At 40.6% G+C, this 551,635-nt stretch overlaps 8 protein-coding genes and 2 long non-coding RNA genes across 17 annotated transcripts; 6 read left to right on the forward strand and 4 right to left on the reverse strand.

The window, feature by feature from the left end:
• Positions 1–16,398: 16,398 nt before the first annotated feature.
• Positions 16,399–20,100, reverse strand: LOC102076582 (uncharacterized). Its single transcript, XM_005466702.3, has one exon. It carries the CDS (start codon positions 19,662–19,664, stop codon positions 16,800–16,802), a length of 2,865 nt encoding a protein of 954 aa, XP_005466759.2. The 5' UTR covers positions 19,665–20,100; the 3' UTR covers positions 16,399–16,799.
• Positions 20,101–27,472: 7,372 nt separating this feature from the next.
• On the forward strand, positions 27,473–227,182 carry kcnh5b (potassium voltage-gated channel, subfamily H (eag-related), member 5b). 3 transcript variants are annotated; one of them, XM_025901102.1, is made up of 13 exons: positions 27,473–27,740; positions 37,741–37,864; positions 40,769–40,875; positions 44,128–44,256; positions 54,208–54,323; positions 58,071–58,430; positions 91,838–91,995; positions 93,111–93,382; positions 126,197–126,396; positions 133,284–133,343; positions 136,496–136,688; positions 151,673–151,869; positions 202,186–210,191. In XM_025901102.1, exons 1-13 carry the CDS (start codon positions 27,668–27,670, stop codon positions 203,278–203,280), a joined length of 3,084 nt encoding a protein of 1,027 aa, XP_025756887.1. In that variant the 5' UTR covers positions 27,473–27,667; the 3' UTR covers positions 203,281–210,191. The 3 variants fall into 3 exon arrangements, with proteins under 3 accessions (XP_025756887.1, XP_003451242.1, XP_025756888.1); XM_003451194.5 differs by having other exon boundaries at positions 27,474–27,740; positions 58,038–58,430; XM_025901103.1 differs by lacking the exon at positions 202,186–210,191 and adding an exon at positions 227,061–227,182 and having other exon boundaries at positions 27,475–27,740; positions 58,038–58,430.
• Positions 223,716–230,992, reverse strand: gphb5 (glycoprotein hormone subunit beta 5). Its single transcript, XM_005455925.4, has 3 exons — positions 228,314–230,992; positions 227,077–227,275; positions 223,716–224,630 (listed from the first exon to the last, which is right to left on the reverse strand). The coding sequence occupies exons 1-3, from the start codon at positions 228,529–228,531 to the stop codon at positions 224,439–224,441; spliced, it is 609 nt and encodes a 202-aa protein (XP_005455982.1). The 5' UTR covers positions 228,532–230,992; the 3' UTR covers positions 223,716–224,438.
• A 978-nt stretch (positions 230,993–231,970) lies between these two features.
• Positions 231,971–314,921, forward strand: syne2b (spectrin repeat containing, nuclear envelope 2b). The gene is made up of 80 exons (XM_025901157.1): positions 231,971–232,076; positions 238,258–238,382; positions 247,054–247,115; positions 250,091–250,186; positions 250,282–250,359; positions 250,539–250,631; positions 250,897–251,099; positions 252,321–252,520; positions 254,101–254,201; positions 255,112–255,201; positions 256,550–256,663; positions 257,412–257,549; positions 257,993–258,157; positions 258,311–258,423; positions 258,683–258,851; positions 259,760–259,856; positions 259,977–260,170; positions 260,403–260,567; positions 261,258–261,398; positions 261,515–261,616; positions 261,753–261,929; positions 262,022–262,180; positions 262,287–265,649; positions 265,892–266,026; positions 266,289–266,414; positions 267,048–267,235; positions 267,436–267,517; positions 267,708–267,808; positions 267,922–268,042; positions 268,183–268,482; positions 268,929–269,524; positions 269,673–269,828; positions 270,003–270,153; positions 270,352–270,510; positions 270,910–271,077; positions 271,208–271,309; positions 271,439–271,639; positions 271,745–271,952; positions 272,377–272,489; positions 272,573–272,775; positions 272,888–272,995; positions 273,267–273,546; positions 273,692–274,021; positions 274,150–274,479; positions 274,652–274,951; positions 276,134–276,361; positions 276,661–276,771; positions 276,972–277,280; positions 277,620–277,964; positions 278,093–278,271; positions 279,074–279,290; positions 279,524–279,622; positions 280,447–280,611; positions 280,998–281,345; positions 281,551–281,687; positions 282,264–282,393; positions 282,547–282,720; positions 282,859–286,070; positions 288,690–295,740; positions 296,443–296,637; positions 297,110–297,265; positions 297,548–297,789; positions 297,961–300,028; positions 300,521–300,855; positions 301,562–301,706; positions 301,810–302,010; positions 302,138–302,397; positions 303,119–303,278; positions 306,442–306,597; positions 306,762–306,902; positions 307,518–307,694; positions 307,872–308,009; positions 308,117–308,302; positions 308,401–308,514; positions 308,635–308,787; positions 308,875–308,985; positions 309,268–309,396; positions 310,997–311,131; positions 311,796–311,873; positions 312,932–314,921. The coding sequence occupies exons 2-80, from the start codon at positions 238,295–238,297 to the stop codon at positions 313,100–313,102; spliced, it is 28,722 nt and encodes a 9,573-aa protein (XP_025756942.1). The 5' UTR covers positions 231,971–232,076; positions 238,258–238,294; the 3' UTR covers positions 313,103–314,921.
• A 1,992-nt stretch (positions 314,922–316,913) lies between these two features.
• On the forward strand, positions 316,914–374,091 carry LOC100699408 (nesprin-2). 3 transcript variants are annotated; one of them, XM_019348785.2, is made up of 51 exons: positions 317,015–317,033; positions 317,183–317,371; positions 320,561–320,794; positions 321,488–321,610; positions 322,707–322,816; positions 323,035–323,146; positions 323,410–323,544; positions 324,778–324,936; positions 325,390–325,584; positions 325,803–325,922; positions 326,093–326,293; positions 326,373–326,546; positions 326,753–326,875; positions 327,837–328,030; positions 328,340–328,466; positions 328,618–328,857; positions 330,358–330,510; positions 330,657–330,833; positions 330,934–331,089; positions 331,274–331,417; positions 331,527–331,697; positions 332,392–332,525; positions 332,633–332,837; positions 333,006–333,188; positions 333,557–333,664; positions 334,363–334,517; positions 334,980–335,127; positions 335,214–335,308; positions 335,647–335,878; positions 336,403–336,597; positions 338,306–338,428; positions 339,459–339,614; positions 341,300–341,458; positions 342,451–342,617; positions 352,367–352,529; positions 359,216–359,403; positions 359,526–359,676; positions 360,614–360,796; positions 362,052–362,189; positions 362,308–362,502; positions 362,739–363,048; positions 363,271–363,339; positions 363,722–363,858; positions 364,098–364,227; positions 364,630–364,835; positions 366,909–367,109; positions 367,214–367,336; positions 367,660–367,851; positions 369,151–369,222; positions 371,500–371,549; positions 371,782–374,091. In XM_019348785.2, the coding sequence occupies exons 2-51, from the start codon at positions 317,333–317,335 to the stop codon at positions 371,990–371,992; spliced, it is 7,866 nt and encodes a 2,621-aa protein (XP_019204330.1). In that variant the 5' UTR covers positions 317,015–317,033; positions 317,183–317,332; the 3' UTR covers positions 371,993–374,091. The 3 variants fall into 3 exon arrangements, with proteins under 3 accessions (XP_019204332.1, XP_019204331.1, XP_019204330.1); XM_019348787.2 differs by lacking the exon at positions 369,151–369,222 and having other exon boundaries at positions 316,914–317,371; XM_019348786.2 differs by lacking the exon at positions 363,271–363,339 and having other exon boundaries at positions 316,914–317,371.
• Positions 362,938–429,295, reverse strand: esr2b (estrogen receptor 2b). Of its 4 annotated transcripts, none has more exons than XM_025900705.1 (10): positions 428,963–429,295; positions 408,079–408,593; positions 404,547–404,746; positions 404,338–404,454; positions 403,420–403,779; positions 400,539–400,677; positions 398,150–398,283; positions 392,171–392,354; positions 389,862–390,188; positions 362,938–363,061 (listed from the first exon to the last, which is right to left on the reverse strand). In XM_025900705.1, the coding sequence occupies exons 2-10, from the start codon at positions 408,507–408,509 to the stop codon at positions 363,034–363,036; spliced, it is 1,920 nt and encodes a 639-aa protein (XP_025756490.1). In that variant the 5' UTR covers positions 408,510–408,593; positions 428,963–429,295; the 3' UTR covers positions 362,938–363,033.
• LOC112843164 (uncharacterized) lies at positions 385,459–387,680 on the forward strand. The gene is made up of 2 exons (XM_025901158.1): positions 385,459–385,894; positions 386,093–387,680. Exons 1-2 carry the CDS (start codon positions 385,586–385,588, stop codon positions 386,573–386,575), a joined length of 792 nt encoding a protein of 263 aa, XP_025756943.1. The 5' UTR covers positions 385,459–385,585; the 3' UTR covers positions 386,576–387,680.
• Positions 429,296–433,764: 4,469 nt separating the features above from the next.
• Positions 433,765–455,202, forward strand: LOC112843067 (uncharacterized). The gene is made up of 3 exons (XR_003215183.1): positions 433,765–434,859; positions 435,464–435,601; positions 455,077–455,202. It is a non-coding gene; the product is annotated as an uncharacterized LOC112843067 (long non-coding RNA).
• A 23,274-nt stretch (positions 455,203–478,476) lies between these two features.
• On the forward strand, positions 478,477–481,047 carry LOC112843043 (uncharacterized). The gene is made up of 3 exons (XR_003215137.1): positions 478,477–478,738; positions 479,894–480,101; positions 480,945–481,047. It is a non-coding gene; the product is annotated as an uncharacterized LOC112843043 (long non-coding RNA).
• A 13,397-nt stretch (positions 481,048–494,444) lies between these two features.
• Positions 494,445–497,543, reverse strand: LOC109195822 (uncharacterized). The gene is made up of 2 exons (XM_025901140.1): positions 497,369–497,543; positions 494,445–497,294 (listed from the first exon to the last, which is right to left on the reverse strand). The coding sequence occupies exon 2, from the start codon at positions 497,103–497,105 to the stop codon at positions 494,445–494,447; it is 2,661 nt and encodes an 886-aa protein (XP_025756925.1). The 5' UTR covers positions 497,106–497,294; positions 497,369–497,543.
• Between the last annotated feature and the right edge of the window lie 54,092 nt (positions 497,544–551,635).

Consider the following 551,635-nt stretch of genomic DNA (forward strand, 5'->3'; position numbering starts at 1 on the left):
CGAGTTCAGGCATTTGAAGCATTAAATCTCAAAGAGAACACAAAGTTTTAGTAGACATTCACAGCATCTAGTCATGACTAGATTAAAGGTTTCTAAGAGGTTGTGCTTTAAAACACTTTAAACAAACTGGATCATTTGTATCCAAACCAAGATCAGGAAGACTTAAAGGAAGCACTCCATGTTTACCAGACGAACACATGCAGAAATAGTAAGACTCAATTTGTTACAGGTCGAGTTTGCCTACAAGAGAGAAGTATCTGTGAACCAACTCCAAACTGCTGAGGTGGTGAGACTGGACTGCTGATGGGAGTTGGAATACCTGCAGTAACCAAGCAGCACTATGTTCATCAGAGACTTGCTCCAGCCCTCTGGGTTCAAGCTGTGAGCAGAAAGCCAATGAGCCCCAACACACCTCAAAGCTTTGAAGAGCTGCTTGAAGAACAAGATGGCTGCCATGAATTTTCTGAGCAGTCAAATGATCAAGACCGATGACGGCACTAAAACAAGAAAAATCACCTCTGACACAGGAAGATCCTTGTCAGAGGTGAAACTTGCTGGTACCTTTCTATGGAGAGTTTACATGTTCTCCTTGTGCCTGCATGGGTTTTCTCTGGATGTGCTGGTCCCCCCCCCCCCAACCCAAAAACATGCCCATAAGGCTTACTGGTTATTCTAAACTGGCATTAGTTGAAAGTGTGAAAGAGACCACTTAAAGTATTTAGAATAAACGGGTGTATGGTTGGCTGAGGCCAATGAGTGTGAAAGGCTTTTTTTGAATCTCAGTCCATTGTGAGGTCGTGCTGGGATTACATGGGTTATCAGGAGAGCACCAGGAGTCGGCCAGGTGTCTCCAGGAGGTCTGCAAAGACAGAGATGTGTAAGGAAGTAGATTTTAGTGTGGGATGATTCTGCTCATTACCACAGTCCACATATACCATGAAGAGATTACAAAGCAATCATCCAACTATGGTAGACACGAGTTTCTCTCAGTGTAATAAATAAAAGAGCTGGGACACGTGTCTTGGACTGTAGTTAGTAAATGTATGAAGACATTTCTTGAAGAGATCTCCTCTGAACTGAACTGTGGTTTGTTGCAGTACTTCAGGTGGTCAACAGAGGCCAGCAGAGACCTACAGTTTACAGGTTTAAACTTGAGCTGGTGAGTCAGTCACAGTTAAAGCGACACTTTTAAAACCAAAGTTCATTTACACAAGCTGTTTGTTTCTGTTTTATACAGGAAAATAAAATCTTTAACTGAATAGATACTACAAAACATCCACACCCCACAGAAAGGCCCGAGCCTATCAAGAGGTTCAAACCCAGAATCTTTCTTACTGTGAAGTAATAATACTTACCACTGTGCCATTGTGCCGCCTCTGAGCTCCTGTGTCTGTGCTTGTTGATTCAGTGCTGGTCACACCCAGGAGACTGGGCACGCTCTGGACTGCCGTTAGGATCTAATTAGGATCATCAGTCAAACACAAAACCCTGGTGGCTCACATGAGGCTTCTTGCCTGGAATTTTCCCAAAGCCCCTGGACACATTTGGCTCTGAGCTCTTTGCAGCAATAAATAAATAAATAAATAAATAAATAAATAAAAGAATAAAGTAGTAACAAAACTGCTGATAATTATATACACTCCTGTTTCTTCACTCTGTACAGGCTTTCTTTGATCCCAAATCAGTCACATAGGAGGGAAGAAGAAAACGGAAGATCATTTGCATCTACGTATCTGCTAAATTCATTCATCAGGCGTATATCTCCTATACTTTTCCATTTGAATGCATGGTTTTCTGAGCCAGAGACAGCCAGGATCTGTGTGTCTGAATGTTTCTCCAATCGCTTGCGTTTTATTTGCTGTCAAACCAAACTTCCTGCTTTCTTCTTTTATCAGCATTAAGTGGTGCTTTCATTTTTCCTGTGGTATGAATTATGCAACAACAGCAAAGATAAATGTTATCTTGCATGTGGCCTTCTCGGTGCATCACTGTACATCGTCAGAGAAGAAACTGGTAACCAAATAACAGCTGGACTGTGGGAGTGTCTATACTGAGGTCACATGTCTATTACCAGCAATAAAGATGCATTTTTTCTGTTTTTGTTTTTTTGTTTTGTCTTTTGTTATACTTAGCTTTAAGTAATATTTCTTATTATTAATATACTTATGTGTGTAATTTAATACGTTAAATTCAGTAAATTAAAAGACCCTACAATAACACAGAGAAAACCCCAACAATTAGACCACAATTTTTTGAGCTATGCCTTCTAATGATACCGTCCAAGAGCAGCATGTATAAAGTAAACAGAATTGGTCCTAGCACAGAACCCTGTGGAACTCCATAATTAACCTTTGTGTGTGAAGAGGACTCCCCTTTTACATGAACAAACGATTCATGTTAGAGATGATTCAAACTACAGTGCAGTACCTGTAACACCTATGGCTCTAACCTCCTGGGTTACAAGAAACAGCATTTGGATGCATTCTTAAGTCAGTCCTGCACCCTTACTGCGACCTTTTATCCAGTTGTGTGAGACATATTAGATTCAAGCCATCAGAGGCCGTCTCACTACATCAATGGTATGGACAGAAAACCTCTTTGACTGTGACTTTTGTTTTTTTCTCCCTTTTTTTTAAAGCTGAGTCATGCCCTGTCTGTCTCTCTGTTAACATTTTTATTTTGGAGTTCACAAAGTTCCTTTTTCTGCTGTTTCCAAGGGTTCCTCTCTAAAAACAGAAAACTCTTTCACTCCACCCCTCTGTCTCTAATGCACCTCTCCTCTTTCTCTGCTTCTGCCAAATCATTGCAGAGGCAGCATCCTCTCCACTTTTTCTCCAGCCCTCTCTCATTTCTTCATTTCATTTTGCCTTTATTGCTTCTTCCATCATGTAGCTTTTTTCTTCTCTTTTCATCATTTTTCTCTCTTCTTTCATGTTGCAGTATTAATTTGCCCACAATAATTCCTCCTGTTGTTTCCTTATTACCATTTTGCTTATATTGCCACCTCTTCTTATCTCCTTCTTTACCCTCCTTATTTCCTCCTTGCCACTCGCTTCTTTGTTTCCTCTGCTTTTCTTTCTTCTGATCTCTTTTCCTCATTTCTTTCCATTTACCCTCATCTCCACTCCTTTCCTTTCCTCCTTTGATGTTTCCTTTGTCTCTGTCATTTCATATAGAATACAGATACACTTTATAGGACCTTCTCAGCTTTTCTTTACCCATTTCCTTTATTTTCTGTATTTATTTTCTTTATCCTCACTTTTCACAAAACTCTTTTGGTTTTTCTCTCCTTCTCCTATCTTCTCTTTACTTGTCTCCTTCTGTTTCCTCTCATTTCCTTCCTCTCTCTTCCTCTTCTCTTACCCTCCAGCTTTTATTCTGACTTGTAACTTCATTTCTTCTGTTTCCTTTTCTTCTTTGGTTCTTTTTTTTTTAAATCTTGTACTCCCTTGTATCCTACTCATTCCTTCTTGTTTCCTTGTGCTCATCTCCACCTTTTTGTGTCAAATTCCTGTTCTTCTCTCCTATGGTTACCCCTGTTTTGTGTTTTCCTCTTGCTTATTCCCCTCCTCTCTTTTCACCCTATCTTTTCCCTCTTCATAAGTTTTTTTTCATTCCCCTCCTTTTCCTCTGTGGTGTCTCGCCCCTTCTCTCTCTCTCTCCGTGTGTGGGGGGATTAAGGTGGAGGAGGAGGAGGAGAGAAAAGCCCCGACAGTTATGAATGTGTGTATATTAATATAAGCCTCATAATCCCATATTGCCTCGGGCTAATCTTTGCCTTTTTGTCTTTTTCGATGTAAAAACAAGAGAAGCAGCCAAGAGTTCAATCCACATTAGCGCACTGTGATGTGGAAATGCAATGCCCACCAGTGCACAGAGGATATGTGCTTTATGAGGAAGATTGTTGTCATGTTAATGAGCTCCGAATAAGTCATGTTCTTATACTTGTTTGATAAGAACATGAATGAGATGAAAGCTTTTAATCTTGTCTCTCATCAGTGAAGACAGAGGTATTAAGCCTCCCACTTGCCTGTCATAAATAAGGCTACCAGTGTAGCAACAAGCCCCCCCCCACACACATTTATTTGTATTTGGAACATTCATGGAGGATTGGACTATCACAAATCTGTCAGTCCCTCTCAGCTCATCACCTCAAAAACAGCTGATTGTCCTTTTTGCATACTAACATATCATATTTAAATGAAGCCTTTCAAAGTTACTGGACTTGGAAGTACATTACAGTATGTAGAACTTTTTAATTCACCTCCAGTCACAGGAAACAGAGATGATGTGATACTTCCAAACTTACTGAGAACGTGATCACTAGCCTTTCTCCATTTCACAACCGTAAGCTACATTCACAAGTGTTAAAATATGACTTTACTGTTGTTAGAAGATTAGGATCAGATTATTATAGAGCTTTTTGACCAGCCACCTTTCCCACACGACCCCTGACATTTTACACAAAAGGCACGACTTAAAGTTTTCTCCAGTGAATCATCAGAGAACAGACAAGACTCCACAGTATCAGTGCTTGTTTCTGTTTCTTTACATCACAGGCAAACTGGTAAAGTTGTGCCACAGACAACATTAAATATATTGGGGCGATCGTGGCTCAAGAGTTGGGAGTTCGCCTCGTAATTGGAAGGTTGCCGGTTCGATCCCCGGCTTGGACAGTCTCGGTCGTTGTGTCCTTGGGCAAGACACTTCACCCGTTGCCTACTGGTGGTGGTCAGAGGGCCCGGTGGCGCCAGTGTCCGGCAGCCTCGCCTCTGTCACTGCGCCCCAGAGTGGCTGTGGCTACAATGTAGCTTGCCATCACCAGTGTGTGAATGGGTGGATGACTGGTATGTAAAGTGCTATATAAATACAGGCCATTTACCATTTTCTAACAAGTGTCAAAGTGAATTACTGTAATTTTTCAAAGTGAGGAAATGCTGATTGGGCTTTTGTGGTTGTGACGGTGGAAGAAGCAGAACTTTTACTTCAGTAATGATACAAAAGAAAAGGTCATCAAAGTACAACACTGTGTGTACACTAAAGTACAACAATTGGGGTTGGGTGTTCATGTACCTCTTAGCGGTGCTGATATTATTCACTATTGTGTAATTATGTATTCTTCTGCAGTGAAACAAACCTCTGATGGCACAAAATTCCAACACCCATTCACACTGCATAATGTCACTAAAATTTAACACTGTTTGTAAAAATGTCTGTGGTGTTCATTTTAAACTCCTCATTTTTAAGTAATGTTAAATTAACTCAACTTTTGTTTTCACTGAAAAGTTTTCAAATAAACCAGTAAATATGTTTAAAAAGTACCAAAAACCACAAATGATGCCTTACCAGCCCTGAAATATCAGCATTTCATATAGAAACACTTAAAACAAACCTTATGTTGGCTTAAAATAACAATATGAGACATACTGTACATACAGAGATGAATCTGTTGTGCCTCATTTCCTTTGAACATCAAAAGGCTTGAAGTAACACAACTCAGTGATGTTCAGTGCCTTCTGGATGCAAGCAGACCCTAAATGCATGATAATGATGAACAAAAAGCATGGTTTCCGTCGGTTTTCACCACAGTAATGCAATTTCCTCTTCCACTGCCATAGTCTTGATTTTACAAAACACAGTCCTCCCATTTGCTACCTCTCCGCACATGACAAGGTCACGATGATGTACCGTGATGTTTTATCCACGTAGCAGAAAGCACACTGATGGACAATACGGCTCCACGTTTTAAAGCAATCAGCGGGCCTTGTTCCAGTTTTGCAAAAATCACCATCTTTCCTGGTGCTAAAGCTAATCTATCCCTGCTAAAGACGTGGCCATAGAGTTTTGATACGTCATAGGCAGTGTCTTTTAGTACATTACTACCTGAGGGGCCATGTCCAACCACTGTCTGGCCATTTGGTATGTGCAGTCCTCTCCTGTGGCACTTGGTCATTATTCGCAGTATCAGCAGGGTAACAAACAGCCTAAGCAGATCTTTTGCTTTATTTTTCAGAAGCCAAAGGATGAAGGACCATGGTGACTTCAGGGTCCTGCCCTCAGGTGTGCTTTCAGATGCAGAATTCTCCTCTTGGTCCATATTTTACTCTAGGGATGCGTGCATGCTGTTTTACCTCTCTCTCAACAATCCTTCAAAGTGCCTGGCTTTGTGATACAGTGAAGTTCAGTCTGATGTGCAGTAAAATGTAATAGACTGTGCTGTTGAGCACCAATCATCAACACACACACACACACACACACACACACACACACACACACACACACACACACACACACAGTCTAAATGTAGCAGTGAAATGTAAAGTTTGTAGTGCTGCTGAGCTGTTTGTAAGAATCATAAAGTGGAAATGCTTAAAAAAAAAAAATATAAGTGATAGACTAAACTTAAGCAGACTTAAACTAGCAGAATTGCAGTTCACCTCCACTGGGTCTTATTAAAAATATTTCCTCAGCCAGTTGTGTTTTTAAAGAAATGCCAACATGAACTTATTATTCTTTTTTATTTTTTAGAATGTGTCTTCTTTCACCAGCACTCATGTCTAGATGAGAAGACAATCTAACTTTCCACCTACATGTTTCAGTAGTGTAGATATTACAAGTCAAAGAGTCACGAGAGACTCCCACACTTTTACAGTCAGCAGGTCTGAGTCTAGTTTGTCTGGTACGTCAGTGAGCAACATGCTTTTGATGACGAAGAAACATAATTTGCAGCAGGCCAGGGTCTGTTTTCAGAGTCCAGATTGATTTAGTTTAACAGGAATACCTTAAGTCTGTGAAGGTTCTCAGTCATCCAGTCTAAGGAGCTTGGAAAGAAAAGCGTCTGGACTTCTTTAGGTTTCCTTCAAGACGTTTTACCTCAGATCCAAGAAGCTTCTTCAGTTTTAAGAGCAGCTGGTGGAGAGTCCCAGGAATGTGTGCCGTTTGTGTTCTTAATGGTTAACAGTTCTTGTTGGAAATCGAAGTCAATGATCACAAAGTCACAAAAAAGGACTTGAGACAGCTACAAAAAGATGGGAAACCAATAAAAAACAAAAAAGGGATGCAGGCAGACCACTAAAAGAGGCAGAAACCAAGAAAAAATGTATGCAAACAGACGACAAAAAAAAAAATTTGTCAGACATTTTAACTTAAAAAATGCAGCTTCGGATTTTCTTCTTTTCTTTTTCTCTTTATCTAAAGACTCATTTTCATTATTTAAGTTATCTCATTACATATTTACTTTGTGTTCCTTTCTCACAACCAAACCAGATTGCACATATTTCAACATTACACTGTGAAGGAAGACTATATTTAGATGTGCAACCCTACCTCTATCTAATTTAATTGTAATGACTTGAGCTGGAAATAATTATTGTATGTCTTCTTGCTTATTTACTTTTGAAAAATGCTGCGAAAATGCTACAAAGTCAAAAAACGAGGCCTCTGCATTATTAGTCTCTCTGAAATGTTTAATTAGGAGCATTTATTTATTGCTGTTCCACCATCCTTATGCTGTAGATTTCTGTGGTGCTAATTAATCCCAGTAAATGTAGCAGACACTCTGACGGTGCTCGGCTTATTTATTAGGAGGAAACGCTCGGAAACTAGGAAGCAGGCCAGGAGAGGTCGGAAATCCACCAAGGACTCTAAACATCCACTTTGGCTGTTTGAAGGCAGTGCAGCTAAATATTTAACACAGCTTAATGCACCGTGTTGAGAAACAGACTGTCAGATCGTGTAGAAACCACTCCCCCACTCTCACACATCCGTTCTTCCGCCAACTCCCTGATCGAGCTCAGGGGCCAAAAGATTTTTTAAAAGCTGTATTTTAGAGAGTTTTTCTCCTTGCTGCCATCTCATGTAGTAGAAAGAACACAGCGCAGATGCAAAACTTCATGATCTGTAAAACCAGCAGCTTGTGTGTGGCTGCACAGGACAGGTGCAGTGATGTGAGAGCATGTGACACGATGAGTTTCATGAGCTTTGTATGTTTCCGATTGCTCCTGTGCTCTGTTTTTTTTTCCTGAGCTGTGTGAATGCTGCTGAGGAATGTTTGGTCATGGGAATCAACGACCTCACATCTCACAGAGTCATGTTTTCTCTTATTATTTTCTCCTAATTCATGATCTTGTACATGATTTTCTCTTCTGCTCCCAGTAAAAGAACTGATTGAATAACTTTAAGCTCCATTCTCACCGTCACTTCCCTGCGATGCATCTTTCTTGCCTTACGTTTAAGCTATATGTAAGCCATCTAGTTGACATGGAAACTGAAAACGAAGCCATGAATAGCCCACAGTGGGCGACAAGGTGACTCACTGTGCATCTTCCTGCCTGGAAAATGTCTCCTTGTGACCAAACATCTGTTTATTTGAAGTTCCTGCTATTACTTAACAACCAGCCAGCTGAGAGCTTGCTGATGTAAATAATCATAAGTCATTCCAGTAGCTTTTTGTGAAGTCTGTTTTTTTTCCCCTCAGGTGGAAAGTGAAAAGGTGTAATCAGCTGGGGAAATGCTTACGTGGAGACAAATGAATAACTTACATAGATTTTCCTTTCGTAATCATCAGCTGGACACTGGCGGAGGCAAGGCAGGATGGTTATTCGCCCAAAGTTTGCTCAAGTTTCTGCTTGAACTGCTGCTTCTGAGTATATCTTCCTAATAATTTAAGAAAACTCTTTCCAGCCATCTGTTTTCCACACATCTCATCAACAGCCTGTTCAGCTTCAAACTTCGCATTGCTCTCGACCCAAGTAAGTTCAGTGCTGAGGTTGAGCTCGTTTAGACAACTTGACAAGAAGTTGTTCTCATGTTTTAGCTACTTGCTGCTCTCTGTTATCAGTGTTTCAGCTACAAAAACTGGGGTTCATGTTAAAAGATTGCAGGTTTATACCCTTTCATAACAGTGACCACATGTTAACCTGTATCTTTATAGCCAATGCCCTCAGAACAAACTTCTCTAAGCTTCTTGTTGTTTTCTTGGTTCCCAGGTTGACAGACAGTGATGACAACAGTGGAGAGTTAAAATGCACTTCATCACTCTGGCACAAAAAGCCCTTTTAAACCCCTTAAACAGTTACAGAGTGTTGCTATTTTTCAGGTGAAGTTGGGTGATGCTGTGCATGTGCCGATAAAGGATTTTGTTCTGATAACATTGAAAATAGTTCACAGATTTTCACCTCTGGGACCATGAATACACCACGCCAAGGACCTTTACTACCGACACAATGGAGGAGTTTGTCTAAGGAATTCAACATCAGCTTTACTGATCCTCTATTAATCTGACAAGTATAAATATGTGAAGCAATTTCTATAAAAGACATTAGCTAAAGAGGAAATTTCTTATCACTGTGATTCAAATGGAAATACCACGAAAAGCCTGAACAGCTCTGAACATAACTTGGAAATTCATGTACATATATTCATGTATTTATGTACATTTGGTCAAATTACAGTATGCTTTATGCTGTTTCTGCTACCCCTCAGTGCAGCATTCAACACTGCTGACCACAATATTTTGCTGCAGAGATCACAACACGTCATTAATGCTTTTCTTGGGTAATATTATTAGAACTAGAATTGTAGTCTTAAAGACACGAAGACCTGGATGATGTGGAAAATATCCAACTTTTAAATTCAGACTAAACTGTTATTGTGAGTTATTGCACTCGGTTCTAAAAATCTCAGAAACACGGTGTGTAATTGATACTTACTTTAGATGGCATTACCTTGGCCTCCTTTAAAACTGTCAGGAACCTTGGAGTCATTTTTGACCAGGATGCCTGAGGCCTCTTGTTAAAAGGGAGTTTTTCCTTCCCACTGTTACTAAGTGCTTGCTCAAAGGGGTTGTATGATTGTTGGGATTTCTTTCTAATATTGGGGGGTCTTTACAATATAAAGCATCTCAAGGTGACTGAATTATACTGAATATCTAAAGGGATGTTTTTAAAAACAAACAAACACAAACAAACCTGTGGCTTTCTTCTTTCTCAAGTAAAGAAACCTTATAACACTCATCCCTCTTGTTGACCATCTTCAAATATGGCTAACGTTTGTTAACAGGCTTCTGTTTCCCACTGCTGAGACTGTGCGTCTTTACACTGCTGCAACTGCTACTGTATATCCGAGATTAGGAGGAGAGTGATTAACTAAAAGCTCCAAAATGTCTGCTCCAAAATGAGCCTATTCAAGCTGCAACATTCAGATGGAGGAAAGGGGATTCAAAGAGAGAGAGGGGGTGCAAACTGCAGCGGGAGCAGAAACAGCTGTAATTAAGCACTAATTCTAAAAACAGTGAGGCAAAGTCATCACGGGCAGGTTACCTCAGGTGGCTAATCCGAATGCTTCCACAAAGCTTATGCCTGGGAGGGGAAAAAAAACAAAAAAACCCCCACAAACATTTACATTTCAGATTCAAGAAGTAGTAATTAGCCTACAGCGGAAAAAGCTTTGCTAAATGCCACAGCAAGCTGTTCATGCACCCGCCAGCTGACAAAGTGGCTATTAGGTGTTAGATCCAAAAACAGAAAAGCAGAGAGAGACAGAGGAAGTCCCATAATAAGAACAGTAACAAGGCAAAACACTGAATTACAGTACTGTTGTATAATATCAAAGGCAGCATTAATAGCTAACACTTGGTCCAGTTCTGTCTTCTCTCTGGTTTTTCCTATTGTGTTTTACGCTGTCACACTCTTATCTGGCACTGTGTGTCTTATTTATGTTCATCCACTGTCTGAAACAGGTTTTTAACTCCTTATTCCTGAAAACATCTCTATTGTGATTGGCTGCCCCTCGCAGGGGCAAACAAAACGTTTAAAAGTGTCAGGTTGGTGTTTGTGTGATCCCAGCTACAGCTGTGTGCCTGAGTGTGGGAGATGACCTTAGGTATCTGATATCTGCTCTCTATGACATCATACAGAGCCTAGAAAAAAAAAAAATCCAAATCACTCAAATATTACTTTAGTTTCTTTGACACTTAGGCCTTGTTTAAGATAATCATCTAACACTGATGAACACATCGGGAGCAACTCAGGGTTCAGTATCTTACCCAACGATACTTTGGCATGCAGACTAGAGCAGTGAGGCACTGAACCACCACCCTCACTCCTGAGTCAAGCCACCCCATCTGTCCTCTTGCCCCATGGTGACCGAAGAGGCTCTGACCGCCTGATTGCATAAACAGAAGAGTAGGGATGGATGTTTGTTTACCAACAGAGTTGCTTTATCCATGTTTCATTTTGTAAAAATGATGGTTACGTGAAAAAAAAAAGAAGTTGTTTTTCCTCAGAGGATATATGCTGTGGAAACTGACACTTACTGACATTGTCACTTTATCAATGCTGGTCATCATGCCCTTTGCTGCATAATGACCAGCATGACCTACACTCTGTACCCATACTGGTACTCAGATTGTTGCACTCTACTTATTGTATTGTTTTACCTTTTATTCTGTTTATTAAAAAACACACAAAAACCCCCAACTATTTATTTATTACTTTAGGGTTAGTATAAAGATATTCCTGCATATGAAATCTGTGGGTCATGAGACTGCTGCTTTACCACAGAAAGAGGGAAATGTGCATAAACCCTGGTGATCATGTTGTAGCTGTGGATTACAGCCGCTGTCTGCGCTTGTCAACTGAGGACATAGAGAAATAGTGGAAACATTTTTTTGCCAAGTGGATCCCTCCAACAGGTCAATCTGTTCTTGAGAAAACTCTCTCCAATGAGTGTAATGGACCTCTTTTTATTGACTAATGCAGCAATTTAGACCTCCCGCTGGCCCCCTGATGCAGCATATTGGCAACACAACAGAGACCTGTCTATATGGCATAAAACCCATTTACCACCATGTCCCTTGGCTGTGCTATTCTCGTCCTCCTCCCACCTTTAGCATCATTTAGCTCCCCCTCCACCCAGTGTATTTTTTCACAGGATGGCCAAAGTCTGGGGCAGGGTTTGGAGGTTTGGTGGGGCCAGTGAATGCTTTGATTTTTGATCCTCTTCCTTTTTAAGGAGCAAGTGAGAGCACTGGTGGAAGCTGCACTAATTAATTCTGAGATCAATAAAGAGGGATGCAGCTATGCCTTCCTCCAGATGTGCAGGCGGTTCATTGATCGGCTCTGGGCGGTTCAATACTTCTATCCCTGTATAGTCCCACTTTCCTTCCCCAAATGAGGCGTCAGTGTCATCCCACTGCTGTCTTTGATCTCTACCATGTGACATTTACTCCTTTCTACTCAATGAGCAGCAAGCTGGAATTAGCTAACGCTGAGACGTGGAGCTGCACAAACAGAAGATTTCTGTTTCTTCCTGCTGATTTTTTTAGTGCTCATTAGGGACCCGGTATTTTGTTTTGTCAGTGAGGTGATTTACAGGTGTCTCTTTGGTGCCCCTGACATCCAGAAACACATTTGTCCAGCTCATGGCTGGAGCGTGGCTCACTGTGAGGATGGTGAGCACCAGCGTCTTTGTAACATGAATAAAGCAGGCCTGCTTGCTAAATAATGATTGGGTATAATTGAGGGGTCGGTGATCCAATGTAATTAGAGTGATTACAGTCATTAAATCCCTATAGAAGTGCTGTTTTCTGTCCAACATGGCCAATCAAAGACACATGAAGCGGTTTAGCGATGAGATGGAGGTGGAGTTGTGCACATCACCAATAATGCATTTTAGTTTTAAGGCCGAGAGCAACTACACTGACACAAACCTACAACTGCTATTGCTTCACAGCAACAAATAGGAACGATGTCAAGTTGGATTTTTCTTTAGTGCTTGTAAGGTTTGGTCTACTCTGGCTCAGGTTATTAGTGTGAATGCTTGAAAAGCATTCACAGTATTGTTGTTGTAATCTTTATTATTCCGTTTTATATATTCCATACGTTTTTTGGCATCTAACTCCTTCAAAACTGTTCAACGTAGAAAAACCATTCAAACACCATTAGATTCCTCTTCTTTTGGACATGACTGCTTGTATTTTTAATAACATTTATATTTTTAAAATTATTCAACTTTTTTCAACAAAAATTTCCCATTTATTTCAATGGGGAGACCCTTCAAATTCTCCTTCAACTTACTCCTCTTTAAACTGTATCTACTTCCACATACATTGACGTAGAGCCACCATTCAAACTTTAAAACGAAGACAAGACATTCAACTATTCAACTTGTATTTATCTTTTCAATATCTATTATACTTTTTCTTCAGTTCCAGTTTAAGTTTCATGATGTTTTTTCAGCCGTTTCAGAGTTTATAATGGGTGTGTATGGGATGGAATGTTGGCGCTAGAGTGAGACAGCTCAACTGCTAGAGTGAGAGGAGCAAAAAAATTAATCTTAAAATCTTTTTTAAAACTGCTGCTGTGTCCGCGGTGTTTGCTCTACAGGTATGATTTTACCCTCAAAACGTAGCCATCGGTGTCCTCTTTCACCCAATGTGTTTACTATTGTACTAGGTGTTATGGTTCTTTCATAAATGTCACCAATGCACAGCCTCCTCCCTCCAACTCTTCCATAGACTAATGTTAAAATGGCTCAGAAGGTTTGTTTGAAAATCAGAAGAGCATGGTGTCTTTGCACTGTCATCATGTCCATATAATAAACTCCATGGGCATGAAAACTGAGAATTTGGTAGACCGGACATTGCCGCCGCTCACGGTGAAAGAATTTTGTCAATACGACCTGTACTTTTCATTTGGGAACAATTTGTTTGGGGCTGACTTTTCTGTTCATTTTAAGCAGCAAAAGTGAGGTGCATGTCTGTGTGCGTGTGTATTGGGTGCAGTCACTATAGCAACCAGGCTCACACCTGCCTGCCTAACGAGCTCTGTCTCTCACTGTGCCAAGATTCATCTTAAACACTTCTCTTTCAACTGCTGCTGTGTCCACAGTGTTTGCTCTACAGCCATCATTTTACCCTCAAAACATCGCCATCGTTGTTCTCTTTCCAACACCATGTCTTTCAAAGCTCAGAGATGTAAACTTTTTAAACTGTGTGGATCCAAGTGGAGGGATCACATTTTAGTCATTCAGTGATTCAAAGAATATGAACTTTTAATATTCATTTAGATGTTTTCTGACTCTAATTTGTTTTTTCTCATTTCTTAGGTTTTTCTAATTTACATTTAAAACATTTTCAACTATTTTCCAACTTCTTCTCTGTGGATGTCAGCTTTTAGCAGTTTGGCACTTTTGATTTCAGGTGAAAATTTCTGTATTTTCATCTCATTCAACATTTTTAACTTAAAATTCAGCAATTAATTCATTTCAGTGCATACATTCAGATTCAAGCATTCACACTGCAGTTTCTTCAGAAAATGCACTTTCTTGTTCTATTTTATTATGATCTATTCTGTACGTTTTCGCGGACTATCTCCTTCAACACCGTTCAACTTAGAAAAACCATTCAACCACCATTCGATTCCTCTTCTTTTGGACATTACTGCTTCTATTTTTCTCACTTTTAACTTTTATATTTTTTTAATTATTCAACTTTATTCAACAAAAAATTATAACGGATTTCAATGGGGAGACCCTTTAAATTCTCATTCAACTTACTCCTCTTCCAACTCTATCTACTTTGACATACGTTGACCTAGAGCCAACGCTCAGAGATTTGAACTTTTTGAATTGTGTGGCTCAAAGTAGAGGGATAACCTTCTAACTGACCCATAGAAACACATTGTATTTTTAGTCAGGAGTTTGTCTCAACAGCAGGAACAACCCCACTTTTTAAATTGGTTCTGTCATCACATTTTTGACACCACAAGGATAAAAGAGACACTGTTGTGTAGAACAATTCCTTGGGATCCTCATAGTTCAAAAGCTGTTTTGATGGGAGTTAGGGTCTTGGATTTAGATGCAGTTTTTCAACAGGTGCACCAAGGCAGATTTGACAGGGTTTTGCCACAGAATAATAGTATGCCAGTAGTTAGTGCAGGCCAACTAACTCCTTGGTGTTCACATCAGGTAACTGACAGACCTGGGCATCAGTTCCCTCATCTGCAAATGGTTACTGGACTTCCTGACCAACCGCCCCCAACATGTCCGACTGGATAACCGCTGCTCATCAACAATCACAATGAACACCGGTGTACCACAAGGCTGTGTGATGAGCCCTTTCCTCTACTCCCTCTTCACCCACGACTGCAGACCTGCTGATGGTTCCAACACCATCATTAAGTTTGCAGATGACACCACGGTGATTGGCCTCATCAACGACAACGATGAGACCGCCTACAGGGAGGAGGTGGATCGTCTGGCTGAGTGGTGCGACACAAACAACCTGCTGCTTAACACTGAGAAGACTAAGGAGCTCATCGTGGACTACAGGAAGAATGCTGACCCACATCCACCCATGCACATTAAGGGGATGGCTGTGGAGCGTGTGAGCAGCCTCAAGTTCCTGGGAGTCCACATCTCCGAGGATCTCATCTGGACGACCAACTGCTCCAAGCTGGTCAAGAAGGCTCACCAGCGCCTCTTCTTCTTGAGGACTCTGAGGAAGAACCACCTGTCCTCAGACATCCTGGTGAACTTCTATCGCTGCACCATCGAGAGCATCCTGACCAACTGTATAACAGTCTGGTACGGGAACTGCTCCGCCTCGGACCGGAAGGCGTTGCAGAGGGTCGTGAAAACTGCCCAGCGCATTGCCGGAGCACCACTTCCTGCCATAAAGGACATCTACAGGAAGCGGTGTCTGAAAAGGGCTGGGAAAATCATCAAAGACCCCAGTCACCCATCACATAGACTCTTCACCCTCCTGCCCTCTGGGAGGCGCTACAGGAGCCTCCGGACTAAGACCACCAGGTACTGGAACAGCTTCTTCCCCACAGCTGTCAGACTCCTGAACTCTGCCTCCTGACATCTGACCCACGTTAAACTCATGGACTGAACATACACACACCCACAACCACTAGCACTTTACCACTACTGTATAGTTCTGTGTAAATAATCATTCTGTACATACGATAATTTTTAATCCTACAACTGTTTATAACTTACATAGTTCACATTTCTGTATAACTGTATATCTCAGATTTCTGTATAGTTTTTATTTCATATTTATATCCTGTTCATAGCTTGTACTCACTACAGCCTGTACATACTTATAGTTATAGAATATTCATAACATACTTCACACTGTGTACATTATAACATACCATAATAGACCCATTTCTGTAATATACTTACACATCTCTATTATTGCTAATATATATTGTAATATATCTATATCACGACTAAAGCACTTTCTGGATGGATGCAAACTGCATTTCGTTGCCCTGTACCTGTGACATGTGCAATGACAATAAAGTTGAATTCTATTTATATTAATAGTTTTCATGACAAAAAAGTACAAGTGTTCATTTAAGTAAATAAACAGAGCAGTAAGAGATGTTTTTCAATTTTTTTTTTCTTTATTTTGATTTGCTGCTAATGACAATTTTTTTTTTTATTTGTAGATTTTGTAGTGCTCCCTACAATTTGGACCTCTCACCAGAATTTTTAAAATTTTGTTCAATCCAATTAAATTCAATTCAATTCAATTCAATTCAAGCCCAACAATCAAATGATCCCCTATGAGAGCAAGCACTAGGCAACAGTGGAAAGGAAAAACTTCCTTTTAACAGGAAGAAACCTTTGACAGAACCAGGCTCAGAAAGGGGCAGCCATCTGTCATGACTGGTTGGGTGGTGAGAGGTAAAAGAAAAGAAAAATGAGAGCACAATTTAGATATGTGTTGCTCACATTGCCTAAAATGAACAACATGTGGTTTTCTGGACTGTGAAGGAAATCCCTCAAGTCAGTTTTCTGTGAGGTGACTGAAGACTTTGCTGGATGGCCGAGCGGATGCTTTTCAGAAACAGTTCATTTCCTTTCTTGTTTAAATGAACTCCATCGGGTAAAAAAATTGAGTTGTTGAAAAACCTCAAGCATGGATGCTCAATAATCACTCCAGCAAAGCGGTTGACAGCCTTTCTAATGCTGGCGTTCACGATCTTCCTGTCCTTATTGATTTGGCCTGGATTTCCATATCTCCACACTTGACGCTCGTTGATGGATGAATATACAATTGTCATTGAGGGGAACTCTGTGTGCAGTTGCATCAATTCCTTCTCAATGACAGAAGAAAGTTGATAAGCAGACATGAGTCCCAAATCATTGCCCCCAGCATGGATTACCAATATGTCAGGTGGGCTCTGTGTGGATAGCTCCTCATAAAAACGAGGAAGGACTCCACTCCAGCACATCCCTCCTTTGCCAAACCACTGGACTTTGGCATTAAGTCCGAAATTTTCTCCGAATAGCTCTTTTGCGTCACTCTCGCCTCGTCTGATGTAGCTTGACCCAATGATCCAGACTTTTGTTTCTCCCTTCTGGAGATTGATTCTGTGTGGTCTCTCAATGGCAATACATGGGAAGCTGTTAGAGAGGCCAGGGTTGAAAAAGGGATGCCGGAGAACCTCTGAGGGTGTTATGCGCTGGTGTGCATCTAAGGCCAACATCTTTTTAATCAGGCTGACAAATAAGCTTTGGCCATCTTCTGGTCCTCGTCTAACCTTCATTATTTGTTCGAGGTCATCGAGACATTTAAGTTTTATGTATCGAGTCTCCAGGGATGGATATCCTGTCTCGTACTGAAATTGTTGGTCAGTCTTAAATGTCCAGCGCTGTTGCTTGTAGTTGTCTTCAATGAAATAGTCATCAGTGTAAATGCCAGAGTCTAGAACATGATCTGGTGGCTGACCCTGAGTCTCTATGATGAATTTCAGATAATCATACTCATTCTCCGCAGGGTAGAGTGGCACCCCTGTAGCAAGCTCCACAGCTACCAGACCCAGAGACCACATGTCACTTGCTTCATTATAAGGAAGGCCAAGCACAACCTCAGGTGCACTATAACCAACTGTCCCCACGCAGTCACTAGGATTCACTGCAGACGCAGGACATGCGAGGCCAAAGTCTATGAGTTTGACTTTGACTGGAGACTCATGGCGGTTTACAACCATGATGTTTCCAGGTTTGAGGTCAGCGTGCACTATTCCCACAGAACCCAGGTGGGACAGAGCACTTGTGAGTTGACCTAAAATTGGCCTGAATTCGCTTATGGGGAGACCCTGTTTATTCCGGTCCCGTATGTAGTCCCACAGGCATTGATCAAGGAGTTCAAACTTTAGGCAAACCCGCTCTCCATCTTGGAAAAAGCCGTTCCATTTAACAATGTTGGCGGCATCTGGATCCAACTTTCGCAGCTGCTCCAGGATGAAAATTTCCAGTTTTGCCTCTTGCTGAACATCAGGGCGGCTCTTGTTGACTTTAATGGCAATAGCTTGGTTGGTTTTTGTGTCGCGACATTTGGCTACAATACCAAAGCCCCCTTCTCCAAGTAAAGCCTCTACCTTGTAGTGGTTTCCCAAAATGCTCCCTTCAACTATTTCAAGCTCATCTGAGCTGAAGGATGGGCTGGCTGACATGTTGATGTGCACTTGTTGAGAAAATTCAACAGAGTTTTGGAAACTGCAGTTGATTTTCTGTGATCTCTTACTTTTCAAGTTTGAAGGCTGCTGAAAGACCACAGGGTTTTGTCCCCTTGTGCTACTCGTGTCAATGCACAGGGAACTCTTAGGGTCGAAAAAGGGATGCTGGAGAACCTCCGAAGGTGTTATGCGCTGGTTTGCATCCAAGGCCAACATCTGTTTAATTAGGCTGACAAACAAACGTTGGCCATTTTCAGGTCCTTGTGTAAACATCATTACTTGTTCAAGGTCATCAAGGCTTTTAAGTTTTAAGTATCGAGTCTTCAGGGATTCATATCCTGTCTCGTACTGAAATTGTTGGTCAGTCTTAAATGTCCAGCGCTGTTGCTTGTAGTTGTCTTCAATGAAATAGTCTTCAGTGTACACGCCAGAATCTAGAATATGATCTGGTGGCTGACCCTGAGTCTCTATGATGAATTTCAAAACATCATAATCTTCATTTCCAGGGTAGAGTGGCACCCCTGTAGCAAGCTCCACAGCTACCAGCCCCAGAGACCACATGTCACTTGCTTCATTAAAAGGAAGGCCAAGCATAACCTCAGGTGCATTATAACCAACCGTCCCCACACGGTCACCAGGCATCACTGCAGACGCAGGACATGCGAGGCCAAAGTCTATGAGTTTGACTTTGATGGGAGACTCATGGCGATTTACAACCATGATGTTTCTAGATTTGAGGTCAGCGTGCACTATTCCCACAGAACCCAGGTGGGACAGAGCATTTGTGAGTTGACGTAAAATTGGCCCGACTTCACTTATGGGGAGACCCTGGTTATTCCGGTCCCGTATATAGTCCCACAGGCATTGATCAAGGAGTTCAAAGTTTAAGCAAACCCGCTCTCCGTCGTGGAAAAAGCCGTCCCATTTAACAATGTTGGCGGCATCTGGATCCAACCTTCGCAGCTGCTCCAGGATGAAAATTTCCAGTTTTGCCTGTTGCAGAATATCAGGGCGGCTCTTGTTGACTTTAATAGCCACAGCTCGGTTGGTCTTGGTATCACGACATTTGGCTACAATACCAAAGCCCCCTTCTCCGAGGAAGGCCTCTACCTTGTAGTGGTTTCCCAAAATACTCCCTTCAACTATTTCAAGCTCATCTGAGCTGAAGGATGGGTTAGCTGACATGATGAAATGTGTCGGCTTGGTCGGTGAATTGCTGAGAAATGTGAAATTCTCTCAAAACTTTCCAAAAGGGCTGTGGTTGCTGTCAGGTCTACGTCGGTTAAGCAGTAAAGTTTAACAGAGCAAAGCCCCTATTTATGGGTTTTGCCTCTCAGGAAGATGATGACATAACAAAGGATCAAAGGCATTCTATTTTGGATAAAAGGCATTCTATTTTTTCAGTTGAAACACTGAAAAAAAAATAGTGTTTCAACAGGGCAGGCTGGCGTCCTGTGGGAGGCAGGTGATTGGGTAAGGATGCAGAGGATAAAATCCAAGAAAAGATTTACTTATCGGTCAGCTCATCAGCGAGCAGCCGTAGAATCACAGGTGCAGCTTGGCAGGGGATGGACTCAGGGTGAAGACACAAAATCAACAATGACAACAATGTTATTCTTTATTAGTGTGAATGCTTTTCAAGCATTCACACTAACATTTATATTTTTAAAATTATTCAACTTTATTTAAAAAAAAAAAAAAAAAAAAAAAAAAGTATTTCAATGGGGAGACCCTTCAAATTCTCCTTCAACTTACTCCTCTTTAAACTGTATCTACTTCCACATACATTGACGTAGAGCCACCATTCAAACTTTAAAACGAAGACAAGACATTCAACTATTCAACCTGTATTTATCTTTTCAATATCTATTATACTTTTTCTTCAGTTCCAGTTTAAGTTTCATGATGTTTTTTCAGCCGTTTCAGAGTTTATAATGGGTGTGTATGGGACGGAATGTTGGCGCTAGAGTGAGACAGCTCAACTGCTAGAGTGAGAGGAGCAAAAAAATTAATCTTAAAATCTTTTTTAAAACTGCTGCTGTGTCCGCGGTGTTTGCTCTACAGGTATGATTTTACCCTCAAAACGTAGCCATCGGTGTCCTCTTTCACCCAATGTGTTTACTATTGTACTAGGTGTTATGGTTCTTTCATAAATGTCACCAATGCACAGCCTCCTCCCTCCAACTCTTCCATAGACTAATGTTAAAATGGCTCAGAAGGTTTGTTTGAAAATCAGAAGAGCATGGTGTCTTTGCACTGTCATCATGTCCATATAATAAACTCCATGGGCATGAAAACTGAGAATTTGGTAGACCGGACATTGCCGCCGCTCACGGTGAAAGAATTTTGTCAATACGACCTGTACTTTTCATTTGGGAACAATTTGTTTGGGGCTGACTTTTCTGTTCATTTTAAGCAGCAAAAGTGAGGTGCATGTCTGTGTGCGTGTGTATTGGGTGCAGTCACTATAGCAACCAGGCTCACACCTGCCTGCCTAACGAGCTCTGTCTCTCACTGTGCCAAGATTCATCTTAAACACTTCTCTTTCAACTGCTGCTGTGTCCACAGTGTTTGCTCTACAGCCATCATTTTACCCTCAAAACATCGCCATCGTTGTTCTCTTTCCAACACCGTGTCTTTCAAAGCTCAGAGATGTAAACTTTTTAAACTGTGTGGATCCAAGTGGAGGGATCACATTTTAGTCATTCAGTGATTCAAAGAATATGAACTTTTAATATTCATTTAGATGTTTTCTGACTCTAATTTGTTTTTTCTCATTTCTTAGGTTTTTCTAATTTACATTTAAAACATTTTCAACTATTTTCCAACTTCTTCTCTGTGGATGTCAGCTTTTAGCAGTTTGGCACTTTTGATTTCAGGTGAAAATTTCTGTATTTTCATCTCATTCAACATTTTTAACTTAAAATTCAGCAATTAATTCATTTCAGTGCATACATTCAGATTCAAGCATTCACACTGCAGTTTCTTCAGAAAATGCACTTTCTAGTTTGTTATTGGTGTCTTTTTATTGTTGTAAGCCTATTCAGACTGGGAGTATTGTTTTATATGTGCCATAATAATAAAATCAATCACGCCTAGTTTCCACATTACATCACACCTATAGGCCACACCGCTTTGTTGCTATAGGACACATAAATCAGGGAAATTTGAAACCCTTCATCATTTTTTAAGTCGAGAAGTCCACACTTGTGTGTTAGCGTGCACTCGATTTGTCATGCGCTATCATGTGACCCTTTTCCAGAATATTAGTCTCAATTACAAGTCATTAATTCAACACTGATGATGAAGCATGTGTATCACAGGCCTCGTTGTCTGTGCAAGCAGCTATGTAAAACTAACTGTTTTTCTTTATGTACACAGTGCATGTGAAATATTATCTGGTAATATTTGGTAAATGCACTGATTCTTACACAACACTTTTCTATTCAAACACTTTGTACAACATGGCTCATTTACCTATTCAGACATACACTTTCTCCCTGTGTCAAGTTTCTATTTAACATTCACCCTGATGAAAGCATCAGGACCACCTTGGGGATACTTTGACCGTGGATCGAAAAATGTAGTAGAATCAGCTGGTGCATGTACTAGCATTAATTCAGACTGTATCATGGACATGTCTATAATTATACACAAAACTCCAGTAACTTCCTCTGTAGTATGGATTCTCTCTTTGCCTTACAAACAGAACCGGACATTAAAAAGCAAACACAGCCTCAGTGTGTGTAATGGACCTGAACACATTTCACCCAAGTGATGATACTCGTTTTGTGAGCCTGCTGGGGGATATTAAAAAAAAACAACAACAAAAAAAAAAAACTTCCCTTCCACCCGCCTGCAACACAAACACACATTAAAACCCTCTTAAATTTCTGCTCACCTGGGAAATGCTTATCAGCTTTTTTCCCCCTAAAATCCTTCTGGGTGACTAAAAAGATCCAGAAAGCTGCAGTTACTTGACTGTAAGCAGCCTCTGTTAGATTGCATGCAGTCATTTCATTCATTATTAATATAAAAATTATGGCAAATTCAGTTTAAAGAAACATGGGCGAATCACTCGCGAGGTACTTAAGTAACGCTGTCTTGAACAAATCTAGAGAAATCAACCTGAAATAACACTGGATGTGCAAAAACACCTGCAGTGCACAAACTGCACAGATATTAAAAAAGATATTTAATAAGAGTAAATGAAGAAAATACTCTAGGTGATCTTTGGCTTTATTATTTAAGCTGTATTGTGTGTTGGTGTTGTCCTTGATGGCATTATGTTATTGTTAAATTGCACAGGTGTTCCTAATAAAGTGCTAATTGAGTCTAGGTACCAACACACCAGCGCTGACTCATCATTTCTTCTCATGGAGGAGTCTACACACCCAATATATGGAAGTCTAATAGTGACAAACTATTAGACTTCCATATATTATATTTGTCATGGCTGCTGTGTGAGCAGCTGGGTGTGGCCTGTGTGGATCCTAGTTTCCCTGGGTGTATAATTATATAATTATTCTCACCTGGAATAATTCATGACAATCAATGGAGGGTGTTCGTGGCCAGCTTCACCATCATCTTCATTCTAAATTCTTGTCTACTTACCTAGTTTTCTATGTTCTCCTGCTCCGTTGGCTTGCCACAACACCGCATCACAGCTGACTCACCTCTTGGATACGGGACACCATTCCCACAGGATCTCTGCCACTGTCCAGGACAAAAACTGTCATGGGATGCTGGGGCAAGCCGTGTGTGAATTATAAGGACCCAAGAAGTGACAGCTTTGGTGCAACTGAGTTTATTACTCGAATGTGGGAACAACAGAGAAGGCGAGGGTGAACATGAAACTGAGAAAACCTATACAGGGAAAAACTAACAGAAACAGCGATGCAGGGAGACACAGGGAAATACACAGAATGACCGAAGGAAATAACGCAGACGAACCGGCAACCACTATGACAGAAGACACGACTTAAATACACTCAGAGAAACACAGGGAGATTACACACAGGTGGGGGACACAGCTGGGAGCGATTAACGTGACGAGACAAGGGAGGCAAACTGAAAACACTCACACGAGACGCCGACCTTCACAATAAAACAGGAAACAAGAAATCACTACACAAAGACACAGACTAGATACAGAACTAAACCCTAAACCAGAATCACAAATAATAATAACAACTAAAGCACCAGAGAACAAAATGATCATTCAAAAATGAACCAAAACATCAGAACTGAAAATACTGGGTCAAACCGACCCAGAACTGTGACAAAAACACTTGTCACACTCACCTGCCGGCCCTCCTGTCACCAGTGCTCTCGAGGATTCTGGAAAACACAGGTCAGTCCATCTCAGTTATTCTCAGCCAGCCACCCGGACCTCTGCTCCTCCCCTAAGCCTAGTCTTCATGTAAGCCACACCATCTCAGTTTTCACTATCACCCCTGTACGTATTCATGCACCCACTAACTCTGTTCTCTCTCTCCTCAGTGCGACCACCACGTCTCCAGTCTCCCATTGTGTAGCACCCCTCCTTGCCGTCACGTTAAAGGTTCATGCCAAGTATTGCGTTGTATGTTTAGTATTGAGTGTTGAGTATTGGTGTCACACCAAGTTTCTAAGTCTCTTTCACCATGTTAAATACAATCTTGTGCCTTTTGTTAAATAAAGCTTTGCATTGAGAACTCTGAACCGCCTCTGCACGTCTGTCTCACACTTGAGTTCAGGTTTGTGCCACGACACTATTAGGGCCGGACTTGGTAACACTTAGCACCAGCGCAAAATCGGTTAAAAAAAATAGTACAGTTGGTATTTAAAAAAGAGCGCAGTGACAAGAAGTGGCAACTCAGAGATTTTTGGAAATGACCCTTTAACAGATGTATTTCTTGGAGTTCCTTTCTCAAGTAGCAAACATTAAATTTTGCAACACAGTTTACTGCAAAATGTGCAAAATTTACTTAGTTAAAAAAAAAAGCATGTTCTGTATTTTGTGCTTGATGCTGAAATAAACTGATGGTGCCTATATTTAGAAAAGAGTGCAACTGTTCTAAATCACCTGTAAAACTAACCAGAACTGTGAGCACTGTTTGTGGATTACACTCACGCTGTTTTGCTCTACTCAGTGAATCTGGACCTTCGTTGGGATGCAAGACAGATGTTTAAATGGGAAATTAGCACCAGGCAACGCATGTGGGGGGTTCTCTGGACTTTTCTTATTACAGATTTATCCATCCATCATTTCCTCAATTGAAAATCTGGGATGCTGTGAATCTGTCAGAAATATTCTGTGTTGTAGATTAGATGCATTTTTTTTTTGACAATATCATATCTAATCAAACATAAGAGTTTGTCTTTACATTGTGACCTGCTGTCATCCAGGAGCCAATTACAGGAAAGCAGTTTTTCAAAAGGTTGTTTCTGTTTCTGCACATCCACACGCATACATGTTTTCACACCTGACTAACGCCATGCAGAAACTCAACAAACTGCTGAGCACACTTGGAAAAAGCAGGAATTTTTTCACACTGGCTCCCCTCAGTGGGTATACCTCCTCTGCACTTCTGTGAGGTGATTGAGACCTAAGTTATTCCAAGAGCCTTTGACAACTTCATATAATCTCACAGTGACAATGAGATAAGGTCTCCTTTAGGGGCCATACCATCACTCACTCTTCTTTTAGCTGAAGTTATGACTCTGCCTGATGTTCGGACTTATTGCAATCCTGCAACCTGACGCCTCCCTAATGGTACGGTGTGATGGAAATGGACCTAAACATCTAAAGTGGATTATACTTCAGTAGTGGTTTGAGAAGTTCACATGGATATTATGGGCTTTCGCATTGAGGAAACCAGACACCTTTGCATTCTAACATGCCATGACCTCGTCCGACTGCTTATTTTTGTGTGTGCCAGAACAAGTTTCAGACTAACAAGCATAAACAAGGTGCACAATGAGCTGACTAGTATTCTTCTGTCAGTTGACACGCTGAAAACACTAACCTCTCTTCTGTCCACTTCAATATAAAGTCAGTTACACCAACTGACTGGTTCCTTTCCAGCAGCAGATTTGCCATTAATGAACCTCTGTAGAGTGAGAGACATTCACCTTGTGTAAGAGAGAGAGAGGCTCGTCTGCACAGCTCAGCCTGTTAGAGCAGACGGCAGCTGTCCGACCTGCGCTGTCACATATGGTTGATACCCCATGATGCAACTGGGCCAATTAAGGCTATCCCATGAGAGCATTTGCCACCTTGCGTGTTTACACACATGCTGGAATATCTGAGGTGATGCTGACAGATTTCTTGACAGGATCAGATGAAAATCGCTGAGCGTTAGTAGGTGCAAAAATGAGAAGGGAGATTTGCACGTAAGACTTTGGGATAGAGTCCAACATTTGAGTGTTAACTCAAAGACTTAGTCACCGTAGGGTTTCCCTAATGTTTGTTTTAATGGCTCCTTAAAGCTCAATGGGATGCTATCTGCGAGTGTTTTTTGTCCTTTTTGAACATTTATAATTGTGTTTTTGGATCATCTACACAGACATATTCAAATTAAGGTTAGTAACTTCTTGTAGCTGAGTTTTCAAACTCAGGGTTGTTTCTCTTAGGGGGTTACAGTAGAAGAGAGGGTCACCAGATGTTTAAAGCGCAAGCAGTCAAAGATTCAGATGATCTGAGCAGCTTTAGTGCAGTTTTTAGACCTGGTATGTACAGTGCAGTAGATACAATGTGGTGACGTCAGCATGAAGTGTGGTCTCTTGCTCCAGTGGAGGCCTTCTGCTCCCAGGTGCCCCATTAACCCTTTATGCAAGCTAATGAGCGTTCCTGGGGGAAGCTCGCAGAGGGAGACACTAGTTTTACTGCTTCATACTAAAGCAACTCACTGTTACTTATCTGCTCACTATTTTGAATTATTCTGCTAGATTTCTCTCATGTACCATGTTTGAATTAGGAAAGGAATTAGGAAGCACAGATAGCTTATTAAGGGTGGATGCAGGAAACAGCCAGCCTAAGATTAAAAAATGCATCTGTTGACAGCTCTAAATCTCACTGATTAACACACTATATCACTTCTGCTCAGTATGAATTGAAATAAAGTTAAAAAGGGGAATTTTGTGGTTGTTTGTTTCACTTGGCTCTTTATTTCTCCTGGCATTAATTCCTGCTGTGTTACAAGTTTGTCGATGAAAACCTGCCAGGTTTAACTCATTATATCTTCCTCCTTCCTCTAGTTGGGCCCTCTGCTACAGTAGACCAACATTTGAGTTTTCCTTTCTGGTGCCTAAACAGATAAATTGTTAACCTCATATTCTTGATCTGTAGACTGTCGATGCTGTGTATCCTATAACCGTAGATAGAAGTGTCTTTGAAATCAACTTAAAAAGAACTGTATTATGATTTTAACACGCTTTTATGAATAGATCTTTTGAAAGAAATTGCCATGAAAACTTAATATCTGTAAACTGACCAAGTATATCTGATTTATCAATAATCTACAGCTACCTTTTGGTCCTGTGGTTCTAGCTTCTCCATTGGAAGTATTTGCTGCTTTCTTTTAGTCTGGGCTGATTTTCTGTTTTCATAAATTCTTCTTCAATCTTAAAATTCATGAAACTATGACTGATTACCACCATTTTCTGTGATGTTGGAGAGCAAACAACAAATTAGTCAACAGAGGAAAACACTTGGCAGATTAACCATAATCAGAACAATAAGAAATAAATAAGCTGCAGTTCTAGTGCCAAATAATTTTAATTCTAATGTGCTATTGAGCAGTTATGTAAATTGTTTAAAAAATCTCATCAAAATGCAAATGAAAAACATAACTAGTCTGATATTGCCATCTGCGTTACTAAAGATGCAAACCGAATGTGTGATAAATATATAAAGGTTCCACTTATTGCTAAATATTAGTCAGCAAACATCATTTATTACACAAACATTACAGTACATCGTTATTTTGAAGAGCGAGCACTCGGCAGCCGACACGCATGCGTCCTGGATCTCCGGGCAGGCAGCGGGATGTAGCGCCGCTGCTGTGGCTCAGTGCGCCCCGAGCATCCAGAGCGCACGGTTACAATGAGCTTCCCCATCGGTCCGACTGAGAGCCAGCGTCAGTACCGACATCCCAGCAGCAGACACACCGCCACAGACACCAGCTCCGTCCGCCCGCAGCAGGATGCCCGGGGGAAAGAGAGGGCTTGTGGCACCGCAAAACACTTTTCTGGAGAACATAGTCCGGCGTTCAAGTGGTGAGTCCACGCGTAGGAGCGAAGCTTGCTTTGGGTTTGGTTTTACCAGATCGCTTGGACCAGGACTTTGATGGAATACAGTGTGTGTGTGTGTGTGTGTGTGTGTGTGTGTGTTTTATATCAGTGCAACGAGGGAGGTTTGGAGGATATAACCAGATAAAGTCACTTTATACCTGCATTTATTTGTTTGCTCCCCGTGTAAGGCAACGTGAACCCGATATTATTCATCAGGTTCGGCCGGTGCCAGTCAAACCCAAGCAAGAGATAAAAAAAAAAAAGCTGATTTCAGAAATGAGAATATTTTCCAATCACGTTGGATTTTGTTTGCGTTAAGGTCCCTCAACAGTTACAGTTTACGCACCGCCTTTAACTTTTCATGATAAATTATTGAGTTTATGCGAGGCCATTATGTCGCCAGTTTGTTATACAGTTTATTTGTAATAAACTCAAGTTATTATTATTATTATTGTTATTATTGTTATTACTATTATTATTATTATTACACGGGAACAGACTGAAAGGACTACACAGTGGTTTGAATGTTTTATAGCATGCTCCGTCATTATGTAATGCTGTAGCTGCGTTAGGTTTGGTTAGACGGAATGAACGATCTGCCTGGTTAAATAATAAAAACGTGCTTTCCCCCACTTTCCTTAAATTGCTAGGTATTACTCTGCATCACTGTTGACTGCTTTTTTTGGTATTCTTTGTGCACGAGAGAGAAACAAAGCAATCTAAATCTAAACTGCGCCTAGTCTTGGCACCGGCCTGAAAACGCGCTTTCGTCTCTATTAGACTGATTGCTTTCCTTTATCTTCCCAGAAAAGTCTGCGGGGTAATTGGCCGAAATGAAAGTCGGACTTGTGGACTGAGGAGGTTCAGGCTGTGTGGTGGTATTGAGGTCAAAAAGATGGTTCTGGAAAGGTGTTTCTGTCTCTTGCCCTTAGTCAAAAAAACATTTGTTGTAGTTTCTCTCCTGTGTTATTTCGGGGTTTTTTTTCTGTTTAAGAAGTGACAAAAGAAACTGTGGGATGAGTAGCAAAAGATGCTGATGTTGTACATTGTTCTCTGGCCTGTCAGCTCCTCCATACCTCAGGATTGATCTCAGGATTGAACAAAATCCATCAGAGACAGTCTCAGTAAGTGGATGGACAGTCACAGACAGCTTCAGTACACCTTGGCATTGATTGTCTAAGTCTCTGATGCTCTGCTGGAGTGCTGGAATATTTTTTTCCAAAACCATATTCATTTGATATTTGATATTTTAATTATGGTGGAGGAGAGTGCTGTCACATAAAAGCGAAATCTCTCATAACTATTCAACTGAGTGGAGGTTAGTGACTGCAAAACCCACAGCACCTGGCTCACATCACTTTCAGATTTGGTGTTTATGAGCCCTACAGAAGTGAGCGTGGTTGTCTGTAACACTGACCACTTCACCAGTGTCAAAATGTTCTATCCCAGGATAAAGGCCTGAAAATACACCAATCACTCTTCCATCAAGGGCACAAGGAGAGCCAAAAAAACAGTAAAATTCAAATGTACGTTTTTACGTTTACAAATGTAAACTTAAATTTAAATGATGAAAGCAGCCAGAGTGTGTTAATGTAGACCTTCAGTGAGTAATGATGGGTATCCAACCCCAATTCCAAAAAATGGATCATGCTCAGATATCGCTTCTTCTTTGCAGCCTGGATTTGTGGCTGGTATGGTGAACTCTGCTCAGAGACAACGATTTCTAGAAAATGATGCTGTGATTTCCGACAGCATCTCTGACATTCTTCAGTTTATAGACATTGTTTTTTTTGCAGATTGAGGTGAACCTCTGCCCATCATCACTTCTGAGAAACTCTCCCTCCCTAAGACGCTCTTTTTATATCCAATCATGTTACTGACCAGTTAACAAATGTTCCTTTAGCAGTTTGTTTTACTTTTCCAGCCCTCTGCATGTTCTGTTTCACTAAATCTATGAAACGTCACTGAAGTCTTTCTGGTTTGCTCATGCATATCCACTATCCCTCCTCTGCACGTCCAAACCATCTCAGATTTGCCTCTCTAACTTTGTCGCCCAACCTCTACTCTACATCCTCTTCATAGCTGCAATCGCTTCCTCCTTGGTGTTCCTCTTCACTTCGTTATTCGTTAACTTTCCTCCATCCACCCTTGTCTCTCTCTCATTTCCTTCATTCATCAGCTCCTCAAAACACTAACATTTTCTCAGGACACGCTCTTCACTCATTAGTACATTTCCATCTCTATCCTCAATCGCTCTAACCTGCTGCACATCCTTTCCAGCCTGAGCTCGCTGCCTACCCAGTCAGTACAAGATATGCAAATCACAGCATTCTGTTTTGTTTTATATTTTAAAAAGCATCCTAATTTTTTGGAGTTGGGGTTTTATTTCCAGCTGGAAGTTCAGCACTGCTAAGCAGCTCCTGCCATTTTTAAGGATGTTGGAATGTGTTGGTAGGATAAGCTCTTATAGCACAACAGATTAAAAAACCCCAAAAAACTGAAGCATTGTTTGTATTTAAAAGTATTATTTCTTTCATTGGGCTTTAATATAAATTTAACAGTAACAGGTTTCATAGCCTGTCACACAGTTCTCTGAAAATTAAATCAGGCCTGTTAACTCTGGAATAATTTATTAAAAGTGGGTTTTAATAAAGTCCCACGATGGCTTTACAGTTTTTCTTCAGGTGCTCCCGTGGTATCTGCCTTCAGGCAGCCATACTGGGCAGATACCACAGCCCAGCTAACGACTTGGCTGGGATGAAAGAGGAGAGTGGGAAAAGGTCAAGATGATTCAATGTGGGTTTTTTTTTTGCGTGTGTGTGGCATTAAGTCTTACTCAGCACTTTAATTTCAAAGAGCCCACAGGAGGCTGCAGTCATCAGGTTTCAGGCTTAAAACAAGAAGGTGATAAATTAAGTAACTCCCGTCCCCTTTAGTGCTGAAAAATCTGTTAAGTAATTGTTTGGAAAGTGATGCAGAGAACAGATGAGGCTGATATTGTTCCGGACTCTTCTGTCCGTCTCACACCTTACCCATGATGCAGATTTTTTTGGGGATCATTTTTCCTCTCCATCAGCACGTAAGCCTGAAGCATTTTGCACTAAATTCAATAAAAAAGTTATTTTAATCAAATGCCTGCTTCAAACTAAACTTTTGGATGAATGAAAAATCTTGAGATGTTCTCCTGTGGGTGGTGCCAGAGAACACATCATATTAATCTCACTGGAGATGGTGGAAGGTGGACAAGACCAGGTGAAAGTCTCAGATGTATTGTTCATTTATTAGATTGTTACTTAAGACATCTGAGACTCATGTAAGACTTAGTTTTAATCAGGTTGCTGAACTCTGAATAAGATTTGAGGTTATGCTTCGCTGAGCTGGGTATAAGTAAACTCACACCAAAGTCCTCCTAGAAGCAAGTCTCACAACTTAGCAGCCATCTTGAAACATAAACATATATAAATGAAAGCTGCATGTATGTAATAAGCAACCAAATCTCATAAAAATGCTGTGAAAGTTTAAGTTTTAACCCCTTCATTTTTTATTTTTTTTTGCTTTGTGCATTTAAAAATCTTCAGTTTTCCTGAAACCACACACGTGACCATTTCCACTTTCTGTGGGGTGTTTGAATGTTCTCTCTGGGTACTCTGGTTTCCTCTCACAGTCCAAAGACACGCAGTTTGTGGGGTCAGGTTAACTCAGGGGTGGGCAATTCCAGGCCCCGAGGGCCGGTGTCCCTGCAGGTTTTAGATCTCACCTTGGGTCAACACACCTGAATCACATGATTAGTTCGTTACCAGGCCTCTGGAGAACATCAGGACATGTTGAGGAGATAATTTAGCCTTTTAAATCAGCTGTGTTGGTTCAAGGACACATGTAAAACCTGCAGGGACACCGGCCCTCGGTGCCCACCCCTGGGTTAACTGGTGATTCTAAGTTGGACGTAGGTGTGAATGGTCTGTCTCTGTATAATCCCACCTCTTGCCCTATGGTAGCTGGGATAGGCTCCACTACCTGGAAGTGGATTGATGGAAGTTTCCAGCTAATCTTCTGTTGTGGGACACTGATTCAAAGGTTTTATTTCACACAAATAATATCCCTGCCGAGCTCTAAAGAACCCACCCTATACAGTATTTGGATTTTCTTTTCCATTGAATCCAGGAAAAAAATAAATAGCTACAGTCAAGTTTAAAAATATCATCTGTGATGCTTCCACAACCACAAAAACAAAATTCAAGGTGTTTTTACAAGCCATGTCCTGTTTGGATATGGCCTTCCCTTCCTCATTTTTCATGTTGTAGAAGCGCTCTCTCATAACAGGAGGGGCTGTTAAAAGAAAAAAAAAACAACTTCTCTTCTTGTAGCAGGAAAGAAAAACGTGTCAGTGGAGACATAAAATCAGTGAGAATATCATTAAAAAATAAAGCCACTGAAAACCAGCCCCAGGTGATACTTTGACTGTCAGCCTGCTGTTATGGCTTCATGAAGATAGTTAATATTATAAAAGGTCACCGTTCCCCTTTGAATATACTCGCGCACTTTTAAATGCCATCTATATGCTTTTCCAGTATATCTGTGGTCACATGATCATTGTAAGGCGTTCAGCTGATGAGCAGTTTTTAAAAAATATACAATTGTTAAAAAATCAAATATCACCCAGTCAGTGCTGGCAGACCAATGCAGTAATAATAGAGGTTTTCCCCTGACTACAGCAAGATCGTTTTTATGATCCCTTTTTTTTTAATCATTAGATGGCTGACTGGTGAAATCAATAGAGTGTGCTGCTTGAGGGTTTTACTCATCAGTCTGTAAATGGCTGAAAGAGCTGCTGACACACCTTCAACAACTCATCCGCTCGTGTCTCACTGCAGAAATGTTATTGTCTTTCTGGAGCTTAAATGCTGTTTCACAGAGTTTTCCTCCCTGCTGTAAATGTAGAACAGGTGGAAATACTGCTTTTTGTGCATACATGCAGTCTTATTTGATTGGCTGCTACAGTATCTTTTCATCCTAAAATCCAGCCTTTTACCAGCCAACTGTTTTTATTTTGGAAGAGAGGAGTCTCTCTGAGTTACCAGGACGATATTCCTGGCAGGTGATAAGGGACATCGCTGGTTTTGCAAGTTCATTCCAAATACTGCTGTCTGTTTTTTGACTTCTCAGACATGTTAACCAATGAGTTAGTTTCATAACTATCCATTCTCTTCCGCTTATCCAATTCAGGCCCACATTGGGGTTGGAGCCTATCCCAGCTGTCTTAAATCAGCGGTCCCCAGCCTTTTTTGCGCCACGGACCCGTTTAATGTCAGACAATGTTTTCACGGACTGGCCTTTCAGGTGTCGCGGATAAATACAACAAAATAAAATGATACGACCAAGACAAAACCTGTGGTATTTTGTAAATATAATAATAAACGTTAATTCACTGTGTAATTGTGTAACTTTATTAGCAGCGTCCTCCTGAAATGCGCCAACAATATTGAGAGCAACATCCTCCTTTCTGCCCCTTAATACTCTCTGGTCGCTATGGTAATGCATAAATATTTCTTTCAAAATAAGACACACAAATACAACACGGGAAAACCATAAATTTCACACCCGAGCCTCGTCTCTCGCGGCCAGGTACCAAATAACTCACGGACCAGTACAGGTCTGTGGCCCAGGGGTTGGGGACCGCTGTCTTAGGGTGAGAGGCGAGAGACAGTTAGCCTAACATAGAGACAACCATTCGGGCACCTATGGGCACCTAGAAACATCATTTAACCTAACCCCACTAACTGCATGTCTCTGGGCTGTGGGAGGAAGCCGAAGTACCTGGAGAGAACGCAAACACGGGTTGAACATGCGCCACACAGAAAGACCCTGGCCTGATGGTGGAAAAGGAGGTGTATGCTGTGAGGCAACAGTGCTAATCACTGCACCACCATGCTGCCCTTAAATATACTTTAGATAATTAGTAACTATTACAGTGAACCTTTATTTACTTTGTTAACATTATGATATTGTTATTTTCTGTAATAACCTACTTTTGAATGGAAAGAGCCTTGAAAATGAAACAGTTGTTACTAATTTCTTGCTCGTGTGTTTTGTTTTGATTTCAAGGAGATGCAAACATTGGAGATATTTAGCTGAAGTCTTGTGGGATTTCCTTATGCAGCAGCCGACTGTCAGCTTGAGGATGTTTAGGTATATAAAACAGACAGCGACAGGAGAGTTTGGGAGATGTGTTGTGCACGGCTTAACAATGAAAAGGTTATTTACTTTAAAAGCTCAGCTGCCTCTTTAGCTCAGCAGGTGAGCAGACAGCCTCGTGGCCAGAGTGCAGCAGCCTGGGTTCAAGTAACCCATGGACCTTTGCAGCATGTCTTCCCTCTTCTCTCTCTCCCCCTTTTCTGTCTAATTTCACTGCTTTACTATCTAATAAATGCAAACATGCCAAAAAAAACCCCTTAAAAGATCATCTCGGCCCATTATGATTAGGATTTTATTTTTGTGTGTTTGGCTATCAGTTATGTATATTATGGGGCGATCGTGGCTCAAGAGTTGGGAGTTTGCCTTGTAATCGGAAGGTTACCGGTTCGAGCCCCGGCTCGGACAGTCTCGGTCGTTGTGTCCTTGGGCAAGACACTTCACCCGTTGCCTACTGGTGGTGGTCAGAGGGCCCGGTGGCGCCAGTGTCCGGCAGCCTCGCCTCTGTCAGTGCGCCCCAGGGTGACTGTGGCTACAACGTAGCTTGCCATCACCAGTGTGTGAATGTGTGTGTGTGAATGGGTGAATGACTGGATATGTAAAGCGCTTTGGGGTCCTTAGGGACTAGAAGGCGCTATATAAATACAGGCCATTTACCATTATTAAATGGTTCAGCAATATCTGGGTATTTCATAGCAGGAAGAGCAGTCATGGCTTTTCCAAAAACAAGATGGTAAAAGTTGATGCACTAGATGGCTTTTACTTTGAAAAGCATCTAAGGAATTAAACAAAGTTTTGGCCTACCCTGCAGTGCTGCTGATTGGGCTGTGTTTAGTGCGATAGGTTGATGCATAACTCATGAGCAGTGATAATTGGTTGGGTTAGGCACAAGGAGGGAATCAGAGGCACAGTAGGGCCAGAGCCATCAAGTAAGTAAATCTTTCTCACAGGCTGTTTTAATTTCAAGTAAAGGAATAATTATGTGTTTTGTTTTATTTCATGGTTGTACACAAACAATACCCGTCCTCCATATTTCTTTAGTCGTAGTTGCTCCTGATAAAGACTCATTTATCATTTTTAGCTTTGTATTGAAATGTAGGACTTAGTCTTTTCACAAGTGTAGCCTTTTTTACTGGTCATTGGAGCACAGGCGCTACACCTCAAATACATTAAGAGTAAAAAACTGAACCTCGCTACTCCTGAAACCCAGTGTGTGTGTGTTTTAATATAATCCAGATAATTTATGTACAAAAATTGAATATGTCATTGGGACTGCTCACATCTGTTAAACTTAAGCAGCATTATGATGTGCATGAGATTTGTACAGCTAATTGTTAAACAGTCAAAGCCTTCTGCATTGTTCTCCTCAGTGACCAAGCTATCACCATGCAGAATATATCAAATGAATTATTAATGTCTGTGTGGTTATAAAGGGAAAGGAGAAAGGGCAAGAAGCTGCTGGTGGTATTTTTCCTCTGCCCTGATGTTTCTGCAGTCTCATTTGTGCCAGACTGTAGCTGCTGGGTAACTCATTCAGGTTGAACAAGGCGGTTGGGGAGGTTTATGATTTTCTCACTCATTCTTATAGATTGCATGTTTGGGGGGAATTTGTGATCATTCTTGTTTATAAGGCGATGTCTATTATTTATTTTGTCCTTATAAGTAAAACTGACTTAAAGAATCAGGTTCAGATGACTTTTGTATCTATAAAGTTGGACCAAATATTCATGATGCAGATGTGTTTTTCTATCTGATAAGCTAAACAATAAATAAAATCAAAACAGTCATAAACACTAACAAAATATATAGCATACTATACATGGTATACTGTAGTTTAAGACCCAAAAAAGGTGGAGGAAAGGGCGGAGCCATGTGTAACATCTCAAATATATCAAGTGTTCAGGGGGATTGAATTCAAATGTATCTTCAACTCCACTGAATCATTAAGGTTAGAGCTTCGATCCCTGCCGATCCCCGGCATGCCAAGCATCCTCGGGCAAGATACTAACCCCAAGTTTTCTCCGATACATCCATCGGAGTATGAATGAGTGTGAATGTTAGATAGTAAGCATAGAAGGAAGTGCTTGTGTGAATGGGTGTGATTAGGTGAATGTGCTTGTTATAGCTTTGAGTGCTCAGGGGGAGTAGAAAAGCGCTATATAAGAATAAGTCCATTTACCCCTTAAAATCATGGATGAGACACTGAAGACGGATCATGGATCTTCCAGCACGGCAATGACCCAAAACATTTTGCTCAGGCACCAAAGGAGTAGCTAAAGAAGAAGCACATTAAGGTCACGGAGTAGCCTAACCAGTCTCCAGACCTCAGTCATCAGGAAAATCTGTGGAGGATGTAAAGCTTGGAGTTGCCAAACAGCAGCCAGGAACCCTAAAGGATTCAGAGAGTTTCTGTAAACAGGAGATGACCAAAATCCCTCCGGAGATGTGTGCAAACCTAAGAAATATCTTACTGCTGTGCTTGCCAACAAAGGTCTCTCCAACAAGTACTCAGTCATGAGTCATGTTTTGTTTGGCGATCAAATACTTATTTCACTCAGTGACATGCAATCAGTCAAACGTTTAGCAATGTGTTTTTGGATTTTTGGTTAATATTCTGTCTCTCTCCATTAAAATAAAACTACATAAAAATTAGAGATTGTTCATTAAGTGAAGTTTATGGAAGTGAGGAAAGTTACAAATTTAGCAGAGGATCAAATAATTATTTAAGTTTCACAAAACCTTGGTAAGGCTCTGGTAAGGACTATTCATCAAGTGTTGTTTTATAAACTGGAAACGTAAAGCCTGCTCGTGCTTTACATGTGATTAGTTTGGCCATAGACACTTTGGCTTCCCCGTCTTGATTAAAGTCGTCTGGCGGAGTCTTTGGTTTAATAAAAAAACGCTCGAAGGCTAAAACGATAAGAATTAAACTGCTCAGACTACTGCAACATTATCAGTACTCAGTACCCAGCAGTTGAAAGCATCACTACTGAGACTGAAAAATCATAATAGTCTGATGATTTTTTTTCCACTGAAAATCTCGACAAGTAATCGAGTGTAATGAAAGCAGAGGGCCAAAAGCTCGAGATGATTCAGGCTGACTGTCTTGAAGTAAGCCTTACTCAGCTCTTTATCCCAAAGGGCACACATACGGCTGCAGCTTTTAAGTTCAGGGTTTTTGAAGTCTGTCTTACTGCATGCTCGCTCACAGAGTTATTGCTTGCTGTAATCGTTCCTCCTCATGTTAGCAGTGCAGCTTGTCCCCTCCGCTGTGAGAAGTTGTTTCAGAGTTAGTCTTTTTAGTGTAAAACACCCTCTATATCTGCTTTTAGCTTTATTGATGGTCAAACAATTTCCTCTGGTTTAATAGCTTTGCAACAAGAGCTCTAACAAATCGGTTTAAAGTCGAATCACTTTTTTGTGGTTTGTGCTAAACAAAGTCTCACATGAGTAAAGTGATTGCTGTCAAAGTTCATTACTAGTATAATAATGTAGTATATTTAAAGCAAAGCTTAAAGAACCTTTACAATCAGTTTTCACAGATCAATTAAAGTATGTATCCTCTGAAATTCTGAGGTCCTCAAACCAGAAACTCTCCTTTAATCTCGTCCCACTAAGACTACAAACAGAACAACATGTTGGCTTCATGAAGAGCAAAACCAAAGCTGACACGGCCAGTCTAACACATCTTTATCCAATCCTCCTCAGAGGCTAAGAAGCTTTGTAGCCTTTTATCAGTTATTTATATTTGATGCTGTCTGGAGCTGATCTTCTGTCTTTCCTGTCTGTCTGTCAGAGACCAGCTTTCTCCTGGGAAACGCCCAGATCGTGGAGTGGCCCATAGTTTACAGTAATGACGGATTCTGCAAGCTGTCTGGCTTCCACAGAGCCGAGGTCATGCAGAAGAGCAGCACATGCAGGTACAAGTCAAATTATATTTTATATCATTGCCAGACATTTGAAGTGGACCTGATATGTTTTTATTTGTTTTCTGACATATATTTACTGTTGCACTGAAGGATGCTCATATTAAAAATATCTGAAAGTTCAGGTAATAAGGTTATGAGTCTGAAAAACTTAGTAAAACTTAGTTGTTTGAGCCTAATGTCTGGAAGGAACAGCCAATCAGAAGAAGGTGGGCTAAAACACACAGTGGGTTGATTGAGGGGTGCGTCAAGGTCCAGCATGAGATCAGCTATTTTGAACTTTGAATCATGCAGAGCTACTGTCTTTGAATCCAAGAAGAAAAAAGGTGGAAATAAGAATAGGTCCATTTTAAAGACTGTAAATATGCACATATTGTTGTGTAACACAGCATTATTAGTTATAGCGTGGTAATGGAGCAATAATCCAATCCCAGTTTAGCTATATATGCATTAAATTTCATCTTCACATTTGCATACAGTTCTTTGCTGAATTTCTAGTAGACTCATATGTCTTATTTAGCTCCCGGGTTTATGCATTTTTAATGGTTTATTCTTCAGTGAGAGTGGGACTCATAAAAAACCAATATATATATATATATATATTTTTTAAAAAGCGCTATACAAATACAGGCCATTACCATTTACCATTTTTCAACACTATTGTATTTATAACCACACCAGACTAGCCATGATTCATTGCTTTTCAGCTCAAACCCTGTCACTTTCAAAGTTCTCTATTTAGCCTGCAAAGATACACACAAACAAAGAAAAGGTTTCAAAGTGCCGATTGTTTTGCACCTCCTTAATGCTGTCCTCCTCTAGTCAAGTAGTGCTGCTCTGGAGACCTGTTTACATGATACTAACCCCTTGTGCACACAAAACTGTGCAGCTCAGCAGAGTCACACTGCCAGAAAAAAAAGAAAAGAAAGAAAAAGTCTTGTTTTGAAAGAGAGGAAGTAGAGAGAGGATGGCACACCACTCAGTGAGTGTCTGAAATGAATCCAATCTGGAGCTGTCAGGGGAGCTCTTCCCGGTCCACCTCGAGGATGGTGCCCTGCTCGCCTGTCAGTCAAGATGTTTTAAAATTTGACTCCCTTTCCTCAGGCTGCTCTCAGATGTGACTGGAGGGTGGTGTGTGTGTGTGTGTGTGTGTGGGGGGGGGGGGTCGGCCTTGACTAGCCTGCAGCTAAAAAGACTCCATTCGGACACTGAGCTGAGTGAGAACAGAGACACGGATTTATCCCTGTGCTTCCTGCTGCTCTGGGCCGAAGAGGACGCTGAGACTGACAATGCGCTCAGTCGTGACACTGAGAGGATTGAAGAGGCCACTGAGAGCTTAAACTTACAGGCTGCTGCCAAACTGATGGAAGACAGCAGCCTGTTAATGGGGTCCAGAGACATTTCTTTTTCTTTTTAGTCTTTTAACTGTGGTACAAAAGGTATGAATTTGTAACAGTGGTGCAGATGTGCTGACATTTCACATAAAATTCGAATAGCAGTAAGTCAAGGAAAAAACAAAACAATTTTACAAAAAGTGAAGGTAGACCTCTTCAGCTGGGAATTGAAGATGAAACATTATGCTGTACAAATTGCTGTTCTTTTGTTTTTGGATTTTTGTCAGCCAACCTACAAAGGACTCGTGTCTTAGACCGGTCCCATAGGCCGATCACCACACCACTGCAAGTGTATTGCTGGATTTCCCAGTAATTCAACATGCAAATGTGGAAAGCCAAAGCCCGTGAGAGCAGGAGACCCCCATACAGAACAAGAAAGATATGACATTAATTAACTTAAGAACTGTGGGCAGATTAAGCAGCTTTAGTCTGCCCACACTGATTCACAGATTCACTTACTGGATGGATAGAAAGGCCAGCGGAGGATGTGGGCTGGCACTGACAACAGCTAATCCTAAACTAATGCTGTGCTTGATTTTTCACATCATTTCACTGAACTATTTCCCTGTATGTCTGTCTTCAGCTCGCAGTAAGGCCAGGTTGAATTTTCCACTCTGCTTACTAATATGTCTGACATCACTGGTGACATCATTGCTAGAAGGCGACATTCAACTTTGGCCTATTCCATTAGAGGTTAGGGGCTGGGGTTAGATGTCAAATCCCAGTTTTCTGAAAATGTCCAATTTCTGTGTAAAAAGGTCCTAAGTTTGGATCCAGTCTGGGGTCTTTCCATGTGGGGCTTTAGCCTTTCTTTGGTAGACCTGTCCGGGGTGTACCCTGCCTCTTGTTGTATGATAGCTGCGGTTGGCTCCTGCATCCCTGATTTGGATTTTAAAAAATGGATGGCTATACTTTGCATTTCTAACCAAATGATGTTGAAATTTAATAAAATCCTCATTTTAAGGTCTTTGGTGAAGCTGGAAGAAAACATAAAAGCATTTACTGACCTCAAGGCTGAACTGATCAAGATCTGGTCACTGAGTTTTTGTGTGTATTAAGGAAAGATCAAATGAAAGTCTAAACTGGTATTTCATTTTCAAATGGTCGAAGGTCACCTGCACTGTGGCAGTATAATGGATAAAATGGTGACTGAATTTGTGCCCACACTGAAAAGTACAAATGTGTGTGGATGTGCAAATTGGAACTGGAATTGGATTTCGGAAAACAAAGTAGGAGAAATATATAAATGTTCCCTTTATGGAATGATTACAGCCCTGGCCCAATCTGCACTCACATCACTATGAGCCCAATTTATCCTTAGCTGTTGCATCACTTTATTCTATTGAACCAAACATAAAAATTAATGGAGTTTTGATGGTGAGATAACACATCGACAGTACCATTAATAACATATATGAAATATCATACAGAGGTATGAAAGACTGAAGGGGTCAGGTCAGGATTGATTGTTGCAGTTTCTCATATTGCTCATTTCCCTTCACAGTTTTATGTACGGAGAGCTGACAGACAAGAAGACCATCGATAAAGTCAGACAGACGTTCGACAATTATGAATCTAACTGCTTTGAAATCCTGCTGTACAGAAAGAACAGTGAGTGTTCACTTCAATTATTTCTTGATGTGTCTCATCATGTCTTTTATATATTTTTTAACACATATACATTACTGATAGCCTTCTGTCTGCATTGTTGTCATCATTTCTATCAGTGAGTATTCAGTTGAGTTCAGTTAATAATATGGTTTTAATGAACTTCCTCTACAGTCTCAAGTTCAGTTATGTTTTTTTATTCTGATTTCAACATTCTATCACTCGATTATTTCTGATGAATATGCACGTTTTTTTTTTCATTTTTGTTTGATTTTACATGTGCTTGACAGACTTCAGTACACCATGTTTGAATTATAGATTTTTTTATTTATATGTCTTTAAAGATGTGAGAATTAAATCACTGCTCATGTTAGATAAAGGCAATAAATGGAGGGCAGATACAATTTGATAAAATGAATTTAAAAATGTAAACATAGTGTTGTCGACTGTGCGGTGTATTTGAACAATAGTAAATTATACCAACTGGGCATAATGTTATGACCACCTGCCTTGCCTCATCCAGCTTGACCTGGTGCCAGGTGTTTCTCATGTAAGTGACGCAGATGTATCCGGTTTTCCACACAATGTAAAAGATTCATCATCACCTTCTTCCATTCCGCCGTGGTCCAATGCTGATGCTCACATGGCCATTGTTGGTGCTTTCGGCATGGATAATAGTCAGCGTGGTCACCCTGACTGGTCTGCGGCTATGCAGCCCCATACAGAACAAATTGTGATGTACTGTGAATTCTGACATGTTTCTATCAGAACCAGCTTTAACTTTACTGGCAATTTGAGCTACAATAGCTCATCTGTTGGATCACATGGGACATATTTCGCTCCCCACATGACTGCCCATGACCCTGTTGCTGGTTCACCACTGTTCTTTCTGTGGGCCACTTTTGATAGATACTATCCACTGCAGAAAAAACCCAGAAGAGCTGCAGTTTTGGACCCAGTCACCGTCACAGGTCCTTGTGAAAGTCGCTTAAATCCTTAAGCTTGCCTCTTTTTCCTTCTTCTAACACATTAACTTTGAGGACTAAATGGACTCTTTATCTCTATCCGGTCTTTAAGTCTGAGCCGTGTCCGGGTCCAAACGCCGCTTCGGGTCCCAAAGTCAAACAAACACTGCGGCATCACTGAGATTTTAAAAACTGTATAGATTCTGTCATCTTTAATAAAATGATCAGTGTGGCTGCTCTACCAGGTGTAACAATTAAGTTTAACATTCAGGCATCCTTGAAAACAGATTTTATGAAGTTTGCCAGAGTTAGAAGTTAGCAGGGAGTTAGCTTGCTAGTTTCCATCTAAACATAATATACCATGTTGTGACTGAGGGATTTCTGAAAAAATTAAAGCATACAGCTCTGTTATCACTTATGACATAAATGAAGACAGAAAACTAAACAGCAGTGACGTTTGTAGGGCTACTGAAGTTGGGCTAGCTGGTATATAATGGTGTGCTACATGGTGGCTAGCTACACAGCTAGGGTTAGCATACTGTAAACACATCTGAACAACTGAGATAATCCATCCACAATACGAGGTTAGTCATTAATATACTGCTGCATGGGCTGGGCTGTAATTACATCATAAGGTTTTAAAAACTGAGCTTTAGAATGAACAGTGGTAATAAAAACTGAGAGAGGCGGACAGTGATTACAGCCTTTTTTTTAGAGGCTTCTTCAGATGAAATAGAACAAGATACAAAGCATTAAAACACGTTAAAAACACAACAGCCTTAATAAACACAGAGTGGTTTGGACCCGGACGCAGGGTTCATATGTCATCATATGTCATCACTTAAAGACCGGATATCCCACCCACTAACAGGAGCCATGAGCCATTCACTTTACCTGTCACTTTACCTGTCAGTGCTTATAATGTCATACCTGAGAGATACTAGATCAGTGTCCGACAAGCTGGACCTACAAAATTGTCTTGGTCCATCTTTGAGTGCAGAATGGAGAAGGAAATGTTGAAATAAAAGCTTTTAACATGACACAAATTTGACGACAAATTATGAGAGCAGGGCCCTCATAGAGGCTTTCGTGTAGTGCGTGAATGAGGAGAATTCTTTATGTGTGAAGTATCTTCTCTTCTTTTCCTTAGTACACGTTTGTTTTGCTTCTTTATCTATTATCTTCCTTAGGGTGCCATCCACTGCCCCCTTAAAAGCTGAAAGAATATCACTTTGACCTCTGACACATCCACTTAGTTCAATTGCCATGTTTACTACTCTCACAAAGTACCCAAGTGCCATGTGAGTGCTGGTTGAGTGGAAGGACTCAACTCAGCCTTTTGTACTAATGAGTTAGCATGTTCATTGCCACAAAATTGCTTAAATTTGAAAGCAAGAAAGCAGAATATGATATTTCTTTTTATCCCCATGCCAGAATGACTTGAAATGAAATGAAATTTTATTTATATAGCACCAAATCACAACAACAGTCATCTCAAGGTGTTTTATATTGTAAGGTAAAGACCCTACAATCAGACGACCCCCTATGAGCAAGCACTTGGTAAAAAAAAATCCCCTTTAACTAGATATAATAATAATGGTTATCACACACTGGTGTGTAATTCAGTTGTTTTCTTTATAAAGATAAATATCCCTAAAATCCATTATTGGCATATGGATTTAAACGTATATTTTTTACATTTATTCTAATATCTGATACAGACTCTTATGAAGCCAACCACATTTGACTCAGTGGCACAAAGATTGTCTTCTGAGAGTCTTAATGTGGTTTCTTGGTCCTGATAATGGAGCATAATTAATGGCTAGATTATATTTGTATCTGCCCTCTGTTAATTGTTTGAGCAAGCCCAGAGCAGCAATTTAGATGTGAAATCACTTTAATCTGTTTTCTGCAAAGACATCAGAGATGTCATAAAAGCTAGTGCAGTAATAAAACATCTTTTTTCCACAAACTGTTCCTGTGCAACAAATATTTTTCACATTTTGAAAGAAGTGGTCAAAGGTTTGTGGACTCTAACATAAAACCCTAATGGAAGCATTGATAAGTAGTTTGAAACATTCTTTTAGGAAAGCAACCTAAAAGTATAATGTTTCAAACCTAGTACGGATTGCCTAATAGATTGTTCAGGTTAGATTTGGTAAGGTTATTTCGAGCATCATGGACATTAAATCCTCAATGGTGACACTGTCTCGGGTCTATTCCTTATTTCATTTTATAGTGACTTTCTTTGGACACAGGTACTCTAAGATTTGATGATGTTTTGTCGCAGGAAGTCCTGTTTGGTTCTACATGCAAGTGGCTCCCATCAGGAATGAGAATGACAAGGTGGTGCTGTTCCTCTGCACTTTTAAGGACATTACCCTCTTCAAGCAGCCCATCGAAGATGAAACTACTAAAGGTGGGTGTTTCACAAATGTTTCTCTCCTTTTGTTGAAGATTAGTTTTGTGTGGAGGACGACGGAGGACTCAAAGTCCTGATAGATTTGAAAACCCGACGCTCCCCAGTGCAGATGATGATCAGCTTGGTGCTCTGAACCACTTGAAAAGATTATGTTGTGTTTCTGGTTTGTTAGATAGCAACACACTATGAAGAATAACAGCAGAGCAGTGCAGGGCATGACATGTGACAAAATGTCTGAGAGCAAAAGAAATTAATACATGGCTGGATGCTCCAATGCAATCTAATGCCACTTGGCTTGTGATCGGACGTGTAATTAGCTTTCTTCATCCTTGTCGTTCAACAGCTTTTTTCTTTCTTTCTCTCCATCTCCTTCTGTATATTTACACTCCTACACTTTATTCTTTTCCTTTTATTACTTGAAGTTTCTCTAAATTTCCTTCACCTTCTTCTTTAACTTTTCTTTATCATTCTCTACCTTTTCTTGCCCGTCATTTATGGTACTGACTTTCTCTTCCTTCTCCTAGTTTCTTAGCTTTTCCTCCTCGTTCTTTGGCGTTCTTTTTCTTTGAACACCTGTTTTGTTTATCATCATTTTCTCTCTTTTTCTGTTTTGCTCAGTCATCGTCTTCGCCTTTCATTGAATTCTCTCTGATATTTACTGATTGCTATCTCCGTTACATTCTCTGTTTAATTATGCCCATTATTCTCTTGATCCATGCTGGCACACTGCATTGCAATACCAGTTGGTTGACTGGTCCACCACTTTTGCTTCAAACTGCAGCTTTAGAGGTTTTTTCCCCTGGGGCCCTCATGACGTTGACACTTGTTCTTTGCCTCAGTGGATGGCTGTGAAAATGGATACTCAAATTTACATTACCCTCAGGAAATCCCTGATATCGTTGGTGATCTGTTGACTTATTGGTATGTGCCATCGTCAGGCAAAATTTATCTGTCTTATTATCTCCAAGTTAATGTGATTTCTGTTAGTCTGGGCCACACTTTGTGTTAAGTTCCAATTAGCTAATTAGTCTCAATTGTCATCCACCTCATCCTTCTGCTCCCTTTGACTCACTCTCCTCTGTCCTTTCGCTCACGCTGAGAAGTCTCAGAAGATTAGTACTTGCTACAAACCTTTTTCCTTTCTTTTGTTTTTCATCCCAAGCTGAATGCGAAAAAAAAGGAACATGTCAAGTCTCCCTGCAGTTTCCCTGCAAAGCTGTCAGGTTGTGTTTGACAAGGTTGTGATGTTGTCAGGAGTCACTGGAGGAGTGGGTACCGGTGTTATCCTCCGCGCCCTGACTGATGTACAGTGTCAGCTCCCCGCCTTGGGAGTCAGTTCTGGTGCTGCCATTCTGGTGTGTTTTCCCTTTTTACAAGGATCCTGCACCCTTCCCCCTCCTGCTCATTGATATACAGGCATGTAAACATGTGCGCACACATGCACTGATGCACTCCTGCCTCCTCTCCCTGCTGCAGAGATTTCCACGCTGTTCTCATGTGTGTTTCTTTTAATTAATTAATTTAATGTGTTCTCAGCGACATGAAAAACATGTCCTGAACATACAGTTGGAGCCTTAGTGGATCTATTTGTCACATTAGCATGTTGACATCTTTGTGATTTAGCTGTGGCTGCTGCCTCTGACAGTGTGACAAACTTTGCTTAATATTTTGACAAAGTGAGGCATCAAGTTTTATGCAGCATGAGTATACTTAGCTTATGCAAGTTGAAGTAATTTTGTGTCTGTGATTAGGCTAGCACCTTATACAGTAATGATGCTGTAGAGAAGCTCTAAAAATGTTGTATTAAAGTATTCTCACAAACATTAGAGTTGTTACATATTAATAACCCCAAAGCTTTGTAGAATCTGAAAAACCTGTGGCACCAAATGACTGAGTTATTCCCTCAGTTATGGTGTAACATTATTCAACCAGGGTTCATCAAACTCTGAGTCTAGCCATAAACCGAGTTCCCTTTAAAAAAACAAGGCTGATCCGAGTGAGTTCAATAGATAGATAGTAGTATGTTCAATAGTATGATCATCTTGAGTTAACCACATGCATGCATAGAGAAAAAACACTCCTCGTCAGTGGAGCTGTAATAACACGAGTTATTATTATGGGTAAATTGTACCAGTGCTGAATATGAACGTGTGCCAGTAAGGCCCAGGATATTGATTTAAGGAAATAAAAATAAAAAAGGGGAAAGTTTAGTTTACTCTGTCATCATCAAACACAGAAAAAAAAGTTGCATACAAATATTTACATTTTTCATGCTCTCCATGGTCAACATTTACCTTACCTAACGTGAATTTTCATTAGCTAAAGCTGCAATCTTAATTTGACGTCACAGTTTGTGTTTCCATCTAATAATTCAGCTGCAAGCTAACAAAGGAAAAATGTAGGTGACAGAAGCTGAAGATAAAAACACTGATTGACACATCAGACATGTAACAGTTTATGGCCACTTCATTTTTTTAAATGAAGTTCAATCAGCATTTAATTTACCTATGTGCTGTAACAGTCTGAGTTTTAATGTTAGAAGATTTAATAATTTCTTTCATTACTGGATAAAAATTCTTTAGATTTACAGAAAAACTATGCTTTGTTTCCCATTTTAAACACTTTTAATCTGATCTATTATCAGCCTTTACTGATAGCTGATAGATGTCATACAGTCAGTAGTAACTGTTTCACATTTAACTCAAAAAATGCAGCTTTCCAAGTTTTTTAAGACACGTCTAAGCTTTTATAGTGCTGTCTACTGTACATGTTGATCAGCTAGGTTTGAGATATTTCATTATAGCTTTGGCGAGATGACCTATTTACGGGTTTTAATCGGGAATACAGACAATAAGCCCGCCTTGATTCACCTGAATGGGAACAGCTGGGAAATTATCTCATCGGAAATAGATCAGAGCCTGATCTGGTCTGAATCTATGATCTTTATCCATTTTGGATCTGCACTGGATAGTTTCACTTTTCCTGTACGCCATCCTATGTTAACCCTGCAGATGGTTGTGCAGGAAAATCTGAGTTGATCAGCAGCTTCTCAAACCAGCCTGCCTGGTACAAACAACCATGCTACATTCAAAGTTACTTAAGTCATATTTCTTCCCCATACTGATACTTGTTACCTGCTGCCAGGTGATTGGCTAATACATTTCTTTATTTAAAAGCGCCTTTCAGAACACTCAAGGTTACTGCACACAGCAGAAAATTAGAAAACATGCATAAAAGCAGGCAATCTGCAAAATCATAAAACATAAAACAGAGTTAAACTAGCAGAATGGAAAAGGTTATGTGGGATAAGCTATTTTGAACAGGTGAGTTTTGAGTCTAGACTTAAAAAGAGAAAAGGAAGAGATATTAACATTTAGTTGTGTTAACAAGCAGTTGAACAAGTGTACCTGATGATAAAGTAGTCGGTGAGTGCATATTTACTGCCACTAAAGAAAATGCATTTGTCAGTTTTGGATGTTATATTAAAAGTTTTTCAGAGTCATAGTTCATAAAAAGTCAAAAGAAATGGTTTGTGTGTATAAAACACAAGACTAATTTACTTAAAATTGATTTACAGTTAATTTAAGTTCAAGCTGATGTAAACAGTTGGTTTGAGCAGAAAACAGCTTTGCTTTTAATACTCTGATTCTTTTAATTTCTGACATTTCAACATGAAATTAAACGTAATGTTAAAAAGGAATGGACTATTAAAGATATGGCTTCTTGTTATAGACATTCATGTAAGTGCTTATAGTTTGACCTTTTAAAAAAAAATCTCCTTGGTAACAAAGCTGCACCTCGCAGGTGGTGGTTTGACTGGCATACTCCAACTTCAGACCAGCTAGTGCACTGTGGTGTATTTCAGTACAGTACAGCTCATTAGAGGCCACAGTGAGGATGCAGCCTTTGCCTGCTGTGCCACAGAGCACGTAGGGGCGTACTGGGTTCAGCAGTTTAGCCCGCCTGGTGATAAGGGGGGTGGGAGAGGCCGTTTGTAGGGAAGGGAGATTCGCTGCTGCAGGCGTTGGCAGAGTTGGCTCGTGCTGCAGACTAAAATTCACTCTGGGCTCCGTCTCCGGCTTCTCCCACAGCGCGGCACGCCACAGCATGTCAGCGTCATCAGAGTGGGAGAGATTGCAGTAAAAAATCTAACAGGGGATTTCAAATTCATTGTGTGCTTTCTTGACACTGTGTCCCTGTTTCACCTAAAAATAAACCATTTATACACATTTATTGGTCTAAAACCTGGATGTTTCTGCATTTGAGAAGAGATTTGCATTCTTTCCTTTACTTTTCCACTTAAACTGAGCTTTAAATGGTGCTTCTCCCATGAACCTAAAACATCTGGATCGGGCCAGTTTTCTGTGCACATGGCTGATAGTGGTTATCAAGGTGAGACAGCTGGTCAGTGCTTATTCATCTCAGTAACATCCACTGAGTGGAGCAGTAAGAAAAAAAAGAGGAAAAGAAAACACAGGAAAGCAGAACTATTAAAAAATAATGCTCACTGTGTTGTTGTTGTTTTATGGTAGAGTGGCTGTGTTGACTGCTTTGCTTTGTCAGCACCTGTAAGTGCTTCACAAAGTGCTGTTACCTCAGCCTCAGGCGAGACAACATTTCAGGCTGACGGCTGATCACAATGAGTGACGAGTACTGTGGCAGGAACACAAGTGCCTCAGGCACTAAGTGTAATCCTTCAGTTTTTTAAACCAATAGTTTGATTTAGCTTGACCAGTAACAGTTACCTTTACTCAAAGTGGTTTTGTGCTGTGGAAATTACAGTCCTGTGTATTGAGAAAAATGGAAGTCTTTTTAAATGGTGACTTTTTTAAAGAAATACAATATTTGAGAATGTGGAAGACACTTAATTGAATTGTTCTTCATTGTGTTTTAAAAATGCATAGATTTCATTAAATTTGTTGGAAATCTATCTGTGGCAGGGTGTAGCTTGGGGCTCAGCTGCAGGGGAGGCTGAGACACACCGGAGCTCCATCAGCCAATTACGTCTCCCCTATAAAAGAATGTACCGGGACCAGAGTTGGGGTTGTGTGTGTGGCTGGCAGCTGAAAAGCTGCGGTCATGTATTGAAGGCACGAACAGCTGAATAAAAGGGGTCAAAACGTGCAAACTGTGTGGTCGGGTCCGAGACTCTGCCTCACTATCCAAGTTAGTTAATTGTAATCCATCTTTAAAACTGTCTCTGACCTCCAGATGTGGCAAGAGCCACATCTGTTGTGACCTATATATCTCACCTCTTACAGGTCATCTTTTTTCACCTGCGCTTCCAGGTATTACAAAATGAGAAAGAATGATGTACTTTTGCACTGCATGTATATAAGTAAGCAATGAAATTTGAAATAAGGGGGTAGGAACAAGAAAAGTGTAAACTTCATCCTACTCCTTTTCGAGCACACGCATTCTGTAGACATAGATATATACATGAAAACTTGATGATTTTTAAGTTTTGTTTTTTGTTTTTTTTCTGTTGTTATTTCAATTATATTTGCATGTTCGAAATAAATTCTATCTATCTATCTATCTATCTATCTATCTATCTATCTATCTATCTATCTATCTATAAGTCATGTGTCCTACATGTGCTGTTTATAAAGGTATATGTCATGCACTGCAGTTCGCTGTGTGTAGTATTTTCAACCAAAATCTAATCTCAGAATCTACTTTGTTTGGTGCGTGCACTAGTTCCGCTCCTGGGTTATTTTTAGCTGAATGCCTTTTTCTTTTTTTTTCAATTTCCATTTCAAGTCTGATAAATCACATGGTTGCTGCATTCTTATGAAACATAGGCAGACGCAGCACTATTAACCGTGAAAAAGACCGCTTATTTACTTGTCCTGCAGTTTCCTTTCATGCTCTCTGTGAGAGCCTTTTGTCCTTTTTTTGCCACAATGTACAGTGGAAGCCTGTGGGCTGTCAGTATGTATTTACGTGAATGCCAGCAAGACAAATTCTTCCATTTTGCTTCGTGATGAAAGTGTTTCTGGGTATGAAAAGAAGCACATTGGATCGTTTTCTCTGCCAGCAGCTTGCTGTTTTTCTGTTAATGCGTTGTGCTGCTTTGTAATGCACGCACATTTTACAATGAACTATTCAGCTGTTATAGGCAGCACAGAAAAAAAGTCTTAAGAATGATATGAAAATGATAAGAATTACATCACAAAGGAAAGGCGCTACAGTCAAACTATTCTTTGTCACGGTTTCTAACATAAATTGATATACAAGATTTAAGTGTTAGAAATAGTTCAGCTTTCACAAAATATCACGTGTCATGATGGATTTCCCTGTTTAAGAGAGTTAGTTGTGGACTATTAATTTACTGTCTTATGTCAATTTTTTAATAATATTACAATCATGAGTGAAAAGGATGCTTAGTTAGTGTAAGCCTCGATCGCAGCTCCTAGTGGTCAGCTTCATAGTAAATTAAAACTACTTGAAAAGCATAGGCAGCAAGATTTTTATTAGTAATGATCTAATTTATCTTGTTAGCAGCTTGTTAGCCAACGTAATCATTGTTTTTCTTTGGATATTTTGCCGCTTTTTCATGCATTTTCAGTCTAGTCAGTCTTTTTCAGAAGAATGTTTAATGTTATTATTATTATTATTATTATTATTATTATTATTATTATGAGCCATTCAAGTATTAAAAGGCACCCAACTCAAGGATGATCAGTGTTGTCCAAACATTAAATTTGCTGAATTAATTACTTGCAGCCTCTATCAAAAACATTTTATATGTTCCAGTTTCTTCAGCTGAATCTACAAAAATGCCAAAAGATAACACATCTATGTGATTTCTTATTAGTTAAAAACTTGTTATATCTCAGCATTGTGTGCAGTGTGTCCTTAAAAAATCTGAGGAGGAAGGTTTTTAGTGCTATAATGCATTAGTAGTACTACATTAATGTGGGTCTGCATTGAGGGCCTCTGCTCTCTCCTTGCTTGTTGAAGTTATTAGGGTTTGCTGTGTTTTTTTTTTGTGGCTGATATCCTGTCTCAATTGTGCAGTGATGTCAGTAGAGAGACCAACTAGGAGTCTCAGAATATTCTGTTTTTATTATCGACCACAAATGGCAGTTATGGACCAAATCAACTCGAGCGGCATTGTGTCCTACACAGTAATTTGTCCCAAACTGGTTGCCTTACTGTATCTCAAACGCACCTTTCATTTTGACAGTATATTTATGTTCATAATTTCCCAGCTTTACCTCTGACAGCTGCTACTGCTCAGCATCACTGCATGCTGCTTTAACCCCCTCCCCCAGCCAGCATCCACCTGTAGGCTCTGGGGCTGTATTTATTCATCACTTCTCAATTGCTCCGTGTGTCATATTTGTTGTACTCTGCTGCAACCATTTCAACACACCTATGGACAGAATGTTGTTTACACAGCAATATCTGTTTACATGTACACAAGTGAGCACAGCTGTGTTCTTGTGAATGAAATATAGGAATAATATTAATAATAATAATGAGTTATTTGTAATTTAACACTGTCATTGTTAACAGTCCAAAGTTTGAAGAAAGAAAAAACGACGCCCTTTTTAAAAAAACCCCCCAAAGATAACAAATTAAGCTTTTTGAGATGGGATGTGAATTTGTTAAATGGACAGGTAAAGCACTTTTTCTGTTGAGGATGTGACAAGTTGTTCATATAGCAAAATTCAGACATGAACTTATATTCTGATGGATGCAGGGAGGAACTTTGTACCTTTTTCTGTATCTTGCCCACGGATACTTCAGCATACAAACTGGAGAAGCCAGGGATTGATTCACCGACCTTCCGATCGGTAGCCGACCCACTCTTCCACCTGAGCCGCAGGATGTTTCGTGGGTTTACATGTATTTTTGTGTAAATATGAAATTAGAATCTTCAAATGTATTAGCTGTAGTTGTTAAAAGGTAATAGGTAATATTACAGCATAAGCATAGGAAGTATACAGGTAATATTAAAGTGCACTGATGTAGAATATGAGGTAGAAAACATAGGAATAAACTGCAGGGATTATGACGAACAAATGAAATCGATCAACAGCCAACAAAATACAGTATAATATACAGTGAGTTACACAATCAATGCTAGTGTGCATATGCTGCAGCATTTTCCCTGAAGAAAATATACTTTAAAATATTCATGTTAGCTAAAAAGTACAGCTCATTTTCTGCGGTTGTGCAACACCAACTTTAAAAATGTGTAGAAAAAGAAAAGAAGCCTTAGAAACTGAAGCCGTACAGTAAGTTTTACAATAGCTGCAGCAGCAGTTTTGCTCGAGGGAAGCTGAGTGATTGGGTTTCGGCGCTCAGAATAAATTGGATGTTGTGTTGATATTCATCCTGTATTGACATCAGCACAGCATTGTCTCAGGCTTTTCTACGCCGCTGCACAAAGAAGTGAGCGCCTGAGTTTCTCTCCGTTCTAACAGAGAATGAAAGGAGGATTTTCACATAGCTGGAGGCCTGAGGGTTAAAAGCCATTTCAAAGTCTGCTTTTTATTCGTAATGTTTTCTTCAAAGGGCCGGGTCGATCACGACGTGTGACTACTGTAAGTGATGTGCCCCTGTTGTGTGACCCTTTTCTCTTTGAAATATTTGATTTTATTTTTAGAGCAATAGAGCAGGAAGCACCTGACCTCCAAAACTGTGTTTGCTCGCACTGAGAAAGGTGTGGCCAACATTACTGAAATGACCTCTGCTGACAAGGCTGTATTTTTAAGGTAGACTTACAAACTTTTATATGAATCTGTTTTTAGTTAATAATTACATTTTCCAAAGAAACTGCAGCTATTAGTATCTTTATTTATTGGAATATTTCTTATGACCATGTTTAAAAAAAAATGATAAAGACGCACAAACACGAGGCCTCAGAGGGCTCATGAAGTGTTCGTTCATCATAATCCTTGTTTTTCAACTTTTTCACATGGAAGTCAGAGATAGGAGGAAAGGCTTCAGTTTAAAAGACCAAAACAATACCGATTGGCAAACATGGGATGGACTATTAACATGGTTTGTTCCAGATGTGTGAGATGCATCTTCAGCATAGTTTTCTGTGTTTGTTTGGTTATGGACGGTTCTTCTCTACACTTTATTCTTTTAATATTGAAATGGAACAATTTACAATGACAGTTCAGTTCTGCCATTTAAACACTGATTTTCACGACTATCAGGGTGTACAGATCTCATCGTGTTGCATGCGGTCGACCACAGATCATGGTGTGAATAAATATCAAATTACTAGGAATTTTCCTAGGAATAATGTCTGGTTGACTAGTACATACAGACAGCAGGTTCCCTAAGCCTTTGCTTTTTCACAAGACAAAAATATGCAAAATTTTGAGTTATTCCTTTTATACTCCTGTGTCTGTGTGGTCAGGGCACCCTGGATGGCTGTGGGTTTTGTGCTATGTTTACATGAATTAGTGAAATGGAGACAAAATGCCATCTTTTTGTTTACATGAAGACAAATATTGTATTTTACTAGGAAGGGTTTTGTGTGAGTGAGGCTCCCCACAGGCTGAAGTTATCAAACAGGTGCTTAAATGCTACCTCGATCTTTTCATAATCCTAACGAAGTAGCTTCAGTTTTAATTAAGAGTACAGTTGGCATGAACAAAGTGTTAGTGGTTTGAAAAATATTGGAATTACGACTGTAGTAGGTGAAAGTCCTGTTACTTAATCCATGGCTGTGACCTCCTAAAGCAAACTGTGTTGCTTTGCAATGAAAGCACGATGATTCAGTAGACAACATTTTGTGAAAATCTGATGAACTGCTGTGAGTCTTGAGCAGGGAAACTGCATGGGCAGTGGTAACATACAGCTGCCTGGGGTCTGATTGTGTTTGTGTAGCTCATAAAGTATCAGCTGACATAGATTCCTATGATCGGTTAAAGTGTAATGACTGTGATTTTGGCAATAATTGACTTCTCATTTTTGCAGGATGGACCAAATTTGCACGGCTCACACGTGCACTCACCAACAACCGCAACACGCTACAGCAACTGGCGCCTATTGGCAAACATGAAGTCAGCCATAAACAGTCCAGACTGGCTGAGGTGAGCACATACATTATATGAAGAATGTCTTTGCAGTTTTTTTGCAGGTACCTATCCTAGGTCCAATTAAAAAGTTACTCAATGCCACCTATAAAAACAAAAAGACCCAAACCAATTTTGGCACATCACCCCTTCAAGGTAATCATCTTGTAGATCAAACTGATTTGGGTTTTGTGTAACGGATCATCACTGGTGATAAAAACCAGACCACAGATTATGACCCAAAGATGCACAAGTGCAACAGGACTTCATGGAGTGATCTAAATTTGTGTTTGTGTTTGAGACATTGTAACTGGCCAAGAAGGGGACATGTGTTCATCAATTTATTACTTTGTTATATTCAGGATGTCCTGATGTAGGAGAGAGACATATGTCTATGTCTTTTAAGATTGGGCTTAAGACTTTCCTGTTTGGCAAAGCTTGTAGCTAGGGCTGGATCAGGTGACACTGAACCTACCCTTAGTTATGCAGCAATAAAGTTAGGCTGTTGGTGGCTTCCCATGATGCACTCAGTGTTTTTCCTTCTCTCACCATTTTTCACTCACCATGTGTTTATACACTGCTCTGTATTTAATTATGAGCTATTATTAATCTCTGGCTCTCTTCCACAGCATGTCTTTTGTTCTGTCTTCCTCCCCTCACCCCAACCGGTCGCGGCAGATGGCCCCGCCCCTCCCTGAGTCTGGTTCTACCGGAGGTTTCTTCCTGTTAAAAGGGAGTTTTTCCTTCCCACTGTTGCCAAAGTGCTTGCTCATAGGGGGTTGCCTGATTGTTGGGGCTGCTCTGTATTATTGTAGTATCTTTACAATGTTAAGCACTTTGAGGCAGCTGTTGTTATAATTTGAGTATTAGCTTGCTCAAAGCTTTTTTCCCCATCTAAATTGTATTAATGCTTTGTGTGCACCAAAAAAATCCCCACTTAAAACATTTATAGCCTCCTTCTGACCGTATTCTCAAAGCTCACTAAAAGAGAGCATCAACATTTACAGTCAGAAACATGCATACACATTCACAGGCTTCACCTTTCCCTAAACACGCACACCACCCTCCCCTTAACTGCTGTTGTTGGACACTGGAAGTAATGCATTCCCTGCTGCTCCTCTGAACTGCAGGCACCATTCAGGACAGGTGGAGAGACAGAATAGGGTGGTGCGAGCACTTCAAATGATTGTGCTATAAAGTTAGAAAATGGATTGCAGGGTGGGAAGAAGATGGTTTATTTTCCCAGTCTTCATCCACCTGTTTTATTCATGAATGTTTGAGAAAGGTGTGATGCCTTTAATCAAAGTTTGTTTGAGTTTAGTGAATGAGGCAATCAGTTGTGAGGGTTTCTGTGAAGGTGTTACCAACTCAGGTGGCCTAAAGATGAAACAGAGGTGAAATGAGAAAGGTGAAGAACTACAAAGAGAGGGACGAGAAAGAAGTGGAAGTAGCAACTTAAGAAGGAAAGAATGGCGTGAGAGAAGGAGATGTGGGAGAATGTAAGAGCAGTAATGTTTAGGAGAGAAGTAGGAAGGACTGGAAAAGGAAATAAGTTAGACCTGGTATAACAAGCTAATGCACTCTCTTAGCCATTTTCCTGGCCTGGTGCTGGATGGGTTGCAGGGTTGCTTAATGTGTTGAGGGTGCTCAGCAGACACTGCAGGTGAGCCATCTGCTCTGCAGTCTGAAAGGCACAGCTGGCGTCTGTCGAGGATGCTGTTGAGTGTCACACGGGTAAGCAGGGATGTGTGCGAGTGTTTTTTTTCTTTCTCCTCACAATGCTTCTGTGGGTTAATTGGCAGCCTCATTTTTGAGCTGTGGTGCAGCTCTTGACCAGCTTGATTGACAGCTTTGATGAAGAGAATTATAAGTGACTGAGCTCTGATGTTATGAAGCTTGCTGTTGAGCCTCAGCTCTGTCAATCCATCGTGTTATTTAGCATCAAACTGAATCCCAGTCTGATGACAGTTTGGGCTAACTGAGGCCACGCTGTCCTGTTTTGTCAGGAGAAAATGACGATGACATGCAGTATCAGTAGTTTAGGGTTATTACTTGTAGTCATTGCAAATACAAAAACACCAGAACTAACAGTAATTAGCTGGTAATAACAGTAGCATACTACTTTTACTACTAGTGTAACAGTTTTATGTCCTGTAGTGCAGTAAATTTGGCATTGTAACGGTATAGGAAGAGCTGCATGAGCTGTAGTGGTAGTAACTATAAAAACAGCAATTTTACTATTAGAGCTGTATTACTACTAAACATGTATATTTAACAGGCTTCTTTCACTGAATACAGAAACCTGTTAATGCATTATGTTTGCGGCGGCAGAATATATTACAGCTCTGTAGCTCTGTAACACAAATAGAATATTATTTTGTATAAATAATGAGTCGAATGGTTAATGTGTGATCTGCATGTGGCCTGCAGAGGAAATCAAACTGCAGCTGCTGGATTTAATGGAGTCTGTTCTGCAGAGGTGGCTGAGCTTGGCAAGGGTGATCATCACCACACTAGGAAATAAAATATGCGTTCTTTAAAAAAAAATGTTTTTATTTTAATTTTTTGGTCATCTATTCTCTCTCCCCCTCTCTCCTTTTGTTCTTGCCAATTTCAGTCCCCCTTCTGTGTCTTCCCCACGTCAAGCCAAAATGTATTCATAATACGATTCTGTCACCAACAGCCTTACAGAGGAACAGACGTGATGAATACAGATTAAAACTGAGAGGAAAAACTTTTCCTTCACAGTGCCGAGCAGCATGGGTTGATGATCGTTAGACTTAATAAACAAAAACAAAACAAGGACAGTTTTTGTTGAGCTTTCTTTCATCTATTTCACTAATTTAATCACTTTCCCCCTTTCTCTCCGTGCTGCGTTTCCTTTTTGGAAACAGTGCATGTAGTTGGTAAAAAACAGAAACGCGCAACCGTCTTTCTTGGACTGCTGTTAGAAACATTGCTGACAGTTAGAAATTCGCTTGACAGGACAAACAAACTACTCTAATGAACTAATAAATTGGACTCACACTGGAGAAAGAACCAGGAGAATTTTAGCTTTCTCTGGAACTCTTGCAACAAACATTCTGCTAATTCAAATCAGTATCAAAGGAAACCTGCAGCATTATGCTTTCCTTTATTTCATGTCAATAAATGCTACAATGTTGATATGAAACTGGTTTCCTAATGTTTCCAGTGTCTTTCACTTCGTGCAATAGCAGGTCCAGCAGTACAGTTAGTATGGCTCACCCGGCTGCCCTTAGCAGGATTCCAGGAATTGGCTAATGAAGGGAAAATGGGCTTTTAGGGAGGGATTTCTTAAACAGACAACAGATAAAAATGACTTGTTTCTGAGAGACAATTGACTAAGAGCCCAGAGAAAATAAAAACAAAACAAAAACTTACCCTTATGCATTCTCAGAGTTTTAAAAAAAGCTGGAAATGCATAAATTGCATAAAGAAAACTGGCAGTCAAATATTTACAAGTTTTTAACACACAAAGATGCCCAAGAGCCGGAAAATCACTTATTAATTGATGTTATTAGTAAAATGTACACTTAAATATTCAAAAGCCACAGATGTCTAAAGCATTAACCTGTTTTTCCCCATTACCTGTACTGTACATTTACTGTTGTATTTTGTTTTGACTAAGGGTGCTTTTAATGAAGAATAGTACTTGTGTTAAACTGAAGTCTAATCATATATTGCTGTTTCCATCTCCAAAACCACCTCCAGGTTTTGCAGCTAAACTCTGACATCCTCCCGCAGTACAAGCAGGAAGCTCCCAAGACACCACCTCACATAATACTTCACTACTGCACCTTCAAGACCACTTGGGACTGGGTTATCCTCATCCTCACCTTCTACACGGCCATCATGGTGCCCTACAATGTCTCTTTTAAGACCAAGCAGAACAACATTGTTTGGCTGGTGCTAGACAGCGTAGTCGACGTCATCTTCCTGGTGGATATCGTTCTAAACTTCCACACCACCTTCGTGGGGCCCGGCGGAGAGGTGATCTCCGACCCCAAACTCATTCGGATGAACTATTTGAAGACTTGGTTCGTCATCGACCTGCTGTCGTGCCTGCCCTATGACATCATCAATGCCTTTGAGAATGTGGATGAGGTAAGGTTTGGCATTTCTACCACTGTCACAGTTGTTAGAGGTGCAAATACCTAGAATTCTCACAAACTGAAATCTCAATTGAGCCCTGAAAGTGGCCAACAACATTAAAACCACCGTTCTAAATATTGTGTAGCTTCCAAAGCTGCTCTGATCCATCAAGGTATGTTCTCCATTAGACCTGTTACAGTGGTGTTGATGTACTAATTACCAAGATGTTAGCAGCATATCCTTTAAGGCATCCAGAGTCATGTTGAGGTGGCGTTTGGAAGCCAAAGCAACATCTTGAACCTCAAACTTTTTTAAAGTGTGGCAGTACGCATTGTTGAATGGAGCTAAAGATAATACAGTTGACTTTACGAGGTGCACGTGTCCTGGTGTTGCTTTGGTTTTGGGATATGTGAATGTAATATTCACATTAATGCCAGGACCAAACATTTCCCTCTTGTCAAAGGTGCTCAGGCCCTTTTGCTCATTTGCTTCCCTCCTCCTGTTCAACACATCCATTTCAAAATCTAATAGATCAGTTTCTTCCTAATATATTTCAGCCCTTTACAGGTGCCATGGTAACAAGATGATTTATATTATTATTCACTTTACCTGTCAGTGCTTTTAATGTTGTGGCTGAATTGTGCACCTCTCAAACAACCTTTTGGACTATTCGTCAAACTTTTGCCTTCTTTAGATTTCAGGGTTAAAAATCGTTGCTGAAGTACAAGATGCAGTGAATTAACAGAAGCTTTTGAGCTTTTTCTTATTAATAAACAGGGCCTAAGTGCTCAATTTTTATAGTTCTTGTAGGATTGCCTCGCAATGCAGTCCTCGTCTCAATGCGTGATCTTGAGATGACGGGTTCATATGAGAGTGGGCTTCTTCTTTTTGTGGCTGAAATGAGTAAACATTTAAAGGGACTGATATGTTTCCCGGTACTGATCCGTCTGTACTGCAGGGATGGCAAATTTGACTTTGTTTTCTGTCAGTTTGAACCAGATGTGTAACACATTATTTTCAGATGATTCAGAAGATGACTGATGATTGTTTTTTGATTCGCCACATGGGCTTTAGTGGCTCCGCAATTCATTTACATCTAAATGAAAGGGATGTCATTACACAGCAAAAATCGGGCTTCGTGTTATACTTCAAGTTCCAAGATTACTGTAAGTTCTCTCGAGATGATGACTCATCAAGCTATTATGTCAGTTGTTTCCCACAGTTTGCTGATTGGTTGAGTTTAAAGCTCGGGGGCACAGATGAGTCACAGTGAATGTTTGTGACCCCATTTACACCTGCTATTAACAGGCGGTCTGTGTCTGCACGTCTTATCGGGACAAGGTAAGAAGGCATTTAATTCATGTAAATGTAAAATGTGATGACATTGGCCAAACCAGTTCTGGAGATGGTCACAGCTTGAGCTGTAATTGGATCTTGTAATGTAATTGAATTCTGTCCAGTGTGGGCACTATTTAAAGAAATAAAAACATCAAAACATTTGATGAAATCAAACATATGTTGAAAAGCCAAGAATTATGATTAATACCAAATGTTTATATTGTTATATGTTGGAATCAGATGTAGATGGGGTCACTAAGACTAAATTGAAGCAAAATCTAAGCTCGTCTTGCTTCTGTGATGGTATTAGGTTGTATTTTGGCAGATTTTGAATCTTTTTAGGTTAAAGAGATGCACAGAGGAGGAAAGATCTTGAATATTGGGGATAGGATTTGTTGTTCCTCTTCCCAGAAGAAAGTGAGTGTCTGCTCTAGGGCATAATGACTGAGCATGAGCTGCATGGATTTTTAAACATGCTAAAAGGTACCGCCATCAGATTTTCAGAGTGGTGGAGAACTCGTATCTCCCAGCTTTTCCTCACAAGGAGGCTACAGAAAATGCTGTTGTACTGATGTTCTCCTGCACATTAGAGAGTCTGATTTCTGGTTAAGGTTTCATAATGAGATCGAGCTCATTCTGAGTATTTTTCACGGCCACTTACCCCCATCAGATATCGTGCAGTTATATCAATATGGCCTCAAGTCCATTAAAGGTGATTTTCCACTTGATTTCCCAGCAGTTAATTATATTTCGGCCCGAGTGTACGGAGTAATCAATTGAATGTAGAATGAAAAGAACAAATAATATCTACTGAAGTTTTACTCGTGCAATTCTTCGTTTTTATGTGTTTCAACATTTAATTATTTATGTTTGATTTTTGCTCTTGTTGTGACACTTGCTTGTGAGCTTGTGAAAAAACAAAGTGCGACTTGTGTTTTTTGCATTCAGTGTATACATGCATACACATGTGTCTGCCAAGCCGGGCTTTAATCACACGAGTGCTCAGATGCCAGGAATAACAATAATATTACCAGCATTTAAACTACCAGCAGCTGAATTTTAATCATCTATTAATTTTTCATTTCACACCTCTCTTGGCATTTTGTTCTTGTTAACATTTGGACTGACACAACATACTGAAATGCTCACACAGTTTAGTGGCTTTTTTTGGTAACCATTCTTAACAGCTCTTGAAGGCTCAACAAAGTTATCTTTGGATGTTTTATAAATTAAATGTGCACCTACGAATCAGAACCAGAATACTTTATGAATCCCAGAGGAAATTATGGTCACAGCGGCTCAAAGACAGTATGGACAGAAGTACCAACAGTGTTAAATAATACAGTCACTGTCACAAATAGCTCTAATGTAAAAATATCTCCAAAATCTTACACAAAAGAGATAAATATCAGAGAGAAATATATAAGAGAGAAATATCACACTGATAGGTATTTTCATGTGAGGATGTACAGATGTTGTTAATGAACTTTTTTTGTATTTTTATATTTTATAATTCTTTAAAAAAGCCCCATGTTTTAGAGAGAGCCTCTGTTCTCAAAGAAACAAACAGATATTTACTAAACTGTTTGTCATATACATACGTATGTACTCTATCTTCTCCTTAACGGGCAAGAAATCTGAATGAAACTTTGCATGAACAATGTCACTCATACAGCAATTATTTACATCTATACGTTTAAAAAAATATTCATTCTAAATGGCCATTCTTTGGCTTTTTGACATGTTACATTCATTTCTCCGCAGATGCGATGTTGCCTTCTCTGTTTGTGTTTCTTTCACGTGTCAGATTCAATATATGTTACACATTTACAGATTTCCCTTTCATTTGTTATATTTAGTAGTTTATGAGTCCTTACTCATGCAGTCTAAAAATAAACTAATTTCACTGTCACAACAAGTTGTGGATTACTTGTTTACATTCTTGCCCAACTGCTTGGCTCAGCTGGTTGTTGTGTTTGTGGCATTGCAAAGGTACGTTGCCAACGGAGGAGTTGCAGAGTGCCCTCAGGTGAACAAAGTATGCAACAGCAACAATCATAAGTGTTAAATAGAAACATTTAAAATGTTTATTTAGCTGCCGTCACAAATGATGATACCAATATATAATTGCAAATAGCTAATACTAGCTGATATATTGGTAGCACCCATAGATCAGTTGGATCAGTCAGACATTGTAAGATTACTTTTTGGTAAAGTTAAGAAAAAAAGTCAAATGAATCGATTCATGTTTGATAATTTCTGTTTCAGTTCAACTCATTATTTGCAGTATTACATTTTGATTTCAATAACCTGTTAACAGTGAACAGCATATTAATGACATATGCATAAATATGCAGTAAACACTGAGTGAAAACGGTTTTCAGGGTTTTCAGACTATTTTCTTTTTCTATTTCAGCTGAAACATGGCGTGAGGGTTGAATTACTGGCAATTAATTCACGGCCCAGTGTCACAGCCAGCCTTAAACCTCCCCCTCAGCATGTTTTTGTGGTTGTTTGCATTGGCTGGCCAACTGTGTCCACTGTCAGAGTGAATGATGTATTATATTGTGGATCATTCAGTAAGTGTCTGGAGCTGTGCTGCGTGTTAGTTCAGGTGTCTCTTGTCTTCCGGCCTCTCACTGCCGGTCGCTGATGGATTCGATGAAATCCCTGCTAGGTGGAGTTTTGTGTTGCTGCCTTTCAAATAGTAGACAACAGCGAACTGGGAGAGGGGGTGGGGTGTGGGGGAGAGAGGAAATCAATGGCACGTAAATTTCCAGAGGACACAGTCAAAGCCTCTCGGCCCCTCTTTGCCTAATTGACATTTTTGTTGCTGCTTTTCTGTATTAGCAGGCTAGAAGAATGGATGCATGCTGACTGAGGTGTGGGGGCGGCTTAAGGTGTAATGTGCAAGGAAAAAGGCAGAAATTATTTTAGCCTCATTTCATCCTCCTGTTGATGCATCCTATGGCTGAAGAAGGTGGGAAGTATTTTTAGTTGTATTTTAACGCAGGTTTCAAATGTTGTCAAGCCATGCCAACGCATGGTGAGGTGTAGGTGCTGCCAACACATACTTACACATACTTGCTTACACACAGACGCATGACTTTTAAGGCTCTCATAAGAGCCTCAAAAGTCATAACCAACCATATATATCTATATATATATATATATATATATCTATATATATATATATCTATATATATATATATATATATATATATATATATACATATGTATATATATATATATATATACATATGTATATATATACATATGTATATATACATATGTATATATATACATATGTATATATATATATATATACATATGTATATATATATATATATATATACATATGTATATATATATATATATACATATGTATATATATATATATATACATATGTATATATATATATATATACATATGTATATATATATATATATATACATATGTATATATATATATATATATATTATATATATATATACATATGTATATATATACATATGTATATGTATATATATACATATGTATATGTATATATATACATATGTATATGTATATATATACATATGTATATATATATATATATATATATATATATATACATATGTATATATATATATACATATGTATATATATATACATATGTATATATATATATATGTATATATATATATATATATGTATATATATATATATATATATATATATATATATATATATATATATATATATATATATATATATATATGTATGTATAGAGGGAGAGAGAGAGAGAGATATATGCAGAAGCTACCAGAGTTTGGAGAACTTTTCTTTTCTGTCTGAATAACAGCATAGTGTAGCCATATGGCAATGTTCAGTATTTTTCAGAATAACAAGGCTTGTTAGTCCCAATTATATTGTTTTTGACAATCAGTGACAGTACTTTGAGCCACAACACTGCTTATCATTGTGGCTAATCAAAACTAGAGATGCAGTTCCTCGATTGCTCATCTTTTAATGATTGACTGACTTTAAAGCATTTTAGGTGTCAGAAAATAAACCTAATGTCCTCAGAGAGCTGCTTTGCCTGGCCAGCTATCGCATACTCAGAGATAATCACTTTACAACGATACAAAACAGAGAAAACTTGTGAAAATGTTTTCCATTTTTAGGGTATTTGAGGGAAAGTGAGAAAGAGAAAGTCCTTACAGCAGTGAAAAAAAGAAAATAATTAAATTGCATCTACCTAAATAACATAATTGTTTAAGAACATGAAACAATGAGAAAGTATTTTCTAAACAATTTAGAAAAATAAAAATAAATTAACCCTAAAACATATAAAGCAAAGCATTACAAATCAGTTCAGTTTTGCACTGCTGCTTCCTGAGTCTGCTTTAAAAAAGTGCACACAACTACATTCATCTTGCACACTGGTGAAGTATTGTGGTCATAAATAAGAGTAGCAATTAAAGGTCGTTATTTGTCATCAGTTAAAAACTAGCATTTTGTAGGAATGTGATTAATGGTTTTTAATCTTTGTTTGTTGGTATATGCCCGTCACATTCACCCAGAGCTTAATGTGACAGTTTGTTTTGACAAGTTCACGTCACATAGGAAGAGTTTGATAGAAGATAGAGTACTGTGCAAAAGTCCTGAGCTCTACCTCACTTCTTTATATTTGACAAACATACGTGGAAATACAGTATTTAAGGCAACAACAAGTTTGGGTTTTGTACAGTTTGAACAAGCCTGAATTGAACAAGTCAGAATTTGGTTTGACCACCTTTATTCTTCATCCCAGTCTGAGCTTTCTTAGGCAAGCTTTCTTCTAACTTCTTTTAATGGTCTTCAGGTACAGATCATCAGGTATTTTTCTGTTGTCATAATTTCATCAATTTTGACAAATTCCCATCATCACAGTAAATTCAACTCCAAACCATTACAGAGCTTCCAGGTAATCCCAGTATTGAATGACTGAGCTTCTCACTCCAGCCACCCTTTAGAGGAAACTCATTCCACTGCTAGTATCCGTGACCTCATTGTTTTGGTCACTACCCAGAGTTCGTGGCCAAAGTTGAAGGTAGGAACGCAGTTTGACAGCAGCACTTTTATGCTCAGCTCTTTCTTCACTGCAACAGATTGGTACCTATCAATCGCACTCTTCTCCCCCCTCACTCTTGAACAAGAAGATACTTAATTTCCTCCACCTGGTGTAGTAACTAGTCCCAGACGCAGACGGAGCACTCCAATGTTTTCTCATTGAGAACCATGATCTTGAACTTGGAAGTACTGATTGTCATTCCTGCTGTTTTACACATCAGTGCAAGCTAGAGTTCACAACCAAGCCAAGAGAACAACATCATCTGCAAAAAGCATAGATGAAATCTGGAACTCACCAAAGTAGAGACTCTCTATCATCCTGTCCAAATGAACTAATATGTAATTGTGAAAGATCCGCGACAGACCCAAATGCATTTTCATGCTCTTCAGCATAAAATTTTATTTATGGCTGCTGTTTCACACAGACGGCTGCAGCTTTTCAGCTCACAGCCGAGCACACACCAGCAACAACATTGACACTACCTAGTACAGTTTATTTATGCCGGCGAGGTGTGATTGTGGATGCAGCTCAGGTGCGTCCGCCTCCCTCGCAGCTGCACTGCAGACCATGCCCCGCCACATACCCCCATCGCCCAACTGAGACATGCAGGGATGTTTTAGTTCAGATCCAGCGGTGGTGGTGACGAGTTGGGTCCGGGGGCAGCCCGCGTGGCAACCGGCGGACCCCACCGTGCACGGGCCTCTGGTGGGAATGAGGCAGGTCCAGACGGTGCGCTGGCCTCTGGCGTGGACGCTGCTGGACCGGCCGGCACGACCTCTGGCTTTGGCTGCGCAGGTCCCTCCCTCACACTGACCTCCAGCTCCAACTGAGCAGGACTCTCCAGCCCTCTGTCCACGGGCTCCGGCTGCGCAGGTCTCTCCCTCGCGCTGCCCTCCGGCTCCGGCTGCGCAGCAGTTGCCTCTGGCTCCTCAACCTCCGTCTCTGCCTGAGCAGGTGAGTGAGTCGGTGGTGGACCTGGAGGTAACATTTTAGTTATATATACAGTATTACAATTAAAATGAACAGAATCCATGACAACCCCCAGAGTACTGATGGCAATATGAGCTAAGCTCTTGCTTTGGTTGTACAGTGACTGAGTGGCCTGTAATTCTGAAGAATCCTCCACAGGATACCCCAAGAGAAGTGGTTAAATGGCTTTGGTATTTTTTCATAGTTTGTTTTTCAGTTCGTGATCTGACAGCTGGTGGTGTTCATCCTTTCAGAATCCAGTCGTGCCACTTCCAAAGATCTCTGCAGTTAAGTCTTTGAGTGAAATGCTTTTTAGTATAGTGAATGTGTTAGAAAGGACAAGAGCAAAACCCTGAAGTTGTACAAAACTTTCCACTCTCCTCTTCTGTTCGTTCTAGTTGGCATTTTGGAAATAGAGGTTATGGATATCTCAAAAATAGCAACACCCACACATAGACAAGATGCATGGAGGTCAGCAATAACATGAACAGAGCAAGTGAAGTAGTCGGGCTATTACTGTAAAATCACAGCAGCAGAAAAAATGATGTAACACTCGCATAAGGAGTGGTGCTGACTCTCCCTCAGGTTGCAGCAGAGTTGGTGTTGGATGAGGATTTGTGCGTGTGTGCTGAAGTGGGTGTTTGATACGCAAGTGTGGGAGTCAGGCACGGAGGAACCCCCCCACAGACCCGAAGCCACCTGCTGTCACAGAGGAGCCCGGAAGGCCGACGGGAGTTCACAGTGTGCATCTGCAGGCGCTACGGCTGCTCAAAAAGGTCTAATCCACCCTGACCTTTCTGCGTGCCATGCATGTTGCCACAGCCATGGCTGGCCAAGCTGACAGGGCCGGGAGGAAGCTGTGTGCCATGCAGCTAGGGGTGGGGATATTAACACTGTGTGTGAACACGGAGACCGTAAAGCTGAAAGAAGATAACAGAAAGCTGGAAATGAATGTGCCTGCTGGAGTAAATGAGTTATTATTGAAAGAACTGTATGGAAGGAGTAGAGAAGTGATCAAAGATCAGTGTTTAGATGTGGGAGATTCTATGAATGAGCAGTGTTGGGCAAGTTACTCTGAAAAAGTAATTAGTTATAGTTACCAGCTACTTCTTCAAAAAAGTAATTGAGTTAGTAACTGAGTTACAATACTATAAAAGTAACTAATTACTAGGAAAACGTTACTTCAAAAGAATGTTTAACCCTCTGGGGTCCAGGATATAATTGGCTGTTTTTGACTGCTTTTGATTTTCCCTCTACATTTCACCTTTAAAAACGATTTATCTTGGCTTGTTTGGCCTCAATCTTTTCAGCACAACCTCACATTTCTGAATTTACAGTTATATTTTCATTTTGACATACTGTATTAACACAATTGTTCCAAAATCAGACAAAAACATAAAATCAGAGTAGAAAAAACGTCTATTTTTTACTGTAACAACCACAACAATGTTTAACGGATCATTTTCATAACTTGAAATGCAAATATAAATTGTAAATTTTAAAAACCTATGCACAAGTTTCACAAAAAACAAAGTTATTTGCAGGTATTTACCTAAAAATTATAACCATTTCAAACTATTTACAGAATAATCAGGCGTTCTGCATCAAATGCCACACAAAGATTAAATGCACCACTTTGCATTTAATCTCTGGCTCTCTTCCATGGTGTGTCTTTTGTCCAGTCTCCCTTCCCTCATCCCCAACTGGTCATGGCAGATGGTGCCTTCTCCCTGAGCCTGCTCCTGCCAGAGTTTCTTCCTGTTAATTAGGAGGTTTTCCTTCCCGCTGTTGCCAAGTGCTTGCTTATAGCGAGTTGTCTAACGGTTGGGCTTCAATATCACTTTATGTCACTGTTGTCGCCTCTAGGGTTGATGATTTTGTACTTTATAGATACAGTTGAACTGGATTCCATTAAATTGAATCAAATTTTGCTGTTTAAAGCTCAAATTTCATTTTTTATCCATAATTCAGGAGATTCATACGCTAACTGTAAATTTCACATTTTATATCGCAGATTATAATCACAAGTTAATCAAAAGGTCAAAGTTCAGCTTCACTTGGACATCATAGCATTGTTTTCCAAAAGTACTTTTTTCATTTACCATTCTTGAAAACCATTTGACAGTAATATAAAAAAAAACATATCTATTTTGATTCGATCCTGAACATAGTTACTGTATAGCCCAATCTTTGATAACGATTGAATAGTGAGGTTATAATATTGTTCTGTCTAAACAATCTTATGTTAATATTATATACAGTGTATTACAGTATATCATATTCTGAGTTGTGGAAAAGCCATTCAGTCATCCTCTCAGTTGTCATCACAAGTGTGAGATGTGTGAAAATTAATGATAGCTGTAAGCTATCACCCACTTGGCAATATAAACTACACAAGTGTAAACAAGTCTGTGTCAAAATGGCTGCGAAGCTTTGAAGAAAACATGACTTTAACACTAATAACATTACATAAAAACTCCTTATCAGGCCTGTAACTGTGTTAGGAATTGGAAAAATGGAGAGATTCTCCAGAGATTTAATAAAGATTTCATAACTGTTTCTTATTTAAGGTTGAAAGTGTTTATTTGATCAGTTGTCTGTCAGCAAGACTGCAATAAAAACTACAACAACAGGTTTTTTTTGACAGTTTGTGTAAAGTTAGGCCATGAGCACAGGAAGAACTCATTAAAGATTTGGATCACATTAAAAGTGCATGATCAGAGCCCATCCCGTTCTTTCTGTTTTGCATTGTGTGAATTCAGCACGGAATGGAGAGAGCAGACCTTTTGATATGTGATAGCAGGAAAAGTACAGATGGTTCAAAAAATTCATGGCTCCATTTATAGGTTTAATACATTTTGGCACAGCAGAGAAAAAATATGTGAAAAATGATTTGCTGCTCATTTATTTTGGAAAGCATAAAATTCCATCAGCGGCTCGCTGACTCATTCTGTTCAGCACCGACCCGGCCATCTTCTCTCAACCTCAGTGGAATAGCCAAAAGAAAGTATGTGTACCAGAGTTATGGTGGCCCTCAGTTAACTGGTAAATACCTCACCTCAGTCTTTTCCTGTTGTCAGCACTGGTTTGATGAAAGAAAACTGTTGATATGTTGCACTCTCTGCATTATCTGTTGGTGACTGTGTTTCTGTCCACGTGTTCAGTGTTATCTGTGCATGGAAGTCTTTAGATTGACCCCTACTGTATGAGCAGAGATGTAACAGGTTCTAGCTGTGGGAGAAAGTGTGGTGCAAGTTAATGCATTTATATAAAATGAACACAAATCATATTTTACCAGCTATAGCATGCTGGGCTAGTAGGGGTAACCTCTGGCATAGTTTCTGACCAAAATGATGTACAACACTGAGCCATTTTGAAACAGTTGGAAAACAAACCTAGTGATGACGATGCCCTCTAATGATTTTTTTCTGAAATGCTAATTTTTTGCTAATTTGTTTTGGTGTTGTGTCTCATCACTTTCTATATCTGCAGATATGAATTGTATATGTTGTTATTGGAGCTATTTTGGGGTACTAGGATATGGGAAAGATATTTACTTTCACATTTTCTCTCATGTTTTAATGTTAAATCAAACATTATATGGGATCAAAACCCATATAAAAATATTTTTTTGATTCTTTTTTGGCTGCTTGGAGAGGATTTTGCATTTGGTTCCTATTTTGCATGAAGTGACAATTGAAAACACAGTTGAATCATGAGATTTTACAACAATTTTGAGTTATAATGCCTGTCACATTGAGCCCTGACAACACGCTAAGCTCTCAGCGCTGTTAGGAATACTCAACAATGTGTCCTGAGCTGTGGAAACAATAAAAGAAAAAGCCTGAACTGTGAAAAAGAGCTTCCCGATGGACACATAATTTCTGCCTGTACGCCGTGTCTCTTCGCCATGCTTTCTTTTGATAAACAGGTGCTTATGAGCCATGATTTTACATGCGTTGCTTGCTCTTGACTCATGCTCTTTTCATCTGCGCTGCTCTGTCCTGTGGCTGCTTAATTTAGAGGCATTTACATATGAGCTGGGAGCTGTCCGAGTCCTTGGGGAGGCCTTTGAAGCTGCGCCTGCAGAGAGGAGAGGTGGGGAGGGCTGCAGAGGGCTGCCTGGCATTGTGGCGTGAGAGAGTGACTCAAAACCTGCAGCAGGAGTTAAGGTGAAGTTGCAGCTTTGACCTTCTTGGTCCAGGGAAGACCAGGCCAAGTTAACAAAGAAGTCAATATTAAAATGAGTCTTCAACAGCAATAGTAGTGACATTAAATGTTTCTCTATCACTGCCTTGAAGATGAGCACAGACACAGATTCATCCTTATGTGCGGTGCAGCCAGTGCCTTTAGTATTTTGGAAGCGTGTGTAAGAGCCTGAGGTATTGTAATTTCTGGCACCAGGACTGTTGCGACAAGAGCTGGATCTAAAACTGGTGCTAGGGTGTGAAGCAGCTCACACTTTGGCTTTGATGGGAGAGGAGGTTCCAATTAAAGATGCAGCTCAGGCTCAGAGCTGAACACACTGTAGTGCACTTGTAGGAAGATCCCCATATGCTCTACGATACGTGATAGGATGTGTAATCTTTAGTAAAATCTGAAATTTTAATTTAGTTTTGTTGTATGAATTAGGTCCTGTTGCCATAGTAATGAGATGGACTCCAGCACCTCCCTAACCTTTGACTAGACAAGTAGACAAGTAGCAGCATTTGATTCTATCAGCATCTGGATAGAATCAAATGCTGATAAATACTATTTTTCCTCCCAGTACATCCCATTTGTCACAATTTGCATAGCAAACTGTTTTAACCCAAGCGGTACAATTTACTTAAACATGTTTTCCTTGTATATATAGGGAGATTAGCAGCACATTATATTCAGCTCACATGCCTCACTCTTACTTTGTAAATAAACATTAATTACCTCTGTGAAGGAGGTTATGTTTTTGGTAGAGCTTGTGTACATGTCATCATTCTGTCATGTTATAGTCCATTCAAATTTGGCTGTGCAATATGATGAAATATATCGCATGATGAAATTAAAACATCTATCGTTTCATATTATACGCTATTGTTTGTTTCGTGGTGTCGCTAAATACAATGTTTACGGCAATATATTTTCATCATTTGGATGCAGGCACAGAGAATACCAGCATGGCCAGTAAAGATGAGGCAGAATCAGGTAGCTCCAAACAGAAGGACCAGTCAAAACAAATCGAGGAACTTGTTCCTAAATGAGGGGCTACCTCTGTAGCATGATGTGGTTTGGTTATGAAAAGTCTGACATGAACCAGAAAACTGTACTATGAAAATTATGCTGCAAACTGGTTCCCACCACAGACTCAAACACGACAAACCTCTTCTTCCACCTACACGAGAATCACGTGAAGGAGTAAACCTCAGACTCAAACTTTAGAACAGGCTTTTCCCTGCAGCACGCCATCCAATAAATACTCAAAAAGAAAATGGTGGCCGTTAAAACTTATGTCTAAAAATATATAGTTTCATATATCGGTCAAAATATATATATCGGTACTCCAGGTACACGACGCCCAGCTGAAAACACTTCACAGTTGAGTTGCCTGAGATTCACAGAATTTACAGAAAATGCACTATTTTGTGATATTTATCGTTATCAAGATGTGAAATGTTTATATTGGGATATGAGATTTTGGTCGTATCGCACAGCCCTACAATCACCAAGGTCTTCAAGATCAACTCATTGATTTATTGGTGGAAAAATGGTATGTATGGTCGGATGGGTAAGATGGCGCCGCGATTGTGTGCAATAGGTCGGCAGCCTTAACATGAAATTTCCCCTTGTGGGATTAATAAAGGTATATCAATCAATCAATCAATCAATAACTATGATTCTTACAAGTATGGTGTATACAAATATTTAAAGATTTAAATATCATGTCACGTTGGACCTCTGACCTCTTTTTCAAGGTCAAATAAGGTCATGAAATGTTAAGTTTGAGTTTTTAAGCAAACTTCTGCTGGCTTTGTTTGTATTGGCAACATTAAGGAAATGATACTGGTTTATGGGGATTCTAAATATCACATAATAGCATCCAAACATCATGTCACATCTGACCTCTTTTACATTTCACAGCTGCCTTTTTTTTCCAAGTCGACCCAAAAGTGTGTTATATCTTTCTTTAAGAGAAAGACGGTGAGCTGCCTAGTTAGTTAGAAATATACTGCAGTATAATATTATATAATAAGCTCAAGTTATTCATGTCCAGTTAGTTACAAATCAGTATCTGTAGATACAGAGAGCGGGCTGCCTTGGTGGAGATTTGTTTGTTATCGTTAATTCTACCTTAACAATAAGGTGTGGGCCTAATGTAATCAGATTTTTTATCAGTTTCCCCAAAACTTCACTTTTGTTTGTACCCTGCAGGTATCCTTATTTATAAAGCACATAACACATAAAAGTAGTTCTACTTTATTTCTCTCTTACTCACATATTCCCAGTTCTTCCACTGTAGCTACCTTATGCATCTGCTACCTGGATCATACAGGCAACAAACAGCTTTTTTTGAACATATTTAGTTAAGTCAGTTTCACGACACTTTTAGCTCCCTGGTCACTTCCTTTCCCCTTAACGATTAAATGCCAGATACTTCCTGTCTGGCTAATTGAAAGCTGTTAATCTAATAACATTACTGGAAAGAATTAGTAAGCAAGTCTATCTCATTTGTACCCAAGGTGCATTTGTCAATTTGTTTTTAAAGACTTTTTCAGATGGTTTTCGATACCTGGTGTACTGAATCAGGGAAAAAACTCCTACAAAACATACATGAATATCAATATCAGTCTAGTGATTCTGTCAGGGTGAAATAATGTTTTACTGTGAAGCTAAAGGGTAAAGCTCTAGTCTTCTACTCAGGTCAGAGTAAAACCAGGGAGTCAAGTGAGCTGGTCTCCACTTGCAGACGGGGAAACTGAGGTCGAATACTGATGTCAGGATGGAGGTGAAGGCTCACAGAAAACTGCAGCTCGCCTTGTCTGCTCAGCAATCTCCCGCTTCATTACATAACATCCTTAGATGATCCTCCTGGCTCTGGCCCCGTCTTCTGTTCCATCTTTTTGCTTCAAAGTTGAGAATTTTTTTATTTTCTAATGTTGTAAATATGTAGCTAGGGGCTGTACAGTGTTGGCCTCTGCTGCTCTGAATACTCAGCTTTGTTAATTGTGTTAAAACACATTGTGCAGAGCGTGCAGAAGCCTCGGGGGTCCTGGCTGCTACTCCTGTTTTTAAGAAGAATGAATGACTTATGTTTATTTTCATGAGCCTTGTTCTCTGCTCACTGGGTATGTGTAGATTTTTGACATACAGAAACTATAAAGGAATCTATTTAGAAAACACCATTTACAAAAGAATCTATTTACAAACACTAGTAGCAGAGGGAGCTTACTATACAGCTGAATGAAAATCAGTGGATGATGTCAAAATGTTGACCAACGTATGGACGCCATCTCTTCTGTTGCATGTGCAGTTTCTAGTTACTTATCAGCAATATGCTGTTTAGTAATGGAGCAATATCAGCTTAAACTCCACTGACTCACATTATTATACGTTCAAGTTTGAAAGTAGTTCATACTAAATAAACTGACTTATTACTTCCACCGAGGTGTTAATGTTTTTGCTACCGTTTCTGTAATTCTGGCTGCAAACACAACAGCTCAAAAGGTTTCGAATGAATTTTGATAAAACTTTAGACGTATGGAGTGGAGTCATGTTAACAATCACATCCACCAAGATCAGCAAGGTCAACTTAATGATTTATTGGTGGACTTAGAAACTATGATTCTTCCAATTGTGGTGTCTACTGTATAAAGATTTTAAATATCAGGTCACATTTGACCTCTGACCTCTCCTACAATATGGATCTGAAGGTCAACAAGATAATACTGCTATGTAGAGCTATTTAAAACCATGTTTCGTACTGCCACTGTTTGTATTGACATTTAGGCATACAGGGAATGATATATGAGGATTCTAAATATCAGGTCACATTTGACCTCTGACCTCTTCTTCAAGGTCAAATAAGGGCAAACTTTCATGAAATGTCTTGCCTTCAAAACTATTCTTAAAATTCTACTGCCTTTTCACATCTGATCTTTTATCTGATTTTTACTGCTCTACAAAGTTCTTAAAGTACGTTTAAAAAGAATAAATAAAACAAAATTAATACAGAGACAATAAAATACTATTACCCTTAACGGTAAACACAGCCCAGAGAGTGGGCAGTGTTTACCTGGCAAAGGTTGCGCCTTCGAGTGCTTCTTTTTTTGATGCTTTGTAGTGTCGAACAGAGATGCAATTTAAGACAGGCTTAGCCTTAAGCTGTTTTCATTTCAAGTCTAATGTCTCATTTATATTTTACAGCTTTTGAGGAACCGTATGTATTGAACCTTTAAACTGCAGAATACTGTAAAGAAGTATTCTCTATAAAACTGCTGATCTCTTGGCACGTTTTTCATTTGATATGTCCAAAGACAGTTTTGTTTTCAGCTGCACCTAAACACTGTGATAATTCTGTAAGACTCGTTAGAGTTTAAGTGCGGATGACACCAAAAATAACTGAGCTCCAGGTTTTGTTTTCTTTGCATACACGTGAATTTTAGTGCCTGTACACCCCCTGAAACCATGTTCCTGCTTTTAGACAGACCTTTCTCTTTCAGGCGCCTCGGCAGTGATGTGTTGCAAAGCCGACAATAACACGGCTGAAAAGAGTCGTGTGTTATTTATTTACTTTGTCTCATTCGCTGATGTTAAAAGTATGGTGTGCTGTTGATGCTTCGGGCCTTTCTGCTCAGTTTTTTTTCTAATGCCGTCTTACTATAATAAGACTGCGAATCAGTTATGAGTATCATTATTATTAACACTTATACTGAACCCAGACTGGTGATATCAGTGCATTAGTCTTAACCTCTGGGGCTGAAGCCAGTTGGAAAAACTGCAGTACCTCTAATGGCCACGTCAGCAATGACATTAAAAAGCCTGTTAAAGTGGTTTTCAGCTGTGTGATTACCACATGTTAAAGAAATATGTAGGACTGCTTTCATGCGTCTCTAAAACTAGAAACATCCTGTCTCAGAGTGATGCTGAAAACTAGTTTGTTAATTTATTACGTTTAGACTGGACTGCTGTAATTCACTATTATCAGGCTGTCCTAAAAACTCCCTGAAAGTCCTTCAGGCTGTACCACTCCCGGCATACCACTAGAGAGAGCCAAGACACCACAAATGAAGTCTGTTTATTTGGCGCCAAAAGATGAATTGGCCTAAATTTGCACTAAAATATTAATATTTAAAAAACTATAAAAGTTATAAACACCAAAAGTCATAACATAATAGTCCAGCTCCAGCCGCACAAAATGATCTAACATATGTAACCCTAATGTCAAAACTGTTTGGCAGAGGAGCGCGGGAAAATTTTCACTAAAATATTAATATTTAAAAAACTATAAAATTCATAAAGACCAAAAGTCATAGCACACCATTCCAGATCCGGCCGCACAAAATGAGGTAACATATATGAAGCTTGTCTCAAAACTGCGAGGCGAGATTCGCTGCAAAATTTCAGGCGGAAACTGGAGAATAATAATAATAATAACTAGAAAGCGAAAATTTCAGAAGAAATTTTATGTGTGCCTATGCCGCTGCGAATCAGTGTAGTTTGACATTCATACGGCTACAGAGAGCAAAACTCAGAAGAGCAGCCATTCTCCACCGTGAACTATGGTAAAAACAAACACCGCTCGCGCCTCACAGATGACAGCTTACAGTTTTGGGTAAAGATGAAGTGACTTTGCACAGCCCCGATTTGCAGATGCTGTGCACACAGGTTCATGAGCAGAAGTCCCATTGTACCACGGCAGACCCGACAATGTTTGCATGAACACTCTTTGAAGCATTACGTTATGGACCACTTTTCACACATGCTTGGTGTACCCACACAGCCGGCTGTAGCTTTTCAACTGACAGCCCGACACACACCCAAAAAACAGCCGAAAGAGCACAGACTTTACGCCCGTGGGTCCACCTCCCCTGCAGCGGCACTGCAGACCACGCCCCGCCACACACATCAAACAAGTAAAATAAATATTTATGCACTTTTGCATTTACTTTTTGTTTTTTGTTATTTTTACACAGTAAATGATTAACAATGGTCTACAGCCAAACTTGTGTATTATTATACAAACTTTGGTTGTAAGATGCAGATAACTATTTAATAAAAAGCTAAATATTTTATACGAGAGTAAGAAAGAAAAGTATATCTTTGTGTCCCCCTTTCCCTGTTAATGCCCTACCTGGCCCCCTGGCAAAAGCTTTGCTAGATCCGCCCCTGCACAGTTACCAGCTGTCAGCTACACAAAAACAGGAGCTGGGTGTTTATTTGTCTCTGAGAAACAGTTCATAACTTCCCTTCAACTCATTCATGTCACCTAAAGCAGGGCTCGCAAAATTTCAAAATCCCTGGTAGCCCTTCGGGGAGGCACTCTTCAGTTTTTGGTAATAAATTTAAGTAGCCCGAATAAAAAAAAAAAGAGGACAATTTTTTGATTGATGTTTTGTTTCCTTTACAATATTATACATTAAAGTATAATACTGTAAAGGAAACAAAACATCAATCTAAATCTAGTATAAATCTAAAAATATTTAAAACACAAATTACAACAACAATTTCAATCATCAACTCAAATATTTGGTTCTAATTGAACAAATTTCTATGAACTTGTAAGAACTGTACAACAGGAATCAGTCTGTGTCAGATCCTTATTTTTGACATTTCCACTGAAATCACAGGTAAGAGGCAAGTGCAACCAAGATCTAGGCCATTTGCTTTTTGAAGTTTGCAAAGACTGCTAAATTTTGTCAGTGGTAGTTCACTCTTTGCAACATAGTAGGCTGTTCTAAACAGATTTTTCAGGACTTCTTGTTATACTTGGTTTATTTTTAGTATGCTTTTTGCAATTGGTGTTTGTTCTGGGAAAGATATTGCAGACTGGGCAATAATGCATTTCTTGCATTTGTCATGGGTTCTGATGGGGTCTTTCTTAAAATGACTGGTCCCAGTAACAAAGGCGCTTGTCGACTCAGAAATCGAGGGAAACTCACAACACACCCGGCAGAACATGAGGTTATTTAGCTCGTCGTATTCCAGCCACATAAATTCTTTAGTCCATGAAACCATAAAGCTGCGCTTTCTTTTTCCCTCATAGTCTGATTTGTCATAACTTTTCCGTTTTGTGGTTGGCTTTTCTTTGGCTGCCCCTTCTTCACCCTGACCTCTCTTGTTTGGCTCTGCAGAACTAAAATACCTGCTTAAATCCATCTGCTCTTACATGCATATTTACATAACGATCAGCAATTCTCTGCGTAATCAGCCTCTATCACGTTTAAGCTTGCTGCAGGAGATTTCACTTGTCATGTTTGATAGTAAGCTAACGATTGATAAGACGATGTCAGAGGAAGTGGTGTGCAATTAATCTGTGACTTACCAATTAGTGCTGTCGCTCTCTACACACAGTTAGCGCAAAGTGAAAGTGAAAGCAAAAAACAAGCGCAAATTCAAACGCGATTTCAATGTGTCACATATTGACAGTGGCTCATCGATGCCGATGACATAATTACTCAGCTACATTTGCGAAAGAATGCAAAAGCATTGACATATCTTTCCCTCCCATGATAGCCCGACGGGCAGGGCTGAGATGGATTTTGGTAGCCCGACTGGAAAAATCGCTAGCCCCGGGACGTCGGGCTAGCGATTTTGCGAGCCCTGTAAAGGGTAAACCTGTTTCTCCATCACCAGTTCAGCTCTGATGATTCAGTAAGGACATCTCCTGGTTTGGACCAGCCGCAAAATTAAAATCAAATGAATTCTAACAACAGCTGATCAAGCTTAAACGTGCTGCTGTTGTTTAGCGCGATAAACAAGAGCGAAAAGCCGATCGTTGATCAGTTTCACGATTGAAGTTGCAACAGGCCAGAGAATGACAGGGGAGGCTTCATAACGACAGAATAAATTGTAATATTTTCTCTGAATGTGGGACGATTCCGTTTGTACGGCAACTCTACGGACTAACCGTTATGAATAAAATAAAGTTCAACGTCAGTAACTTAGCGCGCACACAGCTCTATAGAAACTCCTGTGCAATTCATAACTTCTTACCTGAAATTCAGTTCACCTCACGCTCCTGCCTTAGGTTTGCCTGATCCACGATCTACCACCGGTCGATCGGCGGTCCCCTCGCCGCCTCCTATGTCTCGTTCCCGCATGTTTTTCTGACACACACCGGTAGATAGCTGCTCTCTGTTGTAGCTGCGCGTTAGCCAAGACCAAACAACTCAGTTATTATTTCCACATCGACCAGCATCATCGGCCCATATAAACGAAAAATAAGTCCACCTAAGACAGTCTGTTGGCGAGCGAACAGGTGATGGTCAGCAGTCTCACTGAAGGCAAGCCCGGGTGCTCGAAGGGTCGCTAGCCACGCTAGCTAGTTAGCCGGCAACATCGTCAGATATAATATGGGATGTTTTGACAAAACGAGCAGATATTTGAAGTTTACACACCTACATTCTCGCCTGAAAATATCTTAAAAGTTCATTTTGTGACCTAGAAACACGAATAAAAGACGTTTAAAACGAAGAGGTGTCCGCCATTGTTGAACTCGGCAGAGGCGTGCTATGCATTATGGGATATTGAGTTTAAAAACAAGCATACAGATTTCGGCCGTACTACTCCCGGTATACCACTAGAGAGAGCCAACCCACCACAAATAAAGTCTGTTTCTATGGAAATTGGCCTAAATTTGCACTAAAATCTAAATATTTCAAAAACTATAAAAGTCATGAACACCAAAAGTGTATACCATACTAGTCCAGCTCCAGCCGCACAAAATGATCTAACATATGTAACCCTATTGTCAAAACTGTTAGGCAGAGAGGCGCGGGAAAATTTTCACTAAAATATTAATATTTAAAAAACTATAATAGTTATAAACACCAAAAGTCATAGCACACCATTCCTGATCCAGCCGCACAAAATGAGGTAACATATATGAAGCTTGTCTCAAAACTGCGGGGCGAGATTCGCTGCAAAATTTCAGGCGGAAACTGGAGAATAATAATAATAACTAGAACGCGAAAATTTCAGAAGAAATTTTATGTGTGCCTATGCCGCTGCTAATCACTGTAGTTTGCCATTCATACGGCTACAGAGAGCAAAACTCAGAAGGGCAGCCATTCTCCACCATGAACTATGGTAAAAACAAACACCGCTCACGCTTCACAGATGACAGCTTACAGTTTTGTGTAAAGATGAAGTTACTTTGTACAGCGCCGATTTGCAGACGCTGTGCACACAGGTTCATGAGCAGAAGTCCCATTGTATCACGGCAGACCCCGACAATGTTTGCATGAACATGCTTTGAAGCATTACGTTATGGACCACTTTTCACACATGGTTGGTGTACCCCACACAGGCAGCTGTAGCTTTTCAACTCATAGCCCCACACACACCCAAAAAACAGCCAAGAGAGCACAGACTTTACACCCGTGGGTCCACCTCCCCTGCAGCGGCACTGCAGACCACGCCCCGACACACACATCAAACACATAAAATAAATATTTATGCACTTTCGCATTCACTTTTTGTTTTTTGTTATTTTTACACAATGTTCTAAATGATGAACAATGGTCTACAGCCAATCTTGTGTATTATTATACAAACTTTGGTTGTAAGATTCAGATAAGTGTTTAATAAAAGCTAAATATTTTATATGAGAGTAAGAAAGAAAAGTATATCTTTATGTCCACCTTTCTCTGTTAATGCCCTACCTGGCCCCTGGCAAAAGCTTTGCTAGATCCGCCCCTGCACAGTTACCAGCTGTCAGCTACACAAAAAAGGAGCTTGGTGTTTACAGGGAGTGCAGAATTATTAGGCAAATGAGTATTTTGTCCACATCATCCTCTTCATGCATGTTGTCTTACTCCAAGCTGTATAGGCTCGAAAGCCTACTACCAATTAAGCATATTAGGTCATGTGCATCTCTGTAATGAGAAGGGGTGTGGTCTAATGACATCAACACCCTATATCAGGTGTGCATAATTATTAGGCAACTTCCTTTCCTTTGGCAAAATGGGTCAAAAGAAGGACTTGACAGGCTCAGAAAAGTCAAAAATAGTGAGATATCTTGCAGAGGGATGCAGCAGTCTTAAAATTGCAAAGCTTCTGAAGCGTGATCATCGAACAATCAAGCGTTTCATTCAAAATAGTCAACAGGGTCGCAAGAAGCATGTGGAAAAACCAAGGCGCAAAATAACTGCCCATGAACTGAGAAAAGTCAAGCGTGCAGCTGCCAAGATGCCACTTGCCACCAGTTTGGCCATATTTCAGAGCTGCAACATCACTGGAGTGCCCAAAAGCACAAGGTGTGCAATACTCAGAGACATGGCCAAGGTAAGAAAGGCTGAAAGACCACCACCACTGAACAAGACACACAAGCTGAAACGTCAAGACTGGGCCAAGAAATATCTCAAGACTGATTTTTCTAAGGTTTTATGGACTGATGAAATGAGAGTGAGTCTTGATGGGCCAGATGGATGGGCCCGTGGCTGGATTGGTAAAGGGCAGAGAGCTCCAGTCCGACTCAGACGCCAGCAAGTTGGAGGTGGAGTACTGGTTTGGGCTGGTATCATCAAAGATGAGCTTGTGGGGCCTTTTCGGGTTGAGGATGGAGTCAAGCTCAACTCCCAGTCCTACTGCCAGTTTCTGGAAGACACCTTCTTCAAGCAGTGGTACAGGAAGAAGTCTGCATCCTTCAAGAAAAACATGATTTTCATGGAGGACAATGCTCCATCACACACGTCCAAGTACTCCACAGCGTGGCTGGCAAGAAAGGGTATAAAAGAAGAAAAACTAATGACATGGCCTCCTTGTTCACCTGATCTGAACCCCATTGAGAACCTGTGGTCCATCATCAAATGTGAGATTTACAAGGAGGGAAAACAGTACACCTCTCTGAACAGTGTCTGGGAGGCTGTGGTTGCTGCTGCATGCAATGTTGATGGTGAACAGATCAAAACACTGACAGGATCCATGGATGGCAGGCTTTTGAGTGTCCTTGCAAAGAAAGGTGGCTATATTGGTCGCTGATTTGTTTTGTTTTGTTTTTGAATGTCAGAAATGTATATTTGTGAATGTGGAGATGTTATATTGGTTTCACTGGTAAAAATAAATAATTGAAATGGGTATATATTTGTTTTTTGTTAAGTTGCCTAATAATTATGCACAGTAATAGTCACCTGCACACACAGATATCCCCTAAAATAGCTAAAACTAAAAACTACTTCCAAAAACTTTCAGCTTTGATATTAATGAGTTTTTTGGGTTCATTGAGAACATGGTTGTTGTTCAATAATAAAATTATTCCTCAAAAATACAACTTGCCTAATAATTCTGCACTCTACACCTGTATTTGTCTCTCAAAAATAGTTCATAACTTCCCTTCAACTTATTCATGTCACCTAAAGAGTAAACCTGTTTCTCCATCACCAGTTCAGCTCTGATGATTCAGTAAGGACATCTGCCGTTTTTACAGCTGTGGCTCCAGCAAACATCAGCTGATACCAGAAATTAAAAGCAAATGAATTCTAACAACAGCTGATCAAGCTTATACGTGCTGCTGTTGTTTTGCGCGATAAACAAACAAGAGAGAAACGCCGATCATTGATCAGTTTCATGACTGAAGTTTCAACAGGCGATGGATGAAACTTCATCCATCGCGTGAGGTGAACTTCAGTTCACCTCACGCTCCTGCCTTCGCTTTCCCTGATCCACGATTGACCTCCGCGTTAGCAAACACCGGACGATCGGCGGTAGCCTCACCGCCTTGTATGTCTCGTTCGCGGCATGTCCTTTCTGTCACACACCGGTGGATAGCTGCCCTCTGTTGTAGCTCCACCACCAAACAACTCAGTTATTTTTTCCACATCGACCAGCATCATCGGCCCATATAAACGAAAATAAGTCCAGCTAAGACACAGACCCTTGCCGAGCGATCGGGCGATTAAACAAATTTTAGCCACCTCACTATCAGCCAAGCCTGGGTGGTTTTTCACGAAGGGTCGCTAGCCGCGCTAGCTAGCTAAGCTAGCGGCGCTAGCTAGCTAGCCAGCCGGCTATCAGCAACACGTAAGAGAACTGTTGCTAAATAAACTACACCTAAACTCGGTTTATATCTGACCCAAATAGAGTGCAGGTCATAACTTCTTACCTGAAATTCAGTTCACCTCACGCTCCTGCCTTCGCTTTCCCTGATCCACGATTGACCTCCGCGTTAGCAAACACCGGACGATCGGCGGTAGCCTCACCGCCTTGTATGTCTCGTTCGCGGCATGTCCTTTCTGTCACACACCGGTGGATAGCTGCCCTCTGTTGTAGCTCCACCACCAAACAACTCAGTTATTTTTTCCACATCGACCAGCATCATCGGCCCATATAAACGAAAAATAAGTCCAGCTAAGACACAGACCCTTGCCGAGCGATCGGGCGATTAAACAAATTTTAGCCACCTCACTATCAGCCAAGCCTGGGTGGTTTTTCACGAAGGGTCGCTAGCCGCGCTAGCTAGCTAAGCTAGCGGCGCTAGCTAGCTAGCCAGCCGGCTATCAGCAACACGTAAGAGAACTGTTGCTAAATAAACTACACCTAAACTCGGTTTATATCTGACCCAAATAGAGTGCAGGTCATAACTTCTTACCTGAAATTCAGTTCACCTCACGCTCCTGCCTTCGCTTTCCCTGATCCACGATTGACCTCCGCGTTAGCAAACACCGGACGATCGGCGGTAGCCTCACCGCCTTGTATGTCTCGTTCGCGGCATGTCCTTTCTGTCACACACCGGTGGATAGCTGCCCTCTGTTGTAGCTCCACCACCAAACAACTCAGTTATTTTTTCCACATCGACCAGCATCATCGGCCCATATAAACGAAAAATAAGTCCAGCTAAGACACAGACCCTTGCCGAGCGATCAGGCGATTAAACAAATTTTAGCCACCTCACTATCAGCCAAGCCTGGGTGGTTTTTCACGAAGGGCGCTAGCTAGCTAAGCTAGCGGCTTAGCTAGCTAGCCGGCTATCAGCAACACTTAAGAGAATTGTCGCTAATATGGGATGTCTTGATAAAACGAGCAGATATTTGAAGTTTACACACCTACATTCTCGCCTGAAAATATCTTAAAAGTGTATTTTGTGACCTAGAAACACGAATAAAAGACATATAAAACGAAGTGGTGTCCGCCATTGTTTAACTCGGCAGAGGGGTGCTATGAATTATGGATATGGAGTTTTGTAACAAGCATACAGATTTTCAGCCGTACTACTCCCGGTATACCACTAGAGAGAGCCAACCCACCACAAATAAAGTCTGTTTCTATGGAAATTGGCCTAAATTTGCACTAAAATCTAAATATTTCAAAAACTATAAAAGTCATAAACACCAAAAGTGTATACCATACTGGTCCAGCTCCAGCCGCACAAAATGATGTAACATATGTAACCCTATTTTCAAAACTGTTTCGCAGAGAAGCGCGGGAAAATTTTCACTAAAATATTAATATTTAAAAAACTATAATAGTTATAAACACCAAAAGTCATAGCACACCATTCCTGATCCAGCCGCACAAAATGAGGTAACATATATGAAGCTTGTCTCAAAACTGCGGGGCGAGTTTCGCTGCAAAATTTCAGGCGGAAACTGAAGAATAATAATAATAATAATAAATCCGACGAATAGTAATATGTGTGCCTCTTGTCATAGGCACACATAACTAGAAAGCGAAAATTTCAGAAGAAATTTTATGTGTGCCTATGCCGCTGCTAATCACTGTAGTTTGCCATTCATACGGCTACAGAGAGCAAAACTCAGAAGAGCAGCCATTCTCCACCATGAACTATGGTAAAAACAAACACCGCTCACGCTTCACAGATGACAGCTTACAGTTTTGTGTAAAGATGAAGTTACTTTGTACAGCGCCGATTTGCAGACGCTGTGCACACAGGTTCATGAGCAGAAGTCCCATTGTACCACGGCAGACCCGACAATGTTTGCATGAACACACTTTGAAGCATTACATTATAGACCACTTTTCACACATGCATTCACTTTTTGTTTTTTGTTATTTTTACACAGTGTTCTGAATTATGAACAATGGTCTACAGCCAATCCTGTGTATTATTATACAAACTTTGGTTGTGAGATTCAGATAACTATTTAATAAAAGCTAAATATTTTATATGAGAGTAAGAAAGAAAAGTATATCTTTGTGTCCACCTTTCTCTGTTAATGCCCTAGCTCCCCCCCCAAAAGCTTTGCTAGATCCGCCCCTGCACAGTTACCAGCTGTCAGCTACACAAAAAAGGAGCTTGGTCTTTGTCTCTCAGAAACAACTCATAACTTCCCTTCAACTCATTCATGTCACCTAAAGTGTAAACCTGTTTCTCCATCACCAGTTCAGCTCTGATGATTCAGTAAGGACATCTCCTGATTTCATCTTCATGCTCCAGCAAACATCAGCTGATACTAGAAATTAAAATCAAAAGAATTCTAACAACAGCTGATCAAGCTTAAACGTGCTGCTGTTGTTTAGCGCGATAAATAAGAGCGAACAGCCGATCATTGATCAGTTTCATGATTGACGTTTCAACACGCGAGAGAATGACAGGGGAGGCTTCGTAACGACAGAATAAATCATAATGTTTTCTCTGAATGTGGGACGATTCCGTTTGTACGGCACGGCAACTCTATGAACTAACCCTAATGAATAAAATAAAGTCCAACGTCAGTAACTTAGTACGCACACAGCTGTATATAAACTCCCGTGGCATTACGATTGTAAAAGGTCAACGAAAATAAATTACACCTAAACTCGGTTTATATCTGACCCAAATAGAGAGCGACCGGGTGCTGACACGAGTTTCACCCGCCTCAATATAAGCCAAGCCTGGGTGCTTTTTCACGAAGGGTTGCTAGCGGCGCGAGCTAACTATGCTAGCGGCGCTAGCTAGCTAGCCGGCTATCAGCAACACATAAGAGAACTGCTGCTAAATAAACTACACCTAAACTCGGTTTATATCTGACCCAAATAGAGAGCGACCGGGTGCTGACACGAGTTTCACCCGCCTCAATATAAGCCAAGCCTGGGTGCTTTTTCACGAAGGGTTGCTAGCGGCGCGAGCTAACTATGCTAGCGGCGCTAGCTAGCTAGCCGGCTATCAGCAACACATAAGAGAACTGCTGCTAAATAAACTACACCTAAACTCGGTTTATATCTGACCCAAATAGAGTGCAGTTCATAACTTCTTACCTGAAATTCAGTTCACCTCACGCTCCTGCCTTCGCTTTCCCTGATCCATGATTGACCACCGCGTTAGCAATCGCCTGCCCGGCCTCATATGTCTCGTTGGCGGCATGTCCTTTCTGTCACACACCGGTGGGTAGCTGCCCTCTGTTGTAGCTCCACCACCAAACAACTCAGTTATTTTTTCCACATCCAGCTGTAACTCCGATTCTATGCGAGCATTTGCGAGAGACCAGGGAGGTGAAACGACAGAGAGAGTCCCCTCGCTATCCATTTGCAGCCAAGTGCGGCAGCTAGCTAGGTAGCCAGCTAGGTAGCCGGCTAGCTGTCAGGCAGGACCGACGTAGTCAGAGCACTGTCGCTAAATATGGGATGTCTTGATAAAACAAGCAGATATTTGAAGTTTACACACCTACATTCTCGCCTGAAAATATCTTAAAAGCTTATTTTGTGACCTAGAAACACGAATAAAAGACATATAAAACGAAGTGGTGGCCGCCATTGTTCACTCTGTAGAGGCGTGCTATGAATTGTGGGATATTGAGTTTTCCACCAAGCATTACCGTAACTTTTGAATGATTTGCGCAACCTTAAAAATTCCAAGGGCTCCTGAAAGCAGCGACGCTGTGCGCACCGTTGAAATTGTCATCATTACGGTAATCCAAATAAGGGTACACAGGCTGTACCACTCCCGGCATACCACTAGAGAGAGCCAACACACCACAAATGAAGTCTGTTTATTTGGCGCCAAAAGATGAATTGGCCTAAATTTGCACTAAAATATTAATATTTAAAAAACTATAAAAGTTATAAACACCAAAAGTCATAACATAATAGTCCAGCTCCAGCCGCACAAAATGATCTAACATATGTAACCCTAATGTCAAAACTGTTTGGCAGAGGAGCGCGGGAAAATTTTCACTAAAATATTAATATTTAAAAAACTATAAAATTCATAAACACCAAAAGTCATAGCACACCATTCCAGATCCGGCCGCACAAAATGAGGTAACATATATGAAGCTTGTCTCAAAACTGCGAGGCGAGATTCGCTGCAAAATTTCAGGCGGAAACTGGAGAATAATAATAATAATAATAATAATAATAATAATAAATCCGACGAATAGTAATATGTGTGCCTCTTGGCATAGGCACACATAACTAGAAAGCGAAAATTTCAGAAGAAATTTTATGTGTGCCTATGCCGCTGCTAATCACTGTAGTTTGCCATTCATACGGCTACAGAGAGCAAAACTCAGAAGAGCAGCCATTCTCCACCATGAACTATGGTAAAAACAAACACCGCTCACGCTTCACAGATGACAGCTTACAGTTTTGTGTAAAGATGAAGTTACTTTGTACAGCGCCGATTTGCAGACGCTGTGCACACAGGTTCATGAGCAGAAGTCCCATTGTACCACGGCAGACCCGACAATGTTTGCATGAACACACTTTGAAGCATTACATTATAGACCACTTTTCACACATGCATTCACTTTTTGTTTTTTGTTATTTTTACACAGTGTTCTGAATTATGAACAATGGTCTACAGCAGGGGTGGGCAATTCCAGGCCCCGAGGGCCGGTGTCCTGCAGGTTTTAGATCTCACCTTGGGTCAACACACCTGAATCACATGATTAGTTCGTTATCAGGCCTTTGGAGAACAGGACATGTTGAGGAGCTAATTTAGCCATTTAAATCAGCTGTGTTGGTTCAAGGACACATCTAAAACCTGCAGGGACACCGGCCCTCGGGGCCTGGAATTGCCCACCCCTGGTCTACAGCCAATCCTGTGTATTATTATACAAACTTTGGTTGTGAGATTCAGATAACTATTTAATAAAAGCTAAATATTTTATATGAGAGTAAGAAAGAAAAGTATATCTTTGTGTCCACCTTTCTCTGTTAATGCCCCCCCCTAAAAGCTTTGCTAGATCCGCCCCTGCACAGTTACCAGCTGTCAGCTACACAAAAAAGGAGCTTGGTCTTTGTCTCTCAGAAACAACTCATAACTTCCCTTCAACTCATTCATGTCACCTAAAGTGTAAACCTGTTTCTCCATCACCAGTTCAGCTCTGATGATTCAGTAAGGACATCTCCTGATTTCATCTTCATGCTCCAGCAAACATCAGCTGATACTAGAAATTAAAATCAAAAGAATTCTAACAACAGCTGATCAAGCTTAAACGTGCTGCTGTTGTTTAGCGCGATAAATAAGAGCGAACAGCCGATCATTGATCAGTTTCATGATTGACGTTTCAACACGCGAGAGAATGACAGGGGAGGCTTCGTAACGACAGAATAAATCATAATGTTTTCTCTGAATGTGGGACGATTCCGTTTGTACAGCACGGCAACTCTATGAACTAACCCTAATGAATAAAATAAAGTCCAACGTCAGTAACTTAGTGCGCACACAGCTGTATATAAACTCCCGTGGCATTACGATTGTAAAAGGTCAACGAAAATAAATTACACCTAAACTCGGTTTATATCTGACCCAAATAGAGAGCGACCGGGTGCTGACACGAGTTTCACCCGCCTCAATATAAGCCAAGCCTGGGTGCTTTTTCACGAAGGGTTGCTAGCGGCGCGAGCTAACTATGCTAGCGGCGCTAGCTAGCTAGCCGGCTATCAGCAACACATAAGAGAACTGCTGCTAAATAAACTACACCTAAACTCGGTTTATATCTGACCCAAATAGAGAGCGACCGGGTGCTGACACGAGTTTCACCCGCCTCAATATAAGCCAAGCCTGGGTGCTTTTTCACCAAGGGTTGCTAGCGGCGCTAGCTAACTATGCTAGCGGCGCTAGCTAGCTAGCCGGCTATCAGCAACACATAAGAGAACTGCTGCTAAATAAACTACACCTAAACTCGGTTTATATCTGACCCAAATAGAGTGCAGGTCATAACTTCTTACCTGAAATTCAGTTCACCTCACGCTCCTGCCTTCGCTTTCCCTGATCCACGATTGACCTCCGCGTTAGCAAACACCGGTCGATCGGCGGTAGCCTCACCGCCTTTTATGTCTCGTTCGCGGCATGTCCTTTCTGTCACACACCGGTGGATAGCTGCCCTCTGTTGTAGCTCCACCACCAAACAACTCAGTTATTTTTTCCACATCGACATCAGCTGATACTAGAAATTAGAAGCAAATGAATTCTAACAACAGCTGATCAAGCTTAAACGTGCAGCTGTTGTTTAGGCGATAAACAAACAAGAGCGAAAAGCCGATCATTGATCAGTTTCATGATTGAAGTTGCAACAGGCAGAGAATGACAGGGGAGGCTTCGTAACGACAGAATAAATCGTAATATTTTCTGTGAATGTGGCACGATTCCGTTTGTACGGCAACTCTACGAACTAACCATTATGAATAAAATAAAGTCCAACGTCAGTAACTTAGCGCGCACACAGCTGTATATAAACTCCCGTCGTGCTAGCTAGCGAGAGAGAGAGAGTCCCCTCGCTATCCATTTGCAGCCAAGTGCGGCAGCTAGCTAGGTAGCCAGCTAGCTGTCAGGCAGGACCGACGTCGTCAGAGCACTGTCGCTAAATATGGGATGTCTTGATAAAACAAGCAGATATTTGAAGTTTACACACCTACATTCTCGCCTGAAATATTTAAAAAACTATAATATTCATAAACACCAAAAGTCATAGCACACCATTCCAGATCCAGCCGCACAAAATGAGGTAACATATATGAAGCTTGTCCAAAAACTGCGGGTCGAGATACACTGCAAAATTTCAGGCGGAAAAAGGAAAATAATAATAATAATAATAATAAGAATAATAAATCCGACGAATAGTAATATGTGTGCCTCTTGGCATAGGCACACATAATAATAATAATAATAATAAATCCGAGGAATAGTAATATGTGTGCCTCTTGTCATAGGCACACATAATAATAATAATAATAATAATAAATCCGAGGAATAGTAATATGTGTCAATTTAGTAGATTGATTTAGTAATGTTGTTTTGTTGATTGTTGTGTATCATCCTGGTACATTGTAGTGAATGCTGTGTGTGTGGTGTTCTTAAGCTGCTGGAACCTTGAATTTCCCCTTGGGGATTAATAAAGTATCTATCTATCATCTATCTATCTTCAGTTGATCCAAAATGCTGCAGTGAGACTGCTGATGGGGAGAAGAAAGAGAGAGCATATTTCTCCTACATTGGCTTCTCTTCATCGACTCCCTGTTAAATGGAGAATTTAATTTAATTTCCTTCTCCTCAAATAAAAGGTCTTGAATAATCAGGACCTAATAACGTAGTAGTAGTACACTGAAAAAATAACCTATTGGATTAACATGAAAAAATATGTACAACGGTTGCAGGAAGCAAAGTTATGTTTAGTCAACTTTAATTTTTTTATAACTGCACAACTCTTACATGGTAAATTAACAAGTTATCAAGTTTTTCAAGTTATCTCATGTTAATATAACACAAAAATGTTTGTTCACATTTAAACTTTTTTAATGTTGAGTGTATTTAGTTACCTTATGTTAAACTGATATAATTATTTCATTTTAATATATGTGTTTGTCTTGGTAATCTCAAATTACAAAGATTTGTTGGTCTATGAGCTAGTAGACCTGATGTCCTCTGGTTTGTCATGGGCATCTGTGTTTGGAGTCTTCATCATTCTCACTGTAGTCTCCTCAGTGCTGTGAAATGAACAGTTTCTGCTCTGCATCAAACCAAAGCTGAGGAACATGTAAGATTCTGGGCCAAAATATCCTTTAGCTGGATGAGCTGGATGTCTCAGAGTCTAGGGAAGTCAGGATGTAGGGAAGGCACACCCACAGGACTCTGTCCTCTGAAGAGAAGTTCAGTAGTTTCCTAAAAGCATATCCATAAACTGAAACTTGACATTGGTGTTAAGGCTGCACTGTTTTTGTCTGTCTTTGTAAGTGCTGTAACAGATGCAGGAAGTCTGTGTAGAGTCTATCTTCAACTCTGTCTATAGTCCATCTCTGGTCCTTGAAGTCTTCATGCATCAGACATTGAGTAATACTGCATGTTTTCATCTGTTTAAGAGATTAAAACGATGGTTGCATATACTTCATATTAGGAACATGGTTATTTTTTACTTTATTTTCATGCACATACTGATGAGGGGGAGAGGAAAAAAATAAATACTGTCATCATCATCATCATCGAACATTTTTTATAAACACCAAAAAATGTGATTTAACCCACTGGAGTCAACGCCTGTGACAATGTGTCCAAATCACATTTTTATTGCTTTATGTGCTAACATAAGTATTTCTGGTGCCTGTAATATCTAAAGCAGCTCATCAAAATGTCAACAAATAAATTAAAGGGAGTAAATAAAAAAAAAACAAAACTCACTAAATACTGAAATCCTATGTAGATCAGTCAAAGTGAACCAGTCTACAAAAGCTTCAGGGCTTGCAAACAGAATACAAAACATTGGGATAAATTTTACACTAAAGCTTGGGTCAGTGTCGCTTACCCTCACTGCTACAACTACATCATCCTCTCCACCATCCTATCCTTTGTAGTGGCTGAGGCTACATCTGGGTAATGTTACTGCTGACACACTTTCAACAGAGCAGCAAAACTAATAGTAATAAAAATAAGTTTTAGAAAAAGAATAAAAACTAAATCTATGGAGAAATAAACATCCCAAACATATGTTTCAACCAGCCTTAGTTCAATATTATAGTTAGTCTTTGGGATGCACAAAAAGATGGAGATCCTAGTGTTTCTGTGTATGAAAAGTAACATGTGGTAATCCAAACACCGGAGAACCAGTTCAGTGTATCATTTTATCAATGAAGCGTTTACCAGCATCTATTTTTCTGCTTTACTGAAAAATGTTGAAAAACAATTACAATCATTAATCTTAAATGTGATTCTCTATTTAAATTCTTGGCTGGTTTAGGTTCCTAATTGTGTTGTGAAAGATAATGATGAATTATAGAGGCTAATAACTATGTTTTCTCTGTGTTTTTCTCAGTTTTGCTGGTTTTCCCCCCGTTGAGCTTTGAGCTGCATAACAATTTATTTCTAAATGACAAAATGTCATTTAGCAGTAATTTTGATGGATGCTGAAGTGCGGCTTAGAACATAATAGTCTCTCTTGTTTTGCTGCAAATTGCTTGACCATATCTACCAGTTTCTCTATCAACAAAATGAATACAAACATGGTAGCTACTTAATGACATTGTAAAGTAATGAAAATTGGGCTTGCTGTTATGAATAGGAACACCTGAATATCTTTACTGCTTGATGTGGTTGTAAAGAAGCGTCTTATTTGTTGATAGTAGGGTTATTTTTTAGTTATGAACATAAAGCACTTTTTGAATAGAACAATTAACTTGCAGGTGAACTAAAACAATGAAAGCGCGCTGTGTTTATAATTTTCTTTACTCCATAATTCATTTTCCCTCGTGCAGATCTTATGTAAGCACATAAAAGGTCTCTAACAAACTTTTTCAAAAGTTTTAATTGCTGCTGTGGGCAGCTCTGATTTTGTGCCTGTTTTGATTACATGTAAAAGTATTGTTGCAACAAAATATCAGTCTCAACATTTCTACAAATGTTTCAGGGTTTCATTTTCCCCTTTCCTTCCTCCTTTCTCTCTCACTGCTGCTCAGGGCATCAGTAGCCTGTTCAGCTCTCTGAAGGTGGTCCGCCTGCTGCGTCTGGGCCGGGTAGCCAGAAAATTGGACCACTACCTGGAGTACGGTGCTGCAGTTCTGGTCCTCCTGGTCTGTGTGTTTGGACTGGTGGCTCACTGGCTTGCCTGCATCTGGTACACTGTGTTTGAAATGATTTCAAAAGTCATTGAGGAAACCTTCCCTTTTAGTAACATCTAAAGGCTGCTGCTGGCTCTTCTAGGAATTTACCTAACCTCACTGCACCTAATTACTCATGCATGCTCATTGCTTCCTTGTCCCTATCTGTGTTTTAAAAATCATACAATGCTGTTCTGCTTTGTTTCTTCCACATGATATTGAGTGATATGCTAATTTATTTTGACCCATAGCAAGATTAGGGGGAAACAGAAATCTGCTTCAAATCGTTCCCTAATTCCACATAATCATGAACATTTAACACAACAATATTTTTCTAATGTATTGCTCACTGAAATGTAGTCCAGGGTCATTTTTGTACATTCTTGTATTCTTGTACATCACACAAATGACCTAGTTAAATACTTCTAATGTATACTTCCAAATGTGCGTTAGTTTATTTTTATTAAGATTAAAGTGAACAGTCCATAAACACACCAAAGTCTTTCATATGATAAAGGTTATCAATTTCAATAACCGTATTGAATATTTACTGAAGTTGTAAATTCACTACTGTTAGCAAATAAGAATTAGAAGTGTCTGATTTTATGTTAAGAGCTCTGCGCCCAATTAATGAAAGTAATAAAAATGGTTTACAAATTTTAAAAAAAGTTTTCCCCTCATCTAAATCATAGTTGTGATTACTTGCTTTGTAATGAAACAGTTCTTTCCTGCATTATGTTGTTTGTCATTTTCTTTGAAGCCTGCGGGGTTTGCACATTAAACCTGTAATGTTGAACTGCCTCATGCTTTAAATTTGGGTTGGGCAGCATTTTTTTTAACTAGAGCACCACATTGTCTTACATAAAGTAAGCAAACGGCCAACCGGATAACTGAATTGATACATATAAATGCATTTGAAAGAAGACGGTGATATTTAAGCACATTTACAGATTTGTTAAAATCAGCTTTCTTAGAATCTCTCATTTAGTCAAGGCTGGTGAAAATGAATGGGGAAGAAGATATTTTATTCAAATCTCAATCAAATTGTTCAGTTGTCAGACTAGGTGAATGTACTTAAACTACTTAAACTAGGTACTTAAATGTATTCAAATTCTGATTTTGTCCCAAACAGGTACAGCATCGGAGACTACGAAGTTATCGATGAAGCCACCAACACCATCAAGATGGACAGTTGGCTTTATCAGCTGGCTATCAGCATTGGATCGCCTTACCAATACAATGCCAGCGGTTCTGGAGAATGGGAGGGCGGCCCTGGCAAGGATTCTCTGTACATCACGTCGCTGTATTTCACCATGACCAGCTTGACGACCATTGGATTTGGAAACATTGCCCCCACCACAGACGGAGAGAAGATCTTTTCTGTGGCGATGATGATGGTGGGATGTAAGTACAAGCTATGTGTTGTTTGGGCTTTTTGGTGATTTTCATGGAGCTAACGGGTATTGGCTGATGTTTCAGCCAGTGAAATGGTATTGTAGGCCATTTCCACCCAGTAGTTGTCCTCTGCTGCTGTAATATTCTTTGCAGACATTAAAGTTGTCTGAAGGAACGCTCGTGATGGAGTTTTGATATGTGCTGACATAATGTGATGTTTGAAAGGTTCAGGTGTTGTTAGTTGGTCAGTCCAATGCTTTATTTCTATGCTAGTAACTTTAATGATTAAAGATATAGTTGAACACTTAAGACATTCAAGAGGTAATTACTAATGAATTTACTGACACCTAAATCAGGTTGAAAATTCTTGTTGCACAATCATTTGTGCAGTCACACTCAGAATTCACAATGAATGGACCGCAATGAATACTTAACATTTTAACAACACCAACTTTCGACTTGATATTTATAAGGTCAAAATTTGTGCTCAGCACCCCGTCACAAAAGGATAACATCACATCACGCCTGGCCAAATGCTAGAAAAAATGTGTTGAAACGCTCTAAACATTCAAACGTTTGACTAAAGGCGTTGTTAAAAACAATGTTAAAAAAAGAGCCCAACAGAAAAGCATGTTGGAGTTGTAATGGAAATGTCCCAAGGTTGACTTCATTTGCAGATCATTCTTGGATTAAAAACATGGTTGTTGATAACCATGACACAAAACAGACACACACACCCTGCACTGATGTATACGCTCACAGACTTTTAACATCAGTGCCCCTTGTGAGGACTTTTTTTTACCTAAACTCTGGACACACCAAGTCACATTTGGAGTATCATATCTGTGCACCCAGATGAATGCTTTGGCTTATTATGAGCTGCCGCAGAGCAATTTAACATTATATTTAAGCAGTAATTTCACAGTCTTGCCTTTGTTGGAAAAGTATACTTGACTTTCTGTCTATATTAGGCTTTTGGGCCACGTAAAGTATCCATATTTTGATAGATTCTGGTCAGCTGTGTGCAAATAGGTTTATTGTATGTTTGACTGCTGTTGTCTCAAGAGACTGTAGTTGGAAGACTGGGATACTTATTAATGGTTTTAGAGCACCTGTGTGTGTGTGTGTGTCTGTGTGTGTGTGTGTGTGTGTGTACCTGACATGTGCACTCTATAAGGTTTCATTGTTGTCACGTAAATTGTGTGTAAGCCAGCATATTTTCCTCAGCTGTGTGGACCATTTGACTGACATACTTTGGTTATATTAGAATGTCATAAAACAAATATAGTACAATACCCATTTTATATCCTTTTTTACATTTTAAACAGGCTATATCAGGACTTAACACACCCTGCTAATCATTACTGTGATATTTTTGGCATCTAATATTGACTTCTTCACAAAAATCCACATGATGTTTATATGCAGCAAGCTTTAAGGTTATTATTGAACAGAATATCATGGTTGATTTAAATAATGGAAAATATTAACAGGAAAATTGCTGCTGAAAATGTTTTCTAAACATATTAAAGGCTTTTGCTTGGAAGCACCATACTGCTGATGAAAGCAGGAGATAACCAAAAAGAACAATAGCAGGCAGCGTGAGGCAGAGATGAAAAATGGAAAATTGTGCTCCCTGTGGTTAACCCGAAGAATCATCTGAACAAATGACTTACCGATGTAATATTTCACAGTGAACAGCGAATCCTGGCACTGTCTTTTTTTCCTTTTTAAGAAAAAAAAAGTAATTCCATTATTCTGCATTTCAGAGAAAAAAAATGCTCACATGGAAATCTCTCCGGCTTCATCTTCAGCTTGTTGAACAGAATCACTGCTGTGAATCTTATTTGTCCCCTTGACCTTTCCCAAGTTGCCAAAGCCTGACCATAGCTCATTAGTTACAGTTTCACAGGCTCATGGTGGACTCTACATAGAGGAATGAAACACAAGAGAAAGAGGGAAAACTTTGTTTCCACATGTTATATTTCTGGTGCTGTCTCTTAAAGTAACTGAGTTGTGTGGTGCATTAAGAATCGGAACTGTTTTTATCTGAACATAAGTCAGGATCTTCTTACACTGTGCATTTGTATGCGTGAACACAAGACTTTAGAAAGTACTAAAATTCAATTATTTTTTATTGAAATAACAAATCAACAGTCACATCAAGGCACTTTATATTGTAAGGTTAAGACCCGATAATAAAAGAAAGGAAACCCCAACAATCACACAACCTTGTATGAACAAGCACTTGGTGACAGTGGAAAGGAAAAACTCCCTTTAAGAAGAAACCTCTGGCAGAACCAGGCTTATGGAGGAGCAGCCATCGGCCTTGACTGGCAGATGTTTTTGTTTTTTGTTTTGTGTGATATGGAGGGAAGATGGAGCATTTGTTGATATGAACCTGCAGACAGGATCATGGCTCTGCTACTTCAGGATCAGGACTCCAGTTTCAAATGTTATCAGTCCACTAAAGGGACATTATGAGTCAATGTCACTCCCGTACAGTTACATCCACAACCTGTTGGGCAAAGACAGTTTTTATGCACCATCTCAGTGGATTTTAAATCAGTATTTGATTGAAGTGTAGCTTTTCAGCCTTAATTCAAGGGATTGTACAAAAATTACTTTGAGCCTCTGAAAATGGGGGATGATGTATAAAAAAAATGGCTGCTATTCCTAAACAGTTACCACAAAATCTCTGTGAAACCCATTGAATTAAAGTTGAAAGTCTGCCACTTCAATCGCATGTCAGTTGTTTGATTTAAAAACCACTGTTGATTCACAAATTGTGGATGAAAACAGCCACCCTCACAAAGTAGCAGGTTCATTATCACCAAATTTTATAGTTAATGTGCACAAAAAAGGTGGGGGATGTTTCCGCCTAAAAGAGGTGGAATAAATACATGAATAAATGTTAACATGAGGCAGTGGCAGTGGTTAGACAGGAGTTGAAGAGTCTGTAAGCTTCAATGAGACTCAAATTTTCACATGCTGTTTTATAAAGCACCACAATATTAGAAAAGCTCGTTGCTTGGATTAAAATAACCCTTTCACAATGCTATCCACATGTTAGCAAGTTTGATTTTCTATGCTATCAGGCTGACATAATCTAGTTTGCATTTCTATTTATTACTGAGATAAGTAGAAAAATGGGCAATAATGCACCATGGACTAGTACTTGGAGTCAAAGTATAGGAGAAAATCTGTGAAACTAAGCAATTAGTCCAAAAGCAGACATCATGTGGCCAATGGTTATTTTTAAGTGTTCGCTTGTTTTCATATCTTTCGTTAAAGCTTTTGGCAGTTTTCCTCATACGTGTCACGTACAACTTTTAAAGCCAGTTTTCAGTTTGCCAAAACTCCATGAAGACTCTGCCTGCTTGGCACAATTTATTATCCATTTTAGTGGTATAAACAATCTGTTTGATCCTGTTTGTTCAGTCGTTTCTCTTTAAAAACCTTTCAGTGTTTTTGAGGAAGATGAGTTCTCCCCTCCTAAATTGTATTGCAAAAGCCTGTCTGGCATTCCTGATGCTTCTGCTGGCCTGATGGGGCTTGTGTAACAATGTCTATATCCTGGAGGAAAAGTTACTTTCAGGTCATCAATTATTCAAGTGTACGCACAGTCTGCAAAACTGCAAATACAGATTCTTACACCGTGTTCTTTTTCTATCAAGCAGTCCCCTGGAGGCTTTGTCAGGGGAATGACTAACAGAACAGTTTAGGTAGAAAGGTCAAATAGTTATTTTAGCTATGACCTCTAAAATAGGCATTAACGTTGTCAGCAGCAGTGTGAGTAGTGTTTTCTATGATTATGTTTCTCAAAATTACGTATGTTTAAGTGAAATCTCTCTCATTATCACAACCACAATATTTTACATAACTCGAATCAGGAATCTTGTACCTGTCTTGTATTTTGCAGTTGTTTTTACTTGGCAAGAAATAGTTTTTTTTCTGTAGACACAGCTGCCTTAGGAAAAAGCTGCTGTACATTATTTATCACATCTTTTACGCTTGAACAATTTAATTATGGTCGCTCTTTTTTTATCCTGTGCAAATAAGTTACGTGTGTCTATAGAACACTGTGGCTGTAGTTAAGCATTTTAGTCGAGTTCATCATCGTAATCATTAGTTTTAAGTCTTGTTGACGGCAACATGGTGTTTGTAAAGTAGTTTTTTGTCAGTCACAGCTCTATTTCGCGAACTTTCCGGAATATTGTCCAGCACTGCATTAGAGTTTCCAGTCAAATTACCTCAAACTTTCATACATATTTAAATATGTATGAAAGGGCAAATACAGTAACACACTGTCCAAGGTTTGTATTTCAAGGTTTGAAATACATACATTCAGTTTTGTGTCACTGCTGTTCATCCAAATTGTCCCTTTCAAGCACAACCCAAGAATGCTCTACTGGGCTGAGATCTGGTGGCTGTGGAGGCCATTGGAGTGCAGTGTTTTTCAGTCTTCTGTTGTCTAATTTTGGCCAATTTGTGCAAACTGTAGCCTTAGTTTCTTGCAGTTAGCTCCTAGGTGTGGTCTTCTGTCGCTGTAGCCCATCTGCTTCAAGGTCAGATGTGTTGTGCTTTCAGTAATGCTCTTCTGCATAACTTGTTTGTAACGAGTGGTTATTTTTTTACTGTTTCCTTCCTATCAGCTTGCAGTAGTCTGGCCATTCTCTTCTGCCGGACCATTCCCTGTAAAGCCTGGAGATGGTTGTGCAGGGAAATACTCTCACCAGCCCACCTGACATCATCAGCCATGCTTCAGTCATCTTTCTTCCTTATTCTGATGCTCGGTTTGAACTTCAGCTGGCTGTCTTCATCACGTCTGCATGACTAAATGTTTTGAGTTGCTGCTCAAAGGCTGATTAGATAAAGGCTGATTAGATATTTGGACACTGTGGAACAGGCTTCTCAAGCCAGGACTTTGCATGACATCATGCTGGCTCTGTTCACCTTTTTTATACAGGAATAACTAGTCTACTGTACAGTCTTTCTGATGGACTATTCCAGAGTTTTACCGGTATAAGGTTGCAGGTAAAAATAAATAAATAAACTTTCAAAAAGATCTGGATATTGCAAATATTTTGAATAATGTATTTTATTCAAGAAAATCAACAATATTTTCCCTAAAAATTCAGCTGAGAATCAATCCTGACTCAAAGCCTGTGGTTTGATATCTATTGAACTTTTGGCTGGAAGGATGAAAAGTGTCCTTCAGCTTTATTCAGTATAGATTATGGATATGGAGTTCACTTGAATCAAAAATGTAAGCGTTATTGCAGAAAGCACTGCTGTTTGGATTTAGGAGTTGAAAGATTTGTTTTTGTTTTTGGAACAAATTGTTTTTGGCAACCTGTCTTATCATCTGACTTTGTCCATTTTAAGGACAGGGAAACAAAGCAACGCACATCCAGAAACAGCTTGCAGCCAATGGTTATTTTTAGGTGTTCAAGTTTGTTCTTAGCCTTCCTTAAAGTGTTTGGTGAGATTAAGCAGTGTTTCTCTTACACATCCTATAAAAACATAAAAAGCCAACTTTTTCAGCTTGCCAAAAATCCAGAGGATCCAGCCTGTAGAAAGTGTTAAGGTTTGGCCATTTTAAAAACACTATGAAGATTTTTTTAATCAGTCACTTGTGAAAGCCAACATTTTGGAAAAGCAGTGTTTTTTATGATTTTCTCTTTAACTGATCTGCTCCTACCCTGAGGTTTAGTATCTGGGCCAAGCCAGAACCTCCTTGGGCCGCTCTGCATATTGTTTATTTCTGGCACCTGGACCTTAAACAGCCTCAGCTCCGTAGTAAACAATACAGAGACATGATATGTTTTTCAGTGTCTGTTCTGTCTGGCTGTGACTGATAGTCCTCTTGGCATGGCAGGCTCTCACACAGGCTGTGTGGGCAGTTTTACTGATCTCAGCAAGCGAGTGCTGATAGTGGGACAGATTCATTTCGCTTTCTGGATTTTTCCCGGGACTTACAGTGCATTACAATATAAATAATCAGATTTACACCACCGTCAAGCTGCAGGAGAAAAAATATTTCCAACAAGGTGCTATTTAAGCATGGTTTATAAGCTTGAAGCGTTATTTATGCCTGTGTTGTAGTCCATAAATCAGTCACTGCTGTTCTCATTAATAAGGATTTTGGGATGCTGAGTTGTGAAAATACATTTCTCTGGCATGATACTTCAGTTGGTTTTATTACCCTGTATAAAGATCAGCAAGTCATTCACGGGATGTACCAATGACTGTAGTCACTGATACATCCATTTTCTACAGTCATTTTCTGCACTCACTGGGATGTACCAATTTTTCATTACCAGCTCTTTAAAAAGTTCCATATTCCTGAAATTCCTTAAAAAAGGCCCAAAAATATTGCTTAGGGAAAGCTTGGATTAATTTAACTCATTCAATTAATCTTTAGTTAATGTTTCAATTTATGTAATGCTAATGTAAAAATGTAAGAAGAAAAATGCTTATGTTCTAAAAAATTATCAAATTTAATTGAATATCCATACACCTATTTTAATATTGCACAGTCATGTTAGGAAAATACATCATATTATCATGTTGTTTTATAAGGCTGGAGCAATGTTACTGACTAAGTTTTCATGTGTTCTGAATATTTTGCAAATACTGAGCAGTGCTGTAACAATGTCACCAGCTGGTAATGTTGAATCTTACCATATTAAGACCAAATGCAACATCCCAATGATGTGTCTCTGTAGCCACACTCACCTTTGATGTCACAGAGCACTAACATGTGAGATGGTGATCAAAAACTTTCATTTGGTGTTATGGATGCACCAATTAAACTTTTTCCAATACAGATGCCCTGGCTTCAAATATCTACTGACACTTACTTATCCGGTGTCTGTGTTAAAGCTGTATTCGTCACACTGAGGCATGGAGATCTGATTGGAATATAAATTATTCTTTAAATGTGTAAGGAAAAATCAAATTTCACATTAACACTCCGATGTGCAATGAAGATGCAACAAATAATGATGAGTGGAGCAAATGAGAGAGAATATGAAGTGAAAGAGTATTAAAATGTTAATGGAGTTGATGACAACATGCTATGTTGCTGTAAGTGTAATAAAATCTTACCAAAAGGTGTTGAACTGCACCAGATATCTGCAGGCAGCTACAGGCTACATTAGCATAACAGCCATTAGCAGTCATTCCCCAACTCTCTGTGAATGGTACTCATGACCACTGATCAATTGTCATTGATCAGTGGTCATTGATCAGTAGTTGTTGTACAATTGTCATTACAATTTGCATATCAATGATGAAGAAATTGACCTCACAGCCCATTGTTCCTCAGTGGGGCTAGTTGCAGTCTTTATGGAAATGTATTGATTGGAAATGTATGGAAATGTATTGTATTGATTAAGGTTGGGGAAACTTGCAGTCAGCTGAGACTGAGGAAGTCACTTGGATGAGTCACAAAACATTTTGCCCACTGAAAACGCTACGTCCAGATGAACAGAGTCAACTTTTTGACATTAGCATAACGTTTCACACCCTGACCTCCCATGAAAGTGTCAGATGTCCACTTGAATTGTGGGTAATGCAGTTGACAGATTTTTGTAGAAGACTGTATAGAATAAAAAGATAGATGTGACAGATTTATTTTGATGATTTTATCCTTTTTTTAACCTACCCCACCATAATTCCAGCATTTTATGGGAATATAATCACTTTTCAAAGAGTCATGACTCTTAGCAGGACACTTGTGAAATCTAATTGATTTTCTTATTGATTTGCCTCATTGTAATTAGCATTGCAGTCCTCTCTGAATTAAAGAGTCAAAGACAAAGTAATGTCACTGAAACAAGGCAAACACCTGTGAAAGAGACTTTTAATCATTTGCCAACCCATACACACAATCCTAGTCCTTTTTTTATTAATCTTATAGCTGGTCTATCAAGTATTAACAACAAAGTATTATTGTTATTTATATAGCATAAAAGTAACAAACTCTTAAACAGCTACAAAAGGACAGATTCTTAGACAAACATTTCTAGATATTTTGTCATAATTTGAACATTTTAAAAACTGAACCTGAAATTGAGTTTCTTTTGTGGGTTAAAAGTATTTTTCAGACTCACCTATTCTTAATGCAGCCGTTCAAACCGACCATGAAATTTCACTAAATGAATTGGAACTTATTGATTAGGCTCACATATAATACTTCACGTTACCTTCGTTAATCAAATAAGAGAGAACAAAGATGCATTGTGTCTTTTTATTTGTTGAAGAATTATGGCTGACCCTGACGGAAATATGTTTGGAGACTTTGTTGATCTGATGAACATTTTCAGCAAGTTATTTTAAAAAGACAGATTAGATTAGATGAAGAGGTGACAATGTCTGGGTCAAGTGCAGCATGTCAGGTTTTCAGCCTGTTTAAATGCTTGCTTGCCTGATCGCGCCCTCTTTCATTTATTCAAAGTTAATCTCTCATGACAAATGCTCTCAGTTAGGGACAGGAGGCCAAGTACAACACAGATGTCTTGCCTTGAGGGAAAATGGCACTTAGCTCAGTCCTAGTGAGCCCTGCTTGGTCCTGTGTTTGAGTGTTTTGAGGCACTGACATGCCAAATTTGGAAGCAGTGAGTTAGGTAGCATCAACATAGAAGGACAAATTTAACCACTTAAAGGCGCAAGATGCAGATTGTTTCTATATGGTTGAACACATCTTCAAGGAGAAAGGTTGATGGACATTTGATCTTTTGTATCCTCTATTTGATTTGATTCTGTCGTCTGTTTCTACTCAGTGACAGGAAAATCTGGGTGACATATCTGTTGGCAGCATATACTGACTAGACAAACATGCAACTAATCTATCGATCAGTGTTACTGTAGAAGCATTTATGCCACACTATCCACTTGTCTTCTCTGAAGACATAGGAATCAAATCCATCTGAACTGATAACCTTGGTGTGTTATCAAATGCTATTCATCACATATACAATCATAAAAAGTACAACATGCAGTGAAATGCATGTTTCCGAACAGGGAGGCTGTGGACGTGGCCACGCCACCTCAGGGCTTGGTTTAGCATGGGGGTGGTCTAGCCAGGACCCTTACTGGAAACTCCCTGAGGCGGGAATCGAACTTGCGACTCCCACTCCAAAGGTGTGTAGTCATACCACTACTTCGAGAACCTGCCATGCATTACCAGTGTTGCTGTTTGTAGCTAACCATGGGTTAGCAGATCAATATAAGTTAACTACTTTGGCTTAACTTCACTACAGACCCCCTGCCCCAGAGTTGTAGCGGTGCTGTTTATAACACAGGGAACTGGGAACACATGTAAGCCTCACTGATTCCTTGGTGCTTGTTTGGTTTTGAGAACTGACAGAACATTTGCACCTGAAAATGGCTTATGTTTAACAAGCAACTCCATCATCGAGTCATACTAGAGAAACCTTTTCAACGTCAAATACTTTGCATTGGTTTGTGAAATATTCTTTCATGTACATTAAAGTGCTTTCCACAGTGTACGTTAAAGGATAACTTGTGATTTTCCATATTTTTCATGTAGTTTTTGAATCCCACCAAAACACCTGATAGTCTAAATACTGAAAACAGTGAAATTCTCTGTATCACTGTAGCTCAACAGTACAAAGATTCAGCACACACTAAATCTCGCAGAGAGGCTCAAGTAACAAAACACTATTTCTAGACTGTGCAGTGAGAGCTTTTATCTATCCAGAAAGAAAAGCACTAGTCAGTTCAAGGACATAACTCTTTGTTTTCTGACAGACTGATAATAAGCAATACTCCCATCATCATTTAGGCAGTTATTGACTCTCTGTTGCCTCTGAATGACAAAATAGACAGCCGAACCCGGGCTGTCTGCTTTCCATCTGACCATCACTCCTTTGGTCCTTTTGTCAGTGCTTCTGTCTGGCAGACTGAAAGTCAATCTGTGACTGAGTGTCTGTTTGTCGTCATTTCAAATAATCAAACCAGAATGAACCATGTGAATGACTCTCAGTGGAACAGAGATCGTTCTGTACAGCTCCTCCTTTGTGCTTCCCTCTGCCCGTCTCTCTCCCAGCTGTCCTCCCACATGTCTTACACCCAGTTTGTCATGAGACGGTTCAGGATTAATGGGCCTACTTAACAGTATCTGCGACCATCAGCAGAGAGCCAAGAAACCTCTCTGAACTCATGTATACCTCCCTGTTTGAAGGCTTGACTCACAAGCGAAGCGACAGCACAGACTTCTGAACCCAAACACCATGAAACTTTGATCAGCACCATTAAAGAGCCATTAGTATAATAGCCCTTAATGATTTTCATTTAATTCCATTATACTGTATGTAATTACATAGTAGAATTATCACATTGTGGAATACTTTCATAGCTACTGGGCCACCTTGGCTCATCCCGATTAAGGTATGGGTGATCTGGCCAGCAAATTCTAAAATACCTTTTTAGAAATGATCCCAATATTTTCACTTCACCATTTTTCCTCATACATAAAAAGAAAACGCTTCCATCTGTACAGATACCACTTAACTGATTATAAGAAACACCAGTCATACTTTGATAGTGAGGGTCTCTTCATCTATTTTCTATGAAGAGAAAGGAAATTAAAAAGGAAAGTACATTTTGTTTCAAATTTGAATTTAAGGTTCTGTCAAACATTTTTAGTATTGCTCCGTTACTGAGTACAGTTTTGCAGTGCAATCATACATATGCAACGAGTGCTAACAGTAAATCTCAGAGGCAAGATTCTGTGGCGTTGCTTGATTGCTATCAAGACCTGTGTTTACATGCCCTTAATTTTGAGAAAGTTTGATCTGCGGCTACATCCTAACAGCTTACCTAAGATCAAACAGCTGGATAAAGACTCAGTGCTTAAGACCACTTCAGTTCAGTTCAGTTCAGTTTTGTGACCCAGAGTGATCCATCAGGGTCAGTGTGAATGCCGGTGTTGTCCAAGCATGGCAGAACCATTGGGGGTGTTATTTTAGTGAATGAGGTGACTTTGAGTAGGACGGCAGCCAAATTCAAACTCTTATGTTTTTGTTAAAGATGCAATCACAGAACTGTTTAATCACACCAATGGAATTTTTTTTTTTTCAAACAGCAGAGAATTAAAGTCCCCGAGATTTGATAAAATCACTAAAGCTACAGGGCAGAATTATTTACCTTGGATTGTCAGAGTGCAATATTCAAAGAGTCCCTAAAACATGCATAGGGTGGCAGAAATGATCTGATGTAAAGGGACGCTGTTCTCTTTAATATTTTGTTGATGCTGTAAAGTCAGCATCACAGATGCCAAAGGCGCACGGAAACACTTGTTCAGCCTTTATGGTTCTGCTCATGCAGCAGTATTGAAACAAAATAATGCTCCACAAACTGCTAATTATTCTGAGAGGATGGTTTTTCGTCACAATATTCCGGCCAAGCAATGAGTGCATACATTTTTTCAGTGTGTGCGGTATTCTGAGCTTTTATTATTACCTTTGTCTGCCACTTACATTAATTATGAAGAAACTATGCAGAGGTGTAATTTTGAATTTTGAACTGATAATATGAGGGTATAGCCGGCAATGTTCCTTATTTAATTTAACTTAATTTAATTTAGCAGCATCTGGAATGTTAATGTAGCATCTAAAGTGCTTCACATCATGCTTAAAAAAGCTAGCTTCAAATGCTGCTAAATCTCAAATATGGCATCATACTTAAGCTGCTTTAGCCTAAGCACAGTCACTCTGCAGTTATTGCAAGCTGCTTTGCAACCCACTGCCCCCCTTATATACTCTGTTCATGTTGTGTCAGACGTTATCTTTGTCACGTGTTGTCAGTGACGTCCGCCTTGCTCTGTTTTAAGCTGCTGCTTTCCCTGCCTCTAACTTTCCATGTATGTATGTAAAAGTGCATGATGATTTCATAACAGACGTAGACGACCAAATACAAATGACTGCAGTGACAATCTTCTTTTAACTATAGCTGTCCTGACTGAAATATTAACATGGTAAAGAAAAAAAAAATAGATAGCAGATACAAGCAGCCAAAATGTACTTTGCGGGGTAGCGCCAAATATTTTTAGACACAGAGTGATGAACTGAGACATTCAGAAAGACCCCAGAGTAGAAGTGCTGCTGTTCCACACTGAGAGATGTCAGCGAAGGTGGTTTCATCTTGACAGTCCTGTATTTGTTGTCTATTCAGTGCAGTAAGCGCTTTTCATGCGTGGATGCCATTTTCCTTGTTATCTTGAATGACTTGAGTTGTCAAATGCTGAGATTTTTATTCGACATCTCTCGCACACACATCTGTTTAAAGGTTTAATTGTGGAGTAGATGAAGAAGTGTTTTGCTTTTTTTTTCCCCGCAGTGGCTTCGGGGGAAATAACAGTTATTTTAGAGTACAGACAGTAATTACAGTCTGAAAAGCATTGCATAAGTCTTGTGTGAGACCTCTCTATCAAACTAAAACTCAATGGGATTCTTGTATTTTCCCGCCTCCAACTGACGCTGCTGTTTCGAGCTTTCTTGTTCTTGACGCTAGCACTGGCAAACTGAAAAGGGCATGGAAAACCATGACTCAGAATCAAACATGAATTGGGAAATATTTCCAAAATGGAATTGAGCTTTTTTAGTGAGAGAGAAGTTCAGCTTCAGCACAGTATTTTGTTTTCTTGTGTTTTTATCTGTCAATGTTGAAAAAAGTAATCAACAGATATTGATGGAGTGTCACCCCTGCAGTGCTTTCTTAATGATACAGAGCAGAAAGGTGTGAAAGTAATCCAGCAGGACATCTGGATCAAAGAGGTGAGGCAGGTCGAAACCACAAAACAATGAAAAAGTGCCGCTGGCTGCACTTGGATGTGCTGTTAAAGCTCCGCACAGCCAGTGAGAGGAAACTGACATTAGCCAGTCATTAAGGCAAGCACAGACTCTTACTGGTATTTCCTAATGAATATACCACTGTAGTGAGGCAGATTCACTTACGTCCAATACAAATGACCTTTTTGAGCAAAAGAAATGGACTCCAGATTCTCCCCAAAAGTCCTTTTTAATTCCATCTTCCCCCCAAAAATCCCTAAATAAATCATAGTCAGACTAAGGACACCTGTATTAGAGTTAAACACACAATCTTGCACCACTTTTGAAGAAGATAATCTTGGGAGATCGGGATTTGGCACAAATACTCCTGTGAAAAAGAAAATATCTATCTTCAGGCTATCTTTCTGACTGAAAATAACTATCAGAACTACCTTCACGCTGACTGAAAATCTCTCTTTTTTTAAGGTAACTACAGTATGGGTTTCTAACAGGAACCAGACAAACTACTATTTTTGTGCAATGCAAAAGCAAAGGAAAATAAGGTGAGGCAGTACAAAAATCACAAATGATCACACAAACGAGGCTGACTTGATGGTGATCAGCTGGATGGTAATACTGGGAGTTACATGCATTCAAAGGGATTTGGTGATGCTGGTGATGCATTTACCTGGGTGGAAGAATGCACTAGGTTTAGCTTGGAGAGCCTGATTTCTGTGGGGTTTTTAAGGGGAGGAGACTTACGAGACTCAAAGGACGAAAGGGGAGGACAACATTTAAAAAAAGAGGTGAAAGAAATCACAGAGGGAAGCTCTTCTGTTTGACGTCTTGCCCTCGGCTAAGTATTTATCTGAATTAAAACCCTGCCTTATAAGAAAAGTGCTCCAATAGGGTCTCCTCTGGAACTGGTTGCTGCTTCCACACAATCCCATGACAAGTTTGGGTTTCACAGAGTGGATTGGAAATGCTCCTGACCTGCCACCCCCACCCATCTATCCCAGCCCACTAATTCATCTCTTGACAGAGTCAGAGGCCCGCGGGGGAGAGACGGGGAGGTAAGGGGAAGAGAGAAGGAGATGGAAGCATGGATAAGAGAAGGCAGGTTGATGAAAATGATGCAGAGAGGCTTGGGGGAGGAAGGGAATAAAGTGGTGGAGCTGCAAGGAAAGAGAAGGTGGTGAGAACAGAAAGCAGGGATGGCAGAAAAATGGGGCTCGCGAGGATGAGAAAGGAGACAGGAAGAGTGGGGGAGGACGATGAGGGAGGAAGGGAAGGATGGCAAGACCGAGAGAAGAGGAAGCAGCTCGGCGTGTCGTTTTCCCCTCTGGCCTCTCAGCTGAGATGCTCTGATTAGTTTGGAAAGCAAGAGCTGGAGAGAGAGGAACACATACACTCAGAAACAATTGGATGAAAAGTGCTCTGTATTGTTGTGCTAGCTCATCCTGTGGCAGACTGGACTGTGTGTGGCCTCTCCTCTGACAGCAGCAGTCGTGAGGCAAGTAGTCCTCTAATCCATAAGGTGCTATCGGGTTCTTTGTTTTGGCCACTTTTTTCTTTCATTCTCCCCTTTCTTTACTTTCTCTAATGATCCCTACTTTTCCTCCCACCCTTATAATGCCATTCCCTCAGAGATTTGTTTCTCTCCCTCTGACTCATCAGAGCTGGGATTAATCTGTGAACAGTAAGTAGACCAGTTGTAGACAGCCTTCTCCTGAAGACTACATTCACTGGTTTATCACGATCAGGTTTCCTGATGGTTTAGTTAGCCAGCAGTCAGATTTCAGTGATAATCAGTGGAAAGGACTAATGTTACTGCACGATGCCCTCATTTACACCCATGAAGCACAAAAGCAGAGTTACTGAAACACTGGATTACTTGGTCCTGTGGTGATTTTTTTAAATGTACTCCAGTTTGTTGTTTTGAGTGAACTATCTGAGCAACATTTGGACAGACTGACAACAAATTAGAACATGGGTGCACGTTCAGCCTGCACTCTAACTTGGTCCGATTGTATAATATATCCAGTACTTTTTACTGGTATTGTCGTCACCCCGTTGGCTGTTTCCTGACAGGCAGTGGATGATGTAAACACATAACTTTGCTACAATGATAACTCAGGTAGGATGTCAGTATTATTTTGGGATGAAGACCATGCTGCATGTTTGAGGTAAACAGCTAATATTCTGGAAATTTGTCTTTCATTTTAAGACCAACCAGGAAAATCATCATCAAATAGAATATTAGTCCAACTTTTGTTCTTATAACAATGCCGATCAAAAATGAATTAAAAAAAAAAATGACATAACTGTGGTTTCACATCTAAAGTATTTTGGAGCCACAGAGATTCTGTCCTGTCAATAACGTTCCTACACAATGGCGTTCTCTCTGTCTCTCTCTCACTATTGTATTTCAGGTTGTTCGATCAGTTGTGATCGTGCCTTTTTTTCACGAGTGTCTCACGGTGACCGAGATCCCGTGGGCTTCAGGCTTGGTGCTGCTCGCCATGTACTCTCTGTAAAAAAACTAAGATGATGATTTGGACACCCTGGAAAAAATGTTTAGCCTCCATGATTTTTCTGCTAATTTTATTATTAGCCACCCCTTCATGTGATACTGTACTGTACGACTGTTTGATTTCAATTCAATTTAATTTCTGTTTGTTTCCACAGTGGATTTTCTTTTTACAGTTTAGTGTTTATTGTTTGAAATGGTTTAACTTCAGCTTTTTATTAGTTTCAGTTTAATTTTAGTCTTTTTAGTTTTTAATGTGTGAATGGCAAAATTAAGGGAAGTCAGGGCAGGTAATATAACAAAAACACAGAACTCTTTGAAAGCAGCTGACTCGCTGTCTTGTAGACTTACAGAGACTCAATAAACACATCCATCAATGCTTCATCGTGCAACTATAATACCCTTGGTGCAGATACTGTACAGCAGTTTGGGTCAGTTTAATTTAAGACAACCTTTTGTGTGATAACTGTACAGGTTCTTATGTTGCGCTTTTCAGAGCACTCAAATTATGCCTCATTCACCCATTCATACAAGCACTTTTTTCTACACCTAAGTGCTCTTTATCACTCATATTCACACTCTGATCAATGCATCTAAAGTCAACTTGGGGTTAGTATATTGCAGTATATATGGCATGCAGACTGGAGCAGCCAGAAACCACCAACCTTCTGATTAGTAGATGCAGCCAGGGGCTCTTGATACAGTACTCCAACAGAGTTTTACTTGTTCTAGCTACCAGTATATATGCATCCAGGTACAGCAATTGTGTGATCTAAGTTTTACATATGCTCATCGTGAAGTAAACGTTATAACTGCCTTCATCAGACACTGACAGCAGTTAGTCACTACTTGGTTTCTCACACCCCCCTGTACTTTCCCCCCCTAAAGAACAGCAGAACAGCATTATCAGAATTGGGACTAGTTGCAGAAAGCGCAGTGATTAATGACAAGTAAGTGTTGCCTGTAGAAGTTTGGTGTTCTTCACAGCTCAGAGTTTTGTTTTGGAATGCCAGACACTTTGAGTCAAGTTTAACTTTCTCCCCCTTTGTAAAACAAAACTTCCCTTTAAAACCTGAAACTTTTCAGAACACGTTTTCTCATCTGCTGTTCTCAGCAGTTTGCTGTTTTACATTCATACGCTTCCTCACATTTACTCCTGGGAGCTGCCCACTAAACCTACAGTCTCCTGTTGTTGGACACTCAGCAGCTCTCCTGGGTTCAAATACAGGCGCCTGCTGTATTGCCTAAAAGTCAGTGTTAGCCTTGGCGAGTGAGGAGGGAGTTATAGCGTAGCTGCTCCAAACATCAGTTATGGTATCTTTGTGTTACCATTCTAACTTTTTATTGTATTCTCTGTCTCAATGCTGTACATCTGTGATTGGTTGCAGCTCTCCTGCATCCTTTTCTCTGCCCTCTGGAGGTTGCATTACTGCTCATACACTTGTAGTCTTATTCTCTTTCATCACAATGGCATCCTCTCCTCATCATCTTAGGAAAGTCATGGTACTACCCGTAACAGAATGCTAAACATGGCAGAGGGAGCACACTGGGCACCCTGGCACACTGAATAATAAATGGAAAGTGAGAGTATAATTTTCTTGCTTTCCTTGCAATGTTTTCACCCCAAGGTCTTTGAGGGAAGTGGCTCTCCAAAACAGCGATCTTGTCACTGAGATGCTGCAAGCAAACCGAGGACACACACTCCTATATTCCATCTATAGATCTGTTTAGATATGTTCTGATGCAACTGTGGAAAAATAATGGCATATAACATCATGATATTGTCCAGACAAAAAAAAAAAAAAAGAATTGTTAAAAGGTCGTAATCATGGTGAATGCAGAAGGCCATCGTTCGTTCTGTTTTTAGGGAAACAAAGGAGAGCAGTGCTAGCAGCATTATGGCTTCATCTCCAGAAAGAGCACTACAGATGTGATCTTTGCTTTGAGAGTGCTAATAGAGAAGTATAGATGAGGTCAGAAGGAATGAAGAAGTAGGACTGGCAGAAAAGTAGAGAAGAAGTGGTGCAGGACATGTATGAGAACACCGAGACAGGGGTGTAGGAGTTACAGAGGGGTTCAAAGTGGGGCTGGGATTACATCAGGGATCTGCTCTGAACTCCTTCCTGTTTGCAGCGGTGCTGGACAGAATGACAGATGAGGTCGGGCAGGAGTCTCCAGACTATGATGTTTGCAGATGACATTGTGATTTTATAGTAAGAGTAGAGAACAGTTGGAAAAGAACCTGAGGAGGTGGAGGTCTGCGCTGAAGAGAAGAGGAATTTAAGTCAGTTGAAGCAAGAGAGAATACATGTGTGAATGACAGGAAGGCAGATGGAAAGATTAACATACAAGGATCAGAGATGGTGAAGGTAGAGACGAGTGCACGAGTGAAGTGAAGAAGGGAGAGTCGGCAGGGAGTGGGTAGAGGCAAGTGTCGGGGTGATTTGTGACAGAAGGATAGCAGCAAGTGATGAGTGGAAGGGAAGTTTTACAAGACCTGCTGTGATGTATTGTTTGGAGATGGTGGCACCAACAAAAAGACAGGAGGTGCAGGTGGAAGCGGTAGAGTTGATAAGGTTAAGATTTTCATTGCGAGTGACCAGGATGAATGATAATGAATAGATCAGAGGGACAGCTCCTGTTTAGCAGTTTGGGGAAAAAGCAAGGTGAAGATGGTTTGGACATGTGGGAGGAGGAACAGTGGACATACTGTTGAATATGGAGCTGCCACAAGGAGATGAAGAATCGGAGACGCAGAGGGTTTGTGTAACAGAGGACGGTGCTAGGAATAAGGTGACATTGAGTTGGCTCATTATTTGTTTATGATTAGTTTTAGTGTAACACCTTCAGCTCTATTGAAACTGAGACATGTCTTAGTTAATGTTTTAGCCTCAGAGATTGGGCTATGAATTTGAACAGTTCTTTAACATCCAAGTTTACAAAAAGACAACATGACTTTTAGTCTCTCTGAGGGACTTGGCTGATTTAAGGGAGCCAGGTTTTGTTCCGTCTTAAAGTTTTCTAAAGGACACATATCTGTGGGCCATACATTTTAAAGTTTTCAGCCTTGGTCTAGGTAATAAATTTTTACGTGCAGAACAATGCAAATGAGCCCATTGTTTCTGAAACAAAATTTGTCATAGTTGCTGACAAGTAACACCTGGCACAGAAAAAAGTAGATATTGTACAATACAGGCTATGATAAAGCTATAATCTGAGAAAAAAAAGGTGGAATTTCCTTCAACATTTTAAGCCGCGCTCACAAAAGCTTGGTGTTACTGGGGGAGGCTTGTGCATGGGAAAAGTTTATTCAGATTTTCTCACATCTGTGGCTACTAGCTAACCATTAAGTCTACTGAAAAAACAGCAAAACATTTATGCTAAATGCTGCCCTGCCTCTTATCTATCTCATCTTGCTCATTTTGTGACTGGGTTTTCATATCATGTAGTGACAGTGCTGTCCAAATGTTTATTCATAATTGTCAATGCAACCTCCGTGACTCTCATGTTCCCAAAAGAGATACGGCAAAGATACTGAGATCACATGAAACTGCAAACAGAGAAAAAGACTGAACTTACCATGATGCCTATTCATATATTCCAGCATAATGAAAGGACCTTTGTGTTTTCCAAAATACAATTTTTTTTCTTAAATAATTACACACGACAAGTTTGCATGGGATTAGGATCACACAGAACTTCTGTTATTACTTATTACTAGAACTCCCTTAACTAACACTAGTCCTGCCCATGTGGGCGCTTGAACACATTGACAAAATCTTCTGAGTCCAAGTGTGTAAGGAAAATAAAAGAAAAAAAGAAAATCAAATACCCCACCTTAGGACTTTTCAAACACAGCAGATGTCAAATGTGATCATGTCTGGCTCCAAAAACACCAACATGGTCTTGGCTAAAACTCAAATGCTGAGCCTGCAATATGTAGAGTCCAGAAACCAGCGGGTGGTGTCAGCATGAATTTGTCCATTTTTTACATTATCGACAGGAGGATTGCTGGTTTTTCAACCACAGACTGCAAAACATGACAAACCTGGAGTGACTGAGAAGAACGTGGATTAGTTCAGTTTTGATGCTTTAATTTCACATTTTACCCACAGAAAACATTCATCAGTTTTCATGGTAGATCTCAGTTGCATCAAAGATGAATTTAAATCAGTGAAGTTAAGCCTGCCATCAGCCTTAGATACATTGAGCCTCCCACCTGAAGAAGATCCTTTGCTAAAACCTTATATTTATGCAAGTCTTCCTACTGCTAGCTTGACATAACATGTAAGCTTCCTTTGTTTCCTCAAAAACCCATTTCCTGCAAGGATTGACTGACACGGCTCTTAATGATCCCAGCCGGCTACTCTCTCAGGCCCTGACATGCTGATCGGACCATGGCAGGAAATTAACTTACACCTGGTGGTCACAGATCACATGCTGCTGTTACTCTTTCACCTTTCAAATGCTGTTACTGTCAGATGAGATAAAAGATATCAGCTATCAGGTGGATGGATGAACAAGAGAGACGGCTGATCAGCCTCCTCAGACTGACTGTCAGGAAAGTTCATTATTCAGAAATTCAGCAGCAGACAGCAGGGCAAACCCATTCCTGATCCACCCTGACCTGCCTTGCTTTGCTTACCAACCTGAGAAAAGAGAAAGACTGGCCATTGTGTCAGCTGTAACTACATCTCTTTACATAAGTGACAATACGTGGATATTCTTGTGAATGCTGTGTATATAATGTCTGTGGTTCTTTTAAATTGGTAGCATATGTAAAGAAAAACATAGCACCTCAAAGCAGGGGGGATTAAATTAGCTTGGTTCTAGCTTTCTGAATCACTGCCCACATTGTCAGCTTTTATTGCAGTTTGAAAGGTCAAACCAGTCAGATCTTTGTAGGTGGGGTAAAAATCTGTAAGGTCATCTTCTTTTGCTGGAGCTGGAAAAATGGCAACATGAGTTGATGACTCCAGTATAGTTGTGCAGGTTGCAGTAACTTAAAGATGTAACAACTTTCTAATATTAATAGCTACAACTGTGTTAACTCTACCTGTATAAGAAATCAGAGGAGTCTGAGTGCTGAACTGGTCTCCCTGCAGTCCCGACCTTTCACCAACTGAAACAAATTTTTGCATCATTAAACCAAAAATACAATACAATACACTCGGCAGCAGAGGGTGGACCCAGTACTCAGGACTTGGTTGGCAGATGTAAAAAAAAATCACAGCTTTATTAGCTGACAAAAAGATGGCATAAACAAAATAATAACGTGACAAGGCAGGAATGACCTAACATGTAAAGATACTGACAGAAGCTTACACACCATGAGAGAAAACATTTTAGACATTTCATATGTTTTAATGTTATATTATGAATACATTGGCTTAATGAGATTAGCAAGTCATGATATTGTATTTTTATTTACATTTTATACACAAGGTCTTAACATTTTTGAGCTGGGGTTGCATTTTGAAATTATATTAGTTTGCCCAATTAATTTTGTGGTTTTGAAAATGTAGGGATTTGTTTAAAATGGCTGTAATTCCTAAACAGTTATTAGAGTGTTTTGTAAAGCCCTAAATTAAAGCTGAAAGTCTGGACATCAGTTGTATGTTGACTGCATGTTTTAAAATCCCAAAATTGTGTCTTTGTTTAACGTTTTATTTGCCTGTGTATCAGTGACAGTGTGCTGGCTTCACATCTAGGAGTTCACACGAGCCCATCATTTCCATCTGTCTAGCTAATGGAGTGGTCTCCTTCTTCCACATTTTGTATCCTGAAAGTTTCAGTTTTCTGGTTTGGATGTTCATAAAAACTTAGCCTATTATTAATGCATCCCAAACATCAGCTTTCAGATATTTTTTAGGTTTTTGCTGGCAGACAGAACTGACAATAAGGCATCTTCACACAAGTAATTCCAAAACAGCAGTGCAGAAAAAGATAATTTTTTCAGGGATTTGAGTGATTTAACATGTGATTAGCCAGCCCACTGGCTTCATGGAAAATATGAGGGCTTTCAATGGCATATGATGATAATATGAGTCATACTTGTGCTAGAACATGACACCAGATAAGAAATGTCACAATGTCTCCAGTCACATTCCAGGGTTTGGATAAATGGGAATAACCATTCACGTCTTTTGTTAGATTTCTGTATATGAGTGACACTGCTTGTTTGTGTGAGTGCCCTTACATGGAAGTGTGTGTGAGAGGTAGCCTGAGGGAAAACTTAAATATTGAAGCACATTCATCGGCACAGGTTTGAAAGTGTGCCGAGTTCCAGGATTTTGGTAGCAAGGCGTTAGGGGGAAAAATGCTTAAAATGTTACCAGCAATGAATTTCACAATATTACACCAGAGCTTGGCCATAAATTATTAATATAGGTTTCATATTCTTTATGTGTGCTGTGCAAATCATCCAGGGGTTTGGTTTCGTGGTGATTCACTCCCCATTTCCATAATTATCACCAGTTGTAATCGTCCTCATGGCTCTTTCCCGCTCATTCATTTAAGAACTCAATCTCTAGATCATTTCCGCAGTGAAAAGCCTCTAAAGGCAGCAATCAGTCCTATTTTTATTATAATTTTTTAATTTCTGCTCTTCTAATTTATGCCAGAGCCATAAGTGTGAAGCCTGCAGTCATATGGATAGTGGGGAGATAATTGAATCAAGCAGGTGCCAGCCATGATAGATGAGTCCTTCTCAAATATAATTGCTGACAGTGGGGAAAACGGGGGCCAAGCTGTGATTACCATGAGTCCCAGAGCACGTGAGCTATCACAGTTGCTCTGTACTTGTCTCACCTGCTGATCCCAGTCACAGCACTAAAAAAGCCTCTTTGCAGAACAGAGAGTGTGTGTATTGCCCTCAGATGTGAGGTCCCCTGACAAAGTCCACTAACTGCAGTGAGTGTGACCTCGGAACCTCCCTGAGCTGCAAAAACTGACTGCCAAAGTGAGACGAAACCAGGAGCTGGGAGGTCAATCAATGTCTGCTGGAGGTGTCATCTGATGCCAGCACTCCGTAGAGGCCAGTCTGGGGTCTCCTAATGAACCGTCAAGGACTAATCAAAAAGTATCAAGTCTTGACAGTAGTGAACAGTTTATACAAGACAGGTGCACTGAACTTTGAGATTTTTCGTCATGCCCTAACAGTGAGAGATTGGAAGTCACCACTGAAAACTTAAAGATCTCAGTGAGACAGTGACAAATTCGCTTTTCATATACTCCCAGCCCACATGCTCTATTAATTCAAAGCTGCCGATCCACAGCCTCTTTCATGTAATGCGGTAAACATGAAATTCATGTTGCAAGTACATTCAAAATTTTAAGAGAAAAACAAATGAAAAGAACAATCAAAAATTCAAAGAAAAAAAAGGAAATCACACCTGTGGAAAAGATAAGGGGGTCTGTTCAGTCCATTCAGGTGTTAAGAAGGCTTTACAACACAATAAGAGCAAATATCAAACCAGTAGGCATGTATAAGGCATTCGAATGCATCAATGAACACGTCTGTGCAGATATATTATGTAAGAGATCATATAAAATTACGACTCTAAAGCTATTCTAAATTAATAATAATGGTTTCAAACCTGTAGAGTGTTTATAAACAAGTTTTGTTAAACCCTGTGACAGACTAATCACCTTTTGTTAACCTGCTCCAGCATCCTGTTTTTTTTTTAAAGCCTGTACTTTAGGCATAATTTGCATAACAAAAAATGCAGTCAGTCCTTACTTGATGTCCTACATTGAACCTACCTAATCATGTTCAAACAGAACCTAAACACAACATGGACAATCATCTGCTTTAAACACCTGCTCCTCATTTCACTTCCCCAAATCAGAAGATGACATTCTGACCCGCCGCGTCATATGACAGCATTGCTTTCCTGACGTTATCCTACAGTCGACTTTGATTTTAAGCTCTCCACAGCCTCACTTGTCCCTCCTGATAAAAACCATTTCATTGTTTACCAGGCGCTTGTGGTTCGATGTGAGTACTCCTCCATGACTTCATTACTCCTGCCCTGGTCCACAGGGAGCACCGCTCAGCCCCTGATGGCCTTGTTACCTTCAGCAGTGAAACCTCAGAGTTCGCTTGTTTGTGCTGTGTTTTAATTTGGTCCCATTAGCGAAACCACAACACTCTTCTCAGCTTCACAACACCAGATGAAAAACATTAGCGCAGTAACAGTAAAAACAAGGCAAGAGTTCACTGATGCACATTGTTTGTATTTAGAATATGTTCTTGTTCAGAGGGATTTCCACAGTGTTGATCGGTGTATGCTCTTTTAAAGGAAGTACACGCAATTGTATTTTTGCTGCTGTTCCTAAAAATGTTTTACATTATACATCACTTAGTATTATAGTTTCCTAGCAGTTACTACACAAACCTATGAAGCAATCCAAAAAAAAGACACTGGGAACATCTTAGTTTAAACCCTCAGGAGAGGAATTTTTAACAAGCTAGGTTCAATGAAAGTGTTGGGGAAATATAAATATAAAAAAAAGTGCTATACTACTGAAACAGGACTTGGGATTTCTTTTTTTCCTGATAGCGACTGTACGTTTTGATATGTAACGAGCACCGCACCATCGCTCAGTAAAGTAACCCTGCTGAGCATTCGGCTGACCCCAGGTTATTCATTTAATCATGATTTATGGGTGTGATTAAAAAACTAAATGTGGTGATTCATCTCTGAGCTTCATATGTGTCATTATCAGGTTTTCACCAGGATATCTTTTGCAGAGTAAGATGTAATTTAGAATTTCAGTTTCAGGAAACTTAAACTGTGATCTTCAGTAAAAAAAAAACAAAAAACATTTATTACACAGCAACATTTATCCAGCATCTGTGTTACTTTTTTTTACTGCCATAACTGCCACATTATCACAAACAGGCTGCATGTAATTGCTACCTTGAGCACATTTAATTTCAAACTGATAGACTGATCAGTTTGCTCCCTCTTGTTGCGATCTTCACACACTGAAGTTACTTTGAAGGTTGCAGCTGAGTGTGAGTGTTTGCAGTCATGATCTGGGTCTTTCAAAGAAACCACTTAAAGGCAACAAGATTACAAGTTCATTGCACACATGGTCACTGTAATTTTGGTCGTGTTGTGGTCTCCAACTACTGTCCCTGTGTGACTGTAGCATTACAGGAAGAGGTGCTGCACCAGGACCCAACACTATATAAGATAAATAAGTATTAGTTGGATGAGTAATGGAAAGCTACACTAGTAGTGACCACAGTTAAAGATATACAGTTAAGAATAAGCATAATGGGCCTTAATAAGCTTAAACAGCAAGACATAACCTGCAAACAGGTTAATTAGAGGTGTAAGGAGGTCATTTTTATTACCTGAGTAGAATAGCTAAGTGCTCCAGTACTGCTTACTTTAGCTCCATAACTAAAAAAGACGAATTCCAAGTTATTTCTAATGAAGATGTTATTTCTAACAGGATGTAAGTCTTTATTTTCTTTGAATTTGCCCTTATGTTCAGGCGGTTAGATTTTCTCTGAAACAAGACATGTTTTTCTGTTTTTCTCCTGGATTTCTGGAGTGTAATCACTTTGGGGGTTTAGGTCTAAGGTGGAGACAGACATTTGTCACACATCAACCCTCCCACCAGCCGCCCGACTCACTCACTACAAAACCCATTAAAATGTTTGCACAGCAGTAAATAGTCTATTAGATTGACCTAATGAGAAGTAAACAATACAATCTTGTCAGGATTTATTTGGAGACAATCAACCAGAATATTTTACTTACCCAGAAAGATCTAGATGCACCGTTAGTGCTCGTTAAAACATATTTATGCAGTGGTGTTACTCTTGAACCATCGTCCCCACTGAATTTTCTTTCAGTATATATTTTCAACCTGAATCCAACAGCTAAGCTAGCGTTAAATCCATCATCTGACAACACATGCACGTCAACACATCAGTGTAGAGATTTTCTGTGATCAGTCAGTAAACTAAAGCATGTTTTTTTTCCTGTGTATTTTTGCTGTTACTTAAATAAACATGGCAGCTAGCCAGTATGCATTCTTCTAGATTTTTTCCCCTGCCATCATGTAATTATTTATTTGACATATGAATTCCAGCTGCAGGGTTGTCTAATATTACTCATCATAATTAATTCCAGTGAGAGCTCTGTTCGACATCAACAAAGATTCAAACTCATGATTCAATAAAATCCAAAATAACAAGCTGTTAGCTTGTAGTAAAAACTTGCTATTCATTTTTCCCCATGGGTCTGTGAAGCAATAGCGATGCTGCAGCATTGTCAAAATTGATTACAGATATGTCTGAAACTAAAAAGGCAATTTATCTCATTTTCTTTGTGAAAATGACCACAAATCATTTAAAAATAAAGGACTCTGGCAGATGGGAGCTCATTTCTACTTTGCCTTTTTGGGTAGGTTGTCATAGGTTGTCAGGTCTGTGTGTGTGTCAATATTTTCAATACTGGAATTTATGGGTAGTATCAGCTTTTCACTGTAAAAGCTTTTATAACTATAAAAGTGGTAGAATTAATTCTTCATATATTAAAGCATGCAAAAATAGATTACTGTGATTGCATCTTAATTGACTGACTGTTTGGCTACCATTGCATGGACTACATCCTAACTGAAAATGCACATACAAAAGAAGCAGCAGTCTTCTCAGCTTTCATCTTTAAGACAGCAAAAATTATTTGATTACTTTGACTGAAAGTTCTGTTGTATGTGCTTGTTAATTTATATTTACACTTTGAAAAAATGAAAATCTGAATTTAATATGAATAAAATACTGTGAAAAAAATATTGATGGTCATTTCAATAACAAACTTATTTTTTTAAAGGCCTTCTGTCTTCTTATTTTGGCTGCTTCCTTTAGGGGTTGCCATAGCAAATCATTTGCCTCTGTCTAACCCTATCCCCAGCATTCTTGTGTCACAATAACTCTCTGCATGTCCTCCTTCGCTACATCCATGAATCTTCTCTGTGGTCTTTCTCTTTTCCTCTTTCCTGGCAGCTTATCTTCAACATCCTTTGTCCAATATATGTATAATTCCTCTTCTGCACATGTCCAAACTGTCTCAACCTTCTAACTTTGGATCCAAATTGCTCAACGTGAGAGTTGTCTCTCTACTCATACTCATTTCTAATTTTGCCCATCCTGGTCACTCCAGATATTGACCCGATACTTGACATGATCAGCTTCCACCTTTCACCACCTTGCAGTCTCCTATTTCTTTAAGATTGCACCTTCAGTATAAGATACAGTCCACTTGTGTACACTTCTCTCTTACCTCCTGCATTTCTTTTCTTAGCAACATGCCTACCCATAAACTCCTCCTCATCATTGTTCCCTTAACCTACATACCCACTAAAGTTTGCTCCAATCACCAAGTCCCTACGCTCACCTGGAAACTCCTGTCTTTCCTTCTCTCTCACTATCTCCCCCTTTCTTCTTCCATTGTTTTTGACCAACAGTAGCACAGTTTCCATCAGCACCCTGTTGGCCAACTTCACCAAGTTGCTGTTTTTAACCTGGAAATCTCATTTTTTATGATCTATATGTTTGATTTGGCCAGATTGTACTTCCATGTTTATCCCACCCAGGAACCGACACTAGGAGTACATCAGGTTTTGACTCTTGCTTGACTAGGATTTTAAAGTAAATATACAGGAATAATGTAATAGTAATTTAATATAGAAAGTAATATCTTCCCCTCAAACATGTTTAAGTTTAACTTGGACTTCACTGTTTATTTATGAAGATAAACTTAAAAATAATCATACACATTGATTTTGTGTGTGTGTGTGTGTCTGTCTTTTATGCTTCTACAGTATATGTCTGCATATGTGTAGGTATTTCTGTTTGTGTGCAGGCCACCTCATCACAGGGTATTTTCTGTGTGTCTGGGCTGTAGGCGTTAACACAGACTGACAGATTTTTGTCCCTCACACTCATTCAGTCTGACAAATCATCCTAAACTCCTCTGGCAGATTACTTAAAAAATAGAAATGGAAAATATCACAACACAGAGGTTGGATTGCTGATACTTTCCTCATTTAAAAACACCTGTTTCATTATTGTGAAAAATGGGGAGCTTTTTGACTCCATCATCTGCTTTATGATGTTTCTTTGTACATTTGTAATTTTAATCCTCATATGGAAATATCTACACATCCAACGTTGTCTCATTTGAATGATTCACCTTAATGATTAAAAACGTAAATACAAAAGACAAGTGTGGTGAGTGGAGGTGGATCGTTCCTTTTTAAAAAAAATCTTATGAAGGGAGAGGTGATGTTGATATCCTTTGTTTCACAAAAGCAACAGGTAATGATTTGAGGCTATTCAGTAGAAAACAAAAGAGGAAGTAATATACTTTTACTAAAGGCAACAGCCATTTGAGCAAATTTAGCAAGACAAGCTAAACTGACAGATGTCACAGATCTGTCCACACTGTTTGTTTGATGGGGTTCAGAGTATGCTATTATAAAATACTGCTGCTAATATGACATCAGTGCAGGGGATTGTTTAAATCCAGTTTTCTTCTTTGTGTCACGGTGGTTTTAGAAACCACCTTCCTGAAAAGATTCCTACCAGCTGATCAGAGCCTCACTTTTGACAGCATCTTGTCTTTTCTTCCCTGGGGTGCTTCAGCATTTATTTAACATTAGGAAATCTACTACTTTGCTTCACCCCCAAAACTCCCCACTCCTGTTTCTGCATCCACCAGATGGGAAAACACAGACAGATTTAAATAAATAGAGCCATAAGGGACAGGTCAGATTTTATATGCAGTATTGAGATGACAGCTTCAACCGTAGCCTGACTACATGGATTAACTGTCTAAATTCACGTGAGACCAGAAAAGTGTTTTTGGAAGCTGATACAGAACGATGTATAATCAGCAATCCATCAGTAACAGGTTTCTGTGATTCTAGGGGTTTGTTGATTATTTATGTATTTATTTATTTATTCTCCTACTGAGATCAGATACTTCTGTATGAATATATTATCTCCAGAATATATATACTGTGCAAAAGAATTGAACGTACACTTTAATCAGATAAGTAGAGGAAGGGGTTGTTAATCAGTATCAGCTGCTGTCTGTTAATGAAATAAACAATAAGTGCACCAGAGGAGCAACAATGAGACAAACCTCAAAACAGGAATGGTTTTACAGGTCGAGGCCACTGACATTTTTACACTCCTGTTTTTTCACCAGTGTTACATTTGGCTAGGGTCAGTGTCACTACTGATAGCATTAGGAGATACCTAGGATCCAGGATTCAATTCAGTTCAATTTTATTTATACAGCGCCAAATCACAACAATAGTTGCCTCAGGGTGTTTTATATTTTAAGGTAGACCCTACGATGATACATACAGACAAAAACCCAACAATCATATAACCCCCAATGAGCAAGCACTTTGGTGACAGTGGGAAGGAAAAACTCCCTTTTAACAGGAAGAAACCTTCAGCAAAACCAGGCTCAGGCAGGGCGGCCAACTGCTGCAGGAGGCCCTTAACTCACCAGCAGGGATGGTACCTGCTCCTTTGTGGAACAGCATGAGCATTGCCACTGCTCTAAAAAATTTGCTTCAGCAGGCTACTGTAGAAATGTCTCAGAACAACAGAAACAGACTTCATGAGGGTGGCCTGACGTCCTTTAGTGGAACCATGTGTTTACTGTGCAGCACTGTGGAGCCCGATTGGCATTTGCTGTAGAATACCAGAATTGGCAGGTCCACTCCTTGTCCACCATCTGTGCTTTTCACAGATGAGAGCAGGTTCACCCTGAGCACATGTGGCAGATGGGAAATGGTCTGGAGAAGCCGTGGAGAATGCTATGCTGTGGATAAACATCATTCAGCATGAGCGGTTTGGTGGTGGGTCAGTGATGGTCTGGAGAGACGTAGCCATGGAGGGAAACACAGACTTCAACAGGCTGCGCAATAGCATTCTGACTGCCGTTAGTTATATAGATGAGACCTTGGGTCCAAGGATTTCATCATGTCCTGGAACACCTCTGGGATATGTTTTGGTCCATTAAATGTCACCAGGTTGTATCTCAGACTGTCCAGGAGCTCAGTGATGCTCTGGTTCAGATCTGGTGGAGATCCTTCAGGATACCATTTATCATCTCATTTGGAGCATACCCCAAAGTTCTCAGGTATGCAAACTAATTAGTGCTATTTTGAGTTGCTGCAAGGAAATTTTGGTGAAATAGATGGAGTCAGCCAAGTGCAAATATTATTTCACAGCATGATTCCAGTTCTTGAATTTTTTTGACTGACTGAATTGTGGTGAGGTTCACAAGGTTGATTTCCACAGGCCAAACTCAGGTCATGGCAGGTTGTATAAGCTATGGTAAGGTGCTTAAGTCGAAACAGACTTTGACTGTTATAGAAATGCAAAGGAGAAAGTAGCGAAACTGTAAACTCAACATATTTAAACTGTTTTGTTAACACTATAAGCTCTAGTGCTTATCTTAAAGACTCCTGAATATCTTGCTTTTGTACCTTTGGAGGCTCAATTCTTTGGTGGTCTGTTTTAATTTGAGCTCTGTTATTTGTCTCAAGCTTCCTTGACAACCAGTATTCCAAAGTGCTGATAGCCAGACCTCATTTACACCTGATAAATGCTACTAATTAGCTTTTCATCCCTAATAGTTTTTGTACTGTGGTTACTTACTGTGGTGACACGGATTTCTTCTGCAGCTTCTCTTCATACCCATCCACACATCCACATGTCACTACTTTGGACAAAATGAAATTGGCAAGAAATTGATATCCCAAGGTTGAATTAACCTTCAAACCATTGCCTTTCTGTGTTCTGAGGTGACACTTACCTCCCTATGGGCTATCACGTCGGCCAATTAGAAGTCTTGGGTTTGGTGGGCGGAGAGCTGTGAGTCTGAACCTTAAGTTCCAGGCCAGATGTGCTGTTGGAATTCTTCCTGAATTGCTGACAGGGTCCTGGAAAGGTTTTGTAAGCTGGGAGGGAGCAGACTTTGAAGGACTTATCTCACCACTGACATGCAACACCTTTATGTGTGTGACTGTACTGCTTTTATTCTTTGTTTTGTCTCTTTTTCAGACACACTCTTTTCTTTTTGTGTCTCTGTAGACTTGCTTCTGTGAGATAAACTGCCCACATTCACACTCACATGCACAAGTACACACTTTGTTTTTGTCATGTTTCTGGTTCACTTTCTTTGTTTTTTTAATCTACTATTTTTACACTTCCTCATACAGCATACATATAGAGCGTTTATCTTGAATGCACAGTTACTGCAAGAAAATCAAACATTTGCCTCTTTCTTCTGCCTTTGCCTTCTTTACAAACTACCCCTTTGTACTGTTCATTCATTCTGCCCCAGCGTTGATTTCTCACACATCATGTCGTCAGATTCCTTCCACCTCCTGCCAACCACAAAAGTTTTCAGAAGTCTTCCAAATTATTGTTTCTTTTCTCTTTCCTTTGTCATTTGTATTGTCTGGGAGGAGGCAAAAAATAAGAACTATTTTGAGTGAGGTCTCTATGGAAACAGTAAAGTACAAGCAGGATAGTGAGGAGGCTGAGCAGTGACGCATGATGGCTTTAAATTTCAAAGGTGGGAAACACTCTTGATCACCAGGAGACATTATATAATATACATCTAACACTGATCTCTATCCAAGTTTGTCTCACTTCTTGTAAGAGAGTTTAGATGATTACTCCAACCCGCACCCCTCTAAGCCACTGTCACAAACATCTGTTTGTATTTGGTTAATAAAAAGTCAGTTTTTGGTAATTACCCATCTGCTTCAAATAATACCAAGTTAATGTTGTTTTTGAAGTCTTTCAAGTCATGCAGCTCTCTCCTACAAGTGTATACTCATCTGAAGATATTTGGTAACTGGACTGGTTCTTATGTAGCACTTTTCTGCTCTACCATAGCATTTAAAGTGCTTTATACAACACGCCTCCTTCATTCATCTACCCACCCAAGAACTTTTTCCTGTGCTTAAGTGCATTCTATCTAACATTCACACTCCGATCAATGTATCAGAGAGCAACGTGGGGTTAGTATCTTACCTAAAGATATTTGGGGTGCTGACACTATGAACGCGTTCGTTTATCTACATCGTTCATCTTTTGGTGTATTTATTGAGGCATTGGATGATCGAAGATTTTCAGGAAGCTGCAGTCTGTAAACAGTAACTGCAGCCATGAGAGTACCTATCTTAGCATTACACAGAGTTTTATATGGAAAATGTGCATCTATCAGATTGCTTAAAACAGGTGGGGAGAAGTTATAGTTTAAATTTAACTCTCCCTTCTTTGGCGCTTTGGCTAGTCCCAGCTTCTCAGTGCTCTGTCACGTCCAATCCTGGGGACCTGCACCTAGAAGGCAGAGGGTTCCCCTTCCTCACATCTCTTCCCTGATAACTTGTTCTAATGACCGTGAGATTAATTCTGGCTGAGACTGGATACTGTTTCTATCTCACACGGTCCGGATGACCCACCTTATCATAGGACTTAGTGTCCCTTCACCTTGAAGCTTCTACACTGTCGCCATTTCTAGCTAAACACTGTCCAGACATCTAAATTCTTAAGCTGTTATTCACTACAATACCTAACACCACCGAAAGCCAAACACAAACCTCTTTGGGTTTCAACCACTCTAAGCCATCGTTGCCTTTTTCATCTTAGACAACAGGACTCTTTTCCTGTTTCCACTGTTGTTCCATTTGTCAATCACATCGGACCCTTGGCAGAAGGGTTTTGTTACCAAAAGCTGCACCTATAGTATAGAAAGTTTTCCTGGGACTCTATGCAGTGTAACCCTATTTACCCTCACTTCTTCCATAGGAATTCAGAGGGTAAGTAGAAGCCATGTTCTGCTAATCAAATGCACTTGATTAAATGATCATCAGCAATTGTGATCACCTCTATAAGAGCAGAGGTTTGGTGCTTTGCTAGTCTGGAGTATTCAGGAGTATTGGCATTAACCCAATGCCTCAATCTTTCCAGCAAATTCACTGAAGGTTAGATTGTGCCATGCTCAGAGAAATTGCAAAAGACTCAGGATCTTCATCTCAAACTCTCCATGCCTCAGTTAGCGTAATACGTGCTAATGTTCATGACTGTACAAGTACGGTTTGTTTGGAAGGTCTGCCAAGCCAAGACTCTTCTATCTAGAAGGACCAGTTGCTTTAAATGTCGTGGATCGGTGTAACTCATTGTGCACATAAACCAAATTAGTATTTATGTAGTGCTTTCACCGTGTTGGTTTCTTTATTGGTTTCTTGCAAGGTGTACATTTATGGTTAGAAATTAAAACAAAGCAGGCTCCATTTCTTTTTAAAACATTAGATTTTTGGCTCGGTGTGTTACAGAGCAGATGTTAAGTTCAAGTCAAAATAATGGTTTTCATTAAATGCTTTTGAAATGATCGCTTTATACATTTCATATTTCTTCTCCTACTTTCTTTCTAGCTCTGCTTTATGCCACCATCTTTGGAAATGTGACCACCATTTTCCAACAGATGTATGCCAACACCAATCGCTACCATGAGATGCTCAACAATGTCAGGGATTTCCTGAAACTCTACCAAGTTCCCAAGGGTCTAAGTGAGAGAGTGATGGACTACATCGTCTCCACCTGGTCCATGACCAAAGGCATCGACACGGAAAAGGTGAGACTGAGATGCAACATGTCGGGCAAAGCTAATGTATTACTGATGTGCCATCTGTTTATGGAGATTTGGGTATCTCAGTGATGTGATTTTGTGCTACAGTAATCATTCGGGCTGGAATTGAAAAAGCCAGACACCGTGTCGCTTTTTGCCATTCATGCAGATTACAAAGCATCAAGTGATGTGTCAGGAAGCAAAAGCTTGAGAGTCATTGTTCTATATTTAATAGACATAGATGCTTATAACATTCAAAAACAATACATTTAAGAGCATTTACCCATATGTGTCACAAAATTAGCTGCTGTATCACTGTTCTCAAAGAGTCTCAAAGTAAATCACAAATCAATAAAAATCTACATAACAGTTTTTTCAGAGCAGGAAGAAAACGTCTCAAAATACACATTAAGTGTTCATTTGAGTATTATGTGCCTTAATGAAAGTGAATATAAATGAGTTAAAACCTAATTTACACAAACATAGAGTGTCAGGAAACTTTTAACAACAACAACATTCTTGAATTCACATATTAAAGGCTATTGTCTCATTTTTTCAGACATCTGCACTTTGGTAAAGATTATATACATTAAATTTAAGTTCTATTCATTTATTTTATTTCGAGAGTGTGTACGTTACACATGCACATTTTTAAAATTGTTATTATTATTTTGCTAGCTAGCAAACTCGCGGGATAAATGATTGAAATGCACTCAGTGTGATGCAATACGGCAGCGCTATTATAACAGTTAGTTATTGCATGGTAATTTATGGAATATGCTGTGAACCTAACTGAGATTACGTAGCAGTAGCAGTAATGTGAGTTACTTCCCTCAGGTGAAAGCTTTAAACGTTAGCCCGATGCTTAACTAGCCAAATTAAGGCTTTCTGATTGAAGGCTAAAAGCGGCGTTGTCAACAAGTAAGTAGAATATTGATTATATTTTTGTGTATTGGTGCAGCTTTTTCAAGCATTAACCTGGTGCCTTTGGCAACACTTTAGTGGGAAATAATGGTAATATGACTGATCCATATGAGCACAAAGAATAGACACTTTTTTGTGCTACCGAAGTTCCGTGGCTTTCATTCAAAATCTGTTTATCGTTAAACAACTTAAACATTATAATGGCTTCAAGCTTACATTGAGGCCTGTGGGACACTATCAGCCACTGAGACAGTAGACAAATGAATATTTCATACTTTAAGGCTGCCTGCTTATATAAGTGCTGTTCTCCATGCCTGTCTTACTGTACATGATGTTATTATTCAATTCAATTCAATTCAGTTTTATTTATATAGCGCCAAATCACAACAAAAGTCGCCTCAAGGTGCTTTATAGGTACAGAGAAAAACCCAACAATCATATGACCCCCTATGAGCAAGCACTTTGGTGACAGTGGGAAGGAAAAACTCCCTTTTAACAGGAAGAAACCTCCGGCAGAACCAGGCTCAGGGAGGGGCGGGGCCATCTGCTGCGACCGGTTGGGGTGAGAGAAGGAAAACAGGATAAAGACATGCTGTGGAAGAGAGACAGAGATTAATAACACATATGATTCAATGCAGAGAGGTCTATTAACACATAGTGAGTGAGAAAGGTGACTGGAAAGGAAAAACTCAATGCATCATGGGAATCCCCGGCAGCCTACGTCTATTGCAGCATAACTAAGGGAGGATTCAGGGTCACCTGGTCCAGCCCTAACTATATGCTTTAGCAAAAAGGAAAGTTTTAAGCCTAATCTTAAAAGTAGAGACAGTGTCTGTCTCCCGAATCCAAATTGGAAGCTGGTTCCACAGAAGAGGGGCCTGAAAACTGAAGGCTCTGCCTCCCATTCTACTTTTAAATACTCTAGGAACAACAAGTAAGCCTGCAGTGCGAGAGCGAAGTGCTCTAATAGGGTGATATGGTACTTCAAGGTCATTAAGATAAGATGGGGCCTGATTATTTAAGACCTTGTATGTGAGGAGCAGGATTTTGAATTCAATTCTGGATTTAACAGGAAGCCAATGAAGGGAAGCCAAAACAGGAGAAATCTGCTCTCTCTTTCTAGTCCCTGTCAGGACTCTTGCTGCAGCATTTTGGATTAACTGAAGGCTTTTCAGCAAGTTTTTAGGACATCCTGATAATAATGAATTACAGTAGTCCAGCCTGGAAGAAGTAATAAATGCATGAACTAGTTTTTCAGTGTCACTCTGAGACAGGATATTTCTAATTTTAGAGATGTTGCGCAAATGGAAGAAAGCAGTCTTACATATTTGTTTAATATGTGCGTTGAAGGACATGTCCTGGTCAAAAATGACTCCAAGGTTCCTCACAGCATTATTGGAGGCCGAGGTAATGCCATCCAGAGTAAGAATCTGCTTAGATACCATATTTCTAAGATTTTCAGGGCCCAGTACAATAACCTCAGTTTTATCTGAATTAAGAAGCAGAAAGTTAGCGGCCATCCAGGTCTTTATGTCTTTAAGACATTCCTGCAGTTTAACTAATTGGTGTGTGTTATCTGGCTTCATGGACAGATAGAGCTGCGTGTCATCTGCATAGCAGTGTAAATGTATGCTATGTCTTCTAATGATGCTGCCTAAGGGAAGCATGTATAATGTAAACAGAATTGGTCCTAGCACCGAACCCTGGGGAACACCATAATTGACCTTAGTGTGTGAAGAGGACTCTCCATTTACATGCACAAACTGGAGTCTATTAGATAGATATGATACAAACCACTGCAGTGCAGTACCTGTAATACCTACAGCATGTTCTAATCGCTCTAATAGGATATTATGGTCGACAGTATTGAACGCTGCACTGAGGTCTAGCAGGACAAGCACAGAGATGAGTGCACTGTCAGAGGCCATAAGAAGATCATTTGTAACCTTCACTAAAGCTGTTTCTGTGCTGTGATGAGCTCTGAAACCTGACTGAAACTCTTCAAATAAGCCATTCCTCTGCAGATGATCTGTTAGCTGTTTGACAGCTACTCTTTCAAGGATTTTTGATATGAAAGGAAGGTTGGAGACTGGCCTATACTTAGCTAAGACAGCTGGGTCTAGAGATGGCTTTTTGAGTAAAGGTTTAACTACAGCCACCTTGAAGGCCTGTGGTACATAGCCGATTATTAGAGATAGGTTGATCATATTTAAGATTGAAGAATTAATTAATGGCAGGACTTCTTTGAGCAGTTTTGTAGGAATGGGGTCTAAAATGGGGTCACCTTTAAAGTGTTATTAGCACAAACACTTTAAAGGTGATAATTTAGGACTTCAACAATAACACAGCAGCAATGTAGTTAAACATCTTACGGTTAGTTTTGAATGAATGAACTTTAAAAAACAAACAAACAAACATCTGTCTCCCATTTTTTGTGTCACATAGGAATGAAGCATCAATATCTGATAAGAAGACTTATTAATTTGGCCTTGCTGTGTATTATTTTGTGGTGTTTGGTGAAGTTTTCGTGTTTTGTGGGGTTGTTTTTTTTGAACAGGAGACTGATATCTCTAACAAGTGGATTTGTTCACATTTACATGTCTTAAATTTTAAGTGAGATGTGCGTTTTGAGTTTCGACACTATATACATATAAGGCAGCCTTTTTGTTTTGCAGTATTTTGTGTGGTGCACAAAAGGGGAACAAAAGTGTTTCAGTCAACCTCAAATGATTTGAGTTGTAATTTTCACATGGTCCTACTGAGGTGATGTGAAGTGTAACATGCATACTTTTTTCGGTAATGTGCTGGAAAAGATTGAAAATGAATTTGAATTTGGCCCTGAAAAAAAGGTGTATGAACCCTGCATATATTCATATTTATACAAGCAGTGTTTTTATACCTGTGTGTGTGTGTGTGTGTGTGTGTGTGTGTGTGTACCTCACGAGCCCCTTCGTAGTCCTATCTATGTTCCTAACACACATACACCAACACAGATGTTGGTGCTTACCCACACACATTACATAAACTTACCCTGAACTGACCCCTGACCTCCTAACTGCACCTCAAAACTGTTTGTGGGTTCCACTCTTCCTCACTGTCATTATCATCGAGTTGACTGCCCTCAGTGAGTGCATGGTCTTCACAGGGCTAGACAACATGCAAATATGTGCACGCTTACATTATGGCACAAGATTCTAATCTGACATTCCATTCTATACTCAGCTGACCTGTCAAATGTACAAATATGATTGTAGAGCTTGTACAAAATATTTTTATATGTGATTTAGATATTTAATTTTCTTTATACAAAGTTTCCTCAAGATCGGTCTTCTCATCTAGGAGGAAATAAGGAACACATACATAAAATCTTCACATTATGACAATTACCCATAGAAAAGTGGTCCAAAGGCGCACTACCACACTTCCTGTATACTTTGTGCATATATCAGAGTTAGCTAATCACCCCACATCATTTAGGATTAAATACATATTAAATAATATTTAGAACAGAACTGTTCCAAATGCCAGACATACATTAATATGAAAAGCTTTCTTTTCCAAATTGTACCAAATAGACATTAAGCCTTGGTTGTTAATTAGCCAAATACATACTATATATATATATATATATATATATATATATATATATATATATATATTGCAGTTTGCAAGAATACTGTTTGAACCTCCATTTTTGACTCTTTGAGATTTGAAATTGCCCCGATTCGATTTAACTTTGAGGATATTAAACAGATTAGCTGTCTTTTGTTTATTTTTATGTTCCTTATTAAATATGAAAGAATATTAAAGCCTGTTGTTTTTTTGGGTTTTTTTGGCTGAACTGAAGACTGGCACATTATAAACTCATGATCCAAGATAAGCCTCATGTAATCTTCTTATTATTTATTTCCTGTTTTCAAGTTTTGTCCATGCCTTCTTTCTCTGCCCATTTAGTTTACTTTCCCAGTAACGTTATTTTCAGTTTAGTCACAAGCCTCTTCTCCTTCAGTCCCAGATAATTATACACTTTTGAAGAGACATAAGGCTAGTTTTGCGCCTGCTCTCTGGATAAATACCTCACTGTCAGAGCTGAGGCCAATTAGTAGATAAGTTTGTCACTTTGGGAGCTGTTACATGGTTCATAGTCAGCTGTTTATATGAGTACACACCCAAAAAAGACCAGTGTCTCCCAAAGGCTTCTTGATACTATATCATCCACATTAAAAGGAGCAAACAAAATGTAAAAGACTTTTATATGTCTCTTTTCTCTTAAGTTTTCCCCCCTCGTCAATTTTGTTCATATGTAAGATGGCAGCATTTATGGAGGATGATATTTCGTTTTCTTTGATTTTGCTAAGTACTTAATTTTATTGGGACAGATTTTAAAAAGTGTGTAATGAGTTACACTAAACGGTTACCATTAACAGTCTGCCTTTGCTGCAGTTCTTTTCACAGCGAGATAATGAATGCAACTAAACAAACTGGAATATAAAATCTGTCACTCATACACAGACGGGAAGTTTCTGAAAAATCAGGTTTCAAAACAAATAAGCTTTCAGTTTGAAGTTGAGGTTTTTGATCTTCTCTGACAGCTTCTGCTTTCTGCTGAAGTGTTCTTGAGCAAGAAAGCCTCTGGTCTTTTTCTGCAACTGACTTTCTACTGACCCAAGTCAATCACACTACAAATACACTGCCCAGGATGAAAATAAGATGGGGCTGATGGAGCAGCTGTGGGTCAGGTGGTAGTCAGTGGGTGTCTGCCAACTAGAGTGTTGTTGGATTGGTCCCTAGCACCAACAGCCCTGTGCTCAAGTATCCTTGGGCAATATACTGAAACAAGATGCATCCGTGTGAATGTTAGATAAAAGCATTTTGTGTGTGATTGGGTGAATGAGACTTGTAGTAGAAAGTGCTTTGAGTGCTCAAATTGAGTAGAAAGGCTCTATATAAGTAAAAGCCCATTTACCATTTAGCTTTTGTTTGCAGCAACAATGTTAAAAATAAACTAAATGCACGTATATTGTTCTTTCGCCTTGCACAGACACTTCATGTTTCTCATAATCTAAAACATTGCATTTAATGCATTGCATTGCATTTAAATATTTATCTTCCAAATCCCTTCCTCAGGCACGTGGCATCAATGAGATGTTTTTTAAAAGGAACCTTTTTACGCTTTCTCTCATATCCTCATATTGCTGAACAATCAGATAAATGTGCTTTCAAATAATGAGGCAAACAAATGTAGTATTCTTTGTGAGCCAAAACTTCAGAGGAAATACTTGTACATTCATTGATACGGTCATCTGCTCCAGGCACAACACACCTATGACATCCAGGTGATGCCACTACCGCCCACAGCTCACAAGAACTTGCTGCTGCCCCTAGAAGGCATACAGAAGTCGGCCAAGCACAGAAATAGTAGGTTTTTGGGCAGAGTGGCCTTAAAAGACAGGAGCTATTACAGATTGCCTAAGACAGAACATGAACTGGGGTGGTTGCGTGAAGACACACACAAGAGAAATAAAGATATGTATTTTTAAATCGTGAATCATGCAGAGTTACTTAGGTGGTCCAAGAAAAAATACAGGAATGCAACAGGTCCCACTGCAAAACAATAAGAAGGCAGAAAGCAAGTAGAAACATCACACAGCTTAAAGGATTTCCTATTGTCTTAAGGTTTGAATTTCAAACCTTCTTTTCTTAACACTTTGAATTACTTGAAAATCCAGCTTCCATCAAGATATATGTAGTATGACAGAGGGAGGTGACAACCTCATCCAGCTTGGGAAATCCAGAGGCATTCCCAAGTCGGATGAGGTTCATATAATCTCAGGGTCTACTTGGGATTCTCCTACTAGCTGGATGCCTGGAATGCATCCAGAGAAAGTCACCAAGGAAGCCGTTGGACAATAGGCAAGTGCTGTTAGTCTAAACTGCCGCTTCATCCCCTCGTGTTTCTTGTGCTACAGGTCTTATCCATCTGTCCCAAGGACATGCGGGCCGACATCTGTGTCCATCTCAACAGGAAGGTATGCAGTTATTGTTTTATTTATATCCATGCATCAGTTCTGTTACAGTGCTTAATCTACTGATGAAGGCGCAATAATGTGTGTCTCAAGGTAGTGGAAAATAAGTTCATGCTATGATATGTAACTGTATGTGTCTGAGTGAGTCTCTTTAATAGCTACACTTTGGCAGACCTTTCAATATGGTTGGCAACAAAGTTGAGATTAGAGAGGCGTGTGCACACTGCTGAGAGAGGACAGAGTCTTTTTCTTGCTGGGGCTTAGTGTAAACTTGGAGTCAAGGCTTTGGCACAGCTTTAAGTCATCCACCTGCAGCAATTATACACTTGTTTTTATAATGTCTTCCCTCATTCTAGAAAAATCAGCTGCTAGTGACAACTATCATGTCTTATGTTAGATAAGAGGATGACTGGCTGCCTCGACCGGTTGGGGGTAAGGGGAAAGAGAGAAGCGCATAGGGAAATAGGTCAATACTCTAACTATAGAAGAGATTGTGTGAATTAATCATTAAGGAAAATATGCTCGGCATACTTTAAACGTATACCAATCAAGTAAATTTCATTTGACAAGAATCCAATAAATTTAATATCTTACATTGTCCATATAACAACATTACATGAACAACTTACAGGTAATCAAATTACATAAGTCAGCGTTTTGGGCATAAACATCTTTTGAATGTAATGACAGAAACCCCATGTAATAAATACTCAGCTGTAATAAATATTTTCCAAAGATCTGAACTGGACTCCAAACCCATACTGAACAATCTCCATGCATTCTCCACAGTGAGGCTGTAGCTAAGGAGGGAGAGCAGGTCATCTACCAATCTCAGGGGTGGTGGTTCAATCCCTGGCTTCTCCAGTCTGCATACCAAATGTCTTTGAACAAGACGCAAACCCCAAGTTCCTTGTATGAATGCGTGTGATTGGTAGACAGGTGCTTTTAGCTATTTGGAGCTGGACTTGTTCTTAAGTCAAAGTTTATTTGTGTAGGATATTTTATGCAACCTCAGCTGACCAAAGTGCTGTATAGCTTATACAAAATATACAGTATAATAAAATATACATTATACATAACGATTACTAAACCAACAATAAACATACACTGAAAATCAAATAAAACAAATTAAAGAGACACTCTATTGAACTCGACCTAAAAGCAAGCAAGAAGAGATTTTTAGAAGTGTTAGAAGTAAAATGACTGAGAGACTTAGGTTAGGTAAGCTGCTCCAAAGATTAGGAGGCACCAATGAGAAGGCTCTAATGCCTCTCCTTTTAAACTTGGATCTAGGAATATCCAAGATCAGCCGGTTTGTAGACCTCAGTGCAAAAGTTCTGTTAAATAAGGGAGTGTCAAACTACTGACACTCCTAAAAACAAATAATAATCCTGAAATGGACTGAAAGCCAGTGTAAGGAGGCCAATATGGGTCTAATGTGCAAATAATGACATCAAGAGGCTAAGAGATCAACGGCACTGTCATACCCATCTAACAGGTTGGGTTGTCCAACCTGTTTTGTTCCGATAAAGAAAGTTTGTCTCCACCTATGATTGTATATCTCCAGGATAGTTCACTAGTGCCTGAATAGAAGCATGGCTGCTGGTTTGTCTATGCAAACATATCTGTGGGTCATATACAAAGCAGTGAATGATGTTATGCTTTTTTGACTATACAGCATACCGGTCATCAGGTGCTTTTGTTACATAACTGAGTGAAGGTTAATTGTGCTCAGAGTCTTTTAGATATCACTTAACATGCAATGATATTGTTCTCAAAACTCTAGGAGATGTCAAATGCTGAAGTGGCGTGATCAGAGGACACCTTCAGTTGGGTAATTGTGCTGCGTGACAACCGTCTCCAATGACAATTAGTCAGAAGTTACTAAAATTAGTCTTGTCATGCAGTATGGCTGATTTTCAGTGTCTCTTCTGACATAAAGCTCACGCGCTACATTCATTTCAAATACACCTAATTTTTCAGGGATGTTTGACTATGATAAAAGATTGTGAAACAGGACAAGAAGACATTCTGTTTAATTGTAAGAAGAAATTAAAGCTGGATGTCATTTAGGAGTTTCAAAGGAAGAAGATATTGTGCTTTGGTTTTATTTCACAAAACAAGTGGAATTTGTTTCTTTAAAAAAGCAGATTTTAGTTTACTTTTACCACTATTTCATGTCTTAAGTTGTTTTTTTTCCCACAAAAGTTAGAACAAGATGTGAATACAGTATTAATTAAGCCCCACATGTTTTTCAAAGTGATTAACAAAAAGAAAACAGGATAGGACAAAATCTGAACCTCTCCTTTTTTCTTCCTTTCAGTTTTAATATGAAGCAGCTCATAATATGATGGGAACACTTTAACGGTGCCACACTAGATACATTTCAGGTGTTGTATCCCTTAAACCTCAACCACTTCATACACTCACATTGTGTTGCAATTTGCTGATGGTGTGCTGCCTGCTGTCCTGGCAAAACAAGACTCCAAGAGCGAAACCACAAAGACGCGACACTGAAGTTTGAGAGATGTGCTTCTGAGCGATTATTTTAGATGGACACTTACATTTCTGCTTGAGGGCTTCAGGTGATTGACAAGGAGCACTGATATAAAAACACTCTTGCACAAACCAAATAAAATCTTCCCCTGGTGCTCTGATGGATTATCTCACCGGGTGGAAGCGGTTTCATTTTCTCAACGATATCAGAAAATGTGTACTTCTGCAGATAGTAAAACGAGGAAGCAACGAAATCTAGTGTGTTCTTGTCCACTTATGAGATGGGAACTTTTTTTTTTCAAAGAAAACCCTCCAAGCCTCCTGTAGTGTGTCTGTGTTCCTCGAGCATCAGCAATCCAAAGCCGTTGAAAGAAAAACTTACTTTAAAATTTGGTCTAAAAACTGTCATTAATGCTGAAAAGAAAAAGAAAAGCCGGTGGTAGCAGTGTAATGCTTTGGGCAGTGTTCCCCTGGGAAACCTTGGGTCCTGCCATCCATGTGGATGTTACATTGACACGTACCACCTACCTAAGCGTTGTTGCAGGCTGTGTACACCCTATTCCCTGATGGCTGTGGCCTTTTTCAGCAGTATAATGCACCACATCCTGGCTGGTCATTTTTTTCCCAGTCTGACTCTCCAATCTGATTCTCTTATTCAGGTGTTCAATGAACATCCAGCATTCAGGTTAGCTAGTGATGGCTGCCTGCGCTCACTGGCAGTGGAGTTTCAGACCACCCACTGCGCACCAGGAGACCTGATCTTTCACGCCGGGGAGAGCGTTGACACCCTCTGTTTCGTGGTGTCGGGGTCACTGGAGGTCATCCAGGACGATGAAGTCATTGCCATCTTAGGTACGTGATCACTGAATTAATAAAATATTGTGTTTCTTAGTTTGATTCTGACAGCTTTGAAAATTGAACTTTAATATTTGGTCAAAAAAATTGCAAAGCATCACCTTTTCTTTTCTGACCTTTAAGCAACAAACATATTCACGTAGTCATCATTTGGATATAATGCCATGTTTGTAGAAAGTAGAAATTCTTAAATTAGTTATCATTGTGCAACAACAACAAAAAAGTCTTTCTCAAAATGTAGACTGAGGTAAGGAGACTGGCATGTTCAAAGCTGTACATGCACAATAAATACTGAATAGGGAAAAGGGACACATTTCATGAGAACAGTTCATGAGAACCCAACAGGTCAAGTCAGGAAGAAAATTTCATTAAACACTTAAACTACTTTAACATCTGAAAATGCAGAAACATAATTTTGTGTATTTTGGGCTGCCAGTGAGAAGGTTAACCAGGTGACAGGTGGATTTGTTAAATCGTTTGATCTCAAGATTCTTTTAAAAGCAAGAAAACCTTTATGGTTTTTGTGCTTTTTGACCTTTAATATCTGAGCAGATTTCACAACACAACAGGTTATGAAAACCTCTCCACGCACACAAGATAAACAAGTAGTTCTTTAAATGAAACAGTTGGACCTGCTGTTTTTGTACTTGACTTTTAAACTTACAAACAAGAGAAAGTACATGTGTGGGCACCCTTCAGAGACGAGCCACTTTAATAGTTATGTTCAATCACGTCAGTAAGTTGACGTCAGTTTGGACTTTCAAGTGTTAAACACAAACAGCGCGTCTCTTATCTGCTGCTGTGCATATTGCTCTCCGCTGCCTTGTACTGTATAATATTTATGAGTTAGAGAAGAAAGAGAGAAGAAAGGGAAAATGCTTTTTATTGAGGTGTGCACAGATAGCACTGATGCTCAAAGCATCCAGTGAAAGGCGCTTTCTCATAATCATCAGCGGGCCCCAAATGAGCGTTTACCAACAGCGAACAACAAGAACAAAAGATTATTAGTATGAAGAATGAGTGCAAAGCTGCACAGCAAAAGATCATCTGGTGCATGTGCAGAGGTTTAGATGAAGTAGCACATGCACAAACATGCACATCCACAAAAATCGCTGTTATGATCTCAGTGATGGAGACGCTAGTATGTAAAGGGTGAGAGTGTGACATTGGTGTGATGGTTATTTTCCTATTGTTAGGATAATGTTTCCTGTGCTTCCTGTTTTGAGACAGACTTGTTGAGATGAACGCGAGTTCTAAAACACAGATCTGTGTGACAGCAAAGTACAGAAAGTTCTGAACATGAGCAGAAATACTGCTGAAACACTTCTGAGCTGTTCAATTACATTTGGGGAAAACGTTCACCAGAATGCAGGAAATAAAGTGCCGATCGCTTGAACTTTCCTGAGGTGGACCCAGCTCCTCTGTCCAGCATTATTTTGCCTTTCCATCTCAGCCTGGGATACTTGGACATGTCTTCTTTAATAAACAATGAAACAACCAGAAAAAGTAAAATTTTTCACAGCATCCATTGGTCAACAGCTGCTTTTGCAAGGCAACAGGAGCAGCTTTTGGTGTACTGTTCAGTGTAGGCAGAGCATGTTTCAAACTTTAGAACAAATAGACTGTTTAGTAGAACTGAGGTACGAAGCAGGTTCAACACACTCAGGGTATCTTTCTACCAGCTGGACTGACTCACCCTGACCCTGAGAAAGATAAAAAACTTATCTCTATCTCTATTGTTAAGGGCAATTGTTAAAATTTCCATAAGAGAGTTTTCGTTTTTACGCCTCTGCCGTAAAAGCCAACAGGGTATTGTCGTCACAATACAAGGCGATGTGGACGCTCAACTTTGTGAATGCAACAACATGAGAACGAGGCGGCACTTTTGTTTGCAGCCACAAGGTTTTAAAAAATCAAGCAATAAAGTTGCATATAGGACTCTGTATTTATTACTGATGCTTATTCAGGAAAACAAAGACTTGAGACACTATTAAAATGTTTTAGCTCCTCCTACTGTCTGATTTGTCAGTAAGCGGACACATTACCACATCTACAACTGCTAGAGAAATGTGTCTACATAAGCAGCTGTGCAACAAGATAGAAACTACAGTCTGCTACAGGCAACATGAGAAGAAGAAAACATCAACTACTCTTAACTTCTCTAATGTAGCTGCATTTCCAGGTGAAAAGGCTGAAATGAACCAAGAACAACAGGATTGGTGAGTGCTGCTCCACAAACTATCATCTGTGAATTGATTGAGAAGCAACCCAGGCTGAGAACTTCCAGTTAAAAGAGGATTCACAAAGAGATATGCAGCCTGAAGGAGAACAAGGTGACAATAGACAAACTCAGCAAAGTCACAGCATTCTACAAAGACAAACTCTTTATACTGTGTGCAAAGAAGAAAGCTGAAAATGCAAAGAAGGAATTGTTGGAAGTCCAGACAACACTGGTAGAGGAGAAGATGGAAGTAATGGGAATTAAGACAGAAATAGCAGACACTGAACTTACAGAGAAAGTGTAAAAAAGCCCTCAAGTGGCTGAAAAGGCAGGAAAAAGAAGCAAAGGAAATGTTACAAAGGAAAGTAAAAGAGTTGATGAAGGTGAAGGAGCAGGAGAAAAAAGCCCAGAACTAGAGCTGCATCTGGAGCTGCTTCCAAAAGCAAAAAAATCTCCCAGCAACACAAAGGTGGAGGAGATGAAGGTTCAGCTCAGGCTGAGCCATAATTTTCTATTCTTTCCTCCTCTCTCCACTTCTCTCTCCTTTAAACAAGTAGTTCTCTTAACTTTTCCTCCATCCCCCCTCTACCTTCATCTTTCAACCTCACCTCCTTCTCTCTACACTACTTCTAGTCTTCTGTTCTTGTCTTCACCTTCCTTTTCTCACCTTTGAAATGAAGATCATAATCTTCATCACCCTCCAGCCAATAAGTATTTCTGCATGTGCCTGCCTCTATGACACTACACATTGTGGTTATAGAGGCAGGCGCATGCAGAAATAGTTGTTATGATTTCACTTACGGGTGTTTTTAGATATACAGATAGATAGATAGATCTATCGGTATCTCTATCTATCTATATATCTATATATATGTAAACAAAGCTACAGAAAAAAAATATATATACACAATTATTTTCTGTAAACAGTCTTTAAATTGGCAGTTTTTATGTTTCTTTCTTTGTCTTTCACTTTCCCTTCCCAAGCATTATTTGTAAACCAGCCATTCCCCAAATTCCGACTGCAGTGATCTTTTTTACATATAAAAAGTTTGTCTCCAAATCAGGTGACCTCTTTTTTTATGTCTACTGATGCTCTAATGTTGACATCCACCTCCGTGTACGAGCTTTTTATAGCCCAGATGTGGTCGTAGTGGATGTCTTTTCATCGTCCAACATAGACTCATTTTAGATGCCTGCCTCTATGGGCTCTGCAGTCTCATGTTTCCAGAAGCTGGAGCACATGTTTTCTATAGGTGACCAGTGAATTTTTCACTTATCACCTGCGGCTGAGACAATCAAATGACATTATTGGAAAATGATCTGGAACAGGATGCCACCTTCTGAAATGGGACTAGATCACACCAGTTATGTGTGAAGGAATGCAGCGTGATCAGCGGACAAGATGGCGTGGGCTCTTGGCGCTTGATGTTCAAATGTTAGGGAATACAGTAATCCCTTGCTGTTTCTGGCATGTAATATTGTTAACTGCTATAATGCAGCTATGAGTCTCACGTAGATCACCAAATCAGTTGCAGATGAAGGTTACGGGCAAAAATACGTCAGAGTGGGCCTTATTGTCTTATCTGGTCTCTGCAGAGTCTCCGTTTGTGTTGCCTCTTTGCTTCCTTGACATCATTAGGAGGCTGCAGCAGGCGAGGAAGCAGCCTGAGGTTCATAAAGAGCATATTAAATGTTTGATAAATTGCTTCATCTAACTGGGGTCATTAATCAGTAAATTGTCAGCTAGTTGTCTGCTGATACTGTGGAGACAGACAGGATAAAGATTGCACTGAAATATATTTTTAACATGGTTGTGTTTGTTTTACACTTATCGTTATATCTTTAAACCATGGCACTGACATTTTGATAGCATAGGGCTTTACAGCGCCTCACTGTTCAAATCAGAGTCACACAGAGAGTCTACTGATTCTACTGCAGCAGTGAAACTCTGTTCTTTCAGTGTCCAAACTCTTAAATCCAGTTAAATGTTAAAATGTGAGGTTAAAATGTGCTCTTTCAGAAAGATTTTGGAGACCACATCAGTGCTAACTGGCAATTATTGTCTCCTTTAAAACTGATTCAACCCAAGTTTTGCTTGATTTTCATTTTATATTCCTGAGGAACCTCCTGATATTTTTGTATTAATTTGCAGCAACCTTCTAACATATTAGCTCCCTATTTAATAGGCTTAAAATGTACCTCGACTGAAAAAAGAGCAAGGCCATTATTTCCAATCACCTCTGTTTTAGAGTTGCATTTATAATTATATTTGTGATGAGCACTCTTGTTTTTTATATTCTGCTCCTGTTTGCTTTTGACTCAACACTTCCTCATTCAGTGCCACATTACAAAGAGCACCTGTTTAGGAGGCAGAATCCGCCACAGGTGATATGAATCATCGTGTCAAGTTCCATTAACTAGATGCTTGAAATGAAACTACAGCAAATCTGAGTTAGCAATAAAACTGAATGAATGAAATAATGAAATGAAATGTGTCAATAAGATGTAACAAATCAGTTAGTAAAATTGTATCCCTCTGAGATATTCCACTCAGCCACGTGTCCACACCCATGTAAAGTTACAGAACAGGATCGGTGGTGTGTTAAAGTTTCCAGCGCTCTCCTCACTCAGTAACTCTCTATGGTAAATGGTTTTCTACTCAGTTGAGTACTCAAAGCACTTTCTATTGCAATTCTCATTCATCCAGCCACACACACATTTTTACACTGCTTTTATCTTTGCCTTGGCACTTTGTAACAGCTCAACTTGCTCATTATAATAGCCCTTATAATCATTAAAACAGTGTCATTACTGTTGTGATAATAACTATAGACTCATTATAGACTCTTAGAATCAGACAAAACCACACAAACACACAAAATATCTTCATTTATGTAATTTATGTATGCATGATAGCACAAAACATAGTTTTTAAAATGTATTTATATGTTTTATATAACTAGATAAACAGATAAAATATGACTCACAACGACTGCATGTATAATGTAACATGAGGTATAGAACACCTTGAAACTCAACGATCTTTGAATATCCTCGCCACAGGTGGTGAAAGAAATAATTAAGTACTGTTTATTGAATTTGAAAATCTCTCCACAGAATTCACTGTGGGTAGCAACAAGCCCATCTGATCCTAACTGGATTGCCTGCAAGTTGTTGTTAAAGTTTGTGTTGCATAGCAACCAAGAAAACGTCTCCTCAGTAGCGGTGCTTAGGGCTGCAACTCGTCTTTTGTGCTGGAGAACAAGGTAGCTGTCTGATCATAGCCTGCACACTGAGAGGAGGATGGAGGGAGGCCAGTGTAGGTGTAAGGAGAACGACAAGATCTTGGAAAGGGTGAGAAGAATTGCAATAAATAGTAAAGGTTAAAGGAAGCAAGATAAGGGTTTTTTCTGTATGTTCCTGGCATGAAAAGAAGACTTCACTTTAATAATTGCCTCCTTCTGCAAAGTTTTCCTCTTCGGATTTCTGTCCCATTCTTAGCCTTTTTTCCTTTTAGTGAAAAAGAAAAGAAGTTGTTTCAGCACCAGAGCTCATGGTGGGAAACAAGGACAAGGACAAGACAGGGAAAGAGTAATGTATTATAATAAAGTAAGCAGAATGCACTATAGGATGTAAAGGGACAGCAGCAGAATCGAAGAAAGGAAAGGTGGAAGGGAAAAGAAGAGGTAGCTGTCTGATCATACCCTGCTAAAGAAGTGAATCCTTCTAAAGAAAGTGATTTCAAAATGGAGGAATAAAAAAAACGCGGAATGCAATGATCCTAGGTGGAGAGCGGAAGAGAGAGTAGACTGCAGGATAGAAAGGTTGAGGAAAGGATGAAGGAACAAAGGAAGGGGGAGAAAAACACAGTCGACTTATACAAATAAAATAATAAAAAGGAGATGGAGGGATTGATGGTAAAAAGAGGGAAGGAGAAAATAAGTATGATCATACAACTTAAAGAGAGAAGTGAAATAAATGGAAATAAGGTGAGGCAGAAGGAGGGAGGAGCAAGAAAAGGAGGATGAAGCTGTTTTGTGCTGGATGTGGTTTTAGAAGCAGTGATTTTTCCCCAGGCTGAGTGGTGAGGCTGCTCCTTGAGCATGTAACACACTCTGCTCTCATTAGTGTACAGTGGCATCAGGTGGACACACAAGTATGTGCACACATATTCTGGAACAACAAAGATACTTGTGGTAATGCCAGTGTGTGTTTTTAAAATGGCTCTTTAATGTCTCCATACACAGGCTGTGGAAACAGATTTTCTCTTGAGGGACAATAAAGTATCTGAGTGTGGAAATGTGGAAGCGTGGAGAACAAAGACATACAAATTAACACACATAAAGTAAACACACTACATATAGTCTTAACTCCATTATTAAATATGTTAGGGGAAAAAATTACCAGCCTTTTACGGAGCCCTGCAAGGCTCCTTGGAGAGAAAAAACAGAAGTGCTTTTGCGTGATCCTGAGAAAGAGTTTTTCCCCTGCATTTATCGTACTTCCATCGGTACCCGTGAAGCTGTCCAGCTTACTGCAGCTGGTTGTCAATGAATTCAACCAAAACCATCATATGCCTTGCGATGAGTGTGTTCCCTTACACCAAGATCTCTCTACAGATGTCTGTCTCTTATATAAAAAACATGTGTATTGCAAAGTGCTGATTTAATGTCCATATAGTTTAGGCCAAGCTCAAAATAAAAATCTATGAATCTCTCCCGTGGGTGAGCTATGATTGTTTCAAGGGTTGGACTGGGAGAAAAAAATTGGCCCTGACATTTTTGGTCCAGGCAGCCCACCATGACAGCTCAAATAAATAAACAAATGTATTTCATTTTGTTTGATTATTGATATTGAGACTGCAGCGACTGTGAGGAATTGTTACTAGTTGATTTTAGTACTACTGTTGATGGTGCAGCATCAGCAGCCCCGACAGCTAACATTTGCTGCATTTATTTTTAGTTTCTCAGCTTTTCAGCTTTCATTACTTCTTCCACACTAAACTCTGTTCTATAAGGTGCTTGAACACACAGCAAAAGTGATGCTGAGCAATACAGTGTCTGTAATAAAAAAGAATGAACCTATGGGCATCTGTCAGTGTTGTGAGGCTGGTGCACAGCAGCCCTTCAATTGATCCGTCAGCCCACCGGGAAATGTTCAGCATGCCAGATTACCGACCAAGGACTCAGTACTGACCTGGAAGTGCTTGCAATTAAATTAAAAACTTTTGCAGGATTTTGCAAAAGTACATCTTTTTTTCCCCAGTGTACCTTGCGGGGCTCCGTAGATTTGTCATATCAGGTAAAATCTGGGAAAAAATTAAAAGGTTCATCCAAAAAACAAAAATTTTATGCTATGTACGTTACATTACAGACATGATGTGTACGATGCGTTGTATGAAAACCAATTTTGTGCGGTGGCACTTTGGTTCTAAATTTTGGATTATTAGCAAAAGGACAAATCACTCTAAAGTCCTCTACATTTATCAGAATTGCTTCAATTTCATCAGTTTTCTGATCAGGTTTCATTTCTATTTAAAGAAAAAGAAAATGTTTCTCCTCCTTCTTTCATCCAGGCATCATAGACTTGGAAGAGCAGAAGAATAAACAGGGAACTGCTCACAATCAGGCTTTTAGCCTGTATTATATATTTATTGATTTCTCCTCTGGTATAACTCTGAGAAAATTTACTTCTTTTTTTCCCTCAAATGACGAGCTGATTAATTTTTCAGATATTCATGCTGCTTTGTTATGAGAAGGGGATTTTGGTCTGGATTCCTATTCATATAGCAATATGTTCTGGCCCAGTGAGAAACAGTGAGCAGCAGGAGATGAGCCTCTAATCACATACAAGTGTGCATTGGCCGCATTACAAAATATGGTACTAAGAATGATCGTGGAGCTTTTTTGATGTGTAATACATTAAAAGAGGAATATATTAGAAGCACAGGTTAAAGAGACAATGATAAAAGGGAACCTTCCACAGAGAGGGTAATATCTTTTTTAAGGCAGTGCTGCTTTTAATGACTATCTCAAGAGTGCAGTGAGATAACATCTGAGTCAGAGTAGTGATACTTAACAATTCACCCACAGTGCCAGTATTTTTTTTCTTATTATCAGTATTAATATTACTAGTATATTCATCTACATCTAACTCACTGTTGTTATGAGTTCTTCTGTGTACAAACTCAGCTTTATTGCTTGAGGTGGCTTCAGGCAGACATTGGCCACACCCTTAATATTAACCAATATAGTTTTACTGAAATCTGCTATAGACACCAGGGTGTTAACATGCTTATTTAACCTGATATCATGGCATGTCTAAGCATGTATTAGAATTCACTGAACCTTGCAGTTTATGGTGTGTTTCCAACTACTTATCAACTAAATCCAGGTACACCAATTAACCTTCTACTCTAATAACTAAGACTGGATACTGTAGCCTCAACTCTGAAGTTTACCAGAAACTCAAATACAAAGACCAGTACCTACTCTACTCTTATACTCCCACCACCTAACATAAACTCGGGGTAGTCAGGACCCTAAAATTCTCAACAGAAAACGTTTCCTGTAAGGCTCAACGAAAGAAATGGAACACAACATTGCCATCCCTTATGTTTCAGGTTTGTCAGAGAAACTTGGGACAGTTTAATTAAGTTTGACATCCCAGTGCACTTCAGGCCCAGCCCACCGTCAGACAAAATCTGGTTTGCCCCAAGGACAAAACTCCTAAACATAAGCTACACAACATAGTCTATGCTGTGCAGTGTGGTGAAGCGCGCTGAGACCTTTACATAAGACAAACCAAACAGCCACTCTACAAATGCGTGGCACAACACCTCAACAGCTACCTCAACATGTCAAGACTCAGGTGTATATCTGTACCCGAAGAAGAACATTCACATTTCTGACCATAAAGACAGATGGTTTGAAAGACGAGCAAAGGAAGCCTTCTGCATCTACTGTAAACAACCATCATTAAACAGAGGTGGTGGCTTACGACACCAGCTGTCAACCACCTACAATGCAGTCTTGAGATCCCTTCCCAGGTGCTTAAACCCTCTCAGACCTTCAGGTGACCTTGGTTACACTTCATAAAGCTTGTGTAAATACTGTGGACATTTTGCTGTAAGCAGATACAGCAACATTCTCTAATTAATTCACCAATTATTTTAATTAATCATCTCATTAGAGTAAGTAGTGTTGATTAATACCTTGTTTGTCATGTTGGGACTTTGAGGCAGTTCAAGTTCCTGTTGTTGAGGATAGAATGAACTTAATTATATCTTCATTAGAAATTATTAATCATTCATATCGACAACATTTCTACAAGTGGACAGTTTATCTGTGGCAAGGCCAACATGGGCTTCAAATGGTAATAGTGGTGCTTCTAATACAGTAAGGACCATTAATGCTGCTGTTGGAGGATATCAGTGTCACTGCAGCTGTATAACTATCTCCACCTACTCGGTTCAGGATAATGGGCTGACAGTGGTTACAGCAGCATCAGCACACCGGTTCTAAGTACCACCTTGACATGTATCTTATTGGACTGCCATCAGGTTGAGCTGCACTGCTAGATAAAGCAATAGAAGGGCACATCCACCCACAGGTAATTTCTTTTTCTGCTGATGGGGGATACACATATGTCAGAATGTTAACTGTGAGTTGGTGTTTGCAAAGAGAAGAAATTCTCCAGTGTAACTCATTTAGAGCAAATCCATTCATCTGCACAAATACCACCGGATAACACCGCATTTGTCTCAGTGACACTGATGCCTAAGAAAAGCTGTGATCTGTTTTGATTCTTTTTTTTTCTGGTTTGTTTATGTTGGCTAAGATTTGGCACCCAGCGAGTCCTGTAGGATTCCAGTGGGATCAAAGATGTATTAGTGTACAGTGTGTCACAGAGGGTCGGGATAATACGGGGGAAACAAACCTTGGAAGTAAATTCAGCAGGGAGGAATTAACATCTGTTGCTTTCTCTGCCAAGGCTGTTTCAGCATGGGGTTCCTTAGTGAAAGATCAGAAAAAAACAAGACTGTTTTCCCCAAATTGAACATTTAAAGCCCTCAGACTATACTGAAACAGTTTCGGGATGAGATGTGATTGAACAAGTAAACTAGGTTATTATGAGATCGAAGGTAGCCTGTTTATTGGCATTCTAAAATCAGGTGATGATGGAATGCACTTCACATTCATTTAATGTAAAGTTATTTACTGAGCTGTGATTGATTTGTCTCTTTTCTTCATAGTTTTCAATGTTTTTAGTTTTTATGTTGAAATAACATGAAGAAAGAAGATAATTGTACTGTTACGCCGCAGCGTCCATGGAATAGGAAAGTAGTGTTCAGAGGTCCAAGCAAAGTTTGGACACACTCTGACTGAATAAAGTTTATACAGGGAAATACAAATCAAGCACAGCTTAACCAGGGCAAATGGGTGCGACTTAATCTAAAAAAAATTGAAACAAAAAGCTGAATTCTAGCAGAAATGTCCCAACCTACCTAACTATTCTATTTAAAAATAATAAAATGGAAGTGAGGCCCCTGACCCCATCTAAGTTAACAGAGAGAAAGGTCTAACTCTTGGCTCATTCTCCAGGAAATAGCAGGAGGATAAAGGACTATAAAAAACAATGCTAAAGAATTCTAACCCTACCCTGAACTCTGTTTCTCCAACACTACTAGTAACCTCACATAAAGTTACAAAGAGCAAAGATTGTTTAAGTGCTCATACTAAATCACAGCGGCCTTCAATGGCAAGTTGACAGCACTTAAAAAAAACACAGAAATATATATATATATTCTCAGGGTGCAGCATAGAACTATGGCACTGATCCAATCAGTTGGTGAGGGGAGGAAGGGGAGGAAGGCAGGATGAAGAGCAAGTGCATGCCCCAATCAGGAAAAGGGAGCACTCCCTCACAGCATATAAAACAGTCAAATTAAAGATACTACAAGAGGAAGGAGTGCAGCATCCCAGGGCCATGGTAGTACAATTTGTGGTCTGGCCCGAGAAGCCAAAATCATTAAGGCTGGTCACAAAAGCAAAGGTGGAGTAAAATGTGGGCTTTGTTTACAGGCCATGCTGTAACATTTTCACTACCAGCCATCTGAATAAGCTGTTCTTGTGAGGGTTTTTTAGTCATAGATGGTTAAATCAGATCAAAATCTGGATTGCAGAAAAACAGAAAATGCTGAACTGTTGTTGAGGATTATCTATAGTAGAGAAAACCAGCCACACATACATTCCAAATGACAAGAACAAATATTAGAACATGCTAGTCAGCTCTATTTCCATTTCATCATCTCAAACTTTTGATGCCAGACTGGCAGACCAGCATATGATTGATGAGGGCAAGAAAAATGCAATTTGCAATGTATCTGTTTAGAGAATGCGAACTGGTAATTGCCATTTTAGGCTGGTTTATAGTTTTAAGCCTCTAATGTGGTGGCTGCTACAACCCATCAGCTATTTGTTTCAAAGTCTGCAAGTTTTGCTGTCACCACAAGTGATACTAATTCTTAAGCTTAAGGGTGTGGTTTCATTAATTAACAGGTTGCAGACACAAGGGGCTTGAGCAAGTTTTCTAATTAGAGTCACAGAACAACACTTAAACATGGGTTATCTATGGGCAAAGGTAGCCAATGTGGGGCCTGTAGCAATTTTGCCCTTTTGGACCCCCAAGAGGGAATTCTCTGGGTACCTGACAGTGGGCTTGCTTACAGAAAACCCTCTGTGGCTGCTTTGTGGGTTAGCCCATACAGGCCTCATAGTAGTTTTACCCTGAAGGTCCCCCATCACAGTTTTCTGTGGGCAACCCATAATAGTCTTGCCCATAGAAAATCTATATAGCGACCCAAAATAGCCCGCTGCAGGCTCTCTGTGGGCACACCAACCTCTGCCCCAGATTAAATTATATGCTGTGCTATGAGGTAGAATCTGCAACAAAGTTTATGCTTCAGTTTTGGTGAGTAAAATTCTAGTATTTTATTAGTCTGTTACTTGCTACTTATTAGCAGGTATGAATGCAACTTTCTAACAAAGCTTATCAGTGTTTGCTGAAAACTTAGGAGAGAGAGTTGATGATTTCTTTTTTTTCTGTACACCACTTTCCTTTTAGCAGTCAGGCAGAATAATATGAAGGCTTTAGATGTGTCTGAGTGATCAGGAGCATTGCAGAGCCTGGAAATGGGGGTTATGGCCCCAATGTATCCATCTTCCTCCATCTATAATCTCATTGTAAGCGTTAGATTCAGTGCACACATTTCCACCATCTTCAGCACCCCCTGGTCCGCGTGACCACATCCACATCCAGACTGCTAATTGGCAAGGAACTGTGGGTCTCCAGGGAGCTCATTCCAGATGAGTCCTGCTGCCTGAGCCTCTGTTGGATGTTCAGAAGGAAATGGGCCCTCAGGGGTGCAAAGGAGGGATTGTCAAGATGAGATTCACTCACTCACACACCCACGGTGGCATACATGCTTCATTTTGCGACTGTATGTTGGAAGCAGTATACGTATATTACTCAGCGTGTTGTGACAGCTTGTGGACAGTGTGGACTGCTTTTTGTCGCGTCTTATCCAGGTCAGCTGTCAGAAAAATGCTGAGACGATAGTTGTGGCAGGTTTGACACAGATTTGAGTCTCGTCTTCACTTTTTTGAGCTCAGAGTGCACCTAGATGTCTTCTGGGAAAAGTCATGCAGAAGCACCATTATATTCTGTTTGCTGCCTATTTAAGATACATTGATTTCATAATGGGATTCATCACTCACAAACATTTTTTGATGACTTGATGTATTCGTTCTTTCCTATAATTGTTGTTCTCTTCCTGTGTTGTTATTATGACAACAAGCATGGCACTGCTCAGGAGGTGCTCACAAGTGTAAATACTCATTCATCTGCTATACATATATACGTCTGCTATATGTCATCTACTTCGTCATCCACAAGGTTTTAGCTGAATTTTTTTATTTACTAGGTCATAACTTTATAAAAAGATATTTTCCCTTCAGATATTTTCCCTACTGTATTTTTTTAAAAAGATTTTAAAGAGTTTATGAATCTCCTAGAAAAAAACAAAGGTTATGTAGCAGCCTCGTGCATACTCTGTCATGCTACTGCAGTTATCTTCTGTGTGTGTAGGTATTTAATAAAGTTTTTTAAAAAGTACAAAAAACACAGGTAGTGGCTACAGTAGATGTTTTGTGAAACAGTTGGTTTTACTTTTAGTTAACCTGTTGTATGGTAGAGCTTTGCTCTTCTCTGCGACTGGTTGGCAGAGACCAACCACTGCACAAGCAGTAGCCTACAGAACAATTGCACCACATGATTTGTACACCTGCTCCATCTGACAGTAGAGGCAGCTAGATGGGCTGTCTGTAGCTCACCCAGGTTTACCAACAGTGCCAACATGCTTATAAAACACTTGGAATGCTCAAGTGGAGTAGAATAGGGCTATACAAGAACTATTTACCATCTACTGACCATACACATCATGGATGGTGAACTTTCTATTTCCAAAGACTAAGTGCTTCAAAGAAGTTTGCTATACTTCAGAAATATTGATCAACACCCAAGAGTGAAGCAGAACTCTACAGTCAATGTTTCAAAAAATTTTTCCGTTTTCTTCTATGGTTTATTAGTTATCTAACTGCCAACATAACTGTATCCATACCCACTACATGCCAGCTGCCATCAACTTTTAATGATGTACATGGTCAAATCAGCAGGTCTGATTGCTATGGACTTGGCCAGGTAAAACTGTTGATAAGGAACAAAGCGTAGACTGAGTGTGGTTCAGACAGAGATTTAATGTCATTCTCATTAAATATTAATGTAATTCTTATAAATGACATTTCCATGCTGTGTGACCATTTAACTCATGTAAACTCACACTTTGGTGGGTGGTGGTAAAACACAGAATAATGCAGCAACGGTATATGTGGCTCCATATCAGACATCCACACGGCTTTTATAGTATATTCAGCTTTTATAGATTTTAGGCCTCATTCATTCAGGTAGTTGCCAGAAGCTCGCCGACAGCTCCCCAGTCCTATGTGACTGTGCTCTACACTGTATTCATGCTTTCTATCAGATACTGTGTAAAGGCTTCTATATTTCTTCAATTAAACTAGAGATGCACAAATTGCAGTTTTATCGGCCGATTGTCATTTACCATTTTTTGTAAGTGTGACCTGCGGATACTGTATTTTGCCAATTATGATTTTCTTTGTATGTCCAATAACTGACAGCATAGACAAAGAAAAGTCAGCTTTTCTTAAATGCAAATTTGTGTTTGTATAATAAAATAAATTATTAAACATGGAACTTCTCCCAAAATGTAAATTGCAAAATAAAAAGAGCTGCTGTACACATACAGAGATTTATTTTACTTTACCAAACAAAAGCAGATACAACAGATTGATATAACAAAACTAATCTTACATGATTTTCCAGTTACATAGATAACAGGACAGGATTTCTCTTTCTTTCCACTGAGAACACCAGCTCGTTCAGCGCTCTTTTTAGTGTGTTTGTGCTTGTAACTCATTGTTGGTAAGCATTTCCAACATTAGGCTGTGCTGTGCCACAGCAGTAGGAACTTGTATAACTTCACAGCATTAATTTAATGATTGTGTAGGGGCATGCAGGGCTTGCTCTGTGCTTTACCTCAGGTGTCATCTTTGTAAACAATTGATGTTGCGATAGTTATCACTGATGAATAAAATGCTCTTCCTGTTTACTGTGTCCTCAGGAAAAGGTGACGTGTTCGGAGATGTCTTTTGGAAAGAAACCACTCTTGCACATGCGTGTGCAAATGTTAGAGCACTTACCTACTGTGACCTCCACGTCATCAAGAGGGAAGCTTTGCTCAAAGTTTTGGAGTTTTACAGTTCCTTCGCCAACTCTTTCTCCCGCAACCTCATCCTCACCTGTAACTTGCGCAAGCGGGTAAGATATTCAGCTCTTTGTACGTGGTACATAAATAGTAATAATAACAGACATCACTCCACTTTGCAGTCTGACAAACCTTTCTTGCTGCTTTCTGTGTAGGTGGATTTATTTATGACTTCTTCTCACATCACTGACAGTCAGATTGTTCTTTATTTGACTTCACAGTTGGTTTTAGAAAACCTATTCTCTAAAGCCAACTTTAGAAATATTTTTTTTTAGATTTCCATATAGTTGAAAAGTAAACAGGTAAAAATGAGAATAGATACTAAACCTCACCAGTTCTGCCAAGAAGAGAAGAATGGTCAAACATTCAGCCAGAATTATGCAAAAGCTGTTGATGGCTACCAAAAGTATCTTGTTGAGGTGCAGCTTTCTAACAGATAACCAAAGATTAAATGTCCAAGGGTGTATGTATGTATTTGACCCTGTGTGTGTGGATTAGGGAAAATCCAAAATAAACTCAAACTTGTAGAGTTTATTTCAGATTTGGATAAAGTTGTATGCTGTAAATCCTTCCACCCTGTAAAAAGATCAGTTTAAGAGATCATTAAAAGCTCAAAATTACCATAAGTACATGACCTCAACTGTGTATAGACTCACCAAATAAAACTAATAAAAAACTCATTTTGTAAATTCACGCAAAAGAAAAAGGACCCATACCTACATCTTTGCTTCATTAATAAGTAGACAGTATTGTTGTTTCACTGAAGCTGTTGTGACAACAACTGTACTGATCAGTGCAACAGCACAATTGACTCATAGTTTTTCAGACTTAGCTGCTGTTGACAGGGTCAGTAGTAGTGCCACCTAAATTTTGTTTTTAGTCTACCGACCCAAGCTGTCTGCTCCTCTGGCCAATAGCACTGAATTTTTAAAACACTCAGGTGAAGAGAAGCACACAGCACTGCTTATGTACCAGAGGGGCCGTTCTGTGTTGTTGCAAAACAACAGCTAACCCTTTTACAGTAAGGTTATTGAAATATTACAGCTTTGAAACACTAACATGATATATCTTCAATACAACTTTCTTTGCTGGCACAGCCATGCTCTAGTGACAAATATATCAAAACACAAAGTTTGACATTTGTAGTCACGAGTCCCCATTAGAAGGGAAATCTTGTTTTTATGTGACAAGTCTGTGTGAAATTTCTTGCATTTATAATATCAAAAACATTGCAACTGGAAAACCTATAAAAGATTCAAGTTCAGGTGTCATGTACACTACTTTCTATGTAATGATCAATCCTTTAAGTTCAGTTTGATGGCTTTTTGGAGGCATGCTGGTGAGTGAGAATGAATCTTTAGGTTGGTTAGCTTTCTAAGTTTTTTTATTCACTGTAATAGTGACTAAGCAGTGTGAATGTTCAACACCAAGTATTTTAATTTCTGACGCCATGCTTTACTTGTCAATTTCATGCATATTTCATGCATATTGATATTATTTGGAAATTTGAAAAGTTTTGGCACTGACATTCCAAATAAGAGAAAAGTTTGGCTCAGCTAGGGCTGAATTCATTAAAAACAGATCGATACAGTTGAACTAATTTGACTTGCTAAATATCTTATAAGTTTTCTAGTGCAATGTGAGCAGACTTGTAGCCTCAGCGGTTTGATGGCCACAGACGTGTGTTTTTTGCCTTTTTACCAGAGAAACATGATCATTTCTGATACCATTGCTCGTCTTTTGTAAAACCATTCAAGCAGAAGTTTCACAGCCACACATGAGGCTTGTTGTTTAATTTTTTAAGGATTTCTGTGCTCTTTTGAATTTAGCAAATTTGAAAGCACGGGCTTGAGTCCTAATCAAACACTATTCTCTGCCATTCTGGCACATTTTCTTTTTTTCTTCGCACACATCATGTTGTCTAATTTTCTTTCATAACAAGTCTGTTGTTGTTGTTTACTTGTCCTGTTTCATATTTCATGGTTCCTCAGCTCAGTAGGGTTTTTTTCCTATGGCTTAGAAAGTGTGGCTTAAATGTGATAAATTATACATATAATACAGATAGCCTCATTGTGTCCTGCACGATTTTGTCCATTTTTATTGACATTCAAACAGGAAATCTTATCTTTCTCTGAAGCAGGTTTTACTGCAATTTGTTTGTATGGCTTTGAATATGTAGTTTACCATTTATTGATGGCCACATGAACACCTTTTATTTTGTCCCTTAAACCTGCAACTAGAGTACATGAGCATGTTGATGTATATTGTAACTAATAGCACAAGACATTTTTTATTTTGGATAATATGTTTACCCTTTAACCTTGCTGCTAATGCCTATGTATTTTGGCATCTTCCCACCAGAATAATCTATAATACATAGTATACTGTCAGTTGTTTTTTATATATGTATGTATTCAATTCAATTTTATTTATACGCGCCAAACCACAACAGTCGCCTCAAGGCGCTTTATATTGTATGGCCCTAGCTGAGCCATACATACAGAGAAAAAAACCAACAATCATATGACCCCCCTATGAGCAAGCACTTTGGTGACAGTGGGAAAGAAAAACTCCCTTTTAACAGGAAGAAACCTCTGGCAGAACAAGGCTTAGGGAGGGGCGGGGCCATCTGCTGCGACCGGGTGGGGAGTGAGAGGGAAGGATAAAGACATGCTGTGGAAGAGAGAAAGAGATTAATAACAAGTATGATTCGATGCAGAGAGGTCTATTAACACATAGTGAGTGAGAAAGGTGACTGAAGAAGAAACACTCAATGCATGATGGGAATCCCCCAGCAGCCTACACCTATTGCATCACAACTAAGGGAGGATTCAGGGTGAGCTGATCCAGCCTTAACTGTATGCTTTAGCAAAAAGGAAAGTTTTAAGCCTAATCTTAAAAGTAGAGATAGTGCCTGTCTCCTGAATCCAAACTGGAAGCTGGTTCCACAGAAGAGGGGCCTGAAAACTGAAGTCTCTCCCACCCATTCTACTTTTAAATACTCTAGGAACAACAAGTAGGCCTGCAGTGCGAGAGCGAAGTGCTCTAATAGGGTGATATGGTACTACAAGGCCATTAAGATAAGATGAGGCCTGATTATTTAAGACCTTAAGAGCAGCATGAACTAGTTTTTCAGGGTCACTCTGAGACAGGATATTTCTAATTTTAGAGATGTTGTAAACATGTGGGTGAACATTTTTACATCCAAATTCAAAATATCATTTCTATGTTTTCAGTCAAACTTGAGTTACATTTACTCAGAATGGGCAGTGAATGGATCCAGGCTTCTTCTCTTAAGTAAAAATATGTACTAAAACCCCACATGTACCATATATTGATTACCTGTGTCTAAAAGAAATTACATTAATGCAGGCTGCAGATATATTTGTCTGTCTGATAAAACAGGATGGCTGCACATCGATCCAGCCCTATAATTTTAGTGCTCTCTACACACACAGCTTTAGTCTGGCATCAAGTACAGATTTTACAGTAACTCCTGTTGTTCCTGATTTAACTGGTCAGTTAAGCTGACCTTACTAGAGTTTTGATTGTGAGTGTCTGGTCCTTATTTTTTGTAGTTGCATAAAACCAAACAAAAGTAAAAATGAAAAACACTGATGCTATTCTGAATTGCAAATTATCTTGGGATATAAGCCTGTCATATGTGGCGTTTTCTTCTTTTATTTGTTCAATTCTTTTGAAAATAATACTGCAAATAATAACAACAAATTTGTGATGTTTCTTGTAAAATAATCATTTTTTTATTAAAGATAAGTTTGCAGGGTAAAGTATACAAACACAAAACTTTAGGAAACAGTAAAAAACTAAACAAACCATTACTTAGAGTTAATGCAAAAACTCCTCAAAGAAAATAGTGAAAAAAGCTGAAAACTGATATCCAAAACTTTCAGGAACAATAAAAGGTACACAGGGGAAGCTGGGGCCTATCGCAGCTGTCATAGAGCAAAGGGTAAGACACATCCTGGGTAGTTTGTCAGTCTATTGCAGGACTAACACATAGAGACAGACAACAATTCACTCCCACAGTAACACTGATGGCCAACATACAAACTCCAAACAGAGAGGCTCCAGCAGGTTGGCGGATTTAAGCTCAGGACTGTCTTGATGTCAACCTTTCACCATTGTACCCCTCTAAACAGAAACTCCACCTGAATACGTACTGAAAATACAAAATTCCAAAATGCAACAAGACCTGTAAGCTAAAGGTCTACTCTGGTAGACCTTTAATCCTCTTCATCTGGCTGCTCCCTCATCCTGGCATCCACTTCTGTCACACCAGCCCTCTACATTTCCTAAAATACTGTAATTTAATAGATTAATTAGTTAATGAATTGGCAGTCCATCTATGACCTTTCACTAAATGTAGTTTATTACTTGACATTAACTTGTCAAAATATGAATGAGAGACAGTCATTGCATATAAACTTTCCAATTTCTTTAATTAAAATTCTAAAATATCAGAGAGTAGCAAAAAGGAACTACTCCATACATTTGAAAGCTACAATCACGTGACAATAATGGGATTAATGTTGTGTGTAAAGCTCACCAGTGTGTTCATTGTGGCACATCATGTTTTAATAATTCATGCGCATACCAAGGGTCAATTGAATTTCCTACGTCTTTATCATAATTACATTTTAATTGTATTCTTTTTGTTTAATAATCTGTTTCTACCAAATACTATTAAGTCACTGGGCGAAATATTACTTTAAGAAATGAAAAGACAAAAACTAGAAAAGCATTTCTGGTTTTCTGATGGAGGCTGGAGCTTAATTTCTTTAGTTTTCCATGTATACTTGTCCTGACTGGCCCTTATGAACTACTGAGAACAACTCAGTTTCAGTTGTTATTTTAGCAATGAGTGCATGTCAGTTAGAAAAGGACATGATGCTCATTTTCATTGCATCCCCAGTGTGTGATTTAGGCTGATTATGCAGCAGCAGTGCACCAATAAATTGCTAAGTGAAGCTTTAAAAAGTAAAAAAGACCAAAACAAACCCCCCAAACATTACAATAAGTTAGCTGCTTTAGTTTTAAACACAATCTTCCTTCATGCGTTGACAGCTTCATCACCTTCCTAAGAACTGGACTTGATTCATGAACAAGCCTTTAAACAAGCTTAGCTGCACTGGGAACAAGTGGGAAGCAATCCCTTGTCTTTGGACGGCTCTTTTTCTAAACTGAGGTAATTGTAAAGATGGACACTTTTTCGCAGTGCCCTGTAGGAATTTGACCCGGCGGTACCTTCATGTAAACACAGAGAAAGCTTTGCGGCCAGAGCTTTGTCCTCTCTTCAGTAGCTCGTTAGTTCCCAGGATGGTTGGCAGCTGCTACATTGCCGCCATGATGAAGACAAACAACTTCTGCAGGGAGCTAAGACTGGGCTTGTGGGACTGTGAGGAGACCAGAATATGTGTCAGCTCTAACTCGTTCTGTCACTCGTGGCTGGCTACCAATCTACGCCTGTAAGCACTTTACTTTCTCCTTATCATTTTCTCTTTTTCGCTGTCATGCTTTGACTTTAATTATATTTCCTCATTTTGTTGACTCCTCATTTTTCTTGTTCTCCAGTAAAATACTTGTTTGTTTTTGAAACATGAATGCTAAATGCTAAATTCTTGAACTCTGTGTTAGACAGTACTCAATAGAGTGCCAAACGTTTGTATTTCCGACCCTGCTGGAGGGCTCAAGTACCTCGTTTGGCTTTTATAGATGTGGATTTCTTAATGGATTGGTTCATCTAACACCTCACCTACACAGTTTGAACATGAGCTAATTTCTTTTTAAAATGTCTTCAATTTTGGCATTTACCTTCCAAATGTGGGATAATCCATTTAACTACAAAGACATGACACAAAGTCTCACGTCCCCCAAATACTTTTTTTAAATTTTCATATCTAGTTGTACCCCTGCCACAGATACCCCACCAAAGTTGACTTCAACTGTGTATGTTTGAGCAAACTGCTGTAGAACTCATGACATGACACAATTGGCACTACCATTTCTAAAATAACCAATTCGGTAACCATTTGATTTTGATTTAGACATCGTACAGTCAAGGAATTCTAGCATTGAATTCATGAATTCAGTTTCTCCTGTGTTTGCCATCCACTTGATTAACCATTTGTCGCAGTACTTTTTAAAACACTGCACCTTTGACTAAAGCCATCAGTGTCATGCTTTTTTCCATTATTGTGTTTTGATGAAGGTTTTTTCACATTTCTTGTAATCATTGGCTCTTATGTATTACTGTCAGTATTTAGTAAATTTCTATCCTTGCTTGGCCCAGTCTGATTAGTTTCATTGGTGTTGTGTTCCGCAATTATCTCTTGTATTCTGTCAGTTCATCACCATCACTCATCAAATGTAGATCACCTAGTTGATCAGCTTGCTGCTGTCTCTTTTGTATATGACTTGGCTGCTTTGACTTAAGATTTGGATTTTGAACTTTTACTCTCTGTGTGTCTTGAATTTGGGTCCATTCCCTCCAAGTGATTAAAGAGAGGTTTAAATTGTCTTTTTTATCTTGATGTTTTTGAACTTTTGAACTTAAAAATAATATATTAACATTACAAAGGCAGTTTAAGTGACAATGAAAGAGGGAAGATTGTTGGTGCCAGACTGGCTTGCCAAAGTATTTCTGAAACTGATAATCTACCTGCATTGTTCCACACAGCCATCTCTAGGGTTTACAAAGAAAGTTCCCTCTTAAAAAATATTCAGTGAGCAGCAGTTGTCTGCCTTGTTGATCCCAGGGGTCAAATGTGAATGGTCAGAGTGCTTTGAGTTGATAGGGAGCCCACTTGTTACAACGAAGGTATGAAGAAACGCATCATCGTGCTGAACCTCAGGGCAGATGGTCTGCAGCAGCAGAATGCTGCTGCTTCTCTCAGCTAAGAATTGGAAACTGAGGCTACAACTCCTGCAGGTTCACCAAAATTGGACAATCACAGATTGGAAAACCATCATCTGTTCTAATGAGTCTCGATTTCTGCAGTGACTTCAGGTCATCCTCTAATAGCAACATCACAAATGGCAAATGTATTGCTGATGCTGCAGTTGCAGAACACACAGCTGTATTTCTCTCTGCATTTTTCCTTCGATATTTCGTGGATGTAACTGAGAAGTGTGTCGGGGAGAAAGGATTTTTGGTCACACTACTCACGTCTACATGTTAAGCCAGCAGCTCAATACTGCTGAGCAATTTACAGCCAAGTCTGCAGTTTCATTCTCATTAAGATGCAAAACTTGCTGGGATGCAAATTCAGAGAGGGGGTTTCTTTCTGCTGATAATAAGTATTTGGTGGTATTTTTAGGTGCTTGACTCTTTCAAGTTATTGCACAGTTGTAGTTTTTGATGAAAGGCTCTGCTGCCCAGATATTTGAAATGCACCATAAACAAAGTTGGGTCATTTTAGGTGTAAACTAATATAGACAAGCGATTAGAGCTCTAAGATATTAGAGCAAGATATTGGACCCTTGGATATTGGCGGCCGCAAGAGACTGTGAACCAGTCATGTTTCAATACTGAAGACATCCCAGTAATCTGACATGACTATAAATGCATGTTCACAGGGCAGACCATCGACACAAGATACACTAAATCAGCCTTGTCAGTATTATATAGATGGATGTATATTATATTGTATATCTTGGACCTGATGATTCACAAACCAAAACTGTGATGGTTGTTATCTTGTTGGGCTGTTTTCCTTTTGCTTCGCAGCCTGGTTAGAATCAAAAAATAAATTATAATATAAATAGCTTTTTTCTTTGCCTAATATTGGGTTGAGACTGTAAATTACATCAAAATCGTTATAGGCAGATCCAACAGATCTCATCAGGTAGAATTACAAAGAACAGATTCTGAGATTTAAAAAAAAAACAAAACCAAAACACATCTAATTTTGTGTGATGAATCTTAAAAATTATAAGGAATTGCAGTCATCAAGTGTGATTGGATGTCTATAAATGCAGCACAATGCCACAAGGAGTGGATGTCCCAGCACATTCACACCGATCAAAGACCACCATCTGAGACTCTACAGGCCTCAGTTAGCATCTTTAATGTTAAAGTTCGTGACGGCACAATTGAGAAAAGACTGAACAATATGGCCTGTTGTAGCCTCTTCTCTCTAAAAAAGAAGAAGGGGAACAGAAAATCGCTGGAACAATTGTGTCTTCATGAGTGTAGTGAATAAAACTTTGTGGAACTTACCCTTAACCTTTAGCTTAGAGACGTAGGGTCTTCAGTGTGTGATGTGAACATACAGCAGTGGTCCCCAACCTTTTTGCGCCATGGACCGGTTTATGTCCAACAATATTTTCATGGACTGGTCTTTAAGGTGTTGTGGATAAACAACAAAATAAAACCAGTACCGGTACCAAAAACAGAAGATTGATTCATAACACAGAAAAGACCCAGGAAACCGAGTTAACGATAAAAACGATAAAAAAAAATAATGCTAAAATCTGATAAAAACCCTGAAAACCATAAATTTCACACCCGAGCCTCAACTCTTGCGGCCCGATACCGGTCCGCGGCCTGGGGGTTGGGGACCGCTGACATACAGTAAATGTAGTAGATATTTCTGAATTGTTCACCAGCTGCACTTACTTTGCTGTTCTGTGGCAATTTTTTTTGCCATGTATCTTAAAACTGAGACTGAAATGAATGAGGATCCTGCGTTATCATAATGCAGTTCTTGTGCTGTTTTTTTAAAATCCACTCGTCTTTTTCTGTGTGTTTTGAAATTAAGTATAAAGACTGCGTGGAAACATCATACATTTCAAGAAACATGGCTGAGACAGTTGGCCCTGCGACAGACTGGCGACCTGTCCAGGGTGTACCCCGCCTCTCGCCCTATGACAGCTGGGATAGGCTCCAGCGCCCCCCGCGACCCTGGAAAGGATAAGCGGAAGCGAATGGATGGATGGATGGATGGATGGCTGAGACAGAAAAGTGTGTGTGCTGATAACAGAGAATGTAACTGTTCAATGAAAGGAGACAAGTGAATAAATGTGTCTGTGTGGCGTAATGAAGGAAGAAAACTCATCTTCCTCACATTAACATGTGAAACAAACAGATGTGCCAGCATCAGTAGAGTCATTTTATTTTTTCAAATCCTGCTTTCTATAAGTCAGCAGAAAAGACTCAAAACTCTTTTTCACAGGGCTTTTAGCAGAGAATAGACACTAGGTCCTTACCTTCAGAGCAGATTAGGCACTGAGGTAAATAGAGAGGATGAAGTGATGCAACAGCACAATGTGAGCCAGAGAGGGATGCAGCGCAAATGGGGCTTCAGAGTCATAGCATGCCAAACCTCAAGTCACCAGAGCTCTTATTACGTAACTACTCTGTAAGCGAGGCTCTTCCTTTTACTACTTCCCAAGGCTATTACACCTCTTCAACACTCTAAAAAGGATTTATTACCCTTAGAAAAGTGCAAATTTGCTGTTTCTCAGTAGCTGTTCTCAGGGCATCAGTGGGGCTTATTATTTCAAATCCCAACTTTGCAGCTTTGTCTTCATCAGTAGAAAATTCCTCTGTTTTTTGTTAACCGGGGAAATGCTAATGACTCCTCATCACAGTCAGAAGCACCTTAATGGTACAGTGTGTGATTTTAGTGTTGCGATCACAAACTTTAAAGGAAGCAGTTACAAAAGGCTGAACATATTTCTGCCCGTTTTGATGTCTGATTAAATAAACCGCTAACTTTTTAATAGTAGCACCGAGTTGTTGCTTATGGGACGTGCAATTCCTGTGATGATCTGTACGGTTTAATGCCAGCACATTTACCAGCATGACTTCTTTTAGTTGTTGGCTATTTTTAGCAGCAGAGCGTACTGTGCACTGCCTGCTCAGCCTCTAACACCAGAAACACCAAACACTCTAAATACCAGTCTTGGATTGGCTGTGCCATTAAGTTTAAAGCTTTAAAGATACTTCTTTGTGCCTTTACCTGTTCTCGGATTTGTTGCCCACGTTTATAGAACCCAAATTAAATGATAAATAATGAAAGATTTGAGTAAAATGTATAGACGAGGCTAAACCAAAGGAAAATCCACCTTAAGGCACAGACCAAATAAGCTGATGCTTATGTGTGTTTTTGGTGCTTCCTGTAATTTATCAGTATATATTTAGATACAATTTTTATAATAAACCTTTCACATTTATTAAAACCACCTTTCAATAGTCTTGAGAAAGGTTTATATTCTGGTTAAAAAAAACACATATTGCTAGCTTGACTTTAATTGTAATTGTAATTGTGTACATGCTAAATGATTTGATTTCACAAAGTAAGTGCACACAAACAGATCTGATTTCACAGCAGAAGGAGCTGGCTGCAGCTCACTTGGTGTGTATCTTCTTTGAGGTATTCATCCTTGTTCTGCAGAATTTTGGAAAAATAAATAAACAAATAAACAGGGCTCGTAAGTGTGTTTTTTGGCGAAGCGGGGCTGTTAAAGGCGTCTGCTGGGAGGCTTAGCATGCTGTGCTGGGTTTTTCGGGACAGCTTGTATGCTAGGAGGGACAGACTTAAGGGCTAAAGCCTGCAGACTGGGAGGCTTTTCCCAGCCTGCTATTGGATTATTTATGTGACCGAGAATAAAAAGCGGATGGGCGTACATGTTGAGTTAGTGTGCGCCTGCCTGTGTGTGCCTGCACTTCCTTTTGTGTGAGGAAGCAGTTTGACTGTGCAGCAGCATGTGTGCATGTCACTGACACTTGTCTCACCTTAGTGAATAAAGGAACTGCTGAGGGGATTTTTTCCAAGACCAAAAAAATGTCACTGACTGTGCACACACAAACAATTACAATAAACATGAATCAAGTGCTGTGATCCAGTGCATTTATCAGTGCAGTGTTAAGCTTCAGGTTTCCATTTCTTTATTTTGAATTCAGTTCATTTGAATTTTATTTAAATAGTGCCAAATCACAACAACAGTTGCCTCAAGACTCTTTATATTGTAAGGTAAAAAACCCCACAATAGATACAGAATTTTTTATACTTTACTGATATTTTAGAATCAAACTACAAGATGGAAACCATGAATAAACATGAATCTAGTTAGACTACTACTACTTTATTTTATCCAAACATCCATCCATCCTTTTCAGGGTTACTGTATTTTTTTCTTCTGAAGTGGCTCGGATCTCTTTCTGTTTTATATTTAAACAAGCCACTCAGATTTTAAATCAGTCTTCTGCTTATATTTATCATTTATTCAATGTCAGCACCTTGCAGCTTGGTCAAACTTGAGATAGCAACAACCACAACTATGCAAATTAGATTGATATCTATGGAGAAGCTGCTGCTGATGTCACTGATGGTGTTCTTTAACATGTTCAGCTTACACACTCTGGTGGCAGTTCAGCTGTGTTCATGCCAAAGCTGGATATGTGACTTAAAAAACAGGAGTTACTGGTAGAGAAAAAATGGTTTGGAACCTAAAATATTACTTATGAAGGGTTTTTTATGCGAGACAAGACAAATATTCTCCACAATTTATTAGCAAAACGTTTCGAATTTCAAATTAGTTTTACAAGGTGCCATGGAGCTCCTCTCTCTGGCTCAGAGACAAAAGGCTGCTGTGTCTCTTTCCATGACAGCTAACTTCTCATCTTAGCTAGCTAGCTAAGGACGTTACAGAAAAAGTGTGACAGTGCCTCGGATCCCTTTATTGGTCAGACCAATGTCGTGGTTTAGGAATGCTCTGTCTGCCATTCCCAAACAGAGATATGCAAGTTTCTCTGTGACTGAAACTGCCAATTTAACCAGTGACTAGCAGCTGGCTAAAGGCAGACCACCCAGAAACCTTCCTCCTTATTCCATTCACTCACAGATGAGCAAAGTTAACATGATAACTTTCTGCTCTCACTGCTCCTCTGAAAGCTCTTCCCTGAAACTCCAGGCAGTTTATGTTAGGTACAGATTATAATCTGCCTGACTTGTCTGCTGTAAAGGAATTGTTATGTAAAAATTTGGCTTTAATAGTGTAATTTAATTGATATGTGCACCTCGGTTAATATCTTGTCTTTTTTCAGTGCATTTCATTTTTAAGATCAAGAATTGTAGTATTTAATATTAATATTTGAACATTTTAATAATGTTTTCAAAAGCCGGTAATTATACACAGCCAACAGCAGGGAGAAAGCTATGCTGTTTCTGTTGACAAAGCATTCTGCTGTATGGAACAAAACAGGGAGAGTGAGGATCTTTGTCTTTTTGCTCACATCTGAAATTAAACTAACTAAGAGAAGCTTAGGTCTGTGCAGCAGGGATGCACACAGAAAATACCCCAGCTGTTTGTGTTCGCTACACGTTTTGGAAAATAAATCTTATGACATCCCATGTACAGATGCACAGAGATAATCTGTTGTTTACCTTTTTCAGTTATACAAAATCATTTGTTTTCACAAATTTTTGCATCATATAGTCAAATGTTTCTATAGACAATTCCCCCTGGGTTAATGGTATTCTGGGACATCTTATACTAGTCTAACCCTGACTATCACCTCACAGTGGTACAATCTAAACTAGGCTAAAGCCTTGTTTGGTACTATAGTTGGTTCCAAATTTTCACAGCTAAAAATAGCAATGTAGAACGTAACTATGGGCTAACTGGCATATTGTGAGAGGGAAAGATGCTGCAGGCCAAATCTCAGTTTCCAGGACAGGATGTCTTCAGGCTTTGAGAACAATTACTCACTTCTCACATGATCTCTGTTTCCAAAGTGAGTTAGTATCCTATCATTCTCCGAGATCCGTTCTCTATACATCTGTCATAGTCTAATGTTCTATAAATATATGGATCTCGTACAGCAACTAAACCCTTGCTGTGAAAAAGAGTCCTGCGATATGTAAGCTGTCATTATATCTCTTGATTATCTCGTATTTGGTAGAAAAAGGACAACAGCTCTCTGATCTCTACATCAAATAACTTTCCAGTCAGTTTTTGCAAATCAAAATTTCTCTTCTTTTTCTTTTTCTTTCTTTAGGCCAGCACTGTTTTTAATTCAAATGCTCCTAAAGACGCTGGCTTTTTAATGATTAATAAATGTAAATGTTTGTGGACAGGACTGTCAGAATGAGATGAAGCGGGGTGGGAAAACCTGCTGTGTGTGTCTTTGAAAGATGAGGGGTAAGGTTGTGGGTAAGAGAAGGGTGTAAGTGCAGATATTTTATAAAGACGTCTCTTTGTCTTGCCATTAAGACACTAAAAGGAAGTGCGTTTTCCAAAACAAGTATTGGAGGATAGCCAACAGAAGACCATTGAGGTGTAAAGGGAGTTTGGTGGCTGTGCAACAGTGAAGCTAGTGGATGATTTTGTCTCACAGGACAATTTAGTTTAAGGAAAATTAGTTTGTTGCTCTTTGGACTCCTTTGGCTTCCAGGTTATCGATCCCAGAAATCTGTGAATATCTTAAGTCCAGCATGGCTCATCAATTTTTGATGTCCTCTGGAAACAGATCCATTGTCACTTGTACTGCTCAGAGCAATTTGTCCACCATTACCAGTGGACGTGAGAGAGTCTCAATCTCTGTTCTTGGATGCCTCTTGCCAAAATGAACAGAAAGCATTAAGTAAATTTTAGTTACCGTTTGAAGTCCTCCAGTGTACTTTAGTTATAGTATATCTACATCATGCCATGATTGACCAGTCGTGCAGGGGTGAAAAGGATCATATGTAAACGTCATTCAATCCAATTTCCAACCCTTTATTGCACTTTGGGGAAGTTTCTCCAAAAATATTCTGAGCTATCTATTGTATGACGGCCAACTTTTCACACCCCCATCCTGTGGTCCATTCAGAATAGAATGTAAACCAACACCTAACTGTGGTCAACCTCACCTCTTGCTTGCTTTTATAGATTTCCAATTGGTTTTCAGTAGTTGAATCATTAAGATTGGTAGAGACACTCATCAGCAGAACTTCAAACAGTTTAATTTTATTGTCCAGCTTTAACAAGAGTATTTTTGGACAAGCTAGTCCGTCTTCCTAATGTGAATAAATACACTCTAAAATTAAAGCTGAAAGCCAGAACTTTAATTTGATTTTGTTTAGCATTTCCCATAATTATAGCTTCATTTTGCTCTGATGGTGGTCATAGCGACTTTTTTCCTGTTATGTCTCCTGATTGCCGTACAGGAGAGCCCCTTTGTGCGATTGTGTGCCTGAGCGCTCATTGTAGCACAGCACAGTGCATTAGTTGAGTGTGTGTTTGTGATTGTCTAAGGTTCGATGGGCAGGAAGTCTGCAGGAGCATTAGGGACGAGGTGCAGCAGAGAGTAGAGCAAGTCATCCATGCACACAGTCTCATTTTCTTTCTTCTTCCCTGTCTGGTAAATAATGAATTGTTCAACTTAAGAGGAAAAAGCAGCCCATTTTTTCCCCTCCTGTGTGTCTGTCTCCAGAGAAGTAAGAGCTACATTAAAGAAAGACGAGGGAGGATTTTCTCTGCGGTCTAGTTGCTAGAAATGAGAAAAACTAACATGCTTTTAAAAGCAGAAGAGCCAGTAGTAGGTGTTCTTTAAAGTATTTTTTTCTAATACAGTAGCAATAAAAGCCAATCTGTGTGTGTGCTTGCTGTTATTACCCTTTGAGTATTTTCCAAATCCTGTAAGTGCTAAAACAGTTATTAGATGAACAATTCTCCAAAAGTTGAATCTGTTCATCTGGACGTAGTGTTTTGTGGGAGAAACATTTCGTCACTCATCCAAGTGACTTCTTCAGTCTCAGCTGACTGCAGGTTTCCCCAATCTTATGAACAGTACATTTGCATAATGACTGAAACCAGCCCACTGAAGGAACGATGGCCTGGGAGGTCCCCAATTATTAGAGTGATAAGTCCAGTAGTTACAGCAACTTGACATGTGTCTGTTTTATAACTTTGAAATGTATTTCATTTTGTTTCTGTTCATCACTTTGTTTTGTTTTGTGATTTTTCTTCTTTTAAATCTCCTTTATAAAAGTTATCGATGAATCAGTGTCATCATTGGACATGTAATAGAGTATTAGTTGTTGGTCTTGATCGCTACCCTCTTACGTTTGGTGAAGTCCACTGTGGAAAGAATATGCCTCAGAGGAAAATGTTAAAAAGAAACAGCTGAAAATAAACTAACCATTGCAGCTTGTGCCAGCACTCTTCTGCTCTAAATGGTTCAAGTTAGAGGACCTTCAAAGTCCAAAAGGAAAATATTCTGTTCAATGCCAGCTCCATGCCCTTAATCTAGGCATCTAATAGGGTAATCTTTGCTTTATTGGAGTTTAAATAATCCTCATGGGGGCAGTGATCTTTCCTGGTAGTCTGTATTGTCTCGTTCAGTTTCTGTTGTGGAGATCGGTGATGGCGAGGTGTGCTTTGGTGTTTCTTTAGAATTAATTGTGGGAGTGTTGCAGAGCAAACAATCCCATGTGAGGCAAAAGCTGCTGTGTCTCATGAACCACCTCACATACAGTAAACACATCACTAGGCAGCTGGTAACATGTGACCGTGTTTTTCTGGAGTCCTTGTGTGCATGTTTGGATGTAGTTTCTGTGTTGGTTCCCCCGTGGTGGCTGCGTGGCAGGGAGATGACGGCCACAATTAGGATTTCTTCTCCTCTCAGTCCCTCGGGGCTGTTTGGAATGTGGCATGGGCCTGAGAGACAGAGAGCCATACAAACAAGCTATAAACAGAACCGTAAATAAAGGACATAGTACTGTAAATACTGTATATGTGATACTGTATATACTGTATATACTGTATTTATGTGTGTTTGGGCAGGGTCAGCAATATCCTTATGCAGTGATGCTGACACCTCCTGATTACATTTATTGTGCTGTACAGTGTGCTGGTATAAGTATTGATAACACATATAAAATTATACATCTGACACAATTGTACAGGATACAGAGAAACATATACATAGATTGAGTGCTGGAGTTTTTACCCCTCAGGATAAAAGGCTGATGGCATATTGTCGACACCCCACCAGGCGAGTGGTCAGGCGGTGTGGACACCCAGCTTTGTGAACACAATAACTCAAGAAAGACATGACCTAGGATCGTCAATTTTATACAATGAGTGCATCTATTTAAAATCTTGAACAAGCCAGAATTTCAGTGACCTCGACCTCAAAGTCGAGGTCAAGTTTTCTTAAAATCTTGGGAGTGTGATAATTCAAGAAGAAAGTCACCTAGGATTATCAAATTGATACTTGTCATATCTCCAATTAAAGAGTTCTTAATGAAAGTCATTGATGGTTGAGAAGCTCAACTATAGTTTATTTTCTGTTAGTCTGATCACGGTTGTAGTGGTTTAAGTACCAGAATGCTTCACTGACACACAGGCACTCACATACATGCACAAGCATAATTGTAAAGTTATGTAACTTACTTTCTATCTGTAGAAAGTTTGCATATGATCAAATGTTCAACAGACTTTATATGTCACATAAATACGTCGCTTTCACATCTCTGCCTGTCTGACCATCTCCATCAGTCACTATGTAAGGGACATGCATTGGCTGAGATTCAGTCTCTCCCATATTCACAAACATAAGTTAGCATTTCAGTCAGTGAATAGATTAAGGGCTCTCTTGTATGTAATATGATTTACAGCTTAGAGCTTGCTTTGTATCGATTAAGTTAACCAGGTTATCATTATGAACAAGTGTATGCAACCTATTATGTAATTTTCCTCAAGCTTCTAACTTTTTAAAAGGCTAAATCAACACACAGCTAAAGGCAACCCTCATATCAGTGCTAACAGATATTTTGGATATGAAAAAAAAAAGTTTGGTTGGCAAGAGAATCTTTGTGTTTTCTTTTTGTAGGTTTTGCATTTAATGTTATGTATGGCTGCGTTAATCTTTCATGAGATTTTAATGTTTACAGTGTGTGTAGGTGTTTACCTGCTATTTATAAGAGACTACATTTACTTGAAAAAAAAGATGAGCTTCTTTTCGTCCCTTAAGTCAGTAAATTCTACCTCCTCACATTCTTGTTTCTGCCCAGCAGTCTCTCGATCTCACTGCTGCTATTTTTAGAGGCTTTATGATATGAGTTCCTTCGATGCCTGCCAGAACAGAGCTGTAATGTCCCTCCCTCACTGTCGCTTCCTGTCGCTTGCTCTTATTGTTATTTCATTTTCCCATTGATGTGGGATCGCAGTCGGATCCAGCACAGGCAGACCTGCGGTCCGGTTTGGATTCCTTTATTCACTCCACCTATTGTTGTATGAGCCAATTGAGCATCTATCCATCACGGTGACTGCTGCTGGTGTGATTTTGTGTGTGTAACAAAAAACCACAACTCAACAGAAAGAATTTAATCAAGTGCATCCACACACACACACACACACACACACACACACACACACACACACACACACACACACACACATATGCTGTGGGCATTCTCACACACACCTAACTTTTTCTTCAGCGCTCTCGATTAAACTTCCCACACCAGCCTCATCTCTGAGTTATTACTCGACTTCCACCTGTCATGGTGGCTCCTGCTGCTCGATCTCTGGGGGCCACTTTGAAATGGCAGGGCAAGGTGCGGAAAGGAAGCAGACGGCCTCAGTTGTCTATTAATGTGATAGGCTGCTTGTACTGTAAAGTCAAAGTCAATCTTGGACTACAAAGATTTTAATTTATACGATATTAGTTCATGGTATTGACTCCAAGCCCCCTAAATGGTTTGAAAGATGAGGATGGATGGATAGTTCATGGTAACTATATAAATAAAAGTTATATCTATATTCAGTGGTCGCTCGTTTATCGCGGGAGTTACGTTCCAAAGATAATCCGTGATAGGTGAAATCCGTAGCCAGCTTTATTTTTTATAAATATTATAGATGTTTTCAGGCTGTAAAACCCCTCACTACACTCTTTATACACTTTTCTCAGACAGGCATGAACATTTTCACACTTTTCTCTCTTGTTTAAATACTCTTAAAGTTCAAACCTTCGTAGAAAAACAAGTCCAGTATTATAGAATGAAACCAAAGCCACCGGCAGCTGCCTTTGACGGTGCAAAACGTTTCGTCGACATTGTTGTTTGTTGGGGAGAAAACTACAGTACAGCACTTCAGAGGCACACTGCTAACAATCGAAGATTTAGGCCTATGTTAATTTGACAAGCTGAACGCATTCTGTAGTGTACAGGAGACACGGCACAGGATTGATTGACAATGGTCTACAGCCAATCAGGACGCAGAACACAATGCACTGTGAAAAAACAAAAAAAAAAGCCCAGAAAATTGCACACACAAAAATTTCTGCGAAACAGCGAGGCCGCGAAAGTTGAACCATGTTATAGCGAGGGACCACTGTAATACTTGTTAGTATAGATCTGCCCTGGCACCTGCTCCCCCCATTCGCCCTATTTAGGAGGAAAGCAGGCATTTGTGCTAATAGATACAACACTGATTAAATCAGACACTGCAGGAAAAGGAGGAAATGGGGTGGATCAAACTGTTTCTTGTGCATGCAGCAGCAGTTTCAAACTGCAATATGTTTTAAAGGTGCTTAAATCAGATGATCTACCTGTATCGTCTGCTGGACTTGACTTTGCGGCCTAAGTAAACTAAAGCTAAACCCAGGTTAGAAAACAATGATTAATTTCATGACTAAAATAATTAATGCTACTTCCAGTTAGCAATAAATTCCTTGCACAAAGTCTGTACAAGATTCACCACCCCCATCATGGCCCTTTGTAACGTGAATGCAAAAACTACTTTCTGTTGAAACTTGAGCCACCCCCTACATGCTGATTCTTAAGAGTAATGATAACAGAAGCACAGAGCAGCACAGCTGTTATGTTTCTGATGTCTGTCTTAATGTTAGCACAGATGGTACAGTTACCTTCAAACCAGATACCAGAAGAGCCTCACACTGACTACATTCAGTAAAGGACTAGATGTTACAATCCCTGACCATGCATTGCTTTTAATGGAGAGAATCTTGAGGGATGGCTGTTATGAGGAAAAGCAGCCCAGAAACTTTACCAGCAGCACGCATCATTGTGTGCCTCAACTTTCGGTCTTTTACCCAAGCTAATCTGCCATTTTTCCTTGGTTAGGTTTAGGGATTAGAGATCTGATCTAGATCATTAAAATTTGGGACACATCGTCAGTAGTGGACCTTGGATTCATCGGGTGTTTCGGCCATTATCACTAGACACCCTCATCCAAGGAGGCCCTGCCAGGGTTGATCAGGCCCCGGAGTGTGTCAATGGTTTATGTTAAAATTGTTATTTCTCTTCTTCTTTCTGCTGTTTAGTTTTCTACAGTTTATTCTATCTATTCACTGCAATTGAGAAATACTTACTTCTTTAACATTTCTTCATTTCTTCAAAGGGACAGAAAAATTGACAGAGAGGAGTAAGACAAGTAAGTAAGATAAGATAGGAGAGAGCAGAGAGGAGAGCCGGAAGGGGGGCGCCCGATTAGTGCCAGAAGAAAATATCTTGTGATTGTCTTCTTCTAAAAATCTATTATTGCCAAGTTTATATGTGTCCAAAGTGTCCCTCACCTAAAAAATTTTTTTATAAGATCATGACATGACAAGTAAACACACCTTTATGTCTGTCAGTGCTGATACCAGAGGTATGTCTTTGGTAAATGGATTGGTTTTTATATTGCTTTTTTACTGTACTTGGTCACTCAAAGTGCTTTGAACAACATCCTTCACACGCATTCATACAAGGACTTTTTTTTATGCCTAAGTGCTTTCTATCTAATATTCACACTCTAATGAATGCATCAGAGAGTGTTCATCAGAGAATGAGTCACCAGTAGCTTGGCTAAGGATACTTAGGGATGCCGACTGGATCAGCCAGGGATTATAGCACCAACCTTCCAATTAGTGGATGACCTGCTCCAGCTCCTGAGCCACAGCCACCTCGATCTTTGTGAAAGACATCTTTTTTTAGGTCACTTAGAGTGTAGTTAAAATGAGTCATGAATGGGTTACTTGACTTCTTCTGCTTTTTCTCTCAGCTACTCACTTTGGGGTTCACCACAGTGAATCATCTGTCTCCATCTCACCATATCCTTAGCATCCTGTTCCGTCACCCCAGCTCACATCCATGAATCCTATTTGTAGTTTTCCTCGTTTCCTCCCACCTGCTAGCTTCATATTCAGCATCCTTTGTCCAGTATATTCACTGTCCCTCCTCTGTCAGTCTCTAAGACTTTCAAACTTTGTCTCTTAACTGCTTAACCTGAGCTGTCCCCCTGATGTACTCATTCTCCATTCTGTTCACATCTTTAACTCTGTCAAACCATCAATCACAGCAGGTCTTAAACCTTCCCTTTCGCTCTTGCTGCTATCCTTCTGTCACAAATCACCTCTGAAAACTCAGCTCCACCTGCACCACCCTGCCTACGCTCTCCTCTTCCCCTCTTTTGTGCATGGTGTGCTGGTTTGTATGGTTGATTGCAGCTATTTAAACTTGTCTACCTTCACTGCTTCTACCCCTTGCAGCTTCACTGTTACACCTGTTTCATTCTCATTCACACTCTGTTGCTTCTACTGCTTGAACCCATCTGTCACTCCCACCACATTTCTACTGCACAACTCGCCACTGTCTCGCTGTTGGATGTCCCGCACCACCCTTTTCTCCCACTCCTGATTTCCTCGTGCAGTAGCACAGTTCTTCTCTTGGCACCAATGTTCCCTCTAAGCTGCGCACGTGCGCAATTGCGCACTGCTGGCACGGTCTCTGCGCACAGAAAATCTGTGTTGCGCACAAAAAAAATTAAACTGAATTGAAATTAAAATTAATACTTTAACAATTCTGTTTTGCAGTGTTAGTCAGTAAGTGACTGGCTGCTCCCATATTGTATTAGAACGATGCCACCTTATCCCATAGTCCAGCCAATAATGCGATTTACATTCGTATATACGCAGCTAATCTACGTCGTTGACAGGCATCACAGCGTCCTTATGAGCCGACACCGGTCTTTTAGCTGGCAAAGCGGCGTGGCTGACGTGGAGTGAAGCCACGTTAATGACAACGTGTACAACCATTGGAGATGTGAGCAGGACAGATAAAACAATTGACGGAAAAAGTGGGGACATTATACCAGTTTTTAAATTGTGTTGATAGGCCACGTGAAACCAGAGTTGTGATTAAAAAAAATATGCAATGTTTGGTTTTCTTCCTGAATACTGTCGTTGTTTATATTTACTGCGGGAATAAACGGTAAAAACGGCGTTTTATAAGAAAAAAGGCTCGAAAGCACTCTCCGCCTGAGCAAGAACAAACTCCACCCCCCCCCTCTCCCTTTTCTATTCATCCAAAAAAGTACCATGTCGACCAATCAAAAAATGATATGGCAACGCGGCATCTAGTTGTTAAGAAACGGGGGGAAGTTTTAGGAGTGACGGCGGTGTTTTGATATGTGAGAGATTTGCGACGTTTAGCGCAAATCTTGTGTAGTTAGTGTGTAGTGTAGTTTTGCTGTGTGTGTCAGAACAATGAGGCGAGTACTGAATGTTACAGGTGTTACAGGAGTGATACATCTCCTGTTGTCAGGCCTGCAGGTATCAGGCTGTTGTTCTCCTTTATCTCACAGGGGACAGAAATTATTTTTTGGAGTGGCACAAATGATTTGTGTGGCATCAGATTTGATGCAGAACAGCTGATTGTTCTGTAAATAGTTTGAAATGTTTATTTAAAAATGCCTTGGCTGCATTTAAAAAAAAATAGCTGCAAAAATCTTTGTTTGCCAAACTGAGTTACTTTTTTGAAGAAGTAACTATATAATTAATTGCCCAGCATTGGTCATTATATGCTGTATTTTGCAGACAGAGAGTTACAGGACTCTCTCCCAGACCACAGACTCATAATACAAGTCAGAGCTTTTTTTAAAAAGAAAAGAAAGTTGTGTTTTCAAAATTGGAGTTCAAGTTATTTTTACTTCCAATAGTGTTAACATACTACACAGGTCAATGACTAGATTTTTTTTACAGTTTCATTGTAAGTGGGCTAAAGCAGTTAATTAAAAGTAGTCTAACATAAATGTAAATGCTGTAATTTGATTATTTTAATAAACCATGTAACTTGGATGGATTAGATGCTGGCGTGACCACAGTGCACACGTCTGATGTCGCTCACAGTGGTCCAAGGGATCGCTCAGGGAGTTTGTGTGTTCGCTCAGACACATGAAAAATTAGAGGGAACATTGCTTGGCACCCTATCGCATACTTTCTCTAGATCCACAAAGAGACTGGGAGATACCTTCTGACTTACTTTATTCTTGCCCCTCAGCACTCTCAAAACAAACACTGCATCTACAGTAGGTAAAAAAAGTATTAAAAACGTCACCAGTTTTCTGAGTAAATATATTTTAAAGGTGCTTTTGACATGCATTGTCTACAGATGTCTGTAACAACCCATGCAAATTACTATCAGCTGGTTCAGTCCCAACTGATGGCCTATAAAAAGGTGTTTCATTACCAAGGTGTCACACAAGAAACATCTCATGATGGGTAAAACCCAGTGAGCTCTGTTAAGACTGGCAACACACACTGATGGCACTGGTTACAAAATAATTTCTAAACTACTGAAGGTTCCATTGAGCACTGTTGGAAGTTGAAAGAACATAATTTCACCATAAACTGGCCACAAACAAGTGCTCCCTGTAAGATTTCAGACAAAGGAGTGAAATGAATTATTAGAAGAGTTGTCCAAGAGCTACAGAAAGACCTGCAATCAGCAGTTACAAAAGAGTAAGCAATGCCCTCAACTACCATGGCATGTATACACGTTCACCAATCAAGACTCCACCGGTGAAGAAAAAGTGCGTTGAAGCATGTTTTAAATTTGTTGAACAAGATTTAGACAAGCCTGTGAGATGCTGGGAGAATATAGTCTTCTAAGATGAGACCAAAACAAAGGCACTGTATATCACCTCAAAAACACCATACAAACAGTAAAGTGTGGAGGTCGGAACATCGTGGCTGTTTTTCAGCAAATGACACTGGAATGTTTTATATAATGGAAAGAAGGATGAATGGAAAAATTCTTTCGAGACATTCTTTATAAAAATTTGCTGTCATCTACCAGGTTGATGAAGTTGAAACGAGGGTGGATGTTTCAGCAAGAAAATGATCTTAAACACACAGCCAAGGAAATTCAAATGATTTCAGAGAAAGAAAATAAAGCTGCTAGAATGGCCCAGCCAATCACCACACCTGAATCCAACTGAATATCTGTGGAAAGAACCAAAGCTCAGAGTTTATAGAGGGGCTCACAAAACCTGAAGACTGTGGCAGAATTGGCCAAAATCACACCCGAGCAATGCATGTGAATAGTTTCTCCACACTGGAACTATCTAGAAGTCATCATCAACAAAGGCTTTTGTACAAAGTATCAAATACATTCCAATAAGCATTTTCAATACTTTTTTTCCCTGTGTGATTCCTCATTATCACACACAATCTAATTTATGTACCTCTATGCTTTGACTTCTTTGCATGTGTGGATTGGATGGGTTATTACCAACATCTGGTGAGAACTTCATATCAACAGCACCTTTAGAAATATATTTACTTAGAAAATTGGTGACATGTCCAATGCTTATTTTACCTGCTGTATCGTGCACTTTCTCTGCTCGCTGATCACCTTTCATCTTAATCTAGCTTCAAAAGCTTTCCCATAGCTTTATGGTATGGTTCATCAGCTTTAAGACAAGTCTGTTGTCTGGACCAACAGACTTTCCACTTTCCACTTCTCTCTCCTGTCTACTTTTTCTCACTTTTCCAGTCATCTGGTGACTCTTCCCTACCACCCAGAAAACATCTCGACACTTCTCAGAAAACTGTGCAACATTCTTCACTATTCAACTTCCAAAACTTTATCCTTCTTCAACTTCCACCATAAAACCTAACACTGACAATTACTATTCATATTTCAATTGAGAGTACAAAATATTCAGCTGTAATATGTGTTTTTGCATCGTTATGGAACTGGAACTGACTGACTAACAGATGGTAAAAAGTGGCATTTTAATAAGTATCACTTCTGCAGAATTTGTATGCTTTGCTTTAACTTGCAGCGCTAACCTGAAAATTCTAAATAAGCCTGCTGACTCTGTGACTGTGTTGTTTACACTGTGGCACTGAAATTGCAGTGTGTAAAAGGGTGCCCTTGCAACTGCCCTTGCAAGTACTAATAATGATGATGATGATGAAAAAGGGGGCATACTGTCCATCGTCTTCATTTAGAAATCACATGCTTCAGTCACACGCTAGTTCCAGGCTCAGGTGGTTTTACCTGCAACCCTCTCAGGTTCCAATTCAATATAGTACATACAGAAATAACACATTTTACACATATGAGGATTGTTTGCCTTTCACCTATGATAGGCAAAACAAGCCTATTGTGACCATCTGGGAAAGCAGGTTTGATACTCATGGGCAGAAAGGTGATAAAGTGTCGATACTGGACAACCAGAGTTAGAGTTTCTCTGAAGATCATCATGTGCCCTTTACCTGCCTCTGCCTCTTCGATGTTCCTGACACCCTGCCAACTATAAGCCTGTGTATTGATTTCTGAATTACATAAACTGCCTGTTACTTAACCAGCTGTATCTGCATTTGGATCCTGGTTACCTGCTATAGGAGCTGTTAAACTGCCACTTTCTGCTGCTTCAAACCTTTTATTAAATAAATTTTATTATTGTATAGCTACAGCTAATGTGAGATGAAAGCAAAAACGCCTCTGTTGCAGTTAAACCATGTTTTATTACTCTGATTACTTTGCATAATTGACTCTGTTTGACAGATTTGTATGGAACGCCAGGACTGCCATAATGAATTAATTAAATACACCATTAAATAATTAATTAAATGTGGCAATAATTAATTAAAATTGGAATTAATTAATTAAATAAATAGTTATGACACATGTAATTAATTAATTATTGACACATTTAATTAATTATTTATGTATTTCACATTTTAATTAATTATTGACACATTTAATTAATTATTTAATGATATATTTATTTATTTCATTTTGGCAGTCCTGGCGCCTGGCTCTCACCATGAAAAAATTTTATCTGTCAACCTCACCCATCAAACTAAGTGGGCGGGGTTAACGCTGCCCATGCAGCTTCTCTAACATTTGATTGGTTGCCGTGCAAAGTAAGTCAAAACAGGTCGATCCTAGATAATCGATTGCTTCTGTAGACTTGAGGCAGCCAGGTATCCCAGAATGCAGATCAAATCACAGCCAGCAATGGTGATGGTGTAGTTTTATAATACCCCGTTTTTCTGTCACCAACTACACTTTTAACAGTGTTTTAGCCGCGAATGTCGCGCCGTAATCTTCACGTCTGGTCAGGTTGTCAACATAGAACATGTTTGCATAAGTTCTCAGATGTTTTCAGAGATTTCAGTAGCTCTGCTAACAGTCAGCATGCAGAGTGCACCGAGGGGGTTACGTTAACCGGTTTGTTTACATATTCCACTCTCCGTGTTCCACATGTCGCATTCGCATATTCTCATTTTCACCGAACGATCGTCTCTTTCCACCTGGTCTTGTGTGTCTGTGCTTCTGTAACATAAAGAACGAGCTGACATTTTTCTCACGAAACCAGCGATCAGCTCAGCAGGTCCTCAGTTTACCTGCATGCGTCCTCCTCACCTGTCAGCTGTTTAACACCTGCTGCTAATTCAAGAAACACGCCCACGTTACCTGGTGATAGTCACAGTTTAACTGGGCAGCCGGTGCTCGATATAACGCAATGTCAGCGCATTTTTCTGCACAAGATAATATAGTATTTTTCCCGAGCGCAGAGCTGCTGGAGCTTGTTTCCTTACAGAGCACTTTATAGGCGAACCAGCTTCATCGGTGGCTGATGTCCAATCACCGGCACACAGCTTTGAAACCTCACCTGAGTTTTAGCTCTCAGTGGTTAAACACTGGACTTAATTCACTCAGGTTTTGTCTGTCGGGTCACGTTTACTTCACTGTTTTATTTACAACTGAGCAAATCGGTTTGGCTGAGCCTAAAGTTACGTTTCATAACTGCATAGTTTTACAGACGTGTTGTTAATGGTTCACTGGCACATGTGTTAGACTGAACTATTCGCTTTTCTTTATCTGGTGTGTTTTGGGTTTAACAGTGAATTTTGAGATTAATCTGACTTTTAAAATGTTTTATACAAAGAGGAAAGAGACGGCGCATTTCCACCGAGAGGAGCGGAGTTTGCAACAGCATGTTCATAATGCAGACGGCAACCTGGACAGAAATATTATATCATCTGTTTTTAATAGTTGTTCAACTGTACTCTAAACACCAGGTATCTGTTAGAATTTTTAGAGTTTACTTAACTAAAAATAAATGAGGTTAACATATAATTTGTGTGATTTTTTTCTCTCTTTTTTTTCTTTTTCGGTCATGTTATGTTTAACTGTCAAAGGCTTGTTACAAACTATGAAACACATCGTGCAGACTTCTGGATGTTAGAACAGGTTCGATCGTGTATTCATTTGGTGATTTATTAAATGTATAACTGTTAGTCTAATCTGCTGCTGAGTCTCTTACGCTGATGAAAATGCAGAAAACACAGATCACGAACTGTTCAACCAATCACGTTCATTCCACTTTGATCTGCGACAAACTGACGGTTCATCTCTGTTACAGTGTTGCGTTAGACTGCTATATTTTTGTGTTCTTTATGCTGTAGATTTTCACGTCTCTGGAATAGTTGGCAGTAATAAGGTTGATTTTCTGTAAAATCATATTGATATGACCCGTGAATTATTCGTAGATGACAGTTAGATTAGTCAGCCGGGAAACTCTGTGTTAACTCAGAGAGCTGAAGATATCGTGGAGATGCTGACCTCGCTCCGTGGTGTACAGGGCCGTTTACCCTCATGATTAATATTCACAATAAAAATATTAGCCGAACATCATGAAGTCTGTATGTGTTTCATAGTGACGAACAACCTTTGTACAGTTAAAGCCAGCAGTTACTACATGACGGAAACACCAACGCTATCTCTTTTATGCGTTTATACACAGGTCACGCTGATTACTGAACAAAAACCCAAAGATCAGCTGTTAATCAAATTTATTTGCTCTCCCTCCTCCTTAAACATGTTTTTAATGTTCGTTATAATTCAGAATTGGCGACTGAAACACGTAGGACACATAAGAACATCAGGAAATAAAACACCGATAAATATAACCTCAGTAAAAGAAGTCATTGTCAGCGGGGGCTATTACAGCTGTGTACCGGGGCCTGCGCTTTGTCGGCGGTAATAACAGCTCGATTGCTTGCGAGGCGAGCGGGTCTGTCCCACGCTTTGCCGTGAGACTGGGCTGGGCAGACATCTCCGAAATCATCGAAGCACTTTTTCAAAGAGGCTGTATCTTGACAAACCGACCAGACATATGAAGATTAAACCACTACATTCTCGGCTAAAAAAGTATTAAAACGTATTTGGTGACACACAAACAGGGTTTTTCAGAGTTCAGTTCTGTTAGTTTCCACATGCCGGTTGTTGTGTGCTAGAAACAATGGCCACCAGGCCAAAGCAATGGTTTTGACTCGATCAGCGTTAACCCCGCCCCCTGGGTTTGATGGGTGAGGTTGACAGATAAAATTATTTCATGGTGAGAGCCAGGCGCCAGGACTGCCAAAATGAAATAAATAAATATATCATTAAATAATTAATTAAATGTGTCAATAATTAATTAAAATGTGAAATACATAAATAATTAATTAAATGTGTCAATAATTAATTAATTAAATGTGTCAATAATTAATTAAAATGTGAAATACATAAATAATTAATTAAATGTGTCAATAATTAATTAATTACATGTGTCATAACTATTTATTTAATTAATTAATTCCAATTTTAATTAATTATTGCCACATTTAATTAATTATTTAATGGTGTATTTAATTAATTCATTATGGCAGTCCTGGCGTTCCATAGATTTCTAGCTGGCAGTTGTAAATGGGAGGGTTTGGACGTGTTTCAGTTTGCTGAGCTGGCTTTGGCTTTATGTATATATCCTGCTGGTAATTACATAAATTGTTTTTATTTCAGAGAGTGCAGAGTAAGGTAATTTTGAAATACTTTTGATTGTCATCATCATTTCAATGAGTCTAATTTATTGCAAGTAAATATGAGGTATGCTGACAGAGAGCATGTATGCTGTAAGTTTGTAACCTCCAGTGACAGTTTCTTTGGTCACTTTCGGGCAGCAAAAACACACAACATTGAGGGTTAACAACATCAAATCTTAAGATAATATTGTGAATATGTTTGTGAACAGTTATTACTTAAACCTCCATCCAATATAAGTCATTATTTATGTGTAAAGCCATCGGAGTCCCTTGTTTTTGGTCTTTACCAGCTTCATCCAGTGCTAATTTTATTGACCTGCGAATGTATCCTAGATGTATTCACATGTATCGTCTTATCGATATATAGTAATTACATCACAAACTAAAGTAACGTAACCTTGTAACTCTTCAGGACCCCGCACAATATTGTCACATAATAAAACTGAAACTGAAAAATATTTTTCAACTGGAATGTTGTAACTTGGGTCAAGTGCTTCCTCCTTTACCACTGTTTAACCGGTTTTTGCTCATTTGCTCTTCCTATCATATGGAGTGCACCAGCATGTGCTCCGGTGATGCCTGGTCTTTTTATTGTTTAGTTTTGGCCCACACATCACCAGCTGCTACTGTCTCCTACTCATGTGCCCTCACAGCCTAGCTGTGCTCGATACTGTAGTTTTGCCTCAAGTGATGAAACAAATTTGGTGTTTCCACCTTTAGCAGGAAAACTTTTCTTGCTCTTTTTGCAAAACATTGTGCGTTGCTGGAGGTTGTTGAAGTAGCTCCCTTTTTGCTAAATCATCATCGGAGGGTGACAGGCTTTCTCTCGCTGTCAGACATGTCTGGTCTTGTCTCATTGTAGTACGCACTAGGGAACATAAAGGCATGGTGTCACTATATCATTAACCTGACAGTTTAATATGACAGCCTTAAAGCACACACCTCCCAGATCTCAGTAACAAATTCTAATTCCATAAACGCTGACTGGTTCACATTGCTCTTGGTTCACTACTGTCCAACACTAGAACATTTGTAGTATTTCTAGTAGGGATTTTTCATGAGATTAGTGAAAGATCAATATTAAAATATAGCTTTATTGTGTTGGATCATTTTTCCGTCACTATAATCGTCACAGCAAACTGTGGTAACTACTATAGTGACAGAAACAGGTATGGTTTCATGTAAATCTTAAGAATGATACATTTAAATAATAAAATCAAACTTTGAATGCATTCTGCTTTAGGCAGGGCAGCAGACTTGTTCTAATGCTGCCGTCTACCAGTTTTAATAAAAAAACTAAACTTTTTACTGAAGTGCTGACCTTCAATTATCTTCTTATTTTTTGGTGTTGTTGTTCAAAAGAGGCTGGGGTACTGTTTGAAACGTTTCATTAAAGAGTGTTGCAAAAGAGATGATTAAACAATACTATCATCTTTATTTCTTAAGATAGCATGTTCATACCACCCAAAGCATTGCAAATTGGATTTTTCTCAGAGAGGCCAAATTAACGACTTTTCATTTGATACTATGGGAACTGAAGAGAGAAATAAACTAAATATAACTTTCTGACATTGACATTTGCTTAGAAGCGTGTAATAACTTGTAACTGAAAGAGGTGGCAGATATATTGGGTGGATATATTTATATGTATATCGATATACTGCACAGTATATCTCCACAGTTGAGATCATCCTCAAGAAAAACAAAGTAGTGCAATTTTTCCAGTGATTATATCATTAAATTTTCGATTTGCTTGTTTTTATCCGCTTATTAAAGTTGACACATTGTAATTGCAAAACCAAGAATCCTTTTTTGTCCTTTGTAGAAGGAGCGACCATCTTTTTGTTCACTTAGTTCTTAAGTGGCAGAGGAGGGAACAGGTTCTACAAAGGCTGAGTCCAAAATAATTGGGCTCAGGCTGGGCTGCCATCTGCCATGGAAAACAAATGTTTGTCCTTTAAGAACTTACAAAGAAATATGTGTGCTTGAAATCTTAGGTTTATTAAAGAGAAACGTTGTTCTCAAAATGTAAGCAGACTGAAGCTTTTCTTAAGGAAAGGAAATATGGAGAAAAGGCTGAGGTATGCCAAATTGCTCAAGACCAGCAATTAGAATCAGTGGAATGATGAGTCCAAATGAGTTATGCTATGTTGGAGCTGCTTTTCAGCTATTGATGTTGGAGATCCCGTCAAAACTGATGGAATACAGTAAAAGCAAATCGGGAGATGATCTGACCAGACCGCGGCATTACTGAAGCAGTGTGGGCTCATCCTGACAGAACAAACAAAATTCAGACAACATCCTAAGGAGAGCTTTGGCGTGCCTTTCAAAAACGCCTATTAGCTTTTCCTGAACACGATTTAAAGAAAGTTTGCTTAAGAGAGTTTAAGCTCAGCAAATTGCTGTATCTATTTAGAAAAAATACAGAAATGAGGGACTACTTAAGACTTTTGCACAGTACTGTATATGCGTCTGACCCGTTACATAAACAAGTCACGCTCTCTAATGGCCTCCTCTGTCATTTCTGTCGCAACATCCTCACCTCGTTCACACGTAGCTGCTTCCCGTTGAACAATTATAGTGACGAATGAGTGAGTGAGAGCGCCGCATGACTGTAGGCAGCTCTGCATAAACAAGAAACCATCACTAGATAAAAAAGGAAAAAGAGATTTCCTCTTTAGAAGTGAAGTAAAAGTGATAAAGGAGTGACATCAGTTCATAATAATATGTAGTCAGAGAAAGGGAGAGGCCGGAGGTAATCATGACCCACAATGCTTTGCAGCAAATTCCTTGCGGGCCACAGTTGATATTGAGTTTGGTAGATAAGGAGGCAGAAATGGTCCTCTGTTATTCCTCCTGGTCATTTTCTATTTCACTCTCATGCCTCATTTACTCGTGTTTTTTTTTTTTCATTGTTTCTTTCTTTAGGCTGATCTTTACTTTATATAGTATATATTTCCAAGATGTAAGCATCTTCAGGAGAAACATGTTGCAAAGTACCTCATATTAACATCCATAGCTCATTTGGTAATCTCAAATTGAAAGTCACGAAGACCTCTTTCCAAACAGGTTACTGCAGAAAATGATCTTAACCCTCTCAAGGCAGGCGTTGCAGATTTGCAACAGTTAAAACACTGACAACCTGATTACCCCACATACATATTTTATGAGGTTTTTTTACTCAGAAGTTCCACTGCAGGACTTGGTTGTGCATTAGCAACTAAAACTTAATTTGAGCCTGAGAGGGTTAAAGCAATTGCTAAAAGCTTTTACTAACCAACATTTCTGTTGTTATATACAAGTACAAGGATGTTCTAACACATGATGTACAATGCGGCGTATACCAATTATGTTTCTTATGACCTGTGCACTGAAATTCCCTGTGTCACAAAAATCACAAAAAGTCATGTATCAAATATGACACACTAGGTGTTAGGGGGTCTTCCAAACATCAGCTGTACAATAACTGCCTTTAAAAATGATGCATAAAAGCTTTTTGTTTGATCCTTATTGTAAGTACAACAGCATTAGTCAGCATTTCCTTTGCCATCACTGGTCTTTATGCAAGCTGTAGCTTTGTATTAAAAAGCCTGACATTAATCTTTTCACCTACCTCTAAAGACAATAAACATCCATCCATCCATCCATCCATCTTCATCCGCTTTATCCGAGGCCGGGTCGCGGGGGCAGCAGCCTAAGCAGAGAAGCCCAGACCTCCCTCTCCCCAGCCACCTCCTCCAGCTTATCCGGGGGAATACCAAGGCGTTCCCAGGCCAGCCGAGAGATATAATCTCTCCAGCGTGTCCTGGGTCTGCCCCGGGGCCTCCTCCCGGTGGGACATGCCCGGAACACCTCACCCAGGAGGCGCCCAGGAGGCATCCTTGTCAGATGCCCGAACCACCTCAACTGGCTCCTTTCGATGTGGAGGAGCAGCGGCTCTACTCTGAGCCCCTCCCGGATGGCCGAACTTCTCACCCTATCTCTAAGGGAGAGGCCAGCCACCCTTCGGAGGAAGCTCATTTCTGCCGCTTGTATCCGCGATCTCGTTCTTTCGGTCACTACCCACAGCTCGTGGCCATAGGTGAGGGTAGGGACGTAGATCGACCGGTAAATTGAGAGCTTCGCTTTTACACTCAGCTCCCTCTTCACCACGACGGACCGGTGCAGCGTCCGCATCACTGCAGCCGCAGCACCAATCCGTCTGTCGATCTCCGGCTCCCTTCTCCCATCACTCGCGAACAAGACCCCGAGATACTTGAACTCCTCCACTTGGGGCAGGAACTCATCCCCGACCCGGAGTGGGCACTCCACCCTTTTCCGGCTGAGAACCATGGCCTCAGATTTGGAGGTGCTGATCCTCATTCCCGCTGCTTCACACTCGGCTGCGAACCGTTCCAGTGCGAGCTGGAGGCCTTCACCTGATGAAGCCAACAGAACCACATCATCCGCAAAAAGCAGAGATGAGATTCTGAGGCCACCGAAGCGAAAGCCCTCCGCCACTTGGCTGCGCCTACAAATCCTGTCCATAAAAATTATGAACAGAACCGGTGACAAAGGGCAGCCCTGGCGGAGCCCATCACCCACCGGGAACGAGTCCGACTTATTGCCGGCAATGCGAACCAAACTCTTGCAACGGTTGTATAGGGATCGAATGGCCCGTAGCAATGGGCCAGACACCCCATACTCCCGCAACACCTCCCACAGGACACCCCGAGGGACACGGTCCAATGCCTTCTCCAAGTCCACAAAACACATGTAGACTGGTTGGGCAAACTCCCATGCACCCTCAAGTATCCTTGAGAGGATAAAGAGCTGGTCCAGTGTTCCGCGACCAGGACGAAAACCGCATTGTTCCTCCTGTATCCGAGGTTCGACTAGCGGACGAACTCTCCTTTCCAGCACCCTGGCATAGACTTTCCCAGGGAGGCTGAGGAGTGTGATCCCCCTGTAGTTGGAACACACCCTCCGGTCTCCCTTCTTAAAGATGGGGACCACCACCCCGGTCTGCCAGTCCAGGGGTACTGCCCCTGATCTCCACGCAACATTGTAGAGGCGTGTCAACCAGGACAGCCCTACAACGTCCAGAGCCTTCAGGAACTCGGGGCGGACCTCATCAACACCAGGGGCTCTGCCACCAAGGAGTTGTTTAACTGCCTCAGTGACCTCGCCCCCGGAAATTGGCGGGTCATTCCCCTCATCCCCAGACTCTGCTTCCTCCTCGGAAGACGTGTCAGTGGGATTAAGGAGGTCCTCGAAGTATTCCTTCCACCGCCTGACAATTTTCTCAGTCGACGTCAGCAGCGCTCCGCCAGCACTATACACAGTGCAGGTAGAGCACTGCTTTCCCCTCCTGAGACGTCTGACGGTTTGCCAGAATCTCTTCGAGGCAGTCCGAAAGTCTTTTTCCATGGCCTCTCCGAACTCCTCCCACACCCGAGTTTTTGCTTCAGCCACTGCCCGAGCCGCATTCCGCTTGGCCTGTCGATACCTGTCGGCTGCCTCCGGAGTCCCACAGGCTAACCAAGCCCGATAGGACTCCTTCTTCAGCCTGGTGGCTCCCTTCACCTCTGGTGTCCACCATTTGGTTCGGGGATTACCACCACGGCAGGCACCAACCACCTTGCGGCCGCAGCTCAATGCAGCAGCTTCGGCGATGGAGACGCTGAACATGGTCCATTCGGACTCAATGTCCCCAGTCTCCCTCGGAATGCTGTTGAAGCTCTGCCGGAGGTGTGCGTTGAAGATCTCGCGGACTGGGGCCTCTGCTAGACGTTCCCAGCACACCCTCACTACGCGTTTAGGTGCACCGGGTCTGTCCAGCGTCCTCCCCCGCCACCTGATCCAACTCACCACCAGGTGGTGATCAGTTGACAGCTCAGCCCCTCTCTTTACCCGAGTGTCCAGAACATATGGTCGCAGGTCTGGTGATACGATTACAAAATCGATCATCGACCTGCGGCCTAGAGCGTCCTGGTGCCACGTGCACTTATGGACACTCTTATGTTCGAACAAGGTGTTCGTTATGGCCAAACTGTGATTTGCACAGAAGTCCAATAACAAAACACCGCTCGGATTCAGATCAGGGAGGCCGTTCCTCCCAATCACGCCCCTCCAGGTCTCGCTGTTGTTACCCACGTGAGCATTGAAGTCTCCCAGCAGGACAACAGAGTCTCCAGGTGGGGCACCTTCCAGCACCCCCCCCCCAGGGACTCTAAGAAGGCTGAGTACTCTGAACTGCCACTCGGCGCATAAGCGCAGATGACAGTCAGGACCCGTTCCCCGACCCTAAGGCGCAGGGAACAAACCCTCTCATCCACCGGGAAAAACCCCAACGTACCGGCAGCAAGCCGAGGGGATATTAGAATACCCACCCCAGCCCGCCGCCTCTCACCAGGGGCAACTCCAGACTGAGACAGAGTCCAGCCTCTCTCCAGGAGACTGGTTCCAGAGCCCAAGCCATGCGTAGAGGTGAGCCCGACTATATCTAGCCGGTACCTCTCAACCTCACGCACTAACTCAGGCTCCTTCCCCACCAGAGAGGTGACATTCCATGTCCCTATTGCCAGTCTTGGCAGCCGGGGATCAGTCCGCCAGGGCCTCCGCTCCTGGCCGCCGCCCAGCACACAATGCACCCGACCCCTATGGCGCCTCCTGCGGGTGGTGGGCCTGCGGGAGGATGGGCCCATGTCTCCTCTTCGGGCTGTGCCCGGCCGGGCCCCATGGACTAAGGCCCGGCCACCAGACGCTCGCCCTCGGGCACCCTCCCCGGGCCTGGCTCCAGGGCGGGGCCCCGGTAACCCTATCCCGGGCAGGGTAAACTGTTCCCTCGATATTCTCTTCATAAGGGTCTTCTGAATCGCTCTTTGTCTGGTCCCTCACCCAAGACCAATAAACATATTTATCATATAGTTAGCAGTAAACATGACCTTTCTCTAAGCTTAATCACACTGCAGTGAAGGCTCTCATATACTCCATGTATGCCATATCATGTGTGCGATAACAGATTCATCCGGTAATGACGTTTTTGTTTTTTCCAAGTGGTGTGCTCTTTTCCTCCCGCTTTGTCTAACCTTTCTCAGTGTAATTAACTGTACAGTGTTATTTTTCACTCTCTGACCCATCTATTTCCTTTCTTTCTGGATCATCAGTTTTTCATATATTTTCTTCCTGCTGTGTCGTGTTGCTCTGTTAGTATTTCAAGTCCTGTTCTCGCTTTCTTTGGATCCATCTTCTTAATGACGTATGTTGTTTCCTGTTGCTGCTCAGCTTTAATTTATCTGCTCTCACTACTTTATTCTTTGATCCCATTCTCTCCATTTTCCACTCTACTTTTTTCTTTCTCTCGTCTTCTCTCTGTCTTTTTGTTTTGTCATGTCTCTTTTGTCTTGTCCATATTTTCCTCTTGTTATCCTTTCATATTTAGCACAGCTGTATTGTGTGGCCAGGGTCTTATAAAAGACATAAACAAAATGAGCATAAGATCATAACACTTTATTCTGTTCATATATACAGCATTAAATATTATACACATCACACACTGACTGCATTTAATATTATGTTATCTGTCCTCTTCTCTTCACATTTTCTCCTCAGTGTGCAGTGTTTGCTATTTCATTCCTCCCCTCCAGTCAGAATATCACGACCTGAGCAAAATGAAGACATTACTCAGCCCAACCAGCATCTCTGTGCGAACCTCTAAATAAACCCTGACACTCTCCTTCTGCTCAGCTCTGCTCTTGAATATTTAAACAAGCCCGACGTACATTTGGGCAGCTCGTAAACACAATGTCGCATTTGTTGTGAGTCCCGCTCCGGCTCTGTGCTCTCTTTCTAAATAGTCATGAAATACACTTTCTATTTAAACTGTTTTTAAAACTTTGAATTCCCAAATAGATCTTTGGTGCTACGATGCTTAGAGCACCTCTGCAGAGAACACAGGCATACGCATGTTCCAAGTGTGATTATCCATTTCTGTTTTAGCTAACTGGATTCAGTCACTTGTCTTATTACATATGAGAATGCATTTCTCATTATCAAGCACATCGCTGCACACGACTTGTTAAAATGACACTGCTCATTCTGTCCTGATTTCAACTGCAATCATAAAACATGTCTCTCCATTCAGCCCTGTGGGTTAATAGAGTTTAGAGGTTTAAACTGAAATCTTTTTGGATGCATGAGGTGGAGGGAACAGTTTTGATGTAACTGATAACTAGACATAAAATACATGACTGTCAGGAGCCAGACAGGCAAAAGAAAATGGCTTTTTCCTAGGAGCTCTCTGCCCTGCATTGGGCACGTGTGGAAAGATAGAGGCATGGAGAGCAGCAGCGAGATCTGGGCATGGAAGAGTGCTGGCATCAACAGCAGAATTGACTTTGATTAGGTCAGATGCAGCATGGAAGGAGGAGCTGGGGGTGGAGGTGGGGTACAGAATGGTATGCAGATGCTCATCAACTTTGGGCAAACCAAACAGTGTGCTCTGTGAGAGATTTGCCACTTAAACAGTGGTCTGCTCATTGTTTTCAGCCACATGGACAAAATTCATGCAACCAAAGCTTCGGTCACTCTCAGTCCATGTACAGTAATCCTGCAGCAACACTACTGCAGGGCTGCTGTATGTATGTTAATATTATAATAGATGAACAGTATTATCTGTCTTCCTCCATAATTACTTTAGTGAGAATTCACTGCCTTTAATGGTTTGGTTGGTTTGAAAAGTAGTGGTGGCAACCAGCTTCTTTTTGTTTGTGCCATGGGTCTTTCAAGTTCAGTTATTGATAAATGTCTTCAGTTTGTATCTTTCTGCTTATTTATTTATTTATACTTCTGCCAGTTTAAGTATTTATTTGTATTCTTATTTCATTTCATGATTTTACTTTTAGTCTTGGTTCAGTCTCCTTTTTTAATCTTTTATTATCCTCAGGGTTTGTTTTTCCTGCCCTCTGTTCTGTGTCAAGTCTGTGTTTCTGTTCCTGTGTTCAGTCACTTCCTGTTTTATTTTGTTAGTCACTGGTCTCTTGTGCTTTTTAATTAGTTTTGCATCCCTTGTCTCGTTTTCTCAGTTAGGTTCAGGTGTCCTCCCAGATGTCTCCTGTCAGTTTGTTTTTGTTCATTGTCACGTCCTCCCTCCTGGTTGGGTTTATGTTCCTGCTCTGTGTTTCTCTAATTTTTGGATTCCTTTGTTTTGTATTTTGCTTGAGTGTAGTGTTAAAGCTATTTTTGACTTTCTGTCTGCCGTGTTCTGCAGTTGAGTCCAAATCCTGCCTGTCACACAGACGTTATTACAGTATGATCCAACACGAACTTCAAGACCAGCTCTTCAACAATTCTACTGTAGTTCAGTAAAGAATTGAAACCTCACTCTGCCCTATAGCTAGCATAAAATGGAGGAAGAGAACTTTCATATACGAGCTTGTTCACCATCTAAATTCCATGTTGCTTTCCAACACTCCCTCTTCTTTGTACCTAAACTATGCACAAATGCAGCTTTCCTTCACCCTGATGTTGTGCAGTTTGCTGAGAAACCCTTTTTAAATACTTTTTATTTTTAAATGTTGGACTAGTTTTAATCAAGGTCATGATAATGCTGCTACTGAGTAGAAAAATGTGCACTGAGATGAATGCTAACATTTGCTTTGTGCAGATGTTGAGCTAGCCAGCAATTAATTAGGCGGCTACATGACATCAGTTGTTTGATTCAAAACAATTAAAATGACATTGAGTGTCATTGTTAAAACAATAAACACGGTTATATTTCATGGATGATTAATATAAAATATTTGAAAAAGACTTGAGGTAATGAAGCATAATGACTGGTCCATGTTGTTCAACAGGTGATCCAGTTTCATATTTTTTTCCACCCATTATTATTCCCCATATTTGTCCCCCATAACTGAATTATTTGTTCAACTGGGAAGGCTGGTATTTACATTTGGCTTTACGTATGTATTGCGATGGTGGAGCAGACCACTAAACCCATTCATGCACCCACAAAAGAGATGACTCCAAGTTGGCCTTAAAGTTTTTCCGCTCTTGCAAATCTGGTTCTACTCATGATGCTTACATCCTCTAAACCAGGGGTCTCCAACTCCAGGCCGGTGTCCTGCAGGTTTTAGATGTGTCCTTGATCCAACACAGCTGATTCAAATGGCTAAATTACCTCCTTAACATGTCTTGTAGTTCTCCAGAGGCCTGGTGATGAACTAATCATTTGATTCAGGTGTGTTGACCCAGGGTGAGATCTAAAACCTGCAGGACACCGGCCCTCGAGGCCTGGAGTTGGACACCCCTGCTCTATACTAAACATGCATTTTGAAGCATTTCTGTTTTTTACGTTTTTACCAATTTTTGTATTTATTTGTTGACCAGGGCTGTGTTAATGGGAGTCACAAAACAAGCAGAAGAGCAGAGGAACTTCTTTACTAATGAGCCATTACTATGAGCCAAAAGCAGGTCGCTTCCACCTCTCTAGAAACGTTTCATCAGATTTATTGTGTTGATTTGGCTCCTGATGTAAAGAGAGGGACACACTGGACCTGTGCCATATTAGTCAGTCACGGTCCTCTCGCCTCTGCACTTTGTACAAGTTCATTTAACATTCATATATCACAGGGGTGGGTGTTAGTGAATGTAAACATAACTTGCTTTATATTTCTACGTGTCTATATGTCTTACAGTTTTTTAGCCTTTCTGAAACAGCACAATGTAATTATGGAAGCAGCCGCTTCCACTACCTGACAGTAAGCGACAATAAGTAGATGGTTACCTTCAATCTCCTAATTAATACAATATGTCAAATTAATAGATCAGTAAATCAGCAAAAAGAAAAAAGACAGGAAAGTCAAACTGAGGGAAATTGGCTGTTAACAAATCGGATTCAAAACAAACATGAGCAGACAGCAACTTAAGGCAGCGAGCCAGAGAAGCAGCCAGACTGTCTCAGTGCCCTTCTATGTTTTCATTCTATGAATCCTCAAATTTGCATATGAAGCTCTCAGGGGAACCCAGCAGTGCTTCCAGTGTACTGTGGGCGGACTATGAAAGGACCGCACGGACTTAATGGACATCAGCTCTCAGATAATTGCCACCAAAGTGATTATCCTGTGGAAAGGTGGTAACATCAGACTATTTCAATGTGCAATTTCAGTCCGCCTACTGACCTTTTGACTGTTCCTGAAACATTAGCTGATCAGTCAATTAGTCAATAAGGAGAAAATGGACTTGAGAGTATGTTTGCAGGGCTCATACTTGTGACCTTCTGTGGCAATCAGGTGAACACACACACAGACACACACTCTAATATGTTTTTGGGACAAACACCTTTTTAAAGTAGCTCAATAGTTTCTCAGCAAAAGCAGAGAATGAAACAGACAGGAAGCAGCCGTTCTACCATTTCCACTCCAATGTTTTTTTTCTCTTTAGTTTTTGTTCACCTACAGCATTACCAGCTGTACTGTGTCTGTACTGAGCTACTTGCACAAATATAATATTAGATAGATGTTGAAATCAAGAAGAAATTAAGAATTAAAAATTGTCATGCAAAATACAAAACCTTGTTCTCGCACAGTCTGCGCTTTGAGCAGCTTTCATTGCATTATCTGTTGAAAAATACATTTCAGAAGGCAGAGCCTGGCTGAGTTACAACAAAACAGGACACCCGAGAAAATCAGGAATAAAATAAATATGGTGCACCAGAGTTGTTGTGTATTAAATTATTAATCAGTGTATTCAAGCTTGTGTGCAGGTTGCTAAAAAGTCAACTTATAGGTTATTGACAGATTACTATAATAGCCATGACAAAGCTTTGTTAGCAGCCTCCCATAGCAGGGAGGATTTGTGGTGAAGGTAATAACAACTCAAAAGAGTTTCACAACTTTTGTCTTTATGAAGAGAGAAAAGGCATCTCGGCCTGATTATCAGCTTAAAAACTGTCTTCTTTGGCTTTTTGTTTGACCATACCCAGATTGACCGTGTCCCTCTTATTTCACATTTACAAATGAAGCACAAAGGAGAAGCTTTAAGAGACACATCAGCTCGAGAGATTGAAAAGATGAAAAAAGAAGAGCCAGTGGGAAAGAATCATTAATTGAAATACACTGTTGGTGAATTTGGAGAGCTTTTAAAAAGCTTGTGAAAACGCTACTCGCCAAAGGGAGGAAATCAAATCCAATTCCTTTCACTGCTAGACATGAACAAACATTTTGATTCAAATGAAGTACACAAGCACTAATTTCAGAATCTATTCAAACACTGAGCTGAAAGGTTTTATGTAATCAAAGGTCTTACATATAAATGATATAATAGGATTCATCATTTTAGCCTTAATGTCATCTCAAACTTTTCATGCAGTAAATCCAAAGCCAAAACCAATCTGCCAAGTTTTTGTGGTGCAGAGCTCACACTCCACTTTTTTATATTCTTTGTAGTAATCATACTGGAACGTCGGGTTCACAGTAATCCCTGCATTAATTTGACAGCTGTTCAGCCCAGTGGTTCACAAGAAACCCATTTATCTGTCTTCCCTTTCCTTATGACTTCTTACTTCTGAATGATGCTGAGAGGGAGCCGTTCAGCAGCATTCCTCATAACTCCTAGTTATATTCTGTGCATGTGTCGTGGAGGACAGCCACTTCAGACTCTGAATGAGGCTTCGTATGTGAGTGCTGGCTGTCGAGCAGACAGAAGGCCTGAATAATTGGGTCAGCTTTGGGTCAAAGGTGAGAAATGAGTCAGGTCCTTCTAGTGTTTGTAGTCAGAGCAATCATCCTGAGGTCCACTGAGCCACAGAATCTATTCGTGTAAACCCAACCAGTTTTGTTTCTTTTAAAAATCCAGCAGGCAAAGTGTTTATACTGATGGATCTGAATAAAAATTACTGAGAGGGATTTTTAGGGCTGTTCTAGGTCAGAAAACATGTTGGGGTGGGGGTAATAGTCTACAAAAACCTTGAAAACTTGAATTTCTGTTAAGGTTATGGAGTCATACATTTTTAAGAAAAACCCTCGGGTTCAAGTTTAAAATTTCTGAGAAAACAAAACATGGAATACATTTTTTGTTTTTTCCAGGGATCACAAAGTTTCACTTTAAGGAGCTCAGATCGACCTCACAGACACCACCAGTAAACGGAGAATTCAACATGCTTTGTTAGTGAGGAGGTGCAACAGACTCTGAAATGGATTAATGGCCAAAACTACAAGTTCTTTCATATTGGACCAATTTTCAAAGTAGACGTAATTAGGTCATCGACAGCATCCATGATACTGGCAGACATCTTTATGCTGTGATGAAAACCTTCTTCCATGACTGTGGAAATAAGAATGTTTCTTTTTCAAGTCAGACATTTTCAACAGGTGTTTTTTTTATTGTTATTAATACTTAATATAAAAGAGACAGACTAGCTGCTATCTTTACTTTAGGAAAAGAACGTTGGTCAAAACACAAATCAGTCAAAAAGTTAACAAAAACACACTCCACCTACTCAATGCCACAAACACACAGCTCAAACTCTGTCAAGAAAATGTCACTCTGGCCCCGGAGCATTCGTCTCCCTGACCTTAAGTACTCTCTTCCCTAATCACTGAGTGAAATCTCAGGGCGGTACCTAAAGGGCTTCAGAAGTGGTCGAGCATTGGCAGCGTGGGCAGCTGCAGACTGCTTGTCTGTCTGCAGAGCGCGTCTGCTGTCAGATGGGGGCAGTGTCAAAAATATGCAATACAACATGTCTGTGGGGTATGCTTGCTTGTGCTGTGATGAAGAGCAAAGTTAGAACATACAAAGAGCTGAAGGTAATCAGCGTTCAGCATACTGCACATGTTTGCACTGATTGAAAACCTCTCTCAATGGACTCTCTGTAGGCCAGTGCATATGCAAACTGGCACAATTGCAGTACCATAAATCAAGCATAAAGCAGGATAGCAAGCAAAACACACCCTCACAAGCAAAACCACAGTACACACCAGGGCCGTAACACCGTCATAAATTACGGTATGTGTTCAGCATCTTCAACTTTACTTTCATTTGAGAAAAGCAGCAGCATGGCTGCTAGCCAACGCCTTGGTTATTGCACCTATTGTTTAAACATACTCACTGCAAAAATAATGTTGGCACTGAACAAAGCCCATTGTTCTCCACTTATGGGCATGTATATTCTTATCTGGAATTACAACTGCATTTTACATCTGAAAACCAAAGTCTGCACAGATAATAGTATTTCTGAGGTTCAGGTTCAGTTGTTAAAGTTAGTCTGGCGGTTTCACAATAGATCCCTTTTTTTTCATTCAGTTGAAGCGTGTTTACTGTTAGAGGATTTGTCTCTGCTTCTGAGCCATATCAAAGAAAATGTAATTTGACATTTATGCAGTAGTTAAAAACCAACTCTTCACACAAAATTTTAAATCCTCCTGATTTAAAAAAAAAAGCGAGATGCAAAAAGGACAGAAAAGAACTTAGATCTAATGTTTCTGCATGTTAACACCAGTGTTGGGATTGTTACTCCAGAAAATCAATGTATCATTACTTTTCTTAAATGTAATGCAGTATGTTACTTCAATTATCTATGAAGCCCACGATGTGGGCTTCATAGATAATTGGCAAACCTTCTGGAGGAAACCTGGTCTTGTTAGGAGAGACGGCATCCATCCCACTTTGGATGGAGCAGCTCTCATTTCTAGAAATATGGACAAATTCATTAAACCCCCCAAAATATGACTATCCAGAGTTGGGACCAGGAAGCAGAGTTGCAGTCTTACACGCCTCTCTGCAGCTTCTCTCCTCCTGCTACCCCCCCAAAAACCCATCTCCACTGAGACTGTGTCAGCTCCCAAAAAGACAAAAAACAAACTAAAAACCAGCAATAAACAACTTAAACATAAAAAATCACAAAGAAAGAACAATACAGTATCCACATCTGAACCAAAGAGTAAAACAGTGAAATGTGGATTATTAAATATTAGGTCTCTCTCCTCCAAGTCTCTGTTAGTACATGACTTAATAATTGATCAACAAATCGATTTACTCTGCCTTACAGAAACCTGGTTACAGCAGGATGAGTATGTTAGTTTAAATGAATCAACACCCCCGAGTCATTCTAACTACCAGAAATCCCGAAGCACAGGCCGAGGGGGCGGTGTGGCAGCAATTTTTCACACCAGCCTATTAATTAACGAAAGACCAAGACAGACTTTTAATTCATTTGAAAGCCTGATGCTTAGCCTCGTCCACCCCAGCTGTAAAACTCAGAAACCAGTCTTACTTGTTATCATCTATCGTCCACCTGGGCCTTACACAGAGTTTCTCTCTGATTTCTCAGACTTTTTATCTGATTTAGTGCTCAGCTCAGATAAAATAATTATTGTGGGTGATTTTAACATCCATGTAGATGCTAAAAATGACAGCCTCAACATCGCATTTAATCTGTTATTAGACTCAATTGGCTTCTCTCAAAATGTAAAAGAACCCACCCACCACTTTAATCACACTCTAGATCTTGTTTTAACATATGGCATAGAAACTGAATATTTAACAGTGTTTCCTGAAAACCCTCTGCTGTCTGATCATTTCCTGATAACATTTACATTTACAATAATTGATTACACAGCAGTGGAGAGTAGACTTTATCAAAGTAGATGTCTTTCTGAAAGTGCTGTAACTAAGTTTAAGAATATAATCCACCCACTGTTATCATCTTCAATGCCCTGTACCAACATAGAGCAGAGCAGCTATCTGAACGCTACTCCAACAGAGGTTGATTATCTTGTTAATAATTTTACCTCCTCACTACGTACGACTCTGGATACTGTAGCTCCTGTGAAAACTAAGGCCTCAAATCCAAAGTCCCTGACTCCGTGGTATAATTCTCAAACAAGTAGCCTAAAGCAGATAACTCGTAAGCTGGAGAGGAAATGGCGTGTCACAAATTTAGAGGATCATCATTTAGCCTGGAGAAATAGTTTGCTGCTTTATAAGAAAGCCCTCCGCAAAGCCAGAACATCTTACTATTCGTCACTGATTGAAGAAAATAAGAACAACCCCAGGTTTCTCTTCAGCACTGTAGCCAGGCTGACAAAAAGTCAGAGCTCTACTGAGCCAACCATCCCTTTAACGTTAACTAGTAATGACTTCATGAACTTCTTCACAAATAAAATTTTTATCATTAGAGAAAAACTTACCAATAATCATCCCACAGATGTAATATTATCTACAGCTACTCTTAGTACCATCAATGTTAAGTTAGACTCTTTTTCTCCAATTGATCTTTCTGAGTTAACTTCAATAATTAATTCCTCCAAACCATCAACGTGTCTTTTAGACCCCATTCCTACAAAACTGCTCAAAGAAGTCCTGCCATTAATTAATTCTTCGATCTTAAATATGATCAACCTATCTCTAATAATCGGCTATGTACCACAGGCCTTCAAGGTGGCTGTAGTTAAACCTTTACTTAAAAAGCCATCTCTAGACCCAGCTGTCTTAGCTAATTATAGGCCAATCTCCAACCTTCCTTTCATATCAAAAATCCTTGAAAGAGTAGTTGTCAAACAGCTAACTGATCATCTGCAGAGGAATGGCTTATTTGAAGAGTTTCAGTCAGGTTTCAGAGCTCATCACAGCACAGAAACAGCTTTAGTGAAGGTTACAAATGATCTTCTTATGGCCTCTGACAGTGGACTCATCTCTGTGCTTGTCCTGCTAGACCTCAGTGCTGCGTTCGATACTGTTGACCATAATATCCTATTAGAGCGATTAGAACATGCTGTAGGTATTACAGGTACTGCACTGCAGTGGTTTGTATCATATCTATCTAATAGACTCCAGTTTGTACATGTAAATGGAGAGTCCTCTTCAGACACTAAGGTCAATTATGGTGTTCCACAGGGTTCAGTGCTAGGACCAATTCTATTTACATTGTACATGCTTCCCTTAGGCAACATCATTAGAAGACATAGCATAAATTTTCACTGCTATGCAGATGACACGCAGCTCTATCTATCCATGAAGCCAGGTAACACACACCAATTAGTTAAACTGCAGGAATGTCTTAAAGACATAAAGACCTGGATGGCCGCTAACTTTCTGCTTCTTAATTCAGATAAAACTGAGGTTATTGTACTCGGCCCTGAAAATCTTAGAAATATGGTATCTAAGCAGATTCTTACTCTGGATGGCATTACCTTGGCCTCCAGTAACACTGTGAGGAACCTTGGAGTCATTTTTGACCAGGACATGTCCTTCAATGCACATATTAAACAAATATGTAAGACTGCTTTCTTCCATTTGCGCAACATCTCTAAAATTAGAAATATCCTGTCTCAGAGTGATGCTGAAAAACTAGTTCATGCATTTATTACTTCCAGGCTGGACTACTGTAATTCACTATTATCAGGAAGTCCTAAAAACTCGCTGAGAAGCCTTCAGCTAATCCAAAATGCTGCAGCAAGAGTACTGACAGGGACTAGAAAGAGAGAGCATATTTCTCCTGTTTTGGCTTCCCTTCATTGGCTTCCTGTTAAATCCAGAATTGAATTCAAAATCCTGCTCCTCACATACAAGGTCTTAAATAATCAGGCCCCATCTTATCTTAATGACCTTGTAGTACCATATCACCCTATTAGAGCACTTCGCTCTTGCACTGCAGGCCTACTTGTTGTTCCTAGAGTATTTAAAAGTAGAATGGGAGGCAGAGCCTTCAGTTTTCAGGCCCCTCTTCTGTGGAACCAACTTCCAGTTTGGATTCGGGAGACAGACACTATCTCTACTTTCAAGATTAGGCTTAAAACTTTCCTTTTTGCTAAAGCATATAGTTAGGGCTGGACCAGGTGACCCTGAATCCTCCCTTAGTTATGCTGCAATAGACGTAGGCTGCCGGGGATTCCCATGATGCATTGAGTTTTTCCCTTCCAGTCACCTTTCTCACTCACTATGTGCTAATAGACCTCTCTGCATCGAATCATATCTGTTATTAATCTCTGTCTCTCTTCCACAGCATGTCTTTCATCCTGTTTTCCTTCTTTCACCCCAACCGGTCGCAGCAGATGGCCGCCCCTCCCTGAGCCTGGTTCTGCCGGAGGTTTCTTCCTGTTAAAAGGGAGTTTTTCCTTCCCACTGTCGCCAAAGTGCTTGCTCATAGGGGGTCATATGATTGTTGGGTTTTTCTCTGTATTTATTATTGTGCTATCTACTGTACAATATAAAGCGCCTTGAGGCGACTTTTGTTGTGATTTGGCGCTATATAAATAAAATTGAATTGAATTGAATTGAATTACTCACGTGAGAAAGTAATTTGTTACACTAATCATTATATTACTTTCTCAGTACTCCATAAAATGAGCAAAAACACACCATTTCATAATTATCAATACAAACCTTGTGTTGGTCTAAATCCCAATCCTAATGAGAACACAACAAGTTTAAGTATGAAATTAAAGCAAAGTTGAAAACCAGCCCAAAGAGACAGGATCGTCACACTGATTCTACTCTAGAAACACAAAAGTAGAAATGTAGGCTGTAAGCCTGACTGCTCATCGCTACTTCTGATACCTGTTGTAAGTTCAGATTCTGCCTGCTGGGTTGGGGGTCGGCATACACTCAGCTTTAAAATCCCTCTGGGTTCTTGGCTAGCTTTGCATTAGCATGCTGTCTGTGCAAATGGCTGCAAACAGCCAAAGTTCTGTTATCAGTAAAATCCATTTGTTTCTGTCTTGGAAGCAGTTTCCACTTTACTATTAAGCTCTTGTCCTTCTGTGCTATAAAAATACAAGTAATGTGCATATCTCTACTCCTCAAAAGCTGTAGCCCTGTACCATTTTCCTCCTCCTGCACACAAACTGAAATCAAATGATTGTAGTCCATGTATGCAGGGGGAAAAAAGGCTGTTTGTTTGATGTTTTATTTTTTTATCCCTCGGCCAGATAACTGGATAACCTTTGTAACACAAGTAACAACATAATTAAAAATGAATAAAAACAGATTTAAATGACTGAATTTAATAGTAATCCATTACTTTACTGTGTTACTGAAAAATGTAATGCAATTAGAGTAATGCATTACATGTAATGCGTTACACCCGACACTGGTTAGCCGACACTTTGTATTTAACCCAAGTGAAAGTCGAGGCCTTTCCACAAACTACTATCAGTATTATCTTTGTCATGTCTTCTTCCAAGAAACAAGTAATGTTGAGTCCTGTCAGTACTCAAAGTTCAGTAGTTGATCCCTAAAGTGACAGCAGGGAGTTAGTTTGTGTGATCTATAGGTTGGCAATAACCAGCTAATAGGTTTGAGGCTGTTTTGAGTCTCGGGTATAACTAGTCAAGCAGAACTCCACAACAACTGCCTCAAGGCATTTTACATTGTAAGGTAAAGACCCTACAACAATATAGTTCAAATCAAGAGCTGGCTTGAGGTAAAAGGTTTTTTGGGAGATGAGGTAAATTTGGCATTGGAAAAGACGCCGTGAGTTCAGGAACGACCTGTATAATTAGACAGGAAATTCTTGGTGATGTGGGTTCTGCTGGGAATCGATTTGCAGCATTGTACTACTTCATGGAACATCCCTGCCTCAGGGTCGATGAGTCAGCAACAAGAGTGTGCAAAGATTAAATATTAATGACAAAATGAAACAGAAACTCAGTCAGAAACACAGAGAACTTTAAGGAATAAAAATAAATAATAATGCAGCGATTATGTATTTTCCAAATTCAAATCACTATAAGATTATTATTATTGTGAAAAAGTCCCTGGCATAATGGAATAGATGCTGTCGCTGTAACTAAAGAAACTGTGGTTCAGCTTCGGCCACTACAATCAAAAGGATTGTTATTTTCGTCAGCACTGTCTGTTATGTGACCTCCCCACCCAGAGCAGCAGCACGATCCCAACACTGAACAGAGCAGACATTATTAACAAGGCGTTGGATTGCAGCTTAAATAACCTGCGGTGTTAGGGATTTGCCTGTTGGATGCCTGAAGCAGGATAGTACTCAGATCAGCTGATTTCACCTTGAACAGTGCTAGTGATGTGCTGATTTAATGAAGAACAAGTAAGTGAACCTTGAAGAGAGATCATTTTGTCAGCATACACAACACATTTGCTCAGCGCCGATCTGGTCAGTGTTGAAACTTTATGGTACTTCAGCACAGAAGAACATTGAGAGTATATGTGTGAAAATATGGGAAATCATTATAAGGCATCCATAAGGTTGCTGTGGGCAGCTGTCAGCTATTCTCCAAGCTTTTGTCATGTGTATGTCAATCTTTCTTAAGAGCAGCCCACTTACAAGTTTCTGCCCGTATTACCAGTAAAATGGCATTTAAAAGAATTTAAAAACTGCTCTAGACCAAATCAGATTTAGCTTAATGCTGGGCACTGACATCTTATTTGGATGAGCGGAAAGTGATGTGACAAAGCTTCCAAACGGTTCAAATCTGGAAGACTCTGATTTAACAGTTGACCAATCAAAAATGTGATTTCAGTCAGGACAATCAGTGAGCAATCAGCAATCAATGGTTATTTAAGCTTGTAAATAATCACTTGGGCTGGCGTCATTTACTAATTGGAGGGTTGGTGGTTTGATTCTTGGCTGCTCCAGTCCACATACCAAAGTGTCCTTCGGCAAGATTAAACCATGAGTTGCTCAATTGAAAAGTATAATAAGAGCCAATCCATTTTTCATCCATTTGATTCTTTTTAATTTGGTGGCACTGTTCTAGGACCAGCAGCAAGACATTTAGCACAGAACAGACAGAGATCAGTGACACCAAAATATGACATTTTTATAGTTAAAAACATAATTAAAAGGAGGATTCGATCCTGAAATGGGTTGCAAAGGGGCTTGCAGGTAGTAGCAACTGTGGGCACACTAAAATATATGCTCTATGTGAAGTTTTCTAAGAGGATTTGCTGGGATTGAAAATGCTGGCCACAGGCACAATCTGTAAATTGACTGAAAAGGCAGAAGTTTCACTGAAACATTTCATCTACGTAAACAAAACCCAAAAATATATTTGTTCCAGATATTTCTTCCGGGGGAGTTAGTTTGGGCTGTGATGAAAGAAACCTCTGTTTCTGTTTTACTTGACAGTTATCTGACACTAATTCCTTTCAGCACTTTTACTTCTGCTGACATTTAATCTCATTTCAGCAGTCTAATTTCAGCTGACACTCAGTATCCCTTTCACTTTACCAGATGAAGCACTTTAATCACACTGTTTAGATGCACTTTGTATAACATCTGCAATGCATGTCATGATAATAGGAAGGAACATTTACTGCTTTAGTTGATATGAAGCGATGACGGTTCATCATGTTTGATCCGATCACATCATGTATCATCAGCAGACAGAGATTCTCCTGATTTGTATTCAGCAACAGTGGACTCATTGTTTTTGTCAGAAGGTGGTGAGTAAGAGAACAAAACTCACCAGTGATAGCTTCTCATTTACTTTTCATCAAATCGTACTCTTCTTGCCAAAAATTCATTTAATTAAAAGTGCTAATCTTTCAGCTTGTGCCTCTAGGTAGACATAGAGATATGAAGTGACACGCAAGGCATTCCCCACCCCCACCACAGATTCTCTTCTAGCTCAGAGCAGACCGTGCTTGGGTTGGCTCAGGCAGCTCTCGGCAGCAGGTTGGACGAGCAGGAAGTATGGATGGATGAATGAAGAAGTTTAGGAGATGTGCTAGATGTGGTCACTTGGGTCAATTATGGCTGGGCAGCGAAGTGAGCGACTTCCCCTCGCTTCCATCTTTAAGTCAAACATCGACTCAGCTCCCCATCCATTGGGAGCACCATCATTTTAACCAAGAATAACACTTAAATAGCCAGTTGGATGGCTGGCTGCCTGCCTGGCAGGGATTTCTGTCATTTCCAATGTAATTAGGGTGTAAGAGGAGCCAGAAGAGAGCCTGGCGCCAGGCTGAATAATACAGGCGAGGTGTAGGAGCACTGATGGATAATTTAACATGACTCTCCAGAAGTCAGCTACACTTTGCAGTACCTGAGTGCGCTGCAGAAAGAATGTGTCATGTGTTCTCAAGTGAAAAATGTTAAAACAGACCGTCAGATTTCCATAATAATAATAAATCTTTGTTTACTTCTTGTTGTAGAAAAATGCTTTTATCTCTGATGAATTATGTGCAATGCTCAGCGGGGAGCACCGGAGACATAATTACTATTCATAGCATTCATATGAAATGATAAGTGTGCTGATAACCTGCATTTTGCTTATTTATGTGTGTCCCCCCTCCCCCGCAGATAATTTTCCGCAAGATCAGTGAGGTGAAAAAGGAGGAGGAGGAGAGACAGCGAGCGAAGAACGAGGTACAGCTCACCATCCCACAGGACCATCCTGTCCGGAAACTTTTCCAGAAGTTCAAGCAGCAGAAGGAGCTCCGCAACCAAGGAGCCGCAGCTGCCTCGCAACTGGACCTGGAGAAGAACCAGCTGCAGGTGGAGCACCACCAGCACCTGCATCCCCACACCCTGCAGCTCGGCCACTCCAGTCTGCAGCACTCCCTGCCACTCACCCTGCAGCGGCCCCTCACCTCCATGCAGAACGGGGCTCCACCCAGCAGCAGCGTTCTGACTGTGTCTCAGGTCACACCCATGCAGAGCTCTCTGGCTTACGGCCATCCCAGCGAGGCACCTGCAAAGCAGAACAACTGTGACATCATGGAGCTGCAACCCAGTTCTGCTGGAGGGGGCAGCGAGCAAACTGTCAGGCTCAAAGTCAGCACGAGCCCTGCGCTTGCAAAGCCGGCCGCCAAGGCGAGTGGCTGGATGCGCCTCAAAAACAACATGGCTCCGGCAGAGACGAGGAAGGAGGGTCTTAACAACAATGTCAAGGCTGTTTCCGTGGAGATGCTCTCTCAGGACGGTAAAGGTCGGGAAGCAGGGGGGAGCAGGGATGGAGAGGAAGGTGGGGTCTCCAGCAACAACCCACTTCGCAAGACGGACTCATGTGACAGTGGAATCACTAAGAGCGAGCTGCGCATTGACCGAGCAGGGGAGCCGCGGACCCCAGCGGCAGTTACCCCACTTCTCCACAGCCCTCTTCCCGGAGGAGTGGGGTCCCCTCACTCTTTCTGCCCCATACCGGAACAGGCCCTGCAGGCCGCATTGCACGAGACCCGGATGGAGCTCCGGGGGGACATCCAGACTCTGGGAGGCCGTCTGGGCGCCCTGGAGAGTCAGGTAGCTGAAATTATCAAACTGCTGTCGGATAAGAGACAGCCGTCCACGGGGGCGCCACCTGCCTCTGCAACACCCAAAACCAAAATACAACGGCAAGACATTTTCACCGTCTCCAGGCCCGTTTCTCCAGACTCAGAGAAGGACGATGGGCTCTGAAGAGAGCTGAACCAGCGGTGCAGAGTGCGCATTGGACTAACAGAGATTATATTAACATTAGCTCTATCAATTCAAGGTTACTCACATTTTTGGGCATCCTCTTGGACTCTCGTACACCGCTGGTCTCAATTTCCAATTGGAAAAAAAAAACTGGCTTCTTGTTTGCACACTGATTTTTTTGTCTCCCGGTCATGTGGGAGTCTTTACTCTCCAGTGACCCGGACTCTGTTTTCTTTTTGATTGTACATACCTCTCTATGCATGTCCAGCTGGATTCTGGCCTGCCAAAGAAACAACTACTAAACGTACTTATTGCCTGTATATTATGCAGTTGACTGCATGCAAATAAGATTCAAAGAGACATTTTATTGAGCTACACTGTACATATAAATATTTTTCATTGATGAATTTACTATGTGGACATTCAGGGTTTGCATACTAGTAGCACTATAAACATTGAATATCTCAAAGGGTTTACAGGCAGTTGGATTGTGCATGGATTATTTATACATAGAGAAGTCATAAAGGGACAGAGGTTTTGTTTCATTTCTTTTGCCTGTCAGATGAAGCAGATGTTTGATTCTGTTCTCACGCCACAGAGATGCTCGGATGTGAGGATCAGCATCTGTTAAAACAGGGAGGGAAATTTCTGATATGTTTTTTTTAATATATATATATATATAATAATAATAATCATTGATTTCTATTTTTGATTACAGAAATGCCCTTGGCCTCAGTTTGATATCTGGTAAACCCTGAAAAATGCTTGTTTTGTTTGAGCCCTTCTTGTGTCTATGCATCGCTCGGGTACGCCGCCAGAATATTGTACCTTTGTAATCTCGTTGATGAATGATTTTTTTTGTTTTGTTTTCTTTTGGTTTTTTGTTCCATTCCTCTGCATGAATCAGGGATGGCAGAATGCACTTTTGGGTAAAGTTGGGGTGACAAGAAGGCTTTAGGGAAATAACACAGTTCACGCAAAAGTCCACTCAGCACAGTGACATGTAATCCCACGGCCCCAGCGACACACACGGCAGTCTTAACCAGCTAGCGTCTCTCTCTGAAGTCTGCTCTGAATTCCATTAAGCAGCAACAGCTTTGCCTCAAAGCTAGCAAGTAATAAACATGGAATAGTGTACTTTCTATGATATCATTTTTTGTAAAAAATCTGCATGCGAAGGAGCAGTTTTATGCTCCGCAGTGCTTACAAATACACGTGTGAGAAGTGACACATTTGCTTCAAACATGCAGTGTGAAGGCGTCTCGTGGTGTGAACCCTGAAGGCTCGCAAAGACCTTTTCTTCACAGAAGGCAGATCAGTCGGTTTGTCAGAAGTCACGGTCTTTTCAGGTCCTCTATGAATCGGATGATTCCCTCCTCCTACCAGCGCTCGTTCCCTGAAAACACACACACACACACACACACACACACACACACACACACACACACACACACACTCTCAGAATCATATTTAATAAGACAATGTTAAGAACACAAATGTACAGTAGCCATCATGAAAGTTTCATAAACTTTTATTTTCTGGTGGCTATATCAAATGAATAGCTGAATGAATAATAAGTTAAATAGTGAACAGTAGTAAATATGCCAAAAAGTAAAGAATTAGATTCGAAATGGAGGATTTTGCAGTTTGTCCTCTGCACAGTGAATGGTTTGGTTTAATCACAAGAACCTGTTTTGATGCTGCTGCAAAGTATCTTCTAAGACTATAGTGGTCAAATCCAACAGCTAGACAGTTGGATAAAAAACAATTAATTCTTATTTTATTTATAAAGCATCAAATCACAACAACAGCCACCTGAAGGCGCTTTATATTGTAAGATAAACCCTATAATAATACAGAGAAAATCTCAACAATCACTTAACTGCCTATGAAACAAGCACTTGGTGACAGTAGGAAGGAAAAACTCCCTTTTAGCAGGAAGAAACCTCTGGATGTCGCTTCCTCTGCCCAGAGAGCGACAGCCATCTGCTGCAACCAGTTGGGAGTGAAGGGAGGGCAACAGGACAAAAAAAGAGATAATCTGTTATATTTCCTTTTTCAAAAGAGTGGACAGGTGTGGAAACTGCTTTTACAAGAAATCTAACGACATAAAAAGAAACTCCTTCTAACCCTATGCCATAACCTTCCAAGCCATTCAGTCATTCCAGGCTTTGTTGAGCCAAGGTTAAGGCATAGGGTTGAAAGGGATTCATGGTTATGTCATAAGTTCTCTTGTAGATTTCCTGCTGCTGAAGGCTAAATCAGTCCTTAGAGGGAACCTGCATGCAATTATTTCTATATCATATTAAAATCAATCCTCTCAATATTTAACCTCACTTTACATCTTTGCTGAGTTTCTGAGCAGAGAAGGTAATCTCTCTAATCTCCCATTTGAACAAATAGGAGTACAAGCCCTAAAGATGTCTTCCAGGAGGCTGTCAGGAACAAATCTTACCTCTTTGGATTCACATTAACCAGACTAATGCGTCACACTGAACTTGATTGACTGTCAGAATGTCAGGGCAATTCAAACTGCTGATCCAGGAAATCAACAGATCAGACAAATTAGTAGCTTTGGCAAAACACCAAGCAGATACATCTAAACGCAAGTTCCAAAGGGATCCCCCTTCACTGTTGACATAAAACATGTAGTCTAGAAAGTGGTGAAATGTAATCAATTGTTACTCTATGGATGAATGTACACTGCTTGATTTGTGAAGTCAAAGTGACCAGTATCAAGAATTCTAACAAAGCAGAACCTAGATGCCTTTCAGTGGTGCTATTGGCACCATGTCTTCTTTCTGTTCTCACACCTCATCTCTGCCCCCTTTGCATGCCGTTAGGATTCACTGCAGAAATTTAAACCATCATGACTACACAAACTGACATAGTGACCATTTCAGAAGACAAATATTGTGCTGTCTGATCTTGACTGACAGCCATGCTTAAAAAATAATAAATTAAGGTATGTTTTGCTATAATTTTAATGAGCCCAGTTACAACTCTTGATTTTTATTCTGGAGAAACTTCACCAAAACAACAGTGTCATTTTTGGTGCAGCAGAAATGAAACATTTATTCTGAATGTTCCTGCCATTTCTCATGATTATAGGTGTGCAGGCTCATTCAGATTAATTTCTCTCTGTTCTCTACAGGCAGAAAAATAATGAGAAATTATAACTTTATGATGCTAATTGGCATAAAATCACTGTAGTCCGAGTTAGACATTAGATTTCTGTCACGACATGCTAATCAGGTTGTTCAATTTGGAAAGAATACAGTTTTAATGGCTGCAGTTATGCAAATGACAACATTTAATTTAAATTGGAAATTCATCCTGTCAGCACAGGCCCATTCCCTCTACCAACATTTTTTTTTCCACTCACACTTGGTCACTTGCCATGGCGGGCCATATTCTCTGTGCTTCAGGCCGCTAAGCAGATCCCCTGCTGGAATCAGCAGCAAGTGCCTTGCTCAGGGGAAACGCAGCAGCATTTTCAGTCAACTTGGCTCCAGTGATTGTTGCAGAAATCATTTTCAATGATGGTTACCAATGGATGTGTGTACATGCCAGTGTGCTTCACGTCACTTAACACTTGTAGTGAATCTCACCCAGAGCTATGCAAACAATTGATCTCTATGGTTTCTTCTTTCTTCTGCAGTGTGATAGGTCATAGAGATGATAGATAGGTAAGCCAGGATTAGAGTAACTATTCAAAGTATATCCATCAAGTGGTATTTACATTGATCTCTTGCTTCACCACAAAATGTGACACTAATCAAATGATCTAACCCAGTTTTTATTGTAAGGGAAGAAAGTGAATTAATTGGTTTGGAAGCTCGTTACCCGCAATCATATGCACTGATGAGTTCTCATGTTACAAACTGGTGAAACACTCACACACTTGAAATTTGGACAGGAGATCTTGAAAACAATCTTCTCTCAAGCCAAAGGCTACATCCCACATATTGGCCTGCATATATTCAAAGTTCTCCAACTGAAGCTGTGAAATTCCGTTTAAGATCTATTTTTGTTCACACTTTGCACCGTGCATGGTGAGGCCTACCAAACAAGCTTATTTAGCCACAGTAACATAGTACAAGACAAAAATACACTGCGGTCATTAATGTTTGTGGATCTGCAGATGGTAGTGTGTGAAAGGGTTTTGTAGTTTGACCAACTGGGCATGACTCACTGTGACTTTACCCCCACCTCACACTCATCTAGCAACAAAGACTCTTCTTTGGAAATGTTAAAAGCTTTTTAGGAAACTAGGAAATCACTTACTGACACAGCAGGAGGAGGAGTGAGTGCAGCAGTAAAATTAATTACTCAATAGTTCTCAGAAAGCACCAAACATCCCAGATTTTTTGTCTTCTTAAGTCTAGGGAGAATCTCAAAGACTTATGTTTTGTCAGATGTTATCATATTATAGTTTATAACAAAAATAAAGCCACAATACAAGACAAACTCCTTAGAAACATTTTAAGATATTAAAAGGATCATTTCTTTAAATTCGTGGCTGTGGAGGAGACTAATACGTTTTCACAAAAATGACATGAGATCAATGTCACATACTCGTGTTTGGAGGATATTATATGCTGTTTTTCTCTACCTGAAGGCAACAGTAGTAATCACTTGTTACAACCCAGGTGAGCTGATAAACATCTCTGAATGGACAATGTGTTGAACCTTGAAGCAGGTGAATGCTTGGATTCATCCTACCTTGTATGAACATTTCAGGCTAGTAGCGGTGTTGGTGGTGGAAGGGTGTAGGGGGTATTTTCTTTGCACATTTTGGGCCCTTTAGTATGAATATAGCATCATGTTAATGTCAACACCCTACCTATGTTGTTGCTGACCGTGTCCATCCCTTTATAATCAGTGTAGCCATCTCCTGATGGCTGCAGGATAACGGGCAGTAGATTCACACAGTAATGGTATCAAGTCAATATGGGTGAGAAGCTCTGAGGCAGGAAGGATTAAGGCTGTTTAAAAGGCAAAAGTAGGTCTGACATGGTGTGTCGGTCAGGGCATGATCTTTTTCTAAAACCAAGTGTATTAGTTGCCTAAACCTAACCAAACAACAAGCGAATATCTCGTTGAAGTCCGAAACAAAATGGAAGAAAAAAAAAATACCCCAGTTTCTTATCTTTTCTGTCAGAGTATCACAAAGATGTCATGTTTGTACTCGTTCCACATGGAGTTCAAATTAAAATGAACTGTGTCATTAAAATTTAGCTTTACCAGGAAGACATAGTGGCTTTAGAGTGTCAATCCAAACTTCTGCAAAAGTGCTAATCAGATCAATCCACCATGAAGGTTTCTTTTTGTAATTTTTCATTAAAAACCATGTATTGGTCTATGTGTTCTCTATAAACAGACACATATCGACTTTTTATAGTTTCCTTGTAGTCCAGGTACTACAGACCTACAGAGGGTCTGAGCACGGTCTGGTTTTATGCAGGTAAACATGGAGTCAACAGTTTAGAAACCATCAGCTGCCATTTAATGATGGTTTAGCTTTTTGCAAGTACTTAAAAATGTACTTGTATTTTGTAAACAATGCAAACAATGATCAGCAGACGGAACAGGAAGTCTTGACCTGGATGCAAAGCTCAAAATATTGGTTTCCAATTGGTTGTCTGTTTTTCACACAGCAGCAAGTCTTAAGACAAGCCTGTGAGCACCTTGGAAGTGCTAAGTAAGATCAAGTTTGAAGAAGTAACCCTAAATTTTGCATTAGCAATACTGCTATTCTGTCCTCAGACATAAAAATCATCCCCTGAGTAGTTGCAGTACATGATGAGGTGCAGGACAGGGGGCCTCACAGGAGAACTTGCAGCACTGGATCGGGTTTGAGAGCTTTCCTGTCAGCGAATTTGCCTGAAACTTTACGGCTTGTGTGAGGAGAAACAGGCAGCAGTGTCCTCGTCCTCTGCTTTATTAATTTGACAAGAGAGTGAAGGGCAACTCTGTGATCTGAGGCCTATATACACACAGACACACACACCTACACACAAACCTTTCAGCACAGGATTTTTCGGCTTTGCCGCTTGAATGTACAAACCCCCCTCCACCCCCACCCCCACTCCAAATACTGTCCCCTCTCTGCGCTCTGAGAATTTCATCTGGAGTAGGGATGGAAGTTTTTCCTTTCTCTCTTCTTTTCTTTTTATTTCTGGAAAAAATGTTTTGCTTTTCTCTACTTTTTGAAAGCGTCCCTTTTCTGCGTCTTTTGCCTTGAACCTGATAGGAGGTCCTGCTCTGTCTCACTTCTTTTTCCTGGGAGCACCTTGGTTTTTTAAAATTGTAATATTTATTTATTTATTTTTTGTCATTTTAGGTCTCCTACACCTTCACACTTCTGATCCTCCATTCCCTCTCCCTTCTCCCACTCACATAACCCCAACTCGCTCCCTTCAGCATGTTGATGAAGCACCGTCTTCTTTGTCGTGCCGACTGACTGACAAACCATAAACGCGCCAATCTTGGGATGGGCGGGCACGACCGAGGGGCCTCATTTATTAAAATTATCCTTTGGTTTGTATTCGATTCTGCGTAGTGCATCCGAGATGACTCAAAAAGAAATGGAAGTCATTTCTCGGAGAGTGATAGAATTGTTTTTTATCTTTTCACTTATCGACACAACTTGCAGACTTTTCTCACCTGAATTAGTTTTTCATCAATCTCACCTTTAGCTCAAACTTTGGATCCTTTTAATAAATGGGGCCCACTAGAAAAGCTTTTCTATTTTTTTCTGCTGGAATGTTTTCAATTTCTACTGTATTGTTGAAGCAGTGGTATGAAACAGCACTGGATTCCCACACTGACTCATGTATTGTTTTGCAGTTGCACACCTAAACTGTAGTGTCAGAATAATAAACATCCGTCTGGGATACTCTCGCTGGGTTTCCTGTCTGTTTCTCTGTTTTCAGTGAGAGCTTCCTTTGCGCTCAGCTACCAAAACAAGCATTAATGAATCAATGATCTTTTGGTTTTTGACACCTAAAAGGAGTTTAAAGAACCTTATTGAGCTGTGATGGCTAAAAGCATAAAAAAGATTAATTGTTTTCCTAAAATTGTTTGAATGTCTTTTTATCCCTGTTAAAGTCAAAGCCAGTTCCCCACTACCTTAGCAAGACTCAGACAGATTTCATGAAACTGGGCAGAGAGGGGTGGCATGAAAAAAGGAAAAACAATATGATTAAAATACACTTTGTGGATAAAGGTTCTGGGCCACCTACTGTACATATACACATACTGTACTGAGGCGTGTATCACTACACTCACTTTATGTAAGTTTACATGGTCTGAGTTGCTGTGACTTCTATTTCCATATCTGTGGCAAAGGTGTGGTCCCTGGCTCAGCTGCAGGGGAGGGGTGGTGCAGTGAGCTCAAGGGGCGGAGCCAGGCAGGTGAGTGGACATGGGATGGTGATGCAGCTGACAAGCTCTCTACTGTTTGTAGTGACGCTGCAGTGGAGAGGAATGAGGTCAGAACGTGTGCACAACGCCGGGGAAGAGCAGCAGTGGGACGTGTGTGTGTGCTGAACCCACGAAAGTACATTGCTGTGTGGGGTCCTGTCACGGTCTGAGCTGGCAGACCGTGGGGAGATGGGGAAATAGGACCCAAACGCCGGACTCTTCAATGCGACAGTGTTTATTTACAAAGGTGGTGAAGTAAACAACAATAAATCCCCTAGTGTCCCTGACTCCCGTGTAGTGTCTTCTTTCCCAAAAAGTCCCCGTGTAGTGCTCTCTGCTCCAGTGTCTCGAGCACTCCTCGTGCTCACTGCTCTCTCTCGTTCCACATTCCTCCTGAGGGAAAACAATAGAGGCAGTCGTTAACACACTATATCCTAGCAGGCATACACTCACACTTCCTACGAGCTAGAAGACTAACGTGTAGTCAAACGCAATAATCCCGCGTCGGTGGAAGCTCCATCACTCCTCTAAATAGTTCCACCGACGAGCCCTGATGAGGAGCAGGTGTGTGGCAAGGGCTTCGGGTGTGGCCAATCCTCGAGCTAGGCCACGCCCCTCAGGCCTGAAGATGCCTGTAACTTGGCCACAGAAACAGCAACACACAAACACACACACACAAACCTGCCTACATACAGATGAGGACAGATCAGAGGCAGTGCAGACAACACACAATAATAATAATAATAATAATAATAATAATAATAATAATAATAAAGGTCCACACTGTTCACGGACCCCGAGTCCCCGGAACCGGGTCCGTGACAGGTCCGGTCTCTCTACAATATCATTTACAGCTGATCATTTACAGTATTTTATATTCCACGGAATATGAAGGACAAAACAATTTTCAGCAAGCTGCATGGCAATCACAAATTATAACCACTGGGATACATAACAATTTGAATACATGTACGTCCATCCATCCATCTTCTTCCACTTATCTGCGGCCGGGTCGCGGGGCAGCTCTCTCTCCCCGGCCACCTCCTCCAGCTTGTCCGGGGGAACACCGAAGTGTTCCTTGGCCAACCAAGCCCCGGGGCAGACCCAGCGTGTTCTGGGCCTGTCCCACCTCTTCCCGGTGGGACAGGCCCAGAACACCTCACCCAGGGCGCATCCTTGTCAGGTGCCCTACCCACCTTGAATACATGTACAGTGTTCCTGAATAAGTATATTTTTTTGGCAAACAAAATAAAGTTTTAATCAAAAACTTTTTCCCTTGAGATTTATTACAAAGCATTGAAATGACTTTTACTAAACAATGAAACAAATGCTACACATGTACTATACCCACATAAATAAATAAAAAATAGCACTACTCAAAATTACATCAAGTATATTAAAATGGGTTTCAATGGGGCAAATAACAAAAGCCTGCACTTAGACTTGTTTTTAAAGTAAGTTTAAAGAGTACAAAGAAATCTAAATAAAATTGTATAGAAAATACAACACTGCCCAGAGAGTGAACTGCCTTGACGGAGGTTTGCACCCTCAGAGTGCTTCTTGTTTACACCTGTGACAGTGATAAAAACACCTGAGTCTTCCAATACTATGTATGTTAGCTGAAATGGCTCTTTGAATGGACGCTTCAGTATTAAAGCACAAATCAGTTTCCTGATTCCAATCACTTCCTGTAGTTCAGTTCAAAGTTTCCTGCTCACTGACCGTAGACTTGATATGCTTTTTTCCTCAGCTCAGATTTTTGAACTGCTGTTTCAAAGTATTTCAGTATGAACAACAGAACAGAAAGTGAACGCATTGTTCATTCGGCTTAATGGACATTGATGATTCTGACTCACTGTGTTCACTGTTGTTTCTTCAAGCTGTTACTTTCATTTCAGCACAAACGTCTGCTGACCGATAACACTGCTCATAGACTTAACAACCCAGCAGCACCTTGTTTATGACTAAGCTGTCAGCTTATGATTGTTGCTGTAGCATTCACTGTCTTTTAATAGTCTATCAATGAGGAAGTCACGTACTGTGAATCACCACTGAGATGGAAATTTCGCTCTCAGTTGCCAGATAGGAGCTCTGTTGCTTATTGGCAGTAACCATAATGATTCACTATAGTTCACTTTGAAAAGTTATTGGTAGAATTATTCATTCATGTGGAGAACACCTGTAACACTTGGCATGCTACTTCCACATGTCAGTCGAACTGTTGGCAGTATTATATGTGCATCACTTGCGTGCAAATAAACAAAGCATGCAGTGAGGATACTGGAAACAAGTATCCTGGCTCCTGGTTCCTTTAACAAACACAGAAAAGAAGCGTACTTCTGGCAACACAGTGCAAATATCCATTGGCTTTCCTGCGTAAGCTCTAAACTGTGATGGGCCCTATCAAAACATATAGCACAACTAGAGGTCAAAAACTGTCATCCTGAAGCTATGATTGAACAGTTACTGCTCAAGGGAGCGGTTTAGCAAATGACTGGATTTATAGATGTTTTGTTCGCTAAAGATCTGCAGTTATGTAGGAACAGATCTTATTAGATCGTTTTCTCTGTTCCTTCTTTGTAGATACTAAAATAACACAGATAACTTTAAATCTCACCCAGAACTCTACTTATCAACTTGGAAGTGTTACCCTGAGAAAACACCAGCTGCTCACACCCTCTTAAGACAACGCTGGTGATTCCAACAGATGCATCCCAGAAGTGGTTCTATAATTAAAACAACACAAACAAAATAACAAACAAATAAAAAACAAAACCAAAAATGAATCCACATAATGCTACACAAAGAAGAAAAGGAAGGTCAGACACACTCCACACTAAACATTCTCCTGGGTCTCATTTAAAGCCACGCAAAGGATATTTTATGTGCCATCAAAAGACATGCACCTAAATTATTCCTGAGGTTTGACTACAACTTCACCTGAAGTTTTTCCACGTTATGAAGAAATGGTGCTGTAGAGATCCAGAACCTTACGTTTTCTGGTCTATGCTATAAAAAATAAAGAGAAAAGGTCTTTTTTCCTGTAAAAACAAAACAAAAACACCCTTGAAATTATTTGTGAATTTAGAAAATGTCTTATTTTGTACACCAACCAATAAATACATAAATGAATTGATGGTAAATATATGTAAAAATAAACCTTGTGCTGTCCTTGTCAGTACAAAGACTGTAAAAAAAAGATGAAAATACAGTTAAACATACAAACTTTATGCTGTCACTGGTGGAAATTTCCACATTTTCCAAAGTCAGCGAAGGTTGAAGGTTCAGCATGAGAGAACAACTTTTTGTGACCTCCGTTTACTTGTGACTTGCTGAAATTTGGATCTGAAGGATAATTCATGCAGATGCTACTTGCATGGAGGAGACGAGGTTAAACTTATTCACTTATTTTTGAACTTTAACAATGAAATTTTCTCCACAAGTTCCAATTCCTATTATACTAGCTGCTCCGCCAGACGTCAGATACAGAATTTGGTAACTTTGAGTCTCTTCATCGTGTCCCACAGCTTAACCTTTTTAAGCATTCCCTGATCTCCCTCTTCTCAAACTCCAACTTGTCCTCCCTCAATTGCATTTTTTTCTATTTCTTTCTACCTGAGATAATCTAAGTGTAATGTGAAATAATCTCAAGTCCCAGTTTAACGCCACAAAATCTCATTAAGGTGCTCAAAAACATCAGAGGTGTGCAGAGACTTTGAATGTTGAAGCCGCTGCTGTGATTTTGGATACTTCAGCAGGAAAAAAATTTATTGTTGTTGTTGTTTTTAAACATCTTTAAATGTATTTTTTTCTGCCTCCCTTTCCATCTAATAATGCGTCCAGCTAATCCGATCAGACATTTTTCTGTCATGGACCATTATGGGGTGATAGGCTCTGAATCTCCACAGCCAATTACCTGCAGGCATCAGAATTATCACGGTTAGTTTCCCGTGGATGGTGAGCAATGACGGTGAGCCAGAGGAAACACAGAGGAGAAATTAGCCTGTCAAGGCTGTGCCGCAGCCCCAGTAGGCCCACCTGCAGCTCTGCCTGGACACAGAAGCCTCTACTGACTCCAAAAGTTAGAGCTGAGCCCCGTTTTGGTGCCAAGATTGAGCACATGCTTATCCCCATTAGTGTCTCCTCACTGCTCCTGAAAATAGAGAAGAGGAGACACACTCTTTTACCCAAACTGACACCCATCAGCTCCGGATGTGCCAGTGGAATCTCTTGGAAAACATTTTTAATTGCTGCTGGTGGGAAGTAGATGTGCGAAAGGCTGTCTCTCAGTTTACAGACGACGAGTTACAGCAGTTTGAAGTAGAGGTGCTTTTAAAACTCATTTACTCCAGAATTGTTTCTTTTTTAGTGTCAGTCATAAAGTGTTGGTGTTTTGGTGCCTCTCTCTGTGTGGATCAACAACTTTTGAGGTAGTTAAATTCAGTATTTTTAAAGGCATTCTCAATGCCAAAACAACGTTATCTTTAAATTCACAGGATATGGTAAGTTTTTGGTGCAGAAACATTATCTTTTTGTGTTTAATGTGGAGAATTTCATCTGAGGAGAGGGAATTGCATTTTTAACTCAGTGTATTCCTAGTGCCAGTCCCAAACCTGGATAAATGGGATGGGTTGTGTCAGGAAGGCCATGCAGATCATAAAGGATGAAATTTGTTCAGGTGACATTCTTTAACTGGAACCACAATCCTGGAGAGTGAGATGAAGCCTGACAAATAGAGAAGAAGCGTAATGGTATCGACTGATGTCCAGAGCTGTAGTGGGATAGAGTGAGATGGAGCAAGAAGATCCACTGTGGCGATCCTTAAAGTGAGCGGCTGAAAAAACATAAATGAGAAGAAGAAAAGGATGAAGAAGAAAGTATGTTCAGGTTTTTAGTTGTTGTTCTTTCAACAGCTGCATGAAGAGGGCACATTTAAAATGAGTCATAACCTGTGTGTGAATTCATTTCAAACTGTTATTGTTCTCTGACTCATTCAATATCAGTGAATCATGCAGTGAGAGTTTTACACTTGTTGAACTTATTAAAATATTAAAAATGTTGAATGAGATATTATAATTTAGTTGGTGGTGGCAGCAGTTGTAGTAGGGGTTCATTAACATTTAAATCCCAATGATTGAAGTTTAATTTTACCAGCTTGGTGTCTGCTACTGCAGGAAATCACTAAACAGAGAAAGGTGAAGCATTCTGGTTTTTACAAAGCATGTCATTTTTCATATTAATTCTTGACACTGGAACAATCAGTTCAACAAATAGAAACTAAAAACATTAACTCATGGTTCACTCAAGAACTTTGGCCCAGATATTACAGTCCATCATCTGCAAATAACAAAATGATTATTATCTGTCTCTTTTGTTGTAAGTAGCCAGCTGATGTGTCTTCCTCTTTGGATTTGGGGGGCTAACCCATCATGGCCCCCATGATGATGCCTCTAAAAACCTTCTCAAGTAAGAGAAAATCCCGAAGGGAAGGTGACACGTCACGTGGTTACTTGCACAAAAAGTAACGAATATTAACTATGATATTTTAGTACAATCGGAATAAATTACACAACATCCACATAAAACCTTGGAATTAAAATTCATCCACCAGTGCTTTTCTACTCTATTTGAGAACTCAAAGCAACTTATACAACATGCCTCATTCCCCCATTCACACCACCACTTTGTTTTTTATACAAGTGCTTTCTATCTAACATCCACACACAATCATACTCTGATGAGAGCAACTTGTTCATTGCTGCAGGCAGAAAACTTTCACATTAAAAATGAAAATAGAAGTCAATATGATCATGTTGTTCCCCTTCATCTAAACCAGGTCAAACACTCAGTCTTTTAAGGAGGAAATTCTAATTATGTAAGAGGAGCACATGAGAGGCAGAAAGTGCCCCTCCTTATCCAAGCCTTCCACAAGACTGCACGGTCCCAATCATATAAATCAAAAAGTGCATGAGGCAGACTATCAAAACTGCTGTAAAACATAAAGACTTTTAATCATCAGAGGTTTATGTCTCAGCTCATTTGATCAAAAGTCTGTCATCTAGAGACAAACACAGCTTTGATACCAAACAGATGCCCATAAGCATCATGAGAATGAAACACTTTAATCCAGACTGGAGACAGCAGTCACGTTTTAGTTGCTGTCAATATCAGTGAAAATACCACAGAATAAGTCAGGCTTAATACTGTAACATACAGTATTGAACCCTTTATGAGAAATTAGAAGATTGGACTGTTAATTTCACAAAGGTCTCCCCAGAGCCTACTTCATTAGATTCAAAATTGAATCTGGTCTCAGCTACTTCAAAGGACTGGCGCAACCATAAAAGATCAATTGACTATAGAGAAAAATAATCTATGTTGTTTGAGTCTGTAAATTAAATTCTCATATTTTGACTTTGACCTGATATCCTGACAGCTTGTTATTTCCACAAGTATGCAACAATACCTTGATCATTAGTGGATACATGTAAATGAAGACAGGCTATAATTCTTTAGCTACAGCTATAGAGAAGTAGCTATTAGCACAACTTGGGCTTCATTTACTCCTCGGCATTGAGCTGACTGCCTCCATGTCACACCACAATAATTTATGGCAACACAAAATACAGACAACAACCACTACCAAAATGAAACAGGAATTGAGACACAACTATATTACAAGAGAAACAAGGACCAAAACTCACAAAAAAATGGAGCCAAAAATTAATATTTTTGGAGAACTTTAAACACTCAGGCATGCAAACCTACGTAGAGCCCAAACCTGTATATAAGCCTTATAATGGCCAATAACCCAAACTGTCTTTGATTTTTTGGGTTATTATTAAGAAGAAGACACAAAATCTGTGACACTGTGACTGTAGATTAAGGTTTTTGTGCTTAAAATGTTAGGTGTTTTTCACAAAATGTGTTAATTTTAATTATAGTTTAACTATATGTTTCACGGCTGCTATTCCTGAAGTTTTTCTTTCAAGACGACATCGCTAACAAGCAGACCGAAGTCTCTATGATGTGTCCGAATATGTATGTTGGTGAAAGAAAGATAAGGGATGTGTGTGTGTGTGTGTGTGTGTGTGTGTGTACTTTACTGTAGTTTATGGTCTGTATGTGTTCTGGCTCTACATGTAAGGACTTCTGTCTGATTTCAGAATGTTACATCATCAAGAAAGAGTGGAAGCAAAGCAGACTGGAGGGATGTCCAACATCTAAGGCTTATCACCCCACTGAGCCATCATCACCACAATCACACTGTGACTGTACTCCACAGGCTCTGCTGAAACATAACTTATGCATGAACAGTGTCCGGTAACAGGTTCTTTCCTTATTTCATTCTGAAGCATCTTCTGCTTTTGCCATGAATTACAATCTGACAACAACACTTCATAAAACTCTTTGTTATTGTAATATGTTTGCTTTTGTTAAAGAAAACAAGTTATAACATGGTAGTCACAAACTTATTCTGCTGCTAGTAAAACATATTTTGTAAGTGTGGAGAGACGCACGTGAAACCTTCAGTGTTATGCTAGGCTAATCTTTCCCTGCATTTATTGCTGCAGGAAATATAACTGCTAGCATGAAAGTAAACAAATTAAGGCTCAACAAATGAAAGAAAACACACTTTGAACAAGAGTGGTGGGTCTTTGTTGAGTAACACTTAAGATTAATGTATACTATACTATATATACTATATATAGATACATGCATGGTTAATTGAGTATCAAATACCACAATACAAAGCACAACAGATGACTGTAATAACAATGTGAAATAATTAGTTACATTTCTAAATTTGTAACTCAGTTTACTGCTCCCTTTTTTTAGTGAAGCAGTTAATGAATAAACAAGACTTTAATGAAAGTAAAACTTCATAGCGCACCTTTAGCACTGAACGCTATCAATCTTTATTTTTTGCAAAGAAGATAAAATAAGCTTTTCATCATATTTTAAGCCTTCAGCGAGCTCAGAGACTGAGCAGCCAGCAGCTTATTACCATGGTTAAATTACAGTTGTTGAGCACAGACTTAAACTACTGGGATTTAATTTATACAACTAATTAAACTAAATCTATGAACTGTCCACATGGTTATATAATAGGCCTGTTTCCAATGGAACGTCCATGGCTACATGTTGTGATTTATATACTATAATTATGCATCTATAGTTATTTTTTTTGCTATCTCATGCACATATTGTTCCAACAGAGGTGTTGATATATACAGTCTGTGCAGACGATTATCAACGTTTGCACCTCTGTGTGAATATGTGCTGATTTCTGACTGAATGGGATTATGCAATGCCTAGCCCAGTGGTATAGCGGCAGTGGCGTTACCTTCCATTGTTGTAATGTTTTATTTTTATCTCTTACTGAGGAGGCGGACGTGCTGTGACCCCCACCACAACCCCTCATAGTGATATTATACCACAGTGGTATTTAAAGCTGAAAGCCTGACAGATTGCCAACTGGATACAATCTCCTTTAATATAAAAAGTGGGATGGTGATATGAAAAAAAAATACAGTGTAATCACTGTATCACAAAGTAATCACTGTGTATATTTAAAACTATGTCTGTTTCTGAGTGATTCAATTTCTGTATTGCTATTTTATTTTCTTTGTCAGATAAGGGGCTATTTTTATTACTGCATTGAAACTTTCTCTTCAAAGATTTGTTATATTATAGTTTATTTTACTTTAGCTCAAATAGTTTTCTTTGCTCTTTAGTGAACTTACAAGTTTAAAAATTATATGATTATGGCCTATAGCTTATCAGTAATCCACAATTTTAACTTATTTCAATATTTCATTTGAGATGTGAGTAAATAACACTTAAAACAGTATTAACTGTATCCTGTATATTTCAAAGAGAAAAGCAATACTGGGCTGTTGCTTTATGGTCCAAAGTCAGATGCAAGTAAATTTTCCATTTACTTTTATTAAGTTAATAAAAAGTCTAGATGAAGAGTAGAAAGGCACCCAAGGTGTTTGAAGTCCAGTGTGAGGCTTCTACAATATATGATGACTTCAGGCACGATGTGATCTGCTCGCGTTGGCTTGTCCACGATGTTCTATCAAGTCCAGAGTCAATGCAGACGTCTACCAGGAGAAGTTAGAGCACTTCATGTTTTCACAACCTTTATGGAGATGCTGATTTCCTTTTCCAGGCGGACTTTTCCATGGATCCTAGTACAAAATGGCTGCTGTACATCTTATTACTGTGCATGACCAAAAGCCAATGCTGAATCAGTGGGATCTTATCAAAAGGAAGTTGAGAAACACCCGATATTATAATTCAGACAGTCTGAAGGCTGCAGCTCAGCAGTGACACAAGCTGATCCCTGCCACACCACACTGATACAGTTATTCACTCATAAAGGACCCACGAGTACCAACTATATAATTTATCATCCAAATTACAAAAAAAACCAAGTCAAAAACAAAACACTACTTGCAATATTTCACTTTGTATTGTGTGTAATGAATATTGAACATATGAAGGTTTAACTCTTAGAATTAAACTATGACAAAAATATGGTAAATAACAACCGACACCCACGACAGACTCCACACTCGCAATTTATAATGAACTTTTATTGTATAAGTGGTTAAGGAAATGGATGGATTCTTAAAATAGAGATATAAACGTGCTCTCTCTTGAGAACCAAATAAGTCGTTGCTGTCTTCAGTTGTTGTTTCTTTGCCAGCAAAAAGAAAGTCATAACACCTCTGTCTTATTAGATGTCATTGGTAATAAAGGCTGTAACAATCTCAGTGAGAGTATGCCTCAAAAGAAATTTTATCCAACAAAGATACTCTTCCTAAGATCTATCCATCACATTCACAGGGATCCTCAATCTTCATGTCCCTGCAGGAACTGCTATATAATTCATAACCCCAGCAGCTACCTGTCAGACTGTTACTACTAAGGCAATGGAGAAGCTGCCCTTAAGGCCTGACTGCCAAACCTACTCAGCTGCCCTTAATTTCAAACTGCTGTTTATTAGTGAGACGCACTGCTCTTATTCTAGACAGCTACATTTAAATAGCCTGGCAGGAAGCTTATTTCCGATTGGCCTGAAAGTTGTCAATTAGGGATCACAGCTGCCAGGGTGACACAGAAGTCTGACAGTGTTAATAATTGATATTTCAAATGCCTTTGAGTACTAATTCAGTGTGTGTAAGGGGGTTTAATTTTATTATATTATGCAAAAACTGTTTTTTTGATCATAGAGCACAACAAAAATAGATTCTTTTTAAAGTGTGCTGTTTTGAGAATTGTCTGCAGTCCGCTCACTAGTTTGATCATCATTTCATTTCACGCTATTCATTTTCTTTGAATGGCTGAAAACATCTAAGAGCGATTCAAGCGATATAGACTTCTAGAACCAAGTTATTTAGTTTGCTTTTTCCATAATTTTTCCTAAATAGATGTATATTTTCTGCTAGATTACATTTCTAACAAGTGACTTCTCTCAAGAGAGAAAATACACTGACTCTTACTGGTGCAATACACATTACTGAAAAATGAATATAACATAAAAGATGCCCCAAATGCTTATGCTAGTTTGTTCCTGCACTTTCTTGCTACTGGGTGTAATTTTTTATGAATTAGCAAAGAGTCATGCAGCCAGAGAAACACCCAGCTACCGTCTGCATGGTAGCTAGCCAGTCATCCTTCACTCTCCACTCCCCTGGCTGCTCTGCATTCACATTGTATGTAACATTTTGGGCATTTGCACCCCAAATTTTACTCTACTGCTCTTATTCAAGTTTCTTAGTAATCACAAGCAGAAATGAATGTGTCATCTCCCCTGAGTCTCTCTTGTTATCACACACATTACACTACACTTCAATATGATGTTGAAAAGATGCGGTCTTGCAGAGCACAAAAGAGTTTGGGATCCTATTTACTTTGTGACATGTTTTGGGGGGCTTGTTTTGGTGCACGGTGACACACAGCCCTCTGACTTGCACAGGAGGCAGGTGACACAGAGGAAGTGTATTAGTTGCTTGCTACAGGCAAAATTAGTGGACAGACCTTATGAAAACTATATACTGACTGCACAGGCATGGAAAACAGTGACACCGTAGCTTTAGGGGTGAGACGTGCTCAGGTGGTGCACATCACCTTACAGTAGTGTGAGTGTACCCTCTGTCCTGCTCTGTAGGTGCAGTCTGAGCAAAAATTATACTGTAATGTCAAACATGACAACAAACAACAACAACAAAAATGAATTTATCTGCTGTTAATGGAAAAGGATTCAGTCATGTTTACCATTTTAAAAGGTCTGCCTTTGGTGTTCCCTCACAGCTATATAGTCCTCCCACCAAGAGATGCTGCAGGCCCCCCACCACCTCCTGCCTGCAGCCAGAGTAGGAAGTGCTAATGTCAGAAATGATTAGGACAGCGGGAGTCGTTACAGTGACTCTCCTGTCAGGGCTGTTGAAGATAACAGAGGTCTCAGGAGAGTCAGCAGCACAGACAGCTACCCTCTCTAGTGTCTCCTTTTAACCTCTCCATTTAATGTACACCCTTAAAAGCCTCTTCAGCACTCACTCAAACTGCTTTTGTTTATAGATTTTCTTCGTTTTATGAATGGCGCTATAGAGCTCTGCTATGGGCTCGTAGAAACAGCATTTTCTCAGAGCGCCAGGATGCAAAGAATGTTGTATGTGTTGCATAATATTATCTGCTGCACATTGCACACTAATTCAATTAATTTTAAGCCTATCCCAACTGTGATAAGACGAGAGCACGGCACACCCTGTCACAGTCTGTCACAGGGCAAGCATGTTGGGAAATAAGCTATTATTATTATCATTATTATTATTATTATCATTATTATCATTATTATTATTATTATTGTGGTAGTAGTATAGTAATTGCAAGAGCTTCAAAAAGTGAAGTAGACACGACAGTCATCTATCAAGGTGTGGTTATTTCCACATACAGGGCAATGCTCTCAACTGACTACCTAAGTTTGCCCATTTGTGATTTTAAGGCTGTAAAAAGAGACAAAAATCAATCATGGTCAAGGATTTTCAGTGACGCTAACCTCAGCTAAGAAAGGCCATTTGTTAGTTTTTCTTGGTTGTCTTTTAAGGTTTCTAATATGTGTAAGAAAAGACCAGTGTAGCTTCTAACAACTAAGCACAATCAATAGAAAGCAAAGATTATCTTTGCACTAAGTGACACAGTGTCAGTTACAATAACAGGTGACTCGATGGCTGAAGGTCACAGGTTTTATTCTTCTAACAAGACTCCTCAGTCTCTTTGACTAACAGAAAGAGTGTAATATATATTAATGCAGTAATGAATATAAAATTAAATATAAAATTTTAATGATAATGAATATTTTAAATAACTAACCTTTGTAATAAGCCACTTCACCTTTTGAGGGTTTGTTTGGGCAAAGGTGACCCCCACCCCCACCACTAACCCCATCATTTAAAAAAAATGGCTGGAACATTGTGTAATTCTAAAAAGAACCACATGAAGGTTTCATCATTACATCTTCCCTGTGTAACATTATTAAAACATCTATGTACTCAGAGGACAACACTGAAAACCAATGCTGAGTATCTAAGTCTTGCCCCTGAGGCAGCGCTACATCTGAAGTGGAACACCCAGAAACATGGTTTCTAGCATCAGTTTCAAAGTAAGAATACATTTTCTTAAAAAACAAACAAATTCTTTCAGTTTCAACATTGTTTTCAGCAAGTTTTTGTATTTTTATATACATCTTACACTATTTTAGCATTTTTGAAAATGCTTAGTGTTTTCATTTTTTATGAAAACCGTGTTTGTTTGTAAAGTTTTTGTGAGACAGACCAAAGAATGTTATATTGAAAAAAGTCTCTTATGAGGACGAGAATTTAAAACTGTTTCTAAAATTATAAAATTGGTGTGTTTATTTGCTTTTTATAAAAGTTTAATATTTTTATTTTATTTTATTTTATTTTTGTACAGAATTCTCTGCCCTGATGGTAATGTTTGCATCAAAAGCCAGATTTGCAGCAATTTAAGCACAAAGTTCTACAATCTGAACAAACACAAATGACAAGAAACAGAGGGGGAAAGAAAACGTGCTTTTATTGTGGAAAGAGCGATGGTCAAACTCAGTCCTGCACTCCAAAACACACGAGAGCACTCAGAGATGATTAATACACCCAGTTTTCATGGAAAATCAAATGAATAAGAACACTTAGTAAGCCCTTACCTCTCCAGCAGACCCTTGGCCTAAAAGCTCAGGTCTGTTGATTAAAAGCTAATAAGTGATCACTTCATTATTCATCCATTAAAGACAGATTAAAAAAAATGTTTAATTATGTCAATTACAACATTGTAAGCTTTACAGTAATTGCTTTGCTTATAAGAAAAAATGCCAAGTGAAGTTGGTAACATATTTCAGTAGTGATATATCTCAGTTTTGTTTTTGTTTTTTTTTAGATATATAGTAGCCAAACTAAGAGCATTCTATTTTATATAATAAAAAATAGACATTATAAGTCAGCAAAATGTATGCAGTGAATCCATCTGCTACTAGCTGTAATACTCAACAGATTCAGTTCAAGTCTATGTTTGGTGTGAGAATAAACTGAGTCAGGAGAAAAGCAAATAACATTTCCTGGCGTAGTGACAGGTTCCAGTTAAAGCAGTATTGTGTGTAATTGTTACCAAAAGTGTACATAGAAGTATTTCTGCCTGTTCAGACTTCACACAGAGGTTATGCATTCAGTAGTGCTGGTCAGACAGACTCCACAATCACATCTTAAGGCCACAGGGTAGGTGTACGTTGGATCTACATTGGGCTGACAGTTTGGTAGTTTCACAGTCTCCAGCCGAGTCTCATTGTAAGTACAAACCCGCTGATAGGACTCGATGAACGGAGGCTCCAGGATTGGCTTCTGAAAAGAAAAAGACAACATTTATTTTATTTTAAATGTATTTATCACTTTGTTGTAATAACGTCAGTGTTCGCTGTATGGCAGGTGGGGTTGGAGCCAAACGTGGGGCTCAAAAAAAAGCAGCTTTATTGCTGAGAACCATAACACAAACCAAAATAATGAAGAGAGAAACCTGACTTGGAGACACACAAGTAAGAAAAAGAGACTCAGACAATATATATACACACCAGGTAATTAGGGAGATTGAAAACACCAGGGAACACAGCTGAATGAAATCAGAGTAACAAGACAAGGGGATGCAAAACTAAATGCAACACACACGAGATGAGGGTTTTTCAAAATAAAAGAGGAATTAACAAACACTCAGACGAGACGAGACGTGAACATGACACACTGACACTGAGAAAAATAAACTTACTGGGGAGACAAAAAGGAAACACAAAACATGATAACTAAAGATTATCTAACTTAATGAGGAACACAGACTTGAAACAAAGAGAAACTAACATAATTAAACAAGAAACCATGAACCAGAAGTATAGATAATTAAACTCAGAGGCACTAGGAACATAGAACACAATCTGTATACAGACAGACACACACTGTGCAAACTGTGATTATGGTATTTAACTGCTTGTAAAGTGTACTTGTGTGTCTTGAAAGGTAGGTATAAAAGTCTATTATCATTATCATTATGCATACTATATATATACACACACACACAAAAATACTGGTATATGGCAGCATCCATGTATTCATGTAGGCATTTCTGTTCTCAATCTCAACTGGATAACAAATAATGTTTCCAACTGTCATGGTTGTTACGCTCCCTCTTCCTTCCTTGTGACTAACATATTTGAGTGTTTTGTATGCTAATTAGTGCATGCAAGCCCATGTTCCTGATTAGTGGCTGCATATGTTCCACATCCTGCCTTTCATCCTCACTGCTGGTTCTTGGTCCTGCACTCCACCATGACTGATTGGACCAGTGGGCCAGTGGGCCAATGCCGTCCTTCAATTAACATGCAGACTTAATCAGTGCACCTGTTTTTAAAGGAAAGCCAAACTATCACTGAGTGCTGCTGTGATTTACTGATGTGTCATTCTGGTGAAGGTTATGTGTGACTTTGTACTTTGTTTTTGCAATGAGTGTAACTTAAAGTCTTTGTGGGCCTCATACAAATGCAGTCTAGTTCTTTTCGCTCCATACCTGTGTTGTTGTTGTATTTTAAGACATTGGCAACGTCCACGAATAAGGATGCTGGGCTTTCTTTACAGTTATGTCCTACTTTATCGTTTCATATTAATGATAATTCTTTCAGCTTGCCAAAGAAAGCTGCTCCAGTTAGCTTCTATATTCCAAGCTGTGTTTGATGGGACATTTGTAACACATCATCACGTTACATTAAACACCTTCAGTGTTCCTTGAATACTTTATAAAATGACAAAAGTTTATCTTGATTCTATTTTACAAAGAATGCATAAATTAATGCAAATCTTTTGCAGCTGTTTACGGTTCCGTGACCTGCACGTCACAGATTTAACCCCTGACCTCCTGGTGTCTGTCCTCAGACTCTCCCTAAAGCAATACATCAGCTCCCTCTGCTGTGCCCTGACCTCCCTGTGGGGGAGAACAGAGAAAAAGACGAGGCTCTTCCCTGAGGCGATCCAAAGAGTAGAACAACACAAAGCTCCGCTACGCTGCAATAATAAAGCAGAGAGAATCATGAGCTTCCTAATGCCTCCCGTCACTGAATGCAATGTTCCAGATGAAACTTGAGATTTCACAGCGTCTTTTTTTCATAATAGTATATGGTGACTTGTGAAATCCAATTGTGTCTCTTATGCTCTTGAGGCATTGTGGAGGAAACCTCTGCTGTCACTTCAATCTCTGGATTCCACGCTGCTTCCCATTCCTGCAGAATGTTAACTCAATTTTAGCACTCCAAAAGTCTTCTGTCTTTATTCATTCTTATGCAAGAGTTTCACTTCAGACAGCCACTCATTACTATGTGACAATAATTAGATCTTGGTAGGGTAATGCAAACACTGCATGTATTTTTTTCCCCTGGACATCTAACACAGATATATCTATCTCACCATCTCATCCTCTATGTGTCTGTGTAGCAGCTCAATCCCTGCTTGCACTTGCAGCTGACCTTGGGAGGAAGCGAAAACAGATTTTCTCCAGGGGGGGATCACCCATCTCTCCATCTCTGTATCTACAGTATTCACCTCAAATGTCGGTGCTCTCTCTGTCTTTAACTGCCTAAACCATGTTGTTCATCTTTTTTTTCTTGAAATCTATGCTGATAATTTAATTTTGAGTAAAGTTGTGAAATTTGCTTATATCACCTGGTACTATAATCATATTCTTTCAATCCCCCCTTATCCTCCCTGTGTGTCTCTGTGTGTGTGTGCCTGGTACAGCGGCCCTTCTCCTCACCTCCCAGGTCTCACAGCGCCCCCAGCAGGCATCGGTGGTGATGTGCAGACTCCCACAGCCGGGCTTCCTGGCCAGGAAGGTGAACTCCCGGACTGCGCAGCCAATGAAACGCCGCAGGTTGATGGTTGACACACAACTGATGTTGTCGGACTGTAGAGAGATCCCGAGCAAAAAGCAACACAGAAACACAGCAGGCTTCCTGAGGAAGACAAGGATTTGTGGATGTAAAGAAGGAGGAGTGATTTAAAGAAGGCTTTAAATAGGATTTGTGAGGGCATATTTGATGCAAGCGAGGAGGCTGACTCCCTAAACGCATGAACACATTTCTTTAGAGTGAGAGCATTCTGGCCTCTGCATATCGATGTGAAGCTGTCCCAGCACTTATTTTTTTGGTGTCAGTTATTTGTAAGCTTGTAATAAAATCAATTAAAATGGAAATGGAATGATAGGTGTTTACTGTAAATCTTAAGTACAGTTTGCTGACCACTGTATCTGATTTGTTTTTACATGGCCTTAAATGTATTTCCTATCTTGATAATATTCAGAATAACCATTCCATTCCTCTGTACCTCAACCCGGACACGCTCAGGAGACTCAAAGAGTAAATAAAAGCAGGAAAAGAGCGCTACATGGTGTCTCTGCTGACATTCAGCCTCTAAAATGTAATAAAACCCTGAACTTTTCAGTCAAGTCATTTTCTTTAGCATTTGACTTTAAATGAGTTTATTCTCAGTGTGCTTTGGCTGAGATGATACCTCTTTAGTTATCACTTTGTAGTATTAGGGGGGTTTCTTTTGCAAATATTTTAGAAATGAAGCCCATAACAGCTGTATTGTAGAGTGTGTCATTCATTACCTGAATACACAGCTAAGGACAGTGTCAGGCAACGGTCAGGTCTCTGTTTTTTTATTAAATCACCTGGATTCCTCTCTAATAGAAGTATGGTCAAGTACTGGTCAAGAAATTACTGGGATTTTATCCTTAAAAAAATATAATTTTCTCAGTTTTGATAATTTTGTAATTCCTCTCATTTGATAAATTGTCTGCCAAAAGCACACAACATGTTAAAAACTACAGACTTAGACAAATTAAGTTATTTGTAGAAACATTTATTAATTTCTGGACTTGTCACCAATAAACTGTTGAATTACAAATCTGTAAATCTCTGACATTCCTGGTAGTTAAGAGCTACAATCCTGAAAGTTAAAACTCAAAAAATAATCCTGCTTGCACTCACCACTGTGGCTGTCTCCTTTGAAGGGTCATCTCAGCTGTAAATCGCAGTTGCAGTCTGGTTTCAAGCAGACGTTGAAGCATCTGTTTTGGTTTTTTGCTGTTTAATGAGCAGCCACTCTTACTTTTTAATACTTGGATGTGAAATGATTTTTTGGCTGGACTGAATGAATAAGATGAACCACAGTACTTGTCACTGTTGGTTCCTTTGACCTGGACCATCTGCTAATAGATCTGGCAGTGCAAGCCGAGGCTTTATATCGGCCCCTCGTCCTGCCAACCAGCAGCTGAAAACCTCACCTCAGTCTGCCTCTTCTCCTCCTGACTCTGTAAATCCCCCAAAGGCCCTTCTACCTGTCACTGCCCATCGAATTCAGCCACCAGCTTGTTCCCACTCCATTAGCTTGATTAGGGAGGCGTCTGCCCTTTTGTTCATAGTCGTTCACACGGAAAAGGGGGAACAAAACTCAAATGCAGTTCCTACCTGTGTCTACACTTACTCATTCAGGCTCAATTAGCTGGCTCCAGGTACAGACCCTGCTCCTGTTCTTACATGCCGACTGCAATTATTTCACCCATAAGCTCCTCCACAGCTATCCGCCTTACCCTGCTACTGTCTCATTCTCTATTTTTTGTGTCATGTGTTTTTTTTTGTTTCCTCTGTTTTTTTGTCTGATTTTGTTGCTAGTGACTAACTACTAATCACACCACCTCAGATAACAAGCTGACCAAGTCTACAGGCTCTACCACATGGTTCACTCAATTATGATGGAAAGGATACGTTAGCCCTCCCAGGAGTCAGTGACAGGAGGAGGAGAAGAAAGATGTGGAGACATGTAGAAGGGGATGAATTGCCTCATCAAGAAATTACCATCGTCGGGTACCGTTACGAGCGGCATGTGAAGCCATTGGCACAGAACTGTGCTCAAGTAGTTCAGGAAATGAATCTGTAGAAGTCGACTTGAAAGTTAAGGCCAAGCAATTAAAGTTAGATTAGAGAGAATATTGTGGAAGATGAGTCAGGGACAGGTTCACAGACATTCTGTTCTCCTTGCTGTCATGAAGAATTAGCCTTACTGAACAATGTGCAGGATGTAGAATAACAGGATGCATGTAATTGGATAACTTTGGTGGAGGTTAATTGTAATTCAGTACAAAGGGAGTAAAGCCTAGATTTCCACAATCCAGCTTTTATGTAATTATTTTATACTGAAAGTTTCCAGCTTCATTTTCTTGTCATTTAATTACAAGGATGGTCATCTTCTTTATTAATCCGTCTTGACTAAAATAACTGGGAAATAAGCAGAAACCAAATCAAATTCCCAGGCTAGTGTCTTATATAAGGGTGAGTGCAGAGAGACTGAAGCCAGCATGCATGTGAGTGTTTGTGCAAGTGAGAAAAGAAGCTTCTGTAAGTGCACACATGTAGAAAACCGAATGAGATATTATTACAGCCAGTAGTTCAGCCCACGCATGTTGTTCTGCAGCTTTTGATAGTGTCACAGCTATTATTATTATTATGGTAGCATTATTGGGATTTCTTGCCAGAGTTCAACAGTGTCTAATTGTCAAATTTACATGAAAATAAAAATATAATTGCTTTTTGTAAAAATGAGCAGAATAGAGATAAATGAGTAATCCTAAATAAAAAGTAAAATCCTAGTTGTGGTGTATCCCTCAGCTTTGCTTTTGTTTGTGATATCCAATATATGTGTAAGTTTCTAAAAGAAAAATAATAATTTTATTAACATTTCCTGTCCAGTTTACTCAGGGCTTTTAGCACTGCTGGAATATCTAAAGCACCAAACAGATCAACAGACTATCATGGGGAGTTATTTAGGTATGTTATTTATTTCCATGCATTGTTGAGTTATGTAGGTAAACCGAAGGGTAATAAAAGTAGCCCACCCGTGTCCTTAATGCTTTCCCAGTCATCAGTACTCAAATCCATGCAATCAATCAATCAATGTAAACATCTAAATTGATGAATCTGTTGGAGCGTTTTTGAAATACATTGCCACATCTTACTAGTTTGTTTTTTTAAACACTGATTCTTGTACATTAAGACTTTAAAGTATGCAGTCCTGTGGGTTTGGCTGTAGATGTCAGCAGCCCTGGAATAAGATGATGTTGTGCTGACCTCTGGTGCTCACATGTGATATTAATATTTTTCAACGATTTGAGTGCAAATCATTCACTGAGTTATGCCATTTTTACAGTGATATATAATTCCTTGGCAGATGAATCCTTTGAAATTATTTTCTCATTGTATGATTAGTTGAAACTAAATGAAAATATTGTATCCATAAAAAAACTATGACCTGACTGGGGAAAGATGTTGGTATTGCAGTACATCTGTTAAAATATCCCGTTCAGTCTTTTGCAAATATTAGATCAGTGGACCTTAGCTGCATTTCTAGACTGGCGAGCCAGTCTCACTAATCGTTGACCTGTGTGTCAGCTGTCTGGATGAATGCAGAACACTCTAAAACATTTAACTCATATCTGATGATTAAAATAAATCATAATGTGTTTAAATTAGACTCATGAATCACAGAATTTGTACCCAAAAGCAGGGCATGGAAAAAGGCTAGAGTTGAACTCAGAATGCATCTTTAATAAGATTGTTGAAGCAGTCCACAAAACAAAAGACCAGCTCAATCCAGCATAACAGCAAACACATGAGAACAGATTAACAGCCACCAAGACAAAGGACTGAGAGGACGACAGCTCTATATATACACAGAAGGGCAATAACAGGAAGTGGGCACAGCTGGGGAAAACAAGAAGCAAGTGCAGACAATCAAGACAATGAGACAGGAGTGGAAGTAAAACTACACACAAGACATTTAAGACAAGTAACCGCCAAAATAAAACAGGGTGTGAGAAACGCAGGTACATTAATAAACCTAGGTGAGGATTAAACAGAGGAAACAAATTAAGGAATAAAACGGAAAAAAAACAACTAAAGACTTGAAAATACTCAAGGAAACATAAAGATCAATACATCAAAACTATAATACCAAACAAAGACCTCTAAGCTGTGTATATTTACATTAAAATACCACTGCATGAGTGAAATCACATTTTGTCAGCTAGTAATGATCACTCACTATCACCATATCCCAGTACATCAGTGGAAAATGTGTTTCTTACTCACTGAGCTGAATCTATGTGAAAAAGTGAACAGCCAAATGTTCCTTTAAATAAAAAGAATGTTTCATTTTCATGTGTATTTCCATAAATTTTATTAAATAATTACTGGATCTGTGATGTATAATAGAAACTTACCATATCATTACCATACCATTAGTCTCCTATAGTGCTTTATAGCTCGCATGTTGCTAGGTTTATGCAACTTCTAGCTCAAATATGTTCCTTCTTTCATTTACACTGTATGGTCATGCATGGCTACACCTCAGAAAGGACCTGTCAGTTTTGCATGCGCATGAGCATATATATATGTGTTGAAGCCGGACCTTTAACCCAGGTGACAGCCATCAGAGCCAAACTGGAGGGAGGTGGGTGTGCTGAACCCTGGCTGGTTTCTATTTTTAGTGCCCCACAGAGTTTCCTACTTGGCCCCGGCATGGCTCTGACTTCTCGGGTGACAGTCCAGTGGAGCGCTGCAAACTTCCAGATCTGTCAAATAGTGCTTCAGGTTTCATTTCCACATACTACAACACAACCAGATCTGCTCTCCCACATTGCAGTTCAATAGTCCCTGGACCTCCATCTTTACCCCAAAACACAACTTTTTACTGTATGTAAGTACAACCAACTTTTTAACATTTTTTCTGTAAATCTCTATGAAATTTCGAAGAACCTGCAGTACATGCAGCTGTAAAGAATGTGTTGACTACTGACTGCAGTTTAGGTGATGAAGTTTACATAATGCGGCTGTAATTGACTCTGAGTATAATTAGTAATGGTATTGCTGTCACCCGATGCGATTCCTAAGTGTGTGTGAGGAGAGTGCCTTCTCATTATATTCTTCTTAAACCTGCAGACCCATGGCTTCTTATCTGCCTTATTAAAAAGTCCTCTAGTCTTCCTCAAGGACTCATTATACGTCTCGACTGATCTGATCTCAGTTCAGCTGTACACACATGTTCCTTGCTGCTATTTTTGGGACCCAACAGCTTCATAACAGTGACACTATCTCACATTCCTGCAGTGAGAGCCAGCTCACTTAGTAGCACTTATAGACAACAGTGATAGTACAAGTTAATGTACAGTGGTTGGGATTTTTTTTCTTACATTCACATATATACATATATATATCTTACATATATAGATATATATATGTAAGCAGTTCTGAACTGTAGCCTGTCTAGTAACAATTCAATGCATCAGTTTAGTAAGAATCACAAATTCCTGTTGCTAACTGAAGTTATTCTACGTTTAAGTGACTGATGTAAACTGAACATGTATCAGCCCAGGACTGTTATGAGTTGCAGTTTATATGTCATTTAAAGGCCTTATCACCCACAAGGCTTTTTCTTCTTACAGTTAGCAGATGTGACTTTTCTCAATAGTTTGACTTGAAGGATACTTTCAGACACAGTGTCTCTCTCAGTCATCACTTTAACTGAGCCTTCTTTGTACCTCATGTTTATCTGTCTACGTGTGAAAAATTGCCTGTTACCAAAGCTCACTACAAGATTTGTATTTATACCAAGAATCACGCTATAAATTTGGACTGTTTGTTCTGTATTAAAGATATAAATCCAGAGATACTGCTTTTGGTTAGGATGCTTTTACAACAATGTCGTCATATGAATTCACATTTCCTTTCTGCTAAAACATGTGAGCAGCTCTAACTCAGCCCACTTGTAGGTGGTAGGATAATTGAAATTGAGCTGAGAATCATTTTGTTAAGTACCCTGGATTAAAATCCCTACAGTGGTATGTAGGGTAGTACAACATTTGGTTTTGTTTCTGTAAAAAATATGCAACCCTATTTCCTTCACTAACTTCAGCTATTTAGAAGAATAATTATTACCATTTACAATTACCATTTTTCTGCCCTAGCATAACATTAATAATTAACAGGAGTTTTATGTTTTTATGTTTTATGTTTTTATGTTTTAGCTTGTTAGAGTTCAGTGTGTTTGTTTTCCATTTCTGGAGTCATAGATAATGATACTCGATAGAAATCTTCTATCTAAGAGAAACTACCTTACTAAACTCACTCAATTCAGACCTCAGTGTAGTATGAACCTTGTGATACTGTGCATATGCCATGCGTGTCAAAATATATTGCACTGTAGGTCCGCCTTCAAGATATTTGCCCCATATTGTCATCAGTGGTGTCTTAGTCGAATGAAAGCATAGATTACCTCTCCCCTTTTCTAACATCTGATCACCCAGGGTGTGTCTGTGAAAGCTCTGTGTGACAGGTTCAGCAACACTGTCGCTGTTGATTTGTTCCTTGGGTTCTCACAAAGAGCACAAAGACCTGCTGGAAATCATTTAAAGAAATGCAGTGAGAGTAGGGTGTTGTTTCAGAAACAGTCACGGCATTGATACTGAGATAAAAGCGAGTGGCAGGGAGAGTTCCCTTTAGAGTCAAATCTCTAGTGAGGGAATGTGGAAGATGTGGTTTTCACAGGTGTTTGTTTACAATTACTGTACAAACTGGATATCACTGATTTGTCTGTGGTTCACGTCAGTTTAGTTCCGTTCCAGCTTGTTGTGGTTAGTCAGAGCAGTGCTGTCAGGCCGACACAGAAGTAGGATTCTGGAGCCAGAGGAAGGTATCAGCCTTGCACACAGAAATGATTTTGTTTTGGTATCTTTATAGATTTTAATTTTGTTTCATTTAATTTGTGCTAACTGAAGTCAGGTTTAACAGCTTCTTGTTTCTTGAATGGTAATTTTGTTTGGTCTTACCGTAACCAGTCCTTAGCTCATGGTTCAACTATCACATCCAAGATATTTTCAGTTGGCATAAAGCTGTGGGAGCTGAAGGCTAACATTCTCTAGCATATATTGTCAATAACTAATCCATTATCCCTCAGCTTTAAAAATGAAAATGAATACCTTGTAAATATATGGGGAATGTGTGCAGGGGTGATATGCAATCTGAACAAATAGGTACAGATTTTTTGAAAGATTTTGGTAAATATGGTCAATTTTTCACTGTTTGAAAGTCTGGACACAGCGTGAAAACAGAGCAGAAGAAAGGCTGTCAGTGTAACACAGGCTTGTACAAACTCCAGTGACAAAATGATTCAGTGGTTTAGGTTATTTAATGTCTTACTTTCATCTGCACCACAGTCAAAAATACTTTAGTTGCATTTTTTTGTGCTTCTTTTGAGGTTGAAGACAGCCTCTTTTCTCAGTCCTGAATAGGGCACACTTATCTGTGAGACAAAGTGCTCATTTTGCTCATTCATCAAATGAAGGATATTTTGCATGCTTTATCCTGTACTAAACCTATGTGTAGGATTTTTGATTAAAATTTACTGATCGATTCATGTTGGATTCTCTAGCACAACATATACACTTACCACTGATACTTACTGCTTGTGTTTTTCTTGGGTAAAGCATTTACTTCAGGTTGCACTTGTAAGTCTGACACGAATAAACTGGACCGTTAAATCAGTTTTGTTGTGGCGCTCTGGGGAGACTTAATACCTCTCTACTACTTCATGCCCTTCAGCTTTCTCACAGATGGCCGCTTTAACTAATTATGCGATTATTAATCTGGATAAATACATGCAACAAGCATGTAACGCCAGTGCTTTGGCTCGTGATGTGACCCCTCCCTGTGCTTTTTCCACAGCACCGTGTAATGTGTTTTGCTGCCCTTTGTCTCATTGCTACAATTAGAGCTGAGCAGTGGGAGTTGTGACTCTCTGATAATGTGCCTTTGCCTGCTATAGGTTTACCTCTTTACTCAGTAATGACAGCAAGTAAAATTCACTTTGTGATGCAACTTTAATGGATGGCGTGATTTGATTGCTTAACTATGAGTCATGCATGAGTGTAGCACTCTATTATTGTTGCCCTGAAATCTCAATAGACATGTTAACAACCTCATGCATTTTGTATTTATTAGATCCAGACAGTGAAAAACACACAGCAGTAAAAGCTGTATTCCTTTCTTTTAAATTATGCCTGTGTAAGAATCCCCTGACATTTTCCCATTAGTTACTATCTCTTGTAATCTCTTGCAGTAAATATTTGTATATATTTTATTTACCGCTCTCTCTCTCTGTCTCTCACCTCCCTTGATCTATCATTTTGCAGCTGACACGAAGCCTTGGGATAGCTCAAATGCTGTGCTATAGCGGTCCACATATGCACACATACTTGGCAGGGTAGCATTATCAGAGCATGGTTCTGTGGGGTCACATTAACAATGGATGTTAGTGGTTCAGTGTGTTTTTAGAAACTGCACGTGCTGCTTACTTCTTAATGTTTGTGCAGCTGCAAGTAACCTTGGACAAATATTTGTTTAATGCTAGCTTATCAAATGATTTAATTTGATGTTATTATTAGTTATGATGCTTTAAATAGTTTGCTGGTATTTTGCACTTGCCAGAATGTCAAGTAACCAGTAAGGAGTCATCTCATGCACTGACATCACAACAGCTTGTCAAGAGTATAAAAAATACTTTTCTTGCTTTGTTTTTGGTTTTTATTTACTTTATCTGCACCAATCTTCACCAGTTACTAAGGATTTACTGGATTTGGCTTTAAATTAAATTCCTCAATACCCATACCTACTGCCAACACACTTTATAGCACTGGTAGTGTCATATTTGCAAATAGCCCTTTAATAGAATTTGTCAGAGCTAATCTGTTCCTTTATTTATTGTCTTTATTGACTTGCTTAGTTTTTTTTTTAGGAATTAACCATAAGTTTGACTTCTTCTGGCTTGTTAAGGATTCATATTTGTTTGGCCATTAATGATTCTGGGAGGAAAACACGAGTGGTGCTTGCCACATAGGAAGCAGCATACAAGAAATATTGCCAAAGTGGCTCCGATGTTTGACGTTGCCTGTTTGAGTGAAATCACATTCTTCTGGCAGCACTTGCAGGTCACAATACGTGAGCTGCTTGTATTTGATCTGATCTGGCTCGGACACATCTGACATTTGCTCTGACATATTGGTGAGCGCTGGCACTATTTCACACTGTTGTATTTTAGTCTCGCTCACCTGTCCATTCTCCTGGACCATCATGTCAGTCGTGTTTATCTGCAGAGAAAAACGATCAAATCAAAGGGCTTTTTTATTTTTCACTGCGTGATTTGTTTAGGCAGGCAACTCTGGAAAGATGTCTAAATGTCATACATTTCTCTCAGTCCGCTTGTTCATATCCTAGAGGGAGAATGAACAAGACAGAACACAGCCCAGCACTTCACGTTGCACTCAGTTTATACTGACAGTGTTTCATTGCACTTTAAAAGATGATAAACTCCTCTTTGACTGTATTTCAGACGTGCTCACTGCCAGTCTGTTTGTCATAAAACAAATGTTTTGTGGACACAACAGCAGACTGGAACAATATAATTCTGATCACACAAACCTCCTGGCTGCACCATTATCATTATTTGTGTTGATGCAATGGCTATAATACCAGAAATAGTAATAATTAATATAATAACCGATCTTAAATATAATTTTACCACTAATTCATGTTTATTGGATAAATGTATCCACATCCCAAAATATTAAAGGTCTGCTGTGTCTGAATGGGTTTGGGTGCATGCTCGTACACCAGTTACAGCACATGAATAATTAGCCTCAAGCAACAAGCAGCACACACGCGTTTGCTGAAACAGAAGTGCTGGAATGCACAGATGTTTGCGGGCCTGTTTATCCGAACATGACTGGAAATGATTGAGAACATCATTACAACCTCTCTATGGTGTACCCTGCCTTTTGCTGTATGGCAGCAGGGATAGCCTCCAGCCCATCTGCAATTATGTGCTGTATTAGAGATGGATGGCTGGAAGTTGAGTATCCACAGCAATCCAACAGATGTCCTGGGGTCTCATTTATAAAAGAGTGCAATGTGAAACTCCACATGTTGTCCTCTGTAGAAATTATCCCTTTACCTTGAAATGTCTGCAGATTACTCAGGAGAGGTGGAGAGTCTTACATGGTGGCTGATCAGTGGTCCTTTCTGCCATGTCCTATGGCAGCGGTGTTGCAATCACTCTGTAGCACTAAATGCAAGTGGCAGAGTATTGGTATATTTGCAGCAATCAGACTCATTGAGACACAATTTATAACAACACACAGTGGTATCTTCCAACCTGGTCCATCCATCCATCCATCCATCCATCCATCCACTTATCCAGTTCAGGGTTGTGGGAGGGCTAAAGTCAGATGGACAGGGCGTACCCTCGTCAGACAATCATTCATACATATATACAAGAAATAGTCAATTTAGAATCACCAGTTAACCCAACCCCACTAACAGCATGTCTTTGGACTGTGGGAGGAAGCCAGAGTACCCAGAGAGAACCCACACAGACACAGGAAGAATATGCAAACTCCACACTTCACTGGATTTGAACCCAGGACCTTCTTGCTGTGAAGCAACGGTGCTAAAGATGAGATTTTTAAGATTTTATCTTTTAACTTTTACTGATTATTTGATCAGCCTTGCTGGTGACTCAGTGATTTACACCTAACTGAAAGGGACAAATCGTCCAACCTGCCCCATTCTCTGTTATCATAAACTATTTCAACCAAAAGTGGCAACTGATACATTAGACTTAATTTTTTCATCGTTTATGAAGATTTTGGTCACATGTATATTAGATATAGAAACTTTTGGCTATAAAGTTAAGGTACAAGCTTCCTCAAATTGGCACCAGCTGGAAACAGTGATCTTTTAGTCTTAGATCTTTATAGTTTAGTCTTTAGATCTTTTTTTGGCACGAACATTCATTGATACTTTTCTTTTTCCTCTTTGTCTTTTAGAGCAGTGCCATGCTGCCGGGGGTCTGTGGATGAGAATATGTCGTCAGACTTCTACTCCAGAGATGCTTTGTTGGAGCAGGGGACCATCCCCCTGGACATTGACAATGTTCACATGCTGCTGCAGGGTCAGTCTCATTTCCAGTACAGATTACAGTGTAATGTTTCTGACTGAACAATGAAATTATTTTCTACAAGAACAAGAGTAACGGTTTAAAAAAATCCTACCTTTAGGCTGTTGGAACTACTGTGGTGCTTCTAAGCTAAAATGAGTAAGTGCTCATTGTTTCTGGTCTGAGGTCATGCAAGAGAAAAAAGAAAAAAAAAGTCCTGATTTCAGTCACTGTGGCAACATAATAACTGTTTGGCCTCAGTCTCACTCAAGGGAGCAGTTTGATGACCTTGTCACAGTCAGTCCACTGTGGGCAACATCTTGTTTCACTTTTGCCACTCGTTTTGAGGTCATGCTTGGTTTAATCTACGGAAAGTGATCCGCTGTTCACTTTGAGACATGAGTCATGTTGCAAAGAGCCTTCTGAAGGGAAAGAGCAGGAGGGTGGTGCAGGCAGGCAATAAACACTGTGTGCGCATCAACTCACTGTATCCCAGGGCATTTATGAACGTCTTAAGCAAAGTACTGCACTGGGAATGTTGTTACAAGTTGGTTTTCAATTGATGAGCCACTTCATTTTAAAGTTTTTCACCTCTGGTTTATGATTTTTAAAAACGTAACAATGAGTCATCTTCTTGTCATGTAAGTTGTAAAATTAAAACAAAACATAAAAAAGTTATTATGTACATTTACCAATAGGAGGATGAGCCGAAGATCAAGTGTAGTGGTTGAGCTGGGAGATATCTTATTCACAAATAAGGCACATAAAAATGTGTATTTCAAGCTTAGGTAGATGTTTTCTTTGTGGATGGCTGTGATCAGCCATCCTTGTTGCTCTTTCTATTTGCCCAACTGCATTCTGTAATATCTTAACAGTTATTATAGAGGCTACCATTGCTGACCATTGTCTGACCTTCTGAAGTCCAGAAGTGAAACTCGGAACGTGACAGAGCATCCTCATTTTTAATCTGAATGTATCAATGCTGCCTTGAACCTAACATAACAGAAACCATTGGCACCAGAGTTTGCCTTCACCGGACTGTAAACCAACCAATTTAGGTTGCACTTCATGTCCATTACCTTTGAATAACACAAACCTATTACCATTTGAAAACATGTAACAACATGAAATAAAAACCAGATGATTTCATGTACATATTTCAGATTTAAAAATCAGATTTAAAAAAATCCAAGAACAGGGTACCACTTTAGCTCTGCAGCCGGAGAGCAGCGTCCCAGGTTCAAGTCCAACCTGTAGCTCTTTATTCTGTGTCTTTTCTCTCTCTCTCCACTTTCCTGTCTATCTTCACTGCTTCTCTATCCAATAATAATACATCATGTGTTACAGAGAGATCTGAGCGTGAATGAAGATGTAAATTTAGTGGTTGATCTACGTTCCTACCCTCACCTATGGCCATGAGTTATCGGTAATAACCGAAAGAATGCTGAAAATGAAATTTGTATGAAGGGTATCTAGGGTCTCTTAAAGGCATGAGAAAGAACTTCATTAGGAGCCAGTTGAGGTGGTTTGGGCATCTGACTAGGATGACTCTGGCCTGTCTCCTAGAGGAGGTGTCTGTAAATGTCCAAGGCAGGGAAACCCTGGAAGAGAGGAGTTGGAGGAGATGGGTGGGGACAGGGATGCCTGCTTAGACTGACCCAAAATTATTAAGTCCTTGTCCAATGCATAGCCCTATGCATTGGACAGTCCCTGTTGTTTTGTCCTGTCTCCCTGTATTGTCTTGAAGTTTCCTGGTAGACCGGGTTTATCAGTGCAACAGGGACCTCCTTGTCAGTCTCATTTAAGAATTTAAGAGCAGGCTGTTTCAGCTCTGACCCCAGTGGTGTCTGTCTGATTAATTTGTCAGGTCCCTCAAGCCAGACTGTAGCAAACTTGGGGGCTTATCCAGGATTTGAACCCAGGACCTCTTCCATCTCCTCTTCCATTTTCAATAAAGAAGTTGTAAATAACTAGAATTTTTACCACATATATATTTAGCTATGCTTTATTTTCTAGCTGACAGGGGCCAGAAATGCAGTTTGTGTATTTGGTGAGCTTTATGGGATACTGCATTTACTGAACAACCAAGACTCAACTTTACTGACATCTGCTCAAGTGCTTAACAGACGTGAGAATGAAAAAAAGGATGTGTGTTGTGTTATGAGCATGCTGGCACAATTACAAGGTGACATATTGTGATTTTTTTGAGAGAGAATCTCCATGACATCAGCTGGAAGCAACGCTAGACTGCAACACAAAAATTAATAGCCCACTTTAACCACACCCCTGTCAAGACTTGCAAGACTATATTTGTTTTCTATAGTAATACATATCTAGAAAGACACTTGTTGTTCATATTTTTCCATATCTTTTCTTAATCTTTCTGTCGTTATTTCAGCTTTTTTAATAGCCTCTCTCAGTCCTGATCCACCACTCTCCTTATTCTCTTTCTTGCAGCTTATATTTTTGATCGGGACTCTTTTAAAATTAGTGACGCTCAGATCTTTTTTCTCTACATTTTCCTTGACTCTTGATCTTTGGACTTTTCAACATGCTCATATGTGGTTCTTTCTCTGTACCTCAGTTCTTTTGCCTCCCCTAACTTATTGGGTCCAATCTGACTTCATTCTTCACAGAGCTATTTTTAGCTCATTTACTCCCCACATTTAGAACACTGTGTTTATTTAAGCCTTGTAAATGTTTTTCCAGTTATGTAGTTTCCAGCTGGTACAACGTCCAGAAGGAATGATGTAAGCCCAACGCCCCCATGACAGGCCATCTTGTAAAATAAGAGTGTGAAAGTCATTTTTTGCGTAGATTTGAAGGTGTAATGATAAAAGAATGTCACTAAAAATAGCTCGAGCTATGTGTGATTGTTGGGTGTATTCAACACTTGTCAACTGAGTCTGGAAGGATATTTTCTTGCCTGTGTTCTGCATCGTGGATATACCCACTGGCTGTTTTAGGGAGAACATGTTATGCCACTTTAAATACCGTTTTAATAGGTTATCGTTACAACATTAATCATCTTTTTATGCATTGCCAAATAGAATAGGGTGCAGTTTGGGGCTTATTTTGACATCCACATTTACACTATTGCTAATATCATATTTATGTCAAGGAGTGACTCTGGTTTTTTTTCGTTTTTGCTTAGCTGCACTGTGTAACCTACTGGCTATGTTTCAGTTACCTAACTGGGGTTGGGGTTGCATTAACTTAGTCTTCCAAAATTCGTCTTCCATTTTGCTTGGTTTGCTTGAATTTGAGTCAGGCTTTCCAACCTGTGCAGCATGAAGTACTTAGGATGCTTAGAACTAACTTGTTCCAGGTCGTGTTTGGGCAGGAATGAAATCTTGGTGAGTCACATTTAAAAGAGGTGGAGCCCAGCTAAACTCACCTGGATCCCTGCAGGCAAGAATTGTAGACGGTTTAGACAAGAATTGTTTTCAATGGGATTTCATATCATATTTCATATAAGCTCTTCTGCTTCAGCAGTGGGTGTGTTGAATGTTGAATCGGTTTGGTAAAGCATGTAAGGGAAAAATGCATTTGATTTAAACAGATGTTTAACATCAGAGTTTACTAATACTACTATTACTACACTACCTGCTGAATCAGCATGGCTTCTCACATTGTGGGTAAGTTTGCTTGCATTTCTCTTTCTAGTAGTGAAGTTGATTGGTGTGGAATGAAAGTGACTGCAGTGTTTAGTGTGAAGACACAAGCGTTTGAATGTGGAACTCTTAAACCTAGTTTGACTGCTTACAGAAACTATACCAGGAAATTTACAGAAATAGTCCCAGGATCTGCAGAATATAAGAAACCAGTCTTGAGAAGAAAGTAAATAGTAACTCACCTATACAGCATGCATATGTATGTATTCAAATTCATATACAGGCTTCGCTCTCTTCTCGGGACTGGGGCAGGTTTTAGATCTTATAAAACCTACAGTAGTCTAGTTTTACAAGAGCTACTGCCGTAGAATGTAATTACACATTAAACACAAAGCCGAAGCTTGGCTGCTATTCAGAGGTTAAACCTTTATTTAATGTCTGTGCAACATTGTACTTGTAGTAGCTGAAACTACAACAAAACCATGAAGGCAGATGGCTAATGTTAACATTTTGAAAAGGCAAAAAAATGAAAAAGAAAAAGTTTGCTGAGCTGAAACCAAAATTACTTTGTGTATGAAACTGGGGCAAAGATAATAGAAAATTAATATAAAAAGCCAACCTGATGATTTTTATGGTAGTTACTGCTAATTTTACTAGTTACTGTATATATTACTTTTGGGGCGGTGATATTCTGATGGTAACATGCAAAGCATCAGTGCTTTGCATTTGTACAGTTGCTGGTTATGAAAGAGGTCCATAAGGCCTAAAATTAGCATTTTAGGAAGCAACCTTTCATATCCCTTATTTGAAATGGCTTTTTAGTCTGAAGGCCTGAAGTAACATCTGTGATAAACACATTTTCAAACGATAGCTCTGACACTTTTGCTCCCTTTTTACATGTATTTTAAAAATTTGCCTTCCAGGTAAGGAAGGTTTGAAAGCCCATTTTAACTGTTAGTGACTGCATAAAAAACATTATAAACTATAAAGCATTTTCCTCACCTGTTATCTGGCAGCTGAAATAAAGCACAATTAATTCTTAACAAATTCATAGCAAATTGCTAATAAAATCATGAAATATTAATAGGCAATCTTATTAAAGAAAAGACCTATTTACCTTTACGTAATGCTTATTGTACTCTCCTGATGGTCTTGGTGGGTGTGGCAGCTTATCAAGCGCCATTGTTAAACCCCAGTCAAGTCCCTTAATTCAGATCAGGGACTTGTATCATAAACTGACAACTTACTGATTATCCAATAGTTCCCTTTAGAAATGTCTGAAAAACTGCAGAAATGCACCACATTGTGCATTATGCAGTAGTCCTTAAAAAAAAACTATTTGCCACATGCAGAGCAGATGGAAGAGGCCCTGCTCTCAGTAGTCAAAATTACATGTCAGTTGTCAGATTTATCACATCCCACAGACACATTAACCCTGGGGGAACAAGAAGCTTTGGAGGAGAGCACATGATAGCAGGCTCTTATAGCAGGAGAAAGCCCCTCCTCAGGAGCAGATATCAAGTTTGTCAGCCAGTCAAATACAGTATACAGTGCTGTGAAAAGGTATTTTCCCCCCTTCCTGGTGTATTATCACTTTTCCATATTTGTCACACTTACATATTTCAGATCATCAAGTAAATTTTAATATTAGACAAATCCATAAAGGTTGACGGGGTATTGCCATGAGGGTGGGCATTTTTATGACTGCAATACGTTGAGAACCAGGCAGCGTAGCATGTTGAAACTGATTCCATAGATGCATCTACTAAAAATCTCAGACAAGTTTGAATCTCAGTCACCTTGACCTCAAGCTCAAAGGCAGAGGTCAAGTTTTCTTAAAATCTTGTAACTACTAGCTGGGAAAGTTCAGCTAGCCAATTATCCACCAGGGAAATAAATGGAATACATCACTGTTGTCAGGTAAAACCCTTCATAAAGTTTCCAAAATGCTGTTTGTATGTGAACATTTAAGACAAGGAACAACAGCAACAAGACTGAATTAGGCAAATTTCAAAGTCTGAAGAGGTAAACATCCATGTTAAACAGATAATGTGGTATGCTTTGGATCATGAGCTGTTGCTCTCATTCTCAATACTTTTGCCATCCTTCTGGTACAAGTTAACTATGGTTTCATCTTTCACAGAACTGTGCCAAACCTTTTAAATGTTTTATGGCAAAGTCTAACGTGGCCTTCTTGGTCTTGACTGTAATCAGTGGTTTGCACCTTGCTCTAAATCCTCAACATTTCTTTTCTCAACAACTGAATGAGGGACACCTTGTAGACGTCCTCCTCTCATTTGGTTGTTCTTGATTGGCTGTTGTGAAGCTGTTTAACCTTTAGTTGCCTTCTGTGGTCTTTTGGGCCTTTTGGTGTTGCTGAACTGGTCAGTGCATTGATTCTAGCTTTAAAATGATGTTTCTTTCTGCCACTGTTTGTACACATTACATTTCCTAAATGTATAGGCATATAGGAAATGAAATATAGTGAAAAATATATACTTTGGACCTCTGAGCTCTTCTTCAAGGTCAAATAAGGTCACATTTTCAAAAAATGTATTTTATCTTTAAAACTATGCTGAATATTCCAATGCTTTTGTTTTTATTGGCCACATTTTGGAAATAATACTGGTTAATGGGGTTTCTAAATATCACATTGTAATTATGCATCCAAATATCATCTCAATTCTATGTTTCATATCTGCCTTTCTTTCAAGTTGACCCCTACAAACTGCACTACAAACTTCATAAAGTATGTTTAAAAAGAACAAAGAAAACAAAAGGAATTCATACAAAATATAATGCTCTTCTGTTAAAAGTAAATACTACTCAGTATTCGTAGATCACAGTATATGTAAGATTCTTGATTATGTTTTTAGGAATCCCCAAATGTTTTTGCAACACTTTTTGTGATGAGTCATTTTCCGAGGGTTTCATTATGTCAGCGAGGTTTGTGGCTTGTTCAGGCAACACACAAACCAAATACTTGTGTTTATAATAATGCCCAGAGGTTTCCCATAGCAATCTGGGTGTACCCTAAAGAAATAAACAGCTTTTATGATGCAGCAGTCTTATAGTTGCAAATGCTTGTTAATTTTGCAATAGGTGCACTTTTAGAATCTACTGTTTTTAATTAATTGCACACTGCTAATGTTTTTCATTCTGCTAGATAAACCAGATTATTTAAACCCCAAGGTTGGCCCAGATAAAATAATATAGGCTGCTATGCCATCCCTTTACAGTTATGTTGTTTCATGGGGGACCTTCAGTCGTGGTCAGATGTTTTCATACACTTATGATGGGCATGAATGTCACAAGTTTGATCCTTTGATTGGTTTGATTTCTTTGAACTGCTCTTTTTCCATGGTGGAATGATTGTGCAGCATACATCTTTAATGACTGTAATGACACCTTTGAATTTATTTTGTGTGGATATTGTCAAATCCACACAGGTGGATGTATACAAGAGTCTGTATACATACAGAGTCTGGAGTATACAAACAGCTCAAGCAAAATTTGGTTAAATGTCTCTTAGCAAGTTACACCTTAACCAGATCCTCTTGCTAGCCATAAACAGGCTTCTGGCATAATTCAGGCTAGATATCTGGCCACTCTTCTTGGTAGAATTGGCAGCGTTAATTTAAATTGGTTGGTTTTCTGATATCGAACAGGTTTTTAAGCATAGTGCAGAAATGTTCAAGGTTGGAACCATTCCAGAAGCTTAATGTTAACCTGCTTTATTCATTCCAAAACCAGTTCTGATGTGTTTTTGCAATCAATGTTCTGCTGGAACACCCAGTTGTCTTTAAATTTCAACTGTTTCGTTATTGATATGAGGTGAAGCAAAAGACTTTGGAGGTATGCTTGCCATCATGCAATTGATTGTGTGCAATGTACCAGAACCAGTGGTGGCTGGTTTGTTCCTGTGGGCTGCTCTAAATTTCAGTCAAGCTTTCTTTCTTGGTCAACACCTTCTCAGTTCATGGTGATATAAAATTTGCCTTCACTGTCACAGTGATGCTGAAGTTCTAGCAGTTTCCACTTCATGGCAGGCTTAAGCCTTAATGGGTCTTGGGTTTTTTCTGAAAATCCTAACTAATTTCCTCTTATCTGAGGATGACTGTTTGGGTCTTGTGAGTTAAGCTCTTTGTAGCTGTTTAGAAATAGCACCATCAAACTTCTGGAATAGTGGAAAGCCCGTTCCACATCAGGAACTCAACCATTTTAAATGACATGTCAGTTCAGCTAAGAATCAGCCAGAGTTATGCCAGAATCTTGTTGATGGTAACCAAATGTTTGCAGTCTAGGTGCAAATGTAACCAATTATTATTGTGGTTATCTGAATATTTGTGACCCTGCATGGACCCTGTGTGGAAAATCCAAAACAAATTCAAGCTTGTGCACGCATTTCATGGTTTTTAAAAGTCAATAAAGATGTATGACGTACAGTCATTCCAGCATGGAAAAAGAACAGTTCAAACCAAATCATTAAAAGCTCAAAGTTACCATGACATTCATGTCCATGATGAGGTGATGAAAACTTTTGACCACAACATGAACTATGTATGATGCATTTGTGTAACACTGAATTACTTGTTACAAAGTGCAAAAAAGAGATACAGTGTGTTAATTAGTGAGACTTAGAGAGTGCTCTAAAGGATTATAGCTGAGAGGATACCTTGTCCTTCAGTTCCAGTTGAATGCTAAGCATAGGCTTCTCATTGCACCTACTTATTCTCTATGCAGATTTGACTAATCTCCTTTAAGACAACAAATAACTGTCTGTCTATAAACCTGTGGCTTGAAGAAACCTATATTAAACAACGGAATATAGATCCTGGAGTTTTCAAAAAACTTTCTTTCTACCTGACCCTTGCTCTCTTAACCAAAGAGACCCACAACACATGAGCTGTTGATTATAATATTAGCAGTCCAAGGAACTGTGCCAACTCTCATTTTCTCTCAGTGTAAACAGTTCATGTGGAGCATTATGACTTCCTTTGCCAAGATTTGATGCTTTTGTGATTTGTTGTTTAAATGTCTAAGTTAATGCAGTGATTCTTCTTTTCCTACAGTGGAACAAGAACAGATTCAGAAGAGGACCTTCACCAACTGGGTCAATGCCCAGCTGGCAAAGGTGAGGCCTAAATGTGGGAACAGTATGTGTGAAGGATGATCTTACTTTTTACTGTGTGCTGGATACAAGCACACAATAGAAAGAAACCATGCATAAAACTACCACAGCGTGTTGAAGAATTTGTCTACTGTAACATACAAACATAATGCTTCCCCAAATCTTTATACACAGTGAGTCCATTGGTCACACTCACATAATTGGCTTTGTCAGAGTAAAAGAAAAAAGCAGAAAACGTGAAAAGTTCTAAATATTGTTCTCACTAATTACTTTTTAAGATTATGATTCCTTTATATTAGTATTTGTATTTTATGTAGTACCATGCAGCTAGTTTTAGTTATGTGCATCTCCTTTGAAAAGACGTATTTTTCCATACTGCATGGATAATATATGAAGTACTAGTTCCTGACAGCAAAGTGACCTTTTCAATACTACACCCTTCAACTGTCATGGAAAGAAAAGCACAAGTAGCAGTAAAATGGCTCGCTTTCAGTAAACTTTCAGATTATTCATAGATCCACCATGGACAAAAGTTGTCCAAGAGTTGCCACTGTAAGCATCTTCTGAAACTTTTCAAGGAGGAGAGATGTAATATGAAAGCTGTCAAAGCAAATGCATTGTGTAAAAGTTCTCAAACTGTCCCCTGACATGACTCAGCAGAGACAGACTCTCTTTCTGCTTCATAGTGAAGGTCAGCTGTAAATATCACAGTGGAGGACAGTAGAGTGGTGGCTGCATACACAAATATAGTATTAAGGAGCAAGGTTCACAGCACGCAGACAGACAGCAACAGACGGCCCACCAAACACACCCACCTAATCCACCCAATCAGAGGTCCAGTATGGTGGGAACTTTGCCAGTAAGCTAAATGGTGGAAATAATTGTTAATCCTTTTGGGGCTGGTCACATTATACCTCACATTACAACCATGCACATGTGTATCACGTGTGAATAATATTTGGTGCAGAAACTTTTGTGTCCTCCTAGAAATTAAAAAATGACCTTTTATGCCGGGATCAGAGTACATAATAGAAAGTCAGTTATTAGCAAGTCAATTATGACTTGATCTACATGACACAGGGCATTGGTTTGGGAATGGAAATTAGAATTATGTATGACATTCAATCAATCAACTGGTTTACTGTAGCTAGGAAAATACTGCAGCCTGTCAGGTAGTCAGTAATCCATGAAATGCTGTATGTTTTTATTGACATTGTTGTCAGTAAACACAGTTGTACAATTTATTGTGTGTTGTTATATCGCATTCATACTGAACATTGTCACACAATTTAGAACATAACATTATCTCACTTGCCTAAACGTGTTGCCAGTGTTCTCACAGAATGTGGATCTGCACATCTGGAACGTACTGACAGCGCTTCACTTATTTTTAATGTTAAAGCCTTTTACACACAATACCCCATAATGACAAAGTAAAAATGTTTGCTTAAAATTCTTGCAATTTAAAAAAACCAAAAAAAACAAACAACTATAGCATGTACATAAGGATTCATAGCTTTGCCGTGACGCTCTAAATTGACCTGCATCCTGCTTCCACTGATTATCTGTCAGATGTTTCTACAACTTGATTGGACTCCACTTGTGCTAAATGCAGTTGATGAAGTCAGTGGACATGATTTAGAATGCATGACAGTGCATGTCAAAATACAAACCAAGCCCTGAAGTTCAAGGAATTCTCTATAGTTCTCCCAGACAGGATTGTATTGAGTCACAGATCTGGGGAAGGGTACAGAAAAATTTCGGCAGCACTGAAGGTTCCAGTGAGCACAGTGGGCTCCAAGTTTGCAACCACCAAACCATGAGAAACAAAATTCTGTGTTCTAATGAAATAAAGAATGAGTTAACTGGCCTGAATGCCAAACGTCATGTCTGGAGGAAACCAGTCAACACTCATCACCTGACCAATACCATTCCTACAGTCAAACATGGTGGTGGACCCATCATACTGTTGGGATGTTGTTTGGAGCAGGAACTAGAAACCCAGTCAGGGTTGAGGGAAAGATGAATGAAGAAATGTGCAGAGACATCGTTGCTCATAACCTTCTCCAGAGCGCTCTGGACCTCAGACTGTGGCAAAAGTTCTTCCAACAGGACAGTGACCCTAAGCACATAAGCCAAGATATCAAAGGAGTGGCTTTGGGACTCTGTGAATGGCCTTGAGTGCCCCATCAAGAATCCAGATCTAACCCCTTCTGTGGTTTTTATTTTTAATACCTTTGCAAGAATTTAAAACAAACTCTCTTTGTTACTATGAAGTATTCTGTACAATTTCAAGGTGAAAAATGAATTTCTTACAGTTTGGAATAAGACTGGAACATGAAAAAATGTGGAATGCTGTGAATACTTTCCAGATCCACTGTACAGTGTTTGCTATTGATGCCATTCATTGTTTCTTTATTAAACCTGTTAAGTGTATCTGTAAGATTTTATCAATAATAATGCCCATGACTATGACTATGCAAATACAGTACACATCATTATCTAGAGAAACGTCCCCATGCTCAAAATGTCAGCTTCTGAGAAATCAACAAACAGCTGTCTTTTCTTTAAACTTTAACTAATTTGTTTGGCTTTAATGCCTCGAAAACTGCGTCATGCTATAAAGTTATATAGTCACGCAAAATTACAAATCTGGTCTCCACCAGTCATATGTGTCATCTGCACACGTCACTGCCCATTTTGTAAACTTTTGTCATCAACTTGTTTATGTACTATATCAGAAAATATTTTACATAATTTCTAAGAAGCATCTTCCCTGAAATAATTTCCAAATTCCTGTGATTTCTGTGTTACATGTTTTCATACATAACTTTCTCTGAGTAACCCTTTTTATGTATTTGTTCATGTATATATTTAGCTCATGCATCTAAAAAAAAATACTAGAAACATATTAGTTTTATTTGTTGATTTTGCTCACCTGCTGTAAATATCATAAACAAAATGTATATTTGTGACAGAGGAGGCCACCGTGCATGGTTGTAGATCTGTTCAATGATTTCCGTGATGGCTCCAAACTGCTGGACCTGCTGGAGGTGATGAGTGGTTTGCACATCGTAAGTCCAGTTTTACCTTATTGCTTAGAAATGCTTTCCAACCAACAGCTAAGAACTTTTGTGGTCTGAGTGATTCACTTTTTTGTGGTTTTCAGAGTCGGGAGAGAGGCAGGGGAATGTTTCAGCACAGGAGCAACATCGAGAAGGCTCTCTCCTTTCTTAAGAAGAAATCGGTAAACAATCCTTTAAAGGGGCTAAATATTAGCACCAACTTTATTCGGAAAACTGTATTGTTGGTACTGAACAAAAATAAATTAAAGATTACACAAACACATTTTTTCATCAGACTTTCATGTTTAGATTTTGACTGTAATATCTTTGAAAAAGTCTGAACTGTTTTCCTTTTCCCCAGATAAAGCTGGTTAACATACACATTCCTGACATTATTGATGGAAAACCATCCATCATCCTGGGCCTTATATGGACTATCATTCTTCAGTATCATGTAAGATTGTTTTTCTTCCCCTTCTTTGTTGTTGTCCATTTTGTTGTGCGTTCCTTATTACTTTGGTTTTGATGTTTTTTTATTCCAGTTTTTTTTTCCTTTTTTAAAAATTGCACATAAAGATGGTCGTCAGACTTCTGTTCAAATGTTTTCTCTTTTATCTTGTGCTTTACCTTTAATGCTCACGGGAGTTTTTATTTCCTCATACTAAATGCCAAATGTAAATCTATCGTGTAAAACTCAAACTGGTGTTTGGTTATTTTAGATCGAAGAGCTGGCGAGCTCCCTCACCTTTGACTCCCGTCAGTCCTCTATGGAGTCTTTGGCCAGTCTCGACACACGCTCCACCTTCTCAAGCCACTCGGCTAGCAGCAGTCCAGTTCCTCCCAGAGGCTCACCACTACATCATCGTTTTAGAGTCTCTGCCAAGAAAGCACTGTTGCTCTGGGTCCGGGAGCAGTGCCACAAGTAAGCGCTCGGTCAAGGGAATGGTAATATTTGGCAAACAGGCATCTTAATGTATTTTGCAGCGTTTTTAGAATAGAATAGCCCTTTATTGTCATCGAATATGTGTAGTGAAATTATGGGTTACACTGATGTAATTCAATTCAAATCAGTTTTATTTATACAGTGCCAAATCACAACAACAGTCGCCTCAAGGCACTTTATATTGTAAGGTAGACCCTACAATAATACATGCAGAGAAAAACCCAACAATCAAATGACACTCTATGAGCAAGCACTTTGGTGACAGTGGGAAGGAAAAACTCCCTTTTAACAGGAAGAAACCTCCAGCAGAACCAGGCTCAGGGAGGGGCGGGGCCATCTGCTGCGACCGGTTGGGGTTAGAGAAGAAAAGACATGACAGGACAAAGACATGCCGTGGACTTGAGCCAGAGATTAATAAGAAGTATGATTCAGTGCAGAGAGGTCTATTAACACAATAGAGCCACATATATTGGCAGATCATAGCCCCTTCTCATTTGTGAGCCAGGTGTATGATGTGTGAGTGATGTATCCTCACTTGGGACTTCTTACTCATTTCCAGGTGTGGGCTAAAGACCAAATCCAGATCAGGACTTTACAATGTGAGGAGTGGGACATTGATTCTTTGTTACATATCCAGTTTCTATATTTATTTTTAAATGCTTGAAATATTACAGAATCCTGGTGCTTTTTCCTTGAAGAGGCAATGGTTATGTAACAGCATAAAGATTGTGTAAAAAAACAGAATACATTTTGTTGTATATGTATATTTTATACATTAAAGTCTTCCTTGACCCAGTACTGACTAAGCAAAGACTAAGACAGGAGTCACATAAGACTGTAGAACAATTTAAAAGCATTAAGAGAAATATTGTGTTTTATTTCTCCAAATGTTATTCATTATGATGAATAACATCTATGTAAATAATCTCACACATTTTTACTGTAAATAAGAATTTTATGAATGAAATAAATGTCTGTGAACAAATTTCTTGTATAAAAATGTATTTGAAATGTATCTGATCTTTGGTTGCATTTTATCTTTTAATCTTACTGTTTCTTGTTTGACAAAGATTTGATCTTTTGTTACTTTGCTGAACTTGAACATCTGAACTTGAACTCATGCCAGTCTGTAGTGTGTGACATAAAAGTATTGTGAAGTGCATTTATGACAGTAGTAATAAAAGAATTTGTTTCCTTCAGAGCTGGCTGCTCAGTAAACGTAAAAGACTTCAAGGCTAGCTGGAGGAGTGGAGTGGTTTTCCTGGCTATCCTGTATGCTCTGCGGCCTGACCTGGTGGACCTATCCAAGGCCAGAACGAGAAGCAACAAACAGAACCTGGAGGAAGCCTTCCGTATTGCAGAGAAAGAGCTGAGGATCCCCCGACTGCTGGAGCCTGATGGTGAGGGGCAGAACTCGATTAGTTCAAAATGCGCTTTATGACAACCAATGCGAAATGGCGACAAGAGTGCTACTTATAGAACACACCTATACAAACACATTCTCCTATGCATTCAATCCTTTATTGTGTGTCTTTAAGCACTTTCTATCTCTCGTTACTTTTCTTAAAAGTAATAAAACACGTTATTCCCCAGAGAAAGTAATTTGTTACACTACTTTTAACTACTTTACTTTACTTTTGCCTTAGTCAGTAAATTGACCTGAAATCTGCACATAATTACCAGCAAACAGCATATAAACCTATAGGCTACCAACACAAATCCTAATGAAGACACACAAACGTGCTTCTTTTAGTCTTTAAATATAAACGCAAAACTAACAACACAAAACGAAGATTAATCCCAGTCCAAAGAGACATTAAGGGAACCGTACTGATTCTGCTGTAGAAACAGAAGCTGCAGCCTGACTGCTGATCACTGTCTTTGTCAGCTGTTGAAATTCAGGGTCTGGCCTCTTGGCTGGGGTCAGCATGTGCTCAGTCTTAACATCATTCTGGGGTTTTGACAATGACGGTATTATTGTAGGGTCTTTACCTTACTATATAAAATGCCTTGAAATGACTGTTGTTGGGATTTGGCACTATATAAATAAAACGCTAGCTGTGTATGATAGTTTTGTTCTGGCAAATCAGTTTGGCCGATGCTGTAACTGATGAACCTTTTAACACAGGCGGTGACACAATCATAGCTATAATGTAATTACTGAATTTAGTACAGTTATGCACTACATTACAACATTACTGAAAAATGTAATGTGATTACATTAATCCATTGCATTGGGATGCATTACACCCGACAGCTGTAATAAGTTGCACAAACCAAAAAAGTTTAATTGCATTTTCACATGTATTTTTATGTATATATTACCTTTTTTAATCAAACTTATGGCAATAAATTTTATTTTATAATTATTGCGATTTTCTAAGTTTGTTAAAAACAACAACCCAGAACTCAATGTATGGGAAAATATCCAGTATTGATTGCTCAGTGATGGTTTTATCATCAATAGTGACACACACACTTTGGCAATGTGTTGCACATTTTCTTAGGATTTCTTAATCAGTTTTCTAGGAAAGCTATGCTTTTTTCCTTTGGGTCACTCAGTAGCTTATTTCTCTGCTCCTTTTGGTCTGCTACAAACACTCTTTTCATAATCATATTTATTAAATATTTTTCTTACATCTAGCAGCAAAGAATCTGTTGCTGTTTACACGTTTGCAACTGCATGCAGAGTGTAGCCATACCCAGCTTGCCTAAAGGCAAGATGATCTGACGGTCTGCTGACTCACTTGCTGCTTGTTTGCTTCAGCCTTACATAAAACCCTCATTTGTTTCATCTGCTCTGCCTGTTACTTTATTAGCAGACTTTTATGTTTCAAAGACAGAAGAGTTACACCTCCATTCCTCAGATTCCAGTATTAAACTCCACCTGCTTCAAGAGCACGCTCAGATGTTAGTCTAAACATTTCAAAGTAGTGTTGCAATGTGGAGCTGATCATGGAGGACTCTGATGTTGATGCAGATGTGGACGTTCGAGACCCCGATGAGAAGTCCATCATGACTTATGTGGCTCAGTTCCTGCAGTACTCCAGGGACCTGCCAGTGCCAGAAGAAGAAATGCAGGTCTGTATGAGTTTATTATATTCGACACAGGGCATCAGGTTACGCTGCAGAAACATTTGCAGAAAAGTTGTTAGTGTTGTCCTTAAGTCGAATCAGTTCAGGTAGAGTTTAGACTTTTCCTTTACTAATCTAGTCCTACTTTTGTGTGCCAAGTCAACATGCGGTAATGCTGATCTCAATCTAAACCAGTGGTGCAGAATAACACTGTATATATATATTTGAAATATATATTTGAATTGCATTATAACTGCATGAGTTCAGCGCAAAGCAAGCCCAAACTACACCTATCTTTAGGTATAGAATGCAAATAAGTAAAAGTATACATGTAGTGTTTGTTTCAACAAAATTGGGTATTTTTAATCCCAGATATCTAAACGTAGATCTAAGTCTAAATCAGGCGTGTGTGCTCTTTTTCTTTGGCAGCTGTTCAAAATAATCAGTGGTGCAGTTTAAGTTTTTTCCTTATTTGTGGACATAATTACAAACATCTTCAAACAGTAATCTGGTCATCAGTGGCTGGTTCCCCTTGTTCAGCTTGTTTGTTTTCCATTCAAACAGTTAATGTATTGTTCTGAATGGCACACTATCATTTGCTCATCTATGATACCACTCTGCCACCTTATGCCCTGCAAACGCTGCTACAGAATGTAACTGTTATATATCTGTTCATGTTTCATTCCATGCTTTATTGTAATTAGCCAGAACACATGGATAATGCACTTATAACTGTTAAGAATAAATAAGACTTTCTGTTCTTCTTACACTGAAATCAAATATCGTGTGTGCATTCAGTTGAGATCAGCTGTATGCTAAATGTATTTCACGTGTTTGAGAAGACCACTTCTCTCTTGTCTTTTCCCTTCTCTCCTCTTATTTCCTCTTCTTTCCCCTTCCCCTTTTTCCTCCTTAGACACAATATTTGACTCCTTCTAAAAGTCCTTCTCCTATCAACCTGCCTGTCTTCTACACCCCTGCTATTTCTGCTTCACCTCTCCGCCAGGTACACCCAATCATCACAACCTGCCTTCTTTATTGTATTTCTCAGCTTTCCTCCTGTTTACTTTCCAAACACACGACAATGGATTTAATGACCAATGTTAATTTACATCATGACAAACCTTTCCAGGAAATGAAACCTAATAAATGCATACTAATCTTTGCAAGACACAAGTTGTAACTATGGAAAAATCACAATGAGAGAAATTAATGAAAGAGTAAGATTTACATTAGCACAAAAAATAAGTGAATAAATAAAAATAACTCAGCAGGATGTGTTTCCCAGCATGCCTCCAACAGTGCCACACCCCTCTCACAGCTTTAACTGATTTCTGTCTTTTTTCTCAGATCATACTGCTTGAAATGATTTGCAGTTTTCAGCTTCATCACTGCTGTGTTGCACAATGTCAATCAGCTGCACAATCCCTTTGTAGTACCCGCAAGTAATGATGGATTTTATTGCTGATGTTTATATCTAGTAACGACACGTCAGGGGAGTTGTTTATTCTGAGGACGCTTAACCCACTTCTGTTTAAAACTAAGCTGCTCCGAGCCAAAGTTACCTTCGAATCACATGGTGGTTAAAGGCAGGACTGATCATGCAACACTGAACGAGTTTGCCCTGTTCTCTGGGAAGGGATCCAAAGCCACAGCAAGGGTGTTTTTCTCTTGCCTCCCATGAGAAGAATAAAGCGCTCATGGGGTGGTGCAGCAGTACTGGAATCACCCCATGACAGATCAGATAAAAATACCTGTCAGCTTTGGTTTCTGACAGGATATCACCACGTTAAAGTGTAGCTGCTGTAGACATTTGACATCTTAAAATATTTTCTATTTTTAACTTTTGTGTTTTGCTTTTTGATTCTGCTGTGGGAGTGGGAGATTGTAGGAATATGAGTGAGTTAGTTTGTTGGAATTTCAAAAAGAAAGCTGAAAATGCATTAAAAAATACTCAACTTTAAGAGTATATAAGTGAAACCATTCAAATTTAGCAGTACTACACTATGTTCCCTAATACCACAGCATCTGTATGACAGAATGGTGATCAGCTTTTACAGGAGAAGAGGTGAAAAATAAAGGTGGCGGCCTGCTTCAAAGTGACATGTTGCTATATTCTTATGAATTTATGAAGAACAACCAAGGAGCCAAAACAAACTTATGTACGCGCGCTGCTTAAAATCAACTTAGTTAGCGCTATCATTCGGTTTTCTGTAACGTGTCTGGTGATTGGTGTTGCTTTTTACTTTACATTACGCTCTCATTATGCTTGCTTACATCATGTAAAAGTTCATTCTGGAATCATTTGATCATCTTCACACACTCATTTTTTATTGTGTCTTCCTTGTTTCCAGGCAACACCTGACCGTAAGGCGCAGGAAATGACATGCTGGCTGGTTCAGGCCTATGATGAGCTGCTGGAGGGATGGGACTCCACAGAAGGAGAAAGCTACTCAGAAAGATATAATGTATGTTTCTAGCAAGAGCCCATCAGGATGTGTTGCATTTTTAAGTATCAGAGCACAAATTAGGTAAATGTCTGGCACATTCAGAGGCCCCTGTATTATTTTAAGGGGCCTGTGATGTAATTACAGGCACAATAAGCACTGTCTGTATAACACAGATCTTATTTAAAATTGAATTTGGTTAATAAAACATTTTTAATTCTTCCTCCCAGCAACCTCATCCTGTTTTGCACAACAGTGTTAAGCATTGTAATTTTTTCCTCTGTCTTTAGTTCTCCCCCTGAAGGGAAGGAGTATGGTATCAGTTTCATTTGTTTATCTGTTTGTTACCAGGCTAGTGTTTGAGTTGTTTGAGTGAGTTTTCAAGAATCATTTTCAAATTTTGTGTTATTGTAGATGCCAATAACAGCTCAAGCTGATTTTCTTTTTGGTGAAAATCGGGTCAGGGTCCTGATCATTCCTAAGCATTTGATTTTAACCTTCTTTGTTAGTGCCCAAGATCAAAGTTGAGATTCAACTTCAATTTTAAGAAACCACATTGATTTAATATATCAGATGGAGAGAGTTACACAACACACTTTTTATTTTTTCATTGCAATGCCCTACACTGTCACAGTAACACCATAATACGCTGGCATCATCATATTGTAATAAAATTATGAATCGTCTCAATTTTAGCACAGCCTTTAACGTTATAAACTGAGTTCACGTTATAAATTTGTCGCTAAAAAAAGAGGTTTCCTTCCCTCAGGTATTTCAGACCTTTCTGGTGTCCTTTAATGAGCAACGACGGCCCATCATGCCTTTGTTGACGGCCATGAGACGAACCCCAAAACTGAGCGACGAGCAACGGACTCTTAGAGAGGCGTGGGATACTCTCACTGAAAAGGTTTTTTTTTGTTATTTTTTAATCAGGCTAGAGAACCTTATAAATGTATAAATATAATCTAAATGGTAAATGGTAAATGGACTGATTCTTATATAGCGCTTTTCTACTCTCCCGGAGTACTCAAAGCGCTCTATACAACATATCACATTCACCCAATCACACCCATTCACACAAGCACTTTATCTGTACTTAGTGCTTCTTTTTTCTAACTACATTCACACACATTCATACTCCGATGGATAATCTATAGTCATAATACTGTACTGTACTAATATAACACTACAGCACCATAGCAACACAGACCCTTAAACACCCTAATCTGTTACATTACGGCTGATGTATTATATTTGTCTGTAAATGCTTGTATATTTGTACATATGTGTGTATTTGTTTGAAGACATTTACTTTACTTGTGACTTCCTTTTCTCTGTTTGTTCATCTAGCTCCGTGAGTACAAAGTTGCTTTAGATATGAGTCTTCCAGCCCCCTTGGACACAGTAGCCCGCTGGCTTTTGAGAACAGAGGAGTCTTTAGCTGAGGAAGATGGCAACCCTCAAGACCACGGCCGTGCTGCTGATGAAGCGAGGGAGAAGCACGAACTGCTCAAAGTAATTATTTCCAACTTTAAGATGTACTGAGAAACAATGATGCTGACCTTAGCAAAAACTGGTTTCTCAGGCTCTTTATAGACAGTGAAATGTAAATGTTTGCAAGCATGTAAATATATATGTTCATGCTGTCTCTGCTCGTTGTTGCTTTAGGCTTGCCTGGAGGAGATGCCACAGCACGTGAGGACCTTCCAGTCCTTCCAGAACATAGATGAGTACGGAAACATGATGATTCCTACTGACAAGATGGATGAGCTCAAGAGGAGGTGAGGGTACTTTCTCCAGTGGCCTGTGTAATGTATGCATGCACTAACTGGATATACTGTTGAAGAGTATATGAATGAATTTCTTAGTTTAAGCTGAAAGTCATAGAAGGACTTGTGCTGTCATGACCTGGGACTGGATGTAATCAAGATCACTGCTTAACCTGAGAAAAGCATCTTATAAAGTGACAGTTTACTTTCCGAAGTCGATGCGGTTTTATTTTTTAGTTTCTATTTAACATTCTCTTGGCATCTTCATCAGATTTACCAGCGTCAGAGTGACTGCCAAGTATCATGGGATCAAGCTAGAGTACAGAGAGCATCGCCACACTGTTTTGGATCTGTTGGGGCAGATCAGGACCAAGCTTCGTGTCTGGAAGAGACCTTATATCTCCTCAGAGGCAGTCAGGGTGTTGCTGCAAGAGTGGCATGTGAGTAATCTTTGTTTAGTCTTTGTATTTTCAAAACACAATTTAATAATTGGGGGTGTGTTGATGCTTCTTAACATCTTTTTGTTCTTTCTTTGTATATATATGTATATGTTTATCTGAGCAGTACAGTAATTTCTGTTGTTGGAGTTACTAATCTTTCTTGGGGTATAATTATAAATTTGGACATAATCTATATATCTATGTAAGGCCACATAACAGAAATTCTAACCAGGATGCAGCTAAGAGAAACAGATTCTGCAGATAGTATCTTAATATACAAGACAGACTATGTATAAGATAAGACGGGCAAAGCTTCCAGGTGTGAACCCAGTGAGGAAGTGCCTTAAATATGCATGTTATCTAAAGGCCAGCAGGGGGCGCCTTCTGTGTTTGGAAACAATTGAGGTTCATAGGAAAATGGCCATTGACTCCTATGCTCTACAACTTCGGTAAACACTTCAGTAATGATCTCAAGTGGTAGTTTGATATTCATAAATTAGGGTAGGATGTGTTTTATTGCAGGCCTAGCTTGTGATTCACAAATCACTACTGAACATGGGACATGCCCATCGGCATCTCAAGCAGGTTTGGTTTTAAAACGCCAAGATAGCATCAGTGAAAATTCTCATCTCAAGGCCTGACATTGGAACTTTGGAAACCAATGGATGTGTCATGTTGGGTGTGTCTATCTTGTATATACAGTCTGTGATGTACAGTGGACCCCAAAATAGGCTATTGTAAATGTTTTTTCTCAGGGTTTTCCCTCTGGTTCTAGTGGTGAATTTTATTCAGAGTTTTTCTCTAACTTTTTCACTAGTTTATCCAAAAATGTTCCTTCTACTGTGTAAAGGGCATGGATGTTAGTGTTGACTGACAATTTTAATTTGTATTTATTTTTTTAAACTCAGGAACTCGTAAACACACAAGAGCTGCCTTCCATGTTGGAAACGGTTATTCGTAAGCTGAAGCAGATTTCTGAGAAATATTCAAGCAAATCTGCCCTTGGTAAGTACTGTGATACTCTGTAACAGATATTTTGTATTTCTTCATTTATATTAATATTTTTGATTCCCCAGTAGAGTAAACGTGTATTATTTTATTTCATATTATTTCTTTGCTCCATAGCTTCAGATTATCAGCATGTCAGTCAGCAGGTGAAGCAGCTGGAGGAGGACACTGCTGTTGTTTTAGAGGACGTGACCACAGTGAAAAGCACAATGGGACGGGTTCTGTCTGCCTGGGACTCGTACAGCGACTCCCTTAGTTCCCTGCAGGCTTGGCTTGAACAGTGCTCTGCAACACACAGCCACAGACCTGAGGTATGATTAACTCATTAAAGTATGAGAACTGTATTGCTCTACGATAATAAATATGTCATAAACAAGCTAGTATAACTTGCTTTGTAATAGGGGATCAGTCTGTTATGACTTGGAATAACAAGTCAAGTAAAAAGTCTGCAATAATAACATCTAAATAAAATAATATCTACATTATCCTTTTAGATGATTTATTTTAGTATTTGCCATTTTATTTACAAAAATTTCTATTAAGCTGACCTCCGCATCCATGGCTGAGTGGGGCTCTCGTCAGGCCCACCTGAATGAGGTGGGGAACTTCCTGATTGAGTCAACGGATCCTCAGACCAGCAGGAGTCTGGCAGAGGAGCTTCGAAAAGTCAACATGCAATGGGCTGAGTTTGTCAAGAAAAACACTTTGGTGAGTGAAAGATCAAGGAAAACCTGATTTGTATGCTTAGATTCTAAAACACCTTTATGATGTAGAATTTGGAAATGTTTGAAGACTAAATGACACAAGCTATTTTTTGTTAGAGAATTAATCAGAATATTTTCCTGACATGAATTTACTTAAAATTATTTTTTTTATAAAGTACCCACCATATGACACTCTAAAATCAACTTTTTATCTGTGCCTTTATTTTTTACAGAGGGTGTTTTTATCTGAGTGTATGCTTTGTTCTTCTAAAGTGTTGGCCTAGTTTCTTCTTTTTATTTGGCATTATGCGACTAGAGGCAGCAGTGATTGTGGCAGCCTAATGTCTCATGCGTTTGGAATTTAAACATGATTGTTCTATTGAAACAATGATTCCTAGGGAGTGACTCAAAGTTTAAAAACAGTGCTCCACCTTTACCTATTGTACTACTATTATTACTACTTATAGTCTTTGAGTACAGTTCAATGTCATTCTTATATCTGGAGTTGCACGTTGAACAAGTGTTGTCAATGTCATAATTAACATAAGTGAAAAAAGATGGAAACTTCAAACTGTGTTGTAGATTAACATACAGTAAACAAGCACTTTATGAAATTCTGCTACTAATGTTTACATCATTGAAATATTAATAAATTATCTTTGTTATTTAACATGTTTATTTGTGTTTTTTCCAGGAAAACATTGGTGAGCCAAGTGAAGTTACCCATGTAAACCCAGATGACATCAGAGCTTTGATCAGAGAGGGCACATTGATTCTCAAAGAGCCTCTGGATGTTATGGCGGGTCCTTTACGCACCTACAGGAAAAGATTACAGGTAGGACCAATGGCATGATTAGCAAGTCATTGCACTTTTTTCAGCTCTAAAGGTTATTTTGATTTAAATGACCAAATTAAATCTTTCTGAATTATTGCTCAATTTCTGCTCTTCAGTTTATAATGAGGAAGATTAAAGACGTGGATCTGGATGCATTGGCTTCTGTCCCAGAATGCCCAGCAGATCAGTTACAGAAACTGAAGCTTGCAGTACCAGAAGTATGAACGATTCTTTTTCTTTTAAAAGAACTCTTATGATTGTGGTCATGAAGATTAAAATGATTATATCTGTTCTTTTTTTAAAATTAAAGTAAGTTTATCTGTCCTTTGCTATTTTTTCTTTAATTGTCACCAGGTTATGCAGACATTATCTGAGGCAGAAAAGGTTTGTGTAGAGCTGCAACACAGTGTGTCTGGGCTGGACAGTCGATTGGCTGAACTTCTACATTGGGAGACTGAAGCCAGGGAGCTCTACCACCTGCTGAGGGCCACCGATCGGCAACAAAAACAGGTCCAGACCTCACAAGCCAGGGTGAGATGAATCCCTGCATAGCAGTGTTGGCTTTAAAATCCTCTCATAAAGAAACATTTATGCTTATTTGAAACTAACATTTTATTTTCCAGGTCACTATTTCCCGTGGTCTACAGCTCGAAGGTCAGGTAGTCACAGAGGAGCAAGACCTGCAGGTGATTGTATCGACAAATCAGAAGAGCTCTCCCATCCACTACCTCCATGCCTCTACTATGCAGGATCGAGTGCGAGCCGCTGTTGCTCAGTCACAGGCCAGTTGGGTTTTTTTGTAAAGTAACCTTGTTAGACAAGGTCTGACCAGACAAAACAGTATAATCTAAAGTACTTTATTTCTAAGGTGTATGATGTCACTTTTAGGAAGCAGTTGGTATGCTAAGCAGCCTGGGTGCCAGACGAGACAGAAGCAGAAGTCCTCCAGCAGGACCTCCTTCAAAAGTCTTTATTCAAGATAAAGCAGTCCCTCAACATTTGAAACAGTCAGACACCAAGCATACAAAAACCTTCGTGCCAAGGATAGTGGTACAAGATTACAAAGAAGAAAAGATGACTTCTCCTCCAATGCCATACACCTATGCAGAAGCTGTGAAGCAGACCAGAAGAAAGTCGCCGCCAGAAAGTCAGTTTCAAGCTTGGCCAATGGCCACTGCACAAAAGACAACAGAGACTCCAGATCAAGGGCCACAGCAAGACCTACTCCAAGAGGGACTTAGAAGACAGGTGGAAATTAAACTGGGACAGAAAGAACAGGAAGAAATGAAGGAGGAGTATCTTCTACAAGTTCAGCAGCAGGAGTTGTTCCCAGTGCAACCACAACCAAGTCAGCCCAAGCAGGAGCAACAACAGGTACAACAGCATGTGGTAGTTAATATACAAGTTGAACAACAAGTTAAACAAAGACCAGAATCCAAAGACCAGACTCGACTTCACGAACCAGCTGTAAAGAAAAGGGTTCTAAGTTCCCAGGAGCTCCAAAGCAGAAAAGCTCAGGGCATGAAGAATCGGCCATGGCTTCAGAAACCAGCTTTTCCAGAACAGAAAACTCCAACTGAAGAGCAGGATTCGACTCAAGATCTAGTTCAAACAAGACAGACACAGTCAGTGGGATCAGTTCAGGTAATTTCCCAAAATGTAGCAACTACCAGGCTACAGTATGAGGCCCACGCAAAAATTACTAAGCAGCCACAACAACAGCAAAAAGCGGAACAGAAGCAAACACAGCAAACTGAAAATCTAGAGCATCAGCAGCAAGACAAACTGCTACATCAACAACAGCAAAAAGAGCAGCATCAGCAAAAGGAACAGCAAAAACAACAACCACAAGAAACTGTAAGACAAGCACAACAAGAATCAAAATCAAAATCACAAACTGTAACCTTGAGTCAACCTCAACCACAAAGAAAGACCCCAAATCAATCACAAACTAATACTATGGTTCAGTCCCACACTACTACAGATACACAGCAACCATGTGTTCCTCAGTCCCATGACTCTGTGAAGAAACAGTCATCAACCAAGCCACAGACCCAACAACAGCTCCAGCCACAGGATCAGGCTCTGGTTCAACCAGCTGGTCCTCAGCCATCTAAGCAGCCACAGGTACTACCCCATGACCAGTCTGTAGCTCAAGTCCCAATATGGGCTCAAATCAGACAGCCTTCCACTATTCAGGCTCCACTGCAAGGCCCAATTCAGCTTCCTGTACCATCTCACATTCAGCTTCGTAGTCAACCACAGTCATGGGCCCCTGTCCGGCCCCCTTCCCCTAAGCCACCAACCCAGGCTCAGCCTCCAATGCATACTCAGTCAACAAATGTGGGCCAAACCCATGCAAAATCAATGGATGATCCTGAAATTCACCCTCAGTCCAAGGTCCAACCTCAAACACACCCTCAGCCTAAGACCCAAGTTCAAATCCATGCTGATCAGTCTGAGACCCATTCCCAGTCAATGCCCTACCCACAAGCCCATGCTCAATCAATGACCCATGTTCCAACCAATGTTCAGGCAATGGCCATGCTAAGTCAGGCCCAACCATTGACTCAACATCCAACCCAAGCCCAACCTATACTCCACCTTCAGGGTCATTGTTTGACTGATCCTATGACTCAGTATCCAACGCATGCACAGGCACTGGTCCAGCAACAAGGCCATATTTCACAGGGGCACTTTCAAGCTTATACTCAAGTCAGATCCTCAGTCCCCCAGTCTATCCAGCATCCACAAGCTACAGTGCAACCTCAGCTATACTCCCAGGGTTATGCCCAAGCTCAGTCCACGTCTCAGCAGTGGATAGATAAACAAGAACCACAAAATCAAGCATTTCCCCAGCAGAGTCACCCTATCCCGCAACCATACCCTCAGCAAATGAGCCAAGCAACACATTCTCAGGGTTATCCTACAGTTCAGACTCTATCCCATTGGACCCAGCAAACGCCCCAGATTGCCCACCATAGGGTTTCTCATATGGGGCCATCATATACTCAACCGCAAATGCATCCTCAAGCTCAACCCCAACCCTGGACTCAAACACAGCAGCAAACTGGGCCCCAGAGTTCCATGCACCAACATACCCAGATGAGAGCTTCTAACTTAGTTCAGCCACAACAAGGCCAAGTTCAGCAACAGACTTGGGTTCAACCACCACTACAAGTGCCATCTCAGTCTTATCAGCAGCCTCAGTCTCAGCAGTATGTACAGGTCCAGCATCAACCTCAAGCTCAACATCACCCTCCACCTCAGATTCAAACACATATATCTCTCAAGTCACAACCCTCACATCAAGCCTATCCTCAGTTTCCTTCACAGCCCCAGCAACAAACTTTGCAGGCCCAGTCCCAAACACACGTCCAGGCACAGCCATTAGTTCAAGAAAAGCCCTTTGCCAGAACTCAGGGGGCTCAATCTAATATTCAATTCCAGCAGTCAACTTCTCAGCCCAAGCATCAGCCCCAACTTCAGCTACAACCAATGATTCAGTCACAAACTCAATTAAAAGGTAACTCACCTCTACAGCCCAGGCCTCTACAGCCAAAACAGGATGTTGAAATGACACCTCAACTAATGGTTCAGTCACCAATTAAACACATACCTGGATCACTACCACAGCCCAAACCTGAATCTCAATTGCCACCACAGCCAAAGGCTCAGTCACTAACTAAAGTTAATGTTGAAACACCCGCTCAATCCAAGGTGCAAGCCCAACCTCAATTACAACCTACAGCTCAATCACCAACTCAACCTATAGTTCAGTCACCAGTCCAACCCAAAGTCCAACCAGTGTTCCAACCCAAATCTCAGACACAGTTATCCCCACAGCACCATCCTCAGGTTCCGGTCTCATCGTCTCCCACGGCCCAAACAGTGCCACAGTCCAAGACTGAATCTCCCGCACAGGCAAGACCTCACACTCAACCACTTAACCCACCAAAGACTGAAACCCAGTCTCCTTTGCAACAGAAATCTCAACAGTCCCAGACTATTCTCGTCTCTCAAGTCAATGTGTTGCCTCAAACCCAGGCTGAGTCACCAGATCTTAATATCAAACCTCCTGCTCTGGCTCAAGCACCTCCCCAGGCCTACACAGAGGCCTACACTAAGGCACAGGCTTTAGCTAGAAATGGCTTTGAGGAGGCCAAACACTGCCTGCAGGCGCACATCCTGGAAGCTATCAATGTCTTCAAAGATAGGCGTGTATCAGCTGAGCAAGCTTCAGTAAAGGAGGTAAGTGTAACCATTGGTAATGACTTCTGCACATTTCATATTTAGTGAATAATCATGATTGAAAAGTTTTATCTGCCAATTTTTGCGAATTTACAAGTCTGTTTAGCTACCCTACATTTATAGATGATATAAAACCCACATTGGTTGATGTCTTAAATAGACAATAGTTAAAAACATCCAACAACATGAAATACAGTTTCTGTAAAGGAGTCATAATGTAACTATTTTGTGTCTAAACACAGAAAACTCTGAGAACATTGGATCCAGAGTTGCTGGAGGAGTTCTTGCGAGCAGCTAATGGCATGGAGGCCTTTTGTACCCCCTCACAGCTCAGAGATATGGAGTTCTTCACCCAATCTGTCAGGACACAGTGGGAGGTGGGGATTTTAATTTAGTCAAATGTTCACTTGTTAATTTTTTTAAAAACATCTCTCAGTTAATTGCATGTGCATATTTAAACCACAAACTACAACTGGCATTTATTTTATGCCTTTGAAGCCTGTTTTTAAAGGAATGTTAGCAAACTGACACAGATGTAAACAATTCATATTATTAACCTTTTAGTTAATACTATCTTCTGTCATGTGTACTTTTTCATATATATATATATATATATTCATTGTATATATTATCTCCCAGGCTCTCAGAGCTGAGATCTCAGGATTTTTGCAACAATTACAGTTTGAAGTAACAAGGAAAGACTTTAATGCAGCAGTCCTGCGGTGTGAGATGCACTTAAGCACCAGCTTAGAAAACCAAGCTCAGGTAGCTAAATGACCAAAGCTGAACTCTTGGAAGGGGTGCTTCAAAGGATGGGTATTCAGCCAGTTTTCTCTGCTCTGCTTGTCTAACTTTGTCTTTTTCCATCTTCTTTGTATGCCTTCAAGGAAGCTGTCAGTGGGAAGGGTAATAGCAATACTTTATTCCAGCTGGTTTCTAAGAGAGTGCTGTTTTAGCTAGTTTTGTTTGGGTATGTTTACAGTGTCATACACTTTTTATTATCTTAAGATGCAAAAAGACAAACAACAGCATCATTATCAGGACCTTAAAAATGAATAAAATGAAAATATGTGCTAATGCAGATGAAATCACATCTTCTCTGTAAGCTTAAAACAGCATTCTTTTATGATTTTGTGCAGCACATCTGTTGGCTGCTGCCATCTGGGGTCTTGCTCAAGTGTTGCAATACATCTGCCAAACCTTCTTTTATGATATTGGATGCTAATAAGCAGGTCACACATACAACTAATTTATAGTTGTATAAATATAATAAAAATGCAAGAAAATAAATAAAAAGCTTAACAAAAAAAGAAGATTTGGCTCAATGGATTGCCTGAAGTCAAAGCAGCTCTGTAATGCCTTTGTGCTTACTGTTTTCACATTAAAATCATTCAACAGGCTTGCTTCTCAGCGGACTTTGCTGAAGCAGAACAGCACCTGCAGGCACTGAAAGAGTTGTGTGACACCCTAAGCCCGGAGGATGCTCACCGCTTGGCTCAGACGCAGCTGAGGGAGTGTGAAAAGAGGCTGGCTGCCATCCAGCATCAGTTCAGTGGAGATCAAGACGCACCACTCCCTGAATCTAGGTGAGGCTTCCCATAGAGGTTTCAAAACAGCAAAGAGTTGGCGTGCAATCTTCAAAACAACCTTTTTTATCCCTTATTTAATTCTTAATACTGAGTAAAACGTTTTGTTGTACATGATTTATGTTGCAGATATTGTATTAGGTTACATTTACATTTATTCAAAATGTAGCAGAAAGTTTAAATCAATTTCAATTGTGCAGGATTCCTGTTGCCTTCACTGAGGATCCCAACACACAGAAGGAGCCTACCAAACCAAGTGATGAACCTCAGGCCTTAGCTGAGGTATGATTCACTATTATTAAAAATTCTTATTAAAAAGATTCTCTCTAGATTTAAACTGTCACAGCTTCTTTAACACATTTTAAGCAAGAAGAAATCCAGACCAGTGTTTGAATTTAAATCCTGAAGCCGATACTGGGCTTGTGCAGATGTGTCTGAAATAATCCCTAACATCCTGTTGCTGTTTTTCCAGGTGACCCAGGTGACAGTGAAGACAGTTGCTGTGGAGAGAAGGGAGGCTGAAAAGCAGACGTCTGTGGAGGAAGAAGTAACCAAAAAGGAAGCTTTAGAAAGGTGAAATTTAGGTGTCTTGTGTTTTATAAGTAAAGGCAACATACAAATCAAAAAACAGGTTGGATGGTTTTATATTTTATATAAGCTCAGTTATTTTTGGTTTAACTCTCCAGATATGAGAATGCTAAGAGGGCTCTGCAAGCCCAACTAGCTAAAAATGAACAGAGCATCAAGGATGTCCCCTCTGACTCAGTCTCTCTGAAAGGCCTGCATACACGGCTCCAGGAAATACAGGTACAATAACGTTATAAATACCACTCTGTCAGAAACAAACTGGACTGAAATATAAATGACATGCTATAAGAACCTTTGAGCAAAATGACTCAATCCCCACAACCGGCCAATAAACTTGAGTTAAATTCCTTTCTTCCTAGTTCTTGAGACAAGAGACTGAGTGTCTTTGGTCTGAGTATGCACACCAGTGCTCTCAGTGTTCCCAGCTGAGTGGAAACACTTCTCTGGAGCAGGAGAAAGCAGAGCTGCAGGAGCAGTGGCGCACCCAGCAGTCCAACCTTCAGAGGAGAGGCAGCTCGCTGGGCTCTGCACTCAGGCAGATTGACTCCACTGAGAATCACATGGTGGACTTCACCGACCGCCTGGACCGTTATCTGAGACAGCCCAAAGACATCACTGGCTTCACACTGGCCAACAGTAACATTCTGAAAGATATAAAGGTCTGCTGTTAGCCATACGCAATTTTCTTTTGCTTAATTTTGTCAGTCTGACACACAAATATTGTCTAAGCACATGCGTTAACACCTATATGAAGTCTTTGCAGAGATCAGTGCATTTTAAAATTTCACACGGTTGGAAAAAACATACTGGTCAATAACTGGATCTTTGAAAACAAGCTGAATGCATCTTGTACACATAAACAAGCTACTGATTTAGCATAAATCTTACAATTTGGTGTTTAATATTTATTATGTGTATCATCAGCGCGTAAACGCCACAGTACAGATAGATTTCAGACATCAGTGATGCTGGCCTTTATAAAATAAATCCAATAAATGCAAATTCGTGAGATGAAAGAATGTTTAAAAAAAAAGAAAGATGTAAATCAATCTCACTTCTATGGGCATCTCACCTCACACTACACCTTGTGTGTTTTTTGCTAAAGGAACTGGATGACAACATACAGAGCGAACTGGACCAGTTGTCCCGTCTGGACCCCGAATCCAGCGACTTGGATCCCAGAGAACGCTTCCCGCTGTCCCGTGAGTTTGAGGCTCACAAAACCAGCTTGGATCAACTCCGGCAGCAAGTCCGGAAGAGCGAAGCAGCTGCCCGTGCCCTCGACCGATTTCTTATGTCGCTGCGCACTGTGGATGAGGATATCTCAAGTATCCCAGGTCCACCCTGTAGTGACACTGTGGTACTGCAGGAATGCCGCTCCAAGTTGGCTCTGATCAGGCAGAGCATTGACAGTTTGAAAGAGAAAGCCCCTCAGCTGGATCTACTCCTGCAGGGAGCTCGGCTCACGGTCACAAGGGATGGTATCCCAGCCTCCTGCCTCGATATGGTGAATATCCTGGTGAGAAGGCTGGATGAGGCTGACAGTGGGCTTGTCAGCCAGCAGAAGGTCCTTCAGAAGGAGACCCAAAGCAAAACCCTGGGCCTGAGGAAGAGGACGATGCTGGGGGAGATGAAGAAGCTGCATGATACAATTGAAGCACAAGGCCTCAAAGAGCCCACCATGCCTGCTTTGCAGCACAGGTTTGTCCCTTTAGTGCGATAGTGCTTTTGCTATCCTGAAGCAGTTTTGATTTGTGAAAATGGGAAACTACATGTAGTCCCAGAATGTGCCGTTTAGATTTTGCAATATATTTGCAGAATTAAAATCTGAATTTGTTGCACTTTCCAGGCTTCGTGCCCTCTTGGATTTAGAAGGCCAGCTGCAGGCTCAGGACTGTGAGCTTCAGAGCCTCCGTGAAGTCCAAGAGAAGCAGGGAGGAGGAGAAAATCTCCTTCAGGAGCTGGAAGCTCAGTGGAAGGAGACTCAGCAGGCTTTTTCTGACAGGTAAGGTCGGCACAAGAACCTTAAATTAAGTCATTAACGAGCAACACTGACTTATATGCTGTCCTCAACTGGTAGAAATGAATGCATTTAAGCTCAAATGAACTTTTATTATGTTTCTCTATACATTGCAATCCGAATGATCAAATCTTCCTTGGTATTTTCTTACTCTTGCAGGAGGAAGCAGTACAGCACACTGTTGGAGCTTCTGAAGAAGTTTCAGACCTGCCGGAGTCTCCTGAGGAGCACCATCCAGAAAGCAGAGCAGGCAATCAGCGATAAGGCGTCCTACATGGGGAAAGACAACCTGCAGAGGAGTATGGCAAAGGTAGGTGTATTTGCATTGTGTTTAAATATATTTTGACTCTCGTATTGGTTTCCTAAAACAGCTTAAGTTGAGAGCATTCTGCACTGCATGCACTAAATAGAATGAACCAGCAGATGGCAGACACTTTCTAAATATCAGATTGGTGTGCTCAGTGTGCACTTACAAGTGCTATATGTTAACATGTGTACATTTGTTCAGGTCTGTGATATTAAGGAGGAGCTGGCTGGTCTTACGGGGCCGATGGAAGAGATGAAAAGTGTTTGCAAACAGCTAAAGTCTGAACTGAAGAAGTTTCCAGACTGCAGTGAATCTCCATTTGAAGCAGAGGCCGACACGCTGATGGACAGCTGGCTGGACGTATGCATCTATGCACTGACACTTATAGATGTCGTTCTTGTAAACAAACAGAGGAGTTCTACCAAAACTGTACATTAAGTATGCTGAGAAGGAGACTGATCAGAGACTCACTGACACTGACAGCTTAGTATCTGAGTTAAAAATTATACCTTCACAAGCTTGTTGGATTTTTTAACATCCTCAGTAAATGGCAGTATTTTCACTGGGTGTCAGTCTGACATTGATCCAGTGTTTCGTGTCTCTAGAACAGCTCTGTCTGTGACAAATATTAGAAGTACAACTCAAAGTTGAACAGAGAAACTGAAGTTGTAGTTGGATCGTGGTTGGAATATTTCTATTTATATATTTCTATATTGCTCGCCTTGACTAAATGTTAATGATTTTTTGGTGCCCTTGCAGGTGACAGAGAAGACAGATGCCTACATGGATAACCTGCGAGTGGGCCTGGAGCTGTGGGAGAAGCAGCTGATGCTGGGAGGAGAGGTGGACAGCTGGGCCGGGGCCAAACTGGCCCTGTTTGCAGAGAGCCATACTTTCTACAATGAGCAACAAGTACTCACCATGAAGGTACTGAAGTAAAATCTGATATTTTTAACTGTTCTTCAATCATTTTTATACTTGATTTTAAGCATCTGTTAATTTGAAATAATTCCAGTTACACTTTTTGTGATTTTGTTTTGTGTTTTGTTGTGTTCAGGATGAAATCCAGGCCAATGAGGAGAACATCACTCATTTTCATAAGAAGTCTATTGAGATCCAGGAGATGCTGCAAAGTCAGGAAGCTCCACTGGAGCTACAGGTGAGGTGAAACAGAGACTTTTACAACACTATTTCATTTTATATAGTTATTCATGCGTAAACTTTTTTAAAGAATTATTATTTCCACTGTGCCGTGCCTCTCTTCTCATCATTCCTCTGTTTTGTGTAGGTAATGGAAACCCAGCTGAGAAAGAGAATGGAGCAGGTGAAGGAACTGTTTTCTGACTGCACAGATGTCTTTGAGGAGTTAATCGCTGTGAAGAAGCATCTAGCCGAGAAGGTAGAGGATTGTCAGACAGCGGTAGAGAACATCCAGAGTCGTATCAATGAGATTAATGCTTCAGGTCCAAATGTGGAAGCCCAGATACGGGTACGCAGCTGTTTTATGTGACAGAGATAGAGATCATGGTGCTCTTATATACCAGTGAGGTCTCCTGAATGATCGCTACTTATAATCTTTTGTCTCACGCTGCAGGATCTGTGCAATGACCTGGAGTCTCAGGAAGAGCAGGCTGAGGCCGTGTTGAAGGAGGTGGGATTGGTTTCCAGTGTGGCCAGCCCTCAAGTGCTTGAGGCACTCTCTGTTGACTGCAGCAGGCTAACGGAGGCCATCTCGCGCACGAAAGACATGATCCAACTGAAGAGAGAGGAGAGGGACAAAGGCCTGCTCAAGGTTATCGGAGGTTAGTATTGAAAATGTGCTTTTAATCAGTTGCTTAAAACATTGAATTAGCAAATACAGAGAGAAGACAAGCATCAATCGAATATAGGCACAACATAAGCAATGAAATGAAATGTGTTTTTAAAAAGGGTTAAAACTTTAAAGCAGACTAAATAAAAGACTTCTGGCTATTAAGGAAAGATTAACAGGATAACATGCCTGATACTGTCAGCGTAACTTTTTTTGGCAACCTCTGGACACTAACATCACTCAGATCAGGATCTCCATGTGTCTGATCAACAAGCAGGATATTGTCTTTGTTTCTTTTTTGTTAAATAGAAATTTCTTTATATTTGACTCAAATATTAGAAGGCAGGGACATGTTTTGGTCTCAGTATTACTTAATTCAATTGTGTGTGTGAGTGATTTTAAAAATATGTTCCCAGATGAAAAGCAGTCATTCGAGGAATGGTTCCAGGACTTGCAGCTAGCTGTCAATGAGTGCTTCGAGAACCCTGAGAGTAGAACAGATGTGGAGACATTTTTGCAAAGACTGACTGTAAGTTGATGGATAATTTTACAGGTTGATAGATACTATATGCACTTATATGACAGATGGATGTTCATGTTTTCTTTCATCAGAGTTTCTTAAAGTCCAAGGATGCAGAGAGACGTCTTGACCAGCTGAAAGATCAGCTGGAGAGAGGCAGGGAGCAGGTTCCACCTCAGCAGCTCTCTGAGTTTACTGGGTGGATGCAGGAGCAGCAAGAGGAAGTGGTCACGTTCAGAACCCACTGCCAAAACCGGCAGAAACAAATGGAGTCAGTGCTCAGCGACTTAGACAGGTCATTCCTGCTTCTGCTAATATAATAGCTATACCGTTAAACAACACACGTGTAAAATGTAAAACATCAAACAGAATGTGTTTGTTTTAATTTTTTTCTTTTAAAAATATAGTCTGCAGAAGCAGCACGACAGCCTCCGTCAGTGGCTTCAGAACAAAGAAAAACTCTCTGTGGTGCCTGAGAAAGTCAAACAACTTCTGAAAGACCTTCAGGATGAGAGGTGATCCTCAACATTCATAAAACCAGAACCAGAAATATTCCATTGCACACGCAGTGAAGTTTGCTGACCTCCAAAGATATGAACAAATCTCTAATTTTTATAGTTGTTTCATGTTAATGGAAAGAGTCAGAATAGAAAGAATGAAGCACAATAAAAAACTAAACCTGTCTATTACAGAAAAATTTGGATGCACAATATGCTATGTGAGGACGTTACCCTTTCTATTTGTTTTGTATGCCGTCTTACTTGTCTTTGTCTGTCTGTGCAACAGTGGAAGAGCCGAGACCCTCAGTGAGCTGCTGGCATCAATACGCAGACAAGGTGTCAGATCTGAGAGCCTCCTGAAGGACGCTGATAACTTGATACAGCGCTACAGAAACCTGGAGGGCAGGATGCTGAATCAGGCTGAGGCCCAGAGTGTGTTGGATGGAGAATACAATGTGTTTAATACTCAGGCAGAGAGCACCAGGACCTGGATCAGTGACCTATCACAGCCTCTCACCACTCCAGACAGAGACACCAACATGGAGGAGATGAAGTCCAAAGCACAAGTTAGTGAAAGTGGTGTCCAATCTAATAAAGCTTTCTTCTGGGAATATTTTTGGTGTATTGTTAGCTCGTCTGTTAGAGTATTAAAATAATGATATTCTGTCTGGAGTTAAAAATGTCAGACATGTTTTATGATTTTGTCACCAGGCTATCCTTAGCTGCAAACCTGAGGGAGACTTTAAAGTGAGCAGCCTGAGACAACAAAGCGAAAGTCTGTGTGAGAAGGAAGGCCTGGACGAGTCCAGGAAACAAAGTGTCCAGCTGTTAGTTAGAGACACAGAGAAACAGTGGATGACAGCCGTGCAGGCTGCTCAGGAGGCTCTCAGAAAGGCAGAGACACAAGCCATTTTAGAAAAAAACGTTGAAGCTTTCCAAACCCACAATGAAAGTGTCCAGTCCTGGATCAGAGACCAGGACCAGAACCTCAAGTCTATCGGTGGCCATGCGGAAGCTGAAGAAAAGCTACAGGCTGCACAAGTGAGTGTAAATTTACATGTAGACGAGTTTGGTAAGGGTGGGTTGTAGTTTGTAGAATCACTTGTATGGGCTTGTCTTTCAAGGATTAAAACAAAGAGGTTACCTAACAGGGTATCTCTTCTCTTAAGGCTTTACTGAGCTCCAAGCCTAATGGAGAGTCAAAGCTCCAAGAGCTTAAGCAACTGTGCCAGAGTCTGTGTGACAACCAGAGTTTGGATGAGAGCAGGAAACAAGAGCTTCATGACACAGTCAAACACACAGAGGAGCAGTGGAGGAAAGCCTTGCAGGGTGCTGAAGAGGCTCTTAAACAGGCAGAGACTGAAGAGGCCACTAAAAGAGATTTTGATGCTTTCAAAACTCAAAGTGAAACAATCCAATCCTGGATCAAAGAGCAGAAGCAGAAACTGCTGTCCCTCGGTAGTCATATGCACTTTGAAGAAAGGTCCCAGATAGTACAGGTGAGTTTACAAGTTGGGACCTGACTTCGAAATATATCATAAAAACTGCTGAAACTTGTAAAACTTATAAAACTGATATATGCTCATACTGTATATCTCTACTGCAGTTTTTAATTGCAGTTTGTAACAGGAATTCCTACTTTGATTTATTTGATTGTGTCGTTGCCTTCAGGCTGTCATGACTTCCAAACCTGAAGGAGAGTCCCAGTTGCTCGACCTGAAGAGACGGGGTAAGAATCTGAGCAAGCTCTTGGAAGACAGTAGGAAACTAGAGGTTCAGCAGCTAGTAACAGTCACAGAGCAGCAGTGGACGACAGTTCAACAGGCCGTCAAACAAGCAGAAGTCAGGAGTCTTTCTGATGACTTTGACGTCCAGTTTAAAAACACAGAGATGTGGATCAAAGAGAAGCAACAGAAGCTACAGGCTGTGGGCAGTCACACAACAGCTGAAGAGAGATGCCACACAGCACAGGTTTGTATCAATATAACTACACAAGTAGGGTACAGAAGTAGCACTGGTTTTCAGAATTTCTATCAGTGACTTCAACAAGACATCTAGATTGATCATGTCTTGAAATGACAGTGAAAACTAAAGTAACCATTCTGCTCTGAACAATAACAAATGAGTCTAACAGGATACATCGTAAACCTCAAAGCCAGTTCTGACAATTGTTCTTTTACCGAGTTTCAAAAGAGTGAATCAATCACTGATCAGGCATAATATTATGACCACCTACCTAATATTGTATTGGTCCCGCTTTTGTTGCCAAGACAGCCCTGACTCATTGAGGCATGGACTCCAATAGACCTCTGTAGGTGTGCTGTGGTATATGGCACCAAGATATTAGCAACAGATCCTTCAGGTCCTGTAAGATGTTGTGATTTGGGGAGTTTGGAGGCCAAGTCACCTCCAACATGTTGTGCTCCTCAAATCATTCCTAACCATTTTTGCTTTGTGGCAAGGTGCATTATCCTGCTGAAAGAGGCTGCAGCCATCAGGGGATACTGTTTTGATGACAGGATGTAAATGGTCTGCCACAGTATTCAGCTAGGTGGTACATGGTAAAGTAACATCCACATGGATGACAGGAACCAAGGTTTTCCAGCAGAAGATTTCCCATTGTATCACACTGTTTCGACCATCTTACCTTTTTCCCACAGTGCATCCTGGTTTCCCCCAGGTAAGCAATGCACACGCACTTAGACATCCATGTGATGTTAAAGAAAATGTGAGTCATCAAGACCGGGACACCTTTTTCCATTGCTCCATGGTCCAGTTCACATGGCTGCCCATGAGTCAGTCAATGGTTCACCACTGTTCCTTCATTTGACTTTTGACAGATACTGACCACTGCAGACCCGAACAACCCGTGTTGGAGATGCTCTGACCTAGTCGTGTAGCCTTCACATTTTGGTCCCTGTAACTCACTGAAATCCTTACATTTGCCCATTTTTCCTGCTTCTAACACATCAACTTTGATGACAAAATGTTCACTTGCTCCATAATATATCCCACAATAAAGAGATAATCAGTCCTATTCACTTCCCCTTTCAGTGCTCATGATGTTATACCTGATCAGTATATTTGATTTAGATGATATAATGACCTTTTGTCATTAATACTGTTTTCTGTCTTTCTGTGTTTTTTTTGAAGGACCTCTTGACCTTGAGGCCTGAAGGTGACTCTAAGGTGAACAACCTGAGGAGACGAGGACAGAGTCTGTGTGACCACAAAGATGCTGGTGAGGGCAGGAAAGAGCAGGTCAAGCAGACAGTCAGAGACGTGGAGGAGCTGTGGAGGGCAGCTCTGCAGGATGCTAAACAGCTTGAAGCCGCAGCAGAAGCTGAGATTGCCCAAGAGACTGAGAGGAGAAGGTTGGAGGTGAGAGAACCTATTGTCAGATGGCTGCTAACTCAGCACTAAAACATCTTCTGTCTGACTGTAAATTGACTTGGGCCCAGAGTAAGATAAATAAAGGTTGATTTTGAACTGTGAGTCAAGCAAAGTTACTCTAGGATTATTCAGCATTATTCATTATTCAACATTTATAATAGAAATTTTTACCCATCTTGTGGTGTGGCATTGTTGCACAGTGTACTGATTCATAAACAGATGGGAGTAAAACAAGTCCCCTCTATTTCTGATGAATCAAGTGTTTCACATATTTTCCTTTTTGACAGTTGCAAGAATTTAATACCTGTCAGCGGGAAACTGATGGCTGGCTAAAAGACCTCGAACAACAGCTGAACTCTTTCGGCAGTGAAGTCGAGAACAGACTGCATGTAGCACAGGTGAGCTGAGAGGCCAGGAAAAAAATGAGAGTCGCTCTGTGTCTGCTGGATGCACAATTTTTCATAATTTTTCTTCCTGTAGCATTACTGCAATAAATATAATAAGTATAGTTGGATAATTGTAGGTTTGTGTCTGACTAAAAGCATGGTATAGTGTTGCTTCCTGTGAAGCCAGTTTTAAAGATGATTTTTGTTCCTAGGCCATTATGAACTTCAAGCTTCAAAATCTCAAGATAAAAGCCCAGAGTTTGCTTGATCACGAGTATGATGAACATAAAAAACAAGAGATTCAACAAAAAGTAAGAGACACTGAGGAACGGTGGATCAGACTCCAGAAAGACGCTAAAGAAGTAATGGTTCTGGCTGAAAGGCAACATGCTCTCGACGGCCAGCTGCAAGGCTTTGAAGCTACGAGAGAAAAGACCAGAGTGTGGCTGGAAGAGAAGCAGCAGAGCCTTGTCTCTCTGACCAGTCAGAAAGACCCAGAACAGATCATAAGCACTGCACAGGTGAGTCTGGACAATAAAAAGTTTGATGAAAACATATATGATACAGAGGATGCTGATATAAAATGCAGGTAAATTGTTTGGTTAAAGAATAGATTGCAGTATTTAATTTGTATAATTCCCTTAAGTCCAAATCCTTCATTTGAACACTTTAAAATGTTCTTGTTGGTCTTATTGATAGTAATATTTATAACCAACAAGAAAACAAGAACTTATTTCTAAAAGAGTTTGTTTTTTGGGTTTTTTTGCATTTTCAGTCACTGCCATGCTTTATCTTCACTGCTTGGCTACTTTGCATGTCAATAAAAGAGAAATGGAGCTAAGATTTGTTTTTATTTCCAGACCATCCTGAGCTGCAAGCCTGAGGGAGACTCTAAGCTCGAAGAACTAAAAAGACTAAGTCAGAGTCTGTCTGACCAAGAGGACTTGGCTAAGACCGTGAGCCAAAAGGCTCTGCAAGCAGTGAAAGACTCAGAGGAGCAGTGGAGGACAGTCCTGGAAACTGCTGAGAACACTCTGCAAAAAGCTGAGGTCCAGTACTTGCTCTCCAAGGAGCTAGGGGCTTTCCGCGCTCATGTGGGAAGCACTAAAGCTTGGATTACAGGCCTGCAGAAACAAGCTGATTCCATGGGGATGAGCACTCAGGGCAGCAAGGCTCAGTTACAGGACAGACTGAGTGCAGCACAGGTGAAACATAGAAAGTGTTCTATGCTACAATATTATAAAATCACAATACAAAGCTGAAATTATTGAGAAAGGTATTGAGTTTTTATACATAATACACATATATGTCTAACTGAAAAAAATGTCTTTAGGCCATCTTGAGATCAAAGTCAAGTGGTGAGACACAACTGTTGGAGCTGAAGAGGCGAGCGCAGAGTCTCTGTGACCACACAGACCTGGAGAAGGACAAGACGCTGGATGTTCAGCAGACAGTCAGAGATGCAGTGGAGCAGTGGGGGGCAATGCTGCAGGCTGCTGAGGAGACACAAAGGTAGAAAAAGCTGTGTTGAGCTACATGAAAGGGAGATTTCTTCTGTTTCCTATATGGAGGCTAGGGTTTCTATCTTTTCATAGTGCTCAGGTTCAACCCTTTGTGGCTGCAAGGTTACAATGTAACTGAAATAAACCTCTTGTGGTGTGAATAAGGCACGGCGGGACCACAGATCATCATTTAGAGTCATTTTATTGAAATCAAAACACACCACACAACACACACCAACCCCTGAGTCCCTGTGTTTTTAACTTGGCGGGCGTGATTAAGGATGCAGACCACGCCTCACCACACCTCTATATAAAGTTGACATACTTTGCGATAAATTCAGGTTTATCAGGCCATATATTAGGTCAAACCTTGTAATTAATCAGTTTTTCAGAAGGTTCCGTTCAGATTTTCTTGCAAAATCCTCAAAAAAGCCTAATTCAATTCAATTCAATTCAATTCAGTTCAATTCAATTCAGTTCAATTCAATTTATATAGTGCCAAATTCTAACAATAGTCATCTCAAGGAACTTTCTATTGCACAGTACACACACTACAACAACAGACAGAAAACCCCAACAGTCACATGACCCCCTGTGAATAAGAACCTGGTGACAGTAGGAAGGAAAAACTCCCTTTTAACAGTAATAAACATCTGGCAGAGCCAGGTTCAGGGAGGGGCAGCCATCTGCCATGCTCAGTTGGGAATTGATGTCCATGGTATTTCTAGGCAAGCGCAAAGGCAATTATTTCTTCAGTTGCTGCATTACATTTCATTTCTAAATTCGACTTTCTACTATCTATCACCCATTAGCAAGTTGCAGAGTGTTGTGGAACGCCTGGTGTCCTGTCAGTACCAGCGAGACCAGGCTGTGGCCCGTCTGGCTGAGCTTCAGAAGCAAACATCCAACCTTCCACGTGTCTTCCCCTGGCCAGGCCTGGGAGAGCGGAGGCAAGCTGTGGAAGAGGCCCGAGCCCTGGTTGATCAGATAACAGCCTTAGCCCCCGTCCTCTCAAACATCCGCACACAGGTAATTACCTTACATGAAATTTTTTAGCTGAAGTTGCGTTAGTTAATAACTTCTGGGATTGTTAAAGCTTGAATAATATGATTAAAAACATAAGCCTATAACTCAATATGAGTATTCAGTACGACTAGGAGAGGGCTATATAAAATCTCAACACATTAATCACAGAGGAAATTTGATCAAATTCACCAGTCAGAGTTTAAGTGTCTTCAATGTATTTCACTGTTTTTCTCAAGGCTGCAGAGCTGGTTGAAATCACACAGGACCAAAGCTGGTCTGACCCCACCTGGACAGCTAAGGAGGAGTCTATCCCTGCTCTGCTGAAAGAGCTCACTGTGAGTTTAGCACTCTGTCTTCACATCATTCTTAGAAAATAAATGTGAATTATTTAAAAGTAAATGTTTTTTTACTTACTTACATTATTTTTTTACTTTTCGCTGTCCAAATATTTATAACTTGCATCGACACAATCTACTGATTTAAGTGTAAGTCTGGTGAATCAGATTTACTGGTAAGCACACAGATTTCTGCAGGGTGAACATCATACAGACCCCCGAATGCTGGCAATGTCAGCCTGGGGTGGACACACTGACCCGTATGATTTGGAGCTGTCCTAAATCCCCAAATTTTTGAACTGAGATTCATGAATTTTTCAAATCGGTTATACGACGGGATATTCCCTTTTCACCAAGATTATTCATTCTAAGGGCTCCATCACTCCTCAAACTTCTTCCAACTAATGTTGTCAAATGGATGCAGACTGCATTAACGTCAGGGCATAAGCTCATTATTTCCCAGTGGAGGGCCCCCTCCGCCTTACCTGTTACTCTATGATATAATCAATTAGGGAGGCTGGCAGCACTCGAACAACTCTCATACAGGCTACTGAATAAAGTGGAGAGTTTCCACCTGAAGTGGGATCCCTACCTTTTCAAAATAAAAAAAAAAGATCAAACTAAAACTTAGAGTGGTTGTTTTTGTCCCCCCCACCCACTCTTTTTTTTCTTCTCTCTTTGTTTGTTTGTTCTGTTCTCCCCACTCCTCTACTGTTGTGCTGATGCAATCTCTGCCTGATGTGATTTCCATGTACAGTGGACTGTGTTGTTCTGAAATATTCAATAAAATATTAATCACACAAAAAAAACCCTGTCGTCTTCAGGATACAGTAGCCAACCTGGAGCAGGGCATTGTGACAGAGCGGCAGTGCACACAGCTAGTGGAGCAGCATGAAGCAGCTCAGGACTGGCTGAGGGAGCAGGTTAAAAGCCTGGGACCTCCTCCTGCAGACAGACAGAGTCTGCACAGTGCTGTGAACACCCTTAAGGTGAGAAAATGCAATGGTTTCAAACAGTTGTTTAAGCATCTGTGGTTAGTCACTAACGAATAAAATACTAAAAATGTTCTATTACAATAAAATGAAGATATCCCTTATACTTACAAAAATAATATGACAGATAATGTACTCGTATCAACTGCACATGAGACTAATAAATGCAGACTGCAGAATTTACTGTTTGTCTTGTCTTTTTAAAAATCCATGTTCATTCTTTCTCATTCATCTCTGTTATGGAAGTACGTAGAAATGTTTGATCGTTTGACTATTACAGAAGTTTTTACAACTTTTAAACTTAAAGTCTTAAAATATCGGTCCCGGTTTACTGGATTTTCTAACATTCTGGCTCTTGTCCTCTTCCCTCCTTCTGGTGCCAGGCTTTGCTCCAGACAGTGGACAGAGAGCAGAGAGAGATGAAGGAGCTGGACTCTGCCAGAGACAGTTTGCGGAGCCTCTGCACTCCTGGGGGTCAGGATGCCCTGACCCTAGAGGTTAGCCATCTCCATGACCTGTGTTCTGTCTCAGAGCAGGAGGTAAGGGAGCATCTGAGGGCCTGTGACACACAACTGAAAGAACTGGACAGTCAGTTGGCCAAAAGGACCCAGGGGCTGAAAGAGGGAATTGCAGCCCTGCAGTGGGAGCTCCGCTCTCTCGACCAGGCACTCAGTTACAGTGAACCACAAAACAATATCACTCAACTTGAACAGCACTGGCACAGCCTACAGGTAATTACCACAGATGGAATTTTCAGCCATTTTTTTAAAGTTATAGTAGCAAGAAAGTTTTGAAAAGTAATGGCTGAAAAAAAAAATAATTTGCATTTCTGCATTCTATCTTGGGAGGACACCTTTTCAATAGGCTTTATTGCATTCCCCATTCAGAAATATCAACTCTATGCTCTTTTGTGATGTTGCTGTCCCTTTATGTTAGAATTGTGAGAAGTCACTCGAGGATTCGGGTGTGAAAATTCATGACCTGCAACAGGAAGTAAACTTGGCATCTTCTACCAATGAGCTGCCAGCAGAAATCATCAGTGGGGTTGACTCGTTATGGGAGCAGCATGCCAGGTATCCTGCTGTGAAAACGATGACTTTTATGACTGCTTGTTAGACCATGTAACCTTCTGAATCAAAATTGTTATGAAATTTTATTTCTTATATATATATTTTTTTGACATTTACCTCATGATATAAAAAGTAGGGAAAAAAAGATACCATCCAGCAAAACACTGTCAAACTTAAGTTGTAAGTCTGTTTAAATAGATATTTTGTAATGAATTCTAAGCTAGCATCATCTGCCCATTTCAATTTACTCTTCAATTATTCTTGCCTGCCAGCCACATGCCTTAGTGGGTCATTCTGATCTTGCTCAACTGCGTGAATACACAGAGTTCCCCTGTATTTATAACCCAGATATTAACCTGATATAAAAGTTTCAGCTGGTTTTAAAAGACCTTTTTTAAAAACAAGATTCACATATGTAGATGCACACAGATTTATAATTACAGCACTGGAAAAATAAATACTTCTTTATCTGTTTTTTTTTTTCATCCTGTAAAAATATGTTTTCTTTCTCGTATAATACAGTCAGGTAACATGTTAAGTGCTGAGATTACAATAAATTGTTGTTCATTATATCCACAGCCTAAAATCTAGGCTGAGTGAGCATCAGGTTACCTGCTGCACAAACACAGCAACATGTCTCAGGGACTGTCTTCATGTTCTGCAAAAATGGAACCACAGCAGATCATCTGCGTCACTTTCCTCTGTGCAGGTCTCTTTTATTCTTATTTGAGTAACACGCTGATTTTATTACTGTTCCTAAATATTAATAATGGACATTAATATTTTGCCTGAGTACTGTATGTTTTCTTAATATCAGACATATGTCACAACCACTTTTAACAGTTTTTCCTTCTGATGTTAGGAGATGTTAGAGGAAGGTGAAAAGTTGCAAGCCAGCCTACAGGAGGCACTTTCTCACCGACATTTTCTAATGGCCTGTCTGACATTGGACTTGCTTGAGAAACTAGAAAAAGATGGCTCAGAAGCTCTCAGAGAAGCAGACACACTGAAAATTTCGCTAAGTCAGAGCCTAAAGGTATTTGTGCTAAATTATTTGGACTTCCGTTGTTTGACACAATAAAGCAGTTTAATATCTAATATACTGCTGTATCTTAATTGGATTAAAGAAAATATGTTTGTCACAATTAATTGCTTCTTAACCTCTCTATTCAAGGAACTTAATCAAAGAAGTAAACAAAAACTGCCTGACAACCAGTCTTCAGACAATCTGCAGGGGACAACGACCTCTGTGGTGGCACCGCCACGAAAAAGCAAGCACTCATCTGAGAAAAAAACAGTTTATCCTGTTTCAGCTTCAGCATCTGTGGTGATACAAAGCTATACTACTTCTCAAGAACCACAGTCCAAAACTGTAGATATCACAGATGAGCCTGTTACAAATGAGGCAAATAAGCTTGCTTCTGAGGATCCCACCGTGATGCACAACGTCACTGAAGAGACTCCTGCTGTTACTGAAGAAACTGAAATTGAACAGCTGTATGCTGAAAATAAAACCAAGGATGAGGCAGAGAATAAGCAAAAGCCTAGTAGTGAGAAATCTCCAGTGACTGGAAAGCAAACTAAAGTGGCTGTGGAAAAAAGTGAAATCATTCAAAAAGGTAAGAAGTCCAAGAGTTTTGAGGTCTCTCAGCTTGCAGAGCCAATGTTTCCACTGGAAAAAGTTGCTAGTATGCAGTCAACGGAAACCAAAGATGAATCAGAGAAGTATAACGTAACATCAGAGTCAGCTGAAACACCTATGGCAAAATCTAGATTATTGCCTATGACGAGAAAATCAAAGAGCACAGAACTTTGCCTTGCTCTTGGTGATACTGAGTTACCTCAAACAAGGAAAGATCCTCAAAGCAAAAGTTCTTCTTTGGACTTTAATGGCGAGAACAAAGGTTTTGTTACTGAAAAGAAAAAACCTGTACCTGTTGGGTCTTCAACTCCAACTCCAAATATGCCAGAAAAATTAGCTCAAACAACTGATGTAGAAAAAGGCCAGTTTTCACCAAGCACAGGAAAGTCAAAAGCTTTAATGAGTTCTCCAGAATTTCCTTCAGTGGCACAGACACAATCCAAGAAAAAGCCTGAAAATCAGACATCACCGTCAGTTCCGGAGGTTGTCAAAGAACCAAGTGAACAAGAAACTGAAAGTAAAAAGCCAGATTTACATGAAGATATAGATACTGGAACAGCTGAAACTACTGATGAAAACTTGACAGAGGTTTCAATAATGGACACAAAGTCAGGGCATCCAAAGGTTTATCTTGGGCTTCCTAACAAAGATCACATTCCAACTACAATACAACATGAGAGTGATATATCATTCTTGCCTACCACAAAGCCAGTTGAGACAAAGGAAGAGCCAGATAGTCAGAGATGTCCTTTATCTCCAGAGGTTGCAACTGCAGCAACAGAAATTACTGCTATGAATAAAGGAAAGCGTTCCCCATCCAAAAGAAAGTCAAAGAGTCGTAAAGCTTCCTCAGAACTTAATAGTACAGATTTGCCTGAGACTTTGAAAGAATTTGAAACTGTGGATCCCACCAAGGAAACTAAGGTTACCACTTTAGAAAAGCCTGATATCCCCCCAACAAGAAAAACTTCAAAGACTTTTGTGGAGTCAATACCTACCACAGAAAGACATCCTGATGCGGAAAATGAATATACTAAGAAAGAACTTGAGAGTGTGAAATCTACCACACCTACAGAAATGGCTACTATACAGACTGAACATGTTATGGTATATCCGACAAAGAAAGAGGAAGAGTCAGACAGTCAGAGATCTCCAGTATCTTCAGAGGTTCCCACAGCAAAAGAAATTACTGCTGTCCATACAGAAAAGCGCTCACCACCCAAAAGAAAGTCAAAGAGTCGTAAAGCTTCCTCAGAATTTATTAGTCCAGATTTGCCTGAGACCTTGAAAGAACCTGAATCTGTGGGTTTCCTCAAAGAAGCTAAGATTACCACTTTGGAAAAACCTGAATCCCCCCCAACACAGAAAACTTCAAAGAGTCTTGTAGAGTCCAAGAAAATAGAGAAAGAAACAGAAATGGAAAACACAGCTTTAAATGTACAGGTGATTACTGAAAAAACTGAAACTGTTGGTGTAGAGTCAACTGAACTTTCACCAAGTGAAAGAAAACCAGAGATTCCAAAGGTTTCTCTTGAGCTTGCAATCAAGGACCAGATTCCAACTACAAAGGAACATGACAGTGAAACACTGTCAGTCTCATCCACAGAGCGCTCACCACCCAAAAGAAAGTCAAAGAGTCGTAAAGCTTCCTCAGAACTTATTAGTGCAGATTTGCCTGAGACTTTGAAAGAACCTGAACCTGTGGGTTCCACCAAGGAAGTTAAGATTACCACTTTGGAAAAGCCTGAAGCCCCACCAACAAGGAAAACTTCAAAGAGTCTTGTCAAGTTAATATCTACCACTGAAAGAGAGCCTGATGCAGAAAATGAATATACTAAGAGAGAGATTGACAGCGTGAAATCTACCACACCTACAGAAATGGTCACTGTGCAGACTGAACAAGTTACGGTGTATCTGACGAAGAAAGAGGAAGAGTCAGATAATCAGAGATCTCGTGTATCTCCAGAGGTTCACACAGCAACAACAGAAATTACTGCTGTGAATAAAGGAAAGCTTTCACCACCCAAAAGAAAGGCAAAGAGTCGTAAAGCTTCCTCAGAACTTATTAGTACAGATTTGCCTGAGACTTTGAAAGAACCTCAATCTGTGGGTTCCACCAAGGAAGCAAAGATTACCACTTTGGAAAAACCTGAATCCCCCCCAACAACGAAAACTTCAAAGAGTCTTGTGGGGTCTGAGGACACAGAGAAAGAAACTGTAAGGGAAAACATAGCCTTACATTTACAGGTGATTACTAGAAAAACTGAAACTGTTGCTGTAGAGTCAACTGAACTTTTACCAAGTGAAAGAAAACCAGAGATTCCAAAGGTTTCTCTTGAGCTTGCAATCAAGGACCAGATTCCAACTCAAATGGAACATGACAGTGAAAGGCTGTCTGTCTCATCTACAGGGCGAGTTACTGCTGTTGTTTTGGAAGACGTGTCTCCCATACAAACTGGAGGAAAGTCAGATGATGTGGAATTTTCCATAGCTCCTGAGTCAGTCCCTACCATTGAAAGACAGCCTGATGCAGAAAATGAATATACTAAGGAAGAGCTTGACAATGTGACATCTACCACACCTTCAGAGGTGGTCACTGTGCAGACTGAACATGCTATGGTGGAACTGACAAAGAAAGAGGAAGAGACTGATAGCCAGAGATCCCCAGTATCTCCAGAGGTTGCCACAGCAACAACAGAAATTACTGCTATGAATAAAGGAAAGCTTTCACCACCCAAAAGAAAGTCAAAGAGTCATAAAGCTTCCTCAGAACTTTTTAGTACGGATTTGCCTGAAAAATTGAAAGAACCTGAATCTGTGGGTTTCCCCAGGGAAGCTAAGATTACCACTTTGGAAAAACCTGAATCACCCCCAACAAGGAAATCTTCAAAGAGTCTTGTAGAGTCCAAGAAAATAGAGAAAGAAACAGAAATGGGAAACACAGCTTTAAATGTACAGGTGATTGCTGAAAAAACTGAAACTGTTGCTGTAGAGTCAACTGAACTTTCACCAAATGAAAGAAAACCAGAGATTCCAAAAGCTTCTTTTGAGCTTGCAATCAAGGACCAGATTCCAACTACAAAGGAACATGACAGTGAAACACTGTCAGTCTCATCCACAGAGCGCTCACCACCCAAAAGAAAGGTAAAGAGTCGTAAAGCTTCCTCAGAACTTATTAGTGCAGATTTGCCTGAGACTTTGAAAGAACCTCAATCTGTGGGTTCCATCAAGGAAGTTAAGATTACCACTTTGGAAAAACCTGAAACTCACCCAACACAGAAAACCTCAAAGAGTGTTGTGGAGTCTGAGGTCACAGAGAAAGAAACTGTAAGGGAAAACATAGCCTTACATTTACAGGTGATTACTAGAAAAACTGAAACTGTTGCTGTAGAGTCAACTGAACTTTTACCAAGTGAAAGAAAACCAGAGATTCCAAAGGTTTCTCTTGAGCTTGCAATCAAGGACCAGATTCCAACTCAAATGGAACATGACAGTGAAAGGCTGTCAGTCTCATCTACAGGGCGAGTTACTGCTGTTGTTTTGGAAGACGTGTCTCCCATACAAACTGGAGGAAAGTCAGATGATGTGGAATTTTCCATAGCTCCTGAGTCAGTCCCTACCATTGAAGGACAGCCTGATGCAGAAAATGAATATACTAAGAAAGAGCTTGACAATGTGACATCTACCACACCTTCAGAGGTGGTCACTGTGCAGACTGAACATGCTATGGTGGAACTGACAAAGAAAGAGGAAGAGACTGGTAGTCAGAGATCTCCTGTATCTCCAGAGGTTGCCACAGCAACAACAGAAATTACTGCTATGAATAAAGGAAAGCTTTCACCACCCAAAAGAAAGTCAAGGAGTCGTAAAGCTTCCTCAGAACTTATTAGTACGGATTTGTCTGAGACTTTGAAAGAACCTGAATCTGTGGGTTTCACCAAGGAAGCTAAAATTACCACTTTGGAAAAACCTGAATCACCCCCAACAAGGAAATCTTCAAAGAGTCTTGTAGAGTCCAAGAAAATAGAGAAAGAAACAGAAATGGGAAACACAGCTTTAAATGTACAGGTGATTGCTGAAAAAAATGAAACTGTTGCTGTAGAGTCAACTGAACTTTCACCAAATGAAAGAAAACCAGAGATTCCAAAAGCTTTTTTTGAGCTTGCAATCAAGGACCAGATTCCAACTACAAAGGAACATGACAGTGAAACACTGTCAGTCTCATCCACAGAGCGCTCACCACCCAAAAGAAAGGTAAAGAGTCGTAAAGCTTCCTCAGAACTTATTAGTGCAGATTTGCCTGAGACTTTGAAAGAACCTCAATCTGTGGGTTCCATCAAGGAAGTTAAGATTACCACTTTGGAAAAACCTGAAACTCACCCAACACAGAAAACCTCAAAGAGTGTTGTGGAGTCTGAGGTCACAGAGAAAGAAACTGTAAGGGAAAACATAGCCTTACATTTACAGGTGATTACTAGAAAAACTGAAACTGTTGCTGTAGAGTCAACTGAACTTTTACCAAGTGAAAGAAAACCAGAGATTCCAAAGGTTTCTCTTGAGCTTGCAATCAAGGACCAGATTCCAACTCAAATGGAACATGACAGTGAAAGGCTGTCAGTCTCATCTACAGGGCAAGTTACTGCTGTTGTTTTGGAAGACGTGTCTCCCATACAAACTGGAGGAAAGTCAGATGATGTGGAATTTTCCATAGCTCCTGAGTCAGTCCCTACCATTGAAAGACAGCCTGATGCAGAAAATGAATATACTAAGAAAGAGCTTGACAATGTGACATCTACCACACCTTCAGAGGTGGTCACTGTGCAGACTGAACATGCTATGGTGGAACTGACAAAGAAAGAGGAAGAGACTGATAGTCAGAGATCTCCTGTATCTCCAGAGGTTGCCACAGCAACAACAGAAATTACTGCTATGAATAAAGGAAAGCTTTCACCACCCAAAAGAAAGTCAAAGAGTCGTAAAGCTTCCTCAGAACTTATTAGTACGGATTTGCCTGAAAAATTGAAAGAACCTGAATCTGTGGGTTTCCCCAGGGAAGCTAAGATTACCACTTTGGAAAAACCTGAATCACCCCCAACAAGGAAATCTTCAAAGAGTCTTGTAGAGTCCAAGAAAATAGAGAAAGAAACAGAAATGGGAAACACAGCTTTAAATGTACAGGTGATTGCTGAAAAAAATGAAACTGTTGCTGTAGAGTCAACTGAACTTTCACCAAGTGAAAGAAAACCAGAGATTCCAAAAGTTTCTCTTGAGCTTGCAATCAAGGACCAGATTCCAACTACAAAGGAACATGACAGTGAAACACTGTCAGTCTCATCCACAGAGCGCTCACCACCCAAAAGAAAGTCAAAGAGTCGTAAAGCTTCCTCAGAACTTATTAGTGCAGATTTGCCTGAGACTTTGAAAGAACCTCAATCTGTGGGTTCCATCAAGGAAGTTAAGATTACCACTTTGGAAAAACCTGAAGCTCCCCCAACACAGAAAACTTCAAAGAGTTTTGTGGAGTCTGAGGACACAGAGAAAGAAACTGTAAGGGAAAATATAGCCTTACATTTACAGGTGATTACTAGAAAAACTGAAACCGTTGCTGTAGAGTCAACTGAACTTTTACCAAGTGAAAGAAAAAAAGAGATTCCAAAGGTTTCTCTTGAGCTTGCAATCAAGGACCAGATTCCAACTCAAACACAACATGACAATGAGATTCTTTCAGTTTCATCTACAGAGCAAGTTACTGCTGTTGTTTTGGAAGACGTGTCTCCCATACAAACTGGAGGAAAGTCAGATGATGTGGAATTTTCCATAGCTCCCAAGTCAGTCCCTACCATTGAAAGACAGCCTGATGTAGAAAATGAATACACTAAGAAAGAGCTTGACAGTGTGAAATCTACCACACCTTCAGAGGTGGTCACTGTGCAGACTCAACATGCTATGGTGGAGCTGATAAAGAAAGAGGAAGAGACCGATAGTCAGAGATCTCCTGTATTTCCAGAGGTTGCCACAGCAACAACAGAAATTACTGCTATGAATAAAGGAAAGCTTTCACCACCCAAAAGAAAGTCAAAGAGTCGTAAAGCTTCCTCAGAACTTGTTAGTATGGATTTGCCTGAGACCTTGAAAGAACCAGAACCTGTTGGTTCCATCAAGGAAGTTAAGATTACCACTCTGGAAAAACCTGAAGCCCCACCAACAAGGAAAACTTCAAAGAGTCTTGTGGAGTCTGAGGTCACAGAGAAAGAAACTGGAAGGGAAAACATAGCCTTACATTTACAGGTGATTACTAGAAAAACTGAAACTATTGCTGTAGAGTCAACTGAACTTTCACCAAGTGAAAGAAAACCAGAGATTCCAAAGGTTTCTCTTGAGCTTGCAATCAAGGACCAGATTCCAACTACAAAGAAACATGACAGTGAAACACTGTCAATCTCATCCACAGAGCGCTCACCACCCAAAAGAAAGTCAAAGAGTCGTAAAGCTTCGTCAGAACTTATTAGTACAGATTTGCCTGAGACTTTGAAAGAACCTCAATCTGTGGGTTCCACCAAGGAAGCAAAGATTACCACTTTGGAAAAACCTGAAACCCCCCCAACAAGGAAAACTTCAAAGAGTCTTGTGAAGACCAAGGACACAGAAAATGAAACAGAAAGAGAAAACACAGCCTTACATTTACAGGTGATTACTAGAAAAACTGAAACTGTTGGTGTAGAGTCAACTGAACTTTCACCAAGTGAAAGACAACCAGAGATTCCAAAGGTTTCTCTTGAGCTTGTAATCAAGGACCAGATTCCAACTACAAGGGAACATGACAGTGAAACACTGTCAGTCTCATCTACAGAGCAAGTTACTGCTGTTGTTTTGGAAGACGTGTCTCCCACACAAACTGGAGGAAGGACAGATGATGTTGAACTTTCCATTGCTCCTGATCCAGTCCCAACTATTGATAGACATCCAGATGCAGAAAATATGGATCAGAACATTTCCCTGGAAAAACCTGAACTCCCTATATCAAAGAAGACTTCAAAGAGTCTATTGGTGTTCAACGAAATGGAGAAAGAAATTGAAAATGGAAAAGCACATTTAAGTTTGCAGACAGTCAAACTTAAATGTGCAACTGACAGTATTTCTATAGAATCAACTGAGTTTTCACCAAGTGAAAGAAAGTCAGAGAGTCCAAAAGTTTCTCTTCAGCCTGATAACAAGGCACCAGAATGCACAGCACCTCAATCTGATGCAAGAGATTCAGACACAGCGCCACAAATGCAGCCATGTCTTTCTTCTAGTTTTACAGATACAACAAATATTGCAGATTACATTGACAAATTATGGACTAACACAGAAGAGGTTCAGAAGAGGTATTTAGTTCTTGAGCTGCCTGATCGAGCAGTCCCACAATTGTTTGAGACAAACCAATATCAGCCAGACACAACAATTTCTGATAGCGAATCTACTACTTTTGCCATTGTTTCAATGGAGCAGCCTCATGAGACAGAGACAGATGTAACAGAAATAGCCCCATCTAAGCTAAATGAAACTATGAGTCAGCAGACAGTCTCAGATACCTTGCAAATACAACCTGAAGTCAACATCCAACATGACGATGGCCAAAATATTTTAGGCAATGTTCAAAAGTCTCTTGAAGATGAAGCATTCAAAGCTGAAGAAATGAGTATAAACACAAGAATACAAACATCTGAAAATATAACTGTCTCAGTGCAAAAGGACCCTGAGATGCACATGGAGCACTTGACTGTACAGTGTGAGACCACACCACAAAGCAAAGTTGAGACAAGCAGGGTAGAACTCCAAGTAAGCAGTGCTGAAGGGAAGGATATTAAGGCTGATCAAGGCTCTAGTCAGCCTACTGCTACTGTTTTCGCTTCAGAAAAACATGTGCCCATGAGCCCAGATGACAAGTCTGTTACAGGGGATAAAATACAAGTGAAGACTAAAGTGGACTATGAAATACCAGCCAGCCATAAAACTGCAGGTGCGGTTCACCCAGAGGAAGCTACAGTCGGAGTACAGATGCAACAAATCAGCATTGAAATGCAAGACAATGTGGAGATGTATGCCTCTTCTCGACCTGCACTTCTGCAGGCAGGTGAAGAAGAGAGAGTATCTGCAGAAATAACCTTATCTGAGCAAGACACTATAAAATCAGACATGGTGATTGAGCTAGAGATCTTGAAAACCACACAGGATAGCAAAGAGGAGCTGAAGGACTACAACTTAAAAGAGGAGGTCTTTAGAAAAGATGTACTTGATTTACCCAAAAGCTTGGATGAAAAGGAAATATCGGGGGACTCTGAAGTACGAGTTTTACAGCTGGATATACCTACGAGTCATGAAGAACAGGAAAACACATTTGTCATGACAGCAGCAGAACCAACGGTAGATACAGCTCGATCAAGTATGCAGTGTGAAGAAAAAGAGACTGCAGTTCAGGTTCACCCTGAAGAGGCTACACTCATAATCAAGGTGCAAGAACTCAGCACAGAAACGCCAGAGGATGTGGCTCAGAGTGACTCTACTCAAACTGCTCTGCTGCAGCCAGTTGTAACAGAGACAATATCTGCAGAATTAAGCTTATTTAAGGAAGACACTGTAAAACCACAAACAGCAATTGAGTTAGAGATCCTGGGAACCACACAGAATAGACCAGAGGAGCTGACGGATTACAACTTAAAAGAGGTCTCCAAAACAGATGTACTTGATGTATCCCGCAGTTTGGATGAAAAACTGGTTACAGTAGAGAAAAACCTGGTTGAGCCTCAAGTGCGAGTTTTACAAATGGACATACCAACCAGTAATGAAGAACAGAAACAGACGTTTGTCATGACAGCAGCAGAACCAAAGATAGATACAGCGCAATCAAGTATGCAGTGTGAAGAAAAAGAGACTGCAGTTCGGGTTCACCCTGAGGAGGCTATACTCATAGTCAAGGTGCAACAAATCGGCACAGAAACACCAGAGGATGTGGCTCAGAGTGATTCTACTCAAACTGCTCTGCTGCAGCCAGTTGTAACAGAAACAATATCTGCAGAAATAAGCTTATTTAAGGAAGACACTGTAAAACCACAAACAGCAACTGAGTTAGAGATCCTGGGAACCACACAGAATAGACCAGAGGAGCTGACAGATTACAACTTAAAAGAGGATGTGTCCAAAACAGATGTACTTGATGTATCCCACAGTTTGGATGAAAAACTGGTTACAGTAGAGAAAAACCTGGTTGAGCCTCAAGTGCGAGTTTTACAAATGGACATACCAACCAGTAATGAAGAACAGAAACAGACGTTTGTCATGACAGCAGCAGAACCAACGGTAGATACAGCTCAATCAAGTTTGCAGTGTGAAGGAGTTCATGTACCCTCTGAGGAGGCTGAAGTTATAGTCAAAGTGCAACCAATTACCATGGACACACAAAAGTATCTGGATCAAAGTGATTCCTCTCAAAATGCACTCCTTCAAAGTGAAGCAGGGACAATGTCTGTAGAAATAAACACATCCAAGCAAGATACTGTAAAACCAGAAAAACTGACTGAGCAGGAGCTCCTGAAAAACACAAAGGACAGACCTATCATAACTAAGGAAACTGGGCTCCAGAAAGAGCACTCTTTATTGTCAACACATAGAGGGAGTGATATACCCATGAGCCTGGATGAAAAAGCAGAAAAAGTCCAAGTGGAGCCTGATGTTGTTTTACCAGCCAGCTATGAGGAGCATGAAAGATCATTTGTCTCGAAAGCAAATGTGCCAAGAACAGATATAAGTATCCAGTCTGAACATGCTCAAATAAACAAAGATTTGACTTCAGCTGATGTTCAACCTGAAGAAGAAATTAGCTTTACAATAAAGGTGCAGCAAATGAAAACTAAAATGCCAGTGGATCTCGTGGCTCAGTGTGAAACTACTCAAACTGCACTTTTTCAGCCAGGTGAAGCAAAGGAAACACAATCTGCAGAAATAAGCTTACCTGAACAAGACACTGTAGAACCACAAACAATGATTGCGCTAGAGAGCTTGAAAACTGCACAGGCTAGATCAGTGGAGGTGAAGGATTACAACATGAAACAGGATGTCCCCACAAAAGATGTGCTTGATTCACTCAAAAGCTTGGATGAAAAATCAGTTGCAATAAAGCAAATTCAAGTGGAGCCTCAAGTGAAAGTTTTACAGCTGGATATACCAATCAGTCAAAAAGAACAGGAAAAGATATTTGTGAAGACATCAGCAGAACCAAAACCAGATACAGCTCAATTAAGTATCCAGCGTGAAAGGGAGCTGGGAAATAAAGATGAGACTTCAGCTGAGGTTACACAGGAGACTGAATTTATAATCAAAGTGCAACAAATCACCACTGACAGACAAGGAGATGTCACTCAGAGCGACTCCAGTCCACCGGCTGAAGTAGGGATAGCTTCTGCAGAAATAAACTTATCAATGCAAGACACTGTAAAACTAGAACCAGTGACTGAGCAAGAGCTCTTGAAAACCACAAAGCATAGATCTACTGTGACTAAGGAACTTGTGATCCAAGGTGAGCAGCCCAAACCATATGAACTGGATGACATACCCATGAGCCTGGGTGACAAGATGATTACAAAAGAGAAAGTCCAGGGGGAGCCTGAGGTCCCTGTTTCACCAACCAGCCAGGAGGAGGATAAAAGAACATTTGTTGTGGTAGCAGATGTACCAAGAGCAGATGTAGCTCATTCAAGCATCCAGTCTGAAATCATTTCAGTAAACAAAGATTTGACTCCCGCTGATGTTCAACCAGAGGAAGCTGCTAGTCCAGAAGATGTGGTGCAGCGCGACTCCACTCAACCTTCTCTGCTGCAGACAAGTGAACCAGACACAATCCCTGCAGAAATTTGCTTATCTGAACAGCATGCTGTAAAACCAGAAATGGTGACTGAGCAAGAGCTCTTGAAGACCACAGACAGCAGAACAGACATGTCTCAAACAAATATCAAATGTGATTCAGAACTTGAAAAGAAAGATGTGAGTCCAGCTGATGCTCACCCTGGGGAGGCAACAGTTGGAGTGGAGGTGCAACAAATCAGCACTGAAACACAAGAAGATGTAGCTCTGGTGGACTTGACTCAACCTGCACTGCTGCCGCCAAGAAAAATTGCATCTGCCGAAATTAGCTTACCTGAGGGAGAAGCTGTACAATCAGAAGGCTCCTCTAAATTGTTAATGCATGGCATGGATGATGTACCCACGAGCCTAAGTGACAAGTCTGTTAGAGTAGAGGAAACCCAGATTGAGCCTGAGGTGCTTGTTTTACAAGTAGAAGTACCAACCAGTCGTCATGAGCATGAACAGACATCTTTCATGATAGAAAAAAGTGACTCCGCTCAGCCTGCTCTGCTGGAGCCAGAGGTCAGTGGAGAGCTCTTGGAAACCACAGAAGACAGACCTATGGTGACTAAGGAACTTGGCGTCCAAGACAAGCACCCTAAAGTATTAACACATGGAGTGGAAGACGTACCCACAAGCCTGGATGTCAAATTTGTTAAAATGAAGAAAATTCAGATGGACCCTGAGCTGCTTGTAATATCAGCAGTTCAAGAAGAGCATGTGTCAAGAACAGATACATCTCAATCAAGTATCCAGTGTGAAAGTTCAGAAGAACACAGAGATACGAGTGCAGCTGAGGTTCTTCCTGAAGAGGCTGGAGTTAAAACCACAGTAGTAGAAGTCCAACAATTTAGGACTGAAATGAAGGAAGGTGTAGCTCAGACTGCCGCAGCTCAATCTCTACTGATACGTGCAGGTGAAACAGAGTCAACATCTGTAGAAATAAGTTTATCCGAACAAGACACTGTAAAACCAGAAACTCTTACTAAGTTGAAGTTCTTGAATACCACAGAGGAGAGACCAAAGGAGGTCAATCTGCGAGAGGAGGTTGTAACTAAAGATGTACTTGATGCACCCAAAAGCCAGCATGAAGTGTCTGTTACAGTGGAGAAACTCAGCATAGGGCCTAGCGTATCCACTCTACAGCCAAATATACCGGCCACCATAACCACATCTGTTGTGATAGCAACAAGTACAAGGAATGACAGTGATCAAACAACTACGAAGTCTGATAAAATAACACCAAACCAAGAGCTTAGGTCTCTTGAAGCAGAGAAAGAAAAGCCTGCATCTGAGATGACTAAAGCAGATGTTCCAAAAAGCTTTACCGAACTCCCATCAGAACCAGTTGTGTATCCTAAAGTCCAAACAGATGCAACAAATAGGAAAGAAGAAGAAGAGAAGCAGAAGAAGAAAATTCAAGAAAAGGAAAAAGAAAGAAGCACCAGTGTAGAACCGCCAATCAGGATAAGCACAACAATCACCACCACTACCATGGAGGCCACTGAAACAAGGCTTCAGAAACTGCCACAGGTATGTTATGAGGGCTATGATGACCTATTTTTCTATGATAAAGTGCAATTATGTGAACCCTGCATCCTATATAGACTAATGCATAGCCTACATGTAAAACATGAACTTGTCCACCAAAAGCCAGTCCAGAAAAGCCTTCAATCTTGCAAAGGGAAACTCTTGATTGCAGAAAGAAGTTGTATTATGCAGAGGTCTTTCAAAAAACAAATGTAATTTCTCAATTGATGTATGATTTCACTTCTTCAGAGTTAATGACCTCAGCTGTTAGTCAAGTCTTATTTAATACAACTTAATGTTTTTGTAAAATTTGGTCACAAAGAGCAGCGGTCCTCAACCTTTTTTGTGCCACGGACCGGTTTATGTCCGACAATATTTTCACAGACCGGCCTTTACAGTGTCGCGGATAAATCCAACAAAATAAAACCGGTACCAAAAAAAAGAAGAAGATTTATTCATAACACACTGGAAAAGACCCAGGGAAGCCAATGATAAAAACCATACAAAAATAACGATAAAAAACGATAAAAACCCTGAAAACCATAAATTTCACACCCGAGCCTCAACTATCACAGCCCGGTACCAAACGACTCCAGTCCGTGACCCGGGGATTGGGGACCACTGACATAGAGTATATATGTGCATTAATACCTAGTTTCATGTCCACTATAGGAGCAAGTATTCAGTACTGACATGTCATTGCAGGTGGTTCAGATATCATCAGGTGATACTGTACTGGGTGAAGAACCCCATTTGAAAGGACTGACCCCTCAAGAAAACAAAATAGACGCAAATGACGTGGAAACTGAGAAAACAGTACTGGAGTCACCAGGAGAACCATCCATTTTGACAGCGATACAGCTACTCAAAGACATGGGACCTAGCAGTCAACTCATTGAGGTAAAATAAATATTATCTGTCATTGGCTCTGTTTTTTGAACCAAGAAAGTCACAGAAGTTACAAATGGTCACTTTCCATATGTAGGATTAAAATACAGAATAATCTTTAAAATAAAGCGGTGATGAACATGTACTATCATAATTACTGGCTGAAATGTAGATCATAATTCTTAGTTATTTTGACTCTTTTTAATCCTCTTCCACATCAGTTCAGTTCAATCCAGTTTAGATGTATGAAGTCGACTCAAGAAAAACCTCAAACCAGAGTTTGCACAGGTTGTTTGTGAGAGCTTTGAGGCAATTTATATAGTCAAGACATATCTTAGTCTGTAGAGAGGATAACAACAATTCCTCCCTCAAACTGTCTTTTTTCTGCTATATATTTTCATATAGGCCCTAAATTAAGTAACAAAACCAAAGCTTGTGCCTTAACAAGTCCTGTTCTGCATCTGACATGTCTTTCTGTCTGAAGGGTAAACCCCTAGAGGATGCTCCAGAGGTTCTGATTTCATCCACCACTAACATGGACAGTCATCTAAGTAGGGTTATATCTAAACTCCTGAACTGCAAGAACCGCTCAGCTGAGCTGAGCCCAACAGCCATGGCCCGGCAGGTGGAGGAGGCTCAGGTGAGATTATGCAGCATGAATTACTAGAAAAACATCTATGGTGCTAAAGTGCCTCCTTATTATTATTATTATTATTATTATTAACAATAATAATAATAATAATAATATTTTTGTAAATCATGATACTAGTAGTAATAAAACATTTTACACAGCATTTTCACAGTAGGCCCTTGTGTTTGCAATTCAAATAACAATGAACCTGAGTTCACAGAAGGTCAGATAAGCTTATTCTGAATTTAAAATTCAGCCTTTGTGTGTCTCACTCTTGCCTGCTGCATACAGGAGTGCAGAGAGGTTGCCCTGGCCCAGGTGGCATTGCTCTCTCAGTTGAGAGGGGCTGTTGCTGAGAACAGGGACAGTCTGGAGCATCTGGAGGACCAGTGGACCAGTGCTGCCCAGGATGCAGTTAATGTTATTCAGAGTAAGGAGGCTCAGCTGCAGATGGTGACTGATTATTGCCAGCACATCCAAATAGCTAAGAATGCGGTGGACAAAGCAACTGCAGAACTAGATGCTCTTCAAACGTGAGTTGCCATCCGATGGTTTCATTTTAGTCTTTAATACTTGTATTTTAAGATATTTTAACACATTTTATTTCACACATTGTCATCTTCCTTTATCTGTAAAGCTAACTGATAAACCCCTAAATTCTTTTACAATTTGTTGCGGCAAACTTTTTGTTGTTTTTCTTTCAGATCCCCTCAGAACAGCAGCTCCAAGGAGGCAGAACGACTAGGCTCCTTACAAAGAAGTATGGAGGAGAACAGAACAGCACTTGGGGAGCTGCTTGTGACCCATAGCAAATTGTGCCCCCACCTTACCCGGTATGAGCGAGCAACTGCAGAGACTGAGCAGAAGAACCTACAAGAGAGGTGGAGAGCTCTGGAAAGAACTGTGGAGAGTATGCTTCATCACACACATGACCGTTCTCACAAGACCAGCAACCTTCTGTCAGAGTTATCAGATTTGCAGGAACACTTGGAAATGATAATTAGAGACCTTGAAGCCAAGTTGCCATCAGTTACTCAGTGGAACTGCAAGAAGGCACGACAGCTGATGGAGGCAAACGCTGAGGTTAAAGCAGCCCAGCAGAAGTACCTCCATTTACAACAGCTGTCAGAGCTGCTGCTCTTTAGCCCACAGTGGGATGTGGAAACAAAGGAGATCCATCAGGGACTCCAGAGAGTTAAGGACAAAATTTCTCACACAGAGGAACTTTTGGCTACCCAAACCCTGAACAGCAGCAGCCCTATCATGGAGAAAATTGTCAAAGTGATGAGGGAAGGCCTGGCCTGGGCCAGGCAGACAGAGAGTGATATTGAGGGCAGGAGAAAAAGAGTAGCTCTTCTCCCCGAGGAAGTTCACCGGCAGCTCAGGGATCTGAAGAAGCTGCAATCTGAGGTGATGGCCAAACAAGGTCAGCTGGAGTCACTGGTGGAGGAAATGACTGAGCTCTTTCCACAACTGGACCAGGTTGAAGAGGTGCCTATGGTGCAGAGCCTTCTGAAATGTCTTGAAGAACTCTCAAAGTCCACCAATGAGAAGCTGTCCAAAGCTGTGAAAGAGGTGGAGTCAGGACTGCAGACCAGAGAAAAGCTATCTGAACAGATTGCCGATCTAGACTCCTGGGTTGTGGCTCATCTGCAAAGAGAAGCCTCCAGGGATCCAGACAGTGAGCTCAGGAGCCCTGCTGAACTTGATCGCAGAACCCGCCAGATCCAAGAAACCCTGGCTGAGGCTGAAAAGCAGGAAGCAGTCTGTGAGGCTCTTTTAATTAAGAGTAAAGATATCGCTTCTGAACTCAGTGTCACAGAGAACTGTCAGCTTTTTGACAAGCTTACCAACCTCCAGGAGAATATCAGAACCATTAGCAGCCAAGAGAAAAATAACAAGAAGGAGCTGAATGAACTCACCCAGACTTTAGATTCAAGCAAGAAAAACCTGGTTACTGTTGAAAACAGTCTAAGGCAGATGTTGGTGGATCTAAGCAGACACAGGTTCCCCATTACAAGAGAGTCCCTGCAAGCTTTGGAGCCTTTCAAGCACATGATTTTGGAACACAAGTCGCAAGTTGACCTCCTGCAACCCTGGATTCCCAATGAGAAGACAAAAGAACTGAACTCTGTCATCTCTGAGCTGCACAACAAAATGTATGCCCTAGAAATGAAAGCCAGAGACCAAGAGAGGTACTTAAACATGAGGCAATGTGTCGAGGATCTCAGGGAAAGCATTCAGGAACAGGTGCGCCAGACAAAAGAAGATGGCAATGACACAGACGAGAAGTACAGAATCTGTCAGAACCTTCTTATCCAGTTTCACCTGATGAAGGGATTGTGTGAAGAGGCTCGCTCAAAACTACACACAATTTCTGCTGACCTCTACCCTTCACAGCTGACTGCAGAGCAACAAAGGCTTAAACAAAATGAGGAGAGTCTTAACACCCTCGAGATGACACTCCATAACAACCTCAGCATCATTGAGTGGAACCTGCTGAAGGACCTGGACCTGGAATCAGAGAGGAAAGCCACTAAGGCCTTCCTCTTAAAGACCCAGAAAGAGTTGGATAAATGTCCCACGGTGGAGCCAAATGACACAGCAATTAACAGAGAATATGAGAGAGTGGTGTCTCTGACAAAGACTGTGGAGTCAAGAATGAGAGCACTGGGGGTGCTGGAGCAAAAGAAGGGAAAGAAAAAAAGAAGTGGATCTCAAGATTTGATGGACTTGAAGAATGCAGTCCTCGGTCAATGTGAATCATATATGGCAAGTAGTGTTGAGTATTTCTCAATTTGTTTTTGTAGTATTGTTTTTTAATTGCTTTGTAATACGCTTAGCCAATCAGAGTGAAGCATATGAAAGAAGATTTACTATGCAATACAACTGAATTAAGCCTACACAAAAGTTAGATCTAGCAATGAATTTGTTCATTTGTGTCTTTATGTATGAGTAGCTATAAATATAAAATAACAATTTTAAACTTCAAGAGCATCAACAATACTACACCATATTTGGTAGAGCAATATGGAGCAAACACCCTTTCAGTGTTGTCATTTTGAATATAGTCTATACAAACAGTATGTTCTTTTTCACAGTTTTAAAGGTTATTCAATGTTCAGTTTGATAGAACAAACCACAAAAGCAAAATACAAAGCAAATGAATTATGTAGATGGTTTAAAAAACAAATAAAAAATCTACACTATGAAGTGAACATGCCAATCTGAAAAAATGTGTTGTTTTTTGTCCTATTGTTTTAGGAGAACATCACTCAGGCCAGGGAGTCACTGAGAAGCTACACCTGTTCTGTTAAACAGGCTGTACAGTTCCTGAGGGCTATTGAGGTGTCTATGCTGCCACCTCAGGGCCCTGCTAGGGTCTGCGGTGACAGAGTCGAGGAGACCCAGCAGGCTTTGGCCTCACTCCAGCAGCAATTTCAAACTCATGTGGAACAGCTCCAAGACCAGACTCCTCTGCATCAATACTTGTCCCCACTGAAGGTGGAGCAGCTCCAAGAGAGTATTCTGAGCCAACTCCTGGTGATGATGTCCACTCTCCAGGCAAAGGGCCATGTGAAGTTGGAGTGTCTAAGCAGGTACTCAGCTCAGTCCTAAAAGTCAGATTTATCTTCCTGAAAAGGTGTTGTTGGTAGAAGTGTGTGATTGCACATGCAAAGATAAACAAAGAAACAATAAAGGTTACCTTTCTTCTAATTAGCTTTGCTAAAACAGCAAATACTTGATTTTGGTTTCATCTGACCACAGCACTTTCTCCCAAGGCCTCTCTGATCATTTAGATGTTCACTGTCTTCTAGAGCAAGGGGACCTTGCAGGTGCCACAAGACTTCAGTCCATTACAGTGTAACGGGTTACCAACGGTGATCTTGGTGACTTGGTTCCACCTGCTTTCGGATCATTAACAAGCTCCTTCCCAGTAGTTTTGGGCTTATCCACCACCCTTCTCATGATCATCCTCATTTCACGAGACAAGATCTTGCATGGACCTCCAGACTGAGGGTCACTGATGATCATTAATATTTCTTCCATTTACAAATAATCACACCAACAGTTGTCAACTTCTGTTAGCTGCCTGTTCACCCATTGAGCTAAACTGGCACCCACAAGTAACAGTTATTTATCAAAAAAAAAAACCTTTTTACTACATTAAATAAACAGTCATTGCACAATAGAGACTACAAGACCTGCAAATGGCATTAAGCTGCAGAGCCTTTGTGAATGTGAGTGGAAAAAAACAGCCCTTATTTTAAATCTGACATTAAAAGATCAACATTTGTCTTTCAGGTGTGCAGAACAGCACAGAGATTACATCAAGTGCAAAGAAGAAATCATACAGAGCGTGAAGAGTACAGGGAACAGGCTTTTACAGCTCATCACTCAGAAGGTCACCTGTCTCACTGACTGCACTGACCAGGAGGCAAATCTTAGAGTGAGTATAAACCTCCTCTGAAAAAACTTTAATGCTTTTGTGGATAAAAGTTGAAAATTTCCACACAGAAACATAATTCCTTTTTACTGATACCCTTAATCAGGCACTTGCAGAGCAGATGGAGGCCCTCCTGAGACGTCTGGGAGAGCTGCAGGAGTGGTGTTCAGAGCAGAGCTGTCGCGGAAGCAGGGAGACCACCATGACTTGTATCTGGAGATGGGTATTAAGACTACATCACTGCACACAGGAGCTGACAACTCGCAGCAAACAGAGAATCAGAGAATGGAGTGATATCTCAGACAGCGTGAGTTTACATTGACGTGTATTTTAAGCATTTCAGCATCCTAGTTCGCAAGTTTGAAAAGTAGTGCATGCTTAGCTAAGCTAACCCTACTTATAAATGGCCAATTTTGTTGGGTTCTTCCTCTCAGGTGGAGAAGGCCTCTGTGTTACTGCAGGGAGTGGAGGCAGAGCTTCCTGACGGCTCCAAGGTGAAGGCATCTACCGAGGAGCTTCAGGACGTGTTGCAGTCCTGGGAACAGTACCAGGACAGGCTGGACTGTGAACACAGAGCGCTGTCTGCACTGGAACTGCGCACTGCCAGGCTGCTGGGTGTCCCTGCCCACCTGGAGCAGGCTCCTCCTATTCCACTCTGTCAGCAGCTGCAAGCAATGCAGGGCCGATATGACAAGTGAGATATTGTTTGATGTGCAACTCATTTTTCTGTTTGCAAGTTTTTACTCCCTGTACTCTAAATGAAGCTACGATCCAAATGTGAAATTTGCAACTTCTACCAACATGCATAACTGTGCAGGTAATTACAACCACCAAAATAATCTTTTGATTCCAGCAGCAAAATCAGATCCATTTAATCCTGGAACATTCAACATACAAAGGCTGAAAGACCTGACTTAAAACTATCATTGTGGCTCTGGACAATGTGTGGTCTCGTGTATAATCAATCTGTAATAAAAGAAGAGCAGTGTGATGTTTGTAAAAAGGAGGACTTTCTCCATCCTACAAGACATATGTGTTTAGTGATGAAGTATGCTGGAGAAAGAAGAGGAGTCTATAGTATTAAGAAGGCATTGATACTTTTCCTGACAAACTTTCACTGCTCTCCTCTTTCATATGCGTAAATGAGCCATGTTCATTATGATCTCTGTTCTTTAGGCACACAGAGACTAAGTTACCCATAAGTCCTGGTTAAGCAGTCAGCTTTAAGTAGGTTAGTCATAGAAGGCAATTGGTGTGAGGTCTTCCCAGCTTACACTTGGCATTAGGACCCATATATTGTATTCAATAGTCATGTTCTACGTTGTATTCAGTCATTTTCTTATGGATGTTAGGTAAGCAGCTGCAAAGTTGCTTAGCTTCTGTTTAAATGGCTGGATGTTTGTGTGTTTTCACAGTGTGAAGCAGAGAAGCAGGGAGGGTTTGCAGGCAGCCAGGCAGGAGCTGGAGGACAGAGAAAAGGTGCGAGAGGAGCTGCAGGGTATCCGGGTTTGGCTGAAGGCCGCTGCATCTCTTCTGACAGAGATGGAGCAGAGCAGCAGCACACAGGAGCTACAGGTGAGACTCTCGAGTTATTGTTTGGCAGAGTTACATCACACCTGCACAAGGTTTTCTGGAGTTCCTTGAAGTTTCTTCTAAAACTTGTTTTACATTTTAAAACATTAAGTGTGAAAACACCACTTGCCATTATTTTTTTCACAAGGGCACACAAAATGTCATTCATTTTCTGACAGAGTAGTTTTTGTGAATGCTCATGCCAGTCATTGAACCTTGTAAGGTTACATAGCCTAGATCTGTCTTAGTTTTCGAAGGATACCATAAGTTTTGCATGTCGATGACTAAAATCCACCATGAGTTGGAAATGCATTTATATTCCTCCCCAAAAGAATTTTGGAGATGAGGAAATCATCCCCAACTGCACATTAAACTTTTGTAGAGAAAAGAGAACACTAGTGAAATTTAAGTGTTTCTAATTAGGCAAAGCCATTCCTCTGGTTCACTGAAGGACCTCTGGGTATATCGAGGTCCCACTTTGGAATCCTCTAATCTAAAAACACATCAGTGTGCTCAGTTTCTCGCTCCATCCCAGCCACTGGAGTGGAAATAATGAGCCTCTAATGAGACAGGACAGTTTCATCATCTGAAATGAAACACAATGATGCATTTGTACTCAGTGTAACATCATAGCTATTTTTATAATGATGCACTTGTCTTTGCTCTCAGTTAGAAAAGTTACACTCAATGGTATGACAACAACTAAACACTGAAAGTGATGCTTATACACTGCTCAAAGAAATTAAAAGATTAAAGGAACAATTTGAAAACACATAAAATCTCAACGGGGGAAATATTATGCTGGATATCTGTAGTGATATGGACTGGACAATGTGTCAGGAACTGAAGGATGTCACATCATTTGATCAAAATAAAAAATATGAACCTACAGAGAGCTAAATTCAAAGACACCCAAAATTCAAAGTGAAAAAAATAATAGAGCAAGCTGACCGATTTTATCAAAATTGAAGAAACTCAAAATGTTGTTCAGTAGTTTGTTTGGCCTCCATCTGTTTGTATGCATGCCTGACAGTGCTGGGGCATGCTCCTAAATGAGATGACGGATGGTGCGCTGGAGGTGCTTAGAGTAGATATAATAGAAACAATAAGGTCCCCAATACAGAACCTCGTGGCACACCACAGCTAAGAGAAAAGGATGAGCACCAGTATCTAGAAACAGCCACCAAAAGTCTTGTTCAGAAAGATATGACAACAGTCACTCCAAAGCAGATCTAGATACACCCACCCAATTGTTCAGCCTCTCAAGTAAAATGTGGTGGTCAACAACAAAGCAGTTGAAACTGATTAACAACCCCCTTCACCACTTTAAGTGAATAGATCAATATCCCAGAAGTTTAATTGACTTTTTTCTATGACAGCTGGGAGGAACTACTTTGGAACTACTTTGCAGATATTATAAGGATGTTTACCACAGATTTGGTCAGAACTCTCCTAAAGCCTTACTGATGAATCCAGGAATTAGTCATCAGGGCTTTTCTACCCCTAACCTTAATGAATATAGAGTGAAGCAGCTTGTTGGCTGTGTAGTACAAGTGTCACTAAATATTAAATCTTTCAATCTAACCGTTGGCTTGGCTTCAGGCCCAGAAGCTGTTTGGTGTTTGGGTCTATGAACCCACCAACCCACAGAATCACTCTGCCCTTTGTCCTGAAACCTGAGCAGAGGCCAACATCTCATCCACTCCAGCTTTCTATTCAAACACACACACACACACACACATACATACACATTTTCTGAAAGACCCCCTTTCCGTCATCCAACGGTCCCCCCCATCACTCCCACCAACCTCACCCTGCTCTTGTACCAGACACCTTTTGTTCTGTGTTGTAAGTGGATCTTCCAGGTGGCCGTTGTAGCCAAGTCATTTCATGGGCACACACAAAGACACACACATGTCTCCTGTTGCACTTGTGAGGACACTCATTGTCATATGTTGATATATTTTAGCTTTTAGCTAACCTCAGTGTAAAACTAACTGTAAACCTCCCTCTAAAATCAAATGCTAACTTTTCAAACATCCCTTTGTCAGAAGCAGGAATAAAAATGTCCTCACTTTTCTAAAATATATAGAGTTCATAAAATATCTTTATTAAAGACAGAGACCATTAAAAAAAGCTATAAATTTCCTCAGATATGAATTTTGCAAATATGTCCTCTCTCTTTGTTAAATTCTCAAAATGTTCTACATTGACCTTATGTGTTTTAAATCTAGAATGACCTCAGATGACTTCTTAATTAAAAAATGTTCATTATTCCATTAAACACTATTTGGTCTTTACAAAGATAGCTATAAAGGACACACACACACACAATTTGCACTCTTCGTCTCCTGCTCTCTCATGCAAAGAAACTGTCTCTGCATACCCTCTCCTCCTCCCTCGCTTTGTCTAACACACACACACACACCCACCAACACACACACACACACACACACACACACACACACACACACACACACACACACAGAAGCTCAGTTTCCCATCGTGATAACAAGATGCGCCTCCCCGTATAGTAGACCATCGGACGCTTTCAGACCCAGGTAGTCTCCACTGTGTTATTTCCCATATTTAAAAACTTTTTTCTGATCTTTATATTGTTTTCTATTGTGCAGTAGAATCATAATGAGGTGAAATGAGTTCACTTATAACTATTGTGTAAATGAAGGACTAAGGCAGACTGTGTTTGACGGCAGCGCAGCAGGACACAGCGAGAGGACGGCTTGACAAGGAGCTAAAAGCTTACAAGAAGGACTTTCTTTAGTGAGACTTGTACATAAGACTGATATTTTGTGCCAAAATAAGATTTCTGCTCTGTATAAAATGAAACCCCAAAACTGTAGACCTCTAGCCAAAGAAATTGCTGATGTTGGTAAGAGAGTCAAGTGTCAGCATTTTTTTAAGCATCTGCTTACAAGTGTTATTTGATAGAGGAAACTTTCTTTGGTGCTAAGTACAATGACCCAAACAAAATAGTTTATGGTTATGAAGAGTCATCAAGAAAAACCATCAATATTACTGTTGTTATGTTTAGTTTTCTCATCTAACAGACTCTTCAAAACACTTATTCTTTCTTGTTATTTATGTATTTGTTAATATCTTTTGTAATCCCTTTCATTTAAAAGGCTGCCTATCTCTGTGGTTTCAGGAGCTCTACAGCCAGCTGTGTACCCAGAAGTCTTTGCTGCATCGTATCATGGAGAACCTGAAGATGAAATACTCAGATATGTACACTCTGGTCCCAGTCGAGATTGACAGCCAAATGCAGGACATCACTAAGTCTCTGCAGCAAGTAGAAGAAAAGGTGAAAAAGCTTTAATTTGGACATTTTAAAGATGAGTGTATTGATCCTTAAGGGGTGCTTAAGAGATCAATAATATATTGATAAGCAGATGTTTGTAACAAAACAATAAATTCAACATCCATGTAGGTCTAGCTGCTAATATTTTTTTCTGACTGATCCATCAGGTGGGAGAGGCGATAGAGAGGAGCGGTCCTGTTCACAGGTTGGGCGCGAGGATGTCCGATATCGAGGCTGGCCTGAGATCTGTTCAGAAGAGACTGGAACAGAGGAGCCCCAGTGTGACTCAAGCAAAGATCACTCAGAAGGTGGGGAGTGATGAGGAAATGGGGTGTCTGGTTCATTATTACATCTTTGTTGAGTAGAATACAATAAATCATTATTAAATAGAGGGTGAGGGAAACATAACAGGATGTCCAATATAACATTTTTCCTCTGCTGGCCAGAAGATCTGTGGTAAGTTTCACTGATCTCTTTGTACTGTTTGGGACGCGTCTTTGCTGCCTTCTGGGTGTGTGTCATGTTTTACATGTGTGATCACTTCACTGGTCTTTTGTTGAGAAAACACAAGCCGTTTGGGCTGATTCTTGATTTGGTTTCTTTTTTATGTTTTTTTTTTTTGCACAATTAGTCAGCGTACATCTATTTCTATTTTCAGTTTTCATGCTGTTAAAGCCCTGCACCAACAGCATAACCCTCCTACTCTATTTTCAAATACACCAACAAATTCCACTTTCTTTTCATAGCATTATGTGCGTCTTTTCATGTAAAATATAGATTGCAAAAACAAAAATGACTCTTTAGCGAGGGTTTGCTTCACAAGTCAACTGTGAGTGAGGGAAACACTTTCTGAAGGGGGCTGGCTAATCAGCTTGTGTCTCAGTGAATAAATATTATAAATCTCCACTTATATGTGTGCTCAGCGTGCCTGGGATGAGCTGGATGTGTGGCACTCGCGTCTGGCAGCCCTGGAAGTGGACATGCAAGACTTAGAGAAGCCTGAGGAGGTGCTGATCCTCACAGAAAGACTAGTGGAGGTTCAGCAGCTTCACTCCCAGCTGGCCAAACAGGCAGAACAGAGGACCACCCTGATCAGCAAGGTGAGAAAAGCTTCAATGCCCTACATTCCTCTCTTTCTAAAACTGCTTGTTTAGTGTCAAACACTGCCTCCATCATATTGTGATACTTTTGTAAAGTTTAAAACCATCTAAGCTTTTCCCTATTTATAATTTATATCTATTTATTTATTTATTTATAAAGTTTCTGTTTCTCTTTAGATTCAAACGTGGCTTCAGGAACATCAAGAGATGGTCAAAAGCTCCAAGAGCTGGATGTCCGAGGCTCAGTCGTGGCTTGCTGCTCCCTGCACCTACACCACAGCTAAATGTTTGAGCAGCCACGTTCACGCCCTGCAGGTCGGTACACTCTGCTGTCTGCACAGCTCTTTCCACTGTACAGCAAACCAATTTGTGGTTATTCATTTTTAACCAGAAAATCCTCTTTCTGTCTCTTTGGGATGTAGTTGGTCCTGGATGATTCAGTCCAGATCCGAAACACACTGCAGGCCTTCAGCTCGGTCCTGAAGGAAATGTCGCAGGTTTGTGATGTCACAGCTCTCCAGGAACAGCTGGTCGAAGCAGATCGCCAAGTGGCCGATGTTCAGGACAGCTTCACAGCTCCTCTGTCTCAGCTGGAGCATGCTGCCGCTGTGAGATTTGATTGGTTTCTTTGTTTTACTCTTCAGTGGATATTATCTAGACTGTAATCTCTACTGTCAGATTACACTGATAATGTCTTAACCTCTAGGAGGTGGAGGCGATTGAGAGTGAAGTCAAGCGCATGGAGAATGATGTAGCAGAGATCAAGAACTTGCTATCTTCTCCAGAGAGTTTTCCCAGCCCCAGAGAGGACAGTTTAAAGGTTTGTTAGTTTCTTTGTTTTCATTTGGATTAGCGTGACGTGATTGCCCAGGTTATACAAAAGGATAAATGTAAAAGTCATCGTTTTCTTATTTTTCTCAACCCTCTTCTATGTGTGCAGGGGGTTGAGCAGAGGATCCAGTCGATGAGGAGAACAGTAGCTGAGATCCAGAAATGTAAGCCAGGCCTTTGTCTTCCTGAGAAGGCTGAAGAAACTCTGACTGTCTTTACTGTGGTGGACCAGCTCCAGACTCTGCTGCTGGAACTGGAGAAGGTCAGTTAGTTAATCCATCAGTCAGCTGCTCAGTTATTTTATCTACAAGAAGACTGACGCAAACTTTCTGCTTCACTCTTTTTGTAGAAGGTTCCTGCGTTATTTATCCAGCAGCCTCCAACTCCCACACAAGCCAAAGCTCAGTCGGCCCAACAGACGACCACTGAACTCAAAACATCTGCATCTGAGGAGGCTGAGGTGAGCTTGGTCTATAAATAACATAAATAAGTAAATAACATTTTAAAAAATCATGAAACATCACTGTTTCATGAATGATAATATGTATAAAACTACAAAAAATAAAAATGAATTAATGTCATTTAAGTTTTTCATTATAATGCAAGTTATTTTACAATATCAGCGACAGTAGTTGAAGGATAAAGTTCAGTTATATTGTGTCAGTCATTATGTGATATTCCAAACACTTCATATATGGAACATAATTTAACCAAACCTGTACGGTGTGCTTACTCTCAAAAGGAAGAGCAGGGTCAGATCAGAATTGCTCATGTTGAGGAGGATGTACTACGGAGGTCTGGAGCTACACTGCTGACTGTGGAGCAGTCCTCACCTGAACAAAGGCAGGCTCCAACACCTGATGTCACCCAGGTAAGAATACCACGGACAGAAAAAAAAAAAAGACGCTTATAATCACACAGTTAATTCATTGAGTTCATTGAAAAAGAACACCTGCAAAAAATAAAAAGCAAAGAAATTGAACAGATTGGCCTTTTGGGGCGTGTCAGGACAAAGTGTGCAATACCTGGTACTCACTTGCATGCATTGTTCCTACATGTTATTAACAAATTGGTAAAAAATTAAAAAAAATCCCCAAAGTGTCATTTGGCTCCCTGTGCATGCTTAATATAACTAATGTTTACCAAGAAATGTTTTTTTTGTTTTGTGTGCATGTGTGCATGTATGTGTGTGTGAGTGTTCAAGACATTTCAAGTTCTCAGACTAGGACAATTGTGCACTCATTAACAGAAAGACATTTTAATTATTGACAAGATTAGTTTGAACTTAGTGAAAATATTTGAATAAATGATAAAAAAAAACCCCATCAACAATAAATATTGAAGACTAGCAAGATATGTGAAATACTTCAGGTAAATATGTTGCTTAAATTATCTGCATTGTAAACTGCTCAAAAAAATTGACACTTTTTAATCAGAGAATAGCACCAGGTCAGTTAAACTTGGGATGTTGATCTGGTCAGTTAAGTTGCAGAGAATGTTTTCTGTGACTCCCAGCACGGTCTCAAGAGAATGGAGGAGTTTCCAGGAGACAGGCAGTTACTCTAGGACAGCTGAAAAAAGGACAAAGAAAGTCCTTAACCCATCAGCAGCTTGCATCAGCACCACGTGCTACAAAATGATCTCCAGCAGGTCACTGGTTTGAGTGTCTCTAACCAAACAATGAGGGCCCACGTCCTGGAGAAGCCACAGAGAACATTATGCTGCTTGTAACATTGTTCAGCATGACTGATTTGGCTATGTATGGGTCAGTGAGGGTCTGGGGAGGCATATCCATGGAAGAACAGACAGACCTCTACAGGCTAGACAGACCCTACACTGGTAGAGTGAGTCCTGGGTTTCTCCTGGTGCACCACAATGCCCAGCTTCATGTGGTGAGAATACAGAACACCTCGGGGGCATTATTACATCATGCAGCATCTCACACTGTGCAGGACCTCAGTGATGCCCAGTTCCAGATCTGGGAGGTGAAACCAGCTGTTGTCTTTTTGGGAGCATACACCAATGTTGTCAGGCATACATACAAGCATGCAAAGGCCATGAAAAAACTACTGAGTAGCAGTTTGAATTGCTACAAAGCATTTGGCTAGCCTGACACATAGTTTTTTACTTTGATTTTCAGGGCGTGTTTGAATTGAGCCAGCTGTAGGTTGATCCTTTTCAGTTCAATTTTTTTGAGCAGTGTATTTACTAGAAGCTTCAAGTACATATAACTTTATCAATTTAAGTTATATCAATTTAAGGCTTTAAAAGGAAGCACAAGAGCTATTTTGCACATCTAAGAAGTCTTCTACTGTTGTATAACTTGTTAGTGGTCATTAAAAACAAAATGTTAATTTTACTTAATATCAAAGAAAATATTGGAAACAATAAAAACTCAAAACTGGCCAGGCTAGATTTTTAACCCCCACTTGTGTTACTCTACACATACTGTAAGCGTGTTTCCGTGTCAGCAGCGGAAGCATCAAGGCGTGCTCCAGGCTGAAGAAGCCACAGAAAAAAAAAGCAGTGAGGAACAGAGAGTGGAAGAAGGTGGAGGAGGTTTTTATTGGTGGCTCTGGGATGTTTTCCTGGGCTCTTCACCAGAGGTAAAGATGAGTGAGAGCTGCTGTGGAAAATCATTAAATCTATGTTCTTCCTCTGTCCTTCACTCGTTTTCAACAGTTCTTTTCCTGGTGGAGTTCTTTGTGACCCGAGGTCACTCGCTTATGGTGTAGGTGGGCGGGATCTGCTATAATAAATTCCATCGCAAGTTGTGGAACAAATTATAGGAAATGATTTCAAACTCTTAAAACTGGTAACACACCTGAGACCCAATGACTGATCATAACATCACGATTCCCAACAATCCAGTCAAATGACATCATTTGTAACAGCTGTATGAATAGTCGCTGCCCTTCTTTGAGCTGGGTCACTCTGATCTCCACCGCTGGCACTGTCCCCTCACCCTCCTCATTCCTACTACCATCTCCCTACTCATGATATTAAATCCCTTCCTGATCATTAATACATCTCTGCTATTGCTGCAGATTTGATATCCTGTTTCCTTCTTCCACCCTACTGCACACTGGATTTAGTTGATCCATATGACAGTATCAAACAGTCATTTGTCACTCATACAGATGTATTATAGATGGATACTGTATTACTGTAGATGAATTTTACTCAAAAATGTGTTTTATTTTCAGTAGTTTAACATTTTGGTCGGTTTGGTTATATAGAAGGCTATAACATTTGTCATTGTGCTGTCAGGAACCTGTGGTTGTTGCCTCAGAAGCGACTGAAGCTGCGACTGGACAAAGCACTGAACAGCTTACAGAAGAAACAAAGGTAAATAAACTTTCAACAGTGAGAAGCCACTGAGTGATGAATGAGTAATGAATTCAATAAGTATTTCATAGATACATCTGAAGAGCCTGAAAAAGAGGGCATCATCACATGGGCCGAGATATGAAAACATGTGTGGGTCAGTACCACCAGGGGTTTCAGGTGAAATCACTGTGAGACCATGCCCCAGCCTATCGTGTGACGTATTGAGGTCACCTTAAGTGTGAGTGGAGGTTGAGGATTGCGGGTTAAGGCGCCTGGGAAACCTGTAGTGGTAATGACCCATGTCTTTTTTCACTTGTTAGCTCATGTGGTGATAACTCCCACCGGGGGTTAAATACCTTATGGTTTTAGAACTGAGGAAGCTTTTTAGATGAGAAGTCCTTCTTTTTCACGCTCTTGAGACTGCCGTGACCTTTATAACTGAGAACCTACACGAACGTATTCTTGGGCAAATGCAATGCTGATTTTAATCAAATATGGTATAGGATGAGAATAATAAAAATCAAAAATATCTTAAGCCATCATGTAACTTATTGAAAGAGTTTTATTTTGGACTGCTACCCCGTTTGGGTCATTGGATGAATAAGTGAGCATATTTTTGAAAATTACTGTACGTTTATAGTACAGTGTAACAACATTTTTTTCTAGTTTTAGTTTTAACAATTTTTTTTAAAACTTGCAATGAATTTATGACTAAATGTATTAAAAAAATATATCTATATACATAAGCATTTATGTATATAATATATACATTTCTGAGTATATGTATATAAAACAAAGACGGCATTACATTGTTTTACTGATTTTGTTGATTTGAGGTTTTATTGGCAAAAAGGAATGAAAATAAATCAGACTCATTGCATTTATTTTTCATAATACAATGGGTTGTAGTAGATAACATAACATCAAAAATCCTCTAACATTATGTAACATAATTCCTTAACAGAGTGTATGAGTAACCGCGTGATACCTTATCTGGTGACATGGTAGAACTAAATGGTCAATGTATTTAACTGACTGACCTGAGTGAGCTTCTAACCCTGATCATATTTCTTCAGGATGTTGAGGGCACCACTGACACCACAGAAACAAGTTCATCTGAAGCATTATCAAAACCCCTGGGCACAGTCACAACTCAGTCACTGCCTGAGAGCATGGTAAACACATCGCCGACCGTAAAAGTCTCCAAATCCAGCTCTGGGTCACAGCAGAAATGTGTAGTCTCCTAGATCTAGAACTTGTAGATCTGCATCTTTTTTTCCTCATCAATCTAAGTCTAGAACCATTTCTGTGCAAAATCTCCAAGCACTCCTCAAAGCAAGCCTAGAGGCCACTGTTTGACGTATTATAGACCTTTCATGTCTTTGCTGGCAATAACTTCTATGCACCATCGTAAATCTTTCAACTTTTTTCTGGATCCAGTTTGAAAACATTTCTAGAATCAAGATTTCTATTCTTTCTCTATAATCCCCTAGAATGATTCCTCCAACTTTTTCTATTCTAGCCTCTATTTCTGAGCCACTAGATGTTGGACTGACCTCCCACATTACTCCAGACCAGAGGCTTTACTGCCTTCTGTTGTACTCAAATTGGGAGTCATTTCTTTTTTTTGAGCTAGCGGTAGCGTCTCACTTTTTCTCAAAATATTGGTTTTGTAAAGCCTTTGTAGAAGCAAACATCTCCTTTACAAGAAACAACCCTAGAACACCTACTTATCATTGAAATCATTTAGAGTTCTCCTCTTTTTTTTTTCCTGGTCTTTTTATTTTTCTTTGACAGCAAAACTCAGAACTTCTGTCTTCTTGTAGAACTAAACCAAGAACACTTATTCTTCTAGAACCAGTTCTAGAGCTCCTGATGTTAGGTTTCTTTTAGACATGTCTCACAGTGCATTTACATGGCAAATGATTGCTTAATATTGTTTACATTTGAATCCTTTATTATGTCTTACTGCATGGCAAAAACTAAAGTGCAGGAAAGAACCAAAGCAGAGGTTTGCCAAATAAGTACTTTTCAAGTTTATTTTTGAGTTTAGACGAAGGATTACTGAGTTTGCAGAGAAATCTGCTTATTCTTTGACAAGTCAACACCACTGACACGTGGTTCAGGATGACACAGCACTACATCTGCTACAAGTGAGAACTGGTTGCTGATGGTTACCGTTTTACCCCTCAAGAAAACTGAAAGTAGGCAGATGGTACTTTGTATGTGTGTGGATGTTTTTAACAGTCTGTATTAAGCCTTTGCCTTAGCATGGACCTTTATTCTGATGGGTTAGTTTGATTAAAACAGAAACAAAGTGTATTAATAGACACATTTTGTGAGCCATGTTTTATAATGTATCTTATAGGGAATGGTGATTTAAAATGTTAAAACTTTTTGATTGTTGACCTTTTCATTTACCATCTGGGCTCATTTACCAGCAAATGCAGAGCATATGTGATAAAATAAATATTTCTTTAGTTGCTTCTCTGCATCTGCCATTTGTATTTCCATAAGCTCATAAAGCGGGGTGTGTTGTTTACAGATGTGATTGACTCAATCACTGCCTTGCAGCAGGACAGTGGATAATGATTCCTGCTTTGTCATGAATAAATATACTAATAAACATTATCACTCTTTAAAATACACATTTTATACTTAAGACCTTAATTATTTTTTGAAGATGACTGTTGGCCATGAAAATGCACTGGTTTATCATGAATGCTGAATCACTGGCTGCTGTGCACAGATGGAAACTTTGTGAATCCCACTGCATTGCTTACTTTTTATTCAGAAGTAAGCATTTAATAAATAGTCCTAAAACAATCTATACATTACAGCAGTATGTTTACAATTAGGGAAATCATTTTTTTAAAAGAAAGAAAAATCTACAATTTTTGGAGATACAAGGTTTTCATCTGAAAGCAGCAGACATCTTACATTACCTGGCATGTGCTGTACTACATTGTTTCCCTCATGTTTTTCCCCATTCTGTCTGCATATCATTAAAAGAAAGAGAAAAAAAAAGAGCACAAATACAAATAAACCCACAATAGTGATCCACTCCTCTGCCTCTCTTTTTCTGTGTCAGGAGCTCATGAAGGGACAGAGGGGGCTTGCATGAAGGGGGCGGGGGGCGGACACTCAGAGGGGCTGAAGGCATATACAGTACATAAAGCACGCATAACACTTTCCAAAAATACATTCACCAAGAGACCTAGTGATTAGCGATTGAGTAATCTAAAGAGGAAGACCGTGATACAAGATTAATGGAGGCATGAATGAAGTCCAGTTCTGTAACATCAACATCTGGAAAGACTCTGATAAAACCCTCTTGACACAGAGCACTGACCAACACACACTTCCTAAAATAAGTGAAGGATCAGCACCTCCACCTTCACATTTAAAATTTCAGGACGGGACTGAAATCGATACATTTTTAAATTGGCATCAAGTTGAAGCACAGCAAAAGCACTGTCCTCCTGCTAACATCCTAACCATCCAGGGGTGGATGAGGTGGAGGCCACTAGTTGCAGACAAACAGACTGGACTGAGAAACTTATCTAAACTTATCTACAACTCACTGATTTCATATCTTAACCTGTGATGCAACATTGCAGCTTGATGTGAAGTTTTCTCAGTTTACTCACATTGCTGTATGTGTTTCCATTGCATTTATCATGAATGCACCCTAATGCACTTTTCACTTACATTTTTGAACTCACGTCCATGCAGAATATTTGAAACTTGTGTTCCAAACATCACTGGAACAAGAACTGGAAAATTTGAACATATTAGCCCTGTTTTATACTCTCTTCATTGGCTACCTTGTCCGGTTCGAGCTGATTTTAAAGTCCTGTTGCTCACTTACAAGGCTTTAAATGGATTAGCACCTTCGTATCTCTCTGACCTTTTACACCAGTATATTCCATCCCGTGCTCTCCGATCTCAGGACTCTGGTCTTTTAAAAGTTCCTAAAGCCAGGAAAAAGAAAATTGGAGAGCGTGCTTTTTCTTTTCGTGCCCCGGTTTTATGGAATAACCTCCCTCAAGATATTAGGCAGGCATGCTCTGTCGAGGTTTTTAAAGCTAAGCTGAAGACACACTTGTTTACCTTATCCTACATGTCTTAACTCTATGGCTTTTAGGTTTTAAATGTTTTCTTCTTTTTATTTTGTTCTTAATTTCTCTTTTTTCTCTGTTCTTAACTTGTACTGTGTCTCCTATCTGTAGTGCTATGTATTACTTTTAAACCCTTTTAATTTCAAACAGTTGTACAGCACTTTGCTTGAAGGTGCTTTATAAATAAAGTTATTATTATTATTACTTGTTTGTGGCAGGAAAATGAATTTTTATGCACACAGGATACTAACTTTTTGCTAACTGAATTAAGCCATCCACACTTGATTGATTTGATGAAAAAAAGTGCTCTAAAATTACAAAAGCAAAGTCAGGAAGTATTTTAAAATTATGATCTAGTGTTTCAAATTAATAAATGATAGAGCTGAGGGGAGCAACTTGTTTTACGATTGTGAAATGGGTGTACTGAGTTCAGATCTATAATCTATGTAAGGGATGCTTTTCCACACCACCTGCTGAATCAAAGGCTGATGAATAATGAACAGTGTGAGTAATTTTGACATTCCTACTGCTAAGGCTGCATAGGTTCCTCTGCAGTTCCTTCACAACTGTGTGCACAGAGATCAGTCATGAAAGGAAATCAATCAATTATTTTACACAACAGTTTAAACTTATACAGTGAAAAGTGAGAATAATTCACTGTAAAAGTGAAGCAAGGATTACAAATGTAATAAAAAGAGTGAAAAGGACACCAGAATGTATAAAAGCATTCAAGCACCAATCAGCTGTTTTCCAGCTACAAACTTCCCTGACAGGTTCTGGAGGAAGTGGGAGGGTGTTTGGATTCTGTGTTTAAGGCTTAGTCAGCTTACCTGGCCCTCTGTCCTCAGTCAGCTCCACCCCTGTCGCCTGAGGGCTCTTTTCTTTCTGTGCCTCTGTCATTCTGTCCCTGCGGCCCTGCCACAGCTCCAGGAAGTGGTTTCAGGTGGGTGGAGCTCAGAGAGAGAAAGAAAGAGGAGTGAAACAGAGCGAAGGAAAGAGAGATAACCAGTGCGGGGGGTAAGTTACTGGGAGCGGTAGAGTGAGAACAGAGAAACAGGTTAGAAATAATTGTTTATATCAGTATTAGAGCTACAAACTTCAGGAACCAGTCAGCTTGTACTCTTCACTTTCCTCATCTTCCTCCCTCTCTACCCTGAAACTCTGGAGCAGAGAGGCTTAGCTGGGTGTGTTGTGTTTGTCTGTCAGGAATCAGACCAGCAGGTTGGGTCCCATTCTGGACCTCGCCTCGGTGAAGGTGTCCTCCATGTGTGTCTGGAGAGGCTCAGACAGCTGGAGCTGTGGCTGCAGGAATCCCAGAGGAGCCTTCAAGCTGCCGGTGTTGCCGGTGTAGCAACCATGCAAGACAGCGTGGAACAACAACTACTTACCTGTCAGGTAAGCTCCGCCCACCAGGGGGACCAGCCCCCTCCCAGAATTTACAAGTGACAAATGTTACCTCAGTTGTCTCTGTGCTGACTGTGTTGGCACACTTTACAAGCCCACATTACATTCATGCAGTCTTTTCTTCTTTTTTTCAATATGATGAATTTCAAAGTCACATAGACGTAATACAGTTATTTAACATTGTTTTGTTTTTATTCAGGTTGTGTCAGAATTGGTTAAAATGTACTTATTTAACTTTTTTTAAGTACTACAAAATAACCCGAGTAAGTCTACTAACGGACTCCACATAAACAACAGACAGATGTTATTGACAAAAAGCTGTTGCATGGACATCTGAAAAACTTTACCCTCAGGTTATCTACGGTTGCTATCCTTTGCCCTTACAATCACCAAATCAATGGGATTTCATTTAAAAACTGAATAATTAAAGCTATGCAACAAGAGCTATAAACAAGACAGACTTTTCTTCTGACATTGTGATGATTCACAAAGAGATGCAAGGAGGAAATTATAAACTGAGTTCCAAAAATGTTGGTACACTGTGTAAAAAGTTAAGAACAACCGAATTATTAATGTGCAAATCTCATAAACCCATATTTTATTTACAATAGAGCATGGAAAACATATCATGTGTTCAAACTGTTCAAGTATTTTAACATTTCATGAAAAATGTTGGAGATTGACGGCAGCAGCATGTCTCAGAATATCAGCAAAGCCCAAGGCCACAAATCCATAATGGATGCCCATAATCTTTGGGCCCAGAGGCAGAACTTCATTAAACGATATGATATGATTTTGTCACTGAAATCACTGCATGGGCTCACGAACACTTCATCATTCTCTGTGAACACAGCAAGACATGCCTTCTGCAAAATGCAAAGCTCTATCATCCAAAGAAGAAGCCATATGTGAACATGACCCAGAAATGCTGCCGTCTTCTCAGGGCCAAAGTGCATTTTAAATAGACTGAGCAAAAGTAGAAAACTGTTCTGTCGTCAGACACACTGAATTTTGAAATTTTGGTTTGTAAGAAATGCAAATCATAGCATCATTTTTGTTTTTTATCTACATTTTACACAGCATTCCAACATTTTGGAATTTGGTTTGTAATAAATGCTACTGCTGAATGAAACTAGGAGGTGCTATAGAACATATAACGTTTCAATTTTTTATGATTTCTTTTGCTTTTCTATTTTATCATAGCAATGTATCGCCCTTATTTTGTTTCACATTGCAATGTTTGAATATACAGAAAAAGTCAAATGGAGTTTGCACTGGCAACACAGCCCAGTAAGAAATGCAGTAGATGTATGTTACTTCTTCAGAGAAGGGGTTAAAGACAGCTTTTTATGACACAGAAACTGCCCTTCATGGATGCTTCTATTTGCTGTGTATTATTCTTCCTCTCTTGTGCTCATATCAAAGCTATTTCAGATCAGTCTGGTTGAGCAGAGTTCATTAACTGTTACCTGCTTAGCTTTCTGTTATCTCTGTAGTTGGGTTCATGTTTTGTTTTTCAGCAGACTGTCAATTCAAACCTCAGCAAAGTAAAAGAAAGACTTTCAGGTATGGAAGGCCTGACAATACTGTAACTGACAGTCATTAAATCCCTTAAAAATGTGGCCTCTTTGGAATCATTTGGAAAGATCTTACTCTTCTTAAACTTTTTGATGCAGGTGTCTGATTGGATATGACTATCGCTCTCATTGTTAAATGTGATTAAGGCTATAAACACAAGGCATAAAACAATGTCTTAGGTGCAGAGTTCATAGTTGTGCCTCTATGTGCCAGCTACTGTGTAGCTGCAGAGGTGGTGTCCAAAATAAAAAATGAAAAAATCAACATGTCAAGAATAAGCAAGTACCAAACCTTCACCAAGGCAGCTCACTCCCTGGGCAGTATTTACTTTTAAGAGTATAACAGTATTGTATTTTGTATATAAACATATTATATAGGAGTAGGTAATGACTAAACAGGTATTGTAAATCACATTTAGAGGTTTTAAAGCAGCATTACTTTTTCTGTTTAAACATTCAGTCAGCTGGGGCAATATAACAGCTTACAGTCAGTAGCATCATGCCCTAACAGGCTTCAACATTATCTTTATTCAAGCTTTAGCAGGAATTTTCTATTCAAGGACTCCTGGCTTACCCTGACAGTGTAACCTGAGCCTCCATTAAAGTTTCAGGCGTTAAACACATCTCACAGTCACACATCACATTTTAATGGAGCATTGCGTGCAAATAGCCACTGAGATGTATCGTCCTATTCAAATTAGCTCCGTCATACATCACCCACATCTAACTTTGACATCATCAGTGTGTGAGGCATTTTTCATTTAAGCTGCACTCCAGAGCTAAATCTTTGTTTTAATTGTTGTTTTTCATAGTGGTGTCAAAACAGAGCAGGAGGTGAGGTAATAAAGGAGTGAAAACAATAAAGAAAAGAAGGGCGTATCTAAGAGGTGGAGCTCCCAAGGCCAGCCTTCAAATAATGAAGTCCTGGCTGGTGAAAATGTTACACGTGAAACAGACAGTTAAAAGAATGAAAAGATTTAATGCTACTGTGTTTAATAAATAAACACAATGGAAATATCTTAAACTGATATAATTGATAGAGAAATATTTCAAGTTGACATAAAAAACTGAAGTTTTAACTGAAGTTAACAAATAAATGGCGTCTAAAATATTTGAAGGACATGTGCTAACAGGAGTTAAAAAGTCAGGTAAACTGTAAGCACTGTGAGAACCTGAACACTTATTTGTACTCCAAATACTGAAGCATGCTGAAATGTTAAAGTCTAAACAACACAGCTGAGAATTCATTGAAGTCTGAGTCATGGAAGAATTTTAAAGATCAGTGAAAGTAAAATTATGGAAAGGAGGTGGAGAAACACTAAGGGTGTCTAATAACACTCAACTAAATTTAACCTGATATTCAAATGACTTGCAAACTAACTGTTCCACTCAAACACTGGAAACAATAAACAAATTGCTAAAGAAGCAGGTGATCCAACTGGCAAATCTCATATTGGACAACTGCAAGCTGGTTTGCAACCTACCTACACTGCAGATGGACATGGAAGAGCAAGGAGTTCCCACAACAAAGTCACGCTGCCAGTCTTCTTAGGATTACTGTGGTCTTGACTGTACTCATGTGTGTTTGTTTGCTGGTCTACAGGAGATGTATCTGGAGATTGAGCAGAAGGTAGCCAGCTTGTCAGCTCTCAGTCAAACCGCTGACCAGCAGCACCAGCAGAGTGAACTGGGAGCTGCGGGATCCCAGCAGGAGGCAGCTCAGCTTCTTGGCACCAGGCTGGAACTCCTGAAGAACAACCTGGTGTCCTTTCAGCAGCTGCTACAGAACAGACAAGAAGAGGAGAGGATGAGCAGCAACAAAGGGCCCCAGGAGCAGGTACATACACTAAATCTTTGGCAAATGGTTGCATAGTTGTTTTGTATTCAGTTGTTTGGGGTGGCTGTGATTAGAAGGTTGCTGGTTAAATCTTTGGGCAAGACAACCCCAAGTTGCTCCTGATGAATTCACTGGAGTGTGAATATTTGGCAGAATTAATGGCTGTATGAGGCCCTTTGAGTGCTCAGGTGGAGTCGATAAGTGCCACCAGTCCATTCACAATTTTCCTTACTCAGTTAAATTCATTCTTATGTTAAATTAACTGCACTTTTGCTCTGAAAAACTGTCCCTTTAGGTGCCTGGATAATTTCAAACTAAGATTTATCATTAAAAGCAAAGCAACATAATATTTTATATTCTTTCAGTCTGTGTTCTTGCACGCTCTCTAGTCCTGCTTACAAACTTTAACTGAGGTTGCAGGTTTACAACTGTGCCGCTGAAAGTAACGTCACACTAGGGACTGTGTGGCAAAGTCTGCCTTTGATAATTATTAACAGCTCTGCAAATAAACTAGTGCAGGCTCACCAGCAGCTCAATAGTGGCGTCCTTTCATAAGCAACACATCACGTACATGTTTGCATTTAGACTTGTTTCTTAAAGCTGCTGCCTTCAAGAACTCATACAGTTGACAGTGATACTGATAAACCTTTTAGCTTTCATTCTTGTGTGTACATTTCACCTGTTTTTCCACAGCATTCAGTTTCTCAGGCAGATTACCAGCCTGAGTCTAAAGTGAGGCGCAGCAACAGTGTTCAAGAGATCTTCTCATCACCTAAAAACAAACTTCTCAGACAGAGCAGCCTGCAGCAGCAAAAGGTACTGATGCCATTAGCTGCTTTGGTGTTAGGTTCCAGTGGTGTGGGATTTTGTGTATTTCATGTGTCTGACTGCTTTTTGTGTATTTCACCCAAATGTAAACATTCAGAACATCCTGGGGCATTAAAAATCCCTTCTACCAGCATGTTTTCATGTTTTCCTGTGACGTAAGTACATAGGATCAGAGGTGGATGTCAGTATTTAATTTTGTTAATATCATTAAGTTTATAGCTGTGGCTCTTTTTGCATACTTCAACCCCTAAGCAACTCATTGGTTAATTTTCATTACTGACACTGGATTGCCCAAATCAAATCTCCCCTACATTCCCTGCGTCAGTTTACCTCGTAGAGGCTATCTGTGAAAGAAGTCGTTGATAAAAGCTAAGAAAAGCGAAAAGGTGGAGCTGAAAAGCTGAGAGAAAAAGAAAGAGAAACCATGAAAATACCATGATCTGGACAGGGGGAACAAATTGTGGCAGCATCAGCCTTATGTTATTTGTATCCCACTGTATAAAAAGCTAACATCGCCAAAATTTCATTATAAGAAGTGCTTGTGAACTAAAAATCAAGAATGTGTTTACTGTTTGGCCATGATTTGGACAGCCCAGCGCAGGGGAAATAAATTCTGTCGGGGAGACCTACCTTGGCACCGCGCTGGTGAAGCCGAAGGCAAGATATGTGTCGTCATATTTTCTAGTTTTTGGTTTGGAAAGAGGTTGGTTTGGAAGGATATTTGGCGATGCTTCATCCTCTGCTTTGCTTTGTGCGGGAGCCCCGTCAAAGACCTGTCCATTATGCTAGCAGTGTCCAAGCATTCTTTTTTTTCTTTCTTTCTTTCTTTTTTTTTTTTTTTACCGCACCCCCGCAATGGCTCTGCGCCCCCCACTTTGGGAACCACTGACCTAATAGCTAGTGGGAAATAATTAGAAAAGGAGAGATTCAACTAAAATAAATGGCTGCTTTGACAATAAGCTCCCGCTAATAGATGAAGTATAGCTTTTAATTTGTGTCAGTATGTGACGTGACACAGACATTGTATCAAATATAAACACTTAAAATTGTTAAACTTGTAACTTGATATTTTACTTTTGTGTAGGAGCTGGAGCACGAGCTTAGTGAACAAAGAGGACTAACTCAGGCCATCGCCAGGCATGGCAGCAGAGCGCTGCTTTACAGCCAGGAGGACCACAGCCAGCTCTCACTAAGGCAAAACAGCTACTCTGTTAATTTGGTGTCAAACACATACTACAGTGTCTTAACTCTTTTGAAATATAACATACATTTGCATTTTTAAATAAGGTATTTTATTTATAGGACTGAGAAAAAGATTACAGTATTTTCTTAATTCAACTTCAGTGTATATAGAAAGAAAGAAAGCTGGAGTAAGATGAAGTGTTAATTTTCAGCTTGTTCTCTGGCAGCAGGTCGCCTCCTGCTGCGGCTGATGAGGAGGAGGACTCGGCTCAGAAGAAGTGGGATCACCTTCACAGTCAGCTGCTGACTTTGGAGGAGAGCTGGCTGCTTCCTCCCTCCGAGGTAAGGCCTTCATCGTGAGAGCTGAGGTGCTTGATTATCACATTTCAAATACAAGAGAGAAAGGGACAAATCGGTGTTCTCGCCATGCTTGATTATCACCTTCTTTGAGCAGATGCCACTTTGTTGTCTCGTTGGTGTTATGGGAACTCCTGCAGGGCATGATTAGAGTTGCGTGTGTCTCCAACTTTTCCTCTGATGTTTTTCTCCGTCTCTCTCTCTCTCTCTCTGTCTGTGTGGCTCTCTCTTTCTCTCTCTTTATGAAGGTGACAGACTCATCTGTGAAGCGTAGCAATGGAACAGCAGGATGCATGATTGCTACAAAAAACCTGAAAGAGCTCCAGACCTGCATCAGCCATCTTAGAGAGCTGGGACACACATCTGCAGAGCTTCTGAATCAGGTGAGGAGCCATCATATTAGGGCTGTTTGTCAGAGAGTATAGAAGCTGTTACACGAGGCCAGTTGCTGGTTTTCTTCTCAAGACTAGAGAGCCTGAGATAAAACTGAAGGGATGTGAGATGATTAGCTTCCTAAATTTATATTCCCTTTCAAGGCAATATGTAATTTATGATTATTTGTAACTATAACCAGTTAAATATAATTAATTAATTAAATTAGCTTTCTATGAAGTTATGCAACTTGCATTATCAGTGAAAGTATCCAAAATTGCTTTCCATTAACAATGTATGAAAGTACTGAATGAGGTCTGAAAGAAAAAGTCTGGAGAATTTTGAGAATATTTTTGGGGGGTGGATATTGGATATTGGTGAGACAGAGTTTTATGTGATCAGTAAATATGTGATGTGATCCAAAATACAACTAATGAATCTGATTAAAACATATTTTTAAACAAATACCAGCCTGAGTTTTTTCACTGTGTTTAGACTCAGTAGTGTTGATGCTGAAAATCTGAGCCCACCTTTTTTCTCCAAAAGATCAAAAATCAATAAGAAAACCAACAAAGTATAATATTGATCTTAGCACTGGGATCAGTGTAATCTTATCAAATACCTTATCAAATAATTATGAGATATAGGTAGGGCTGGACCTCATTTTGAGTTGTCACAGGACTAAAAAGTGAAACAGCACCAACAATATAACTGATGCATGTTTTAATATAATAGTAATGATAATAATAATAATAATAATAATAATAATAATTTATTTATATGCAACTTTTAGGACACTCAAGGTACCTTACAAGCAATTAAGTATCAGAATCACAGTATGGAAAATAACAGTTGGACAACACCATAGAATTAAAAGTCAATATGTCATAAAATTAAGAATTCTAATAAATTGAGGTCCCTGGGCTGATTCGCTTTAATATTTTTTCAAGAAATTTGCTATTGTCCACTGTAAAACACATTAAAATGTTTATAGTAGGCTATATTTTAACAATATGCATGTATCTTTGTATTTATTGTAATATCTGAAACTAAACTGAAACTGAACTGAATTTACTTATATTTTAAATTCCTGTCTGTAAAAGTGAAAGATGAAAGGAAATCCACTCAACCTTGCATAAAACTGAAACAAATAGCCTAAAAGAAAACCTTTGTGGCTGTAGGCCAAATTCTAATAAATTGTTAACATGACCCCGCTAATGGTTTTGCTCATCTTTCATACCCAGGCCTGCCCTGCTGAGGGAACCCATCAGACCCTTGATGAAGGTTTGTTTCATGTATTGCATGGAGCATCCCTGTGCCTGGACTCCATGAAAAGCATGCTGTGCTCACCTGTTCTGGTGACAGATGAAGAAGAACCCCAGCTAAGGCTGCTTCACCTACGGGTGAGACGCCTCACTGCAAAGGAGCACTTAACATTGCTCAGATGTTTACAGTTGTTTTCAGTTTCAAAATTGTCATCATCAGCGATCCTGCATCTATGGCTGAAAAATCTGAGGAGTGATAGTGACTTTAATGATCCCCCTTCATTTTCTGAAGCATCAGTGTGAGGCTTGTTGTTACTTTCTGTGGGCTATTTCTGTAGACACTGACGTCACCTTTAAAAGGAATTGTCATGATGTGTTTTTTTGACCCTTAACGTTTTGCGCAACCATATCAGCACGTCAAAATATATGACAAGGCTTTTAGCTTCACACTGCAGTTTTTATGGCTCAGTGTTCTTATTTCTGACATTTTATCGACCCTTTTGGGAAAAAATGATAAGTGAAATATCAATAATGCATCCTACTGTCAGCTAAAGCTTAACTAAAAGAAGGATTTTTACTGTTCCTTTTCAGAGTCTCTCAGCAGAGCTTGTCACCCTTGGCAGTGAGCTTGTTTCTCAGGGGTCAAAGGTCAGCAATGTATTGGGGTCAAAGTGTGGTCAGCAGTGCGTTGATGATCTGTGCAGACTACTTCCTGTGGTCGAGATCGCGCTGGCCAGCAGAGAGAAGCAGCTCAGGATCCTGCAGGAGGACAGTGCAGAGAAACAGGTCTGCTTTTTTTTTTAAATCTGTCAGTAAATTGCTTTGTTAATACTGATAAAAATGGAAAAAGTAAGAAGACATAATATCTAACTTCAACTGAGATAAAGTTTTAGCTTACTTCTTGTATTGGTAATATGCTGTGTTAATAGATCACTTAACACTAAATTGACTGTTTATTATTAAAATCTCTACAGGTTTTAATTGTTTGTGTGTTTATTTGTCAGGCTGCTGCTCAGATCCAAGAGTCTCTGCAGCAGCAGGTCGAGCAGGTCAACTCCGTACTGGAGGAGGCTGCCCAACACAATCTGCCTGCCTCTCTCATCCACCAGGCCACACAGCTGCAGGTGTGTTAGGGCGTGTGCCAGAAGTGGGCTTTAGTGTTTAAAAGTTTACGTAGGTCACTAAGGTGGCCTGTTAAATACTGAGAGATTTGGCCAATTTAAGAATACTCATAAACTGAATTATTCAGATGATGCATTTAAATCTTAAAATTTCCTGTCCTCCTGTCGTCCAGGGTGAGTTGGATACAGTAGTGGGTGGTGTCCGTTCCCACTGTGAGGAGCTGAAGAGTGGCGTGGAACTGCAGAAGCAATATGAGCAGCTGGTCCACAGCTTTGAGGACCTGCTCAGTCTGGGCTCTGACAGTTTCACTCAGCAGCCTGACACAGCGCTCCAGAGCAGGGCCCAGCTCCAGAAGAAGCTAAGCAGTCATATGGTCAGTGTGGTGGAAAAAAAGAGTCCCATTAAAATAAGACAATAGATTGTGATTTTCATGTCTGCTTCTTCTTAATCAGAGGTTTTTCCAGTTCCTGGGTGATCACTTTGAAATCCTGAGGTACCTGACCAATAGAGTCCCAGATATGCCCCTAGAAAAATGGGAGGGCACAATAAAGGGTCTGCAGGACCAGGTGGCTCGACTGCAGCAGGATGGACTGGAGAAAGGGACCAAGATGCAGGAAACATTAGAGGTAGGTGTGCTTGCAATGTAGCTTACTTGCAAAGTGACTGTCAAGTAAAGAAAGAGAAATACAGTATATACAAAACTCCTCAAATTCATTAACTTGTTCACTGGATGACAGATTTACACATATAGGTTATTAAAGGCACGAGAAATGAGAATGAGGATTGATTTTAATGACATAACCATCACTGATAATCATAATGTCTGCCTCAGATGTGGTCACAATGGGAGAAGGACAGTGCATGGTCCAACTCTTTGATGAGAAGTATTGAGACATCATTTCCCAAGATCCCTGAGGGATCTGAGCAGGAATCAGAGAAGCCTCTCAGCTACAAGGTATTTTCTATTCCATCTACAAGGGATTATTTTTATTAATAAATGTGTTTTTTTGACCGTCTAACTCACTAACAGGCAGCCAACTGGAGTACAGAACACATCAGGCAATGTTCCATTCTATCTATCTGGGCAAGCTCTATGCTGTACTTTGTGCACTGCACTCAAAACCTAATTAGATCAATTAAATACACCCAAATAGGTTGTTTCTGTAGGGATACAGGATGTCCCTTGGCTTTGATGTGAAATTTTAGCCAAGCACAGACTTCTGACCAAATGTAATTTTGGTTCTGTTCACTGTTGTTCTGCTTCCAGACTGGCAATGCATCAGTTTTGAAATGCACCACAGAATGGTCTATAGTCAGCAAAATATATATGTGGTAAAACAGATAAAAACATAAACAGAGGTTGTCTTCTCCAGCATCATTGCTCTAGTTCAACAACCAAATCTGCATGAGATTAAAGTAACAGCTCATCTTAAAGTCTTGTTATAAGTTTTTTTAACATCCAATGTTAGCATGTATTCAGTAGTGAATCTCATTCATAAGTTGTTACAAACTCTCTTTTTAGGTCTGCGTTTATGAAAAAATCCTGATCTTTAGACTTTGTCCTGTTTGGAGAAAAAAAAACCTGTTTAACTTGTTTGGCTTTAAAGTTGTCCTTTGTTCACTATCAGGGTTATTATCTTAGATGAAAGTGAGATTGAAAAGTGGCACAAACCTTCACCCTTAGTCTTACATACCAGTCGAATGAGAGTTAGCAAACCTGATTTACTTTAATTGTGTCTGAAATCACTAATGGCCTTCTGTGACTGTAGCCAGCAGACAAAAAGGTGACTTTTTGATTTCTGTATCGCTCTGAGTGTTAGCATTTGTGTTGAGTTGAGTGAATAGTCACGCATGTATGTATGAATACATTTCACGGGTCTGCGCAGTGATATAAAGTTCTACTTTTCTGACTGCAGGAGCTGCATCGCATTTTGGAGGAGAATGAAGCGCGGGTCAGTCAGATGCTGGAGAGAGGCCGGCGACTGCAGAGAGCGGGTTGTAGTGGAGTGGGTGTGTCTGTCTGTAAACTGGAGGCTCGCTGGAGATCTTTGCACAAGAGGCTGGAACATGAACGCACCAGCTTTGACAAAGAAAGGAAACTGAAGAGCAGGTGACTGATGAAAAGCATGAAAGTCATGGCTGTCTCACATAGGAAGTTGGAACTTGTCCTGAACTTAGACTAGACTGCATGTAGTTTAGTTTAAGCTCATATATATATATATATATATATATATATATGTATATATTAGAAATGTTTAGTGTGGTTTATATTGAGATGAAATAATAATAAATTTGTCAATCTAAATTTAATTCATTAGGGTTGCATGCAATGAAAACCCCAATGTTAGATAGTAAAAGATCTTTTGGTATGAAGTTGTGTCAAGTTGTTTTTAAATGTGCAACTTTTCCCAAAAATCAGGTTTCGTCACAACTCTGCCACGCTGTCTCAGTGGATGGATGAGGCTAGACAGCGGATTGATAGATGGAGTGAGCTCAGTGAGGAGATGGATGTTGAACAGAGGCGTGAGCTCTACCTCCAGTCTGTGGTGAGTAAGAGTTGAAACCATTGGGGGGGGGGTTTGTTTTTTAAAAGATATTTTAGTTCTAGCGCTTTGACCAACTTTTGCTTATTAGCAGCTCTTCCAGAGACCACAGTACAATTATGGAGAATAGACTAATACAAGATTTTTAATGCAGGCTTTGACCAAAGAGTTGGAAGCCAAATCTGAAGTAAAGGTGGCAGTGACCGGTTCTTCGTCCCAGCTGCTGCAGCTGAGGGAACCACACTCAGATAGAGATCCTGAGGATAAGGGGACTCCTCTGCCCAAGACTTCTGACATAGATATGTGCTCCATCAATGCTCAGCTCAGACAGATAGAGTTGGACTGGTCCAGTCTTCTCATTGATGTGCCTGTTATCCAACAAACTCTGCAAAAGGTGAGGAGCTCCCCCCATGTAAGACTGTGACTTCCGTAAGTTAAACTATTTAGCGTTTTACAAACATTGTGCTGTTTTCTGAACACAGGCAGTTCATTTCAATATAGAACTCCAATATAAAATATAGAGCATGCTTTTTTATGCACTTCATTTAAATATTCTCCTTCCTTTATTTGGCGTCTCAAGAACAGAAATTATGGTGGCTCTGAAAGATCAAATGCACTACAACGGCAGAAAACACCAGTAAATAGAAAAACGCTGCAACAGCACACAAAACAGATGGAAGTTCAATAAAACACAACGGGTAAAAAATGCTGCAAAAGCTGACATAAAAAACAAAACTCACAAAACAAAAAAATCAATAACATGATGAAAGAGTTGTGAATGTGACAAGTATGCAATTACATTATTACATGAATCATGTGATTAAAATACATATTACCTGCATATTTTTATTTATCCCTCACGACACTGGTGAACCCTCCACTTCTTTTAAGCGTGTCATAGTGCAGTTCTTCACATGTTTTGGTGACTTCCGTAGCACTTCCATTAATGTCTCCTCAAAAACACCTGCATTATGTTTTGTGAGATTTAGTTTTTTCTACTTTAATTGTGGGTTTTTTCAGTTGTGTTTTCAGTGTTTTTGCAACATTTTTTTTCTATTCGCTGTTCTTTTCTTAAGTTTCAGTGCATTTGACCTCTCAGGGCCACCGTAGAAACTCCCAGATATACACATCCAATAGGATCAGTCACCTCTTTTATGCAATCTTGTCACTGTGCTCTCTTTGTCGAAAGAGACAGAATAATGTGTTCCAACATATTAGTAAATCTGTCCCCAGATCTCCCTGAAGGGTGTTGGAGCGATGGAGTTTCTTAAACGCTGAATATTGTAATACACAAACTATGTGCCAGACACCCTCTTATGTGTGGATGTATTTAAATGTCAGAAGTTCTACTTCCACAGAGCCTTTCTGGGTTTAGCTCGGCAAAGTTTGGTGCAGTCTTGCTGCCACCAATTATAATCATCCATCTTGAGGGCTCTTCTCACCCCTCTTCTCTTTTTGGTGTGAAACCACCTATGCACCTCTCTGTGTCTGACTTTTCTTTTCTTTTCTGCTTGTCTGTCTTTTGCTTCTCTATCCTCTTTCAGTCTCGTTCCACTCTTTTTCTTCTTTTCTTTCCCACCTCCCACACCTCCACTCGTCTCAGCTCTACCCCCTTGTCTCTCTTCCTTGTTCTCTTCCTGAAATCCTCATTTCCTCTGCCTCTGTTCACTTTGTGGTCAGCTCTTGTCATTTGTAAGTCTTCTGTCCCCCCTACCTCAAAATTTTCACTCACTTCCTTTTAAACCTGGACCGTCTTTGCTAATAGTACCATTGTGGATTAACTGAAAGCTTATAAATGAAAACAATTTATTAAAGGCCATTAAACAAAGACAACAGTATGTAATGGTTTTTTTTTTTTTTAATTTATTTATTTATTTTTTGGACTTCATTGCAGCGATGGTTAGAGATGGAGACACAGCAGGGGGCGCTGCTGGAGTTGCAGGCCTGGCTCGGAGCAGCTGAGTGTCAGTTGGAGGAGTACTGCAACAAAATCAACAAAAACTCCTGCACCAACAATGATCTCACCCAGCTCCTGAAATACTGCAAGGTAGTATAGATGGTGGTGGCGGTGGTGCGAGCTTATATGTTTGTATTAATCATGCAGTTTTAGTAGGATAGTGGAGTATTAGCTCTGATCTGATCAAGAGACATTTGTTGGTTTGCTTGTGTATTTATCCATGGCATATTTCTCAGGAGTCTCAGACAGAGATGTGTGCACATCAGATTACAGTGGACTATGTGAACCAGCCATTACAGCCAAATAGTACTGAGAAGGACCACAGGTTGCGCTACGAACAAAACCAGTATGCAGAGGAGCAGGGTCGCCTCAACCATCAGTGGCTCAGTTTGCAGGAAAAACTCAACTCTAAGGTAAGTTTGAAAGGTCCTGCCTATAAACCTTCCTACATCACACACTGTTGGTCATTAGAGGAGATGTTTGTAATTTGTTGACAACATGTACGGTGTTCAGATTCAGGAGATTGAACAGGAGTTGAGGAACAGAGTGGAGTGGGATGCCCGACTGCAGCGGATCAACAGCTGGATCGCGGATCAAAACCTCTGGATGGACTCAGCTCAGACACCCAGCAGCCAGACGGAGCTACAGAGGAGCAACAGCGTCTGCCAGGTCTGTGTTGTAACATCTGCATGAACAGTTAGCGCGTCTGTCATCATTTCAACATTTCAGATTTGATGTTTCAGCTGTGACGAGTAATTTCCACGTCAAGTCATTTGCAAAGAAATACTCAGAGATATACGTCCACACAAGGAAAGTAAATTAACACAGGTTTTAAATTCTGTCTTTATCTCAGGATCTTGAGGAGAAGATTATGCAGAAGTCTGCAGCTCTTCAGGAGCTGATAGACAAAGTTGGTGGCAGACAAGAAAACAGGAGCTGCAATTTTATCTGTCAAATAGATAAATCCATCGAGGCCTGCACAGCTCTCACACAGAGGGTAAGTAACACAAGGACAGTTCAGAGGGTAAATGCCTTGTTGACTTAAAAGTTTTATGTCGGGTATTTGTCTGCTCTTGGGTCTCGTTAGATTATCTTATCTTTTACAGAACGACTCAGTAAAACAGAGGCTAACTCAGGCCCAGCTGTTATGGAACAACATGGAGGAGAAGCTGAGTCACATGGTGCTGAAAACAGTGAGAGCATCTCAGACTCTAGAGTATTACCGTGGCCCCCGGCTCTCCCTGCAGGCACACACAGATCTCCATGAAAAGCTGCAGGTATTTTACCCATACTAGCTCGATCACTTGTAGATGTTTAAACTCGCCACTTTTTCTGGATTCTTTGTCTGCAGTAGATATGTTTAATAAGGAGAATTCGGTCACTGGAACTGTGAGCTTCTGGACACTCACATATTGCTTATTAACATTTATTACATTAGACTATGGCACTATGGTAAGCGATGTCAGAGCCCACAATAAGTGTGCCTATGGGGCTCCGTGTAAAGGAACTCTTTTTGTACAACATGTTTATCAGAATCAAAAAGAAATCTTAGTGTTGTTTAGACTATTAGAAAATTGTCTTTTCAATCAGTTTCTGTTGGGTGACTTGCTGCGAGAGCAGCACAGTGGCGCAGTGGGTAGGACTGGGTCCTGGATTCTAATCCAACATCCATCAGTGTGGAGTTTGCATGTTCTCCCTGTTTTGCGTGGGTTCTCTCCAGGTACTCCAGCTTCCTCCCACAGTCCAAAGACATGCAATTAGTGGGGTTGGGTTAACTAGTGATTCCAAATCGCCCATAGGTGCTGTGTTGGCCCTGCAAGAGACTGGCGACCTATCCAGGGTATACCCTGGCTCTTGCCCCATGGCATCTGGGATAAGCTCCTATGACCCTGAGTTGAATGTGTGAAAGAGGATCGGCGGCTGTTTGGATTTTGTTTTTGACTGATGGCTGTTTTGTTGTATTGGATGCAGCTTCTTCAACAGGAGACAGAAGCCTCAGAGGTAGAGTGGGACAAACTTGGTCAGAACATCCTCTCTCTTAGAGATACCATCAGTCCTGCTGCTGCTGCCATCATCAGCAAATGTCTGGACAGGCAGAGAGACAGGTGAGACACACACAAATGAACATACACCTGCATACAGGCACATTCACATGTGGAAACTCTGTGGAAAAATATGTTCTTTTTTGGTTGCTTTGTTTTGTTTTTTCCAGTTGGACTACAGTGACTGGAGCTCTGGGCCAGCAGCTCCAGAGATGTCAGAAGGTCCTGACTGTGTGGCAGGTTTATGATAAGCGTGCTGGGTCTCTGACAGAGCAACTGCAGGCACTACAGAGTGAGGCCACATCTGTGCTGAGCAGCACACCTGCACAGGACAACACAGTGGAGCTGTTCACTGTCAAGATAGAAAATGTTCAGGTGAGATAATCAATAAAAATAATGTCTTATTTCATATCATGCTCCAGCATTTTGTAAAAGACATTAAAAAACTTCACCATCTGACACCAAACATAATAATAATAATAATGATGATAATAATAATGATGATAGAAACTCTCCAATCATTTGCCTCCCCCTTTGCTTCAGAGTCTCTTGCAGAGGACAGACACCTTGCAGTCTGACCTGGAGGGGGTGCTGGAAGCCTCCAAGGACTTGATTAGCCACCTGGAACCTTCAGCCGCCAGTCTGGTCCAATCAGAGTGCCGCTTGTTGCCACGTGGTGTCCTGCAGCTCAGACAGCAGCTGTCTAGGAAGCTGGGCCACCTGCAGGTAAAACTTCATGAATGAAAGAGTCTGTGGGATTTGGTGAAGTCAGACTGGATTTATTACTTATTATCCATTTTCACTAAAAAACTGCTTACACTGAATCAATCACGTATCAAGTACAAACTTTTGTTTGAAGTTAAACCAGTGAGCCTGGTTATTTGGGTAAACCTGCAGGAATCTTTGAATGAAGACACTGCCAATCTTTCCATGTGCACAAACCTAAACTTTTTAAAGTCTTTTACTATAACCTGTTGCTTGTTTTGTTGCTGCCACTGCTATTCCTCACCTGACACCTGACTGCAGAAAGCGTCACAGTGACCTATAAATTAAGACACATATGGCCATGTGCCATGTGTCATGTTTGTGTGTAGGAGGAGCTTAAGCAGGTGCAGGAGTTTGAAAATGTGCTGGAGTCACTGGAGAGGAATCTGGAGGTCTGGCAGCAGCGCCTGGAGGATCCAGTTCTGAAGGCAGACCAGGTGAGACAGCATGAAGATTTTATGAATGACTGCTGTGCTGCGTCTTTAGCTCTCTGTTGTTTTCCCCAAAGTAAGGGACTTTTATGCTACAATAGAAATGTGTGTTTTCTTAAAGAGAGTCGTGCTTCATTTTCTTGTAGTGAAAAATGATTTATTTAAAAGCTGTAAAAAGAAAATGAGCTCGTAAAGTCCAGTTTGAGCTGTAGGTGCATTTACAGTGCTGAACAACTATGTAGTGCTGAAAACGTTTGGGTGACATTGTTTGCATAAAGAGAAGAAAAGCCTTTTCATACTGGTTTTTCCCTCTCTGACGGCATCAGTCAGATAGTGCCAGCAGAGGTAGATTGTTTTGGAATGGTATTAACATTTAAGAGCTGTAACTCTTAAATGTTAAGACTGAAGAAGAAATATGAGTGTCAAATGTTAAGTAGTGTAAGGGTGTAAAAGTATGCTTTGTCTCTGCCTGACTTTATACTTCTGAATGCAAAGTTAATGTACAGGAGCAGATATTATACAACGGTGAGAGAATATGAAGAAGCAGGAAGCCGCCCTGTGGCGGTAAATAAATGAGGACAGAGGAACACAGAGCATGACTGTAGCGTGTAATCTTTAGACCGTCCTGAGCTGTGATGTCGTGCGTGCGGTAGTCCAGACTGTTGTGATCCCTCCTGAGTCTCTGACGCCACCATATGTTCCAGTCTGGCCTCATGGAGCTGAGCGGCCTGTCTGCTGACCTCGATGTGCTCAACGAGCGGAGCTGCAGTCTGACGCTGGAGGACGCTGCAGCACACCGCCTGCAATTCCTCAACCGCCATTGGGCCGATGCCTACACCAGAGCTGAGGAGGCCTGCAGGTCAGTGAGGGAACACGAGGAGCAGGGAACCAATACCTGAGCAGCTATCACAGTTTTCCTGAGCACAAAGTGCTGTCTTCCAGTAAATTTTCCCTGTTTTAAGTAAACAAAAAACAAAAAGATATTTAGTTTGCAGTTTTAAAAAAGAGAGAAAACAATCAAATGTAATTGTGTAAAAGGCAGTGAATAAACTGAACACAAATTAGAGTTGATCACTAAATGGAAACATTTGTTTGGATAGCGTTACAAAATCTGTAAACAGCCTTGCCTCAAAGGGCATTTCACAGAACTTTCACAGACAACTATTTTTTATAAATACGCTCAAATCTGTAGGAGGCAGTTTTTTTTTCAAACTTTACAGTGGAATTACAGGCTTTTTGAGGTGAGAAACGTTTAAATATACTTTTCATGAGGTAACATGTTGCAGAACATTTTTCACCTGCTGTTCTGTTTTGTGTACAGTGAGCTACAGACGGAGGTGCTGAGGCAGCAGAAGTTTGAGCAGAAGTGTGAAAGCTGGATGTCGTTCCTGCAGAGGATGGAGGACAGCCTGGCTGTAGACGTAGCGGGATCGTACGACGGCCTCAGACAGCAGCTCTGTACTCACAAGGTATCAAACCTGATTAGCAGTCTTACTGACACAACTAAACACTTGAACTACACACTTATAATCATTCATATGTCTCTGTGTTTCAGCGCTTTCAGGCTGAGCTCTCCATTGGTCACCAGATCCTTCACTCAGTCATCACTGATGCTCTTCATCTGCTGCAGAAAGGAGAGGTGGAGGGCAGGTAAGAAGATCAAACAGCATCCCTCTGCCCATCTGAGTCCAGGATGTGTGAAATATGTTGACACCTTTGAAATGAACTGACATGAAATTTAATAGAGTTATATTGCCCAGAGATGAAATCCTAAAAGCTTTGGTGATCACCTGACCGTTCACTAGCATCACCACCAGGTTCCATGCTTCGTATAGGTTGCTGTTCTAATTCTGATCTTGGTTTTAAAAAAATTCTAGCTTGACTGGTACAAATGGCCTCAGAAGACAATTAATCATTCTGTTTTCTCAGACAGTGAGTGTTACATTTTTAGAAAACTTAAGTACAACTTAATATTTTGATGGATCCAGGAGCGACTTCATCCTAAAGCTGGCCCAGCTCAGAGAGCAGTGGCAGGGAGCAGTACAGCGGGCTGACCAGCGGCGCTCTTTGGTGGAGGGGTTGGTGAAGCACTGGCACCTGTACAGCCGCAGCCTGAGAAAGCTCCAGAGGTTCCTTGCGGACACGCAGACCCTGCTCCCCTCAGCCGGACTAACCTGCTGTAGCCTGCAGCAGCTCCGACGCTCCCTCCACGACCTGCAGGTGGGATCTGTTTTCGAATTGATTTTGAAATCACTTGAAAGGGCCATAAAACTGATTGAATTAAACACTCACTGCAAGCTGATGAATGAAATTATAAGACTATCAATCTGTTAAGAGGATTGATCTTTGTGGGAGTCTTTTACACTTGCTGAAAATCATTGTTTGTTCACGTTATCTTTGCCACTCACTCACAGACGGCTGCTTAAAGATATGAACACTGAGGGAAAATTGGTGCTGATTGCGTTTACAGCAAAGGGAAAATGAAAAGATTGTAACGTTTCCAATCTTTGTTATTTTGTGCCTTTGCCTAACATGAAGGAAGACTGATGAGATTTGAATTGAATGTGGATGAAGATAAGACTTTGACCTATTGTAAGCTGCCCCTTTAAATAAAAAAAGAAAGAAGCCCCACAGAGCCCCCGGCTGACTACATCCCCCAATAAATCACTGCTGAGTAGCTTCCTTCACTTCATTTTTCCTCCACACTCCTTTCTATGTTTCATCTCCTGCACTGTCATCCTCAGCACACAGAGCTGTTGTTCCAGAGGTATCAGAGCAGTTTCATCAACACTCTGGAGGTGGGCCGTCAGCTGTTCTCCATGGGGGACGAGGACACCCAGACTCAGCTTCAGACAGATCTGGGGACACTGCAGGAGGAGTGGGACAGTCTTCACAGCTTGCTGTCCAAAAGACTGGAGCTCACCGAGGCTATAATCAAGGTAATCATTGTGGCTATTATGTTGTGGTTTAACTGGTTACTTTTAGTAACTTTTTAGCTGGTACACAGTGAGACAAGTTTTAAACTCAGTCTACACTACTAAGGAAAACTTTGCAGTGTATCTGTGTTTGTGTGTTTGTATTTTCTGTATTTTGACTTAAATTTATCTTTAACTCTTCTTCTTATTAATGTGACTTCTTAAATGCACGCACAATAATGTCAATATATTTGTATCCTGTATTTGTGTCCTGGTCTGTTTGTCAAATAAAAACACCGTACAAAGATTTAAATATGTCATATTTGACCTCTGACCTTGCCTTTAAAGACAATAGATTGATTAGAAGGTCAAAGTGATAATAATCATATATAGAGCTATTTCTTAAAACTATCTTTCTTACTGCCATTCTATATATATGTATATACATATATATAGGCATATAGGTAACGATGTATGGCAATACTAAATATTACTAAAATTACTTTATTATAACATTAAAACATTATAATATTAAAGTAACAGGTTATAACTGTTTACATACATAAAAAATTGAATACGTGTACAATGTTCCTGAATATGTTTTTAATATTTTAAAAACAAAATAAAATTGTGATCAAAAACTTTTTCACTTGATATACATTACTAAAAATTTTAATGAATTTACTAAACAATGAAACGACTGCTACCCATGCACTGTATCCACATCAATAAAAAATAAGTGAACTCAAAATTACGTCAAGGATATTAAAATGGGTTTCAACAGGGCAAATAGCAAAAGCCTGAACTTTGCACTTGTTTTTGTTGCACTAAAACCGTCTTAAAGTAAGTTTAAAACAAAGGAAATACACACAAAACACAACACTTTTCCAATAAAAGTAAATCGTGCCCAGAGAGTGATCCACTTGTTGTTTTTTACTGTTATTGTCAGCTCCAGTAAAATGTCCCGATTGAGATTTTAGATTAAATGATTCATTTATTTTGGACGGTAATTAATGGGTAAAAAAATGTATTGAAGCTTCATTTTGAATGGGCTCCAGTTTAAAACTGCGCATCTGCGCATATTGTGTCTTTGATAGTGCAAAATCTAGTTTTGGACAGATCTTTTCATGTTATCATATCTGAGTATTTGGCTCTTAAGTTGTTATCCCTACAGTGGATGAGTCTTTTGTGCTACCCTTACCCTTCAGTCAATAGATGGTCAGACTACACCGGATATACAAAATCAATGAAATTTAAGGGCGTGTCAGGGAGTGAGAGTGAATCCCCTGAGGAAGTTACATCAGCCTCAGCCTCAGTGTGGACTGAAAACATTGCTCTTAGATTTAGGCCTATTTTTACAGCACTTGCAGTATAGTAGTTCAGCCGCTTTGTAAATCTGCTACTTTCTCAGTGTCTCATTTTCTTTGCCTTGTATCATCAGTGGGTAAATATGATATGGATGTCTATTAGATGAGTTGAGTTTTTGTTTATTCAGCCTGGACAAAGACACATAGATCCTCTACTTGTCTCCCATAGCGTCTGACACATTCTCATGGCCTGAGAGCAGGCAACTTAATCCAATCTGTTGTGATTAATGACTGCAGGCATGTTTAGGAAGTAAAAGACAAAGGAGTGTGATGGGTTTTTTGTTGTTCAAACAGCGTTGTAAGCTCCTATCACTTTGATCTGCATGATTAACGTGTTTTAAAAAAATAAATTTTGATTGTGTTAGAACTGGGAGCGCTGCGAGGCTGGGCTAACAGATAGCATGCTGCAGCTTAAAGACATGAAGACCAGGCGGAACCAGACCATGCCAGAGTGTGATGACGACCTGGAGAGTGCAAAGCTCTACAAGGTACATCTCCAAATAACTAATCACAAAAACATAGGAGGTACTTCTTTGGCTTCACTTCTTTAGCTGAAACTCCAGCAGTAAAATAATTTCTGCCTAATAATGAACTCTGAGCTGGGCGTACTTTTGTTTAACTGTTGAGACTGAACTACAGTATAGTCCTGTTAAAAAGGGATGTCTTTCGACAGAGACATACATTTATTTGTGTTCCTATTAACAAGAACTAGGATTTTTTTTAAAATCCAAAGGGGCGATTTTTGATTGTCAGCTTATTGCAATTAGTACAGACAGTTAATTATATAATTTATTAAATTACTGACAGCCAGACCGCTCTGACAGTAAGGACATAGTATCAAACAAAAGGTTCTTCATTTGGAGAAACACACATATTTGTTCTGTTTGTTATATCTGTTTTGTTTTTTCAAAGCGGTATCTTGTCCTTACTAAGAAATGAATATATGTAATTCTCAATATGTCAGATTATTCTTTCATGCGTTGTCTTTTCTCTTCAGCAGTTGTTTTTTGTTGTTGTTTTGTTTTTTTATGCATGTACTCCAAGTTCATATTCACATTCACATTCTGCATGTTAGTGTTAGCAGCCTGTAGGTGTCACAGTAGGTGGTGAAGGGCTAATAAATATATGTTTAAAATACTGACATGTGGATCTACAACAAGTTCTCAGACTGTTTGGGGTCTTATTACCTCCCAGGAGACCAAAGTCAAGTTTGAAATAGTTTTGACTCAAAGCTCATCCCCTCTGACCCACCAAAGCCTTTATCCCCAACCCCTACCTTCCCCCTCCAGAGTCACCCCTCCCCCAGCCCAGCTTGCAGCCTGTGGCCTTTAATCCTCTCTTGCTGGGCGGGGAGAAATAGAGAGAAAAGGGTGATAGAGATAGAGGGAGAAAGAAAAAGGGGCTTGAGGTCCAGAGAGAGAGGACAGTAGGGACTAGCTGTGAGAGAGTGAGTGCAGAGCGAGGAGGGGGGGAGTCCCTGACAGTTTGTTGTGGTGATCGCTGTCTTATGGTATGCAGAAGAACAAGATCTCCCTGGAGGACTGGGCTGAGAGCCTGACGGAGCTGAGCAGCATGAAGACGGATCTGTCCCAGTACATCATTGCTGACGATGTCCTGCTGCTGCAGGAGCAGGTGGAGCACCTGCACTGCCAGTGGGAGGAACTCTGCTTCAAGGTTAGTGTGCTCAGTCTCAAACATGACTGCTGTCTGACTCTAGGATCAGAACGGACTTATCTTAAAAATTCTCATGATCGTTCTATTCCTGTTTCATTTGCCTTGCTAAAGCTGCTTCACCAGTATCCTGAATTCTTTTTATTTCGGTCTGTTTATTTTGCTGTTTCCCCCGTTTGATTTTACTTTCTAAAACTCAAACAGTCAAATCTCTTTGGGAAAATTTTTCCAAGGCATTGCTGATACAGAGATTGATATGAAGCGTAATGAGACCAGAAAGACTCGTCATCAGAACTGTTTGGATTTTGGCCTGCAGTCTAAAAAACTGTTATGGTTTAAAGTATCTTCAAAACAATGCAGGATGAAGTTGCAGGGTGAGGAATAGTCGGTCAAGAAGCTCAAGGGTTAAATACAGCAACTGAATTTTCTTTATTCGGTCAAAAGTTTTTTGGGGTTTTTTTTGTTTGTTTTTTGGGGTTTTTCTTTTTGAAAGAGCTCCTAAAAGTCATCTGATTAGCAGCAGCTCTCACATCTGCAGTACATTGTATGTGCTATGATATGGTTTAATCAACATTCTGAGTTCACCACATTTATTTATTGTTTCTGTTGGAAGTCTGAGCCTTTAGAGAGGAGTTAAGTTAGTAAATCTCAGTAATACTTTAAGGGGCAACTAAAAGGACCAACAGGTCTGGGAGGCGGGGCTGTGAGGGGGGCATTGTGATAACAGGGGAACAGATGGTGACGAGAGAGAAATGTGGTAAAGAGCTAAGAGGTTTCAGGAAGAAGAGCTTTTGCATTAAAATGAATTTGGGGGAGGGGGAGGTGATCACAAGGATGGGCACTTCTGACTGTGTGGAGGCTTCTTCATTCATGAATGTTTATTACAAGTGAGACGTTTAACCTGAGATACATTTACAGGTAAAGTGTGAAAATTGCCTAAAGATTGCCTAAAATACTCTCAGTAACATTTCCCTATCAGCTTTGTCGGTGTGTTTTTAAGCAGGCCTTGTGAGTATGTTTGGAATGAATGAATGATTTTCTCCAAATACAAAATTAGGTGTTCATGCCCACTGCGTGAGTTGTTGAGGGAAAGAAAGGGAGCTTTGTCCTCCAAGTGAGTCTGGGTAATCTATCATAGAGCAGTTAGCCCATTTTGGCTTGGCACACATCTGTGACAGAAAAGTATAAACGTTTAACACCACAAAAAACATCTAGGATGAAAGCTGGCAAAAAAATCACTCTAAGTCAAGCGTCCTATATCATCTCCCCTGTTTAGATGAGGCTGTGCATGTGTTTCTCAGGTGTGCATATTAGCTTAAGAATGTGTTGATGCTTAATGATAATCTGGAGGATACCCAAACTTTATAAGATGTGACCATTTGTGCCTGATTATTATTGTTTCTTAAGGTCTGAGTGTAAATCATTTGGAAAAAATCTTTTTCAAGCAAGATAAAGTCACCAGCACCAGGGTCCACCTGAGTTAAATTCTATATTCATTCCAAGCTAAAGTGAACAACAACCCAATCAGCACAAATCAGCTTACAGTGATGTTAAACTGATGTGTCTGGTTCACCGGCTGCATCTGCATCCATAATGATAAGATAGATTAGACATCTACAGTACCACTAAGCATCTTACAGTGATGAGACTTATTTAATTTCTGTCCCCTAATCTGCTTTGTGTCTCAGGTGTCCCTGCGTAAACAGGAGATCGCAGACCGCCTGAACGCTTGGATCATCTTCAATGAGAAGAACAAGGAGCTGTGTGAGTGGCTGACGCAAATGGAGAACAAGGTGGCGCACAACTCCGATCTCAACATCGAGGAAATGGTCGAGAAACTCAAGAAGGTAAGCGTTCTAACTAGGAGTAAAATAGGTAACTAGATATAGTTATAGTGGCAGGAAGACCGAATTAAGTAGTGAAATACATAAAACCACCACACAGTTTCTGAGCACAGCTGCAAGGGTTGCTGCTGAGTTCTCCTACAACTAAACTGGTGTCTGCAAGAGAATTAATTTAAACTTTACATTGTTAAATAAGATTTCTTACTGCTATCGTCTCAAGCTTCACTTGCTGTTAGTGAAGCAGAGTGCTGGAGTTGGTTTTTTTGGACACTTCATTCTTAATCACACTAGCCAAAGCAACAACAATCTGGCAGTCTAACTGACACCGTCTAATACCAGATACCTTCTGTTGTTTCACTGTTGTGCTGATGAGATCATCAGTAAGGTTTCCAAGCCATTCAAGCCCACAAAAGTACTTCTAGTAGTAGGATAACAGTCATAGAATCACTCTTTACCCCTCACAGCTGTAAAACAAAGGAATACACTCATATATTGATGTGTTTGTTTTTTCAATCAGTGTTAAAAGTTTCCTCTTGCATTTTGTTTGCGGCACCACTGCCGTCTGCGCTGCTTTGTATCAGGACGAGTCACGTTGTGTGGTGCACTGTCTGGGATTTTCAAAAAGCTGTGAATTCCCTCCTGATTGTTAAAGAGACGACAGCTGTTTCTGGCCCAGCAGGGCCACGCGGGCCTCTTTTATTTGGTGCTATGGGAGTGACGGTGATGGAGGGTGAAGGGGGGGGTAGAGGTTAGTAAAGGTGAATGCTGAAACTCAGTTATTGCCGTCGTGAGGGTTTCAAACCTTTACAGCTCCTCTGACATTAAATGTGAGTGTTTGGCCCTGACATACAGACTCACACAAAGTCAAACTAAATTCAAAGCTTTTAAGACTTTAAGAATGTTGGTGCACCAGAAATTTACATGATCAGCCTTATGGGGGAATATGCTCACGTGTAGTACATCATTCTGTCTTTTTACTCGTATTTCTCAATCAGGACTGTATGGAGGAGATCAACCTGTTCAGTGAGAATAAAACACACCTAAAGAAGCTTGGAGAGCAGCTCATCACAGCCAGCAACAAGACAAAGGAAACGGAGATCAACGACAAGCTGAAGGATGTCAACGACCGCTGGCAACATCTGTTTGATCACATAGAGGCCAGGTAGGAAGCAAGAAGGCATAAAAAGGTGTCAAGAAATGTTGCTATAGATGTTGGAGATGAATTTTATATGAATGAATTTGTGAGTTTATACGTTTTATTGTTGAGTAGTGGTGCTGGTGTTGTAGTGCTTGGTTATATAACAAAGTTCGACTCCCAGTCCAACACTTTGTTTAAACTTCTATTGATAACTTTGACTTGATGCAAGTGCCTAACAGTTTATGCTAAATGTTTTTTTACATCACTCTTTGAACGTCTTAGGTGTCATTCAGCCGTTAGCAGTGGGGCTGCCTGCTTATTAAGAGTAGCACAAAAACTGCATATAAAAAATTGACCTAGTCACTGTGATGTCATATTTTGGCCTTGGTGTTGGCGTTCTGGCTGCAGTCATGTTCTGTTTTTTTTTAAGCCAAATATGGCTGTAACTGCATAAGAGGCTGGAGTTACTACTTATCAGAAAATACTAGTAAGTTTGGTTAGAAAGCTTTATATAGAAAGCGTATCAACGCTTTTTAATGTTGTAAAGTTAACATGGGAGTGTCTCAATTTTTTGAACTAGCCTCAAGTTGCCATTTGATGAACTGCACAGTATTTCCACACTGGCTTCATTTTGTTTGGCATATTAGAAATCCCTCCACACAGCTTGGTCTGACAGCCCCATCAATCTAATAATGCTGAAAGTCTGATAAAGTATTGCTGGGCTTGACAAGCTAACAGTGGGATATCCTGAAGGAACAATAAAACCTTTAGATTGCACTTTTTATAGTATTTTTACTCTTGGCTTCTGATATTCTGACATGATGCCATCACTCTTTTCTCTTATGGGAAATCTTACTGGATGTCTTCATGACTGTGTAGTATGGCTGTTGATCCAAAGCTACAAGAGCAGCCCTGAAATGTGACTTGATTTTGAGAGAGAATGCAGTTCTTTTCGTTCACATTATGGAGACGTGCAGTTAGTGGGGTTAGGTTAATGATTCCAAATTCCCCTTTGCCCATCAGGTGTGAATGTTTGTCTGTCTCTCTGTGTTAGCCATGTGACAGACTGGTGGCCTGTCTAGGCTATGCACCACCTCTCATTCTATGGTGACCCTGAACTGGATAAGCAAAAGAAAATGAATGGATGTATTAAATATTGGCTTCTGAAGTGGTTTGTATTTAGATTATCGCTACTTAACAAATGGTTTTCACAGCTTAAGAATACAACCTGCTGATTATTCCTTTAGTCATCAGGCTTCTTTGAATCCTGACCCCTTAGTGTTTACTGCTGCAGTTCAGCACGTGCAGCTTTATCTGTGCACTGTTGGGGTGGGCACAGCACAGCTGTTATTCTACTGTGGCTGCAGATTAAAGTCGGTGAAGCAGAGGATAGAGTCATATTATTATTAATCCATAAATTCAAATTGCAATCCAACACAGAGAAGATTGATAGCTGTATGCAGGGAGGTGCTGAAATGACTACATATAAGTTTCCACAGTTTATGATTCCAGGACAGAAAAGTTGACAATCAAGCTTTAAAAGTGAAAAAGTAGCTGGATAAAGACAGAAGAGAGAGCTTGAAAGATGGTTCCAGTCCTTCACACTGTTTCAGCTACACTAAAGGACGAGCTGTGCCTGTCCCAGCTGAAAATGGGCAGAAGTTGGGGTATGTTCTGGGCAAGTCACCAGTATTTACCAGTAGGGTTTTTTGCACTCATTTTTCATTATTAAAAACTAAACACATAAGCTGATGTATATATCTGAGAACTATAAATTACATCTCAGACATTCCCAATTATTTTTATGGTATTTTGCAAGGGATGAAGCAAAACAATTAACTTTGCAGTTTTTGGATTCTGCAGAAGAAACAAAAGTCTAAAAGGTTACACACTTGGATACTCCAGTGTCAGAATGTTTTCCTCTAAGAGCAACTTTTGAGTTCACTATTTAGCTGATAGCAACACGAGTCTTGATATTTATGTATGTGGTGAGCCTGGAGATAATTATGTGTTCTTTCCACTAACAAGGTTGATCTCAGAAACAAGCGACGTGCATTAGTGGAGGGTTTTTGACCTTTCTTGTTCTCTTCTAGTTGCTTTCCCGTAGTCAAACGGTACAGTAGTTATTACCAGCTATGGCCTTGCTGTGCAGCAGAATGGATGCAGGTTGGTGGAGTGCACAGCAATTACCGGTACATTTGTACCAAACAACAGGACATTGGGTTTAAACTAATGATTGAATGCTGCTGCTCACAATTACCAGTTTAGTGATGGCGAAAGAACTGATTTTTTTTTTCATAACATGCACCAAGCAAATCAGAGCAAACTAAACTGAGACTTTTTTTTTTTTTTTAAACCCAGATCACCTCATTTTTAAACCCAGGTTGCTGTGTAGTGCACTCTTTCCCTTTATTTTATTCACATTTTAATAAAAAAAATTTATGTTTTATAGAATTTAATATAAATGCAGTGATCCTTAATTCTTCATTATCCACTTAAACAGCTGTTGACTGAAGTTTTTTCCCCTCATTTAGTTTGAAGCACTTTCGCATAATCAAGTGGGGTAGAAAATTACTGTGTTTCCATTTAACAAGGGAAGCAAAATTTACATGTGGTTGATTGCTGCTTTTGTGAGTCGGAGGGTATTTAAATGAAAACCTTTCAACTTTGCCACATCTTCCCAGGGCGATTTTTGAGGGGCAGTTAACAATGAGTGGCATCCTATCGATTTGTAGTGTTTATATGTGTGTAACATGGCGCCAGGTACCAGGCTTCTCATGGTGTGGTTTGTGTTTTAAGTAGCAAAAACAAAGGCAATTAACAAAGGGGAAATTTAAAGGGTACCTTCTGTGCTTGACCACCTTTAATGGAGAGCTTTCAGGAAAGTTCAGCTTAAAATTACAGAAAAAATGGATACGTTTATTCTACAAGTTGGCCTGAGAGAGACTGCACTAAATCCATCCGTGTTGTTCACTCAGGGACAAGGGTCTTTATCATGACTGTCAGGCTGTTAGTGCAGAGACATACCCTCTTGCACTAACAATAGAATGGAGACTAGAGTTGAGAGGGAGCATGACACACAATAGTGGATTTGCCCTCACTGGTCTCCCCCCCTTAAGTGACTGACCAGCATAACATTGCTAAGCCTGCTAATGAGCCATTACTGAGGAAGCTGTGGCGTGATCTGCAGTTCTCATATTCCAACTTTTTTTTTTTCAAGTTTTTGAAAATGTTTGTGTGACACTAGTTATAATGGTTAAAATCTGTACTCCTATCAAAGCTGGGTGAAGTCTGGGTGAAGGTCTCAGTGCAGACCAGTTCTGGCACACCAAAACAGACAAACTGTACACTATTGTCTATCAAAATTTATTGTCACTAGCACTAATGCACCCATAGTTAAATATAAAAAGAATCTTAAACCACTCCACTGAAAGTGGACAACACATATCATGTTATTATGCTTATCTGCTGCCAAACCCTTTGTAGCATTTGAGGCTGAGGCTGAATTGCTGTGAACTGTAATACATTTATCTATGCAGATAAATGTAGTCAGTGTCTGCATGCATTTGCCCACTATGCTGCTTAATATGATCAAGAACTTTAGCATTTTCATGCCCAGTTTCCTCTTGAAATCACAGCAGCTTGGGTGTGCAAGAAACACAAATTCAGAAATAGGTCTCAACCAAGTTAAAGCAATAAGTGTCTGTGAGTGTGCCCGTGGGCAGAAAATTAAAGATGGGGGGTAAAAGTAGTTTTATAGACCTGTGGAGTTGGTCTTTTCTTGACCTCCCAGGAGTCTAATCCATACAGGTTTTGGATACTGACAGAGGCACACTGTCTGAGCCTACAGAAAGAGAAATGGTTCATCGCACATCCAAGGGACTTCCCAAAAGGTTGATTCTGTTCATCTGGACATAGTGTTTTTACTCATCCAAGTGACTTCTTCAGTCTTTCCCCAACCTTATAAACAGTACATTTGTACAATGACTGAAACTAGCACCACTGAAAGAACAATGGGCTGTGAGGTTAATTGATCATTATTTTGCAAATTGTCATGACCACTGATCAATGGCCATGAGTATTATTCACAGAGAGTTGGGGAATGGCTGCAATCACAGCATTGTAAGATGGTGAAAGATGTACCCTTAGGCCCCCTCCTCAATTCAGAGATGGTCTTTCCCTTTTCACGTAAATGGCCTCCTTGACTCCACGCTCAAACCAGGGTTCCTCCCTGTCCAGGATGTGTACATCCTCATCAATGAAAGTGTGTCTGCTGGCCTGTAGGTGTAAATAGACTGCAGAGTCCTGGCCTGATGAGTTAGCTCTTCTTTGTTGAGCCATCTGCTTCACCAGAGGTTGTTTGGTTTCCCTGATGTATAAATCATAGCAATCCTCTTGGCACTTAACAGCGTACTACACTACATTACCCTGTTTGTTTCTGGGGACCCGATCCTTGGGGTGGACCAATTTTTGGCACATGGGGCCGTCCATTTACTTACTTGGATTGAGCATGCACCAAGACATCCGAGGGACTTCTCCAGTTTCAAAAATTGCATTCACATGAAGCCAAGAAAATATGTTGCTAGAGGTTTATGAAATGAAGGTTGCGCAAGGGGTGTCCGCCCCTAGCCACAGCACTGGGGTGGCTGTGGCTCAGCTACTACTCGGAAGTAGTAGATTCGGTCTGCATGATTGCTCCCGAGGCGCTCATCAGTGTGAACGTGTAAATGTTAGATTGAAAGAATGTGTGAGACATTGTATGAAGTGTTTTGAATGCTCGAGTTGAATAGAAAAATGTTATATAAGAACCAGTCCATTTACCATTTACAACACGGACATTATACAGAGCTGAGTCAATGGTTGGTCTCATTGGATGGTCCATTGCCAGAGTCCTGCAGGACTCTGTCACATGTTTGGATAAGGGCTGATGAAGTTCCAAGAGTAGCTGATTCAGAGTCACTGATGACTGTGGTGTGCCTCTTGCCATTGTCTGCATCTCACCCCACTAAGTTACATCAGATGACTGCTGAGGTTTGACTTGCAGAGGGATTAGATGCGCTGATACTAGCATGCTGCTCGCCTTTGTCCCCCAAAACAAACTGGGTGCTCCGTCACCCGGCCCAGCAGCTGCTGTTTGCTAATGCGAGCCTTTGTCCTGACGGCGCTCTGCCTCAGGGGCCACCATCCGCTCGCTTTATTGTGCGAATAAGATGCATGCAAGGCAGATGTTTGTTTTCTCTTTAAAAACCTTCACCCTGCTCTGTCCAGACACCTCTCCTCCTCACACCTGGTACATGCACAGATTTACTTCGTGTACTCTCACACAGCGTTTTTGTTTCTCAGATTATCGTACAGTCAAGTCGCTCATTTCAAGTACAGCTTTCACACTTTTAATGCCATGTTGTTTAGTTTATTTGTTTTGTTTATACAGACAGAAAAAAGTGCCCTTTTATGGCCACTCGGTTCTCTTTCCATGTGGCCATAGACCTGGTTGTCATAGTGATGATGTTATTGCAACAGGGATTGGTTATGTGTGAAAAACAGACTGTGAGTCATCTTGGAGTTGATTATTCTATTTATAGGCATGTAATCTCAAATAAGTGAAATGCAAGATTTGCACTTGTGTGTATCCCTTCAACTTCTTCATGCCTGTAATCTATAATCTAAAATGAAATGTTGCAGATCTCAGTTCACTACTCAGATTTCGAGTGTGAACATAAAGTAAAAGTTGGGCATTTTAACGTTTAAGTCTGCAGGGATTGACTCACTTTTGGAGACTTGTTTGCTTCTACTGTTCTTTCTTTCTGTGTTTTCTCTTGTGCGCCAGGTGGCTCATTTTTATATACAGCTACCAACATAGAAGAAGTTGGCCAGCTTTGCATGTTCTGTCTCAAACACACTTCAGATTTACATTTCTGTTCTCATTTTACGACCTTTCTTTGTTGTCATTCTTCCTTCTGCTCCACCTGTTGTTTTTTTCTATCCTTTATTATTCAGACCTGTAATATATTACTTGCTCTTGGTACTCTGAGACCGAGGGTGGTGTATTTCAAGAAAAGAAGGTGGCAGATGGAAGTTTACCAACCTCGGGTTCCCCGCTGGCTCTGTCTATGTCAGCCACCATTGGCAGTCTGAGCAACAGTTTACAGCTCCACCCTTAATGAACTTTAATGTCTTTACCTTACAGACATCTTGAATTGTTTTTAGCCTAAGTGTGTACTTTTCTACTATCTCAGTCATGGTTGTGCTACATTATCCTGAATCTCTGATATTCATGCATATTTATCAAATCCACCGAGACACAGATGGCTTGAATGGTCTCTTATTAAATTTCAGTTGGTAGATTTTTAGCCACAGAATTAATGCTGGTTTAGCTGTGTCAGTACCCTCTGTGAAAACATGAAAAAAATTACTATTAAAATCTATGTTCCCTCAAGTAGTTCTGTATTTGCGAGCTCATCAAGCCAGGTTTATTTTTCAATCTTTTAGTCCCTTAAATAGATATTTTCAAACATGTGAACTCATAACTAAATATCATATCAAACATCACTCATAACTAAATATGAAACAAGAAGAGGAAAATTATTAATTCTGTGAATTAAGAGAAATAAAATGAAAAAAGAAACAAAAGTTTCAAGAAAGACTGCAGGGCAGAAAAAGTATATAGAAAAAATACATTTTAGTCAAGCTTGAATATTATTAGTTTTGGTAATTAATTATTTGGGTCATTTATACAGTTTTCAGTGCTGGTTCTTTGTGAGTGTACCTGTCACTGCATCCAGCTGTTTTTAAAAGCTGGAAGAGGAGAAGAGGCGATGGTGAGAGGAGGGGACGGGCGGTCTGTGGAGAAGGCAGGGAAGGGAGGGATGGTGGGTTAGCGCTTGCTAGCAGATGAGCCACCATCATGGAGTAGTCTCCTCACCAGCCTGTAAGTACCTCTCATCCTGATCTGGAGACTTCATCACGCCCCGTCCGACCTGGCGCGTGAGGCTGGAAAAGCGGACGGGTGAAAGGGTGGGGGAGCAGATTGGGTGTTTTGTTATGATAAGGAGACGAAGGTTGAGGAGCAAAGGGGGATGGGCTGAGCTTTGTTGATGCAGGCACGTAGGCAGGCAGGCAGGGAGACACACGCCGAGTCTTTCAGAGCTAATTCAGTTTAGCTTGGGCTTGCCTCGTGCGCGTTTACATTTAAATAAAAGGTTGGACAGCAGATGTGTATTTATGTGAGGGTATGCAGCGGCATGTTTTTGGTTACGCTCTCCACTCCTCTGTCTACTGCAACATCCTCACATGCGGTACAGATGTGCAGCCCAGAGCTCACACCTGCACAGAGAAACATAAAAACAAACATGCAGCTAAACATGGGGCAGGGGAATCCCTGTTCTATCTGTGCTACTGGGGCAGCAACAGCATCCAGCATTCCTAGTCTGTGTCTTTATGCAAACAAGAAACTTGGTGGGCTCAATGCAGCTTGTTGCTGCATCGGACTCATTGTTGCATCATTGAGCTGTACTGCCTCGTATGCACAGTGGGCACATTGATTAGTACGTGACACACAGCTACAATTTTTTTTTTTTTAGTTCTGGAGGACATTACTGCTACTTTCAATGAAATCAGTGGACATTATCCTGGAGTCAAATCTAATAGACTGTTAAAGGCATCTTAGAGAAAAGCAAACAAACAGCATCCCAGTTCGCCCTCAAGATCCACTTTTAACTTCACTGGAGGTTCCTTCATGTCAATAAGGAGTTTTTCCTTCCCACTGTTGCCAAGCGCCTCCTCATAGGCGGCCGTCTGATTGTTGTGGTTTTCTCTGTATTAGCGTGATTATTGCTATATGGATAAAAAATGAGTCCTTTGAATTGAATTAAGTCCCATCATAAGTTACAAAATTAGAAGTTAGACAATTTGTTGAAAAATTGTATTAATAATTAATTTATTTTTTTAATCCAATTAAAAAATAAAAAACATTATAAACGTGATTAATTAAAGATCCAAGATCCAGATGTAACGTATAAATCATCTAAAACATTTACTGAGATAAGCTAAATTTATATATTCATACATCCGCACTGATCAAGAATTGCCAAAGGATTCATGAGTGGGTGTACTGTAAAGAAATCAGAAGCATTCATAAAACCCAGAATAACCCAGAACACTGATCTATCACAGAAGTGATGTGAAATGGCATTTGCAATGAAAGTCTCATAGATAAGCAATAAAATATTTTTTTAGGCCACCTGATCCAATTTCATATAAAATGCAATAATCCAAATAAAGTACTAAAGTCCTTTAAACATTGTCCCCTAAACCCTAAAGCACAATGATAACCAGCATTTAAGAGTGAACGGAGGAGAGAAAAAACGCTAAACATTTTGGCATTCAGGTCGAAGAATGGCATAAATGGTAGAGGCTGTAACGAGGCTCTAAAGGTGTTCCAAATGATTCTCATTTTTGTGGCACCAAAGAAATGAAAGGCAGTGCATAATATTTTCAACAAAAGGGAATAAGAAAAATCTTACATACAGCTGACGAATGTCTGTATCCAACACGTACACGAAACTCTAAATGACTGATAATCCTTTAAGTGGTCAGTGATGTCAAACAGCTTAAGGTGGCAACAGGAGAAGACAGGAGTGATAAATAATTGCAATTGTACATACATACATACATCCGTCTGTGTTTTTCCAGTAAATTTTTGTTTCTAAGAGACACAATCGTTAAGAAGTCTCTCTGTCATGCAGTTTGTCTGCTGAGTTAATTTTTTCAATCACAAAATATCCTATCAAAAGCTTGTTGGTGGGTAGTTGCCTTCATGTCATTCCCCAGTTTTTGTAACTGGTGATGTCACTAAAAGTCATGTTGTTTTTTTATTTGGCCTCGGGCTGGTGTAGCGAACAAATTCAGAGACGTTAGAGGACATTAGGTGCCCCATCCTTTCTATGGCTAAAATAGAAGCTGCAAAAACACATATGACACAACCTTTAACATATTTGTTTTAAGAGCAGTGACAGATCTATAATTAACAGACCACACTCTGGATGTGTGTAGAGTTCAATCCAAGCCTGCAATTTAATGAATGTAAGATGTGGAATTTGTTACTTCTGGTCACATGACGTTGCTGAGTCACCTCTCTCCTCTCTGCGTGTGTTGTGGAATGAACCGATGTAGGTCACTGACCTGAGAGCTGTGCTGGAATGCAGCCGCTCTCTCAGACAACACGCAGCTCTCAGTCAGATGTAGGTCAGCTTGCAGCGTGGCTATAATGGCTCCCGTTGTGTCATTTGTTGGAACGACATCAGCGCTTCCCACACAAAGTAAAAACCTGCCACAGTGCTAATGTGTGACATGGGGCTGAACGTAGTGTTAACAATGGCAGGTTGATGGGTGTTTGCTCAGCATCCTAAGTGTCCTAATTCAGATTTTTGTCTCCTCAAATGGCATGAAACGAAACCTTGTGTTACACACCTGAGACAAATAGAAAATCAAATGCATGCATTATTTAAAGAGCTGGTGTGTGTAAGACTTGCAGATTTCAGATGCCGCTGAAGTCTGAAAGTTTTGGTGCACAGGCTATTGTTTGCTAAAGCTGTTTACATGTATTATGTTCCTTTAAGCTGTATAACATACCTGTGGCTTTAGGCAGAAATGGGGCACAGAAGTCAGAAATTGACTGGAGGAATTTTCTGAATGTTTTTGACCCTTTCTGGTGATCTGTGCCCAGCTAGACTCCAGTACAAACTGTTCTAATGTGACACATCTTTCGTCTGCAGGGTGAGGAAGCTGAAAGAGACGCTGGTGACGGTGCAGCAACTTGATAAGAACATGAGCAACCTGCGGACGTGGCTGTCCCGTATTGAGGCAGAGCTAGCCAAGCCGGTGGTCTACAGCACCTGCCACAGTGATGAGATTCAGAGGAAACTAGCTGAACAGCAGGTGGGCAAAGATGGAAAGACTTCTGTGAGATATTTTAAGTTATGAAAGTGTGTATTTTTAAATATTCAGTCAAAAACCTAGAAAGTCCTGCAAGACCAGGAAATTAAAGATCTAAAATTTAATTTCAGTTCTTCATGAAGATCTACATGAAGTACCTCTTAATAACTAATATAACCTCTAAGAAGGAGAGAACAGTTGGCACAATGCTGTGGGACAACTGGAGTGATTATTTATGCATCCATTATATATTTGGTATTTAAAGCCAATCGCCTCCCACAGCAATGTGAAAAAGGGAGATCTCATGAAAGATGAGCAAATCACCTTTCATGGTTTCTTTGTGGAAGAAAAACGAGAGCTCTCTGTACACACCTGCTCAACTTGGACATCTTCAAGGTAAAGAAAAAGAAAAAGGGGAGTTAAAGTGCTATTTTAGAAATGCACAAGGCAGAATTAGGACTCCACTGTGAGGGGAGACATTGCGTCTGGTTTTAAACCCTTTATGTTATGGCCATCCTGTGGTGGTCCAAAGCATACTAACATAAGAGTGAATAATGAGTGCTGCAAAGTAAAATTTCAGCAAGGCTCTGCTAAGAGAGGAGTTTGTGAAGGAGACAGCTGTCACGCTGGGCTGAGAGATGGTAAATGCGCTGAGAGGCAGAGCTCATGAGGAGGTCCAAAAAAAGGTAAATGGACTTTAGCCTGTTAGTCCATTTGTCATCTGCCATATAGCAGTACTTTGGGAAATGGCTAAAAGTTCCAGGTTTTAGAGCAAAGATGGGTGGAAGGGTTCAGAGGGAGAAATAGTCATAGACAAGATGAAAGAGTTTTTTATGTCTTGGGTAGAGTTGCCAGTTTGCCTCTCGGGTTTTGAAAAAATCTTAAATAGAAATGCACGTTTGATAGTAAGGATGAGATCAGGTGACAGTGGTTGTTGAACCTGTGGTTCATTTTGCATTTTTCATCACTGGATTAAACTTTTAAATGCACACTTATATAGAATTACATGTGACAAATGGTCACATTCCCTTTAAAGCCACAATGTGCTTATTCTTGTTTTAAAAAAAGGTTAGGGTACGTTGGTCTAAATGTGAATTAGCTAAAGTCAGACCACATTATCAACAAGCACAGTAACGCTTTAAAAGAACAGAATAACTCCCAGACCTACCTTGATTAAATGCATGAATAGAATACAACATAGTGTTTATTTATTTATAGTCAGGGGTGCACATAAGTGGTCCGCAGGTGCGCATTCGCTGTCAAAATAAAAGATGCGCACCAGATAAGAAGTTGCAACGCGTGTTTGCCTACATATAAAAGGCACTGTTTTTGTCCACTAGAGTGGGATTTTCACGGCATATTCTGCACCACATCTCTGTGCGTTCATCATTTGTTTGAAGCCAGCTCACCTCCTGCAACCACTTTTCCGAGAATACGCGCTTCTTTTGCGGTTCGGACTCCTTCTGACATTTCTTTGGAGGTGGAGGAACACCAAAGTAATTGCTTAAAGGAGCTTGCTTCTTCAACATCTTTAAGAGCTCTAAACAAATGTCTGTCCTCCTCCAGAAAATCTTATGTACGCAGACGCGCGTTGCAACTTCTTATCTGGTGCGCGTCTTTTATTTTGACAGCGAATGCGCACCTGCGGACCACTTATGTGCACCCCTGCTTATAGTGTTTATTTAGTAAAAGAGTAAACACCAACCCTACAGCACTTTTTGGCAGACCTCTGGTGCTTTTTTAAGTTGTTCATTCTGTATTCTGTCACAAATGCAATTTTTGGTTACTGTGAAGGTAGATAGGTACACACGTTAAACAAATGCAAACAGAGAACAAAAATAAGAAGAGAAAATTTTGAAAGTTCAAAAACGTTTAGATGTTAACAAAGGTTCATTCCCCCCCCTCTGTCCCCTTCTGGCCACCTGTGCCTCAATTTTATTTCACAACTTAGACATCCACATTATTCACACTCTCATAACACACACACACATATATATATATATATATATATAGGGCCTTGAGGGTGACCACGTTAACGGCGTCCAGAGGACGGTCTGTGTATTCAACCCTACCTCTGGCGCCGGTGCCCACCTCTCAATTTTAAATCCATGTAGACATTGAGGGTTCTCGGGAGGGGCCGTGCTAACACCTGCTGCTCTCTGGCAGCAGCACCATGCCCTCCCTTGTTTTAAATGCACTTTAGAACAACACGCAGCAACACTACACATGAGCGGGAGGAGGGAGGTATGGGGTCTTCACACACCCCCGTTCTCTACTAGCCATCGGGGCGGGGGCTGGGAGGAGGTGTTGGCTGTCCGATTGGCCTCCCTGCTGCTGCGGAGCCTGGGGCGGTCTGCTTGCCTCCACCCCGGGGGAAAGGGTCACATCTCTTGGGTCTGGGTGCCGTTTCCCCCTCTGGGGGCGAGGGTACCTGGACCCGGGGCATAGAGTATGTTTGGGGAGTATGACTGTGTGTACATGTCTATGTATGTCTGTCCCTACGTTGGGTGAGTGCTGAGTGTTTGTATATGTGTGCATGAGGGTGGGAAAGCATGTTTATGTCTGTGTGTGCCTGTTTGTCTGTGTCTATATGTCAGGTCGGGTCTTAGACTCCACCTCCCTGGGTACCCCCAGGCCCTCCAAGTGTGGAGGCCTATCTCCCCTCACCACACTCCCTGCTGGTAACTGATGCCCTCAGGGGTTGGTGCATTGGTGGTTCTTGGTGTCCGGGGCTGGGCGCTCAGGTATGCATCAGCTCACTCCCGGTGGCTACTTGGCGGGGCCTGGTGCCTGTCGCTCGGTCAGGCCTCTTCCGGGGCAAAGGGGACCCTCGGGCCTCCGGCCTCGGGGCCTGCAACTCGGTTCACTCTGGCACAGCTAGCTGCCGGCAGAGCCGGCGGGCACGCCAGTGCAGCCCCCTCTGGCTTCTGCTCCGTGGCTACTGGGTGACCCCCTCGTCTGGGGATCTCCTCAGCCCTTCCCAGGAAGGTGGCACGGATGCCCCTCCGGTGGTACTCCTTGGGCTCTCGCACTCTGGGGCCTCTGGATGTCTGGAGCCTGGATCTCCTCCATGCCTGCTTCATACCCTGGGGGACGGGGCTATGGGCCTCCACACCCTCTAGCAGACCGTTACATGGGGAAACCTTTTGTATACAAGCGCGTTGATCCACACAGGTGTGCACACGGGTGTTCACTGTTCGTAGACATAAACTACACCTTTCTTAGCTGCTACTTCAAAGCACATTGTGCGCTGTCTGTCCTGCATGCTGCACAACAACTTTCAATATTTAGTATTTACTGCTGTTCACACTCAGCTAGATTAACGTGATGGTGTTGTGTTTAGTATGTTGCTTTGTTTTTGTTTGGTTTTTTTTTTTTTTTTTGCTTGTCTTCTCTTCTTTTTCTCTCAACAGGTGATCCAGGAGATTTTTTTTTCTTTCTTTCTCTTTGTCTTTATAAGTGCCCTTTCTCACTGTCTCTTTTCCCTTCTGTTTTTCTTTTCCTTCCTCTCTTTCTTTCTCCCTTTCCTATCCCCCAGTCATGATAAGAAAAAAAAAAAACAAAAAACAAAAAACAAAGGTTCAGTGAGATTGTCCCACCCATTAAGCAGGAGGTACATAGATATAGATGTATGTGTGTGTATGTGTATATATATATATATACATATATATATATGTATTATTGTTTCCATTGTATATAACTGCAACTCTTTCAGCTTTACCAGATTATTTTAGAAATAAGTACTAAAACTCAGTGATCAGCCTTTCCCTTAAAAGCTGGGCCCCACAAACTGGTTGACATGAGCCACTTCTTCTGTGAGAAACTCAACATTTTCTGAACTTCTCAAAGTGCTCTACTCTGCCACAAGCATGTCAGCCTGAGTGCTCCTTACTTTTTTGGGGGTCTAAAATGCGACTGCTACGAAGTGACTGAACTTGTCAGCACTGCTAGTAACCCAAGAGTTTGGAGAATTTTCTTCTCTTTTTTTGTCTTTTTTTATGATGGATTTGGGGGTCGAAGCAAGCTCGGATGTATTCATTTGACAAGTTAACAGTGAAAGGGGTTCAACTGCACCCATTTCTTAAATCACTGAATATCTCTAGCTAATGATTTTTCTCCACTCAGAATTTTACAAATCTGTGCAGTTCAGGTGAAAGAAATACACTTAGAATCTGCAAAACAAATTGGACTCGAGCTTTCTGTCTAAATCTGGACAGGGACGCGTCTGAAGAAATAGAGCTCATATCTGATGAAAGAAATAGTGGCAGTTGTAAAGGAGTGAAATGGAGACAGATGACAGGCAAAATGAAAGGAGACGAATTCGAATCAGCGTGGTGATGTGGAGAGCCTTAAAGAAATGGGACTTCTCCTGTTCCTCAGAAAAAGGCTGCAGGTCTCTCCATTAGCAGATGAGGGATGGCTGAAATGACTCCTGTGTGGATAGGCACTTTAAGCTTTCACTGGTCACCATGGCAACCTAGAGAGTGGTAACTTTGACCAAACAAGAGGCAAAAAAGTGGTGTCCAGCCCCAGTGAGGGAGCTCTCGCTTTCTCTCTCTCACGCTTACATACTCACTCACTCACACACACACACACACACACACACACACACACAAACACACACACACACACACACACACACACACACAATCTTGTGCATCATGAAGTCTCTTAAAATCTCTTAAAATGAACATTACGATGCCTCGTATTAAAGCCAATCGTTCACACTGTGAGTGACATTTGCAGATCCTTTTATGCCAACAATTGCATAAAAACAGTTTCATACTACAGGGAGTGCAGAATTATTAGGCAAATGAGTATTTTGTCCACATCATCCTCTTCATGCATGTTGTCTTACTCCAAGCTGTATAGGCTCGAAAGCCTACTACCAATTAAGCATATTAGGTGATGTGCATCTCTGTAATGAGAAGGGGTGTGGTCTAATGACATCAACACCCTATATCAGGTGTGCATATTTATTAGGCAACTTCCTTTCCTTTGGCAAAATGGGTCAAAAGAAGGACTTGACAGGCTCAGAAAAGTCAAAAATAGTGAGATATCTTGCAGAGGGATGCAGCGGTCTTAAAATTGCAAAGCTTCTGAAGCGTGATCATCGAACAATCAAGCGTTTCATTCAAAATAGTCAACAGGGTCGCAAGAAGCGTGTGGAAAAACCAAGGCGCAAAATAACTGCCCATGAACTGAGAAAAGTCAAGCGTGCAGCTGCCAAGATGCCACTTGCCACCAGTCTGGCCATATTTCAGAGCTGCAACATCACTGGAGTGCCCAAAAGCACAAGGTGTGCAATACTCAGAGACATGGCCAAGGTAAGAAAGGCTGAAAGACGACCACCACTGAACAAGACACACAAGCTGAAACGTCAAGACTGGGCCAAGAAATATCTGAAGACTGATTTTTCTAAGGTTTTATGGACTGATGAAATGAGAGTGAGTCTTGATGGGCCAGATGGATGGGCCCGTGGCTGGATTGGTAAAGGGCAGAGAGCTCCAGTCCGACTCAGACGCCAGCAAGGTGGAGGTGGAGTACTGGTTTGGGCTGGTATCATCAAAGATGAGCTTGTGGGGCCTTTTCGGGTTGAGGATGGAGTCAAGCTCAACTCCCAGTCCTACTGCCAGTTTCTGGAAGACACCTTCTTCAAGCAGTGGTACAGGAAGAAGTCTGCATCCTTCAAGAAAAACATGATTTTCATGCAGGACAATGCTCCATCACACGCGTCCAAGTACTCCACAGCGTGGCTGGCAAGAAAGGGTATAAAAGAAGAAAAACTAATGACATGGCCTCCTTGTTCACCTGATCTGAACCCCATTGAGAACCTGTGGTCCATCATCAAATGTGAGATTTACAAGGAGGGAAAACAGTACACCTCTCTGAACAGTGTCTGGGAGGCTGTGGTTGCTGCTGCACGCAATGTTGATGGTGAACAGATCAAAACACTGACAGAATCCATGGATGGCAGGCTTTTGAGTGTCCTTGCAAAGAAAGGTGGCTATATTGGTCACTGATTTGATTTTGTTTTGTTTTTGAATGTCAGAAATGTATATTTGTGAATGTGGAGATGTTATATTGGTTTCACTGGTAAAAATAAATAATTGAAATGGGTATATATTTGTTTTTTGTTAAGTTGCCTAATAATTATGCACAGTAATAGTCACCTGCACACACAGATATCCCCCTAAAATAGCTAAAACTAAAAACAAACTAAAAACTACTTCCAAAAACATTCAGCTTTGATATTAATGAGTTTTTTGGGTTCATTGAGAACATGGTTGTTGTTCAATAATAAAATTATTCCTCAAAAATACAACTTGCCTAATAATTCTGCACTCCCTGTAGAAGCACCATCAATCAATCACAGTCAATAAAACTAGGATAATGATTTCAATTGGAACTTTGAAAAGCAGTCACCAAAATAAAATAGGAAGGGACTGACAGGAAAAAAACAGAAAACTCTGGGAAAGGGCAAAAATTAGGAAAAAACTAAGAACATAACACCAACTGCCAAAACGAACAGCACCCAGGAATCATGCTGTGCTGTGTGTAGAGGTTGAAGGCCTCAAAACAAACCAGAAAAAATACAGATTTTTGGTTTTCCTTTGTGATTTCTAGAAGAGGAGAAAGTTAAAGAAGTTTTTTTTTCTTTTGTTTTTTCTGTGCCGGTTGGCATCCAGGATCTGCAGCGGGACATCGAGCAGCACACAGAGAGTGTGGCCTCGGTGCTGACGTTATGCGACGTCCTGCTCCACGATGCCGATGCCTGCGGCAGTGACTCAGAGAATGACTCGATCCAGCAGACCACCCTCAGCCTGGACCGCCGCTGGAGAAACATCTGTGCCATGTCCATGGAGAGGAGGATGAGGTGACCAGCCAAGAAGGGTTGAAGACTGATTCTTTAGTTTACCGTGGTTGGAGGGGTCTTACACTTTTCAGAGCCCGAGCTACTGTGATTAGAAGTCAACATGTGCCTTTTTCTGCCCTCAGAATTGAGGAAACCTGGCGTCTCTGGTGTAAGTTCCTCGATGACTACTCTCGCTTTGAACACTGGCTGAAGACGGCAGAACTGACGGCAGCCAGCCCCGACTCTGCCGACGTCCTCTACACCAGCGCCAAGGAGGAACTCAAGAAGTTTGAGGTCAGCAGACTATTTTGCTCTCTTTTTTAAGCTTTTTTACACTTTGGCATAATATTGGAAAGGGAGGAATAAAGTAAAGCAATGACCTTAAGTTCAAATTATGGCGGTGTTTGGGTAGACCTAAATAACTGGGATTTCTGTGTATTCTGATATTAGCTCTACAGGAAAAGCCATGGGTATGTTAAAATGTAAAAAGGTCAGCTCATTCACTAAAAAAAGGATAGGAAAGTAAAAACTTCCTTTTTACAGGAAGAAGCCAGTAGCACTAGGCAGCTACTTGCTGCGACCGGTTGGGGGGTGACGGAAGGGAGACAGGACAGCATGAGGGAAAAAGGTTCAGCAGCTAGCAGTTAAATTGCCTGTTTTTCAATTTTTGTTTTTCTTTCTAATTTTATATTTCCCTTGAATCAGCAGACACCAAAGATGCATCAAACAGTTTTAAGTGCTCAGGTGTCCTGTTGCGCTGTGACTCACTGGTAACCTTTGGTGCGCTGGTCTAGATTAGAAGCACAGATTAGTGTCTGGTAATCTGGAGTTTGCTGAAATGCCTTCATTTCTACAGCAACAGGGAACCAGTGACCTACATTATGTATCCTGGCTGTCAGTGACATATTATGGAAGCTGTGGAGTGTCATTATTAAAGATGTAAATCAGCTGTGGGTTGTATTTATAAAGAAAAGGTTATTTCACACAGCCTTTTTATAACCATTGCTCACATTTCTGTTGTGGAATCAACAAAATTTGCTTTACCTACTTTCTTTAAGTGAGTAGTTGTTCACTAGTTCTTTGTTTGCTGTTTTTTTTTCTTAATGTAATCTTCAACATGGCTATGTTAACAGATACATCAAACCATTTACACTCTATTGAAGCCCCTGCTCCAGCTTGAAGTGTTCTTCTCATTGACGCTCAATGTGTGACTCTCATTTTCTCCTTTCAGGCGTTCCAGCGGCAGGTTCATGAGCGCCTGACTCAGCTGGAGCTGGTCAACAAACAGTACCGCCGTCTGGCCCGAGAGAACCGCACCGACGCCGCCAGCAAACTTAAAGTCATGGTCCACGAGGGGAACCAGCGGTGGGACAGCCTGCAGAGGAGGGTCGCTGCCGTGCTCCGCAGACTGAAGGTGAGAAAGGAGGTCGGGGGTCAGGATTGGCTGATTTTATGTGGCAGTTATAATATTTAAAGGTACCTTAGGAAAGCTACTCTGTTAAAAGCAGGGTGACTGTAAAATTTGAATATATATATATATATAAACAGAAATCAAACATCATTGTGTTTCAGGCATTATCAGATGATCTGTGTAGTATCTCCCTGCTCCACGCTAAGCTGTCAGGATTTAGGTCACCTCTCAGACGGTGACAAGGCACATGGCATCATGTTAGCAGGGAGGCGTTTTCCTCATGGCATGTGCTTCTGAACAGATGGAGATGTTTATGTTGCTTTCTGGAGATTCCTTGTAATCAAAGAATTCTGCTGCTTGGTGCCAATTGGCTATAAGGCACGTGCAGCGGCAAGAGCTCTCACAACAGCAGATTTTCTGCTACATTATGGGCTGACATTATTGGGAAATGATTAATACAAAAAACACAAGTGTAGAGAGTCTGTGACCATAACTGTGCAGGAGGGTTCTGTAACAGGAGCTTGCATTACAGTAGTTGGGTTGGGCGATATGTAAAATTTTTCCAACCGACAATCGTTAGTCCAGTACATGACAATATATTTGCACAGGTGACTTTTTGATGGGCAGAGCAATGTAATCATGCACGGACTGATCTGCGCATTTTAAATGCATACGATTTGTTTGGAAGGAATATTTTACCTTCTTTTCTTGTTTGTTTGATTTTTTTTTTTTTTTTAATGTTTGCTGGAAGAGACATTTTGATTTTTAACTTACTTTTTGTATAATTTTGTATTTGTTGTTTGGTCAAGTGTGTAAGTCAGATAAACACTGGAACGGCCTGTAAACATGGTTATAGTGGTTATAGTGTTTCCCTCCCCATCTCTCTACATAGGCTACTGTCTTTCTGTCTTTCTGTTAACAGTTTGAGTAAATGAATCGCTGCATTTGGGCGCAGCTGGAAGAGGGTGCCATTAAAACAGCGCTATTATTTTTTCTGTTGACTGCTTCTCTTAGCTTCAACCAACATTATTAGCAAACTTACTTATGGACAAATAAATAAATAAATAAATAAATCGCAGTCGGTGAAAGGCTCAGCCTATTGTCAATAGTCAATATATTCGTCCAGTCGCCCAACCTTATGTAACACTACACTTACACAGTAAGTTGATATCTGAATCACATAAGCCAGCAATATTTATAGCACACAGTTTATGGCATCAAAGGAATATACTAAAAGTAATATTTCTGTCCTATTCAGTATTTTACGTCTCAAAGAGAAGACTTTGAGGGAACTCGTGAGGGGATCCTCGTTTGGCTGACTGAAATGGACCTTCAGCTCACCAATGTGGAGCACTTCTCAGAGAGCGATATCGAAGAGAAAATGAGAGAGCTAAACGTGAGTATTTCCCTACTGATGTTGCGCTGTAACATTATCCTGTTTACATATTGATGGACTGGCTGGGTCTCTCACTGGCTGAAATATTTTCATACCATCGTGTCATTTACCTCTGCAGGGTTTTCAGCAGGAGATTACCCTGAACACCAACAAAATCGATGCCCTGATCGTATTTGGGGAGAACCTGATCCAGAAGAGTGCTCCTCTGGACGCTGTGCTTATTGAGGATGAGCTGGAGGAGCTCCACTCCTACTGCCAGGAGGTGTTTGGCAGGGTGGCTCGCTTCCATCACCGCCTAGTGAATAGACGTCCGGTCAGTAGTATAAATGACTGGGATTAGAAAAAATAAAACAGCTGGAGTTTTCTCAGACTGGCTGTACCTGTAAACTGCTGCTCTGAGAATGAATGGGATAAAAGCATTTGTTTTTGTTTTGTTTTTTTTTAATCTGAGGACATGTTTGATTTTTTAAATATGTGTCTACCTCACAGACATTAACTTCAAGAGACATTTGTCATCTTATTTATCCTGGGGTTTTTTCCAACCTGCAGGTTCTGGAAGAGGAGGAGGAGAGGGAGATGTCAGACCGTGAACCAGACCGAGACGATTCACCCGATTTGACCCCGTCCTGGATGGCGGAGAGGAGAAGGAAGGAGGTTGATATAGCTTCAGCAGTGGGAGGAGTTTCAGGTGGACCACAGGTGATGTGCCACCTCCTGGTACCCCCTATAGAGCGATCAGGAAGAGAGACCCCCGTCAGTGTGGATTCCATCCCCCTAGAGTGGGATCACACAGTCGACGTGGGGGGGTCATCATCCCATGAGGACGACGAGGATGCCACCTTCTTCAGCGCTCTGTCAGGTTAGCTTCGTGTCTAGACATGGGTTAAATTATGATTTCATAAGATCAGATCTCAGATCATAGAATACTATGTTAGATAGCATTATGTATTAACTCTTCAGATGAAAAAAGCTGGAAAAAATCCTCATGCAGAAGTTTTTGATATTCCTGAAACACCTTTAATACCTTTGCAGATCTCCATCTCCTCAGCTGTGAGACTTTAACCTCCACTATTTCTTACAGACATGAAGGTCACAGAGAGTTCAGAGTCGTTTTTTAAAGTGACTGCCAGTGCAGTGAAAGCAGCCTTGGGTAGGCGCTCTGCCTCCTGCATGTGTCTGCTTTGCTATGCGTTTTTTTTTTTTTTCAACTAGCATCCTGTTTTCACCTTTTTTAATCTTTTCCCTTATTTCACCCCATTTCCACCATGAGTCACAAATGTGGCTGTGCACGGCTGCAAATTATCATTCACTTTGAAATGTTTGGTTTAGTTTGGTTAGCGATTGAAGATCATGAGACCTGCATGATACTGCAAGTCAGTTGTGTGTGTTTCTTCAATCCATTTGTGGTTTGTTCATTTGGTTTATGCACGTTGAATCTTTTCATGCATGTGTCGGAGGGCTGGTGAAAGAAGTTGTCTTTCCATCTTTGCTCTTACGTAACAGTCACTGTTTTCTCCTCTCGGTCTCCTCAGTGAAGTCAGTGACTGACACGCCTAGCTGGCACCTGCCTGGCTCCCCGGAGAGGAAACAGCTTCCTCGAGATATCATCCAAGCCCTGAGCTCACTCCCTACACATACAACCAGCACTCCCTTCCACCAGCAGGGCTATGTACGTACAAACACACGATCCTGATTGGGTCCAACGTCAGGTCCAAAATAAACACAATAGAAATGGTACACTATGATAGATTTGTGAAGACTTTTTATCATCCTTTCAGATTTCTATGAATACAACACATAGGTGTAAAAAATGCAGAGTGCTTTTTTTTTTTTTTTTTTTTTTTTTTTTTTTTTTTTTTACACCAGTGTAACGACTCAAACTGATTGTGTGTGTATCTGTGTGTTCAGGCGAAGCTAATGTCAGAGTGCAGTGGCAGCATCGACAGCGTGAAGAGAGTCAAACTCATGCTGAACGATGAGGAGGAGCTGGAGGATGCAGGCCTGACCAGCAGCACGGCCAGCAAGCAAACCAGCACGGGTACGCAGACAGTGATAACCGCAGGTGCGAGAGGTCTCACTCTGTTTGAAACATGTAACAGTAGGGATCATGCTGGAGGTCCTGAAGGCAAGTCGGAAAACACATTTTCAGAAAATCCACGCGCTAAAATACAGCACACTGGTTTGTGTAGCCCAGGAAAGACATAACAAAAATTTACTAACATGGACTCAAACCCCAAATATACCTTTGTTGATAAAGGAGCAAGGAAATAGACCAGAGGCTGCCAAAGCTCTTGGGTCTGGCAGATCCACCTGAGACCTCTTTGAAAAAAAGAAGACATAAAAGGGGGACAGATAGTGGAGTACAGAAATCTTGAACAGATCCGTGTGTGTGGCAAGTAGCATTTATACACATACTCATCCCTCTTCCTTGTTTTGTCAGGTGTTATCGAGCGCTGGGAGCTGCTACAAGCACAAAAAAACGCAGCAGAGATCAAGCAGGACCTGGAACAGTGGCAGAAGCTCAACTCTGACCTCTCTGATGTCACTTCCTGGCTTGGCAGGGTGCTGCCAGAGCTGGAGAGGCTGCAGAGAATAGCACCGTCCACCAGCATCCGAGACATCGAGGTCAACATCAGGAAACTCAAGGTAACAACCAATCTGAGAGCATGAGGACGTTCGCGGAAGAAAAATAGGCAAATAAAAAAGTGAAACCTTGAGATATTTACCTAGGATGAGCATAGCCGAAGTGTATATGCTGCTCAAAAAACATGACAGGAACATTTAGAAAACTCATCAAATCTCAATAGGAAAAAACAATCATGTTGGATGGCTGCATATATGGACTGAGTAATGTGATAGGAACTAAAGGATGCCACATCATTTGATGGGACTGAAAAGTATAAACCTACAGAGGGCTGAATTCAAAGGTACCGAAAATCAAAATGAAAAAATTATGAAGCACGCTAGTCCATTTTGCAGAAATTTCATTGCAGCAACTCAGAAATGGTACTCAACAGTTTGCTTGGCCCCCATGTGCTTTTATGCATGCCTCATGGATGGTGTCCTGGGGGATTTCCTCCCAAATCTGGACACTCTGAGGTGTAACCTGGCAGCATCGGATGAACCAAAACATAATGTCCAGGAGGTATTCTATTGAATTTAGGTGAGCGTGGAGGCCAGTCAGTGGTATAAATTCCTTCATGCTCCAAGGCTAGGGGAACCTAGGACTCACTGCACCAGTGTAGAGTCTGACAATGGGTCAAAGGTGTTCATCCCAATACCTGGGAATCAAGGTGCTGTTGCCTGTTAGAGGCAGCATAATTTTCTCCTTGACTTCTTCAGACCGTGTCATATGTGCTCCGGGTGGACGTGCTCTTGTGCTGTGCTGCTCATCCTGCTCATCTGTGAAAGTACAGGGTGGCTTGCCAATTTTGGTATTCTATGGTAAATGCCAGTTGGACTCCACAGTGCTGGGCAGTGAGCACAGAGCCCACTGAAGGTCATTTTGTAGCTCTGGAAAAGCTCATCCTGTTGCTCCTTGCACAGAAACAAATATCAGTCCCGCTGATGGATTAAGGACTTTCTATGGCCCTGTCCAGCTCTCCTAGTCTCCTGCCTGTCTCCTGGAATCTCTTCCATGCTCTTGAGACTGTGCTGGGAGACACAGCAAACCTTTTGGCAATGTCATGTATTGATGTGCCATCATAGATGAGTTGGACTACCTGTGTAACCTCTGTAAGGTCCAGGTATCTCCTGATGCTAACAGCAATGATGCTAACCTTAGCCAAATTCAAAACTACTGAAAAAACAGTCAGAAAAGATCAGCGTGCACCTTTTTTTTAAAAATTTCATTAACACCAAAGTAGCTAAAACTGATTAACAACCTCCTCTGCTACTTAACAGATCATATCCCAAAAGTTTAACTGACTTGCTGCTGATTAGATTGAGTAGAGTATATACCTCAGATCATCAGTTATTTCTTACGAACAAACCACAATGTTGTTGTGACAATGTTGCTCCTCCTGCTCTCCTCTTCCTTATTAAAAAATAAATAAATAAATAAGGTAATATTTGATGTTTCCTGTGCTAACTTCAAATGTGTTGGATTAAAAACTAAAAATATTGAATATATAACATATTAAAGATTTATGTTTTTTCATGTTGAACTTATTGTCAATTATCCTTTAAATAAGTGTTAATTTATTCAGCATGGATAAAGACAAGATTAGAGAAAAAATCTTATAGATGTGTTAACAAAAAAGAGCTGTTTTTGGTGAGAAATGAGAATTCCAGCAGTTGCATGGTAAGAGCTCTGCTCTTTGTTTTTTTTTTTGTTTTTTTTTTCCTGATTTAGATGTTAAAAAAAAGCCTTATCTTCCATTTTAAATGACATTGACAAGACTGGAAATAATGTGTGAAGTCTGAAAGTAGATGAGCTGTCATGTCATTTGTCCTACTGAAGAGAATGGGCTGGAGGATGTTCATTTACTTTGTATAATTTAACTGCAATCTTAGCAGGATTATATCAAATAAAACTGCACGCAGCCTTTCCTTGTGCTCACTCCACCCACCCAACTTAACTTTTTCTTCTGATTAAAAACAGTGTGAGGAAATACAAGTCACAATGCAGAATAATCAAAGTCAAATGAAAGTAGATTTTGGAACACTTCATCTGTCTTTTGTCTAAAATGAATGTTTTGGTCGTTTTTTTCTGCTAAGGAGATGCAGAAGATTTTCAACAGCTACAAGTGTCTGATGATCTCCATCAACCTGAGCAGCCGTCATTTCCTGCGTGGCGACAGCACCGAGCTGCACGAGCAGCAGGAGGCCCTGGACTCAGCCAATCACAGCTGGACTCAGGCCTGCAGCGGCCTGGAGAGCTGGGAGAGGAGCCTGCACTCTGCTGTCATGCAGTGTCAGGTCAGACATGGAGACACCTCCTGAACGTTTACCCCATAGAGTTCAAAATAATAGGAGTGATTCACAAAATGTCATCTGACCTGAATCGCTCTCCTCTGATTCAGGAGTTTCACAAGACGCTACACTCGCTACTGCTGTGGCTCGCTCAGGCTGAGGACAAACTCCGCACAGTGAACGTCAACGACCGCTCGCACTCTGCACTCCTGCAGCACAGAGACACGCTCACAGTGAGACAAACTATAGTCTTTTTAGTCTTGTATCACTTATTTTTGCACTAACGTCATGTTGACTTTAATAGTCTGGATCTGACTAATATTCACTAAAATTTGTAGATATGGTTGCTGCAATTTCGTCCTTGTTTTATACAGGAGACACCTATTGACCTACTCACACTTGTTGTCAAAACATGACATTCTTCCTGATTGGCATAATAGGTTAAATATACTAGAATGTTTTATGGAAAGCTGCAGTGATTGGTGTAAGTAACACAGAGCCTATGGAGTCTCAGCTGATGTCTTAGTACTGCCCTCTCTGTCGCCCCCTGCTGCAGGCTCTGCAGGAGGAGCTGCGTGGCCGGCAACGGCGGGTTTCATCACTGCAGGCAATCTCCTCCCAACTTCTCCTGGAGGCCACTGGAGAGGACAGTGTAGAGGCCAAAGAGAAGGTCCACGTCATCAGCAACAAGCTGCATCTCCTGCTACGGCAGGTGGCTGCAGACCTGCGTACGCTGCAGGGAACAATGGTAGGTCCATCTTCCTCTCATATACTCTGCCATGATATAAAGCAGCGGTGTCAAATAAAAGTCCTAAGGACCAGAATTGGCCTGGCAAAGAATCCAATTGGACCCACAGACACGTGAAGGACTGTAGAGAGTTTGACATTTTACCTGTATTGTCATAAATTTCACTACTTTTCCTTTTCCTATTGGTTAAACCCCCCATTACCATAGAAAAAAGGATAACGAAAGATTTCGTTTCACTTGTCCAGCTGTATGTGGCCCACAATCTAACTTGACTTTGACATGTCTGATATAGAGCTATAGTTTATGTGGCTGAGTGCAAAAACCATCAAAAAACCATTTTTTTCTGCTTGAATGAATCAGTTTTTCTGTTTGTGAACATTAAAGTCAAATACAGTTAGGTCCATAAATATTTGGACAGAGACAACTTTTTTCTAATATTGGCGCTGTACATTAACTAAATTTGATGCAGTTTTAAATGAAACAACTCAACAACAAAGTCTGAAGTGCAAAATTTCAGCTTTAGTTCGGTGGGTCGAACAAAAAGAACTGAAGCATTTTAACACAATTCCTTCATTTCAGTGGTTTAAAAGTAATCTGACAAATTAAATACCTGAAAATAAAATGTTCATTTCTAATACTTGGTTGAAAACCCTTTGCTGGCTGTAAATAAAACTATGATCCAAAGGTGCACCTGCAGATTTTTCTGCCTTTTAGCTCATTGTTGCAGCTTTTAAACTCAGCTATGAGGATAGCACTTCATGGGTCTGCAGCTTCTAAATCATCCCTTCCAAGATGTTTCCTAGAAAAAGACTGTAATTTAGAACGATTCATGCAGGGAAAAGAGCCAGTGTTGAGTTGATCCACATCCATTAAATTATTTTTGAGTGTAATTCAGATCATATTTTGGTGCACAGCAGTCCAGCTGTAGAGTGAGAGTTTCTGGCATGTACTTGCAAGGAGCAAGGGAGAAGACAAACCACCATTCAAGGGTCAATTATTCAAATATATATAAGTCATTTATGTATTATTGTAGGGTCTACCTTACAATGTAAAGCGCCTTGAGGTGACTGTTGTTGTGATTTGGCGCTGTATAAATAAAACTGAATTGAAAAGTGCGTGCTCTAATAGCAGTTATGCCCTCACTGAACTCTGTACTCGCATCTGTTCAAACACAAATCTGGGGGAAATGCAAAAAAGCGCAGCCGTCTGCTGCTCAACATTCCTCCAAGCCGATCATCTGTCAATGCTCTGAACTCGTGACTTAGAGCTGGTTTGATGAGTCTTGTCTCACTGTCTCAGGAAACCTGCTCCACCAGTTCTGAAGTAGAAAGCATTGGTCTGGGAAAGCTCAGCTCACCGTTTCTGCAACAGGTACACCTTGGTGTTTTACCTTTAATTTAGACTGTTCAGAAGCTGCAGTACAATAGAGTAAAATTGAACATGTATTTCAGAACATGATCATTTTAGCAGTGTGATGTGTTAAATGCTCAGTAAATAAATAAGTAAAATTCATCCACTGAACATCCACCATATCAATAACTGTATTTTTCACTGCATGCTCTCCACATTTGAACCAGTCTAGAGTACATTTGGTACACAGGAAAATTTGGGTAATGTGGCCAGCAGGGGTGCTACGGCCACAATCACACACAAAATTACTTTTTTCTATTTTTGATCCTTTCTGAAAATGTTACTCGTAACACAAATAGTGTTACTGTGTTTAATAAGCTTGACATGCTTTTTATACACGTTAGGTTTAACATTCTCATTAATACAAAATATCAAAATAGTAAATTTACTCAAGTGTTTAGACTGAGCAATTTTTAGCTACACTGGTAACATCCACACATTAACCTGGCATGCTGATAGTGTGGATGTTTGCTTTCATTTCAAAGTACATTTGAGGCAAAAGTCTTGTGATGTGTTACACATTAAGTCCAAATTTCCCAGTTCCCAATTAGAATTTTCATCTGGGATGCCCTTAACTCAGACTTCCAGCTCGGAAAGTCAGAACAGCCCAACAAACCCTGACTTAACAGTGAGAGTAAACAGTAGTAAAACTGTAAAACTTACACATTAAACACGCCAGTCACAATAAAGAAAAACAAGTATTGCTCTGTTTTGCTTGTGATTAACGGCTCTACCTTGCTAACAAGCAAAGCAAATCCTGATTTTCCTCGCATTTCCAATTTTATTACTGGAATGCACTCAAGGGGATATCTTTCGGAGGAATGGCATATTTCCCTCCAGCAGAATTCCAGAAGCTTGCACTGGAACTGTACTGGCAAGCATTCGCTATCGTTCTCCTCCACAGTGTGTCTGTTGTCCTGTCTTTCTTCCCTCACTTCAAACCGCTCGGGGGAGAGCGACGCTCATCCCTGAGCCTGGTTCGACCAGAGGTTTCTTCCTGTTAAAAGGGAGTTTTTCCTTCCTGCTTTCTTGGTCATAGGGGTCATCTGATTGTAGGGTCTTACCCTACAATCACAGGTACCCTGTGGCATTTCTTGTTGGGATTTGGCACCATATAAATAAATTAAATTGATCTCGGGAGTGGCGTTACTTCTGAGTTCTAACATACAGCTTCCAGGGTATCTGGAACACAATATTCAAACTGGAACATGTGTTCTGACTTTTTTTTAACATTTATATGAGACCATAATACATTTAACCCTCTGAAACAGACATTTGGAGGAAAGTCAAAAATTGCTATCTGGGTTTTTTGGAGTTTTTTTTTCTAAACATATTCTGATTGCCTAGTTTTTAGGTTTAGTTAGGGTTGGGGTCTTCACCAAAGATGTCTTGGAGTTTAGAGCAGGGGTGTCAAACAAACGTGGGATAATTTCATATGTCAGTTATCAGTGGCCCATCGGTATTTGGGAGTTCCAAGACAGCAAGTGCAGTAGTACAGGCCAGGTACACAGAGAGACTGCAAGCGAGTCGTGAAAACGCAAAGAAAGGAGTGAAAACATAAACTGAGCAGCATCTGACTGCATTTCAATGATATGGGAGAGTGCACAGCAGAGTGCAGAATTTATAAAAACTAAACTAGGAGCTGGATAAAGTCATACCCGTTTTAATTTTCAGCAATTTTCGGTTGTGCAGGACAAAAGGTTTCAAACTTGTCCTTGTTCTCCCCAGTGGTAGTAAATCTGTAAAAGAAAATGCTTCCTTGAAAAAGACTAAAGTTACAGTTCAGTACTGTATATTACATAAAAAAGACTATATACAAAGTGTCCTTGAAAAGCAGAGATGCCGCAATGTGTGCTTGTAACACAGAGTCATGGCTCAGTGTCTAAATGAGTCTCTCAGATGTGAATGTGCACTTGAAGCCATTTAGAATTACTAGTTTTATGTGCTGCTCACCACAAACAAACACAAGCATAAATTTTGAACTTTTTACTGCATTTTCATAAGTTTTACAGCTTTTCCTATTGATAAACCTTCACAAACAGTGAAGGTATAAAATCACACTTCCTGCACAGATATCTCTCCCAGTGTGCTTCGAGACCAGTTTCCTATCAAAAATCTCTATTTTCTGCCAAAATACAGCAAAATTCACTTTCTTATTACACACCAGTCTACCATAGTGTACAGTGTTGTCAGCTGCTGTCCAAGTGATTAACACGTGCTTTTTTTTTTTTGATTCAGGAGGAGGCTGGTCTGCAGGCAGCTACGGTCAGACAATCGGCAACCAAAAGGTACCTTTTTATTTCATTAGAGTCAGAGTTAAATGAACCTTAAATCAGTCACTATTCTTAAAAAAAAGTAAAAACTACAATCTTAAATCTCAAAGTGCAAAACAGCTCTAATGAGCCCCGTTTATATTGTGGATTTGAGAATACAAAAATACAGATGTTGTTTTTGACTTTTGTTCTGTTTGGTGAACAGCATAAACACCTCTTAACCCTCTCAACATTTCTCCACTTGCAGGGAGGAGAGACAGGACTCTTCCCCACAGCGACCCCTCTTCTACCGAGTTCTGCGAGCTGCCTTCCCCCTACACCTGCTCCTCTTCATGCTCCTGGTTCTGGCCTGCCTGGTGCCTCTCTCTGAAGAGAACTACAGCTGTACACTGTCCAACAACTTTGCCCGATCTTTCTACCCCATGCTGCACTACACCAACGGCCCCCCACCCACATGATCACTGCCACACTTTGTGTCCACGTTCTCCTTATAAAGGGATAGTAGTGGGGAAAAAACAAAACAGCCATATATTGGAGGTGAAAATCCCGAATAGACACCGTTAACAATGTCACGGGTCATGTACCTTCTCCCTCCCATACAAAAATGAAGCTCACAGCTCTTCATGTCTGAAGGAATCATGTGTTCTTCACTCTAAACTTTATTACTGTATTAAATTATTTATTTATTTATGCTCCTAAATAAGAAGCCATATCACTGCTGTGTTTAAGTTGTGATTTTTATATGTAGATTTGCCAGCTGATTCCCCGACTGAAACTATTTCACACTTCAGATTCAGACGGTGCAGAAGGAAAAAAGGCTACAAGATTTATTTTGATATCTTCTATTTTGTATAGTGCGGTATGAGGGATTAGAGGGTGGTTATTACCAAAGCAACTGAAGAAATTTGAGGAGTACACCAGCCATTTTCTACCACTGCAGCTATTTGTACCGATTTTGTTTGTTTAGGGGGTTTCTTTATGTTCGGGGGGGTGGGGCAGACACTTGTTAAAAGCACATTTTGTACAGAAAGGAAAAGACGTGGGTTCTTTTTCTTATTTGGCTTTTGAAATATTCAAAATATGAAAAATTGTAAGAGTTTTTTTCTTGTAAATAATGGCAGTGACTCATCAGCAGACATGCCTTTGTGTATCCAACAGAACAACCATTCTTTTAACTCATAATGTTCCCAGAGTGTTTTTGATGTTATAAATGAATCTTGTATATAACAGCAAACTACTAAGAAAAAAGGGTAAATTGTTGCTTTCAACTGTGCTATTTAGCCGGGTTGTAATTTAAAAACTCTTAAGTTAATATATTGAAAATTTGATAAACAAACTTTTAAGAGTCAGTGTGATGAATATTTTCCTATGATATACGTGTGATATTTTAGCCGATCACTCAACCTAAGAGTCACCTTGATGCAGCTGTGGTTGCTGTTTCCTGACAAAGTTGCACATTAACTGGCTGCAGCTAACTTTGTTCACCTGCTCTTTGGCCCTTTTTGCCTAAAAGAGCGAGCTGTAGGTTCACAGGTAGTTGGTGGGCTAGCCAGCGATGCACAAATACTTAATTCCTCCTCTCAGGTGTCCCATAGCTCAGACAGATAATTAACATTGTTATACTAAACAATTTAAATGAATATAAAAATCTCACAGCTGTAGGAACAAATTCTCTTCTAAAGGTAACTGCCATTTTTACTGCTAAAATATTATGGAGAGGGTAAATATTATTGACAAATTTGCTCATGACAGTTTCCTCACAAAGTCGATGTGCAGCTTTACAACAACAACAACCCCCAAAAGGCTAAAAACACAGGCTACAGAGCTGGTAGTTGACTGTGGTATTGGGCCTATATGTGACTTTTTGTTTCATGTAACCTCACCCATGTATTATGAAAGGGAATTTTATATTTATTTTCAGCTCTATTTATCATAAATTGTACAGCTTTTTTTTTTTTTGAGGTTTGAGCAGGGCTATCCAACTCGACCAATGACATGAAAGTCTGCAACGATCACCCGTTATTACGTACACATGAGATTTACCTGAATTCTTTTTTGTTCCAGTGCAGATGAACAGCGGGTCTCAAGATCCACACGCAACAATTTGAGTTGAACTTGAATGTAAGAAATCCTTTGAGAGGTGAATGTAGCTGTGTCCATGCACAATCAAAGATCATTAAATGTCTGTAATTTACTGTTAAAGTTACTGATAAATGTTATACAGAAGACTATGAACAATTCAAAACTGTACATAATTTCAGCCTCGGCACAAAAGTCTCACAGAACAGAAACAACAAAAGGTGTGTAAGTTTGATTTATTTTGTGATCTCTTATTTATGGGACGTACTGTTTGTAATTTTGAACTGACAATAAACCATGTTTGCCACGATGTGCTGCTGCTGCTGCTGGTTGTGAGTTGACAGAAAAGGCAGGCGAAAAAATCTGCAAGATCTGACATGAATGTGTGCGGCGTGCACAGAGTGCCAACAGAAACAGTGTCAGATTTGGGTGTGTGTTCATGCGTGCACAGTCCACAAACATCAGGAAATAAAGCAGAGTGAACATATATTGGTCTATTAACAGTGGTTAAATAATCTGGAACTAAGGTTAAATTTACACTGGCACACAAGTTGCACATTTTATGACTTGGGATGTCCAAAAAGCACTTGTTCCTTTTAGTTTGTTTTGTGTGACGGAAAATTAAGCTGTTTGCAGTTTTGATGTACCAAGTAACAGGCTGTTCTCTCAACTCTTATGTGGTTAATGAGATCATAAAGCAAAGAAGCCACACAAATGAGCCCTTAAGGGTTTATATGTACAAGACACTGAATAGTTTTAAAGGAAAATACCAACAGCCAACAGTTTCTCAACCTTGAAAACAGAGATGCTAAAGCTCAACTTGTCTACATGAGAAGGTACAGCTAAGAACATGGATAACTCTGCAATGTGCAACAAACACATTTCTCTCTCTCTTTTTTTTGGTGTCTTACTGTTACACTGCTGACATACAGTGCCAAATCATTTAATTCAGCTTTATTTATATAGTGCCAAATGACAGCAACCATTGCCTCACAGTGCTTTATACTGTAAAGACCCTACAACAATACAAAGACTCCCTATGAACAAGCAGTTGGCAACAGTGAGAAGGAAAAACTCCCAGGTTCTGACAGGAGGAGCCAACACCCATGTATCATACAAATCTGCATTATTTTTAATGGCCAGCAGGGGGCAATCTGCCTAGCTACACAAAGACTACATTTGTCACGAACTCCTTACTAAAATAAACACTATGGGCTCAGACAGTAGCTTAAGATTAATAATGAAAAAAGTAGTAAATTTTATCAATTCTGGGCATTTTTAAAAAGGAGGATTATATAGGAGATTTATGTCATTTTTATAGTCAGATAAAACTAGTTAAACTTTTCTTATCTCCAAATGTCTTTGTTACAGCATTTTAAAATTAAGTTATTGTTACATCCAGTTTTAAACACCAAGAGGACAACAATGAAAACTCTTCGCTCAAGGCTTCATCATGGGGGATCACCAAACAGAGGATGATGTCACAGTGACCATCTATGGCTTGAACATTTCTTAGCATTAGCATAATAGTAAAGCCAAGATCAGTAGCTTCAAGTGTGACAAACTTCAAGTGCTGAAATCAAGTATAAAAAACTAAGTTTCTGTTGTTGTAAAGTATTTTAGTTTGTACAAACATATGGCTTAGGTATGGCTCGTTTAAGGCAGTCAGGCTGTTCCAATTCTAAAAGTAACAGTCTGAGAAAAATTGCTAAAGCTCATTATATCAGATTAGATGTAGTACTATGACTAAATTTTGAAATTTTCCTTTTTTCAAATTGTGCTGGTAACCTTTGCAGAAGGGGTCTGTGCCACTGTTTACTGTATAAATTCAGCATTAGTTTAACCAGACAAACAGAGAACAAGTTTAACAGTCATTTTGGTAAAAGGCCACATACCGCTGATGGAATCCACAAACAAGACTGTAGAAAATTCCTGCGTGAACAGGCACAGATTAAAACACCAAAGTGCACAGTAGTAAAAGCAGAAAAAAACATGATAGGGTGACAGAGAACAGCGTCCTTTTACGTCCTTGTATGACTAACAAATCTTACAGAAATGAATGTTAACTTGTTGGTCAAGTGTGCAATTATGAGTAAGTGGAGACGGTTTGTAGATGGCTTGTTCTGGATGTTACATCAAGGTGATAAAAAGAGATACAAATACTGTTTTATCAAAAAAAGCGCACAGGCTGCCAGGCAGCCAGCCAGTGATGTCCTTATGAACAGCGACAATAGTTCACATTCACAAGAAATATTTACGCACACAAAATATACATTCGATCAAAAAAAATTTTAAAGACTACAAAAATCTTGACAAGAGAAACTTTACCTCACAACAGCGCTTTCTGTTTTGTTTTTTTAATTTTGTTTTTCCTTTTTTTTCAATCTTTGGGTGATGGATATCCAGTAAGGTTTAGTCTCAGTCATTGACTTCTGTCACTCTCAAGCTGTTTCCGTGACAACTCTGTCAGGGATGACGTAGGTTGTTGGCTCCGCCGATGGACCTGGACCTGCATCCCCATTATTCAGTGACCAGTGCTCCGCAGAAATGTAACTGTGAGGGAAATTATTACAGTTATTTTCCAGAGGAAGGGAATGATTTGCTATTCTCAAGCACTCTGGACATGAAATAAAGTCAAAGTTCATTTTGGGAAGTTTGAGTACTGTGCACAAGTCTTGAGACACCCCTCGTTTTTTTAGACCTTTGCTACAAAAAAAATGGAAATCGATGCAATAGATAGAAATAGACACGGAAAGTGGACAGTATAAGGCAACAACAGAGTTCAGTTCTAACAAGCTTGAAAATCAATAGTTGGTATGAGCACCTTTATTCCTCCTTAGACTCTTTGAGAATCAACTTTTTGATTTAAAAATGCTATTTTATTCCTTTTATTCCTTTATTCCTCAAACTGTGTTATCTTTGGCATTTTTTACAGTTTCAACTGCCCTTTGGATATGAATACACTATTCCCAAAAGTATTCACTCACCACTCAAAATCACTGAATTCAGGTGTTCCAATTACTTCCATGGCCACGGGTGTATAAAACCATGCTTAGGGGCATGCAGATTGTTTCTGCAAACATTTGTGAAAGAATGGGTCGCTCTCAAGAACTCAGTGAATTCCAGTGGTGAAATTTCCTCGCAACTAAATAATCCACAATCAACTGCTAGTGGTATAATAATAAAAAAACACTGGAAGCTATTGGGAATGACAGCAACTCAGCCATGCAAAATCACAGACGAAAAACAGGGAGTCAGTGACGAGTCATCTTGCTGAGCAGTTATTAATGCATCCCTGCTTAACTTTAAGCTTAGCTCTGGCATCAGTGTTGTCACATCATGGCCACGTTCTGTCCTGCCACTCTTACTGCTGGGAAACTTTCCCTCATCTAACGTAGCCATAAATGTGTCAAGCAAGATCGATAACGTCATCAAACTCCCTTTCACTGCAGAGGTCACCAACTTTCTGTAAAGTCGATCACTACAGACCTCAAAACTTCTTGTGACCATGAGATTAGCTCAAAAACAGAGAGCTTCATGGAACGAGTTTCCATCCGTCAAGCAGCTGAATCCAAGCCTGACATCACGCCAGGGTGGCTGTAGCTCAGGAGGCAGAGCAGATCATCTAATGTTGGCAGAGCAGAGCAGATCATCTAATGTTGGCTCCCCCTAGACAACATGCCTTGGGCAAGATATTAACCCTAAGCTGCTCTCCGATGCGTCCATCAGATTGAGAATGTTAGTTAATAAGCACTTAAAATCATAGAAGAAAGTGCTTATATGAATGGGTGAATGTGGCATGTTGTATAGAGCGCTCTGACTACTCCGGGAGAGTAGAAAAGCGCTATATAAGAATCAGTCCATTAGTGATGTGTCGGTTGCGAACGAAACGGCTCTTAGAGCCGGTGTTCTGACAAACCATCCTACTTTTGCAACTGTAAGTAGTGTATGCACATTTCTGCTGTCACAGAGTAATTCCAGCACAAATTTAAGTAGGTATGACGGCTTGGCACTTAACTTTGCCCATCAGAGTATGCTTGTAGCTCATATTCATAAAGCAAGGATGGTTTGCCACTTCATTTTACCCAGAAAAGTATGCTTGTAGGTAACATTCACAAAGGTAGCATGGTTTGGCACTTAATTTTACCCGTCAGAGTATGTTTCTAGCTCCTATTAACAAAGGTAGGATGAATTGCCACTGAATTTTAGCTGTTAAAGTATGCTTCTAGCTCATATTCACCAAGGTGGGATGGTTTGCCACTGAATTGTAGCTATTAAAGTATGCTTCTAGCTCAGATTAATAAAAGTAGGACGATTTACCACTTAATTTTACCCGTCAGAGTATTTTTCTAGCTAATATTCACAAAGGTAGGATGGTTCGCCATCTGATTTCGTGTTGTGCGCATGCACAGAAATGACGGGTAGGATGGTTTGTCAGGTAGGATGGATTCCCAGAACACCTGGATCTTTGAAGTGAACGACGCGAGCCGGCTCCTTATTGAGAGCTGTAGGTTGTTTTTTTTCTCTCACCCTCTCTCTCCCACTTTTTTTCAGCTTCACTCTGCACGCGAGCCTTGTGCTTTGCGCTGGGAAGAGGGGGGAGGGGCGGTAGTTACACTCGCAGTAGCACAGGAACAGAGCGGGAGGGAGAGACAGAGAAAGAGAGCCAGGGACAACAACGTCACATTAGAAAGGTATGATCATCCAGAACTATTTTCAGTTGCGGATGAAAAAGGATTCCGAAAGTTTATTCATGCAGGCCCATATGACACACAAAATGCATCTTTTTTTTTGTTTTCAGATTTTAAATTATATTTAATTGTGTTGTGGTTTGCAGTGTTTTGTGTTGTTTCACTTTAAATTTATTTCAAAGGAAAAAGCTGAAAATTTAAATAGTTAAAAGTTGAAATGTGAATAGTTGTTTTTTGTATTATATGATTTATTTATTACATTTTATGTGGAGTGAATAAATAAAAGTATTGTGGCAAGCTCAGACAAGGAGGAGACAGAGTTTTCGTTCAGTCTTGCTTCCCTGCCGTCTTAGCCAGGGAGCACAGCCATTTATTATATCTGCCAGAAGAACACTGCCACTAGCTAACTGCTCAGCGCGGCAATAGCACAGCAACAACAACAAAACAAAAGGCGCTCTCTCACCCAGAAAAACACACAGTTGCCGAGAGAGCACGTCACCTGTCACCATGGCAACATGACAACAAAACATAACTGTAAAAACAGAACCCCGAACAGCCCTGACCTGATGAGCTCAGTGATGCAAATAAACTGGCACTACATAGCCCCCACCTAAGGGGTCAGTCGTCCCCGACAACCCCATTACCCCACACAACGTCCGGCAAATGTCCAGGTGCCTTCTTTTGGCGGTTGTTGCCTGGCATGAAAACCCCCCCTCGGCACTTGGTGTCGTAGGCTCTTTTCTGTCGCACTCCGGCGCTGGCCTGGGCCTGGCAGGTGTAGTCATGAACCACCTGCAGCCGCGCCCTCAGCCTCCTGTAGTAGTCCATCTCTGGCCCACCATCAATCTCTGGCTCGGGGGGGACCCGAACACCAGATCCACAGGCGTCCGGAGCTCCCGTCCAAACATCAGAGCGGCAGGTGTGCACTGGCTGGACTCCTGAACCGCAGTCCGATACGACCAAAGGACCAGGGCAGATGTCGGTCCCAATCCCGCTGGTGGCGGCTGGTGAGAATGGCGAGCTGGGTGGCCAGCGTGCGGTTAAAGCACTCGACCAAGCTGTCGCTTTGCGGGTGGACCCCCAGCCACCGGCAGATCTCCCCGAAGACCTTCGATTTGAAGTTGGTCACTGTGGAGCTCAGCCGGTGGATCTCCTCCACCAGCTTCTCCGCCGTCGTCGTTGCACTCTGGTCCGGCACCGCGTAGGCCTCCGGCCACTTTGTGAAATAGTCCATAGCCACCAACACATACCGGTTCCCTGACTCCGTAACAGGGAAAGGCCCTAGGACGTCCACTCCCACTCGCTCCATCGGGGCCCCCACCAGGTACTGCTGAAGGGGGCAGTGGAGCGTTGAGTCGGGCCCTTCTGTGCCGTGCAGGTGTCACAGCAGTGCACGTGAAGTTCCACATCCCGTCGACAGCCAGGCCAGTAGAACCGTCCCCTGAGGCATTCCCATAGTGGCCGGCCCCCACCGAGCCGTGGACAAGCTCGAGCACCTGCGACCGCAGCGACCGAGGCACCAACAGCTCCAGGAGATCTCTGCCCTGACCGGGGGCCCGCCATCTCCGGTACAGGAGGCCATCGTGGGTCTCCAGGTTGTTGTACTGGGAGTAGTAGGCCTTCACTTCGGGCTCCTGTCCCGACACCCCCGTCCAGTCTGGGCATTGCGCCGCCTCCAGCCAGGCCCCCACCTGAACCAATGTCGCGTCGGCCTCCTGCTCCCGCTTCAGCTGCTGCGTGGTCAACGGGAGCCCTCCCCCTCCGCTGGCTGTGGCCTGAGCAGTAGCCACCCCCAGCGCATCCTGGGCCCGCTCCTCCTGTCGCAGACAGTAGCGGCACTTGACGGCCATGCAGGGCCGTCTGGAGAGGGCATCAGTGTTGCCATGCTGTCGACCTGCCCGATGCTGGATCTCGAAGTCGTAGCCCTGAAGGACCTCCAGCCAGCGGGCCACCTGACCTTCTGGGTGTTTGAAGTTCAGGAGCCAAGTCAGAGATGCATGGTCAGTGCGCAGGAGGAACCGGCAGCCGTGCAGGTATGGCCGGAAGTGCTGCACCGCTAGCACTACGGCCAGCAGCTCCCGCCGGGTCACGCAGTAGTTCCTCTCGGCTCGCCCCAGAGCACGGCTGAAGTATGCCACCACTCGTTCTCCGGCCTCATCCTGCTGGGAAAGGACCACCCCGACTCCTACATTGCTAGCATCAGTGTCCACAATGAAAGGTTGCCGGGCGTCGGGGTAGGCCAGGACTGGGGCTCTGGTGAGGGCCTCCTTCAGCTGTGCAAAAGCCGCAGCGCAGGCATCACCCCAGCCAAACAGCTGGCCCTTGTCAGTCAGGCGGTGGAGGGGGCTGGCTATCGTCGCGAACCCCTTGATGAACTGACGGTAGTAGGAGGCTAGGCCCAGGAAGCTCCGCAGTTCTTTGACGTTTGAGGGAGTCAGCCAGTCCCGGACTGCAGCCACCCTTGCGGGATCGGTGGCGATACCTTGAGCGCTGATCACATGGCCTAAGAACGTAGTCTCTCTCGCCAACAGCCGGCACTTCGCAGGGTTGAGCCACAGCCCAGCTTGACGGATGGCACTGAAGACCTCGCTCAGGTGAGACAGTGCACTGTCGAAGTCGCCACCGTGCACCAACAGGTCATCCAGGTACACAACACAGTGGCTACGAGGGATGTTCACGAGCACCCTCTCCATCAGCCTCTCAAACGTCGCTGGCGCATTGCAGAGCCCAAATGGCATGACCCTGAACTGCCACAGCCCCTGTCCAATGGTGAATGCAGTCTTAGGCCTTGCTTCGGGGGCTAGCTCCACCTGCCAGTAACCGCTGCGTAGGTTGAGGGAGCTGAACCAGCTGGAGCCGGTGACGTAATCTAGGGCCTCGTCGATCCGTGGAAGCGGGTACGAGTCCTTCTTGGTGACTGCATTGAGACGGCGAAAGTCCACGCAGAACCTCGGGCTGCCATCCTTCTTCCCCACCAGGGCCACGGGTGCCGCCCATGGGCTGTTGGACGGCTCGATCACCCCAGCTGCAGCCATCTCACGGATCTTTTCCTCCGCCACCTGCCGTTTTGAGAGGGGCAGCCGGTGTGGGCGCAGATGGATGGGTTGAGCAGAGCCGGTGTCGATGGTGTGCTGGACCAGCCCCGTCTGCCTGCAGTCTTTCTGATCAACGTTGAGACCTACGCTGCTGCTCTGCCACAGGTCACCAACAGCCTCGGTTGTCTCGGTCGAGGGAGATTTGTCGGGCTGAGAGGCTGAGGCTGAGGCGAGTGGAGACGACCCGGAGCCACCGGCATCCGAAATCTGCTGAGCGGCAGCTGCCCGACGCCTGTCTCGTCTGGTCCCCTCCGCTCCCTGCTTTTGGCCGTGCTGGAGGGCAAAAGTCTCTGTGCCAAGAGTGATAGCCAGCTTCGCGGTGTCGATGCAGGCCCCCCAGCGGCTCAGCAGATCCAGGCCAATGATGCACCGGTCTTGAACGTCAGCGAGCCAGAAGTCGTGCACCAGCTCCAGATCCTTCATTCGGATCCGCAACGGTTTCTTCCCCCGCATAACAGTTTTCTCCCCCGTCACTGTCATCAGCTAGGTGTCTGTGGGCAACCAACCCTTCACCAGTGGCCCGGATGTTCCAGGGAGCACGCCAGGTCGTATCAGGGAAATGGTAGACCCCGTGTCCACCAGGGCCTGGCATGGCTGGTCCTCAACACAGCAGCTCAGGTAGAGTCCCTTGAGGTGCCCAACTCGGCCCACCACCGTGCATCGTCCTTGGAGGGGGCAGGAAGCTGGAGCGGTGGTCCCCTCGCTACACCGCTCCCTCCCCGTTTCCCTGAGGTTGCGTAGTTCTGGTCTTTGGGGCTGATGCTGGGCAGTCACACGCCACGTGGCCAGGCTCATCGCACCGGTAGCAGCGGTTGGTCGGTCGACGAGGACGCCTCCGGGCACAGAGGGTTGCAGCTGGCATATCTCAGCAACCTCCTCCTCCCCGTCGCAGTCTGCGGCTCTAATTTGGGGGTAGTTTGGGGGGGGCACCTGCTGGTTAGGTCGCGAGGTGAGCACCAGCTCGGCCCTTTCAGCCTCAAGGAGCGCCTCACGGAGGGTCTGAGGCATGGCCAGGCGGACGTGTTGGCGTAGTCGCTCTGGGAAAAGTCCCCGGAGAAAAGCATGCAGGCTAAGTTCCTCACGGGCTGCTGCTGGAAACTCTGGGTAGCCACGACGAGCATACAGCAGCACGTCTGCTGCAAAGGTGCCCAGGCTCTCCCCTGGCCGACGGCTCCGGTTGGTCAGCCGCTCTCTGCTCTGATCAGTGGAGTGCAGCTGTCCGAATCGCCTCTCGAGTGCCGCGGTGAGGGCCTGGAGCTCATGCTGCTCTGCCGGGGCTAGGTCAAGGAGTATCTGCAGTGCATCTCCCTCTAATGCTAGTGCTAAGTGTGTAGCAGTCTCCTCTTCGCTCCAGCCACTATGTCTGGCGGCCAGCCGAACTTGTGAGAGGTAGGGCTCTAGCGGGGTTAGCCCGTTGTATTTCGGTACCTTAACTGGCGTGGTAGGCATAGCTGCTCATGGTTGGGGGCTCGGTGTGTGGGTCGACAGAGGTAGCCCATGAAGCATTGCCCTAGCGTCTGTCGCGACGGGCCGCCCCCGCGTTGCGCTCGCGCCATCGGGACCCATCGGGGGACTTACATGGCCGCTCACATCCTCTCTCTTCAATCGCCAGCTTCCCAACTGGGGAATGTTCTCCTCGACAGCTTGCTCCAGCCTCTGAATGTCTCTCTTCATTACGGTGAGGGTGAGCTATCCCACTTCTGACACCAATGTGGCGAGTTCAGACAAGGAGGAGACAGAGTTTTCGTTCGGTCTTGCTTCCCCGCCGTCTTAGCCAGGGAGCACAGCCATTTATTATACCTGCCAGAAGAACACTGCTGCTAGCTAACTGCTCAGCGCGGCAACAGCACAGCAACAACAACAAAACAAAAGGCGCTCTCTCACCCAGAAAAACACATAGTCGTCGAGAGAGCGCGTCACCCGTCACCATGGCAACATGACAACAAAACATAACTGTAAAACCAGAACCCCGAACAGCCCTGACCCGCTACAGTATATTTACGGTGGCCCCTAGAGACAAAGCACATACAAACCCCGTACAAACTCGAAAACACGTAAAAACTCAGAAGCACGTACAAACTCCAAAACACGTACAAAACACAACAGAAGTGCTCCAGGATGCTAGGCGCAGTGTTGAGCTTTTGTTACCTAGTGGCTACACAAGCCAGGAAGTACCAACGACTGGATTTGGTGTGTGATAGTAACAGGTAAATGAAATTTTTTTAAATAATTTGAATATATATGAGTGCTTGTGTATAAATACACAAACAATACACATATGCTTTCAGTTGTGTAATTTAAGTGATCTAGGTAGCTCTGTTTTGGAAGTTCAGTTAAAGCTAGAAATGTGTTTTGGACTTTGTACGTGCTTTTTGGAGTTTGTATGTGCTTTGTGGGGCCACCACATATATTTATATATAAACATATATAAATAAAACCACTGTTTTTGTCACGGCTCGGGGCAGCGGCCGTGTGATGTGAGGAAAGGAGGACTCAAATGCAGTACTTATTCAGATGTGAGGGAGATTTATTATGAATACTGAACATAAAGTGGAGATGGTAAAACAGAACTAAAGATGAACTAAACTGGGAGAATCTAAACCAAAGAGCAGCAAACCTGAACATGGAGGGAGGACAGCAGGGAGAGCACGCAGGGTGACACAGAGGAGGAACACAGACGACGCGACCCGGAACTGAGGGAAACACACACTATAAATACACAGAGGGACACTGGGAAATCACATACAGGTGGGAGACACAGCTGGACCTGATTAACCTGACGAGACAGGGGAACACTAACACCAGGGACCAACAGAGGGAGCACAAACCCAGAAACTCAGTATCTAAAATCCCAAAACACAAACCATCCCAAAACAGCCCACAAATAATAACAATAAACACACCAACCACAAAATCCCTGAGTCATGGACTCAGGATCATGACAGTACCCCCCCTCAAGGGCTGGCTCCCGACAGCCACAGAAAAACACCAGACCCGGGAGGGCGGTGGGGGTCCAGGACGGAGGGACCGGACCAGGACCAAAATGGAGGCCCCTAGAGTCCCAAACAAAACGTTCACAAAACACACAGGGGAGCAGGTACTGAAACACAGTTCAGGTGGCCGGTCTGGGGCCGATAGAACAGAAGGCCAGGCTGGGACAGTTCAGGAGACCGGCCATGAAGAAGGCAGTGGCGGCGCGCAAACAGTTCAGGAGGCCGTCCACGAAGAAGGCAGTGGCGGCAACAGAGGTCCGGAAGCCGGCCACGCGGAAGGCGGTGGCGGCCACAGAGGTCCGGAGGCCAGCCACGCGGAAGGCGGTGGCGGCCACAGGGGTCCGGAGGCCGGCCACGTGGAAGGCGGTGGCGGCGACAACCTTGTTCAGGAGGACGTCCACATTGGCGATGATGACCATCCAGCGGCCTAGAAAACGGCCAGTGAAGATGAGGTGCCAGACGGGAACCGGATGGCGGCGTGCCAGCACAACCAGGCAAGGACGAGGAGAAGGGTGAGGCCGAAGCTGCTGCCGAAGCCGAACCAGGCGAGGCTGGAGCCGAAGCGGCTGCCGAAGCCGAACCAGGCGAGGCTGGAGCTGAAGCAGGGGCCGGGCCAGGCGAGGCTGGAGCTGAAGCAGGGGCCGGGCCAGGCGAGGACGCTGAAGCAGGGGCCGGGCCAGGCGAGGATGCTGAAGCTGCTGCCGCAGGCGAGGATGCTGAAGCTGCTGCCGCAGGCGAGGATGCTGAAGCTGCTGCCGCAGGCGACGCTGAAGCCGATGAGATGACTGGGCCAGGCGATGCTGAAGCCGATGAGGTGACTGGGCCAGACGACGCTGAAGCCGATGAGGTGACTGGGCCAGGCGACGCTGAAGCCGATGAGGTGACTGGGCCAGGCGAGGATGCAGACACAGAGGCTGGACCAGACGAGGATGCAGACACAGAGCCTTGACCAGACGAGGATGCAGACACAGAGGCTGGACCAGACGAGGATGAAGGTGAGGCTGAAGCTGAAGCAGGTGATGCTGAAGGCTCTGAAGCTGGCCCAGGCGAAGGCACGGAGGCAGAAGCAAAAACTGCAGCTGGCAAGGATGATGAGGCTGCAGCTGGCGAAGATGAAGCGGCTGCAGCTGGCAAAGACAAAGGGGCTGCAGCTGGCGCAGATGAAGTTGATGCCGACGCTGGACCAGACGTGAATGTCGCTGCAGGCGGCGGCGTGGAAGCCGGAGACGAAGGCGCTGCAGGTGGAGGCGTGGAAGCCGGAGACGGTGGCGCTACAGACGGTGGCGCTGCAGACGGAGGCGTGGAAGCCGGAGACGGTGGCGCTGCAGGCGGAGGTGTGGAAGCCGGAGACGGTGGCGCTGCAGGCGGTGGCGCTGCAGCCGGTGATAGGGCTGCTGCCGCAGGCAGTGCTGGAGCTGCTGCTGCTGCTGGTGCAGCCGGTGATGGAGCTGCTGCTGCTGCTGGTGCAGGTGGTGATGGAGCTGCTGCAGCTGCTGGTGCAGGTGGTGATGGAGCTGCTGCAGCTGCTGGTGCAGCCGGTGATGGGGCTGCTGCAGCTGCTGGTGCAGCCGGTGATGGGGCTGCTGCAGCTGCTGGTGCAGGTGGTGATGGAGCTGCTGCAGCTGCTGGTGCAGCCGGTGATGGGGCTGCTGCAGCTGCTGGTGCAGCCGGTGATGGGGCTGCTGCAGCTGCTGCTGCAGCCGGTGATGGGGCTGCTGCAGCTGCTGGTGCAGCCGGTGATGGGGCTGCTGGTGCAGCCGGTGATGGAGCTGCTGCTGCTGCTGCTGCAGCAGGTGGTGATGGAGCTGCTGCAGCTGCTGGTGCAGGCGGTGATGGGGCTGCTGCTGCAGGCGGTGATGGAGCTGCTGCAGCTGCAGGTGAAGACGAAGAGGCTGCAGCTAGTGAGGATGCCTGAGACGATGGCGCTGCAGGCGGCGGCGTGGAAGCCGGAGACAGAGGCGCTGCAGGCGGCGGCGTGGAAGCCGCAGATGGTGGCGCTGCAGGCAATGGTGATAGCTGGATGGGCTCCTCGGTCCCCCCAGCGAAAGCAGCAGGCTGAAGCGGTTCCTGAGACCCCTCAGCGGAAGCTGCTGATGACGGCGAAGGCTGGATGGGCCCCTCGGTCCCCCAGCGAAAGCAGCAGGCTGAAGCGGTTCCTGAGACCCCTCAGCGGAAGCTGCTGATGACGGCGAAGGCTCAAAACCAGTAGGCATGGGTGCCCCTGGCACACACAAAACAAAACCAGCAGGCTCGTGGGCCTCTGGTGCACATGAAACAAAACCAGTAGGCACGTGGGCCTCTGGCACACATGAGGAAGGCTGCAGCTGCGCAGAGCACTGACCCTGCTCAGGCAGTGACAGCTGGGTGCAGTCCCTAGCTGGCATCTTGGTCTCCAGGGGTCCAGAGTAAGCTGAGGGTTGTAACCCGGCCTCTGGGGAAGCCCTGGAGTGAGTAGCAGTCTCTAACGTTGCCAGCTTTTGAGGAACAGATCCATTGTGAAACCGTTTGTCTCCCTGCTCAAAAACCGCGGTGGAAAAACAGTCCTTTAAGGGGTGTATGGGCATAGCTTCCTGTAGAGGGGCGAATGAAGATTGCGACTGAACCATGGACTGAAATGTGGGTTGCAGTGAAGCTAGTGATGATGGTAGCTGAGTGGCTGGCCGAAGCGGTGGCAGAATAGGTAATTGTGCTCCTAAGGAGGCCAACGGTTGAGCTACAGAATGGGAAGCTAACGGCTGAGCTACTGACTGGGAAGCTAATGGCTGGACACAAAACTGAGCCGGTGAATGGCGATAAAGTCCAGGCTCGGAAGGAGCGGCAGAAACACAGTCTTTCGGTTTTGCAGAGGGTTTATAGATACCCACTTGAGAAGGGTCCGTTACCACGAAGGTAGGTAAGCTATACGTATTGCCTCTCATCCCACTCTGAATAGCCCCAGAAAACAAAGTCCCGGAATCTGGGGAAGCCAAAGTATCCCGCTCACTCACCGCATCTGGCTGCTCGAAAGTGAATGCAGACGGGGCATGAAGTCCGAGATCCAAAAGGAGAAATTCCTGCTCCCACGGACATAGCGAGCCCAGAAGCCATGGGAGACCGGTCACCAGGCGCTGTAGCCGCCTCTCTATAGCGCGCTGGGGCTCGTCATCCTGGCTTTCCAGCCACAGGTCAATGAGCTCCTGTGTGGCATCGACGAGATTCTCCCGTAGCTCCTTAGACGGATTAAGTGCTGCTGGGTCCATCTTGTGGTCGCGTCGTACTGTCACGGCTCGGGGCAGCGGCCGTGTGATGTGAGGAAAGGAGGACTCAAATGCAGTACTTATTCAGATGTGAGGGAGATTTATTATGAATACTGAACATAAAGTGGAGATGGTAAAACAGAACTAAAGATGAACTAAACTGGGAGAATCTAAACCAAAGAGCAGCAAACCTGAACATGGAGGGAGGACAGCAGGGAGAGCACGCAGGGTGACACAGAGGAGGAACACAGACGACGCGACCCGGAACTGAGGGAAACACACACTATAAATACACAGAGGGACACTGGGAAATCACATACAGGTGGGAGACACAGCTGGACCTGATTAACCTGACGAGACAGGGGAACACTAACACCAGGGACCAACAGAGGGAGCACAAACCCAGAAACCCAGTATCTAAAATCCCAAAACACAAACCATCCCAAAACAGCCCACAAATAATAACAATAAACACACCAACCACAAAATCCCTGAGTCATGGACTCAGGATCATGACAGTTTTTTACATTAGTAATTCCTTTTGTGCATAATTTTATATTACTGTTAATAATAATTAAAGCAACAAAACAACCTGAAGAGCCGGTTGGGATCCGAAAGAGCCGGCTCTTTTTAGTGAGCCGAGCCGAAAGAGCCGGTTCTCTAAAAAGAGCCGGAAATCCCATCACTACAGTCCATTACCATTTACACCATGAAGCACAATGCAAAGTTTTAGATGCAAGGATGTGAAGCACAGCAACACTGCACACCAGTGCACAAAGCATAAAGAAATGTATGAGCGACTTTGGTGTGGAAGAGCTTGACTGGCCTGCACAGTCCGGACCTCAGCCTGATATAACACCTTTGGGTTGAATTAGAGAGCAGACTGTGAGCCAGGCAAGTTCATCTTGTCACACAAATGTGCTTCTGGAAAAAGAGTCAAACACACTCCAAAATCTGGAATGGAAAGCCTTCCTAGAATAGTTGAAGTTTTATAGCTGCAAATGTTGGGCTGGCATTATATTAAAGCCTAAGGATTAAGAAGAGGATGTCACTCAAGTTCATATGTGTTTTAAAACAACAATCCGAAGGGGAGTACTTTGCAATGGATAACATCCTGTGCAATAGTGTTCACATGCAATAAAGTTTTATTTATTATGCTGGATGACTGTGTTCTGATTCCAAGGCAGAAAAGCAAATGCTTTGGGCAAAGTAGTGGATCAGAAGGACAGCTTTTTATGCTCAGATTCATAGGTTCATAGTGCTAAGTGGCTTAACCCGAGAAAACTAAAGCTGGGAGACTTTCACCCGTGTGAAAGTGATAGTGTTACAAAAGTGTACACTGGTGTTTTAGGGTTAATAACCAGAAAAAATGGCTCTGAAATAGTCAGGTTCAAGGACAGAATTGAAAATGAGTGAAAAAGCAGCCAAAGAAAGACCTTCAGAAAACCTGGAGAAGTTTTGCTTGAGACAAATTTAAGAAATAACAAGAAACTTGAGCTCCTTGGAATCAAAACATGAAGAAATGAGTATTTTACCACAACTATGCAGACAACATGCAGATTGTTATTACACCTATAATTATTATTATTATTATGATTATCATTTATTATGAGTTTCCTCCAGTTAAACCAAACATACAAAGAAACACTGGCTACTTCTTGATGAAAAACAATCATTTAAATTATAAAAGTTGTTAATGGCCACTTGGACACATTAAAAACTGAGGCAGCAATCAGAGAGTACTTCATTTTAAATAACTGATTTTTTTTGTACATTTTCGTGTTCTCTAACTATACTGTAATGTTATTTTGTACTTATTTGATGATATATGCATGTCTTTTTGGATTATTTTTATAAATTGTAGGCTTTTGTGTAACACTTGTGGGTCAAGCTGACTTGCCTTTCATTTTTCTTTTTCCTTCTGTCCATCCTTATTGAGCTTCTTTCCTTTATTGCTGCATTTTTCCTTTCTGTCTTCCTTCATAAAAAGCTTCTGTCTCTTTCTTGCCTTTTACATTTTTCCTCATCTACCTTCCTTTTCTTCTCAGTTGCCTCCTATCTTCCCTTTTTCTTGTCTTCTTCTCATCCACCATCCCCCTGCCCCCTTACATTGTTTTGTCTTTTCCTTTTTCCTTCAGTGTATCCTTCCTTCTTATCCTCTATTCCATTACCTTTCTTTCATTTATAAACTTTAAAACCACACATCTGCTTTAAGTGCAGTAACAGAACTTACTCATTGCTGTCCAAGTGAGACCCCGCTAAATTCTGTGATGGAGATGTAGACTGAAAGGTGTGCAGATGTCTGTCCAGGACTGGGACTTCCACTGGAGGCACAGTGGTGTTGTCAGCAGCTGTGGCGGTCTGGTCCGGGCCTGGCTGCAGGTGAGATGGCGGTGGGGGGAACTGTTGCTGTTCAGAGGAAGTGTCAGAGCCAGGCGAGGATGATGATGTTTGACTGCTGCTGCTGGCTATGTTGGCATCCAGCATCTCCAGGAGGAGGTCGTACACCAGCACCACGTTCTTCCTCTTCATGGTGGACAGGTGATCCATGCCTTTGTTACTGTAATGAGAGGGAACGTGACCATGAGCCCAAAGGAAAAGAAGAAAGGGAATTAAACAACTAAGGACCAGATCGCTCAAAGAAATGAAAGGCAGTTTGCAGTTTGATTGTTAATACCTCAAATGAAACCTGATGTATCCCTGTGCAGCATTATGAACATGTCTGGTTTACAAACTGTTCAAGTCTAATGTAAATGAATAGTACATAATTATTTTATTCTTACAAATCACAAACCTTATTTAGAGTCTTTGCTGATTAATGTCAATCAGCATATCAAAGCAATTTTGCACTCAACTGTACTAAACATAAATCCTGTACAACACCCATCAGGCATAGCATTATGAGCTCTTCATTGTGCCACATGTTAGTGGGTGGTATATATCAGAGAGCAAGTGAACATTTAATCATCAGAGCTGATGTGTTAGAGGGTTAAGGTTAGCAGGAAAGTGTGAGGATTTCAGAAAATTTGACAACGTTGACTCGGTCGGAGCATCTCTAATACTGCAGCTCTTGTGGGATATTCCCAGTCTGTAGTGGTCAGTATCTATCAAAAGTAGTCCAAGGAAGGAACAGTAGTGAACCAGAAAGGGTCACTGGTGGCCAAGGCTTACTGCAAGCATGGAGTGAAGACTGGTCCGCGTGGTCCGATCCAACAGATGAGCTGCTGTAACTCAAACTCTACAAAAGATTCAAGCTGGTTCGATTTGAAAGGTGTCAGAATACACAGTGTATCACAGTTTGATGTGTATGGGACTGAATAACTGCAGACCAGTCAGGGTGCCCATGCTGATCCCTGTCCACAGCCAAAAACACCAACAGTGAGAATGTGAGCACCAGAACTGGACCGTGGACCGTGGATGCGCTGAGATGAAGGCAAGTCGGAGTGGCAGTGTGATGCTTTGGGCAATGTGGGAAACCTTGGGTCCTTCCATTCACGTGGATGTTACTTTGACACGTACCACCTACCTAAGCATTACTGCAGACCATGCACACGTATGTGCACGGTATTTCCTGATGCTTCTGGCCTTTTTCAGCAGGATAATGCACACTTTCATTTTTGGTAATGAAACAAAAATCCGGTAAAAAAAAAATATCTGGTAATTCTTTGCTTTTACATTCATCTGGTCCCAATATGCCCAAATATCAAAGAGAAATTAAAAATGAATGCCATGGAAGAGTCCGGGTCTTAGGAGGTTAAAGGATCTATTTCTAACATCTTAGTGTCAGATACTACAGCACACCCTCAGTGGTCTAGTGGAGCCCAGGTCTAAACGGATCAGGGCAGTTTTGGCAGCAAAGGGGACCAACACAATATTAAGCAGGCGGTCATAATGTTATGGCTGGCTGGTGTATCGTCTTTAATAATTGTGTCCTTTGAGTTTGTCAGATATTTGTTCTGTCTCTAAATCCATGGGTGTGATGGATATTTACATTAAAGTTCATGTAGAAAATGAGATGTTACAGGCAAACACAAAACATCAATGCAATAAATGCAGGATTTTGCAAAAGCTTTCAGTCTACTGTTGAAGTTATTATCACCGAACATGAAAAAAAACCGTTCCAGTCTGCACAATGTATGCAGACATTTCTTCATTTTAGCCGTGTATTCTCTGTAAATGATCCTCTATTTTATTAGCGCACGCCTACTTGTGGTTTAATGCAGCTGAGATATTAATGCCAGTCATCTTTATTAAATTCTGCATATAGCACTTCTGGGGGATAAACCGAACCTGGTATGTCTGAGATGTAAAAACAAAAATAAACCAATATAAAACAGACCTTATTTTGTTATTATTAAATTTAAGAGACTTGCTTCACAAACACTGTGAAGTGTCTGTGATGAACACTTGATTGGAAAAGTTAGTAAGTCTTTTTACTTAATTTCATTCATGCAGAAATATGTGTTTGTGCACATGCTTGCTGAGCATTACTGTGAGCATGTGAAGAAATCAGAAATAATACTCCCTCCGTTCTGTGTGTACCTGACGTGCCGGATGTGGGAGAGCAGCATGGTGAGATGGCCAAGGCGCAGAGTCTGCTGCTGGGTGGATAGGCCCAGTTTGGAGATGGCCCAGACCAGAGCATCGATCACAGAATCCAGGAGACGCAGCAGCTTGTTTCTGCTTTCCAGCTCTTCTGGAGTCTGTGGGGAGCTTGTGCACAGATCTGTGAAAAACAGCACAGCTACGTGTCATCATTGAGACCACTGACCCTTTTTTTAAATACGTGCCCATTAGTTACAAATGACCAGAAAAGTTTAGATGCTGTTTCAGACGTAAATATAAGCAGAATTCAATAACGTACACATCATTTATACTCTATATACTTATAGAGAAAACATATGAATAACTTGAAACTTAAAAATCAGATGTGGCAAGTTTGAATTTGACAACAGCAATATATTTAAAATTGCTGAGACAGCAACGTATTTCTGGCATTGCATTACAACAACACTGCAAAAGTATCCAAACTTCCCATTTCATAATGCAACAAATGTTTTAACTGGGTCACTGGTCTGGATTGCAAGTAGTCCAGCACTGAATATCTTAGCTTTCTTAAGTGAGTACATGTGTCCTCACAATCATACCAAAGATAATGTTCATTCAGCATTCAGCACTAACCCGTTTGTAAAAAATGATCTGTATTGTCTGAATCCTATTGATACTATATATATTTTCCTCACCTCTTTGCATATAATCACTAATACTGATCTCTGGCTCTCTTCCATAGTGTGTCTTTGCACTCTTTCCCTGCTTCACGCCCAACTTGTCACGGCAGATGGCCGCCCCTCCTGAGCCTGGTTCTGCTGGAAGTTTCTTCCTGCTAAAAAAGAGTTTTTCCTTCACACTGTCGCCAAGTGCTTGCTCGTAGGGGGGCATGTGATTGTTGGGGATTTCTCTGTAGTAAAGTAGGATCTTTACCTTACAGTATAAAGAACCTTGAAGTGACTGTTGTTGTTGTGATTTGGAACTATATGAATAAAATTTAACTAAATATAGTAGTTCTTTGATCTTGTTAGTTATTTATCTACACTGACTTTCACAGACCAGTGAACCCTCAACTCATCTTAACTCCAGGACTAGTACTCAGCCTGTGAGATCATTCTTTGCAATCAGTCATTTAACATGTTCTTTTTAAGCATACCTTCTGTTGCCTTGCTCCATCATTATATGTACCAGAATTAATGCACTTAAAAAAACATCACATCTTACTTAAAAATCTGTACATATCATTTCCCTGATTATATATTTAAGTACATACGCACACACACTCCTGAACCATGGAATCTGTGAATGTGTAAACTTTTTGTACTTGCAGGGAAATAATAATAAAGCTTAAATTAGATCCAGCCATCGCAACTGAAAACTTGGTTTCGACGACAGTGATAGTCTGACACTGATAGTCTGACACTGATAAAACATTCTAAGATTAATAATAGCCTGGTAGTAATCCACTCATTATCTCATCTTTGAATAAAACACGTAACCTGGTATTCTTTGGTATAAATTGTTGCATGACATTCTACATCCTGATTCAGGTCTCTGTAACCAATTTAACCTAAGTTGTGACATTTATGAGTTCGTACAGTTTCTTCAGTCAGGCCATCTGGCTCATCAAAGAGCCCGAATGACATCATGATGGACACTCCTGATGAAAAACTAGAGGATGTAAGAGAGAAGAAGCTGTAGATCAACTAGTGTCCGCCATCCACCAGGATAGAGGACGGATGGAGCAGCTCAGCTACAACTTTCCATTTGTCAAGATTCATTAATCTTCTCGACTCCTTGTTTTCCTTGACTTTTCAGACTTCCCTTTGCTTCTTGCACAATTTGCCCTTTTTTTTACTCCAGCTGCAGTGGAGCAGAGTTAAAAGAGAGAACATAGTCTGGCAGAGGATCTTATGTGTGCGTGAGGGAGGAAACTTTGTTAAACTCTGTGCAGACTGGAAAGGAAAGGAAGGAAAAACTCAATGCATCATGGGAATCCCCGGCAGCCTACGTCTATTGCAGCATAACTAAGGGAGGATTCAGGGTCACCTGGTCCAGCCCTAACTATATGCTTTAGCAAAAAGGAAAGTTTTAAGCCTAATCTTGAAAGTAGAGATAGTGTCTGTCTCCTGGATCCAAACTGGAAGCTGGTTCCACAGAAGAGGGGCCTGAAAACTGAAGGCTCTGCCTCCCATTCTACTTTTAAATACTCTAGGAACAGCAAGTAGGCCTGCAGAGCGAGAGTGAAGTGCTCTAATAGGGTGATATGGCACTACAAGGTCATTAAGATAAGATGGGGCCTGATTATTTAAGACCTTGTATGTGAGGAGCAGGATTTTGAATTCAATTCTGGATTTAACAGGAAGCCAATGAAGGGAAGCCAAAACAGGAGAAATCTGCTCTCTCTTTCTAGTCCCTGTCAGTACTCTTGCTGCAGCATTTTGGATCAGCTGAAGGCTTTTCAGCGAGTTTTTAGGACATCCTAATAATAATGAATTACAGTAGTCCAGCCTGGAAGTAATAAATGCATGAACTAGTTTTTCAGCATCACTCTGAGACAGGATATTTCTAATTTTAGAGATGTTGCGCAAATGGAAGAAAGCAGTCTTACATATTTGTTTAATATGTGCGTTGAAGGATATATCCTGGTCAAAAATGACTCCAAGGTTCCTCACAGCATTACTGGAGGCCAAGGTAATGCCATCCAGAGTAAGAATCTGGTTAGATACCATATTTCTAAGATTTTCAGAGCCGAGTACAATAACCTCAGTTTTATCTGAATTAAGAAGCAGAAAGTTAGCGGCCATCCAGGTCTTTATGTCTTTAAGACATTCCTGCAGTTTAACTAATTGGTGTGTGTTACCTGGCTTCATGGATAGATAGAGCTGCGTGTCATCTGCATAGCAGTGAAAATTTATGCTATGTCTTCTGATGATGCTGCCTAAGGGAAGCATATATAATGTAAATAGAATTGGTCCTAGCACCGAACCCTGTGGAACTCCATAACTGACCTTAGTGTGTGAAGAGGACTCTCCATTTACTTGAACAAATTGGAGTCTATTAGATAGATATGATACAAACCACTGCAGTGCAGTACCTGTAATACCTACAGCATGTTCTAATCGCTCTAATAGGATATTATGGTCGACAGTATCGAACGCTGCACTAACTCTCCAGCTTACGAGTTATTTGCTTTAGGCTACGTGTTTGAGAATTATACCACGGAGTCGGGTACTTTGGATTTGAGGCTTTAGTTTTCACAGGAGCTACAGTATCCAGAGTCGTACGTAGTGAGAAGGTAAAATTATTTACAAGATAATCGACCTCTGTTGGAGTAGCGTTCAGGTAGCTGCTCTGCTCTATGTTGGTACAGGGCATTGAAGATGATAACAGTGGGTGGATTATATTCTTAAACTTAGTTACAGCACTTTCAGAAAGACATCTACTGTGATAAAGTCTACTCTCCACTGCTGTGTAATCAATTATTGTAAATGTAAATGTTATCAGGAAATGATCAGACAGCAGAGGGTTTTCAGGAAACACTGTTACATGTTCAGTTTCTATGCCATATGTTAAAACAAGATCTAGAGTGTGATTAAAGTGGTGGGTGGGTTCTTTTACATTTTGAGAGAAGCCAATTGAGTCTAATAACAGATTAAATGCCATGTTGAGGCTGTCATTTTTAGCATCTACATGGATGTTAAAATCACTCACAATAATTATTTTATCTGAGCTGAGCACTAAATCAGATAAAAAGTCTGAGAAATCAGAGAGAAACTCTGTGTAAGGCCCAGGTGGACGATATATGATAACAAGTAAGACTGGTTTCTGAGTTTTACAGCTGGGGTGGACGAGGCTAAGCATCAGGCTTTCAAATGAATTAAAAGTCTGTCTTGGTCTTTGGTTGATTAATAGGCTGGTGTGAAAAATTGCTGCCACACCGCCCCCTCGGCCTGTGCTTCGAGGTTTCTGGTAGTTAGAATGACTCGGGGGTGTTGATTCATTTAAACTAACATACTCATCCTGCTGCAACCAGGTTTCTGTAAGGCAGAGTAAATCGATTTGTTGATCAATTATTAAGTCATGTACTAACAGAGACTTGGAGGAGAGAGACCTAATATTTAATAATCCACATTTCACTGTTTTACTCTTTGGTTCAGATGTGGATACTGTATTGTTCTTTCTTTTTGATTTTTTATGTTTAAATTGTTTATTGCTGGTTTTTAGTTTGTTTTTTGTCTTTTTGGGAGCTGACACAGTCTCAATGGAGATGGGTTTTTGGGGGGGTAGCAGGAGGAGAGAAGCTGCAGAGAGGCATGTAAGACTGCAACTCTGCTTCCTGGTCGCAACTCTGGTCGCAACTCTGCTGAACTCTCTCCCCTCCCGGCTCCCAGCCAGCAGAACCACCAGACTGGCAGGAGTATAGGAAGACAGACTGGACCCTACCCCCCCCCCCCCCCCCCCCCACACACACACACACTCCACAACAAGGAAACACTCTCCACATTCCTGACTGGAAACAACTACCTCTACATTACAACTGCACACACCTGCTGCTATATATTTTTACAACTGCACACACCTGCTGCTATATATTTTTAGTATTTTCTTTAGCACTATTTATATTATTTATATTACTATTACTGCTGCTACAGTCTTATGCTGCATTAAAACAAAAACACTTACCAACCACAACCTGGGACTACGTCAAGTAGACAAGTACACTACTTTCCAGGGCGCACTGTGGAACACTTTATTATATGTTATGTGTAGGTCCTGTCTTGTTATATCCTGTATGTACCTAAATGTTGTGCATCTGCACTTTATTGTTGTCTATGTCTACGCATGGGACAGTGTGAAACGTAATTTCAATTCCTTTGTATGGCAAGTACATCTGAAGAAATTGACAAATAAAACTGACTTTGACTTTGACTTTGGATAGTCATATAATGTGGAGAGGTCGGTCACCTCGATGGAACCTGCCTGCAGCGTCTGTTGGAGGTGGTTTGTAGAGTACTGAGAGGACACTGTGACCACTGGAAAAACATTAAAGGTGAAAAAACGAAAGCCAAAGGTCCAAATTCACAGGTCACTTCATCTCAAACCTTCTTCAAATAACTTCTGCCGATGCAACTTCTGTGAGACAGTCACTGTCATGTTTATTTTAAAAGCCACATCAAGGACTGGTGTAGCGTAACTCTGCTCTACAATGCTTTAAGGGGGTTATTTATTGTCGGAGACGTTGGGAAATCTCTATAAACCTTAAACAAATGAAATGCTAGGAAACTTCAGAGGACTGTGAGTGTACTCTTCTCCCATGACTAAAATAAATAAATAAACAAACTAATAAATTATTTCGTATTCTAGAAATCTGGACACTGAACTGTACGTGTTGTTCCTGGCTTGGGAATGCCTCGGGATTGCCCTGGATAAGCTGGAGGAGGGGGCTAGGGAGAGGGAAGTCTGGGCCTCTCTGCTCAGGCTGTTGCTCCTACAACCCAGCCACAGATAATCAAAAGAAAAAGGATGGATGAATGGAAAATTAGAAGCACAAAACTGCATGAAATTAGCCATTACAAGGAGTAGTGCAGAAACGAAAATCATAGCAGGAAAATAACTATGATTTATGTTTCATTAATAATAAGTGGGTCTGATGGTTAACAGAGAGTATGGCTTTGACAGTCAAACGTTTGGGTGTAAGTTAAGAAGCACACTTAAACACAGATACTGACATGTGTAGTCTTTAGTTTGGTACTTTTATACTGATTATAAAACCTTTACTTGAAATATGAGTACCCCAAATGTGTGTGTGTGCATATGTGTGAGGGATAATGTCAGAACTAAAAAGAACAAAATAACAAAAACACCGCAAATGGCACTGATTGGATGAGGTGGAACAGCGTATTCGCTTATTGAAACCTCATTGCAAATTCTTCCCCATCCTGTGGTTTTATCTGCGTCAGTAAGACTCACTGGAGTTGAGGAGGATCATGGCCTTCAGGCAGACGTACTCCTCTCTCTGCAGCTTCAGCTCACGGAACCGAGAGGTGGCTGCCAGCAGCATGTCGAAAATCTCCATGATGCCCTCCACACACTGCCCCTCCTCCCTAAACAGACAGAAAGAGAAGAAGTGAAGAAAAACAAGATGGAGTGGAGTGAAAAAAGATAAGAAAGGCGAAAGAGGCAGAAATGAGAACCAAGATAAACTGAACGTACTGAAAGAAATTTCTATTACTTTGTGCGTCCCATTTATATCAACTCTTGTGGGCTAAAAAAGTTCAATATGGTGCCTGAAAACCATAATAATATGATGGAAAAAGGCAAAAATCAATTTCAGCTGCAAGTTTGATCAATCCGAGGATTGCCGTGTCAGCACACAAGTGCTGGTGGTACAATTTAAGACATTTTAGCCTGCTGGTGGTTGTGGCCTGCAACCTGCTTTGCAACCTAGTTCTTCCATTCCCTGCTGTATATGACTTACTCAGTGTCATAAATCAGAAAGGGCTTAGAGGTTCCAGAACAGAGCTTTACCTTTTGACATAATAAAACAAACTATAGTCATGACCGGCAAAATCGGGTATTAAAACCTCATCAGCTAACAACTTCTTATTGGTAATCCACATATTAGCAACCATCCATGAAGAAATTCAAGCCAAATACTGATGAATGTGTAAGAGAGAGCATGAAGAGGTCAAAAAAGCAGAAAGAAAGACTCGATAAGACAAAATAAATTAGAAAATGACTCAATGGGCCGGTGGATGGATTTGCATCCAGGATGTTATCCTCATCTTTCCAAGGAGAAAGGCTGACAGGAACCTTACAGAGAAAAATAAGGCCGTGTTATGAAAACACATCAAGGCTAGCCTAAGCCTATAGTGATAGTTTCCGTGGCAGTGAAGAAAGAAAGGTCAAACACTAAACTCAACCCACCATTTCCCTCATATAAATTTGCTCCTGCCCTCAGCTCCTTCTGCCTTTTTCACAAAAAACGCAGCATTAGCTGTCTGACTACATACTGCTTCAGTCCTTAACAAAAATAAGGGAATTACATACACAAGAAAGTAGGACAAAGGGGAAAAACTCAGGGTAAACAGGAATTAGTAAGACTAAATAAGAGATGAAACATTTTATACCACTGATGTACAGCATGTAGTCTTAAATATGATGGCCTCCGTATGATGGAGTCAAAAATGTACAAGTTATCAGAACTTAGTGGCTCTGTTGCATTATCAACTTTAAAAAACTAAAGTCTGAAGTCTGTTTTTGTCTTTTAAAAATTTTGGCCCTTTAGCAAAAAGTGTGATGCACTTTCTGATCTCCAGTTAACAAGGTGGTACCCATCCCAGTTTATAATCTAACCATGACAAGTTCTGAATGTTGCACAAGGTCAGTGTCCACAGCAGAAATGTACGTGCCAGTTTGTTTGACATCTGCATCAAGGAGAAATTCTCCAGAAATGCAATTATTTGTATCCTGTAGGCACCGTGAATGAGGTCAACCTGCTCACTGGATTTTGGTGCATGTACTTTGTGTGAAAGTAAAAATCTGGGAAGGGAGAGAAGCAGCTAGAACCCAGCACATCAGTGACACGAGTGGATCAGACACAGCGTGGGAGGTATAGCTGGGTTGGAGATGGGTTGCAAAGTGGCATGCAGTTCACAGCAACTGTAGGTATTGTTGAGAAACTTGAAGTGCCTTATATAAGATTTGCCATGCTGAGAACACTGTCGAAAACCTTTCTCCAAGTTTAGCCATTAGGAAATCCCTGCTGCCCAATTACAGCGTGTTTACTATGAAAACAAAGGCTATTCAGCACTGGCAGAAACAAACAACAGGTCTCTGGCCAAAGTCAAAGGTCAGTGTGGAAGGGAACAGCAGGAGATTGACTGAGTTGGCAGTCCAGAGAAATCTCAGATAAATCTGGAACAAATGTTAGTGATGTGTATGCGTGTTGTGGATGACCTATTTTATCGTGTGATGTCAATTTGTCATCATAGTGAGAAAACTTAGGGAGCTCAAACCAGCAATAATGTTGTGGCAGTTGCAGATATTTCTTATTCAGACATATTTTACCTTTTTATATTATTTTATGTGGGTGAGACAAAAAAAGCACTTAAGAACATCTCAAAAAGATCTGAACTGAGAGTACTATGACATATATCAGGAAGAAACACAGAAACAGAAGCTGTGTGGGTATTTGAGCAAACACTCTCTGTTAGCGTAAGTCTCTGTGGAATAGCAGAAACGAGTATTTGTCACTCTGTAAACCTGCTAAACGTTAGCTGATGACCAACTTCATAAAAGATTTTCAGTTCAATGGGATCACACTAGTTTTAATGCTATAACTTCTGATCCCTCTCACCTGTTGAGCTTGAAATCTGGAGAGAAGATTAGTTTTCCAGGATGATCCACCGACCTCCACATCAGGCCCAGCATGAGGATCTCCAACCAGCAGCACTTCAGCAGGTGGATTTGGTCTGTTAGACTCAACTCTACAAAGCCTGAGGAGAGGAGAAAAAAGGCCTCTTTACACTTGGAAACCACCCACATTCTGCCTTGACTGAATTATGAGCACCAAACCCTAATGTATCCCAAATTGCTCAATTGGAATCAGCACTTATTACCATCCTTACACACCCCTATTCACACATTCTTTTAGTTGTACGCCCAGATCCACCAGTCAAGTTACAGCTTGATTACATGTCTGTGCAGACTAATAATAGTATGCATTACTGTAGTATGGGGTCATTTTGAGATGTCTTTGTGTTTGAAAGAAAAGCAGCTTTGTTTTTATGTGAAATAACATTAAACTGATAATAAATGTTCTATATAACAATGATTCCTCGGGGGAATCATTTATCCATCACTCACTGGCTCACTGCCTTATCCAGTGCAACATGATGTTCAACAAGACAGGAAATGTGGTGAAAGAGCAGTAAAGGGTTCAGGCCAGCCTGGAATTAGACCAGAAACACTCACTACTTGGAAGATTTTGTGGCCATCTGGTAATGTGGCTTAGCCAGCCAATCTATCGGGGCTCCCTGACCGTTGATATAGACACTGTTGCAAGGAACTTCTTTCTGTTGTATGACTACATACATCTCTACCCAGAAACAGAGAGAAATGTACAGGGGTGGTGCAGGACATCTGTAAATTTGTAACAGACTGTTGCACAACCAGTGCCTCAGTGCCAAACATGTCAACAGACGGCGCTAATTTAATCTGGATTCTTTGATTGAATCTGGCCTCAAAAGTGGTTCAGCTAACACAGGTGACACCAGAGAGTCACATGACACTGACAGCCTTCCTGTTTTATTTATGTCTGAATGATTACAGCTCACATTTCACCACCATTCATTAAACTGGATTAAAACAAAAGAAAAACAGGATCAATCATGAAAAGCAACTTTATGGAAGGCACCAACACTGATGCTAACATCACATTCAGACAATAGAATAAAGTCATGTCTTCAGAGTGAGGCTGCTACATTTATTTGCAGTCATCTGGCTTTTTTTCACTATTTGCTTTTAAAAATATTTGGATCCCTAACTCTTTTTCAGTAAAACAATTTTAAGAAGGTTTATTAAATACGAGAAACCGAAATATTTCATTTACCAAGTATTTCGATTCTTGGTAGAAGTCCCTTTGAGACCTCTTGGGTAAGTTTCTACAACTAGATTGGCCCATTGATTGTTCCTTTGGAGTGAAGAATTGTCTTCAGGTGTGTCTGTAGCTGTTCTGTGTGGATTACGTGGTTGTTTTAACTAAGCTACTGAAGAACAGTAAGACTTTATCTGAAGCTACTCGAGGATAGCTTGGCTGTGTGTACGTTGGCTTACTGTCATATGGATCTCCTTTTATTTAAGGAGCTGTGTCCAGGAAACTGCCTTCTACTTAATGCTCTGAGAAGTCTTGCTGTGCCTGCCACTGTGCAGCAGCCTCGCTACTATTATGTTTCACTGCAGGGATGTTATTAGCAGATGATGAGGAGTGCCTGGTGTTTATCAGGCAGTGCTTAGAGCAGGGGTGGCAAACATAAGGCCTGGGGGCTGGAATTCCACTGGCAAAGACTCCAATCTGGCCCACTCGACAGCTTTAGAAAATGTGAATGAGTGCATAGACTTTGATCTTTGAGCTGTATTTTCATAAATGTTAGCACTTTTTCTATTGGTAAATACCCCACTCTAGCCCCACAAGTTGGCTATATGTGGGTTTTACATCCCTGGCTTAGAGTTTTGCTCAAATAATGTTCTGTTTCTGACACACTGGACTGAAGTATCTTCATGTCATAATATCAAAGTCCTTTTCAGTGCAGTTTTTATGAACCTGAAGAAAACTTTCCTGTGCCTTTTACCATGCTCTAGAATAAAGGCCTGATTGACAGAGAGATGGTTTCCTACAAAGAGAAGCTGCTCTTCCAAAGCCTTGCTCAAGTCTTATCTTCCTGACCAAAACCCTTTTTGCTTGGTTACTTCAGTAACAAATTGTGGCAAACTGTTGGTTTTAAATTTCATTCCATCTTAAATCAACCTGGACCTTCTGCTCAACCATCTCTGATTTGCGCAAAAACTTTTGTGGTCCAAAGTTTGGACACATGGAGTGATTTCAGTGCAATATTTAGTTTTACATATTGAACATTTTTCATGATGTGTAATTTTTTAAATATGGTCCATGTATCCGCCAATGACTGTAGATCCGTTTCCAGCATGTTTTTTTTTTAAAAACTTTCAACATTGAGGCAATGTTTAAACATGAATATGTCAAAAACTAATTAAGATAAAAGGCTGGTATTTTCACCGGCGTTTCTTACCATCAAAATGAATCATGATTTGTAATTTGGGATGGATACAGCTGTCTTAGTATTGGCTAGTTAAAATATGAAAAAAAACATCACGCAGTCCTACAAAGTGCCATATTTGAGAATGAATGGTAAATGGGCTGGTTCTTCTACAGCGCTTTTCTACTCTATCTGAGCACTCAAAGCTCTTTACACAGCGTGTACATTCACACAAGCACTTTGTTCTATGCTGTTTCTAAGTGCTTTCTATCTAACATTTACACCATCAACACGACAATTTCAGAATGGCAATTGAATCTTACAATATTGGCAAATAAAGAACGCAGGTAACAAAAATGAAAAAAATGTATGACTGAGTAGAATTTAAGAAAAGAATACCATTTACTTAGCGGTACTTGTGTGAAAGAGTTACATATAGACTGAACTGAGTAGTTTGGATCTTACCAGGGATCTTCTTGGCCCAGCTGATCATGAGAACCAGTTCTTTGTCTGCCAGGTTGGTGAGGGTCATCATCATGCTGGCCTCAGTGAACGGCTTTTTCAGGTCCTCCATGAGGTAGATCTCTGGCGGCTCTGCCTCCATGATTCGGGAAATGAACTCCTTTGGGCTCATGGTTGAGTGGTGCGTGTGATTTGTGTGAGGGACGGGGGTGAGCGTGGAGAGAGGTGTCCCCAGGTGAAGATGCCGTTGACCCCGAGAACCCAATCCAACCCTTACCAAACTCTGACCTGTCGTATCCCGAGGCTGGGGTCCCCCGCGACGGTGTCGGGCACCACGAAAGCCACAACGTTCACGCCTCACCCCTGGTGAATGAAGACAACAGACAGTTGCCGAAATACCTGCAACTCCTTTGCACTTTGTGTGAGAAAAAGCTTGTGCTTTATGCATTAGAAGGAAATATATGTTTTTAACAATCTAATAAGAACAAAAAAAACTGGATCTATCTGAGTATTAGCAGACACTACGACCAGTCTACTGATAAGAAGAGCAAAGGCATTTATAAACACAATGCTTCATATGTCAAAGAGCAATCCCAGCTGCAGTTTAACACACCAAGGTTAGCCCAGAATCACAGAGCAGGCAGCAGAATGGAATGTGCTGATCATTAGAAACTTTAAAGGCCCAAAGAAACACTGTTACACTGTTACACTGTTACCTATTTACATGTGCCACAGAAATAATTAAAACTATTTAGATGATTCTTACAGTCAGTGGAAGGAAGGCTTGTCCTGAGTGCTTTTGAAGAAAGCTCAAAAGGTCTAGTGAGCTCACAGACCTATTAACTGACTCAATTTTAGCTCTGCTGTAAGACATGAAATCATGAAATATCCCAATTCTAATGAAGATGAGTAAAAACCCACCGCACTTCATCATGCCCACTTCATAGCATTTACGTAGCCGGCAGGCTTGGCAGCTTTTACGTCGGTTCTTGTCAATAGTGCACTGATTTGTGGCAGGGCAAATGTAATCATTGTGTCCTAATAAAAGAAGAAAACACAGACACAGTAATGGATTATTTCAGGTGATGAGAAGAAAAATTGTGAGTAAATATAAAGTAAAAAGATCATACCTTGAATGCTTCTCTTGAAAAAAGCCTTGCAGCCCTCGCAGGACCACACACCGTAGTGATAGCCGGAGGCGTAGTCGTGGCACACGGCGCAGAAGTGCATGTCGGCTTTCCCTAGCGCAGATGAGCACGATGAGGATTTCACTCCTTCCGCTCCATCTTCAGATTTCTTTCCCAGCAGCTTGTTACAGGTGATGATGGAGCTGCAGAGGGGAAGCGAAGAATCATTGAAAGGGACAGCTTGACATAAGAAATTTTAGCCCATCATTCACCTGTCATTAGCTGTCCAACAGGTACTGTGTTGCTGAAAATGTCTTCATAACCACATTTAAGTCAACTGGAAAAATCGCATCACAGATAGTATTTATCGCTGCAACACGATGAGTGCCATCATAACCATCAACTGCTCACATTAATCACCAAATATAGAGGAGAACTGAAGACACAAAAGAAACAGAAACTAATTTTATAATTACTAAAAAATATTGCTATCGTCTTTTAGCTCAATTGCTATTTTAAACACTGGTATCAGAATTTATTAGAATACTAACATACAATGAATCACTACACAACCAAGTGTAACATATTCTGCACATTTGTAACAGGCACCCTTCTGTGCAGACAGGAAGGGACGACGACCCACAGGAGGTCATTTTTCTGTTCTTAGTTGGTGTCCATAGCAGGCATCTAACTGGCTGTGGTTGCAAGAGCAATGAACTTTGGTTACATATAGAACAATTATGATCTGTGAAATCTTTCTTTTCATGGTGGCACTAGATTAGTCTTGTTTGGATTCCCCCTTTCTGAGGGCTGAACAACAAAGTAGGTTTAATTAGTTCCTGAGTTATGTTAAGCTTAAATTCAGAATTGTCACCGTCACAAAGGTGGCTCGCTTTTTGCCGTGGTAACTTGGCCAAACACATGACCTGGTCTGGAGAAGAGATTAGAGATCTGATTCAAAATCAGCTAGAAGTTGGAGTGTATTCACTGATTCTTTTATTTATAGTATACTTTCAGTGTGATGCAGAGCCTTTTATTTATTTATTTTGTTAACTTAAAAAATCTACCAAATGAACTCTGGGTGTAAAGTTACAGCAGTGGAAACTGTGCGACATGTCGTCACTGGAATTTGCATGATCATGAACTCATGACTGGAACGAGTACAGAAAAAGAAACTAGAATTAGCCTCTGTTCGTCACCGCTCTGCTTTAGCTCAGTTCTTCTGATCTTATCTCTGTTTTTGTGATTGTCAGCTGATTTTAAAGGTCTGATATTATCAAGTGTAGTTGTATCATTAATGAGGAATATGACTGATCCCTGAAGGAGTCCTGTACCCAATCGAAACAGCCAAAGCATCAATGTTACGGAAAAATTCATGAGGATTTCATGACGAAACAATATGACAGCAGAACTACGGCGAGGTCTTCAGAAAGCTAAACAACCTACCTGCTATGTCCATTAAAAAGTGTGCATATATGTGAAAAGTATTGCCATGTTTTTGGATATTTGTCACATCTTTGTCTAATATTAGACAAATATAAGCGGAGAAACTACAAAAAATAGTTTTTAAATGGCAATTTCATTTATTGAGGGAAGAAATTTAACCAAACCTACCCAGCCCGATGTAAAAGCATTGGATGGAAAACAAAGTCCCATCTATCACTATAGAAAAAGTTACAAAGCTATTTCTAGGACTTTGGGACTCCAGAGAACCACAGTGAGACCCATTATCCACAAATGGAGAGAACTTGGAATGGTGGTCCAGATGTAGCTGGCCTACCAAAATTACCCAAAAAATGCACTGATGAGTCATCCAGTAGTTCATAAAGCAACCCAGAACTGCAGTCCTTATTTGTCTCCCTTAAGGCCAGTTTTCATGATTCAGCATCAAAAAAGAGGCAGGGCAAAAATGGCATCCATGAGTTTTAAGGCGAAACCCACAGTTGAACACTCCCCCGCCCTTATATTTGCCCAAATGGCATCTGGTGAGTGATGAGACAAAAGCTGAACTTTTTGGAATATTTGGAAGGTAATTTTGGCGTAAAATGAACACGAAAAATATACTGATGGTCAAACATGTTGGTGGTACTCTGATGGTTTGGGACAGCTTTCTTGATTGGACCAGTTGCCGTAAGGGAGGGAACCATGAATTCTGCTCTCTACCATCATTGTGTCCTAAAGTTGAAGCACATTTGGGCTATGTACCAGGACAGCTGACAGGGACTAGAAAGAAGAGCCATATTTCTTTGATATTGGCTTCTCTTCTTTGAATTCAAAATTGACTTTAAAATATTTCTGCTCACATACAAGGTCGTGAATAATCAGGCACACTCCTGTCTTAAAGACTTCATACTAACATATCAACCCAATAGCACACTTTGCTCTCAGACTGCAGGCTTACTTGTGGTTCCTAGAACATTTAAAAGTAGAATGGGAGGCAAAGCCTTCAGCTTTCGGGCCCTTGTTTCTGTGAAACCAGTTCCCAGTTTGGAGTCTTCACTTTTAAGATGAGGCTTAAAACATTTCGATAAAGCTTATAGATAGGAGTAGATTAGATGACCCTCAACCCTCCCTTAGTTAAACTGCAATAGATCTAGGCTGCTGGAGGGATGTACTGTTTCTTCTTTACTTACCTGTTTTTGATTCTGTGTGTCTTTATCTATGACTTGGCATTGAATCATTAGCTGTTATTAATCTCTACTCTCTTCCATAGCTTGTCTTTTGTTCTGTCTCCCTCGCCTAACCACCAACTGGTCGCAGCAGATGGCTGCCTGGTTTCTTCTTGTTAAAATGGAATTTATCTTTTTTTGTCATAAGCGATTATTTGATCGTTGGAATTTTTTTACCTTACAATATAAAGCACTCTGAGGTGACTGTTGTGATTTGGCACTACATAAAAAAACAATATGAGGGTTTTGGAGTGGCCTAGTCAAAGTCTGGACTTAAGTCCGATTGAGGCAGAATGTTAAACAGGCCAAGCTCAAAATTCAATGTGGCTGAATTCTGCAAATAAGCAATGTGAAAGACTCACTGCCAGTTATCACAAATGCTTAGTTGCAGTTCTTCCTGCCAAGGGTGGCACAATCAGTTGAGAGGTTAAGGGGGCAATTGCTTTTTTACATGGAATTTTATGTTTATTCCGCTTATCTTTGGCTAATATTAAAATTTGTTTCATGATCTGTGTGGCAAATAATACTATTTTTAGTGTCTAAAACCTGTGCAAAGTATGGCAAGTTACCAATATGACGCTTTGTTCTAAAGCAAAGATCTGGCTCTGGCACGCAGTAGTAGTTTTCATTAATGGTTGCTGCTGCTAGCCAATATGATGCCACATCTTTTGCCAAAAACACATCTGCTTCTTGAGATCTGTTGTCTGTCTCTATGTGACCCCCCTACCCCCCAGCCCCACCCCAACCCTCACAAGGATAAGTAAAAGAGAATGGAAACTAGGTCTTTGAATGTTACTACCACTTGAGCTAAATTTAACTGACACAAGAATATTTTTCATTAGTGCCTGTGTTGTCAGTAATCTTACCTGCCGGGGCTGATACTGTGAACTTTGGGATCCAACCAGGGTGCATGTGGGCTGGGTTCATTATAAACGAGAGGCTGAGTGCAGTGCAGAGTAAGTGAAGGTACACTGTGATGAGTGTGAGAAGGCCAAAAGGCTGAGGGGCTGAGGGGAGGACACAGAGATGATGGACTGTCAGTGATGGGTGGCCTGGTGTAGCTCAGCATGGAGGGGCTGTAGAAGGTCAAAGGTCCGTGCCCATGGTTATAGTCATGGTTACTGTCTGTGTATGGAGAGGGAATGCAGACGGTGTGGCTGTCTATCCCCACAGGAGGGCTGTACATAGCAGGCAGAAGTCCTGGGGAGCTCACCCTCTCTGTGGCTTTACTGGAGTCCACCTCCTCAAGCTGAAGGAGGGGTAACGGGTCAGCATCCAGGGCAGGGGAGGAGGTCATGTCAGGGGAATATACTGTATATGCTGTGAATGAATGATTTGATGCAGGTGGATATTCTATAGCATCTTCTCGAATGGCCGGGTCCTGTAGCAGAGAGGGAAGAAACACTATATTAAAATAAGCAACTGCTGCAAATTATGAGCAAATACCAATATTTAAAATATCAGTGTAGACGCTAACCATAGCAGATTTTCTTTTTATATCAAGGAAATTATTTATTTTTTTCAAATTATGTAGCTCAGAGTTTTTCAGTTCACCATCTTTGAACAAGTCCATATGTTCAGAATAAACTAACTCAGTCTTAGTTTGAAGACATCAAAATTATAGTTTTCCAGTCCAAAACTGACAGGACATAATCATCTAATTTGGCAAAAGGCAGACAACAGTTAACAAGGTGAAAAAGGATGAGAAATAGGTTCAATTTTAAAGACATTCCCTAACTCGAGCGTGACCAAGACAGTAACTAGTCATCTATTTTGTCAACTGCTTTAAGGATGTTGTTGTGTTTACAAGGTTCTATAACAAAGGAGGCAAATTATTACATGCTGTTACCCTGTCAGACCAGAGGTGCCGCTAATGAGGCTGGTAAGAGAGAGGGGAGAAGAAGAAGGCAGAGAGAGCGGTAACAAGATGGAGTGCTGCTGTAAAGCCTGAAATAAAGTGTTGAACCCAGACGTCGCCTCCGCCACCTGATTCCAAACTCAACAGATCTGTCACCAGGGTGGCTTGCCCACTTACCTAACATGCATGTGCCAGTTTGCAACACAGTCTCATTACTATGAAACATACAAGCAATGCACTAGAATAATTCCTTAAGAATACTTAAGCAAAGAAACACAGAGCGTATTTTTCTCATAACTTCATATGCTTGTTATACTGTAGCCACACAAATGTAATTCAAGTCAATCTTATTTATATAAAGTAAAGTAAAATTTTCTTTATATAGCACCAAATCACAGTTGCCTCAAAGTGCTTTATATTGTACGGTAAGTACTCTACAATAATACAGAGAAATTCCAACAATCAGACCAGCCCCCTGTGAGCAAGCACTTTGGTGACAGTGGGAAGGAAAAACTCAGTTTTAACTGTTTGGGGGTGAGGGGAGGAACACAGGACAAAAAACACACTGTGAAAGAGAGCCAGGCAGGATAAGGGAGGATTGAGGGTCACCAGATCCAGCCCTAATTATAAGCTTTGCAAAAAGGAAAGTTTTGGGCCTAGACTTAAAAGTAGAGAGGGTGTCTGTCTCCTGAATCCAAGCTGGGAGCTTGTTCTACAGAAGAGTGGCTGGAAAGCTGAAGGATCTGCCTCCCATACTACTTTGAAATATCCTAGGAAACACGAGTAAGCCAACAATCTGAGACCTAAGTGCTGTATTGGGGTCATCATCACTCTAAGACAGGGTGTTATCTGGCTTCGTGGAATGATAGAGCTGGGTATCATCTACATAGCAATGAAAATACATGCTATGCCTTGTAATTATACTGCCCAGGGTAAGGCTATATAGGAAGGCTGTAATGTAAACAGAACTTGTCCTAACACAGAACCCTGTTGAACTCTACAATTAACCAATTAACATATCCACTAAAGGGGTCAACATTCTTGACAACGCTCTTTTACAAAGAGCCATTTTTAGCCATTAGTCCTTTGGACATAAGGCTGAAACTTGCAACCTTCTTGTTCTCTTGCTGCTGTTTGTGTCTGTCCCTACTAAAGACAAGTAGCTCAATCAGCTCAGTCACTCTCAAACTTTTCTTTCTCTTCTCAAGGGGTGTCGCTCTTTGTTATGTGGGCGTGTCGCTCTGTGTGGCATCCTCAGCACATGTTCCAGACATCTTAGGTGCTGTTTTTCAATGTGTTTTAGTGTTTCTTAAAAAATATTAGCTAATTTTAAATGTGATGCCAGAAACACATCTAGTGGTACACATTGAGTGGTACTTAAAAAAAATGTTTAAGAAACATTTAGCAGCTAATTAGCTTAACTGTGCAATCTGTGTGCAAGAAACAGGGCGCTTCTCTGAGCCTGGTTCCGCTGGAGGTTTCTTCCGGATAAAAGGGACTTTTTCCTTGCTCATATGGGGTCATATGATTGTTGGCATTGTTTGTTGGGGGTTTTTGTTTGTATTATTGCAGGATCTTTACCTTACAATATAAATTAAGACAACTGTTATGGTGATTTGGTGCTATAAATAGAATTGAACTGAACTGAGCTGACTTGAATGGAATTTAAAGTCAATATTGGATGCCTGTAAACTTTGGACCCTCAGTTGCATTCATGGTTGTGCCATTAAAAATCACTCCATGGTCTCAGGAACGCTTCCAGAAATCACTGTCTATGAACACTGTGAATTGTGCTAGCAATAAATGCAGGTTAAAGCTCTATCATGCAAAGTATAAGCCATATGGGATCGAGAAATTAAACAGTGGCAAACTGTTCTATGGTCAGACAAATTTTAATTTCTTTATGGAAAATATGGATACTCTGCCTCAATATTTCTGATGTGTTGTTGCCATCAAAATCTAAATGAGCCAATTGTTCTCTTAAAACTTCACATTTTCTCAGTTTAAATATTTAATGTTCTACTGTGAAGAAAATATGGGTGTATGAGATGCAAATCATTGCATTCTGTTTTTATTTAGATTTCACACACCATGCTGACAGATGATGCCACAGCTTCATTTACCATTTCAAATAATTTCAGTAACACCCTGTAGCTTTTAGATAAAATAGCATCCCTGGATGAATATACAGGATAAAAATTGGTTTTCAAAGAAGTCAATTTCTAATGTAGTCAGCAAAATGTCTTTACATAGTCACACTGAAAAAAACGAATAAAAGCAATAAATAGTGTAAGGCTGTTAAAAATGTGCAGCTCACCAAAATAAAATGTTTGTGTCTGCACTTCCCTAAAACTCTACAACTGATATTGAATATGCATAGCTAACAAGAACCATGAACAAAACTAAAAAGACAACATTACTATTTCTATAATGAATGCACTGCATGTGAAACCTTAAAGCAGATGGGCTACAGCAGCAGAAGACCACCCTGGTTGCCAAACCCATCATCATCAAGAACAGGAAACTGAGGCTGCAATTTTCAAGCAACTTAAAGAAGTCCAGACGCTTTTCTTTGCAAATTCCTTTGACTGAGGCTGCAATGCACACAGATCACCAAAATTGGAAGAAGATTGAAAAAAGGTTGCCTGGTCTAATTGACAGGGTCAAAATTTGGCGTAAACTATGTATCAAAGGTTGACATTGAGTTCACTGTACTCAGACATCTCAGTCAAAACATCTCAATATGAGGGCACTTTTATAATGTGGCAGAAGATGTAGTGGGAGATTCATGGACATCATGGATTTTCAACTGATAAATCTGCAGCAACTCAATGGTTCAGTGATGTCAGTCTGGACAAGAATGGTTCCAACACCTCAGTGAAGCTGAGAGAGGATCCAGCCCCTTTGGTCTGCTGAGTGCGTTGCTCTCTGGTAATATTAGTCTGCAAACCTGGAGCAGACACTGGGTGCCTGATTGTTGTGTTTGAAAGATAAAAACTAGACACATGTTTCATGGCTAAGTGAAAACCATTAGTCTGCTAAACTTTTACTTTTAATCAAGTAAACTGCTCACTGGGACTCTAATGCTCTTGCATGAGAAACATGAGATTCTGTTTTTTCTCTTTTGTGTGCCAAGAAAAAAAATGGTGTAATTGGTTTAGATTGCACTACTCTGCCAAAATAACACAATACACAATAAGAAGGCCAAACGGTTACAGTATAATAACTCATACAATGTGCCTGCCATACCCTACTAAGTAGCAGTTGAACTACTAATGCAGGGTGTTTTGCTTTGTTAGCTAACAACAACAACTGACATGTGTCAAATATTCCCACAGACTTTGTTACATGCTGCTTTTATTGAACATGTGTCTCACACACACACACACACACAGATGCACGCGCGCGAACACACACAGTTTGTGGAGCCCAGTGAAATTATGTAACAACTTACTTACTGTGCCGAAGGTGAAGAGACGAACCCAGTATTTATTAGCAGTGTGCTTAAACCATGAACATTTGTCCCAGAGACAGAATATAAAAGCACAAAATGATCTGCCTGTTTGACCTCATTTGGCTTGCAAAACTGTGCCAGCAAACTGTGCCAGCAAAACCATCCACTGGTTAATCAGTGCCAGAATCAGCAGCTCAGCAGCTGGTATCTCTGCACAGTCAATCGCACACACCGTGAATGACATAGAAACATACAGCTGGCAGGTAAGGGGAGTGAGTACATGTAAGTACATCTGGAAACACTTTTTCAAGCCCTACATGCATCATGAAGTCCTAGGTGAGCAAGGAATCTAAAAGTACAGTAGTGCCGTGGCTATGGAGGTAGAGAAAATCAAAATATGGCAAAATTTAAGAAAAAGCTAAATATAATATCATGAATAATGTTTTGTGTTTCAGATCTCTGTGTTCTCTTATGTTTCTGTTTTTAATTTGTTTTAAATTCTGCTCTATTTTCCACTTCGTGGCCACGATCCATGGCCTGGACAGTAAACATAAAGCTACATTTTACTCGCTTCACAGTGTCAGCTGAGACCAAAGGTCATAATAACATGCAAATGTATCTTGGACAAAAGGATGAATTATAAAACACAACAAAAACTTCTGCAGTTCAACGCTGTTACTGTGTACTAGTCAGTCAATCAACAGTCAATGTGTGTATAACGCAGGTCAGGTCAAAGTGGTCTTGAGCAAAAACAACGCACCCTGTTTATGAACATCACCTGTCACCTAATTCACAGCATCCAAGAAACACAGCCTTTGATTTTAATTGGTGGGTTTCACTGAACCCAAGTGGACACCATGAGTTGAAACCTACAGCTCTTAATTCAGGTCAGATGTCCATACATACAGACATCTGCCTTGCTGCAGGTAGATGGTTAAGATAAACAGAGACAGTGATTATGTATTTTCCATAATATGTTAGTATTATTATTTAGCTGTTAACATCCAATTTTAGAAGTGCACAGGGCAGAGTAAGTAATGTGTACAATGCTGAACATGATAATCCCCTGATCTGACGAGAAGAAGCAAATATCTGCTCATCGCTGACATCAGATCTGAAGACAGCTTACACAGTAACTGTAGCTGCTGTTTAAAGCTTGTTATTTTGGTTCAAATACATTTCATAAATTTTTACTAGCGGTTTAAATCAGGAAATCTCTCTTAGCTGTACTGCCAAGGAGCAGAGATACGAAGCTATAGAACAGACGATAATGCCATGTGTGTTCTCTGACATCAGAATCACAATCAGGACTTTAATAATCCCTAAGGAAATTATGTAGGGATATGTTGTTAGCACAGATAGGCAGTAACGTGTTACTGTAATCCGATTACTCTTTTCAAGTAGTGAGTAAAGTAAGGGATTACTCTTGCAAAAAAGTAATTAGAGTACTGTTACTTTCCCGTAAGCACGCTGTGTTACTGCGTTACTAAACCATGATTTTGTTTGTGAGTGTCTCATGACAATGATGTATCAGCGCGCAGCTGACGTGTGCAGATCAACAATGGATAATACGGAGTGCGGGAGAGGGTACGACCATGCAGCGTTTAAAGCTTGGAAGTACTGACCTTACTTTGAGTTTGATTCTGTAAAAAGTGACAAAAACATTAGTGTCCACTGTACACTCACACACTGTGCGGGAAGGAAACCTCTTTCTACAGCAAAAAATTAAACTTCAAATCTGAGCAAGCACAAAGCACGCCGCCACGGGAATGTGAAATTCACAGAGAAACCCCCGGATCCCCCAACTGACATGACTGCTGCAGCACTGGGCAAACCTCCACCGGCCCCACTCCTGCTAAACAGGTGACAACAGATTTAAGAGCAACGGGACTTAGTGCTGCTGAATCTTTGGTTTTATTTATCTTTTGCTGTGTCTTTTAATTGCATCTATTTGAAAGAGTAAGTGTAAACACAAAAATTATTTCATTTTATATGCTGGAATATGCAGAAAATAGGTTTAAATGTTAAACAAATTTCTTCAAGTCAAAGACTGTTGCATATAATTTAATTTTTGCTTGATGCAATGTGCATCAAGTTTCAAGATTAAAACTAATAAAACAAGCTTTAAATTGATTCAGTTTTATATGATGGATTATGCATAAAAAATAGAATTGGGCTGAAAGGTCTGTTGCTTTATTATGTATTCAGGTTGTGTATCATGTTTTTAAAAATAACTAAGTAACTAATTACTTTTGAAAATAAGTAATCACTAAAGTAACCGGATTACTTTCTTGGAGAAGTAATCAGTAATTAGTAACTAATACTGTTTTCAAGTAACTTGACCAACACTGGTTGTCAGGAGTGGAATGTACATGACATGTACATATGGCAACTTTTTGCTAACACAGCGCTAAAACGTAACAGTCCTACGTGCTTTTGTGGGCTTGCAGCTGAGTTCTTCTAGTGACCCAAAAATGACTTAATCAGAGTGTTGTTGTTGGGACTGAAGCTGGGTCATCTGCCTTCTGTCAAGTGCAACTGCGACTTAACTGCTTTGGAGGACAAACTCGGCGTTGTAGGACATGTTTGCTGCTATAAAGTGATTTCGAGTTTTAGCACAAATATCAGCACATAGTATTACCAACACCAAGCAACTTGATAGCACATGCAGTACTTAAAGCACATTTGGTGCTACTTGCAAGGAATTTTGAGAATTCTTTTGTTAGATTTGTAGTGCAGTTTACTCATATGTATAATTAAAGTGTTATTGCATCCATGAAATCCAAATTGCAAGAGCTAAGCACAACCAGATCAAAGTTTACGGAACAAGCAGCAGGAATGGAATAGAAAATTAAACTGCTACGGAGACCAAACAGAAGATTCACAATTATAGTAAAGCTAACTGCCAACACTCTGCCTGACATTTCACATCTGAATATTTTCTCAGACTTGCCAAATTTAAACACACTGCTGTGCTCCAATTGATGGCAACTCTTCAGTATTTCTCAAAAAAAAAAAAAAAGCCAAAAGTTCTAACTAAATGACTTCACACTTAATTCAAAAAGACATAAAAAAAGACTATAAACAACTCACTTAATTCCTGGAGCTGTGTGGCTCAACACTCAGGCTTTTACCCGGTGACTATGTATAAAGCTCTTCTGTCAGAGTGTTGTGCTGAAGTTTGAGCTTTGGACACACTGGTGTTCATGGCAGCCTTCCATGGTAAACCACCAGTCAGGCAACAAGGGGTCAAAGGACACAGTCTTTAATTCCACTGCTTCCTTTCATTTACATATCATCAAGAACCTGGCTATTAAACAATCAGGACTGCTTTGCCTTTATTTTGCTCTAATTTAGAATTTGCATAAAAACCTAAAATTGTTAAAACGTTTTAGTCTTTTTAGTCTTCTAGGAAGATGCCGGTCTTTTTCCACTTTTCACTCTTACTACTAAAACAGTGTTAGCTGATGAAAAAAAGAAAACATTAATTACGATCATTTATTATCAGTCAAGTAATGAAGTAATGGGTTTTTTTTAACATCTAGACCCTGCAAGATCAGACTCTGAGGGGAAAAACACAGACTGTGAACTTAGATCTTTTTTAGTTAAGTGGTTACTCATAACATCAGTTGTTTTGGGTAATAAAAAAAAGAAAATCTGTAACTTACAAAAGCATGATCTAGAAATCTATATTTACCTAAATGGTAAATATTATTTAATACATGCGCATATGACTGCTTTGACAAAACCAAAGCAAAGCAAAGGCAGAGGAGAGTGACGCCGTGCATCGTCCGATGGAATTAATAGTTTGGGAGTGTGTCGCTGCTTCAAGCTTATTATCACTGCAACCAGCGAGTAAATCACTTACATACAGTCTAAACTTTAAAGAGAAAAAATTCCCAAGTTAAAATAAACTTTTATAAATAAATACCCAGCTAAATGTTGCATTTGGCACAGATCATTCTAAAGCTCAATACTGGACTCTTCATTTTTGAAAAGGTGCAGCAGCCTCCAAATGTGGCCAAAGTCGGTTTGTTCCTACCAACAAAAACATCTTTGTTGCAGAATCACTTAAAAAAAATATCACTTCTGACAATCTGTGAAAAGTAGAGCGTGTATTGCTGTTATATTCTAACACAAAAAATCATGAGACATAACCACAAATGGATAAAACTATGTCCTTCTTTAGGGAGTATTTTTGCATGGCAGACAGTATATAAAGAATAAAGAAGCTATTATATATAAAGAAGCTCCCCCTGTCAGAAAAAGGCTCCCAGCCAGTAACACATACCGGAACACAAAGGCTCCCGGCAAAACCATTAGGCAGCCTCTATCCCTCCATTCTCTCAGTCTAACAAAGCCGACAAGGAGCTGCTGGAGGACGAGAGGCCCGCCGAATTAAAGAGGTCGACAGATTACATGCGTGCAGGAGGAGCAGGAGGAAGCTTCTGCTTCTGGTTTGCAGAGAAGTCGAAACAGCGAGAGGCTACGGCAGACCGCACAGGCTGATTACAGTGTCGGGATGTGGAGTCATTTTAGCTGTCACCTGTCACTGCTGCCGCTCCATCTACCTGCCAGACGGGTTTGGCCCATTTACTGTAGCGGAGTTCTACAAAGAAATATGCCACGTCCTGTGAAAGGCATTTCATTTTTCTTCTGAACCTTTTAAGCATCAAATTTAAGTGTAAAAGTAGCAAAAAATACCTGAGGGATGGTGTTAAATCAGTTAACACCACGTGCTAAAATATGATACGTGAGTATGTGATCAGTTCAGAGACATGCTTCATAGCTTAACTCGTGATTCTAAAGTGCCTGTAGTTAAACCTGTGACAAACTGGGGACCTGTCCAGGGTGTACCCTGGGATAGACTCCAGCCTCACCACGACCCAGAATGGGATAAGTGGAGGGAAATGGATGGATTGATGAACGGATTAGTACTGCGAGTACTAAGCTACAAAGCTGGGACAACTGGCCCATCTATGCTTACTGTGTCACAAGTCAGTAGTACATGACTAGACCTATAGGCTACATTTTGCTAGTTAGACACAACGACGAGAGAGCTAAAATCTGAGACAATTTAGAGGATTTCACACCTGCTGTGCCAACAAGGTTTATTTGCCAAAAACAGAAACAAGCAGGGGTGAAGAAAGCTGAGGATGACAGGAGCTGTTGCTGAACTCTCTGTAATTCTTTTGTTGTTGTTATTTTCATTCATTATTAGCCTCAAACAAATGTGAAGCCCAAGAGCAGGAAAAAAATGAACGTAGAAGTGCCAAAAGCTGCAGTTCCTCCAACTACTACTGGAGAATGGCTCCAAAAGCAACAGACCACCATGTTCATTAAAATGCCCAAACTCAGAGTACACATAAATATGTTTACAGCCTGGTGCAAAAAAAATAAAAATGGTGTTAAGTCTTTATAGCTAATTGCACCTTTATGGCTTCTGCTACTGTTATGAATTAATTATAAAAATGCTTATATCAAATAATCATTCACGATAACTTTATTGTCAGTGAGTTTACCATCTCCTGGAACTGCTAGCTATATTCGCTGACCAGTTATGTGACTTATTTCTGACTGTACCTTCAGTCAGACCATAAACAGACTCATTAGGAAATGACTTGGTCATTAGGTGGTTGCCAAGATCTGGTGGCCTTAAGACGCAGGTTAAAGTATTCCTGCATTAGCTTAATTTTTCCAACCAGGAAGGTACATCCATCTTTTTCATCTATGAATCAGACAGTCAAAATAAATAACTGATCCTCTAATATTTATTTTTTGTTGTTGCTTCCAGTGACAATACTCTTAACTGTTCTCTCTAAATATAAGCCCAGAACATAAAGCATCATTTGGGCTCAAGGGAGAATTGCTACACAACTAAGTTATTATCCCTCAGAAAACTGAGAGGTGAGCAAAAAATTGTCCCGATCACAAGAAGAAGAGAAGCTGGTGAAGGTGCTGGTTCCTGACCATCTAGAGCTGATCTTGACCTCTGATTCGCCTAATAGGTTACCACCATGGAGTTTTTTGCCTAACAGAGAACAGTATCAAAGGCTACGTTCACACTGCAGGCGAAAGCGCATCAAATCTGACTTTTTTGACACTATGCGACCCATATCCGATCATGGTATGACAGTGTGAACGGCACAAATCCGATATTTTCAAATCCGATCTGGGTCACTTTCGTATGTGGTACTGAATCCGATACATATCTGATGTTTTAGAAAGCGACTGCTGTTTGAACGGTCATGTTGCATTAAATCCGTCTTTTACGTCACTGACACAAGACAGACGCCAATTATCAGCGCCGGAGAAGTGTCCGAGAAGACATCGCGAACGCTTCCTGGCCATCCAGTGTAGATGTCAGTGAAACTGTTTGGAAGACAACGTTGGAGAAACGTGAACATTTTATTTGTACTGTAATCTGCAGATTCTGACAGAAATCTGCAACTATCCTTTGAAGCACCGCTCCTCTCTAAAACAGCAATAAGGATAATTATTAGGCCATATGTAATAACTTTATAACTTAAAGCAAAATTGGGGAAACGTAAAGTCTGAAACAAGTGTTTAAATTAAGGGCCATCAGTCAAGCAACACTGTTTGGTCTGGGTCTAAACAGAGCGCGTTGTGTGTGACGTCTTCTTTTGTGCATGCGGGCCGCTTTGAGGGTTCACACTAGAGCGCGTTTGCTGTCGCATTTTATTTGTAGTTTGAACAAGCAGACAAAAAAAATCGGATTTGATCAAAAAATCGGAATTGAGCATTAAGACCTGCAGTGTGAACGTAGCCAAAATGCAGTACTGGGAAAGAGTATATAGATTTTAAGATAACGTTCAGCCAGCCCTCATATATTTATATTTTTCAGTCAAAATGGGAAATTTATTGAAATGTGACATACATGGAAATACAGCATATATGGCAAAAACAGACTACAGACTGCAATTCTAACAAGCTTAAAGTTAACATGTGGTATAATCACCTTTATTCTTCAACACAGCCTGAACTCCCTTGGAGGAGCTTTCTTGACATTTCTTTAAGAAGTCTTCAGGAATAGTTCTCCAGGCGTCTTTAAGAACATTCCAAAGCTCTTCTTTGGATTTTTATTGCCGTCTGTTTTCTTTCAAGAAGACGATAAACTGCTTCGATAACGTTGAGGTCCGAGCTCTGAGGAGGCCTAGTCCCTGGCTGAGAGTGTTCAGTTGTGTGTTTTTGTATCCGGGTTTACTTATATTGTATTGGGAGTGTTTGAAATCATCGTCAAGCAGAAAAATGAAGCAGTTGTCAATGAGATACTTTCCAAATGGTATTGTATGTCGAATCTGTGCTTTTGACTGTACTTTGTTGCATTCGCACGTTCATATTTCCATCAATCCGTGAATTCCATCAGGATCTCCAACACAACTAAAATCCAGCACCAAACCATGACAGAGCCTACATCATGTTTTATAGATGACTACACTCAGTGACCTCTCTTGACCTCCACGGCGAGACAATCTGAGCCAAAAACTTCAAAGTTCTGTTGCAAACGTTTGTTAGTCCAGTTCCCTTGCTTAAGAATGGCCTTCCATTGAGACAAGTTTTGATGAGACTTTGTAGAACAGTAGAAGGATCAACTGAAGGACCAGATGTATACCATAAGCAATTATTAAACTCAGGCTTTCTTCCATAGTTTCCCTTTTGTCCTGTCTCTCTGACCCTAATTCCACTGCAATAAGCCTAGGCTGCTGGGTTTCCCATGATGCAACGAACCATTCTTCTTCATGCTCCTCTTTTCACTCTCTATGTGTTTATACTCCCGTCTGCATTTAATCATTAGTTATTATTAATCTCTGGCTCTCTTCTGCAGTGTGTCTTCTGTCCTGTTTCCTCCCCCTCAACCCCAACCAGTCGTGGCTGCTCCTCCCCGAGCCTGGTTTTGCCAGAGGTTGAGGTGACTGTTGTAATTTTGTGTTGTATATAAAAAATTAATTGAAAATTGAATTGAAGTGAACTGAACCTTGTGGCAACTGTTGTGACTGCTATATAAATAAAACTGAATTAAAGAGAATCTCTCAAGTCCCGTGTCAGTCTTTTTTCTTAAGGACATGAACTTCAGACACTGTTCGTCCGCAGTAGATACAGTGCCTTGAAAAAGTATTCATAACCCTTAAACTTTTCCACATTTTGTCCTGTTACAACTACAAACTTAAATATTATTGTAAATTTATATGACAGACCAACACAAGGTAGCGCATACTGTAATTGTGAAATGGAAGTGATGTCATACATTGTGCTCAAAATTTGTTATAAATCAAAGTCTGAAAAATGTGAAGTGCATTTGTATTCAGTACGCCTGAGTCAATACCATGCCAAACCACCTTTCACTGCAGTTACCATGGGCATGTCTCTACCAGCTTTGCACATTCAGACTTCAATTTTTGCCCATTCTTCTATGAAAAACAGCTTTAGTTCGGTCAGATTGGATGCAGGGTGTTTATGAACACCAATTTACAAAGCTTGCCACAGATTCTTTTGCATTTTAACAGGGCGATTCTAACATGTGAGTATACTTTGATTAAGGGGAACCCCTATCACAGTCTCAAATCTTTTGCAGCCTCTAGCACGATTTCTTACAGGATTGACCTGTATTTAGCACCATCCATCTTCCCATCAACTCTGACCAGCTACACTGTTCCTGTTGAAAAAAGACACCACTGCAGCATGACGCTACCACCACCATGCTTCATAGTGGGGATGATGTATTCAAGTTGCCATTCTTCCATAAAAGCCAGATTCGTGGAGTACATAAGTAATAGTTTGCTGGCTGGTAGCAAAATACTGCAAATGATACAATTTCCTTGCTAAGCCATCTGTTATGTGTACACACAACACTGGTTCATCCCTTGAGACAGGTGCCTTTCATGATTATTCCTCTAAAAATAGTCAGCTACAAGGATTGGACTGTAAATGAGTGGAAAAGCAGCCAATGCCCAAAGAAAAACTTGAAAGACCTTCGGAAAGCCTGGAGAACTACAGCTCAAAACCACTTTTTTTGTTTTAAATCGCAAGTCTGGTTCCTTGGAAGCAAAAAAATAGAGAAATTACATGTGGGTCAAGACTTTTGCACAGCACTCTACATTTTGACATACATTTTAAACTGATTTATACAGGCCAAGATGATAGACAGAAATTATTTTCCATGAGCAAGAATTGAGTCTGGTAACCTATCAAAGGTATTTACTGCGGTATCATTTTACCACGAACTCTAGTTTCTGACAGGTCCTCACAAAACTGAGAAATAAAGGTCACTAGAGGCAAAATTTGGTTAAAAAAGTAACTAAGTAGATGAATAAGATCTAGTGAAAGCACAGTGGGCAATCTGCACAATTTGGCTAATTTGAACATTCAAAATAATTTCCTAACCTGAGCAAACAGCGATCATTTAATGCACAAAATTTTAATATCAACCTAACAAATATAATCTTTTTCACTTTAAAAATGTCAAACATGTGTGAACAAAACCCCTGATATGCATGGATCATGTCACATGTGCACGCAGGATATCGGTAATTGTAAGCTGAATTCAAAAGCTACCAGCAAACATCTAGGAGACCGATGCATTCCTGTATTACCCTAAATAAAACTGACTCGTTTTTTTAAATAAAGTGGTTAGCTCTTGATTAAAAAGCAGAGAGAAAATCAACAAACTCTCTATAGTATTCAGTTTGTGTTAACATATGATTACGGTTACATGATTTAAACAAGTTTATCTGCTAATGGTGGACAAGTTATCCTGTTAACATGTACAAGTTTATCTGCTAAGCAAACAAGCAGGCAGTGCACAGACAAAATAGGGCTATGGACATCCTGGTGGATCATCTTCTGAAGTAAGTATATGCTAACGAGCCTCTTTGAAAAAATATATTTACATAGTAGAGGACAGTTATGTGCCTCTGATACTCATTCATTCATCCTCTGATAATAGAAAATTACCATAAACACTGGCAACCAACTTTATTTAAGTCTGGTGTACAGTTTTGTGTAAAAGTATTTGCCCCTTTAATGGCTTCTTGCGTATTTGTAACACATATTTTAATACAACACAAAGAAAACTCAAGTAAATACACACCTGACTCTATATGGAAAAGTAACTGATTCCTAAACTGGATAACTGGTTTATCCAGGAGCAATCGCCTGATTTATGGAGCAGAAATAACTTAAAAAATAACACATCAAAGAAGCCCCACCCACCTGCTGGCCACATCTTTTACTTGCAAGGGGCAGCCAATCAGGAGAAAGCTGGCTTGAAAGGGAAAGGAATGAAATAGCATTGATAGGGCTACAACAATGCTCATTTTAATTACATGAGGTTTATTAGTTGTGAATCATGCAAAACAAGTAAAATCAAATAATAAAAATATAGAAAAACAGAAATGAGTGCAATAGGGCCCCTTTCACTTTAACATTGTGTCCACTGTATAGTCTTTAGAGCCAACACAAAAGAATATAAATGGCAGCTGTTTAACTGTATAAACTAAAAGATATTTATTTGTAATGGATAGTCAAAGTAGCTGAGGACATTGATAATTGGCTGGAAATGTAAAAGTAAGAGAATTTTACATTAAGAAAACACTGTGCAGTTCTCTTTTTAATTAAGCAAAACTGCACATGGATGTATCCATGTGATTAAAATATCTGAGATAGCATTACCTAATAACTTTTCTGATTACAGGTCATTACAGCCATTAAAACATTTACCACACTAATTTAATGGAAATCATTGCAAATGTGAACTGTGAAAATAATGCAGCACCCAGCAGCACCAGTAACAGCACAATAAGTCATGAACGCATGCACCAGTGCATGACCGTAAGCCATCAGATACACCTACTCCAAGTCAGGTTGTTAAAAAACATCAATACTCAGATACAAAAATATGTATTAAAGAGTCAGACAGAGAGTCCAGAGTGAGGAGAACCAATCCGAGCAAACTGAATTAAATCCAGAGCAGAGCCGAATGAGACGGTTTCACGCGTCAGCAGCTGTTTATATCCTGAGCTGCAAAATGACGCAGAGCAGTTTCGAACTTTAGATGAGAGAGAGGCTGCAGGCAGATATGGACAAGCTGATAAACTTTAACAATAACAATATAACAACAATAATTTATTCAAACGTGTTACTTGTTTTGTTGCAGCCAGTCTTTCATTCTTTCACAGTGAGCGCTCTGTGTTTAATATCTTTGTTTTATTTTTATTTTTATACCACACTTTACCCAAAGTTTATAAGGTTTCCATAACACTCTTCTTCTACAGTAATGAAGTTATTTAGATGTAGTGTGATGTTTGTTGTATCCTTTGTATACAAGTATTTTTAACATACATTTTACCTTCACAATACATAAAGGAATGATCTAAATAATTGATAAAACGAATAAAACCTCTTGAACTTATTATACTTAGTTTGTTAAATGTAAATGGGAAGCAGCTAAAAATTAACAACTAGTAAACTAACAACTAACAAGTTAACCTTTTCAAAATATGGATTCTTTACAATTACTTTGATTGTTGTAGAATTGGGTCAAACTTTTTACCTGATGTACCGACAACGGTATAAAGTATCAAGTAATTTCCTGAGTATCAGTATCGAATTTTGAAATTCTAGTATCGTGACAGCCCTAAATTAAAGTAAATCATAGAAAAAGGTTTCTGTTTTGTTTTGCTTGTTTCAGATGGAAATCATGACATTTTGAATACCGAATGTTACTTAGTGTTGCATCTAACAAAACCCATTCAATGTGTTCAGTGCCATGTTAAGGTGCCAAGTTGCTTCTAATAAGGGTAACACATACATTTCCACCAAAAAAGAGCAAAGCTACTTAAAGTTTATTGTTTCAGTTAAACAACGCTGTTCAACCTGGAAACCTCAGCTAAACTCTGTGCACCAGTTATAAATGTGCCAATGATAAGGAGGTTTACTGACACAGCGGCGCTGTGCTTCGTTTCGAAGCAGTCAGCTTTCTCTTTTTGGGGATGGAATCACACTATGATTCACAATTTTCCCCACAGATTTAGTTGAAGTCAGGTAATCACATGAGTGGTTTTTCATATGGTTGCCTGGATACAATGCTGGTCACTTCAACTAAATGCTAAAAGGGCCAACTCACAAATCTATGCAACCTGCTTTTGCTTTGATTTCTATTCAAGTTCTAACTTAAAGTGACAGCTCGCATGGCTCATATGATGGGAGAACTGTGCTATTCCTGGCTGCTATGCTGTGTTTTCTTTACACAACAAGTTGCACCTCCGTGATGCATCAGGTCACATTCGCTGAGCGGGATCCAAATCTCCTCATGCTTTTGTTTAATCTGTTTAATTATTTCATAAGAATTGTCCTGAAAAGCAGATTATGAGCCAAATTAAGATAATCTGTAATAAAAGATCATCAACTCATCCACCTTTCCAAGATGTAGTTTAGCTGGATGCATTTGAAATCCTGGGTGAGCTACAAAAATTCTAAGTGACAAATCAACAACTCCTGTAAGTTTCCACCTATAAATAAATTTAAACAATCCGCACCCACACACACATATATGCAGGTTTACATCCACCAGTACTGTTCTTTAGTCTAAAATATATCTCAAAGCATGTCATCAAACATTCATCAAAGCTAAAATGATGGTGAAAAAAGAGAAAAAAAAAGAAAAACTAACCCTAATGTCAGTTAAACCCCCAGCTAATAAATAAATTCTTTCATTCTTTGATGTATAAAAAAATAACATGTGACCTCCACAAGCCAACAAGCAATCACCAGCAGATCAGCTGATGATCAAACATCAGCAGTAACACTGTTCAGTACGACTCGTACTAACTTTAAGCTTAGCGGTTATTACTATGACCTTAGTTCTTACTATACCCATCGGCTGTTAAAAAAAAGAAAAAACATGTTTGTCTAATCTGACTGCAAGAAATGAAGAGGATGCCACGCCCAAGGTTCAAATTGCCAACTGGACTTAATTCCCTCCCAAGAGCAACACAATAAGAAAAGCTAAATTACAAGTAAATCCTAACAAAGAAGCCAGATTCTAGAACACCAGCCCTCCGTTAAATAAAGGACAACGCTATCACTAAGCACTCTCACTTGCCACACCTGAGAGAGGGAGAGGCTGAGTGAAGGAGGAAGGAGAGAGAGCAAAGGAAAGGGAGATATGGAGAGAGGAAGCAAACACAAGGAGAGTGAGCCTTAGGATGCCGAATAAAGCCGCTGCCTCATGAAAGATATATGTTTTGGAGTGTGCGCTATTTAAATCTGCAGTGCAGTCTTCTTTAAATTAGTGCACGACTATGACCCAAATGCTTGTGGTGTATATCCTCACAAAAGTTGTAACGTGACACAATACAGTATTTTGCTTTACTTTTATTTTACACATCTAAAACAGTGCTCTTCCTTGCTTTGAATTCTTCCTGTCCACGATCATGCAGAAATACACGCTGAAGAAAATCTGGCTGTCTGCAAGGATTAAGAAGAACACTGTGATTTGGCACAACTGTTTTTTGTTGTTGTTGATCATCATAAATAAAATGCTGATGATTTTACATTTAGACAGACTGATGAAACCTGTCAAAGATCCTTGACAGGTTTGTTTGGACAATTGTTTGTCCAATATTCAGAAAGGCTCAATAAATGCCAGATATAAACTAATCCAGTTTAAAGTCATTCACAGATTACACTTTTCTAAACTTAAACTTAACCGGATCTATAATTCTGTATCCCCCTTATGTGACAGATGTAATATCGGTGAAGGTTCCCTTGCACATTTATTTTGGCATTGCCCTGTCTTGAATGCTTTTTGGAGCCAGATTTTTATGTGGTTTTCAAACCAATTTAGGAAAAAAGTACCACGTGATGGTACATTGGCTATACTTGGATCATTTGCATCAGTCGAATCCTTTTCCTTTTCACAAAAACAGATAATTACAATGGGTATGCTGGCTGCAAAGAAACTTATTCTTTTACAGTGGCGGTCTTCTTCGGCCCCGTGTTTTAACAGGTGGCTTAATGAGATGGTGTCTGTGGCCAGGGTGGAACAGATAAGATTTGATAGAAAGGGGAAACTGGCGAGTTTTTGTATGATTTGGCAGCCATTTCTAGAATTCTTAAAAATTAACTGATCATAATTCATGCCTCACACTCCGCATGAATTTTTTTAGTTCATTTTACTCTTTATTTAGTTAATATTGCTATAATTTTTTTTCTTATTTTTTTCTTTTTCTTTTTTTCTTTTCATGCTTATAAGTTCACAAATGTTAAAGACAGTAATTGTTCTCGGTTGATTTTGTATAAGCATGTTGTGTTTAATTTAAATGCAAAACATAAAATTAAAAAAAAAAGAAAAAAAAGAAACACTAAGACACTGAGACAAAGACTACATAAAACAAAATATGTGAAAATTTAATGTTTGTGCGTCAACAGATGATAATTTGTGTGTTTGTAAAAAATATTTACATGAGTTACAGAAAAAAAAAAAAAAGATCCTTGACAGGTTTTTTCAACGTTAAAAAAAGCAAAAAACCTGTCAGTCTGCAACTTTTAATACACGAGTTTGATGCCCAGCTTCAGATTAACAGACATCAGAAGCCAAATGAAACTAGTTTCCTTGTGAAATGATTCATTATCAAGCATTATGAACATGTGCAGTTTGATCCCACTCTAATCTTCTTGTCTTCGTGCCGCGCTGCAAAGCACGGCACACAGTCCTCTTACTGGTGCTACACCTGCCTAAAGGGAGAAGACTGCAGCACACTACTTCTGGGCTCACTAGTGCTATGTTTTAGTCACATAGTGTTCTCGTGTATCTCGGGTGATGGACGACCTGTGGGCTGCACTGGGAGGAGGTGGGGGTTGGGGGTGGGGGGGAACTGTCGAGCAGAGTGACCTTGAAGAGTTTTCGTTGCCAAACTGTGGAATTCTTTTCAATGGGAATGAAAACCGGAGATCGGAAGGGGATGTACACCAAGCCTGAAATCTTATTTCTAGTAACGGCAGGACTTCCCTCCATCCTCCCCTCCACACACACGCACACACACACACACGTGCATATATTCATCTCCCACACAGCTAAGTTATTCGCGAGTGGAAAAGGAATCTGGTATTTACAGTAACAGTCAGATTATAATTACACTGTGAGCAGTCTCAAGGCTGCGGAGAGGAGGCTGCCAGGCTTACATCCACTGTGTGGCCTGAAGAACAGGAGCAGATAGTCAGTTTTGTTGATGTGATAAACTAATCGCCAGGGCCGTCTAAAGATTAGAGTGCAAATCCTCACATAAAAACCACAGCAATGCTGTAATAAGACGTGGAGGAACGTCTTTAATGCACGCTCCTCAGAGGACAGGATTAGGAAAAGGGAAAGTTAAAAATTCAGCAAAGCCACATTTAAGGTTCAGAACACACACACACACACACACACACACATGTATCAGGCATCTGCAGGAAGTCTAATGAGTCTAAGAACATTGTCTTTATTTTATGTAGGAGATGTTTGACTAACTGATGTGACTAGGTTGAGCCACAACCCCTGCTTTTGTTTTTTGTTTTTAAATAAATACATTTTAAATGCACAGAGGAAGATTTAAGATTTAAACTGAATGCAGTACAACTGTGAAGAGTGAGAAATGAAACCAGTATCCTCTTTTTGTCCTTTACAGGTTGAATACAAATTCTGACAAATACAAGTACTCGCAATTAAAACATTTCATTGAATAAGATACAGAAATTGGGCACAAAACATCAGCAGGAGCCTTTACAGCTCCAGTCTTTTTATTATTTGATGTGTCTGGGAAAGTTTTAGAAAATTAAAATTAAAAGAAAAAAAGTTTACATTTTACTGGTGATGACAAAAGTCTCAACTTCTCTTCAGTGACTGCGTGAAAAAGCCTGGCTTCTCCCTATCAGAGCCACATTAAACTAATGGCAACCCAAAAGGTTAAGTGGTATGATTGTTCTCCTAATTCAACTTTTATTTTATGTAATCTATACAAACGTGGCTCTGTGCTGTGAGCCAATTAGAGTCCGCAACCAAAGCCCAAACCTTTTCAGAAAAATGTCAATTTTACCTCTTAAAATTCCCGAACAACTGAGCAAACTACATTTACTGTAATGTGACAGCAGGCGAGAGAACTGTTAATGAAGCATATGTCTCCCTTCAGCTCTGGTCACACTGCACGCCTCATAATTACAAAAGCATATTTTATGGTTTAGAGCAATAAAATTAGGTATTTTATGCTTACACATCTCCTACACAGTAAATTTAAACTTGATTGAACCTTTTGCCTTTATTGGCAGAAATTCTCAGACAGCTGTTTTACCCACATCAGTCAAACCATGAACTCTCTGAGATCGGTAAAGTTGATCGGTTAAAACACAATCAGAATTGACTCTGTTGAACCGAGCAGAGCTGCACCTGTTACACTGGGAACGATCCGGTCAGCTTCACCCCCTCCCTGCTGCGCTGCGGTCACTCTCTGCTCATCTCAGTGGAAAAGAAATCACATCTTATTTTTCTCCATTTCACGAACTTGTCACGGGAACATATCAGCTGTTTCTGCCGCTTTACTTCTTTGGGTTAAAAGTCAAAGTCGCCGCAAACAGTCAATAAACGAAAGCGTAAAAGTGAAAATATAAACTACGCCGCACGTGCACCTCGGCTCTTATTCCTCCGCGTTATTCCTCCACGAACTTCTTCCTTGATGGTGTGTCAATAATATTTCCACTCAATCCCTCTCCAGCCCACAAAATGCCAGGTTTAAGGTTTGTCCCATTCGGAGACGTCACTGGACACGCCTTCTCGGAGCTTAGCGCGCAAAAGGAGGAGGCTCGGAAACTGAGCTGTGTTCCAACACGGAGAATTAAGCCCCGTGTGCTTGTGTGTCCGCACACGTTACTCCTCAGGAGCTGTTTGTCGTGTAATAAAAGAGACCACCTCGGTGCTGTGATGGAGCCCAGACTCTATCTCTGTGATTTCCCCGCAATCTTCACTTGCTCTGAGTTCATGACTGCAAAAAAGGCGCACAGCAAAAGCACGAGTCCACAAAAGCCCACAGAACACCAGCTCATGTTAAACTGCCAGATATTGTAAAAAGAAGGTAAAGAGCATGGGAGCAATAAATCTCCACAGAGCAACCTACACACACGCACAAAGCAATGATTTTTTAGTAAAATGCAATTGAAATATATAACATCAAAGGTTGTTGTGTTTTTTTTTTTATTAAAATCACGAATCATTAAGTATAAACTTGATTTATACAATCAAATAAATTTCATTTAAGCAGATTCTATTTAAGTTAACGTTTTAGTACTTACAATTACAATTACAATTTTATATAGCACATTTAAAAAACCACAGGTATGCCAAAGTGCTTCACAGAACGAGTTAAGAGTAATAATAAATACAAATACAAAACACAAAATACAAAATACAAATAAAATATACTAACAGGTGGGTGACATAACTAACCAATAATACACCAGGTATAGTAGGCACAACCTGAAAGGCTGAAGGTTAAAACATTATAAACATTAATAAGCGAAAAAGATAAGTTACAGTACACTAAAAATGCGGGCTCTAGGAGGCGGGGAAGGCTAAACAAATAAGTTTTTAATCGAGATTTAAAAGATTGAATTGAATCAGACGCCCGAATAGCTAGAGGGAGGTTATTCCAGAGGTAGGGTGCGACAGCGGCGAATGCGCGGTCACCTCTGGTCTTGAGCCGAGATCTAGGTCGCACCAGGAGCATTTGGCCTGCTGATCTAAGCGCTATCCCAGGGGTATAAAAGCTGAGGAGATCCGTAAGATAGCTGGGCGCAGTGTTATTTATGATTTTAAAAGTGAGCAATAAGATTTTAAAATCAATACGAAATTTAATAGGGAGCCAGTGTAGGTCGGAAAGAACTGGAGTAATAGACTCAAACCTACCAGTTCCAGTTAACAGACGCGCAGCCGCATTTTGAACGAGCTGCAGTTTGTGAACAAGGGCAGAATGGAGACCAGTATAAAGGGAATTACAATAATCTAACCTTGATGTAACAAAGGCATGGATAAGTTTCTCCAGGTCCTTACGTGGTATGTAGGGCTTGGCCTTAGAGATTAGACGTAATTGATTGAAACTCGATTTAACTATAGAGGACACATGTTTGTCCAACTTGAAGGAACTGTCCAAGACAACACCCAGGTTCCTCACAGTGTCAGAAAGGGAGTCAGCAAAGGGCCCAAAAGTACCAGTTAGTTCAGCCCGAGAGAAGGGACTATCAAAGATTAAAATTTCAGTCTTCTTATCATTTAGAATGAGGGAATTGCTCAGTAGCCAGGTTTTAACTTCATTCATACAATCAAAGAAGTGTTGCAACAACGACGTGACATCCTCAGCTAGTTCAACATAGATTTGAATGTCATCAGCATAAAAGTGAAAAGAAATGTTGTATTTATCAAAGATTCGGCCCAAGGGTAACAAGTATAAAGAGAACAGCATGGGACCCAGCACAGACCCCTGGGGGACACCAGAGGTAACAGGGGCAATGGAGGAGGCGTAGGTACCCATGGTGACAGAAAAGGACCTTTCTGAGAGATAGGATTTAAACCAGCTAAGGGCACTGCCTGTGATGCCCACCAGATGCTCAAGCCTCATTAAAAGGACATTATGGTCCATCAAATCAAAAGCAGAGGACAAATCAAAATTAACACCACAGGGCGCCCTGATTCAGCAATTGAGAGAAGATCATTATAGACTCTCAGTAATGCAGTTTCCGTGCTATGGCGTGGCTTAAACCCCGACTGAAATTTTTCCCCGATATTATTTGCATCCAAATAAGTTTGTAGTTGGGAATAAACAGTCTTCTCTAGGATTTTAGACAGAAACGGGAGTTTGGAAATGGGTCTAAAGTTAGAGAGGTCATTCTGATCAAGGGAGCTCTTTTTGAGTATAGGTTGCACTACAGCGTGTTTAAAAGCAGCCGGAACACAACCCAATAACAATGACAGGTTAATTAATGATAAAATACAGGGCCCGATAATGTTAAACCCATCGTTAATATTGCGAGATGGAAGGATGTCATGAGCAGCGTTTGACTTTTTTAGGTGATCAATTATACCATTAAGAGTAGGGAGCGAAACTGGATCAAACTGATTGAGGTTAGTAGAGCATCGTAATGCTGGGGCCTGACTCATCACAGGGGGGTGTGAGACTCTTAGAGATAAGATTCTGCCTGTAAAATGAGTTTAAAAAATTTCACAAAGGGCTAAGGAAGCCAATCTAGGCGTTTCAGGACAAGGATTGATCAATGGGTTAAAAGTCTTAAATAAAATACGTGGGTTGTGACCAATGTTCCCTCTAATTTTTCACGTGTCTGAGCGAACACACAAACTCCCTGAGCGATCCCTTGGACCACTGTGAGCGACATCAGACGTGTGCACTGTGGTCGCGCCGGCATCTAATCCATCCAAGTTACATGGTTTATTAAAATAATCAAATTACAGCATTTACATTTATGTTAGACTACTTTTAATTAACTGCTTTAGCCCACTTACAATGAAAATGTAAAAAAAATCTAGTCATAGACCTGTGTAGTATGTTAACACTATTGGAAGTAAAAATAACTTGAACTCCAATTTTGAAAACACAACTTTCTTTCTTTTTAAAAAAAAGCTCTGACTTGTATTATGAGTCTGTGGTCTGGGAGAGAGTCCTGTAACTCTCTGTCTGCAAAATACAGTATATAATGACCAATGTTGGGCAATGAATTATATAGTTACTTCTTCAAAAAAGTACCTCAGTTTGGCAAACAAAGATTTTTGCAGCTATTTTTTTTTTAAATGCAGCCAAGGCATTTTTAAATAAACATTTCAAACTATTTACAGAACAATCAGCTGTTCTGCATCAAATCTGATGCCACACAAATTATTTGTGCCACTCCAAAAAATAATTTCTGTCCACTATGAGATAAAGGAGAACAACAGCCTGATACCTGCAGGCCTGACAACAGGAGATGTATCACTCCTGTAACACCTGTAACATTCAGTACTCGCCTCATTGTTCTGACACACACAGCAAAACTACACTACACACTAACTACACAAGATTTGCGCTAAACGTCGCAAATCTCTCACATATCAAAGCACCGCTGTCACTCCTAAAACTTCCCCCCGTTTCTTAACAACTAGATGCCGCGTTGCCATATCATTTTTTGATTGGTCGACATGGTACTTTTTTGGACGAATAGGAAAGGGAGAGGGGGGTGGAGTTTGTTTTTGCTCACAGGTGGCGAGTGCTTTCGAGCGTTTTCCTTATAAAACGCCGTTTTTACCGTTTATTCCGCAGTAAATATAAACAACGACAGTATTCAGGAAGAAAACCAAACATTGCATATTTTTTTAATCACAACTCTGGTTTTACGTGGCCTATCAACACAATTTAAAAACTGGTATAAAGTCCCCACTTTTTCCGTCAATTGTTCCGTCTGTCCTGCTCACATCTCCAATGGTTGTACACATTGTCATTAACGTGGCTTCACTCCACATCAGCCACGCCCCTTTGCCAGCTAAAAGAACGGTGTCGGCACATAAGGACGCTGTCATAGCCTGTCAACCACGTTGATTAGTTGCGTATATACGAATGTAAATCGCATTATTGGCTGGACTATGGGATAAGGTGGCATCGTTCTAATAGAATATGGGAGCAGCCAGTCACTCACTAACACTGCAAAATAGAATTGTTAAAGTATTAATTTTAATTTCAATTCAGTTTAATTTTTTTTGTGCGCAACACAGATTTTCTGTGCGCAGAGACCGTGCCAGCAGTGCGTAATTGCGCACGTGCGCAGCTTAGAGGGAACATTGGTTGTGACTGTTATCCGCAATGACACCCGACAGAAAAGTCGCTTTAGCCAACTTAGCAGATTTCTGAAATTCCAGGCGGGTCCTGCGAAGGATATCAAAAGACACCTGGAGCCTATCTTTTTTCCACCGTCTTTCAGCCTTGCGGCAAACGCGTCGTAAAGCGCGTAAAGAGTCATTTAGCCACGGCTGAGAGCAGCTTCTAGGCCGTTTCACTTTCATAGGGGCCACAACGTCCAGTAAAGAGGAGCAGGTACAGAGAAAGGAGTTAGCAAAATCATCAACTGAAGAGGGTGTAGAGCGATCAATGTCAGGGAGAGCAGATTTAGAGAAAGCAGCAGAAAATTCAGCCACAGTCCCAGGATTGAATATGCGCACAAGACGTCGAGGACCCTCAAAGTTCTGGTCCAATTTGCATAACTCAGCATCAAAGATGACTGGGAAATGATCGGAGATTCCAATGTTGCTGATGTCCCTGATACAAATGTCCAGTCCATAAGAAAAAATCAAATCAAGAGTATGTCCTTTAAGGTGGGTAGGTGCATTAACCCACTGGATAAGATTAAGAGAGTCAACTAAGGCTAGGAAATCCTTGGCAAACACATCATCTTTGCAACAAATGTGAATGTTAAAATCGCCAGTGATAAGAACACGATCATAATTTAGGTAAAGAGATGCTAAAAAGTCACCAAAGTCGTTAATGAAAGTCTTATTATATTTCGGGGGACGATAAATCACAACACAGAGAGTCAAGGGGGGACCAGCAAGTTCCAGCAGCTGAGCTTCAAAGCTAGGGAACATAGGGGAAGGCAGGCGCCGTACTTGGAATTTATTCCTAAAGACCACTGCCAGTCCTCCACCCCTGCCCGAAGGTCTCGGTGAGCTAAAAAAGGCACAATTCGGAGGAAGGAGCTCTGAGAAAGGGAAAGACTCACTGGGACGAATCCAAGTTTCCGTCATGAATGTAAATCCAGTCCTATAACAGTAAAAAAATCGCTCACAATAAAAGTCTTATTCGTCAGCGACCTAACATTTAATAGCGCCATCCGAGTTGAAGACGCTGAGTCGCAGTTGGAAGCACGTCTCAGGCGGCATAGGTTGCCATAGCACACGCCGCCTTTAGGAGGCTTTATCCAACATCGAGCCGGCGAGTCAATCACTGGGGCGGCAGGGCGCGCCTGCAACTCAGCATGCCGAATCCATCGATGCCTAAACAATCTAAAGGTAAAGTGCTCCCAAAAAGTCGGGGGAAGGCGGAGAGCATCCACATCAACGTCAAAGCCAGCCACATACCGTGCCTTTAGGTAAGCCTTAATGCAGACACGGACACCACTCCGTTTACCCCTTTTCCTGTAGTGTCTCCTGTGCGAAGGAAGCGGAGATCGGCGGTACGTTCCTGAGAGGTGATCCGTCCGCGGCAGAGTGGTATCTCCTAAATTCCACCATGGGTCCGATCCATGGAAGTATGACCCGTAAGTATAGGGTGGCCGGAGACTTAGAAGAGTAAGCTGGTCATAGGTTAGCAATGCAGAGCCACCTGAATAGCATATTGGCAGAAAGGTAAGAAGCAGCAGAGAGCAGTGGAGACGGCCTGCTGAACACACTGGCGCCATCTTTTTAAATCTACTTACAATATAATCATAAAATCACATGGAAACCTTACATTTAATTATTTCTTTAGAACTGAAGAAACCTCTTGCATGAGAGGTGAAACTTCTTCAACAAACTTAGAGAAGTCCAGTCATCTTCTTTTTAAGCTCCTAGGTCTATGACCTGGATGCCTGAGAAAATACACAGACCTACATGTAACTGCAGTCCCACTAAGAAGCTTCTGATCTTTGTTTCTTAAGAGTGTCTTAAGATTTAACCCTCTTTGGATCGTTCATTTTCATTCACGTTTAGTAAAATGCACGACTTACAAGTCGCTCCACATTTTTTGGAGATGTTTAATGGTTGCAGCTAACTCACACACCACACATGAAGCCTCTGTATTACTGTTTTGTGCAAAATACCCACCTCTGTTGTTTATTTTGGCAGCATGGTGCTACAGCGTTACTCTGTACTGTCACCTCACAGAAGGAATGTTCCAAGTTTGAAACTCCTGCTCAGCTGTGACTCTGTATGGAGTTTGGATGCTCCCCTTGAACTGATGCTGGATTCATCCAGGTTCCTCCTGCCAGCTGCTCTAAATTGGCTGTAGGTGTTGTTGTGAAGGTATGTCCTGTATCTTCTTCTGTACATGTTTATTCAGATTATTTGACAAAATAAAATCAGGAGAGTGTCCTGGTACCATGTGCAGATCTTAAGAAGCATCCCATCCAATTTCTAATTTCTTGGAATTCCCTTTGCATTATCATGTTATTATCGTTGTCTTTTTTCTTTTTGTTGTCATTGTGCTAAATGTTGTACACAAGTCTGCACAACTTTGATCCACTCCGCTGCTCTAATGTATAATGTCGGTATTCATGCTATAATTACTTTCTGCTTTTGCATGCAGCCTGCAAAGTACCAGTCGTTCTTAATGGTTGACTGTTAATCTCAGAACATACTATGCAAAATAAAAAATAAAAAATAAAAAAATGTGAACATCAATTTTAAATGGCCTTAGGTCAGACTAGAGGCCATATGAGCTGCGGAGCATGTGACTTTAGGAGGCATTAAGGAGGCAAGGAACATTTTAAACAAAGAGAAAACACAGAAGATTAAAACTGTTTATGTGAAATTAGCCAACATAGAACATTCCCCAAAGCATCACACTGCCTCCTCCGGCTTGCTTTTATCCATGTGATGTAAAAGAAAACACGATTTATAACGTCAGGCCACCTCCTTCCTTGCGCCACGGTCCAGTTCTGATACTCATGCGCTCAGTGTTTGTGCTTTTGGTGATGGACAGGGTCAGCATGGCCACCCTGACTAGTTTGAGGCTATGCAATAACATACACAACAAACTGTGATACACTTTGTGTTCTGACACCTTTCTCTCAGGACCAGCATCACCTTTTTCCACAGTTTCAGCTACAATAGCTCGTTTGTTTGACTGGACCACACCAGTACACATAATGGTATGCCAGATCGGGGATTTATCACATATTAGTACAAGCGCTGACTCATATATTGGCCATGGCTTGTTTTGAGTGTTTTGACATTGTGATCTTTCTTTATGAGACATTTTAGACTGGTTGCCTTAGTAACCATAAGGTCACTCCCAGGACTCGGGCTTCACTTTGGTGAGTTACCTCTTTTTTACCACTTGAGGCTGCCAGTGTACAGCACTGCCTTTAAAACAGCTTAGCTCACTAACTGATATGAAACACGCATTCTCTGTGTGATCGTGCTTTCACAGCTTATTGTAGAAAGCGTCAGTAAAGAGTTAAATTTTCAGTCCTTTGAATTGTTGAGGGAGGCATTAATTACTCTGTCTGTAAAAGCTCTAATTTTCCCTTCAAATGTTTAATTAAGTACCACAATTATTTTGATTTTATTTTCTGTGCCAGTATTTTTTCTGTTTGGGTAGGTGTTGCTTTTATTTAAAAAAGCATTGATGTGACTGTATTGAAGAGTGACTTTGCAGTGATGTAAATCCAGGGAATCAGTGCTCTAAAATTTGATTTCAGTTTCTCAAAAACTGCTTAGAAGTGTAAGGTCATCCTGTTTCATCTCAGCTGTGTCTGTCAGTGACCTGGTCATTTTTGAGGATTGTTTCAAAGTCTGGCCCTGAGCTCCAATCAACCTGTGGCTGAGGGTCTGCAGCAGGCTTGAGCGTGGAATATTTTACAGCTGATCTGAGCGAAAATGCAAAGCTTGAGAAAGTTAATAAAATGGTTTCTTAGAGAGGTCAAAGAGGTCATTCAAACTGATTTTTGTCCTTTTATGAAAAGTATGTCCTGTCAGTGCTGCCTGGTAAAAACATAATGAGGAGTTATGCTCTGAGCTTTGAAGGCCAGTTAAACCAGAAACTCATATTCAGCCACTTTTCCTCTGAAAAACAGGTGGTGTTAATCTCTGGCTCTCTTCCACAGCAGGTCTTTATCCTGTTTTCCTTCTCTCTCCCCAACTGGTCGCAGCAGATGGCCCCGCCCCTCCCTGAGCCTGGTTCTGTCGGAGGTTTCTTTCTGTTAAAAGGGAGTTTTTCCTTCCCACTGTCGCCAAAGTGCTTGCTCATAGGGGGTCATATGATTGTTGGGTTTTTCTCTGTATGCTTTTATTGTAGGGTCTACCTTACAATATAAAGCGCCTTGAGGCGACTATTGTTGTGATTTGGTGCTGTATAAAGCACATCTTTCATGGAGAAACTGAAGTTTGGCATCCTAGACTTTAAGTTTCCTTTATTGATAGTTGCATCCAGCAAAAATGTTATGCAGTTGGTTCAGTTTGTTGTCTGTTTGTTGGACAGAGTTACTTGAAAAATTATGGAGATATTTGCTAAAAAACTGGCAGAGAGGGGGCCCCTGACCCATTTTAGTGGAAACTTTGGATCTATGACTTTTATGAAGGATTTTTTAACATTATGAGACATTTTGTATCACATCAGACTGAAGTGGCAAAATGTTCTCCAAAAACAAAACCAAGAAAAAACCCCAAAACACATCCAGATATATTAATATGGATACAGACGTCCATATCTTAGTTTGTGTGGAAGGAATTTGCAGCCTTGACAGTGGTATGCAGTCCCTGACTGCTTTTGGTGCAAGAGTAACCTTTCTCTAACCTTGACCAAAAGTTTTACATTCATTTAACCACATCTTAACCATTGGTTTTTGTTGTTTTGTAGTTAAACTGGGAGTTTAAGAATTGTTAATCTAAGCAGAGTTTTGCAGAGTTGTCCAGAATTAATACTGAGCTGTTTGCACAGAGATACAGTAACTTGTCTTCTGTTAGGAATTCTCAGGATCTGAACCATCAAAAGATTTTAAAGATCCAATCCATAACATAAGCAGTCCTTAAACAACATAAAGATTTAACTTGAAAGGACCTAGAACGCCTACTTTAGAGGTAACCACAATTTTATCCTAGGGGCTTGACCTTTATTTTTACTTGAATTTCAAAAGATTACTCACATCTATCAACACGTTTAAAGGTGAACACTCTGGGACACATTTTGCATGCTTTTGTTTGTTGGGCTACCAGATGCCACTTTACTTTAAAACGAATCGACAGGTAATAAACACACTTGCTAAGACAATCTACGGCATTTTTCAAGGATAACACCTTCCCATGGCAAACAGCATTAAGCTACTTTGATTTATAGGAAATAAAAGTGATGTATCAATCTATTTAGGTGATTAAATTTTATGTCATTTAACAGCTGTTCAGTCCTGTCCGGTGAAAATATAATGGTTTTCATTCTGTGTTAAATCAGCAGTGAATGCTGTCCTAACATCCTGAAAAGAGTAGGATACAAGAATCTGGATAGGTTAAACTAGGTTTAGGATTCCCATTATCTAAATTAAGATTAAACGGGGATAGCTTTTCTCCAAACCATGCCAAATCAAATCTTCATGGCGACCCACTGTTGCGCCCTCTTGTAATTAGGCAGCAGGTGAAAACAGCTAAAGACAAAGTCGTGTTTTAAGAGCTCTGATCAAAGCAGTTCTGTGGTGCTTTGAGCTTAAAACCTTTAAATTTCAGAAGGTAACATCAAACAAAACAAGTGCTGATCTAAGCAGAATTTGAATCCAGAGGTAAAATCAGTGATCAGCAGCTTTATGTTCAAACAACTCTTCTTGAATCTGTTTGAATTTAAGAGGTTTTTTTCTATGATAGAAACACCTTAAAGGAAGAAAAGCACACGCCGTAGCTGCTGCCAGTTTGTTTTCAGCTTGAAATGTGACATATTGTACATGACAGCAACAAAGCAGAGAAAAAGCTGGAGGAGAATGCACCAAAGAAGTAGTAAATGGAGTTTGGATATAGAATCCAGCTTTGCTTTGCGCTGCTCTGTTTGCCTCAAATGATTCATTTATCCATTTTTTAGTCCTTTTGAAAATACCGAATGCTTGTTCTGATTCCTACATTCTTTCTCTGCCTACTTCAATTATCTTCTGATAATTCTATTTGCCATATTACTCTCTGAAACACTCTGCAGCAGGATGTTATACGATACGAGGCAACACCGGCAGACTATTTCCTTTCTGTAAAATCCGGAGCGAATGGAGGAACTGCGTGTTCCCTCTTGTGTCCTCTCTTCTCCTTTAACCTTTGCTCTAATAGCACAGAGACCAGTGAGAGAAAAATGATTAATGCGTCCTCCCCCTCGCACTGGGAAATGTGTTTGTGTGTGTGAGTGGGAATAAGGGCCGTGAACTTGAGCGTATGTTTAAGAGAGTGTGTGTCACGTGTCCTCTGGATAGGGTATGTGCGCTGATTTTTAGCCGCTCTGCTTCTTGTGAGTCCAAATTTTTTTGCAAATGCAAGCTGACTCATCCTTTGCCCAATTTCTTTTTCCCTAATCATGTCTAAATTAGTTTCATTGACCCTCTGTGCTCCGGCTGCTCTGACAGTAATGACAGATGGGTTGAAGGGGCTGGATTCTCAGTGCTTTCATCCTGCTGTTCCCTATTACTGCAGTGATAGCCTGAATATTCACGTGCATGTAGTCTGCAGAGAAGCAGTTTAGGTCAGGAAGGGATTGATGAGTTATAATATCTGTACAGATATACTGTATTTCCTAAATAAATAATAGAGGTCGAACAGAGCACAGGTATGGAGAAAACTAAACATTTCATCTCAGTGCTTCTTAGAGCAGAACTCAACATTAGGCTGACAGCTGACCTGAATTTTGGGTTTTGATAATGAGGTCATTATTTTCAACATTTGCGCTAATTGCTGTGCAGCCTGAAAGCCAAATAAACAACACTGATTTCTGTGGGTGAGAGACATTTGCTTGGTCTAAATTTAAATACTTCTGTTAATACAGATGTAGTTGGCCTACAATACAAACATACTTACATGCTTGAATATGAGATACATTTAACAACAGTGTAAAGTCAATGCATGTAAATTAAATCTTCACCATGATGTTGCCCAATGGTTTCTGGACTCTGTTCTTTGTTTTGATCACTGCCATGTGGTGTTTTTTTTTTTTTTTTTGAATGATGCTAATGGCTAAAGTGTCAGCTAACACTAGGAAGATTGATTAGGAAGCTACATTCAAGAACCGCATGTGTGCATAACAAAAATCCACATTAATGATCAGAAATTACACCAACAGCACAAACACAGTGCAGAACTCCGGTTCAGTAACTTCAGTAACTCAAATGTCACAGACTGTAAATCAAAGCAGCCATGCCCCAGACTTAAAGAATGAATTAATTCCAAACGGATAAGTTAGCTAATACTCCCCATCGTTCATTTGCTATGAGTGCAGAGGAAAGTGCAGAGGATAAAACTGCTTTGTTGTACCAGACTGAATACATGCTTGGATTTGGATGTTTTTGTATCACCAGAGAAGTTTGTGGTTCAGTTCTTGTGAGGAAAGTTTCTCTATCCATCCATTCGCTTCCGCTTATCCTTTCCAGGGTCGCGGGGGGCGCTGGAGCCTATCCCAGCTGTCATAGGGCGAGAAGCGGGGTACACCCTGGACAGGTCGCCAGTCTGTCGCAGGGCCAACACACAGGGACAGACAACCATTCACACCTAGTTACAATTTGGAGTATCCAATTAACCTATTCCCTCAAACTGCATGTCTTTGGACGGTGGGAGGAAGCCGGAGTACCCGGAGGGAACCCACGCAAACACAGGGAGAACATGCAAACTCCACACAGAAAGACCCCGGCCTGATGGTGGAATTGAACTCAGGACCTTCTTATGGGCAGAAATCTGTGCCATCAGAAACTGAATTTGAATAAGTTAAATTTGAATTTGAATTACTCGGATTGAATCTGAATTGTAACTTGAATGAAAGCTTTTGAAAACTGAATTTGAATTAGTCTAATTTGAAATTGAATTTATGGTTTGAAACTGCATTTTATCCTTTAAAAATTCAGCTCTCGAATAATTTCACATTCACTTCTCACCATTCAGTTTCAGTTCTACAATTCAATTTCAGTTCCAAAATTCAGTTTTTTGGGACTTACATCCGGTTCCGGTTCAAGCGCAGATTAATAGAACTACAGACTGATAGCGTTACTGACGGAATCTACAGCGTCTTGAGCTGAATTAAGACTTCAGAAGTCATTCGTCATGTCGAATGACCAGCGGATAAACTCTCAGGTTGGTAATAAATGTATTACATGTATAAGAACAAGCGTCATGTTAACAATTGATAGCCGTACAACCTTTATGCTTATTGTAGCTGCTAGCTAAAAACGCTAATTTAGCCTAGTTTGCCCTGGATTCAGCTTTGACAGACAAATATGATCGACTGTTTCTAGTAGAATTCCAAAGTTGTCATCTTGTACCCTCTCAGAGCCCTGTATGCTTGCAGAGACCCCTACAGTAAGGAAACATGCAAAACGCTGTCCAAACCTTTGTATTTGAGCTTTATTTATGTCTTACACAGCATCCCAACTCTTTAGCGAACTTAATAACTTTAGCTAAAGTGAATAGTTAGTCTTATTCATTAGTGCAGCGTTACTGGATCACCTCTGTTTGAAGTGATATAATATGATATACAACTATCACTGAAACAGCAAACTTTGTAAATAAACAACACTTCTCATTCTCTAAACGTTTGGCCACAGATGTAAATTACACTATCAGTGCTTGTTCACTCTTGACAATAATTACATTTCTAAATTCTCTTTGTGCATTTACAGGTAAACAATATCTAATATTTTATCTAAATGACTGCTTTGTCTTTGAAAAGGTGAAGAGCCTGAGGCCGGTGACAGTCCAGTTCTACTCCAAGTACATCCTTACGGTGGTTCACAGGACAAGGCGACATTCCTGTCCTGCCAGAAGAGAAGAGAAACTTCAGAGTCTTCATGAAGTTCAACCACACCTGTCATATGGAATATGACAGGGGTCTCAAACTCCAGTCCTCGAAGGCCGGTGTCATGCAACTTTTCCATGCGCCCTCGAGGACTGGAGTTTGAGACCCCTGCCGTATGGTGTTCATGCAGTTTTCTACCCCACAGTTACAGCATGTCTGACTGCCTGTTCAGCATATGCAAAAATATATGATGAGTTTAAGCATGTGATGACTAAGGCCTTCCATTATGGTGTTTGTCATCACATGTCACAGACATCTGGATGATCATTTGGAATAAACAAAAAAACAAAAAACTTGTTACTTCATCTTTTATCTTTATTATTATTATTATTGTTCTTATTTTACATTTTTCATTGTTAGGCATTGGGTTTATTTGTAGTAGTCCTTTCCAGCTTCTTTCCCTCTTCCATGTTACTGTGTCAGCTTGTCAGCATCTATTTGGGGTTGGGAGTGGAACAGGAAGTAAAGAACAGAAAGTGCCATTTAAACCAGGAGAGGTTCTTATATTTCAGAAGAAGGGATTAATTCAAAAGAAATGACCTCAATGCCATATTTTATTTAGGAACCCTAGAGAGCACTTTGCAAAATAACACATTCTTATAATTTCACCCTCAGATGAGCCAAGCTACGACTGTCAGGGAAGGTGATGTAGGTACAGAGCATGTGAGAGTGGTTAAGTTAATGTCTCTTGTCTAGATGAAGACACAGGAGGGATCAATGGCACGGCGTAGAGATTCAGTATCTTCAGTCTTCAGTGGACACTCCATTTCTGGCACAAAACACCTGTAAAAGATGGTCGATTTAGGAGGTGACCCGACAACTTCAGCCTGTCAAACATAGCAATGGAGCAGTATGTTTTAAAAAAAAAAATCTAATTAAGCATGCACTCAGTACCCTAAGAATTATTATGGTAGTTAAACACAGTGATAGTTGTATATCATATTATATCACTTCAAACAGAGGTGATCCAGTAACGCTGCACTAATGAATAAGACTAACTATTCACTTTAGCTAAAGTTATTAAGTTCGCTAAAGAGTTGGGATGCTGTGTAAGACATAAATAAAGCTCAAATACAAAGGTTTGGACAGCGTTTTGCATGTTTCCTTACTGTAGGGGTCTCTGCAAGCATACAGGGCTCTGACAGGGTACAAGATGACAACTTTGGAATTCTACTAGAAACAGTCGATCATATTTGTCTGTCAAAGCTGAATCCAGGGCAAACTAGGCTAAATTAGCGTTTTTAGCTAGCAGCTACAATAAGCATAAAGGTTGTACGGCTATCAATTGTTAACATGACGCTTGTTCTTATACATGTAATACATTTATTACCAACCTGAGAGTTTATCCGCTGGTCATTCGACATGACGAATGACTTCTGAAGTCTTAATTCAGCTCAAGACGCTGTAGATTCCGTCAGTAACGCTATCAGTCTGTAGTTCTATTAATCTGCGCTTGAACCGGAACCGGATGTAAGTCCCAAAAAACTGAATTTTGGAACTGAAATTGAATTGTAGAACTGAAACTGAATGGTGAGAAGTGAATGTGAAATTATTCGAGAGCTGAATTTTTAAAGGATAAAATGCAGTTTCAAACCATAAATTCAATTTCAAATTAGACTAATTCAAATTCAGTTTTCAAAAGCTTTCATTCAAGTTACAATTCAGATTCAATCCGAGTAATTCAAATTCAAATTTAACTTATTCAAATTCAGTTTCTGATGGCACAGATTTCTGCCCATACCTTCTTGCTGTGCGGCAACAGTGCTAACCACCGTGCCACCGTGCTGCCCTTTTCTGTTGATGGTATCTGTTCAGAACTGTTACGTAGCACTAATTAGCAGGTTTAGTGTCAATATAATGCACCCATATAGTTCTTGAATCCTAACATAAAGATTCAGAGAAGCATATGAACAACTTCTTTTGCTTAACAAATTTGGATTGAAATAAATCGACAAGTGATACTGGAACTCAAGAACTCCACTTTTCATAGCCTTTAGTGATCTCAAGGCCACAAATGACTGGGTTCCAAGGGATGCCTTATTTGCTGCCTTGATATTCACCTCAGAGTATACAATGCGGTCTGTACAGCAGCTTTAAATTGTGCGTTAAAGGAACCACCAGCTTCTTTGAAACTTCAGTAGGATGTCAACAAGGTGCCCTAACCCTTGATTACTGTACAGTACACCAATGCCCAATTGTACTGCTGTAATGTGAATACAGTTTTACAGTATGCTGCACTCAAACACTGCTTTTAACACTGACTTACAGTTAAAGCTATAAGAAGTAATTATGTTGTTCCATGTTTAACAACTTAATGAGATACTGGGTATGATTGTGCCATTCTGCTCCCAAGAGACCAGAAAGTACAAGAAAAAAAGTGCAGCTTGTATTAAAAACTACTCTTATTATTTACTGTGTGTTAGAGAAGCAAGTTTAAAGCAGAGAGATACATTAACTTAAGTTTGTGAGTGTGGCTGCACCAATCCACCAGCATCATTGTGCATATTTGGAATATCTTGATGATGAAGGAGACCAAAGAGACAAGCTCACTTCCTTACTATTAAAGTCTACTGATTCCCTTTAAGTTAAACAATATTCAAATTTTGTTAATCTTATCTACCAGTAAAAACTGGCGTAAGAATCAAAGTGAAATCAAAAAAGCAAAATTAATTTGCAACACTTTTACATATCACGATCACTGATAAACTTCTTGGTTGCTTTCATTTGTTACTTACACTACAATCAAAGATACACTGTGAAATAACCCCTTTTTGGGAATCCGCTCTTGATCTCCTTCCTGAACAATTGTTTCCTAACAAAGTATCTCTGAGCTTTTCTTGGCTTGTAATAATGACTGCGATGCTCAAAGGAGTGCAGTGTGGGAGTGAGGAGGAGCGGAAGGAGAGGTTACCTTGAACTCTTCTACCTTCTATCCCATGGATATACTTCCCTAGTCTGGCAAAATTTAGGGCTTTTTTAGAATTCTCTGGCAGAACACGGGCTGCTCTCGGACCTTGACCGTAAGACATGAACCACATGATGGCAGTTTTTCACCAGATACTCCCTGTTAAGCAAGGATATAGACTCCATGATAGAAATCACGTTCCAGGAAGTCAGTTTAAGATTCTGTGAGGAAGGAGGAAACATTAGACTGTGATTGTTAAAGGCTATGGAGGACTGAAAAAAAAATATATTAAGTAATTAATAAAATCTAGGCAGTAATTCAGAAAATGTTAAAAAATTATATATTTTTGTTTTTATTCCAACTTATTCCCATTTTGTCAAGTCCCCTCTTATTATTGCAAGTATATATATATAGTCGCAAGTCGCAAGTTCGATTCCAGCCTGGGGCGCCTGTATCCAGTAAGGGTCCCAGGCTAGACCCTTCATGTTAACCAAGCCTACCGCACACATGAGTGAGAGAGATAAATCTGAAGGTCCACATCAGGTGTTGAGGAACCAGGGCACCCTGATGAGAAGTGGGCTACTGGAACAAGAAGGTATTGGTCTATCTGTCTGTGAAGATTCTCAGTCATCCAGGTCATCGTAGTCAAAGGAGTTTGCAAAGAAAAGCGTCTGGACTTCTTTAAGTTGCTTGAAGAAGTTTCACCTCTCATCCGAGAAGCTTCTTCAGTTCTAAGGTCAAATGGCCGAGAGTCCCAGATTTAAACCCAGTGGGAGTATCCCCCCAAAGAGGGACAAAGGACCCCCTGGTGATCCTCTAATCACATGCGCCAAGGTGTGAAAGCGGGTGTGGGACCTAATCAGCCAAGGTTTCGGGTGAGCTCATTGTGAAACCTGGCCCCACCTTGTCATGCAATTTCCTGAGGTCAGAAGACCCAGGATGTGAGTGGGCGTTAAGTTGTCTGGGGAGGGAACTCAAAACTGGATTATAGATGGCAGACAGTTGGTGTCGTAAACCACCGCCTCTGTTCAAAGATGGTCGCTCACAGTGGACATAGATGGCTTCTTTCACTCCTCGTTTGAGTTCCCTCCCCAGATGCCTTAACGCCCACTCACATCCTGGGCCATCTGACCTCAGGAATTCACATGACAAGGTGGGGCCAGGTTTCACAATGAGCTCACCCGAAACCTTGGCTGATTAGGTCCCACACCCGCTTTCACACCTTGGCGCATGTGATTAGAGGATCACCAGGGGGTCCTTTGTCCTTCCTTGGGGGGATACTCCCACTGGGTTTAAATCTGGGACTCTCGGCCATTTGACCTTAGAACTGAAGAAGCTTCTCGGATGAGAGGTGAAACGTCTTCAAGCAACTTAAAGAAGTCCAGACGCTTTTCTTTGTATTGGTCTATCCTTCAAGCTCGGGTCCTCTACCAGAGGCTTGGAAGCTTGAAGGTCCTGCGTAGTATCTTAGCTGTTCCTTTCTTGAAAACAGATTTTATTAGCTTAAAAAAAGATGCTTGCAGCATATAATGATGTATCCGCTGTGTGCACATGCACATATACACACAAGGATGAGAGACAAACAGAAAGTGGTCAAAACACTTTCCATCGGTGTTGTTTACTGATATCTGTGTATCATCCGCTTGTTGCTGTGGGATTTTTAGCACTTGTCTCTCGCTCGCCCACGCCGGTCCTCTAAAGCTGCTCCTCAAAAGCACAAACACATGCAGTGGACAGGAACAGGAGAACACAGCAGAGGGAGAAAAGAGGGGAGAATCAGCAGTGTTGTTAAGGGAATTCATGCAAGCGGAGAGTGTGAAGTGATGAGTTTTAATCCATTTATAATTGGCCAGGTTATCCTGGTATAAATTAAGTGAAGCTCTTCTGCATATTTTTTTTTTTCACTTTTTTAGTTTACGAATAACAATTTATGGAAAGATGCTCAGGAATACCTAATTTTTATCTTTTCATTTAAAACAATAGTAAAAAAAATAATAAACATTTAGAACAAATTCAAATAAATGCAATGAAGATGGATTACTAAAATCAGTTCTGGCCAATAAGGATCAAGACTGGCACTGTATCTTTTCTTTCCCTACTTCTGATGGGATGATGCTGGAAAATGAAAATATGCATGACTAGATGTGTCCTTGCATACACGTCAAACGGCAAACTCCTGTAAACTCTCACATTTAGAGCTGGGGTTGTTTTGCGTCACTGCTGCACTGCTTGCAGCACTCTGCTGCCATGGAGACATGAAGGTTGTTTACCCAACTTGGGCCTCAGCGATGGATAAAAGTATACCGATACAATTGTTTTTCCACTTCATGGAAATACTTCTTTCATTTTTATAATGTGGTGAGAAAACTCACCATGTTTTCTGCAATTTTACCTCCTTCAAAGTGAAACTCATCTTTCTGGCTAACCTGAGAAACAGTGAAATATTCAATGATTTCAGGGTTACTGAAAGTAAATTTGACTGTTTTATATACTCACAGCTAAAGCCTCAAACATATATGTAGATGCTTCCATGGTACTTTTTCTAAACCCTTGCAATCATGTCTAACCCTTAGCAGAGGGTTAGACATGATTTAACCACAGATGCAACCACAATGCAAATACAGCTTATAATACTCTATAGCTTCTGTAGAGCACAGGTTCCTTAATCCACCTTTTGTGTGTGATTTTGCAAATTCTGTGATTATATCCTCCTGACTACCAGCAATGCAAATTTGTCCTCTGTAGAGCACCTTTCTAAACCTGAATATCTCCCATGCACTGCATACTATAGAATTGCCTCCTTTTGGTATCTACAGAGGACATTTAGAGCTTTCCAATGCTACCAAATGTGAAGGGGTGGAGTTTTGGGAACTTTAGTTTTTTCATTAAGGAACATGGCAGCCATCGCTGCAAGCACATTTTATGGGAAGAAGAAAAGTAAGTGCATAAAACTTTTTATTGAGCAATTTTTGGCTATAAATGTTGTTAACATATTTTAAACAAGTCTCTTAATAACACATTAAAACATAGTATGCTTAATTCTAACTTCATTTTAGTATAGTATTGAAGTGTTTAAAAAATGTCCTCCGTAGTGGACATTTGTAGTCATTTTCTCCATTTTGTTCTGTTTTTTTTAAATGACCAGAAAATGAGTCCTTTTTAGAAGCAGAAAGAAATTTATTGCAGTTTGTTGAGGGAAACCCAGATCTTGAGTGGTCTAATGAAGAAGATCATAGGGAATAAGCCCTTCAAGGATAAAGAAAGAGGAGCATCAGAGATGGTACTCAGACCTGAACTTGCTGTCATTAAGTGGTTGGACAACAAGCCAGTTGTCATGGCATCCTCTGCCTATGGCAGTCAACCTCAGGACACACGCACAAGATGGTCTAAGAAAAACAAAAGGTTTGTCCATGTGCCAAGGCCACTGGCAATTGCTGAGTACAATACCAATATAGGTGACGTGGACCTTGTTGCCGAATGTTGAGTTTCTACAGGATGGTCTCTCGCACTCAGAAATTGACAGTATGTGCAGTTCTCTACTTTTTGATCTGGCAATCACCAATTCATGGCTTCAGTATAGCAGTGACTTGCAGTTTTGGGGGAAGAAACCACTACAGTTCCTTGAATTCAAACTTCTCCTTGGTGAAGAATTGAAGCAAATGTTTGCCATCAAGTTCATTTTTACATGTTTGGCCTTCCAATGTCCTCTGCAGTGGACATGTAATATCTAAAAAATTAAAACTTTTTTTTCCCAAAAAATTATTTCAGTCTTCTAATTACCTTACAAACACTGGGGGATTTAAACATTTTTTTGATTGGACAACATTTTTTTCCTGGTAGTCAGGAGGATATAACTTTATATTAAAACATTCAGAGAAACACGAGGAATAAAAAAAATTGCACAAAAAAGAAAAGAAATGCGCCAACAGAAAACGCTGCAACTTATCAAGTTTGAGCAAATGACTCCATTTCATTAAAATATACAGCAGATGCCTAAGTTTAAGAAAAAATAAGACATTTTCAGTATTGGTAATTTGGTAATCTGGTGCATACCCTGGTATTATCCTGGACCCAAAATTAAAGCAACCCAGGAAGGCACAAATCAGCATTTGCCACCTGATACTGAGTAACAAAGAGGATGATAACATCCAAAATAACAGACTACGGAAGGCTTTTTTAATGGTTTATCTGCATTCTGCTGAACAAAAAAAAGAGATTGAGCTGGAAGCTTATTCTGAAACAGAACATGATGTCCCCCAATAAGGAACAGAGTGCAGGGGGCGCAAAGACTTTGCCTCAGTAGTGCCACTTTAAAGCCCCAGTTCAGCCCTCATGTGCATGCTACAATTACTTTCTACATGCTTCTTCTCAAACCCAAAAGCAGGTTTTAAAATTGACGTCTTCCAGCTGTGACTAACCTGAGAACAGGCAGCGGCGCATTAAGGTTACATTAGCAATATTCTTTTCTGGCCTCAGACAGAACAAGTCACAGAAACACTGGAATTTGCTTGAAGTCACGCGGTAAAACAAATTTAATATTGCGCCAGAGTCCAGTGTTCACCAGCCATGCTTGGTCTCTGCCAACATCTGAGAAAAAAAATGTCTGGCTGTCTTGCACTTCACAAAACTAGCCCCCCTCATACATCAGACCAATGTCCTCCTTCACTACACCCATGAATCTTCACTGTGGTCTTACTCTTTTCCTCCTACCTTGCAGCTCCACATTTGTTTTATACATATCATCTGTCCCTTCTCTGCACATGTAGAGACTACCTCAGCCTTGCCTCTCTATTTCCCCATTTTACTCCACTTAAAATATGAAAATCTTAACATTGTCAGCTCTGCCACTTCCTTCTTGTAAACCTTTGATTTCACTCTCTTATTGAAACTCTCCCTCTTGACTAACTTTACTCCTTTCAGCTTCATGTTTCACCCTGCCCCCCTCTCATTCACCCACATGTATTCTGTCTTGAGTCTAATGACTTTCATTGTTCTCTACAGAGCATACCTCCACCTCTCCAGGATCTTGACCACAGATCACAATGTTGTCTGTCCATCACTATTGCAAATAAGAAGGGCCACTGAACCCTGATGTAATCCCTGCAACACACTCATCTGTCACTCCTACTGTGCACCACAACGCTATCCTGCTGTTCTCATATATGTCCTGCACCAACCTCACACACTTCATTGCCACTCCTGACTTCCTCGTGCCCAGGTATTTACTGCAGTTCCTCTTTTGGCACCCTATCATATTCTTCTCTAACTCTAAAGAGACATCCTCCTTTTGACCTTCTTAGTACTCTCAAGGCAAACATTGCATCTGTAATCTATAATGGCTGCTGATTTATACCCAGTCTTCTTAACCTTGCTTCAAAAACTCTTTTCCATCTTCATAGTATGGCTCATTTATCCTTCTGTAGTTACTATATCTCTGCACATCACCTTTGTTCTTGAAAATCAGCACCAGTACACCTCAGACATCCTCACACGTTCCAAGAATGTGTTAAACAACCTGAATAAAAATTCCACTGCCCTCTCTCCTGTACATCTCCACACCTGCACAGGTGTGATCTGGGCCATCCGCCTTTCCACTCTTCATTTACTTCATCGCTCCCTTCACTTCACCGTCACGGCCAGTAAATAAAACTGAATAAAACTGAATTACTGTCCCTCCATTGCATCAGATTTCAGATGTGTGTTTATAACATAAAACTAAAATTGGGCAGCTGCATAGTTGGGAACAAAAATTTAACACAAATTTAATTGTGTTAAATCTTTTTTTCATAATCTTCTTATGAGGGAAAAAATGAATCAAAAGTAATAATTTCATGTTTCATCTGTAATTATGTAATATGTAACTTTATGTTTATTCACAGTTACAAATTATTCATGTTATTTAACATTTGGTCTTTTTTTTGTCATTTTTTTTGTCATTTTTTGTCATTTTAAAGAAATTCCATGTTAAAAATTTCTTTACAGTATGCTTTGCCTCCTAGTACTCCTCTCTACTTTTTTCATCTCTATCCCACTTTTTCTTTGCCAGGCTCTTAATTCAGATACTTTCCTGTGCTTCCTCATTCCACCATCAAATCTCTTTATCTCCTTTCCTTCAACCAGAGGATACCCTACATGCCTTCTTGGCACCTACACTTCAGCTGATGGAAGACAGTTTGAGACAATACTCTATTTTTATACACACATCACAAATTATAACCACTGTGACTTTACTAGCCACAGTGAAAACCATACAAAGTTAACTGAATTGGGCAGTACTGCTGGTTAGTGGGGAAAAACTTATCGCACAAGAGCCTTTAGCTTGTTTAGCTATGAAGAAGCTCCATCTGTTTCCTGCAAAAAACCTTGGTTTTGTGAAGAGGTTGTGGCTTTGAGTAGTAATTTATGGTAGAAGGCTCCCAGAATTCAAGGATATGTAATAAAAAAGCACAGAAATTGAAGGTCCAGCATATGAAAAATGACCATTTAAACCTTGGGTGGGCTTCCAAGTCAATTCAATTCAATTCAATTCAATTCAATTCAATTCAATTCAATTCAATTCAATTCAATTCAATTCAATTTTATTTATATAGCGCCAAATCACAACAAAAGTTGCCTCAAGGCGCTTTAAATTGTACAATAATAAATACAGAGAAAAACCCAACAATTATATGACCCCCTATGAGCAAGCACTTTGGCGACAGTAGGAAGGAAAAACTCCCTTTTAACAGGAAGAAACCTCCGGCAGAACCAGGCTCAGGGAGGGGCGGGGCCATCTGCTGCGACCGGTTGGGGTGAGAGAAGGAAGACAGGATAAAGACATGCTGTGGAAGAGAGACAGAGATTAATAACAGATATGATTCGATGCAGAGAGGTCTATTAACACATAGTGAGTGAGAAAGGTGACTGGAAAGGAAAAACTCAATGCATCATGGGAATCCCCGGCAGCCTACGTCTATTGCAGCATAACTAAGGGAGGATTCGGGGTCACCTGGTCCAGCCCTAACTATATGCTTTAGCAAAAAGGAAAGTTTTAAGCCTAATCTTGAAAGTAGAGATAGTGTCTGTCTCCCGAATCCAAACTGGAAGCTGGTTCCACAGAAGAGGGGCCTGAAAACTGAAGGCTCTCCCTCCCATTCTACTTTTAAATACTCTAGGAACAACAAGTAAGCCTGCAGAGCGAGAGCGAAGTGCTCTAATAGGGCGATATGGTACTACAAGGTCATTAAGATAAGATGGGGCCTGATTATTTAAGACCTTGTATGTGAGGAGCAGGATTTTGAATTCAATTCTGGATTTAACAGGAAGCCAATGAAGGGAAGCCAAAACAGGAGAAATATGCTCTCTCTTTCTAGTCCCTGTCAGTACTCTTGCTGCAGCATTTTGGATCAGCTGAAGGCTTTTCAGCGAGTTTTTAGGACATCCTAATAATAAAGAATTACAGTAGTCCAGCCTGGAAGTAATAAATGCATGAACTAGTTTTTCAGCGTCACTCTGAGACAGGATATTTCTAATTTTAGAGATATTGCGCAAATGGAAGAAAGCAGTCTTACATATTTGTTTAATATGTGCGTTGAAGGACATGTCCTTTTGTCCGATTGCTTGTTTTTTGTGCTATGCTTACAGTCCTGGACAAAAGTTCTGTCCCATGAGTACATCAGATCTACTGTATAAGCACTTTTGCCTCACAACAAAAAGGTCCCGAGTTCAACTCCACCACCAGGCCGGAGCTTTTCTGTGACAACTTTGCATGCTTTCTCTGTGTTTGTGTGGGTCCTCTTCTGGTAACTGGGGATTGTAAATTGCCTTGCGTCAGATTGGTGACCTGTCCAGGATGTATAACCCTATAATAGCAGGGATAGGCCCCAGCCCTTCTGTGACCCTGATAAGGATAAGCTGAAGCGAATGGATGGATTTCCAATTATAGTCAGCAGTATCTCATGTTAATCCTAAGGCCATTATGTTATCATTATAAGATGAAATGATTTTTTAAAATTACATTTTAAATCTAAGTCAGTTTCTAGCAGTGCAAATGTTTTGCCATATTATAATCAAACTATAATCAATACTTTTAAATCAAGTAAATACAATATACAATATTTTATCATGACAGACTTCTTCACCTTGAGAACCTTTGGATAGAATAGTAACCTTTTTTTGTCACAAGTACAATGAGATACAGAGCATCTCCTACTCAGCGCAGACATGTGGGAAAAGAAAGGGGGGTTAGGTGCACAGTTCTGCAGCACTGCATACACATGAACAGTATTCAAAAAAATCAAATGTACAAGTAAAAAAATAAATGGAGGAGCTGTGTTGTCAGTGCATATGTGAGTTCAGGGTGGTCATAGCTTTTGGGAAGAAACTACTCTTGAGTCTGCCCATCTTTGTGCTGATGCACCTTTAGGGCTTCCCTAAGGAAAGCAGGTTGAACAGGTCAAAGCCAGGGTGGGAGCTGTCTTTGATGATGTTTGTTGCGGCAGCGGGAGGAATAAATGTCCATCAGAGAGGGGAGAGGGCAGCGGATGATCTTCTGTGCTGCCTTGACTACTCTCTGAAGCCCCTCTCTATCCATCTTAGTGCAGCTGCTGTACCTTACTGTGATGTAGTATGTAAGCAGGCTCTCAATAGACGAGCGGTAGAAGGTCAGCAGCAGGTTGGAGTCCAGTTTGTACTTCCTGAGGACCCTCAGGAAGTGCAGCAGCTGCTGGGCCTTCTTGATGACCACTGTGATATTGTTTGTCCAGGTAATGTCAGTTGAACACCATGCTGCCAACTTCAGGTCTTCCAAAGAAGAAGAAGCAAAGAAGCAATTTATCTCCTCTGCCAGCGGCACACTCAGGTTTTCTATTTTCACAGCACATTGTCTGTGGTTTATGATGTCTTGTATGCCCTACCACACCTCCTGTGTGTTGTTGCTGGACAGGTGGGACTCTATGCTTCTGTTAGGGTCTTTGGCTTTCTTAATTCTCCTTTTCAGAGCCGCTCGAGCAGCCCTGTACAGAGCTCTGTCGCCTGACCTGAAGGCAGCATCGCGGGCTTTGAGAAGTGTGTGGACCTGGCTGGTCATCCAGGGCTTTTGGTTTGGGAAAACCCAAATGTTTTTATCCACAGTCACATTTCTAGTCACACACTAGAACTTGATATAGTCCAGAACTGATCCTGTGAATGTTTATAGATCATGGCGTTCAAATGCATCTCGATCTGTCTGTGTGAAGCAGTCCTGTAGTTTGGAAAGTGCTTTTTCAGGCCAGGTTGTGCCACCTGGCACTGCGTTTGTAGTGGAACTTGATGTACGGTGAGAAGCTCCATCTTGGTGAAGAATTCAATCACATTTGTTTTAGACAATGCAAAACAAGATCACTTGATAGTATGATATGATATGATATGATATGATATGATATGATATGATATGATATACCTTTATTAGTCCCACAAGGGGAAATTTCATAAAGCTGCCGACCTATTGCACGCAATGGCGGCGCCATCTTACCCTCCGACCATACATACATTACACAAAAACATCACATGGGGAAGACAGGTCAGAGAGGTATAACAATGGAAAATGCACCACATGAGGAAAGATAAGGAGAAAAAAAAATAACTCCCCCCTGACTGAGCTCCAACAGGGAGATCAGTTTGAGAACAGAAAAAAAACACCTCTGCACATAGCACATGAAAAAAACTCTTAATACACCAAAGAAACACATGACAAGCAACAGGGGTGGGTAAAGGGTGAGAGACAGCCGATTTAGACAGTACATCCGGGCCTGCAGCCTATGCGCTGGTCTCCTTGATCCACCGTCAGCATTGGAAGGGAATAAGCTCTGTCAATGTTTTTCATCCTCTTTGCAGATCCACTGGCACCACGTGAACCTATCGAACCAACAGACTGAGTCTCAAGCAGTTGTCTAATCCGGCCTCTTAAAGGTGGTTCTGTCATCATGAAGATCTCCAGTCTCTTTGAATTCTCACCACTTGGCATTTAAATGAAAATGTCTGCAGCTTCAGCAGAAGACTTGTACTTGAGATTTTTCATATTTAGAACTCTGGACTGATCTTATGATATCATCATATATTTTAGGTTCACTTGGTCTAGAAATTACAACTTTAACTTTCATCTAATTAAAAACTTCGACTTTTCGAAATTTCATTTATTTTTGAAATTCCCTTTTGTCACCATCTTCAGCTCCAAAAATGTAGAAATATTGTCTTTGAACCAGATGCATAACCAGATGCCTCCAGCTAATACTGTGAAGAGTCATGGAGCCATTTTTGGCCAGGGTATGTTCTTCAATGTGCATATTAAATAAATATTTAGGGCTGATTTTTTTTTTGCATTTTTACAATATCTGTCAAATTAAAAACATCCTGTCTCAAAATGATGCTTAAAATCTAGTTCAAACTTCTTCTTTTTTACTTCGAGGCGGGAGTATTGTAATTCATTATTATCAGGATGTCTTTAAAGAACACGGTAAGGTCTTCAGTTCATCCCTCTCTAGTTTAAAGATTAGTCTTAAAACTTTCCTTTTTGATAAAACACATAGTGAGGGCTGGGTCAGACATCCCAGAATCGCTTCTTTGTTAAGCTGAAATAAGTCTAAGCTGCTGCTTCCCAAGATGCTTCTTCTTCACTCACCATTTTCACTCAATATGTGTTCAAGAAACCACTCTGTATTCAATTGTTATTTGTTTGCCATTGTCTCTTCCACAGTGTGTGTTTGTCCTGCCCCTTCCTGCCCCTGGTTCTGCTGGAGGTTTCTTCCTGTTAAAAGGAAGTTTTTCCACCTCAGTGTTGCCAAGTGCTTGCTCGTAGGTGTCGTCTGATTGTTGGGGTTTTCTCTGTATTATTGTAGTGACTTTACCTTACACTATATAGCCCTTTTGAAACCACTATTGCTGTGATTAGTGAAAAAATAATAATGGAATCAAACAATAAATAACTGCATACATTAAAAAAGTAACGTGTGTAAAATAAAAGTATGTTTTATCTATTGTCCCTTGTGGCCCACAGCAGCTGAGCTGTGTTTGTGGTTACTTTGATGATTTCTTTTAAAAGGCACAGAGCTTGTAAAAAAGATTCAGATTAACTGCAGACACAATAAGAAGACTAAACACATCCACCAAAAGCAAACAAACAAAGAAAAAACAATCAGCCTAGAGCTGACCCTTGTTTAATGCAGACAGTTAAACTTTTAAGGCAATGAATCCTAGTAAAAAAAAAATTGCATTTGCAATCTTTGGCATGTGTTTTTCTCTCCCTTCACTGTGGTGTAACTTTTCAGTTTTCAGTAATCTATATTGGCAGAGTGATGAAAGTTTGAAGATGTTCTCAACGTCTTATCTGCTTCATCTCCACATATAAACTCAGCCAACCATTTAGTCTCATTAATTCCGGGACTGATACAGTAAACACAATTTTATTACAGAGCAGATCTGTAACCGGAGAGGAGTGTTTGCTCACTTTTAATAAATGCTCTTTTAAAATCCTGAGGGCTTTATAGGAGGGCTGGAGAGAGGTGATGGCTGAATATTCGTGCAAGCAAATCAGACGTCTCTTCCGAGGATCTAATTCCTTTCATTTGACTGTGGCTTTATTGGTGAACCTACAGTCAAAAAAAAGTGCAGTTTATAAAAAATCTATCAGCCTTTTTATTAGACATTTCTTTTTTCTCTTTCTTTTCCTTTCCTAAATAACCATCTTCACTCTGAACTGATAGACACTTTAATGCACTGAGCAGGCTTCTCCCTGCCTCACGAAACCAATGGCACTATTCAGCTCTGACCTTTTTTTCCTGTTGGCACTGCACTATCTCTGACAATGGAACAGGAGGAGGTTAATATAAGTTTGGCAGTAGGAAAAGTATATTCGGAAAGGTTTGAACTCTTTTTCGCTGGCTATCTTTTTCTCTCACTTCATTGTTCTCACATCTCACAAAGGGGCCTTTCAGTGTCCAGATGTGGTGGAAATTGAAATCCACAGTAAAATCAGGGAATAGTGTGTATCACAAAAAAGGAGCTCTTTCAGGCAGGGAAAAAGTCACTCTTTCTCCTTAAGACAGGAATGCGGCAGCACCAGGCGTGATGATCTGCAGGTTGCTTGCTTTGCTTTACATCGGCATGTACGGCTATCATATATATATGTATACATCCTGATATGCAAAGGTGGTGCTAAAGCGAGTTTCACCATGAAAACCTTGCAAGGATAAGAAATCTGTTTGAAAGAAGTCAAGAAAACATTTTCCCCTTAAACGGCAGCTCTAACGACCACGTGTCTTTCATTGATATGTATATCTAATTATTCCCTTTTCTTCTGCTTTCTGTCTGTTTTCTTTTTATCCTTTACCTACTTCTTGTTTTATTTTGAAGGTTAGTGTCCTCATGTGGCTTTGTGTGTGTGTCTTTTTAACTTCCTTCTGTTGTTCCTTTCTCATCCCCACTGGTGGCAGATACCTGTCTCTTTTTCTCCTTGTCCTTGGTGTGTATTTAGAGTGCAACTATCCCACTACTTACCTGTTGTTCCAATCTGGCTGTCGATAATGATTTTTTCTTGTACCTTCCTGTAGCACTTTCTACTCTTTTCCCCCAGTAAGTTAATAAAGATCAGTTTTACTGTTTTTTGGTGTCATTTTTGGTCTTTCTTCATGTCCTGTCTTAAAGAACTGTACCATAAAAGTTCTAACATCAATAAGTAAATTCCTCTCAGATGTACAGAGCATTTTAGCACCTAATGAGTGTATAATACAGTGAATGCTGCCTATCAGCTCATTTGTCTGCCTCCAATCGGACAAAAAAATACCACCTATAGTTAACATCAGTGACTACAAGAGGTGATAGTTACCCTTTGTCCATAAAAAGCTGAAGTGTGCTTCTCACAAACAGTGACGTGAGGAAGCTTAATGGTGCCATCTGTTAAACGGTAACCTTAAAGCTTCTTTTTGAAAAACAATATTTTCAACATTATGTTTATTTGAGCACTGAATCAAAGTTTAAATGATTCAGGAGCACTGCGTCATATTCTCAGGTTTAGTGTCGTCCATTGTTGCAGGTTACACAGACAATTCTACAGTCTGCAGTCACAGAACAGGCGTGGCTATGTTCTTATTAAAGCAACCTTATTCTCCAAAAGAGGAAAAGCCTAAAAAGAAAAATCACAACTTTGACAAAATCATTCACACTTGTACGCTATTCTTCTCAAAATTTAATATCAGTAAATGTATACATCTTTCAATAGTTTAACCCCAACAGCAGAAATTCATCTTCTTTTAATACATTTTTGGCTTTTTCTGCAGTGAAACTACAAATACTACTTAAGGTGTGTTTAATCTCCTGCAGTGGAAAAAGGCACACAGTCTGGGAGTGAATTTGATTTTGCATGAAAAACAGAAATATTAAAATGACAGACTTGTGTTCTGTTCTTCTTTTTCTTAGGAAAACTACAAACTCTGTTGGTAGATATGAAATAATGGCGAATACAAATTGCTGAAACTATATGACCAGACAGTAATACACAGCCTTTTTCAAAATAATTTCATAGTGAGTGACGTGAGTGATGCAAATTAGGCTTGCTTCAGTGTTCACAAAACACTTTTCATACTATTTCTTCATGAATAAAAAGCTAAACTCATATCTTTCCATGGAGGTTTAATATGGAATAAATACAAAAAAGTTATAATTGCTTTTAATGATTTCCAGGATTCTTCCATTTTTATTTGTTTAGTTTTTGTCTATTTTATGCTTGTAAAGGTTATAAAATGTGAGTCTGTCACTTGTGACAACCACACCTGGAAAAATGACTGATTGCAATAAATTGAAGCAAATTGTGGTGAATGTGGAAGGATGGAGGGTAACGTAACTCGCAGCCTGACATCATGATAACATCTCAAGAGTGAATCCTCTGTTTTTAGATGATGATCAAGCGGTATCTTTTTTTTCTTCATAAATGATATCAGTCATTTATGAACCTTTTCTTCTTGGGTTTAAAAACACGATTATTGACCCTTCACATACCTGCAATGTCTTTTGATTCCGTGGAGCGCCGTGGACAGGATGTACCAAAGTGTTTGTTGTTGTTATTGACTGGTTGCTTTCTAGGAAGCCATTCTCAGATTCACTGAATCTCCCTGGAGCATTAGTAGTCTCCCAATATTCACCTTTATAATTGAAACTGCTTTTCCACTAAATTTCTTGACAAACCCAGGACGTACAGTCTGTAGTAACCAGACCGAAAAGCAGCGCACATTTCGGTGCTTTTTATTTCCTGAGCCAATTCTAGCCAATCATTTTACGTTTCCGAGGATAGTAGGCGGGCCCAGGTACATACGTTCTTTTAAAGCAGAGCTACAGATTAAAAATGCCCAAGGCAAAGTGATTAAAAGTCTGGCTGTACTTCACAGCAAAAGATGCAAACTCAGCAGCCTGCAACAAGTGCTTTAAGCTGATGTGATACCCTCAAAGGAGGTAACACCTCAAATCCGATGAAACACCTGGCAACGCATAGCGTTTTTTTTAAAGCCGAGAAATGCGCCGTGTTTGATAGCTTGCTGCGAGACCTCACACCGAGCACATCTACTGCGGGTGTGGTGCCTGTTATCGGACCTGGAGTTAGCAACATCCCCCAAAAACCCGAAGAGGAGAGTCCTGGCCCCTAGCCCTGCCAGTAGCAGAAATGATGACGGATGATGATGGCAGCAGCAGCCGTTCTCCTCTGCGTGAGTAGCTTCATGTTGTTCGTGTTCAGTACGCTAACCACATTATTACATTAATGCAGTGGTTCCCAAACTTTTTTTGCCAGGCCCCCCTTTGTTTTACAAGAAAATTGTTAGCCCCCCCCCACCACCACCACAAACGCATCCTCCAAACACACACACACCCATATTTTGTTTACAAACTCCATTGCGGTTTATTTCACACCTCAAACATTTAGTAAACAATTAAGCAAATACAAGTAAACGGCAATAAATTACACGTAGTAATAAAATATACCACTAACTCTTTTACACTACGTCCACACCTACACGGGTATTTTTGAAAACGCAGCTGTTTCTATGCGTTTGGGCCTTTCGTCAACACGTAAACGGTGTTGCGATCAACAAAAAAAGAGATTATTTAAAACTCCTTTTTTAAGTTTATGTGTGGACGAAGAATACAGAGTTCGTCACGCAACGACAAAGGTATGTGCCTCTTTTCACGTCACGCTGTGCGCCACGTTATTGTTTACATGAGATGAATTGCAGAATGGCAGATAGAGACAAAATACTGTTACTGTTAATCTATCTTCAGTTTTTACACGCTTACATACACACGCAGTTACTGTCCCTCCATTTAGAAAGGCAGAGGCGTCACGGTGTGATTATTTTACGTGTAGTTGTTTTTTTTTCCTGTGTAATAATATTCAATATTGCTGTCAATACATTTTTCAAAAAATGCCTCTCTGTGCAAAATGGGTTCAAAAACAAAAACAGCTGTGGGATACTGTTTGTCCGTGATTTGAACAGGGGGAACAAATTACGGCAGGATCAGCCTGATATTATTTGTATCCCGCTGTAACTTTACTGCATAAAGAGCTAACATGTCCAAAATTTCAGGAGTAGTTAGTTATTACAAGAAGTGTTTGTCAACTAAAAATCAACATTGTTGGATACTGTTTGGCCGTGATTTGGAGAGCCCAGCGCTGCTCCCGACGCAGGGAAAACTATTTGTAGGGGAGACCTACCTTGGCACTTGTGCAGGTGAAGCCAAAGGGAAGATATGCTTCACCATATTTTCTAGTCTTTGGCTTGGAAGGAAGTTGGTTTGGAAACATATTTGGTATCGGATGAAACCTAAACGATACCCATCCCTAATTACAAGGACATTTTGGACATGCTCTTTTTTTCGACATTCTGCAAATATATTAATCAGGCATCTATTAGTATTTTCTGATAGTCTATTATTGATGTTTTATTTCTATTTTTTCAGGAATTTTCAGATATTTTTATTAATATTCATCAAACTGATATGTTATTCCTCTTGGATCACAAACGTTTTGTGATCTAACAATTAACAACACATAAACCTACACTGTTCCAGTGGGTGACATGTTTTATAATTACCATAAACACAGAATAGTCACAAACAAACATTATATCCTCCTGATTTCCTGTGGTGGCCAGCTATTTTAGAAAATCACTCACCCCTGCACATGACTGTGATTTATTTTTTGAAGCTGCATATCTTCTCACATTTTCTTTGTCATAATAGTTGAATCTTTGTTGCACAGTGAAAATGCAGCAAAGTTTGATGCACTAAAAGAAAAGTGAGGATGTATTCAAAAAAGCACGGATGGTTCACGTTTATTGGTTAGTTTAATACAAGAAAGCTTAAATAAATTACAAATTTGCGCCCTGCACATATGCTCCAATCATCTGAAGTCTTGCACGGTGTCCCTGGGTCCATGATATTAAGATCAGAGCTCTGTACAAGCTAAACCATCTGTTGTTGATAGATACTTCCTGAAGTTTTCGGTCACTGTCCAGTTGTAGATTGAATTTGGGACTGTCCAGTCTATCTGAGATGTGATCGATGCAAGTGAGGCTAATAAAAGACAGAACAAAAGCTCGTATCAGGAAAGAGCAAAAAATGTATCAACATGCTGAAAACAAGAGCACAGAACCTCCATTTACAATAAAATACAGGTCAGCATGACTTGATAGAAAAAAAATGATAGTTAATCCTTCTACTAGTAACTAAATGAACAAATGTTAGCTGAAATAAACCAACAAAAACAAGATAAATCCATCGTAAATTAACAGGAGACTTTTTTTCTTTATATGCAGAATGTTTTAATTAGCTTACAGGCAATCAAATAAAACCAAATCGGATCACTGAACTTTGGCTTTTTATAAACTTTTTTAATAATGGTGCAGGTGAATTAAAACTTTATTTAGACTGCAAGATTTTTTTGGGAAAAACTCATTAGACTTTCATCAGTCTCTTGTCTCCATAATTGCCAGTTCCACCTTAAATTAAAGATAGAAAATGAATGTGTGTTGTGCGTGTCTGGGTCTGTGTGCACGTGTGCACCTGCCTACCTGCTAAATGCGTCCAAGCACAATGCGTTTTATACAAACCAACATGGTACTGTATCTTTTTGATATATTACAGTGATAATTATAATAATGACTCAATGTAATGTGGTTTCTCTAACTCTAAGCACAAAATACTGTTGAAAACTGAATGCAGCATGAATGGAAAATATTTATTCATAAAACTACACTCACCCACCATTTCATTAATTACACCTCACTATTACCGAATCTCTTTTTGCCTTTAGGACTGCTTAATCCAAATATTCCACTTATTCCAAAGGTGTTTTAGTGGATTGGGATCTGGTGACTGTGGAGGGCATCTGAGTACATAAAACTCACAGTTATGTTCAAGAAACCAAATTGATTTTTGTAGGATGGTGATCCTGGATGGTGGATCCTGCTGGAAGCAGCCATCAGAAGATGGGTGCATTCTGTTCAAACATGGATGGACATGTCAGCAACAATACTCAGGATGGCTGTGGTGCTTAAACAATGCGGTCAGTTGGTACTAAGTAGCCCAAAGTGTGCCAAGGAACTATTCTTCACATCATCACACCACTAGTCTGAACTGTTCATGCACATTCCTGCATGTTGTTTATGCCAAATTCTGACCCTATTATCTAAATGCCACAACAGTAATCAGGAATCATCAGACCAGACAATGTTTTTCTAGTGTCCAATTTTGGTGAATTTGCCGAAAATGTAGTTTCAGTTTCTTCAGTATCTTCCTCTGCAGTAACCCATCTGCTTCAATAATGTATCTCTAAACATATCTATGTGTTGTATTCACATGTGTAGAGATGCTCTCCTGGATACCTTGGTTGTAACAAGGCAGAAAGTTGATTCTGTTCATTGATCACTGATAACTGACTGTAAGTACCATGCACAGAGAGTTGGGGAATGGCTGCAATCGTGGCATTGTAAGAGCGAGAAAGATGTACTTTTATGCCCCCTCCTCGAATCGGAGACGGTCTCTCCTATTCACTAAAATGGCCTTTTTGACTGTCTGCTCAAACCAGCGTTCCTCCCTGTCGAGGATGTGTACATCCTCATCATTGAAAGAGTGTCCACTGGCCTGTAGGTGTAAATAGACTGCCGAGTCCTGGCCTGATGAGCTCCTCTGCGTTGTGCTATCGGCTTAGCCAGAGGCTGTTTGGTTTCTCTGATGTATAAATCATGGTTTTCCTCGTGGCAGTTGACAGTGTACACTATACTATTTAGTTCCCAATCCTATAGGTGTACCAGTTTTTGGCGTAGTGTGTTTAGGGGTTTGAAAGCCACAGAGACACTGTGTTTTGAGATGTTTCTATACTCCTGTTACATAAGAGATCACAAGTTTTCGCACCTAGAACTTTCTTTAGGCACCTTCCCAGCTTTGACAAATGTCCAGCTGGGATAACCAGACTCACTCAGGGCCGCTTAAAGCAGTCTGGATATTCTCCTCTGACCCATGACATCAACAAGACCCAGAGAACTGCCACTCACAGGATGTTTTCTGTTTACCTGGCTATTTTCTGTGAAGCCTATAGAGGGTTTTACTGAAAAAAATTACAGTAGATCAGCAGTTCCATAGATATTCAGCAATGCTGGAGTCATTGCTCAAAAAACAAACAAACAAATAAATAAATGAATAAATAAATAATCTATTGCACATTTCTTGTCACTTTTCTTAAAATGAATGCATACATTACTTTCACAAATTACATGCCTTTCTCCCAGGGTTATGCTTCAGGCTGAATACTAAATCCTTTCTCACTCTAGTTTACAGATGTTCTGTTACGTTCTTATAATGTAAGACATTTGTATTCAAAACATTTTCACATTCTCAGTGATGTGCCTGATGATGCCACATGTGTATTTTAACATAATCATTAATCTAATTAATAATAATATTAAAATCTACTATATAATAATGTAGTAAATCATCTGTGACAGTTCCATGTGTGACTCTTTCTTTGATAATATTTTGGTTAAAAATTGAAAGAAGAGCAGAGAATAGGCTTTTATTGAGGTGCAATGCACTGACATGAACATAACACTAGAGGGCAGTCTGTCCTCATATATGTTTGCTAAAGTGTCCACGGAGATTCTTGCAATAAATACAGAGCGCTGCGGATGCCTTCATGGTTCTCTTTTAGTAAGTGACAGCACATTTGTTTGCACAGACAAGACACCGGTTTATAGTGTCAGTGCTGACTGTCTGTCACGAGACAGAAACTGAACATAGATAATGCCATATTGATACTTTTTTAAGTGATGTGTTTCCAGCACAATCACTATTCTCTGTTCACTGTAAATCACACAAAAAAGTTAAACTTCTCTTTTTGTGTACTTGAAGAACTTTTACATATTAGTGTCTTTCTGTGTCCACCAATAAGCTCATGTGATCAGAAGGCTTCTCTCAATAATTTTGAATGACAGTTTAGGAAAATGAAACCACATTTGATTTTCCATCCAAGTTCTTTATGGACAACTAAGTCCATAAATCCATAAAAACTAAAACTATAAAGTGTTTAGTTACATGAGAAAAAAAGGAAACGCCACCTTATTGTACGCCAAAAGAAAATTCACAAGCTTTGAGGGCAATTTGCTCATCGAGCATCCATTGAGCCATTAATGTTGATTGATTTTTCATGAACTGGCCCAAGTGCTCAGTTACAATGTTTAATATTTAGAATTCCACAAATGAAGTCTCTCTATTGGAGGTTTCTTCCTGTTAAAAGAGAGTTTTTCTTTCCCACTGTTGCCAAGTGCTTGCTCATGGGGGTCATCTGATTGTTGGGGTTTTCTCTGTATTATTGTACAGGGTGGGCCATTTATATGGTTACACCGTAATAACATGGGAATGGTTGGTGATATTAAAGTCCTGTTTGTGGCACATTAGTATATGTGAGGGGGCAAACTCCTCAAGATGGGTGGTGACCATGGTGGCCATTTAGAAGTCGGCCATCTTGGATACAACTTTTGTTTTTTCAATAGGAAGAGGGCCGTGTGACACATCAAACTTATTGGTAATGTCACAAGAAAAACAATGGTGTGCTTGGTTTCAACGTAACTTTATTCTTTCATGAGTTATTTACAAGTTTGTCTTTGTTCACAGCCATTGACATGTCGAAGAGGTTAACACGTGAGGAGCGGATCGAAATTTTGTTGATATCTGGTGAACGCAGTAACCGGGTCATTGCAGCAGATTTCAATGCAAGACACCCTACGAGACCACCCATCTCCCATGCTACAGTTAGCAAACTGCTTGCTAAGTTTCGTGAAACTGGTTCAGTGCTGGATTTGCCAAAATATGGACGCAAGAAAACTGTCACTAATGAAGAAACATCAGTGGCTGTCCTAGCTTCATTCAGCAAGAGCCCACAGCGTAGCACTCGCCGCATGTCACTGGAGAGTGGCATTAGTCGAACATCCCTTCAGCGGATATTAGCTACTCACAAATGGCACCCTTACAAACTCCAGCTACTGCAGCATCTCAACGAGGATGACCCAGATCAGCGCACAGAATTTGCAGAATGGGCAAAACAAAAATTGGAACAGGACCCTCAGTTAAGTGATGAGGCAAACTTTTATGTGAATGGTGAAGTTAACAAACAAAACCACCGCTATTGGTCTGACACTAACCCACATTGGATGGATCCCTCCAAGACTGTTGGAACAACAAAAGTGATGGTTTGGTGTGGTATATGGGGTACAACGATAGTGGGTCCATTCTTCATCAATGGAAACCTCAAGGCCACTGGATATTTGAAATTGCTACATGATGATGTGTTTCCCTCTTTATGCACTGAAGCTGGCACGTTCCCTGAGTTTTTCCAGCAAGATGGTGCACCACCACATTATGGGTGCCAGGTCCGAGCATTCCTAGATGAACAGTTTCCTGGAAAGTGGATTGGTCGTCGTGGGCCAGTTGAATGGCCCCCAAGGTCTCCCGATCTGACCCCCTTAGACTTTTATCTTTGGGGTCATCTGAAGGCAATTGTCTATGGTGTGAAGATACGAGATGTGCAGCACCTGAAACTACAGATACTGGATGCCTGTGCTGGCATTTCTCCTGCGGTGTTGCTATCAGTGTGTGAAGACTGGGAGAAGAGGGTTGCACTGACAATCCAACACAATGGGCAGCACAATGAACACATTTTATAAGTGGTCAGAAACTTGTAAATAACTCATGAAAGAATAAAGTTACGTTGAAACCAAGCACACCATTGTTTTTCTTGTGACATTACCAATAAGTTTGATGTGTCACATGGCCCTCTTCCTATTGAAAAAACAAAAGTTGTATCCAAGATGGCCGACTTCTAAATGGCCACCATGGTCACCACCCATCTTGAGGAGTTTGCCCCCTCACATATACTAATGTGCCACAATAAGGACTTTAATATCACCAACCATTCCCATTTTATTATCGTGTATCCATATAAATGGCCCACCCTGTAGAGGTTTTACCTTACAATATAAAGCAACTTGAGGTGACTAATGTTGTGATTTGGTGCTATATAAATAAAATTTAATTTAATTTAATTTAATTTAATTTAATTTAATTTAATGTTTTCCCTGTCGCTGTGTGGGTTCTCTCCAGGTACTCTGGCTTCTTCCAAAGTTCAAAGAGTAAGTGTGGTTCACAGCTTATTCTACACTGGCTGTCTGTGAATGATTTTCTATCTCTCTCTCTTTTTTTTTCTTTTTTTACATTTTTCATAATAGAATATAATAGGGCAGCACAAACACTGTTCATTATCTAGAGAAGAGACACCAAGTCCTCGCCCAAACCACTAATGTGCAGCTAGCTAAGAGCTCCATTAGGCTTATTGCTTTTGCAGCTGGCAGACAGTGGCACTCTACCTGCACCCAACACCAGATCCTAGACCGGATCCTACACAACTGGTATCAACAAGCATCCATTGAGTGCCCTCCTCTCGCAATTCATCCCTCTCCATCCTAATAAGAAGCCCTTCCTCAAACCTTGAAACAGCTAATTGCAGAGCTCATGTTGGCAGTGGAAACTACTCACGCTCACATTGTTTTCACATTTTCATGTTTTGTTGCCATGGCATAAGAGGCATGGAAATGTGGGGGTTAGGTCCAGGCCTGTATATTTTCAATAGGACCTTGCCAGCAGCTGGTTCAAATGTAACCACACTTCTTATTCTTATTGCCTTCCTTTCGCTGCTCCCTTTCAACCACTTCAATTACACAGAGGGACATGCATGTGACACTGTATTGGGTTACTCAATGGGGGGTGGGGGTAGGGGTGAAAAAGGGGACTGGAGGTGTTCAAATGTAGCCAAAGACAAGAAAAACATTCCCTCTTCTTCACTGTGTTATTTGTTGGTGTCATGGGCTCTTCCAAGTGCTTCCCAAGAGCCATAATAACACATTACAGAACTACCATGCAGAGTGCCAGAGTACACTGCTACAACCAGCCTGAATAGAAAATGAATACATACACAGTGTGTTTTCACTGTCAGAGCCACAACTGTTTGGAAACTAGTTGGATGGTCATGGGTTAGGAAACTACTTTGCATGGTGAAACAGTGACCAACAATTGCTCTGGGTGGACAAATACACTACTTCAGCTGACACAATATAGGTTAATTACACCAGCCTCTGCTGTAAAACTGTTTTTAGTAAGCGTAAAAGTAATGTTGTTGAAGAAACAATAGTGATCTTGGGTTTTTAGTGCCCTGAGACTTGGTTCTGGCTTCATATGCATTCTGCTTACACACTGTTTCAACATTGTCTACCTGGTCTTCTGACTTGTGCTTGAGTTCTCTTTAATATAAGTGACTCCAAAAATATGTCCCACTTATGTCCAGTCTAGGTTGTCATTGGTGAAAACTCCAACCATAACCATAACCATAGCTCTTACCCTAGGCATTGAGAATGTGTAATTTTTGTTTCTGTTAAATAGTGCTCCAAAGTCTTGGTAGTCAGGGAACAAAGAAAACAATCATTCTAACTTTACGCATCAAAGACTATTCACATTTCTTCCAGAAAGGTTATTCTTGCCTTTCTGCAAAATATAGGGTTAGGGTAGTGTTAAGGTTAATGTTGCCATATGTAATGGCTTAGAGCTCGGGGGGTTAAACATGGAGGTAGTAGTATCATAATTTGCACCCGTTTTGCTGCCTTTGGGCCAATATGGCTCACTGTTATTGACAGAACAATGAACTCCAGCACATTCAGGAGCTCAGTCTGTTCTCCACCCCAAAATGCAAAAAAACGAAAATGAAAGCACAGGTTCACATATGTATTCCCCTCATGTATATATGTAATATTCAGTTACTACATAAGTACAAGAGAGTGGCATAATAAGTTATCACATGGGGCAGCGAGCTTGGTTAGCAATCTGCACCCTTAAACTATCCAACGTGGAGACAAACTTGCTAATTTACTGCTTCTTGGACAAGCGGTACATCACATGCCCACAAAGCAAAATTGGTATGGCCCTGATCTGGCCCACACACTGTGCTTACACATGGCCCACATACCGCAAAGAATGACGGCCCTTTGGTGGCCCAGATTTGGTTTGCCAGAGGTGGCCCACACATGGGCCAGCACAAGGCCAGTTGCAGACACACTGGTGGTCCTGTGCTGGGTTACCTCTGGCAAAGCAGATCTGGGCCACCAAAGGGCCGTCATTCTTTGTGGTATGTGGGCCATGTGTAACTTGTGTGCAGCCACAGGCCAGTTGCAGACACGCTGCTGGCCCTGTGCTGGCCCAGAACAGTTTCAGCTCTGGTCCCAGATGTTAGCCTAATGTGTACATAATAGTGCAAAAGTAACATGACAAAAATCTGTTCAAACAGTGAATGGACTGATTCTTATATAGCGCTTTTCTACTCTCCTGGATTACTCAAAGTGCTCTATACAACATGCCACATTCAACCAATCACACACTTTCTCTAAACTGAGTGCTTCTTAACTACATTCATACACATTCACACTCTTGATATGCAGACTGGAGGAGGCAGGGATCAAACCACTAACCTTCCAATCATTAGGTGACCTTCTCTATCTCCTGAACTACAGCCACCCACTGGCAAATACGAGTAAACCCTCACTAGGTTTTGGATAAAGTGTACACTCACAAACCTGTCAAACCTGCATTTGAAACGTTGGCTATCATAGCAGTGTAGTATTGCAACATGGCATTTGGGTCTTCTAACTAAAATAGGAAAATAGAACATAAATAGTGCCATCATTGCCAGAGCTGGCCCACATCTGGTTGACATACAACCTGCCATGACACCAGTCAGTCAGAAGTGCCAGCTTGATGCCAGATCCAGGCCAGACCTGTTTTCTATGAGCCTGGGCCACATAAACCAACCACAATTGGGCCAGATATGGCATCCCATCACGTAGACAGTGCCATCTATGCCAGGCCTGGCCCGTATCTGGATGACATACGTCTCATGCCAGAAGTAGGCCAGCAGTCCCGGCTTGATACCAGATCCGGGCCAGACCTGTTTGCTATGTGGGTGTTATTGACCATAACTGACATGTTTTTGTGCCCTGGTGTCCCTTTTGGATAGCTGGCTGGCTGATGATACCACATTTTATATGCAGCTATTGACATGACTGCCAGAGGTCACTTCATTTTAAAATCTAACTCTAAGCTGTAATACAATACTTGAAGAAACATCATACGGGATCAAGGTTTTTTTTTCTCTTTTTTTAAATATCAAAACACTGGATAAACAAATAGGTGGGTGCTACGTGTGAAAATGTGGTTGTTTTTTTATCTGCATGGAATGCAGTTATGATTTGGCATATAAATCCTCAAAAAGCTTTATATAATACCTGCCATTGTTTTCTAAGCCCACACACCAGTGGAATCTTGGCATGTCAGGATGTGTCAGTGTCCTTCTTTCCATTGATGAATTACTTCAACACAAATTCCAGCTACTGCATATAATCTGTTACATCTATCGAGGCATATCTAGTATGAGATGCAGGTACTAAGTAGCACGGATCAGCTAGCATAAATCCTTTATATTCTAAAGTTCAACTCTAAAGTTGAGGTTGAGAAAAGTTACTAAGGAGTCTGTACAATAAGCAGGTTAATAATAAGCCCTGCTTTATGTAACAGTATTTAGCGCACTAGCATTTGATGCTACATTTACTGATTCAAGCAGTCAAAAGTACTTTTACAGTGCAACAGTGCTGAAATGATCTGTTTAGTTGGCTCACACTGGCTGCAGAGTTAAGCACAGAAAATCAGCAGAAAAATAGTTTTTGAGTAAAAAAGTCAGTGCATTTTTTGCTGTTTGGAGACCATGTATCCTTTTCAAATTTAATGCCATGGTGAAAACGAGGGCAGCAGTTGCAGTTTGCCTCCACTGCGCACCACAATCTCCTAAATCATGCAGACGAGGAGAGTGATGGGGGTTGTGGCGAAGTCACTGTTTGTTTTACAGTGATTAGCCCATTATGTGGTCTGGGACTGTTGTGCCCCGCTGAGTGTTACATGCATGCCCCTGTGACCTTGCTATAATGAGTGGGTGAGTCGTGGGCATCATTATGGCCCCTGCCCCACACTGATGACAGTCAGCTGGGTGGGGCTCCAGCTCTAGCTCTGTCGTGGAAACGAAGCAGAGATGTCTGTGAGTTTTAACAGCCGAGGGGTCACAGCAGGTCCAACAGACCTTGCACTTTTCATTGTTGTGTTTTGTTACTGCTTAAAAAAGCTCACTGCACTAGGGGATGGTGTGTGTGTGTGTGTACGCGCATGTTTCTGTGTGCATCTGTATCCAAGATGTGACTTTTATTTCCCATACAAATGTTCCCTTTAAAATCATGAGGGCAATAGTTGTGTGTAGTCATCCGTGACAGCTATCTAATCTGCGGTCACTTTAGTTTCCAATGGAAACAAGAATGAGAGAGTGGTGGAAGTGGGGGGGGCTATGTATGTATATGTGTGCCAGTGTGTGTAAGTGTTGCACTCTTGGCTTCAATTGCATGTCCAGTAGATGATGAAACAGAGAAGCTAAATAACGTTGTTGGTGGTGGTTTAAGTTGTGGTGGTTTAAGTTGAATAATTTCATTTTATAATAGCCAAGGGTAGTTGTTCTGGGGTGAGTGCTGTCTGACGGTCTTAGGAGGTGGGGCCTGGGGTGCTTGTGGTGGTACGGGCCTTCAAAATTTAGTGGTGAGGGGAGGAGTAGGAGACTGCTGGATGCCTGGTGGTCCTGGGCAACTAAGGCATTGGGACCCTGGTTCTCGGCTTGTTCCAGGTGGCTGGCCTCTAGCAGGGTTGACTGCCTGTTGACTGCAGGGATGACTGCCTGCTGGTCCTCTGGGACTCTCACTCTTTGGCCAATGGCACCCCATCTGTGGCCTCCCTTCTTCTCCTGTTGGGATGTGCACGTGGATGTCACTGAGATGTGTGGCCTCAGGTCTTGGTTACTCTTGGGAGCTATGGATGGCGCAGTTGTCCTGGTTCCATCTCTGTGTTTTTTGTCTCTTAGAGGTTCAGTAGTTATATGTACATTGATGATCCCCCCATTTCTTGCATCAACACTACAGTTTGCTGGTGGTGTAATGGTGTTGGGGATATTTTCTTGGATCATATAGTACCAACTGACAGCAATGTTTAAACACCACAGCCTACCCCAGCCTATGGCCTCCACATCCACAAAATATCAGTCCTCCAGAGCACCTTTGGGATTTTGTGGTATAGATGAATGGCTTCATGGACGTACAGCCAAGAAATCTGCAGCAACTGTGTGATACTTTCGTGTCAATATGGACCAAAATCTCTGAGGAATGTTTTCAGAATCTATACTACTAATAAGCGGTTGTGAAGACAAAATAGGTCCAACCCTGCAGTAAACAAAGTGTATCTAATAAAGCGGTTGGTAAGTGTACGTGTCTGTGACTGTTCCTGTTCAAAGCATGCCTCTGCAGAACAGGCAGACTGTGGTTTGCAGCTCTCTCAACAACCACTCATCCAAAAGGCACGAGTGAGTGACTTTAGTCATTTGTCACAGGAAACCGAAGATAATAAATAAAATGAAAACATGTCAAGCTTTCTTTGTGACAGCCAGTTTGAATTTTAGGCCATCTGAGTGATGATATATCACAAATGATAAAAGGCCCTATGGTTTTTATACTCCTATAAGGTTTTGTTTGAGGGTTAAAACTTGGTTTAACGGTTTGAGTTTGGGATGTAGCTGTGATGGTTAAACTTGGGAGTAAGAAGCTGTGAGATGCATTAATGTCGATGAATGTGCTCACAAAGCAAACCAAATGTGGGTACACAGAGTGGAGCAGGCAGCAATCACTGATTTTCCAAACAAAGCAAAGGAGGTCATCAGCACGATCAGTTCAAGATGTCGAGAAAGGCAAAGGACAGCCAGAGACTTCAAGAATTATTAGTAAGATGTCTGTGTTGTCTTGTCCGTAACCTCAAAGTAATGTCAAAGAAAGCCAGCACTTTAGCATCCTGTAGGGGGACGTGAAAAAGGCCTTGCATTTCATGACAGTAAACAAGTTACATGGACTTCGTCTACATGTGGTCGTCTACTCAAATCTTGCGCTCAGCAAAACTCAGAGTCTTGAGCCTTATTACCTTATTAATAAGTCTTTCCAGGCACAGCATGTACCTATTTTATGGAAGGATGGTGTTTTACTGATTCAAGGCTGAATTTTAAAGCTAAAGAAGAAACATATAAAAAAGGGGCACCAGCAACTCTCATCTGTTTGATTCTTTTCCTTGGTGTCGTGGTTTGGATACTTAGCTATAGAGAACAGAAACTCACTCAATCAAATTATTATACGGTCAAACAGGCAGACTGAACCACAGCTGAACCTAGCATCCCTGTACACCAGACATTTAGAGCGGTTGGTGGGTTCGGTTTTTCTTGAGGACTCGTGCTGTTTGCATAGCAAGTTTTGTTTTCTTCCTTCTAGAAGGTTTCTGGTCCTAAAGTGTAGAGCAACAAGGTTTTAAGCAGCTTTGTTCCAGCAGCCATCACTGAAATGACAGCTTTGTTACTTTGTAACACAATGCTCTAAATTATCATTAGTTTTTTGTTTTTAGTCTTTTGCTTTATGCTTACCTGGTGTCTGTTATGTTTACACTGAGTGTGCATGTGAGGATGGATGGCAAAGGCCTGCAGACCAAACTTTATTTGTGCCTGTACCTACAGGCAGAACTAAAGTAACCGGAACTTGAACCTGAAGGTTGTTACCTTCAGGTACAATTCGTGAGTGATGGCAAAAATATTTTGTTGAAGCTTGCTTCTTATGTCTAGCAGGCACTAAGAGGAAAAGGGAAGTCTCAAGTCATGATGTCAGGGTAGCAAATTTCTTAGAAATGTCAGAAATGTAAAAGTCATCTCATCCAGCAGAACCAGGAAGCCAAAATCTGAAGTTGTTTACTCATTATATTCATTTTAAAGAATAATTATATCACTAAAGCTAATAGCTTTATACAGGCTACTGGGATACTTTGTCACTGAATGTTTACTAGGACATTTAGAGACACTTATTTAACTGGCACTCTTAGCAGAATAACGACTTTTGCGTATTTCTATTTTGAGAATTTGTGTGTCAACAAAACCGTCCCGTAAAAACCCTGCTCGTCCTTGAATTTCAAAAGCACGACTCTCTTAAGGCTCTAAAACCACACAGCTGCCAAATAGTGGAAGCTGACTGATGCTGGAGAGGTCTGATTTACACCAAAGTCAATAAAAAAAAAAAAACTTCGACATTTAAGTTTTATTAACAGCAGTGGTGGATGGAAAAAACAGATTTGACAGGCCTGGTGCCGCTGCGAGAGCCCGAGCGTCTCCACATTGTCTTGTGTCTCGTCTCTCGCCCCTCGTCCCTGTCTGACTCTCTGTGACTGACTACATCATATCTTGGCAGGCAGATTAAAAAAAAAAAAGAAAACCTCATGAGGGTTTTTTTGGACATTGAATTATAACCACATGAGTGTAATTACTGCATTTGGGGGGAAAATTGCAGTCATTTCTAAAGTGAGCGCTTCAATCAATAAATCTAAGTAGAATGAGTGTCGGCTTTTAAAGACGCTAGATGTGGTGAAGTTATTTGTGTTTAAAAAGCAATTAAAACAGTAAAATGGAGTGCTTGTGGAGTGTGTGGTGTGTTACATTTCAAACACATTTAGTCATCCCGTCAGCGACTGTGACACCCGTCTGCATATCAAAACAGGGAGACATTTATCAGTGTTGACTTTAAGCTGTGAGGAGGAAGAAAAGATAAATGGCATAAAGTTTTTGATTTGGAGCTTTGATCTAATGAGGAAAATGTGAAACAGAAAGACTTGAATATTGCTTAAACAGAAAAATGTTTAGGGTGTTAAATTCTCAAGTTCTTCATGAAACTGGAACTTAACACACACTTTAACTCTTACCTCTGTCATATACGTGCTATATATTCTGTATCACCTCATTTCTCAGACATTTTAGATGGTATGTGAAGAGTCTATTTTTTTGTGGTCAACTTCTTGGAAGTAAGAGAAATAGATCCAATTTTATAAGGGCTGAAACATTATGGTCAGATGAGTGGCTCAGCGCATCTTTAAAATGGCAAGGCTTGTGGGTTTCGTCTCAGGGTCAGCAGAACCAAGAGTGGCACGAGGATAAGCAAACTATAAATCAACAGGTCACTGGAAGTATGTTGGGAAAAAAAGTCTAGTAAGTGGCAGCTCCAACTTTCAGCTCTTTTGGATGTCCATGCCTTGGCGGTTCTGGTCTTGCTAATGCATGAATAAGCTAAAGACATTTAGACAGGATGTTATGAGTATTTGAAATTATGCTCTTCCTGTTATTTTAAACAAAATTCATCAAAAATTTAAATTTTAAATAAAGCCCCACATACTTGAATATTATTTGGCTGTGGCTGAAATTGTATAAAATGACTATTTACATGATAATAACAGGCCAGAGTCAGGTTAACAGAAAGAATAGTTACACCAAATACCCTCAAACTACAAGAACACTGGATCCTAAATTTCCTATGGACTGTTCTCTGCCTGGAAAACGTCTATCCCCTCACCCTTCCAATTTGTGACATGGTGATCCTGTTAAAATGACCAAATCCAAGGCAGGAATAGTCCTAATGATGTCCCTCATGACATCAACAGGGCTATTTTCATGTGCATTTTCACAGATTGAATAACACTCACCATGACTAGTAAACCCATTTAGATCCTGTAAAAAAAAAGAGTACCCTTTGAAGACAGATTTATAGCTCAGACCTTGAGATATAAAAGTTTTTATTCCTCTATGGCATTAACATTACACTTCTTTTGCACCTCCTCCTAATTTCCATTTGATCTAATTATACTGTGATGTCTGAATGCAAGCCCTTGTGCAGTGGAGGGCATCATTATTTGATCCCCTACTGAACTTTCTTTAGACGTTTGCTCACGTCTAAAGAAGTTAACAGTCCCTAAATTTTTATGGCAGTTTCATAGTGGAGAGGCAGAATATCAACCAAAAATCAAGAAAAGGCACATTGCATAAAAGTTATAAATTCATTTGTATGACATTCAGTGAAATAAGCATTAGACCTGCACAAGGCTGGAATGGGCTATCATCAGCAAGAAGCTTGGAAAGAAGGTGACGACTCTTGGTGCTCTTGAAAAGCCTCAGCCGGGAGCTCCATGCTTGAGCTTGCCTCATGGGGTGAGAATGATCATGAAAACAGTGGTGGACCAGCCCAAAACTACATGGATCCAAATCTTGCAGCATTCATAAGATCCCTCTGTTCAATAATGGACATGCACCAGTTTCAGTGAACAGCTTAATGATTCAGAGAAGCTGTGCGAGAAAGTGCTCTCGTCATTATGAAACCAAAATCGAGCTCTTTGGCATCAACTCGGCCTGCTGGGTTTGAAGGAACAGAAATGCCAAGTATGACCCAAAGAACACCGTTCCAACAGTCCAGCACAGAGGTGGAGACATTAGGGTTTGGTTCCTTTTTTCTCTTAAGAGTATAGAACAACCAAGGGTACAGAATGTGTGCAAACCTGTTGGCCAGTTACAAAAAAAACCCATCTTAGCGCCCACAAGGGCTTCTCCACTAACTACTAAGTCATGTTTTGCTAAGGGATTAAATGCTTATTACACTGGGTGACATGCAAATCAATTTTTGTAATTTGTCTTTTTTCTGGATTTTGGGTTGACATTCTGTCTCTCCATTATGAAATCACCATAACACCTGGAGACGGGTCATTTCTTTGGAAGTGAGCAAAATTCAGCAGCAGTTCAATAATTATTTCCCCCAGTTTACATGTAGTGCACAATGTGTATATCAACTGAAGTGAAAGGAAATGTTGCTCACTTTAGTATGATCCCAAAAACCGACACTCTTATTTTGAATAAAAAAACTTGCTGGGTCTCACCTGTGGTGACTGGGTATTATTTTAGCTTGTCATGTGTTTACTTAGTATTTAATTAGTATAGTTGTAGCTCATTGGTATGCTATTCAAATCTGATAAAACCTGTTTACACGGTTTGTTGACTGTGTGACTTTGGTTAAATTAACAGAAGGTGAATCCCAAAAAAATGCCTCCAGTCATTGTCATAGTAAAAGTGACAATGAAAGTACTGCATGGAATTGTAAAGAGCGGTGTTTCAATTTTCCAAAGTTAATAAAATATCTGCAGACATCCGCAATTTTTAATATTTTCCCGTTCAATTTTGAATCCCAGAGAAAGAACTGTTCCCTCTACAATGCGGATGCCCTGCCCTTCAACTGAAGGAAGAATCCAAGACTCATAGTAAACAGGCAGTTTCCAGCAAAAGAAGAACAACTGTGAAAACAGTCTTGCGAACCTATACATACCTCCAATCCATCCATCCAATCCATCCTATCTGTGTAGTGGTGGGGCTGGAGCCTATCTCAGCTATCATAGGGCGAGAGGCGGAGTAGACCCTGAGCAGGTCGCCAGTCTGTCAGAGAGACAATCATTCACATCTATGGGCAATTTAGAATTACCTAACCCCACTAACTGCATGTCTGTGGACTGTGGGAGGAAGTCAGAGTACCCAGAGAGAACCAAGATGGTGGCGTCGAACACAGGACCCTCTTGCTGTTAGGCAACAGATCTAAGCAAAGCAGACTGAAGAAAATACAATGGAAGTTTGCCCCTCCTTTCATACACACTCCTAAGAGTCTGAACTGCTATCAGTCAAATGGCTGAAATGTGATAAGTCAAATAATCTCCAACAGAATCACATGCAGTCACCATCGTGGGTAAATACACTTTGTACAGATTGTACAGTGCAAGCATTATCATCATAATCTATACTCATGCACACTGTCATCCAAGGCGGGGCAGGATGTCATCCTAGCCTACTTTACCGACCTCCACCTCCCTGACTGTCGGCTAAACATCACCCGTTGGACTCCCTCAATAACACCTCTTAACCTTGAATCTTATGTTTTATGTTTCCCAAGGAATGGATTCATGGAAACACTTTTTTCATGCAATGAATTTATATGGGAAATAAATGAGGGGTATTTACTAGGCAATGAGAAATTTCTCATAAGGATTTAAAATATTTGAACTTCTAGTGTCTAATACTAGTAGGACATTTTTGTGCACACAACATTGTAACATATTTGAATAATATTAACACTTAACGATAAATCAGGAAATAGAAAGCAGATAAGGTCAGTGAAATAGTTTGCATTATTTTATGTTTTCAGCTCCAAGTAAACGATTCTTTTTTGAACCAAATGAGTACCAGATGTGCATCACAGTTCTACACTTTCTACAGTGGAATCAGTGTGGCTATCACTTTAAAGTCTCTTTGGGCTGGTTTTCATCTTGCTTTGTGTTCTCAGCTTTTTCTTCAAACATAAAAACTAAAAGGGAGAGTTTGTGTGTGTCCTCATTAGGATAGGGATGTGTGTTGGTGTGTGGAAATGTGTTTGGGGTCATTTAACAGAGTACCAAGAAATAATCGGGCCCTCCAGTTTGTTGCGATTCCGCGATTACAGAAATTGTAATCAACAGTTTACCACATTTTCCCCCCGATGCTCCATATTTTCTAATTTGTGCAAAGAAATGATAGAAAACACTTGGTATAAAAGTACAGTTCATTTACACCTCTTGCTGGTGGCAGTATTTCTCATTCAAAGTCAGTGCTCTGTTGTTGCACACCACACTTCATACCAGGTGATGCTAATGATTGACAATGGCCACCAAGCTGCATCTGCCATCTCTCATTAGTGCAAAGAAATGGACAAAACAGTATCCCTCCGTGCTCCATGAGAGTGGGGTGAAATTATTTAGTACTGCCTACAGTAAAATGCTTTACCACAAAAGGAAATTCACCATCGATTACCATTTCCAAGGACTTAAGCATCAGCAAGAGAACATCAAGCAGCAAGAACATGTGAAGATGAACGCTGTCCGAACTTCAAACTAGAATGACCGTGGCAGGAGCAAAAGAAACAAAGTAAGAAAATAATGCAATACACTAACATACTGGTGAGTGATATATAAACATAAACTCATTAGTACATGTTTGCTAAGCTAACAAATTTGTTCAGGTTTTGCTAATGCTAGCACATGAAAAATATAAGGTGAAGAAATTGGCACACTAATATTATATGTTAATTATGACTGGGTTACACACTCAGTGGGCCAGTCGATGCACGCATTGATCTGTTTTTGTCACCCTTAGCATTGTACTGTGTGCACAAATGCCTTTCTGCTTACCAGCATTTTAGCTAACTAGCTCCATCCTCAACTCCCAGACAAACTGAATGGCCAGAGGCGAACATTTGTTTTCTATAAATTTAGTGTGTGTTTGTGTGTGTGTTAGTGTGTTAATGCAAAGAAACTGCAGTAACACAGCTGTTGTTTGTTAATGTCTCATGATGTAATAATAACTAAATAACTTTTGTGTTTTTGAGATTCCGATCGGATAAGATTTATACTCTCAATTTTCACTGACTTTGCTGTGTGGCTCACAAAATATATCTTAATCTTATTAAATAAATCATTGTTATCTTTTAAGTCTGGGTCTGCTTATGCCCCGCACTCAACATCCCCCTTTCATAGTCTGACCATTCTCTCGTGAGGCAGTTTCTGTCTGAAAAGGTCTTAAATGTTGAAAAAAGGAATAGATAAAAGAAAAATGCACAGTTAAAGGAAAACTATATCAGGGAACCTGCTGTTGCTGTTATCTTTGATGAGACACCAGATACAGATCATGGCCCCTTTGAAAAAAGATGACTGAAAGAATCCTAGCATATCCTGCTCACAGTTCCATTGTCAGTTGTCAAAAACAATTTAAGAGTATGACATTCCCAATTGTCTTTGACAATACAGCCTTCTTGCTGAAAGTATACTGGCAGTGTTGGGAAGTAAAACGCACTGGCTTTACATATTTAAAATACAAAATATTAGTAACTGTATTACATTACAGTTGCTGTTTAAAAAGGTGATAATTAGAATACAGTTACTTTGTTGAAAGAAATGGATTACACAGTGGTCTTTTCCTGTTTCATATGTTAGGCTATCCCCTCTCTAATTTTGGTAATTTCATGCATTGCCGGAAACCCAAACAAAAGAGGCTCTAATGTCCTGTTCATGTTGGTGGCGTCAGTTACACAATGGACCCAGAGCCAGCACAACAGAGCCAGCAGTGCACGAGCAGGAATGCATTTCTTACTTGGAAATTCCAACACCACTTCACATTTAAAGAAGAAAGGGATGGGCAAAATCTGACCGTTCAACGCAAACTCTATTTGCCAGCAACCAAGCTGCTTTCAGCATCAAAAGACTCCACCTCCAACTTAAAGAAACATCTGGAGGTGAGTTCTTTATTTAAAAACTAACATTAGCCTACTGCAGCTACGTTGTTTTAGTTGTGGTAGCTACCTGGGCTATGTGCCACTTCAGTATCTTCGATGCACTATTGCTGTGTGATTTATTACTACTACTGAAGGCTACTCGCCACCGAGCTAACCTTGTTAGCTGGCGTTAGCTGAGGTTAGTTGATGGACTGCAGACTGTTAGACTTGATGGATAGAATTAACCACCTGCTAGCTGCAAATAATCATGTGCAGTTCTGAAAGCAGTCCATGAACTAACCTCAGCTAATGGCAGCTAACAATGTTAGCTCAGTGGCGAGTAGCCTTTAGTAATAGTAATAAATCACACAGCAATAGTACATTCATGTAGTTGTAAAAAGCATGATAATATATTAAGTAATCCGAAGTATTCAGAATACGTTACTCACATTGAGTAACTTAACAGAATATGTTACAAACTACATTTTGGGACATGTATTCTGTAATCTGTAGTGGAATACATTTTAAAAGTAAACTTCCCAGCACTGCATATTGGAAAACTTTGAAGTACTTGATTCTACAGTCAATTCATATAACCTGCATGTCACATATCATGAATTTGATTGGGAGTGCCTTCTGCAAACCCTTTGCTGAGCTTAATGCTTTCATGATGTAATTGAGTAAGATATTATTCTTAGCAGGGGGCAAAAAAGAAGGTACCTGTCTCATTTGGCAGCAAATCTGGCTCTAAAGCAACAATGCCATGCAGTTTCTGTGCCCCTAGTTGGAACTCCTGGTTCTTTGCAGCTGAATACCACTCAAGACACTTCAATTTTCACAGAGTAGAGCAATGTTTCTTTTCAGGTTTGTGGCTGAAGTCCTCCACAGTCAGTGGAAAAGCTTGTCCAGGTCCAGCTGAGCTTTGTTGTTGACCTAGGACCAGCAGCACTCCAAGCATCTGCAAGTAGGAAGGATGCAGTGTCCAATTGTGCTGATCTTTAGCACAGCAATCGCTTTTATAAAGCTTGTTCTCTCAAGCAGAAGGCGTGCCACATCAAGCAGTAACTGGAAGAATGGTTTTACATACATACAGTACATAATCAGCAACTCAAGAGTTGTCTTTTGGAATGACTATGGCAAAACTGAAATGTAAAAGCACATATACACTTGTTGGTAAACGTATTATTTGAAGGTATGTTTGCTGTTTCAGGTATGCACAGAAATTTTTAAGCATAAAACATAACAGTCAGTGTTATTATGTTTAAGGTTTCTAATGAAGTGCTATTTCAAACACTTGAAGAATGTTATATAGAAGAATATGGGCACTGTTGGTGTGAGTTTATGTCCATATCAGAAATTTTAATACAAAAGAAAATGCAGATGATATGTAAGCTGTCTACTTTTTTCCCTCCTGTTCATCTATTTTAACAATTTAGATGGGATTTGCTGAGGGTTAAAAACACAAAATTTCTCACAAATTTTTAGAATATACAAGCACAAAACCAATCATTTTGATCGTAAAAAAATCACAAAAAAATCTCAGAATTCTGGAGGGACTGAATAATGTAACCAGTAGTGGAACAAATTACTTTGTCTGGTGAGTAATTAAGTAACCTACTGCTTTACGTTTCAGAAAAGTACCCAGTAATGTGTAATACATTACATTATTGGTTCTGAGAAACAACCCTAACAGTGCTCTCATGTTAACAACACAGCCATCTTGTGGGCCAGATTGGACCCTTTAGTGGGCAAATTCTGACCCATGGACCATATATTTGACAAAAGCCTTCGCACAAACCAAGCTGTGGATGGATATTGTATTCACAAGTATAAAAAAGGCCTGTATTGTGGTACAAGGACGCCACAAGATAAATCTAAGTGTAAGAAATTTGTTTAAGCACAACCCTAAAAGATGATTATACATTACGTCTGAACTGAAACACGCACATATTCTCTGCTGTCATTTCTAACTGCAGAGGCTGTTTCCTTCCACAAACCTCCATTTTTTGAGGAGATAATTACACACCCCATCACACAAGACAGGCGAGGAATCAAAATAAACTCTCTCTTCCCACCGTCGATCAGCAGAACTGAGCTATTGACTGATGGCACAGCCGAGGTGACAGATTGTACAAAGGAAAGGAAAGGAAGCCAAAACAAGAGAGACACTGTAATGGATAGGCAGGAAGAGAGAGGGAGAAGAGGAGGGATGAGACACGGATAGAAGGAGAGATAAGATTGGAAATGACGAGGTGACATGTGAGTAAGCAGGCTACATGAGAAAGAGGGGGAGATGGAGGCGATAAAAGGAGAAAAAGGTTGATATGGCAGGTGGATGGGACAAGAAAGATGACTAAAAGAGAATAAGAAAAGAGACGAGAGAGCATAGGGTGATTGAGAAAAAGAAGAAATGGAAAACAAGCAGAAATAAATGAGGTGAAAAATGAAAAAGGTGAGGGAGAGAAAATGGGGGATGGGAATAAGGGAGAGACAAAGAAAGGATGCACAAGGAGAGAGAAGCAGGGAGAAACAGGAGTATATTTCACGTTTCTGACACACCTCATAACTCAGGTTGAGAATGCACCTGCAAACCTGGCAGACAGAGATCAGAAACCAGGACAAAGAGTTTACATGTCAAAGTCTCTCGCTGGCAAGTTACTCAATCTGTTCTTCGTGTTACTGAAACTAAAATATGATGTTTCCTAGCACAAAAGCAGCATATTTAGAAAGATTCAAATATTTTGGAAAGAGGTCAGAGAGACATGTGAGAAGAATAGAATGTGTAAGAGTTGAGAATTTTAAACTAGACTGAAAGGTAGCTCGTTTCACTGTTTCAGTTCTGTGTGCGTTTTGCCGATAATGCTCAGAAATGAATCAAAACAGAAAAATAGTAAGAAAAAAATGTGATTCTCAGAGGCATCTTACATGTGAGTCACATATTTTAGAAAAAATCTGCACTCTTTATCCAAAGTGCTTGGAACTGATGGCTCTATTGTGGTATAGCATCATTTTGCTCCCACTTCTTTCCTTGATCTGAGCGTTCACATTATCATGGCTGCGGTAATTCACTGGTTTTATGAGGTCAAATATTTTGTGAATGATGTGATTTGACCACCACAATCACCAAAGTCGAACACTTGAAAGTTCCACCATGCAGAATCATCTGGGTTTTTTAAAAAATATATACAATAATGAAGCCATACAACATTGTACTTTCATGCTCTTGGTATGAGTCAAAGCTAGTGACAGAAATGTGAATGGGCTCAACTTCAACTAATCAGAATGATACTTTGGGGAATTTTGGCCCACTTTTCTTTACCTCATTTCAATCAGGTTGAGTGCTGCTCTTTGACTGAGTCATTGCAGCATCTTTCTACAGCATATTTCTTTTCTTTTTCAGCCTTTCTTTTGCATGTTTACTAGTATGGTTGGGATCATTGTGGAGCTGCATGACTCAGTTTTGGCTGTTGGACAGTTAGCCTCACGTTTGACTTTAGAATACTTTATTATTCAGAGGTGTTCATGGTTGACTCAATGACTGGGAGATGCCCAGATCCTATAGCTGCAAAACAAGCCCAAACCATCACCCATCCATCACGGTGCTTGACAGCTGGTAAGATGTGTTTATGCTGATATTGCTGCTTGGATTTAGTAAATGTGGTGCTGTGCTAGGCAGTGTTGGGGAGCAACGGAAATCTGACAGTGCAATGCAAACTCTGTTTGCCAGCAACCCAGCTGCTTTTAGCGTCAAAAGAAACATCTGGAAGTAAGTTCTTTTTTAAAAGCGTACAGCAACTACATTGTTTTAGTTGTGGTAGCTACCTGGGTTATGTCCCACTTCAGTATTTTTGAGGTACTATTGATGTGTGATTTATTACTATTACCGAAGGCTGCATTACAACCTGCTAGCTGCAAATAATCATGTGCAGTTCTGAAAGCAGACAGAAAGAAAACATATTACTGATACAGAAATAGTTTTCTATATGAGATCACTGCAAAAAGTGATCTCATATAGTGATCTCAAAAAAAATCAGCCTTACCTGATGTCCACCCCACTGTTACTCATTTTATATTAAGATTTAAAAATCTGGTTGGTATTGCTTTCAGAATTGCACATGATTATTTGCAGCTAGCAGGTTGTTAATGCTATCCATCAAGTCTAACAGTCTGCAGTCTATGAACTAGCCTCAGCTAACGCCAGCTAACAATGTTAGCTCAGTGGCGAGTAGCCATTAATAGTAATAAATCACACAGCAATAGTACATTCATGTCGTTATAAAAAGGATGACAATATATATAGTAATAGAATACATTACTCATATTGAGTAACTTAACAGAATATGTTATAAACTACATTTAGGGCCATGTTCTCTGTAATCTTTAGTGGAATACATTTTAAAAGTAACCTTCCCAACACTGATTATGGACAAACATTTCCGTTTTGGTCTTATCTCCCAAGGACGTTGGCCCGTAACAGTGCGTACTCACAAAACTGTCAATGAATTGATTGCATGAATGTTTTATACACAAATTCATTATTTATCAATATTTTCACATCTGAATGTGTTCATCCTTTATGAACACACTTAGAACTCCCTATGATCATGCATATGAACAAAACATCTTTAAAACCAATATTACTACTACTCATTATTATTAATATTATTTTCTTTTAGTCATTATTTACACAAAATCCGAACAACATTACATTGCAGGTTAAAAAACTTTAACCTTAATTTAAACATATTCTAGTATTCTGTATTTCATTTTATCTTTAATCATCTTTCATTAAACTTGATATCACTGCTGGATGTCCTCAATTACAGTCTAATTTATTGGTATTATGTCACAGATGCTGGAGAATCTGTAGTTTTGTTTGTGTATGAGTGAGTTTCTCGTCTGGGACTGACAGATCACATGCTCTTTGTCTGTCACGTGTTTACTTCTTTGATTTGTCGCTTTTTATCTTTTTCTTATATCAACTTTGATTTCAGACTTTTTTGCAGGCAGGGAGCACGAGCCCGCTGATTTAGAATAGGTTTGATTTACTAATGAATGCATAGTGTTAAATATTTTTAAAAAAACATCTTTTCACATAACTTGTGAAGCCAAATTTTCCTTTAAGCTACACCTTAAGTTATTTGTTACTCTATTTTTGTCCACGCATACTTTAAAACTTTGAACTTTAAACATATTTGTGCCACCTTTAAAGCATGCTTAACATTCACTGTTAACTTGAATGAAATAGAAGAGGAGTCAGACAAACATGGATGTGAAAATGCAAGAGTACAAATGAGAGCAAAACACACGCTGGAAATGCAGTGAAGCGTGGAAGAAAATGAAAAAATGGGAGAAAGATAAGGAAAAATGACTTGAAATAAAGAGAAGCTAATTCAAGTATGGGAGAGCAAAGAAGAAAAAAGGTTTGATCGCACTCGCATGGTCAGATGTGGTGGTGAAAATAGGGATAGGTGAGATGAAGAAGACATAAGGTAAGAACAAATGACAGACTGCAAAGGAGGGATGGGTGGAGGACCCAAAGACAGCTATTGTCACCCCACCTGCCTGTGATGGTAGGATTTCCGGCACTAGTGGTGTTGTTTTCTCTCCTTTATGTGGTTTACAGCCCCCAGGATATGTGGAGGCATTGGGATATCTTTACACACTTCCTGTACAGCACAAAGCTGCCTGCCGTTGCTCTGCAGATCACAAGATAATCCCAACAGAGACCAAGAAACAAGAGACCCCGGCGAGGCGTCACGTCACACCCGACACTGCTTTAAACATGTCACATACAAACTAGCCTTAATCAAAGCTGTTTTCATGTCTGTTTTCATGTCCACTGAGTGTTCTGCGGCGATTGCTTGTAAGAGCTAAGGATAGCCATGTGCTGAACAGAAAAACCTTGAGGCAGGTGGACTGCTGTCAGCCAAGAGCAAGGCTCCAGACTAACCAAAATTAGTTGAAGACTAAGAAAATAGAGCTTGGTGTGATGAAGCTCCAGTTCTGCTGAGGCGTCAGAATACGTCACAATCTTGTGTCAGCAGTGTGATCCACTGACCCAGCCTGGCTGGTGTAACCAGTCCAGGATTCTGCTGGCAGTGTCACATTATGAGGACTGTTTTAAAGACCGTCAACCATTGTTCAGATGCTTCATTCTGAACATGTGCTTTGCAGACTATGTTGGTGGTACAACTTCTATCAGACATCACTGCATCACAAAGCAAAAGTCACCTTAAACTGCTTGCTTAACTGCTTAAATGTGCTTATAAATAAAATGATTGATTGAAGACAGTGGCGTCCTTAATCACCTGATCTCCATCCTGGCTGGGACGTGGCAGAATGGGGGATGATGATGAATTATTGTTTTAGTTTTTTTTGTTGTTGTTGTTTCTTTTGTTGTAGAATATACAATAATGATACAATTGTATTTAAACAGTCAATCTACAAAAAAAATGCACAAATAATGGTGAAAAGTGATGCTTAATGGTTACATTTGCCACTAAAGCACAGACTTAGAGACATCACCTACTCAATGACAGAGAAGGATTAATATTAATACATAAACTACGCAGGTGCAGTGCACAAACATGCATATCTGCTAATCAGCGGTTACTAACAAATCAAAATTCAAGAATTTAACTCCCCAAAACTACAGAACAAGCTGCTCTGTAACACACAGAAAGCCATATTATTTGTCAGATTACTCCACAGAAATGTACCAACAGTCAGAACAGTCACCATCCTGACTTTAACGCATAAGGTTACATTTTTTATACATATACAGTTGTTAGGAAGCAGCAGATTATCCATTTTAATTGTATAGTTGGTCCATTTCACATGGGGATCTATGGGGACTGATTTACTTTTCTTGTAAACCTCAAGTGGCCAAAAGAGGAACTGCAGTTTTTTGGTACTGTGCTGGCTTTATTTTCTGTGAAATTTACTTTCAGACCTTCAGTTAAAATTCTGATATAAGTATATAATGTATTTTTTGTGAATAATGCATATTAGTCCAAAATATTCTTGTGTAGGTGAAATCAATGTTGCATTAACGCATCTCTTCAACTAACACAACATAAAGATCTCCAGTTAATATTTTCAAATGTGCTGTTCCCAGATGAGATACAACCATCGGCGTAACTTTGTGTTGAACATTGGGGGGGGTTAAGATCTCTGTCTAAATAAATAAATAAATCTGGGTAGATTCCCAGATGATTAAACATGCAACTATTTTGCTGGCAATACCTGAAATGAGTAAAGAAGATCAACAGCCTATTTATGCAAGATAATTCATAATTTTATTGGGGGGGGGGTAATATTGGTTGGGTCTGATTATTAGGGGGGTCATAACCCCCCTGGAAATTTCGCCCCTGGGTACAACACAGTGAGGACAGGAGTTTTGAGAAGGTGGCGATATTGTACTTTGTTGCTGTCGCTGTCATATTCAGTGTAAATATTTCTTGGATCAAAGGATGGTGTGATGCAGTCTTTTTGTTTTGGAGAGCATGTAGATTGCGAAACTCACTGATGAGTCTTTTATCAAACTAGCTTCTGCTGAAAAGTGTCTCAGATACGTATTTGTTAGCATTATTGTTGGAGATGTCATATTAATGAGATGAAAACGGTTTGTTAGGTTTGTGGCAGCTTAATAAAATATCATGGAATGAAATACTTGTTTGGATTGGGCACACCCTTCGCACCTCTAGGTCTCACTACCAGGAAACAAACCCAGAAAGGGATTGCTTTGCTACAAGCAAAAGTCTCTTGAATTGTGCAGGTCACCAGTTAGAAGCTATCAGTGTGATACTTTGTCTAATTTGATTCAATATAAGCAACAGCAGACTCGAATTACAGGGTGAAAATCCTGAAGACTTTCCAATCCAATAATATGTACCATAACACCCTCATCTGCTGGCAGAAAACCTGCCTCTTGGGCCTCTTTAGTCACCATGAGAGAGCATCACTTAACTGAATCTGTAGACATTTCTCAGCCTTCCTCTTTCTCAGCTGACTGACGCATTTGTGGAGCTGAATAATGACACTTGTTGGCTGCACAAAAGCAGCTGGTAGCTTTTGTTGCCAATGATGACAAGCAGAATCGCCTTACTCCGGCTGGAACAATGGAGGGCTGCGTTGATACGGTATTGTGTGTCAGTGTTATCTGTGGCTCGGCCCTGTGAAGATTTGTTCTACCACAAATAAGATTTAATTTCTTGAGAAGCCCCCATGCAACAAAGAAGTGGCTGAAATGCCTCCCTTTACTCCTGGAGGTCCAGAGGATGAACACAAACAAAGCGCTCAGGATCACAGAGTGACAGCTGTTTGTGAAGTGCAGGTCTTATGAGGCTTAAAGACAAAATCCAACTTAAAACACGAGTCACCTATGTTGCTCCTGTGATCCACAAAGCGTAGCGGTGATCTTCCTGTCCCTGATCGGGGAATTTTGAGACACATGCAACCCCTTCAAAAAGCAGCAGTGTCTGTGGTGACAGACAGTGAGACAAATCTAGCACCTGCTCCACTAAAAACAAACACCATGCTTGTACTCACGGTAATCCTACACTTCTGTGCTGTTTAGCTCCTCGTTTTAACTTCATAATGACATGACTAGGACACAGTAGATGATTTTTTTTTTCTTATTTGGACAGTTTGGTGGCCTTACAGCAAGAATGTCCTGGATGGTTATTCTGTTGTTGGGAATTCTGATGACATGCGTACATTATTAACGTTACTAGCATTTGGTAGGTGTTTCTTCTTATTTTGATTAGGTTTAAATGAAACCCTTTTAAATGACATGGCAACTGATTATGTTTTCAAAAAATAATTGGGGCAGCATAAAGAGTTGGACAGCACTTTGTGACATTAAAGCATTAAAACTTTTTTTCTTTTCTTTTTTTACCCTTTTTGGGTTTAGGACTAACTATGTTTTTTTTTTAACTCTCCACTGGACTAGGCACTTACCAAGTGTTTGATCTGAACATCTTTCTCTTCAGTGGTTTATGAGCGATAATTGTGAAATTCACAAAAACTAGAAATAAAGATCAAGAGATGAAATAGCTGTGCAATAAAGGGTTCCTCTGATTTTGTGTAGGTTAAACTTGGAAAACTTTCAGTTTGTTCGTTCCCTTCATGCTTGTTTGCTCAGCTTTGGTTCTAATTCTTTTTTCAAAAGCATTTGCGTCACCTCTCTTAGGTAAGGCCTTCTGAAATGCAGCCTTAAACAACAGTACGCATAAAGGACTAAAATCATCTACATGACACCCCCTGTGCAATTGATGATGTGACAGCAGGACAGCCCTAAACCCTCACAGACTTCAAGAAAGTGCTCATCAAAGTGTGTAAGTCTATGATTGTGGACAGTGGAACATATAAATGACCAGTTACTGCCAGCAATCTTGGTTAACAAGACTGTATTCGAAGACTGTGGGTGCATTGCACAAGCACAGATGTCTGCTATTCAATGCTAAACATCAGACCATTACAATATTAGGATTTCACCGATATAAACAAGAGACTTCTTTGGATGTATGTACACTCTGATAGAAGTCAGATAACTGCATTAAAAACAATTCAAACATGGTGGAGAGGTGCAATCCCATGACTGAGATTAGTGGAGATGAATGGTGGCAGACAGCTGCAGCTACAACCAACTGTGTCAGGATCCATCTGTCAGCCAAAGCAGCCATCCCCTTAACTTGAAGCCTCACGTTGAAATGGGTATGTTTAAAAAAAATTATATCTTGTATGTGTAAGTGGAAAATTGGTCATTTTTCTACGTGACTATAACATGCCGATGTCTTCTGTGAACTCTCGATTTGTAACAACTTTATAGTTGAGCGTCTGTGTGGATTGACTCACTTTTGTTTGCAACTCCATGATCTGTTTTTGACATTTCTACACTGGCTTCATTTGTCAGCTCCAAAGGTTAACAACTTGGACTTAACGTAAGTCAGGATGAGAGATAAAGAAATACAAACGACATGTATACATCATGTTTTTCTTTGCTTGAGGTGTGACTGGCTAATCTTCTTCTGTGGTTCCTAAAACAGGTAGTGACAGAGGATAGACTCATGATGTTGACTTTTTTGAATTGTATTCTCTTATCCCATGTTATCACCTAACCTAGTCTCTAACACAGTCTGATATTACTTGTAATCAGTGTTGGGTGTAATGCGTTACTAAGTAACACGTTACTGTAATTAAATTACTTTTCCACTGAAAAAGTAGAGTAACTAATTACTGTTCATTTTTAGGTATTTTAATTACAGTTACTTACAATGTACTTGCGTTACATTGTAAAATAATTAAACTCGCTGAATATCATTATTCTTCTTCTGAGTGATCCTTGTTCATCATCCATGGATAACACCGCGGCAACTCCTGCTAAGCAGGCAAACCTTGATTTTACTTCAGCAGCACAGAAAGCGTGTCACGGTTCTGGGTCGGTTCGACCCAGCATTTTGGAGTTGTTATGTTTTGATTTTGAATGATGGATTATTACTGGTGGTGGTGATGATTATGATGATGATAGAGTATTATTAGAGTTCCATGTTTCTGTTTGTTCATGTTTAAGGATTTGTTCTTCGGTCGTGTCTGCTTAGTATAGGTCTAGTTCCATGTGTCATTTTCTGTCTCTATCTCAGTGTTGAGTCGGCGTCTTTGTGTGATGGTTTCTTCTCCTCGGAGTATGTGGCAGAGACTAAACACAATCACAGACTTTAGAGGGAAAACCAGCACACCGCAGACCACGGCCTCTCTGTGTGAGGATCTAAACGTATTCTACGCTAGATTCGACACAGCGAACACCATGAGACCGGACAGTGTGCGCACCGCGGATGACGTCAGTGCGCACACTGTGTCTGAGGAGGATGTGCGGAAGTACTTCAGGAGAGTGAACCAACGCAAAGCTACTGGTCCGGACGGGATTCCCGGCCGCGTCCTCAAGTCATGCGCGGCTCAGCTGGCTGGAGTGTTTACACACATCTTCAACCTTTCCCTCTCTCTGTCTGTAGTCCCAGCCTGCTTCAAAATGGCCACCATCGTCCCTGTACCCAAATCCTCCACCATCTCCTCATTGAACGACTGGCGACCTGTAGCCCTGACCCCTATCGTGAGCAAATGCTTCGAGAAGCTGGTCAGGGACTTCATCTGCTCCGCACTACCCGACTCACTGGACCCTCTACAGTTCGCATACCGCCACAACAGGTCCACTGATGACGCCATAGCCCTGACACTCCATGCTGCCCTGTCACACCTGGAGAAGAGAGACACGTATGTGAGAATGCTGTTTGTAGATTACAGCTCAGCATTCAATACCATCGTTCCCTCAAAGCTGGACAGGAAACTGCAGGATCTAGGACTGAGCACCTCCCTCTGCAGCTGGATCCTTAACTTCCTGTCTGACAGACGCCAAGTGGTCAGACTGGGCAGCACCACCTCATCCCCCATCACACTGAACACTGGTGCTCCACAGGGGTGTGTACTGAGCCCTCTCCTGTACTCACTCTACACCTACGACTGCACGGCCACTAACAACTCCAACATCATTGTGAAGTTTGCGGACGACACTACAGTGGTGGGTCTTATCACCAACGGTGATGAGACGGCCTACAGGGAGGAGGTCAGCGCCCTGACCCACTGGTGTCAAGACAACCATCTCACCCTCAACGTCGCAAAGACAAAGGAGCTGATAGTGGACTTCCGGAGGTGCAGAGGAGTACACACCCCCATCACCATCAACGGCGCCGCTGTGGAGAGAGTGAGCAGCTTCCGCTTCCTTGGTGTACATCTGGCTGAGGATCTTACGTGGTCAGTACACATAAACAAGACAGTGAAGAAGGCGCAGCAGCGCCTCTTCTTTCTCAGGAGACTGAAAAGATTCGGCATGAGCCCCCGCATCCTCAGGACCTTCTATCGCTGTGCCATTGAGAGCATCCTCACCGGATGCATCACCACCTGGTATGGCAACAGCACCGCTTACAACCGCAAAGCTCTCCAGAGAGTAGTGCGGTGTGCTGAACGGATAATTGGAGGTGAGCTTCCCTCCCTCCAAGACATCTACAGGAAGCGGTGCCTGAGGAAAGCGGGGAGGATCATCAAGGACTCCAGTCACCCCAGCCACAAACTGTTCAGACTACTTCCATCAGGAAGGAGGTTCTGCAGCATCCGGTCCCGAACCAGCAGACTGAGAGACAGCTTTTTCCACCAGGCCATCAGACTGCTGAACACGTCATAGACACCTCACCCTCACTACTGGAACTTCAACATTATGCACTCCATACTGTACATTAATGCCACTGTTTTGCACATACCAACCTCTGTATATTTTATATTTTATATATCTTATTTTATTGTTTACTCTATTTCATTTGTAAAACATGTATATACACACTCACACACACACACACACACACACACACACACACACACACACGTAGAAAAACATATTTAGTACACACATTCAGTAATGTATATACCTTTATATATGGTACATATATTTATTACTTTTTAGATTAACCATTTTTATATTTTGCTTGTTGCACGTTATTGTATTTTGCACAACTCTGTTGCTTGTGAAGCTTGCACACAAGAATTTCACTCGCATGTACTGTACCAGTGTACCTGCACATGTGACGTGACAATAAAGGTGATTTGATTTGATTTGATTTGATTTGATTTGTTTCCTGTTTTATTGTGAAGGTCTGCGTCTCATGTGAGTGTGTTCAGTTTTACCTCTGTCTCGTCTTTTTGATTACTCCCAGCTGTGTCTCCCACCTGTGTGTAATCTCCCTGTGTTTCTCTGTGCGTATTTAAGTCGCGTCTTCTGTCATTGTAGTTGCTGGTCCGTCTGTGTGTCCACCCTGCTCCTTCTGTGTGTTATCCCTGCTGTTTACCGTCATCTGTGGACCCGTGGAAGCCAAGCTTCAGCAGCTTATTTCTGATCACCCCTGGCTATTGGACTCACTGCACCCGCTCGCACAAAACTTCATTCTCCATGAACTCCACCTTCACCCCCCGCCGTTACCGCTCGCCCGCTCGCTTCCACGGAGGACGTGCCGTCTGAACCGCCAGACGAGGAATTACCCGGCCCGTCGGAGCCGTCTCCGAAAAGAAAGCGACGTTCACGCCGTCGGCGCAGCACCCCACAGCCGGATGTCGGGACATGTAAGCCACCGGCAGTGGTGAGCGAGAGGGACACTGTTTTTGCTTTTTCAGAAACAAGGACAATTTATTCTGGGGCCATTTTCTGTGTTTCCACTGAGGATAATAGTGGTTTTTCTATGGCCAGTGCTTCAAAGACTGTTTTTCCTGAGCCCACGCTCTGTGTTAATGACTGTTTCCACTCTGTTGTTCCCATGCCCGGAGTAGCTGAGCCTAGCACTACGAACGTGGGGAATTTAAGTGTCAGGGAAGCTTTCTTGTCTCCGTCAGCTCCTTCAGGGAAAGCAATAAACCTTTCTGAAACATGTTTTTCTGGCCATATTGTCCCATCCTCACTTTCAGTTCAGTCAGCCGCCCACGCTGCCCCCGGTTCAGTCAGCCGCCCACGCTGCCCCCGGTTCAGTCAGCCGCCCACGCTGCCCTCGGTTCAGTCAGCCACTCCACCACCTATTACACCTCCACTACAATCGTCTCCGCTACCTATAGCTCAGTTGCCACGAGCTCAGCAGCCTACCCACTCATTCATTCAGTCACCATCCTCACCGTCTCATTACAAGCAGGGAACACACTTTATCATTACATCTGCTGGTTCACTTAAGCTGGCCATCTCAGAGACAGTTGCTCCCTCTAGGGCCTCCCCAGAGGCTGGGTGTCAGTCACCAGCTGTTTTGGAGGTAGGAAGGTTCAGGGTTTAAGTAGTCATCATCATGGGCTCATCCGATTAGAATGAGACTAAGCAGTCATCAGTCATTTGCAGGTTTTGTCGTTTTATTGGATAATGGAAATGAAATGTAAAGGAAAGACACACATGGACTGCTATCTCTGAAAGGAAATAAAGTATGATTTAAGTAACTCAAAGTAATACATGAACTCAGGAGACTCAAAGAGAAACTCACCTCAGCTGCCGCCCCATGTGGGAGTGAAGGAAGAGTGAGGGGTAGGTGAGTGCAGTCCTTATATAATGAGTGACAGGTGAGTGCAATTAAGGCCAAGCACCACACCCAATTAAAGGTGAGGAAAAGAAACAAGGTGCATCTGGTGAAGTGAATGTGCTAAAAGGTGAGCCTTTACAACAGCCGCCCCCATATTTCTACTGAGAAATATGTTCAAATGATTAGAGTTGTCCTTTTTCATGAAGCGGGGGCAGAGGAATCAGACATACTACAGGTCTAATATAAGTTCAGGGGGTCGACCTGGAGGTCAACACAGGCCAGACAGTTCAGGGGGATGACCATGTAGCCAGCGGTGGCGGCAAAGCAGGTCCAAATGCCAACTGCGTGGGATGCAGCTGCAGGCCCAGACCTGCAGACCGTCGGGCAGTTTTGCAGGTGCTGGGGGTAATTTACGGGGCTTGGCAGAGGCAGGACCAGGTGATGCAGGAGCAGGCGGTGCCCTGACCACTGGCGGAATGGCAGCCACAGGCGGTGGAACTGGTGATAGCGGCACTGCCGGTGACGACGTAGGTACTGCTGATGGTAGAGTAGGAGGTGGCTGAATGAATTCAGAGCCATCAGTGGACACGAGGATGTGCTGGAGCGGTTCTCCTGAACCTGAACTGGAAGATGTGAACAAACATTGGGCATGCGTGGAACTGCTCTGGGGTTGGAAGTCTGTGATCGGACCTTGAAGTGTCCATCCTAAGCGGGTTTTGACTGCTGAAGGAGATCCAAATGGTCCATGTCTAATTGGTGCAATAGGCGTAATAAGGTGGGTATGATCAGAGCCTATGAGCAGTAGTGGAGCTGCTTTGTTAATAAAGGTTAATGGGATACCTTGGAGATGCTTGTATCTCCGTTGGAGAGCTGATACGGGGTAGGTGTGGTCTGAAAGTGCTAAGTGACTTGTAGCGAAGGCATTATTAACTGTGTAAGTTTTCTCTGGATGTGCGATGGGAGAAATCTTGAAACTCACAGAAGAACCTTGAATAGTTTCAACTTCTTGATGCACAGTTCTGAGTGATAATTTTTCAGCTTTCCCAGTTAGGTGGAGATGCTGAGCTGTTGATGTCAGAAGCATGGTGCGTTGGGAGCCATCGTCAAGTACGGCATATGTTTCAAGAGTTCTTTTGCCATTACGCAGGAGCACTTTCACAACTTTTAATAGTACACTGGGACAGTCACTAGGTTTATCAAAGTACAGTGTACTCACTACAGGATTAACTTCAGTTCTAGGTCTCTGATTCACCTCACACAGGATCTGTAGATGTCGTCCCATGCAGGAGGCACATGCTTTCCTCAGATCACACTTTGCAGCCTGATGAGTTCTAGCACAACGCCAACACCGTTTGTTTCTCTTTATCCAGTTTATCTTCTCATCCTTTGTCTTGTTGATGAACTCAGGGCACTTGCTAATGTGGTGTTCAGGTGAGCAACAATATGCACATCTTGCCTTAGTCATTATGATGGGTTGTGCTGCCTGTACAGGATCGGATGGATTTGTCCCATGTAATAGTGTTGTAAGTGGAGAGGTGTACTTACGGGCAGGTCGTGGCTGGTTAAAGGATGAAACCGGACTACTGTCCTTTCTTGGTTGACACTTGCATTCCATTTGCAACCAGGATGAGAACAAAGGTAAGTCATACATCATATCTCCTTGTTCCCTGTAAATGTGACGTTTGAAGCGACTAGAATGCTCTGCAGGCAACTTTTCAAGTAGGCGATCGACATGGGAGCCACAATTTAGTTCTGTCTGTCCTTGATCACCCATAGTGCTAAGCAAACCAACTAAAGCTTGCACACGAAGAGCAAAGTTATCCAGAGTCCGACCATCACCTGCTCTGATAGGAGGAAGCTCCAGTATATTCCGTAGCTCTTTCAATGCTAGCTGTCTTGGTTGCCCATAACGCTCATCAAGAGCTTTGATGGCTTGAGTGTATGGGTCAGGAGCATAGGAAAAGGAAATAGCTAACCGTTTAGCTTGGTCTACTTTCAGATGATCGAGAAGGACATGATATTTAAAGTGCTCTGTCTCATGAGGGTCAAGAAGGTTAGTAAGGGCCATTCGTAACAGCCTATACTGGATTTCATCTTCACTGGTAAGGTCTGGGAAAGAAGGACCCTCAAGCTTATACACATGTGTTCTAGTGCTAGAGGAGTGACCCGAGCTAGCAGTAACAGGTACCAAAGGTTTCTGTTCATGTAAGCCATTAGATGTAGCTGGTTGCTGCTTTAGAGGAGGGTGCTGCCTTGGTTCTGGAATGCAAACGAGAGGTTGAGCGGGGTCTTCATCTAGAGGAACAGCAGGTTGAACACAGGAAATCTGGTGGAGACCTTGCAGTGGTGTGGGAAAAACTGGTCTAGGCAAACCACTTGAAGGAACTGCAGCATCCAATATTGTTGAATTAGGGAAAGGAGGGCTAGCAGCCGGAACTAAACCAGACTGACGGCTAATCTGTGGGGGCTGCAAGGGTGATTGACAGGTTGCTGTATCAATCACTGGGAACTGCTCATGTTGCTGATGCGTTTGGGGAATGGCTTGTAAACCACATACAGAGGATTTGCTTTCATCAGATGAGACAGTGTGAATTGAAGATCTGGAGGAACTGCGAGAATGGGGAGGAGATAACTGAATCATAAATTGCCTAATCTCCCTCATCGTCATCAGGAGTTCCCTCATCACCTCATCTTGATTGGTGGGTAAAGGAGCAGGGCATGCCTCTGGTTGGCTTTCTGACTCCCCGTCAGGATCCTTCAGCCCATGTGTGTCTGTGTCACTATGCTGGCATTCTGTTTGACTCCCTGTATCACATCTAGCACTTCTACTCCCAGGATACTGAACATCATACTGCTGCAGGTGGGCAGGAGGTTGCCTATCATGACTGGATCGTCTCAAACCTTCAGTCAATGGCTGCTGTGAATCCATGATGATAACACTACTCCGGCTCGGAGGACCATGTTTTGGAGGTAGGAAGGTTCAGGGTTTAAGTAGTCATCATCATGGGCTCATCCGATTAGAATGAGACTAAGCAGTCATCAGTCATTTGCAGGTTTTGTCGTTTTATTGGATAATGGAAATGAAATGTAAAGGAAAGACACACATGGACTGCTATCTCTGAAAGGAAATAAAGTATGATTTAAGTAACTCAAAGTAATACATGAACTCAGGAGACTCAAAGAGAAACTCACCTCAGCTGCCGCCCCATGTGGGAGTGAAGGAAGAGTGAGGGGTAGGTGAGTGCAGTCCTTATATAATGAGTGACAGGTGAGTGCAATTAAGGCCAAGCACCACACCCAATTAAAGGTGAGGAAAAGAAACAAGGTGCATCTGGTGAAGTGAATGTGCTAAAAGGTGAGCCTTTACAACACCAGCCAACTCTGGACCCCTAGAGGTCAAGACGCCAGCACCAGCAGCTTCACTGGAGAACTTTACCGAGCAGTCTCAGCCGTCATCCCCTGCTGAGAGCTCCAGTGATTTCGCCCTTCTGCCTCCGTCCTCTGCTGGGTGTATTGGAGAACACTTTCAGCCCTCTAAGGACTGCATCCCACTATTGCTGCCTGAGTCTAGCCACTGTGCTGCTTAGTCACAGCCAGTGTCCACACTGCCAGAGGTCTTTGTACCTGCTGCTTCAGTGTCTGTTTCCACTGGAGGGCCCAGGGAGCCCGTCCAGTCTCAAGCCACGTTAGCTGGGGGTTCAGGTGAACCCAGCCAGCGTCCTGCCTCGTCGGCTGGAGGGCCTGAGGAGCTCGTACAGCCTCAAGTTTCGTCAGCTGGGGGTTCGGGAGAACCCAGCCAGCCTCAAGCCTCGTCAGCTGGTGGGTCCGAGGAGCCCGCCCAGCACCACGCCTCATTAGCTGAGGGTCCGGGGAAGTCTGTTCAGCCGTCACCTGCTGAACAATCCCCTGCGACTTCTACATCGTCGCCTGCAGCATTGTCACCTGCAGCATCGTCGCCTGCAGCATCCACATCACCACCTGCAGCATCGTCGCCTGCAGCATCATCGCCTGCAGCATCGTCGCCTGCAGCATCACCACTGTTTGGTCCCGCAGCCGTCCCGCTGCCGTCAGGTCCCGCAGCCGTCCCGCTGCCGTCAGGTCCCGCAGCCGTCCCGCTGCCGTCAGGTCCAGCCTCATCAGACTCGTCGTCCACACCTGGTCCTGCCTCGTCTGGTCCTGCCTCTTCTGGTCCTGCGGTTGCCACACCATCATGGGACCCAGCTCGTCCTGTTCCGCCTCGCCTCTGCCGGCCGCTTTTCAGGCCTCTAAGTTGGCGTCATGGCCATCGAGGACGGCCTCCGGAAAGAGTTCGTCGCTGCCGCTGGCATCGCGGCCGACCTCCGGACCTGCTCAGTGGCCAACACTGCCTTCCAAGTGGCCGGCCTCCTGATTGGTTTTGTCTGCGCCGTTGCCGTGTGCACGGTCAGCCCCCAGAACTGTTTACCCATCGCCGCCGTTGCCGTGTGCACGGTCGGCCCCCAGAACTGTTTGCCTGTCGCCGCAGTTGCTGTCCGCACGGCCGGCCTCCAGGACTGTTTTGGTCCTTGTGTTGTCAACCCCTGGGTCGACCCCCAGACCTTACTGTGGACTCATGAGTGCTCTTTTGTGTTGGACTGTTTTCTTATGTTTGTGGACTGATCTGGACTCTTGTGCTCCTTGTTTTTTGTTTCGGACCCTCCTTCCTTGACCCCCTCCGCCCGCCCTGGTCTGGTCCTTGGTTTTGCTGTACTGTTTTTGTTTAGGGCTGTCGGGAGCCAGCCCTTGGAGGGGGGGTACTGTCACGGTTCTGGGTCGGTTCGACCCAGCATTTTGGAGTTGTTATGGTTTGATTTTGAATGATGGATTATGATGATGATAGAGTATTATTAGAGTTCCATGTTTCTGTTTGTTCATGTTTAAGGATTTGCTCTTCGGTCGTGTCTGCTTAGTATAGGTCTAGTTCCATGTGTCATTTTCTGTCTCTCTCTCAGTGTCGAGTCGGCGTCTTTGTGTGATGGTTTCTTGTTTCCTGTTTTATTGTGAAGGTCTGCGTCTCATGTGAGTGTGTTCAGTTTTACCTCTGTCTCTTCTTGTTGATTACTCCCAGCTGTGTCCCCCACCTGTGTGTAATCTCCCTGTGTTTCTCTGTGCGTATTTAAGTCGCGTCTTCTGTCATTGTAGTTGCTGGTCCGTCTGTGTATCCACCCTACTCCTTCTGTGTGTTATCCCTGCTGTCTACCGTCATCTGCCTCTGCTCGCCGTCGTTCATGTTCTGGTTCCTGCTCCGTAGTTTAGTTGTTTCCAGTATAGCTTAAGTTTTTCTCCGTTTGCCATTTTTTCCCTGTGCCGTGTATTTCAATAAACCACCTTCTCACCTTTACAAAGTGCCTGCATTTGGATCCTACTTGATTATCTCCACACGGCTCATCTCACTCGCTGTGACAAAGCGTCTGAAGGTGAGCTTAAAAAAATGATTGCAGGCTACATTGTGGAAGAGATGCTACCGCTGTGTACTGTCTTTTAAAGAGTCTCCGTCTTTAAGTATAAGTAGTGTAAGTATTTTAAATACAATATTGACTAAGTAATTAGTAATTAATTACTTTTTTAAAGTAACTTACCCAACACTGCTCGTAATTAAACTGAGCTCTATCTTTAACCACATCTTAACCCAAAAAAGAATTAGAAGAGCTCGGGAACAAAAAGTCCTCTCTCCTTAAGCTTTGAATGGCAAATTTATCTCCGTAACTAAAAAGGTACAAGAACACACACACATACAACAACTGCAGAGTTTCCTATAGCTGTCTACCACCAGGAGTAAATCAATAACATCTACTGTGTCCTAGAACACACACACACAATTCAAAACCCAGACCCCCCTCCCTGTGACCAAACAACAGGTGATCAGCTGCAAATGGGTGAAGTAGGTAAGGGGAGGGGGGAACAAGACCATTCATCACCACGGGGGCTGCCACCGTCTCCCTTCTCTGCAAAGGAACACGCTGTAGCAGACATCTCCATTTAAGAGCACTCGATCAGCAGCTAAACAAACTCAGGCCCTCGGGTCAGGCAGCCGGGGCCACACAACTGGGTTTGAAGCTTGGTAGAAGTGCAGCGCAGCCTCCTATTAGGGCAAAGTTTAAAGGAGAAGCGCACACACACACACACGTTCTCAATCACTGGCGGCAAGGCAGGGCGGACTGAAGTGAGGTCAGCAGATCAAACAGTACATGTGGGCTGTTAAGCAAACAGAGTCACCATGTGATCTTTAATAATCTACAATTTGTGGTTTGTTTTTGCACAAACTTCACATAGTTTATTTGTTTTGGCATTTATTATCCTTATATAATTATAAGATATATATGAGTATGCATGAACCAGAGCTTTAAGAAGACTAAACATTTTGAATAAACTAGAATTATTAGGAATATATACATATATATGTGTGTGGGTGTATATATATATGTCATGAAATGAAAACATACAAGACATACAAGAACCTCAACAATGTGCTAAACCACAACTTTTACATAATTCTTCAATTGTTTTCTATTGATGTAATCAATAATATATTAGACATGGTTGCTAATCAACAGTAGAGATGGGCGGATTGATCCAAATATGACACCAACACTTGTATCGGATCGATACTTTGTTTCTACCCTCTAACTTCAGTATGTAGCCCGGGGAATTGTTTTAAATAACAGGTTTTTTTGGAAATAAAACAAAAAGGTTCAGACATTTATTTTTTAACTATCAAGCCTTTTTTATTTATAGTTTATAAGACAGGGGTGTCCAACTCCAGGCCTCGAGTCCCGGTGTCCTGCAGGTTTTAGATATGTCCTTGATCCAACACAGCTGATTCAAATGGCTAAATTACCTCCTCAACATGTCTTGTAGTTCTCCAGAGGCCTGGTAATGAACTAATCATTTGATTCAGGTGTGTTGACCCAGGGTGAGATCTAAAACCTGCAGGACACTGGCCCTCGAGGCCTGGAGTTGGAGACCCCTGCTATAAGACATTTAAACAACAGAAGTTGGCCCAAAGTGCTTCAGAGACAGACACATTTACATTCCTGGTTTCCTAAAAGCTGAAAAAAGTTTCAAAATATGTGTTTTATTGTGTTGAGTAATGATTACATAAAGTAAAAAATCACAGTAATAAAGTGTTCATGAAAATACAAACTGATGATGATTCATATCATAAGTGATGACACACTGTTGTCCCCTACATAAGCTGCCTTCGGTATCGGCAATACTGGCCCTGTGTGTACTTGGTATCAGACTGATACCAAATCTTGTGATATCGCACAGCCCTAATCAACAGAAAGTACCTGAAATGTCTTTGTACATTTTAAACTAAGGAAACTTATCACAGAGAGCTGGCAGTGTGATGAAACTATTTCAGATTTAATAGGAAAGGACCATGTGAAGGGCAAACTGAGGACTTTATAGCCATTTCAACATCTGTTTTGCATGTGTTTAAAGTTGATACATTAGGATCCAGATTTACTAACATACATATTGCTCCAGCGCAAAAGAAAAGTACTGTCTGTATCCACAAAGAGAACACACTGACAAGACTGAGAGGTGGGAACTCGGTTTTTGCGACAGACCCTGAGTTTCTTTCTCAAGGTACAAAATTATCAACGTTTGTGACGCCCAATTTACTGATAATTGTGTCATTATTGACACTTCATATTGAAACTTTTGTAAATCACCCATAAAATTAACCACACCTATGAGCACTATTTGGGGGGTTATTTTGCTGTGTTTAGTAAATTAGTGTCACAGCTTTCCAGTTATCTTCAAAAGCAGCTGCCCATGCCCTGCTGTGTAAACATGATATCGCGGATATCTCATGACTCTTTCAAATTTGATGTCTCCAAGGTGTTAAGTCTGAATTTCTCAGTTGTCCCTGGACAGCAGGACAACAGATTTGAAGGCTTACTTAAAACATAACATGAATACATGTAAGGCTCGCATCATGTATACATTTATGCTTACACAGAAGAACACACGGTCTCTGGTAGCTTTAATCCTGAGTGCGCTGTTAGCAGGTTTGTTGAGTTAGTGAAATGTCTAATCAGGAGAAGGGCTGCAAATTAGCTTCCCCGGCAGGATATGCAATGATGAATAAGAAGACAAAAGAATGAGGCATTAGATGTACGTTTAGGAACAGAATAGTCTGTGGGAAATAAGAAAAAAATAGATAATATTTATATTTGTACAGAGGATGTTATTAATGTTTTAAAGATACATCTGCATTATAAGTGTTTCGCCTCTATACATCACATCGCAGTCCTATTTTACACCTTGTAAATCAGTTGGGACCAACAAGCGGTGAACTGAGAGGTGAGACTGGCCGGCTGCGACTTGACATGTCAGCCAAAGGCCAACAACCTCTTGACCTCTGAGCTCCACATGAGGTGAGCCAAGTGCTGCCCACTTAACCTCAACGGCTTCCAAAGAAAGACATTCCCATGAAAATAAACTACACGAAGAAAAAGAAATTGTGCCCTATGTCGGGGCTTCTTTAAGATTTTATTAACATCCACCTGGGGGTGCTACAGACATTAGCTTAATGGCATTTCCAGCCTGGTGCACCCATGCTGTGGTGAGGTGATCTCTCTAATTACTGTACAGTGAGGGGCGGGGGTGATGGGGAATTGGTACGGGGGCAAATCTGCGTCCAGGCTCAATCTCATAAGTGCAGGCTGGAGCTGCAGCAGGCCTAATGTGTGTTTATGCTTGTTCACGAGAGGTTATGATTACCGGCGACAGTGGCGTCACGGAGGGAAACACAGTCAGCAGGTGCAGACAGGGCAGAGGGTGACCGGCAAACACAAGTCTGGGAGATGTAACAAGCATCTAAATGTCCAGCTGTATCGTAAATGTTAAACCCTGCAGCTGCTAATAATGGGAACGGTGGATGCTGGTTTCGTTGCCCTGTTTAAACAAATTGCTCTGCAAGACTGCGGGACAGACTTTGTTTTCCACACTCAAAGGCAGAAGCAGCTTATTAGACCATTTAATCATAGCAGAACCACTCGCAAATTGATGGATGTGCCTTCGAAATTGCTGTTATCGGTATTAACACTGTTCACCCCACCTGGAATCATCAGCCTTGCAGCAATTGCAATGTGCAGCGCTAGTTTGTTCCTGACATATTCCAGTGAGGATTACCGAAATTAAGCATTCTAGTAATTCGAGGTTAAGCATTTAGCGTGCAACACTTGTAACTTGAGAGAGTGAAATCAGGCTTATGGCAGGGGGGGCTATAACATCCACCGCACGTAGGCACATGCATTGCCAGTCAGTAAGCCCACACTGCCCGTGGGCTACTTCAGCTGTGTGACACACCTATGTAGCTGACGCCTAAAGCCTGGATTTACCAAACATCTAAGTCACAGAGTCAACAGAGATATTGCTCTGCTCAGTCTACGTTCTGATCCACCTTGTTTCACGTCCCAGTGGGCGGGGCTATACCCAGAGATCTGTGAGAGCGCGAGTTTCCATGAGGAAAAACACCTTTTTGTCCCTGAAGCATCAGCATGTCTGGAATGAAAAACGTGTTTTCCGACTTACCTTCATGTATTATTGAGTATTTTATTCATGAAACATTCAGAGGAAGCAACTCAGTGTTTTTATGTAATGCTGACTTTGAATATAAGATGTTGTGTAGTCTGTTGTTGACACTGATAAACTAAGGTCATTCTCATGAATAAAAGGAAAAGGAAAGCTTTCAAGAAATAACAGTTTCAAGGAATGTAGGAAACACTGGATAGCTGTGGATAGTGGGAACAACTAGAAGAATCCAAATTAAAGTGCGAGTGAGAAGAAATATTGCCATGCATGAAGCCCAACTTCAGCCCATCGTGCCAACAAGCTTGAGGTGGTCTGTGTACTGCTGTGCTAGCATCATGCTTTTACAATTACAATTAGTGTCATTCCTTGTAGCAGTGGTGTCAAAAATGAAATGCATGCAATGCTTTTGCAGTAGCCAACAGTCAAAAAACAACATAAAATTATGTGATGTGTTTGGAAACACTTCAAGGTCTCAGTTGAAGAATAAAAGTACAATTTTTATTAAAAGTTCAACAAGTGTGTGATGATTGTTGCCATAACTGAGCAGCCCTACTGTGTCCTAGATGTGAGAAAGGAGAATAGTAGAAAATATCCCAACCTGACTCTCCCTAAGCTGTCTGCAGTTTATGTGCAAAAAAGGCCTTAAGTTAAAAATCTGCCTTGTTAAAAGTCTATTTAAAGATTCCAGAGATAGAAGATAGAGATCTTTATATAAAATCTAAGAAATGCAATGTTTCAACAACAAGTATTTTCAAAGGCTAAAGGTACAACAAAGTATAGGTTTGGGTTTTATTCGGTTTTGCACTTTCTCCTCATGTTGACCATGAACTATACTCCTAAATGTGACAAGAAGCAAAATCAACAGGAGTTATTCTCTGCGAAAATCTACTTGTGTTGTTTAAAGCAACGGTCGCTTAGTTACCATAAAAAATAGTGCCTATAAATGCTTCCCATTCTTTACTTTGTTTTTTTATAGGTGTTTTAAGTAAATGAAAAGCTTCTTCCACCTCTGCTCTCAGTTACACACATGTCATTTGCTGACCTTATTACAGTTGCAGGCCTTGAGTGTCTACAGTTACTCCCCCAAGTGTTGTGTAGAACTCTGTGTGTGTCTGTGTGTGCTTGTGTGTAGTGACCACTTCATGTCATGTGTAAACACAAAACATGCTAACATGATTTAAAGCAGTGTAACATAACCTTTCCTCTACATCATCGTCCTCTCGCCAGGCGTCCCTCTGTAAACCTACATGATAACCCCTCCCCACCACCACCATACTCATATAGACAACCTCTACACCGTCTACAACCACGACTGCCTACATCACCACACCCCTCAACACATGCATACAACTTGCATTCCTCTGGATCCTTGATCTGCAGCATGGCCAGATCACATGTCTGGACATGTCCTCTAGTTACCTCCTTCATGGTTGTGACTGCAGCACAGCCCACTGAGCACTGAGCTGCGGTTACTACGATGGTGTCCACAGTATGTGATTATGCTCAGGTGACAGAACTCACTATGCGTTATATCAATATCTCTATTTTTGTCAGTTTGGTAACTTTTATGAGTGTGATTTGTATTCATCATCTCCCTTTGACTATTTGGATATTTTACTGTCTGTATTCATTCAACACTGATGACTTCAATTTAGAATTGAAATAAAACTGTGGAACAGCATGAGTTCCTCTATGATCCTCTGCTCCAACACCAAAGTATCAAAAGAAATTGGGGAGAATGTCAATAATTCCAACAGGACTTGTAATCAAATATTGAAACTGTATTTCAACATCTACTCAATAGGTTGGCACAGAATTTAGTACAAGTATTCAGATCCCCTCTGGGATAAATTGCATTATTTTTGGTATGATTTCATATATTTATTGCACATCTGCTTGTGGACACTTATCTTTTACTTGTTTGCTTGGAAATGACTTCAGTTTCTCACCATAAGAGGAAACAAACAGAGGTCACTGAAACATGTCTGTAAAAGTCATTCAGTCGCAGCGTGCCATTCTGTGAAAATTGGGTTCAGTTTTTCAAAGGAAAGGAGAAAGACGCAATAAAAATGATGAGAACAACAGCTAAACTTCTATGAACTGCAGGATCATAGACCCACCTTGCTAGTACCAGGTTGGAAGGACGTTTGCCTGCTTTAGTTCCTCATGGCATAGATAATGTTTTAAAAAATGTTTAAAGAGGAAGGTAAATGTTATCACTTTATACTGTATTACCAGTTCAGTTGTTATTCATCCACTTGAGTCTTGGAATCGAGGTTGTATATGAAGTCAACTGTGATTTGGTGCCTCCTTCTGTTGAACCTTTATGTTGAACTCACACATATATAGATAAAGAGATTAATGCTGACTAACTCTCGATAAGCCACGCAAGTTAAAAGGAAATTTCACCATAGCTCTCCTTTAAGACTGTTGTGTTGTAACTGTAGTTGTGTTGTCATCACCACTGAGCAGGGAGGTTTTGCAATATAAGGGTGCACATTCCTGTCACATCTGGCTTGTAGTACTGAACAATGAACAAGCAGAGTACAATATCATGTAACATGCAAAAGCCACGGTACAAGCAAACTCGCAAAGACAATAGAAAACACCACCACAGCTAGGAGCTATTGACTGGGAAAGGGAATATCTACAGGTTTTTGATGAGGAAGCAAGCAATGAACCACACCACATCACCGGATGGAGTACTGTAAATTTCCAACACTTTAAAATAGACATTTAAGTTTACAAGATTCATGTTTTTTTTTCCCACTTTTGGTGGATGCAGGTATTGCATTTCTCTACAGTACAATAAAAGCATGCGGCACATGCCGACCCTTTGCTGTTAATCACTCAGGCTTTTAACAGCACAATGAGTCGGAGAGGCCTTCAAGTGGGTGGGATGGAAATAGGTTTTTCTCCTCCAATAATTAGCTTATCGGACCATTTACACGGCTAAGAATCATTAGCACCAGTTTAATGAGGTTGGCTAAAAATAGAGAAAGCACATAAAGGATCAGAGGACCCTGCTGGAGCCAGAACTTCACACTCCGAGTGTGTGCGAGCATAAATTCACAGCATCAGTCTGTGCATTTGTGTGTTCTTTCAGGTTGTGTATGGCAGTATGTGTGCATAGCTACATGTGTGCATCTTTGTTTCTAATGCTGTTTATTGTTGCATCCTGCATTTGTGTTCTGTGTAAGAAAAGACCAAAAACCAAAAATGCGTTAATGTGTCACTCAGTGCTTTGATTACCTTATCTGTCTTGTTAGTTATTAATCACAGATTTCTGACTTAAATCCTATAAAATAGTTCAAAGCATAGTTTAAACAGTTAGGTACTGGTCGTCCAAAGAGGAGGAGCTGTATCTGTGGCTACTTTCAGCAGTGAATGCTAATGAGTATTTGGGATAGCAATATGGTGTGTGTGTGTCTTTGATAATAAAATAATATATAACATGATGCAAAATGTGGCTTATTAATATTTCTTATTATTAGTTTTGACAATGGAATGCAGAATGGAGCATGGGAATAATCAATCCTTAACGTTTGGTGGCTAAAATGACCTATTTACTTCCTAAAGAGTTTCTGTTTAGAAAACCCTTTCATACTGTTTGTGTCTTCATTTTTTTCCTCGTATTCCTGTTCTATTTTTGCACTGTGCTTTCCACAAGAGTCATATGAATGTAAATATTTATTTGTGATAAACAGGATGACTTTAAAACAACTAACATACTTTTCCTCAGGAAAGAGCTTCTTTACACAGGGTTGTTTAAAACATGTCCCACTTAAAGGTTGGGTCCAGTTGAGTGTACAGTTTGCCACACGGAAAGTTCTCAGGGGGTGTGCACAAACAGCGTAGAAACTGAAGAAGAAAACCACGTTCTGATATCTCAAAGCAAGCCCAAAATGGTAACACGATTTTTGTGTTAGTTAAGGTTGCAGTCTATGTGGCTGTCAGGTTAATTTGGTAATGCATAATAACCTGCTAGAAGTAAGAAGTCTAGACATTTGCAGGAAACATGCAGTGACTGAATGTCCAAGCTGACACGCACGGAGAGCAGGACCTCATAAACTGTGTAAAATGAAACAGTGAGACACTCGACACCAGGATTTAAATGCTAACATTATTTGATCATGCAGCAGAGCATTTACAGTCAGAGTCTGGCTTTGCCTGCCTTCAGTGAAGTGACGTGAGCAACTGTCTTGGCTGAGGGATCAAGTAAGATCCTCTTTCAGGTTTTGAGCACATAAAGAATGCGAGAGGGAGCCCGAGAATGTTATTCAATGCATTCAGCGATAGACAGAAGTGATTAAGTGGGGATATCTCCGCAGAGTCCAAAGCCTCTTCCATCTGCAGCTGATTAGTTGTTTGGTGGGATTATTGTCATTAAAACGATGGCTGTCACAATCAAGACTTCTTTCTAAATTTTGTGTCAGGCATTCTTAGCAATAAGATTGATGGTGTGACTTTGCCAGCAGCTGGCAGTGACTCTGTCCACAACTGTCTTTCATTTTAAAGACTCCACCAGGTGTCTACTGGAGAATATTATCACCCTAGACACGCTTTTTGGGCATCTTTCATGTCTGGGCAGAGGTCTTTATCAAGTTAAGACATTTTGCTGCCCACTCTTTGTCACAATTCTCAGGGGCATGAAATTTAGTAATAGTGAGGAGACTGATGAAACACCAGAGCTGTCTTTTGTATACTCTGTGATTGCTTTTTGTTTGTCCATGGTGATGTCAGACTAGTGACTGGAATCAAGAAATACTGGACAAGTTCTCACTAGTCCAATTACTGTAATGTAACTGATAGATAGTGGTGACTCTTAAAGCAGAGTCAATGACAGCCCAATGAGAATTCATAAGAGAACGATAAGTGATCAATAATGGAATCGGATTCACTGAATTCTTATTCCCATACCTACATCAGACATGATTTCCCGTTCACGAAAGGTTCTCTTTCCAGTTTTTTTCTCACTTAACACTCACACTGTATTTAGATTTTAATCTTTGACAATGTCAAGTTTGATATTCTGGCATTATTGCATCCAGTTTGTATCTATTATCAAACCTCTAGCTGAGAATAGCATCTGTCAGGCTAACAGCAGCCCCACGTTCCTCTGAATGGGGGCCTAAGGATTCATTTCAACAGAACAAAAGAAGAAGAAAAAAGAGAATACACACACTTTAGTGCTTTGGGCACAGGGCATCTCAAACTACTCAGTGTCTCAGATAAGCATATTTAAACTGGGTTTTCAGAAACCAGAACCACAGTCTATGCGGGGAAGTAAATGGAAATGATTACTGAGTGCAATTCAAACAAATGAGAAGTTGGCGAGAAGATTGAATGGTGGCATGTGGCTAAATCACAGTACAATAAGCAAAGAAAAGTAGGCATGATTGCTCAGAATATTTGATGCAATGCTCCAGTTCCACTGACGTATTTACATCACATCACCTTTTTTGACATTGATGGTAACCCTGTTGTATCTCCAGTTTAAAAACTGTTACAAAGTTTTTTATACCACAGGTGCAGGTAAGTCATCTTACTCAAATCAGCTTCTGCTTATTGCATCTCTCTATATTCAAACCGTATCATTACTTTCTCCTGAATCCTAGTATTCAGCAGCTGAAACAACCTCGGCTTCCTTGTTTTGTCTCGAAAGATATGTTAATTGTAATACGCACAGAAACAAGTTTCCTGGAGGAAGAGAAGGTGTTGAAGCTGTGTGTAAGCGATGGTGATGATTTAGCAGGGCTGCGTGCTGGTGTGGGTGAGCTGTTAGCTGGGAGAGGCCAGGATGGGAAGTCTGGGAAAGTCTTAATGACAGACTAGTGGCGAGACGAGACACAGAGCCATAACCATGAATCACATGGTAATTAATGACCAGGTTCCCATGGTCGGGGCTTGTTTGATGGTAAAACAAAAGCTATCTGCTGGACCACTCAAGCGTTATTTACACACACATTAGACAGATTAAGATTGGAGGAGATAGGATGGGGGTCGAGGAGAGAAGGGGAGACAAGGTTAAAGGGAAACGTTTGTGTGGCGATTGTGATAAAAGGAAGGTAGTAACATGACCAGTAGGTAAAGTGGAGCCAAGATGGGCCCGAGCTAATGAGGGAGTGAGGGACCAGCTGGCTGCAGAGTGAAGGGGATGGCCAAAGGTCCTGCTAATGATAGCCTCAACCTCTCCAAACTACAGCAGGTCACACAGAGAGGCAACGCATCAGAGTCGCCTGCATAAAGATGTCTGAGAAACATAGACTTAGACACTTACTCACCTTAGTCAGCTTCCCAGTGATGAGTCATGGAGTCTCACAGGAAAGGAAGATGAGGATGAGGTCAGAAAAATGATAAAAATGATAAGACAGGGAGACCACAACTCTGCAAAGTGAAAAATGGTAGGAAAATACTGATACTATTTGTCCAGTGGTGCTCTATGACCCTCTGGTTCAAATTCAAACAGACCTGCACTAATAATAGCTTAAATTAAGTATATACAATAAATATTTTGGATGTTACATTAAAAAATTAATTAATTAAAAAAATCAAAGTCAATCAATCTATCTATTTATAAGCACAGGTTGACCAAAGTACTGTACAAACACACAGAAAGAGAACAACACAAAAACTCAGAAACAATTAAAAGCTGCAGAGTAAAGATGTGTTTTCAGACTGGTTTTAAAGATGTCGAGTGTTGGAGAGATCCTAATTTGAAGAGGCACACTGTTCCAAAGTTTAGGCGCAGCATTCGCAAAGGCCTGTTGTCCTCTGTGTTTTAGTCTGTTTCAGAAGCAACTTATCAGCTGACCTAAGAGTTTTATTTGGAGTATTTTTATTTAAAAGATCAGAGAGGTACGAGGGAGCTAATCCATTTAGAGACTTAAAAACAAGCAGTAAAATCTTAAAATCAATCTAGAACATACTGGAACAAGCCAAGACTGGGGAAATATGGTCGCGTTTATGTGTTCCTGTCCAGAGTCGGGCTGCAGCATTCTGAACAAGCTGAAGATGAGAGAGCAGAGCCTGGCTGATACCAAAATAAAAACTATTACAGCCTGGATAAAATCAATGCATGAATCCCTTTCTCAAAGTCAGCAGATGACAAAATGTTCTTAATTTTTGCAAGAAGCTGGAAGAAGCTGGTTTTAACAACAGAATTTATTTGTTTCTCAAATGAAAAACTGCCATCAAAGAACACTCACAGATTTTTTGCAGCGGGATTTCTGGACTTTTCCAGAGGGTCAAGGTCATCCCTAAAAGAAAAACGAGGGTCAGAAGAGGGTCCATATAGTACAATCTCGTTTTTTTGATCGTTTACATTCAAAAAATTTAATACCAACCATGATTTTACGTCATCAAGGCAGTCTAGCAAAACTTTTTGAGAGTCTGTAGAATTCTTCTTAAGAGGAAAGTAGATTTGAGAAACCTCGACATAACAGAGAAATGAGATTCCATATTTTCTGAAAATAGAACCTAAGCATATAAAGGGAAAAAAGTACTGGGCCAAGGATAGAGCCTTGAGGAACCCCACATATAAGGGGGGTGGATGTGGGTAAAGAGCCACCGAACCTGACAGAAAAAAATCTCTCAGTTAAATAAAATCTGAACCATTCAAGTGCAGCTCCTTTAATACCCACACAGCTCTCCAGTCTTAACAGTAGAATTCCATGACACCCTGTATCAAATGCCACACTCAGATCTAAAAGCACTAAAAGCACCTTAATCCAATTAAAATAAAAAAAGGGGGGTGGGCTCTGGTCAAACCAGAAGAAATTAAGTTTATGAACAAATACCTGCAGAACTACCGACATTTAGACCCACATCTGCTGTAAGCAAAATTATAAATGTCAGCCATGGCAAGCATTGTACTTACGACATATCAGTGTGGTTAGCTTCCATTCCAGTTTATTATAAACTGTTTTTATTTTATATATGTTGTTAATATTTTGATTTTTTGTATGTTATTAGGTTGAAACACATTATCCTTCTCATTTTTCACTGTAATGCACAAGAGATGCTAATAACAATTATTTATTGGTACTGTAAAGGATGCTAACAGGACAGAAAGTCCTTTATTGTGAAGTGAGCAAAGTAATTCTGTAAAACTGTCACTAACTTTAGTGATGCTATGAAGGTGCCAAGTATGACAGTCATTTTTCCCCTCCCCACTTGCTACTTGTGAGCTGCAGTAAAATGTTCAGTTTTAATGGCATCCGTCAGCTTTACTTATTCAAAGCTTTCACAAAAATTCAGATTATTAGTTAAGTCTTCAATTTGCACTGTTTTGCCGTGTTTCATGCTTGAATTTTGATGACAAAATATAACAACATGTCAGGTTTATACAAGCTTCAGCTCTCCAGCTCTTTTTTTTCATATTGGAATTCCATAGTCTTGTCTTGTATGGTCTTCCTGTGTCTCTATTCCTGTGAAAAAGGTGTTCTTCCTCACCACATTCATCGAGTGCTTGCTCATGAGGGAATGGTCTGATTGTTGAGATTTTCCTTCCATTAGAAAAAATGCCTTGACACAACACTTGCTGTGAACTGGAACTGAATATAAATGCACTCAGTTAATTAAATGAATGGAAAGCTTTGAAGATTTGGGAGTTCACAGTGTGTTTGTGAGAAGTGGATTTTGGTAAAGTTCTTAAAAGCACAGTTAAACAGTTTTATAAGGCCTTTATGGGAAAAAAAAACTTTCTGCACAAAGCATGCTGACTGTTACTGAAATGTAAGTGATTTTGTAAAGGATTACGATTTGGCTTTTAACTGCACTATTGCATAGAAAACAATAAGATGTGTAAATAAATCCAAATAAGTATGTGGTAAATGCATTTTCAAGCCAAAATGCAAGATTATGTAATGCATTATAAAACTTGTCAGCCATCATAAATTTATTTTGCTCTGATTTGAGGTCAGCACCTTAAACGTGTTTGGAGTTTATAATATCTATAACAATTACTTACACAGCCTCTTGGTAACCCACAAATGTCAAACTCTTGTCTGTCTTACTCACCGCACTGAATACAAACACAGTCACCACCTTGCACAATAAAAGCCACTGTGCACAGTACATGAAAACACTTCCCAGTGTATAATGTAAAACAACCTCTTAACGACACAGCCCAATTAAAGGAGTCAGTTCAAAGAGAAGGAAGTGTATGCTGTAGTGACAGCAAGTGGGCGAGCTGTCAGCCACACAGAGGGCGGGGCCAGCTGGGCGTGAGCAGGAAGTCCTGACAGGCGTGAGAACGGGAAGATGAAAGGCCAGCTGAAGTTTAGCTCTTGGATGACTGCATACACACAAACACACACACACAGACACATGCACAGATGAGACGTTCCCACGCTTTAGCATCAGTGCTAATCATACTGCTGCTAACTGTACCTGCTGAAGTGAGTGATACCACTTTACACAATATATGTTAATTTGAACATAAAACATGCTTACAATAATATGCACATAAAAGATCACATACACTTATTTTACCCTTGCATGTAAACATCACACATAAGCACACAAAGAACCTGAGCTGAGCTGATGCAAAGGGTAATTAAGATGTTACACCTTGACTCTGGGATGGATAGTTGGATATATTGTATTTGCATGAGAGTTTCTTAAAGGGACCATCATCCAGGTGAATGTTCTTCACAGTTCTTCACGTCACTTTGAGTTTGGTTTGTTCTCCAATGGAAAAAGTGCCCAATCACAGTTGACCCACTGTGTCAGGTCCACTAAAAACACCCCTTGAACCTAAAGGTTTGCATCATTTGTTGATTTCCTTCTAGTAAATTTTGAAGGAAAATCACATTCACATTCTGTTTTCAAAGCTACTAGTCCTGCGATTAGTGCTTGAGGAGTGAAATGTCTGCACTGCAGTCTAAGTCATCACCAACTTAACTTCACCCACGCACGGCCCACAGCTGAGAGTGAGCTACAAAAGAGTGAGCTTCAACACTTGATGATATCTAAGAGGATTAGTGGGTGGAATTTTCCTTTAAGAGAAGTTTCCACCCACGGCGGCGCTCTTGTCACATCCCACAGCCTCACGCTGTTTCTCTCTGGTCCACACAATCAGCTGTAAGAGCCCGGACACTTCACACAACAGCGAGATGGAGCTATTTTGAGCCGGCGTCAGAGGGGAGATCTGTGGAAAATGTGTATCGTGTGTTAGGTGCGTGCATGTGCGTGCCACAGGGAGGATAATGTGGAGCATGCATGGGTGTGTGTGTGTCTGCATGTATGTGTGAATGCATGTGTGTTTCATGTGTGAGCCTCATTGCAAGGTCAGGTGTGATTATGTGTGCAGGTTGAAACAAAAAAACCCAACAATGTCTGATTTTTTGGGATTTACACTTTCCTGCTCTTTGAATGCTAGCATGTTTGCCTTGACTGGAAAACACTATAGTTGTTGTTTTCGTTTCACTCGACCTTATATCAAGTTGTAACCTTCACTGAAAAATTATGCCAGTGCAGAGGTGGTAAAATTTGCAGTTCCTCGAATGGCCACTTGAGGCTGACTACAAAATTTAGTGAACCCCCATAAACTCCCATTTTAAAATGTTAAACTTTACAATGGGCCTTCTGAGGTTTGGAGATATAAACAATCTGGTTTATGTCTCCAAAGCTAAACTTGTTTGTACCCATGTTTGGATTTTGTTAAAAACCCTAACCGTTCCATTATTAAGAACATTGCCGCTTTGAATAGCAGGTGGATGCTAGCATGGCTGGTAGCGATCTACTAGATTTTAATTAAGTGGCAAATAGTGTTGATGCCACTTTTTTTCTTTTTCTTTAATTGTAATTATGTGACAAATTATATTGCTTGCAGTGAACTGAACTGTTGCTGTGCTGCTATTTTGGAAAGTCAACTTCTAGTAATTCATTGGTTACTTGGGACTTATTAGTGAGCCTGCCAGCATAAGCCGATAGCTTAGCACTCCATCCTCTTGTCCACATATAGTTAATCCACCCTGTTGTCCAAAACTCTATGATAGAGGATTTGTATCGTCTCAGTTTTGCTTGTTTGCACAAGTTTTTGCAAGCCTGTTTGTCACAGTGACTTGCCATGACATCATGATTCCCATATGAATATGACTGGCATGTTAATGTCTCTGGATATAATATGATATATAAGATATTGTAGTGTCCCTCCGACAGAAGACAGACACGATCGGTATTCCGGTTACTGGGTGTTTATTAAGAACATTAACACAGGCTACTATGGGCCGTAGCCAACGCCAAAACAATAGGGGAAAACGCACTCTCCTGAATCGAAACAAACCCCAACTTGCGCACACACCCACAACAATATTCTCTAACACCCGGCCCCCAAACACTCTCAGCCAACCACAAACATGCTCTCCTCCAGACTCTCTGTCATTGGTAGCTGAAGGGAATTTGGGGCCAAAAATCCGACACAGTAAATTAAGCAAAAACATGAAAACTAAATGTTCACAGTTCATCTTTCGAGACAGATGTCGAATCTTTGAAAGCAGACTCCATGTTTGTATGATAAACTCAGAATTATTAAAACCTGAGGCATATCACTGAAAACTGCAAACTTTATGCTTTATGTTAAAGTCGATTTTTACAGAGAATGTTGCAGCAGTAATCTTCATTAATCTGATTAAGTCCATAGTGTGTCGCCCACAAAGTGTCTTCGGGGATACCAAAACTACAGCCAAACCTGCACTAAAAACGCTGTCATGTTCAGTTATACTGCAGGAAACAGCAGTGGTCTTTGCTTAGGTCTTGTAGTGTTTGCAGTTCATGGCTTGATCTGTTCCTGCTCCATTGTTGTACCCATATCTCTGCTGTCACAAAATAACATAGCAGCTTGTGAGTACTGAAAAGTTATTTATATCTAGAGAGTTCTATTTGCTAACTTCTCCGCATGAAATAAATAGGAAAAACACACACGCACACATTGGTGTTAATAAAACCTTGCAGGAAGAGAAAAAATTCTGCAGATGTGAAGTTTATGATACAAAAAGTAGAGTCTTGGCAAGAAAGACAAATAGCTGACACGTTAAGGCAGGTCAGCAAGTGTTAACATGCTCACCAAAGCGGCTAACCAGCTACTCAGCAGAAAGTCCAGCCAAGTGTTGCAAGGCCAACTCACCCCTGACTGTTGATGTTCCTTGCTATAATGAACTGCAGCCTGGAGACCTCGCAACCAGCAAGAAGGCAACAAAAGCAATGAACTGCCCATAATAACAAAGACGGTTGCCATGATGCTGCTAAATAGACTTATGTATGTGCTTTCGATGTCAATCTATCTCTGTGTGTGTGTATCTCCACCTGCGTACGCGGCTGTTTTCAGGTGTTATTGAAAACTCTCCCGGTGTACCGGGAATAGCGTGCATTTGTGCATTACACAGTGTTTGACCCTGCACCATTTGCAGCCAAACAAGCAGTGAATTGCTCCAGTCATGCATTCAGTGAGGTGAAGGAGCAAACATACACAAACAGCTGGTCCCACATGTCCTAATAAGAGAGTGGCTGACTGGCAGAACATCCTCTTCACGCTGCAGCAGATTAGATTACACTCCTTCAAGGCTCCTGACTTTGCCTGGTATGGCCTGCCTGTCTGATTTTTCTCTGTACTACTGCAACTGCTGCCACAAACCTCCCATAGTCTGCAAACAAACAAAAAAAAACCCTCGATACCAGCATAGCACATTCACTTTCTACATACTTGAAAGACGATTCTGAAAAGCTTGTAGTTTTGTACTGATTGGGGGATGACAGCTTGAATTCACAGCAATGAAAGCGGATACCAACTGTCACATGAAAAGAATGCAATTGTTTTGGTCAATAAGGATCAGTTGAAAGTACTGAACATAAGTCAGAGATGAGTTTGAGTAATAAACTATGTGGCCATTACACAACAGTTAAGCAAAATAACAGGGCTGTGTTACCCAAAATGGTAATGAGCAAAGCATTACCACCATGGTCTAGATACCAGTCATAGAGCAGATTGCAGATGGAGATGTCATCATTGAACACCTTGAGAAGGAGAAGGTGGACTGCATGAACAAGTCTGAAAAACAGAATTCCAAATTAGGAACAAGCTTTAAAGAATTAGTAGTTGAGTGACTCACTGGAGGCAGCAACGAATAAAATCAGAGTGATGTTGACAGAATTAAATTTGACAGTGAATGGAACAGAAATAATAGCCCAAATACCCAGGAATGCAAGGATATGTGAGAGCAAAGATCTTCCTTATTGAATTTATGCAAAAAGGTGTCAAGTGTCAGGCTCACTGTGTGTGTTTCTGTATCTGAAACCACTAGAATAGAATAGAATAGAATAGAATAGAATAGAATAGCTTTTTATTGTCACTGTTACAAGAACAGTGAAAGGCAGTTTGGCATCTCTCCATGTGTGTGGAGTACACAATAGCGTAAGTATTTACACAATAACAGACAAATTTACATTTACACAAGAAAGATATGTACAAGTTATACATACACCTGCAAACATACATGCACATACATACATATATGTATATATACATATTTGCATCCGTACATACATACACACACATATTTCCACATACACGCTTACATCTATATACATACACATACATGCCATCTAACTAGCAGGTGCATTGAGAGGTGCAGTGTGATCAGTGATATTGCACATTGAGTGTGTGTGTGTGTGTGGGGGGGTGATATTGCACATTGAGTGGGGGGGGGTGCTGTTGGAACTATACTAAATAATGTTATAATAAATACAGTTTACAGAGGTAAGGGTGTTGGTTGCATTGAAGTTTAAACAGAAATACGATTTATAAATAAGGTGTAATGTCCATGAGTGTTGGCAGTGCAGTTATCCTCCAATCAGGGTGGAGGTAGGGCATGTTTGACAGTCTGTGGGTAAAAACTTCTGTTGAGTCTGTTTGTCTTCGACCTGATGGACCTGTAGAGTTTACCAGAGGGAAGGGGGGAAAAAAGTGAGTGTCCAGGTTGTGAGGGGTCTTTGATGATGATGCTGGCTTTCTGCTGAAGTCTGCCAGTATAGATGTCTCTGAGGGGGGTTAGTGAAGTGCCGATTGCCCGCTCTGCTGCCCTCACCACCCGCTGCAGTTTCCTCTTGTCCTCCGCGGTCCAGCAGTTGAACCAGAGTGTGCAGCAGTAAGTCAGAAGGCTCTCAATGGTGGAGCGGTAGAAGTTTACTAGCAGTCTTTGGGGTAATTGGGCCTGACGTAGTTTCCTGAGGAAGTACAGCCTTTGTTGTGCTTTCCCTACCTGGTGGGAGATGTTTGTGGACCAGGTAAGGTCGACCGAGATGTGGACTCTTCTTGGGCACTGGAACTATGGTGGCTGACTTAAGGCAGGATGGTACTACAGACTGTAGCAGTGAGAGGTTGAAGATGGTGGTGAAAACCTCTGCTAGTTGGTCTGCACATGCTTTAAGCCAGAGGTTCCCAAAGTGTGGGGCCCGCCCCTAGGGGGGGCGCAGAGCCATTGCGGGGGGGGGGGGGGCGCAGGATGAAAAGAAAAAAAAAGAAAAAAGAGCGCTTGGACACTGTGGACAGGTTTTTGACGGGGCTCCCACACAAACGCAAAGCAGGAGATGAAGCATCGCCAAATATGTTTCCAAACCAACTTCCTTCCAAGCCAAAGACAGGAAAATATGGTGAAGCATATCTTCCCTTTGGCTTCACCTGCACAAGTGCCAAGGTAGGTCTCCCCTGCAAAATTAGTTTCCCTGCGTCGGGAGCAGCGCTGGGCTCTCCAAATCACGGACAAACAGTATCCCACAGCTGTTTATGTGTTTAAACCCATTTTGCACAGAGAGGCATTTTTTGAAAAATGTATTGACAGCAATGTTGAAAATTATTACACAGGAAAAAAAAACAACTAAATGTAAAATAATCACACCGTGACGCCTCTGCCTTTCTAAATGGAGGGACAGTAACTGCGTGTGTATATGTAAGCGTGTAAAACCTGAAGATAGTCAGATTAACAGTAACAGTACTTTGTCTCTATCTGCCATTCTGCAATTCATCTCATGTAAACAATAACGTGGCGCACAGCGTGACGTGAAACAAAGGCACATACCTTTGACGTTGCGTGACGAACTCTGTAATCCTCGTCTACACTTAAACGCAAAAAAGGAGTTTTAAATAATCTCCGTTTTCGGTGAATCGCAACGCCGTTTACGTGTTGACGAAAGGCCCAAACGCATAGAAACAGCTGAGTTTTCAAAAATACCCGTGTAGGTGTGGACGCAGCGTAAAAGAGTTAGTGGTATATTTTATTACTACCTGTAATTTATTGCCGTTTACTTGTATTTGCGTAATTGTTTACTAAATGTTTGAGGTGTGAAATAAACCGCAATGGAGTTTGTAAACAAAATATGGGTGTGTGTGTGTTTGGAGGATGTATTTGTGGGGGGGGGGGGGGGTAGGTGGTGGGGGGCGCGAACATTTTTCTTGTAAAAAAGGGGGGCCTGGCAAAAAAAAGTTTGGGAACCACTGCTTTAAGCACTCTACCGGCTACACCGTCAGGACCAGCTGCTTTCCTCGCGTTGACTCTGCGCAGTGTGGCTCTGACCTGGTTCTGCTCCAGCTGGATGGGAGCGTCGTCCCTCTCTGTAATGGCAGGATGGGTGATGGTGTCCCTGTTTTCTTGGTCAAAGTGGGCGAAGAAATGGTTTAGGGTGTCAGGTAAGGTGATGTCTGGGGAGTTGGTTTGTGTGCAACTGTCTTTGTAGCCAGTGAGTGTCTTGATCCCCTGCCACATGTTTCTGGAGTTCTTTGTGTTAAAGTGTTCCTCGATGCGCTGTTTGTATTTGCACTTGGCTTCTTTTATGCCTTTAACCAGAGATTGGCGTGCCTCTTTGTAGACTTGTTGGTCTCCTGATTTGAAGGCGCTGTCACGTGCTCTTAGTAGGGCTCTCACCTCACTGTTGAGCCATGGCTTCTGGTTCGGGAACACTTTAACAGTCTTTGTTGTTGTTACACTCTCAGTACAGAAGCTGATGTATGAGAGTACGGCAGATGTGTGGCCCTTCACTAAACTTCTCCAAGAAATTTTCTCTCGTACCATTTTTACAAGAGTTGCCAAAAAGTTCAATCTGTTCATCTGGACTTACCATTTTCAGTGGGAGAAACGTTTTGTTGCTCATCCAAGTGACTTCTTCAGTCTCAGCTGAATGCAGGTTTCCCCGACCTTATAAACAGCACATTTGCTTAATGAATGAAACTAGCACCACTGATGAACACTGACCTCACAGCCCATTGTTCGCCAGACTCAATCACGAGATTGTATTTACACTTCTGTAAATACACTGAACAGTACTGGGTTCCAGCAAGTACCCAAGTGTAAGCTTGGGTAATTACCTCCATCATGCAGGTTATGTAACTGGTTCAAAATTGGACACTGGACAAACGAATATGCATCCAGATATCTTTGTGGATCCAGGTGTTCAGTTCATGTGTTGTGAGGTAGGAGTTTTTGCTGCTTTGTGTATTTGAATGTTCTTGTTTTGATAACTGGTAACTGTAACTGTTTAAGATAAGTGGATAACCAAACACTTTAACAGGATGCTTTTATAAAATCTTCTCAAATCAGGTTTTTTTTTCTGATTTATATAATTGGAAAGTGATTGTTTCTAGCAAAAGATAACATTTTTCTTAATCAGATCTGGCCATCTGCTAATCACAGCAGAACATTAAGTAAAGTATGTAACTCCAGAAAGGACACATATGATGACAATATTCCAACAAGGACTTTTGTTGTTACATCTCTGAGACAGGGAATGCAAAAACGAATTGTTGTACTTGGTGCACAGTTAAATTATATGTATTAGACCTAAGGGCATCTGCAGTAATCCAACTACGTAAGTCACCATGAGCAATAATTCATTTGCCATTTAGACCAAGTATAGCTTTTACTTTCTGTATTACACTCTTTATATGTTTACACCTTTTTACATACTGGAGCATATCAAGCAAATACATATTGTTATCATTTATATTTGCATATTTTTATAAATGCTGCACATCATTTGTAAAGATAACTGAAGTTTTATTAGGTTTCTAATCACTGTATCTGTGCTCTGCGGAAACCGAATATGTCAAAAAACACTAATGCACAGATCTTTATGTGAGCATGAGTTTTTGCTTTTTGTTGCTGGTTGTTGTTGTTGCTTTTGTGTTAAAACGTGGCTGCAGACATATAATAACATATTAGGATCACAAGTATACAAGCCGGGAGCATTTGATACTCAAATGTTGTTGTTTTTTTAAATCACTCATTTAATATTGCTTCGCCCTGAGCATTTGAAGGTAACCCACTCTAACCAAATATTGATGAAGCCTTGAAGCAAGATACTGATCCTGCAGTGGCTGCTAGCAGCTGCCAGGTGTGAGTGGGTGTAATTGCATCTACATACCAAAGATGCTTTCTGTGGTTCACCTGAAACTTTGGCTGTTAACTCTTTTAAGTCAGTTAGACAGGCGCCAAAATTACAATCAAAACTGATATTCTTATCAACTCTAAAGGTTTATAAGAACTATTTTTGCTCAGTTAATAGGGTCAAAATATTGTTTTGGCCAGGAGCTATAATAAATAAGCAGCCACTGAAGTAGTTTGACGTGGCCTTATTTGGGCAAAGTTATCAGCTAATGCTAGCAAGCACAATTACCAAACTGATTTCACAAAGTCAAAGTTTGCAATGCCTTGATACAAGTCCTTAGGGCAATATGCAGACTAATAAAAAGCTATAATTTCAGTTGCAAAAAACCTAAAGTATAAATGTCTTGGACATTCAGTAGTGAATAACAGGTAAACACTAACACCACAGATATAGTAAGTCAAATTAGGCTAGCAAACAGCTATCAGCCACACCAACAGTAAACTATTTATATAATCCAAACTATTTTCTTCTTCACAACATTTTGAAATATTGTTACATTTTTATGTTCTTAGAATATTTTAATCGCTATTTTCATCATTTTTCATCATCATCATCAGCTGATAAGCTCTCTGATTGGAGTCAGAGAGATCATTTGTGCAGAAGAAGAGTCACATGACCTGTAAAACGCCCCTTTTAATCAGAGCGCACAAACTTTGAAGCAGAAGGCCCTGCTTAAAAGAGAAAGTTGACAACTGCTGTCGTGATACCTGAGGTTTTAGGGTGTTCATGGTATACACCTCAGCAGCATACAAACACACAAACAAACACGCACACACAGTAGGCTGACCTTCTTTACATTTGATGAAGCTGTTACATTCTGATTTGGCAAAGCAAACTTGTTTCTTTCAATCCTGACTGAAAGGAATGGGAAACTCTTAAATCAAGAATGTTAATTAACATAATTAGCTCTCAAATGTCAAACCTCTGAACTGACTGAAATTAGTATCTTCAATTACCCCGTGTCTTCATGACAGATTCACAAAAGATTTCAAACATCAAACGTCTCATCAAAGATAACAGAAAAGTCTCCAAGTAATGGAAGTAAAGAGCAAGGAATCTACATAAAATACAGTACTTCACCCTTTAACAGTCACAGTCTTGTTTGAAACTACTTTGGCAGAGCAGAACCGTGTTGGCCCAGTTACCCTGCTGCTGATTACCACCCAGGTCTGGAGGACAGTGGTCGTATGTTGTGTCTCTGGCTGACTTTTTGGGGGGGATGGAGCTCAGACGTTTGCTGATGTGCTGTTGACAGTGTGTTCAGGATAGAAGCAGCTGGGAATGCAAAGCCAGCGCTCCTATGTGTCTTGCTAATCAGGCCTGTCCTCTTGTTGTTACCAGCAGCAACCACCTTATGTCCCCTAGCCTAGTAAATGAGCTGTGGAAATCACTTGAGTTTGTCAACAGATCAAAGTGAAATTAATTTCATTCACTGAGCAGATCTTCTTGTGGTGTGGTCTGTGTTCTAATAGCTGCATTAACAGTTTAAATGAGACTTAAGAGTAGATGATAGGAACCATTGCATTTGATTAAAAGAACCTGGTTGCTAGTTTTTCTCTTAATTCCTGTGGAAGCAGTAAAAATTATTATGTGCTGTTTTTTTACAGAACTGTCTTGTGAAAACTTTCTTTTTTCAGTGTTTATCTGCTGGACAAATATTAGAATATTCACTAGATAATGTTGCACAAGCTCCAATAGAAACAATACTGTGTCCAACTGTTTGTTGTTCAAGAATATTGCCAAGAGCCAAACATCCAAAGCCACAGATTCAGCACAGCTGTACTTGTGATTGTGTCCTCTGGTGGAGATCTTTCATGGTAATTAGTTTGGCTTACACAAGACCTTTGCTAACGTACAGTGATACAGTGATCGTTTCACCCAAAAGACACACCACAAAGCAGGTGAGTAAACAGTGCTCAACCTCTCCAAAGCACCTTAAGTGCAAAGATTTTTTGTTTTGTATTAATCCGCCGTCAAACATCTTGGTGCTTGGAGACCAAACTAAACACAGAGAGGAGCGGAACACACACACACACACACACACAGAGATCCATTTTTCTTCATTAATGCATTACATAGTTTAAAGGATTATTTAACTTGGCAGATTGATTTTTGCATTTACAGAAATGGCCTGTAGGAGTGGCTGTAGAGGTTTTGGAAATAGCAATGATAATAAATATGTACTGGATGTAGCTGTGCAGAAAAAAAAGTAATGCGAACACAAACATTAAATATCTTAAATAAAGAATGCCTGCATGATTACGAGAATTTAAATTCTTATCTGGTATTTGTGTGATACGGTAGTTGCTGTGTAAGACTGCTGTTTTATGAGCGATGTGTTCTGATGCAAAAGCAACTACGGACTCAGAAAGATGTTTTACCTAGTTTATCTACAGCACTCAGGGGAATGGATGAGCAGTGATAAAGAAGGTGGTGAGTGTTGGCTGGCGGGGGTTAGTCGCTAGTACCTCCTGGAAGGGAGGTGGGCTGACTGAGCTGAGTGGGCTGCAACTGAGAAAGCTGTAGGTAGTGGAATAGCAGGCCAACTGGGACTGACTGGGCTGCCTGAAAGCAGGAGTGGATGGATAATGAGTATATGAGGCATTTGCCCAAGGAAAACAAGCAGTTTGGGTTGATTAGCGAAGAATGGTCAATGACACAAAGAAAACAGAGTTAGTCCAAGATATACAGCTGCTCAGACGATTGACAGATGTGATTAATCAGGTAACCAGTTGGAGTTGGAATCAAGGGTCACAATATACCAAACATACCAAACACAGGGAGACAAACGGAAACGGAAAACACGCGGGACTAGAAGAAGGTACTAAATTAACCACAACAAGGTGTCTATAAAGCATCTCTCCATGAAGTGACAAAGGGACATATTCTAGATATGTACAAAGACACAGCCCACGGGTCACAGTTGTCGGCAGTATCTGTTGCAGACAATTAAAGGCAATATTGCAAGCACAGTACTGCCTTAAAATAACCTCATAAAGTAAACTTCCATAGATATCTCTGTTCTTTGGAATACTTCTGAAAGAGATCTGTGCATGTGGGAAACAATGTAATATATAAATATATAAATCACATCCAGAACAATAGCACATGTATCATACCCACAACTTGAGTCAACACACTCGGAGGTTGCCCACGTGTGGACATGAAACTGTGACTGAAGAGAAAATAGAATGAGGGACTGGGAGGAACCTCATTCTGATGTGTATTTCCTGGTTTATATAAGGGTCCTCCATGTCCCATAAATCTATTAATACATCGCCACCAATATGAATGTAGTGGAGCCTTCAAATGTGCCATTCTTACTCCAATGCAACATAAGACAGACTGCGGTGCACGTACACACACGAGGGCTTTGTGCAGTTGTTTATCAGCAGGAACCTGGGTCTACATGAGGGAGGAAATGTTACTGGTTCCCACCATAACTCAGCATTGGCCTAATCAGTAATGGTAGCTTGATGAATGGAAGGCTATGGTCAACACAGGCCTTTGTCGCAAGCCATAAACAATGAGTCAGACTGGTATATCTGACAATTATAACCACCCTTCAAGGACTTCTTAACATATCCAAATGTGGTCTTAACCCCCACCCCCCTCCCCTCTGCACACACGCCCTCCCCCTCCTCCCTGTTTTAGCGCCAGTCATGTGGTTTTGTGAAATGACAGGCTCCACGTTCTCACACACAGTAAATCTGATACACACGCTACACTATATCACTGTCGGCATTTACACTGTTTGACCTCCACCGATTTGCTTGCAAACGTCAGAATATAGAAGGAAGCGAAGCAAAAACCTACAAGGCAGCAGTTTTGCGAATGATAACGTCCATGTTCTCACGCTTTAAAAGTCAAACATCTGACAGTCCTTTCTGACCTCTACACCGTCAAACCTTACAGTTTGGGGTCAGAGCAGATCAAGTTTTTACGCAGTTAATGCACAGTGGCAGAGGCAGTAGTCCACAGCAAAAAATCCTGGCACAACTTCACCTGCTTCCAAGGTGCATGGAGAAGATGAAAGAATTAAAAAAAGCAGGAACTCCAGCAACACTTGAGAAACGAAGAACAGCTTTAATAATTGACCAACGCGTTTCGGCTTGTGGCCTTCATCAGGGTCAGTAGTCCACCCACCAAGATCTAAAGAAAAGATGTTGAGCTGAATGATCGACAAGCAGTATCTGTCTCGTGATCCAACTCTTCAGTTGAAACAGGCTGGCAATTACACTTTTATCTTTTGCAATGTGGTAAACATGGCTGTATTTACAAATTCATGCTAACATTAGAAAGAAGAAACAGGTTTTTTGTGCATGATACTGGTAGGGATGGGAATCGAAAACCAGCTCTTGTAGGAAACTGGTTCCCAGTAGTCAAATTCCTTGAAATTGTTAGCCTAGCCTGCTTATCGGTTCTTGTACTTACATTACAATCAGCTGATTTCAGTTTGTGCGTCAGAAAAAGAAAATAGTGGCACTGTCTAAAACCTGGATATGGACATTACTCCATTACGACGGTAAAGTGGAAACTGCATCCAGGACAGAAACAGCTGCACTAATGCTAAGGTAGCCAAGAACCCAGAGTGATAATAAAGCTGAGTTAATGCTGATCTCAGACCAGCAGCCACATTTCCTAAATGCTTTTGTAAGTTAATGGGCTCAGTTAGTCATTTTTTGTCATACTGAATAAAAAAGTAAGAGTTTTTTTTGTAAGTCTTGATCATACAGATTTTCAAAATGAAGGATTACCTGTGGCATGAAACCACATGCTCATCGAATAATGAGTGGACAAGTCGTTAGACAGAAAGCAGTCAGAAACCAGTTGGTGACATCATGTTAGCTATCTATATCTTTTATACTGTCTATGATAAAAGTTGAGTCTTCCAACATTCAAAAGCATTAAAAAACCTGGTTTGGCCTCTATGAACAGGTTCCCTTTTATACTGTACAGTGGTCCAAAGACATGCGTGGGGTTATGTTCATTAGCAATTGTAAATTGGCCATAGGTGTGAATGCCAGGGTAAATAGTTGTCTTTTGCTTTGTGTTAGCCCGGTGACAGATTGGCTACCTGTCCACGCTGTACCCTTCCTTCACGACAGCTGAGATGGGCTCCAGCTTATCCCGATTTCTCTGGTTATTATACAAACTGTCAAGTGATCAGTTGTCAGTGTCTGTTTAGCTCAGCTTTGTTCCACGTCAGCTCATTCCAGGGGTTTATTGGTTCTTGCTTGCCGAGGAAGTAGCATTACATGCCCGAACACAATATTAAGCCTGTTTTTGACAGTAAAAAAGCCCTCAGGGTGATTTTCTAAAATGGATGCTTGCTTTCCTTCTCCTCCCCACACAAAAACAATTAAAATGTTTCACCGCTGCTTATGCTTAAGGTCTAAAGCAATAATTATCTGTGGTAATTAGTTATGAGGCACATTTTAAATCACATGTATAAACAACAGACCTTTGACTTCAGCTTGATAATCAACCCACACAGATTTTGAACGGCGTTAAATGATAAGCTTTAAACCAAAGTCTTGCTTTACCGATTTAAGCTCTCATTTGGTACAGCCAGAAATACTCTGGCTAAGATCTACAGTCTAAATTCCACCTTTAATGCGAAGTTACCAAAGTCAAATCATTATTTTATTAGTATCAAAAATCATCATGTGGTATTCAATTCAATTCAGTTTTATTTATACAGCGCCAAATCACAACAACAGTCACCTCAAGGCGCTTTATATTGTAAGGTAGACCCTACAATAATACATACAGAGAAAAACCCAACAATCATATGACCCCCTATGATCAAGCACTTTGGCAACACGGGAAGGAAAAACTCACTTTTAACTGCAAAAAACCTCCAGCTGAACCAGGCTCAGGGAGGGGCGGTCATCTGCACTGACTGCATAGACTCATGGCTGACTTAAAAGCAGTTGTGTCGGAAACGAAATAATTCTTCTAATCCATAGTTAGCGGTTTAGGATGTTGCATGTTATTAGAACATCAGCACCCAGTGTTGCCAATGTAAGCACACATTTGTCACTAATGCAGTAACACATTACTGTACCAAATACTAAAAAAAAGCTAGCCAAGTACCCTGAATGATGATAGAGTTGAATGTATGCTGACCTCCACCCAGCAGCCAGAGCCTGAACATCAACAGGTAATAAAGGCATTTCTACCTGTATGTGTTTCTACAGCAGAATCTGTGTGGAAATCACTTTGAAGTGTTTTCAGCTTTGCTTTGTGTTGTTGCTTTTGTAAAAGAAATAGCATGTGTGTGTCCTCATTAGGAAAGGGATTTGTGTTGGTGCGTGGAACTGTGCAACCTAAGGTTGATGTTATTATTATTAACTGGTAATTATGTGACAGTGCCTTTCCGTTCATTTTAAGGAGTAACGATAAAGAAATGTATCAAATAGCACAACAAATTACTTTCTCTATGTTAAGTAATGCAGCGGTCCCCAACCCCCGGGCCACGGACCGAGTCGTTTGGTACCGGGCCGCAAGAGTTGAGGCTCAGGTGTGAAATTTATGGGGGGGTTTTTTTACAGCGATTTTACGATTATTTTTTTAAATACTTTTTATCGTTAACTCAGTTTCCCTGGGTCTTTTACCGTGTGTTATGAATAGATCTTTTTTTTTTGGCACCAGTACTGGTTTTACTTTGTTGTATTTATCTGTGGCACCTTAAAGGCCGGTCTGTGAAAATATTGTCGGGCATAAACCGGTCCGTGGCGCAAAAAAGGTAGGGGGCCGCTGAAGTAATGTACTGCCTTACTTTTAGGAAAAATATTAAAATACTTTTAATATAAGCAGCAGAAAGAAACTGACATGTGGCCCTCTTTTTGCTGCCATGTAACATTAAAAGTATTAACATCACCTTGGTGCTGTTCACAGGAGATGGTCTGATTGTTGAGTTTCTCTCTTTCAGCTGTGGTCCTCTTTTAAGCTTGAGCTGACTGCTGTTGTGAGTTCTAAGTGAAATGTAATTATATCTGTAAGTGTGAGTGCTGATGTTCTGATGAGTTTTTAGTGGGTCAGCGCTCACTAGATTGTTTAAGTTGTATTGAGCTACAGAGACCTGTTGTTTTGTTTTTTGAAATATAAGGTATTGGAGTGTTGCCAACAAGCACATCTGACATTTAACATAAAGCTGTCATCTCTGTGGTTTAACACTGGTCTAAGTATTCTTCTGGTGCTTCCATGTTATTTCCCAGGACTCCCATGCACTCAAGTAGGGCGATGATGGAAAGTTACAAGCAAAGTACCGAATTGCAAAATGTGCGCTTGGGTGTAATTTTCTCACTCAGATAGGAAATGGTAAAGTTATTTTCCAAATTGGTATTAAAGTCCATGAGCCTTAAACATTACTTACTATAAGTGCAGTACTTAAAGCGAAATAATTTTCCTGGAAGGGTGGAGACAATAATATAGTCTGACTCCTTTATGGATTTGGAGATTTTACCTTCTTTTCTGTGTCATCATTTCTTCCAAATTGATTTTTATTTAGATGATTGCAGAGAATAGACTTGATACCTGATATATCTATAGAAAGTGTGATTATTACCACCCAAACAATCAAAAATTCAAGTACAACAACTATTGCATAAAAGAAAATGTGAGGCTAGACTTTACTGAGGACTTAAAGAAGCAAAGAGGACATAGATGGTAGTTACTGTATTAGCTTCAGATAGTAATGAGGGTGCTTTGCTTTGGTCTTCTCATAACTGTTTGGTGCCAGAGAGCATCGATAATAAGAGGGAGGAAAGGGCGTGTGTGAGTGTGAGAGGGCTCTTTAATGACAGCGAGGTGTGTACACATGTGTGTTAGTGTCTGCATGCAAGGCAAGAGCTGGTGAAGTTGGTACATGTGTTGGGCTTCATCTCTACATGTTGTTTAGACACAAAGTGTGAACAGAGATTTTGGATGTCATAGTGTCAATAACCAGTCATCACCCTGTCGCTCCCAAAGCCCGTCTGGACCTGTTGAATGATTTTGGCAAGTTTTAAAAGTACATTTAAGAAACAGATAAACAAAAGTATTCCAAAAATGATTTTCTGTAAGTTTGTCTGCATGGGGCATTGTTGTTGGAATAATAATGACTTTCCTTTGGAATAAAAACTAACCACCAGCTGGAATTTCAACATCACACAAGAGTTTCCCACCTATGTGTGCCAGGCCGAGTTTAGGGCTGCCAATGAGGAACCTGCATCATAACAAATCCTTAGAACATAGCAGTGATGTCACCCTCTTCAAACACTGCCTTCAATAATCTACATTACTAATGCTGTCATTTACCCATTAGTATGTTTTTTATGTAGATATCTTATGTCTTCATTCAGATATGCCTTAATAGCCATTTTGAACAGGTTGTATTTAGTCATCCATTTTTTTGCCAAAGACTGGTTGTATTTATGGTCACATTGCCAGAGTTGATTCTAATCAAGTGCAAGCATACCTTTGACCTTTTTGTTCTCTCTGCCATAAGCAGGCTATGTGCATGTGTGTGTCTGTGTCCTGTGTGTGGCTGTAGAGCTGCTAGCTGCCTCCGCCCCTTGCAAACATGCTTAGAAAAAGAGGCCTCCTTTTTGGACTTTGAATAAAGGCTTTTTTTTTTCTTTTTTCTTAATTCCTACCTGAGTGTTCAAGCTGTCACATGTTCTCCATAGTAAAATGAAAGGTGAAGGAGCTTTTTCATTATGAGGTTACAACCTTCACTGTCTCCTTACTACTGCTGCCTTGGTCTGCTTGCTTATCTAACCTGTCTATATGTTGTATGTTCTGTCTCTGTGCTGCAGCACATGGTTGGAGAAGATCGCCAGGTCAGCATGCATCTTTGCTTTGCACAACTCAACATTTCTCAGCACATAATTCTGCCCACTCGCACACTTGACACTGAGAATACTGACTTCATCACCTCATTCTTTTTTTTAATGTAATTTTATGCCTTTAATTAAACACGTTAGTAATGTTTGGCATGGGGTTCTTTTTCTTTTGTCAAAGCATCTCAACCAGGTAATGATAAAACATACAGTACCAGTTAAAACTACAAACCCACTAATTGCAGATATAGTGTAGAAGTTTCTGGTATAACCTCACTTCCTTCCAAGGTTCATGGAGAAGAGCAGAAGTCTTAAGAGGTTGAAGCTTGTAGTATCAAGAAAAAACTGCTTGACTGGCACATTTTTGCCTGCAGCCCTCATCGGGGTCATCTTTGATGACCTTGATTACCCTGGGTGAAGAGTCCAGTGAACTTTGAAGGAAAGCGTTGCTGAAGGCAAGCGTCAACCTCTTGACACTGATTCAAAAGTTTTTCACTATTTTTTCTAACATTGTCTGCATTTTAAAACAAAGTTGTTGACATGAAAATTATGAAAGTTTAATTGATGGTGTCTGCATATCTGGTTCTCACTGTGAGGATGGAGGTGGAGGTGTGATGGAGCTTTGCTGGTGAGACTCAACCTGCAGTGACACACCAGTTCACGTGGTTTAGTGGGCCCACCATTTATTTTTCATAAGGACTGTAAGTCAAAACACACATCCATGCAGAGTAAGGACTGTTTGACCATGAAGCCGTGTGATGCAGTTCTGCATCAGATGACCTGGCCTCTGCAATCACTTGGCCTAAATTCAACAGGAATGGTTTGGAAGGAGTTGGCCGCAGTTTGTTGATAAGGCAGCCAACAAGTGCTCGGTATATGTGGGAACTCATAAAGCATTCCAGGTGACGACCTCGTGAAGGTGGTTGAGAGAATGCCAATATTTTGCAAAGCTGTCATCAAGGCAAGCAGAGGTTTACTTTGAGGAATCTAAAATAAGGAGCATATTTTGGGTTGTTTACACTTTTTTTTGCTTTTACTGACTTTTTAACTCAATATGTGTCATTTCATAGTTCCTACGTGCTTGGTACTGGGTTACAGCGCTGGAGGAAAAAAAGGTCAAAATAAGGAAAACCCCTTGAATCTGAAGAAGGATTTTATTTATGTTCAACGTCACCTAATCATAGAAAAGATTCCGACAATTTCAAATATTTCGGTGGCATTTCATTTTGACCCTCCACCTCACTGCCCCGCTGTAAATTATTCCATATCTGCCCTCTCCAATTTTCTCTTTCAGGACTAAAAGCACAAAAACAGAAGCTCTGCATTCATCTATGTGCTACATCTTTCTGCAACACCTACTGGCCTTACAGTCACAGTGCAGGGTCGGTTGGGTGGTGCATAAGCTTTGCTGTCTTAACTGTACACACCCGACAAGGTGTGGATAAAAAGCGTGCCTGCAGAGGCATGCATGGTCACCGCTCTTTTGCAGCTGGGAAGTATCATGTCCACATGGCTTCTTAATCTGTTGCATGTTCTCCATTATATCTTGCCCTTAAGTTATTTATTAAAATAATACCACTGTCTTTGAAATATGTGGTGTTGGGTCCCCATTTGATGTGGACACAAAAACAGCTCTAGTGGATAGTCAACGCTGAAGCAAAGAAGACATTAACTTTAAATCTAAACTTTTACTATTTACAGGCCGCTAAACACACACACGCTTATCGTGACTAAATTTCTCCAGTTCACCTTGAGATTACACTGTTTACACACGGTTCAGTACTTGTGTAATACATTACCTAACCCTTTACTCCAGGCCGACACTTGAGCTAACTTGAATGTAATCCCTAAAAAATAAAACTGTTAAACAGCCTTTTGAAAAAAATTGATGGCTGAATAAAGTTTATTTATATGCAACAGTTTCCAAACTCTGATATACTTTGTGTGCCTATTTATCCCACGCTTAAAATCATCTTTACTTTAGCTTTCTCCACCTTTAGTCATCACAAAACCAGAAGTACAAAGAGAGACATCGTCATATGTGCAGTAATAAGCAGGTCTGCTATATAATATGGATGCAGATGGCAAAAGAACAACATCAGCATGAACACTTACACTTTTGCTAACACACAGACATGTACACTAATGAGCCAAAGCAGCCAAACATGCTGTTGGCCCTTCATGTACTGCCAAATAAGCACCAACCTGCCAAGTCCTGGATGTTACAAGACCTCTAAATGTGCATTTTTACATTGCTAGCAGATCCTTTTAGTGGTGTAAGCTGTGAGTTAGAGCCACCAAATATTAGACTTTTACTCACTAATCAGTGTTTCGAGGCATTCACTGCTACTGACAGACACCCTGACTCAGATGTTTGGCTGGATGACAAAATCACCATGATTTTTGTGCCTGGTCATTTCACTTGCATCTAAGCTGTTTAATATATCCCTGAACTCAACACACACTGTTATTATGAGATAATAAATGTTACTGAGGTCATCTGTGAGTGGTTATAATATTCTTGGCTCAAGCTGTGCACAGGTTTTCTAAAATGACACACAGTCCTACTAAAACACTCGTGTCTAGCTTCCACTTCCTCTCTCTCTGTGCCCGCTCCCCATCTTGACTGGATTTAAAACTGACAGACAGTTTGAACAAATGATGCAGTACGTGGTTTTCAAGCATGCCGCTCAGCAAATCATCAGAAACTGAGAGGTGATGATTACCAACCAAACCACCGGAAAAAGCAAACACACTGTGCTCCATTTTATGTTCAAGGAAGTGCCCATTCATTTTTTTTTAACCAAACCAGAGAGAGCATGTGAGAACAAGAATGTTAGAGCCCAGTACAGAGAAGCCAAGGCAGAGTGAGGCCTGTGAATCCCAAAGGAACAAAGGTGGGAACTTTTTCTCTAAACCGCACATCGGACTGACTTTATCCTCGGAAACAATTCACTTCCTCTGGGAACTTCTGCTCAGTACTGAATGACAAGAAGACAGAGACAATGGTGGCAGTGAAAGTGTGGCATTTAACATTTCAGCTGCAATATATCACCATCAAATTTGAGTGTGATTAAAGTAAAAGGAAGTGTGATTAAACAACAAAACCCTTTCTGCTCCATACCACAAATCTTTTATCCCTGGGTCAGAGCTTATGGGAACTCTGCTCGATTACTTAACAGCCAGAAAGAGGGTGATGTCTTGGCAATAAAAAAAGACCTGCAATGAAACTTTTTCTAGTTCTCCCACAAGCATTGTTGGTAAAGTTAAAAAGGCTCATGATCAGGTGAGGTTGCCTAGGACACCAGCCTAGGACAGTTGATTGTGATTAATATCAGGACCTGTGTTTCACGTTTTTGTGATTGCTTACAATTGCTGATTTCATGGTGGAGTTGAAGCAGCACTGACCATCAAGTGGTCCATGATCACCCAACTTTCACAAGAGCAGGGAGAGTTGGGTCACTTTAAGCTGCATACACACTGGAAGCGATTTGTGGTGATGTGGCTACAACAGAAAGTGAATGATGTTTGGCAATTTCAAGGAGGTGCATGTGAAGTGGGCAGTGCCTACAATAAACCACCTGAAAGAGCACTACTGGAACAAATCAGCTGAACTGAGGGATCTTGATTCTGGCTTTGGCTGTTGTTGCCCAGTCTATGGAAACCATCCTATAGAGGAATGAATGTGTGTTCTAAATATTAGTTTGGGCAACTCAGAAAGGAGAGATACCAGCATGTCAACAGGGGCTCAAACCAGCAACTTAGTGGTCAGCTGCACTAAACCCACCCAGGTTGCTTATCTGCTGTTTGTAACTGTCCACCCTAACAAAGCATGATAATATCATTTATCTTAACCATAAGGTCTTGGCTGCTTGGATTGTCTATATTTAAGTTTTATGATCCAAACTACAAACACCTTGACAACGCAAAATATAAAATGGCCTCCTGAGTTTTTGAAACAAATGTAGTTACACATAATCCACTTCAATTAAATTTGGTGTACCCCAGAGCTCTGTCCAGGGACCTCTCCACTTTATTATTTATCTCCTATCTCTCTGTAATATTTTCAGGGCATGTCACGTTCAGTTTCAGTTACGCAGATGAAACGCAGCTCTATTTCTCTTCCAAGCCCATTGCTACTCTCTCACAAACATCTGTTTCTGATTGTTTAAATAAAATTAAAGTTTGGTTTTCTCACAATTGTCTTAAACTTAATGGCAATAAACTGAGTTTATTCTTATTGGCACCAGATCTTCCCCATTTAAATCAAATAGTTTTTCATTATCTGTCTTCCCTTCCCCTCAGGTTAAGGGTCTGGGTGCCATCTTTACAATACTCTCACCTTCACAATACATATAAACAATATTAGGCAGCCTTGCCTACCTTCGTCTTTGCAATATTAACTCACTCACATTTACTCGCTTTCCTCACAGTACTGCCATACATGTCAAAGCTCTTGTCACATCTTGTCTCAGTTACTGTATTGCTCATCTCTATGGTCTGTCTCATAAATCTCTCCATAACTTTTATTTGGTTCAGAATTCAGCCTGCCACATTATCTCCAGAACCAGATCTGCTGAACACACAACACCTGTTCTTAAACAGCTCCATTGGCTTCCAATTCAACTACATATTAACTTCAATATCCTCCGTCTCACTTTCAAAGGCCTTCATAACTGATCTTCTTGATACTTACTCACGCTCTCACATACTTTGCTCCTCTTCAGCCTTTCCGTTGTGTTCCATCTGCTAACCTGACTACCATGGGACTTGGAGCCTTTAGTTGGTCTGCCCCAAGACTTTGGAATGCACTTCCACCAGATCTTTGGATCTAAATCACATCTCAGAACCCATCTGTTCAATCTTGCATACACTTCATTATAACATGGTCTTACTCTATTGTTACCTTGATCAGTTTTTACAGTTTTTTTATTTTTATTTAATTTATTTTCTCATTAAATTATGTATGTTTTTTAAATATCTGTACAGATGTAAGGTGACCTTGGGGGTTTTGATAAGATGATAAGATAAGATAAGATAAGATAAGATAAGATAAGATAAACCTTTATTAGTCCCACAAGTGGGAAATTGTGCTTGGTCATGACAGAAAGTGGACATTACAAAGTTAAGAGCGGCAAAAATTAAGAAAAAAAACCCAGAACAGACTAAAATAAAATAGAATAAAAGCCACCTATAAAAATGTATTGTTATTCTTTTTCTTATTATTAATGTTCCTGAATCTGTCTTTGACATATCAAAGACAGGTAGTACAAAACAGTCCACTTCCAGTGTTTTCTCACTCTACTGTAGGCATTAGCTTTGGTTTAGTCAAGGATTCTGCCTAGAGCCTGCAGAATGTAGGACATGTCACCCACTTGCTCACTGTTGATTCTCCAGACAAACATGGACATTTTTTAAATCTTAGCAAAGACCTTTTATTTTATTTTATTTTATTATCATTATCATGTGACATTTTTTTATATAGCAACATCTTGAAGGGAAAAACTGTTTTTTCTTCACATCTCTCCAATACTCTAGATGTCTATATAATTCCTGTATAACATTCATCACGGAAAAAAGATTTTTAGTAAGCCTTTTAGGAATGACATACAGGACTTTGTGACCTCAAATGCCTTTCATACAGTTGAAACTCACGTGAAGGCAATTAAAAGGTCAAGCCATTTAAAGAACTGTTCTTTTCTTCTCCTTACAGGAAGTTGCAAATGAAACCTTAAGATAAGGGTGTGCCACCAGTAGCATCTCATTTCCATTAAAGACAGAGAGAAGAAGCCAAATCGCCCACTCATGCAGGTTCTCTTGTTGAGTCACTCAAAAAGCGCATGGGCCCCAAGGCTATGTGTAAAAGATGTTTATTCAGTACTCAAGTATTTCACCCAGCGGTGAAACACTCTCGGCCTCAGCGTTGTTTGCCCAGACAAGCACAGGTAGGCACAGTGCAGGCGGCGTGTTTAGGCAGGGATGAGGCTTTAGCTCACTGACAGTAATGTTCAAAGTGGGAACAAAGACGCACACCTCAGACTATTAATCATTCGTGACTCTGTTACACTAAGTTGTCCTGCTCTTTCATTAAGGATCAAGGACCAAATAAAAAAGTGGGTTTGATTTGAGTCAGTCCTCGAATCCATTGGATGCAGCGGTTTGTGTTGGCCAGTTTTCATGAGCGTAATCAACAGATTAATGCAGTCTCCATTCAAATATGAAAATATGCTGCATCTCCCACGCATGCTTCAGCTGCTGACACTGAGGTCTACAGATGCTGACAGAAAATATGCGAGTGGTAAATTTCCAAACTTCTTCATGGCCCAGTGGCAACAGTTTTCTCTCCTAGATTTACACGTACTTCTCATTTTCTTGGTGTGGAAGGCAAAAATCACAACTTTGGTTTATTTACTTTTCATTACCCAAGTCCTCCGGCCTGACGTAAACTACAAGACCCTTTGCCCCATTAGCTTTTTTAAGTGAAAAGTGTTGTGTGTTGTCATGGATACGATAATAAACATGCTCTACCTGCACCTTTGAGCTTTGCTGATTCAGTGGAGAAGTCTGGTAAATGCATATATATTGGGCAACTGACGAATATATATATTCATAAAATATACATTTTCATTGTGCTTTTTTTTTTTGCTTCTAATTAGGGGAATTAGGGAAAAAACTGACTCCTACTCTCTAAGCACATCGAGTCTTGTTCCTTTCATCTCTGAACTGTTGCAAAAACCAAACTTTTGCCGTCATTAGTACCCAGTTTTCTGCTTGAATATTGTGACACACTTTTCTCACTCTTCCCTAACCCATCTTTAGTTAGTCCAAAATACAGCAGCTAGCTGCTAACAAAAACTAGTTAGTACTTGCACATCACTCCTATTCTTGCTTCCTTTCGCTGGCTTCCAGTGAAATTCAGAATTCATGTTAAAAATGTTATTAATCACGTATAAACCCTATCTGCCCAGGCATAGCAGATCTGCTGAGTCTGTATTCCAGCAATTGGGCTTTCTGGTCATGAGGTCAGACATTTTAAATGTACTAAATTATCTGCCAAGAAACTTTGTATTATTTTTAACACACATTTGAATTTTGACTGTCACGTGTCTGAGCTATCCAGTCCTGTTTCCTTCATCTGAGAACCAGTGCAAGAATCAAACTTTTACCATCAGCCAATGAACTGGAACTATTAGTCCACACTTTTCTTTTCTTTTTTGGTTGTAGTTCACATCAGATGCATGTAAGGAAGTGCATGCCCAATGATTTCAAGACTATATGTTCAGCTGTGTGTTTGTCTGTTGGTACATGTTGACCTAATCTTTTTTATTACAGTGGTTTAATCTAAATGTTTTGCAACTGTGTGTTTTAAAAAGTTCTGTACAAACAAAGTTATTTGTATAAAGATTATTTTGTACACAGCGTCTGTATTGGTATTTCAGATATGATTTTAGTGAATCATCCTTAAAGCGTTCCTCTTTTTGAAGCTATAATGGTATATTTTAGTTGATATCCCTTATACCTGATGACCAACATGATGTTTTCCTCAAGCAAAAAAATCCACGAGTTAATTTGAATATTTAACTATTTAAAAGCCATAAAAGAACAACTGAACATGAATGTCAGAGCAGAATTTCATAATTCCTCCAGACTGGGAATCCTGATGACTCCATCTATACTGCATAAAAGCTTGCTTTAGACGAACAGTACATCTGAGTGAATTTAAGAAAAATTATGGTATATGCGCTTCCGCTAACTCTTATCCGAGCTCATATGGAAAAGTGGAGGTAATGTCCTTGACTCCTAAAACAGCCAAATCAACACATAAATCAAACGAGATCAGAGAGAAAAGAGACTCTTCCCAAGGAGCAATTAACTAATACAGGTTTAAATCCCTTATAAATGCACAGCTAATAGTTCAAAGCTGCACAACAATTTATGAGAAAATAAATCTTTGCAGTGCCTTCAGGCATGAAGGTGGATGGTTGTCTTTCTATGCATCATCTCTATAAATGACAGGTGAATTGTGCAAGGTATACTGAAGCCTCTCCCAGTGGCTGCTGAAATAAGCTTGTTTATCCCACATACACTAAAGCTTGAATCTGCACTTCTATTTTAGTCTGCCCTTTTGAATTTTGACCCATAGAAATGTGATATAGCATATTATATACTTTGCAGCTATTTGGTTAGGTTAATGTACAAGAACATCTTTGGAAAGCTCAGGATTTGCATTGTACACGATAATGGATTCATACTGTTAAGGCAGTGGAACAGTAATGGTTTAAGGCTAAAATGGGCTAGCAGCTTCCCATTCAAAGTTTTGTAGCACCAATCGCTCCACCCCAAGCTCCTCCCTGTACACGTTTGAGGTTCCAGGAAAACACCATCAAATTTTTTCTTCCTCACAACACCAGCAAATGCTCCTCTTCTTTAAAGCTTTTTTCAGTGCACTCCCTCAAATGTTTTTCTCTCCACAGCTCTCGCAGCTGTTTTGTCAAGTTATTGTCTCACCAAAAATGCTTTTCGATTATTTATTTATCTTTACTTTTTGTCTTTTTACTTTCGACATACTTTTTGCTGTGATCGCTAGAGTACGATGGGCTCTATTAGGGCCACATTCAGAACAAAATGTTTGTTTTCAGGAGATTACAGTTTATGTTTCCAGCCAAACAATTGCCACGGCTCCTTTAACGTCTGCAAAGCGCCTTGTGTAGATGAGTCAGTGAAACAAATTAATGAGTCATCTTATCGTTCCTTATGATGCAGCATACATCCTCTTTATTGCACAAGCATGTAACCATCGATATTGTTTCATCTCTCCATTGCCAGCCAGTTTATTTTGCACAAATCCGGCCAACTCTTTCAAGTTTTTTTTCCTTTTGACACCTGATCACCAACATCCATCAATGTCTTTGTACTTATCATCATGTGTTTATGTGATATAAGCAAAATCATTTCCTTTCAACTAAAACCAATTCTGAAGTATGATTTCACTGACTCAACTACACAAGGCATTTTGTAGTTCACTTCATTCTCAAAATATTATTTCGAGTTTATTCTCAGAATGATCAATTATATTTTTTTTTCTAAATGTGGCCCTAAGATTCCTTCGTGCTATAGGAGGGTGTGCAGGTTTTTACAAATAAAACCTTTAGGTTAAGGTTAGCGAAAGATTCCCTAACATGAAAAAAAATAGGATGTGGCCTTTCCAAACTCTGAAATGTTGTCCAATATGTTTCTTTTTTGCTAAGTAGTTGTAAGTAAAAATAAATAAGAAGTACTATAGAAACTCAAACTGAAAAACATAAAAGTCAAAAGTTCAATAAATCAGAATCTTAAAATGATGTAACGGGGAGCCTGAATCTAAAAGTGAATGCAGGTGTTGTGGTATCAGGCGACAAAGTGTTCAGCTGCCTGTCCAGTAAGTGATGCAGAGTGTGGTCAGGAGCCATTTACTATCCACAGGCATTCACTACAGCCCCAGAGATCATTTAGATGATCGTTTGGATGCTCTTTGTGTAAGCTGAGGAGGAATCTTAACAGTGAGTTGTTTAAAACTAGATTTAAAGTACAACAGCAATGATGAATTACCTCAGCGAGTTCGATATTCAAGCCACAGAATCATTTGTTTGCAGTTACATGGGATTACACCATATTTCTTATCACTCATATCAATAATTTTGTTTTGTTTTTTCAACTTACTAGACATTCCGATTAGCATTTCCTCATTATGTAAACAGATAAGCTAGCCAACTTAGTGCAATGAGGTTTGGCTGTGCAGTTCTCACTTTGAGTTTCTGTTGGCAGGTTTCATCGCTGACTAGCTTCAAAAAAATGCATCTATATTTCTGTTAGATTTCTATATGTTAGTATTTTATTAAAGTTGCAGTGATTAAGATTGTTGCAGGGAGAGCTACACATAGACCATCACAGCTGTTGTGTTTGCTGGCAAAATGTGTACAGCAAACACAAGTTTCTGTCTCTTATAAAAGAATGTTTTCCTCTCGTTGTTCCAGGGGATCAACAGAGAATTACACCGAATTCTGAGGTTTATGTTGGCAGTCCACCAGCCTGTGCGAAGATAATCATTAGATCAAGACAGAGAATCCACGATAAAACACAAAAGTATGTCTCCCACGCACTGGATCATCTCCTCGTATTTGACTTGTTGATGTTCCGGTCTGAGACCCTTTGTGAAGAGAGAATAATTGGTGAACGGGAGGAGCAGTTTTAGAGATGTAAAGCTCTTGTTATCACGTTTAAAAACTGAAGCATGACTTATGAGGTTTGGTCTCCTTAACCTCGAAGAAAGGTGATTATAAGGTTTTGGTGAATTTCTTGTGAAAGTTTGTCATGGTTTCACCAGATTCCCTAAGGCAAACCCCAAATTATTGTTTTTGGGATAGTAAGGAAAGGAAATTTTTTTTTAGAAAAAAAGCTGGTTCCCATAAAGTCTGCCAAACTGTGCTTATGTCATGATAATGTACCAATCTGTTAAGGCAAGACTGTTGGGTAATTAAAAGATAAATAAATAAGGACTTGTCAGAGCAATGACTGGATTATCATCAAAGAAAATGATTTCTTGTGATACATTTATTACTGAAAATAATAATAAAAACATTTTTTAAAGTGATAACAGGATTGTGGCCTCTTGTGTTAATCCAGTCCTGACTTGCCCTTGTTTGGTAACAAACATTTAACAGTGAGTTCTATAAAATGCTAATTTTACAGAACTAGTAAATTCTCTTATTAAATGGAGATTAAGTATCGGAATTTCAGGAGTGGGACCACGCCTCCAAACACGTTCCTTCTGGTTCTCATAAATATATGTTCCCCTAGTTCTACAAGCTGTTTATTCTAGTTTACGTGCCCTACCCTCTCTTCCCTTTTCAATTCTTTAATTTTTTCACTTCTATTTAGTACATGGGGATCTGCCAGCCCCGGGAGCGGCCGCCAGTCCCCTTCGAGGCTTTCCCCAAACCGTAGCTCAATTCATGTCCAAGCCATTCACCTTTACCACTAAAATGCTATCTAACCTAAGATGAGGACGTGGGCCCAGCTAGTAAATGTACCATTGAATAGGGAATTGTAAAAGGATGGAGTGCTAAATTATCAGCTGATGCTAAGAAGCTTGGTGTGGAAGCTGCAACTATAAACTGTGTAGATGCAACACAAACAAACACATATCTATTAATTTGCTGAATTGCAGGTAATAAATTTAAACAGGACTTTAAACTTCTTAGGCCTGGACCACGCAGCAGGCCATAATAATGCTCAGGTGCTTATACAGCACTTTGCTACTGTTACCGAGCACTCAGCATGCTTTCAACTACAAGGCTCATTCACGCAATTTGCACACACATTCACACAGCGCTTTTTCATTCTGTGCCTAAGGACCCTGTCTAACAATGACTCACAGCATTTATTTATACGAGGTTGCTCATTATAGCATGTGCATTTTCCCCAAAAAAGAGGCCTAATTTTCATCATAAGGCTTGAACTGCCCTAAGAAAAGGCTTTAAATGGATGGTCTAAGATATGTCTCATATATCCCAACTGCAATGATATCTGGGAAAAATACCACTCTCTGTATTTATGTATGCAGATAGTTTATACATTTAGCTTAATGATAAAGCATTCCTTTTTTGATGCCAGCTCATAAATCATGAAATACGATTGTCCTCAAATGCAACACGGAGTGGCATGTTAATGCTAACAAACATGTTTGCTTCTTACATCTCGTAAGTTGTTACGCCAACGTTATCTGGAGCTGCATTGTGCAAAGTCCATGTTCCCCTTTCGGGACATGTGTCGGTTGATCGGATGACTTGTGTCTAGTCAGCGTGTGAGTCAGGTCAGACTTTCAATACGATGGGTTTTTGAACATCACAACCATAGCCAAACCTGTTGTGATTACTTTGTTCTGAGACACACACACACAAACGCACACACATACATGCACACACTTGCATATACAAAAAGAACAGCTGCTGCAGACCTCAACCCCAGCCAGTGTCTTAATGGCATGAATAATCAGGCATGGTATGTCTTCTACACACACATACGCTTTGTTTCTGCTTTGTGCAAGACTGGTATTCATGTCACTGTGGTGCTTTCAGCTTTACATTTGTAAAATTCTCACACAAACGAATGACCAAGAAAGTTTAAACAAAATAATAAAAAGTGTCAATGTGATTTTTGAAAAATTGTCTGCTTAATTTTTAACCATTTATGTTTTTTAGTCAGTGTTCAAAGTGCAATGAGTCTGTTTAGAGCAGGTCTTCAGAGGTAGTTCACATTAAAAATGTTTGGGTAGCTCAGTTTAACCTGCAGGAGCTTCTCAGGCCTCAACAGGAAATAAAACCACGAAAACTGAAAACAGACTCATGACTTTTCCTGACGTCATCACAGCAGACATGAGCCACTGGGAAAATCAGTCAAACAACCAATAAATTACAAATGTCACACACTCTCATGAGCTGATGAGGCTGTGTGAAAACTATGTCAGGAGCCTGACACAAGAAAAAGTGATCTGGCCATGATAAACAAAACACAAATGTAGGTTTTATGTATAATCATTTCTCATGTATTACTCATACAATCAGTTAATCATATTTCAGGGCAACTAAAAAAATATGAATATCAATATATCAATATAAAAACAGGTGTTGGAGTTGGATAAAACGCGGTTTTCATGAAACGTGGAGCTGTGCATAGGTGTGTGTATAAAGAACAGACTTTCTCCTGGCAGTTGTTCCAAATAAGCCATACTCATCTTTTTCTAATGCTTCTGTCATGAACTTTAACATTTTACACAGAGAGGCGGAGGTGTAATTCTTGATCTTTAGTTTTGCAATTTCTCTGACCATTGCAAGGTCTGACTTTGGAGTGAATTTGCTGCAATGTTCACCCCTGGGAAGATTGTGGCATTGTGTTAACACACAGTCGAATACTCTAGACCAGCGGTCCCCAACCCCCGGGCCTCGGACCGGTACCGGTCCGTGAGTCGTTTGGTACCGGGCCGCGAGAGTTGAGGCTCAGGTGTGAAATGTATGGTTTTCAGGGTTTTTATCGGTTTTCAGCGTTATTCTGTTATCGTTTTTATTGTTAACTCGGTTTTTCCTGGGTCTTTTCACGTGTGTTATGAATAAATCTTCTTTTTTTCAGTACCGGTACTAGTTTTATTTTGTTGTATTTATCCGCGATACCTTAAAGGCCGGTCCGTGAAAATATTGTCGGGCATAAACCGGTCCGTGGCGCAAAAAAGGTTGGGGACCGCTGCTCTAGACCAGCAAACTGTCAAATCAATTCTGTTTTTATGGAAGTGCTCAAGCTTGCTGATGATTATTTCAATAAGTGTCACCTTTATTTGTTACTTGCTGTTGCTAAGGTTGTTACTGTACAGAATATGCAATAAGAATGTAAAGAGTAAAGATAGCTAACACAGGGTTTTGTCTGGGTTGATAGTATTGTGAACTATCGGTAATGTCTTACTGTTGATTTAGACTTCAGCGGTGAATGTTTGTAGAGCCTACAGTTGCATAAATGGCAGACATTTTTACCTGTGGTCGTTTCCCAGTGTATTATATATGTGATTCCTCAGGTTTTCCACTTCTTTGTACATTTTCTCATAATGAAAATATAGTGAACAATAGTTTTGTGGTGTTAGAATCTTTTCCAGCTGTCATAGGTGGAGGCTGCGCCATGGACTATGCAGCTGACTGCTGCGTGACAGCAAACTCCACATTTTCTAAACAGGCCTAAACAGGGGCACTCATGGTCAACGTGGCACATTTTGTTTGCAAAATGCTCTAACCGTGCCAAAACATTTAGACAACAACTTATGAACAAGTGTATGCACTCTTACAATCAGTCATTACACAAAGGACAACGAAACACAGCACTCAGTGCAAGTCAGTGCACCATTGCTTGTCAGTGTAGCCCATTACGTAAACTTCACGGCAGTGGCATTTGCTATCTTTCTGCATAGACTGTGTCAAATATGTTGGATCCAGAATCAGAACTGCTTTGATGCATATTTTATTGATTCCATGACTTTTTTAAGCTGTGACTGAAAACTGAAATACTGGAAATATTACAGAAAATACATGCAAACCAAAATAAAATCTGTTACAGTATAAGAAACTGCCACTTTTAATACTCACTCTCATCTAAATTAGACCTCCTCCATACATGCTGGTAAAGAACAATACAGACAGCTTTGAAAGCCTGCAGACTGATTGCTAAGTGAAGATTTTCAATTCACAACAACAGTCGCCTCAAGGCGCTTTAAGGTAGACCCTTCAATAGGCATACAGAGAAAAAACCCAAAATCATACAACCCCCTATGAGCAATCACTTTGGTGACAGTGGGAAGGAAAAACTCCCTTTTAACAGGCAGAATCAGGCTCAGGGAGGGGCGACCACATGTCGCGACCAGTTGGGGTAAGAGAAGGAAGACAGAATAGAAGATATGCTGTGGGAGAGAGCCAGAGATTAGTAACAAGTATGATTCAGTGCAAAGAGGTCTATTAACACATAGTGAGTGAGAAAGGTGACTGAAGAAGAAATACTCAATGCATCATGGGAATCCCCCAGCAGCTTATGCCTATTGCAGCATAACTAAGGGAGGATTCAGGGTCACCTGATCCAGCCCTAACTATAGGCTTTAGCAGAAATGAAAGTTATGGGCCTAATCTTAAACGTAGAGAGGAGCAACAAGTAAGCCTACAGTGCAAGAGCAAAGTGCTCTAATGGGGTGATATGGTACTATAAGGTCATTAAGATAAGATTATTTAAGACCTTGTATGTGAGGAGCAATGAAGGGAAGCCAATATAGGAGAAATATGCTCTCTCTAGACTCCAGATTTGTGTGAAGGAGTGTCAAACAGGTGTTTCATTGATTTTATTCTGATCGAGGCAGTTTCTAATAGTTAGTAATAGGTGATTTCTGTTTGCTTACTATAGATAAAACAGTGGGGTTTAGACTGCTTGAATGACATCTGTGTTAACTGTTTTCAAAAGGATGGGGGAAATGTGTCAATCCAATGAGAAAGGATTAACACATTTCCAAGAGGTTTCTGCTCTGCTGACATAGTGATGATGAAAACTGAGTGGATCCCATTTTTCAGCAGGTCAAAGCAATAAAAAAAACCCTGTAACACATAGATGGACACTTGGGAGTGGGGTCGCTCCACATACCATGAGGCAAATAGGAAATGCACATCTACCTTATTTGACAGGACACACAGAAAGCCCACAGCTGGCCAGGGGGTTCAAACCCACAATGTTCTTGCTGTGTAGTGTCAGTGCTAACCACATCGCCACTGTGCCACACAAATTTAATTATATAAAAAAATATTTAGAAAAATTGTATTTGATTGTGGAAAACAGCAGCACTACCATCAGCTGTGTGTCTCTCCTGAACTGCACATGATGCAAAGCTGGCTTTCTACTAGAAAACCTGTTAGACCAAGTGCTGCTTGTTGATGTGATGGAGTACTATCCATCTGCAAAAGCCTCCCATAGTTAGAGAATATGTGTGACAGATATGAGCTGAATATGTTCATGCAGTTGACAGACTGTTTTTACTTTGCTTGGTTCTGGTTTTTACTTCGTTCTACTAAAGCTGAAACTATGGTTCAGCAGCCAGCTACGGAAATAAGTGAACTTATCCAAAGAGCTGGAGTGAAATCGAGTGTTAAAAACAATGAAAAGTGTCCACTGCAGCCACTGAGTGTACTTACATACCATTATATATATTGTCTTTGATGGGGTTTCCTGATGACCGCAGCTTTCACTTCCCTATTCCAACCCACTTGTCAACCAATCAGCACATTCAACAACATGTAGCTGAGTTTTTGGAGGTCTACAGGGGAGAATGTTTGTATTGGATGAAAACCCCTCCCCTTACAATATCTATAGGGAAATACACATGAAAATGGGCACAATTGTGGTACCAGAAATTACACACAAGTCATTCAGGCAGTTTTTTTAATATCCGTATTAACTGACCAGTGGATTTCAAGCCTGAAGAACAGAGCTGAGGATGAAAAGAGCTAAAGATTAAGGCAGAGCAGTATGAGTCCCACACCCCAGACCGGTCACAGCAGATTACTGCCCCTCCCTGAGCTTGGTTCAGCCAGAGGTTTCTTCCTGTTAAAAGGGAGTTTTTCCTTCCCGCTGCTGTCAAGCGCTTAAATACAGGGGGTTGTTTGATAGTTGGGTTTTTCTCTGTTTTGTTGTAGGGTCTTTACCTTACAATAAAAAGGACCTTCAGGTGACTGTTGTTTAGATTTGGTGATATATATATAAAACTGAAATGAATTGAAGTAATTGAAGTTATCAGTGTAATCTTTTCAATCAGTCCATCCATTTTCAGTCATTTTTTCTATTGTTTTTTTATTTTAGTGTAACTAACACCGCACTTTGTCCAAAGTTCATTTGTAATTTTCCATAATGGTCGTCTTCTTCTTCTACAATGTTCAAATGATTTAAATGTTACATATTGTGTTGTTGTTCATAATATAATGTATTTTAACTTCAAGATTTGTAATAAAATGGGAATAAAATCTGCCAAATGGTGTCGATGCATCAAGTATTGAGTATTATTGTAAATTCCAGTATTGTGACAACCCTCCTCCTGAAGCAAGGCTGAACTTCCTGAGCTGGCACTAATGAGCTGGCACTTATTCATTCTCTGCTGGGCCTCCAGCTGATAATTCTGTCTATGTTGGCTGCCCACTTCAGATGCTGGAAGATTGTGGATCCCGGAAATCTGAAGGTTTCCACAGCAAACAACAGTGCTGTTGATTAAGGTGAGAGTGGACAAAAGAATGGGGCTCCTCCTCAAGTCCTCTGTCATCTCCACAGTTTCAAGCGCATTTAACTGTAGGTTGTTTTGACCACGCCACAGTGCCAAATGCTCAACACCATGACTGCATGCAGACTCATCACTGTCCTTGATGAACTTTGTGATTTTGACGGGTGGTGTAGTCATTTATATAGAGGGAGTAGACACATACTGGGAGGCGGGCGCTGGATATGATTCTCCCCAGCCTCACCTGCTGCTTCCCGTCTGTCAGAAAGTTGTTTTTCTACTGACAGATGGAGGTTGGAACAGTGATCTTGGTGAGTTTGGAGTGGACTAAATAAAGTTACTCAACTGAAGTCAGTATACTCTGTGTCTCTTTCATATGTCTCGGGGCAGTCAAGGTGTTGTAGAGCTGCTTGGCTCAGCAAACTGCAAAGGGTCTAGCATGGGCTTTGTGATGTCCTGCAGGTAGGCAAACACCAGTCTCTCAAAGGATTTAATGACTACATGTGTCAGGTCTGTAGACATTTAACCCAGTAACAGAATATTTTTGGGGGACTGGGATGATTATGGAGTGCCTTTTTACTGATATTTTGGCATTGTGGGACCAGGGTTAGCCCTGGAACCACAGGCAACTTTTGGGATTTTCGTCAGCTGTCTATGCTATAACCTTTCTCAATTGCAGTTTGTTTTTTTTTTGCTAATACCCCACTATGTAACTGAATGTTGCATATTTTGATATTTCTTGAGTGAACTATTTAAATAACTAAACTCTGTTTTAAATACTAGAAAAAGGAAAAACCTCCAGAACTCTCCAAACACATGAACACACTGGCAGAAAGCCTGTAGTACTCCAGTACTCACTCTAAATCAGCTGCTGGGCTTTTCTGCTGTTGAGGAATGTAACTGGAGATAACAAATAAGCTCAGAGGGGTCAAAGTTTAACATATTAAATGACGTAAAAAGGAAAAGACAGATGATGACACTTGATGCTAAGGCTCAGCGTCCAGCTGTTACGGCAGTCGGCATCAGAGAAGGTATGCAGCCATCACGGCTTGTAATGTTTTCACTCCTCACCACATGGATCTGGTAGCTATTTCCTGTCTGACAAGATCCACACATGGGGCAATAAAAAAAAAGTTTAGTCTGTTGGACAGGTCATTCACACAAAAACTTAAAATTACTGACCCTAGCTCAGATCTAAAACCCAAGTTAAAATCTAAATAATTATATGAACAACAAATATAAAAACAGTCTTCATCTCACAAGTTTTTAGACAATACATTCTCACTCCTAAAGTGTAATATTTTATGTTAGGTGACAAATCGTCGGTATAGTACACTTTAGGCCATCCAACACGTCCCTATATTACGAGATAAGATAATACGGAGAAAACCTGAATAATAGAATGCCCCCTGTGAGCAAGCACTTTGAACCAATGAGAGGGAAAAACTCCCTTTTAACAGGAAGAAACCTCTATCAGAACCAGGCTCAGGGAGGGGGGGCATCTGCCGCAACCAGCTGGGGATGGGGGGAGGGCAGACAGAACAAAAACAAGAAGATTTTTTTGTAATATTTTAAATGTGTTGTAAAGAGCCTAAAGTTGATTATTTGACATTTACGAGCCAGAATTCTGCTGCAGAAATTCAGCTTCAATTTTGACAGAACGCTGCCTCTGAAAACTGGGGTTTTATCGTAACAGGGACCCAGGTCTAATTAATGCTGGTAATCTTCAACACAAAAATCAAGTCACGTTTCACCCAGTATTTAGGCTTCAATGGGATCTCTAAAATGATCACCAAAGTAACTATGTATTTATTTTGTATTTAATATTTGTAAATATTTGCACTAATGCTGTGCGCTAAATGATGTGAAGTAATTTGAGGGGGGGGTAATTTATGTATTTTTTGGTTAGGTGCTTTTGTTTTGAGTAAAGACATTAGGCCTGCAAAAGTGGTCAAGAAATCCATACCCAGAGAATCAATAGATTAGCCAGTGCTTGCACACAGGGCACTGATCTGTATCTAGACAAAGCTGGCATTAAAAAGAATCCATTGTAATATAATTGGTGACAGATGTGCTCTTTCCATCAACTTTAAAAGAAGTCCCTTCTACAGCATGACTAACTGATAACTTAGTAAGAACTTTTCCTCCATATTAATAGCTGTCTAATATGGTTCTTATATTAGATGGCTAACATGAGAAGCATACCCATTTTAAAACGTAACAGTCATGAGCTGCTATTTCCAACCACATCCAAACATCTTTGGAGGATTCAGTCATCGACATCTTTGAAGTATTGAATGATGAATTCCTGAAAATGGATCAGGCTTTGAAATAAAAGCGCTCCTTTTTCCACGAGTGGATCCAGTTTTCCCTGTTGCTGACGTTTCTATGAAAAGTCGAGTAAACCATCCTGGCACTGATCATCACAGATGCAGCATGTGCGTAGGAATCAGAAGCAGGTGTGTACTGGCCTGGTAAAGGTCCTGCATAGCTTGTGTTCAGCTGTATGTAGACAGTCCAGAGATTCAGCTGCCCATCACAAGGTGCTCAACTGGTTTTCTTAGTTGAGTAGTTGATGAAACACTGTATCCATTTTTAAAGAGGTAAAGATTTGAACGACATCCAGATCACAGACCTGTTGGCCTGTTAAACAGAAACTTGGAAATTGTGCATATGACTGTAAATGACTCATCCAGTGCAAACCAAATCTACCTGTGGGTGAAAATAACGAAACCTGATCCTGAACCTCCATCCTTAGGGCAATCCAACAACCTCACTGTTGATGCCAATAATCCAGGCTTTTAATTAACATGATATTTTTTTATTTGAGCGTTGCAGTCTTTTCATTTTTGTTTTGCTTTTTGCACTTTTAATTTGTTTTTATATTATTTTGCACAACCTGTACTTAAATGGGAGTAAATACAGTTTTTAACTTAATTGGATTGCAGCTTCCTAACTTTATTAAGTTACATCCAAACAGACCAGTATACACTGATCAGGCATGGCATTATGACTGTTGTGTCAGTCCCCCTTTTACTGCCAAAACAGCCCTTGGATTTTTTCCATAGTTCATCCTGGTTCCAGGTGATCCCCAGTTAAGTAATGCACACTCACCTAGCCATGCAGGTGATGTGAAAGAAAGCATGATTTACCAGCCCAGCCCACCTTTTTCCATTGCTCTGTGGTCCAGTTCTGATGCTCACATGCCCATTGTTGGTGCTTTCGGTGGTGGACAGGGGTCAGCGTGGGCACCCTGTCTGGTCTGCAGCTATGATGCACTGTCTGTTCTGACGTCTTTCCATCAGAACCTGCATTTTTCGGCAATTAGAGCTACAGGAGCTTGTCTGTTGGATCAAACTATGCAGGACAGCCGTCGCTCCCCACGTGCATCAGTGAGCCTAGGCTGCCCATGACTGTTGCTGGTTCACCACTATTTCGTCCTTGGACCGGTACTGATAGATACTGAGCACTGCAGTACAGGAACAACCCAAAAGAGCTGCAGTTCTGGAGATGCTCTGACTGAGTCTTCTAGCCACATTAAACTCGTCCAAATCCAATCCCAAAGCCCAACCTTCAACCAATAACTCAACATTCCAACATAATATTAAATGATGCGCTTGACTTTGAAAACAATCAGCGAAAAATACCAAAGTTTTGAGTGAGTATTTACTCAGTTACAATAATGAAGTAAAGTGAAGCAGCTTTGAGACACCAGAGCTCTAAACCGTCTGTTTTCTAGTTTTCCAGTATGTTAGTTATTCTAATCCATCTGCTGGAACTCTGCTGGACTTCCATAAGGAGCATCTGGGACTCTTTGTTTCAGACTTTGGTTGAAAGCAGAGTTGAGTCTTTGAAGCACGGGCCAAAGCACCAACCTGCCTACACTAGCCAGCCCGAGGTGTAGGATGGCTTCAGGGAGGTGGGGATCACAGAGGAAGTACAGAAATAGGCTTTGATTTACATACACTTCTGTGTTTTCTGTCTTTATGCCCATATTCTGTGACACAGACCTCCAAACTCTGAAAAGAGGGATGTTTAGGTTCCACATGTTTCCATGTAGAAGCAGTAAGGTATAATGATTTATGTCACATGGATCCTTTTACAGGAGGCATTAAAATTCCATTGCAGTTAGAAGATGCATCAAAGTGATTTATGAGGCGAAGCAGCAGGGAACAGCATCGAAACGCAGAGGTAAATTTACAGAAGGTGCATCTCACCTGCCTCCACACAGACAAAGTTTAAACAGTAGTGCTGGGTGGACGTGAAACATTCTAATTTAAACTCAAGCCCATGGACAGTTTATTTTTTGCATTCACTTTGTATAAAGCTCAGAAATAAACTTACTGAAATCTTATTCACACAGGAGTTGTATTACTTGGGAATCTGGAATAATTTGTAACAGTGGGTCCCAAAGAATACATCCACACGTTCTGTCAACTCACTCTGAGGTTAAACTTAATCAAACAGCACCTTCAAAGAAGGATCAACAGCTCTGCAATCAGATCACCCTCTCATTTGGTTTTATGAGCAGCACTGAGACAGCCTCCAACATCAGAGGTGCATCTGTGCTGACCTGTCAGGTTATTACACAACAGAAACTCCTTCGCTTGGCCCTCAGCCTCAAACAAGTGGCAGTGTAACATCACGTTGTGAGATGGTACAAACAGTGTGTTGGTAAAACTCCAAACCAGCTGGATGCAAGTCTTTCCACTGTGAGCATGCATAAGCTGATGCACGCAGACCTGCAGTAGACTTACATTTAAGCCATTCAGCCAACTTCCTACTGAACAAATTTATGCAAGTAATCATCTT

This window comes from Oreochromis niloticus, linkage group LG19 (genome assembly GCF_001858045.2).
Source record: "Oreochromis niloticus isolate F11D_XX linkage group LG19, O_niloticus_UMD_NMBU, whole genome shotgun sequence".
In the NCBI taxonomy this organism is placed as follows: domain Eukaryota; kingdom Metazoa; phylum Chordata; class Actinopteri; order Cichliformes; family Cichlidae; genus Oreochromis; species Oreochromis niloticus.

Coding starts and splice junctions, on each gene's coding strand:
- LOC109195822 (XM_025901140.1), bottom strand. CDS start 497,105: ATGGATTCACAGCAGCCATTGACTGAAGGTTTGAGACGATCCAGTCAT.
- LOC102076582 (XM_005466702.3), bottom strand. CDS start 19,664: ATGTCAGCTAACCCATCCTTCAGCTCAGATGAGCTTGAAATAGTTGAA.
- LOC112843164 (XM_025901158.1), top strand. CDS start 385,586: ATGTCGCTGCAGGCGGCGGCGTGGAAGCCGGAGACGAAGGCGCTGCAG. Junction 385,895..386,092: donor TGCTGCAGCTGCTGGTGCAG/GTGGTGATGGAG, acceptor CTGCTGCTGCAG/CCGGTGATGGGGCTGCTGCA.
- syne2b (XM_025901157.1), top strand. CDS start 238,295: ATGTCGTCAGACTTCTACTCCAGAGATGCTTTGTTGGAGCAGGGGACC. Junction 252,521..254,100: donor CCGACTGCTGGAGCCTGATG/GTGAGGGGCAGA, acceptor ATGTTGATGCAG/ATGTGGACGTTCGAGACCCC. Junction 286,071..288,689: donor CTTTCACCACCCAAAAGAAA/GTCAAAGAGTCA, acceptor ACCCAAAAGAAA/GTCAAAGAGTCGTAAAGCTT.
- kcnh5b (XM_003451194.5), top strand. CDS start 27,668: ATGCCCGGGGGAAAGAGAGGGCTTGTGGCACCGCAAAACACTTTTCTG. Junction 27,741..37,740: donor CATAGTCCGGCGTTCAAGTG/GTGAGTCCACGC, acceptor TCTGTCTGTCAG/AGACCAGCTTTCTCCTGGGA. Junction 136,689..151,672: donor TGAAGTCATTGCCATCTTAG/GTACGTGATCAC, acceptor CTGTGTCCTCAG/GAAAAGGTGACGTGTTCGGA.
- gphb5 (XM_005455925.4), bottom strand. CDS start 228,531: ATGGTCCAGGTCAAAGGAACCAACAGTGACAAGTACTGTGGTTCATCT. Junction 227,276..228,313: donor CAAAGGAGACAGCCACAGTG/GTGAGTGCAAGC, acceptor TGTCTTCCTCAG/GAAGCCTGCTGTGTTTCTGT. Junction 224,631..227,076: donor GGCGCTGTGAGACCTGGGAG/GTGAGGAGAAGG, acceptor TTTTCTTTTCAG/AAGCCAATCCTGGAGCCTCC.
- LOC100699408 (XM_019348785.2), top strand. CDS start 317,333: ATGCAAGACAGCGTGGAACAACAACTACTTACCTGTCAG. Junction 330,834..330,933: donor AGGAAAAACTCAACTCTAAG/GTAAGTTTGAAA, acceptor TACGGTGTTCAG/ATTCAGGAGATTGAACAGGA. Junction 332,838..333,005: donor TCAAGATAGAAAATGTTCAG/GTGAGATAATCA, acceptor CCTTTGCTTCAG/AGTCTCTTGCAGAGGACAGA.
- esr2b (XM_013274965.3), bottom strand. CDS start 408,509: ATGACCTCCTCCCCTGCCCTGGATGCTGACCCGTTACCCCTCCTTCAG. Junction 398,284..400,538: donor CCAGATTTCAAGCTCAACAG/GTGAGAGGGATC, acceptor CTGTCTGTTTAG/GGAGGAGGGGCAGTGTGTGG. Junction 390,189..392,170: donor TCCCACATCCGGCACGTCAG/GTACACACAGAA, acceptor CTCTCATTACAG/TAACAAAGGCATGGATCACC.